The sequence below is a fragment of the Ambystoma mexicanum genome, chromosome 13 (genome assembly GCF_040938575.1).
Source record: "Ambystoma mexicanum isolate Mex_15411 chromosome 13, UKY_AmexF1_1, whole genome shotgun sequence".
NCBI classification, from domain to species: Eukaryota; Metazoa; Chordata; class Amphibia; order Caudata; family Ambystomatidae; genus Ambystoma; species Ambystoma mexicanum.
Window position 1 is genome coordinate 32,577,434 of NC_090938.1, and position 576,716 is coordinate 33,154,149.

Genomic DNA, 576,716 nt, shown 5'->3' on the forward strand with positions numbered 1-576,716 from the left:
GATCACCTTATCTCTGTGATCAGGAGTTTGTTGGGCCGTATCTGATCACCTTACCCCCTGTCTGATCACCTTATCTCTGTGATCAGGCATTCATTTTTGGCCCCTGTCTGATCACCTTATGTCTGTGATCAGGCGTTACTTTTTGGCCCCTGCCTGATCACCTTATCTCTGTGATCAGGCTTTCATTTTTGGCCCCTGTCTGATCACCTTATCTGTGATCAGGCGTTAATTTGCCCCTGTCTGATCACCTTATCTCTGTGATCAGGCCTTCATGGGCCTCTGTCTGATCACCTTATCTCTGTGATCATGCTTTCATTTTTGGCCCCTGTCTGATCACCTTATCTCTGTGATCAGGCGTTCATTTGCCCCTGCCTGATCACCTTATCTCTGTGATCAGGCGTTCATTGGTCCCTGCCTGATCACCTTATCTCTGTGATCAGGAGTTTGTTAGCCCCTGTCTGATCACCTTATCTCCGTGATCAGGCGTTCATTGACCCCTGTCTGATCACTTATCTCTGTGATCAGGCGTTCATTGGCCCCTGTCTGATCACCTTATCTCTGTGATCAGGCTTTCATTTTTGGCCCCTATCTGATCACCTTATATCTATGATCAGGCCTTCACTGGCCCCTGTCTGATCACCTTATCTCTGTGATCAGGCGTTCATTTTTGGCCCCTGTCTGATCACCTTATCTGTGATCAGGCGTTCATTTGCCCCTGTCTGATCACCTTATCTCTGTGATCAGGCCTTCATGGGCCTCTGTCTGATCACCTTATCTCTGTGATCATGCTTTCATTTTTGGCCCCTGTCTGATCACCTTATCTCTGTGATCAGGCGTCCATTTGCCCCTGCCTGATCACCTTATCTCTGTGATCAGGCGTTCATTGGCCCCTGCCTGATCACCTTATCTCTGTGATCAGGAGTTTGTTGGCCCCTGTCTGATCACCTTATCTCCGTGATCAGGCGTTCATTGGCCCCTGTCTGATCACCTTATCTCTGTGATCAGGCGTTCATTTTTGGCCCCTATCTGATCACCTTATCTCTGTGATGAGGCGTTCATTGGCCCCTATCTGATCACCTTATCTCTGTGATCAGGCGTTCATTTTTGGCCCCTATCTGATTACCTTATCTGTGTGATCAGGCGTTCATTTGTGGTCCCTGTCTGATCACCTTATCTCTGTGATCAGGCCTTTACTGGCCCCTATCTGATCACCTTATCTCTGTCATCAGGCGTTCATTTTTGGCACCTTTCTGATCACCTTATCTCTGTGATCAGGAGTTTGTTGGGCCGTATCTGATCACCTTATCCCCTGTCTGATCACCTTTTCTTTGTGATCAGGCGTTCATTGGCCCCTTTCTGATCACCTTATCTCTGTGATCAGGTGTTCGTTTTGGCCCCTATCTGATCACCTTATCTCCGTCATCAGGCGTTCATTGGCCCCTTTCTGATCACCTTATCTCTGTGACCCAGTGTTCATTGGCCCCTGTCTGATCACCTTATCTCTGTGATCAGGCGTTCGTTTTTGGCCTCTATCTGATCACCTTATCTCTCTGATCAGGTGTTCATTGGCCCCTTTCTGATCACCTTATCTCTGTGATCAGGTGTTCGTTTTTCGCCCCTATCTGATCACCTTATCTCTGTGATCAGGTGTTCATTGGCCCCTGCCTGATCACCTTATCTCTGTGATCAGGCATTCATTGGCCCCTTTCTGATCACCTTATCTCTGTGATCAGGTGTTCATTGGCCCCTGTCTGATCACCTTATCTCTGTGATCAGGCTTTTGTTTTTGGCCCCTATCTGATCACCTTATCTCTCTGATCAGGCGTTCATTGGCCCCTGTCTGATCCCCTTATCTCTGTGATCAGGCCTTCACTGGCCCCTGTCTAATCACCTTATCTCTGGGATCAGGCGTTCATTTTTGGCCCCTTTCTGATCACCTTATCTCTGTGATCAGGAGTTTGTTGGGCCGTATCTGATCACCTTATCCCCTGTCTGATCACCTTATCTCTGTGATCAGGCATTCATTTTTGGCCCTTGTCTGATCACCTTATCTCTGTGATCAGGCGTTAATTTTTGGCCCCTGCCTGATCACCTTATCTCTGTGATCAGGCTTTCATTTTTGGCCCCTGTCTGATCACCTTATCTGTGATCAGACATTCATTTGCCCCTGTCTGATCACCTTATCTCTGTAATCAGGCCTTCATGGGCCTCTGTCTGGTCACCTTATCTCTGTGATCAGGCGTTCATTGGCCCCTATCTGATCACCTTATCTCTGTGATCATGCTTTCATTTTTGGCCCCTGTCTGATCACCTTATCTCTGTGATCAGGCGTTCATTTGCCCCTGCCTGATCACCTTATCTCTGTGATCAGGCGTTCATTGGCCCCTGCCTGATCACCTTATCTCTGTGATCAGGAGTTTGTTGGCCCCTGTCTGATCAGCTTATCTCTGTTATCAGGCGTTCATTTGTCCCTGTCTGATCACCTTATCTCTGTGATCAGACGTTCATTGGCCCCTGTCTGATCACCTTATCTCTGTGATCAGGCGTTCATTGGCCCCTGTCTGATTACCTTATCTCTGTGATCAGGCTTTCATTTTTGGCCCCTATCTGATCACCTTATATCTAATATCAGGCCTTCACTGGCCCCTGTCTGATCACCTTATCTCTGTGATCAGGCGTTCATTTTTGGCCCCTATCTGATCACCTTATCTCTGTGATCAGGCGTTCATTGGCCCCTATCTGATCACCTTATCTCTGTGATCAGGCGTTCATTTTTGGCCCCTATCTGATCACCTTATCTGTGTGATCAGGCGTTCATTTTTGGCCCCTGTCTGATCACCTTATCTCTGTGATCAGGCCTTTACTGGCCCCTATCTGATCACCTTATCTCTGTCATTAGGCGTTCATTTTTGGCCCCTTTCTGATCACCTTATCTCTGTGATCAGGTGTTTGTTGGGCCGTATCTGATCACCTTATCCCCTGTCTGACCACCTTTTCTTTGTGATCAGGCGTTCATTGGCCCCTGTCTGATCACCTTATCTCTGTGATCAGGCATTCATTTTTGGCCCCTTTCTGATCACCTTATCTCTGTGATCAGGAGTTTGTTGGGCCGTATCTGATCACCTTATCCCCTATCTGATCACCTTTTCTTTGTGATCAGGCGTTCATTGGCCCCTGTCTGATCACTTTATCTCTGTGATCAGGCGTTCATTGGCCCCTGTCTGATCACCTTATCTCTGTGATCAGGCTTTCATTTTTGGCCCCTATCTGATCACCTTATATCTATGATCAGGCCTTCACTGGCCCCTGTCTGATCACCTTATCTCTGTGATCAGGCGTTCATTTTTGGCCCCTGTCTGATCACCTTATCTCTGTGATCAGGCGTTCATTTGCCCCTGCCTGATCACCTTATCTCTGTGATCAGGCGTTCATTGGCCCCTGCCTGATCACCTTATCTCTGTGATCAGGAGTTTGTTGGCCCCTGTCTGATCACCTTATCTCCGTGATCAGGCGTTCATTGGCCCTTGTCTGATCACCTTATCTCTGTGATCATGCTTTCATTTTTGGCCCCTGTCTGAACACCTTATCTCTGTGATCAGGCGTTCATTTGCCCCTGCCTGATCACCTTATCTCTGTGATCAGGCGTTCATTGGCCCCTGCCTGATCACCTTATCTCTGTGATCAGGAGTTTGTTGGCCCCTGTCTGATCACCTTATCTCCGTGATCAGGCGTTCATTGGCCCTTGTCTGATCACCTTATCTCTGTGATCAGGCTTTCATTTTTGGCCCCTATCTGATCACCTTATATCTATGTTCAGGCCTTCACTGGCCCCTGTCTGATCACCTTATCTCTGTGATCAGGCGTTCATTTTTGGCCCCTATCTGATCATCTTATCTCTGTGATGAGGCGTTCATTGGCCCCTATCTGATCACCTTATCTCTGTGATCAGGCGTTCATTTTTGGCCCCTATCTGATTACCTTATCTGTGTGATCAGGCGTTCATTTGTGGCCCCGGTCTGATCACCTTATCTCTGTGATCAGGCCTTTACTGGCCCCTATCTGATCACCTTATCTCTGTCATCAGGCGTTCATTTTTGGCACCTTTCTGATCACCTTATCTCTGTGATCAGGAGTTTGTTGGGCCGTATCTGATCACCTTATCCCCTGTCTGATCACCTTTTCTTTGTGATCAGGCGTTCATTCGCCCCTTTCTGATCACCTTATCTCTGTGATCAGGTGTTCGTTTTGGCCCCTATCTGATCACCTTATCTCTGTGATCAGGCGTTCATTGGCCCCTTTCTGATCACCTTATCTCTGTGACCAGGTGTTCATTGGCCCCTGTCTGATCACCTTATCTCTGTGATCAGGCGTTCGTTTTTGGCCTCTATCTGATCACCTTATCTCTCTGATCAGGTGTTCATTGGCCCCTTTCTGATCACCTTATCTCTGTGATCAGGTGTTCGTTTTTCGCCCCTATCTGATCACCTTATCTCTGTGAACAGGTGTTCATTGGCCCCTGCCTGATCACCTTATCTCTGTGATCAGGTGTTCATTGGCCCCTGTCTGATCACCTTATCTCTGTGATCAGGCGTTCGTTTTTGGCCCCTATCTGATCACCTTATCTCTCTGATCAGGCGTTCATTGGCCCCTGTCTGATCCCCTTATCTCTGTGATCAGGCCTTCACTGGCCCCCGTCTAATCACCTTATCTCTGGGATCAGGCGTTCATTTTTGGCCCCTTTCTGATCACCTTATCTCTGTGATCAGGAGTTTGTTGGGCCGTATCTGATCACCTTATCCCCTGTCTGATCACCTTATCTCTGTGATCAGGCATTCATTTTTGGCCCCTGTCTGATCACCTTATCTCTGTGATCAGGCGTTAATTTTTGGCCCCTGCCTGATCACCTTATCTCTGTGATCAGGCTTTCATTTTTGGCCCCTGTCTGATCACCTTATCTGTGATCAGACGTTCATTTGCCCCTGTCTGATCACCTTATCTCTGTAATCAGGCCTTCATGGGCCTCTGTCTGATCACCTTATCTCTGTGATCAGGCGTTCATTGGCCCCTATCTGATCACCTTATCTCTGTGATCATGCTTTCATTTTTGGCCCCTGTCTGATCACCTTATCTCTGTGATCAGGCGTTCATTTGCCCCTGCCTGATCACCTTATCTCTGTGATCAGGCGTTCATTGGCCCCTGCCTGATCACCTTATCTCTGTGATCAGGAGTTTGTTGGCCCCTGTCTGATCAGCTTATCTCTGTTATCAGGCGTTCATTTGTCCCTGTCTGATCACCTTATCTCTGTGATCAGACGTTCATTGGCCCCTGTCTGATCACCTTATCTCTGTGATCAGGCGTTCATTGGCCCCTGTCTGATTACCTTATCTCTGTGATCAGGCTTTCATTTTTGGCCCCTATCTGATCACCTTATATCTAATATCAGGCCTTCACTGGCCCCTGTCTGATCACCTTATCTCTGTGATCAGGCGTTCATTTTTGGCCCCTATCTGATCACCTTATCTCTGTGATCAGGCGTTCATTGGCCCCTATCTGATCACCTTATCTCTGTGATCAGGCGTTCATTTTTGGCCCCTATCTGATCACCTTATCTGTGTGATCAGGCGTTCATTTTTGGCCCCTGTCTGATCACCTTATCTCTGTGATCAGGCCTTTACTGGCCCCTATCTGATCACCTTATCTCTGTCATCAGGCGTTCATTTTTGGCCCCTTTCTGATCACCTTATCTCTGTGATCAGGAGTTTGTTGGGCCGTATCTGATCACCTTATCCCCTGTCTGACCACCTTTTCTTTGTGATCAGGCGTTCATTGGCCCCTGTCTGATCACCTTATCTCTGTGATCAGGCATTCATTTTTGGCCCCTTTCTGATCACCTTATCTCTGTGATCAGGAGTTTGTTGGGCCGTATCTGATCACCTTATCCCCTGTCTGATCACCTTTTCTTTGTGATCAGGCGTTCATTGGCCCCTGTCTGATCACTTTATCTCTGTGATCAGGCGTTCATTGGCCCCTGTCTGATCACCTTATCTCTGTGATCAGGAGTTTGTTGGGCCGTATCTGATCACCTTATCCCCTGTCTGATCACCTTTTCTTTGTGATCAGGTGTTCATTTTTGGCCCCTATCTGATCACCTTATCTCTGTCATCAGCCGTTCATTGGCCCCTGTCTGATCACCTTATCTCTGTCATCAGCCGTTCATTGGCCCCTGTCTGATCACCTTATCTCTGTGATCAGGTGTTCATTAGCCCCTGTCTGATCACCTTATCTCTGTCATAAGTCCTTCATTTTTGGCCCCTGTCTGATACCTTATCACTGTGATCAGACGTTCATTGGCCCCTGTCGGATCACCTTATCTCTGTGATCAGACTATCATTGGCCCCTGTCTGACCACCTTATCTCTGTGATCAGACGTTCATTGGCCCCTGTCTGATCACCTTATCTCTGTCATCAGGCATTCCTTTTTGGCCCCTGTCTGATCACCTTATCTCTGTGATCAAGAGTTCATTTTTGGCCCCTGTCTGATCACCTTATCTCTGGCCTCTGTCTGATCACCTTATCTCTGGCCCCTGTCTGATCACTGTATCTCTGGCCTCTGTCTGATCACTGTATCTCTGGCCTCTGTCTGATCACCTTATCTCTAGCCTCTGTCTGATCACCTTATCTCAGGCCTCTGTCTGATCACCTCATCTCTGGCCTCTGTCTGATCACCTTATCTCTGGCCTCTGTCTGATCACCTTATCTCTAGCCTCTGTTTGATCACCTTATCTCTGGCCTCTGTCTGATCACCTTATCTCTAGCCCCTGTCTGATCACCTTATCTCTAGCCCCTGTCTGATCACCTTATCTCTGGCCCCTGTCTGATCACTGTATCTCTGGCCTCTGTCTGATCACTGTATCTCTGGCCTCTGTCTGATCACCTTATCTCTAGCCCCTGTCTGATCACCTTATCTCTAGCCCCTGTCTGATCACCTTATCTCTGGCCCCTGTCTGATCACCTTATCTCAGGCCTCTGTCTGATCACTGTATCTCAGGCCTCTGTCTGATCACCTTATCTCTGGCCTCTGTCTGATCACCTTATCTCAGGCCTCTGTCTGATCACCTTATCTCAGGCCTCTCTCTGATCACCTTATCTCTGGCCTCTGTCTGATCACCTTATCTCAGGCCTCTGTCTGATCACCTTATCTCTGGCCTCTGTCTGATCACCTTATCTCAGGCCTCTGTCTGATCACCTTATCTCTGGCCTCTGTCTGATCACCTTATCTCAGGCCTCTGTCTGATCACCTTATCTCTGGCCTCTGTCTGATCACCTTATCTCAGGCCTCTGTCTGATCACCTTATCTCAGGCCTCTGTCTGATCACCTTATCTCAGGCCTCTGTCTGATCACTTTATCTCAGGCCTCTGTCTGATTACATTATCTCAGGCCTCTGTCTGATCACCTTATCTCAGGCCTCTGTCTGATCACTGTATCTCAGGCCTCTGTCTGATCACCTTATCTCTGGCCTCTTTCTGATCACCTTATCTCTGGCCTCTTTCTGATCACCTTATCTCTGGCCTCTGTCTGATCACCTTATCTCAGGCCTCTGTCTGATCACCTTATCTCAGGCCTCTGTCTGATCACTTTATCTCAGGCCTCTGTCTGATCACCTTATCTCAGGCCTCTGTCTGATCACCTTATCTCTAGCCCCTGTCTGATCACCTTATCTCAGGCCTCTGTCTGATCACCTTATCTCTGGCCTCTTTCTGATCACCTTATCTCTGGCCTCTTTCTGATCACCTTATCTCAGGCCTCTGTCTGATCACCTTATCTCTGGCCTCTGTCTGATCACCTTATCTCTAGCCCCTGTCTGATCACCTTATCTCTAGCCCCTGTCTGATCACCTTATCTCAGGCCTCTGTCTGATCACTGTATCTCAGGCCTCTGTCTGATCACCTTATCTCTGGCCTCTTTCTGATCACCTTATCTCTGGCCTCTGTCTGATCACCTTATCTCAGGCCTCTGTCTGATCACCTTATCTCTGGCCCCTGTCTGATCACTGTATCTCTGGCCTCTGTCTGATCACCTTATCTCTAGCCCCTGTCTGATCACCTTATCTCTGGCCCCTGTCTGATCACCTTATCTCTGTGATCAGGCATTCATTTTTGGCCCCTTTCTGATCACCTTATCTCTGTGATCAGGAGTTTGTTGGGCCGTATCTGATCACCTTATCCCCTATCTGATCACCTTTTCTTTGTGATCAGGCGTTCATTGGCCCCTGTCTGATCACTTTATCTCTGTGATCAGGCGTTCATTGGCCCCTGTCTGATCACCTTATCTCTGTGATCAGGCTTTCATTTTTGGCCCCTATCTGATCACCTTATATCTATGATCAGGCCTTCACTGGCCCCTGTCTGATCACCTTATCTCTGTGATCAGGCGTTCATTTTTGGCCCCTGTCTGATCACCTTATCTCTGTGATCAGGCGTTCATTTGCCCCTGCCTGATCACCTTATCTCTGTGATCAGGCGTTCATTGGCCCCTGCCTGATCACCTTATCTCTGTGATCAGGAGTTTGTTGGCCCCTGTCTGATCACCTTATCTCCGTGATCAGGCGTTCATTGGCCCTTGTCTGATCACCTTATCTCTGTGATCATGCTTTCATTTTTGGCCCCTGTCTGATCACCTTATCTCTGTGATCAGGCGTTCATTTGCCCCTGCCTGATCACCTTATCTCTGTGATCAGGCGTTCATTGGCCCCTGCCTGATCACCTTATCTCTGTGATCAGGAGTTTGTTGGCCCCTGTCTGATCACCTTATCTCCGTGATCAGGCGTTCATTGGCCCTTGTCTGATCACCTTATCTCTGTGATCAGGCTTTCATTTTTGGCCCCTATCTGATCACCTTATATCTATGTTCAGGCCTTCACTGGCCCCTGTCTGATCACCTTATCTCTGTGATCAGGCGTTCATTTTTGGCCCCTATCTGATCATCTTATCTCTGTGATGAGGCGTTCATTGGCCCCTATCTGATCACCTTATCTCTGTGATCAGGCGTTCATTTTTGGCCCCTATCTGATTACCTTATCTGTGTGATCAGGCGTTCATTTGTGGCCCCTGTCTGATCACCTTATCTCTGTGATCAGGCCTTTACTGGCCCCTATCTGATCACCTTATCTCTGTCATCAGGCGTTCATTTTTGGCACCTTTCTGATCACCTTATCTCTGTGATCAGGAGTTTGTTGGGCCGTATCTGATCACCTTATCCCCTGTCTGATCACCTTTTCTTTGTGATCAGGCGTTCATTCGCCCCTTTCTGATCACCTTATCTCTGTGATCAGGTGTTCGTTTTGGCCCCTATCTGATCACCTTATCTCTGTGATCAGGCGTTCATTGGCCCCTTTCTGATCACCTTATCTCTGTGACCAGGTGTTCATTGGCCCCTGTCTGATCACCTTATCTCTGTGATCAGGCGTTCGTTTTTGGCCTCTATCTGATCACCTTATCTCTCTGATCAGGTGTTCATTGGCCCCTTTCTGATCACCTTATCTCTGTGATCAGGTGTTCGTTTTTCGCCCCTATCTGATCACCTTATCTCTGTGAACAGGTGTTCATTGGCCCCTGCCTGATCACCTTATCTCTGTGATCAGGTGTTCATTGGCCCCTGTCTGATCACCTTATCTCTGTGATCAGGCGTTCGTTTTTGGCCCCTATCTGATCACCTTATCTCTCTGATCAGGCGTTCATTGGCCCCTGTCTGATCCCCTTATCTCTGTGATCAGGCCTTCACTGGCCCCCGTCTAATCACCTTATCTCTGGGATCAGGCGTTCATTTTTGGCCCCTTTCCGATCACCTTATCTCTGTGATCAGGAGTTTGTTGGGCCGTATCTGATCACCTTATCCCCTGTCTGATCACCTTATCTCTGTGATCAGGCATTCATTTTTGGCCCCTGTCTGATCACCTTATCTCTGTGATCAGGCGTTAATTTTTGGCCCCTGCCTGATCACCTTATCTCTGTGATCAGGCTTTCATTTTTGGCCCCTGTCTGATCACCTTATCTGTGATCAGACGTTCATTTGCCCCTGTCTGATCACCTTATCTCTGTAATCAGGCCTTCATGGGCCTCTGTCTGATCACCTTATCTCTGTGATCAGGCGTTCATTGGCCCCTATCTGATCACCTTATCTCTGTGATCATGCTTTCATTTTTGGCCCCTGTCTGATCACCTTATCTCTGTGATCAGGCGTTCATTTGCCCCTGCCTGATCACCTTATCTCTGTGATCAGGCGTTCATTGGCCCCTGCCTGATCACCTTATCTCTGTGATCAGGAGTTTGTTGGCCCCTGTCTGATCAGCTTATCTCTGTTATCAGGCGTTCATTTGTCCCTGTCTGATCACCTTATCTCTGTGATCAGACGTTCATTGGCCCCTGTCTGATCACCTTATCTCTGTGATCAGGCGTTCATTGGCCCCTGTCTGATTACCTTATCTCTGTGATCAGGCTTTCATTTTTGGCCCCTATCTGATCACCTTATATCTAATATCAGGCCTTCACTGGCCCCTGTCTGATCACCTTATCTCTGTGATCAGGCGTTCATTTTTGGCCCCTATCTGATCACCTTATCTCTGTGATCAGGCGTTCATTGGCCCCTATCTGATCACCTTATCTCTGTGATCAGGCGTTCATTTTTGGCCCCTATCTGATCACCTTATCTGTGTGATCAGGCGTTCATTTTTGGCCCCTGTCTGATCACCTTATCTCTGTGATCAGGCCTTTACTGGCCCCTATCTGATCACCTTATCTCTGTCATCAGGCGTTCATTTTTGGCCCCTTTCTGATCACCTTATCTCTGTGATCAGGAGTTTGTTGGGCCGTATCTGATCACCTTATCCCCTGTCTGACCACCTTTTCTTTGTGATCAGGCGTTCATTGGCCCCTGTCTGATCACCTTATCTCTGTGATCAGGCATTCATTTTTGGCCCCTTTCTGATCACCTTATCTCTGTGATCAGGAGTTTGTTGGGCCGTATCTGATCACCTTATCCCCTGTCTGATCACCTTTTCTTTGTGATCAGGCGTTCATTGGCCCCTGTCTGATCACTTTATCTCTGTGATCAGGCGTTCATTGGCCCCTGTCTGATCACCTTATCTCTGTGATCAGGAGTTTGTTGGGCCGTATCTGATCACCTTATCCCCTGTCTGATCACCTTTTCTTTGTGATCAGGTGTTCATTTTTGGCCCCTATCTGATCACCTTATCTCTGTCATCAGCCGTTCATTGGCCCCTGTCTGATCACCTTATCTCTGTCATCAGCCGTTCATTGGCCCCTGTCTGATCACCTTATCTCTGTGATCAGGTGTTCATTAGCCCCTGTCTGATCACCTTATCTCTGTCATAAGTCCTTCATTTTTGGCCCCTGTCTGATACCTTATCACTGTGATCAGACGTTCATTGGCCCCTGTCGGATCACCTTATCTCTGTGATCAGACTATCATTGGCCCCTGTCTGACCACCTTATCTCTGTGATCAGACGTTCATTGGCCCCTGTCTGATCACCTTATCTCTGTCATCAGGCATTCCTTTTGGGCCCCTGTCTGATCACCTTATCTCTGTGATCAAGAGTTCATTTTTGGCCCCTGTCTGATCACCTTATCTCTGGCCTCTGTCTGATCACCTTATCTCTGGCCCCTGTCTGATCACTGTATCTCTGGCCTCTGTCTGATCACTGTATCTCTGGCCTCTGTCTGATCACCTTATCTCTAGCCTCTGTCTGATCACCTTATCTCAGGCCTCTGTCTGATCACCTCATCTCTGGCCTCTGTCTGATCACCTTATCTCTGGCCTCTGTCTGATCACCTTATCTCTAGCCTCTGTTTGATCACCTTATCTCTGGCCTCTGTCTGATCACCTTATCTCTAGCCCCTGTCTGATCACCTTATCTCTAGCCCCTGTCTGATCACCTTATCTCTGGCCCCTGTCTGATCACTGTATCTCTGGCCTCTGTCTGATCACTGTATCTCTGGCCTCTGTCTGATCACCTTATCTCTAGCCCCTGTCTGATCACCTTATCTCTAGCCCCTGTCTGATCACCTTATCTCTGGCCCCTGTCTGATCACCTTATCTCAGGCCTCTGTCTGATCACTCTATCTCAGGCCTCTGTCTGATCACCTTATCTCTGGCCTCTGTCTGATCACCTTATCTCAGGCCTCTGTCTGATCACCTTATCTCAGGCCTCTCTCTGATCACCTTATCTCTGGCCTCTGTCTGATCACCTTATCTCAGGCCTCTGTCTGATCACCTTATCTCAGGCCTCTGTCTGATCACCTTATCTCTGGCCTCTGTCTGATCACCTTATCTCAGGCCTCTGTCTGATCACCTTATCTCTGGCCTCTGTCTGATCACCTTATCTCAGGCCTCTGTCTGATCACCTTATCTCAGGCCTCTGTCTGATCACTTTATCTCAGGCCTCTGTCTGATTACCTTATCTCAGGCCTCTGTCTGATCACCTTATCTCAGGCCTCTGTCTGATCACTGTATCTCAGGCCTCTGTCTGATCACCTTATCTCTGGCCTCTTTCTGATCACCTTATCTTTGGCCTCTTTCTGATCACCTTATCTCTGGCCTCTGTCTGATCACCTTATCTCAGGCCTCTGTCTGATCACCTTATCTCAGGCCTCTGTCTGATCACTTTATCTCAGGCCTCTGTCTGATCACCTTATCTCAGGCCTCTGTCTGATCACCTTATCTCTAGCCCCTGTCTGATCACCTTATCTCAGGCCTCTGTCTGATCACCTTATCTCTGGCCTCTTTCTGATCACCTTATCTCTGGCCTCTTTCTGATCACCTTATCTCAGGCCTCTGTCTGATCACCTTATCTCTGGTCTCTGTCTGATCACCTTATCTCTAGCCCCTGTCTGATCACCTTATCTCTAGCCCCTGTCTGATCACCTTATCTCAGGCCTCTGTCTGATCACTGTATCTCAGGCCTCTGTCTGATCACCTTATCTCTGGCCTCTTTCTGATCACCTTATCTCTGGCCTCTGTCTGATCACCTTATCTCAGGCCTCTGTCTGATCACCTTATCTCTGGCCCCTGTCTGATCACTGTATCTCTGGCCTCTGTCTGATCACCTTATCTCTAGCCCCTGTCTGATCACCTTATCTCTGGCCCCTGTCTGATCACCTTATCTCAGGCCTCTGTCTGATCACTGTATCTCAGGCCTCTGTCTGATCACCTTATCTCTGGCCTCTGTCTGATCACCTTATCTCAGGCCTCTGTCTGATCACCTTATCTCTGGCCTCTGTCTTATCACCTTATCTCAGGCCTCTGTCTGATCACCTTATCTCTGGCCTCTGTCTGATCACCTTATCTCAGGCCTCTGTCTGATCACCTTATCTCTGGCCTCTGTCTGATCACCTTATCTCAGGCCTCTGTCTGATCACTTTATCTCAGGCCTCTGTCTGATTACCTTATCTCAGGCCTCTGTCTGATCACCTTATCTCTAGCCTCTGTCTGATCACCTTATCTCAGGCCTCTGTCTGATCACTGTATCTCAGGCCTCTGTCTGATCACCTTATCTCTGGCCTCTTTCTGATCACCTTATCTCTGGCCTCTTTCTGATCACCTTATCTCTGGCCTCTGTCTGATCACCTTATCGCTGGCCTCTGTCTGATCACCTTATCTCAGGCCTCTGTCTGATCACCTTATCTCAGGCCTCTGTCTGATCACCTTATCTCAGGCCTCTGTCTGATCACCTCATCTCTGGCCTCTTTCTGATCACTGTATCTCAGGCCTCTGTCTGATCACCTCATCTCTTCGATCAGTCCTTCATTCAGAAGGAAGAAAGCTGAAGAAATGGCCACTGTTTGGAAGGAAAAAAAGAGAGCCCCTGTCTTCCACGTGGGAATTTCAGGGGGTGCCTTGACTTCCTTGTTTTCTCTGGCATGTGAAGGGCCCCCGCAGTCTGACCACTGCCTCACCCCCATACGCGCTACTTAAACATTACCTAATTCTTGGGGGCAAATAGCAAAGCAGTTCTCTGTCTTACATGAGCAGAAATTGTGTCTGGACCTGGAGGTGGCGAGTGAACCTCTCTTTGAACCCCTCGAAGTAGTTTATTACCCCGGCACTATCCCGAACTTTGACCCTCCCCCTGCTACGGAACAAGCACTCCCTCTGCCCCGTAGGTACCCCCTTACCGTGAGAGCCCCTGTTTTACCCCCTGTATCTGTGAGAGTCTGGGCCGAGCCCTGAGGGTTCCCAGGAATGGCAACGGCCCTTCTAGTGTCCCCCAAAGTTCTTACCAGTCACCCTTAATCGTACATGCCACTAGCGGTGCCCTCCGTGTCCCCTAGACAGTAGAAAGTCCCTGTGCACTAGGCACCCTGGGGCATGCAGTCTCTATTCTGCCCCCTCAGATGCGGCTGTGCCCTGTTCCACCCCCTACTGCCCTCGCCTTTTCTCCCTGTACCTGTGGCCCTCCGGCCTTGCCGCTTCTCTCGGCCCCCTTAGAGCCCACCTGGTCCCCTTGGGGTCTCTCGGGTGCTGTTTAATCGAAGCAGCCCCTCGCCCGGTGCGACTTACGGAGGACACGCATTGTAGCGGGACGACGTGGAACGAACCTCTCGAACAAGAGGCGCTACAGGAGAACGGGCAGCACGTGACTGAGGGGGCGTCAGCATGGACGCGGAAAGGGCCGTAGGCGCGTGCCATAACGACTGATAGTGGCCCGCTGCCGTGCGGTAATTGCCCAAGGGGAAGGGCTATTAATGAGGACAGAAGGTCGTTACCATCCCATTATTTTGCACCCTTGGCAAAAACTGCCTCCTACGGAAGTGCCCCCCCCCGCGCCCCCATCTCTCGGCGTGGCTGCTTACTTGGTTCACCTCCTTCTCCTGAAGCTCCTGCCCCCCCCCCCCCAACCACCCTCTGCCGCCCCCCCCCTCTCCAGCACCTCTGAAGCCCAGGGCTGCAGCAGTTAATAGTGTTGTAAAAATGAGATTGTGTAAAACCATAAAATGTGTGGCTGAACCCAGAGAAAAGCTGATCGAATCCGAGAAGGTCGTTTCCCGGGGGGGGCGGCAGGCGCGGTGCAGGCTGTAAATCATTGGAAGTGGGGGCCATAGGCGGAGGAGGTGGCTATACATCTTACTCTGAGCTCAGTGTCCCCAGTGTACCCTGAGCATTAAGGCTTGCTCACACACTGGCGGGGGCCACAGCAGGCCTGCTTCAGTGCGTTCCGTGGTGTTACAGGGATGTATAGCTCACTGCTGCCGTGCGCCTGCCATCCAGGCGCTCCGGCAGGTGGGGAGAGAGGGAAGACGCAGGATCGCTTTCCTGTTGCATGTTTGCGCGCGGGCGGGAAGTGCCCTCAGCTCTGCGCGTACTGTCTCGGTGGCATGTGTCGAGGGCATGGCGGCATGCGTGTCCAGAACGGGGCCTCGTGCACCCACGGTGCTGGGGTGCATTGTTTCGTGGCTGGTTGGTGTCTGTTAGAAGGGTTATTCATTTGCCATGTGTGGGGGTGGCACGTGAGAAATGCAGGTTGTGCGTCGGAGCGTGGGATTTGCGCAGGATAGTGGGAGGGGGGAGGGAGGGTCCGCGGTGGGCTGTTGGCGCATGCATCACAGCGGGTGATTGTGAGGAGAAGTCCTGTTGCCACTCTGGCATGGGGTGGTGTTCCTAGGGGCAGGCAGCAGTGCAGGAGTGGGCGCCGGGTACTACACACTCACAGTGAAGAAAGACAGGGCATGACGCAAATGAGCGCGCTGTAGTGGCTTCCAAGGCAACAGTGCAGTGAAGCAGCTGCAGAGGAACCCCCCCTCGGGACACGTGGGAGGGGTACCTGGCAGCAACATCTGCATTTGTATTTTGCATCTATTTGAAAGCCAACATCAGTCAGAAATGGCTAACATGTTTACAGATAAGTGAGGCGTTCCCCAGAAGGGTGCACAGGTGGTCAGCCAGCTTGTGAGGGTGAGCACGAAGAGTAACCTATACCAGGAACAAAAGTAAAGACAAATACACCCGTGTAAGGAATAGGTGACTTACAAAGGTATCAGTCCCGGAACGTGCTCGCCTTGGGAGCAACACAGGTTCGATTCCCGCGTCCGCGCTTAGAAACCTCTGGGTATTAATAACCCATCATATATACCCGATCAGTAACCAAGTTCGACGAGTGCTCCAAAGTGAAGAGGATTACTATATACATATTCAAAATTATATGATCAGGAAGAGAGTGGCAGGATCAGGTCGGGACGATGGCACAAACTGGAGGAAAACCGCAGAGATGCGCTGAGTTTAGGGCCCTTGGAACATGCACCTGTTACTGGTTGGGATTACACCAGAATAATTCTGAGTCCAAATAACGGGACAAACTCAAGAAGATGGCAAGTTACTCTTTTATTAAAAATGATCTAAAACAGGGAGGTTACAATGAACATCAACGGACGTACGCTCAGTCTCTCCGGGATAACGGACGTACGCTCAGTCTCTCAGGGATAACGGACGTACGCTCAGTCTCTCAGGGATAACGGACGTGCGCTCAGTCTCTCAGGGATAACGGACGTACGCTCAGTCTCTCAGGGATAACGGACGTGCGCTCAGTCTCTCAGGGATAACGGACGTACGCTCAGTCTCTCAGGGATAACGGACGTGCGCTCAGTCTCTCAGGGATAACGGATGTACGCTCAGTCTCTCAGGGATAATGGACGTGCGCTCAGTCTCTCAGGGATAACGGACGTGCGCTCAGTCTCTCAGGGATAACGGACGTGCGCTCAGTCTCTCAGGGATCTCCTCAAAAAATACAATCCTTACACTTCATTATGCGTCCGAGTGACGTCATACTACGTGGCAATGGTAAAAACCTATCAAAGGTCGGGATTGGTTACGGGAAACATCTAGATATACAATCATATAGAAGCTAGGATTGTTATTGGCTGTCTGATATCAGGTGGACAATTTATGCCCACCTCTTCACACGTGTCATTTCAGAAACATCAGATGCACAGTGTTTCATTGGTCTCTTGAGCTATTAGGTCCTTTGCTATACAGGCTAATACAATTGGCTGGCATGCTTGTGCCATGTCTGGAGCATTCGGTTCACTAAGCAACACGTAAGCCCAGACCCAGGTGCAGGGTGATAGGACATGAAGCCACCTCACCACCAAATTAGCCCAGCATCTCTAATCACCCTTGTTTCTTCACTTGGCCTTGCAGAGTATTCTCGTCCTGAGAATGCACGTGAGTGAGGGCATTCACTAGCGTGTCTGGAACTCCAAGTTCAAGCCCTATTTTCAGCCTCGACTCACATGACAGGAGACCACAGTCTGGTCCATTTTGCAGGTTTTAAATGCTTTAAACAAATTAAATGTGGCATCCTTTGTGCACTTTCTTGCACCTTAACGCGAAAGGATTCATCCTCCGCACACACGCTCCTCTTCAGCGTAGATAGCTGACCTCGACTTCTCAGTTCTTGACTTCAGGCCAGACAGCCTCACCACGCAGCTCCAGTAGCCGGCTATTCTACTGCCACACAGCTTCTCGTTCATTCTCAATGATTGCTTGGGTTACTATTTTATGATACCAATGTCCAGTTTCTATACAATGGCGGCTCTGCCTGCATTCTATTTATGAAAAAAGTAAATAAAGGGGTGCACCTGCACTCACAGTCCCTGATCCTTCAGGTAGAGAATGCAACAATCAAAAAGGAGGATCAGTGGAACAGGATGACACTGGTTAGATTAAATATAAATCACATATTTATTTGAAAAAACTCATCACATGAACAATTATTTTACTTACATAAAAATTACCTAAAAAATCTTACATCAACTCATGCCTTCATACGTATCCACATTCAGAAATACATTCAAACATCCATCGATACAACACCCTAGTGTAATAATAACACCAAACTATTGTGTTGTTCAAGAATTGCTTTCTAAAAATATTCAATTAACATTTCCTATGATGACCCAGTCCATAATATCAGGTGTCATCATATAACCTGTGTCCAATATCAGCAGATATCTCTCCTAGAGATCACGTCGACACGTGTTTCGGTCAGAGACCTTCTTCAGGACGTCGGGCTGGGAGCACTTGCTCCGCCCGGTTCTCCACGTATATGGGCCAGTAGCGAATCTAAAAAATGTAAAAGCTAGTATGTCATCCCTATTTCTTTTCACAGGTGACAAACAATGTCATAATATGCTTTCCAAAATAAGCACATAAAGCCCAACTCACCCCCACGTTTTCTACTTGCGGGACGGTGAGACAGGGCGTCGGAAATCAATCCTCCATGGACCTCAATATGACTGTTCAGCCTATGGAACCAACACAAACACCTCTAAGTATCTGTCATAAAATACCCCACTGCAAGTATGTACCAGTGCGGCATATCCACTATTGGACATAACTAAAAAAACTTACACTAACAACGTAGCTGATGGAGACTCCTATAGTTCACAAGACCCAGTAGCACCTCTAGTCCACGTACATCTATGTCGGATGAGTCGGTCACACAAAAAATCTCTGTACCTCTGCAACAAGATGAAACAGAATTGCAGTGTGTACTAATTGTAGTATATCAATACAACACCTCACTGTTAATTCTGTCATAAACAGTTCCCAAATGTATCATATTGGAGCAACACACCCAAACCAAAGGGGTGCGCCCGCTGTTGCCATATTATGGACTCTTGCACCCAACGTATATTGGAACCCGTCAAAAAAGTACCAAACATATCAAACAATGTGACGTGTCCCGGTGGCACCACCGTTTGCTATAACAAAAACACACTTCCCATGTGCTTCATATATCCACTTACATGCATGGGTATGCGAGGAGTCAGTAGCAGCCATCAATTAAATCTAGTGAGCTTCTGAGTGCTCCCGCCGTATGCTATAACAGAAACACACGCTCATCACTCTCATGGCTCTCAGCTCTTCTTTTATAGCATTAAATCCTTTTATAGTGACATTGATTGTTTGCAGCAGCTCCCACCTGGTGATCTGTAGTCATTTGGCATTCACTGCTGTTTGAATTCCAGGCATGAACATGGACGTCAGCATCATCACAGTCTTGCTGAACAACTTGTGCTCATCAGGAATGTCTTCATAAGGCTTTGGTGATTTCTATGAGAAATAATCCCCCCTCTTCATCCACCAGAGTTCTAGTGACCTCTTCTTCTCATGTGCTCATCCACTTTTGGAAATCCTTCAATTTTTAGATCACTCTGAGGAATCACAAACACTGGAACATTGACGTGTACCAAGGAACACACTGCACCCCAATTCCTGGCCATTTTCATACATAGGCTAGATCCTCAGGCCTAGTATCAATCCCATTAAGACAGCTGTTTCTCTCTTCATTCCTGGAACATCAGTTATGGTTTTGCACCCTTTATTTTCTCCGACTCGATTTGTTCCCTTGCTCTGAAAGCACAGTGTTGCATTAACCAACGGGACTACAGTCACTGGGCCTGCCTCGTCTTCCACCCATGTCAGCAGTTTAGAGTACTTAGCCCATGACTTCAGACACTCATCATTCAACTTCTGCACCTCTTGCATTGCTTCCTTCCTTAGCACCTGAGCTGCACAGGACATCATTCCATCTTCCCATGCTTTGTTTGTACTCACTCGTCCATAGATTAGCAGCTGAGAATGTTCCCAGCATCCAGGCATTCCAGTGCTTTATGTCATGTCAGAGCAATTAATTCTCTTCATTTCTTCAACAATCACCTTGTCTTGTCCTGCAGAAGGATACACAAGCATCCTATCTCTCCATCCAGGCACCTTTTCCATTTGTGTTGTCTTGAGATAATCATCCTGATATGGAAATGTCTGTCTGGATCGCCATCTCAATGTCGCCCAGTTCCCTTGAAACTGTCCTCTAGTAGTATATGCGGGTAGATGGCTGAGGCATTTCGAATCTTGCGCAGACACGTCTTTTGAAATGAAGGTTCTTACTGTACTCATGTGTCACAGCTGTTTGCTGGTCTTTGTGGCAGCACTGGTGCCGGGGGAAGAGATCAGTACACTTAGTTTGGGAAGCCTGACGTGTGTGTGTGCCAGCACGCTCTTTCCGTAATGGTCTAGTCTTCCCCCAAGATGGCCGCCGGGAGTCAGAAAGTCTTTAAGTATCAGCTAACCTCCAATGCGGGTGTGTTGCAACCCTCTTGCTCTCCAGCCCCAGGGTAAGACACTAGTTCCCCCATTGTTCTTGCTACTGTTGCTAGTCTTCTAGCCTTTCGCTACTCATCCCTCCTCCCTTTCCAGCCCGCTGCTTTTTCCATCCCATTCCTCCAACAGCGCTGGGCGCTTTGCCACACTCCAGTCTTTCTCTTGCTCTTCCCGCAATTGAACCTCCGATTCCCGATGCCATTGGCTACTCTTCCGGGGTTCTGCTTCCCGTTCCCCCATTTTGGAGAACTTTCCTGTTGCCTTTGGGACCATAGCGGTATACGCTCCCCCTCTCAGGGCTCTATCTGCAGCTGCTTGCATTTACAGCCCTCCGGCAACTTTCCCTGTGCTTTTCCTTTCTTTTGGCTTCTCTGGTCTCGTTGGCATTACAGTGCCATTTCTAAGCTGGGTCTCTCTAATACTGGCTGCCATACATAACAATCTCATACATACTGGCTGGACGTCAGCTGCTAGCCAGGCATCTTCCACTACTGTGAACTCCTCCACTGCAAAAAGTTGTTGTGCCATTGGGATTTTCCCTCAAATTCTCAGGACACTTCCTGCCTGGTCGGCTCAGTGTCCTACCCATGGTCATCAGAGAATGTCACTGTGGTGGCAGGGGACAATAGGCCATACTTCTTCAAAGACCGTCTTCACACAAATCAAAGATCAAGCAAAAGAAGGAAAAGATTAAGACACCTCGAAAGGATTCCAGCTCAGCTGATTCAGGTGAGGTTTCTGAGAGCTTGCAATGTCCATGTGAGACGAGAAAGATGGGCCAAATGCAGGGATTGGTCAATGTGGTCCAGGGGTTATCAACCGAAGTACACGCATTGAAAGCAGAAATGTACTCTCTTAGACACATGATAATATAATGGCAAGGGACGCTGTTCCCTCTGAGGCTACCACTGGAGTCCTTACTTCAGGAAAGTTTGATGGTGCTCCTGGGAAGTTGAAAGAATTTCTGGACGCCTACCGCCCATTTCCTGTTCAGCTTACACATTCGCTTCAGACAAAGCCAAGATCGGCTTCATGGTCACTAATATGACGGTGAATGCGTTGTCCTGGCCTATTCCACTGGTAACATCAGGCAGTCCAGTGATCGCAACTTACCAGACCATTACACATGCACTTAAGGACATGTTTGAAAGGCAGGAATTGATCTTTCATGCATACAAGTCTTTATTGGATGTCAGACAAGGAAATCAAGAGATTCTAGCCTATGTCACCTGATTCAAAAGATTCCTGCCTTTCATGCATAGAAGTCTTTATTGGATGTCAGACAAGGAAATCAAGAGGTCCTAGCCTATGTCACCAGATTCAAAAGATTGGCTCAAGAAGCCAGGTGGCCCGAGTCGGCAAAGTACACTATTTTTCGTCGGAGACTTACCGAAGACATCAAGGACGAGTTAGTCCAGATCCCGCATCTGACTTTTCTAGCCGAGCTTATCTCACCTGTCCTTCAGATAGAGTTCAGACAGCAGGAAAGAAAGAAGGAAAGAAGAAAGGATAGAGGGCCAACTCCCACACCAAGACAAAGCTTACCTCCTCCACCCAGAGAAGCCCCTGCTGCGGATGAACCCATGCAAGTGGGTACTACGAGAGGACCATTACCACCAGTCGAGAGACAACGGAGATGTGACCAGGGACTTTGTATGTACTGTGGATCTAATTGCCACCTCTTACGGGATTGTACAGAAGTGCCTCCCAGGAACTACAGAACTCGGCCCTAGAAGGCACAAGACCAAGGTGTAGTTTTGAGTCCCTATGTTCACCTTACAACGTCCACCCAACCCATGGACGATCTACTCACGGTTCTCAAAGTGTTCATCCAAGGACCGTCAATCGACCAGGTCACTGCCCTGGCTTTGCTTGATTCCGGGGCAGCTGGTCTATTTATGGACATTATCTGGGCCAAAGAAAACCAAATTCCATTGGAACAGAAGACAGAGACCCAAACTGTTGAAGGAGTGGACGGATGCCCCCTTTGCTCTGATCCAGTGACACAACAAACTACTCCTTTGCTTATGACCATTAACCATCATACCGAAGACCTTACTTTCGATGTCATCAAGGCAGCCCATTTACCTCTTATCTTGGGTATTCCCTGGCTGTGGTATCCTAACCTTCAGATCAACTGGGAAAAGATACAGTACTTCTCGTCTCCTCTACATGCAAGAATCATTGTTACAAGACTGAAGAAACCTCTGGGTCACATCTCACTTCCGTTATAGCTCCAGTCCCCCCAAGTCCCCTTATCCATGAAATCAGCAAGATTCCAGAGGAATACAGGGAATTCTTCGGGGTCTTGGAGGACCAGGTAACCCGGCAATTACCCCCATACCGTCCGGAAGATTGCTCTTGTAGAGGAGGAGCCAAGTACCCCCACTCCAATTGCCCCGCATACATTTCCTGAAAAGTATGAACCAAAGTATGTGACGTGTACTGAACAATTAAACCAGCAAAGAGAAGAGCGTGGACTCTGTGCAGTACCCATAAGAATAACTATACCTAAGAGAATATGGGAAGTAAAGTACCCATTGAGGAAACCATACCTGCATACAAGACAATATGACAGCCATTTAAACGAGATTCCTGAAGAAGCAGAGAAATTAAATGGCAAGGGTGAATGGTGACATCACACAAAGTGAATCGACACCCACATAGAAAGATAACCAGACCAGAGAGGCAGGCGATTTATAAAAACAAAGAAGTACCAAGGATAAGTGACATCTTGGGATCAAGATGAAGAGACTTATGCCACAAACCTGATGAAGATGCTTAGATAAGTTTAAACATGTACAGATTCAATGAAAAGCAAGCAGCAAAGCAATCATGAAGCTAGCCACATGCTTTTGAGTAGTTAGACCGCAGCAAGCACCAAAATATGTATATAGATATATAACTCGATAGAAACATATGGACAAGTAAAGGATGTATGTTTCCACTACGCATATAAGCAGTACTGAACAAAGCAATAAGGCCTAATTTCAGTGTCACAGTTAAGAAAAGCAATTGAATTAAACAGAATAAAAGTTCAGCTAAGGAGTTGACTGAGCCAAGAAAGCCAAGCTCTTATCAGACTGGACTTGGCTGACATTGGATACAATTAACGTGAAAGAACAGAAGCTCCTGTTCAGAGAGGTCAAGCAAAAATAAAAGACGTCAGAGGACTATTGTAGAATAAAATCAAATAAACGAAAAGGCTCAATTGCGTGGTGTCCAGTCACGTGATGGAAGGAAGTTGGATGCACGAGATGATCACACCTATGCACGAAGGCCGCCTTCTGCCCTTACTTCTTAAACATTCTCAGAGAACAGTACAAACTCAAGGCCAAATTCAAAGCACTAATTGACACTGGACCATTGAGGTGATGATGGATGATATGCTAATTGGTGGGAAGCTTGTACTAAGATGAGCTCACCCGCAACTAGTTGTTCAGTCTGCGTGCTGCTAACATAGGTGGAAAAGTGCTGACGGGGGTAGGAGCCAACCAATTGTAGGGGACCACGTAGTTGGGGGTCCTATAGCTTGTGTAGCCAATGGGACGTCGTACATTTAGTGACGTTTGTAGTAGCCATTTCTAAGGGGAGGACTTAGTTGCCCCACCTGATGTTAATTATCCTAGCACCTTCTTTGTTACTCCACATAGATATGGAGCTTACACTTAGTTATTCACTTAGAACCAATCCCACCTCCCGTTAGGTTTGTGTACTTTGCCACGTAGGATGAGGTTGGTAATGACACAGTTCAAAACGTCAATGATGACCAGTTATGGGTATAAGAGCCCAGGTTGTTTATGAAGAAAGTAGAGTCACAGTATCAAGCGATTGCTGATGTTCATTGTACTCCCTGCGTCATCTTGATTATTGATGTATGAATGAAATCTGCATCCCCATCCATCTGCAGGGTATTGCTACTCATCTTTAAGGGCTATCTGAGAGAACACCCAGCTCACTCTATGGAAATCAAACCAGACTCAGTGGTTCCCTTTGGTTGTATGTACTCCTTGTCAATGCTAGAAAAGGGGGCACTACGTAAATATTTAATATAATTGGTTGCCACGCTTGTGCTATGTCTGGAACATTCAGTTCATTTAGCAGCACATAAGCCCAGACCCAGGTGCAAGGAGATAGGACATGAAACTACCTCACAACCCAATTAGCCCAACATCTCTTACCAATCATGCCTTCTGCCATGAAGATTGTCTTTGTACTTGCCCTTGTAGAGTATCCTTTTCTTTGAGAATCCACGGGAATGAGGGCACTCGCTATCGTGTCTGGAACTCCAAGTTCAAACTCTATTTCCATCCTTTACTCACGTGACAGGAGAACACAATTTGGTCCATTTTGCAGCTTTTAAATGCTTTAAACGAATTCAAGTTTGGCATCCTTTGTGTTCTTTCTTGCACCTTAACATGAGAAGGTTCATCCTCTGCATACTCGTTCTTCTTCAGAGTAGATAGCTGACCTTGATTTCTGGAATCTTGACTTCACGCCAGACAGCCTCGCCATACAGCTCCATGAGCCTATTATTCTTGCTGCGACATAGTTTTCCATTCCCACTTCACCGGTTCTGGCTTATCTAATTCATGATACCAATGTCCAGTCTCTGTGCAATGGCGGCTTCACCTGTATTCTATTCACTAATTATAGCTGGCTTCTATGATGACTTAATCTACCTTTGCGTTTCAGCATCTGTACATTTATTGAACAGTTATTCTCTGCATCACTTCTTGCACGTGTAATCTTCTTTTATATTTGAGAGTTCACCTGATTCTTTACTTCATCATACATTTTTTTCAGGATCCATACATCATCTTCAGCCAGTATCTCAGGACATTGTGCACTCTTTATGACACCACTAGCTCCTCTTCTTTGCTCGTTCTCAAATTCCTTCAGGGAGCTCCTCCCGCAGGTTATCTTCACTTCAGGGGTAAATTTCGGTAAGTTTCTCTTATTGGGTATCTTCTTACAAGTATTCACTGCAGCATTGGGATGACGGCTGGTGTCAAACACGCCACGGTCTCATGTCTCCAATATAGGGGAGGTATGGGGATGGGATCTCTTGCGGATGTATACAGCTGCTCCTCTGCATTCCCCCCTGTGGTTGAGTTCTTGACCACCTCCTCAAGTCTCTCTGCATCTTTGTAATTTCTCTTGTGGAAGTGTTTCTTCGGTGACCATATTTTCATCAACCCCCCCAAGGTGCCTGCCATTTTAATGTGCTCATCCACACTCCAGGTTGTGTAATTACATTGTCCATTTGGGGTACAATAGACCCAATGTCCCACGTATTTTCTATGGTCCTTTGGTTACCAGAACCTCATTCCTTGAGGTCCTACAATGCTAGCCTTTATGTAATCTCTGATGGTGTCGTAAATTAGCTCTTTGGCTTCTGGTACATCCTTGGTATCAATTATAATCTTCATTCCTACTGCTTTCTTTGCCGTTTTCTGACATTGTGCAATTATTATCCTGATACACAGAATCCAAACATGATCAGCACCCGCATTGTTCCAAGAAACTTAAATAAGTTTTACATCCAATGAGGAATCCATGAGAACAGGAATGCAAACCAGCTGTCCTCTCCAATGCCATCTGTCTCTTCCTCCATCTTTGTGTGCAGGTCTGTAAACATCGATATGGCTTCTGTCAAAGTCCCATTCTCGCCATTGTGAGATGGTATAAATGTGCAATATGATGGCCCGATCTTGGCGCAAACGCCTTCTTCCATTGCTGTGATCATGTCAAGGACGTACCTGTCCTGGAGGGTCATCAGTCGTATGGCCCTCAGCTCTTGTTTTATGGCGTTGAATCCTTTTATAGTAGCATTGATTCTCTGCACAAGCTCCCACCTGGTGATTTGTAACCATTTAGCATTCGACTCTGTTTGAAGTTCAGGCATAAATATAGATGTCATTATCATAGCAGTCTTGCTGAACAACTTGTGTTCATCAGGAATGTCTTCTTTAGACTTTATTGATTTGGACGAGAAATAATTATCTCTTTTCATCTGTCGGAGTTCAAGTGATCTTTTTTTTCTCAAATGGCCATCCACCTTTGGGAATTTATCAATTTTTAGATCACTCTGAGGAATCACCAATGCTGGAACATGGACGAACACCAAGAAACACACTACACCCCAATTCTGGGGCCATTTCCTATATGCTCTAGATCTGCAAGCCCAATATCGATCCATGAGGACAGCCATCACTTTTCTCATTCCTGGAACATCAATTGTAGTTTTACACCTTTTATTCTGTCCAACATGATTCTTTCCATGACCCCAGAAACACATTGTTGCATTAATCAATGGGACTACAGTTACTGGGCCTGATTCGTCTTCCACCCATGTCAGTAATTTGGAGTACTTGGCCCAAGAATTCAGACACGCATCATTCACCTTCTGTATTCCTCATACTGCTTCCTTCCTAAGCAGATGAGCTGCATAGGACATCATTCCACCTTCCCATCCTTTACTCGTGCTAACTCGTCCATAGATCAGCAGCTGTGATAATTCCCAGAATTCAGGCATCCAAGCTTTTTCCGTCATATCAGAACAGTTCATCCTCTTCATCTCCTCGATGATCACCTTATCCTGCAGAAGGATACCCAAGCATCTTGTCTGACCATCCAGCTCCTTCTCCATCTGAGTAGTTTTAATATAGTCATCTTAGTACGGGAATGATTGATATGATATGATATGATATGATAGGTTATTTATAACACACTTAATACCCAGAGGTTTCTAAGCGCGGACCCGGGGATCAAACCTGTGTTGCTCCGTGTTGACTTGCTTCTAAGGCAAGCACGTTGCCGCTGAGCTATCCTCCTGAGACTATTGTCTTGTTCCCTATCGCAGGGTTGCCCAACTCCCTTGGACTAGTCCCTGAGTAGTGCATGCTGCAAGATGGCTGAGACTGACTTTTTACATCGGATGCAGACACCTCCTTTGAAATTAAAGTCTTTACTCTATTTGTGGCATAGGAGATAAGAGATCAGACATAGCGATTCTAATCAGATGCTCTTTTCCCCACCCTTTTCATGTTCTGATACTACATGTTATTTCCCAGGTTAGCTGAATGATCTAGATAGGTGTGTATCCCCTGGTTATCGTCCTCTGCATCTCTTTTGTGTCATGTAACATACCCATAGAGATCGAAGAAAGTGTCATCATTTGTACTCATAGTAGAAAAAATCATAAGAGTTCTTTCTTCATTGGGACCATTATGATAACAGAGACTGTGGAATTTAAGGTACAAAAAGGTAAAGAGAATACACATGCATCTATATATTATGCATAGAAGTCTGGAGAAACATTTGTTGTGCCATCCCAATTGTTATTGCGCTTGTGCTCTCTTTATAATCACATTATCTTACTCACAAAATATTTTTAACACAAACATTCAATTCCTTTACATTTGTAACTGCACAATCTGTTCAATTATAGCGATGAGGAGTCGTCTTATCACTGGACCATTTTTGGGATCCTGTAAAAAAGTATGGATATTGATGTCCCTTCTGACAAGAGGAGGGTAAGACTGAAGTATAAAGAAAAAGGGCCTCATGACGAGCATGCTGGTCGGGTAACAACGGTGCCGGCACACTCCGAGTCAGCAGGCGCCTGCCATCCCGCCCACCAGGTCGGTCCTGGCAGGCGGAACTGCACCCGCCCGCAGACTTTCCAGGAAGCACCGGCACCATTATTAATGGTGCCGGTGCTTCCGTCACCCCCATTCCCATTTGAGTCCTATGGGACTCAAATGGCAATGGGGATTTACATTTTTCCGGTGCCTGTCTTCCAGGAACATCAGGGTTGTAATCCTGCAGTGTTTCCGTGGAGCCAGGCGCCAGAATAAACCACTATTCTGCCGGCAGCCTGGCGGTTTTTTCCGGCACAACTACCGCCGGAGTTGTAATGAGGCCCAAATATAGCAACCACAAGCCGATAAGGGTCACAGTTGATGGGTATCATGTATTTCATCAATTAAAACAAATATTCTCCACTAAATTAATCTGGATATTGATCTCTCTTCCAATTTCCAATCAGGAACTGACATTTAGGCATGATACTGATACAATATTCACTCCTTTCAAAATTTCTGAAATGTTTGTTTCAAACTCTGGAATATCTCTGCAAATCTATGCACTCTCTGCTAAAGTGTGTAAGGCGTGTCCATTGAATTCCATTCCAGAAGAAATATATGCTAATCACTCGTTGTTTTATCGTCCTTCTTCTTGGTGCCAGCGCTTCCTGCCCCCGTGTTGCGATCTTGGCGTATTGTGTTCCTTGCACAGTGATTCTTGCCTTGCTCTTCTGCCTTCCTTGTCATCCTGTCTTCTTCCCGGCCCTGGCCCCTGGGAATTCCCTGCCCTGTGGTTCTGCCCTGCCCCTCTTTTCCTCTTTCACTTCTCTGTTCTGCCTTCTCGGTTTCTCTTTATATTGCCTGACTTCTTCCTGCCTTTTCTGCTCCAGCCTGTGTCTTGCCAATTCCTTCATCCAGTCCCTGAAAGACCTTGCTGATTTCATCTTGTTGGCTGCAGAGACTCCATTTGGACCTCACCTTTCTCCAGAGGTCCCTACCAACAGTCTACGTTCCTCCCAGAGACATTGACTTTGTACGTAAAGACACAGCCTGGCCTTCCCAGTCAGTGCTTGCACTGTTCCTGCACCACGGAAATCCTGGGACGAGCTGATTCAGGACTCCCCTGTCGCACCCTGGTAGTTTCTGGGTTGGCTTCTCGCGTTGCACTAACTTTGCAACATTTGAAAGGCTGGCGACAACAGCACAACCATCAGGAAAACCAGGTATGCCGCATCAGAGAGATGTATTGCATAACACCAACACAGGATAGGGCAGATCCACAGAGCCTTTGTCATTTAATCAGGCAGGCCATGGCAGGAGGAAGGTTTTGCCCTCCCCCTTTGGGATGCCTTGATGTACCCCTGGGTGTCACATTCCAACTAAATGTGCAGGGAGGACTGCACCTGTAGGCTGTGCCCACCCAGAGTACATAGGTCTATGGGTATGTCATGCGGTGAGCATAGGAAAGTGTGCACAGATTAGCCCCACACATTTTCCAGAGGCTTATGTACCCTCATTCAATTTCATATAACATTTCAAAAAAGCTCAGGTGAGCGCACACCCAACGTGTGGATGATCGAATTCCTCACATGCCTCCAAGCTCCAACATGTGAACCACCACCATATTGAGGGTATGGTTCGTCATCAAGGCGAAAGTACCAGCTGATGCCCTCTGGATTTCAATGCTGGGAGCCTGGCTTGTGCTGGATGTCCATATCTAACCCCTTTAGGGATATGGCCCAACGCAGAAGGTTAAGGTTCTGCCCTTGCATGGCCATTAACCATCGAAGAGGCAGGTGGTCTGTCTGATCGTAAAGTGTGACCCAAAGATGTAGGGTTTCAGCTTCTTTACGGCCCACGTGACTATGTAAGCCTCTTTTTCAATGACGGCCCAGCTCCTTTCCCTTTTTGTCAATCGCCTGCTAATGTAGGCGACAGGTTGCTCCACCCTTTGAGAGTTCAGCTGAGCTAACACTGCTCCAATCCCAAAATCACAGGCGTCTGTCTCGACAATGAACTCCTGACCATAGTCTGGCACTTTCAGAACTGGGGCCCTGCACAATCCATCCTTTAAATCCTGAAAGGAGGTTTGAGAGGCAGGTGTCCAAGTTACCTTCTTCTGCATTTTCCTGGAAGTTACATCATTCAGGGGCATGGCAATGGTCCCATACCCCTTGATGAATGACCGGTAGTACCCGGTGAGACCTAGAAAGGCTCTCACCTGCATCTGTGTGGTGGGGATGTCCCAATCCTTCACAGCCTTTTCTTCGAGAGGTTGTTTTTTACCTCCACCGAGCAGGTGGCCTAGGTAAGTCACTGTGCCTAGAGCTATCTGGCACTTTGTGCCTTGATAGTCAGACCTGCATTTTGAAACGCATGAAGGACTTGTTTCAGGTGGGATAAGTGATTCTCCCAGGTGTGGCTAAACACAGCAATGTAATCTAAATAGGTCACACAAAATGTTTCCAGACCAGGCAAAATCTGGTTAACGATCGGCTGAAAAGTGGCAGGGGCATTCTTCAATCCGAAGGGCATCACAGTGAACTGATAATGTCCTTCTGGGGTTGAGAATGCTGACCTCCCTCTCACGCCATTTTGTCAAGCCGACCTGCCAGTACTCTGCCGTGAGTTCAAATGTACTCATGTACTTGGCAGAGCCGAGCTTGTCAACGAGCTGATCTGTCAGAGGAACGGGGTGAGCATCTGTCTTCGTGACAGAATTGGGCCCCTTGTCGTCCACACAAAAGCAGACTTCAGTCTTCCCACGACTGGTGCTTTTAAGGACCAGTACCACTGGGCTAGCCCTGGGGTTGTTAGATGGCTTTATCACTTCCTCCTGGATGGTATCCCTGACCTTATCGGACATCCGGTGAATCCTGCTCTTCACCAGCTTACTGTCTCCAGTGTCCACATCATGGGTGCAAAGAGAAAATAAGGTAATCGTACCTCATTTAAAACTGGTGCTCACAGTTGACCCTTGTCAGAGTTGCACAAATAGTTCAATTTGCTGATCAGTTATTTATCTATTCACCAAACAGATAGTCAAAAAAAGGTCTTTCAAAGTTTCTCAAGAGAAATGTTTGATTCACATTTTGATTCTCATATCTTGATTTCACTCTTTTTAAGTGAGGCATCCCATGAATACGTGGGACTATTAGTGAGTTAGTACTTATGCCTACGCATTTCGGTCTATGACCATCTTCAGGGCTGTACCAATATGTAATCTCATAACTCTGTATAATTATGTCAAGTAGGATAACACACCACATTTGAATTGAAAATGTATAGATGTAAATATGAAACACATACCCCAAGTAGATCCGGAATTTTTGATAATAGAAAGAAAAGAAAGACAGGAGCAAGAATTATAATAATGCCGTTCAAAAAAGACAACCCATAATACTATGTCATTCACATTCACATCTTGTACCTTATGTGCTGTTAAAATTCTCCTGGAAAGTGTATATATTCCTCATATCGTCCAGTGCCGCTGTTAAATGCGAGAGAGAATGACTGTCAACGTGCTGTGGAGTACACGGGAGGTATTATCTCTGCGTTGTGTCGGGAAAGCTTACCTGTGAGTCTAGTGGCAGCAGTCTGGACCCGGGCGCATTCGCGTGTGAAAGCGAAATGCGCGCGGGCTCCGACGCTTGACTAAAAAGTCCATGGCAACGGGGGTGGGCTGACGGGGAGCCGCGCGAACGCGGCTTCACGTACGCCTCTGGTCCCACCTCTACGTGTGGATACACATAGAGGCGGGGCTGTCACCATGGAAACATTTAATGCTTTAGGTATCGAGTGCGTACATATAAGTAAAAATGCCTACTCAAACTGCACGTTCACAATCGTGCTGTTTCCATAATATTCACACGATGAGTATATTTACGTCTTGATACTCGTGTTCATGTATGTTAGAATGCTATTGCGGCGTGTGCGTCGAGATGCACGCAAAATTGTGTGGATCAGAAGGGAAACAAAAATTAAAAATAAGGGTAAGGGGGGGGTCCCAGTGTTTACCACATTCTATATTGTGTCTGATCTAGACTTGCAGCAGTGTAATTGGAGGAAACAAAGCTAGATTCCTGCTTCTACACCCAATCGGAAATGACCGGGGTTCTCTCCAAGATTATCCTACGAGTGACAGTGGTGATTAGTCATTATGCAAATATCTATTAGTGGAGGAAGACATGCATTGTTAAAATCAAAAAAATCCAAACGGAATAACCATACAACAATATAAAGATCATTGACAAACTAGAACCATATTATCGTAAACATTACATCCAAATCATCAGAAAATACAAGAATTGCAACAAAGTTCCCAATGTTCTGGTTGGAGATAACCCATTTGTGTCTTTCCTTTTCAGAGGAAGCACACATAATTTATCTCTTCATTGATGCCTTTTGGTGTCAAGGCACTCAATCTGTCAATCCAAAATGTCTCTCGTTGATCAAGTCTCTTTTGTAAGTCCTCATGTTTTTCTCTTCTTTGAACCTTTTCCAAAATCACAAACGTAATTTGAGCCAAGTTGTGCTTTTTGTTTTGCCAGTGTTTGGCCACTGCTGAGTTTGCATTTTTATTCCTAATGCAAGATCTGTGCTCTTTCCACCTTGCCTTTGCTGTACGTTGTGTTTGGCCAACATAATACAACCTGCACAGGCATTTAATCCCATAGATGATCCCTGGTGTATCACACGTAGCAAAGTCTTTAAGTTTAATCTTCTCTCCAGAATAAGGATGGTTTATTATGTCTCCTTTCATAATATAGCTGCAGTTGCTACAGTTCAGACATGGGAATGTGCCTATGCAATTAGTTTGTTTCTTCTTTTGTGGTGGTCTGGTATGGATTAACCTATCTTTGAGGTTGGCGGTCCGTTGATAAGCAAACGTGGGGTTTTCCTTAAATAGGTGTTCCACTCTTTTGTCACATGTGACAGTATTCCAGTTTTTCTTTATGATAGCCTTAATACGATTGCTTTGGCGTGAATACTTTGAAACAAAGACCAGTGGTGTTGTGGTCTCTTTCTCGCTTCTATTAGGCGTCAGCAAATCTTCTCTGTTTTGCCTGGCTGTGCGTAATTCTGCAGATACTACTTCCTCCTCTGAATAGCCTCTTGCCAAGAATTTTTTGCCCATCTTTTTTACAGCTATTTCATAATCTCTCTGGTTACTAACTGATCTCTTGACTCTGAGCATTTGGCTGTACGGAAGATTTTTGTTCAGGCTTGGTTGATGGAAGCTTAGTATTTGTAACAAGCTATTTCTGTCCGTGCTCTTACGATAAATTGTCGTCTGGTATGCTGTTTCTGAGGCCTTAATCTCCACATCAAGGAAGTGTATGGATTCACGTGAGTATTCATAAGTAAACTGTATTCGTGGATCAATGTTGTTGATATAGCCAAAAAATTCAAGGTGTTGTATTTCTGTACCTTTCCATATACCAAAGATGTCATCGATATATCGGATCCATATGATCAAATCTTGGTTCCATAGATGATTTGAAAGGATGTGTTGGGTTTCGAATTTGTGCAGAAATGCATTTGCATATGAGGGGTCCACGGTGGCCCCCATAGCTGTTCCCGCAACTTGAAATAATATGTATTCTTGTATTGGAAATAGGAATTGTTGCTGATGAATTCAAGTAGTGCCATAATGAACTCTTTTTGAGCAGGTATTTCACCTGCTTCCAGAAGTATCCATTCCACTGCTTCTCTGCCGAGATTGTGAGGGATTGACGTATAGAGACTTTTGACATCTACTGTAAAGAGAATGTTGTTGTCATGTGGGATAGCTTTAAGATGTAGAAAATGTGTGGAGTCTTTAATGTACGTACTGGTTTTCTGAATCAAAGGTTGTAAAAAATAGTCAATATATTTGCCAAGTGGTTCCAGGATGCTGTTATACCTGCTACTATAGGTCTTCCCGGTCGTTTTTGCATGTCCTTATGTATCTTGGGAAGGGTATAGAAATGGGGAATCTTTGGATGTGTATTTCTTTGCGTTATGGTTTATCCATTGGAGTTCTGCTTTCTCCAAACGTTTCTCCAAGTTACTTCGAATTTCTTCATTAGGGTCAGAATCTAGTGGAGCATAGGTATTGGTATCATTAAGTTGTTTTATGCATTCTTCTTCATAATCACTGGTATTTAATAGAACCACATCGCCTCCTTTGTCTGCAGATCTGATCATTAAGGAATCATCTCCATACAAATTCCTTATCAGTTTCAGCTCACGTGGTTTCATGTTTTGATTCTTGGATTGTTTAAATTTAACTTTCTCCAGGTCCCTTGTCACCTGTTTCTGGAAGATGTCCACCGATGGGACAGTTATTGGTGGAATGAAGTTGCTCTTTCCTCGGAATTCCTTAAGGTCTAAATCGTTTGTGGCTCCTTGGTGGTTTTCTTCTAGTTCACTAAAGAAAACTTTCAACTTCATTTTGCGGACCAGTTAGCATAATTGTAACGCTCACCTGATTCCCGCAGAGGCGCCGGTCTTGACTGGGTGAATGCCGTATCTTCAAAGGTGATGTGTAACACACGGTTGGCTCTTTGGGCTGGACCTCTGTGCACTGTATGTCTGACTCGAAGAGTAAGATGTCTGCAGATAGAAAATATGGGATTAATGAACTGGGGTTATTGGGTGCCTCTCTCCTCTTCCCTTTCTCTTCTCCTGTAGAACCCCAAAGGTTAACGCCCTCACCTTAGGTAAGTGAACGCCGAGCTCTCCATCTGCCTCGGGGCAGGGTGCCGTAACCAGTTTCTTCACTGGATAAGGGTGCAGGCCTCTTGACCTCAGAGGACTGCTGTCGGTCGTTAACTGCACGAACGGTAAGTTCTGGGCACTTCAAATGTCTTAATAGTCTTTTGTAATGATATCTCTTGTTTTGCAGGGTTCCGGCGATGGAGGATGGCGGGCTGATGAGAGTTGAGGATCGAACCCGCGTGAGGAATAGAAGCGCCTGGAAGCACGTAAGTAAGCGCTTGTAGCCTGCTTCACGATGCGCACTAACTGTCCCTTTTATCTTGCAGGTACAAGTTCGGAGCTTTAGAGAAGCTGAAGGGTGCTGGAATACCCACTGGATTCGGCGTGGGAAGGAGGAATGGCACGTGAGTAATAAAGTTGCCCAATGTCTTTAAACGCACCTTCTTTTGTCTTTCAGATGCGGGATGCAGCGCCGAAGGCCTCCGGAGCGTGCGAAGAGCTGGTAAGCTTTTGTCTTTCAGATGCCGGAATGCAGTGCGAAGACCTCCGGAGCATGCGAAGAGTAGGTAAGCCTTTGTCTTTCAGATGCCGGAATGCAGCGCGAGGCGTTGGTGACAGCCGATGGACCAGGTAAGAGATGTGCTGCCACTGAAGACCGTAGTGCTAACCTGTTCTTTCTTTGTCTTTACAGGTGCTGCTGAAGACTGGATTCCAGGATGGTAAGCCTTTGTTCCCTTAGGCCCAGGATCAGAAGCAGAAGACACGATGAGCATTCTGCTGCAGAGAATGCAGAATAACACAAAGCAAGATTCATCCATCGGGTGTGGTTTAAATAGCCTCCTGTAGTGCTTAGGTGTCTCCTTCCACATCCACGCCTAGGTAAGAAAAGAGTTCCTGCTTTCCAGAAGAGTTCCAGTGTTCTGAACCTAGGGAGTGGCTCCTGCCCCACCCAACAGGAAAAGTAGTCCCAAACAGAAGAGGATCAGGGGTTCAACTGGCAGGTAAGTAAGCAGCATGGTCTGCTGCAGCTAAGTCCACCCAAGCATTATGAGCCCGGCGCTTCCAGCGCTGGGACTGGGCATCTTTATGAGCCTGGTGCCACTGGCGCCAGGACAGGGTCCAAAAGGTCCCAATTGGGACTGGTTGGCACTCGGAACCGGGGTTATGGGTCTGCTTCCAAGGGAGTCGGGCAAGTCCTGATCTTTTGGAAGCAGAGATCATGACAGCACCCCCCCTCAAGGCCCCTCCCAAACCGGGCTTCTCCGGGGGTTTGGGCTTGTTAGGAAATGTTCGATGAAATCTTTTGATTAGACGAGGCGCGTGGACATATTCTGCAGGTTCCCAGGATCTTTCTTGGGGGCCGTAGCCTTTCCAGTCAATCAGGTAAAATAGTTTAGATTTGGAGATCTTGGAATCCAGGATGCTTTTGACTTCAAACTCGAGTTCTCCATCAACTAGAATGGGTTTTGGAGATGTAGTTAGTCGGGTTTGAGGTTGCACGGGTTTTAATAGAGAGACGTGGAAGACCGGATGTATCTTCATGTGAGGGGGCAAGTCCAACTTGACCGCTACTGGATTTACTATGGTAGTGATGGAATAGGGACCAAGGTATCTTGGGTTGAATGTGCGTGGTCCTTTTAGAGGTAGATATTTGGTGGATAACCAGACTTGATCTCCTACTTGATATTGGGGGGCTTCCTTCCGATGTTGGTCTGCTCCTTTCTTGTATTGTTCTTTAGCCCTTTGAAGGTGAGAAACGGCCTCCTTAAAGGCTTGGGTGATTGTAGAATGCAGGTGGTCTACTGCTGGTGTTCCAAGATCTTGGAGTGGATCCATCTCCGAGGTTCGAGGGTGACTACCGTATAAAAGAAAAAACGGGGTTTTCCCAGTTCCCGAGTGGACAGAGTTATTGTAGGCATATTCGGCTATCCAAAGGATATCTTTCCAAGTTTTTTCAGTTTGTTGTAGCATGCAGCGCAAATACTGTTCCAGAGATTGATTGGTCCTCTCGGTTTGTCCGTCGGTTTGAGGGTGGTGGCTGGTCGAAAGTCTCACATCAATTTGAGCCGACCGACAGCAACTTCGGCAAAAATGAGAAATAAATTGACTACCTCGATCCGAAATTAGAACTGAAGGAAAACCGTGCAGTCGGACGATGTTTTCGAGAAATTCTCGGGCCAGAGTTGCTGCTGTTGGTAAGCCTTTGAGTGGAATGAAATGCGCCATCTTGGAGAATAGGTCCACGATTACTAGGATCGTATTGTATCCGGAGCATGGAGGTAGATCGGTGATGAAGTCCATAGAAAGCGTATGCCAAGGGCGAGGCGGGATGTCAATAGGGCGTAAGAGGCCGGCTGGTTTTTCCTTTTGACTCTTGTTTTGGGCGCATACTCCACAGGACATTATAAAGTCTCTGATATCTTTTTTCCAAGACGGCCACCAGAAGTAGCACTTGATCTTTTCCGAGGTCTTGGTCATACCGGGATGTCCTTCCATTAAAGAATTGTGATAACAAGAGATTACCTTTTTCTGTAAATCTGTGCTGGGCAGGTATAACCGTTCTTGGAAATATAATAGGTTGTCCTTCACCATAAAGTCCTTTCCCTGCAGATGCCAATTCTGTATGTCTGCTGGAGTTACCAGTAGCCTGGCTTTATCCTTAACTTCCTCTTTGGATTGTGTGGTGATTACACCTAGAATTCTTTGTTCGGGAATGATAGGTACAGGTTTAGGATTGATCAAATGTTCTTCCACTCCCATCCGAGAAAGGGCATCAGCTTTACCGTTTTTTGTACCAGGTCGATAGGTAATTATGAAGTCAAACTCGGCAAAGAATAGTGCCCAACGGAGTTGCCTAGAGGATTGAGCTTTTGCGGTTTTCAAATATTGCAGGTTTCGGTGATCTGTAATCACAGTAACGGTGTGTCGGGCCCCCAGAAGATAATGCCGCCAAGCCTTAAAGGCGGACTTGATAGCTAGAAGTTCCTTATCAGTAATAGTGTAATTGATTTCAGGAGGCGAGAATTTGCGGGACCAAAATGCCACGGGATGCAACTGATTGGTCACTGGGTCCTTTTGTGATAGAACTGCCCCCATGGCAATGCTCGAAGCATCAGTTTCAACGATGTAGGGGAGTTCTGGGCGAGGATGTTTTAAGATCGGTGCAGAGATAAATCTAGTCTTCAAATTCTGGAAAGCTTGTTCCGCCTCGGTAGACCATTCAAAACGTTTGTTTTTCTTTAACAAGGCGGTGATGGGCTGGACTATTCGAGAGAATTCGGGGATAACCTGCGGTAAAAGTTAGCGAAGCCTAACATGCTTTGAACACCTTTTACGGAGGATGGCGATGGCCATTTGAGAATTGCATCAACCTTCTTTGAATCCATACGCACTCCGCTAGGTGATAATATGAATCCCAAGAATTCAACTTCAGTCACGTTGAAAACACATTTTTCCAACTTAGCGAAAAGTTTGTGTTGACGCAATCTCTCGAGGACCATTTTCACGTGTTTCCGATGTTAAGTTTCCGATGAAGAATAAACGAGGATGTCGTCAATGTAAACAACAACACACACATCTATGAGCTCTCTGAGGACATCGTTCATAAAATATTGAAAGGTGGCCGGGGCATTGCAAAGTCCGAAGGGCATGACCTGATATTCAAATAGCCCATACTTGGTGCGGAAGGCCGTCTTCCATTCATCGCCCTCTTTTACTCGTACCAAGTGGTAGGCTCCTCTAAGATCCAGCTTTGTATATATGCATGCTTTTCTGACTTGGTCCAGGAGTTCAGGGATCAAAGGTAACGGATATCTATTCTTAACGGTGATCTGGTTCAGGGCGCGATAATCTATACAAGTTCTAAGGTCCCCTTTTTTTTGGAACGAAGAACAAAGCTGAGGAAGCAGGGGACTTGGAAGGACGAATAAACCCATTTGCTAGGTATTGATCCAGGTATTGTCGGAGGTGAAGATTCTCAGGCTCGGTGAGGGCATAAATTCTACTACAAGGAGGAGTAGATCCAGGTATCAGGTCTATCTGGCAGTCATAAGACCTATGAGGAGGTAGAGAGTTAGCCTGATCCTTCCGGAAAACATCTTGGAATTCTAAGTATTCAGGAGGTAACTGGGGAGCCTCCGAGGAAATTGCTGCCAGTGCAACACCAGGTCGAGGGTGACAAGTAGAGACACATTCTGGAAACTGAACCGTTCTTGCTCGCCAATCGATCTGAGGATTGTGCTTCTCTAACCAAGGAATTCCTAGAATAATCTGGAACTGAGGGGCCTTGATCACATCGAACACGATCTTCTCATGGTGTCCACCTTGACTTACTAGCGTCACTTCTTGGGAAGTATGCGTTACTGGTCCGGAGGCTATCTCCGTACCATCCACCGTAGTAATGACGTCCTTTACAGCCTTTGGACAAAGAGTCAGATTCATCCTCAAAACCATTTCATGATCCACATAATTGCCGATGGCACCGCTGTCGACGTAAGCTTCAATCGCATGTAATCGATCCGGATGTTCAGGGCTAATGAGGACCATAGGTATCACGAAATGCGAGGTCACGGAACTGGTTTTAACGCTCGGCAAGAGGACCTCTATTCTTGTCGGGCGAGGTTGTTTCCCTGCTCGGAGTTTGTGACCCTGGTAACTGCAGCTCCTACTGGCTTCTTGGCTGGTTTCACCGGACAGTCTCGAAGAAAGTGTCCAGAGTTTCCGCAATAGAGGCATAATTGCAACTGTTTTCTCCTTTCCCGCTCCTTTTGTGTTAGTAGTCCTTTCAGGCCCCCTATTTGCATGGGTTCCCCGGAGTCTACTGCTTTAGTAGGAATTGGTGGTTTGGAAAATACTCGAGCATCAAACTTGGAACGATCGGCCTTCCTGTTCTGCAGTCTGTGGTCAATTTGAACGACTAAGTCAATATAGTCCGAACAGTCTTGCGGGGGATTCACTACTTGGGCTAACACATCTTTGAGCTCTCCACATAGACCTCTATAAAACAGCGTAATCCTTTTGTCCTCAGGCCATCGAGTTTCCACTATCAGTCTGTTGAAAGACGCAATATAAGCCAAAAGGTCTTGATTACCCTGTCGCAATGAAAGGAGCTCATTGTCCAAGGCCTGCCCCTGTGAATGTCTTGCAAACAGTTTTTCCATACTGAGCTGAAACGCTTGAAAATCATGGAGAACCGGATCATCTTGATTAACTAGAGGGATCGACCAGTCTGCCGCATTGCCACTAAGGTACGAAAGCACGAAAGCTACCTTAGCTTGATCAGTTGGAAAGGCTGCTGGCCGGCATAAGAAGTGCAACCGGCACTGATTAATAAATACTGCAAACCTCTTTGGGTCACCAGAAAATCGTTCGGGCGGAGCCAGAGGTACATTCCCAGGTAGGTTGATCTGCACTGGGTTCGTAGAGGATGTTGAAGGAAGATTTGCCCCTGATGCAGGTAACGGAGTTTGTCCGGCTTGTGACTGTAGCAATTGTCTAGCGAGATCGTCTGTTCGCTCCTTGGAAATAATCAGTTAAAAAAAGTTTAAAAAAGCATTCGTTTCCTGACGGGCTGCATGCACTTCTGCTCTTAGTTCCCCAAGTAACTGGGCTAGCTGGTCGGTATCCGAGGTTTCCATAGCGCCTGGGTGGGAGTTTTGCGGTAGGCTTTGTGTTCTGTAACGCTCACCTGATTCCCGCAGAGGCGCCGGTCTTGACTGGGTGAATGCCATATCTTCAAAGGTGATGTGTAACACACGGTTGGCTCTTTGGGCTGGACCTCTGTGCACTGTATGTCTGACTCGAAGAGTAAGATGTCTGCAGATAGAAAATATGGGATTAATGAACTGGGGTTATTGGGTGCCTCTCTCCTCTTCCCTTTCTCTTCTCCTGTAGAACCCCAAAGGTTAACGCCCTCACCTTAGGTAAGTGAACGCCGAGCTCTCCATCTGCCTCGGGGCAGGGTGCCGTAACCAGTTTCTTCACTGGATAAGGGTGCAGGCCTCTTGACCTCAGAGGACTGCTGCCCGTCGTTAACTGCACGAACGGTAAGTTCTGGGCACTTCAAATGTCTTAATAATCTTTTGTAATGATATCTCTTGTTTTGCAGGGTTCCGGCGATGGAGGATGGCGGGCTGATGAGAGTTGAGGATCGAACCCGCGTGAGGAATAGAAGCGCCTGGAAGCACATAAGTAAGCGCTTGTAGCCTGCTTCACGATGCGCACTAACTGTCCCTTTTATCTTGCAGGTACAAGTTCGGAGCTTTAGAGAAGCTGAAGGGTGCTGGAATACCCACTGGATTCGGCGTGGGAAGGAGGAATGGCACGTGAGTAATAAAGTTGCCCAATGTCTTTAAACGCACCTTCTTTTGTCTTTCAGATGCGGGATGCAGCGCCGAAGGCCTCCGGAGCGTGCGAAGAGCTGGTAAGCTTTTGTCTTTCAGATGCCGGAATGCAGTGCGAAGACCTCCGGAGCATGCGAAGAGTAGGTAAGCCTTTGTCTTTCAGATGCCGGAATGCAGCGCGAGGCGTTGGTGACAGCCGATGGACCAGGTAAGAGATGTGCTGCCACTGAAGACCGTAGTGCTAACCTGTTCTTTCTTTGTCTTTACAGGTGCTGCTGAAGACTGGATTCCAGGATGGTAAGCCTTTGTTCCCTTAGGCCCAGGATCAGAAGCAGAAGACACGATGAGCATTCTGCTGCAGAGAATGCAGAATAACACAAAGCAAGATTCATCCATCGGGTGTGGTTTAAATAGCCTCCTGTAGTGCTTAGGTGTCTCCTTCCACAGCCACGCCTAGGTAAGAAAAGAGTTCCTGCTTTCCAGAAGAGTTCCAGTGTTCTGAACCAAGGGAGTGGCTCCTGCCCCACCCAACAGGAAAAGTAGTCCCAAACAGAAGAGGATCAGGGGTTCAACTGGCAGGTAAGTAAGCAGCATGGTCTGCTGCAGGTAAGTCCACCCAAGCATTATGAGCCCGGCGCTTCCAGCGCTGGGACTGGGCATCTTTATGAGCCTGGTGCCACTGGCGCCAGGACAGGGTCCAAAAGGTCCCAATTGGGACTGGCTGGCACTCGGAACCGGGGTTATGGGTCTGCTTCCAAGGGAGTCGGGCAAGTCCTGATCTTTTGGAAGCAGAGATCATGACAATAATTCGATCTTAGAATCAAACAGAGTACTGTCATAGGTTGGAACGAAGCTGAGTCCTTTCTGCAAGGTTTTTGTTTCACTTGAGGTCAGGATTCTCGAAGATAAATTGATCACTATACTTTCTTCTGTTGTAGCCTCGTGTTGGGTCTGTCTCGTTGTTTTTCTTTTACCCCTACGTGTTCTCTTCTTCCTTCTCCTAAAAAAGGCACTCTATCTCTGTTGGGTGTTTCTGTCGTATCTACTGGTCTCGATGTCCCCGGAGTAGCTTCTTCTCTTTGATCGGTTGTTTCTCTTTCTGTATCATTGCCAGAGCTCGATGTTGTTGAACCACTCAACAAGCCCTATTAACTGTGGGTGGAAGGATGTAGAGCAGAGGCATAGACAGGGTAGGGTCTGAGGGCCAAGGCCTATCCAAAATCTGTAAATGCCCACTCAGCACCGCTCTGTGGGCATTTACAGATATTTCTGTCAGTGCAGTGGGCCCAACTACATCAGATTCAGGCGCCATTTGCTAGACAATCCTGGCTACGCCTCTGATGTAGAGAACCTATATGTGACTCAGTACTCTTCCCACATGGCCTTCATATACGCTGATATGAAGTTTGATCCCCTGTCAAAAATGACTTCCTTGGGGAATCCAACATGGGAAAATATCCCAATCAAAGACTTTGCAACCACAAGGGCTTTGATGCTCCTCAAAGGGACATCCCCAGGGTACCCTCTGCGTATTCTACCACCACCAAGATATATCTGTGCACCGAGCTGGTTTGGGGATACAAAGGACCCACAATGTCCATGCCAATACTCTAGAAAGGCCGCGCAACCAGGGGTAGTGAAATTAAGGGGGGTTTTGTAGCACCACCTGACTTGCCAGAAGCCTGATAAGTCGGGAAGGACCAGACAAATTCCTTAACCTTTACGCCAAACTGCAGCCAGTAAAAGTGTGCAGACTACTGGTGTGATGTCTTAGTCACTTCCAAGTGTCCCACTAAAGGAATTTGGTGAGCCAAATCCAAAAGGAACTTTCTGTGGCATTGGGAAATCACCAACCTTCTGGTGCCCTCGCCCTCATAATCCTTTGGCTCACTGTACAGGAGTCCATCCTCCCAGTACACTTTGAACAGTCCAGGGGCCTGGCCCTTAACCTGCTCCTCCGCCTGCTTCCGCAGACCCGCCAGAGAGGGACACTCTTTCTGGGCTGTGAAGAAGTCAGTCTGATCTTGGCACCCAGCTGATGCAAACTTATCCAGTTTAGGCAGGCCCTTCAGATTTGCAGCCACCTGGTCCTCCACCTCAGGTTCCTGCACTGCGCCAGGCAACTTTGAAGTCACTGAGTCCCGTGCTACCAAGATAGGGTCCTCAGTGGCTACTGACACCTCTCCCACAGTAGAGGTGGACTCAGCAGCCTGTGGAACTGGGCCAGGGTCTACCGGCCACGCCGGTCCCTCACACAAGCCCTTTGGAAGCACTTCAGGCCCTAAGGCTTTGAGAGCATTCAATCTGGTGATCACTTTGGCCCTTGATCGGGTAGCCGCTGCGATTATCTCAGGATCAGGAAGATCATTACCCAACAGACATGGGACATGAATGGGGTCTTTTACCGCTACACGGCGCTGGGTCGTTTCACCTCACCAGCTGAACTCTACTATCGCCAAGGGAGACTTACTCTTTCCGTCAAACCCACTGACCCTACAATCAGGCCCATCGACATACTGGCCTGGTTGTATCCACTGTTGGGTGACAGCGGTGAGACTAGCCGTGGTGTCTCGGACCACAAGAGTTTTTAGACCATTGCTATAGCGATGTTCTACATAGAGTTGAGTATTATTGGGAACTTGGATCTCTTCTGGAGACTTGGTACCATTTCGACTCATTGTAACATCAATCAACATTCAGCCACTCCCTGGCCTATTGGGAAGTCCTCCTCTAAGAGGCCTACACTAATGATGGCCTCCTCTATGAGTCCAACATTCACTATGGCTTACGTTGGTAAACCCTTGCAAGCAGGATCCCCTTTCCTATGGCTCAGCTCCTTATGCAAGAAATAACCATTGGGTGGTGAAAACGCAGGTGTCCCATTGTTAGGGGTGCCAGTGCTCTTCTTTTCGGTGTGCACAGCTCTACTAGAGATTTGGGTTTTCCCTTCATTCTTTTGGGGACCTCACTTCAAAGAGGATTGGGTTGGACCTTTATCCTTCTCATCCTTGTTAACATTTTTGTCAAAAATGTATCCTCTGGTTTAGGTGTGCTCGCATGAGCCTTTTTCTGGGCTTGAGTACTTGCAAACCTGTTGGCGGCCTTTGCAAGCTCCCTGGGGTCTGTGATAGTCTTGTCCACAATATGCTGGTGTAGGTCGACCTCACAATTCTTCAATACATGCTCACAAACAATCAAATTGTACATCCCTTTAAATGTGTCAACTTTGTTACCAGACACTGACCTGCCCAGATATTTCAATGACTAGTGTGTGAATGCTTCAAATCTCTACCCACTTTTCTTTCTGTGTTCTCTGAAGCTCTTGAGATACTGTTCAGGGGGTGTAAAAAACTTCCTGAGGAGTGCTGCCTTCATGCTCTCAACAGGCCTCCCCTCGAGAGTTAACTGAAGAATTGCATCAGTCCCTGGTGTTGGTAAGCAACTCATCAGGGCTGCACCCCACAGTACCTCATCCACCTCCTGTAGTTGGAATACCAGCTCGAGTGCTTCAAACCAGTAAAAAATATCCTTCCTCACTTCATAAGCCTGCACTAAGTCATGGGGGTGTGATACCGGGGCTTATCCTGGGAACCCTGGTTTGAGCCACTATCATTTCTTTAATTAGAGGGCGGTCTGTTGGCCTCCTTCTTCTCTTCGAGTGCCAGCTTGTGTATCTCTATGGTGACCATGGCCCACTGTTTATGTTCCTCTAGTGCTTTTCTCCTCTCCTCCAGTGCGAGCTTTCTAGCCACTACCTCTTTAACAGCCAGAACAATTACTGGGCCACTTAGAGACTGTGCCAAGGCCTGGGACTTGTGGGATGCTGCACTAACCCCTGACCTCACTGACACTCTAGAGTGTTGAGAAACCACGCTTGCCCCCCGGCGGGATGATTGGCGAGAAACTCTGCTCATTCGGTCGTCCTCATCATTTACCCCCTCCGGAAAGGTCTTGTCTGTTCGGGTACACAGGGCTTAGCCCGTCCCCTGGGATCTTGTCCGCAACTACCCTCGCTTCTACCCAAGCGTGGAGGCTGGTCAGCAAACCAGGTTTATTAACCTTAGTGCTGTGACATAAGATGTGCAGGACATCCTTGGTCATGCCTTTCCTTTCACAGTGGCTATGTCAAGACCCATGATTATTACCAATACATAGCAGTGTCTAAACGTTGCCTGCAACAGTACTTTTATTGTTGGTGACAAAGCTGTGCGCAAGGATCCAACTAGATCTAACCTCCTGCCACCAAAGTGACAAATCAACTTCCGGGGTACTAGTTGTCCAGGGATGGATATCGGTTACTAAACCATCAATTAGCCCCACATTTCTAGTACACCAGAAGGGATGCGAACAGATTTAAAACACAAGCAAATATGAAACCTCCTCGGCCAATATTGGTTAGAGAGATGGAACGGCAAGTTTATCTCCGAAAATTTGTGGATCGTTGGGTTGTTTTAACACAGTAAATATACAATTGTTACCCAATGATAAAAGGCACTGTTCATTCAAGGTTATTATTCTCACAACAGACAGTTCCAAGACACTGCGAAATACAACCCACGCTGTAAATGAATGCAGAGGACAGACAGTTTCAAAGAAGGAAAAGGGATGCACTCTGGATACTGAGAGTAGAGTCAGTATAGAAAATAATGAGAATAGTTCAAGGATACTTGGTTTCAGCACAAAGGGAACAATGGGTCGTAACATTTATTTCGAGGGTCTTTGGAGAAGGACCAGGGGGACAGAACCACAATGTATCTTGTGCTTGTAGAAGTTCTTGATGCTCGAAAGGGTCAAGTCAGTCTCAGGGTGCTTTGCAGCTTCTGCAACAGAGTGCAGGACAGGAGACAGCTCTAGGTATCAGGTGGCAGGTAGTTCGGGGAGCGAGACTGGATGGACGGCTGCATGCTGGCCTACACGGCGGTTCGCGGTCAGGGTCTTTGTCTCAGTGCTGGTCAGTGGTTCTGAAGCACTGGTCGAGAAATCTTGGACAGCCTAAAGTGACTGTGGCATAACAACATCATTGCAGTCGGTTGCAGCTCAACTGGCTCTAAAATGTCCTTTAAGGCGGACGTTGGTAGATGCTTGATGATGCACTTATCCTATCGTCTTCACTGGGCTCGTGTAGTCCTTTAAGGCGGACGGCCCAAAGCTGAGGAGAGTGCTGCAGGCAACGGCATTGTAGTGAGGTTTTGGTTCAGAGACTCTCTGGCACTTCCATCCTAGGAAGCTTGGTGCAGAGCCTAGCAGGGCACGCTGTGTGCTGGCTGGGTCCCAGTTCTGGAGCTGCTGGAGGGTCCTCTGGATTCAGTATTTTCCTCTGTTCCCTAGGAGAAGTTTAAGGGAGGGGTCTTGCTTCCCTCTTGGAGGTCCTGGCCTTCCTTCACTTGCAGAAGATTTAAAGCACACTGTACCTTCAGCCAGGGTCCAATAATGAGTTATTCCTTCTACTTCTGGTGAAGCCTTCAGATCATCTGCCAAAAGAGGGGCTCAGCCCTCATTTAAATCCAAATGGGACACAGGGATTGGTGTAGGCTAAGCCTACCTTAACGAACCACTCCTGGGTCCCCACCTACAATCTCCTGTATGCATGACATCATAACCAGAGTGCTTTGCAACAGAACAGGTAAAGGGGTGAAAACATGTAATACTAAGTCCCATCCATCTTCCTGTCGGTTGTGAATCAAAGTGTTCCTCTGGTAAATGGAGCTCGCTTTGGTTCCAGATTAAAGTGGGAGGTCTCCCTTGAAGCTCCAGTGAGACCAGACTTTTTGACTTCTACAAACCACATCCTCTTAAATTCTGAATGCGGTCCCCCTGCGTGGAGAACTATTGTAAACACGCAGTCCCAGACATGACAGTCCAGTGCCAATCGATACTGAGAGCGGGAGCTGGCTTCAGGTTGATACAATGCATATGAAAGGTTGTTGGGTTTCTTGTCTCCTTTGTTAGCATAGGCAGCAATTACCCTGTGAATAGTATCTGAATCACTGCCACCAGCTACATTGCCCAACAAATGGACCGGGCATATCCATGGAGCCTTTGATAGTCAATTAGGCTGGTCACGGCAGGGGGAATGTTTGGTCCTCCCCTTTCTGGAGATGCATCGTGTACTGCTCCTGTGATATCCCAATTAAATATGACAGGGGGGACTGCGCCTGTAAGCGGTGTCCACCCAGAGTACACAGGTCTATGCATATGTCGTGTGGTGAGCATAGGACAATGTGTGCGGATTGGCACCACACATTTTCCAGAGGTTGATCTCCCATCATTCAATTTCATTTAAAATTTCAGAAAAGGCCCAGGCGACCGCACACTCACTGGGCGGATGGTTGAATTCCTCACAGCCACTCATCTCTCTTATCTCAAGCCCCCCACAACTGTGATAAAAACCTATCCTATCCAAAGGCTCCACCTGCCACCCATCGCTCTTATCCCAGCCCCACTCACAATTATGGGAAAACCTATCATATCCAAAGACTACCCTTCCACCCATCGCTCTAGTCTCAAACAACCCACATCTGTAGGAAAAATGGATCCGATCCAAAGGCTACCCCTGACACCCATCGCTCTTATCTCAAACCCCCCACAACTGTGTGAGAAACCTATCCTAAGGCTATTATTACCACCCTTCGCTGTTATCTCAAACTCCCACAATTACTGGTTAAATCTATCCTCTCCAAAGACTAACACTACCACCCTGTCAGAAAACCCCTTACAATCGGCAATCAAAGTTATCCTATCTAGACTGCCACCATCCCATCAGTCCCACTCCAAACCCCTATGACTCGCAGGCAAACCTATACTGGTACTAAACCGATACTAAAACCCCATAATTCTGACCCCAAACACCCCATGACAGCTGGTGAAACGTATCCTATGTTATGTTACAGAGTTTTATAAAGCGCTCTGACACCACCAATACAGGCTTCGTAGCGTTGATTGACCAAAACTTGAATAACCGCAGATATTCTAATAAAACTATCTAGGGTCAATGAAACTTTTTGGGGCCTTCGAAAACTGAACATGATTCTCCATAAGCCATCCAAGGATCACGGTGAGTGTGTGCCCCTGAAAGCACCTTTGGTGTTTATTTTGCCCAGTTGTTTGTGGGCCCGTGCCCAGGAGCAGGCCCTTGCGTCCCCTCCCTCTGCCCACCCCTACCTGATTCGCCAGCCCGCCCGCCTCCCGACCCGCCCTCCCTCCCTCCCATTGGTGCATCCACTGCACGCATCGAGTCTACCGACTCGCGAGGGTTTCACCGGCTCCATTAGCCATCCGAGGAGCGCGGTGAGTGTGTGCCCCTGAAAGAACCTTTGGTGTTTATTTTGCCCAGTTGTTTGTGGGCCCGTGCCCAGGAGCAGGCCCTTACATCCCCTCCCTCCTGCACCCCCCTTCCTGGTTCCCACAGCCCGCAGTCCATTTGCAGTCCATTTGCAGAGGAGCTCGGTGAGTAGCAAGCCCCCTCCAGGAGGGGCTTGAATTTCAAATCTTGGCGGCCCTGAGGCCTTTTTGAGTCACCCTGCAGCCTATTCCCACCGCGCACCCTCTTCCTGTTTTCCCTTCCCTCCCGCCTCCCGGCCCGCCCAGGCCCGCTCTCATTGGTCCGCCCACACTTCATCACTGGTCCTCCCTGGGCAGCCCTCTGCCCGTGCAGCCTTGCGGCTAAGGGCCCCAAGGCCAAGGGCGGTTCCAACAGAGGCGGCTCCAGGAAGTGTCAGCAGGTGTCCGCAGGGGAAGCCAGTGGCCAGCCGTCGACCAGCAACTACAAGGACCAATAAGGTAGGGTGGCTTGGGTTGCGGAGAGGTACAGCTCTACCCTAGATACCTGGCCACTAGGCTAAACCAATGTTTACCATTGTGATCACCCCCCCGTCGCCCCAAACTGCATTAATAGCAGGGCCTCTGTGCCCAAATTGCATTGTGGGATCTCCAAACTGCATTGATAGGCCTCTCTCCCACTATACAGGTGTCTCAAACTTAGCAGGGCCTCTGTGCCCAAATTGCATCGTTTGCTCCCCAAACTGCATTGATAGCAGGACCTCTCTGACCAAATTGCATTGTCTGATCTCCAAACTGCACTGATAGGCCTCTCTCCCACTATACAGGTGTCTCAAACTTAGCAGGGCCTCTGTGCCCAAATTGCATTGTCTGTTTCTCAAACTGCATTGATAGCAGGGCCTCTGTGCCCAAATTACATTGTGGGATCTCCAAACTGCATTGATAGGCCTCTCTCCCACTACACAGGTGTCTCAAACTTAGCAGGGCCTCTGTGCCCAAATTGCATCGTGTGCTCCCCAAACTGCATTGATAGCAGGACCTCTCTGACCAAATTCATTGTCTGATCTCCAAACTGCACTGATAGGCCTCTCTCCCACTATACAGGTGTCTCAAACTTAGCAGGGCCTCTGTGCGCAAATTGCATTGTGTGTTCTCCAAACTGCATTGACAGGCCTCTCTCCCACTATACAGGTGTCTCAAACTTAGCAGGGTCTCTGTGCACAAAATTGCATTGTGTGTTCTCCAAACTGCATTGATAGGCCTCTATCCCACTATACAGGTATGTCAAATCAAGCTCACTCGCAAATGTAGCTAACTCTCAAGTCACCAGTGAATTACGGTGGGGGGTCACTCTAACTAGGGCCTCTCGCATCACAAGGCGAAAGTCCAAACAGCGCCCGTCAAAGCCACCCTTCAACCAGCAGATACCCTCCCCAACCCACATAGCCTGCTCACCACAGTGAACCGCGCTCAGGGAGACGGACAGTAAAGAGAGCCACCGATAACACCCGACTTAATAACCCTTACCACCCCCTTCCCCTCCTAGGACAGCGACTGAACGAGTCGCCAACACCAGCCGGAATACCACCTACAGACGGAGCCCAAACTAGTAGCGGACACCCCCTCACCCGCCACTACACCACAAGACCACAAGACAACCAAACCAAAAGCAGGACCAACTAGGCGTCACCAAACAAAGACTAAACAACTCTCAATCTTACAATGCCGTGCAAACGACCCATTCCAAGGAAAAGATGAAGAGATGAAAGAACAAACACTCCAGAAGAGTAACCTAGAACAACAACCATAGACTGGACCACCAAAGACAGGAACACAAACCGAAGCAACTCTGAGAGAAGAGACAAATCCCTCTACCTCACTCCATACCTCGCAGACAACTGGCCACCACAGCAATCCAACCCAACATTAGAAGCAGCAACATCAAACAACCTAACACAAGCAAGCAGAAGAAGGATGACCAACACAAACAACAAACAGACGACCAACGCAATAACCCCCTACATCACCAAAGCAAGAGGAACTTCCAATCAACAACCGCAACTCCCGAAAGACGAACGCGATGAAAACACAAAAAACCCAAGACAAAACCTAGAAGAACTCTTTGAAGACACTGACACCCCGAATCCCACAGCCCAACAAGTGACCGACCAGGAAGGAAACCTCAACACCGAACAGAAGATGACCTTGACAAAGACCAAACCAAACAACACCTCCAAACTTCACTGCAATCTAATAAACGCAAAATCCATGTCAAAACACTCAACAGAAATCTTCGACCTGCTCGACGACAACGGCATTGACATCCTGTTCATCACAGAAACATGGCTGGACGACAACTATAAAATCCCACTCCAAAGCTGCCTTCCGACCAACTTCAAATGCCTACAAATAAACAGAAAAAACTAAAAAAGGAGGAGGCATCGCTATAGCATTCAAAGAACACCTGAAAATAAAAACTGACAAACCACTCAACATCCTCAACTGCAAAACCATGGTAATACACCTAACAGCGAGCCCAAAAACCAACATCACATTTATCCTGGTATACAGACCGCCAACATTTGATGCAACATTCGTCGATAACTTTATAGAAGCCATTACCAACTTAGCCATCGACCACAAACACCTAATCATCCTGGGGGACTTCAACATCTGGTTTGAAGACAGCCACGTCAACTCCCAAAACTCACTAATTGAACAACTCAGCACCATGAAACTATGACAACTAGTCAAAGGAGCAACGCACTCGGCAGGACACACCCTAGACGCAATTTTCGCCAAAGAAAAACTCATCACCACGGCACCTCTGATACAAATACTGTGGAGCGACCATCTCATCATCCCATTCGTCATCACTCTGCCTACCCAAGCCTACATCCAACATCCGAAACTCACAACCACCACCAAAAGAAACTGGAAACACGTCAAAGAAAGCAACCTCTTTCAGCAACCGGAATTAACAAAACCCTCAACTACAGAACTGGAGCTAGCGGACCTAGACGGGAAAGCAGAGATACTGCACAAATGGATCACAGATACAATAGACAAGATCGCCCCAGAAAAACCGTTCACCCCAACAAAGAAAAGAGCAATGGCAAAATGGTTCACCCCACTATTAAACAACATGAAAAAGAAAACAAAAAGAAGGAATTGAAATGGAGGAAAGAATACAACCCAAGTTAAAAAACACTGTACCAGAAACAAATCCACGCATACAAGAAGGAAATTAAAAAGGCAAAGAGAAGACACTACGATGACAGAATCAACAATGCCATGAACACACAAAAAGAAATGACATCCGACAAACCATACAAAAGTGACCAAGCAACCACAACACACAACCCAACGAACCTAACATGGAACCACAGCACAAACTCCAAAGCTTTCCTGAAATATGAGCAGAGGCATTTGTAATGCTGGTAAAACGAAGCAAGAAAGCGGGATCACCCATGGACCCCTGTCCCCCAGACATCTACAAATCAATTCTTGCGCAAGGATCGCCAGCAGAACACTACAGAAACCTTCTAAATCTTTCACTATCAACAGGGACTGTACCGAAGATCTTCAAATCAGCAAACATCCAGCCACTCTTGTAAAACACAAGTGGTGACGTAGATGACTTTTCCAAATACAGGCCGATCTCTAACATCCCCTACCCAGCAAAACCTCTAGAAACCTACGTATATAAACTAACCCAAGAACATGTAGAAAAACACCACCTGCTGGACCCAGCTCAAATCGGTTTCAGACCAGCGAGAGGAACGGAAACAGCACTACTATCCATTTGGGACGACCTCAAAACTAACGCAGACTCAAACACTACCTCAGCCCTTATTCTGCTCGACCTCTCCGCAGCCTTTGACAGTTAGCCACGACACCCTGACCAAAAGACTAGAAGACATAGGCATAACTGACACAGCACTACGCTGGACCAAATCATTCCTTGCAGACAGAACAAAAACCGTACGGATAAAACCTTTCAAATCCACTCGACGAGTTAACAACTGCAGAGTCCCACAAGGATCCTCACTATCTCCACTATGTTTCAACATCTATCAGACTGCGGTCATCAGAATCTTCAAAAAATACAACATTACATGTTACAACTATGCAGATGACACTCAGATCATCTACAAAATCAAAGACAACGATGCCGACCACTCAACCCTAACCGACTGTCTAAAAGAAGTCTTCAACTGGATGGATGACAACAACCTGAAAATCAACCCAGGAAAGACAGAAATCATGATCGTATCCAAAGATCAAGAGAACGAAACCACCATCCCATGGCCTACGGAAATGGGAAACGCACCAACACCATCGAAGGTAGTAAAAAATCTGGGAGTCATAATGGACAACACCCTAACCCTGAACCACAAATAAATGCAAAAGTGAAGAAATGCTTTTTCCTCCTCCAGACGGCAAGAAGAATTCTACCTTTCCTCTCCTTCACCCACAAAATACTCACTATCGTCGCCCTAATCATGTCAAAAATCAACTATGCAAACAGCCTCTACCTCGGAATACGAGAATACCTCCTGAAGAAACTGCAACGGATCCAAAATGCAGCAACAAGACTACTCCTCAAACTATCCAGAAGAGACCACATCACTCCAGCCCTAAAAACACTACACTGGCTCCCAGTAAAACATTGCATCACCTTCAAAACAATGTGCATAACGCACAGGGCAATCAGCGGACAAGGAGCAGAATTCCTACAAAAGAAAATAACAGTCTACAAACCAACAAGACCCCTCCGATCAAGCAACGAAATCCGCCTGGAACTCAAACCATACCTCAAGAAAAAACTTGGAGGCACCTCCTTCTACCACTTAGCCGCAAAAACCTTGAACAACATCTCAAAAGAAATAAGAAACACTGAAGATCAACTAAAATTCAGGAAATCACTAAAAACCTCGCTCTTCAACACCACAGACTAAATCTGGAAACCAAAACCGGAAAAATGAGGACTAAACCGGAAAAGAGACGGACATCCCCGACCCGAGAGCATAACTCCCACGGCACCTGGACGGGTGACACCGGATAGACTGGAACACAGGCGGCACGCACGGAGACTGAGTCAACTACCCCACACAATCCCACCAACACTTCGCCCGCCCTTAGTTACCGACAGGTACCACAGTGGTATGGAATTGTCGAGATATTGGCAATCACCACACTACCTGAGAGGTTGACATTGTCAGGTGCACTGGCCACAGAAGTATGAAGGGAGGATAAGGGGAGCTATGAGAGAGCATGTTAGAAGTGGGGGCCAGAGGAGTAAGGAACCTGTATGCCAGTCGGACCCAGATCAGGGCAGAGCCGCATCAGGGGAGACTACCCAAGCCGAGCGCATCAATTCAGAATAGAGACGCAAACTAACCAACCCTACTAACAATTTCCCTTTCTGCATACACCTCTCAAACTCCAAACCAAACACAACCAAACCTACAGCAGAACAAACCGCACAAACTTCACTACACTGCAACAACAAAATAAAAACACAGTCTTGCACAACAGTACATAACGACTACCGACCGCAAACACCCCAGGCCCAGCCAACGGACCCACCGGGCTGAGGCCGCCAACAGCACATCAGTGCTCTCTTGCACTTTTCTTGCTTCCTCCCACTAACTCAACCTCCCCTCCTCTTTCAGAACCGCAAGAGCGCCAGGGGACCACTCCGGTGGTGATAGTGCGCGGTACAAATGTCCTTTAACATGAACATAACATTAACATAAGTCTGGAGGCAGCTGGAGGCGAGTTCCACAGGGTGGCGGCACCCGCAGAGGAGCTCCGGTCACCTGTGCATGATTGCCATCTTATTCTGGGGTCGACAAAGAGGAGGCATGGTGCTGATCTGAAGGAGTGGGAAGGGATACGGTCCTGGCATCTCCATTGCAGAAACCTAGGTCCTAAACCATGCCAAGTGCCACGTGCAATGCAGAGAGATCCATGAACCAATCACCTCGCTCCACACGCTGGCTGAATCTCATTAACTCAGCCCGCGTTCTAAGTGAGCTACACACACCCAGCGGTACGACATTCCCCTACTTTCCGGGGCAATGCTTCATCGTTCACCTACTTTATGCGGCCGAGATTACCGTTCCACGACAGTGTTGTAATTTAAGCTCCTCCTGGGCTTGTGCGATGTCATGTCGTGTGCACACGTGGCACACGCCACATGGTACGTTCAATATAAGGGGCGCACGGCTCCCTGTGCGCTAGTTTCACACTAAACTCTCTGGCTCCTGTGTGTATGTCCAGCCAGCATGCAGGAGGGGGTCGGTCCCTGCCAGCACCCATAACAGACAGCAACTTTAAAACAAAAATGTGTTTTGGTTTAATCTTCACCCATAGAGGGGACTCGAACTTGAGCACTGTTGATATTAAGACAGTGTAACATTGCACTCAGCTATCTCTTTATTGAGTTCAATTGACTGCTTGGGATGTAAAACCCATTCCCAGGCAGCCCAAAAGCACAGCAATACAGCCATCTGCGTATGAAGGTTTGCAGGCAAGGGAGGGGCGGGGTGTGTGCGTGCGTGCGTGCGTGCGTGCGTCTGTGTGTGTGTGTGTGTGGCTGGGCGTATGGTGCGAATGGTGGGTGGTGAACGGGAGGCTGCATGAAGGTGCATGCTCAGGGGGGCACTGACACACTAATGGTGGTCATTTAATTGCCTTTTCTATCACGTCTTCTTCAGTCTTAATTGAACTATTGTATAAGACAATTTTACAGGGTGTAGTGGATGAAAGGAAGGACCCATGTATGGGGTTTGAATGGGGGTCGATGATGGTGAGTATGGGGGAGTGGGTAAAAAAGGGGGCAGGGCAGAGGGAACATCGTTCCACTACTTTCTTTTTACAATTTGACCACTGGACAGGCCACTGCCGCCATTACTGTCATGAACCTACGCCACAACGTACGTCAGATACACAAACAACACATCACGGCATCTCCTTTCCAATGACGTTTGCGGTTGCCATGGCACTTAAGTGGACGCCATGCACGTAGGTGTCATATCGCAGCTGTGCAACAGTATCACCATGGTTACACGACGCAAGGCGCAACATCAGCGTGCTGCATCCTCTTCCCCACGACCGTAAAGAACAGCCTCACAATGGCGCTAACGCTTCTGAATGAAGTTAGTAACCGCGCATCGTGGTTTCCGTGTCTCTTGTCTTGAACTTCCTTTGACCCTGTTTTTTGCACTACCGACTGCTTTGGATTCCGATTTGGTCCTTCTATTTTGCTAATTACCTGGTAACAAATGGTTGGTGTTTATTGCACCGCTCTCTGGGTTGCCCTATGTTTACCGTGGTTTCTTGGTCTTTGAGTCTGTGGGATTGTGGACATTAGTTAATTGCTGAACCCTGGTGGGCTGTGTTGTGCACTGAACTAAGGTTGCTCTGCTGTTTTTACTAATTCTGTGCACCATCCGTCATTAGTACAACCTCGTGCCGCCCAGGGTTATGTCCCTACCAATCCTACTAATTCCCCTCCTTCCTCCCTGTTTTCCATCCTCCTCTTCCATGTGAATTGCCCTGGAACTGCTACTCTGGTCACTCAACAGTTACAGGACTCCACTCTCTATCTATCTAGGTAAGGCATACACTCCTTAGGAATTGTACTCGACCTTCGTAAGTCACTCCAGTTAGTTCATGCTTCTGTGTTATCTTTCTCTCTAGAGTGAGAACAGAGCCTTTCTTTGGCCCCCCAATGACCCCTTGAATAACCGGCTGAGCCCCAAGCTTCAACAGGTTAGTGCTGGCCTTATTCCTTGCATTTCACTTGCACAGTAGAGTGTCCGTATTAAGACCTATTCTTATTTCCACTTCCTGGCGAATACCCAGTGGTATTTTCTGCTCTTTCATTTGAACTACACCTTTGTTTGTGTTTATTTGAATGAAGAGAGCGGTGTATCAAAAGGAAGGTCACCCTCATTGAGGGGGCCCTGCCTTTTAGGTCTGGGTTTGCAAGAGTATTAACTAGAACAGTAGTTCCATCACCCTCATGCTTGACAATTGAGTCTCTCTCCCGCTAATTTGCACCAACTCTCCTCGCTCTTCCCAGATCCCTCCACCCTCCAAACAGGATCCCCAGGCTCCCCAGGCCCAGCCCCACACCCCTCCATCTCCACCGGAGTTACCTTTTGGCCACTGCCACCTGTTACATGGCTGACAGAGAAACAGAGAAGGGACAACTGGCACCTCCCTTTTCTTTTCTTCACAGGCAGCCCTTTGCTTTTGTAGTTTTTTAAATTATGAAACAGCTTCTGCGCTCTAACAAATTAAAAAAGCTATTCGCATGGCATGGGTTAGCACCAGGGAGGTAATAGCAATAACAGCAGTTCCTGCAGGCACCTCCTGCCACTACCCTTCTGGGGCCCTAGTGAAGGACCCAAGCGAACGGGCAGCCAGGGAAGCTCAAAACGTTGCAGCCGCGCTCACGTACTTGCTAGTGTTCTGCGCAAGCAGTTAGCAGGAACTTGGGTAAGACAAGATGGATGCTTTAGGATTGATGGAAGATGTACAGAACCAGTGATACATTGACCTGGATCCCAATTGGGATGTTAATAAAGGTTAGTATTCTTTATAGAACCCTCTCTGGGAAGAACAGCTGCACTAACCTGGCCTTCTACGGTGAGATCTGCATCCCTGAGAAATCCCAAGGTCTTGACCATGAATGTTGGCGATGGGCATCTTCTCATTGGGGTGGGGCCAGATATTCATTGGCCAGGAGCCAGCCATTACATCCATGACATCAATCGTGGTCTTCCAGATTCATTTTGAGGCCGTGCGCACGCATCCAGCTGGTGCAACACGAGAAGGCCCACCGTAAAAACAGTGCCATCATTAGTCGCATAGAATCTTATGTTAAAGATCAGTTGCGCGCCAGTGGTGCAGTTGGATGCTGCAACACCCAAGCGCTTGATCAGCCTGAGAGGAGGAGTGATATAAATATAGGAGAGGCGATGGGGCTGAACCCTGAGGGACGCCATACTTGAGAGTTGGGAAAGAGATCACCTGATGTCATCCTGCCAAGAAGCAAAGGAGCCATTACAAGGCCTTGCTGCCACATGCCATTTCAATTAGTTGGGTCACTAGAGGTTCATGGGAGACAAGGTCAAATTCTGAAGAGAGATCTGGGAGCACCAACACTCCAATACCTAATTATCTGTCCAGCATGGTAGGTCTGTGGTTCCAAGGCTTGGGGACTGGTTCCTTGACTTCGCCTGCTCCTTTCGTCACGGCCCTCCACCACTTCTCCAGGTGTTTCCACTGGGGCATTCCTGCTGGAGGACAGTACTTGTGCAGGGGGTGAAGTTTCTTTCCACATTGTGTGTGGCACCCTCCAGAAGTGGGAAGTGTTCCTCGTCACTGACTTGTGCCCACGCTGTGCCGTTACCATGCCGTGGAGTTTGCTGGTGATTACCCACGGGGTTGATTCATATGGAAGGACCGGTTTTCCCCGGGGTGTTGGGTTCTTTACCAACACCATGTCTCCCAGGGCAAGGTGACTCAGGACAGCTCGTCTAGCCTGGCTCTCCTTATCATTCCAGGCTCGCCGGTCTTGTTCGATTTGTTCTCGATCGATGTCAGGAGCCGTCCAGCTTGGGTGTATGGGGGCACCACTTGTATGCGAGTCCCAAACATGAGGGCTGACGGGCTGACATGGTTCTCTGAGTGGGGCGTTTGTTTGTATACCTGCAGTAATTTGTGGTCTTCCGGTAGCCATGGGGCTGGCTGGTCTCTTGCGGTTTGGATCACCTTGCTCAGACATGCCATGAAGCGCTCCGCATCCCTGTTTGCTTGGGGCCAGTATGGGGTGATCCAATGGTGTTCAATGTTAAGGTGTTCTAGTAAACTGTGCAGTGCTTGCCCCTTGAAGGGAGGCCCATTGTCACTTTAAATTTGTTTCAGTATACCATTGGCAGCAAATATTTTTACAGGGCGGTGATGACGAAGGCTGTGTCCGTGGCCCGGACCGGCTCGACCTCTGGGTATCTGCTGAACTCATCCACGGCAACCAGCAGGTATGCTTTGCTGGCTAGCAAGCAGAAGTCCAGACTGGTTGCGTCCCATCTCTGCTGGCTGCTTGGGAGACCTGCTACGGGCTCAGGGCTCTGCCACTGTATTGCTTGACTGGCTACGCACGCTCCGACTAATGCCACTACTTTTGATTGCATGTTGGGTATCCATACCCGGGACTTAAAGAATGCTTGCATCTTGGTGATGCCCTGTTGGCCTTCGTGGACTAGCTTCAATGTCCACTCTTGAAGAGACCGGGGTATCACAATAAGGTGACCTTTTAGTATGATCATCGCCGGGGAAACGCAGAATTCGTGATATACTCCGAGTAGGTCCTGCAGTATCTCTTGGGCTGCTGCTGTTGTACGGTTTGTTGCTGCCGCCAGCAAACTTCTCTACTCCCGTGACAAGATGGATTCTTTCACTCGCTGTAAACAGGGGTCTTGTGCCGTTTCTTTAATCATTTCTTCTAGCTTCATGCACATGGGGCGGGCGCACGCGACCATATGGCAGACATGTTTGTTTCTTGCGTGTCGTCATGCTCGACTTGCTTTGCTGGTCGGGGATGCCATGACAGATAGTCCGCTGGATTGTCCCCTCCTGCCCGGTATACTACTTCAATGTCAAATGGCTGGACAGCATGCCGGGGAAGGGAGCTAGTGCCATTGGGATTCGAGGCACATGGCATGAAGCACATATTGGGAAGGCAGCTAGCACCAGCGGGGTTCGAGGCACATCTGCGGAGAACATATTGGCAAGGGAGCTAGCAGCAGCGTGGTTTGAGGCACATGGTGTGGAGAACATATTGGGAAGGCAGTGAGCACCAGCGTGGTCTGAGGCACATGGCGTGGAGAATATGTTGGGAAAGGGCGTTATAGCGCCAGCGGGGTTTGAGGCATAAGGCGGAGAACATGTCGTGGAGGGAGCTAGCGCCATTCGAGATCGGGTGCAGGAACAAGGGAACATGGCTGTGAGGAGGCGGCCGGCGCCTGTCTGAGTACCAGGCTCTCCAGATGTCAGGAATGCCACCAATTAGCGCTCTTTCTCTACCCCGGAGCTAGCACAAGTAATTATTCGACTCTGCTGTGAATCAAACGGCCAGCCCAACAAGACCACATCGATTGCTCGGTAATTGACTGAGTAATGCGATTCTCTGGAAGGCCCATCAATCATCAGGCACTCTCTCGGTTTCCTCACCCTCTCTCCCTCTCCTGAAATCCACTATGCCCAGAGTATACCAGAGGGGGTCCCACCTTCCAGGGAGGTCAGTGCTGGAGGAAAACGGGACGTTCCCGAGGCCCCTCTCTCAGGGGAGTATCCAACACTGCAAGAGTGGGGGGCAAGCTACTTTCCCCCCGAAATGCAGTGGGTGGTATTCCATACGGTCTCATTCGCGCCCCCAAACCACCCACCCCTGCCCCAATCACATTCTTTGGTAACATTAGTGGCAGGTGGCATTTTAACACATAACAAAAAAAAGTAGACTGCAGAATCATAATAGATGCAGGGAACTCATCAATTAGAGCTCTGCCCAGGATCTCTGGGGCAAAATGCATGCAAACCTCCTAACTTGCATATGGATTGCACCAACAGAAGTTACTTCACAGTAAAGGACATCGCAAGGAGCGTCATCAGTCTTTGATACGTGGAGGCACCATGGAAGCGACTTGCAAAATACCTAAATTGCACTATTATTATATATGGGGCAACTCTGTAGTCATTCAGCTTTTTTTTTAAATAACAGCATGATATATTAACATAAGCTATGAAGTGACTCACTTACAGAGCACAATGAGATTAAATGATCTGCCCAGGATCACAAACTTTGGTTAAATGGTGAAACCGGGATGTGGACAATTTAAGCAAATGAGCACATCTTCCCAGGTTTAGTTGATATAGATATTTATTTATGTTTCCCTTTGCATTTCATGTACTTAAATAATACTTTATTTATAGCAATGACTTGGAAGCAAAGCACATTACAAAATAAACTATCCTTTCATAATTGGCTTTACATTATATACAACATCATAGAAATATGTTGAGCAATGGGAATATGGCTTTAGTTTCATTCTCCCCATTCTGCATGCAAAGTCACAATTGCATCATGCAGATTGATGTGAGCCTAACAACCCCCTTTAAAGCCATAGTGCTTTCATAAAGTGTCCGGTCCTGGCGTCTGCGTCTGCAGGAGATGCTGAGCCCCACAGATCTCTCAAGAACGTTTGATCAACAACTGTCTTAAACCCAGTTGAAGAACTAACACTCCCAAGGGAAAAGGGGAAGTGGAGAAAATAACAAACGACAGACGCCTACTTCTGGTGGGCTGCAATCTGTAAAAGGAGACATTAATGTTTATTAAATAATGAAGACATGCATTAAATTAACTCAATCTCTAAATATCAAATAATTTAATATCTAAACCCATACCTGTCCAATCTCCGAAATAACCTTGGAGATTAATTAACTTCTTTTTCACAAAGACCCATTGAGAATTTATCTTGCACAGTCAATGTTCAATTTCAGAAGGGCAATGTGAATTTAAGAATGCATTTTGTTCCTCAACCAAAAATGCTCAAAATAATGAGTTCAAGAATATGCAATCTTCTTAAATTAAAGAGGAAATCACTTTCGAGTGTTCATTCATTCAATTGCATTTCATCCTTTCTCAAGCACATTGTATTCCTGTTCAGATGTTCCTTTTACTTTAGTAACAAATGCGCAATTAAGAGTTCAGATGGTATTTTAAAACTTTAAACAAGAACAATAAGAATGAATTCAGATCCTGTTCAACCTTTGAAGCACATGCGCAATGCTAATGGAATCCGAAGCTTTGCTTTTGACTTAAGCACTGTAAATGAGTTCAGATGCTGTTTACCTTTTGAGCACATGCGCAATGCTAACGAAAACAACTGCTTTTGCCTTTGACATGCGCACAATAGACAAGTTCAGGCGCTGCCTTATCCTTCAGAAAAATGTGCTATGCTCATGAAATCAATGTGTCTTTACTTTCCACATGCGCACAGTGAATATTTTTAGAAGCCACCTTATATAATGGCGCGCAAGCGTAATTAAAAGCCTTATGAATTCAAGTTAAACAACATCAAAAACTTAGGCTCAGGTATTTTCCTTAAGCAATCTTCATTCACGCAACCGTACTGAAACTGACAGACTTGAAATCAGATCAGATACGAGACACAGCAGTAAAACAAGGACACTTCTCCTTTGCGCATGCGTGAAACAAAAATGAAGGCTCTGAAGCACTGATCTAAGAAAACTGCGCAGTTAAAATTCCAAACGCTTCTTCCTTCAGTACAACGTCAGAAATTCAAAACCGTGTCAATTACACGGAGTCATAAAAGTCAAGCAGATTTTTGAAGTAAAATGAAACGAATCTAAATACCTAAACTAAATAAATACCTAACATGAATAAAGTGATAAAAATAAAGCAACTTTTCTCCAGCTTGAGAAAAAGCGACGCTCCCACCAAATTATCAGCTGAGCTTGTCCCACGTTGACCAGCTTCTCAGGAAACAATATTTATCTTTGTAAACTTCACCAGAATCTCATCAAAAGGCCTTGACGCAGGAACTTAATCAAAACAGGACCTTCCTTCTTGAAGGTGAACAATGAAAGGCAGTTTAGAATTGTATGGAAGGTCAGAGGTTCATGAAACTTCCAATCAGGAACTGGCACTACTGCCACCATGTTGGTTTGGGGAGTTAGCACTCTGATGAACAGAAGTTAAGATCAACAACCCAAAATCAGATTAAAACAATAAATTAATTAAATCTATAATCTAATTTCATTTACAAAGTACCCCTACCTAACCTGGGACCTGACAGTACCCCCTCCTTAAGCCCTGACCTCAGGGCCAGGTTTATTTGGATTTCTTCTGTGAAACTTAGATACTAATCTTTCCGCATGAATATCAGATTCTGACTCCCAACTTCTTTCATCAGGACCAAACCCCTTCCAATCAATAAGATATTGAATCTTTCCCCTTACTTTTCTAGAATCAAGTATTCTTTTAACCTCAAATTCTTCTGAATTAGTTTCCAAAACAATTGGTTTAGGAACTGGTCTCATTCTGATTCCTTTTGACACTGGTTTTAATAAACTTACATGAAATACTGGATGAATTTTCAAATTAGTAGTCAATTTAAGTTTGACTGATACTGGTCCTATCACTTCCTCAATCTCAAAAGGACCCAAAAACTTAGGACAAAATTTATTTTTTCCTTTCAATTTAATATTTTTTGCTGATAACCAGACTAAATCACCTTTAGCATAACTTGGACTTTTCTTTCTTTTAAAATCTGCAAATCTTTTATACTCAGACTTACTTTTTTGTAACATTTCTTTTGCTTTAGCCCAACCTTTCTGAATTATTTCAGTTATATCTTTCACAGCTGGACATGTCTCATTTACTCCATCATTCTCACATAGAAACCGAGGATTATAACCTCTTCCACAAAAAAAAAGGTGACATGGAAGTAGAGGTTTTAGTAGAATTATTATATGCAAATTCCGCTGTCCACAACAAATCCACCCACTCAAACTCTCCTTCGACAAAACATCTTAAATATTTTTCTAATTCCTGATTGATTCTTTCTACTTGACCATTAGCCTCTGGGTGATATCCTGATGTTAATTTTATCTTCAAACCCAATCTCCTACAAAATTCCTTCCAAAATCTCGACACAAATTGAGACCCCCTATCTGAAATAACTTGACTGGGAACTCCATGCAATCGTACAATTTCTTGAATGAATTTTTTAGCTAGACTTGAAGCTGTAACTCCTCCTTTCATGGGAATAAAATGACTCTCTTTAGAGAAACAATCTACCACTACCAGAATTGTGGAGAATCCTCTATCGTTAGGTAAATCTACAATAAAATCTAAACCAATTGTATGCCAAGGCCGAGGAGGAATAGGCAAGGGTTCAAGAAGTCCAGCAGGTTTTCCAGTCTCATGTTTTGACTTAGCACAGACTTCACAAGTCTTTACATAATTTAAGACATCTTTCTTAATACTTTCCCACCAGAAATGCCGTAGAACTAAATCCAAAGTCTTATGAAAACCCGGATGTCCAGCTAAAACTGAATCATGACAATCTTGTAAAATTTTCTCTCTAAGGTCCTCACTCGGGAGATACAACTTATCCTCAAAATAAGGTAAACCATTTTTAATAGTTCTTTTAACATCCAACTGTGCCCATTCTTTCATCTTCTGAATATTCAGATTTATTTTAATTAACTCCTGCAAATCTTCTTTTTTAGAAGAGTTAGCTGAAACAAAATGTTCTTCAGGAATTACAGGTTCAGGTCTTAACTCCAATTCTTTTTCACAACCAGGAAATTGTCTGGATAAAGCATCCGCTTTACCATTTAATTTCCCAGGTCTGTATGTCACTACAAAGTCAAAATCCGCAAAAAATAATGACCAACGTAACTGTCTGGGAGTAAGAGTCTTAGCTGACTTAAGAAAAAGTAAATTTCGGTGATCAGTAAGCACCGTGACAGGATTTCTGGCACCCATCAAAAAATGTCGCCATTCTTGAAATGCAGCTTTTATTGCAAGTAATTCCTTATCCATTATTGAATAGTTACTTTCTGCGGCAGAAAATTTCTTTGAGAAGAATGCTATTGGATGAAGCTGACCAGTTTCTTTATGCCTTTGAGATAAAATAGCTCCAACTGCAAAATTAGAAGCGTCTGCTTCTACAAAGAATGGTTGTGTTGGATCTGGGTGTAAAAGAATAGGACCAGAAATAAATCTATTCTTCAAGGTGTTAAAAGCTTCTTCCGTTTCTTGATTCCAAAGAAAAGGTACACCTTTTTTTAAAAGTCTAGTGATAGGAGGAATAATGGATGAAAAATCTTTGATAAATCTCCTATAAAAATTAGCAAAACCTAAAAAACTTTGCACTTCCTTGATCTTAGTGGGAGTCGGCCAATCTTTCACTGCTCTGACTTTTTTTTGATCCATTTCCAACCCTTGAGGAGAAATCACGAAACCCAGAAACTCCACCACTTCAGTATGAAATTGACTCTTATCAAGACTAGCAAAAAGATGATGATCGTGTAACTTCTTCAAAACTTGTCTTACATGTTGATAATGTTGCTCCAAATTATGTGAAAAAATCAAAATGTCATCAATATAAACTACGACAAAAAGATCTAGAAATTCTTTCAAAACATCATTAATAAAGAATTGAAAAGCCGCTGGAGCATTACATAATCCGAATGGCATCACAAGGTATTCAAACAAACCAAAACGTGTTTTGAAAGCAGTCTTCCACTCGTCTCCCTCCCTAACCCTAACCAAATGGTAAGCTCCTCTCAAATCCAATTTAGTAAAAATGGTTGCTCCTTGAATTTGGTTTAACATTTCTGGAATCAATGGCAAAGGATAGCGATTCTTAACAGTGACTTTATTCAAAGATCTATAATCAATGCAAGCTCTGAGCTTCCCTTCCTTCTTGGGTACAAAAAACAAGGGTGAAGCTGCAGGAGATTGTGAGTGTCTAATAAACCCTTTATTGAGATTTTCCTCAATGTATTCCTTCAAGTAATCATTTTCCTTCTCGGTCAAGGCATACACCCTACTACTAGGTAAGATTGCTCCATCCTCTAAATCAATTTTGCAATCATATGATCGATGTGGCGGTAACTCCCCTGCTTCAACCTCATCAAACACACAAGTAAACTCTTTATAACACTCAGGCAAAAAACCCATCACAGCTCCAATAGAATGTTCTTCAAATCCATTTTGAGCTAAAGCCACCACTCTTCCACTTTCAATACTCTCATCTCTGATCTCATACTTACAATTGAAACAATGTTCCTTACAAATTTCTGATTGAAAATCTAATATTCTTCTTCCCCAGTCAATTGTGGGATTATGATTAGTCAACCAAGGCATTCCCAAAATGATTTGTAGCTGAGGAGCATCAATAAGTTCAAAGACAATATACTCAGAGTGATCTTTAACCAGTGTCATAAACAAAGGAACAGTTTCATGAGTGATGGGTCCCGAGGTTAACTGAGAACCATCTACTGCTCTTACTTGCTCTACTGCTATTTTTTCAACTAATGGAATTTTCATAGACCGAGCCAATCCCCAATCCATAAAATTACCAGTTGCCCCTGAATCAATCATGGCTGGTCCTGATCCTTTTAAAACATCATCCAAGAATAAGGATACGTTAATTGTTACATGAGGTACAGCCGCTTGAAGGGTATTCGCCACCTGTTGAGATCGAGAAACATTGGACTGCCCTCTTTTGGGAGTGTAAGGACAATTCCCTAGAAAATGACCACTACGCCCACAATATAAACACAAGTGATTAGCTCTTCTCCTATCCTTCTCCTCTTTAGATAATGGTCCTCTTATTTTGCCTGACTGTTCACTGACTTTACTCCTTTCTTCCATTCTAGGTTTTTCAAAACGCTGACCCACCTTGACCTCTCCAAAACCCTTTCTACGTTCATTTCTTCTTTCTCCCAATCGAAAATCTATTTGCATAACTAAGTCAATTAAGGCATCACAAGAAGTGGGACGATCAACCATGGTTGATAAAGCGTCTTTAAATTCGTCCCTTAAACCTCTGTAAAATAAGGACGATCTCTTGTCCTCTGGCCACCCTGTTTCCAAAACTAGAGCTCTAAAAGCTGTTACATAACTCACTAAGTCCTTATTTCCTTGTTTTAAATCTAACAGTTCCCCATCTAACTCTTGTGAAATCATTCTTCTTCCAAACATCTTTCGAAACTCTTCTTTAAATAGAACAACATCTTTCAAAATTGGATTCTCTTGAGCAACCAAAAGAACTGCCCAAGATGATGCATCCCCAGTTAAATAAGATAACATAAATGCAACTTTAGCCATGTCAGTTCTAAAACTCTCAGGACGACACAAGAAATGTAACTCACACTGTGTAACAAAAGTTGAAAATGTTTTAACATCTCCACTAAAACGTTCTGGGGACGCTAAAGGAACTGATGTCTGACTCAAAATGTGTCTTCCTACTCTATCTTCATCTCTCCCGTCTGCTCTTTCCAGAACTGGGGGTTGTTGTTCACTGTTCCCTGTGGCTCCCAACTCCGAAGACAATCCTTCCCCAGAATACCCTACTCTCTGGGTTCTAGATTCCCCAATGGATTCTTGAATCCGAGTCATCTTAACTCCCAACTCCTCCACCTTTTTATGTAATTTTGAATTCTCTAAATGAGAAACTCTTAATTCTTCTCTCAGTTCTTGGATTACTTCTCCCAACTGTTCCATGATGAAATCTGTGAGACTCAACAAACCAGGCAGACTATTTTTTGGCCTTTCATCTGTCCGGTCCTGGCGTCTGCGTCTGCAGGAGATGCTGAGCCCCACAGATCTCTCAAGAACGTTTGATCAACAACTGTCTTAAACCCAGTTGAAGAACTAACACTCCCAAGGGAAAAGGGGAAGTGGAGAAAATAACAAACGACAGACGCCTACTTCTGGTGGGCTGCAATCTGTAGAAGGAGACATTAATGTTTATTAAATAATGAAGACATGCATTAAATTAACTCAATCTCTAAATATCAAATAATTTAATATCTAAACCCATACCTGTCCAATCTCCGAAATAACCTTGGAGATTAATTAACTTCTTTTTCACAAAGACCCATTGAGAATTTATCTTGCACAGTCAATGTTCAATTTCAGAAGGGCAATGTGAATTTAAGAATGCATTTTGTTCCTCAACCAAAAATGCTCAAAATAATGAGTTCAAGAATATGCAATCTTCTTAAATTAAAGAGGAAATCACTTTCGAGTGTTCATTCATTCAATTGCATTTCATCCTTTCTCAAGCACATTGTATTCCTGTTCAGATGTTCCTTTTACTTTAGTAACAAATGCGCAATTAAGAGTTCAGATGGTATTTTAAAACTTTAAACAAGAACAATAAGAATGAATTCAGATCCTGTTCAACCTTTGAAGCACATGCGCAATGCTAATGGAATCCGAAGCTTTGCTTTTGACTTAAGCACTGTAAATGAGTTCAGATGCTGTTTACCTTTTGAGCACATGCGCAATGCTAACGAAAACAACTGCTTTTGCCTTTGACATGCGCACAATAGACAAGTTCAGGCGCTGCCTTATCCTTCAGAAAAATGTGCTATGCTCATGAAATCAATGTGTCTTTACTTTCCACATGCGCACAGTGAATATTTTTAGAAGCCACCTTATATAATGGCGCGCAAGCGTAATTAAAAGCCTTATGAATTCAAGTTAAACAACATCAAAAACTTAGGCTCAGGTATTTTCCTTAAGCAATCTTCATTCACGCAACCGTACTGAAACTGACAGACTTGAAATCAGATCAGATACGAGACACAGCAGTAAAACAAGGACACTTCTCCTTTGCGCATGCGTGAAACAAAAATGAAGGCTCTGAAGCACTGATCTAAGAAAACTGCGCAGTTAAAATTCCAAACGCTTCTTCCTTCAGTACAACGTCAGAAATTCAAAACCGTGTCAATTACACGGAGTCATAAAAGTCAAGCAGATTTTTGAAGTAAAATGAAACGAATCTAAATACCTAAACTAAATAAATACCTAACATGAATAAAGTGATAAAAATAAAGCAACTTTTCTCCAGCTTGAGAAAAAGCGACGCTCCCACCAAATTATCAGCTGAGCTTGTCCCACGTTGACCAGCTTCTCAGGAAACAATATTTATCTTTGTAAACTTCACCAGAATCTCATCAAAAGGCCTTGACGCAGGAACTTAATCAAAACAGGACCTTCCTTCTTGAAGGTGAACAATGAAAGGCAGTTTAGAATTGTATGGAAGGTCAGAGGTTCATGAAACTTCCAATCAGGAACTGGCACTACTGCCACCATGTTGGTTTGGGGAGTTAGCACTCTGATGAACAGAAGTTAAGATCAACAACCCAAAATCAGATTAAAACAATAAATTAATTAAATCTATAATCTAATTTCATTTACAAAGTACCCCTACCTAACCTGGGACCTGACATAAAGCCTACAGTATGATGTGCCTTCTCACTTCTGATCAATCTCTCCCATTCCCATTTCTAAAGGGACAAAGTCCCAGCTAATAACCCCCAACACCCTCTCCCTTCCCATCAGGGCCTAATGGCTCACAATGAAATGCTCTGCTATCGCAGAGCAATGTTAGAGCCCCTCTGCTGTCCGGAGCTCCTTGGGACATTGTCCTGGCAGCAGGACACCGTCAGAGGCGTAGCCAGGACTGTCTAACAACTGGGCCTGAAATGAATGTAGTTGGGCCCACTGCAGTGACATTTAACATCTGCAAAGGCCCACACAGCACTGCTTAGTGGGCATTTACAGATTTTGGGTGGGCCTTGCCCACTCAGGGCCTACCCTGTCTGTCTCCTACTTGTAGCTCACCACATCCTCGTCATTCACTCTGCTCCCGACCGCTGGAGTGCCTGATGCAGCACTCATCCGACCCCCACTCACACTCGGACTCACCACCTTCGACAAATCACTTTCCTGTGCTGCGCTGCTCCCTTCCTCCACCCTCTAACGCTCAATTCACTTCCTGGATATTGTGCCAGCCCACGCTGCCTTCATCTCTACACGCACCACTGTTCACCTAGCTACCCCTTCCCGCACGCCGTGCATTTCCCTCACCTTCATTGCCTCCCCGCCCCCATCTGTACTGGAAATACATGACCTAAACTTATCTTCTAATTCACACTCTATGTGCCACACAGCCCTTGCACTGTTTGCACGTTGCAGAGCAGAGGGAGGGAGGGGGTCAACACCCAGCTGGCTCTGCCAGCTGAAGAGCACCACTCTGAAGATCAGAGTTCATCATGGCAGAACTTGAAGAACTTTCTAGAATGTGCTCCACCGTTCCCAAGATTGACTCAATCTGCAGCCAAAGCCATCTGGGTCCAATTAAATCCCTCTCTAGAAATCTGGTGCCAGACTCTTGCTCCCACCCCCGCACTCTAAATCTGCACCCATTATAACTTCCAAGAATCGCAAGAGTGACCTTTTGGGGTTTGGGAAAAAATGGTGAAGGCAAAATGTATATGTCCCATGTGTGAGTGAGACGGGAAAAATGTTTCCATTGATCGCGTTCTACTCATGAGGGAACAGGCTATAAAGCACAATAGTTGTTACAAATGAGAGGGAGTGAAAAGTTGGGCGAGAAATGAGGGGGGGAAGAAATGCGCGATGTTGGAGAATTCCTCGTAACGGAAGTCGATACGTTTATGGAGATCTGTGAAGGGATAGGAAGAAAGAAGCTTCCAGAAGGAAGTTCCAAATCCTTGATGATCAGTTGGAGGAAGCCTGGCTCGATGATCGTAGGGATTTGTGGGTTTGATACGATACTTGCTTCTTGTTGCCCATACGCGGTGCGCGACGCAGAGTTTTCGTTACAGATATCATGGCTGCTATCAAATAGCAACATTCTAGATGATGTAGCCGGCCGTGTAGCTTATCCATGCCTGCAACAGGCGCCGGCGAAGGTGGATAAGATAAGGAGTGATCCGGTCATTCATTTCAACCCTTGTTGTCAGGCCGCTGCTGCTGTCACATCCAGACTTGCTTCCACCGCCATCAGGGAAGACGATGAAAAGATTGATTGTGTGCTCCAGGGACGAGGGAAACAGTGCCTGATGGCCCTGATGTCTGGAACCTGTGGCTCTCTAGATGTTTTGGACTACGAATCTAATGATCCCTCACCATTGACTATGCTGGCTAGAGGCCATGGGTATTGTAGTCCAAGCCACTTAGAGAACAAAGGTTTGCAGGCCCATGGCCCAGACAGTTGACCTGAATTCTTCAGCGGCTTTCAGAAGCATAGCTTCTTTGAGAGCTGGAATTAGTCAAATCTGTCCTTACTCTGATACTGGGTGTGGGGCTCAGATCACAGTGCCCTGTGAATAATAATGGTTTTGCTGTTTGGACCAATAAGGGGACAACATGGTTTTATTTTCCTATTTCAATTGGTTGTGCCGTGGCTGGCTGAGAGAAGGACTTAGGTTTGAGGGTGAGTCAAGGACAGATTTGAAAGTGGGAATTTTCTCAGTTTCTTCCAAACTAGGCTTCTGCTTTATAAAGGCCATGAATAGATGATGGCCCTGCAGGACCCCCACAGGTAGAGCGGCTCTCAATCCCATTCAGTTGGGGGCCCTGGCCACTAGGAAGGGACCATCTCCAGCGGCTTCATGTAGCTGCTGGTGGAAAGGAGTAGTAGAGGATATGGCGCTCCAGAGCCGATATAAGTTAAGAGTGAGGCAAGGGGGGCACGCCCCCGGGGATGTTTTTGGCGCTGCACACGGCCAGCGAGTGGCCGTGGGGGGCAGAGTGCCTCCTCTGGGTATTTAAGAGTCCAGGAAAGGTTCGGGAGACAGGCGACGGTTGGACTTGGTGATTGTCAAGTCCCGTGTCCTGCTCCCGAGGCTTCCCTGGAAGTAGCTGGGCCTAGAGGTGTGCGAGATAGTCAGGTGAGGTAGGGGAGTGTTGGTAGAGTGGGCGGTTAGGTAGTTTGTTAGTTTAATTTAAAAAAAAAAAAATAATAATATATTTTTGTTGGAACGTGTATTAGGGGTGTCGTAGATAAGACACCCCTTGCTGCTTACCGGAGGGTCCCGTATCTTCTGGTGCGCAGCGTTTAGGTAAGTGCAGGAAGTTGGTGGTATCGAGTGCTCTTGGGTGCAGTGGGGGAGTAGGGCACTTCCTTCCTACGTTCGCTTGCCGGCGGGGTGTTTTGATTTGGAAGCAGTGTGCTGCCACGAAGCGCAACTGCGACAGAGAGGGTGGAGGACAGCGCATTTTCACTGTTAACACAGCGCCAGTTCCGTTCTTCCTGGGTCCTCCTGGCGTTGTGGGCGGCCGGCCGTTAATTGGAGAGTAGACCGTGTGGATTAGAGTCTACGCGGCTGTATATGCGGTAGCAGGCTAGTGACAGCGGGGGCAGTGCGGTTCCTTAAAGGGACAGCTCTATTTTTCCTTGATTCCCTTACAGTGCGGCGCATCTCGCGATCCACCAGGGGGCGGTGTTGGAGGTATTGTGTTCAAGTGGATCTTTGTTTTAAGTGGATCTGGTGTCTGGTGGGTTAGGGTTTTACTGGGCACTGTAGAGCAGGTTTGGGAGGACTCTGAGAGCGAGGTCATTAAGAGGGGGCAGTATTTAGGGGGGCAAAATAGGAATATAAAAAAAAAATATATATATATATATACTATTTTTGGTTTACATATTACCAGTGGGGTTTTTTATGAGGTGTTAATTTTACGCTGTTCAAAGTTAGCAGTTTTGGCAGTTTGGGTATAGGTCCACGGGTAAGTTTTGGCTCGGGGGCTTAGTTTAGCTAGCTTAACTTTCAGGAGGCATATTTTTAGTGCACACCCAGATTATTGGTGCAAAATTGTGGGCCAAGGAGCTAGCAAGAAGGGTTTGGTTGATGCTAGGGCTCTGAGGGAGGCTCTGGAAATCATTAGCAGGGCATCTAAGGCCCAACTGGAGGGGGCGGTAGGGGAAGTAACGGGAGAAGGGGAGGTAGGTGGGGGCAGGCTGCAGCGTAGAGCTGCGGCTGATGGGGCTCTCGCGGTAGTGGTGGATTGCACCACTGCGGCGGGGAGCGGGGAGGTGTGGGAATCCAGGGACAGGAAGACGAGGAGGGAGATAGATAGGAGGGCGTCTGGGGGAGAAATGATTTCGGGGGGGCAGCCAGTGAGGGAGGGAGTGAATGATAGCCCTAGGGAAGCTGGGAGTGCTCAAAAAGAGGCGGGTCAAGGGATCCACGGTGGGGGAGGTGATGGGGCGCAGAATTGGGTGACAGGGCAGAGGGGAAGAAGGGGTAAATACCTGCAGAAGAGTGCAGGTGGGAGAAGGAGGGAGAGGTCCCCATCAATTGAGGAGGTTAGAGTGGGGTGCGAAACGGCACCCCCGGGTAGGAGTGAGGGCGGAGGGCACTGTGCAGCCCCCGCTGTTCAGGTGGAGGTAGAGGGTTTCAGAACGGCCCCTCCTCGGTCAGCGTAAGGGGAGCCTAGCGGGTGCAGCATGGCCCCTAGCGAGGAGGTTTACAGGGTGAAGGACTGCACACCTCGCCCGAGAGAAGAGGACCAGGCAGGGATTTCTGTGGCCCCGCCGAGAAGACGTCAAAGGAGTGGCGGGGCGGACGCCCCGCGCTCACACGAAGAAGATCAGCTCAACTCGGGCATGAGCTCGCATCCACAATGGTATTTAAGTGGTGATGAAGTTGGATTGGAGGATTATGTGGGGCAGTGGGAGGTTGAAGGTTATAGGGCTGTAAGGGAAAGGGGGGAGGAGAGAAGTTTGAGGTGAGATCGGGAAAGGCAGGTGCAGGGTGGTCGGCGGGCAAGAGGTCAGTGGAACTATTGGCTGGGTGAGTCTGCTGACATGTTTTGTCCCCGCAGTAGGAGCCCTCTAAGAAAAGAGATGAGGAGCATCGGTGTGGATGCCAGACCGCAGACGGCCTGTGTGGAAAGATGTGAGCGGGAGAGGGAATGGTCATCTGCATGGCAGCGAGGGGACACGAGAAGGGGGATGGGAAATGAAGGGTCTGGACTGCAAGGGGTAAGGAAAGAAATATGTGTACAGGCCATTGGAGCCTTGGGGGATGAGAAGAGCATTTGCTCAGTGGAGGTCCAAACGGACAAGGTAGTGGAGCCATTGGTGCTCGAGGTGCAAGTGGGAAAAGAAAAGGAGGTTGAAGTGAAAGGCAAGGGGAAAAAACTGCCATACATGGGTATCACAAAACCGTTGGGGGCGCACTTGATGGCAGCGACCAGGGAGAAGATTCAGGCGGGGGAATTTGTAGATGTTTTTAAGTTGCTCCATAGGGAAGTGAGAGCAAATGAGGGGTCTAAAGAGGAAGAGAGGGAACTGGCTTCATGCCCAAGGGTCCCGGTGACTATTGAGAATTGGACGTCGGCATTTATCATTTATGCCAGTGTATATTGTGAAAAATTCCCGGAGCGATGCGTGGCTCTGCTTAAATATATGGACGGAATTAGGAAGGCTTTCACGAGTTTTGGGGGTTTTGCCTGGGTACGCTATGATGAGGAATTCAGAGCAAGAATGGCGGAGGACAGTCGGCGGTCTGGGGGGAGATAGACATGGATCTTTGGCTGCAATGGATGGCTCCGACGAGGCCTGCCCCGACATTGCACACAGCAAGTGGGCTGCCTGTGCCTTACCGGCCCTTTCTTGGTTTCCCCGCCCATGAGGGGGCGGGGGGAGGAGGCAGAGGACAGACCTCAACAGAAAGTTGGGCGTTCAATAAAGAAGGCTGCACGAGGTGGATGTGCAAATTTAAACACGAGTGCAGCAGGTGTGCGGGTCGGCATCCGGTTACAGATTGTTTTCAGGCAGGGGACAGTGGGTCAGGGCAAGGAGCGGGGCAAGGAGGTGGGGGGGAAGGACCGCATGCCAGGTAAGTTGGGGTGTGCTGGTAGGTCGGGCTCAGTTTATCGTAAAAGGAGAGGGGGGGCACAAGGTTTGATGAGAGGTTTCGGGGGCGATCCAAAGGGGGTAGGAGAGGGGTGAGGAGGAAGACGTGTAGGTAGGGCAGGGGAGGGCCGCAGGGGGAAGGTAACTGTGGAAATTGTTAAGGGGTGGTGGCTGTCATCTGGAGGGCATGGACGACGGTGGCGAAGCTCTCATGCGTGCCGCACGATAAGGTGAGTAAGCTTCAGGCTGCATGGACGGAGGTGCGGGAGCGCCTCTGGTGCAGCAGGGGGAAGTGAGGAGATGAGTCTGGATGGACGGGGTTGCACTAAGGCCCCTGGTGCAGCTGGGGGAAAAATGGAGCAACGAAGCAAGGTACTGGAAGAGGAATTTATATGGAATGGACTGCATGGAAGGGGGCGCAGGTTTGGCCCCTGGTGCAGCGGTGGGGAAGAGTAAGGCAGAAAAGGGGCCTGCATGGATGGGGGTGCACTAGGGCCCCTGGTGCAGGTGGGAAGCAGGTGGTAATGGGCGCAAGGAGCTTGAATATTAGTTATATGGAATGGACTGCATGGGCAGGGGTGCAGGTTTGGCCCCTGGTGCAGTGGCGAAGAGGAGTAATAAAGAAAAGGGCCTGCATGGACGGGTGTACACGTGGCCCCCGGTGCAGGGGGCAACGCAGAGCCATATTAATATGGTGATGGAAGGTGGGGGGCAAGGGTGAGCAGGAGGGTAATAGTTTAGAGGAAAAAGGGGCTAAGTGGGTTTAGGTGTATTGTTTAAAGGTTAGCTGAAAGTTGCGAAATATAGGGGGACAGGCAGGTGAGGACCGGGGGTGTTTTCGGAGAGGGATAAGGAAATGGCCAGGAAGGATAGGGTACTGAGGAAGGTGTTACTAGTGGTGTGGGAAAGGTTAGGAGGTTGGAACTCATTCATTTAGGAGGGGTGCGGCATTGAAGGTAGCAGGCTGGGCTATTCAGAGGAGTAGGTGAAAAGGTTGGGGCGCAGGAAGTAAGGGAGATACAAAGGGTATGTCAGGGACCGGGGCAAACGGGATGTCTTTATAGAATTTTTCAGTAGGTAGCAGGAGTGTTGCATTTATTAGGATGTTGTTGATTTGTAAGTGATTTTGTAATTTCTTTTTCAGATGCTGCTAGGAGGTCGGGTCAGATGTCAAAAATCTGGTTTGTGGGACATTCTAGGGTTAAGTGGGCGGGGAAAGAAGCTGTGAAAAGGGTTGTTGGCAGGCAACTGGGTGCAACTATAAAGATGTTGTGGTAAAATGGCACAGGTTAGGGGGTCTGCGCTGGGACCAGTTGCTTCCTATGTTGGCTGGGTTGCGGGAACGCTACGGGGCTCTGAGGCATTGACTATTCACGCTGGGGAGAATGACCTGGTAAGGGATACGAGGGTGGCTCTTCTGAGGATAATGAAAAGGGATTTAGTCTGGGTTCGTGAAATGTGGCCTCAAGCAGCTGTAGTGTGGACTAAGTTGTTGCCACTGAGAGTTTGGAGGGGAGCGAGAAGTGAGGGAGCGATAGAGCGGGCTAGGAAGGGGATAAACAGAGAGATGGTAAAGTTGTGTGCCTCGGTGGCGGTACAGGTTATGGACCATAAGGAAATAGTCTATGAGGGATTCATGATCTTTAGAGAGGATGGTTTACACTTGTCGCTTTATGGGAATAGTCATTATCTGGCGGACTTGGGCTCTTGGCTGGGAGATTGGTTAAGGAGTTGGAGGTAAAGAAAACTGGTGGGGGGGGAGAAAGAACACCTCGGTGGAGGGTTTTTCTTGTACCGGGGGCATGGCCCCTTTAGATGTGGGGGAGGGAAGCACAATGGGGGAATGGCACGGGAAAGGATGGGGTGGTGCTGTTTGCACAAGCGGGCCTCCCCGGGGGAACAGGTATTGAGCCTGGAGGGGCATGGCCCCGGGGAGAAAGCGGGACGCCTGGAAAAGGGGTAAGGAGACGGTAGGGTCCAAGGGATAGTTAGGGAGGAAGTGGCTTTATTTAATTATTTAATTGTTGGGGGGAAATGAAAATTTTTAATTATTTAATTGGTTGTTTAAAATATTTCTTTAGTCTGAAAGGCCATGGAGCCAGGTAAGCGTTTAATTGTAAGCTTTGGCCTGTCACATTAAAGCGACCTTTTCCACTTCTAAATGAGTTTGGGTTTTTGTGCAGTAAGCCAAAAGGGGGGAACCGGGGGGAACGGAAGCGTTTCCCCCCTGGGATGTTTTTGGCACTGCACACAGCCAGCGAGTGGCTGTGGGGGGTAGAGCGCCTCCTCTGGGTATTTAAGGGTCCAGGGAAGGTTCGGGAGGCAGGCGACGGTTGGACTTGGTGATTGTCCCGCCTGCCCACCCCCTTTCTTTTGGGTTAGGTCTGGTGTCTGGTTTTATTAAATGGGGGCGGGGCGGATCATTGTACTTGGGTTCTGCAGGGTTTTTTACTTCCCATGTCAGGTTTTTACGGGGATTTTTGGTGTCTGTTAAGGAGCTATTGTCTGGTAGTTTTGTGTGACTGGTTGGGGCATTAGTGAAGTTGTAATGTAAAATCTCTGTTGCTGAAGTGTCAGGTCACACTGGCTGCAGGTCATAGGAAGGGGGAGATTGGTGTAGAGGGGGGTGTGAGGGGTATTGAAGTGGTTCTGGGCTCCGGAGGCATGGCCTCTTTAGATGTGGGGGGAGGGAAGCACAATGGGTGAATGACAAAGGGAAAGGATGGGGTGGTGGTGTTTGCACAAGCGGGCCACCCCGGGGGAACAGGTATTGAGCCTGAAGGGGCATGGCCCCGGGGAGAAAGCGGGACGCCTGGAAAAGGGGTAAGGAGATGGTAGGGTCCAAGGGATAGTTAGGGAGGAAGTAGCTTTATTTAATTATTTAATTGTTGGGGGGAAATGAAAATGTTTAATTATTTAATTGGTTGTTTAAAATATTTCTTTAGTCTGTAAGGCCATGGAGCCAGGTAAGCTTTGGCCTGTCACATTAAAGCGACCTTTCCACTTCTAAATGAGTCTGGGTTTTTGTGCAGTAAGCCAAAATGGAGATACGGCCTGGGGTTATCACAGAGTCAGACCTTGGGAAAGGCTGTTGAGGGTTATTAGAAGCCTTGCAGGTGTGTCCTCTAAATTATTCTGCTCTGCCCTTTGAGGGAAATAGTGAGTCATCTTGCCTCTTAAAACCGGGTTTTAGCCGGTCTGGTTTTTGTGAGAGTCGCCACAGTTTTTCAATTGACCAGGTTTTTCTCCTGCTTGCATTTACATCTTACGAATGTGCGGTTTCATAGCTTTGTTCTTTTATGTTAAGTCTCAGAACTGGCCGGGACCGGAGCGTCCTTTGTGTGTGGAATCCGTCAGGAGTTTTAGGGGCTATACATCACCCACCCCGGAAGAACCTCTCCACAGGTAACTAATACTGACTGCGCTGGGGGTGAGGTCCCGCCAGTGCTACGTGACACACCCCCTAATCTCATAGGTCAGGAGAGCCGAGCTACGTTAAAAGACCGTATTGGAAAAGCTCGAGATACAAAATATCGGAGCCGACTTGCTCGCATTTTGTAACACGCTTTTCCGAATGTGCCTTTTTGTCCCCTGCTTTACATTTGATGTATGCGGGGGACACACCCGCAACTCCCACTCCCCTTGTTCGACATTTTGGGCTACATTTCTTTTACAGAGCTGAATGCGCACTTAAAGCAGATTTGGCTTTTTATTTGCAAGCTTTTGGGCCGAAACGCAGGAGAGGAGATGCAGCAACGATTACAAGTACAAGACAATTAGTAAGGCACACACATACACAGAAGGGTTAATATCAGGAAACCACAACCAGATACCTGGGTAGTTGCTGCTGTCCTCAGTAAAGTATGTTCCAACAAAAAGGCAGTCAAGTAATCTAAATAAACCTAAATACCTGGTTCCCTCAAACTGACCTGCCTCCAGAGTCCTGAAATGCGACTATTGCGAGAACGCTGGATTTTCATATTGCGCTGTCTTATATCAGAGAATAATTCTCCTGTACTGGATGCCGGATGGTGACCACATGACTAGAGGAAAGCACCCAACCACATGGCCACGCTCAATGTGCCGCCACCTCATTGGCAATGGAGGATGACGCGTTCCCCCATGCGTCATCTACATCAGGGATTGTCATGGCGCCGCAAGGAAGAACCAAGTTGCCGGGGGGTGCGGAACGCCCACAAAAAGGGGTTTGCGTTCAGAGTGCTCTGTGTCCATGTTCATAGTGCTGGCTTATTCCTAACAGTCAAGTTGATATTGATATTGATATCGATATTTTACTTCTATCGCGCTTGTACACAAGTGTTTCAGAGAGCGACAAGGCAAGGGAGAGGAACAGGGGAGAACAAAACAACGATCTTACTAGACCCAGTGACATTGAGAACGCGGAAGTGCATGGGAGAGGGGGAGGAGAAAAGTGCATGGAAGGGGGAGAAGTGGAAAGTGCGAAGCAAAGGAGAAACAGATAAATAATAACAAAATAAATAAATAAATAAATAAATAATACAAGCAACAAACAGTGGTAATGCAGCCAGCAAGTGGCAAGTGCTGGGTTTAAGGCAGCAGACAGGGTAGGTCTGATAAGTGCAGGAAGAAAAAGGGGGGGATGTATGGATACAGATACAGACCCCAGTGCAAGGGGTGGCCCTGAGGCAGTGCAGGAGGGTGGCGGGGTGAGCAGGTACCTGGGCCCGGAGGACAGAGGGTGGCCAGGTGCATGGTGCCAAGAGAGAACAGATCAGCAGGGGAGAGGGGGAGCGAAAGCAGAAGCAAAGAGGAAGGTCTTGAGGTGCTTCCGGAATGGGAGATGGTTCTCCTCAAGTTTTCAGAGTGGCAGGGTGGCTGTTCCAGAGGGAGGCCCCAGCCGAAGACAGAGATCTACCCCCAGCTCGTTTCTTTGAAAACCGACTGAGCCTGAGGGAGTTGGAGGTAGAGGAGCAAAGAGCTCGAGAGGGGAGCTCGAGCTCGAGGAGCTCGAGAGGGAGCTTGAGAGCGGAGGGATAGCTGAAGGTATTTTGGGCCCAGGCCCCAGAAAGCCTTGTGGACAATGCAGAGGGTTTTGAATTCAATCCTTGCATCCACTGGGAGCCAATGGAGAGATTTCAGAGCTGGAGAGATACGATCCCAGGGCTTGAGGCCAAGGACAAGTCTCGCAGTCCTGTTCTGGATTAGTTGCAGAGCGCGGAGAGTAGAGGCAAGTAGATTTAGAAAGAGGCTGTTACAATAGTCCAACCTAGAGAGAACCAGAGCTTGGGATACCATGAGCTTCTGGGGGAAGGAGAGGAAAGGCAGAATACCTCTGAGGAGGTGCAGTAGGAAGTTTGATTTTTTAGAGACATCAGAGATGTGGACGGAGAAGGAAAGGGTGGAGTCAAAGATGACCCCGAGGTTCTTAGCCTCGCAGGTGGGGGTAGGAGGAGGGCCAAGGGAAGCCGGCCAGAGAGTGAGGGGAAAGGATGGTGAAGGTGTGCCGATTAGGAGGATCTCTGTCTTGCTGGCATTCAGACAAAGATCATTGGCGGCACACCAATCTTGAATGGCAATTAGGCAATCAAAGATGAGAGAGGGAGAGGAGGTGGCCGAGGGCAGCCTGAAAATGAGTTGAGTGTCATCAGCATAGCACTGGAAATTTGAGCAGAAAATGGCAATTCGGTTGACGAGAGTTGCCAGGTATTGGTTGAAAAGCCAGGGCGAGAGGTTAGACCCCTGGGGAACACCACAGGTAGAGAGGAAGATAGATGATAGGAAGGACCCAATGTTGGACCTTGGAGGGTCGATCAGAAAGGAAAGATGTCAGCCAGGCCAGAGCCTGATCAGTGGTAGCCAGGTTTTCACGGAGACGGTTCAGCAGGATGGTATGGTTGACTGTGTCGAAGGCAGATGAGAGATCGAGGAGGATGAGGACAGAGGGAATGTTATAGTCAAGGTTGGAGAGCAGTTCTTCACGGATGTTCAGGAGAGCAGTTTCCATGCTTCTGGCAGCTCTGAAGCCAGACTGGTGGTCATGAAGACAGCCAACAGAATTGGAATGAAGGTTAAGCTGAGAGATAGACAACTTTTTCAGGAGTTTACCCAGAAAGGGAGTAATGGAAATTGGTGATAGTTAGCTGAACAAGAAGGATCAGCTCTGGGTTTCTTGAGAAGAGGATGCACAAGGGAGTGCTTCAGAGGGGAGGGGAAGGATCCCGAGGCAAAGGAGTGGGTGCAAAAATCAGCAAGGTCCAGTGTGAGGGTGTCAATGTGGTCTTTGATGGTTTTAGAGGAACAGGGATGAACCTGTTTTGATGAGGATTTCATAGATCAGACTTGTCTAGTGACCTCCTCGGGGAGAAAAGAGGAAAGGACGAGAAGGATGGTGGGGGGGTGGTTAAAGGAGGGTCAGAAAGCACAGATGGAGAGGGGAGAGGAGGGATAGGCGTGGAGAAGGTGGACAGGATGTCCTGTTTTTTTTTTATGAAGTGAGAGGTAAGGGCATTGCAAAGAGCCTGGGGGGCAACAGGAGGGGTAGAGACTGCAGCAGGGTTGGCCAAATCCTTGCAGATTTTAAAGAGTTCGGCCTAGTTGTTTGATGTCGCAGAGACATGAGCTTGAATGTGGACTCTCTTCCTGGTGAGGACAAAGAGTCGATATTGCCTCTGTAGCAGGCGACGGGCCAGTTTGTCAGAGGATGAACAAGAAGCCCTCCATTTCCTCTCAGCCGCCCTACATTTACGTTTAAGTGTAGCTAGGTCAGAGTCATACCAGGAATTGCACTTGGCTTTGGACTTCAAACGGATCCTCATGACAGGGGCAAGAGCATCGAGCGTATCAGAAATGGAAGAGTAGAGCAGAGACAGGGCTGTATCAGGATGAGAGACAGCCAAAGGTGGAGGGGGGGAGAGAAAGTGACGGCAAAAGCCTCAACTGACACACGCTTCATGGGCCGGATGTCCGAGAAGGTAGGTGGCAGTGTTGGGGTAGGCTTGGCTTGGGGGGAAGAGAGGGAGAGATGAGATGAGAGGAGGGAGTGATTGCTCCAGGAGAGAGGAGTGGTCAGAGGGATGGAGAGGGGGAGGTCAGAGGAGATCAAGACATCGAGCGTGTGTCCTGCAGAGTGAGTCGGGCCAGAGGGGAGGATGGACAGGGAGAGGGAGTCGCAGAGGTCACAGAAGAGTACAGAGGAGGAACAAGGAGAGTCTAAATGTATATTGAGTTCAGCGAGGAGGAGGAGTTGAGTGGTAGAGGACAGGAGGGAGGAGGAGAGTTCTGCCCACTCAGAGAGAAATTAGGTGATTTGACCAGGAGGCCGGTAGATGGCACAGTAAGAGAATGGGTATGTGAGAGGGAAAGCATAGACAAGGCATTCAAAAGAGGAGTAGGTTTGAGTGGGAATGATAGAGGCAGGAATCCACTCAGGAAAGATCAGGGCTACCCCCCCCCCACCGGACCGGGAGGATCTGGGAGCTGAGAGGATCTTGTAGCCATCAGGGAGAAGAGTGTCAAAGCTTGTGACAGAGCTGGCCCTGAACCATGTCTCAGTAAGACCAAGGACATCAAGTTCTAGTTCTTCAAGGAGGTGGCAGATGTCAGAGGAGTGTTTGACAGCAGAGCAAAAGTTGAGACTGGCAATATGAAGAAGGTTGCCAGCCTTAAAGACCTTTCGGGGAGGGGTACAGCTCAGAGGTATGCCCTGCAGAGGAGAAAGAGCCCTAGGAGGGGCAGAGGAGGAGGAGGAGAGGGCAAGGTAGCCAAGGGGGGAGAGGAGGGGACAGTGGGAGATGAGAGGAAATTGATGAGGCGAGGGAAGTGCCTATCAAAGAGGAGGAGATTGGCCTGATGGCCTTGGACCATGTCGGTGCCATTAAGGTAGACATTAATGATGACTTTAGAGGAGTCGAAGGAAGCCATGAGAGCTTCCCAGCGAGTGCCACCATTAATGGGAGAGGAGGAGATAGGGCAGAGCACAGAGACCATATGAGGAGTCCATAGATCTGGCAAAGGAACGACAAAGAGGATGTTGGTAAGAGTCTGCCTGGCGGAAGTATTGGAGTAGGTGTCAGCGATAGGAAGACCACGGTTAGAGGCCAAGATATCCTTTTTGAACTTCTTCCTACCAGACTTAGTGAGAAGGGAAGGATAGTCAATGGAGAATCAGTTGGAGAAGATAGGAGAAACAGAGAGCGCCATTGGGGCGGAAGTGAGGAGAGGATGGAGATACTGTGGGGGGCTAGGCAGGTAGGTGTGGGACAAAAGAGAGTGCTGAGGTCACTGGGCTGGCAAGTTAAAAAGAAGCATCAGTATACAAGCAAAATACAGAGAATTTCGCAATGGGCAGCAACAAAGCAAAAACAGCAAGATTTGACTTTCCAATCAGGGATTCAGATGTTAGCAACGGGTTTTAGAAAGCACTGTGCATCAGGATGGCAACATGGGAGTAACAAGCAGAAAGAACAGTGATAGTCAAAGGTGGAAGGAGTGAGTCCATAAGGAGGGAACTAACCCATAGTTCTGGAGGAGGCAAAGTCAAGGCAGTCCGGATTTCTTAGAGGAGTGAGGTGGCAGCATCATTGTGGTCAAGGTGTAGGGAGGACCCCAAAGCCTGGGCAACCTGTAGACATGAGATCAAAGATCGAAATCTAGCTACGAGGGGTCAAGATAAGGGTCAAAGTGTTTACTTTCTTGCTTGCGGTAAAATGACAGAGTTGCGACTGCTCTATTGTAATGCATGATATTCTGTTGGGGCGGGGCAATGGGAGTAGAAGCCGCCCCTATAAATTGAAGTCAAGGAAGATGTTATGTGTTTTTAGGCACCAACAGCTAAGCTGTTTTACCTGGCAGAATCCCAACTGTGAGGAAACTGTGCACCAGGCGGGCGACGATGTAGGAGCTGCGGTATGTCCTGGACATACACATGGAGGTAATGGGATAGGGGGTGAGGTTGGTGAGTATGGGAAAGCTTAGGGTCTGGAGCTATTACATTAATTAAGAAGACATAGTAAAAAAGACTTCTGTTCTCCACAGTGGTCTGTTTACCATGTTTATGCTTAGTGCAATACAGCCCAAAGCCTAACTTGTACATGGTTTTCAGAATTCAGGGCAATGTTCTGGGTGTTTAGGCCTTGTTTGAGGGCACTTTGTGAAATTACAGCACATTTTGTGATGCTGATGTTACCGTCTCGGAACGCGCTGTAATTTGACAGAGTACGTTAACAAAGCCTTAAAGGGAGAGTGGGGAAGAGAGACTTGGAGGAAACAGTAAAAAGACCACTGAGGAAGAAGCGAGAGACCCACGGTTGCCTCTGCTCTGGAGATGGGGGACCTTCCTGCTGAGGTCAGGGCTGGACTGTCCTACAGGGTACTCTGGAGATTTCCCAGTGGGCCTCTGCACCCTGGGCCTCTTTTGTATTTAATGTTCACATTTTACCATAGGAAAAGGGTTGGCCTTGCTTAAAATGTGTTATATGGGGCCACTTTGAACATTATTCCCCGGGCCTCTTTTGGTCCCCAGTCCACCTCTGGGTGTTCATGAGGGCGTGAGATGAGGTATTTCGTAGGATGGCCCGTGATTGGTGAAAAGGCACGTGTGTTACAGGAAGTGTGTGATTTGACAGGGAAGGAAGTGAGGTATGTGACGGAAAGGCGTTTTCCATAAATTGTACTGGTTAACCGAAATTGAGGTGTTTGTCTGGTAATGTGGTGTTTGGAAGAAAATAGGTTATGCAGTGGCTGACAACTGTTACAACAGCCCCCCCCCCCCGCCCCCGCCCTCCGCCCCCATTATCATAACAATGGCGTGTTTGTGAGAAAGTCAAAATAAAGAAATGTGTGGTAATGTTATTAAATGATGTGACAGTAACATCAGCAGTTTTTCCCAATGCAAGCACATCCGGTCCAGCTAATTACATTCTGTCAGTGACTAAGCACCACTGCCTGACCTCCACCCCCGGAAGCCCGCTTTTCCACAATTGGGCTGAATGAGGCTAAGCCATGTCGTATTAAGATGCTGCCCTCAGTAATAAATTACTTCCCACAGTACAAAGAGCAGCCCAGTTCCTCTTCAATAATACAAAGACCATTTACTATCGTGATGCCTCAGCACATACGAAGACCAGTCTCCGAACCCTCCAAAGTTTGGCAACTGCTCTGACCCTACAATGGTTGCTCCAGTAACTTTGTATAATGACCCTATAACATTTGCCGTGCTGCCACTACAGCCATCGAACACGCAACCCTACACATATATGTGTAGTAACCCTACAAGATCAGCCTATTGGCTCTAAGACAACTGGCCTACAATTCTACAAAGAATGGCCTGCTGAACCTTCACAGACTGGCCACTGTCCTGAAGCTCAAGGACTGTCTGACTGGCCCTACAGAGACCAGCCTCCACCCTGACCCTACACAGGCTGGCCTCTGTTCTGAAGCTCAAGGACTGTCTGCGCCCCCCTACAGAGATTAGCCTCCACCCTGACCCTACAAAGACTAGTCACTGTCCTGAAGCTCAAGGACTGTCTGACTGGCCCTACAGAGACCGACCTCCACACTGACCCTACATAGGCTGGCCTCTGGTCTGAAGCTCAAGGACTGTCCGCCTGCCCCTACAGAGATCAGCCTCCACCCTGACCCTACAAAGACTGGCCTCTGTCCTGAAGCTCAAGAACTGTCCGCCTGCCCCTACAAAGACCAGCCTCCACCCTGACCCTACAAAGACTGGCCTCTTTCCTGACGCTTGAAAGACTGCCTTCCACCATGGCCTTTGAGGGGCCTGCTTCCTTACCCTAGGTAGGGCAGAGTAGTAATCCTACAAACACCAGGGTGTTAGCCCTACATCATTTGGTCTAGTGACCCAATAATAGCCTTCTAAACACGCAAGGACCGGCCTCTTGGCAATTCAAAGCCTGGTCTTATGACCCTAAAAAAGATGGCCGCCTCAACCCTATAAAAACACCCAGTAACCCTACAAAGCGTAGGTCAATGATCCTACAAAGATTGGCCTAATGACCTCACAAGACCAGAATCCTGTCCATGCAACAATTACACAAACAGCTGTAAGATTGTAGCTGCACCCAGGCAGGCTGTCATTCACCCACTCTAAGACAATCACGTGTAACGATGAAAGGGCGGGCACTGCTTGACTTTTCCCCACCGCCACCTGATGTATTTACGCCTCACTTAGAGGGAGCAGTCGCCACCCTAAAAGGTAAGAGTACAGGACCACGTATCGTGCTACTAGAGAAGAAGACCCCAGAGCGCTATGCGCCTAGAGGCAGTATGAACAATGCCTTTAGAAACCCAACACTCATCACGGAAACACTCAGAGACACGTGTGCTAAACTGGAGAGACTATCCATTAAGGAAATAAATAAATACTACGAGGAAGCCACGAGGCAGAACTATTTGCATAGCGGTCCGATTCCACAAGGTCTTAGAATCCTAATTTTTCCAAACTCTTTAATAGTCCTGATGATAGAGACCTAGCAGAGAATTGGAAACAGAATTTAAACCATAGTTCCAATAAAATGATCACGCTATTGATGTAACGTGCAGACAGGGAGCCTAGAAGGAGCAGGCCCCTGGTGCCAGGAAGGAGGCGCATTGGCTCCCGATTCGTGAACGGATCATTTTCAAGACCTTATCCATTGCACACAGGTGCCTCTCCGACTCAGCCCCACCCTACCTCTCACAGAAGATCCCCAGAGCCCCATCAGACAGGCCCCATAGATCGGCACACACAAACAGTCTCATGCTACCTAAATTCAAAAGGACCGAAGCCGGAGGGACAAGCTTTCCGACCGGGCGCCGGCACCGAGAGCAGAACAATCTTACTGGGTGTTCAGGAGAACGCTGAAAACCTGGCTGTTCAATTAACTTTGCAGCGCGGGCCGGGACCCTATTGGCTTTCTGTATTTTAATGGTTTTGGTTTTCTTCTATTTGATTTCATTTTCTGCTCACCTAAGATTCTGCCTAACTGGTTGTGGCAGCGCCATGATGGCTCTGCGTTTCAATAAATACATAAAATGAATAAAAGAATTGAAAAAGAGATGGGAATGATAGGAAAAGAGATTCGAGACGTGGATGCCCCCAGAAGCAACCAAAAAGAAAAATGTCAACAAAATGGAAGATGTATGAGAACAGCAGCAGAATGAAGTTAAACTGAGGAATTTGCTCAAAGTGTTTAGGGATGATATAGACTATAGGATGGGTAGGGTATATACATTGAAGCCTACGTACGAGGAAAGAAACAAGCAAGCAACCAGGGAACCTCTCCGGGAAGTTCTGATGTACATAGTGTGAGGATTCAGAAATGTGAGGCGGACAACCTTGTAGAGAGTTTTCAACTTTTGCCATTTTATTAAATTAACAGGTTGGATAAACACCTCACTGTCCCTACCCTGACAAGGACTTCACTGCCTAAAATAAGCTTAAGGGAACACTCTAGCCAAGGGATATCGAACCCTCACAATTATATACAACAGTCAAAGCAAAACGCAAATATATGGCAACCCAAACCAACAACAATAGATAACATATGACTTGATTTATAGTATGACAAATGTCTCTTGTGGTCTGGACGAACTTCCCTTCCCCAGATCCAAACAAGGGTTGCTTCCACAAAAAGGCAAAAACAAGGAAATCTAATTCAACACAAAGTTTAAAACAGTTCTTACGTTCTTGTACTCAAATTCCATTGCTTCAATAAAGTGCCTTAAAAAAGAAGTCATAAACTCTCACTCTTCAAGGAATAAGACCTGTCTCATATGTGTGGCAACAACAAATAGTTTGGTCAGGATGGTTCACCACAATTTTAACTGCAAAAAGAATTGTAACTTTTGTTCAACCAGCGTTCACAATTCTTCTCCAAATATCACAACTCAGCATGTTGTTTTCTATTAGTAGCACTCTTTAGCACTTGTGCCGTCCATGACCTGGTTTATTCTTTCACCAGGTTTCTTCTGGGCAATCACTTTTTGCCCTACGGGTATACTCGCCTGCCCGTCTGGTTCTTCCACACCAGAACAGAAAAGTGCTTCAATGGTAACTTTGAAATTAGAATAACAACAACTTCAATAGTCTTCTTTGGTATCAAAAGCTTAGTAGCTTTAAGGGAATACAACATTCACATTGGTCCATATCAGCACTTTTGTACAAACGATGCTCATCTCCCTCTGGATAGCTCCTTCCAGAAGGGCAGCCTGTTTGTCACCTCATTTCCCCTTCTACATCAACAGCCAAACAGTGACATGTATATGGTTTTACTTTGCCTCTCTTTTGGCTTTGGCAATGTGTGTTTGTATCAACCACATCTATAAATCTCCCAAAACATGAGCAGCCAACTTTAAAACCTTTGGGCCTCGTGCTGTTCCCCTGTGGCCTCTGGCAATAGTAGAAAGATTGATATTGCCTGTTCCATCTCTTTTGGCTTGGGTATTGGTTGTGCCTTTCAGAGTTCAAAGGGGTTTCCCCACTGGATAGTTGGAGCTTCCAAGACCTCACAGGCTCAGGTTTGGAACCTTTTCAGTTTACAGCAAGTCACTTGCAATGGTTTTTGATAGTTCAGCCCTCATACAGCTTGCCTGCATGTCTTTCACTCATACGCAAGTGAAACGTTTGGCGTGGCACATACAGTACCGGAGCGCCTGGAGTCACTCGCTTGCCTCAGACTCACCAGATAAGTCGCTTCTCGTGCTCCACTTGGTGTTGGCAGGATCTCAACGCTTGTGGCTTCTCCTGACTGGGCACCAGACCTTTCTTAGGTCGGCTTCGCTTCCACCACGCCAGGTTAGAGCTGCGCCCACTTCTCAGCATCCCTGGTGCAATCCAGCCAATGGGGAAGCCTTAGCTGCTCTCACCACTTCTGCGTTCCGCTGAGCAAGATCTGAACAACGTACCTTCTGGGGTGAAGCTTTCTTCTATCACGCTTCCCACAGCCTAACCTCTGCAAGGGAAATAACGAGAGGCACGGACCCTCTCAGGACCCACAGTGGTCCCGGCATCTTCTTGCTTCTCCAGCTCTGCCTCAAACTTCAACAGTTCACACAGCATACATTGCTTCTTCTGCTTCTCTGGCTTCTCTACAGCTTGCACGTGAGGGTGCCATTTAAGCCTCTAAGTCTCCCTCAGGTGAGGATCTGTTAGGTTAATTAGCTGACCACTGCAGTTCTGTTCCTCTGCATCCCTCTTCCTCATCTCAGTACTGAGGGAATTATGGGACTTGAAGTCCAGAATAACACAATTAGTTATCATGACTGATTTCATACTTAGAGTTTGATCTCTCTTTTCAACAACCTTTACTAAGGGAATATTAGGTGAACCAGTCATCAGACTAGTTCATCAAGAGGAATATAGGTCTTCAGATAAACGTTGTGAACATTCACAAACCTCCTTCTCAATTTCCTGAGTTCCTTGATTTTAAGAAAGATGTCTATTTGTTTTATTCATACAGGGTACCTGACTAATTCCCCCCACTCTAAGATGGTGAACTCGTGCAACAGAAGGGTTATGGTGGCACAAGCCATTATATATTGTGGGAGTGTAAACATTCCTCCTTCAAAAGAAGGTCAATACTGTGTCTCATCCCCTGGATTCCTCTCACCCCCCTGATCCTTTTCCCCTTCCAGGTGATCGTCCCGCAGAGCACCACCCCAAGGTCAGGATCAGGAAGCATCTGCCTTTCCCTGCCCACCTGGGAGGAGACTTTAGGCCGGGATTCAGTGAGGGATCTGTAGGATTCCTCTCACCTCCCTGGCCTTTTCCCCTTCCAGGCGATCGTCCCGCAGAGCACCACCCCAAGGTCAGGATCAGGAAGCATCTGCCTTTCCCTGCCCACCTGGGAGGAGACTTTAGGCCGGGATTCAGTGAGGGATCTGTAGGATTCCTCTCACCTCCCTGATCCTTTTCCCCTTCCAGGCGATCGTCCCGCAGAGCACCACCCCAAGGTCAGGATCAGGAAGCATCTGCCTTTCCCTGCCCACCTGGGAGGAGACTTTAGGCCGGGATTCAGTGAGGTATCTGTAGGATTCCTCTCACCTCCCTGATCCTTTTCCCCTTCCAGGCGATCGTCCCGCAGAGCACCACCCCAAGGTCAGGATCAGGAAGCATCTGCCTTTCCCTGCCCACCTGGGAGGAGACTTTAGGCCGGGATTCAGTGAGGGATCTGTAGGATTCCTCTCACCTCCCTGGCCTTTTCCCCTTCCAGGCGATCGTCCCGCAGAGCACCACCCCAAGGTCAGGATCAGGAAGCATCTGCCTTTCCCTGCCCACCTGGGAGGAGACTTTAGGCCGGGATTCAGTGAGGGATCTGTAGGATTCCTCTCACCTCCCTGGCCTTTTCCCCTTCCAGGCGATCGTCCCGCAGAGCACCACCCCAAGGTCAGGATCAGGAAGCATCTGCCTTTCCCTGCCCACCTGGGAGGAGACTTTAGGCCGGGATTCAGTGAGGGATCTGTAGGATTCCTCTCACCTCCCTGATCCTTTTCCCCTTCCAGGCGATCGTCCTGCAGAGCACCACCCCAAGGTCAGGGTCAGGAAGCATCTGCCTTTCCCTGCCCACCTGGGAGGAGACTTTAGGCCGGGATTCAGTGAGAGATCTGTAGGATTCCTCTCACCTCCCTGATCCTTTTCCCCTTCCAGGCGATCGTCCCGCAGAGCACCACCCCAAGGTCAGGATCAGGAAGCATCTGCCTTTCCCTGCCCACCTGGGAGGAGACTTTAGGCCGGGATTCAGTGAGGGATCTGTAGGATTCCTCTCACCTCCCTGATCCTTTTCCCCTTTCAGGCGATCGTCCCGCAGAGCACCACCCCAAGGTCAGGATCAGGAAGCATCTGCCTTTCCCTGCCCACCTGGGAGGAGACTTTAGGCCGGGATTCAGTGAGGGATCTGTAGGATTCCTCTCACCTCCCTGATCCTTTTCCCCTTCCAGGCGATCGTCCCGCAGAGCACCACCCCAAGGTCAGGATCAGGAAGCATCTGCCTTTCCCTGCCCACCTGGGAGGAGACTTTAGGCCAGGATTCAGTGAGGGATCTGTAGGATTCCTCTCACCTCCCTGGCCTTTTCCCCTTCCAGGTGATCGTCCCGCAGAGCACCACCCCAAGGTCAGGATCAGGAAGCATCTGCCTTTCCCTGCCCACCTGGGAGGAGACTTTAGGCCAGGATTCAGTGAGGGATCTGTAGGATTCCTCTCACCTCCCTGAACCTTTTCCCCTTCCAGGCGATCGTCCCGCAGAGCACCACCCCAAGGTCAGGATCAGGAAGCATCTGCCTTTCCCTGCCCACCTGGGAGGAGACTTTAGGCCGGGATTCAGTGAGGGATCTGTAGGATTCCTCTCACCTCCCTGATCCTTTTCCCCTTCCAGGTGATCGTCCCGCAGAGCACCACCCCAAGGTCAGGATCAGGAAGCATCTGCCTTTCCCTGCCCACCTGGGAGGAGACTTTAGGCCGGGATTCAGTGAGGGATCTGTAGGATTCCTCTCACCTCCCTAATCCTTTTCCCCTTCCAGGCGATCGTCCCGCAGAGCACCACCCCAAGGTCAGGATCAGGAAGCATCTGCCTTTCCCTGCCCACCTGGGAGGAGACTTTTTGGCCGGGATTCAGTGAGGGATCTGTAGGATTCCTCTCACCTCCCTGATCCTTTTCCCCTTCCAGGTGATCGTCCCACAGAGCACCACCGCAAGGTCAGGATCAGGAAGCATCTGCCTTTCCCTGCCCACCTGGGAGGAGACTTTAGGCCGGGATTCAGTGAGGGATCTGTAGGATTCCTCTCACCTCCCTGATCCTTTTCCCCTTCCAGGCGATCGTCCCGCAGAGCACCACCCCAAGGTCAGGATCAGGAAGCATCTGCCTTTCCCTGCCCACCTGGGAGGAGACTTTAGGCCGGGATTCAGTGAGGGATCTGTAGGATTCCTCTCAACACCCTGATCCTTTTCCCCTTCCAGGCGATCGTCCCGCAGAGCACCACCCCAAGGTCAGGATCAGGAAGCATCTGCCTTTCCCTGCCCACCTGGGAGGAGACTTTAGGCCGGGATTCAGTGAGGGATCTGTAGGATTCCTCTCACCTCCCTGATCCTTTTCCCCTTCCAGGCGATCGTCCCGCAGAGCACCACCCCAAGGTCAGGATCAGGAAGCATCTGCCTTTCCCTGCCCACCTGGGAGGAGACTTTAGGCCGGGATTCAGTGAGGGATCTGTAGGATTCCTCTCACCTCCCTGATCCTTTTCCCCTTCCAGGTGATCGTCCCGCAGAGCACCACCTCAAGGTCAGGATCAGGAAGCATCTGCCTTTCCCTGCCCACCTGGGAGGAGACTTTAGGCCGGGATTCAGTGAGGGATCTGTAGGATTCCTCTCACCTCCCTGGCCTTTTCCCCTTCCAGGCAATCGTCCCGCAGAGCACCACCCCAAGGTCAGGATCAGGAAGCATCTGCCTTTCCCTGCCCACCTGGGAGGAGACTTTAGGCCGGGATTAAGTGAGGGATCTGTAGGATTCCTCTCACCTCCCTGATCCTTTTCCCCTTCCAGGCGATCGTCCCGCAGAGCACCACCCCAAGGTCAGGATCAGGAAGCATCTGCCTTTCCCTGCCCACCTGGGAGGAGACTTTAGGCCGGGATTCAGTGAGGGATCTGTAGGATTCCTCTCACCTCCCTGATCCTTTTCCCCTTCCAGGTGATCGTCCCACAGAGCACCACCGCAAGGTCAGGATCAGGAAGCATCTGCCTTTCCCTGCCCACCTGGGAGGAGACTTTAGGCCGGGATTCAGTGAGGGATCTGTAGGATTCCTCTCACCTCCCTGATCCTTTTCCCCTTCCAGGCGATCGTCCCGCAGAGCACCACCCCAAGGTCAGGATCAGGAAGCATCTGCCTTTCCCTGCCCACCTGGGAGGAGACTTTAGGCCGGGATTCAGTGAGGGATCTGTAGGATTCCTCTCAACACCCTGATCCTTTTCCCCTTCCAGGCGATCGTCCCGCAGAGCACCACCCCAAGGTCAGGATCAGGAAGCATCTGCCTTTCCCTGCCCACCTGGGAGGAGACTTTAGGCCGGGATTCAGTGAGGGATCTGTAGGATTCCTCTCACCTCCCTGATCCTTTTCCCCTTCCAGGTGATCGTCCCGCAGAGCACCACCCCAAGGTCAGGATCAGGAAGCATCTGCCTTTCCCTGCCCACCTGGGAGGAGACTTTAGGCCGGGATTCAGTGAGGGATCTGTAGGATTCCTCTCACCTCCCTGATCCTTTTCCCCTTCCAGGTGATCGTCCCGCAGAGCACCACCTCAAGGTCAGGATCAGGAAGCATCTGCCTTTCCCTGCCCACCTGGGAGGAGACTTTAGGCCGGGATTCAGTGAGGGATCTGTAGGATTCCTCTCACCTCCCTGGCCTTTTCCCCTTCCAGGCAATCGTCCCGCAGAGCACCACCCCAAGGTCAGGATCAGGAAGCATCTGCCTTTCCCTGCCCACCTGGGAGGAGACTTTAGGCCGGGATTAAGTGAGGGATCTGTAGGATTCCTCTCACCTCCCTGATCCTTTTCCCCTTCCAGGCGATCGTCCCGCAGAGCACCACCGCAAGGTCAGGATCAGGAAGCATCTGCCTTTCCCTGCCCACCTGGGAGGAGACTTTAGGCCGGGATTCAGTGAGGGATCTGTAGGATTCCTCTCACCTCCCTGATCCTTTTCCCCTTCCAGGCGATCGTCCCGCAGAGCACCACCCCAAGGTCAGGATCAGGAAGCATCTGCCTTTCCCTGCCCACCTGGGAGGAGACTTTAGGCCGGGATTCAGTGAGGGATCTGTAGGATTCCTCTCACCTCCCTGATCCTTTTCCCCTTCCAGGCGATCGTCCCGCAGAGCACCACCCCAAGGTCAGGATCAGGAAGCATCTGCCTTTCCCTGCCCACCTGGGAGGAGACTTTAGGTCGGGATTCAGTGAGGGATCTGTAGGATTCCTCTCACCTCCCTAATCCTTTTCCCCTTCCAGGCGATCGTCCCGCAGAGCACCATCCCAAGGTCAGGATCAGGAAGCATCTGCCTTTCCCTGCCCACCTGGGAGGAGACTTTAGGCCGGGATTCAGTGAGGGATCTGTAGGATTCCTCTCAACACCCTGACCCTTTTCCCCTTCCAGGTGATCGTCCCGCAGAGCACCACCCCAAGGTCAGGATCAGGAAGCATCTGCCTTTCCCGGCCCACCTGGGAGGAGACTTTAGGCCGGGATTCAGTGAGGGATCTGTAGGATTCCTCTCACCTCCCTGATCCTTTTCCCCTTCCAGGTGATCGTCCCGCAGAGCACCACCCCAAGGTCAGGATCAGGAAGCATCTGCCTTTCCCTGCCCACCTGGGAGGAGACTTTAGGCCGGGATTCAGTGAGGGATCTGTAGGATTCCTCTCACCTCCCTGGCCTTTTCCCCTTCCAGGCGATCGTCCCGCAGAGCACCACCCCAAGGCCAGGATCAGGAAGCATCTGCCTTTCCCTGCCCACCTGGGAGGAGACTTTAGGCCGGGATTCAGTGAGGGATCTGTAGGATTCCTCTCACCTCCCTGATCCTTTTCCCCTTCCAGGTGATCGTCCCGCAGAGCACCACCCCAAGGTCAGGATCAGGAAGCATCTGCCTTTCCCTGCCCACCTGGGAGGAGACTTTAGGCCGGGATTCAGTGAGGGATCTGTAGGATTCCTCTCACCTCCCTGATCCTTTTCCCCTTCCAGGTGATCGTCCCGCAGAGCACCACCCCAAGGTCAGGATCAGGAAGCATCTGCCTTTCCCTGCCCACCTGGAAGGAGACTTTAGGCCGGGATTCAGTGAGGGGTCTGTAGGATTCCTCTCACCTCCCTGATCCTTTTCCCCTTCCAGGTGATCGTCCCGCAGAGCACCACCCCAAGGTCAGGATCAGGAAGCATCTGCCTTTCCCTGCCCACCTGGGAGGAGACTTTAGGCCGGGATTCAGTGAGGGATCTGTAGGATTCCTCTCACCTCCCTGATCCTTTTCCCCTTCCAGGTGATCGTCCCGCAGAGCACCACCCCAAGGTCAGGATCAGGAAGCATCTGCCTTTCCCTGCCCACCTGGGAGGAGACTTTAGGCCGGGATTCAGTGAGGGATCTGTAGGATTCCTCTCACCTCCCTGATCCTTTTCCCCTTCCAGGCGATCGTCCCGCAGAGCACCACCCCAAGGTCAGGATCAGGAAGCATCTGCCTTTCCCCGCCCACCTGGGAGGAGACTTTAGGCCGGGATTCAGTGAGGGATCTGTAGGATTCCTCTCACCTCCCTGGCCTTTTCCCCTTCCAGGTGATCGTCCCGCAGAGCACCACCCCAAGGTCAGGATCAGGAAGCATCTGCCTTTCCCTGCCCACCTGGGAGGAGACTTTAGGCCAGGATTCAGTGAGGGATCTGTAGGATTCCTCTCACCTCCATGGCCTTTTCCCCTTCCAGGTGATCGTCCCGCAGAGCACCACCCCAAGGTCAGGATCAGGAAGCATCTGCCTTTCCCTGCCCACCTGGGAGGAGACTTTAGGCCGGGATTCAGTGAGGGATCTGTAGGATTCCTCTCACTTCCCTGGCCTTTTCCCCTTCCAGGTGATCGTCCCGCAGAGCACCACCCCAAGGTCAGGATCAGGAAGCATCTGCCTTTCCCTGCCCACCTGGGAGGAGACTTTAGGCCGGGATTCAGTGAGGGATCTGTAGGATTCCTCTCAACACCCTGATCCTTTTCCCCTTCCAGGTGATCGTCCCGCAGAGCACCACCCCAAGGTCAGGATCAGGAAGCATCTGCCTTTCCCTGCCCACCTGGGAGGAGACTTTAGGCTGGGATTCAGTGAGGGATCTGTAGGATTCCTCTCACCTCCCTGATCCTTTTCCCCTTCCAGGTGATCGTCCCGCAGAGCACCACCCCAAGGTCAGGATCAGGAAGCATCTGTCTTTCCCTGCCCACCTGGGAGGAGACTTTAGGCCGGGATTCAGTGAGGGATCTCTAGGATTCCTCTCACCTCCCTGATCCTTTTCCCCTTCCAGGTGATCGTCCCGCAGAGCACCACCCCAAGGTCAGGATCAGGAAGCATCTGCCTTTCCCTGCCCACCTGGGAGGAGACTTTAGGCCGGGATTCAGTGAGGGATCTGTAGGATTCCTCTCACCTCCCTGGCCTTTTCCCCTTCCAGGCGATCGTCCCGCAGAGCACCACCCCAAGGTCAGGATCAGGAAGCATCTGCCTTTCCCTGCCCACCTGGGAGGAGACTTTAGGCCGGGATTCAGTGAGGGATCTGTAGGATTCCTCTCACCTCCCTGATCCTTTTCCCCTTCCAGGCGATCGTCCCGCAGAGCACCACCCCAAGGTCAGGATCAGGAAGCATCTGCCTTTCCCTGCCCACCTGGGAGGAGACTTTAGGCCGGGATTCAGTGAGGTATCTGTAGGATTCCTCTCACCTCCCTGATCCTTTTCCCCTTCCAGGCGATCGTCCCGCAGAGCACCACCCCAAGGTCAGGATCAGGAAGCATCTGCCTTTCCCTGCCCACCTGGGAGGAGACTTTAGGCCGGGATTCAGTGAGGGATCTGTAGGATTCCTCTCACCTCCCTGGCCTTTTCCCCTTCCAGGCGATCGTCCCGCAGAGCACCACCCCAAGGTCAGGATCAGGAAGCATCTGCCTTTCCCTGCCCACCTGGGAGGAGACTTTAGGCCGGGATTCAGTGAGGGATCTGTAGGATTCCTCTCACCTCCCTGGCCTTTTCCCCTTCCAGGCGATCGTCCCGCAGAGCACCACCCCAAGGTCAGGATCAGGAAGCATCTGCCTTTCCCTGCCCACCTGGGAGGAGACTTTAGGCCGGGATTCAGTGAGGGATCTGTAGGATTCCTCTCACCTCCCTGATCCTTTTCCCCTTCCAGGCGATCGTCCTGCAGAGCACCACCCCAAGGTCAGGGTCAGGAAGCATCTGCCTTTCCCTGCCCACCTGGGAGGAGACTTTAGGCCGGGATTCAGTGAGAGATCTGTAGGATTCCTCTCACCTCCCTGATCCTTTTCCCCTTCCAGGCGATCGTCCCGCAGAGCACCACCCCAAGGTCAGGATCAGGAAGCATCTGCCTTTCCCTGCCCACCTGGGAGGAGACTTTAGGCCGGGATTCAGTGAGGGATCTGTAGGATTCCTCTCACCTCCCTGATCCTTTTCCCCTTTCAGGCGATCGTCCCGCAGAGCACCACCCCAAGGTCAGGATCAGGAAGCATCTGCCTTTCCCTGCCCACCTGGGAGGAGACTTTAGGCCGGGATTCAGTGAGGGATCTGTAGGATTCCTCTCACCTCCCTGATCCTTTTCCCCTTCCAGGCGATCGTCCCGCAGAGCACCACCCCAAGGTCAGGATCAGGAAGCATCTGCCTTTCCCTGCCCACCTGGGAGGAGACTTTAGGCCAGGATTCAGTGAGGGATCTGTAGGATTCCTCTCACCTCCCTGGCCTTTTCCCCTTCCAGGTGATCGTCCCGCAGAGCACCACCCCAAGGTCAGGATCAGGAAGCATCTGCCTTTCCCTGCCCACCTGGGAGGAGACTTTAGGCCAGGATTCAGTGAGGGATCTGTAGGATTCCTCTCACCTCCCTGAACCTTTTCCCCTTCCAGGCGATCGTCCCGCAGAGCACCACCCCAAGGTCAGGATCAGGAAGCATCTGCCTTTCCCTGCCCACCTGGGAGGAGACTTTAGGCCGGGATTCAGTGAGGGATCTGTAGGATTCCTCTCACCTCCCTGATCCTTTTCCCCTTCCAGGTGATCGTCCCGCAGAGCACCACCCCAAGGTCAGGATCAGGAAGCATCTGCCTTTCCCTGCCCACCTGGGAGGAGACTTTAGGCCGGGATTCAGTGAGGGATCTGTAGGATTCCTCTCACCTCCCTAATCCTTTTCCCCTTCCAGGCGATCGTCCCGCAGAGCACCACCCCAAGGTCAGGATCAGGAAGCATCTGCCTTTCCCTGCCCACCTGGGAGGAGACTTTTTGGCCGGGATTCAGTGAGGGATCTGTAGGATTCCTCTCACCTCCCTGATCCTTTTCCCCTTCCAGGTGATCGTCCCACAGAGCACCACCGCAAGGTCAGGATCAGGAAGCATCTGCCTTTCCCTGCCCACCTGGGAGGAGACTTTAGGCCGGGATTCAGTGAGGGATCTGTAGGATTCCTCTCACCTCCCTGATCCTTTTCCCCTTCCAGGCGATCGTCCCGCAGAGCACCACCCCAAGGTCAGGATCAGGAAGCATCTGCCTTTCCCTGCCCACCTGGGAGGAGACTTTAGGCCGGGATTCAGTGAGGGATCTGTAGGATTCCTCTCAACACCCTGATCCTTTTCCCCTTCCAGGCGATCGTCCCGCAGAGCACCACCCCAAGGTCAGGATCAGGAAGCATCTGCCTTTCCCTGCCCACCTGGGAGGAGACTTTAGGCCGGGATTCAGTGAGGGATCTGTAGGATTCCTCTCACCTCCCTGATCCTTTTCCCCTTCCAGGCGATCGTCCCGCAGAGCACCACCCCAAGGTCAGGATCAGGAAGCATCTGCCTTTCCCTGCCCACCTGGGAGGAGACTTTAGGCCGGGATTCAGTGAGGGATCTGTAGGATTCCTCTCACCTCCCTGATCCTTTTCCCCTTCCAGGTGATCGTCCCGCAGAGCACCACCTCAAGGTCAGGATCAGGAAGCATCTGCCTTTCCCTGCCCACCTGGGAGGAGACTTTAGGCCGGGATTCAGTGAGGGATCTGTAGGATTCCTCTCACCTCCCTGGCCTTTTCCCCTTCCAGGCAATCGTCCCGCAGAGCACCACCCCAAGGTCAGGATCAGGAAGCATCTGCCTTTCCCTGCCCACCTGGGAGGAGACTTTAGGCCGGGATTAAGTGAGGGATCTGTAGGATTCCTCTCACCTCCCTGATCCTTTTCCCCTTCCAGGCGATCGTCCCGCAGAGCACCACCCCAAGGTCAGGATCAGGAAGCATCTGCCTTTCCCTGCCCACCTGGGAGGAGACTTTAGGCCGGGATTCAGTGAGGGATCTGTAGGATTCCTCTCACCTCCCTGATCCTTTTCCCCTTCCAGGTGATCGTCCCACAGAGCACCACCGCAAGGTCAGGATCAGGAAGCATCTGCCTTTCCCTGCCCACCTGGGAGGAGACTTTAGGCCGGGATTCAGTGAGGGATCTGTAGGATTCCTCTCACCTCCCTGATCCTTTTCCCCTTCCAGGCGATCGTCCCGCAGAGCACCACCCCAAGGTCAGGATCAGGAAGCATCTGCCTTTCCCTGCCCACCTGGGAGGAGACTTTAGGCCGGGATTCAGTGAGGGATCTGTAGGATTCCTCTCAACACCCTGATCCTTTTCCCCTTCCAGGCGATCGTCCCGCAGAGCACCACCCCAAGGTCAGGATCAGGAAGCATCTGCCTTTCCCTGCCCACCTGGGAGGAGACTTTAGGCCGGGATTCAGTGAGGGATCTGTAGGATTCCTCTCACCTCCCTGATCCTTTTCCCCTTCCAGGTGATCGTCCCGCAGAGCACCACCCCAAGGTCAGGATCAGGAAGCATCTGCCTTTCCCTGCCCACCTGGGAGGAGACTTTAGGCCGGGATTCAGTGAGGGATCTGTAGGATTCCTCTCACCTCCCTGATCCTTTTCCCCTTCCAGGTGATCGTCCCGCAGAGCACCACCTCAAGGTCAGGATCAGGAAGCATCTGCCTTTCCCTGCCCACCTGGGAGGAGACTTTAGGCCGGGATTCAGTGAGGGATCTGTAGGATTCCTCTCACCTCCCTGGCCTTTTCCCCTTCCAGGCAATCGTCCCGCAGAGCACCACCCCAAGGTCAGGATCAGGAAGCATCTGCCTTTCCCTGCCCACCTGGGAGGAGACTTTAGGCCGGGATTAAGTGAGGGATCTGTAGGATTCCTCTCACCTCCCTGATCCTTTTCCCCTTCCAGGCGATCGTCCCGCAGAGCACCACCGCAAGGTCAGGATCAGGAAGCATCTGCCTTTCCCTGCCCACCTGGGAGGAGACTTTAGGCCGGGATTCAGTGAGGGATCTGTAGGATTCCTCTCACCTCCCTGATCCTTTTCCCCTTCCAGGCGATCGTCCCGCAGAGCACCACCCCAAGGTCAGGATCAGGAAGCATCTGCCTTTCCCTGCCCACCTGGGAGGAGACTTTAGGCCGGGATTCAGTGAGGGATCTGTAGGATTCCTCTCACCTCCCTGATCCTTTTCCCCTTCCAGGCGATCGTCCCGCAGAGCACCACCCCAAGGTCAGGATCAGGAAGCATCTGCCTTTCCCTGCCCACCTGGGAGGAGACTTTAGGTCGGGATTCAGTGAGGGATCTGTAGGATTCCTCTCACCTCCCTAATCCTTTTCCCCTTCCAGGCGATCGTCCCGCAGAGCACCATCCCAAGGTCAGGATCAGGAAGCATCTGCCTTTCCCTGCCCACCTGGGAGGAGACTTTAGGCCGGGATTCAGTGAGGGATCTGTAGGATTCCTCTCAACACCCTGACCCTTTTCCCCTTCCAGGTGATCGTCCCGCAGAGCACCACCCCAAGGTCAGGATCAGGAAGCATCTGCCTTTCCCGGCCCACCTGGGAGGAGACTTTAGGCCGGGATTCAGTGAGGGATCTGTAGGATTCCTCTCACCTCCCTGATCCTTTTCCCCTTCCAGGTGATCGTCCCGCAGAGCACCACCCCAAGGTCAGGATCAGGAAGCATCTGCCTTTCCCTGCCCACCTGGGAGGAGACTTTAGGCCGGGATTCAGTGAGGGATCTGTAGGATTCCTCTCACCTCCCTGGCCTTTTCCCCTTCCAGGCGATCGTCCCGCAGAGCACCACCCCAAGGTCAGGATCAGGAAGCATCTGCCTTTCCCTGCCCACCTGGGAGGAGACTTTAGGCCGGGATTCAGTGAGGGATCTGTAGGATTCCTCTCACCTCCCTGATCCTTTTCCCCTTCCAGGTGATCGTCCCGCAGAGCACCACCCCAAGGTCAGGATCAGGAAGCATCTGCCTTTCCCTGCCCACCTGGGAGGAGACTTTAGGCCGGGATTCAGTGAGGGATCTGTAGGATTCCTCTCACCTCCCTGATCCTTTTCCCCTTCCAGGTGATCGTCCCGCAGAGCACCACCCCAAGGTCAGGATCAGGAAGCATCTGCCTTTCCCTGCCCACCTGGAAGGAGACTTTAGGCCGGGATTCAGTGAGGGGTCTGTAGGATTCCTCTCACCTCCCTGATCCTTTTCCCCTTCCAGGTGATCGTCCCGCAGAGCACCACCCCAAGGTCAGGATCAGGAAGCATCTGCCTTTCCCTGCCCACCTGGGAGGAGACTTTAGGCCGGGATTCAGTGAGGGATCTGTAGGATTCCTCTCACCTCCCTGATCCTTTTCCCCTTCCAGGTGATCGTCCCGCAGAGCACCACCCCAAGGTCAGGATCAGGAAGCATCTGCCTTTCCCTGCCCACCTGGGAGGAGACTTTAGGCCGGGATTCAGTGAGGGATCTGTAGGATTCCTCTCACCTCCCTGATCCTTTTCCCCTTCCAGGCGATCGTCCCGCAGAGCACCACCCCAAGGTCAGGATCAGGAAGCATCTGCCTTTCCCCGCCCACCTGGGAGGAGACTTTAGGCCGGGATTCAGTGAGGGATCTGTAGGATTCCTCTCACCTCCCTGGCCTTTTCCCCTTCCAGGTGATCGTCCCGCAGAGCACCACCCCAAGGTCAGGATCAGGAAGCATCTGCCTTTCCCTGCCCACCTGGGAGGAGACTTTAGGCCAGGATTCAGTGAGGGATCTGTAGGATTCCTCTCACCTCCATGGCCTTTTCCCCTTCCAGGTGATCGTCCCGCAGAGCACCACCCCAAGGTCAGGATCAGGAAGCATCTGCCTTTCCCTGCCCACCTGGGAGGAGACTTTAGGCCGGGATTCAGTGAGGGATCTGTAGGATTCCTCTCACTTCCCTGGCCTTTTCCCCTTCCAGGTGATCGTCCCGCAGAGCACCACCCCAAGGTCAGGATCAGGAAGCATCTGCCTTTCCCTGCCCACCTGGGAGGAGACTTTAGGCCGGGATTCAGTGAGGGATCTGTAGGATTCCTCTCAACACCCTGATCCTTTTCCCCTTCCAGGTGATCGTCCCGCAGAGCACCACCCCAAGGTCAGGATCAGGAAGCATCTGCCTTTCCCTGCCCACCTGGGAGGAGACTTTAGGCTGGGATTCAGTGAGGGATCTGTAGGATTCCTCTCACCTCCCTGATCCTTTTCCCCTTCCAGGTGATCGTCCCGCAGAGCACCACCCCAAGGTCAGGATCAGGAAGCATCTGTCTTTCCCTGCCCACCTGGGAGGAGACTTTAGGCCGGGATTCAGTGAGGGATCTCTAGGATTCCTCTCACCTCCCTGATCCTTTTCCCCTTCCAGGTGATCGTCCCGCAGAGCACCACCCCAAGGTCAGGATCAGGAAGCATCTGCCTTTCCCTGCCCACCTGGGAGGAGACTTTAGGCCGGGATTCAGTGAGGGATCTGTAGGATTCCTCTCACCTCCCTGGCCTTTTCCCCTTCCAGGCGATCGTCCCGCAGAGCACCACCCCAAGGTCAGGATCAGGAAGCATCTGCCTTTCCCTGCCCACCTGGGAGGAGAATTTAGGCCGGAATTCAGTGAGGGATCCATGGGATTCATCACAACATTGATAGCGAAAGACAATCTAATTCACGGGAGGCTAGTAGTGAACAAATTGGCGAAACCTCTACTACAATAGTTCTGCCCTAAAAAGGTTTTTTAGAGCTAATAAAGCGCTATTGAAGAGGGAACAAATGGCATCATCTAAAACCTGTAAGATTTCAGGACCCTCCCCACACAGATATTTTAAGAGCAAGATTCACTTCAGAGGACACAGAGGGAGGGGGGAGGAACAACCAAAAACAGAAGAGGAAAGAGTAAGAACATGCTCGGAATACAGTAGAAAAAGATTGGAAAGGAGGTAGATCTGGGTCCTATTCTGTCAACACGCGTATTAGACCAACACGATGTACAGGTTTTGATAAAGGACTCTCCTTTGCAGCCACTGTTTCAAATAATTATGTGAATATTCAGATTGACATTTTACATTTGTCAGGAAATAGAAACTTTAAAAAGTTATTTAATAACTTAAACCCTCCCACCCCCAACTGTTGAATCAATGGAACGACCTGTAGTTAGTAGTTTGACTACTAAGGGCATTCAAGATACACGTCTGCTCTTATCATTAGAAGAGAACATGTTGGGTATGAAACTGATTGACCATTTGTGAATCCAGAGCACTACGCCCATAGACAGCAATGTAAAAAAGAAATCGACATTTCTACCTCCTACGCAGCAGGGTAACATTACTGATGTGTTCCATCAGGCAGTGATTGGAGACAGTCTACAAGTTATGGATCACATATCTAAACATTGTCAGAGTTCAGATTATAATCTCTATTATGAGGAATTCTCGGTTTATCAGACGCTGAACTCCTACAAAGACATCATAATCAAGGAGGCAGGCAAAGGAGGCAATATTGTTCTTTTGAATAAGAGTGATTATGTTCACACAGCGAATGACCACCTGTGAACTCCAGGTTGTTATCAAATAGTATGAAAATATTTTATTTCTGAAACTAACAGGGACATAAATGACTTAATAGTTGAATGGCATTTGAAACAAACTATCTCAGATGATGAAAGATTATTTCTGATGAAGGATGAGCCCATAATCCCAACAATATATTTTCTACGAAATGTATATTAAAAAATTTCAATTTACCAGCGTTCAAGCTAATAGTCAGTGGCAATGGTTGGGCAGCAGAGAATCTCGGAAAATATATTTACACTATTTTGAGGATAATTTCATTCTGGCAACTATGGACGTGCAAGCTTTGTATACAGCGATTTACCATGACCTGCCACTATCCACTATAGATTATGTATTTCAGGAGAAATCTGCATCCTACATTTTACAAGTGCAAATGCTAAAGAAATGTCTACAATTTTCATTGAAACACTGTTTTTCTCTTTAGTGACACACTGTACCAACTTACTAGGGGGGGATTGTGATGGGGGCTTGTTTAGACCCTGCTTAGCAAATCTATGTGTGGGTGAACCTGGACACAAGCAATGCCAAGATACATCCAACTCTTTCTAACAGAATCATGAAATGGTTATATTACATTGATGACATCCTCATAATTTGGGAAGGGACAGAGAGGAAATAACATAATATTGTGTATATCTCAACGTTAATATATTTGGCTTACAATTTTCATTAGAACAAAGTAAAACAAAACATGTGTTCATTTTTTGGACCTCTACATCTATATTAAGGATACTACGATTCAGACCAGCACATGCAGAAAGGAAACAGAAATGGATGCCGTGTTGCAGGCGAGTAGCTGTCGACGCAGGAGTACTATTAAGTACATACTGAAAGGGCAAGATGTAAGAGCTAGATGTAATTGCAGTGAACAGCAAACTTTTTTGTGAGAATTACAACTGATTCAAGATAGATTTTTGGAACGTGGATATTTGAAAACATGTGACTGATGCACTAGACATGATTCTGAATAAATCACAATCAGAGTTACTTACTCCCAAAACCTGTAGCAATCAATTGGGAGCTGAACTTGTCAAAATGATCACATAGCATACACAGGAAAAGTACCTCATACGTATGATTTTTACTAAACATTGGCACCTTCTTAAATTAGAACCAGACAAATTACATTTCTGATAAGCCAACTTTTTCTTACACAGAAGCTCCAACTTTAAAAATGAGACTTAATCCGAACCATATGCAAACTTCCAAACAGAAGGTACAAACAAATATACTTGTGGGAGAACCACTAAAAGTGTTTTTTAAATGCACTCATTGTAAATGTGTAAATATGCATTAAATAACATCAAAATGTACATTACTCAAAACAGCCAATCAATTTGTAAACAAAACTTTATTAATTTCAGAACAAAAGCACAATCACAGAGTTGTGAAGAAGAATGCAAGAGCATAACTGTTTTGACCATGTATCACCTCCTGCTGAGCCCTGGCACAAGGAACCTCCTACGCAAAACAAGGAAGCGCTCACATTCTTGGACTCAGACACATTCAGGTCGAGCCACGCCTCGGTGATTAGCAAGTCATCCTTCATCAAGAAGATCCAAGATTATTTGTCTTCTTAGACAAACAAGAGATGGGCTGAATACTGACCATGAGATGCATATGTTCTTATGATTCGTGTATACCAGACTATTGTACGGCCATTTCATACGCTTGGGTAGAGATGGAGCCTATGTTTCACTTACTTGACCCATCAGCTAAAATCTTAGCTCTTTTATAGAGAAACTGGTCAAACAAAGTATGTATGTTTCCGTCTTTTCAAATGGTGTGACCATAATATACCCATTTACATTTCACATAATCTCCATTTGGATTTCTATTTTAAAAACTCCCTAAATCCAAACTAGTTAAGCCTTATAATTATGGTTCTATACCAAATAGTGGGCATGTATTGTGTGATTATTTTCCCACCTTAACCGTGCAGCTAGAAATATTACTGAATGTATGTTGGTGTGCAGATAGCTACACGATAGGCTGTGGCAAACACCAGTCCGTGAGATCACCACTGACATCAGCACGTTATACATGGATAACGTGGATCTGCGATAGAGCACAAATAAGGCATCACAACTTCCACATGTGGCATATTATTGATTTCAAGCAATACATTTGGATGATAGTCTTCGTTTGGCAAAGTCTGGTAATCACACATGCTTGGCTTAGGAAGATTTCTTTTGATTTGGTTGTGACTATATCGCATATAATTAGATCCATCCATTCCCATAGATAATTCTCTATATGTTTCTAATGCTCGGAATAAGAAACTGATGTTTCAGTAATATGGGCTTGCATCCTAACATTGAGGGCACAGACTTTGTGATTCAAGAACATATAGACGCGAATGGAGTCCAGATAGCACACGTGATGTGATCACATCACACTTAGTAACGTCGATTGAATACATTAAAAACAAACATGGCAGAAGTTTACAGACGCAGAACGCCGCTGATTCAAATGAACTCTTCCTCCAGTTCATATGCCCTGATAAGGTCCGTTCTAGATATGAGTGATAACGTACAAATAAACTCTTAATAATATGCTTTGCTTAAATTGTTGCCATTTACATAAGCCGCAGATGCTCACTTATGCGGCACTAAGTGAATTTCTGTTTAGAGTTTATCATGGTTCATTTTCTTGAAGTCCGCGAAGCATGCGTAACGTGATCACGATACATGATGCAATGCTGTATTGATCTAATTAAAAAGAAGAGTTTGATATGAATGGTTATAAGTCTGTGAAACCTGCGTGGCTTCATCACCTTACACCGAGTAGCGTTGATTGAATAAATTAAAAACAAACATGGTGTCCATGTTTCAGACGCGGAGCGCCGCAGATTTGAAAGAACATTCATCCAGTTCCTATGGCCTAATCAGGTCAATTCGAGAATGAGTAACAAGGTACAACAACACTCTCAATAATATACTTTGGTTACAAGGAGTATATTTCAATTGTCCCAATTTCTGTTAGCTGCAGATACTCTACTCACCTATGCCGCTCTACAGAAATTTCAAGTCACAATTTTTGTAGTTGGCATACCGACTTCAACAATCTTCCCAACTATATATGGCAATTGTGCATGCCTAGATCAGGTTCATTGTCTTGAAGTCTGCGAAGCATACGTAATGTAATCACGCTACACGCAGTGGTCGAAGTGAGCGGGAGCGGTCGGGAGCGGTGCTCCTCTACTTTTTAAAATGACCTTTTACAGCTCCTATACTTTTATTTTAAGAAGAACCGTTCCGGAATGTTTTCGTTTTCAAATAAAAGTGTAGGAAGAAGTTGAAACTTGCCCTTTCGTTCCCTTAAACAGCAGGTGCAAGTGTTTGGTGGTGTGTATCGTGTGTGGGAGGGGGCGTGATGATGGGGTGTGTGGGGAGTGGGTGCAGGTCAGCAGGGAACATAGTTCCACTACTTCTTTTCGTACACTTCGACCACTGGCTACATGATGCAACTCTCTATTGATCTAATTACAAATAAACATGGCGCCGGCATATACAGGCACGAGATTCCTCAATTTGATTGGTTCATGCGATTGATATTTAACAACATACCATATTTGTAAAGAATAAGAGTTTAATAAGAATGTGTAGATTTAAATATTGCATATTTTAAGATTCTTTGGTCTGTTTTAGAGTGAGACACTATGATGTAAAATCTACCAGTTCAAGATATTCATCAAAGCCACAAGTTTGCTGGATCTCAATAATTGTCAGCTATGAAAGTATATACTTAAGTTCCTAGGATAGCGGAAACGATAACACAGCCTGATTTTTATATGCTAGTACATGAGACAGAACTATTTATTATTTTTTCTTGGATTAGTTTAGCACAGTGGTCTTCAAACATTTTTGTCCGGGGCCCCCCCTGAGCAAAATTTGGGCAGGTCGGAACCCCCCAGAAATGGCAAATGGACAGTATATATTGCACGCCGTCACCTGCTCCCATCACAGTCGCTGCGCTCCCTCATCCCACTTCTACCCAGTCCCTGGTCTCTCCCCACCCCATCACACACCCTGGGCTCTCCCCACTCTGCTCCCACCACTATCCCATGGTTCCTGCCCATTGTGCGCCCACCATAGTCCCTGGGTTTCCCCCATCCCGTTCCCACCACAGTCTGAGGGCCAGTTGCGGCTGGTAATTTTTTTAAGTGGAGGGGCATAACTATTTCCCCCAAAAATGCCATAGCAACCAAGCATAGTGAGGGAGCCAAACCAATAAAGGGGGGTTCCCCCGTGAATATTCTTTAAATAATGGGTTAAAATGTTGCATTGTAGAGCATACTTTAAAAAAAAATGGGTAAGTAGCCAAACAGTTTGCAATTGGTGCTGGGGGGCACAGGGGGCAGGCATTGATATTGATATTTTATTTCTATTGCACTCGTACACAAGTGTTTCAGAGCGCGACAAGGCAAGGGAGGGGAACAGAGGAGAATAAAACAGCGATCTTACTAGGCCCAGTAACATTGAGAACGCACAAGTGCATGGGAGAGGGGGAGGGGAAAAGTGCATGGAAGGGGGGAGAAGTGGAAAGTGCGAAGCAGAGGAGAAACAGATAAATAACAATAAATAAATAATAAAGGCAACAAACAGTGGTAGTGCAGCCTGCAATTGGCAAGTGCTAGGTTTAACGCAGCAGACAGGCTAGGTCCGATAAGTGCAGGAGGAAAAAGGGGGGGCTGTATGGGTACAGATACAGACCCCAGTGCAAGGGGTGGCCCGGAGGCAGTGCGGGAGGGTGACAGGGTGAGCAGGTACCTGGGCCCGGAGGGTGGCCAGGTGCACGGTGCCAAGAGAGAACAGATCAGCAGGGGAGAAGGGGAGCGAAGGCAGAAGCAAAGAGGAAGGTTTTGAGGTGCTTCCGGAACCGGAGATGGTTCTCCTCAAGTTTTAGAGTGGCAGGGAGGCTGTTCCAGTGGGTGGCCCCAGCCAAAGACAGAGATCTACCCCCAGCTCGTTTCTTTGAAAAACGACTGACCCTGAGGGAGTTGGGGGTAGAGGAGCGAAGGGCTCGAGAGGGGAGGTATTTGCAGAGGGATAGCTGAAGGTATTTTGGACCCAGGCCCCAGAAAGCCTTGTGGACAATGCAGAGGGTTTTGAATGATAGATGTCCAGTAAAAAGATACCATCCCTGTCCCGTGGGCCCCACTGGTCCTAACACAATCAACATGATTATGTGTGTATGCAAGGCGCTGCACATTCATACAGCAATCACTCTATCATTCACTCGAGCATCCATCACCATACACTCACTCATAACATAAGCATGCACGCATCCATACACATGTTTAAATAAAAACAATGAACATAAACGTACCTTCTGCATTGGCCTGCGTGTGGGTGCTGAAATGGCCTGCTCCAGGTTGCTCTGTCCGTATGTGCGAGGAGGCGCAGGAGCTCCCCCTCGGACATACAGACATGCAGTGCCCCAGCCAGCATTTCCAATGAGCTATGCAATGCTGGTGAAGCAAAACACCCCAGCACGTGCATGGCTCAGTGAGCATGTGCGGCTGGGGAACTAAACTGAACTGTCAAAGGGAAACAGTGTTTCCCTTTGACAGTTCAGCCAGCCCAGGAGCACTCCATCAGCTGGAAAAAGCAGCTGAGGGAGTGCTCAGTGTTTCACTGGGCTGGCTCCTTAGCTCCATAGCTCCTCCATAACGGGTGAGGGGCCACTGGGTGGGCGCCCCTTCGCCATTATGGATGAGCCGCCAGTCTCGGACAGGCCTATAAGGCAATGCCTGTACCAAAAATGTAAAATGCTAGTGTGGGCCAGTCAAAATGGGCCAACATTTTGGCCAATGTAGACCAGTTTCATGAGTTACTTAACTATGCAGTTAGTAATTTTGACCATTCTTGCTGAATATATCACAATTTACTTACATTTTAACACAAAGCACCCCCTTGGGTACTATTGAAACAGTGGGCTTCATTACAACTCAGGCGGTAGCTGTGCCGGTAGAACCGGCACGGCTGCCGCCGGAGTTGCATCTGGGTCTGGCACCCGCGAATGGGCAATTACCAGGTCATGCCGAGTTAGGCGGACCTGATAATTGGCCTTTCGCGGGTGCCGGTACCGGTAGATCCCCATTCCCATTTGAGCCCCGTAGGGCTCAATGGGAATGGGGAGCTCGGATGCACCGGCACCGTTAATAATGATGCAGGTGCATCCGACGAACTGTGCTCGCGGGTGCCGCACGGCCTGCCAGGTCAGACCTGGCGGGCTGTCAGGCACCCGCGAGCACAACTCTTACTATGGCGGTACGGTAGCAACGGTGCCGGTAGCTTACCGGCACCGTTGTTACCATACCGCCATAGTTGTAATGAGGCCCAGTCTGTGACTAAAGGAATGACTATCCATTTACAACTGTGGGCCACTTTTTCATTGTTGCCTGAGACATTCATGCTCCAGCCCGACCATGTGAGCCACCCCTGCCCATTTCCTCCAATAAAAAAAAACAAACTTTTTTTATTTTTATATTTCATGCTGAGCTCTCAAGGCCCCCCAGGAATGCACCCGCGGACCCCTAGGGGGTCGCGCCCCACAGTTTGAATACCGCTGGTTTAGCAGGAATAAGAGAATACCTTTCATCTAATGATGCAGCAAGGCATTAAGAAATTATTTTGAGGATCAAATACAAGCTATGTTCATAATGATTGATAAGGCTAATTAGATGTCTGGCATATGCAATATATAATCACAAGCATATTTCTTGGTCATTTTCCAAGGCACGCCTTGTTGTTTTTTTCCCACTTAACCTTTTGCAGTAGGATGTATGGAGACCTATGGGAAGGTTTCAAAGATTACTCTTTTGCTGCACTGTTAAACTGCAAGAACTGGGATGAAGTAGATGTATTAGTGATTGTGCCTTGACAAAACCCCAGGAGGACGAAACACAATGCACGTTCACCATTAGGCGTGTGTCAGCATTATCATAGGTACGGCAATATTGGATGTTTGAACCAAGATTGCAATACATCTATTGCCTAAACATTACCATTCTGGAGCCCTTCGCTGAGTTTGTTTCTACAGTAGCAAGAGTATACTTATGATGTAACTTGTACACGTGGTTGTTTCAGAAGTAAGGGAGCAGCCTTGCTTATAACTGCTAACTGAAGGCCAGCGCCAGGAGCCTCGCGTCCCCTGCACACCACAAATACTGACAAAGGAGTCAGTCAAATCTTATTACGATTTTTGAATTGCTTTCCATTAGTTAGGTCAAGGCAGTGTGATCATCTGAAGTTAATGGCAACAATTTGTTTCAATTTCATCATAATTTAATCAACACATTTTCATAAGAGAAATTCATACAATATGAATAGATATCAACAATCAAATTAAAAAAGAGCTTGACGCGTTTCGAGAAATATCATCCCTTCATCAGGAGCGAAATGTGAATTCAGTTCATGAAATGTATCAATCTTCTAGCTTCAACTATAGTCTACAAAGTAAATCAAAAAGAAGACCATACGTGTGTTTTTTTAAAGAAAATAGTTAATCTCCTAATTTACTGACAATGTTTATATAAGTGTCACCTTGTTAGAAGTCACAAGATGGTCCTCTGAGTGCACCAGTATGATTCTTATGGACTATCACATCAGATAACAAAAACAATTGTCTGCGTCTTGTCTGTGATTCTGAAAGGAATATTAAGTGGTAATGATAAGTTATGTGTCAAAATTGCCTGTACGTCAAGGTGAAAGATACAGTCCATGATATAACAGAGGGACATACCTCTATTCTTTAGTCTCACTGCATTCTTGAGGAATCAAAGTTGACCCCAGTTTATAATTGAAAGGTTGTCTCGACTGTGGGAAATACCAAAGAAAATCCAATAGTGGCTGGATCATAGCGATAACTAAAAGCTACAACTAATAAAATAGTCTTGAGGAAATATCCCACTGATCGAAGTCTCTGCGCATACGTGAGAAGTCTAAGTGGTTCTTGATTCAAAATCGGCAGCGTGCGTTGGCTGTGGGAAATGCCAAAGATTGTCCATAAATAGCCAAATTGTAACAAAGGATTAGGAACAAGATAAAAAGCCTTGTAAGGCAAGGTACACGTCTCATAAAGATGTAGAGTGTACATGTTAATGTGCGTCTGAGCCTACCCCAATGGGTGAGTTGTACTGTAATAAGTGTTGAAGGCGTGTCTCTGTGAAGAGATAATGATAGACTATAGTCAATATCTAGGTCAATAGTGATGGAAGCAATAGGGTCGAAATTGCCTCTACAGCAATGTGATTTACCAACAGGTAGAGTACTAGTTAGCGGTCGTGTGTATTTTGTGGCCCGAAAGATTCTGTTACAAAAGTAGCCGTCTTTTGAATGATATTCAGCGTGCCCCGCTCTGTGTGCTGACGTCAAAAGTAAATAATGTGACGGTCCCTGATACGACCGCGATTGTGCCTTTTTGCATATAAAGATTGTCAACTAACTATTAAGCTGTTCAATTGTACACCAGATACTATTACATCATACATAGCATCTAGACGTTAGTTACTATTAGAAACCGACTTCGTCCAACTGAATGACGTGCCGTAAATCGGAGAAGACGTGCCAATATCATAGGTAAACAAAGTAAAGGTCCTAAGAGTGGTCATGTCCATGCCTAAATGCATACTCCGGTCAACTACTTATTGTAAGATGCTAAAAATCCACAACACATACTAGTGCAGGATCTTTGTGATTGTCATGGTTGATCTTAACCAAATGCGTCATTAGTGATATACAGCATGTTAAAACATTTCTTGTTCGATACAGTAGGTATGACAAGTGATCTATAACATTCTCACACTGATGCTGTTTGATTCATAACAATTGTGGCTGACTGGTGGGTTATTCCAATGAACAGGCATATCTAATCAAATTAACGAGATAACAATATACATCAAATTAATCACATCAAGCAAATTGAACATTTTGTTGTTACGAGACTGAGTAATTGACGTAGCCCGTTAAGTAACTGTTTCAAATGGTAATACATTTAAAAATGGAAGGATCCATCGGCATCAGTTAATACAATAATTCATGGTAACAGAATATACCTAAGCAATAGGAAAACGTGGGTAAGAACCACTGAGATGATAGTAAGAGTCCTATGAAGATTGGATAGTAACAATAGAGGTCTAATTGTTAGCGAGTTCAGCAGCACTGTGCAAAAGGTAACACTAACAGTCTTATCAATCTTGAAGAGTCATAGGAACCGAGTGAGTGAAAATTCCTTATTCAATCCAATTGGATTCATAGAATCCAATTTGTGGATCCAAATCATTTGTCATTTGGATAGTAGGATTTGAGTGTTACCACCTCTTGGTTGGGTCCTAACTAATTCTAGCGCTATAAATGTCAGTTGTGCTATTGAGTGTCTCTTCTCACTAAAGTGCCTCACAACTGGAGATTTCACATTTTTCGTTCTGGTGTTGGATTTGTGTTCAGTGATCCTGTCTTTGATTTTGCTGATAGAGCCCACAGGGGCATAGCAAACCATATATCAAGAATTTAGAGTTGCATGTAGCAAACCGCCGTAATTTGAATTTTTGTCCAGTGAAAGGATGTCTCACAAAATCACCTTTTTGAATGTTATTACAATATTACAATGACCACAATGTAGACACAGGAACGTGATGTACTTGGGTTTAGATAAAAATATTTGGTTAGTCCAGGGACATCATTTGGGGGTCACCAGGGCTCGCAGCTGTGACCCATGAGGGCTCCCTTGCTACCCCTGTGGTCTCCCTGGCTACCTCTAAAAAAATGTTACAATAAAATAAAACCCTTTTTTTTAGATGTAAGCTCCTGTGATGTGGCCAGTTCCATGTGGCTCTTTGTTTCTGGAGTGGCTGGCTTTCTTGTTCAGACCTCTTACAAAAACAGGGGGTACCAAAAGTATAATACTTTGAGCAGTGACCCTAAATAAGAAAGAATAGGAATAACAAATAATTTGTCTTTCTGGAATTCTATACAATAATTGCTAGACTCATTAAAGGCTTATTTCAGGCACACTTTGGTGAGTGAGTCACTCATTTAGTCTGTTCTTAAACACCTCAACTCAACCTTTTATCCTTCTGAGGTCGATAAATGAGTACCATCACAGGTTGGGTGTTATTGTATGTATATGTATTCGATATTAAGAGCTTACACATCATTATCATTTGGAGGTCTGCTTGCATTGACAGTTATTGGTAATATGGGCCTATACACACTGATATTAACGATACATATGGTGATCCATTCGTGTATGAAATGTATATCACATTACAGTGATATCGTAACCATATTCCATATTATTTGTAGTGTACTTAGGAACAATGCTATGGGATGCCACTTCCTGTTTTGTCAAGGGGTGAAGGGTGGTGTTCCATCGCTTCCCGTGATGTCACTTCAGGGTGGTGTCAAATGACATCACTTACTGTGATGTCATCAGAGGTCAAGGGTCATGTGAGGTCACTTCCGCTATCCCAGGCATTTTGGTGGAATGACGTCCCTGGTTTAGTCTGGAGATTAAGCGTACAAGGCAGTCTGTAAAGAACCTGTTTTGTTTATAACATGGTATTCCAACTTCTCTATAGAAACAGACTAAGGAATAAAGTAAAAGCATTTTCTATAACTGAAAACCACCAGTTGATGTAACTTACTGTATCTGTCATTTTTTGTGGCAATGCAACTTGTCTTCACATTATTCTTATTAACAAGGGGGGTCCTGGGAGTCCCTCTGCCAGACATTATTCCTGGTTGTGAGAGACTTAACCAGAGTATTTAGCTCACTATCTTTCACAGAGAAGAAATATCCTAAACATATCAGTCTTTGTCCTGCCCTGGGGCAGTCCAGCACCTAAATGCTAGGCAATTCTCCTCTGAACAAGAGTACCAACAGCATCCCCAGACACGTGTTTCGGTCTGGTTGGACCTCATCAGTCTAATGTCTGGCAGAGAGACTCCCAGGACCCCACTTGTTAATTTGCATATTCAAGTAACTTTGGGTCTCACCCTAACTTACTAGGAGAATCCAGACGTGGACCCCTTGCTCATTATTCTTAGAGAGGCACAGCTCCTCCCTACTGATGAGGTCCAACCAGACCGAAACACGTGTCTGGGGATGCTGTTGGTACTCTTGTTCAGAGGAGAATTGCTTTGCATTTCGGTGCTGGACTGTCCCAGGGCAGGACAAAGACTGATATGTTTGGGATATTTTTTCTTTGTGAAAGATAGTGAGCTAAAGACTCTGGGTAAGTGTCTGGCAGAGAGACTCCCAGAACCCCCCCTTGTTAATTCGCATTATTCTTAGCCATAAGATGCATTGATGTTTGAAACACTGACCACGAGCAGATGCTGTTGTCACACGTGCAAATTAAAGGCATCTCAAATTGGTACATGTGAGATGCTCTCTGACTCCCGGGTGTTGTGCTTCTATTGGATTGCTTTCTGGTACACGTAGTCCTGTGTTTTATAGTGGAAAAATAAAACTAGAAATACTGTACCTGAATACAGAATGACTTGAGCAAAAAAGGCACCTCGTCCATCAGCTGCAGTGAAGGGAATGTGTCCTCTACGTGTTGTTTTCTTGCTGCTTGCCCGTCCTCTCCCAAACAGGAGGGCGTGAGCCAACTCAGTGTCCTCATTCTATCATCCTCAGAAGGGCTCAAGGACTTGCCAACACATCCGGGACTTATGACCCGGGGCTTGCACGTGGATAGGGGCAGTAGGTGCATCAGCCAACTGAGGTACCTTAAGAATTGTATTCAAATCATCTATTCTGTGGCTTTTATTTCTTAAGGCTAAAAATAGGGGTTGCTCTATGAAGGATGTAAGTCTGAAGGAGAAAGCAGAGTCAAAAAGTAATTCAATCTAATCTAGCAGGGCTTGTATAGTGCAACCTTTTCCACCAGGGAGGCCTTTTCACCCTACAAGGTGAAGTCTACAAGGCTTTGAATTAATCATCACCACTACAATAGCCCTGGATCGATCTGAATCCATTTTATTAAACTGCCCCCCTCCCCATTAAATAAAGGGTGGTCAGCCAGTTGCAAACCAGTCTTGGACCTGCCACCAATGTGCGGTATTCACCAGAGCAATGGCAGTGGCTACGATTAATTTAAAACCCATTATCACTTTTAGTTTTGGATCTTCGTTTTTTTTTAAAAAACAGGCCTAGCCAGTATGTCACCAACAGTCACGTACGACAGCAGCGCCCCGGGCTCTGAAAGAAAAATGTGCCGCCCCCCCCCCCAATAACATGGGGTCGTGGGTATGGGTGGGACACTCATTATTTTGTTAACTCCCTGTGCCTGAGCAGAGAGTTAATCACTGGAATAGGGAGCCCATGCAAAAGCATCAGCGCCCTGTTGTTATTAAGCGCGCCCACTCTGGCGCTGGTAAGCCTGGCACCATCACAAGAGGAATGCGCATTTCATTTCAAACAGGCCCCCGCCGCTCCACCGAGCTAGCGTGGGGGGTGGGAGGGGGCTAATGGCGCCCTGGGCGGTCGCCCGCGCGTCCCTGCTCTAAGGCCGGCCCTGGGCACTACTTCTGGTGTATGTCACTCTGTGTGATGCACTTCACCTCAGATCACCTTGGTCATAGGTTGAGCCATAAGGTCCAGCCCCGCCCCAGTAATTCGAAAGTTGCCCCCTGCCACCTCCCCATACCATACAAAGATTAGTCTGGTGGCCCTGCAAAGACATGTTGAGTATGCCCTTGGGGGAGCCCATCTCCAGGTGACTTTCTCTGGCCTCTCTCCGCTTCATGCCCCCCCCTCTTTCATCCTTGGACCCTCCTGTCTTAGCTCATCTCCTGCTTCCTCCCTCATCCCCGCACACCTTGTTTCCCTCTCTTCCCACCCCCCCCCTCTCTCATCTCCCTGCGTCCCCGGCAGCCTGTCCCTTCCCACTACGCTCTCCGCCCCCCCTCTCTGGCTCCCACCACCCCCGCATCCTGTATCTCACTCTCTCCTCCCTCGTCCCCCACCCACTCCCCTCTCCCACCCCCGCCTCGCACATTAACTGCAGTGAAATGTATTTTTTCCCTTTAAGTGTTGTTTCTGATTCACTATCTACGTCTGTCACCCTCACTCCCGCCCCTCCTTCTCCCGCCCCCCCGCCCCCCTAGACCCTCAGCCTGATAGGATCCCGGGCCGGAATGGGGGAGGGCGGGGATCGATGCTTCATGAATTAAATATTGATTTCTGTGTGTGTTGCCGGCAGTCTGCTTTAATCTCGCCACCATTAACCAGGCACTACAGAAAGCACCGCCCCCGCCCTACCCCTGCACCCCTCACATTTCCAAACCCGCGCTCTCATCTTACCCCTGTACTCCCCACTTCCCAAACTCTGTCCCCTGCCACGTCTCACCTACCCTGTCCATGTACTTCCTACCTCTCCACTTTGCCCTTGCCTGTATCCGCCCGTGCCCAGTCTCGCCACCCCTGCCATGTGCCCCCTAGCCTGCCCCTACAGTGCCTACCATCCAATCATGCCAGCTGCACGCCCACTCACCCAACCCTGCCCTCTGTTCACCCTCTAGCGAACCCTTCAAACCCTGCACTGCAACCGCCCCACCCCCGCACCATGGCAATGCACCCCACTCCTTTACTCCTGCCTTCCAACCATTCACCCTAAGCTCCCCCAACCTACCCCGATCCCCTAATCATGCCAACAGACCATTTACCCTCCACTCCCCCACCCTACCCCACTCCTCTACTCCTGCCATCCGACCAGTCACCCTCCACTCCCCCACCCTACCCCACACATTTCCTCCTGGCCTCACACCATTCACCCTCCACTCCCCCACCCAACCCAACTCCTCTACTCCTGCCATCCGACCAGTCACCCTCCACTCCCCCACCCTACCCCACTCTTCTACTCCTGGCCTCAGCCCATTCACCCTCCACTCCCCCACCCTACCCCACTCCTCTACTCCTGCCCTCAGACCATTCACCCGCCACTCCCCCACCCTACCCCGCTCATTTACTCCTGCCCTCCGACCATTCACTCTCCACTGCCCCAACCTACCCCACTCCTTTACTCCAGCCCTCAGACCATTCACTCTCCACTCCCCCATCCTACCCCACTCCTTTACTCCTGCCCTAAGACCATTCACCCTCCACTTCCACACCCTACTGGTCTCCCCTAATCCTGTCCTCAGACCTTTCAGCCTCCATTCTCCCACCCTACCCAACTCCTCGACCCCTACCTTCAGACCATTCACCCTCCACTCCCACACCCTACCGGACTCCCCTAATCCAGCCCTCAGACCATTCACCTTCCATTCCCCTACCCTACCCACTCCTCTACTCTTGGCCTAAGACCATTCACCTTCCAATCCCCCTCCCTACCCCAATCCTCTACTCCTGCCCTCAGACTATTCACCTTCCATTCCCCCACAATACCCCGCTCCTCTACTTCTGCCCTCAGACCATTCACCCTTCACTCCCCCACCCTACCCCACTCATTTACTCCTGCCCTCCGACCATTCACCCTCCACTCCCCCATCCTACCCACTCCTCTACTCCTGCCCTCATACCATGCACTCTCCACTCCTCTACCCTACACCACTCATTTACTCCTGCCCTCCGTCCATTCACTCTCCACTCCTCCACCCTACCCCACTCCTCTACTCCTGGCCTCAGACCATTCACCCTTCACTCCCCCACCCTACCCCGTTCCTCTACTCCTGCAATCAGACCATTCACCCTTCACTCCCCCACCCTACTCAACTCCTCTGCTCCTGGCCTCAGACCATTCACCCTCCACTCCCCCACCCTACCCCGCTCCTCTACTCCTGGCCCCAGACCATTCACCCTGCACTCCCCCATCCTACCCCACTCCTCTACTCCTGCCCTCAGACCATTCACCCTCCACTCCCCCACCCTACTCCACTCCTCTACTCCTGCGCTCAGACCATTCACCCTCCACTCCCCCACCCTACCACACTCATTTACTCCTTCCCTCCGACCATTCACTCTCCACTCCCCCAACCTACCCCACTCCTTTACTCCTGCAATCAGATCATTCACTCTCCACTTCCCCATCCTACCCCACTCCTTTACTCCTGCCCTCAGATCATTCACCCTCCACTCCCACACCCTACTGGACTCCCCTAATCATGTGATCAGACCATTCTCGCTCTATTCCCCCACCCTACCCCACTCCTCTACTCCTGCCTTCACACCATTCACCCTCCACTCCCACATCCTACCGGACTCCCCTAATACTGCCCTCAGACAATTCACCTTCCATTCCCCTACCCCACCCCACTCCTCTACTCCTGGCCTCAGACCATTCACCCTCCACTCCCCCACCCTACCCACTCCTCTACTCCTGCCCTCATAGCATTCACCCTCCACTCCCCCACCCTACCCCACTCATTTACTCCTGCCCTCCGACCCTTCACGCACCACTTCCCACCCTACCCCACTCATTTACTCCTGCCCTCCAACCATTCGCCCTCCACTCCCCCATCCTACCCTACTCCTCTAATCCTAGCCTCAGACCATTTACCCTCCAATCCCCCACCCTACCCCACTACGCCACTCCTGCCCTGAGACCATTCAACCTCCACTCCCCACACTACCCCACTCCTCTACTCCTGCCTTCAGACGATTCACCCTCCACTCTCCCACCCTACCCCACTCATTTACTCCTGCCCTCCGACCATTCACCCTCCACTCCCCCATCCTACCCACTCCTCTACTCCTGGCCTCAGACCATTCACCCTCCAATCCCCCACACTACCCCATTCCTCTACCACTGCCTCAGACCATTCACCCTCCACTCCCACACCCTACTGGACTCCCCTAATCATGTGATCAGACCATTCTCGCTCTATTCCCCCACCCTACCCCACTCCTCTACTCCTGCCTTCACACCATTCACCCTCCACTCCCACATCCTACCGGACTCCCCTAATACTGCCCTCAGACAATTCACCTTCCATTCCCCTACCCCACCCCACTCCTCTACTCCTGGCCTCAGACCATTCACCCTCCACTCCCCCACCCTACCCACTCCTCTACTCCTGCCCTCATAGCATTCACCCTCCACTCCCCCACCCTACCCCACTCATTTACTCCTGCCCTCCGACCCTTCACGCACCACTTCCCACCCTACCCCACTCATTTACTCCTGCCCTCCAACCATTCGCCCTCCACTCCCCCATCCTACCCTACTCTAATCCTAGCCTCAGACCATTTACCCTCCAATCCCCCACCCTACCCCACTACGCCACTCCTGCCCTGAGACCATTCAACCTCTACTCCCCACACTACCCCACTCCTCTACTCCTGCCTTCAGACGATTCACCCTCCACTCTCCCACCCTACCCCACTCATTTACTCCTGCCCTCCGACCATTCACCCTCCACTCCCCCATCCTACCCACTCCTCTACTCCTGGCCTCAGACCATTCACCCTCCAATCCCCCACACTACCCCATTCCTCTACCACTGCCTCAGACCATTCACCTTCCATTTCCCCACCCAACCAGACTCCCCTAATCCTGCCCTCAGACCATTCACCCTCCACCCTTCCATTCCTCTACCCTACCCCACTCCTCTACTCCTGGCCTCAGACAATTCACTCTCCACTCCCCCACCCTACCCCACTCCTATACTCCTGGCCTCAGACCATTCACCCTCCACTCCCCCACCCTACCCCACCCCACAACTCTACTCCTGGCCTCAAACCATTCACCCTCCACTACCCCCACCCTACCACACTCCTCTACTCCTGGCCTCAGACCATTCACCCTCCACTCCCCCACCCTACCTCACTCCTCTACTCCTGCCCTCAGACCATTCACCGTCCACTCCCCCACCTTACCCCACTCCTCTACTCTTGTCCTCATAGCACCCACCCTCAACTCCCCCACACTACCCCACTCCTCTACTCCTGGCCTCCCACCATTCACCCTCTACTCCACCACCATACCACACTCCTCTACTCCTGCCCTCAGACCATTCACCCTCCACGGCCCCACCCTACACCACTCCTCTACTGCTACCCTCATAACATTCACCCTCCACTTCTCCCACCCCATCCGAATCCTCTGTTCCTGCCCTCATAGCTTCCACCTTCCACTCCCCCACCCAATCCCACTCCTCTACTCCTGGCCTCAGACCATTCACCCCCACTACCCCACCCATTTACTCCTGGCCTCACACCATTCACCCACCACTCCCCCACCCAACCAAACTCCTCTATTCCTGCCATCCGACCAGTCACCCTCCACTCCCCCACCCTACCCCACTCCTCTACTCCTGCCCTCAAACCATTCACCCTCAAGTCCCCCACCCTACCCCACTCTACTCCTGTCCTCAGACCATTCACCCTCCACTCCCCACCCTACCACACTCCTCTACTTCTGCCCTCAGACGATTCACCCTGCACTCCCCCACCCTGCCCCACTCCTTGACTCCTGCCCTCAGACCATTCACCCTCCACTCCCCCACCCTACCCCCTCATTTACTCCTGCCCTCTGACCATTCACTCTCCACTCCCACATCCTACCCCACTCATTTACTCCTTCCCTCCGACGATTCACCCTCCACTCCCCCATCCTACCCACTCCTCTACTCCTGCCCTCATACCATGCGCTCTCCACTCCGCCACCCTACCCCACTCATTTACTCCTGCCCTCCGTCCATTCACTCTCCACTCCCCCATCCTACCCCACTATGTTACTCCTGCCATCAGACCATTCCCCCTCACTCCCCCACTCTACCCCACTCCTCTACTCCTGCCATCCGACCATTCACCCTTCACTCCCCCACCCTACCCCACTCCTCTACTCCTGGCCTCAGACCATCCACCCTTCACTCCCCCACCCTACCCCATTCCTCTACTCCTGCCATCAGACCATTCACCCTTTGCTCCCCACCCTACCCCACTCCTCTGCTCCTGGCCTCAGACCATTCACCCTCCACTCCCCCACCCTACCCCACTCCACTACTCCTGCCCTCAGATCATTCACCCTCCACTCCCCCATCCTACCCCACTCCTCTACTCCTGGCCTCAGACCATTCACCCTCCATTCCCTCACCCTACCCCACGCCTCTATTCCGGCCATCAGACCATTCACCCTGCACTCCCCCATCCTACCCCACTCCTCTACTCCTGCCCTCAGACCATTCACCCTCCACTCCCCCACCCTACTCCACTCCTCTACTCCTACCCTCAGACCATTCACCCTCCACTCCCCCACCCTACCCCACTCATTTACTCCTGTCCTCTGACCATTCACTCTCCACTCCCCCATCCTACCCCACTCCTCCACTCCTGCCTTCAGACCATTCACCCTCCACTCCCACACCCTACCGGACTCCCCTAATACTGCCCTCAGACCATTCACCTTCCATTCCCCTACCCCACCTCACTCCTCTACTCCTGGCCTCAGACCATTCACCCTCCACTCCCCCACCCCACCCCACTCCTCTACTCCTGCCCTCATAGCGTTCACCCTCCACTCCCCCACCCTACCCCACTCATTTACTCCTACCCTCCGACCATTCATGCACTACTTCCCCACCCTACCTCACTCCTTTACTCCTGCCCTCCAACCATTCACCCTCCACTCCCCCATCCTACACTACTCCTCTAATCCTGGCCTCAGACCATTCACCTTCCAATCCCCCACCCTACCCCACTCCGCTACTCCTGCCCTGAGACCATTTAACCTCCACTCCCCCACACTACCCCACTCCTCTACTCCTGCCCTCAGACCATTCACCTTCCATTACCCCACCCAACCCCACTCCTCTACTCCTGCCCTCAGACGATTCACCCTCCACTCTCCCACCCTACCCCACTCATTTACTCCTGCCCTCTGACCATTCACCCTGCACTCCCCCATCCTAACCACTCCTCTACTCCTGGCCTCAGACCATTCACCCTCCAATCCCCCACCCTACCCCATTCCTCTACCACTGCCCTCAGACCATTCACCTTCAATTTCCCCACCCTACCAGACTCCCCTAATCCTGCCCTCAGACCATTCACCTTCCATTCCCCTACCCTACCCAACTCCTCTACTCCTGGCCTCAGACAATTCACCCTCCACTCCCCCACCCTACCCCACTCCTATACTCCTGCCCTCATAGCATTTACCCTCTACTCCCTCACCCTACCCCACTCCTCTACTCCTGGCCTCAAACCATTCACCCTCCACTACCCCCACCCTACCACACTCCTCTACTCCTGGCCTCAGACCATTCAACCTCCACTCCTCTACTCCTGCCCTCAGACCATTCACCCTTCACTCCCCCACCTTACCCCACTCCTCTACTCTTGTCCTCATAGCACCCACCCTCCACTCCCCCACCCTACCCCACTCCTCTACTCCTGGCCTCCCACCATTCACCCTTCACTCCCCCGCCATACCGCACTCCTCTACTCCTGCCCTCAGACCATTAACCTTCCACGCCCCCACCCTACCCCACTCCTCTACTCCTACCCTCATAACATTCACCCTCAACTCCTCCCACCCTATCCCACTCCTCTGTTCCTGCCCTCATAGCATCCACCTTCCACTCCCCCACCCTACCCCACTTCTCTACTCCTGCCCTCAGACCATTCACCCTCACCCTCCACTCCCCCACCCTACTCCACTCCTCTACACCTGTCCTCGTTGCATTCACTCTCCACTCCCCCACCCTACCCAATTCCTCTAACCTGGCCTCAGACAAGTCAAACTCCACTCCCCCGCCCCCCCCCACTCCTCTACTCCTGTCCTCAGACCATTCACCCTCCACTCCGCCACCCTACCCCACTCCTCTAATCCTGCCCTCAGACCATTCAGCCTCCACCCCCCCACCCTAACCCACTTCTCTACTCCTGGCCTCAGACCATTCACCCTCCACTCCATCACCCTACCCCACTCCCCCACCCTACCCCACTCCTCTACTCCTGCCCTCAGACCATTCACCCTCCACTCCCCACCCTACCCCACTCCTCTACTCCTGCCCTCAGACCATTCACGCTCCACTCCCCCACCATACCCCCCTCCTCTAGTCCTGCCCTCAGACCATTCACCCTCCACTCCCTTCCTACCCCCACTCCTCTACTCCTGCCCTCATAGCATTCACCCTCCACTTCCCCACCATAGCCCACTCCTCAAATCCTGGCCTCAGACCATTCACCCTCCACTCTGCCACCCTACCCCACTCCTCTACTTCTGTCCTCAGACCATTCACCCTCCACTCCCCCACACTACCCCACTCCTCTACTCCTGCCCTCAGACGATTCACCCTCCACTCTCCCACCGTACCCCACTCATGTACTCCTGCCCTCTGACCATTCACCCTGCACTCCCCCATCCTAACCACTCCTCTACTCCTGGCCTCAGACCATTCACCCTCCAATCCCCCACCCTGCCCCATTCCTCTACCACTGCCCTCAGACCATTCACCTTCCATTTCCCCACCCTACCAGACTCCCCTAATCCTGCCCTCAGACCATTCACCTTCCATTCCCCTACCCTACCCCACTCCTCTACTCCTGGCCTCAGACAAATCACCCTCCACTACCCCACCCTACCCCACTCCTATACTCCTGCCCTCATAGATTTACCCTCTACTCCCTCACCCTACCCCACTCCTCTACTCCTGGCCTCAAACCATTCACCCTCAACTACCCCCACCCTACCACACTCCTCTACTCCTGGCCTCAGACCATTCACCCTCCACTCCCCCACCCTACCCCACTCCTCTACTCCTGCCCTCATAGCGTTCACCCTCCACTCCCCCACCCTACCCCACTCATTTACTCCTACCCTCCGACCATTCATGCACTACTTCCCCACCCTACCTCACTCCTTTACTCCTGCCCTCCAACCATTCACCCTCCACTCCCCCATCCTACACTACTCCTCTAATCCTGGCCTCAGACCATTCACCTTCCAATCCCCCACCCTACCCCACTCCGCTACTCCTGCCCTGAGACCATTTAACCTCCACTCCCCCACACTACCCCACTCCTCTACTCCTGCCCTCAGACCATTCACCTTCCATTACCCCACCCAACCCCACTCCTCTACTCCTGCCCTCAGACGATTCACCCTCCACTCTCCCACCCTACCCCACTCATTTACTCCTGCCCTCTGACCATTCACCCTGCACTCCCCCATCCTAACCACTCCTCTACTCCTGGCCTCAGACCATTCACCCTCCAATCCCCCACCCTACCCCATTCCTCTACCACTGCCCTCAGACCATTCACCTTCAATTTCCCCACCCTACCAGACTCCCCTAATCCTGCCCTCAGACCATTCACCTTCCATTCCCCTACCCTACCCAACTCCTCTACTCCTGGCCTCAGACAATTCACCCTCCACTCCCCCACCCTACCCCACTCCTATACTCCTGCCCTCATAGCATTTACCCTCTACTCCCTCACCCTACCCCACTCCTCTACTCCTGGCCTCAAACCATTCACCCTCCACTACCCTCACCCTACCACACTCCTCTACTCCTGGCCTCAGACCATTCAACCTCCACTCCCCCACCCTACCTCACTCCTCTACTCCTGCCCTCAGACCATTCACCCTTCACTCCCCCACCTTACCCCACTCCTCTACTCTTGTCCTCATAGCACCCACCCTCCACTCCCCCACCCTACCCCACTCCTCTACTCCTGGCCTCCCACCATTCACCCTCCACTCCCCCGCCATACCGCACTCCTCTACTCCTGCCCTCAGACCATTAACCTTCCACGCCCCCACCCTACCCCACTCCTCTACTCCTACCCTCATAACATTCACCCTCAACTCCTCCCACCCTATCCCACTCCTCTGTTCCTGCCCTCATTGCATCCACCTTCCACTCCCCCACCCTACCCCACTTCTCTACTCCTGCCCTCAGACCATTCACCCTCACCCTCCACTCCCCCACCCTACTCCACTCCTCTACACCTGTCCTCATTGCATTCACTCTCCACTCCCCCACCCTACCCAACTCCTCTAACCTGGCCTCAGACAAGTCAAACTCCACTCCCCCGCCCTCCCCCACTCCTCTACTCCTGTCCTCAGACCATTCACCCTCCACTCCGCCACCCTACCCCACTCCTCTAATCCTGCCCTCAGACCATTCAGCCTCCACCCCCCCACCCTAACCCACTTCTCTACTCCTGGCCTCAGACCATTCACCCTCCACTCCATCACCCTACCCCACTCCCCCACCCTACCCCACTCCTCTACTCCTGCCCTCAGACCATTCACCCTCCACTCCCCACCCTACCCCACTCCTCTACTCCTGCCCTCAGACCATTCACGCTCCACTCCCCCACCATACCCCCCTCCTCTAGTCCTGCCCTCAGACCATTCACCCTCCACTCCCTTCCTACCCCCACTCCTCTACTCCTGCCCTCATAGCATTCACCCTCCACTTCCCCACCATAGCCCACTCCTCAAATCCTGGCCTCAGACCATTCACCCTCCACTCTGCCACTCTACCCCACTCCTCTACTTCTGTCCTCAGACCATTCACCCTCCACTCCCCCACACTACCCCACTCCTCTACTCCTGCCCTCAGACGATTCACCCTCCACTCTCCCACCGTACCCCACTCATGTACTCCTGCCCTCTGACCATTCACCCTGCACTCCCCCATCCTAACCACTCCTCTACTCCTGGCCTCAGACCATTCACCCTCCAACCCCCCACCCTGCCCCATTCCTCTACCACTGCCCTCAGACCATTCACCTTCCATTTCCCCACCCTACCAGACTCCCCTAATCCTGCCCTCAGACCATTCACCTTCCATTCCCCTACCCTACCCCACTCCTCTACTCCTGGCCTCAGACAAATCACCCTCCACTACCCCACCCTACCCCACTCCTATACTCCTGCCCTCATAGATTTACACTCTACTCCCTCACCCTACCCCACTCCTCTACTCCTGGCCTCAAACCATTCACCCTCCACTACCCCCACCCTACCACACTCCTCTACTCCTGGCCTCAGACCATTCACCCTCCACTCCCCCACCCTACCTCACTCCTCTACTCCTGAACTCAGACCATTCACCCTCCACTCCCCCACCTTACCCCACTCCTCTACTCTTGTCCTCATAGCACCCACCCTCCACTCCCCCACCCTACCCCACTCCTCTACTTCTGGCCTCCCACCATTCACCCTCCACTCCCCCGCCGTACCACACTCCTCTACTCCTGCCCTCAGACCATTAACCTTCCACGCCCCCACCCTACCCCACTCCTCTACTCCTACCCTCATAACATTCACCCTCAACTCCTCCCACCCTATCCCACTCCTCTGTTCCTGCCCTCATAGCATCCACCTTCCACTCCCCCACCCTACCCCACTCCTCTACTCCTGCCCTCAGACCATTCACCCTCACCCTCCACTCCCCCACCCTACTCCACTCCTCTACTCCTGTCCTCATTGCATTCACCCTCCACTCCCCCACCCTAACCCACTTCTCTACTCCTGGCCTCAGACCATTCACCCTCCACTCCATCACCCTACCCCACTCCCCAACCCTACCCCACTCCTCTACTCCTGCCCTCAGACCATTCACTCTCCACTCCGCCACCCTACCCCACTCCTCTAATCCTGCCCTCAGACCATTCAGCCTCCACCCCCCCACCCTAACCCACTTCTCTACTCCTGGCCTCAGACAATTCACCCTCCACTCCATCACCCTACCCCACTCCCCAACCCTACCCCACTCCTCTACTCCTGCCCTCAGACCATTCACCCTCCACTCACCCAACCCACCCCACTCCTCTAATCCTGCCCTCAGACCATTCAGCCTCCACCCCCCCCACCCTAACCCACTTCTCTACTCCTGGCCTCAGACCATTCACCCTCCACTCCATCACCCTACCCCACTCCCCAACCCTACCCCACTCCTCTACTCCTGCCCTCAGACCATTCACGCTCCACTCCCCCACCATACCCCCCTCCTCTACTCCTGCCCTCAGCCAATTCACGCTCCACTCCTCCACGATACCCCCCTCCTCTAGTCCTGCCCTCAGACCATTCACCCTCCACTCCCATCCTAACCCCACTCCTCTACTCTTGCCCTCATAGCATTCACCCTCCACTTCCCCACTGTAGCCACTTCTCGAATCCTGGCCTCATACCATTTACCCTCCACTCCGCCACCCTACCCCACTCCTCTACTTCTGCCCTCAGACCATTCACCCTCCACTCCCCCACCCTAGCCCACTCCTCTATTCCTGGCCTCAGACAATTCACCCTCCACTCCGTACCCCACTCCCCTAATCCTGCCCTTGGACCATTCACCTTCCACTCCCCGACCCTACCCCTCTTCTACTCCTGCCCGTAGACCATTCACCCTCCACTCCCCCACCCTACCCCACTGCTCTACTCCTGCCCTCGGACCATTCACTCTCCACTCTCCCACTCTACCCCACTCCTCTACTCCAGCCCTCATAGCAGTCATCGTATACTCCCCCACCCTACCCCACTCCTCTACTCCTGCCCTCAGACCATTCACCCTCCACTCGCCCACCCTACCCCACTCCTCTACTCCTGTCCTCATAGCATTCACCCTCCACTTCCCCCACCCTAACCCACTCCTCTACTACTGGCATCAGACCATTCACCCTCCACTCACCCGCCACACCCCACTCCTCTACTCCTGCCCACAGACCATTCACCCTCCACTCCCCCACAATACCCCTCTCCTCTACTCCTGCCCTCATAACATTCACCCTCCACTCCCCCACCCTACCCCACTCCTCTACTCCTGCCCTCATAGCATTCACCCTCCACTACCCCACCCTAGCCCTACTCCTCTACTCCTGACCTCAGACCATTCACCCTCCACTCCCCCACCCTACCCCATTCCTCTACTCTGCCCTTAGAGCATTTACCCTCCACTCCTCTACTCCTGCCCTCAGGCCATTCACCCTCGCATAAATACTTCCTGATTATAAACATTGGCCTAAGCCATTTCGCTTTTGTATGAAAAACCTCTGCTTAACTAGATCCAAACAGAATTGACTTTGCAGCCATTTTGGAAAACATCTTCCATTTTGATTCTGATTAATGCAGGAAATAACTATTAAAGAGTTAATCGTAATTGATGTTTTTGAATCCAGCAACTCAGAGTGTTCTGATAATGATACATGATCGTCGTATGGTCAGAATGTTTCAATTATGCTCTTGGCTTAGGACAAAAGGAGGGTTTGTTAAACCATATTCGCATAAATTCTCCAAGATTATAAACATTGGCCTAAGCCATTTCGCATTTGTATTAAAAACCTATGCTTAACTAGATTTAGACAGAATTGACTTTGCCGCCATTTTGGAAAACATCTGCCATTTTGATTCTGACTCTTGCTCTTTGTTCATAAATGATGAACCATGTTTTCAGCTGCCAGAGCAGACAGACATTTGAGCCTGTCAACACTAGAGTTGCTAAGAGCAGACTATTTGTTCTGTGCAAAGATACCTTGTAGTCAGAAATAACTATCATTGAAAGGGTTATCTAGGTCTACAGACTCATCCTCCATCAAACAGTGACATGCAATGCAAAGTAACTAATCCTGTGAGTTTTGGAAGAAATCCTTTGTGCATTTCTTGGAACAGGACTTATCCTAAAGCTCAAGAAACAAGCAAAGATCTACACAGCTGTGTACAACAAAGTTTGCCAGCAACTTTAAGGAACCTTGGGGCCACAGTGAACCTCAATTCAAAGTGTTGTCTGCATCAATAGCATCAGCCATATTCAAACACCGGAACTGAATGGTAGACAAACTAAAACTATGTGCCTTAGCAATAAACTATTGATTCAGTTTCTTGAAACTACGATCAACCTAAACTGGAGAACCAACATCACAATTGAATCTTCAAGGATAGGGCAACAGGTCAAAAGTGTATACTAATATTGTTATATTTGTTATGTGAACTGGGCATGAACCCAATTGTAAATTATTAGTTTGGAGAAGGGCTGGGCTATGACTAGGACTTTGTATAAATACTGCATGCTTTGTGATGACCAGTATTCACTCCCCTCACAGTGTCTGCTGGTACACACTGCGAGGCACTTGGGAGCCAGATAGCTATCTGCTTTGTTATTTGAATCAGTACAGAACAAAGTTATATTCATAACTTTGACTTCATGACTGGCGGATTCAATTTTTGGTGGTAATAAGCCTCAATATTTCTTGCTGATCTATCAGATGGCGCCCGAATAGGCACCCTCAAGATTGATGTCACCTTGCTAATCAAGGACGCGGTGACCAGAACGGGATTGGAGTGTGAGAAAGGGGCCCCTTTTTGTATGAGACGCGACTCCTCGACAGTACTGCACGATCTGATCACTGAACGGTGAGCAAGTGGTTCGGGAGAACATCTTGACGAGGGTCCCCATATCGAGGCAGGTATTTTTGCCAGAATCGCCTGCCACGAGATCCTTTGAAATCCGTTCAGGCCTCCTTTGTTTTGAAATCAGGTGGGTCATGCCCCGATTCCTAAGAATCCTGATATTGGTTGCAGTTTTGCACTTGCAAGTGCAAACAACGCCAGGTAACACCAGTGATATGATATGCCTGGGAAATTGTCTGTCTGTTTCAGGGGTTTATTTCGCAGAGACAGACAATCTTTGGAATATGGCCAACCGGCACCTCCAGAGGGGTCGCCGGCGTGTACTATGTACTGTACGTACGGCCTTGGTAGTATAGTATTCAACGATATTTGGCACAGGCAAACCAGACATGCTTCTGAATTTCAATGGCCAGTTCTTGGCAGTTTTGAAATTGACCGTATAGAGTATTTAGAGTCTATATTGTTAAAGAAAATGGCTAGGCCTGCAGCATTTGATGTCATAAAGGATTGGAGAAAGGAAGCTGTGCAGCAACTTAAGAGTAAAGAGAAACACGCAAGTCGACATATGTCTAACTCAGAGAAAGCATTATTGTATGATCCACAGAAACAGTCGGAATCAATTAGAAGTATGGACAGGGCTTTTCAACTTGGGGTACAGAAAATATATCCGTCTCAGGACTTTCATGCCACAGACAAACTAATCGATATGCTTTTAAATGAGCGTAGGACTGTTGCTACTGCACCATCTCCTTATGTGACTCTCCCTGTTGTTTTACCTCTTCCCGCTGTTGCACCTCCTCCCGTTGTAATTCCTGTTCCTCCCGTTGTTCCTCCTCCTCCAGTTGTGTTTCTTCTTCCTGTTGTCGTTCCCCCTTCTGCATCTCTAGCCTTACCGCCAGTCGCTGTTCCCGTAATTCCGTCTTTACCACTAGCGGTAGTGTCTCTGCTACCTATTGAACAGGATTTGCCTTCATTTCCTTTTCCAAGTGGTTCTGCTCCACTTGTAGTGATTGAAGGAGCGGGTGCTGGTTCAAGAATAGTGACTCGTAACGCAGTATCCAAAGCTAGAAAAGGAGAATTGTATGCATGGGTTAAGAAATATATAGAAGAGGGTGAAGAATCAGCTGTTTTCGCTGCGATTTTTGTCCTAGAGTATTCCCGAACAGGCTATTTTGATAGAGTGGGTGGGAATGCATTTAGCTGATATTTGGAGTGATTTGACGGACATGAATGTCCCAAAGGGGTTGCGGGATTTGAATGTCCTTCCCCATTCAAGAGACACTTCGGAGAAAGTACATGAGCATGTTGAGAAGGTATTTGAGTTTAAAAGGGAGCTAGATCAGTTACAGAAAGATTAATTGGATAGTAATAGATTGGAAGCCTCATATGTGCAGAAGCAGTTTCTTCCTTCATTGAAACCAGTGAGTGAAGAAATGCGCATTTGCACAAGAGACGCTCTTAGATGGATTTCGGATGTTTCAATTTCTCCCATTGAAGTGCATGACACGTTTAGTCAGTATGCTTCGGCTATGCAAAGGAAAGTGTTACAGGTGATGGTAGAGTATCTACAAGATGAGTTTATGAAGAGAAAGGTTTGTTGTCCCGCAGATCTGATGGTCATTTATAAGAGAGCATTTTCGCTAGATACTGCTTTGACTACTTTATCGCTAGATTTAACTTTATTGCTTTATAAACGTTCAGAATTGCCTACTTTACAATTGCCAATGAGGGAGGTTCCTCTGACATTCATTCCCAAAGTAGAAATTTCAGCTGATGCTGTGGCAGGCATACCAGCCACTTCTATTGAAGCACACTATGTCTCACAGTTTGTGCATGTGCCAGTTTCCAGACAGGAAGTGAATACCATTAGACAAACAATTCCAGATATTAGGAATAATCCAACAGGATTTTATAAAGAAATTGAATCTGTCAGTTTTCGCACTGGGTGATATAGATTTGATCTTCCCTGTGATCCTACCTGCTGATTTATAGAAACAGATTAGAACTATAGATGATCAGGCAGTGATGGGTGATACATGGGTTAACTTGGTATGGATAAATGGAGAACGGAAGGCTGGTGAGAAACCACCACAGGTGATATTGACACTGCCAGACAGAATAATAACTACATTGAAAACTTTGGTTCCAGAGAAAAGAATAGTTTGGGACAAGCTTACAGCTTGCATCCAGGGGAAATCTGAGGTCGCTACCAAATTTTTTAATCGATTCGAACAAGTGTTTTCAGATTTTAGCGGTCAGGACTTAAGTATTGAGTCAGGAAAAAGGCTGTTTGTAGATAAATTTGTGTGTGGCTTGTTGCCTGATATCCTATCACAAATTATGACTTCTGAAAGCACCTGGCAAGCTAAACTGCAGTCTGAAGTATTGCACATGGTTCAGTATTATGAAAAGAGAGTCAATACTGAAAAAGAGAGGATAAAAAAGAAGAAGAGAGACTTGGAAACTAAAGTACTACTGCAACAGATTGTTAGAGGGGCCAGAGGTGGGAATACACAGTTTAGAAGTCAATTTACACCACAGAATAATGCGCAATAGGGTCCTGTACACATGAACCAATGTGCATATTGTAGACAGGAAGGTCATTGGCGAGCATGATGCCCAATCCTTCAGCAGCGATCAAATAACACATATCGTACCATGGGTAGACAACCCAGAGGCCGTCCTGGGCTAGGGGGTCCTGGCAGAAGTCAGTTCACTCAGAATCAACAGTCATCTTCACAGAATATTCAGCAACATGGTGTTAATAGTGGGAACATTTTTGATAATCCTTCGACTGTTTATTTCTCTGAGGAGCTCACATTTGATGACATACTGTTCCGTTAGGACAGCCCGAAGCGGAGTCTGGAACCAGTACCTATTCCTGTTGATCAGAGAGGGCCCTATGTTGAGATACAGGTGGGGAATAGGAAGCATCTATTTTTGATAGATACAGGACACACAGAAGTGTTCCATAGATCATTCAAAGGTTCCGGATATTCCTCTGTCAGGGCAGAACAACATTTCTGTAGGGTTTTCTAGTGCACCAGTGGTTAGTCCAGTCTCCCAGCTGGTACCTACTGCACTGGGGCCATTTACTGATTCGTGTCCATTTCTTTTGACAACAGATTGTGGTGAACATTTGTTGGGCTTTAATTTGTTGAAAGAATTGAATGCCGTAATTTACTGTTCTCCAGATGGAGTGCATTTAATGATTTCGCATCAACAAACTTCTGTCTCACAGTTTTTGTCTAGACCTTTACCATCTGAATTAGATAAGGTTCCAAAATGTCTAATGGCAGTTAATCACCATGACATTGGCATTTTGCAAATTAAACTAGTAAAATTGTGTTGAAACCAGGTGTTAAACTACCACATATTCCGCAATATAAGTTTTCGGATGAAGGTGAGCAGGCTTTGAAGAGTATTGTCTCTGATCTTGTACACATTGGTGTGATTGAGGAAATTGCAGGGAGTGTGTGTAATAGTCCGATTTTGCCTGTGTATAAGAAAGGGGATAGTGGGATTCCTTTTCGTTTTATTATTGACTTGCGCGCCATCAACAAAATTGTTGCCCCACAGTTTCCGATTTACCTGACGTGACTACAATATTGACAATGATTCCAGCTTCAGCTGCTCATTTTAGTGTTGTGGATTTAAAGAATGCTTTTTTAAGTATTCATGTCCATGTTGACAGTAGATATTTGTTTGCGTTCGCCTTAGGAGGACTCTCATTTACATTTACTCGTGTGCCACAAGGGTACACTGAGAGTCAAAGCATCTATACTAGAGCATTGAAGGAACAGCTTGATATACTTGAGTTACCTTCTACTTGCACGTTGTTACAGAATGTGGACAATCTACTTTTAGCTGCAGATTCTGAAGTTGCTTGCAAGGAGGGCACTGTGTTGCTGCTTACTCATCTAGCAGAACATGGGCATAAGGCTTCACTAAAAAAAGTGCCAATATTGTCAACAGGAGGTCGCCTACCCAGGCTATCTCCTGTCGAAGGAGGGAAGAAGACTGACACCTGAACGGATACAAAGCATCTCTAGCATGTCTGTCCCAAAAACCCAGAAAAAGGTCAGAGCCTTAATAGGTATGGCTTCATACTTTAGACAGTGGATCAGATTGTAACGCTCACCTGATATCCAGGGGGACGCCACTCAGCCGGTCCAGACTTCCAACCACTTCGAACCCTTTCCTGGACTTTGCTCAACCAAGCACTGGGCCTGAAACACAGTATTATCAGCGGTCAATTCCCTATTGGTCTTGCTTGTCTGGCCCCCCTTTTCTTCCGTGGGTCCCAACCTTCCTCCGGACCTCTCCTCACCTTGTTTTTCGATGTGGGGCGCTCTCTGTCCTGCCTTCGGTGCAGGGGTGTGTTGGGTGATGCGGGCTGGAGGGTGCCTAGTTGCTTCACTGGCACGGGCTCGGCGGACGGGGCTTGCTGCGACTTCAGCCCAGCCGGTAAGTGGAATGAGTCTTACAAAAGTTCTGATGGCTCTAGTCCTTTTAATACTGTGTCTTTCTTTCCTTAGGTGATGAAGGTGTTGAGGATGGTGATGCGCTGTTGAAGTAAGTAGGAATGCAGAGTGTGATGCTTATTGGCTTCCTTAGCACTAACCAATGTTCGTCTTTTCCGTGTCCTTTTAGGTGCTGCAGTAACCCAGCATGGAAGCGTGCTGAGGTGATGAGCGGCGATGAGAAAGCGCTATGTGCAGTGCCTCTTAAATGTTTTGCGCTAACCTAATGTGTCTTTTCCCTTTTTTTCAGATCGCCGGGATGCTCCGGAGCAGATGTCCGATTGATAGGAGTTCAGGTAAGAATTCAACTCTGTTTGCAAATTCGAGAGAGCTAAGTATTGCAGAATGCTTACTAACGTCTTTTCTTCTATTCTTCTCCCCTTTTGTAGGGCGCGGCATGCCGAGATGGAGATGACGCTGCCGTAGGAATCCGCGAGACTGGGAAGAGCCGGGCAGAAGTTGGAAGCTCTTCGAGGTGAGTATTGGCAATGATGTTCTTGCAGGTGCGCTGGCGCTGAAGAAAGAAGTGGGCCTCTTTAGGAGATCCGAGCGCGTGAGTGTCACGCTGCAGGTGCAGAGAAACGCAAAGCATGTTTCTCAGACTGGGCATGGTTTAAATAGTCTGTAGGTATCCCAGGTATCCCTGGGCTGAGCCACACCCGAAAAACTAGACTGCTCATCCAGTTCAAGGAACTGAATTACATGGGGGCATCCATTGCCCCATAATACATTGCAAGTTCAATGCTAAGTGGATCTCAGGACTGTGGGTGAGCTTGGTGCCAATGGCGCCAAGTCTGAGTCCAAGTAGGTGTCTGGGGAGATGGAGAGGCCCTTAAGGGCTGACTAGGTGGTCGTGACCTGGCTCCAGCCTGATATGCCGGGGGGCTGGGGGCAGGAATAGTAACAAGATGGACCAAATTTTTCATTAATGATAAAACCAATGTTGGCATTGACAAAGAGGGCATTTCTTTGCCTTTACCATGGAACTTGGATTGCCAGAAAGCTTTTGATCTGCTTAAGGCTGCGTTTTGTTCAGCACCGGGTTTTGGGCACACCAAATTATGAAAAAGCCTTCATGTTGTATGTGCTTGAATGTGATGGATGCGCTTTGGCTGTGTTGAGCTGGAGCATGGACGGAAGAATAGACCATGCAGTTATCTTTCCTCCACGCTTGACCCTGTTGTATGCACTTTGCCGAGATGTTTGAAAGCTGTTGCTGCTGCCGCTGCATCAGTGAGGGTATGGTTCTGGGTCACCACCTAACCATGATGGTACCTCACTCTGTAGATGTTCTATGAAACAGAACGCAAACGCAACATCTCACATCAGCACGATTAACAAGATACGAGCTGATTCTATTTGCACTGCATATCCACTGCATATCCAAATTAAGAGATGTTGTGCAAAAAATCCGGCCAAACTATTGCCTCTTCTGCAAGAAATTGCTTGCAGTGACGGGATGTCACATGACGACCTCTATACCACAGAACAAGAGACTAAAGGAAGAATTGATTTAAATGGTACACCATTAAAAGATCCACTAAGGGAGCTGTTTTGTGATGGCTCCTGCTTCAAACTTCCAGATAGTACATCGACTGCTGCTTACGCAATCACTAAATTAAGCACTATTGTGGAAACCAAAAGAATTCTGCATAACTCTGCGCAGGCCACAGAGATTATTGCATTGACTCGAACATGTGAAATTTCCAAAGGGCTTAGTCTGAATAGATTTACAGTATGCCTTTGGGGTGCTTCACAACTTCGGTCGATTGAGAGCAGAGAGAGGTTTCTTGACCTCGCATGGAACTAAGATACAACATGGTACTTTGATAGTTCAGCTTCTCTCAGCACTTGCGTTTCCTACTCAACTAGCAATAATGAAGTGCGCAGCACACCAGAAAGTAACAGATGATGTGGGAGAGGAAACACTTTTGCTGACAGGATAGCCAAACAGACTGCCACTGATTTGTATTCTGAAATGTATCTAATGAGCAAAGTCACAAACACATGTAAAATAGACAAAGGAATTGATTGTATAAAAGACATTCAGGCTGATGTCACTCCAGAAGAGCTTAAGAAATGGGCTGAGGGTTTAGCAAGTTTAGACAATGAAGGTTGTTGGATAGATAATGCACAACAAAGATGGATGCTACCCGATGAACAAATTGGCAAAAATGTGCACCAGTAGCAATTTGAAATGGCCAGATGCCTTACCAATAGCTTTATTGTCCATGCGGATGACCCCACAAACGAAAACTGGGCTCTCTCCCTATGAGATAATCATGGGGAGACCAGCCAATATTTGGAATGTACCCAAGCCCAAACAGTTGAAAGATGTAGAACATTTGCTCCATTCTGAGTACTGTGATCAGTTAACTCAAAACTTGTATTTGATTTATCAACAGATGCGAGGAGCCCTCCCAATAAAATACGAGGGGCCACTTCATCGACTTTGACCCGGTGACCGTGTGCTCACTAAGTCATTTGAAAAAGCATCCTGTCTCACACCTTGCTGGAAAGGACCGTCCCATGTCCTATTGGTCACACAGACTGCTGTATGAGTAGACGGGAAACGACACTGGATTCACGCAACCCACATCAAGAAGATACCTTTTCCTCTACCTCGCGACAAAGGATAAGAGAAGGAAATTGTTCACTCTGTTCCACATCACAAATCTGTTCTAACCAACACTGAGGGTGTCCTGGAAATCCTTTCTGAGCCCGTCAGGCCTGGGGAGACTGCCGCTTTGCCTTCAAGTTCTTCTTCGGATCTTTCTGCAAAGGTGAGCAATCTTGCTTCTGCTTCATCACTTCCTTCAGGAAGCGATGATGCTCTGTTCGTAGATCACGCCGTACCTGGAGTCTTGAGGTACGATCTGCGTCCGAAACACCAGATTTACAGCACAGCATCGGCTGTGCCACAAGGAATCATCGTTGAGCCAGTCCCTTGTCACTCTTCTGCTGAAACATAAATAAGAGGCAGGGATCAGCAAAGCTACCTTCAAGCAAGATAGGCCACGTGGTCAGGGGCCACCGATGGATGAACTAAAAGAGTCTGATGGAGAGGCTTCTAAACAGACTCTGAGAAACAATGTCGTTTCCTAAATCTACTCGTGCGGAACAAGCTACCGGTCTTGTGGCTGACAGAGAATCTGTTCATCAGAGATCATGGTCCCTGAGGACCCATTGTTTTTCTAGTCCTTTTTGTAATTATAATTGTGCTTGGGTTATGGTACATTGAAGGGGTGCGTCCACTTGAGACTTTGTTACCTACTGCAATTATCTCTACTGTGTCTCCACCTTTCGTGCATCTGCACACTCTTCCTCCTAGAGACTCCCAACATAGACAGGGTTATCATAATAATACTCTTTTATTAATTATGAATGTGACCCATGTGATTCTAAACAGAAAGAATTGCTGGGAGTGTTCACATTTGCCACAACACGGGGGAAAAGGGGTTTGGCTGGTATATCCATCCTCTTCCTTTAACTAATGCCTGCTACGCCTCACTAAGGGCATTATTCTTTGGTCGTTGTAATGACAGTATTTCTGGGAACTTTGATGGGACTAATCTGAATGAGTTCAAGAAACGAGTCCTAACACCTTTGGGATGTTCCGTCTTTGCAAATAGGAGTAAACTCAATGTTGCTTCCATTAGGCCTTCTGATAGACTCTTTAGACCTTTTCGATCACTGATTTCTGTCAAGATGGCTCCCGTAGGCAACCGAGATGCCATGCCTCCATCTTATACTATCAATCATAGCGCCAACTGTGTTTCCTTCTGCATACAAAGGGATGGTTCTTAGCCAATGGGTACATTCAAGGGTTGTACCAACATCGCAAATCTAACCAGTGAGGACAGACCTTTGTACGTAGGAGACCCTGTTTACTTTGTCTGTGGTGATGAAGCTTATCCTTGGTTACCTATAGACTGGCAGGGAACTTGTTATTTGGGTATCTTGTTACCAGGGGTATATCTGGCTAGCACCTCTGAAGTCTCTAGAGCACATCCAAGGAGGGATGAGAATGGTGATACACCTTCACCAGTCTTGGGTGACGTAGCAAAATACATTGTGCTATTCTGGGGTCAAATAATGAATTCCGAGGATATTAGAAGACTAGCAAGGGTACTGGAGAAAACCATCAACAGGACCACTGATATACTGTACAACATGACACTAGAGAAAAAGGGCATTAGATTAGTGACCCTTCAAAATAGAATGGTGTTAGACGTCATTCTAGCTGAGCGTGGTGGGATATGCAAAATGGTAGGATTCTGTGTTTTTGCACCCGACTCCTCCCCTACCATATTCAAGGCAATTCAGAATCTACATACCTTGAGTACTGAAGTACATGTCCCAGAGGGAAACTGGGATCTTAGTACTTGGTTCTGGGACTTGTTACGATCATGAGGTTGGAAGATCTTTGCAGTCCTAATGGTGATTGATTCTTGGTATTCTCCTGTTTTGTTCTGTTGTTGTTGTGTACAATGCCTCCCTGTCATATGTTCAATGATAGGAGGATGTTGTGCACAAGCAGTAGGTACAATAGGACCTAAGATACAAATGCCTGAAAAAGCAACCAATGCCTTAGTAATGCAGGAAATAACTATTAAAGAGTTAATGGCAATTGATGTTTTTGAATCCAGCAACTCAGTGTTCTGATAATGATACATGGTCATCGTATGGTCAGAATGTTTCAATTATGCTCTTGGCTTAGGCCAAAAGGAGGGTTTGTTAAACCATATTGGCATAAATTCTCCCTGATTATAAACATTGGCCTAAGCCATTTCGCATTTGTATTAATAACCCATGCTTAACTAGATTTAGACAGAATTTACTTTGCCGCCATTTTGGAAAACATCTGTCATTTTGATTCTGATTCTTGCTCTCTGTTCAGAAATGATGAACCATGTTTTCAGCTGCCAGAGCAGACAGACATTTGAGCCTATGTCAACATTGGAGCTGCCAAGAGCAGACTATTTGTTCTGTGCAAAGAGACCTTGTAGTTAGAATGAACTCTCCTTGAAAGTGTTATCTAGGTCTACAGACTCATCCTCCATCAAACAGTGACATACAATGCAAAGTAACTAATGCTGTGAGTTTTGGAAGAAATCCTTTGTGCATGGCTTGGGACAGGAATTATCCTAAAGCTCAAGAAACAAGCAAAGATCTACACAGCTGAGTACAACAAAGTTTGCCAGTATCTTTAAGGAACCTTGGGGCCACAGTGAACCTCAATTCAAAGTGTTGTCTGCATCAATAGCATCAGCCATATACAAACATCAGAACTGAATGGTAGACAAACTAAAACTATTTGCCTTAGCAATAAACTATTGATTCACTTTCTTGAAACTACGATCAACCTAAGCTGGAGAACCAACATCACCACTGAATCTTCAAGGATAGGACAACATGTCAAAAGTGAATACTAATATTGTTATATTTGTTATGTGAACTGGGCACAAACCCACATTTGTAACTTATTAGTTTGGAGAAGGGCTGGGCTATGACCAGGACTGTGTATAAATACTGCATGCTTTGTGATGACCAGTATTCGCTCCCCTCACAGAGTCTGCTGGTACATACTGTGAGGCGCTTGGGAGCCAGATAGCTATCTGCTTTGATATTTGAATCAGTACAGAATAAAGTTATATTCTTAACTTTGACTTTGTGACTGGCGGATTCAATTCTTGGTGGTACTAAGCCTCGATATTCCTTGCTGATCTATAACCTCCACTCCCCCACCCTACACCACTCCTCTACTCCTGTTCTCAGACAATTCACACCCCACTCCCCGAATCCTGCCCTCAGACCATTCACCCTCCACTCCCCCACCCTACCCCACGCCTCTACCCCTGGCCTCAGACCATTCACCCTCACTCCATGATGCTACCCCACTCCCACACCCTACCCCACTCCTCTACTGCTACCCTCAGATCATTCACCCTCCACTGCCCCACCCTACCGCAGTCCTCTACTCCTGCCCTCAGACCATTCACCCTCCACTCCCCCACCCTACCTCACTCCTCTATTTCTGCTCTCAGACCATACACCCTCCACTCCTCCACCCTACCCCACTCACCCTCCACTCCCCCACCCTACCCTACCCTACACCTCTACTCCTGCACTCAGACCATTCATCCTCCACTCCCCCACCCTACTCCACTCCCCTAATCCTGCTCTCAGACCATTCACCCTCCACTCCCCCACCCTACCCCACTGCCCTACTTCCACCCTCAGAGCATTCACCCTCCTCTCCCCCAACCTACTCCACTCCCCTACACCCATGCGCAGAGCATTCACCCTCCACTTCCTGCCCTACCCCACTCCCCTACTCCTGCCTTCAGACCATTCACCCTCCACTCCCCCACCCTACCCCACTCCTCTACTCCTGCCCTCAGACCATTCACCCTTCACTCCCCCACCCTACCCCACTCCTCTACTCCTGCCCTCAGACCATTCACCCTCCACTCCCCCCACCCTACTCCTCTACTTCTGCCCTCAGACCATACACCCTCCACTCCCCCACCCTACCCCACTCCTCTACTCCTGCCATCAGACCATTCACCCTCCACTCCTCCACCCTACCCCAGTCACCTTCCACTCCCCTACCCTACCCCACTCCTCCACTCCTGCCCTCAGAGGATTCACCCTCCACTCCCCTGCCCTATCCCACTCCCCTACTCCTGTCCTCAGACCATTCACCCTCCACCCCCCAGCCGTCCCTCTCGCGCCATGTACCTTCCACCCCCACTTCACAAATGTACCCTTCACCTCGGCAGCCATTCCCTTTCACTTTCTACCATTTCATCCCATGCATTCTACCCCACCTTGGCCAACTCTACCCCCTTCAAATACCTCGACGTCTGCCCTGCACTGCTGGCCTCTTCGATTCTGCACCTTAAACATGACTGCCCAACACCTAGAGGTGGGGCCTTTCACTCCTCTGGCCCATAGCCTCGCCGGGACCCGTGTTCCTACCCTGTCTCCTCCCTCTTGCTCCGCTCTGCTCATTTTACTGCCCTTTTCGTTCCCCATGGCCCCTCGGTCGTCTCATATTGTGTCAGAAGGTCACCTTGAGTTTACTCTTGGGGCGGTCTATAATCCTGGTTCAGAATTCCAAACACTCCATGTTCCCAGGAAACCCCTCACATCCGGAGAACTAAACCCATTCTTTCCCAGATCCAGACACCTCCTCCTTGCCCCCACTGCCTCCACCCTGCCCCGTTTGGTCTTTCGATTCCTCTTGCCCTGTCTTGTATTCAGCGCTTATGCAATACTTCTAAGTATCATTGAGACAAACTCTAAAGTAACCAGAATATCGAAGGTCAGTGTTAAGGCAGTGTGGAGGCCAGTTTTGAGTTAGGCCTAGGGCAAGGGATGAGGACAGACTTAGGGTTGAGCAGAGAATGGGAGGCCTTGGACCAGCGAAAGGAAACAGAAATCAACAAGTGGGAGTTAGAAGTAGGAGTAGGAATGGGTTTGGAGTTTAGGTTATGGTTATGGTTATGGTTAAGGTCAGGGTTAGGGTTGGGTTTAAGGTTAGGTGTATGGTTAAGGTTAGAGTTAGGGTTGGGTTAAGGTTAGGGTTAGTGTTAGAGTTAAGGTTAGGGATGGGGTTAGGTTTAGAGTTAGGGTTAGGGTTAGGGATAGGGTTAGGGTTAGGGTTAGGGATAGGGTTGCAGTTAAGGTTAGGGTTAGGTTTAGTGGTAGAGTTAAGTTAGAGTTAAGGTTATGGTTAGGGTTAGGGTTAGGGTTATGGTCATGGTGAGGATTAGGGTTAGGGTTATGGTTAGTGTTAGCGTGAGGATTTGTGTTAGAGTTAGAGTTAGTGTTAAGGTTGGGGTTAGAGTTAGGGTTAGGGGTAGGGTTAGGGGTAGGGTGAGGGTCAGGGTTAGTTAAGGTTAGGGTTATGGGTAGTCTTAAGGTGAGAATTAGTTTTAGAGTTAGGGTTAGAGTTAAGGTTAGGGTTAGGATTAGGGTTAGGGTGAGCGTTAGTGCTAGAGTTAGAGTTAGGTTTAGCGTTAGCGTTAGGGTAGGGTTAAGTTCAGAGTTAAGGTTAGGTTTAAGATTTGGGATAGGGTTAAGGTTAGGGGTAGGGTAAGGGTTAGAGTTAGGGTTAGGGCTATGGTAAGGGTGAGGGTTAGTGAGCTTAGGCCCCTTTAGTAACGTGCATGCAATTGATGGGTTTGCAGAATATCTCTGAGTCCAAATAACCGAACCAACTCGGGAAGATGGCTAAGATACAGTTTTATTAACAATTATCTAAAACTGTCAGACAACAATACTGCTGCACCACTCTCCTCCTCACCTGGATCGTCAGACGTGCTGTCCTTGGACTCTGTTAAAGCTTTCTTTCTTGATTTTCTGTGGTCAGTGATCAAGCCTTCCTTGGATTTCTTCTTCTTCTTGTCGTGTAAGTAGGGTCTGGATTCCCCAGAGGCCACCTTGACAGGGAATGGAACCTGTCTAAGGGGAACCGCGGGGAGCTAGACCCCAAAGAACAGGGAAAAAGCCTCTGGGTAATAAAAAACCCTGATTAAAGTAAACAGAGGTGTGATCCTTGTACAGGTGCTCCTGTGAAGAAGTATAGTAGTCCACCGGAAATATTAAGGATTCAGCTCTGGGCGATGAAATGTGCCACGAACAGGATGATGAAGAGCACTTCCGACTGAAGAGGTCTGGAGGCTGGAAGGTCCTTGGTGGCGAAGAGAGGAATGAAAGAACCCCCAAGACCGTAACATACAGTCTTGACGACCTAGAGACAGGTCGGAGAGAACCGTATTACAGAGTCCAGAGTGCAGTGCGGAGAAGGTAAGAATAATATAGGACGGAATACCTGCAGAAAGATGCTGGAAGAAAGATGTCCACTTATCGGAGATGAAGTAATAACACTGTGGGTGAAAGGGTAAGGAAAAGGGAAATGCTTGAAAGTATGTGCCGGTTCAGCGAGCAATAGTGAAATTAAGAGGAAAAACCATAGACCGATGGAACAGGAGGAAAGCTGAGCGTAGAAACACACTGGCAAGGATCCGGCGACAGGAGGTAAAGGTAAACAACAAAGCAAGGCAAACAGAGGAATAAACACGCGAGAAAAGCAAGCAGCTAGATACCTAAAGGGATAGGAACCGAGAAGGCAAGGGGAGAGAATGCAGTTCAAAGTGGAAGAAAAATACGGCAGAGTATCGAGTGCTGGAGTTTTTGGAAAAGCAAACAACAGATACAATGCAACAAGTGGTGGGCGTGGTTAACCTTTATAATCTCTGTCGCCATCTTGGGTGAGGACTAGACCAGGAAGTCTATTCCTTGTAACTTTGTATGTGCCAGGCATTCCATAACTTCCATGGATGGTGAATCATGACAGTATACCCCCTTCCTCTTGGGGGTCCTCCAGGTTTCCCCGGGTGTAAAAGATTAAATATTCTCAACAGTCTGGTGCATGTATGTTACTCTTGGGTTCCCATGTACTTTCTTCCACAGAATAGCCCTTCCAATGTACCAGATATTGAACTCTTCCTCTTCTGTACCAAGAGTCCACCAAATAAGCGACTTCATATTCTTCCTTCATGGGAGGATTGAATGGTCTTAGTCTTCTTGATTTCCGTTGATACAGATCTTCCTTATATTCCTTCAGTAAGGATGTAGGGAAGACAGGATGGATCCGTCGAAGACTCTGAGGAGTTTAAATGCTACAGGGTTTACCCTGGAATCAATGGGGAAAGGTCCCATGTAGCGAGGGGCAGATTTGCCTGCATGGACCCATTTGGGTAGAAACCTTGTGGAAAGCCAAACCAATTGCCCTGACTCCCAGTCTGGATTAGCTCTTCTCGCACGATCGGCCCACTTCTTGTGTGTGTGTCTACTGGAAACTAACACCTTCTGGGCAGTCTTCTGTATAGCCATGAGTTCAGTCAACAGGCTGTCTATAGAAGGTGTGCTTGTGGATGACACACCTGTACATGGTACGGGTTGGGGGTGGTAGCCGTACGTACAATAAAACAGACTCATCTGGATTGAGGTGTGAAGAGAGTTATTGTACCCAAACTCTGCCTGCAGGAGATAGGAGGCCCATTTGTCTTGCCTGTTGCTGCAGAACATCTGAGATACTGCTCAAGATTAGCATTGAGTCTTTCAGTCTGGCCGTTACTTTGTGGGTGGTACCCTGAGGAAAGGGCACGATTGATTCCTAGCTGTTGACATAAAGTTGACCAGAATTTGGATGTAAATTGCGATCCTCTGTCCGATATAATCGTCCTAGGCAACACATGTAAGCAGACTATATCACGTAAAAAGACTGCCGCAGACTCAGGGGCTGATGGAAGATGTAACAGAGCAGAAAAGTGAGCTAGTTTACTGAATGAGTCCGCTGTAACCATGACAGTATTCATCCCATGGGAAAGAGGTAGCTCTACAATAAAGCCTGTAGAAATGTGTTCCCAGGGGTGACCCGGTATCAAGGGTTGGTGAAGAAGACCAATGGGTTTACCTGTGGCATATTTGTTACAGGCACAGACCGGACAAGAGGAGACATAATCTTTAACATCCTGGGATATGGTGGCCCACCAAAATCGACGACAGATCAATTCCTGGGTCTTTCGTCTACCTGGATGTCCAGCCAAGGGCGTGTCGTGACACCTCATAAAGATCTGATCCTGTAGTGTCTTGGAAGGAACATATAGAGCCGTATCGTGATAGAAAAGTCCATCCTTACCCATGGAGACTGAGACTGGGATCTCTGTCTTCTGTTTGTACTGTTCCACTAAATCTCGTAAAAACGGGGCTACAGCAGCAATGGTTTGCAGCTCTGGTAAAACAAGGTAATGACCTTGATAGGAACCTGCCTCTTCGCCTTGGCATCTAGATAAAGCATCTGCTACTTGGTTTTCTGTACCAGGGATGTAGGTTATACATAATTCAAACTGCAAAAAGAAATATGCCCATCTGGCATGACGAGCATTGGTGCACTCCATCTGTTGCAGTACTCGGAGGTTTCTGTGATCCGTACGTATAAAGAAACTGTGTTAGCTCCTTGTAGAAGCTGATGCCATTCCTGACAAACCAATTTAATGGCCAACAGTTCCTTTTCAAGTACGGAATAATTGCCCTCACTGCTGGTCAGGGTCTTTGAGTAATAGGCTACGGGATTTTCCATATTGTCCTCAGCCTTTTGCAGGAGTACCACTCCAACTGCTCCTGCCGACGCGTCAGTCTCTAGGATGAATGGTCTGTCTTGGTCCAGTTGCACCAGAATAGGAGCTGATGTAAATTCATCCTTTAATTTGTGAAAGGCTTCTTTTTGTTCTTGGTTAAAGGCAAAAACCACACCCTTTTTTAGAAGAGCAGTGTTGGGTTGAACCAACTTGGAGAAATTTGGTATGAACTGTCTGTAAAAATTCGCTAATCCAAGGAATGTTTGTATGTCCTTGACGTTCTGAGGTTCCTTCCAATTCAATACTGCCTGGACCTTGCTGGGGTCCATCTGTATTCCCTCTTTGGAGAGGATGAAACCCAGCTATGATACCGATTCAGTCTCAAAAATACACTTTTCGGGCTTAACCAGGAGTTGGTATATGTGGAGACGATGTAAAACCTCTCTAACTTGTCTTCGATGTTCATGTAGTGTGCAAGAGAAGACGAGAATGTCGTCCAAATATATGTCAAGATCTTTCAGATGAGGTACTGCGATGACTATGTATACCTCCGTCCCAAAGCACCGGCCAGAGAGAGAAGTAAATAATACTCCCTGACCAGTTATTGAGGCCACAGGTGCAGAAAGCAGAAACTCAGGTAACTCGGGTAACCAGGCAGCGCGAAGGAACAGGCAATCAAGTATGAATACTGTACAACTATGAATATAACCACTCTCTAGTACATGGAATGAAATGACACCTACCCGAGTGGCCTGTAAACTGTAGTAAGGAAAGCAAATCTGGTGCTGTCCCTCCCTATTGTGGGTGTCAGGAAACAGGGAGCCCAACAGCAGCAAGATGAACGGGTATTACCCAGTACCTGTGGTAACCTATGATGTTGATGTTGATTGCACCTTGATGGAAAGGGAAGAGGTGATAGCTTCCCACGTGAAAAATACAAAGTTCCAATAGCCAAGGGTTAATCCAACGAAGTCTGTGATGCAGGGCAGTAGTCGATATACCATGAAAGCAAATGTTCCAGTGCGTCAAATCCAGGAGGGTAATCCAAAACGAATCCAAAAGTCTGTTAGCAAGGTCCAAAAATCCAGAGGAATACACCAAAGTTCGTAACGCCACTCAATGCCAAAAGCAACAGCTGAGAAGCATGGCCCTGCGGTGCCGGCAGCTCTTTATACTGGCTACTTCCTTGACTGGTCACGTGATCGCATCTGCAACGTCACGGGTCCAGGCGAGCGACGTTGCCTGCAATCACGTGACCGTGAAGTCCCGACCAGTGAGAGCGGCAGTCTGTTTCGGCCACGAATAATGGAAACCGGTGTCCCCCAGCGCCCGTGTTACCACAGTCTCCAGGACCTTGGGCGTCACCATCTTCTTCCTCCCGTAACATCCCGCTGCCGTTGGGAGGGGAGGCAGGTACTGGGAAGCAACGAGGAACTGGGCGGGACATGCGTGGGAGCAGGGAAGGAACCTGATGGGAATTGTATGGGTGCTGGGGAATGGGGAAGAGTAGGCGTGACAGAGTGTCCCCCCCAAGGACCCACAACCACGTGGGCAGGCAGGATTAAGCCTATGGAATCTAGAATCCAAGAGTGGGGCATGGACATTGGAAGCGGGCTCCAACGACCTCTCCTCTGGACCAAATCCAACCCAGTCTATAAGGTAATAAAGCACTCCCTTACTGATGCAGGACTCCAGGATATCATTGACCTCATATTCGATCGCAGAGTCATGTACTAGCGGGGACGGGGGCAGAATGATTCTGTATTGGGCAGAAATGGTTTTAACAAGAACGTAGGGAACACGGGATGAATGCACCATATAGTAAGCAGGGACAGGTGGTAAGCAACTGGATTGATGACTCTCGTGACATGGTAAGGACCCACAAGACGACAGAGTAACTTACGACAACCAGGTATATGCAGATGTCGAGTGGACAGACACACCTTGTCATCGACGTTGTAAGAGGGGGCAGGAGAATGTTTCTTGTTCGCTGAGGTCACGTGGTAGCCCGGGCCTCCCTGAGATGGGCAATGGTCTGAGCATGGATGTTACCTAGATCCCTAAAACAGGCGGCAGCAGCGGGATTAAGGGCATTTTGAAAGTCGGGTAATGGCAAGATTCGGGGATGTTGACCATAGAGTGAATAGAACGGGCAAAACCCGGTGGCTGAGTGTGGGGCATTGTTGTAGGCAAATTCTGCTATATGCAAAACTTGATGCCATGTACGTTGATGTTACAAGGACAGACAGCAGAGATATGGCCCGAGAGACTGGTCGACGCGCTCAGTCTGGGCATCAGTTTCGGGATGGTAAGAGGAGGAAAACCGGGCATCAATTCCTAGTAGCTTCGTGAGAGAGCGCCAAAATCGGGAAGTGAACTGGGAACCCCTATCGGATATTATAACAGAAGGTAACCCAAAGAGACAGAAGACAGAATGAAAGAACAATTTAGCTAGAGTCGGAGAAGAAGGAATGCCAACACAAGGACAAAGCATGCCATCTTGGTGAACGTATCTACAACAACCCAGACAGTGTCATGCCCCTGAATCTTTGGCAGGTCAGTAATGAAGTCCATGGTAACCGTGTGCCAAGGGCATGGTAGAATGGGCAGAGGTTGAAGCAAACCTAAAGGCCGACCTTTCCTGTTTTTACACTGGGCACATATTGAACAGTTGGGCACATAATTGTTCACATATCTGCGTATGGTAGGCCACCAACACCACCTTTGTATTAACTTAAGGGTCCCTCCCTACCCTGGATGGCCATTAATTGGGGCATCATGAGACCATTCCAGCGCCCGAATACAGGTGTCCTGAGTGGTAAGGTATAACCGACTTTGTATGAATGGTAGACCATCATGGAATACCAGAGTCCACTCATCAGCGCCGTTGGGATGTACAGAAACCCACTGACGAATACAGTCAAGCAAATCTACTGGCGGGGTACATAAGCAGATAACATGCTTTTGGTCCAATAGGGTTGCAGGAAATATTGGAAGGGAATCCCCCCTGGCAGCCGTGACAGAGCCTCTGCTTTGCCATGGCCTATACCCGGCCGGTGACGTATGATGAAATCATAGGTGGAAAAAAACAGATGCCAGCGTACTTGACGGCTGTTAAGACACTTCAGGTTGGCCAGATCCTGCACATTACGGTGATCGGAATAGGCCGTTATCTGGTGCCGGGCCCCTAACAAATGGTGTCTCCAAACCTGAAACGTGTCCTTAACAGCCAGGAGTTCCTTCTCTGTGACAGTATAGTGTTGTTCTGTTGGTGTAAACTTGCGGGAATGGAAAGCGACGGGGAGGAGGAGCCCTGTGGCCGAACAAGCCTGGGAAAGGACTGCACCTAAAGCAAATAAAGAAGCATCGGCCTCTACCATGAAAGGCAACTCAATGTTAGGATGTTGCAGTATGGGGGCCGATGTAAAGGTTGTTTTCAAGGTATTAAATGCCTCATCTTGCTCTGGGGTCCAAACATAGGGTTCCTGTGAACTGGTCAGGAGGGTTAGGGGGGCTGCTACGGAAGAGAACCCTGTGATGAACCTTCTATAAAAGTTTGCAAACCCGAGGAAGGACTGCAAAGCCTTAACGGTAGTGGGAACAGGCCAATTCAATACCGTGTCGACCTTGACTGTGTTCATAGAGAGTCCTTTAGAGTTTATGTGATAACCCAAGATGTCCACTTCTGTGGTGTGAAATAGGCATTTTTCAGGTTTTGCAAACAACGCGTGGGTTCAGGGTCTTGAAGTACTTCTCGGACATGACCTATATGAGACGGAAGTGATGGAGAGAATATCAAGATGTCATCTAGATACACAATGACATATGTATCTATGATGTCATGGAAAATGTCATTCATAAATCTCTGGAATGTTGCGGGGGCATTACATAGGCCAAAGGGCATGACGGTGTACCCGTATAAACCATGCCTAGTACAGAAAGCGGTCTTCCACTCGTCACCCTGTTGTATATGAACCAGGTTGTAAACCCCCTCTAAGATCCAGTTTAGTGAAGATTGTGGCATGAGTGAGGTTGTCAAGAAGTGGTGTTATAAGAGGGATAGGGTATCTATTCTTGATTGTTATTTGGTTAAGGCATGGGTGCACAACATACGGCCCGCGGGCCAGTTGCGGCCCGCCATGCTGTTTTTCCGGCCCGCAAGGCACAAAGACTTTCCTAATGGAGGGCGGCCCGCAAGCAGCATCGGCCGCCCTCCATTAGGAAAGTCTTTGTTGTCTTCTGGGCCGGACAAAACACTGGCCGTCATTGGCTCAGCACACACGCACCACGTCACTCCTACGAGACACACGCAGTGCATGTGTGCTGCACCAATGGAGTGCCAGCACTATGGCTGGCGTGGCCAGTAAGGCTTGATGCAGGAAGGCATTTCAGCATTGCTTGCCACGCCAGCCGTAGTATGATTCCACTTACCTCGCCAGCATTCCAGCTTACCTGCCTTCCAGCACGTCTCCGGTAAGTGGTCTGTGTGTTTGTGTGTCAGGTCTGTTCTGCTGTATGTTTGTGTTGTGTATGTTGAGATGGGGGGGGTGTGGGGGGTGTGTCGGATGTGTATGAATGTTTGTTTTTGAGTGTTCGTGTTGTGTATGTTGAGATGCAGGTATGGGTGCATGCTTGAGAGTGTGTGTGCGGAGTTGGGGGGTTTGGGTCTGTATGGGTGCATGCTTGAGAGTGTGTGTGCTGAGTTGGAGGGTGGGGGGGTTTGGGTCTGTATGGGTGCATGTTTGAGAGTGTGTGTGCTGAGTTTGAGGGTGGGGGGGTCCGGGTCTGTATGGGTGCATGGTGTATGCTTGAGAGTGTGTGCTGGGTTGGGGGGTGGGGGGGTTCGGGTCTGTATGGGTGCATGTTTGAGATTGTATGTGCTGAGTTGGGGGCTGGGGGGTTAGGGTCTGTATGGGTGCATGTTTGAGAGTGTGTGTGCTGAGTTGGGGCTGGGGGTTCAGGTCTGTATGAGTGCATGTTTGAGAGTGTGTGTGCTGAGTTGGGGGGGTGGGGGTATTTCGGGTCTGTATGGGTGCATGGTGTATGCTTGAGAGTGTGTGTGCTGAGTTGGGAGGGTGGGGGGTTCGGGTGTGCATGAATGTTTGTTTTTGTATGTTTGTGTTGTGTATGTTGTGATGCATGCTTCAGAGTTTGTGTGCTGTGTTGGGGGGTTTGGGTCTGTATGGGTGCATGCTTGAGTGTGTTTGGGGCATAGTGTTTGGTTGGGGGTAAGGGGGCCATGGGGCATAGTGTTTGGTTGGGGGTGAGGGACAGGGGGCATAGTTTTTGGTTGGGGGTGGGTGCCATGGGGCATAGTGTTTGGTTGGGGGTGAGGGGGCCATGGGGCATAGTGTTTGGTTGGGGGTGAGGGACAGGGAGCATAGTTTTTGGTTGGGGGTGAGGGGACCATGGGGCATAGCAGTCCAAAATAACGGAATGTCCAATCAAGGGCCAATAAAATATATATAATTTAATTAAACAGACGATATACAATAACTAAATCGAAATAAATGATAACAATGGAAAATGTGTAGTACAAAATGTAAGTTGAAATGCAATAAAAATCATAGTTACCCCTCAAAAACATATTCTTTTCCCATGTGTTTAATACAAATTGGGGGTTGAAAAAGCCTCCTGACATGTCCCGCCTACCGCCCCGCCCACTTTTACTTTTTGGCCCACTATAGCCCTCATGTAAGGTACTTTCGGCCCTCTGTCAAAATCAGTTGTGCACCCCTGGGTTAAGGCGACGGTGATTGACACAGGGATGCAAGTCGCCTTCTCTTTTGGGCACAATAAATATCAGGCTAGCAGCCGGGGACTGGGAGGGACGGATGTGACCAATTCTTAAAGCTGCCTGGATGTATTCTTTGAGGGCTAAATCTTCTGTGGGTGACAAAGAATAAATCCGTCCACATGGTATAGTTGCCCCAGGGATAAGGTTGATGGGAAAGTCGTAGGACCGGTGTGGTGGTAGATGTTCGGCACACTTTTTATCAAAGACGTCAAAGAAGTCACTGTATTCTGCCAGAATAGTAGAAACGATGGCCCCTATGACATGACCTGGTGGATCGCAGTCCATCGTCTGCTCATCACTGATCTGTAACTGGGTTAAAGCGCCCAGGACCTGTGAAGGAGATGTGACCTTGCTTGGGAGTGTGAGACAATGGCCCTGGCAATGGGCAGATTCAAAGAACAACCCTCCATGATACCAATCGATAACAGGATTATGGGTGCATAACCAAGGGAGACCCAGAATGAGCCCAAACTGTGGAGTGGAGATCAGATCAAAGGACAGGGTCTCGCTATGTACTTCCTGAATAATAAGTGTGAGAGGTGCTGTTTGCTGTTTGATTGAACTGGATACAAGAGCCGAACCATCGACAGCCTGGACGGGTTCTGGGCGACGCTTGTTCTGGAGGGGTAGGTTGAGTGACGCTGCCAAGGCTATGTCCACATAGTTTCCCATTGCCCCTGAATCGATGACTAGCTTTACCTTGTGACTGGTGTTGTCTACGGAAACCAGGAGGGCTTGAATGTGCATGGGTCCCATTAATCCAAGTTCCCCTGAGGAGGATAAAGGTGGGCCCGTCCGACCCCCCTTGTCTAGGGACAGGCTTTCTGAAAAACCGTTGTCTTGGGCTTCGGGCGTCTGGGGCATTCCCTTACATAATGACTATTGAGCCCACAGTAGAAGCAGGCATTCGAGGAACACCGTTGTTTCCTTTCTGTGGCTGTGATTGGGCTGTGAACCCCACCCCCATTTGCATGGGTTCTCCTGCGGATTCACTGGACGAGGGAACAGAAGAGAAAGGCACTGATTTACCAAGTTCCTGTCTCTTCTCTGCCCTGCGGGCATCCACTTGTAAGGCCAGATCGACTAATTCAGGATATTGAGCTGTTAGGGAGGGTACCACTGCAAATGCATCTTTCATGGATTTGTTGAGCCCGCGGTAAAACACCACAGTCTTTTTGTTCTCTGGCCAGGATGTTTCTACCGACAGCTGATTAAACCGGGTGATGTACTCGACCAGTGTAGTCTTCCCCTTACTTAAGTCGAACAACTCTAAGTCCCGGGCTTCGGCCTTGTGCCTAGTGTCGAACACCCTGGTCATCTCGGCTATGAGTAAATCGAAATCATGCAAAACGGGATTGTCATTCTCTAATAAAGGATTTGCCCAAGCCGCCGCTATACCCCCCAAGTGTGACAGTGTGAATGCAGCCTTTGGTGTGGAATCATGAAAGGCCTGCGGGCGACACAAAAAATGAAGCTTGCACTGATTCAGGAATGTGCAGAACTTGCGGGGGTCTCCTTGGAACTTCTCGGGAGATGCTAGAGGGAATGGAGTGGGAACAAACACGGGTGCTGGTGTCGGGGCAGGATTGGGAGGGTTCGCCTGGGGAGGGGCATCTCCAAACTCGGGATCAGCAGGTAGGGCATGGCGCTCACTCTGTATCGTATCCAGTCGCTGATGAATAGCGGCCGTCGTGGCCGACATATCAGCTCTCAACACTGTGATAGCCTGCACCAAAGCAGCAACCGGGACCCCAGCTGCGGTATCCATAGCCAAAAGCGATAAAGGATTCTCAGTCTGTCAAGATCTTTCAGATGAGGTACCGCAATGACTATGTATACCTCCATCACCAAGCACCGGCCAGAGAGAGAAGTAAATAATACTCCCTGACCAGTTATTGAGGCCACAGGTGCAGAAAGCAGAAACTCAGGTAACTCGGGTAACCAGGCAGCTGCAAAGGAACAGGCAATCAAGTATGAATACTGTACAACTATGAATATAACCACTCTCTAGTACAAGGAATGAAATGACACCTACCAGAGTGGCCTGTAAACTGTAGTAAGGAAAGCAAATCTCGTGCCATCCCTCCCTATGGTGGGTGTCAGGAAAAAGGGAGCCCAACAGCAGCAAGATGAACGGGTATTACCCAGTACCTGAGGTAACCTGTGATGTTGATGTTGATTGCAGCTTGATGGAAAGGGAAGAGGTGATTGCTTCCCACGTGAAAAATACAAAGTTCCAATAGACAAGGGTTAATCCAAAGAAGTCTGTGATGCAAGGCAGTAGTCGATATACCATGAAAGCAAAAGTTCCAGTGCGTCAAATCCAGGAGGGTAATCCAAAACAAATCCAAAAGTCTGTTAGCAAGGTCCATAAATCCAGAGGAATACACCAAAGTGCGTAACGCCACTCAATGCCAAAAGCAACAGCTGAGAAGCGTGGCCCTGCGGTGCCGGCAGCTCTTTATACTGCCTACTTCCTTGATTGGTCACGTGATCGCATCTGCAACGTCGCGGGTCCAGGAGAGTGACATTGCGTGCAATCACGTGACCAGGAAGTCCTGACCAGTGAGAGCGGCGGTCTGTTTCGGCCGGGACTAATGGAAACTGGCGTCCCCCAGCACCAGCGTGACCACAATAGCCAGGACCTTGGGCGTCGCCATCCTCTTCCTCCCGCGACATCCCGCTGCTGTTGGGAGGGGAGAAAGGTACTGGGAAGCAATTAGGAACTGGGCGGGACGTGCGCGGGAGCGGGGAAGCAACCTGGTGGAAATTGTATGGGTGCTGGGGAATGGGGAAGAGTAGGCGTGACAATTTACCACTACAGAAATAAACCGTAAATCTGAAAATACCTTGTCCATAAATCGTTGAAATATGGCTGGGGCGTTGACCAGCCCAAACGGCATCACCTTGTATTCAAAGAGTCCTAAGGGTGTTCGAAATGTCTTCCACTCATCGCCCTTGCAGATACTCAGGAGATGGTAGGCTCCTCTGAGGTCTAGCTTGGTGATCCTTGTGCCGCTTCTAAAATGTCTCTGATCAAAGGCATGGGGTAACGGTCTCTAATAGTGATTTGGTTGAGACCTCGACAGTCGATACAGGGTCTCAATTCAGAGGATTCTTTCTTGGTAATAAAAAATAAAGAGGCCCCACAATATGATCTGGATTCTTGAATAAGCCCGTTCTGTAAGTGAGCATCTAAGTAATCCTTCAATGCCTTCCTTTCGGGCACGGATAAAGGATACATGCGACTGTAAGGTACTTGAGCCTCTGGTACCAATTCGATGGCACAGTCTTCTGCCCTGTGCGGTGGTAAATATCGTGGCAGCACATCTTCAAATACCTCTGTGTAATCCTGATACTGGAGGGGAATCGATGATACAGTCTTCTTCTGGGGTGTCAATTCTTCTTCCAACTCTTTCATACAACAAGAGACTTCCATACAGTGAGTTTGGCAGTAGGAAGAGTTGAAGCTCACTCGATTAGAGGCCCAATCTATTAGAGGGTTATGTTTCCTCAACCAAGGAATACCAATAACCACAGGAAAATGAGCTGTTCTAATGAGGTCAAATATAATAAGTTTGTGATGCTGTCCCAACTGCATCCTTGGAGGAATGGATTCCTTTGTGATAAGACCAGAAGAAAGCGGATGGCCGGCAACTCCTTCAACTTGAATTGGCTTTGGTTTGAGTCTTTCTGGCACCAGCTGTTCACAAGCCCAATCAACATCAATGAAGTTGCCCGCAGCACCACAGTCTAACATAGCCAGTACTTCCAAAGGTTCTGATTCCGACAGCCACAATTGTATCTTGAATACCATAAAACGATTGTCTTCGCTGTCTTCTATTGATTGATCTTGTGACATAGCAAGGGTTACTGACTGTTCCCCCGACACTTCCCTTGCATAAGTTCAGGGGCTGGCGTTTTCCTTCCGACGAGGTGGAACCTCTGGGCAATTCCTAAGGAGATGTTTAGATGAGCCACAATACATTCACAGTCCTGAATCGCTGCACCTCTTTCGTTCTTCTGGTGTTAGTGGACCATGGGTTATGCCTATCTGCATGGGTTCTTCATTGACAAGAACTTCTTTGGGAGGAGGATGGGGGAAAGTCGAAGGAAGGACAGGTCGTGGTCTTCTCTTCTCTTGACGTCTCTCGAGTAATCAAAACTCAATCTGTACTGCTAAAGTCATGAGCTCTTGGAAAAAAGCTGGTCGGGCCACCCGAGCCAGTTCATCCTTTAGGTCATTGTGTAACCCTCTTCTGAAGATAGTCTGTTTGGCCGAGTCTGGCCAATCTGCCTTTGTTGCCAGTCTCAAGAACAGGGAGATGTAGGTCTGGACATCTGTAGTGCCTTGTCTGACATCCAAAATAGCTTTTAACGAGGTGTACAACACTTCAGGACGATCAAACCGTTCTCGTAATAGTCCTTTAAAGCAGTCAAAGTCATTCAAGGCTTGATCGTTGTTAGTCACTAGTGGGGTGGCCCAAGCCAATGCATTCCCTATCAAATTTGCAATGATGAAACCCACTCTGGATCAGGCCGTATCAAAGGTGTGTGGCCTGAAGGCAAAATGAACTTGGCACGCATCTAGGAAGTCATTCAACCCTCCTGGGTGACCATCATGTTTTCAGTAAAACAGGGCCATAGGCAGTAAGTCACCTCTCGTCTCTGTGCAAAACCACCTGTTGGCACAGCGCCACATTTTCAGTCTTAAGGACGTGTACCTATGCTGTGAGATTTTGCGTTGCTGCTACCAATTCCTGGTACTGCTCCAAGGACGCCATTGGATTTGTTTGGCGTTGTATTCTGTCAGACAGCAATACTGCTGCACCACCCTCCTCCTCACCTGGATAGTCAGACGTGCTGTCCTTGGACTCTGTTAAAGCTTTCTTTCTTGATTTTCTGTGGTCAGTGATCGAGCCTTCCTTGGATTTCTTCTTCTTCTTGTCGTGCAAGTAGGGTCTAGCTTCCCCAGAGGACACCTTGACAGGGAATGGAACCTGTCTAAGGGGAACCCCGGGGAGCTAGACCCCAAAGAACAGGGAAAAAGCCTCTGGGTAATAAAAAAACCCTGATTGAAGTAAACAGAGGTGTGATCCTTGTATAGGTGCTCCTGTGAAGAAGTACAGTAGTCCATGGGAAATATTAAGGATTCAGCTCTAGGCGATGAAATGTGCCACGAACAGGATGATGAAGAGCACTTCCGGCTGAAGAGGTCTGGAGGCTGGAAGATCCTTGGTGGCGAAGAGAGGAATGAAAGATTCCCCAAGACTGTAACATACAGTCTTGACGACCTAGAAACAGGGCAGAGAGAACCGTATTACAGAGTCCAGTATGCAGTGTGGAGAAGGTAAGAATAATATAGGACGGAATACCTATAGAAAGCCGCTGGATAAATATGTCCACTTACCGGAGATGAAGTAATAACACAGAGGGTGAAAAGGTAAGGAAAAGGGAAATGCTTGAAAGTATTTGCCGGTTCAGCGAGCAATAGTGAAATTAAGAGGAAAAACCATAGACCGATAGAACAGGAGGAAGGCAGAGTGTAGAAACACACCGGCAAGGATCCGGCGACAGGAGGTAAAGGTAAACAACAAAGCAAGGCAAACAGAGGAATAAACACGCGAGAAAAGCAAGCAGCTAGATACCTAAAGGGTTAGGAACCGAGAAGGCAAGGGGAGAGAATGCAGTTCAAAGTGGAAGAAAAATATGGCAGAGTATCGAGCGCTAGAGTTTTTGGAAAAACAAACAACAGATACAATGCAAAAAGTGGTGGGTGTAGTTAAACTTTATAATGTCTGTCGCCATCTTGGGTGAGGACTAGACCGTGAACTCTATTCCTTGTAACTTTGTACGCACCAGGCATTCCATAACTTCCATGGACGGCGAATCCTGACAAAAACAGTGAGTTACAACAAACATTAACGGACATTCACTCAGTCTCTCTCAATCTTTTCACAAAACATACATTTTATACTAATAATACGTCAGAGGTGACATCATACTACATGGCAAATAATGAAAAACGTACTAGGGATTGTAATTGTCTTAAGGGGAACATCTAAGTATACATAACATAGGAACTGGGATTGTGATTGGCTGCCCACTGTCAGGTTTACAATAAATTCCTACCTCTAAAACATATCATCTTCAAGATCATTAAGTACACAGTTTCTCATTGGTCTTCAAACTTTAAGGATCTTCGTTATACGGACCTCTACAATTGGATGTCACACTTGTGCCATATCTGGAAAATTTAGTTCACTTAGCAGCACATAAGCCCAAACCCGGGTGCATGGAGGTGGACCTGACTCTACCTCCCCACCCAATTTGCCCAACATCTCTTATCGCCCATGCCTTCTGCCATGAAGATTGTCTTTGAACTTGGCCTTGGCTCTGAGACTACATGGGAGTGCAGGCACTTACTATCGTTATTCTCGGACTCCAAGTTCAACTCTATTTTCATCCTTGGCTCACGTGACAGGAGACCACGATTTGGTTCTTTTTGCAGGTTTTATCATAAATGAATAAACCTTGGCACTCTTGGTGTTCTTTCTTTGCACCTTAACAAGAGATGATTCATCCTTCGCATGTTCACTCCTTTCAAGAATAGATAACCGACCTTGGCTGCTTTAGTTTTGATACTCGGCCAGACTAGCTTGTCATGCTGCTCGACAATTTCAGCTTATTCTTGCTGCGACACAATCCTTGCGCCTTTTCTCTTCATGGGTACTGGCTTACTAAATTCATGACACCAATGTCCAGCTCCTGTTCATTGGCGGCTCCACCTGCATTCTATTTACTACATATAGCTAGATTCTATGATGACTTAGTGTACCTTGCGTTTCAGCATCTGTACAATTATTGAACAGTTGATTCTCTGCAGTACTTCATGCATTTGTAATATTGTTTTTCATATTTTCAAGAGTTCACTCAATTCTTTACTTCGTTCATAGTTTCTTGTAGGCTCCATGCATCTTCTTAAGACAGTATCTCGAGATGTCGCACATGTCTTTTGTGACATCATTAATTCTTCTCTTTGCTCTTTTTCATATTCCTTCAGGGAGTTCCTCCCTCAGATTGTCGTCTCTTCGGGGATATGTTCGATAGGGTTGTCTTAGTGGGTATCTTCTCTCGAATATACGCTGCAGTATTGGCACAACTGCTGGTGTCAAACATGGCACAACCTCAGACTTACAACATATAGGATGTAGGGGGCCAGGATTCCTGCACAGGCATGTAACTGCTCCTCTACATTAGGGTTAGGGTTAGTGTTCAGGTTAGGGTTAGGGTTATGGTTAGGGTTATGGTTAGGGTTAGCGTTACAGTGAGGATTAGTGTTAGAGTTAGAGTTAGTGTTAGGGTAATAGGTCAGGGCCAGGGGCGGGATTTCCTTTTTGGTTAGGTGTAGGCATGTTAGTCGTGGGGAGGAAATCGTGCTTTGGTCTGAATTTGAGATGCCATTTTAAGAATAAAAGGGGATTAGATTAGGGTTAGGGTTAGGATTCAGGTTAGAGTTAGGGTTAGGGCTAGTGTTAAACTCGGGGTTAAGGTTAGGGTTAGGGCTAGCGTTAAATTTGGAGTTAAGGTCAGGGTTAGGCTTAGGATAACAAATCAGGGCTAGGGTTAGGCTTTAAGTTTCAGTTAGGGTTAATGTAAAGTTCAGAGTTAAGGTTAGGGTTAGGTTTAGGGTAAAAAGTCAGGGCTAGAGTTAGGCTTTGAGTTTCAGTTAGGGTTAGGGTTAAGGTAAAGTTCAGAGTTAAGGTTAGGTTTAGGGTAATAGGTCAGGGCTAAGGTTAGGCTTTACGTTTCGGTTAGGTTTAGGCATGTTAGTCGAGGGGCGGAACTTGTGTTTTGGGGTGAATTAGAGATGTTGTTTTAAGAATAAAAGGGGAGTATAATAGGGGTGCCATCCTACAACATAAAACCTTAGATGAAAGACTGCAAAATGTGTCTGTGTGGGTGGGGGTGGTCTGCAGCCACAAAAAAGTCCAAAGTATGTTGTCAAACTAGAAGTCATAACAAATAATTTCACATGCAAAGTCACAAAAAGCATCAACATCCACTGCCATAAGAGCAGATGTCACAACAACACACATTCATCCCCTGCTTCTGCATTCTTGCCCATCCTGCTCCTCTGTCTGCCTCTTTCATAAGCCTATCCCTCCTACCTGTCCCCACGCTGCCCCTTTCACATGTCCATCCCATATAACCCCCACACCATGCCGCCCCACTTGTCCATCCCGTATACCCTTCCCCATGGTGCCAATTCTGAATTCCCATCCCATATACCCACCCCCACCCTTCCCCTTTCACATGCCCATCCCATATACTCATCCCCACCCCACATACCCATCCCCATGTTGCCCCTTCCACATGCCCATTCCTGCCCAGCCCCTTCCACAGGCCAGTCTATACCCATCCCCATCCTGACGCTTCAGCATCCCCATCTCATATACCCATCCCCACCCTGACGCGTCAGCCTCCCCATCTCATATACCCATCCCCACCCTGACGCGTCAGCCTCCCCATCTCATATAGCCATCCCCATCCTGACGCTTCAGCATCCCCATCTCATATACCCATCCCCACCCTATTGCACCAGCCTCCCCATCTCATATACCCATCCACACCCTGATGAGTCAGCCTCCCCATCTCATATACCCATACCCACCCTAACGCGCCAGCCTCCCCATCTCATATACCCATCCCCACCCTAATGCACCAGCTTCCCCATCTCATATACCCATCCCCACCCTGAGGCGTCAGCCTCCCCATCTCATATACCCATCCCCACCCTGACGCGTCAGCCTCCCCATCTCATATAGCCATCCCCACCTTGACGCGTCAGCCTACCCATCTCATGTAGACATCCCCACCCTGATGCGTCAGCCTCCCCATCTCATATACCCATCCCCACCCTGACGCGTCAGCCTCCCCATCTCATATACCCATCCCCACCCTGATGCGTCAGCCTCCCCATCTCATATACCCATCCACACCATGACGCGTCAGCTTCCCCATCTCATATACCCATCCCCACCCTGACGCATCAGCCTCTCCATCTCATATACCCATCCCCACCATGACACGTCAGCCTCCCCATCTCATATACCCATCCCCACCCTAATGCACCAGCCTCCCCATCTCATATACCCATCCACACACTGATGCGTCAGCCTCTCCATCTCATATACCCATACCCACCCTAACGCGCCAGCCTCCCCATCTCATATACCCATCCCCACCCTAATGCACCAGCTTCCCCATCTCATATACCCATCCCCACCCTGACACGTCAGCCTCCCCATCTCATATACCCATCCCCACCCTAATGCACCAGCTTCCCCATCTCATATACCCATCCCCACCCTGACGCATCAGCCTCCCCATCTCATATACCCATCCCCACCCTGACGCGCCAGCCTCCCCATCTCATATAGCCGTCCCCACCTTGACGCATCAGCCTCCCCATCTCATATAGACATCCTCACCCTGACGCGTCAGCCTCCCCATCTCATATACCCATCCCAACCCTGACTCGTCAGCCGCCCCATCTCATATAGCCATCCCCACCTTGACGCGTCAGCCTCCCCATCTCCTATAGACATCCTTACCCTGACGCTTCAGCCTCCCCATCTCATATAGACATCCCCACCCTGACGCGTCAGCCTCCCCATCTCATATACCCATCCCCACCCTGACGCGTCAGCCTCCCCATCTCATATACCCATCCCCACCCTAATGCACCAGCCTCCCCATCTCATATACCCATCCACACCCTGATGCGTCAGCCTCCCCATCTCATATACCCATCCCCACCCTAATGCACCAGCCTCCCCATCTCATATACCCATCCCCACCATGACGCGTCAGCCTCCCCATCTCATATACCCATCCCTACCCTAATGCACCAGCCTCCCCATCTCATATACCCATCCACACCCTGATGCGTCAGCCTCCCCATCTCATATACCCATACCCACCCTAACGCGCCAGCCTCCCCATCTCATATACCCATCCCCACCCTAATGCACCAGCTTCCCCATCTCATATACCCATACCCACCCTGACACGTCAGCCTCCCCATCTCATATACCCAACCCCACCCTAATGCACCAGCTTCCCCATCTCATATACCCATCCCCACCCTGGTGCGTCAGCCTCCCCATCTCATATACCCATCCCCACCCTGACGCGTCAGTCTCCCCATCTCATATAGCCATCCCCACCTTGATGCGTCAGCCTCCCCATCTCATATAGACATCCTCACGCTGACGCGTGAGCCTCCCCATCTCATATACCCATCCCGACCCTGACGCGTCAGCCGCCCCATCTCATATACCCATCCCCACCTTGACGCGTCAGCCGCCCCATCTCGTGTAGCCATCCCCACCTTGACGCGTCAGCCTCCCCATCTCATATACCCATCCCCACCCTGACGCTTCAGCCTCCCCATCTCATATAGACATCCCCACCCTGACGCGTGAGCCTCCCCATCTCATATACCCATCCCCACCCTGACGCGTCAGCCTCCCCATCTCATATACCCATCCACACCATGACGCGTCAGCCTCCCCATCTCATATAGCCATCCCCACCTTGACACGTCAGCCTCCCCATCTCATATACCCATCCACACCATGACGCGTCAGCCTCCCCATCTCATATACCCATCCACACCATGACGCGTCAGCCTCCCCGTCTCATATACCCATCCCCACCCTGACGTGTCAGCCTCCCCATCTCATATACCCATCCCCACCCTGACACGTCAGCCTCCCCATCTCATATACCCATCCACACCATGACGATTCAGCCTCACCATCTCGTATACCCATCCACACCATGATTCGTCAGCCTCCCCGTCTCATATGCCCATCCCCACCCTGACGTGTCAGCCTCCCCATCTCATATACCCATCCCCACCCTGACACGTCAGCCTCCCCATCTCATATACCCATCCCCACCCTAATGCACCAGCCTCCCCATCTCATATACCCATCCCCACCCTGACGCGTCAGCCTCCCCATCTCATATACCCATCCACACCATGACGCGTCAGCCTCCCCATCTCATATAGCCATCCCCACCTTGACATGTCAGCCTCCCCATCTCATATACCCATCCACACCATGACGCGTCAGCCTCCCCATCTCATATACCCATCCACACCATGATGCGTCAGCCTCCCCGTCTCATATACCCATCCCCACCCTGAAGTGTCAGCCTCCCCATCTCATATACCCATCCCCACCCTGACACGTCAGCCTCCCCATCTCATATACCCATCCACACCATGACGCGTCAGCCTCCCCATCTCATATACTCATCCACACCATGACACGTCAGCCTCCCCGTCTCATATACCCATCCCCACCCTGACGTGTCAGCCTCCCCATCTCATATACCCATCCCCACCCTGACGCGTCAGCCGCCCCATCTCATATACCCATCCCCACCCTGATGCGTCATCCTCCCCATCTCATATACCCATCCCCACCCTAATGCACCAGCCTCCCCATCTCATATACCCATCCCCACCCTGACGCGTCAGCCTCCCCATCTCTTATACCCATCCCCACCCTGACGCGTCAGCCTCCCCATCTCATATAGCCATCCCCACCCTGACGCGTGAGCCTCCCCATCTCATATACCCATCCCGACCCTGACGTGTCAGCCTCCCCATCTCATATACCCATCCCCACCCTGACGCGTCAGCCTCCCCATCTCATATACCCATCCACACCCGCTCTGACGCGTCAGCCTCCCCATCTCATATACCCATCCCCACCCTGACGCATCAGCCTCCACATCTCATATGCCCATCCCCACCCTGACGCGTCAGCCTCCCCATCTCATATGCCCATCCCCACCCTGACGCGTCAGCCTCCCCATCTCATATACCCATCCACACCCTAATGCACCAGCTTCCCCATCTCTCATAGCCACCCAACCCCTTCCACAGGCCAGTTCCATATGCCTATCCCCACGCTGCCCCTTCCACATTTCCATCCCTTATACCATCAACCCTTCCCCTTCCGCATGGCCATCCTCAGTACCCTTCTGCCCTCTCTGTGTCTTGCCCCCAGCTATCTTGTTCCTTCCTTCTGTCCCGCCGTCCCCCATCCCTTACATGTGTCCAACTGAAGCTGTCAATCACTTCAAGAAATGAGCAATAGACGAGTCCCCTGCATCCTGCCCCGTGCCCTCGCCCAGTCCCTCCAACCTGCCCGGCATTCCTCTGCCCACGTACGAGTCCCCTGCATCCTGCCCCGTGCCCTCGCCCGGTCCCTCCAACCTGCCCGCCATTCCTCTGCCCACGTACGAGTCCCCTGCATCCTGCCCCGTGCCCTCACCCGGTCCCTCCAACCTGCCCGGCATTCCTCTGCCCACGTACGAGTCCCCTGCATCCTGCCCCGTGCCCTCGCCCGGTCCCTCAAAGCTGCCCGCCATTCCTCTGCCCACGTACGAGTCCCCTGCATCCTGCCCCGTGCCCTCGCCCGGTCCCTCCAACCTGCCCGTCATTCCTCTGCCCACGTACGAGTCCCCTGCATCCTGCCCCGTGCCCTCGCCCGGTCCCTCCAACCTGCCCGTCATTCCTCTGCCCACGTACGAGTCCCCTGCATCCTGCCCCGTGCCCTCGCCCGGTCCCTCCAACCTGCCCGTCATTCCTCTGCCCACGTACGAGTCCCCTGCATCCTGCCCCGTGCCCTCGCCCGGTCCCTCAAAGCTGCCCGCCATTCCTCTGCCCACGTACGAGTCCCCTGCATCCTGCCCCGTGCCCTCGCCCGGTCCCTCCAACCTGCCCGTCATTCCTCTGCCCACGTACGAGTCCCCTGCCTCCTGCCCCGTGCCCTCGCCCGGTCCCTCCAACCTGCCCGTCATTCCTCTGCCCACGTACGAGTCCCCTGCATCCTGCCCCGTGCCCTCGCCCGGTCCCTCCAACCTGCCCGTCATTCCTCTGCCCACGTACGAGTCCCCTGCATCCTGCCCCGTGCCCTCGCCCGGTCCCTCAAAGCTGCCCGCCATTCCTCTGCCCACGTACGAGTCCCCTGCATCCTGCCCCGTGCCCTCGCCCGGTCCCTCCAACCTGCCCGTCATTCCTCTGCCCACGTACGAGTCCCCTGCATCCTGCCCCGTGCCCTCGCCCGGTCCCTCCAACCTGCCCGTCATTCCTCTGCCCACGTACGAGTCCCCTGCATCCTGCCCCGTGCCCTCGCCCGGTCCCTCCAACCTGCCCGTCATTCCTCTGCCCACGTACGAGTCCCCTGCCTCCTGCCCCGTGCCCTCGCCCGGTCCCTCCAACCTGCCCGTCATTCCTCTGCCCACGTACGAGTCCCCTGCCTCCTGCCCCGTGCCCTCGCCCGGTCCCTCCAACCTGCCCGTCATTCCTCTGCCCACGTACGAGTCCCCTGCATCCTGCCCCGTGCCCTCGCCCGGTCCCTCAAAGCTGCCCGCCATTCCTCTGCCCACGTACGAGTCCCCTGCATCCTGCCCCGTGCCCTCGCCCGGTCCCTCCAACCTGCCCGTCATTCCTCTGCCCACGTACGAGTCCCCTGCCTCCTGCCCCGTGCCCTCGCCCGGTCCCTCCAACCTGCCCGTCATTCCTCTGCCCACGTACGAGTCCCCTGCCTCCTGCCCCGTGCCCTCGCCCGGTCCCTCCAACCTGCCCGTCATTCCTCTGCCCACGTACGAGTCCCCTGCATCCTGCCCCGTGCCCTCGCCCGGTCCCTCCAAGCTGCCCGCCATTCCTCTGCCCACGTACGAGTCCCCTGCATCCTGCCCCGTGCCCTCGCCCGGTCCCTCCAACCTGCCCGTCATTCCTCTGCCCACGTACGAGTCCCCTGCCTCCTGCCCCGTGCCCTCGCCCGGTCCCTCCAACCTGCCCGTCATTCCTCTGCCCACGTACGAGTCCCCTGCATCCTGCCCCGTGCCCTCGCCCGGTCCCTCCAACCTGCCCGTCATTCCTCTGCCCACGTACGAGTCCCCTGCATCCTGCCCCGTGCCCTCGCCCGGTCCCTCAAAGCTGCCCGCCATTCCTCTGCCCACGTACGAGTCCCCTGCATCCTGCCCCGTGCCCTCGCCCGGTCCCTCCAACCTGCCCGTCATTCCTCTGCCCACGTACGAGTCCCCTGCATCCTGCCCCGTGCCCTCGCCCGGTCCCTCAAAGCTGCCCGCCATTCCTCTGCCCACGTACGAGTCCCCTGCATCCTGCCCCGTGCCCTCGCCCGGTCCCTCCAACCTGCCCGCCATTCCTCTGCCCACGTACGAGTCCCCTGCATCCTGCCCCGTGCCCTCGCCCAGTCAATCCAACCTGCCCGCCATTGCTCTGCCCACGTACGAGTCCCCTGCATCCTGCCCCGTGCCCTCGCCCGGTCCCTCCAACCTGCCCGCCATTCCTCTGCCCACGTACGAGTCCCCTGCCTCCTGCCCCGTGCCCTCGCCCGGTCCCTCCAACCTGCCCGTCATTCCTCTGCCCACCTTTGGGCCTCGCCCACCCTCTGCTCTGTTACGATCCTTGTGCACTTCCCCTTTCATCCTGCCCTCTGCCTTCTGCCCCTTCCCCTTGCCTCCCTTCGTGACCCCACACCTCTGTCGATTGCTGGCCCCGTCGCTCCATCGTGACCCCCTTCTTCAGCCCCTCCCCCATGGCCGGTGCATTCAGCGAGTGATCTAGTGATGCCCTATAATGTGGATTTCTATTTAGTGCACGTGCTAAAATGCACACCCGGCTGGGACTTTGCAGCTCCAATGCTTGGAATATGCTGTGACCCGATTTTAGTCCGGGCTGGGGGGCAGTTCTTGAGTTCCCCATAACTGAGCCTTTGCTGTTAGAGTATACGAGGTTTGTTGTATTGTTGTTGCCAATAAAGCCTTGAACAAACACACAGATAATAATGTATCAATACAATGATCACAACACAAGCCTCCAAGAAACCCTATAGACATGTCTACAAAGTAAGCGCAGAACATATTAACTCATTTATTAAACTAGGAGGAAAAAGAAAAAAGAAGAAAAAAAGGGGAAAAAAGAAAAGAAAAAAGAAAGTGTTTAAAATGATTAACATACAGCAACAATTGCATAACCATTGAAAATGTGAAAGGCAGAAACGCAATAAGGCATCTTTACCCTGTAAAAAGAAAAGACCAGACTAGCTATCCCTTGCCTTATAATAAAACAGACAAGGCAAAGTTTAGGGCGGGCCTACTCAGCAGACTGCAGTGGGACTCCTGAACCGCTACTGCTATCACCATAGTGGTCGTACGCCCTGATAAATCCAACCAAAGGTCGGCAGCCCCAGCGCCAGGACATCGGTGCAAAACCCCCTACAATCCAGTAGTGGCGTTGTTCTGAGCGCCGGGCATTGCCGGATCAGGGCTCGCGGTTTCCCACCGAGTCATTCATTCCGCATTTAGCCATAGAAACCTCACAGGGACAGTTCCGAGTCAGAATCTCTTTAGTCTGCAAAAGACTACACCTCACCAACAGGAAAGTCCTCCTGACATTGCCATTGGGATAGATTGACGTATAGGGGGCAAGCGCGCCCCCACAACCCCCGCCCCCCGTTTCTGGTGCTCTTTGCACAGGTGTTGCAATGAGTCACAGGAATGTGAACACAATAACAGTCAGTGACAAGATTACACATCACAATCGAAGAGCAGTTTCACCCCGCCGCTATATTCACAACATCCTTTTCCAAACAAATTGTCAATCCAGTTGCGCTGGTAAAGTGCCGTTTTAACCCTAGTTAGGTTTCTCCAAAGATCGTCCTTAGTAAGACCCCGCAGATTCGGGGTCTACTGACAGAATTTCGGGGTCTACTCACAGAATTCCGAGGCTTCATTTAGGAAGGGGACCTTCCTACTTATCATGGTACAATCAAAGTCCTGATACAGAGAACCAGCTAGCAGACATACACTGCTCCCATAAATCCAGAATCTAAGTCCTGATACAGAACACCAGCTAGAAGACATGCAATGTTCCCATGAATCCAGAATCTAAGTCCTGATACAGAACACCAGCTAGCAGACATACAATGTTCCCATACATCCAGAATCTAAGTCCTGATACAGAGGACCAGCTAGCAGACATACAATGTTCCCATAAATCCAGAATCTAAGTCCTGATACAGAGGACCAGCTAGCGGACATACGATGTTCCCATAACTCCAGAATCTAAGTCCTGATACAGAGAACCAGCTAGCAGACATACAATGTTCCCATACATCCAGAATCTAAGTCCTGATACAGAACACCAGCTAGCAGACATACAATGTTCCCATACATCCAGAATCTAAGTCCTGATACAAAGAACCAGCTAGCAGACATACAATGTTCCCATACATCCAGAATCTAAGTCGTGATGCAGAAAACCAGCTAGCAGACATACAATGTTCCAATACATCCAGAATCTAAGTCCTGATACAGAGGACCAGCTAGAAGACATACAATGTTCCCATAACTCCAGAATCTAAGTCCTGATACAGAGGACCAGCTGCAGACATACAATGTTCCCATACATCTAGAATCTAAGTCCTGATACAGAACACCAGCTAGCAGACATACAATGTTCCCATACATCCAGAATCTAAGTCCTGATACAGAACACCAGCTAGCAGACATACAATGTTCCCATACATCCAGAATCTAAGTCCTGATACAGAGGACCAGCTAGAAGACATACAATGTTCCCATAACTCCAGAATCTAAGTCCTGATACAGAGAACCAGCTGCAGACATACAATGTTCCCATACATCCAGAATCTAAGTCCTGATACAGAACACCAGCTAGCAGACATACAATTTTCCCATAAATCCAGAATCTAAGTCCTGATACAGAACACCAGCTAGCAGACATACAATGTTCCCATACATCCAGAATCTAAGTCCTGATACAGAGGACCAGCTGCAAACATGCAATGTTCCCATAAATCCAGAATCTAAGTCCTGATACAGAGGACCAGCTAGCAGACATACAATGTTCCCATAAATCCAGAATCTAAGTCCTGATACAGAAGACCAGCTGGCAGACATACAATGTTCCCATAAATCCAGAATCTAAGTCCTGATACAGAGGACCAGCTGGCAGACATGCAATGTTCCCATATATCCAGAATCTAAGTCCTGATACAGAGGACCAGCTGGCAGACATACAATGTTCCCATAAATCCAGAATCTAAGTCCTGATACAGAGGACCAGCTGGCAGAAATGCAATGTTCCCATTAATCCAGAATTTAAGTCCTGATACAAAGGACCAGCTAGAAGACATACAATGTTCCCATAACTCCAGAATCTAAGTCCTGATACAGAGGACCAGCTACCAGACATACAATGTTCCCATAAATCCAGAATCTAAGTCCTGATACAGAACACCAGCTAGCAGACATACAATGTTCCCATACATCCAGAATCTAAGTCCTGATACAGAGGACCAGCTAGAAGACATACAGTGTTCCCATAACTCCAGAATCTAAGTCCTGATACAGAGGACCAGCTGCAGACATACAATGTTCCCATACATCCAGAATCTAAGTCCTGATACAGAGGACCAGCTAGAAGACATACAGTGTTCCCATAACTCCAGAATCTAAGTCCTGATACAGAGGACCAGCTGCAGACATACAATGTTCCCATACATCCAGAATCTAAGTCCTGATACAGAAAACCAGCTAGCAGACATACAATGTTCCCATAAATCCAGAATCTAAGTCCTGATACAGAACACCAGCTAGCAGACATACAATGTTCCCATACATCCAGAATCTAAGTCCTGATACAGAACACCAGCTAGCAGACATACAATGTTCCCATACACCCAGAATCTAAGTCCTGATACAGAAGACCAGCTAGAAGACATACAATGTTCCCATAACTCCAGAATCTAAATCCTGATACAGAGGACCAGCTACAGACATACAATGTTCCCATAAATCCAGAATCTAAGTCCTGATACAGAACACCAGCTAGCAGACATACAATGTTCCCATACATCCAGAATCTAAGTCCTGATACAGAACACCAGCTAGCAGACATACAATGTTCCCATAAATCCAGAATCTAAGTCCTGATACAGAACACCAGCTAGCAGACATACAATGTTCCCATACATCCAGAATCTAAGTCCTGATACAGAACACCAGCTAGCAGACATACAATGTTCCCATACATCCAGAATCTAAGTCCTGATACAAAGAACCAGCTAGCAGACATACAATGTTCCCATACATCCAGAATCTAAGTCGTGATGCAGAAAACCAGCTAGCAGACATACAATGTTCCAATACATCCAGAATCTAAGTCCTGATACAGAGGACCAGCTAGAAGACATACAATGTTCCCATAACTCCAGAATCTAAGTCCTGATACAGAGGACCAGCTGCAGACATACAATGTTCCCATACATCTAGAATCTAAGTCCTGATACAGAACACCAGCTAGCAGACATACAATGTTCCCATACATCCAGAATCTAAGTCCTGATACAGAACACCAGCTAGCAGACATACAATGTTCCCATACATCCAGAATCTAAGTCCTGATACAGAGGACCAGCTAGAAGACATACAATGTTCCCATAACTCCAGAATCTAAGTCCTGATACAGAGAACCAGCTGCAGACATACAATGTTCCCATACATCCAGAATCTAAGTCCTGATACAGAACACCAGCTAGCAGACATACAATTTTCCCATAAATCCAGAATCTAAGTCCTGATACAGAACACCAGCTAGCAGACATACAATGTTCCCATACATCCAGAATCTAAGTCCTGATACAGAGGACCAGCTGCAGACATGCAATGTTCCCATAAATCAAGAATCTAAGTCCTGATACAGAGGACCAGCTAGCAGACATACAATGTTCCCATAACTCCAGAATCTAAGTCCTGATACAGAGAACCAGCTGCAGACATACAATGTTCCCATACATCCAGAATCTAAGTCCTGATACAGAACACCAGCTAGCAGACATACAATTTTCCCATAAATCCAGAATCTAAGTCCTGATACAGAACACCAGCTAGCAGACATACAATGTTCCCATACATCCAGAATCTAAGTCCTGATACAGAGGACCAGCTGCAGACATGCAATGTTCCCATAAATCCAGAATCTAAGTCCTGATACAGAGGACCAGCTAGCAGACATACAATGTTCCCATAAATCCAGAATCTAAGTCCTGATACAGAAGACCAGCTGGCAGACATACAATGTTCCCATAAATCCAGAATCTAAGTCCTGATACAGAGGACCAGCTGGCAGACATGCAATGTTCCCATATATCCAGAATCTAAGTCCTGATACAGAGGACCAGCTGGCAGACATACAATATTCCCATAAATCCAGAATCTAAGTCCTGATACAGAGGACCAGCTGGCAGAAATGCAATGTTCCCATAAATCCAGAATTTAAGTCCTGATACAAAGGACCAGCTAGAAGACATACAATGTTCCCATAACTCCAGAATCTAAGTCCTGATACAGAGGACCAGCTACCAGACATACAATGTTCCCATAAATCCAGAATCTAAGTCCTGATACAGAACACCAGCTAGCAGACATACAATGTTCCCATACATCCAGAATCTAAGTCCTGATACAGAGGACCAGCTAGAAGACATACAGTGTTCCCATAACTCCAGAATCTAAGTCCTGATACAGAGGACCAGCTGCAGACATACAATGTTCCCATACATCCAGAATCTAAGTCCTGATACAGAGGACCAGCTAGAAGACATACAGTGTTCCCATAACTCCAGAATCTAAGTCCTGATACAGAGGACCAGCTGCAGACATACAATGTTCCCATACATCCAGAATCTAAGTCCTGATACAGAAAACCAGCTAGCAGACATACAATGTTCCCATAAATCCAGAATCTAAGTCCTGATACAGAACACCAGCTAGCAGACATACAATGTTCCCATACATCCAGAATCTAAGTCCTGATACAGAACACCAGCTAGCAGACATACAATGTTCCCATACACCCAGAATCTAAGTCCTGATACAGAAGACCAGCTAGAAGACATACAATGTTCCCATAACTCCAGAATCTAAGTCCTGATACAGAGGACCAGCTACAGACATACAATGTTCCCATAAATCCAGAATCTAAGTCCTGATACAGAACACCAGCTAGCAGACATACAATGTTCCCATACATCCAGAATCTAAGTCCTGATACAGAACACCAGCTAGCAGACATACAATGTTCCCATAAATCCAGAATCTTAGAGAGGCTCAGCTTCACCTCACTGATGATGCCCAACAAGGCTGAAACACGTGTATGGGGTTGCTGATGGTACTCTTGTTCAGAGAGGAATTGCCATAGCATTTCGGTGCTGGACTGCCCTTGTGGGCGGGACAAAGACTGATATGCAAATGGATATTTCCCATCTGTGAAGGTACAGTGAGCAAAAAGCAATGGCTGCGAACTCTCAATGTGGTTAATAACCACTGAACAGGTTGTCATGCCTTGTTCTTTCGAGAGAGGGGCGCCTGCTACCTTTTTTGTATTTATGAAAGGAACTTGGGGTTGGTTACCCTAGGTTACCTGGGGGCAACCAGACGTGGACTCCCTGCTCACTGTGCTTAGAGAGGCTCAGCTTCACCTCACTGATGATGCCCAACAAGGCTGAAACACGTGTATGGGGTTGCTGATGGTGCTCTTGTTCAGAGAGGAATTGCCATAGCATTTCGGTGCTGGACTGCCCTTGTGGGCGGGACAAAGACTGATATGCAAATGGATATTTCCCATCTGTGAAGGTACAGTGAGCAAAAAGCAATGGCTGCGAACTCTCAATGTGGTTAATAACCACTGAACAGGTTGTCATGCCTTGTTCTTTCGAGAGAGGGGCGCCTGCTACCTTTTTTGTATTTATGAAAGGAACTTGGGGTTGGTTACCCTAGGTTACCTGGGGGCAACCAGACGTGGACTCCCTGCTCACTGTGCTTAGAGAGGCTCAGCTTCACCTCACTGATGATGCCCAACAAGGCTGAAACACGTGTATGGGGTTGCTGATGGTACTCTTGTTCAGAGAGGAATTGCCATAGCATTTCGGTGCTGGACTGCCCTTGTGGGCGGGACAAAGACTGATATGCAAATGGATATTTCCCATCTGTGAAGGTACAGTGAGCAAAAAGCAATGGCTGCGAACTCTCAATGTGGTTAATAACCACTGAACAGGTTGTCATGCCTTGTTCTTTCGAGAGAGGGGCGCCTGCTACCTTTTTTGTATAAATCCAGAATCTAAGTCCTGATACAGAACACCAGCTAGCAGACATACAATGTTCCCATACATCCAGAATCTAAGTCCTGATACAGAGGACCAGCTAGAAGACATACAATGTTCCCATAACTCCAGAATCTAAGTCCTGATACAGAGGACCAGCTGCAGACATACAATGTTCCCATAAATCCAGAATCTAAGTCCTAATACAGAGGACCAGCTAGAAGACATACAATGTTCCCATAACTCCAGAATCTAAGTCCTGATACAGAGGACCAGCTGCAGACATACAATGTTCCCATACATCCAGAATCTAAGTCCTGATACAGAACACCAGCTAGCAGACATACAATGTTCCCATGAATCCAGAATCTAAGTCCTGATACAGAACACCAGCTAGCAGACATACAATGTTCCCATACATCCAGAATCTAAGTCCTGATACAGAACACCATCTAGCAGACATACAATGTTCCCATACATCCAGAATCTAAGTCCTGATACAGAACACCAGCTAGCAGACATACAATGTTCCCATAAATCCAGAATCTAAGTCCTGATACAGAACACCAGCTAGCAGACATACAATGTTCCCATACATCCAGAATCTAAGTCCTGATACAGAACACCAGCTAGCAGACATACAATGTTCCCATTAATCCAGAATCTAAGTCCTGATACAAAACACCAGCTAGCAGACATACAATGTTCCCATACATCCAGAATCTAAGTCCTGATACAGAACACCAGCTAGCAGACATACAATGTTCCCATAAATCCAGAATCTAAGTCCTGATACAGAACACCAGCTAGCAGACATACAATGTTCCCATACATCCAGAATCTAAGTCCTGATACAGAACACCAGCTAGAAGACATACAATGTTCCCATAACTCCAGAATCTAAGTCCTGATACAGAGGACCAGCTGCAGACATACAATGTTCCCATACATCCAGAATCTAAGTCCTGATACAGAACACCAGCTAGCAGACATACAATGTTCCCATACATCCAGAATCTAAGTCCTGATACAGAACATCAGGTAGCAGACATACAATGTTCCCATACATCCAGAATCTAAGTCCTGATACAGAACACCAGCTAGCAGACATACAATGTTCCCATAAATCCAGAATCTAAGTCCTGATAGAGAGGACCAGCTAGAAGACATACAATGTTCCCATAACTCCAGAATCTAAGTCCTGATACAGAGGACCAGCTGCAGACATGCAATGTTCCCATAAATCGAGAATCTAAGTCCTGATACAGAGGACCAGCTAGCAGACATACAATGTTCCCGTACATCCAGAATCTAAGTCCTGATACAGAGGACCAGCTAGCAGACATACAATGTTCCCATAAATCCAGAATATATGTCTTGATACAGAGGACCAGCTAGCAGACATACAATGTTCCCATAAATCCAGAATCTAAGTCCTGATACAGAGGACCAGCTGGCAGAAATGCAATGTTCCCATAAATCCCATAAATCCAGAATCTATGTCCTCATACAGAGGACCAGCTAGAAGACATACAATGTTCCCATAACTCCAGAATCTAAGTCCTGATACAGAGGACCAGCTAGCAGACATACAATGTTCCCATACATCCAGAATCTAAGTCCTGATACAGAGGACCAGCTGGCAGAAATGCAATGTTCCCATAAATCCCATAAATCCAGAATCTAAATCCTGATACAGAGGACCAGCTAGAAGACATACAATGTTCCCATAACTCCAGAATCTAAGTCCTGATACAGAGGACCAGCTAGCAGACATAAAATGTTCCCATACATCCAGAATCTAAGTCCTGATACAGAGAACCAGCTAGCAGATTTACAATGCTCCCATAAATCCAGAATCTAAGCCCTGATACAGAACACCAGCTAGCAGACATACAATGTTCCCATACATCCAGAATCTAAGTCCTGACACAGAGAACCAGCTAGCAGACATACAATGTTCCCATAAATCCAGAATCTAAGTCCTGATACAGAGGACCAGCTGGCAGACATACAATGTTCCGATGAATCCAGAATCTAAGTCCTGATACAGAGGACCAGTTGGCAGAAATGCAATGTTCCCATAAATCCAGAATCTAAGTCCTGATACAGAGGACCAGCTAGAAGACATACAATGTTCCCATAACTCCAGAATCTAAGTCCTGATACAGAGGACCAGCTAGCAGACATACAATGTTCCCATACATCCAGAATCTAAGTCCTGATACAGAGAACCAGCTAGCAGATATACAATGCCCCCATAAATCCAGAATCTAAGTCCTGATACAGAGCACCAGCTAGAAGACATGCAATGTTCCCATGAATCCAGAATCTAAGTCCTGATACAGGACACCAGCTAGCAGACATACAATGTTCCCATAAATCCAGAATCTAAGTCCTGATACAGAGGACCAGTTGGCAGACATACAATGTCCCCATAAATCCAGAATCTAAGTCTTGATACAGAGAACCATATGTTCTGATAAACCTGCAAAAGCCCCCATATTGCTTGGGCCTCAAGGAATGGATGCCCAATTAATCTAAGCACAGGAAGTACGGAGAAGGTACCATATTTAAAGTCCACCCGTACCGTTTGGTTTGTCAAAGCAGTGCAACAAGCCTTCAGCAACTCTCCAATCTGAATTTTACATGGTCTCGAGACAATTGGGAACCCTCGATGGATGAAGCTATCCACCCGTTCCAAGGTTTGGTCTTCTACCGTCCTTCTGAAAGCCGCCGACTTCTATCTCCAAGAGGGGTGCATGATTTTTGTTTTCTTTGGGTTGATTGCAAGCGAGTGATCTTTCACAAAACTGCCAAAAGCCTTCAGCTGCCTTTGAAGATCAATTTCTGTTGTGTCAAACACACAAAATCCATGACGTAGCTTAGGGAGGTGACTCTCAATTCATTCAATTTCAGAGGGGCATGGGCTGCCAGGTGCAACTGATCCCCTACATCTGGCCTGTAAAGGTTAAACAGACAGGGGTCAATATGCACCCCTTTCTGGCTCTGCTGGATGCCAGTCTAGGTCTGGACAGTGCGCCAGTCGCATTTAATCTAACCTGAATCCTGGACTGCTCATGAAAAGCCATCAGGAGACATGGAAGACCCTCAGGAATACCCAGAATGTTTAGTTTTGCCCAAAGTAGATTTCTAGTCACAGCATCAAGGGCCGCAGCCACATCGATGGTGGCAATGAAGACAGAGTCACACTGTCTGGCCCAAGTAAGATATTGCACGGATTTCCGCTGCACTCCATTAAGCGACTTGCTCATGTGTTTGCGGGAGCCAGTCGGCCACTTCTTAAGTATGCCTGCCTCCCCGGCCCATGTCTGCAGCTCATTGCAACAGCAAGGTCGCAAAGCTCTTGCTGCTGGCATCCAGAATGGCTATCGGCCTGTTATTCCACCACGGATTAGTGCTTGACCCCTTTTTATAAATTGGCACCACATGAGTCACTTGCCAGGATTGAGGAAAGGTGTTAGTAGTCAGTATATGTTTAAAAAGCAAGTTCAAAACGATAGACCCGTTTCTCTGTGAGCTTTTAAACAACGCATTAGACATGTTAGGCCCTGGTGCGTGCGATGAACGAATCTTCGATAAGATGCCTTTAATGGCGTCCTTGTCAAATGAGAGAGTCCAAACATTTCCATTACTGTCCTGGTAAGAGTATGTCTCCTCAACCTCAGTTTGTGCAACACTAAACAATTTATCAAAAGGAAGGACCCACTCTTACTCAGATGTAACAGATGCTCTCCGGTGTCATGCGGTTGGTTCGAATACTGATTTACAAGGTCCCAGAAGTCAAGGGTGTTTTTATTTTTAAACGTTTCCGACATGGCCTGGGAGTCCTTCTGTAACATGATCCCTCTATGACCCTTTAGCCAATAGCTGTACTCTAATTTGGCCTTCTTGATGGCAATGGCTGTCCCGCAAGGGGTATAACCACTCCTCCCTCGTATAGCTTTTAACTGTGCTCTTAAGGCCGCTTTCTATCCGCTACCTCAGCACCATATATATGGATATTCTTACCCCTTATTTGTTCAGAACTTAATCGTGTACCATCTGACTTATTGACAAGATCAGCTCCAAAAGGCTTGAATCGTATCACGTTTCCAGGTGTATGAGGTCTCTATCATAGGGAACTCAAGGGACTCATTAACTAGTTTGGTGTTCCTCATATTCCATGAGATCCCGTTACCTGTGCTATTCATACCGAAGATCTGTAGGGCCGAGAGAATAACCCAAAGGGCAATCTGGTAAGAATGTTACCATGATCGCTGAAAGGAGTGTCAAGCACACAGAACTCCCAGCATATCGCATGGAGCAGGCTTCCAGCAAGCATTTCATCTGTTGTGGAGCTTAGGCTGGTATTACTCCATGTGTGCTTTGGCGGGATGTCACCCAGAGTAGATCATTTACCATTTGTAAGCTAAGACCTTGTAAAGTATTCAGCCACATCCCACACCACCCCCAGTAGCCTTGACCCTTGGATTTAACCATCCCACGCATTGAAGGACAATCCTGATCTTTTGCAATACAGTTTGCATTAAATCCCCAAGCACCACTAGGTGCCCACATGACACGTTGCTACACTATTCCTTAGACGATAGGCAAGTCAAAGCTTTCTCTAAGCCAATTACACCAGTACGCCAGTATACACACACACACAGAAGGTTTAGAGGCGACCTTGATGCAAACAATATGGCGTGTGTGGCTTGGAAACCTCTACAGATCCGCATCGATGTTACTATTTTTGTATCAGAGTTTGATTTAATTAAAGTTAGGAGGCCACCTGACGACCGACCAATAGGTCCTTTGCGGGCCGGCTGACACTTAGAGGTCTAACCATCAGAAGCTGGAATTTGTAGGAATATCAGATGGTGATGTTTCATTGACACTCCCAGTGCTGGGTTAGCAAACAGATTCCAGTGGCCTCTTGTTTTCCAGGATAAAATTGAGATGTTAGCCCCACGTTCCGGGATGTCAAGATTACCGTCTATTTCCATCAAGCCTCGATTTGCCCAAGGCTGCCGAGACCCAAGGCCAATCCAGGGCAGTACCATGAACTTCTGGTCTAAGTCTGGCAAAGGCCACCTCTCTGCCCATCCTGCCAGTGGGGCCAGTAGATTCCAGTAGATTCCTCACTCTTCCTGGATAAATGCAATTTGCACACTCTCACTGGGTACATGGCACTCCTCACTCTTCCTGTGTGCATGACATTACTTTCTGCCTGGGTACACAGCATTTCTCACTCTTCCTGAATACATGGCATCCCTCACTCTTCCTGGGTACACGTTCCTGGCGTGTATCCTGGAAGAGCGAGGAATGCTGTGTGTCCAGGAAGATTGAGGAATACTATGTGCCCAGTAAGAGTGAGGGATGGCGTGTTGGGGTTTTGCCCGCAATGAAATGTACCACTCTGTAATTGTTGTCAGGGGCAAACCCCCCAATTTTAGTTTTTTTGAGGTCCCTCCAAATCCCCTGATTTTCACTCTGTAATGTTTTAGATGAATTGATTGGGTACCCTTAAACCATTCACCCGCTCCAGCTGCTACATGATTCAGCAGCTGATGTGTCTACTAACACTGCGTATGGGGCGCCTTTATCCCCACTCCTGCGTTCACTCCAATGGCTACCTATTCCAAAACGGATTATCTTTAAATCTCTCTGTATTTTTCATCGTGGCTTCTATGAAGTAGGACCAGAATTTCTCCATGAGAAGTTCCAACACTATTAGCCTGGCCGTTCATTACCATCTGGGGAGGTCCGACATATGGTCATTCCCCAGTTTCGACACGCTCGGAAGAGCGCCCACTCCTATTTGGTTGCAGCAGCCAAGATATGGAAAGCCTTGTCATTGCCCATCTGGGCTACTGCCGACCAACTTGGCTTTCGCCATCTCTTAAAAACCTTTCTGTTCTAGGTCCATCGCTTCTGATGCCCTCCAAGCGCCATGATCCTTCTAGCAAACGTGCGCTTTATAAAAACCAATAACATAACATAACACTGGTATTCATAGTAGCCGAATAGAGTGCGGAAGGCAGTCTTCCGCTTGTCACCAATGCGATTCCTGGCCAGATGGTAAGCACCTCTCCTATCTAGTTTAGAGAAAATGGTAGCCCCTCTGGCAGCTTCTAGGGTGTCCTGTATCAAAGGTAAGGGGTAGCGATCCTTCATTGTGATTTTGTTTAGCCCACAATAGTCTATGCAAGTCCGTAGTTCTTTGCAGTCTTTGTTTCGGTATAAAGACCAAAGCAGAACCAGCTGGCGACTTTGGTTCTGCTATCAGTCCATGATTTAGATTGGTCTGCAAGTAAGTCCGCAAACCCTCCTTTTCAGGTTCCGAACGAGTGTACATTTGGCCAAGTGGTACTTGTTTTCCGGGAAGGAGGTTGATAGCACAATCATTCCCTTTGTGTGGTGGTAATTCTTTAAACTCCTTGTTAGAATATACATCAATGTATTCCAGGTGACATTCAGGCGAATGGTGTAAAGATTAAATAGAAGTACTTTCTCTGGAATCTGGTTCATCCCCTTGGGATGAGAAACAGCACCTTGATGAAGACATGAGGACAATATTCTGAACCCAGGAATAAATGCTCCAGCCATCCAATTTAAGTATGGATTATGTAGTCGTAGCCAAGGAAGCCCTATAATAAGAGGGTAATGGGACGCCTTGATGGGATCAAAGCAAATCTTTTCAGTGTGTGAGGATGGGATCAGGGTCAGCTATCCAGTGTGTTTCTTAATGGGTCCTGAAGTCCATCAACTCCTTCCACAGGGACATGCATGGTTTTTGTTTCTTGGGAGATGTTATGCTGTTTGGCCCAATCATTGTCCATAAATGGACCTGCAACTCTGCACTCTATCAAGGCAGGAATATCTGTGAATTCACCTTCCTGAAGGCAAAGAGATACCTTTAGGACCACCCTGACATTGTCCTTATTGATGTTTCCTAGGGAACCTTTTTTTCTTTCCCAACTCGTGGTTGCCTTCACGATCGGGATGTGGCGTTTCCCGCGCCTCTGGGAGGTGTACGTGTGCAATCTTTTAGTTTTTTTCCTTTAGATCTGCAATACATACAAAGTCCCAGTGTATGGGTGGCGTTTTATGGGGGTGAGGGGACCTCACGTTGCCCCGATCTATATGGGTTCTCCTTAATCTGCAGTTCTTTGAAAAGTTTGTGGGTTCTCCGGGGTGGTTCGGAAGGACTTGTTTCTTTTCCTTTCATGATGGCGCTCCTGGAGTCTATAGTCGAGTTGGATTATAAAAGTAACCAAGTCGGCTAAGTTCTGAAGACAAGGTACCTCACTCTTCCAGGATACTTGACATTCCTTTCTCTTTGTGTGTACACGGAATTCCTCATTCTTCCTTGGGCAAACTAAATTCCTCACTGTTTCTGTATATAAAGCATTAATCACTCTTCCTCTAAACATGGCATTTCTCTCTCTTGGTGTCTATACAGCATTCCCCATTCTTCCTGGGTACATGAAAATCCTTTATCTTCCTGGATGCACGGCATAACTCACACTTCTTGAGTACATGATATTCCACACTCTTCTTTGATGCACGGCATACCTCACACTTCTTGAGTACATGATATTCCACACTCTTCCTGGATACACGGCATACCTCACACTTCTTGAGTACATGATATTCCACACTCTTCTTGGATGCACAGCATACCTCACACTTCTTGAGTACATGATATTCCACACTCTTCCTGGATGCACGGCATACCTCACACTTCTTGAGTACATGATATTCCACACTCTTCCTGGATGCATGGCATACCTCACACTTCTTGAGTACATGATATTCCACACTCTTCCTGGATGCATGGCATACCTCACACTTCTTGAGTACATGATATTCCACACTCTTCCTGGATGCACGGCATACCTCACACTTCTTGAGTACATGATATTCCACACTCTTCCTGGATGCACGGCATACCTCACACTTCTTGAGTACATGATATTCCACACTCTTCATGGATGCACGGCATACCTCACACTTCTTGAGTACATGATATTCCACACTCTTCCTGGATGCACGGCATACCTCACACTTCTTGAGTACATGATATTCCACACTCTTCCTGGATGCACGGCATACCTCACACTTCTTGAGTACATGATATTCCACACTCTTCCTGGATGCACGGCATACCTCACACTTCTTGAGTACATGATATTCCACACTCTTCCCGGATGCACGGCATACCTCACACTTCTTGAGTACATGATATTCCACACTCTTCCCGGATGCACGGCATACCTCACACTTCTTGAGTACATGATATTCCACACTCTTCCTGGATACACGGCATACCTCACACTTCTTGAGTACATGATATTCCACACTCTTCCTGGATGCACGGCATACCTCACACTTCTTGAGTACATGATATTCCACACTCTTCTTGGATGCACGGCATACCTCACACTTCTTGAGTACATGATATTCCACACTCTTCCTGGATGCACGGCATACCTCACACTTCTTGAGTACATGATATTCCACACTCTTCTTGGATGCACGGCATACCTCACACTTCTTGAGTACATGATATTCCACACTCTTCCCGGATGCACGGCATACCTCACACTTCTTGAGTACATGATATTCCACACTCTTCCCGGATGCACGGCATACCTCACACTTCTTGAGTACATGATATTCCACACTCTTCCTGGATGCACGGCATACCTCACACTTCTTGAGTACATGATATTCCACACTCTTCCTGGATACATGCAATTCCTCACAATTCCTGTATACCCGCCATTCCTCTGTTTTTCTGGTTACATGACTTTCCTCACTATTCCTGTATACCCAGTAATCCTCACTCTTTCTGGGTATGTGGCATTCCTCACTCTTTGTGTGTAAACGTCATTCCTAATTCTTCCTGGGTAAACAGAATTCCTCAGTCTTCCGGGATACAATTCATTCCTCACTCTTTCTGTATATAAGGCATGCCTCACTCTTCCTCTAAACATGGCATCCACACTCTTCCTGTATACATGGCAGTCCTCACTCTGTGTGTGTACACATAATTACTCATTCTTCCTGGTTAAACGAAATTTCTCATTCTTTCTGGATATTATGCATTCCTCAGTCTTCCTCTAAACATGGCATGCCTCACCCTTGGTGTGTATACGGCATTCCTCATTCTTCCTGGGTACACAGAATTCCTTGCTCTTCATGTATAAATGACATTTCTCACTCTTTCTGGGAACATGGCATTCTTCACTAATCCTGTATATATAGCATTCCTCGCTCTTTCTGGGTACACAGGATTCCTCACTCTTCCCAGATAGACGCATTCCTCACTTTCCCTGGATATACAGCATTTCTCACTCTTCCTGCATACATGCCATTCCTCACACTTCTTGGATATATGGCATTCCTCACTCTTCTTGGGTACACAGAATTCCTCACTCTTCCTGTATAAATGCATTCCTCAAGTTCCCTGTATAAAAAGCATTTGTCACTCTTCCTGCATACGTGGCATTCCCCAATCTCTCTGGGTACATGGCATTCCTCACTCTTCCTGGATACATGCCATTCCTCACACTTCTTGGATATTTGGCATTCCTCACTCTTCTTGGGAACACAGAATTCCTCACTCTTCCCCTATAAATGCATTCCTCAAGCTCCCTGTATATAAAGCATTCCTCACTCTTCCTGGCTACATGGCATTCCTCACTCTTCTTGGGAACATGGCATTCCTCACTCTTCTTGGGTACACAGCATTCCTCACTCTTCTTGGATACACAGCATTGCTCACTCTTCTTGGGTAAATGGCATTGCTCACTCTTCCTGGCTACATGTCATTCCTCACTCTTCTTGGGAACATGGCATTCCTCACTCTTCTTGGGTACACAGAATTCCTCACTCTTCTTGGATACATGTCATTCCTCAGTCTTCCTGGGTACATGTCATTCCTCACTCTTCTTGGGAACATGTCATACCTCACTCTTCCTGCATATATGCCATTCCTCGCACTTCTTAGATATATGGCATTCCTCACTCTTCTTGGGTACACAGAATTCCTCACTCTTCCCGTATAAATGCATTCCTCAAGTTCCCTGTATAAAAAGCATTTGTCACTCTTCCTGCATACGTGGCATTCCCCAATCTCTCTGGGTACATGGCATTCCTCACTCTTCCTGGATACATGCCATTCCTCACACTTCTTGGATATTTGGCATTCCTCACTCTTCTTGGGAACACAGAATTCCTCACTCTTCCCCTATAAATGCATTCCTCAAGCTCCCTGTATATAAAGCATTCCTCACTCTTCATGGCTACTTGGCATTCCGCATTCTTCTTGGGAACATGGCATTCCTCACTCTTCTTGGGTACACAGCATTCCTCACTCTTCCCGGGTAAATGGCATTGCTCACTCTTCCTGAATACATGGCATTCCTCACTCTTCTTGGGTACATGTCATTCCTCACTCTTCTTGGATACATGGCATTCCTCACTCTTCTTGGATACACGGCATTCCTCACTCTTCTTGGATACACGTGATTCCTCACTCTTCTTGGATACACAGCATTCCTCACTCTTCTTGGATACATGGCATTCCTCACTCTTCTTGGGTACATGTCATTCCTCACTCTTCCTGGGTGCATGTCATTTCTCACTCTTATTGGATACACGGCATTCCTCACTCTTCTTGGATACATGGCATTCCTCACTCTTCTTGGATACACGGCATTCCTCACTCTTCTTGGGTACATGTCATTCCTCACTCTTCTTGGGTACATGTCATTCCTCACTCTTCTTGGGTACATGTCATTCCTCACTCTTCTTGGGTACATGTCATTCCTCACTCTTCTTGGGTACATGTCATTCCTGACTCTTCTTGGATACACAGCATTCCTCACTATTCTTGGATACACGTGATTCCTCACTCTTCTTGGATACACGGCATTCCTCACTCTTCCTGCATACATGGCATTCCTCACTATCCTGTATACATGTCATTCCTCACTCTTCTTGGATAGATGTCATTCCTCACTCTTCTTGGGTACATGTCATTCCCCACTCTTCTTGGATACATGGCATTCCTCACTATCCTGTATACATGTCATTCCTCACTCTTCTTGGGTACATGTCATTCCTCACTCTTCTTGGATACATGGCATTCCTGACTCTTCTTGGATACACAGCATTCCTCACAATTCTTGGATACACAGCATTCCTCACTCTTCTTGGATACACGGCATTCCTCACTCTTCTTGGATACATTGCATTCCTCACACTTCTCGGATACATGTCATTCCACACTCTTCTTGGATACATGGCATTCCTCACTCTTCTTGGATACACGTGATTCCTCACTCTTCTTGGATACATGGCATTCCGCACTCTTCTTGTGTACATGTCATTCCTCACTCTTCTTGGGTACATGTCATTCCTCACTCTTCTTGGATACATGGCATTCCTCACTCTTCTTGGATAGATGTAATTCCTCACTCTTCTTGGGTACATGTCATTCCTCACTCTTCTTGGGTACATGTCATTCCTCACTCTTCTTGGATACATGTCATTCCTCACTCTTCTTGGATACATGTCATTCCTCACTCTTCTTGGATACATGTCATTCCTCACTCTTCTTGGGTACATGTCATTCCTCACTCTTCTTGGGTACATGTCATTCCTCACTCTTCTTGGGTACATGTCATTCCTCACTCTTGCTGGATAGATGTAATTCCTCACTCTTCTTGTGTACATGTCATTCCTCACTCTTCTTGGGTACATGTCATTCCGCACTCTTCTTGTGTACATGTCATTCCTCACTCTTCTTGGGTACATGTCATTCCTCACTCTTCTTGGATACATGTCATTCCTCACTCTTCCTGGGAACATGTCATTCCTCACTCTTCTTGGGTACATGTCATTCCTCACTCTTCTTGGATACATGTCATTCCTCACTCTTCTTGGGTACATGTCATTCCTCACTCTTCTTGGGTACATGTCATTCCTCACTCTTCCTCGGTACATGTCATTCCTCACTCTTCCTGGGAACATGGCATTCCTCACTCTTCTTGGATACATGTCATTCCTCACTCTTCTTGTGTACATGTCATTCCTCACTCTTCTTGGGTACATGTCATTCCTCACTCTTCTTGGATACATGTCATTCCTCACTCTTCTTGGGTACATGTCATTCCTCACTCTTCTTGGGTACATGTCATTCCTCACTCTTCTTGGGTACATGTCATTCCTCACTCTTCCTGGGAACATGGCATTCCTCACTCTTCTTGGATACATGTCATTCCTCACTCTTCTTGTGTACATGTCATTCCTCACTCTTCCTGGATACATGTAATTCCTCACTCTTCTTGGGTACATGGCATTCCTCACTCTTCTTGGATACATGTCATTCCCCACTCTTCTTGGGTACATGTCATTCCTCACTCTTCTTGGGTACATGGCATTCCTCACTCTTCTTGGATAGATGTAATTCCTCACTCTTCCTGGGAACATGTCATTCCTCACTCTTCTTGGGTACATGTCATTCCTCACTCTTCTTGGGTACATGTCATTCCTCACTCTTCTTGTGTACATGTCATTCCTCACTCTTGCTGGATACATGGCATTCCTCACTCTTCTTGGATACATGTCATTCCTCACTCTTCTTGGATACATGTCATTCCTCACTCTTCCTGGGAACATGTCATTCCTCACTCTTCCTCGGTACATGTCATTCCTCACTCTTCCTGGGAACATGGCATTCCTCACTCTTCTTGGATACATGTCATTCCTCACTCTTCTTGGATACATGGCATTCCTCACTCTTCTTGGGTACATGTCATTCCTCACTCTTCTTGGGTACATGTCATTCCTCACTCTTCTTGGATAGATGTAATTCCTCACTCTTCCTGGGAACATGTCATTCCTCACTCTTCTTGGGTACATGTCATTCCTCACTCTTCTTGGGTACATGTCATTCCTCACTCCTGCTGGATACATGGCATTCCTCACTCTTCTTGGATACATGGCATTCCTCACTCTTCCTGGGTACATGTCATTCCTCACTCTTCTTGGGTACATGTCATTCCTCACTCTTCTTGGATAGATGTAATTCCTCACTCTTCCTGGGAACATGTCATTCCTCACTCTTCTTGGGTACATGTCATTCCTCACTCTTCTTGGGTACATGTCATTCCTCACTCCTGCTGGATACATGGCATTCCTCACTCTTCTTGGATACATGACATTCCTCACTCTTCCTGGGTACATGTCATTCCTCACTCTTCTTGGATAGATGTAATTCCTCACTCTTCCTGGGAACATGTCATTCCTCACTCTTCTTGGGTACATGGCATTCCGCACTCTTCTTGGGTACATGTAATTCCTCACTCTTCTTGGGTACATGTCATTCCTCACTCTTCTTGGATACATGTCATTCCCCACTCTTCCTGGGAACATGTCATTCCTCACTCTTCTTGGGTACATGTCATTCCTCACTCTTCTTGGGTACATGTCATTCCTCACTCCTGCTGGATACATGATATTCCTCACTCTTCCTGGGAACATGGCATTCCTCACTCTTCTTGGGTACATGTCATTCCTCACTCTTCTTGGGTACATGTCATTCCTCACTCCTGCTGGATACATGTCATTCCTCACTCTTCTTGGGTACATGTCATTCCTCACTCTTCTTGGGTACATGTCATTCCTCACTCTTCTTGGGTACATGTCATTCCTCACTCTTGCTGGATACATGTCATTCCTCACTCTTCTTGGGTACATGGCATTCCTCACTCTTCTTGGATACATGTCATTCCCCACTCTTCTTGGGTACATGTCATTCCTCACTCTTCTTGGGTACATGGCATTCCTCACTCTTCTTAGATAGATGTAATTCCTCACTCTTCTTGGGTACATGTCATTCCTCACTCTTCTTGGATACATGTCATTCCTCACTCTTCTTGGATACATGTCATTCCTCACTCTTCCTGGGAACAGGTCATTCCTCACTCTTCCTCGGTACATGTCATTCCTCACTCTTCCTGGGAACATGGCATTCCTCACTCTTCTTGGATACATGTCATTCCTCACTCTTCTTGGATACATGGCATTCCTCACTCTTCTTGGGTACATGTCATTCCTCACTCTTCTTGGGTACATGTCATTCCTCACTCTTCTTGGATACATGTCATTCCTCACTCTTCTTGGATAGATGTAATTCCTCACTCTTCCTGGGAACATGTCATTCCTCACTCTTCTTGGGTACATGTCATTCCTCACTCTTCCTGGGTACATGTCATTCCTCACTCTTCTTGCGTACATGTCATTCCTCACTCCTGCTGGATACATGATATTCCTCACTCTTCCTGGGAACATGGCATTCCTCACTCTTCTTGGGTACATGTCATTCCTCACTCTTCTTGGGTACATGTCATTCCTCACTCCTGCTGGATACATGTCATTCCTCACTCTTCTTGGGTACATGTCATTCCTCACTCTTCTTGGGTACATGTCATTCCTCACTCTTCTTGGGTACATGTCATTCCTCACTCTTGCTGGATAGATGTAATTCCTCACTCTTCTTGGGTACATGTCATTCCTCACTCTTCCTGGGAACATGTCATTCCTCACTCTTCTTGGATACATGGCATTCCTCACTCTTCTTGGATACATGGCATTCCTCACTCTTCTTGGATAAATGGCATTCCTCACTCTTCCTGGGAACATGGCATTCCTCACTCTTCTTGGATACATGGCATTCCTCACTCTTCTTGGATACACGGCATTCCTCACTCTTCCTGGATACATGTCATTCCTCACTCTTCTTGGGTACATGTCATTCCTCACTCTTCTTGGATAGATGTAATTCCTCACTCTTCTTGGGTACATGTCATTCCTCACTCTTCTTGGGTACATGTCATTCCTCACTCTTCTTGGGTACATGTCATTCCTCACTCTTCTTGGGTACATGTCATTCCTCACTCTTCTTGGGTACATGTCATTCCTCACTCTTCTTGGGTACATGTCATTCCTCACTCTTCCTCGGTACATGTCATTCCTCACTCTTCTTGGATACATGGCATTCCTCACTCTTCTTGGATACTCAGCATTCCTCACTCTTCTTGGATACACAGCATTCCTCACTCTTCTTGGGTACATGCCATTCCTCACTCTTCCTGGATACATCTCATTCCTCACTCTTCCTGGATACATCTCATTCCTCACTCTTCTTGGGTACATGTCATTCCTCACTCTTCTTGGGTACATGGCATTCCTCACTCTTCTTGGATAGATGTAATTCCTCACTCTTGCTGGATACATGGCATTCCTCACTCTTCTTGGATAGATGTCATTCCTCACTCTTCTTGTGTACATGTCATTCCTCACTCTTCTTGGGTACATGTCATTCCTCACTCTTCCTGGATACATGGCATTCCTCACTCTTCTTGGATAGATGTGATTCCTCACTCTTCTTGGGTACATGTCATTCCTCACTCTTCTTGGGTACATGTCATTCCTCACTCTTCTTGGGTACATGTCATTCCTCACTCTTCCTGGATACATGGCATTCCTCACTCTTCTTGGATAGATGTCATTCCTCACTCTTCTTGTGTACATGTAATTCCTCACTCTTCTTGGGTACATGTCATTCCTCACTCTTCTTGGGTACATGTCATTCCTCACTCTTCTTGGGTACATGGCATTCCTCACTCTTCTTGGGTACATGTCATTCCTCACTCTTCTTGGGTACATGTCATTCCTCACTCTTCTTGGGTACATGTCATTCCCCACTCTTCTTGGGTACATGTCATTCCTCACTCTTCCTGGATACATGGCATTCCTCACTCTTCTTGGATAGATGTCATTCCTCACTCTTCTTGTGTACATGTCATTCCTCACTCTTCTTGTGTACATGTCATTCCTCACTCTTCTTGGGTACATGTCATTCCTCACTCTTCTTGGGTACATGTCATTCCTCACTCTTCTTGGGTACATGTCATTCCTCACTCTTCTTGGATACATGGCATTCCTCACTCTTCTTGGATACACAGCATTCCTCACTCTTCTTGGGTACATGTCAACCTCACTCTTCTTGGCTACTCAGCATTCCTCACTCTTCTTGGATACACAGCATTCCTCACTCTTCCTGGGAACATGGCATTCCTCACTCTTCCTGGATACATACCATCCTCATTCATCCTGCATACCTGGCACTACCCAATCTTTCTGGATACACGGCATTCCTCACTCTTCTTGGATACATGGCATTCCTCACTCTTCTTGGATACATGGCATTCCTCACTCTTCTTGTGTACATGTCATTCCTCACTCTTCTTGGATAGATGTAATTCCTCACTCTTATTGGGTACATGTCATTCCTCACTCTTCTTGGATAGATGTAATTCCTCACTCTTCTTGGGTACATGTCATTCCTCACTCTTCTTGGGTACATGTCATTCCTCACTCTTCCTCGGTACATGTCATTCCTCACTCTTCTTGGATACATGGCATTCCTCACTCTTCTTGTGTACATGTCATTCCTCACTCTTCTTGGGTACATGTCATTCCTCACTCTTCTTGGGTACATGTCATTCCTCACTCTTCTTGGATACATGTCATTCCTCACTCTTCTTGGATACATGGCATTCCTCACTCTTCTTGGATAGATGTAATTCCTCACTCTTCTTGGGTACATGTCATTCCTCACTCTTCTTGGATACATGGCATTCCTCACTCTTCTTGGATACATGGCATTCCTCACTCTTCTTGGGTACATGTCATTCCTCACTCTTCTTGGGTACATGTCATTCCTCACTCTTCTTGGATACATGTCATTCCTCACTCTTCTTGGATACATGGCATTCCTCACTCTTCTTGGATAGATGTAATTCCTCACTCTTCTTGGATACATGTCATTCCTCACTCTTCTTGGATACATGGCATTCCTCACTCTTCTTGGATACATGTCATTCCTCACTCTTCTTGGGTACATGATATTCCTCACTCTTCCTGGGAACATGGCATTCCTCACTCTTCTTGGGTACATGTCATTCCTCACTCTTCTTGGATACATGTCATTCCTCACTCTTCTTGGGTACATGTCATTCCTCACTCTTGCTGGATACATGGCATTCCTCACTCTTCTTGGATACACAGCATTCCTCACTCTTCTTGGGTACATGTCATTCCTCACTCTTCTTGGATAGATGTAATTCCTCACTCTTCTTGGATAGATGTAATTCCTCACTCTTCTTGGATACACAGCATTCCTCACTCTTCTTGGGTACATGTCATTCCTCACTCTTCTTGGGTACATGTCATTCCTCACTCTTGCTGGATACATGGCATTCCTCACTCTTCTTGGATACACAGCATTCCTCACTCTTCTTGGGTACATGTCATCCCTCACTCTTCTTGGGTACATGTCATTCCTCACTCTTCTTGGGTACATGTCATTCCTCACTCTTGCTGGATACATGGCATTCCTCACTCTTCTTGGATACATGGCATTCCTTACTCTTCTTGGGTACATGTCATTCCTCACTCTTCTTGGGTACATGTCATTCCTCACTCTTCTTGGGTACATGTCATTCCTCACTCTTCTTGGGTACATGTCATTCCTCACTCTTCTTGGATACATGTCATTCCTCACTCTTCTTGGGTACATGTCATTCCTCACTCTTCTTGGGTACATGTCATTCCTCACTCTTCTTGGGTACATGCCATTCCTCACTCTTCTTGGATAGATGTAATTCCTCACTCTTCTTGGGTACATGTCATTCCTCACTCTTCTTGGGTACATGTCATTCCTCACTCTTCTTGGGTACATGCCATTCCTCACTCTTCTTGGGTACATGGCATTCCTCACTCTTCCTGGGAACATGGCATTCCTCACTCTTCTTGGGTACATGCCATTCCTCACTCTTCTTGGGTACATGGCATTCCTCACTCTTCCTGGGAACATGGCATTCCTCACTCTTCTTGGGTACATGCCATTCCTCACTCTTCTTGGGTACATGTCATTCCTCACTCTTCCTGGATACATGTCATTCCTCACTCTTCTTGGATAGATGTAATTCCTCACTCTTCTTGGGTACATGTAATTCCTCACTCTTCTTGGGTACATGTCATTCCTCACTCTTCTTGGGTACATGTCATTCCTCACTCTTCTTGGGTACATGGCATTCCTCACTCTTCTTGGATAGATGTAATTCCTCACTCTTCTTGGGTACATGTAATTCCTCACTCTTCTTGGGTACATGTCATTCCTCACTCTTCTTGGGTACATGTCATTCCTCACTCTTCTTGGGTACATGGCATTCCTCACTCTTCTTGGATAGATGTAATTCCTCACTCTTCTTGGGTACATGTCATTCCTCACTCTTCTTGGGTACATGTCATTCCTCACTCTTGCTGGATACATGGCATTCCTCACTCTTCTTGGATACATGGCATTTCTCACTTTTCTTGGGTACATGTCATTCCTCACTCTTGCTGGATACATGACATTCCTCACTCTTCTTGGATACATGTCATTCCTCACTCTTCTTGGGTACATGTCATTCCTCACTCTTGCTGGATACATGGCATTCCTCACTCTTCTTGGATACATGGCATTCCTCACTCTTCTTGGATACATGTCATTCCTCACTCTTCTTGGGTACATGTCATTCCTCACTCTTCTTGGGTACATGTCATTCCTCACTCTTCTTGGGTACATGTCATTCCTCACTCTTCTTGGGTACATGTCATTCCTCACTCTTCTTGGGTACATGGCATTCCGCACTCTTCTTGTGTACATGTCATTCCTCACTCTTCTTGGGTACATGTCATTCCTCACTCTTCTTGGATACATGTCATTCCTCACTCTTCTTGGGTACATGTCATTCCTCACTCTTCTTGGATACATGTAATTCCTCACTCTTCTTGGGTACATGTCATTCCTCACTCTTCTTGGGTACATGTCATTCCTCACTCTTCTTGGGTACATGTCATTCCTCACTCTTCTTGGGTACATGGCATTCCTCACTCTTCTTAGATAGATGTAATTCCTCACTCTTCTTGGGTACATGTCATTCCTCACTCTTCTTGGATACATGTCATTCCTCACTCTTCTTGGATACATGTCATTCCTCACTCTTCTTGGGTACATGGCATTCCGCACTCTTCTTGGGTACATGTCATTCCTCACTCTTCTTGGGTACATGTCATTCCTCACTCTTCTTGGGTACATGTCATTCCTCACTCTTCTTGGGTACATGGCATTCCGCACTCTTCTTGTGTACATGTCATTCCTCACTCTTCTTGGGTACATGTCATTCCTCACTCTTCTTGGGTACATGTCATTCCTCACTCTTCTTGGGTACATGTCATTCCTCACTCTTCTTGGGTACATGTCATTCCTCACTCTTCTTGGGTACATGTCATTCCTCACTCTTCTTGGGTACATGGCATTCCGCACTCTTCTTGTGTACATGTCATTCCTCACTCTTCTTGGGTACATGTCATTCCTCACTCTTCTTGGGTACATGTCATTCCTCACTCTTCTTGGGTACATGTCATTCCTCACTCTTCTTGGGTACATGTCATTCCTCACTCTTCTTGGGTACATGTCATTCCTCACTCTTCTTGGGTACATGTCATTCCTCACTCTTCTTGGGTACATGTCATTCCTCACTCTTCTTGGGTACATGTCATTCCGCACTCTTCTTGTGTACATGTCATTCCTCACTCTTCTTGGGTACATGTCATTCCTCACTCTTCTTGGGTACATGTCATTCCTCACTCTTCTTGGGTACATGTCATTCCTCACTCTTCTTGGGTACATGGCATTCCGCACTCTTCTTGTGTACATGTCATTCCTCACTCTTCTTGGGTACATGTCATTCCTCACTCTTCTTGGGTACATGTCATTCCTCACTCTTCTTGGATACATGTCATTCCTCACTCTTCTTGGGTACATGTCATTCCTCACTCCTGCTGGATACATGGCATTCCTCACTCTTCTTGGATATATGTCATTCCTCACTCTTCTTGTGTACATGTCATTCCTCACTCTTCTTGGATAGATGTAATTCCTCACTCTTCTTGGGTACATGTCATTCCTCACTCTTCTTGGGTACATGTCATTCCTCACTCTTCTTGGATACATGGCATTCCTCACTCTTCTTGGATAGATGTAATTCCTCACTCTTCTTGGATACACGGCATTCCTCACTCTTCTTAGGTACATGTCATTCCTCACTCTTCTTGGGTACATGGCATTCCTCACTCTTCTTGGATACATGTCATTCCTCACTCTTCTTGGGTACATGTCATTCCTCACTCTTGCTGGATACATGGCATTCCTCACTCTTCTTGGATACATGTCATTCCTCACTCTTCTTGGGTACATGGCATTCCTCACTCTTCTTGGATACATGTCATTCCTCACTCTTCTTGGGTACATGTCATTCCTCACTCTTCTTGGGTACATGGCATTCCTCACTCTTCTTGGATACATGTCATTCCTCACTCTTCTTGGGTACATGTCACTCCTCACTCTTGCTGGATACATGGCATTCCTCACTCTTCTTGGGTACATGTCATTCCTCACTCTTCTTGGGTACATGTCATTCCTCACTCTTCCTGGATACATGGCATTCCTCACTCTTCTTGGGTACATGTAATTCCTCACTCTTCTTGGGTACATGGCATTCCTCACTCTTCTTGGATAGATGTAATTCCTCACTCTTCTTGGGTACATGTCATTCCTCACTCTTCTTGGATACATGGCATTCCTCACTCTTCTTGGATAGATGTAATTCCTCACTCTACTTGGGTACATGGCATCCCTCACTCTTCTTGGGTACATGTCATTCCTCACTCATCTTAGGTACATGTCATTCCTCACTCTTCCTGGATACATGTCATTCCTCACTCTTCTTGGGTACATGGCATTCCTCACTCTTCTTGGATACATGTCATTCCTCACTCTTCTTGGGTACATGGCATTCCTCACTCTTCTTGGATAGATGTCATTCCTCACTCTTCTTGGGTACATGTAATTCCTCACTCTTCTTGGGTACATGTCATTCCTCACTCTTCTTGGGTACATGTCATTCCTCACTCTTCTTGGGTACATGTCATTCCTCACTCTTCCTGGGAACATGTCATTCCTCAGTCTTCTTGGATACATGTAATTCCTCACTCTTCTTGGATACACGGCATTCCTCACTCTTCTTAGGTACATGTCATTCCTCACTCTTCCTGGATACATGTCATTCCTCACTCTTCCTGGATACATGTCATTCCTCACTCTTCTTGGGTACATGGCATTCCTCACTCTTCTTGGATACATGGCATTCCTCACTCTTCTTGGGTACATGGCATTCCTCACTCTTCTTGGATAGATGTAATTCCTCACTCTTCTTGGGTACATGTCATTCCTCACTCTTCTTGGATACATGGCATTCCTCACTCTTCCTGGATACATGGCATTCCTCACTCTTCCTGGATACATGGCATTCCTCACTCTTCTTGGGTACATGTCATTCCTCACTCTTCCTGGGAACATGTCATTCCTCAGTCTTCTTGGATACATGTAATTCCTCACTCTTCTTGGATACACGGCATTCCTCACTCTTCTTAGGTACATGTCATTCCTCACTCTTCCTGGATACATGTCATTCCTCACTCTTCCTGGATACATGTCATTCCTCACTCTTCTTGGGTACATGGCATTCCTCACTCTTCTTGGATACATGGCATTCCTCACTCTTCTTGGGTACATGGCATTCCTCACTCTTCTTGGATAGATGTAATTCCTCACTCTTCTTGGGTACATGTCATTCCTCACTCTTCTTGGATACATGGCATTCCTCACTCTTCCTGGATACATGGCATTCCTCACTCTTCTTGGATACATGTCATTCCTCACTCTTCTTGGGTACATGTCATTCCTCACTCTTCTTGGATACATGTCATTCCTCACTCTTCTTGGATACATGGCATTCCTCACTCTTCCTGGATACATGGCATTCCTCACTCTTCTTGGATACATGTCATTCCTCACTCTTCTTGGGTACATGTCATTCCTCACTCTTCTTGGATACATGGCATTCCTCACTCTTCTTGGGTACATGGCATTCCTCACTCTTCTTGGATAGATGTAATTCCTCACTCTTCTTGGATAGATGTAATTCCTCACTCTTCTTGGATAGATGTAATTCCTCACTCTTCTTGGATAGATGTAATTCCTCACTCTTCTTGGGTACATGTCATTCCTCACTCTTCTTGGATACACAGCATTCCTCACTCTTCTTGGATAGATGTAATTCCTCACTCTTCTTGGATAGATGTAATTCCTCACTCTTCTTGGATAGATGTAATTCCTCACTCTTCTTGGATAGATGTAATTCCTCACTCTTCTTGGGTACATGTCATTCCTCACTCTTCTTGGATACACGGCATTCCTCACTCTTCTTAGGTACATGTCATTCCTCACTCTTCCTGGATACATGTCATTCCTCACTCTTCCTGGATACATGTCATTCCTCACTCTTCTTGGGTACATGGCATTCCTCACTCTTCTTGGATACATGTCATTCCTCACTCTTCTTGGGTACATGTCATTCCTCACTCTTCTTGGATACATGGCATTCCTCACTCTTCTTGGATAGATGTCATTCCTCACTCTTCTTGGGTACATGGCATTCCTCACTCTTCTTGGGTACATGTCATTCCTCACTCTTCTTGGGTACATGTCATTCCTCACTCTTCCTGGATACATGGCATTCCTCACTCTTCTTGGATAGATGTCATTCCTCACTCTTCTTGTGTACATGTCATTCCTCACTCTTCTTGTGTACATGTCATTCCTCACTCTTCTTGGGTACATGTCATTCCTCACTCTTCTTGGGTACATGTCATTCCTCACTCTTCTTGGGTACATGTCATTCCTCACTCTTCTTGGATACATGGCATTCCTCACTCTTCTTGGATACACAGCATTCCTCACTCTTCTTGGGTACATGTCAACCTCACTCTTCTTGGCTACTCAGCATTCCTCACTCTTCTTGGATACACAGCATTCCTCACTCTTCCTGGGAACATGGCATTCCTCACTCTTCCTGGATACATACCATCCTCATTCATCCTGCATACCTGGCACTACCCAATCTTTCTGGATACACGGCATTCCTCACTCTTCTTGGATACATGGCATTCCTCACTCTTCTTGGATACATGGCATTCCTCACTCTTCTTGTGTACATGTCATTCCTCACTCTTCTTGGATAGATGTAATTCCTCACTCTTATTGGGTACTTGTCATTCCTCACTCTTCTTGGATAGATGTAATTCCTCACTCTTCTTGGGTACATGTCATTCCTCACTCTTCTTGGGTACATGTCATTCCTCACTCTTCCTCGGTACATGTCATTCCTCACTCTTCTTGGATACATGGCATTCCTCACTCTTCTTGTGTACATGTCATTCCTCACTCTTCTTGGGTACATGTCATTCCTCACTCTTCTTGGGTACATGTCATTCCTCACTCTTCTTGGATACATGTCATTCCTCACTCTTCTTGGATACATGGCATTCCTCACTCTTCTTGGATAGATGTAATTCCTCACTCTTCTTGGGTACATGTCATTCCTCACTCTTCTTGGATACATGGCATTCCTCACTCTTCTTGGATACATGGCATTCCTCACTCTTCTTGGGTACATGTCATTCCTCACTCTTCTTGGGTACATGTCATTCCTCACTCTTCTTGGATACATGTCATTCCTCACTCTTCTTGGATACATGGCATTCCTCACTCTTCTTGGATAGATGTAATTCCTCACTCTTCTTGGATACATGTCATTCCTCACTCTTCTTGGATACATGGCATTCCTCACTCTTCTTGGATACATGTCATTCCTCACTCTTCTTGGGTACATGATATTCCTCACTCTTCCTGGGAACATGGCATTCCTCACTCTTCTTGGGTACATGTCATTCCTCACTCTTCTTGGATACATGTCATTCCTCACTCTTCTTGGGTACATGTCATTCCTCACTCTTGCTGGATACATGGCATTCCTCACTCTTCTTGGATACACAGCATTCCTCACTCTTCTTGGGTACATGTCATTCCTCACTCTTCTTGGATAGATGTAATTCCTCACTCTTCTTGGATAGATGTAATTCCTCACTCTTCTTGGATACACAGCATTCCTCACTCTTCTTGGGTACATGTCATTCCTCACTCTTCTTGGGTACATGTCATTCCTCACTCTTGCTGGATACATGGCATTCCTCACTCTTCTTGGATACACAGCATTCCTCACTCTTCTTGGGTACATGTCATCCCTCACTCTTCTTGGGTACATGTCATTCCTCACTCTTCTTGGGTACATGTCATTCCTCACTCTTGCTGGATACATGGCATTCCTCACTCTTCTTGGATACATGGCATTCCTTACTCTTCTTGGGTACATGTCATTCCTCACTCTTCTTGGGTACATGTCATTCCTCACTCTTCTTGGGTACATGTCATTCCTCACTCTTCTTGGGTACATGTCATTCCTCACTCTTCTTGGATACATGTCATTCCTCACTCTTCTTGGGTACATGTCATTCCTCACTCTTCTTGGGTACATGTCATTCCTCACTCTTCTTGGGTACATGCCATTCCTCACTCTTCTTGGATAGATGTAATTCCTCACTCTTCTTGGGTACATGTCATTCCTCACTCTTCTTGGGTACATGTCATTCCTCACTCTTCTTGGGTACATGCCATTCCTCACTCTTCTTGGGTACATGGCATTCCTCACTCTTCCTGGGAACATGGCATTCCTCACTCTTCTTGGGTACATGCCATTCCTCACTCTTCTTGGGTACATGGCATTCCTCACTCTTCCTGGGAACATGGCATTCCTCACTCTTCTTGGGTACATGCCATTCCTCACTCTTCTTGGGTACATGTCATTCCTCACTCTTCCTGGATACATGTCATTCCTCACTCTTCTTGGATAGATGTAATTCCTCACTCTTCTTGGGTACATGTAATTCCTCACTCTTCTTGGGTACATGTCATTCCTCACTCTTCTTGGGTACATGTCATTCCTCACTCTTCTTGGGTACATGGCATTCCTCACTCTTCTTGGATAGATGTAATTCCTCACTCTTCTTGGGTACATGTAATTCCTCACTCTTCTTGGGTACATGTCATTCCTCACTCTTCTTGGGTACATGTCATTCCTCACTCTTCTTGGGTACATGGCATTCCTCACTCTTCTTGGATAGATGTAATTCCTCACTCTTCTTGGGTACATGTCATTCCTCACTCTTCTTGGGTACATGTCATTCCTCACTCTTGCTGGATACATGGCATTCCTCACTCTTCTTGGATACATGGCATTTCTCACTTTTCTTGGGTACATGTCATTCCTCACTCTTGCTGGATACATGACATTCCTCACTCTTCTTGGATACATGTCATTCCTCACTCTTCTTGGGTACATGTCATTCCTCACTCTTGCTGGATACATGGCATTCCTCACTCTTCTTGGATACATGGCATTCCTCACTCTTCTTGGATACATGTCATTCCTCACTCTTCTTGGGTACATGTCATTCCTCACTCTTCTTGGGTACATGTCATTCCTCACTCTTCTTGGGTACATGTCATTCCTCACTCTTCTTGGGTACATGTCATTCCTCACTCTTCTTGGGTACATGGCATTCCGCACTCTTCTTGTGTACATGTCATTCCTCACTCTTCTTGGGTACATGTCATTCCTCACTCTTCTTGGATACATGTCATTCCTCACTCTTCTTGGGTACATGTCATTCCTCACTCTTCTTGGATACATGTAATTCCTCACTCTTCTTGGGTACATGTCATTCCTCACTCTTCTTGGGTACATGTCATTCCTCACTCTTCTTGGGTACATGTCATTCCTCACTCTTCTTGGGTACATGTCATTCCTCACTCTTCTTGGGTACATGGCATTCCTCACTCTTCTTAGATAGATGTAATTCCTCACTCTTCTTGGGTACATGTCATTCCTCACTCTTCTTGGATACATGTCATTCCTCACTCTTCTTGGATACATGTCATTCCTCACTCTTCTTGGGTACATGGCATTCCGCACTCTTCTTGGGTACATGTCATTCCTCACTCTTCTTGGGTACATGTCATTCCTCACTCTTCTTGGGTACATGTCATTCCTCACTCTTCTTGGGTACATGGCATTCCGCACTCTTCTTGTGTACATGTCATTCCTCACTCTTCTTGGGTACATGTCATTCCTCACTCTTCTTGGGTACATGTCATTCCTCACTCTTCTTGGGTACATGTCATTCCTCACTCTTCTTGGGTACATGTCATTCCTCACTCTTCTTGGGTACATGTCATTCCTCACTCTTCTTGGGTACATGGCATTCCGCACTCTTCTTGTGTACATGTCATTCCTCACTCTTCTTGGGTACATGTCATTCCTCACTCTTCTTGGGTACATGTCATTCCTCACTCTTCTTGGGTACATGTCATTCCTCACTCTTCTTGGGTACATGTCATTCCTCACTCTTCTTGGGTACATGTCATTCCTCACTCTTCTTGGGTACATGTCATTCCTCACTCTTCTTGGGTACATGTCATTCCTCACTCTTCTTGGGTACATGTCATTCCGCACTCTTCTTGTGTACATGTCATTCCTCACTCTTCTTGGGTACATGTCATTCCTCACTCTTCTTGGGTACATGTCATTCCTCACTCTTCTTGGGTACATGTCATTCCTCACTCTTCTTGGGTACATGGCATTCCGCACTCTTCTTGTGTACATGTCATTCCTCACTCTTCTTGGGTACATGTCATTCCTCACTCTTCTTGGGTACATGTCATTCCTCACTCTTCTTGGATACATGTCATTCCTCACTCTTCTTGGGTACATGTCATTCCTCACTCCTGCTGGATACATGGCATTCCTCACTCTTCTTGGATATATGTCATTCCTCACTCTTCTTGTGTACATGTCATTCCTCACTCTTCTTGGATAGATGTAATTCCTCACTCTTCTTGGGTACATGTCATTCCTCACTCTTCTTGGGTACATGTCATTCCTCACTCTTCTTGGATACATGGCATTCCTCACTCTTCTTGGATAGATGTAATTCCTCACTCTTCTTGGATACACGGCATTCCTCACTCTTCTTAGGTACATGTCATTCCTCACTCTTCTTGGGTACATGGCATTCCTCACTCTTCTTGGATACATGTCATTCCTCACTCTTCTTGGGTACATGTCATTCCTCACTCTTGCTGGATACATGGCATTCCTCACTCTTCTTGGATACATGTCATTCCTCACTCTTCTTGGGTACATGGCATTCCTCACTCTTCTTGGATACATGTCATTCCTCACTCTTCTTGGGTACATGTCATTCCTCACTCTTCTTGGGTACATGGCATTCCTCACTCTTCTTGGATACATGTCATTCCTCACTCTTCTTGGGTACATGTCACTCCTCACTCTTGCTGGATACATGGCATTCCTCACTCTTCTTGGGTACATGTCATTCCTCACTCTTCTTGGGTACATGTCATTCCTCACTCTTCCTGGATACATGGCATTCCTCACTCTTCTTGGGTACATGTAATTCCTCACTCTTCTTGGGTACATGGCATTCCTCACTCTTCTTGGATAGATGTAATTCCTCACTCTTCTTGGGTACATGTCATTCCTCACTCTTCTTGGATACATGGCATTCCTCACTCTTCTTGGATAGATGTAATTCCTCACTCTACTTGGGTACATGGCATCCCTCACTCTTCTTGGGTACATGTCATTCCTCACTCTTCTTAGGTACATGTCATTCCTCACTCTTCCTGGATACATGTCATTCCTCACTCTTCTTGGGTACATGGCATTCCTCACTCTTCTTGGATACATGTCATTCCTCACTCTTCTTGGGTACATGGCATTCCTCACTCTTCTTGGATAGATGTCATTCCTCACTCTTCTTGGGTACATGTAATTCCTCACTCTTCTTGGGTACATGTCATTCCTCACTCTTCTTGGGTACATGTCATTCCTCACTCTTCTTGGGTACATGTCATTCCTCACTCTTCCTGGGAACATGTCATTCCTCAGTCTTCTTGGATACATGTAATTCCTCACTCTTCTTGGATACACGGCATTCCTCACTCTTCTTAGGTACATGTCATTCCTCACTCTTCCTGGATACATGTCATTCCTCACTCTTCCTGGATACATGTCATTCCTCACTCTTCTTGGGTACATGGCATTCCTCACTCTTCTTGGATACATGGCATTCCTCACTCTTCTTGGGTACATGGCATTCCTCACTCTTCTTGGATAGATGTAATTCCTCACTCTTCTTGGGTACATGTCATTCCTCACTCTTCTTGGATACATGGCATTCCTCACTCTTCCTGGATACATGGCATTCCTCACTCTTCCTGGATACATGGCATTCCTCACTCTTCTTGGGTACATGTCATTCCTCACTCTTCCTGGGAACATGTCATTCCTCAGTCTTCTTGGATACATGTAATTCCTCACTCTTCTTGGATACACGGCATTCCTCACTCTTCTTAGGTACATGTCATTCCTCACTCTTCCTGGATACATGTCATTCCTCACTCTTCCTGGATACATGTCATTCCTCACTCTTCTTGGGTACATGGCATTCCTCACTCTTCTTGGATACATGGCATTCCTCACTCTTCTTGGGTACATGGCATTCCTCACTCTTCTTGGATAGATGTAATTCCTCACTCTTCTTGGGTACATGTCATTCCTCACTCTTCTTGGATACATGGCATTCCTCACTCTTCCTGGATACATGGCATTCCTCACTCTTCTTGGATACATGTCATTCCTCACTCTTCTTGGGTACATGTCATTCCTCACTCTTCTTGGATACATGTCATTCCTCACTCTTCTTGGATACATGGCATTCCTCACTCTTCCTGGATACATGGCATTCCTCACTCTTCTTGGATACATGTCATTCCTCACTCTTCTTGGGTACATGTCATTCCTCACTCTTCTTGGATACATGGCATTCCTCACTCTTCTTGGGTACATGGCATTCCTCACTCTTCTTGGATAGATGTAATTCCTCACTCTTCTTGGATAGATGTAATTCCTCACTCTTCTTGGATAGATGTAATTCCTCACTCTTCTTGGATAGATGTAATTCCTCACTCTTCTTGGGTACATGTCATTCCTCACTCTTCTTGGATACACAGCATTCCTCACTCTTCTTGGATAGATGTAATTCCTCACTCTTCTTGGATACACGGCATTCCTCACTCTTCTTAGGTACATGTCATTCCTCACTCTTCCTGGATACATGTCATTCCTCACTCTTCCTGGATACATGTCATTCCTCACTCTTCTTGGGTACATGGCATTCCTCACTCTTCTTGGATACATGTCATTCCTCACTCTTCTTGGGTACATGTCATTCCTCACTCTTCTTGGATACATGGCATTCCTCACTCTTCTTGGATAGATGTAATTCCTCACTCTTCTTGGGTACATGGCATCCCTCACTCTTCTTGTATACATGTCATTCCTCACTCTTCTTGGATACATGTCATTCCTCACTCTTCTTGGATACATGTAATTCCTCACTCTTCCTGGATACATGTCATTCCTCACTCTTCTTGGGTACATGGCATTCCTCACTCTTCTTGGATACATGTCATTCCCCACTCTTCTTGGGTACATGTCATTCCTCACTCTTCTTGGGTACATGGCATTCCTCACTCTTCTTGGATAGATGTCATTCCTCACTCTTCTTGGGTACATGTAATTCCTCACTCTTCTTGGGTACATGTCATTCCTCACTCTTCTTGGGTACATGTCATTCCTCACTCTTCTTGGGTACATGTCATTCCTCACTCTTCCTGGATACATGTCATTCCTCACTCTTCCTGGGAACATGTCATTCCTCTGTCTTCTTGGATACATGTAATTCCTCACTCTTCTTGGATACACGGCATTCCTCACTCTTCTTAGGTACATGTCATTCCTCACTCTTCCTGGATACATGTCATTCCTCACTCTTCCTGGATACATGTCATTCCTCACTCTTCTTGGGTACATGGCATTCCTCACTCTTCTTGGATACATGTCATTCCTCACTCTTCTTGGGTACATGGCATTCCTCACTCTTCTTGGATAGATGTAATTCCTCACTCTTCTTGGATACACAGCATTCCTCACTCTTCTTGGATAGATGTAATTCCTCACTCTTCTTGGATACACGGCATTCCTCACTCTTCTTAGGTACATGTCATTCCTCACTCTTCCTGGATACATGTCATTCCTCACTCTTCTTGGGTACATGGCATTCCTCACTCTTCTTGGATAGATGTAATTCCTCACTCTTCTTGGGTACATGGCATTCCTCACTCTTCTTGGATAGATGTAATTCCTCACTCTTCTTGGGTACATGGCATTCCTCACTCTTCTTAGGTACATGTCATTCCTCACTCTTCTTGGGTACATGTCATTCCTCACTCTTCTTGGGTACATGTCATTCCTCACTCTTCCTGGATACATGTCATTCCTCACTCTTCTTGGGTACATGTCATTCCTCACTCTTCTTGGGTACATGTAATTCCTCACTCTTCTTGGGTACATGTCATTCCTCACTCTTCTTGGGTACATGTCATTCCTCACTCTTCTTGGGTACATGGCATTCCTCACTCTTCTTGGGTACATGTCATTCCTCACTCTTCCTGGGAACATGTCATTCCTCACTCTTCTTGGATACATGTCATTCCTCACTCTTCCTGGATACATGTCATTCCTCACTCTTCCTGGGAACATGTCATTCCTCACTCTTCCTGGATACATGTCATTCCTCACTCTTCCTGGGAACATGTCATTCCTCAGTCTTCTTGGATACATGTAATTCCTCACTCTTCTTGGATACACGGCATTCCTCACTCTTCTTAGGTACATGTCATTCCTCACTCTTCCTGGATACATGTCATTCCTCACTCTTCCTGGATACATGTCATTCCTCACTCTTCTTGGGTACATGGCATTCCTCACTCTTCTTGGATAGATGTAATTCCTCACTCTTCTTGGGTACATGTCATTCCTCACTCTTCCTGGATACATGGCATTCCTCACTCTTCTTGGATAGATGTCATTCCTCACTCTTCTTGGGTACATGGCATTCCTCACTCTTCTTGGATAGATGTAATTCCTCACTCTTCCTGGATACATGTCATTCCTCACTCTTCCTGGATACATGGCATTCCTCACTCTTCTTAGGTACATGTCATTCTTCACTCTTCTTGGGTACATGGCATTCCTCACTCTTCTTGGGTACATGTCATTCCTCACTCTTCCTGGATACATGTCATTCCTCACTCTTCTTGGATACATGGCATTCCTCACTCTTCTTGGGTACATGTCATTCCTCACTCTTCTTGGGTACATGGCATTCCTCACTCTTTTTGGATAGATGTAATTCCTCACTCTTCTTGGGTACATGTCATTCCTCACTCTTCCTGGATACATGGCATTCCTCACTCTTCTTGGATACATGGCATTTCTCACTTTTCTTGGGTACATGTCATTCCTCACTCTTGCTGGATACATGACATTCCTCACTCTTCTTGGATACATGTCATTCCTCACTCTTCTTGGGTACATGTCATTCCTCACTCTTCTTGGGTACATGGCATTCCGCACTCTTCTTGTGTACATGTCATTCCTCACTCTTCTTGGGTACATGTCATTCCTCACTCTTCTTGGATACATGTCATTCCTCACTCTTCTTGGGTACATGTAATTCCTCACTCTTCTTGGATACATGTAATTCCTCACTCTTCTTGGATACATGTCATTCCTCACTCTTCTTGGATACATGTCATTCCTCACTCTTCTTGGGTACATGTCATTCCTCACTCTTCTTGGGTACATGTCATTCCTCACTCTTCTTGGGTACATGTCATTCCTCACTCTTCTTGGGTACATGTCATTCCTCACTCTTCTTGGGTACATGTCATTCCTCACTCTTCTTGGGTACATGTCATTCCTCACTCTTCTTGGGTACATGGCATTCCTCACTCTTCTTGGGTACATGGCATTCCGCACTCTTCTTGTGTACATGTCATTCCTCACTCTTCTTGGGTACATGTCATTCCTCACTCTTCTTGGGTACATGTCATTCCTCACTCTTCTTGGGTACATGTCATTCCTCACTCTTCTTGGGTACATGGCATTCCGCACTCTTCTTGTGTACATGTCATTCCTCACTCTTCTTGGGTACATGTCATTCCTCACTCTTCTTGGATACATGTCATTCCTCACTCTTCTTGGGTACATGTCATTCCTCACTCTTCTTGGGTACATGTCATTCCTCACTCTTCTTGGGTACATGTCATTCCTCACTCTTCTTGGGTACATGGCATTCCGCACTCTTCTTGTGTACATGTCATTCCTCACTCTTCTTGGGTACATGTCATTCCTCACTCTTCTTGGATACATGTCATTCCTCACTCTTCTTGGGTACATGTCATTCCTCACTCTTCTTGGGTACATGTCATTCCTCACTCTTCTTGGGTACATGTCATTCCTCACTCTTCTTGGGTACATGTCATTCCTCACTCTTCTTGGGTACATGTCATTCCGCACTCTTCTTGGGTACATGTCATTCCTCACTCTTCTTGGGTACATGTCATTCCTCACTCTTCTTGGGTACATGTCATTCCTCACTCTTCTTGGGTACATGTCATTCCGCACTCTTCTTGTGTACATGTCATTCCTCACTCTTCTTGGGTACATGTCATTCCTCACTCTTCTTGGGTACATGTCATTCCTCACTCTTCTTGGATACATGTCATTCCTCACTCTTCTTGGGTACATGTCATTCCTCACTCCTGCTGGATACATGGCATTCCTCACTCTTCTTGGATATATGTCATTCCTCACTCTTCTTGTGTACATGTCATTCCTCACTCTTCTTGGATAGATGTAATTCCTCACTCTTCTTGGGTACATGTCATTCCTCACTCTTCTTGGGTACATGTCATTCCTCACTCTTCTTGGATACATGGCATTCCTCACTCTTCTTGGATAGATGTAATTCCTCACTCTTCTTGGATACACGGCATTCCTCACTCTTCTTAGGTACATGTCATTCCTCACTCTTCTTGGGTACATGGCATTCCTCACTCTTCTTGGATACATGTCATTCCTCACTCTTCTTGGGTACATGTCATTCCTCACTCTTGCTGGATACATGGCATTCCTCACTCTTCTTGGATACATGTCATTCCTCACTCTTCTTGGGTACATGGCATTCCTCACTCTTCTTGGATACATGTCATTCCTCACTCTTCTTGGGTACATGTCATTCCTCACTCTTGCTGGATACATGGCATTCCTCACTCTTCTTGGGTACATGTCATTCCTCACTCTTCTTGGGTACATGTCATTCCTCACTCTTCCTGGATACATGGCATTCCTCACTCTTCTTGGGTACATGTAATTCCTCACTCTTCTTGGGTACATGGCATTCCTCACTCTTCTTGGATAGATGTAATTCCTCACTCTTCTTGGGTACATGTCATTCCTCACTCTTCTTGGATACATGGCATTCCTCACTCTTCTTGGATAGATGTAATTCCTCACTCTTCTTGGGTACATGGCATCCCTCACTCTTCTTGGGTACATGTCATTCCTCACTCTTCTTAGGTACATGTCATTCCTCACTCTTCCTGGATACATGTCATTCCTCACTCTTCTTGGGTACATGGCATTCCTCACTCTTCTTGGATACATGTCATTCCTCACTCTTCTTGGGTACATGGCATTCCTCACTCTTCTTGGATAGATGTCATTCCTCACTCTTCTTGGGTACATGTAATTCCTCACTCTTCTTGGGTACATGTCATTCCTCACTCTTCTTGGGTACATGTCATTCCTCACTCTTCTTGGGTACATGTCATTCCTCACTCTTCCTGGGAACATGTCATTCCTCAGTCTTCTTGGATACATGTAATTCCTCACTCTTCTTGGATACACGGCATTCCTCACTCTTCTTAGGTACATGTCATTCCTCACTCTTCCTGGATACATGTCATTCCTCACTCTTCCTGGATACATGTCATTCCTCACTCTTCTTGGGTACATGGCATTCCTCACTCTTCTTGGATACATGGCATTCCTCACTCTTCTTGGGTACATGGCATTCCTCACTCTTCTTGGATAGATGTAATTCCTCACTCTTCTTGGGTACATGTCATTCCTCACTCTTCTTGGGTACATGTCATTCCTCACTCTTCTTGGATACATGGCATTCCTCACTCTTCTTGGGTACATGGCATTCCTCACTCTTCTTGGATAGATGTAATTCCTCACTCTTCTTGGATAGATGTAATTCCTCACTCTTCTTGGATAGATGTAATTCCTCACTCTTCTTGGATAGATGTAATTCCTCACTCTTCTTGGGTACATGTCATTCCTCACTCTTCTTGGATACACAGCATTCCTCACTCTTCTTGGATAGATGTAATTCCTCACTCTTCTTGGATACACGGCATTCCTCACTCTTCTTAGGTACATGTCATTCCTCACTCTTCCTGGATACATGTCATTCCTCACTCTTCCTGGATACATGTCATTCCTCACTCTTCTTGGGTACATGGCATTCCTCACTCTTCTTGGATACATGTCATTCCTCACTCTTCTTGGGTACATGTCATTCCTCACTCTTCTTGGATACATGGCATTCCTCACTCTTCTTGGATAGATGTAATTCCTCACTCTTCTTGGGTACATGGCATCCCTCACTCTTCTTGTATACATGTCATTCCTCACTCTTCTTGGATACATGTCATTCCTCACTCTTCTTGGATACATGTAATTCCTCACTCTTCCTGGATACATGTCATTCCTCACTCTTCTTGGGTACATGGCATTCCTCACTCTTCTTGGATACATGTCATTCCCCACTCTTCTTGGGTACATGTCATTCCTCACTCTTCTTGGGTACATGGCATTCCTCACTCTTCTTGGATAGATGTCATTCCTCACTCTTCTTGGGTACATGTAATTCCTCACTCTTCTTGGGTACATGTCATTCCTCACTCTTCTTGGGTACATGTCATTCCTCACTCTTCTTGGGTACATGTCATTCCTCACTCTTCCTGGATACATGTCATTCCTCACTCTTCCTGGGAACATGTCATTCCTCTGTCTTCTTGGATACATGTAATTCCTCACTCTTCTTGGATACACGGCATTCCTCACTCTTCTTAGGTACATGTCATTCCTCACTCTTCCTGGATACATGTCATTCCTCACTCTTCCTGGATACATGTCATTCCTCACTCTTCTTGGGTACATGGCATTCCTCACTCTTCTTGGATACATGTCATTCCTCACTCTTCTTGGGTACATGGCATTCCTCACTCTTCTTGGATAGATGTAATTCCTCACTCTTCTTGGATACACAGCATTCCTCACTCTTCTTGGATAGATGTAATTCCTCACTCTTCTTGGATACATGGCATTCCTCACTCTTCTTAGGTACATGTCATTCCTCACTCTTCCTGGATACATGTCATTCCTCACTCTTCTTGGGTACATGGCATTCCTCACTCTTCTTGGATAGATGTAATTCCTCACTCTTCTTGGGTACATGGCATTCCTCACTCTTCTTGGATAGATGTAATTCCTCACTCTTCTTGGGTACATGGCATTCCTCACTCTTCTTAGGTACATGTCATTCCTCACTCTTCTTGGGTACATGTCATTCCTCACTCTTCATGGGTACATGTCATTCCTCACTCTTCCTGGATACATGTCATTCCTCACTCTTCTTGGGTACATGTCATTCCTCACTCTTCTTGGGTACATGTAATTCCTCACTCTTCTTGGGTACATGTCATTCCTCACTCTTCTTGGGTACATGTCATTCCTCACTCTTCTTGGGTACATGGCATTCCTCACTCTTCTTGGGTACATGTCATTCCTCACTCTTCCTGGGAACATGTCATTCCTCACTCTTCTTGGATACATGTCATTCCTCACTCTTCCTGGATACATGTCATTCCTCACTCTTCCTGGGAACATGTCATTCCTCACTCTTCCTGGATACATGTCATTCCTCACTCTTCCTGGGAACATGTCATTCCTCAGTCTTCTTGGATACATGTAATTCCTCACTCTTCTTGGATACACGGCATTCCTCACTCTTCTTAGGTACATGTCATTCCTCACTCTTCCTGGATACATGTCATTCCTCACTCTTCCTGGATACATGTCATTCCTCACTCTTCTTGGGTACATGGCATTCCTCACTCTTCTTGGATAGATGTAATTCCTCACTCTTCTTGGGTACATGTCATTCCTCACTCTTCCTGGATACATGGCATTCCTCACTCTTCTTGGATAGATGTCATTCCTCACTCTTCTTGGGTACATGTCATTCCTCACTCTTCCTGGATACATGTCATTCCTCACTCTTCTTGGGTACATGGCATTCCTCACTCTTCTTGGATACATGGCATTCCTCACTCTTCCTGGGAACATGTCATTCCTCACTCTTCTTGGATAGATGTAATTCCTCACTCTTCTTGGGTACATGTCATTCCTCACTCTTCCTGGATACATGGCATTCCTCACTCTTCTTGGATAGATGTCATTCCTCACTCTTCTTGGGTACATGTCATTCCTCACTCTTCCTGGATACATGTCATTCCTCACTCTTCTTGGGTACATGGCATTCCTCACTCTTCTTGGGTACATGTAATTCCTCACTCTTCTTGGGTACATGTCATTCCTCACTCTTCCTGGATACATGGCATTCCTCACTCTTCTTGGATAGATGTCATTCCTCACTCTTCCTGGATACATGGCATTCCTCACTCTTCTTAGGTACATGTCATTCCTCACTCTTCTTGGGTACATGGCATTCCTCACTCTTCTTGGGTACATGTCATTCCTCACTCTTCCTGGATACATGTCATTCCTCACTCTTCTTGGATACATGGCATTCCTCACTCTTCTTGGGTACATGTCATTCCTCACTCTTCTTGGGTACATGGCATTCCTCACTCTTCTTGGATAGATGTAATTCCTCACTCTTCTTGGGTACATGTCATTCCTCACTCTTCCTGGATACATGGCATTCCTCACTCTTCTTAGGTACATGTCATTCCTCACTCTTCTTGGGTACATGGCATTCCTCACTCTTCTTGGGTACATGTCATTCCTCACTCTTCCTGGATACATGTCATTCCTCACTCTTCTTGGATACATGGCATTCCTCACTCTTCTTGGGTACATGTCATTCCTCACTCTTCTTGGGTACATGTCATTCCTCACTCTTCTTGGATACACAGCATTCCTCACTCTTCTTGGATAGATGTAATTCCTCACTCTTCTTGGATACACGGCATTCCTCACTCTTCTTAGGTACATGTCATTCCTCACTCTTCCTGGATACATGTCATTCCTCACTCTTCTTGGGTACATGGCATTCCTCACTCTTCTTGGATACATGGCATTCCTCACTCTTCCTGGGAACATGGCATTCCTCACTCTTCTTGGGTACATGTCATTCCTCACTCTTCTTGGGTACATGGCATTCCTCACTCTTCTTGGATAGATGTAATTCCTCACTCTTCTTGGGTACATGTCATTCCTCACTCTTCTTGGATACATGGCATTCCTCACTCTTCTTGGATACATGGCATTCCTCACTCTTCTTGGATAGATGTAATTCCTCACTCTTCTTGGGTACATGTAATTCCTCACTCTTCTTGGGTACATGTCATTCCTCACTCTTCTTGGGTACATGTCATTCCTCACTCTTCTTGGGTACATGTCATTCCTCACTCTTCCTTGGAACATGGCATTCCTCACTCTTCTTGGGTACATGTCATTCCTCACTCTTCTTGGATACATGGCATTCCTCACTCTTCTTGGATACATGTCATTCCTCACTCTTCTTGGGTACATGGCATTCCTCACTCTTCTTGGATACATGTCATTCCTCACTCTTCCTGGATACATGTCATTCCTTACTCTTCCTGGGAACATGTCATTCCTCACTCTTCCTGGATACATGTCATTCCTTACTCTTCCTGGGAACATGTCATTCCTCACTCTTCTTGGATACATGTCATTCCTCACTCTTCTTGGATACATGTCATTCCTCACTCTTCCTGGATACATGTCATTCCTTACTCTTCCTGGGAACATGTCATTCCTCACTCTTCCTGGATACATGTCATTCCTTACTCTTCCTGGGAACATGTCATTCCTCACTCTTCCTGGATACATGTCATTCCTTACTCTTCCTGGGAACATGTCATTCCTCACTCTTCTTGGATACATGTCATTCCTCACTCTTCTTGGGTACATGGCATTCCTCACTCTTCCTGGGAACATGTCATTCCTCACTCTTCTTGGATACATGTCATTCCTCACTCTTCTTGGGTACATGTCATTCCTCACTCTTCTTGGGTACATGTCATTCCTCACTCTTCCTGGATACATGTCATTCCTCACTCTTCTTGGGTACATGGCATTCCTCACTCTTCCTGGGAACATGTCATTCCTCACTCTTCTTGGATACATGTCATTCCTCACTCTTCTTGGGTACATGGCATTCCTCACTCTTCTTGGATACATGTCATTCCTCACTCTTCTTGGGTACATGTCATTCCTCACTCTTCTTGGGTACATGTCATTCCTCACTCTTGCTGGATACATGGCATTCCTCACTCTTCTTGGATACATGGCATTCCTCACTCTTCCTGGGAACATGTCATTCCTCACTCTTCTTGGATACATGTCATTCCTCACTCTTCTTGGATACATGGCATTCCTCACTCTTCCTGGGAACATGTCATTCCTCACTCTTCTTGGATACATGTCATTCCTCACTCTTCCTGGGAACATGTCATTCCTCACTCTTCTTGGGTACATGTCATTCCTCACTCTTCTTGGGTACATGACATTCCTCACTCTTCCTGGGAACATGTCATTCCTCACTCTTCCTGGGAACATGGCATTCCTCACTCTTCCTGGATACATGTCATTCCTCACTCTTCCTGGATACATGACATTCCTCACTCTTCCTGGGAACATGTCATTCCTCACTCTTCCTGGATACATGACATTCCTCACTCTTCCTGGGAACATGTCATTCCTCACTCTTCTTGGATACATGTCATTCCTCACTCTTCCTGGGAACATGTCATTCCTCACTCTTCCTGGATGCATGTCATTCCTCACTCTTCCTGGGAACATGTCATTCCTCACTCTTCTTGGGTACATGTCATTCCTTACTCTTCCTGGGAACATGTCATTCCTCACTCTTCCTGGGAACATGGCATTCCTCACTCTTCCTGGATACATGTCATTCCTCACTCTTCCTGGATACATGTCATTCCTCACTCTTCTTGGGTACATGGCATTCCTCACTCTTCTTGGGTACATGTAATTCCTCACTCTTCCTGGGAACATGTCATTCCTCACTCTTCCTGGATACATGTCATTCCTCACTCTTCCTGGGAACATGTCATTCCTCACTCTTCCTGGATACATGTCATTCCTCACTCTTCCTGGGAACATGTCATTCCTCACTCTTCTTGGATACATGTAATTCCTCACTCTTCTTGGATACACGGCATTCCTCACTCTTCTTAGGTACATGTCATTCCTTACTCTTCCTGGATACATGTCATTCCTCACTCTTCCTGGGTACATGCCATTCCTCACTCTTTCTGGGTACATGTCATTCCTCACTCTTCCTGGGAACATGTCATTCCTCACTCTTCCTGGGTACATGTCATTCCTCACTCTTCCTCGGTACATATCATTCCTCACTCTTCCTGGGAACATGGCATTCCTCACTCTTCCTGGATACATACCATCCTCGGTCTTCCTGCATACATGGCACTACCCAATCTCTCTGGGTACATGGCATTCCTCACTATCCTGTATACATGTAATTCCTCACTCTTCTTGGATACACAGCATTCCTCACTCTTCTTGGGTACATGGCATTCCTCACTCTTCTTGGGTACATGTCATTCCTCACTCTTCTTGGATACATGTAATTCCTCACTCTTCTTGGGTACATGGCATTCCTCACTCTTCTTGGGTACATGTCATTCCTCACTCTTCTTGGATAGATGTAATTCCTCACTCTTCTTGGGTACATGTCATTCCTCACTCTTCCTGGGAACATGTCATTCCTCACTCTTCTTGGGTACATGTAATTCCTCACTCTTCTTGGGTACATGTCATTCCTCACTCTTCTTGGGTAGATGTAATTCCTCACTCTTCTTGGGTACATGTCATTCCTCACTCTTCTTGGGTACATGTCATTCCTCACTCTTCTTGGGTACATGTCATTCCTCACTCTTCTTGGATACATGGCATTCCTCACTCTTCTTGGATACATGGCATTCCTCACTCTTCTTGGATAGATGTAATTCCTCACTCTTCTTGGGTACATGTCATTCCTCACTCTTCTTGGGTACATGTCATTCCTCACTATTCTTGGGTACATATCATTCCTCACTCTTCTTGGATACATGGCATTCCTCACTCTTCCTGGATACATGGCATTCCTCACTCTTCTTGGATAGATGTAATTCCTCACTCTTCTTGGGTACATGTCATTCCTCACTCTTCTTGGATAGATGTAATTCCTCACTCTTCTTGGGTACATGTCATTCCTCACTCTTCTTGGGTACATGTCATTCCTCACTCTTCTTGGGTACATGTCATTCCTCACTCTTCTTGGGTACATGGCATTCCTCACTCTTCTTGGGTACATGATATTCCTCACTCTTCCTGGGAACATGGCATTCCTCACTCTTCTTGGGTACATGTCATTCCTCACTCTTCTTGGGTACATGTCATTCCTCACTCTTCTTGGATATATGTCATTCCTCAATCTTCTTGGGTACATGGCATTCCTCACTCTTCTTGGATAGATGTAATTCCTCACTCTTCTTGGGTACATGTCATTCCTCACTCTTCTTGGGTACATGTCATTCCTCACTCTTCTTGGATACATGTCATTCCTCTCTCTTCTTGGGTACATGATATTCCTCACTCTTCCTGGGAACATGGCATTCCTCACTCTTCTTGGGTACATGTCATTCCTCACTCTTCCTGGGAACATGTCATTCCTCAGTCTTCTTGGATACATGTAATTCCACACTCTTCTTGGATACATGTCATTCCTCACTCTTCTTGGGTACATGTCATTCCTCACTCTTCTTGGGTACATGGCATCCCTCACTCTTCTTGGGTACATGTCATTCCTCACTCTTCTTGGGTACATGTCATTCCTCACTCTTGCTGGATACATGGCATTCCTCACTCTTCCTGGGTACATGTCATTCCTCACTCTTGCTGGATACATGGCATTCCTCACTCTTCTTGGATACATGACATTCCTCACTCTTCTTGGGTACATGTCATTCCTCACTCTTCTTGGGTACATGTCATTCCTCACTCTTCCTGGATACATGGCATTACTCACTCTTCTTGGATACATGTCATTCCTCACTCTTCTTGGGTACATGTCATTCCTCACTCTTGCTGGATACATGTCATTCCTCACTCTTCCTGGGAACATGTCATTCCTCACTCTTCCTGGATACATGACATTCCTCACTCTTCCTGGGAACATGTCATTCCTCACTCTTCTTGGATACATGTCATTCCTCACTCTTCCTGGGAACATGTCATTCCTCACTCTTCCTGGATGCATGTCATTCCTCACTCTTCCTGGGAACATGTCATTCCTCACTCTTCTTGGGTACATGTCATTCCTTACTCTTCCTGGGAACATGTCATTCCTCACTCTTCCTGGGAACATGGCATTCCTCACTCTTCCTGGATACATGTCATTCCTCACTCTTCCTGGATACATGTCATTCCTCACTCTTCTTGGGTACATGGCATTCCTCACTCTTCTTGGGTACATGTAATTCCTCACTCTTCCTGGGAACATGTCATTCCTCACTCTTCCTGGATACATGTCATTCCTCACTCTTCCTGGGAACATGTCATTCCTCACTCTTCCTGGATACATGTCATTCCTCACTCTTCCTGGGAACATGTCATTCCTCACTCTTCTTGGATACATGTAATTCCTCACTCTTCTTGGATACACGGCATTCCTCACTCTTCTTAGGTACATGTCATTCCTTACTCTTCCTGGATACATGTCATTCCTCACTCTTCCTGGGTACATGCCATTCCTCACTCTTTCTGGGTACATGTCATTCCTCACTCTTCCTGGGAACATGTCATTCCTCACTCTTCCTGGGTACATGTCATTCCTCACTCTTCCTCGGTACATGTCATTCCTCACTCTTCCTGGGAACATGGCATTCCTCACTCTTCCTGGATACATACCATCCTCGGTCTTCCTGCATACATGGCACTACCCAATCTCTCTGGGTACATGGCATTCCTCACTATCCTGTATACATGTAATTCCTCACTCTTCTTGGATACACAGCATTCCTCACTCTTCTTGGGTACATGGCATTCCTCACTCTTCTTGGGTACATGTCATTCCTCACTCTTCTTGGATACATGTAATTCCTCACTCTTCTTGGGTACATGGCATTCCTCACTCTTCTTGGGTACATGTCATTCCTCACTCTTCTTGGATAGATGTAATTCCTCACTCTTCTTGGGTACATGTCATTCCTCACTCTTCCTGGGAACATGTCATTCCTCACTCTTCTTGGGTACATGTAATTCCTCACTCTTCTTGGGTACATGTCATTCCTCACTCTTCTTGGGTAGATGTAATTCCTCACTCTTCTTGGGTACATGTCATTCCTCACTCTTCTTGGGTACATGTCATTCCTCACTCTTCTTGGGTACATGTCATTCCTCACTCTTCTTGGATACATGGCATTCCTCACTCTTCTTGGATACATGGCATTCCTCACTCTTCTTGGATAGATGTAATTCCTCACTCTTCTTGGGTACATGTCATTCCTCACTCTTCTTGGGTACATGTCATTCCTCACTATTCTTGGGTACATATCATTCCTCACTCTTCTTGGATACATGGCATTCCTCACTCTTCCTGGATACATGGCATTCCTCACTCTTCTTGGATAGATGTAATTCCTCACTCTTCTTGGGTACATGTCATTCCTCACTCTTCTTGGATAGATGTAATTCCTCACTCTTCTTGGGTACATGTCATTCCTCACTCTTCTTGGGTACATGTCATTCCTCACTCTTCTTGGGTACATGTCATTCCTCACTCTTCTTGGGTACATGGCATTCCTCACTCTTCTTGGGTACATGATATTCCTCACTCTTCCTGGGAACATGGCATTCCTCACTCTTCTTGGGTACATGTCATTCCTCACTCTTCTTGGGTACATGTCATTCCTCACTCTTCTTGGATATATGTCATTCCTCAATCTTCTTGGGTACATGGCATTCCTCACTCTTCTTGGATAGATGTAATTCCTCACTCTTCTTGGGTACATGTCATTCCTCACTCTTCTTGGGTACATGTCATTCCTCACTCTTCTTGGATACATGTCATTCCTCTCTCTTCTTGGGTACATGATATTCCTCACTCTTCCTGGGAACATGGCATTCCTCACTCTTCTTGGGTACATGTCATTCCTCACTCTTCCTGGGAACATGTCATTCCTCAGTCTTCTTGGATACATGTAATTCCACACTCTTCTTGGATACATGTCATTCCTCACTCTTCTTGGGTACAAGTCATTCCTCACTCTTCTTGGGTACATGGCATCCCTCACTCTTCTTGGGTACATGTCATTCCTCACTCTTCTTGGGTACATGTCATTCCTCACTCTTGCTGGATACATGGCATTCCTCACTCTTCCTGGGTACATGTCATTCCTCACTCTTGCTGGATACATGGCATTCCTCACTCTTCTTGGATACATGACATTCCTCACTCTTCTTGGGTACATGTCATTCCTCACTCTTCTTGGGTACATGTCATTCCTCACTCTTCCTGGATACATGGCATTACTCACTCTTCTTGGATACATGTCATTCCTCACTCTTCTTGGGTACATGTCATTCCTCACTCTTCTTGGGTACATGTCATTCCTCACTCTTCTTGGATACATGATATTCCTCACTCTTCTTGGGTACATGTCATTCCTCACTCTTCTTGGATACATGGCATTACTCACTCTTCTTGGATACATGGCATTACTCACTCTTCTTGGATACATGTCATTCCTCACTCTTCTTGGGTACATGTCATTCCTCACTCTTCTTGGGTACATGTCATTCCTCACTCTTCTTGGATACATGATATTCCTCACTCTTCTTGGATACATGTCATTCCTCACTCTTCTTGGGTACATGATATTCCTCACTCTTCCTGGGAACATGGCATTCCTCACTCTTCTTGGGTACATGTCATTCCTCACTCTTCTTGGGTACATGTCATTCCTCACTCTTCTTGGATATATGTCATTCCTCACTCTTCTTGGGTACATGTCATTCCTCACTCTTCTTGGGTACATGTCATTCCTCACTCTTCTTGGATAGATGTAATTCCTCACTCTTCTTGGGTACATGTCATTCCTCACTCTTCTTGGGTACATGTCATTCCTCACTCTTCTTGGATAGATGTCATTCCTCACTCTTCTTGGGTACATGTCATTCCTCACTCTTCTTGGGTACATGTCATTCCTCACTCTTCTTGGGTACATGTCATTCCTCACTCTTCTTGGGTACATGTCATTCCTCACTCTTCTTGGGTACATGTCATTCCTCACTCTTCTTGGGTACATGTCATTCCTCACTCTTCTTGGATATATGTCATTCCTCACTCTTCTTGGGTACATGTCATTCCTCACTCTTCTTGGGTACATGTCATTCCTCACTCTTCTTGGATATATGTCATTCCTCACTCTTCTTGGATATATGTCATTCCTCACTCTTCTTGGGTACATGTCATTCCTCACTCTTCTTGGGTACATGTCATTCCTCACTCTTCTTGGGTACATGTCATTCCTCACTCTTCTTGGGTACATGTCATTCCTCACTCTTCTTGGATAGATGTCATTCCTCACTCTTCTTGGGTACATGTCATTCCTCACTCTTGCTGGATACATGTCATTCCTCACTCTTCTTGGGTACATGTCATTCCTCACTCTTCTTGGGTACATGTCATTCCTCAATCTTCTTGGGTACATGTCATTCCTCACTCTTCCTCGGTACATGTCATTCCTCACTCTTCCTGGGAACATGGCATTCCTCACTCTTCTTGGATACATGTCATTCCTCACTCTTCTTGTGTACATGTCATTCCTCACTCTTCTTGGGTACATGTCATTCCTCACTCTTCTTGGATACATGTCATTCCTCACTCTTCTTGGGTACATGTCATTCCTCACTCTTCTTGGATACATGTCATTCCTCACTCTTCTTGGATACATGTCATTCCTCACTCTTCTTGGATACATGTCATTCCTCACTCTTCTTGGGTACATGTCATTCCTCACTCTTCCTGGATACATGACATTCCTCACTCTTCTTGGATACATGTCATTCCTCACTCTTCTTGGATACATATCATTCCTCACTCCTGCTGGATACATGGCATTCCTCACTCTTCTTGGGTACATGTCATTCCTCACTCTTCTTGTGTACATGTCATTCCTCACTCTTCTTGTGTACATGTCATTCCTCACTCTTCTTGGGTACATGTCATTCCTCACTCTTCTTGTGTACATGTCATTCCTCACTCTTCTTGTGTACATGTCATTCCTCACTCTTCTTGTGTACATAACATTCCTCACTCTTCTTGGGTACATGTCATTCCTCACTCTTCTTGGGTACATTTCATTCCTCACTCTTCTTGGATACATGTCATCCCCCACTCTTCTTGGATACATGGCATTCCTCACTCTTCTTGGATACATGGCATTCCTCACTCTTCTTGGATACATGGCATTCCTCACTCTTCTTGGGTACATGTCATTCCTCACTCTTCTTGGATACATGTCATTCCTCACTCTTCTTGGATACATGTCATTCCTCACTCTTCTTGGGTACATGTCATTCCTCACTCTTCTTGGGTACATGTCATTCCTCACTCTTCTTGGGTACATGGCATTCCTCACTCTTCTTAGGTACATGTCATTCCTTACTCTTCCTGGATACATGTCATTCCTCACTCTTCTTGGATACATGTCATTCCTCACTCTTCTTGGATACATGTCATTCCTCACTCCTGCTGGATACATGGCATTCCTCACTCTTCTTGGGTACATGTCATTCCTCACTCTTCTTGGATAGATGTAATTCCTCACTCTTCTTGGATAGATGTAATTCCTCACTCTTCTTGGGTACATGGCATTCCTCACTCTTCTTGGATACATGTCATTCCTCACTCTTCTTGGATACATGTCATTCCTCACTCCTGCTGGATACATGGCATTCCTCACTCTTCTTGGGTACATGTCATTCCTCACTCTTCTTGGATAGATGTAATTCCTCACTCTTCTTGGGTACATGTCATTCCTCACTCTTCTTGGATACATGGCATTCCTCACTCTTCTTGGATAGATGTAATTCCTCACTCTTCTTGGATACACGGCATTCCTCACTCTTCTTGGGTACATGTCATTCCTCACTCTTCTTGGGTACATGTCATTCCTCACTCTTCTTGGGTACATGGCATTCCTCACTCTTCTTGGATACATGTCATTCCTCACTCTTCTTGGGTACATGTCATTCCTCACTCTTCTTGGGTACATGTCATTCCTCACTCTTCTTGGATACATGTCATTCCCCACTCTTCTTGGGTACATGTAATTCCTCACTCTTCTTCGGTACATGCCATTCCTCACTCTTCTTGGGTACATGTCATTCCTCACTCTTGCTGGATACATGGCATCCCTCACTCTTCTTGGGTACATGTCATTCCTCACTCTTCTTAGGTACATGGCATTCCTCACTCTTCTTGGATACATGGCATTCCTCACTCTTCTTGGATAGATGTCATTCCTCACTCTTCTTGGATACATGGCATTCCTCACTCTTCTTGGATAGATGTAATTCCTCACTCTTCTTGGGTACATGGCATCCCTCACTCTTCTTGGGTACATGGCATTCCTCACTCTTCCTGGGAACATGTCATTCCTCACTCTTCCTGGATACATGTCATTCCTCACTCTTCCTGGATACATGTCATTCCTCACTCTTCCTGGATACATGTCATTCCTCACTCTTCTTGGGTACATGGCATTCCTCACTCTTCTTGGATACATGTCATTCCTCACTCTTCTTGGATAGATGTCATTCCTCACTCTTCTTGGGTACATGTAATTCCTCACTCTTCTTGGGTACATGTAATTCCTCACTCTTCTTGGATACATGGCATTCATCACTCTTCTTGGGTACATGTCATTCCTCACTCTTCTTGGATACATGGCATTCCTCTCTCTTCTTGGGTACATGGCATTCCTCACTCTTCTTGGATACATGGCATTCCTCACTCTTCTTGGGTACATGTCATTCCTCACTCTTCCTCGGTACATGTCATTCCTCACTCTTCTTGGGTACATGTCATTCCTCACTCTTCCTCGGTACATGTCATTCCTCACTCTTCTTAGGTACATGTCATTCCTCACTCTTCTTGGATACATGTCATTCCTCACTCTTCTTGGGTACATGGCATTCCTCACTCTTCTTGGATAGATGTCATTCCTCACTCTTCTTGGGTACATGTAATTCCTCACTCTTCTTGGGTACATGGCATTCCTCACTCTTCTTGGGTACATGTCATTCCTCACTCTTCCTGGATACATGTCATTCCTCACTCTTCTTGGATAGATGTAATTCCTCACTCTTCCTGGGAACATGTCATTCCTCAGTCTTCTTGGATACATGTAATTCCTCACTCTTCTTGGATACACGGCATTCCTCACTCTTCTTAGGTACATGTCATTCCTCACTCTTCTTGGATACATGTCATTCCTCACTCTTCCTGGATACATGTCATTCCTCACTCTTCTTGGATACACGGCATTCCTCACTCACTCTTCTTAGGTACATGTCATTCCTCACTCTTCTTGGATACATGTCATTCCTCACTCTTCCTGGATACATGTCATTCCTCACTCTTCTTGGGTACATGGCATTCCTCACTCTTCTTGGATACATGTCATTCCTCACTCTTCTTGGGTACATGTCATTCCTCACTCTTGCTGGATACATGGCATTCCTCACTCTTCTTGGGTACATGTAATTCCTCACTCTTCTTGGGTACATGTCATTCCTCACTCTTCTTGGATAGATGTAATTCCTCACTCTTCTTGGGTACATGGCATCCCTCACTCTTCTTGGGTACATGTCATTCCTCACTCTTCTTAGGTACATGTCATTCCTCACTCTTCCTGGATACATGTCATTCCTCACTCTTCTTGGGTACATGTCATTCCTCACTCTTCTTGGATACATGTCATTCCTCACTCTTCTTGGGTACATGTCATTCCTCACTCTTCTTGGGTACATGTCATTCCTCACTCTTCCTGGATACATGTCATTCCTCACTCTTCTTGGGTACATGGCATTCCTCACTCTTCCTGGGAACATGTCATTCCTCACTCTTCTTGGATACATGTCATTCCTCACTCTTCTTGGGTACATGGCATTCCTCACTCTTCTTGGATACATGTCATTCCTCACTCTTCTTGGGTACATGTCATTCCTCACTCTTCTTGGGTACATGTCATTCCTCACTCTTGCTGGATACATGGCATTCCTCACTCTTCTTGGATACATGGCATTCCTCACTCTTCCTGGGAACATGTCATTCCTCACTCTTCTTGGATACATGTCATTCCTCACTCTTCTTGGATACATGGCATTCCTCACTCTTCCTGGGAACATGTCATTCCTCACTCTTCTTGGATACATGTCATTCCTCACTCTTCCTGGGAACATGTCATTCCTCACTCTTCTTGGGTACATGTCATTCCTCACTCTTCTTGGGTACATGACATTCCTCACTCTTCCTGGGAACATGTCATTCCTCACTCTTCTTGGGTACATGTCATTCCTCACTCTTCCTGGATACATGACATTCCTCACTCTTCCTGGGAACATGTCATTCCTCACTCTTCCTGGATACATGACATTCCTCACTCTTCCTGGGAACATGTCATTCCTCACTCTTCTTGGATACATGTCATTCCTCACTCTTCCTGGGAACATGTCATTCCTCACTCTTCCTGGATGCATGTCATTCCTCACTCTTCCTGGGAACATGTCATTCCTCACTCTTCTTGGGTACATGTCATTCCTTACTCTTCCTGGGAACATGTCATTCCTCACTCTTCCTGGGAACATGGCATTCCTCACTCTTCCTGGATACATGTCATTCCTCACTCCTCCTGGATACATGTCATTCCTCACTCTTCTTGGGTACATGGCATTCCTCACTCTTCTTGGGTACATGTAATTCCTCACTCTTCCTGGGAACATGTCATTCCTCACTCTTCCTGGATACATGTCATTCCTCACTCTTCCTGGGAACATGTCATTCCTCACTCTTCCTGGATACATGTCATTCCTCACTCTTCCTGGGAACATGTCATTCCTCACTCTTCTTGGATACATGTAATTCCTCACTCTTCTTGGATACACGGCATTCCTCACTCTTCTTAGGTACATGTCATTCCTTACTCTTCCTGGATACATGTCATTCCTCACTCTTCCTGGGTACATGCCATTCCTCACTCTTTCTGGGTACATGTCATTCCTCACTCTTCCTGGGAACATGTCATTCCTCACTCTTCCTGGGTACATGTCATTCCTCACTCTTCCTCGGTACATGTCATTCCTCACTCTTCCTGGGAACATGGCATTCCTCACTCTTCCTGGATACATACCATCCTCGGTCTTCCTGCATACATGGCACTACCCAATCTCTCTGGGTACATGGCATTCCTCACTATCCTGTATACATGTAATTCCTCACTCTTCTTGGATACACAGCATTCCTCACTCTTCTTGGGTACATGGCATTCCTCACTCTTCTTGGGTACATGTCATTCCTCACTCTTCTTGGATACATGTAATTCCTCACTCTTCTTGGGTACATGGCATTCCTCACTCTTCTTGGGTACATGTCATTCCTCACTCTTCTTGGATAGATGTAATTCCTCACTCTTCTTGGGTACATGTCATTCCTCACTCTTCCTGGGAACATGTCATTCCTCACTCTTCTTGGGTACATGTAATTCCTCACTCTTCTTGGGTACATGTCATTCCTCACTCTTCTTGGGTAGATGTAATTCCTCACTCTTCTTGGGTACATGTCATTCCTCACTCTTCTTGGGTACATGTCATTCCTCACTCTTCTTGGGTACATGTCATTCCTCACTCTTCTTGGATACATGGCATTCCTCACTCTTCTTGGATACATGGCATTCCTCACTCTTCTTGGATAGATGTAATTCCTCACTCTTCTTGGGTACATGTCATTCCTCACTCTTCTTGGGTACATGTCATTCCTCACTATTCTTGGGTACATATCATTCCTCACTCTTCTTGGATACATGGCATTCCTCACTCTTCCTGGATACATGGCATTCCTCACTCTTCTTGGATAGATGTAATTCCTCACTCTTCTTGGGTACATGTCATTCCTCACTCTTCTTGGATAGATGTAATTCCTCACTCTTCTTGGGTACATGTCATTCCTCACTCTTCTTGGGTACATGTCATTCCTCACTCTTCTTGGGTACATGTCATTCCTCACTCTTCTTGGGTACATGGCATTCCTCACTCTTCTTGGGTACATGATATTCCTCACTCTTCCTGGGAACATGGCATTCCTCACTCTTCTTGGGTACATGTCATTCCTCACTCTTCTTGGGTACATGTCATTCCTCACTCTTCTTGGATATATGTCATTCCTCACTCTTCTTGGGTACATGGCATTCCTCACTCTTCTTGGATAGATGTAATTCCTCACTCTTCTTGGGTACATGTCATTCCTCACTCTTCTTGGGTACATGTCATTCCTCACTCTTCTTGGATACATGTCATTCCTCTCTCTTCTTGGGTACATGATATTCCTCACTCTTCCTGGGAACATGGCATTCCTCACTCTTCTTGGGTACATGTCATTCCTCACTCTTCCTGGGAACATGTCATTCCTCAGTCTTCTTGGATACATGTAATTCCACACTCTTCTTGGATACATGTCATTCCTCACTCTTCTTGGGTACATGTCATTCCTCACTCTTCTTGGGTACATGGCATCCCTCACTCTTCTTGGGTACATGTCATTCCTCACTCTTCTTGGGTACATGTCATTCCTCACTCTTGCTGGATACATGGCATTCCTCACTCTTCCTGGGTACATGTCATTCCTCACTCTTGCTGGATACATGGCATTCCTCACTCTTCTTGGATACATGACATTCCTCACTCTTCTTGGGTACATGTCATTCCTCACTCTTCTTGGGTACATGTCATTCCTCACTCTTCCTGGATACATGGCATTACTCACTCTTCTTGGATACATGTCATTCCTCACTCTTCTTGGGTACATGTCATTCCTCACTCTTCTTGGGTACATGTCATTCCTCACTCTTCTTGGATACATGATATTCCTCACTCTTCTTGGGTACATGTCATTCCTCACTCTTCTTGGATACATGGCATTACTCACTCTTCTTGGATACATGGCATTACTCACTCTTCTTGGATACATGTCATTCCTCACTCTTCTTGGGTACATGTCATTCCTCACTCTTCTTGGGTACATGTCATTCCTCACTCTTCTTGGATACATGATATTCCTCACTCTTCTTGGATACATGTCATTCCTCACTCTTCTTGGGTACATGATATTCCTCACTCTTCCTGGGAACATGGCATTCCTCACTCTTCTTGGGTACATGTCATTCCTCACTCTTCTTGGGTACATGTCATTCCTCACTCTTCTTGGATATATGTCATTCCTCACTCTTCTTGGGTACATGTCATTCCTCACTCTTCTTGGGTACATGTCATTCCTCACTCTTCTTGGATAGATGTAATTCCTCACTCTTCTTGGGTACATGTCATTCCTCACTCTTCTTGGGTACATGTCATTCCTCACTCTTCTTGGATAGATGTCATTCCTCACTCTTCTTGGGTACATGTCATTCCTCACTCTTCTTGGGTACATGTCATTCCTCACTCTTCTTGGGTACATGTCATTCCTCACTCTTCTTGGGTACATGTCATTCCTCACTCTTCTTGGGTACATGTCATTCCTCACTCTTCTTGGATACATGTCATTCCTCACTCTTCTTGGGTACATGTCATTCCTCACTCTTCTTGGGTACATGTCATTCCTCACTCTTCTTGGATACATGTCATTCCTCACTCTTCTTGGGTACATGTCATTCCTCACTCTTCTTGGGTACATGTCATTCCTCACTCTTCTTGGGTACATGTCATTCCTCACTCTTCTTGGGTACATGTCATTCCTCACTCTTCTTGGGTACATGTCATTCCTCACTCTTCTTGGATAGATGTCATTCCTCACTCTTCTTGGGTACATGTCATTCCTCACTCTTGCTGGATACATGTCATTCCTCACTCTTCTTGGGTACATGTCATTCCTCACTCTTCTTGGGTACATGTCATTCCTCACTCTTCTTGGGTACATGTCATTCCTCACTCTTCCTCGGTACATGTCATTCCTCACTCTTCCTGGGAACATGGCATTCCTCACTCTTCTTGGATACATGTCATTCCTCACTCTTCTTGTGTACATGTCATTCCTCACTCTTCTTGGGTACATGTCATTCCTCACTCTTCTTGGATACATGTCATTCCTCACTCTTCTTGGGTACATGTCATTCCTCACTCTTCTTGGATACATGTCATTCCTCACTCTTCTTGGATACATGTCATTCCTCACTCTTCTTGGATACATGTCATTCCTCACTCTTCTTGGGTACATGTCATTCCTCACTCTTCCTGGATACATGACATTCCTCACTCTTCTTGGATACATGTCATTCCTCACTCTTCTTGGATACATATCATTCCTCACTCCTGCTGGATACATGGCATTCCTCACTCTTCTTGGGTACATGTCATTCCTCACTCTTCTTGTGTACATGTCATTCCTCACTCTTCTTGTGTACATGTCATTCCTCACTCTTCTTGGGTACATGTCATTCCTCACTCTTCTTGTGTACATGTCATTCCTCACTCTTCTTGTGTACATGTCATTCCTCACTCTTCTTGTGTACATAACATTCCTCACTCTTCTTGGGTACATGTCATTCCTCACTCTTCTTGGGTACATTTCATTCCTCACTCTTCTTGGATACATGTCATCCCTCACTCTTCTTGGATACATGGCATTCCTCACTCTTCTTGGATACATGGCATTCCTCACTCTTCTTGGATACATGGCATTCCTCACTCTTCTTGGGTACATGTCATTCCTCACTCTTCTTGGATACATGTCATTCCTCACTCTTCTTGGATACATGTCATTCCTCACTCTTCTTGGGTACATGTCATTCCTCACTCTTCTTGGGTACATGTCATTCCTCACTCTTCTTGGGTACATGGCATTCCTCACTCTTCTTAGGTACATGTCATTCCTTACTCTTCCTGGATACATGTCATTCCTCACTCTTCTTGGATACATGTCATTCCTCACTCTTCTTGGATACATGTCATTCCTCACTCCTGCTGGATACATGGCATTCCTCACTCTTCTTGGGTACATGTCATTCCTCACTCTTCTTGGATAGATGTAATTCCTCACTCTTCTTGGGTACATGGCATTCCTCACTCTTCTTGGATACATGTCATTCCTCACTCTTCTTGGATACATGTCATTCCTCACTCCTGCTGGATACATGGCATTCCTCACTCTTCTTGGGTACATGTCATTCCTCACTCTTCTTGGATAGATGTAATTCCTCACTCTTCTTGGGTACATGTCATTCCTCACTCTTCTTGGGTACATGTCATTCCTCACTCTTCTTGGATACATGGCATTCCTCACTCTTCTTGGATAGATGTAATTCCTCACTCTTCTTGGATACACGGCATTCCTCACTCTTCTTGGGTACATGTCATTCCTCACTCTTCTTGGGTACATGTCATTCCTCACTCTTCTTGGGTACATGGCATTCCTCACTCTTCTTGGATACATGTCATTCCTCACTCTTCTTGGGTACATGTCATTCCTCACTCTTCTTGGGTACATGTCATTCCTCACTCTTCTTGGATACATGTCATTCCCCACTCTTCTTGGGTACATGTAATTCCTCACTCTTCTTGGGTACATGCCATTCCTCACTCTTCTTGGGTACATGTCATTCCTCACTCTTGCTGGATACATGGCATCCCTCACTCTTCTTGGGTACATGTCATTCCTCACTCTTCTTAGGTACATGTCATTCCTCACTCTTCTTGGATACATGGCATTCCTCACTCTTCTTGGATAGATGTCATTCCTCACTCTTCTTGGATACATGGCATTCCTCACTCTTCTTGGATAGATGTAATTCCTCACTCTTCTTGGGTACATGGCATCCCTCACTCTTCTTGGGTACATGGCATTCCTCACTCTTCCTGGGAACATGTCATTCCTCACTCTTCCTGGATACATGTCATTCCTCACTCTTCCTGGATACATGTCATTCCTCACTCTTCCTGGATACATGTCATTCCTCACTCTTCTTGGGTACATGGCATTCCTCACTCTTCTTGGATACATGTCATTCCTCACTCTTCTTGGATAGATGTCATTCCTCACTCTTCTTGGGTACATGTAATTCCTCACTCTTCTTGGGTACATGTAATTCCTCACTCTTCTTGGATACATGGCATTCATCACTCTTCTTGGGTACATGTCATTCCTCACTCTTCTTGGATACATGGCATTCCTCTCTCTTCTTGGGTACATGGCATTCCTCACTCTTCTTGGATACATGGCATTCCTCACTCTTCTTGGGTACATGTCATTCCTCACTCTTCCTCGGTACATGTCATTCCTCACTCTTCTTGGGTACATGTCATTCCTCACTCTTCCTCGGTACATGTCATTCCTCACTCTTCTTAGGTACATGTCATTCCTCACTCTTCTTGGATACATGTCATTCCTCACTCTTCTTGGGTACATGGCATTCCTCACTCTTCTTGGATAGATGTCATTCCTCACTCTTCTTGGGTACATGTAATTCCTCACTCTTCTTGGGTACATGGCATTCCTCACTCTTCTTGGGTACATGTCATTCCTCACTCTTCCTGGGAACATGTCATTCCTCAGTCTTCTTGGATACATGTAATTCCTCACTCTTCTTGGATACACGGCATTCCTCACTCTTCTTAGGTACATGTCATTCCTCACTCTTCTTGGATACATGTCATTCCTCACTCTTCCTGGATACATGTCATTCCTCACTCTTCTTGGATACACGGCATTCCTCACTCACTCTTCTTAGGTACATGTCATTCCTCACTCTTCTTGGATACATGTCATTCCTCACTCTTCCTGGATACATGTCATTCCTCACTCTTCTTGGGTACATGGCATTCCTCACTCTTCTTGGATACATGTCATTCCTCACTCTTCTTGGGTACATGTCATTCCTCACTCTTGCTGGATACATGGCATTCCTCACTCTTCTTGGGTACATGTAATTCCTCACTCTTCTTGGGTACATGTCATTCCTCACTCTTCTTGGATAGATGTAATTCCTCACTCTTCTTGGGTACATGGCATCCCTCACTCTTCTTGGGTACATGTCATTCCTCACTCTTCTTAGGTACATGTCATTCCTCACTCTTCCTGGATACATGTCATTCCTCACTCTTCTTGGGTACATGGCATTCCTCACTCTTCTTGGGTACATGTCATTCCCCACTCTTCTTGGGTACATGTCATTCCTCACTCTTCTTGGGTACATGTCATTCCTCACTCTTCTTGGGTACATGTCATTCCTCACTCTTCTTGGATACCATGTCATTCCTCACTCTTCTTGGGTACATGTCATTCCTCACTCTTCTTGGGTACATGTCATTCCTCACTCTTCCTGGATACATGTCATTCCTCACTCTTCTTGGGTACATGGCATTCCTCACTCTTCTTGGGTACATGTCATTCCTCACTCTTCCTGGGAACATGTCATTCCTCACTCTTCCTGGGTACATGTCATTCCTCACTCTTCTTGGGTACATGTCATTCCTCACTCTTCTTGGGTACATGTCATTCCTCACTCTTCTTGGATACATGTCATTCCTCACTCTTCTTGGGTACATGTCATTCCTCACTCTTCTTGGGTACATGTCATTCCTCACTCTTCTTGGATACATGTAATTCCTCACTCTTCTTGGGTACATGTCATTCCTCACTCTTCCTGGGAACATGTCATTCCTCACTCTTCTTGGATACATGGCATTCCTCACTCTTCTTGGATAGATGTCATTCCTCACTCTTCTTGGATACATGTCATTCCTCACTCTTCTTGGATACATGTCATTCCTTACTCTTCCTGGGAACATGTCATTCCTCACTCTTCTTGGATACATGGCATTCCTCACTCTTCTTGGATAGATGTCATTCCTCACTCTTCTTGGATACATGTCATTCCTCACTCTTCTTGGGTACATGTCATTCCTCACTCTTCTTGGGTACATGTCATTCCTCACTCTTCTTGGATACATGTAATTCCTCACTCTTCCTGGATACATGACATTCCTCACTCTTCCTGGGAACATGTCATTCCTCACTCTTCCTGGATACATGTCATTCCTTACTCTTCCTGGGAACATGTCATTCCTCACTCTTCCTGGGAACATGGCATTCCTCACTCTTCCTGGATACATGTCATTCCTCACTCTTCCTGGGAACATGTCATTCCTCACTCTTCCTGGATACATGTCATTCCTCACTCTTCTTGGGTACATGTCATTCCTCACTCTTCTTGGGTACATGTCATTCCTCACTCTTCTTGGGTACATGTCATTCCTCACTCTTCTTGGATACATGTCATTCCTCACTCTTCTTGGGTACATGGCATTCCTCACTCTTCTTGGATACATGTCATTCCTCACTCTTCTTGGGTACATGTCATTCCTCACTCTTCTTGTGTACATGTCATTCCTCACTCTTCTTGGGTACATGTCATTCCTCACTCTTCTTGGATACATGTCATTCCTCACTCTTCCTGGATACATGTCATTCCTCACTCTTCCTGGGAACATGTCATTCCTCACTCTTCCTGGATACATGTCATTCCTCACTCTTCCTGGGAACATGTCATTCCTCACTCTTCTTGGATACATGGCATTCCTCACTCTTCTTGGGTACATGTCATTCCTCACTCTTCTTGGATAGATGTAATTCCTCACTCTTCTTGGGTACATGTCATTCCTCACTCTTCTTGGATACATGTCATTCCTCACTCTTCCTGGGAACATGTCATTCCTCACTCTTCTTGGGTACATGTCATTCCTCACTCTTCTTGGGTACATGTAATTCCTCACTCTTCTTGGATACATGTCATTCCTCACTCTTCCTGGGAACATGTCATTCCTCACTCTTCTTGGGTACATGTCATTCCTCACTCTTCCTGGGAACATGTCATTCCTCACTCTTCCTGGGAACATGTCATTCCTCACTCTTCCTGGATACATGTCATTCCTCACTCTTCCTGGGAACATGTCATTCCTCACTCTTCCTGGATACATGTCATTCCTCACTCTTCCTGGGAACATGTCATTCCTCACTCTTCTTGGATACATGTAATTCCTCACTCTTCTTGGATACACGGCATTCCTCACTCTTCTTAGGTACATGTCATTCCTTACTCTTCCTGGATACATGGCATTACTCACTCTTCTTGGATACATGGCATTACTCACTCTTCTTGGGTACATGCCATTCCTCACTCTTCTTGGATACATGGCATTACTCACTCTTCTTGGATACATGGCATTACTCACTCTTCTTGGATACATGTCATTCCTCACTCTTCTTGGGTACATGTCATTCCTCACTCTTCTTGGGTACATGTCATTCCTCACTCTTCTTGGATACATGATATTCCTCACTCTTCTTGGATACATGTCATTCCTCACTCTTCTTGGGTACATGATATTCCTCACTCTTCCTGGGAACATGGCATTCCTCACTCTTCTTGGGTACATGTCATTCCTCACTCTTCTTGGGTACATGTCATTCCTCACTCTTCTTGGATATATGTCATTCCTCACTCTTCTTGGGTACATGTCATTCCTCACTCTTCTTGGGTACATGTCATTCCTCACTCTTCTTGGATAGATGTAATTCCTCACTCTTCTTGGGTACATGTCATTCCTCACTCTTCTTGGGTACATGTCATTCCTCACTCTTCTTGGATAGATGTCATTCCTCACTCTTCTTGGGTACATGTCATTCCTCACTATTCTTGGGTACATGTCATTCCTCACTCTTCTTGGGTACATGTCATTCCTCACTCTTCTTGGGTACATGTCATTCCTCACTCTTCTTGGGTACATGTCATTCCTCACTCTTCTTGGATACATGTCATTCCTCACTCTTCTTGGGTACATGTCATTCCTCACTCTTCTTGGGTACATGTCATTCCTCACTCTTCTTGGATACATGTCATTCCTCACTCTTCTTGGATATATGTCATTCCTCACTCTTCTTGGGTACATGTCATTCCTCACTCTTCTTGGGTACATGTCATTCCTCACTCTTCTTGGGTACATGTCATTCCTCACTCTTCTTGGGTACATGTCATTCCTCACTCTTCTTGGATAGATGTCATTCCTCACTCTTCTTGGGTACATGTCATTCCTCACTCTTGCTGGATACATGTCATTCCTCACTCTTCTTGGGTACATGTCATTCCTCACTCTTCTTGGGTACATGTCATTCCTCACTCTTCTTGGGTACATGTCATTCCTCACTCTTCCTCGGTACATGTCATTCCTCACTCTTCCTGGGAACATGGCATTCCTCACTCTTCTTGGATACATGTCATTCCTCACTCTTCTTGTGTACATGTCATTCCTCACTCTTCTTGGATACATGTCATTCCTCACTCTTCTTGGATACATGTCATTCCTCACTCTTCTTGGGTACATGTCATTCCTCACTCTTCCTGGATACATGACATTCCTCACTCTTCTTGGATACATGTCATTCCTCACTCTTCTTGGATACATATCATTCCTCACTCCTGCTGGATACATGGCATTCCTCACTCTTCTTGGGTACATGTCATTCCTCACTCTTCTTGTGTACATGTCATTCCTCACTCTTCTTGTGTACATGTCATTCCTCACTCTTCTTGGGTACATGTCATTCCTCACTCTTCTTGTGTACATGTCATTCCTCACTCTTCTTGTGTACATGTCATTCCTCACTCTTCTTGTGTACATAACATTCCTCACTCTTCTTGGGTACATGTCATTCCTCACTCTTCTTGGGTACATGTCATTCCTCACTCTTCTTGGATACATGTCATCCCTCACTCTTCTTGGATACATGGCATTCCTCACTCTTCTTGGATACATGGCATTCCTCACTCTTCTTGGATACATGGCATTCCTCACTCTTCTTGGGTACATGTCATTCCTCACTCTTCTTGGATACATGTCATTCCTCACTCTTCTTGGATACATGTCATTCCTCACTCTTCTTGGGTACATGTCATTCCTCACTCTTCTTGGGTACATGTCATTCCTCACTCTTCTTGGGTACATGGCATTCCTCACTCTTCTTAGGTACATGTCATTCCTTACTCTTCCTGGATACATGTCATTCCTCACTCTTCTTGGATACATGTCATTCCTCACTCTTCTTGGATACATGTCATTCCTCACTCCTGCTGGATACATGGCATTCCTCACTCTTCTTGGGTACATGTCATTCCTCACTCTTCTTGGATAGATGTAATTCCTCACTCTTCTTGGGTACATGGCATTCCTCACTCTTCTTGGATACATGTCATTCCTCACTCTTCTTGGATACATGTCATTCCTCACTCCTGCTGGATACATGGCATTCCTCACTCTTCTTGGGTACATGTCATTCCTCACTCTTCTTGGATAGATGTAATTCCTCACTCTTCTTGGGTACATGTCATTCCTCACTCTTCTTGGGTACATGTCATTCCTCACTCTTCTTGGATACATGGCATTCCTCACTCTTCTTGGATAGATGTAATTCCTCACTCTTCTTGGATACACGGCATTCCTCACTCTTCTTGGGTACATGTCATTCCTCACTCTTCTTGGGTACAGGTCATTCCTCACTCTTCTTGGGTACATGGCATTCCTCACTCTTCTTGGATACATGTCATTCCTCACTCTTCTTGGGTACATGTCATTCCTCACTCTTCTTGGGTACATGTCATTCCTCACTCTTCTTGGATACATGTCATTCCCCACTCTTCTTGGGTACATGTAATTCCTCACTCTTCTTGGGTACATGCCATTCCTCACTCTTCTTGGGTACATGTCATTCCTCACTCTTGCTGGATACATGGCATCCCTCACTCTTCTTGGGTACATGTCATTCCTCACTCTTCTTAGGTACATGGCATTCCTCACTCTTCTTGGATACATGGCATTCCTCACTCTTCTTGGATAGATGTCATTCCTCACTCTTCTTGGATACATGGCATTCCTCACTCTTCTTGGATAGATGTAATTCCTCACTCTTCTTGGGTACATGGCATCCCTCACTCTTCTTGGGTACATGGCATTCCTCACTCTTCCTGGGAACATGTCATTCCTCACTCTTCCTGGATACATGTCATTCCTCACTCTTCCTGGATACATGTCATTCCTCACTCTTCCTGGATACATGTCATTCCTCACTCTTCTTGGGTACATGGCATTCCTCACTCTTCTTGGATACATGTCATTCCTCACTCTTCTTGGATAGATGTCATTCCTCACTCTTCTTGGGTACATGTAATTCCTCACTCTTCTTGGGTACATGTAATTCCTCACTCTTCTTGGATACATGGCATTCATCACTCTTCTTGGGTACATGTCATTCCTCACTCTTCTTGGATACATGGCATTCCTCTCTCTTCTTGGGTACATGGCATTCCTCACTCTTCTTGGATACATGGCATTCCTCACTCTTCTTGGGTACATGTCATTCCTCACTCTTCCTCGGTACATGTCATTCCTCACTCTTCTTGGGTACATGTCATTCCTCACTCTTCCTCGGTACATGTCATTCCTCACTCTTCTTAGGTACATGTCATTCCTCACTCTTCTTGGGTACATGGCATTCCTCACTCTTCTTGGGTACATGATATTCCTCACTCTTCCTGGGAACATGGCATTCCTCACTCTTCTTGGGTACATGTCATTCCTCACTCTTCTTGGGTACATGTCATTCCTCACTCTTCTTGGATATATGTCATTCCTCAATCTTCTTGGGTACATGGCATTCCTCACTCTTCTTGGATAGATGTAATTCCTCACTCTTCTTGGGTACATGTCATTCCTCACTCTTCTTGGGTACATGTCATTCCTCACTCTTCTTGGATACATGTCATTCCTCTCTCTTCTTGGGTACATGATATTCCTCACTCTTCCTGGGAACATGGCATTCCTCACTCTTCTTGGGTACATGTCATTCCTCACTCTTCCTGGGAACATGTCATTCCTCAGTCTTCTTGGATACATGTAATTCCACACTCTTCTTGGATACATGTCATTCCTCACTCTTCTTGGGTACATGTCATTCCTCACTCTTCTTGGGTACATGGCATCCCTCACTCTTCTTGGGTACATGTCATTCCTCACTCTTCTTGGGTACATGTCATTCCTCACTCTTGCTGGATACATGGCATTCCTCACTCTTCCTGGGTACATGTCATTCCTCACTCTTGCTGGATACATGGCATTCCTCACTCTTCTTGGATACATGACATTCCTCACTCTTCTTGGGTACATGTCATTCCTCACTCTTCTTGGGTACATGTCATTCCTCACTCTTCCTGGATACATGGCATTACTCACTCTTCTTGGATACATGTCATTCCTCACTCTTCTTGGGTACATGTCATTCCTCACTCTTCTTGGGTACATGTCATTCCTCACTCTTCTTGGATACATGATATTCCTCACTCTTCTTGGGTACATGTCATTCCTCACTCTTCTTGGATACATGGCATTACTCACTCTTCTTGGATACATGGCATTACTCACTCTTCTTGGATACATGTCATTCCTCACTCTTCTTGGGTACATGTCATTCCTCACTCTTCTTGGGTACATGTCATTCCTCACTCTTCTTGGATACATGATATTCCTCACTCTTCTTGGATACATGTCATTCCTCACTCTTCTTGGGTACATGATATTCCTCACTCTTCCTGGGAACATGGCATTCCTCACTCTTCTTGGGTACATGTCATTCCTCACTCTTCTTGGGTACATGTCATTCCTCACTCTTCTTGGATATATGTCATTCCTCACTCTTCTTGGGTACATGTCATTCCTCACTCTTCTTGGGTACATGTCATTCCTCACTCTTCTTGGATAGATGTAATTCCTCACTCTTCTTGGGTACATGTCATTCCTCACTCTTCTTGGGTACATGTCATTCCTCACTCTTCTTGGATAGATGTCATTCCTCACTCTTCTTGGGTACATGTCATTCCTCACTCTTCTTGGGTACATGTCATTCCTCACTCTTCTTGGGTACATGTCATTCCTCACTCTTCTTGGGTACATGTCATTCCTCACTCTTCTTGGGTACATGTCATTCCTCACTCTTCTTGGGTACATGTCATTCCTCACTCTTCTTGGATATATGTCATTCCTCACTCTTCTTGGGTACATGTCATTCCTCACTCTTCTTGGGTACATGTCATTCCTCACTCTTCTTGGATATATGTCATTCCTCACTCTTCTTGGATATATGTCATTCCTCACTCTTCTTGGGTACATGTCATTCCTCACTCTTCTTGGGTACATGTCATTCCTCACTCTTCTTGGGTACATGTCATTCCTCACTCTTCTTGGGTACATGTCATTCCTCACTCTTCTTGGGTACATGTCATTCCTCACTCTTCTTGGATAGATGTCATTCCTCACTCTTCTTGGGTACATGTCATTCCTCACTCTTGCTGGATACATGTCATTCCTCACTCTTCTTGGGTACATGTCATTCCTCACTCTTCTTGGGTACATGTCATTCCTCAATCTTCTTGGGTACATGTCATTCCTCACTCTTCCTCGGTACATGTCATTCCTCACTCTTCCTGGGAACATGGCATTCCTCACTCTTCTTGGATACATGTCATTCCTCACTCTTCTTGTGTACATGTCATTCCTCACTCTTCTTGGGTACATGTCATTCCTCACTCTTCTTGGATACATGTCATTCCTCACTCTTCTTGGGTACATGTCATTCCTCACTCTTCTTGGATACATGTCATTCCTCACTCTTCTTGGATACATGTCATTCCTCACTCTTCTTGGATACATGTCATTCCTCACTCTTCTTGGGTACATGTCATTCCTCACTCTTCCTGGATACATGACATTCCTCACTCTTCTTGGATACATGTCATTCCTCACTCTTCTTGGATACATATCATTCCTCACTCCTGCTGGATACATGGCATTCCTCACTCTTCTTGGGTACATGTCATTCCTCACTCTTCTTGTGTACATGTCATTCCTCACTCTTCTTGTGTACATGTCATTCCTCACTCTTCTTGGGTACATGTCATTCCTCACTCTTCTTGTGTACATGTCATTCCTCACTCTTCTTGTGTACATGTCATTCCTCACTCTTCTTGTGTACATAACATTCCTCACTCTTCTTGGGTACATGTCATTCCTCACTCTTCTTGGGTACATTTCATTCCTCACTCTTCTTGGATACATGTCATCCCTCACTCTTCTTGGATACATGGCATTCCTCACTCTTCTTGGATACATGGCATTCCTCACTCTTCTTGGATACATGGCATTCCTCACTCTTCTTGGGTACATGTCATTCCTCACTCTTCTTGGATACATGTCATTCCTCACTCTTCTTGGATACATGTCATTCCTCACTCTTCTTGGGTACATGTCATTCCTCACTCTTCTTGGGTACATGTCATTCCTCACTCTTCTTGGGTACATGGCATTCCTCACTCTTCTTAGGTACATGTCATTCCTTACTCTTCCTGGATACATGTCATTCCTCACTCTTCTTGGATACATGTCATTCCTCACTCTTCTTGGATACATGTCATTCCTCACTCCTGCTGGATACATGGCATTCCTCACTCTTCTTGGGTACATGTCATTCCTCACTCTTCTTGGATAGATGTAATTCCTCACTCTTCTTGGATAGATGTAATTCCTCACTCTTCTTGGGTACATGGCATTCCTCACTCTTCTTGGATACATGTCATTCCTCACTCTTCTTGGATACATGTCATTCCTCACTCCTGCTGGATACATGGCATTCCTCACTCTTCTTGGGTACATGTCATTCCTCACTCTTCTTGGATAGATGTAATTCCTCACTCTTCTTGGGTACATGTCATTCCTCACTCTTCTTGGATACATGGCATTCCTCACTCTTCTTGGATAGATGTAATTCCTCACTCTTCTTGGATACACGGCATTCCTCACTCTTCTTGGGTACATGTCATTCCTCACTCTTCTTGGGTACATGTCATTCCTCACTCTTCTTGGGTACATGGCATTCCTCACTCTTCTTGGATACATGTCATTCCTCACTCTTCTTGGGTACATGTCATTCCTCACTCTTCTTGGGTACATGTCATTCCTCACTCTTCTTGGATACATGTCATTCCCCACTCTTCTTGGGTACATGTAATTCCTCACTCTTCTTCGGTACATGCCATTCCTCACTCTTCTTGGGTACATGTCATTCCTCACTCTTGCTGGATACATGGCATCCCTCACTCTTCTTGGGTACATGTCATTCCTCACTCTTCTTAGGTACATGGCATTCCTCACTCTTCTTGGATACATGGCATTCCTCACTCTTCTTGGATAGATGTCATTCCTCACTCTTCTTGGATACATGGCATTCCTCACTCTTCTTGGATAGATGTAATTCCTCACTCTTCTTGGGTACATGGCATCCCTCACTCTTCTTGGGTACATGGCATTCCTCACTCTTCCTGGGAACATGTCATTCCTCACTCTTCCTGGATACATGTCATTCCTCACTCTTCCTGGATACATGTCATTCCTCACTCTTCCTGGATACATGTCATTCCTCACTCTTCTTGGGTACATGGCATTCCTCACTCTTCTTGGATACATGTCATTCCTCACTCTTCTTGGATAGATGTCATTCCTCACTCTTCTTGGGTACATGTAATTCCTCACTCTTCTTGGGTACATGTAATTCCTCACTCTTCTTGGATACATGGCATTCATCACTCTTCTTGGGTACATGTCATTCCTCACTCTTCTTGGATACATGGCATTCCTCTCTCTTCTTGGGTACATGGCATTCCTCACTCTTCTTGGATACATGGCATTCCTCACTCTTCTTGGGTACATGTCATTCCTCACTCTTCCTCGGTACATGTCATTCCTCACTCTTCTTGGGTACATGTCATTCCTCACTCTTCCTCGGTACATGTCATTCCTCACTCTTCTTAGGTACATGTCATTCCTCACTCTTCTTGGATACATGTCATTCCTCACTCTTCTTGGGTACATGGCATTCCTCACTCTTCTTGGATAGATGTCATTCCTCACTCTTCTTGGGTACATGTAATTCCTCACTCTTCTTGGGTACATGGCATTCCTCACTCTTCTTGGGTACATGTCATTCCTCACTCTTCCTGGATACATGTCATTCCTCACTCTTCTTGGATAGATGTAATTCCTCACTCTTCCTGGGAACATGTCATTCCTCAGTCTTCTTGGATACATGTAATTCCTCACTCTTCTTGGATACACGGCATTCCTCACTCTTCTTAGGTACATGTCATTCCTCACTCTTCTTGGATACATGTCATTCCTCACTCTTCCTGGATACATGTCATTCCTCACTCTTCTTGGATACACGGCATTCCTCACTCACTCTTCTTAGGTACATGTCATTCCTCACTCTTCTTGGATACATGTCATTCCTCACTCTTCCTGGATACATGTCATTCCTCACTCTTCTTGGGTACATGGCATTCCTCACTCTTCTTGGATACATGTCATTCCTCACTCTTCTTGGGTACATGTCATTCCTCACTCTTGCTGGATACATGGCATTCCTCACTCTTCTTGGGTACATGTAATTCCTCACTCTTCTTGGGTACATGTCATTCCTCACTCTTCTTGGATAGATGTAATTCCTCACTCTTCTTGGGTACATGGCATCCCTCACTCTTCTTGGGTACATGTCATTCCTCACTCTTCTTAGGTACATGTCATTCCTCACTCTTCCTGGATACATGTCATTCCTCACTCTTCTTGGGTACATGTCATTCCTCACTCTTCTTGGATACATGTCATTCCTCACTCTTCTTGGGTACATGTCATTCCTCACTCTTCTTGGGTACATGTCATTCCTCACTCTTCCTGGATACATGTCATTCCTCACTCTTCTTGGGTACATGGCATTCCTCACTCTTCCTGGGAACATGTCATTCCTCACTCTTCTTGGATACATGTCATTCCTCACTCTTCTTGGGTACATGGCATTCCTCACTCTTCTTGGATACATGTCATTCCTCACTCTTCTTGGGTACATGTCATTCCTCACTCTTCTTGGGTACATGTCATTCCTCACTCTTGCTGGATACATGGCATTCCTCACTCTTCTTGGATACATGGCATTCCTCACTCTTCCTGGGAACATGTCATTCCTCACTCTTCTTGGATACATGTCATTCCTCACTCTTCTTGGATACATGGCATTCCTCACTCTTCCTGGGAACATGTCATTCCTCACTCTTCTTGGATACATGTCATTCCTCACTCTTCCTGGGAACATGTCATTCCTCACTCTTCTTGGGTACATGTCATTCCTCACTCTTCTTGGGTACATGACATTCCTCACTCTTCCTGGGAACATGTCATTCCTCACTCTTCTTGGGTACATGTCATTCCTCACTCTTCCTGGATACATGACATTCCTCACTCTTCCTGGGAACATGTCATTCCTCACTCTTCCTGGATACATGACATTCCTCACTCTTCCTGGGAACATGTCATTCCTCACTCTTCTTGGATACATGTCATTCCTCACTCTTCCTGGGAACATGTCATTCCTCACTCTTCCTGGATGCATGTCATTCCTCACTCTTCCTGGGAACATGTCATTCCTCACTCTTCTTGGGTACATGTCATTCCTTACTCTTCCTGGGAACATGTCATTCCTCACTCTTCCTGGGAACATGGCATTCCTCACTCTTCCTGGATACATGTCATTCCTCACTCCTCCTGGATACATGTCATTCCTCACTCTTCTTGGGTACATGGCATTCCTCACTCTTCTTGGGTACATGTAATTCCTCACTCTTCCTGGGAACATGTCATTCCTCACTCTTCCTGGATACATGTCATTCCTCACTCTTCCTGGGAACATGTCATTCCTCACTCTTCCTGGATACATGTCATTCCTCACTCTTCCTGGGAACATGTCATTCCTCACTCTTCTTGGATACATGTAATTCCTCACTCTTCTTGGATACACGGCATTCCTCACTCTTCTTAGGTACATGTCATTCCTTACTCTTCCTGGATACATGTCATTCCTCACTCTTCCTGGGTACATGCCATTCCTCACTCTTTCTGGGTACATGTCATTCCTCACTCTTCCTGGGAACATGTCATTCCTCACTCTTCCTGGGTACATGTCATTCCTCACTCTTCCTCGGTACATGTCATTCCTCACTCTTCCTGGGAACATGGCATTCCTCACTCTTCCTGGATACATACCATCCTCGGTCTTCCTGCATACATGGCACTACCCAATCTCTCTGGGTACATGGCATTCCTCACTATCCTGTATACATGTAATTCCTCACTCTTCTTGGATACACAGCATTCCTCACTCTTCTTGGGTACATGGCATTCCTCACTCTTCTTGGGTACATGTCATTCCTCACTCTTCTTGGATACATGTAATTCCTCACTCTTCTTGGGTACATGGCATTCCTCACTCTTCTTGGGTACATGTCATTCCTCACTCTTCTTGGATAGATGTAATTCCTCACTCTTCTTGGGTACATGTCATTCCTCACTCTTCCTGGGAACATGTCATTCCTCACTCTTCTTGGGTACATGTAATTCCTCACTCTTCTTGGGTACATGTCATTCCTCACTCTTCTTGGGTACATGTCATTCCTCACTCTTCTTGGGTACATGTCATTCCTCACTCTTCTTGGGTACATGTCATTCCTCACTCTTCTTGGATACATGGCATTCCTCACTCTTCTTGGATACATGGCATTCCTCACTCTTCTTGGATAGATGTAATTCCTCACTCTTCTTGGATAGATGTAATTCCTCACTCTTCTTGGGTACATGTCATTCCTCACTCTTCTTGGGTACATTTCATTCCTCACTCTTCTTGGATACATGTCATCCCTCACTCTTCTTGGATACATGGCATTCCTCACTCTTCTTGGATACATGGCATTCCTCACTCTTCTTGGATACATGGCATTCCTCACTCTTCTTGGGTACATGTCATTCCTCACTCTTCTTGGATACATGTCATTCCTCACTCTTCTTGGATACATGTCATTCCTCACTCTTCTTGGGTACATGTCATTCCTCACTCTTCTTGGGTACATGTCATTCCTCACTCTTCTTGGGTACATGGCATTCCTCACTCTTCTTAGGTACATGTCATTCCTTACTCTTCCTGGATACATGTCATTCCTCACTCTTCTTGGATACATGTCATTCCTCACTCTTCTTGGATACATGTCATTCCTCACTCCTGCTGGATACATGGCATTCCTCACTCTTCTTGGGTACATGTCATTCCTCACTCTTCTTGGATAGATGTAATTCCTCACTCTTCTTGGGTACATGGCATTCCTCACTCTTCTTGGATACATGTCATTCCTCACTCTTCTTGGATACATGTCATTCCTCACTCCTGCTGGATACATGGCATTCCTCACTCTTCTTGGGTACATGTCATTCCTCACTCTTCTTGGATAGATGTAATTCCTCACTCTTCTTGGGTACATGTCATTCCTCACTCTTCTTGGGTACATGTCATTCCTCACTCTTCTTGGATACATGGCATTCCTCACTCTTCTTGGATAGATGTAATTCCTCACTCTTCTTGGATACACGGCATTCCTCACTCTTCTTGGGTACATGTCATTCCTCACTCTTCTTGGGTACATGTCATTCTCACTCTTCTTGGGTACATGGCATTCCTCACTCTTCTTGGATACATGTCATTCCTCACTCTTCTTGGGTACATGTCATTCCTCACTCTTCTTGGGTACATGTCATTCCTCACTCTTCTTGGATACATGTCATTCCCCACTCTTCTTGGGTACATGTAATTCCTCACTCTTCTTGGGTACATGCCATTCCTCACTCTTCTTGGGTACATGTCATTCCTCACTCTTGCTGGATACATGGCATCCCTCACTCTTCTTGGGTACATGTCATTCCTCACTCTTCTTAGGTACATGGCATTCCTCACTCTTCTTGGATACATGGCATTCCTCACTCTTCTTGGATAGATGTCATTCCTCACTCTTCTTGGATACATGGCATTCCTCACTCTTCTTGGATAGATGTAATTCCTCACTCTTCTTGGGTACATGGCATCCCTCACTCTTCTTGGGTACATGGCATTCCTCACTCTTCCTGGGAACATGTCATTCCTCACTCTTCCTGGATACATGTCATTCCTCACTCTTCCTGGATACATGTCATTCCTCACTCTTCCTGGATACATGTCATTCCTCACTCTTCTTGGGTACATGGCATTCCTCACTCTTCTTGGATACATGTCATTCCTCACTCTTCTTGGATAGATGTCATTCCTCACTCTTCTTGGGTACATGTAATTCCTCACTCTTCTTGGGTACATGTAATTCCTCACTCTTCTTGGATACATGGCATTCATCACTCTTCTTGGGTACATGTCATTCCTCACTCTTCTTGGATACATGGCATTCCTCTCTCTTCTTGGGTACATGGCATTCCTCACTCTTCTTGGATACATGGCATTCCTCACTCTTCTTGGGTACATGTCATTCCTCACTCTTCCTCGGTACATGTCATTCCTCACTCTTCTTGGGTACATGTCATTCCTCACTCTTCCTCGGTACATGTCATTCCTCACTCTTCTTAGGTACATGTCATTCCTCACTCTTCTTGGATACATGTCATTCCTCACTCTTCTTGGGTACATGGCATTCCTCACTCTTCTTGGATAGATGTCATTCCTCACTCTTCTTGGGTACATGTAATTCCTCACTCTTCTTGGGTACATGGCATTCCTCACTCTTCTTGGGTACATGTCATTCCTCACTCTTCCTGGGAACATGTCATTCCTCAGTCTTCTTGGATACATGTAATTCCTCACTCTTCTTGGATACACGGCATTCCTCACTCTTCTTAGGTACATGTCATTCCTCACTCTTCTTGGATACATGTCATTCCTCACTCTTCCTGGATACATGTCATTCCTCACTCTTCTTGGATACACGGCATTCCTCACTCACTCTTCTTAGGTACATGTCATTCCTCACTCTTCTTGGATACATGTCATTCCTCACTCTTCCTGGATACATGTCATTCCTCACTCTTCTTGGGTACATGGCATTCCTCACTCTTCTTGGATACATGTCATTCCTCACTCTTCTTGGGTACATGTCATTCCTCACTCTTGCTGGATACATGGCATTCCTCACTCTTCTTGGGTACATGTAATTCCTCACTCTTCTTGGGTACATGTCATTCCTCACTCTTCTTGGATAGATGTAATTCCTCACTCTTCTTGGGTACATGGCATCCCTCACTCTTCTTGGGTACATGTCATTCCTCACTCTTCTTAGGTACATGTCATTCCTCACTCTTCCTGGATACATGTCATTCCTCACTCTTCTTGGGTACATGGCATTCCTCACTCTTCTTGGGTACATGTCATTCCCCACTCTTCTTGGGTACATGTCATTCCTCACTCTTCTTGGGTACATGTCATTCCTCACTCTTCTTGGGTACCATGTCATTCCTCACTCTTCTTGGGTACATGTCATTCCTCACTCTTCTTGGATACATGGCATTCCTCACTCTTCTTGGATACATGTCATTCCTCACTCTTCCTGGATACATGTCATTCCTCACTCTTCTTGGGTACATGGCATTCCTCACTCTTCTTGGATACATGTCATTCCTCACTCTTCTTGGGTACATGTCATTCCTCACTCTTGCTGGATACATGGCATTCCTCACTCTTCTTGGGTACATGTAATTCCTCACTCTTCTTGGGTACATGTCATTCCTCACTCTTCTTGGATAGATGTAATTCCTCACTCTTCTTGGGTACATGGCATCCCTCACTCTTCTTGGGTACATGTCATTCCTCACTCTTCTTAGGTACATGTCATTCCTCACTCTTCCTGGATACATGTCATTCCTCACTCTTCTTGGGTACATGGCATTCCTCACTCTTCTTGGGTACATGTCATTCCCCACTCTTCTTGGGTACATGTCATTCCTCACTCTTCTTGGGTACATGTCATTCCTCACTCTTCTTGGATACCATGTCATTCCTCACTCTTCTTGGGTACATGTCATTCCTCACTCTTCTTGGGTACATGTCATTCCTCACTCTTCCTGGATACATGTCATTCCTCACTCTTCTTGGGTACATGGCATTCCTCACTCTTCTTGGGTACATGTCATTCCTCACTCTTCCTGGGAACATGTCATTCCTCACTCTTCCTGGGTACATGTCATTCCTCACTCTTCTTGGGTACATGTCATTCCTCACTCTTCTTGGGTACATGTCATTCCTCACTCTTCTTGGATACATGTCATTCCTCACTCTTCTTGGGTACATGTCATTCCTCACTCTTCTTGGGTACATGTCATTCCTCACTCTTCTTGGATACATGTAATTCCTCACTCTTCTTGGGTACATGTCATTCCTCACTCTTCCTGGGAACATGTCATTCCTCACTCTTCTTGGATACATGGCATTCCTCACTCTTCTTGGATAGATGTCATTCCTCACTCTTCTTGGATACATGTCATTCCTCACTCTTCTTGGATACATGTCATTCCTTACTCTTCCTGGGAACATGTCATTCCTCACTCTTCTTGGATACATGGCATTCCTCACTCTTCTTGGATAGATGTCATTCCTCACTCTTCTTGGATACATGTCATTCCTCACTCTTCTTGGGTACATGTCATTCCTCACTCTTCTTGGGTACATGTCATTCCTCACTCTTCTTGGATACATGTAATTCCTCACTCTTCCTGGATACATGACATTCCTCACTCTTCCTGGGAACATGTCATTCCTCACTCTTCCTGGATACATGTCATTCCTTACTCTTCCTGGGAACATGTCATTCCTCACTCTTCCTGGGAACATGGCATTCCTCACTCTTCCTGGATACATGTCATTCCTCACTCTTCCTGGGAACATGTCATTCCTCACTCTTCCTGGATACATGTCATTCCTCACTCTTCTTGGGTACATGTCATTCCTCACTCTTCTTGGGTACATGTCATTCCTCACTCTTCTTGGGTACATGTCATTCCTTACTCTTCTTGGATACATGTCATTCCTCACTCTTCTTGGGTACATGGCATTCCTCACTCTTCTTGGATACATGTCATTCCTCACTCTTCTTGGGTACATGTCATTCCTCACTCTTCTTGTGTACATGTCATTCCTCACTCTTCTTGGGTACATGTCATTCCTCACTCTTCTTGGATACATGTCATTCCTCACTCTTCCTGGATACATGTCATTCCTCACTCTTCCTGGGAACATGTCATTCCTCACTCTTCCTGGATACATGTCATTCCTCACTCTTCCTGGGAACATGTCATTCCTCACTCTTCTTGGATACATGGCATTCCTCACTCTTCTTGGGTACATGTCATTCCTCACTCTTCTTGGATAGATGTAATTCCTCACTCTTCTTGGGTACATGTCATTCCTCACTCTTCTTGGGTACATGTCATTCCTCACTCTTCTTGGATACATGTCATTCCTCACTCTTCCTGGGAACATGTCATTCCTCACTCTTCTTGGGTACATGTCATTCCTCACTCTTCTTGGGTACATGTAATTCCTCACTCTTCTTGGATACATGTCATTCCTCACTCTTCCTGGGAACATGTCATTCCTCACTCTTCTTGGGTACATGTCATTCCTCACTCTTCCTGGGAACATGTCATTCCTCACTCTTCCTGGGAACATGTCATTCCTCACTCTTCCTGGATACATGTCATTCCTCACTCTTCCTGGGAACATGTCATTCCTCACTCTTCCTGGATACATGTCATTCCTCACTCTTCCTGGGAACATGTCATTCCTCACTCTTCTTGGATACATGTAATTCCTCACTCTTCTTGGATACACGGCATTCCTCACTCTTCTTAGGTACATGTCATTCCTTACTCTTCCTGGATACACGGCATTACTCACTCTTCTTGGATACATGGCATTACTCACTCTTCTTGGGTACATGCCATTCCTCACTCTTCTTGGATACATGGCATTACTCACTCTTCTTGGATACATGGCATTACTCACTCTTCTTGGATACATGTCATTCCTCACTCTTCTTGGGTACATGTCATTCCTCACTCTTCTTGGGTACATGTCATTCCTCACTCTTCTTGGATACATGATATTCCTCACTCTTCTTGGATACATGTCATTCCTCACTCTTCTTGGGTACATGATATTCCTCACTCTTCCTGGGAACATGGCATTCCTCACTCTTCTTGGGTACATGTCATTCCTCACTCTTCTTGGGTACATGTCATTCCTCACTCTTCTTGGATATATGTCATTCCTCACTCTTCTTGGGTACATGTCATTCCTCACTCTTCTTGGGTACATGTCATTCCTCACTCTTCTTGGATAGATGTAATTCCTCACTCTTCTTGGGTACATGTCATTCCTCACTCTTCTTGGGTACATGTCATTCCTCACTCTTCTTGGATAGATGTCATTCCTCACTCTTCTTGGGTACATGTCATTCCTCACTATTCTTGGGTACATGTCATTCCTCACTCTTCTTGGGTACATGTCATTCCTCACTCTTCTTGGGTACATGTCATTCCTCACTCTTCTTGGGTACATGTCATTCCTCACTCTTCTTGGATACATGTCATTCCTCACTCTTCTTGGGTACATGTCATTCCTCACTCTTCTTGGGTACATGTCATTCCTCACTCTTCTTGGATACATGTCATTCCTCACTCTTCTTGGATATATGTCATTCCTCACTCTTCTTGGGTACATGTCATTCCTCACTCTTCTTGGGTACATGTCATTCCTCACTCTTCTTGGGTACATGTCATTCCTCACTCTTCTTGGGTACATGTCATTCCTCACTCTTCTTGGATAGATGTCATTCCTCACTCTTCTTGGGTACATGTCATTCCTCACTCTTGCTGGATACATGTCATTCCTCACTCTTCTTGGGTACATGTCATTCCTCACTCTTCTTGGGTACATGTCATTCCTCACTCTTCTTGGGTACATGTCATTCCTCACTCTTCCTCGGTACATGTCATTCCTCACTCTTCCTGGGAACATGGCATTCCTCACTCTTCTTGGATACATGTCATTCCTCACTCTTCTTGTGTACATGTCATTCCTCACTCTTCTTGGATACATGTCATTCCTCACTCTTCTTGGATACATGTCATTCCTCACTCTTCTTGGGTACATGTCATTCCTCACTCTTCCTGGATACATGACATTCCTCACTCTTCTTGGATACATGTCATTCCTCACTCTTCTTGGATACATATCATTCCTCACTCCTGCTGGATACATGGCATTCCTCACTCTTCTTGGGTACATGTCATTCCTCACTCTTCTTGTGTACATGTCATTCCTCACTCTTCTTGTGTACATGTCATTCCTCACTCTTCTTGGGTACATGTCATTCCTCACTCTTCTTGTGTACATGTCATTCCTCACTCTTCTTGTGTACATGTCATTCCTCACTCTTCTTGTGTACATAACATTCCTCACTCTTCTTGGGTACATGTCATTCCTCACTCTTCTTGGGTACATGTCATTCCTCACTCTTCTTGGATACATGTCATCCCTCACTCTTCTTGGATACATGGCATTCCTCACTCTTCTTGGATACATGGCATTCCTCACTCTTCTTGGATACATGGCATTCCTCACTCTTCTTGGGTACATGTCATTCCTCACTCTTCTTGGATACATGTCATTCCTCACTCTTCTTGGATACATGTCATTCCTCACTCTTCTTGGGTACATGTCATTCCTCACTCTTCTTGGGTACATGTCATTCCTCACTCTTCTTGGGTACATGGCATTCCTCACTCTTCTTAGGTACATGTCATTCCTTACTCTTCCTGGATACATGTCATTCCTCACTCTTCTTGGATACATGTCATTCCTCACTCTTCTTGGATACATGTCATTCCTCACTCCTGCTGGATACATGGCATTCCTCACTCTTCTTGGGTACATGTCATTCCTCACTCTTCTTGGATAGATGTAATTCCTCACTCTTCTTGGGTACATGGCATTCCTCACTCTTCTTGGATACATGTCATTCCTCACTCTTCTTGGATACATGTCATTCCTCACTCCTGCTGGATACATGGCATTCCTCACTCTTCTTGGGTACATGTCATTCCTCACTCTTCTTGGATAGATGTAATTCCTCACTCTTCTTGGGTACATGTCATTCCTCACTCTTCTTGGGTACATGTCATTCCTCACTCTTCTTGGATACATGGCATTCCTCACTCTTCTTGGATAGATGTAATTCCTCACTCTTCTTGGATACACGGCATTCCTCACTCTTCTTGGGTACATGTCATTCCTCACTCTTCTTGGGTACATGTCATTCCTCACTCTTCTTGGGTACATGTCATTCCTCACTCTTCTTGGATAGATGTCATTCCTCACTCTTCTTGGGTACATGTCATTCCTCACTCTTCTTGGGTACATGTCATTCCTCACTCTTCTTGGGTACATGTCATTCCTCACTCTTCTTGGATACATGTCATTCCCCACTCTTCTTGGGTACATGTAATTCCTCACTCTTCTTGGGTACATGCCATTCCTCACTCTTCTTGGGTACATGTCATTCCTCACTCTTGCTGGATACATGGCATCCCTCACTCTTCTTGGGTACATGTCATTCCTCACTCTTCTTAGGTACATGGCATTCCTCACTCTTCTTGGATACATGGCATTCCTCACTCTTCTTGGATACATGGCATTCCTCACTCTTCTTGGATAGATGTAATTCCTCACTCTTCTTGGGTACATGGCATCCCTCACTCTTCTTGGGTACATGGCATTCCTCACTCTTCCTGGGAACATGTCATTCCTCACTCTTCCTGGATACATGTCATTCCTCACTCTTCCTGGATACATGTCATTCCTCACTCTTCCTGGATACATGTCATTCCTCACTCTTCTTGGGTACATGGCATTCCTCACTCTTCTTGGATACATGTCATTCCTCACTCTTCTTGGATAGATGTCATTCCTCACTCTTCTTGGGTACATGTAATTCCTCACTCTTCTTGGGTACATGTAATTCCTCACTCTTCTTGGATACATGGCATTCATCACTCTTCTTGGGTACATGTCATTCCTCACTCTTCTTGGATACATGGCATTCCTCTCTCTTCTTGGGTACATGGCATTCCTCACTCTTCTTGGATACATGGCATTCCTCACTCTTCTTGGGTACATGTCATTCCTCACTCTTCCTCGGTACATGTCATTCCTCACTCTTCTTGGGTACATGTCATTCCTCACTCTTCCTCGGTACATGTCATTCCTCACTCTTCTTAGGTACATGGCATTCCTCACTCTTCTTGGATAGATGTCATTCCTCACTCTTCTTGGGTACATGTAATTCCTCACTCTTCTTGGGTACATGGCATTCCTCACTCTTCTTGGGTACATGTCATTCCTCACTCTTCCTGGATACATGTCATTCCTCACTCTTCTTGGATAGATGTAATTCCTCACTCTTCCTGGGAACATGTCATTCCTCAGTCTTCTTGGATACATGTAATTCCTCACTCTTCTTGGATACACGGCATTCCTCACTCTTCTTAGGTACATGTCATTCCTCACTCTTCTTGGATACATGTCATTCCTCACTCTTCCTGGATACATGTCATTCCTCACTCTTCTTGGATACACGGCATTCCTCACTCACTCTTCTTAGGTACATGTCATTCCTCACTCTTCTTGGATACATGTCATTCCTCACTCTTCCTGGATACATGTCATTCCTCACTCTTCTTGGGTACATGGCATTCCTCACTCTTCTTGGATACATGTCATTCCTCACTCTTCTTGGGTACATGTCATTCCTCACTCTTGCTGGATACATGGCATTCCTCACTCTTCTTGGGTACATGTAATTCCTCACTCTTCTTGGGTACATGTCATTCCTCACTCTTCTTGGATAGATGTAATTCCTCACTCTTCTTGGGTACATGGCATCCCTCACTCTTCTTGGGTACATGTCATTCCTCACTCTTCTTAGGTACATGTCATTCCTCACTCTTCCTGGATACATGTCATTCCTCACTCTTCTTGGGTACATGGCATTCCTCACTCTTCTTGGGTACATGTCATTCCCCACTCTTCTTGGGTACATGTCATTCCTCACTCTTCTTGGGTACATGTCATTCCTCACTCTTCTTGGGTACATGTCATTCCTCACTCTTCTTGGATACCATGTCATTCCTCACTCTTCTTGGGTACATGTCATTCCTCACTCTTCTTGGGTACATGTCATTCCTCACTCTTCCTGGATACATGTCATTCCTCACTCTTCTTGGGTACATGGCATTCCTCACTCTTCTTGGGTACATGTCATTCCTCACTCTTCCTGGGAACATGTCATTCCTCACTCTTCCTGGGTACATGTCATTCCTCACTCTTCTTGGGTACATGTCATTCCTCACTCTTCTTGGGTACATGTCATTCCTCACTCTTCTTGGATACATGTCATTCCTCACTCTTCTTGGGTACATGTCATTCCTCACTCTTCCTGGGAACATGTCATTCCTCACTCTTCTTGGATACATGTCATTCCTCACTTTTCTTGGGTACATGTCATTCCTCACTCTTCTTGGGTACATGTCATTCCTCACTCTTCTTGGATACATGTAATTCCTCACTCTTCTTGGGTACATGTCATTCCTCACTCTTCCTGGGAACATGTCATTCCTCACTCTTCTTGGATACATGGCATTCCTCACTCTTCTTGGATAGATGTCATTCCTCACTCTTCTTGGATACATGTCATTCCTCACTCTTCTTGGATACATGTCATTCCTTACTCTTCCTGGGAACATGTCATTCCTCACTCTTCTTGGATACATGGCATTCCTCACTCTTCTTGGATAGATGTCATTCCTCACTCTTCTTGGATACATGTCATTCCTCACTCTTCTTGGGTACATGTCATTCCTCACTCTTCTTGGGTACATGTCATTCCTCACTCTTCTTGGATACATGTAATTCCTCACTCTTCCTGGATACATGACATTCCTCACTCTTCCTGGGAACATGTCATTCCTCACTCTTCCTGGATACATGTCATTCCTTACTCTTCCTGGGAACATGTCATTCCTCACTCTTCCTGGGAACATGGCATTCCTCACTCTTCCTGGATACATGTCATTCCTCACTCTTCCTGGGAACATGTCATTCCTCACTCTTCCTGGATACATGTCATTCCTCACTCTTCTTGGGTACATGTCATTCCTCACTCTTCTTGGGTACATGTCATTCCTCACTCTTCTTGGGTACATGTCATTCCTCACTCTTCTTGGATACATGTCATTCCTCACTCTTCTTGGGTACATGGCATTCCTCACTCTTCTTGGATACATGTCATTCCTCACTCTTCTTGGGTACATGTCATTCCTCACTCTTCTTGTGTACATGTCATTCCTCACTCTTCTTGGGTACATGTCATTCCTCACTCTTCTTGGATACATGTCATTCCTCACTCTTCCTGGATACATGTCATTCCTCACTCTTCCTGGGAACATGTCATTCCTCACTCTTCCTGGATACATGTCATTCCTCACTCTTCCTGGGAACATGTCATTCCTCACTCTTCTTGGATACATGGCATTCCTCACTCTTCTTGGGTACATGTCATTCCTCACTCTTCTTGGATAGATGTAATTCCTCACTCTTCTTGGGTACATGTCATTCCTCACTCTTCTTGGGTACATGTCATTCCTCACTCTTCTTGGATACATGTCATTCCTCACTCTTCCTGGGAACATGTCATTCCTCACTCTTCTTGGGTACATGTCATTCCTCACTCTTCTTGGGTACATGTAATTCCTCACTCTTCTTGGATACATGTCATTCCTCACTCTTCCTGGGAACATGTCATTCCTCACTCTTCTTGGGTACATGTCATTCCTCACTCTTCCTGGGAACATGTCATTCCTCACTCTTCCTGGATACATGTCATTCCTCACTCTTCCTGGGAACATGTCATTCCTCACTCTTCCTGGATACATGTCATTCCTCACTCTTCCTGGGAACATGGCATTCCTCACTCTTCCTGGATACATACCATCCTCGGTCTTCCTGCATACATGGCACTACCCAATCTCTCTGGGTACATGGCATTCCTCACTATCCTGTATACATGTAATTCCTCACTCTTCTTGGATACACAGCATTCCTCACTCTTCTTGGGTACATGTCATTCCTCACTCTTCCTGGATACATGTCATTCCTCACTCTTCTTGGGTACATGTCATTCCTCACTCTTGCTGGATACATGGCATTCCTCACTCTTCTTGGATACACGGCATTCCTCACTCTTCTTGGATAGATGTAATTCCTCACTCTTCTTGGGTACATGGCATTCCTCACTCTTCTTGGATACACGGCATTCCTCACTCTTCTTGGATAGATGTAATTCCTCACTCTTCTTGGGTACATGGCATTCCTCACTCTTCTTGGGTACATGTCATTCCTCACTCTTCCTGGGAACATGTAATTCCTCACTCTTCTTGGATACATGTCATTCCTCACTCTTCTTGGGTACATGTCATTCCTCACTCTTCTTGGATAGATGTAATTCCTCACTCTTCTTGGGTACATGTCATTCCTCACTCTTCTTGGGTACATGTCATTCCTCACTCTTCTTGGGTACATGTCATTCCTCACTCTTCTTGGGTACATGTCATTCCTCACTCTTCTTGGATACATGGCATTCCTCACTCTTCTTGGATACATGTCATTCCTCACTCTTCTTGGATACACGGCATTCCTCCCTCTTCTTGGGTACATGTCATTCCTCACTCTTCCTGGATACATGTCATTCCTCACTCTTCCTGGGAACATGGCATCCCTCACTCTTCTTGGGTACATGTAATTCCTCACTCTTCTTGGATACACGGCATTCCTCCCTCTTCTTGTGTACATGGCATTCCTCACTCTTGCTGGATACATGGCATTCCTCACTCTTCTTGGGTACATGTCATTCCTCACTCTTCCTGGGAACATGTCATTCCTCACTCTTCCTGGATACATGTCATTCCCTACTCTTCCTGGGAACATGTCATTCCTCACTCTTCTTAGGTACATGTCATTCCTCACTCTTCTTGGGTACATGGCATTCCTCACTCTTCCTGGGAACATGTCATTCCTCACTCTTCCTGGGAACATGGCATTCCTCACTCTTCCTGGATACATGTCATTCCTCACTCTTCCTGGGAACATGTCATTCCTCACTCTTCCTGGATACATGTCATTCCTCACTCTTCTTGGATACATGGCATTCCTCACTCTTCCTGGATACATGTCATTCCTCACTCTTCCTGGGAACATGTCATTCCTCACTCTTCCTGGATACATGTCATTCCTCACTCTTCTTGGGTACATGGCATTCCTCACTCTTCTTGGGTACATGTCATTCCTCACTCTTCTTGGGTACATGTCATTCCTCACTCTTCCTGGGAACATGTCATTCCTCACTCTTCTTGGGTACATGTCATTCCTCACTCTTCTTGGGTACATGTCATTCCTCACTCTTCTTGGATACACGGCATTCCTCCCTCTTCTTGGGTACATGCCATTCCTCACTCTTCTTGGATACATGTCATTCCTCACTCTTCCTGGATACATGGCATCCCTCACTCTTCTTGGGTACATGGCATTCCTCACTCTTCTTGGGTACATGTCATTCCTCACTCTTCTTGGATACACGGCATTCCTCACTCTTCTTGGGTACATGTCATTCCTCACTCTTCCTGGATACATGTCATTCCTCACTCTTCCTGGGAACATGTCATTACTCACTCTTCCTGGATACATGTCATTCCTCACTCTTCCTGGATACATGTCATTCCTCACTCTTCCTGGGAACATGTCATTACTCACTCTTCCTGGATACATGTCATTCCTCACTCTTCCTGGGAACATGTCATTCCTCTCTCTTCCTGGATACATACCATCCTCGTTCTTCCTGAATACATGGCATTACCCAATCTTCCTGGGTACATGTCATTCCTCACTATCCTGTATATATGGCGTTCCTCACTCTTTCTGGGGGCAAGGCATTCTTCAGTCTTCCTGGGTACATGCCATTCCTCACACTTCTCGGATACATGTCATTCCTCACTCTTCTTGGATACATGTCATTCCTCACTCTTCTTGGCTACTCAGCATTCCTCACTCTTCCTGGATACATGGCATTCCTCACTATCCTGTATACATGGCGTTCCTCATTCTTTCTGGGGCAAGGCATTCTTCCTGGGTAAATGAAATGCCTCGCTCTTCTTGATATGGCATTTGCCACTCTTCCTGTATAGAGGAGAGGTTGTCATGGGACCAGTTTCTTAGTAGACAGGAGACATCATCTGTGGTTGGTGTAGATGACTGAGTGACCTGCGATATGCTGAAGCATTCCCTTGAAGCATGGAGGTTTTTGGGTGCAAACACTTTGTTTTACTTCTTTGATGAATCCTATGGAGTCATCACTAATCCCCTGACAAAGATCTCCTCCCATGTTGCGAGGGGACAGCAGCCACTACCCGATCCTGATGCTGGAGGTGGTATTATGAGGGTAGATCACATGGGTGGACATAGCTGTCGGGGAAAGGTGGTGACCCCCATCAGGAGAGACACTGTATTCTTTCCTTCGCAGAGAGGAAAACTGCATCATTCCTAAAATGTTGATGGCTTCTTGTCACTTTACAAGCCCCTCCCATTGTAAACCCCCAAAACCTGTTCTTTAAATACCTCTAGGCAAAACATCATTCATACCTCATACACACATAACACTCTTTTTACATCTCTTACCTCTAATGATTCTCTAAACAGAAGTTATGAACAATAGTACATTGGAAGTCACAGAAAATCTATGAACTCCAACTCCCAGAAGGCCTCAAGTACTGGGAAGAGGAAGAGGAAGAAGGAGCTCACGTGGATCAAGAGAAACACCAAGTTTAACATGCAGACTAGTTGTTTTGAGGTGTTCCGGGTGAGCGGGACATTTAAAAATGGTGTCCTCTTTCTAACCAGCAGAGCCGGAGAAGAAGGAAGCAGAGCCAGGGACTGGGGAAGCAGAGCCTCCACAGACAGCAGTAGGAGAAGGGCTGTGCTGGGAGAAGCGGGCACTTCCACTCCGCCGCTTGCAAGCTTTATATATCTGTGTGGCACGATGCCAGAAGGGACAATGCAGGCACCGAGACAGAACCGTTGGAGAACTGGCAGCAATAGCGAAGCTGCCAGAAGCACAGTTGTAAAGAGGAGCAGCAGTCGTGCTAGGGGGTGAAGGCAGAGCTTTCCTGAGAGCTGAAAGAAGGTCTGCACTGGAGGGGAGGCGATCCAAGAGTGGGAGCTTCACCGCGACCTTGTGCCACGGCTCAGAGATGCTTAAAAACAAGGAAAAATACAATGACATTCTTACCGGCCATGAACAGTAAGGATGTGAAATTAACTATCGTACTTGGCCTGCCGACCTTTCAGATAGTGCAAGAGCTAAGACATAGATAAGGAAGGGTGGGGGAGAGTGGAAAGGAAATGGAAACAGACAGGTGACTACCATACTAGGCCTGACAACATTTCTGGTAGTGCCGGAGAAAAACAAAAGGTGAGGGAGAGGGGTGCAGAAAGGGAGGGGAGGAACAAAATAAGCGACTATCGTACTAGGACTGATGACATTTCAGATAGTGCTGGGGAGGGTGGGGGGAGTAAGGGGAGGGGGAGAAGACAGACGAGGTTGCTATCATACTAGGTCCAGGGACAATTCTGATAGAGTAAGTGCATAGAAGAAAGTAAGGGGAGAAGCAGAGGAGGGGAGGAGATAGGAAAAGGGAGAAAGGGAGAGGATGAGAGAACAGAGAGTAAGCAGTCAAAAAGAGTGGAGAAGCAAGAGGGGAGAGCAAATACAATGAGTCTACCCAGAGCCATTGGGGACCTCACGGTGTACCGACAGGCATATGAATAGACAAAGATATTTGAATACCGACCAAGTGAAATACAAAGAACTTGAACAAGTCCCTATACATGAGATATCAATATTGGGATAATGTGAGTAAGTGTTACCCCAAGCAAATGAATAGTAATGAAAATATAAAAAGGCAGAACTTCAACAAATCCCCACACGAGATGTCAGTGTGGGGAAAGTTTCCACAAGTAGCACCTCAAGCCAATGAAGAAGAAAGCACAGTGAGTTAGCACAACTGTGTTGAACAAAAAAGTTTGTGAGGCCGAGACATACACATCCTAGAGCATCAAAGGAGAGACATTCTAAGGTGAAGGCAAGCCAGCTCGTTACCTCCAAACTGATCCCTGAGGAATGGGGTATACACCCTAGAATGCTGAACAAACTTGCCCAGTATTTGAGAGGCGGACAACTGCAGAAGTGTGGCTCCCTACGGTGTCAAGGAGCAAGAGACGTCCCCATGGTCGGACTGGGGCATAACATTATTGTCGCAGGCACCAATGAAAAAGTGGCCCACAGTTGCAAAAGGCAATTCATTCCTTTTTGTGACACGGTTTGAATAGGACCCAAGTGAGAATATGTTGACAAAATGTGATGCAAATTGTGCAATTTAAGAATATTTATTCAACAACACTGGTCAAAACTGCTAGCCACAGAGTGAATGAACTTATCAAACTGGGCAAATTAGACAGAAAATTGTCCCACTTTGACCAGAAAAAAGTCCCACACTAGCATTTTGCGTTTTTGGTTCGGGTATTCCTCTATTGCCCTATATGCCAGTCCGAGCCTGGACGCCCCTAAGGTTGAGCCCAGATATGGACCATCAGAAACCTCGATGACCAAGATTGGGCCCTTGGATGGAGGGCTTTACACCCACCCTCGACTGAACTGATGTTCCTGTAACAATGCTTCTCAGGAGGGACGTCTTAGGAGGAGGGAAGAGCAGACCCACAACGGTGAGTGACGTTGGTGCTCAGAACTTCCACGCAAGATGTTTTGTGGAAATTTCTTTTGGACAAAAAACTTGAAAAAACTTTTTCAGAAATTGACCTTGAGATATTGAAAACTATCTTTGTTGATTGGTCCTTTGACCCTCATCTCTTTTACAGAGATACACAAGTGCATACACAAACACACAGACACACACACCCCACGCACACACACACACGCACTGCTTCAGGCCCACCCTTTCCAGTTTTGAGATAAGCTCACAAACCATAGTGTACAATCACAGGGGCAGGTATAAAAGCAAGAAGACCCCTGTCCTTGACCCCTGTGCTTCATTCTGCCTGGGGGTCAATTGGTCTCTGCTTTCATCTAGGGGGTTATGTAATGCCTGCAGGAAAATGTTTGGAGAACCCTGTCTTCTTTGAGATGAGAACACATAGGCAGCTGTAGAGGAGCAGCTGCATACCTCTGCAGGGAATCGCGCCCCCTACTTCCTGTATGTTGGAAGTCGGAGCCTGCACTATGGTTGACACCAGTACTTGTGACCATACCACAGGGAATATTCAAAAGAAGGTACCCTGTGAGAAAACCTTATGAAATGTATTCCTGAAGACATGACAATCTGAGGGAGGAAATCCCTGAAGGAATATGAAAATGAGAGAAAGAGGAGCTGGTGGCATCACGAGAGACGAACATGATGCACAAAGTAAAGAATTGAGTAAACTTTCATATATGAAAAGAAGAATGCATGTGTGTGACGCACTGAAGAAAATGCAAGCCGTTCAATAACTGCACAGATGCAGCAACGCAAGTAGACTGAGTGATCATAGAAGCTGGCTAAATGTAGTGAATAGACTTCAGGCGAAGCTACCATTATATAGAAACTGGACATCGGTGTCATGAATTTAGTAAGCTCGGACCCACGGGGAAGGAAAGCCGAGAACTGTGTCGCAACAAGAATTATCTGAGATCAAGCATATGAATGGAAAGGCTGTTTGGCCTGATATCAAAGTCAAGGCAGCCAAGGCCGGTTATCTATCCATGAAGGCGGTGAACCTGAGAAGCTGAAGTATTCCTTGTTAAGGTGCAAAGAAAAAACACCAGACGTACCAAGTTTTATTCATTTAAGACATTTAAATGCTGTAAAATGGTCCATATCACGCTCCCCTGTTACGTGAGCCAAAGACAGAAATAGAGTTGGGCAAGTAGTTTGCGAACAGGCGATAATGCGTGCACTCCCTTATATTCTCACAGACAAGAATACACTGCATGACCATGTTCAAAGACAATCTTCATGGCAGAAGGCATGGGAGACGTTGGGCTAATTGGGTGGGGAGGTAAAGTCAAGTCCACCTCCTGGCACCTGGGTATGAGCTTACGTGCTGCTAAATGAACCGAATGTTCCAGACATGGAACGAGTGTGCCAACCAATTGTAGAGGGCCATATAACGAAGGGCCTTATAGATTGAGAGCCTATAATATATTGTGTACTTAATAAGTGTTGAAGCTGACTTGCAGTAGAGGTGGGCATAAATTGTCCACCTGACAGTAGATATCCAATTATAATCCCACCCCTTAGAGAAAGTAAGCTTAGATGTTCCCCTTAACCCTATAACAACTCTTTGGAGGTTTTTCTCATTTGCCACGTGTTATGACATCACGTATCACAACATTTTAGTATATAAATATGTTTTTATATGAAATGAGCCGAGAGCTCGAGCGAGCGTCCATTGATGTCCATTGTAACATCCTGTTTTAGATAATTGATATTAAAACAGCAACCTTTGCCATCTTCCCGAGTTGGTTCGGTTATTTTGGTGTCAGACTTATTCTGCATCCCATCCACTGCATGCGTGCTGCCCAAAGGGTTCTAAGCTCACAGCTGATGCCAGTTTGATCACTTTAAAGAAACAGTGTCTTTCAGAACATGCAAGTATTTGTTTTTGTTTTTTGCTGCTTTGTACTTTGGGAGACTGCAGTGCATATTACTTACTGCACCACAGGGGCTGAGCATACCCTGGCCTGACCTTTACCAGTGCTGTTCAAACTTTCTTATGCTGAGCCCCCCCAGTTTGAAGACCTCTGCGGCCTACGCCCTCAAGAGTTAGCCTGAGTAGGCCCACACTTTAATCCCCTTTGTATGGCCTGGGTGCCTCTTCTGCAGTGGGCCAATTTGTCAGAAACCCCTGTGGACCGGCTGTCAGTGCTAGGATCACCGCTTGCTACACACTACATCTTGTCCTCATAGCATAGCCCAGTGTTCTGAATCCTTTCCCTTTCCAGATGTTTTAGACTACAATTTCCACTAACCGTAGCCAGCATAGCCAATGATGAGGGATCCTGGGAATGAAAGTCCAAACCCCAGGCGAGCCACAGGTTGCAACTGTTGGCTTCAGGGGTGCCTTTCCTGGATGCATACAGTGGACCGGGCTATAGAGACACAGAAAATCACTTTGAAAGGCTGGTGACACAGAAGGACTGAGGAGAGTGAAAGGAAAGGGACAGCAAGAGAGCGCTGTGGGGGAAGGGACAGAAAACAGAAAGAAAGTGTGGAGAGAAGCTGAGGTCGGAAGAGAGATGGAAGAGATGAGCAGGTTCCCTCCTTCCTTTGCACTGCTGCCCCACACTCTCCTGCCACTTCCCTCCTTGCTGCCCCACACTCTCCCGCCACTTCCCTCCTTGCTGCCCCACACTCTCCTGCCACTTCCCTCCTTGCTGCCCCACACTCTCCTACCACTTCCCTCCTTGCTGCCCCCAAACTCTCCTGCCACTTCCCTCCTTGCTGCCCCACACTCTCCTGCCACTTCCCTCCTTGCTGCCCCCAAACTCTCCTGCCACTTCCCTTCTTGCTACCCCACACTCTCCTGTCACTTCCCTTCTTGCTGCCCCACACTCTCACCCCACTTACCTCTTTGCTGCCCCACACTCTCCTGCCACTTCCCTCCTTGCTGCCCCACACCCTACCACCACTTCCTTCCTTGCTGCCCCACACTCTCCCGCCACTTCCCTCCTTGCTGCCCCACACTCTCCTGCCACTTCCCTCCTTGCTGACCTGCACTCTCCTGCCACTTCCCTCCTTGCTGCCCCACACTCTCTTGCCACTTCCCTCCTTGCTGACCTGCACTCTCCTGCCACTTCCCTCCTTGCTGCCCCACACTCTCCTGCCACTTCCCTCCTTGCTGACCTGCACTCTCCTGCCACTTCCCTCCTTGCTGCCCCACACTCTCCTGCCACATCCCTCCTTCTGCCCCACACTCTCTTGTCCCTTCCCTCCTTGCTGACCTGCACTCTCCTGCCACTTCCCTCCTTGCTGCCCCACACTCTCCCACCACTTCCTTCCTTGCTGCCCCGCACTCTCCTGCCACTTCCCTCCTTGCTGCCACTTCCCTCCTGGCTGCCGCGCACTCTCCTGCCACTTCCCTCCTTGCTGCCCCACACTCTCTTGCCACTTCCCTCCTTGCTGACCTGCACTCTCCCGCCACTTCCCTCCTTGCTGCCCCACACTCTCCTGCCACTTCCCTCCTTGCTGACCTGCACTCTCCTGCCACTTCCCTCTTTGCTGCCCCACACTCTCCTGCCACTTCCCTCCTTGCTGCCCCACACTCTCTTGCCACTTCCCTCCTTGCTGACCTGCACTCTCTTGCCACTTCCCTCCTTGCTGCCCCACACTCTCCTGCCACTTCCCTCCTTGCTGACCTGCACTCTCCTGCCACTTCCCTCCTTGCTACCCCACACTCTCCTGCCACATCCCTTCTTCTGCCCCACACTCTCTTGTCACTTCCCTCCTTGCTGACCTGCACTCTCCTGCCACTTCCCTCCTTGCTGCCCCACACTCTCCTGCCACTTCCCTCCTTGCTGCCCCACACTCTCCTGCCACTTCCCTCCTTGCTGCCCCACACTCTCCTGCCACTTCCCTCCTTCTGCGCCACACTCTCCTGCCACTTCCCTCCTTGCTAACTCACACTCTCCTGCCACTTCCCTCCTTGCTGCCCTACACTCCTGCCACTCCCCTCTTTGCTTTCTAGCATCCCCCTTCCATCGCCCTCGCACTATTCTCAGGATCAATTAATTGAATGTGTCTGTGCCCCCCACTGCACTCGCCTTGCCCCTTTGCCACAATTGATTAAACAAGCAGGACTCTAATGAATCCTTAAGTGTCACTATTGATTTCTGCGGATCACTGTCCTGACAGGGCACGTGGGGGCCTGTGGGATTGGTGCACGTGTACACAACGCCCTGACAGGACACGTGGGGGCCTGTGGGATTGGTGCACGTGTACACACTGTCCTGACAGGGAACGTGGGGGCTTGTGGGATTGGTGCACGTGTACACACCCTCCTGACAGGGCACATGGGGGCCTGTGGGATTGGTGCACGTGCAATCACTGCCCTGATATTGTATGTGGGGGCCTGTGGGATTGGTGCACGTGTACACACCGTCCTGTCAGGGCACATGGGGGCCTGTGGTATTGGTACACATCCACACAACGCCCTGACGGGACACGTGGGGGCCTGTGGGATTGGTGCACGTGTACACACCATCCTGACAGGGCACGTGGGGGCTTGTGGGATTGGTGCACGTGTACACACCGTCCTGACAGTGCATGAGGGGGCCTGTGGGATTGGTGTACGTGTACACACCGTCCTGACAGGGCACGTGGGGGCCTGTGGGATTGGTGCACATGTACACAACGCCTGACAGGGCACGTGGGGGCCTGTGGGATTGGTGCACATGTGCACACCATCCTGCTAGGGCACGTGGGCGCCTGTGGGATTGGTGCATGTGCAATCACTGCCCTGATATTGTATGTGAGGGCCTGTCGGGATTGTTGCACATTTCATCACTGTCCAGGCAGTGGGCTTGAGGGCATGTGGGATTAGGGCATGTGTACACACCGCCCTGACAGTGCACCCGAGGGCCTGTGGGATTGGTGCACATGTAAACAACAGCATGACAGTGTGCTTGAAGGCCTGTGGGATTGGTGCACTTGCAATCACTGCCCTGATATTGTATGTGGGGGCCTGTGGTATTGAGGCATGTGTACACACTGTCCTGACAGGGCATGTGGGGGCCTGTGGGATTGGTGCACGTGTACACAACACCCTGACAGAGCACATGGGGGCCTGTGGGATTGGTGCACGTGTACACACCGTCCTGACAGGGCACGTGGGGGCTTGTGGGAGTGGTGCACGTGTACACACCGTCCTGACAGGGCATGTGGGGGCCTGTGGGATTGGTGCACGTGTACACAACACCCTGACAGAGCACATGGGGGCCTGTGGGATTGGTGCACGTGTAGACACCGTCCTGACAGGGCACGAGGGGGCTTGTGGGAGTGGTGCACGTGTACACACCGTCCTGACAGGGCACGTGGGGGCCTGTGGGATTGATTACACAATGCCCTGAAAGGGCACGTGGGGGCCTGTGGGATTGGTGCACGTGTGCACACCACCCTGACAGGGCACGTGGGGGCCTGTGGGATTGGTGCATGTGCAATCACTGCCCTGATATTGTTCGTGGGGGCCTGTGGGATTGGTGCACGTGTAATCACTGCCCAGACAGTGTGCTTGAGGGCCTGTGGGATTAGTGCATGTGTACACACCGTCCTGACAGGGCACGTGGGGGCCTGTGGGATTGGTGCATGTGTGCACACCGTCCTGCCAGTGCATGTAGGGGCCTGTGGGATTGGTGCACGTGCAATCACTGCCCTAATATTGTACGTGGGGGGCTGTGGGATTGGTGCACGTGTAATCACTGCCCAGACAGTGTGCCTGAGGGTCTGTGGGATTAGTGCATGTGTACACACCGTCCTGCCAGGGCACCCGGGGGCCTGTGGGATTGGTGCACGTGTAAACAACAGCATGACAGTGTGCTCGAGGGCCTTTGGGATTGGTGCACGTGCAATCACTGCCCTGATATTGTACGTGGGGGCCTGTGGGATTGGTGCATGTGTACACAACGCCCAGACAGGGCACGTGGGGGCCTACGGGATTGGTGCATGTGTACACAACACCCTGACAGGGCACATGGGGGCCTGTGGGCTTGGTGCACATGTACACACCATCCTGACTGGTACGTGGGGTCCTGTGGCATTGGTGCACGTGTACACACTGTCCTGACAGGGCACATGGGGGCTTGTGGGATTGGTGCACGTGTACACAACACCCTGACAGAGCACATGGGGGCCTGTGGGATTGGTGCACGTGCAATCATTGCCTGATATTGTACGTGGGGGCCTGTGGGATTGGTGCACGTATAATCACTGTACTGACAGTGTGCTTGAGGGCCTGTGGGATTGGTGAACGTACAATCATTGCCCTGATATTGTACGTGGGGGCCTGTGGGATTGGTGTACGTGTACACACCGTCCTGACAGGGCACGTGGGGGCCTGTGGAATTGGTGAACATGTAAACACCAGCCTGACAGCGTGCTTGAGGACCTGTGGGATTGGTGCATGTGTACTCCCTGTCCTGACAGGGTACATGGGGGCCTGTAGGATTGGTGCATGTGTACTCACCGTCCTGTCAGGGTACATGCGGGCCTGTGGGATTGGCACATGTGTAATCACTGCCCTGACGGGGTGTGTGGGGGCCTTGTTGCAATTTATTAGGTGGTCACTCTCAACTCAGGGAGTTCCCCCCACCCCTCAAGCAAGGTTGCACGCTCCCAAAGCGATTATACAGATTCAACTTTAGTGAGGCCTCCAACCTATTTCACACCTCCCCAGCAAATACCCTCTGTACCACCAATGAGCTAGGAACAGGTCAGTGTATAGTAAGAATATATATTTATTTAAGGTTTGACAAATAATCATAGCAGCCAAAACATAAGCCACCAACGCTGTGGCACAAGATAATGTCAAAATTTCAAATTACTTGCACCAATTGACTGACTTGTATTTCTAATGAACTTAGAGATACTACAACACACAGGTCAAATGTAGAGACTGTATACATCAAACACACACAGAGGATTTCTTGCACATTAACAATTATGACATTTGAACAAGCCCCAGTGATTGTTTGGGTTATCACAATACTCTTCTCTCCCAGCAACCCCCACCCCCAGGCATCAGTTATATATGACCCCTTAATTTGAAGGCAAGGTACTGAGAGTGGGAATACAGTAGCAACATAGTTTTGGCTTTTTATCAAAAGGCACGGTTTGACAAATAGACACAATGAAAAAAATGTTTTTGGGATTATGGACAACCCCCTCTGTGCAGAAGACAGGGGTTACAGAAAGGCAGAGTCACCCAAGTACTTTATTGTGTATATCGGCTCTAACATACTGGGCATGAACTTTGTTAGTTTCAAACTCTATCAACACTCATCCCATAATTTTCTAAATGGGAATTAATTGATTTAACTTCAATTCAATGCTCTACGGATCTACACAGCTTCCCCTCCCACAATTTAATGGAAAGCATTTAGGCAGGCAGTTCCCAACCCAATTCAATTTAAACAGAAAGGGTGATTTTCTATAGTGGAATTAATTTGAGTTGGATTTAATAAAATGTGCTAAGGGACCCCCCAGTTCAACCCTCCTACTTGCTTTGCGAGATGGAGATTAAGGCTGGCAGACCCCCACACACACTTTTGTTGGCATTTAGATTAATCTACTTAGATGGGAGGCTTTGGTGACGGGGCATCCAGGGAAACAGCAGGGCTCCTCTGAGGACTGCACATATCTGGTCAAAGGCTGTGGTCAAGGGTAGTCCCCAGCACCCAGACTTCCTCTGGCTCCTCATATGGCAGACCCAGCTAGCGCCTATATTTCCCAGTCTACAACTCCCCTGCGATGTTTAAGGCCTTGGTAGCTCTCCCCGTCTCTCTGTTTGTTCTTTTCAAGAGTCCAGAAGCAGACTACCTCCAGCAATAGAGTGGGAAAGTCAAGGGAAAAATCAAAAGTCCAAAGAAAGGTCCCAAGAGTTGAAAAGTCACCTCTCAGATTGAAAACTGATCTCTTATAGAGCTGGTGACACTCCATTATTATCATAAATTTCCATGCTACCAATTGGCCAGCTCTCTCCCTCTCCCTCCCCACAATATGCCCATTGCCTGCTAATAGGACAAGGAGTTAGGGGTTGTGAATGATGGAGGCTGAGGGAGGAGAAAGATTGGGAAATGGCTACAATTACAAGGCAGAGGTCTCTGTCAAATCAACACACTAGTAAGTGAGTTCATCAATCATTTATTTAAGTGAAAACAAGTTCTTTCGCGAAAGCGGCTGACTGCACCACACCGCCACAAGTGCAGTGTCCGAGTGAGCTGCCCTGCTTACAAATCCAAGCCTTTTTATAGCAATTTTTAACATGGGGCCTTATGGCTTCAAAAAACAGGATTCTCATGCTTAAAGTCCTGCCGCAATGCGTTCTCAGCAGAGGATACAATGGCAAGCTCTACATAAATTCCAAGAATGATACACAAATGTAAATGTGAGCCACTTCACATACATTCCAAAGGAAGCGCATACAGATGGCGAACAAAGACAGTATATATTTTTTTTTACAGGATGATGCACAAATACTGACAAAGATTTCATTTCCCATGTATCCCAAGAAGCAAATGTCAAACAAAAACAGTAAATGCATACATTGCAGGAAGACACGCAGATGTCGAATAATATACTTCTCATACATACATTGGGAGGGCAAGGGCAGGGAGGTCATAAGACTTATTTTCGCCAATGCTGTAGGAGAGCACTTAAAGCCAGCACATTGTGGGAAGGAATGCGCAAAAGGCCCGCCTGAGGCCGCTATGTGTACATAACAGGAAAGGCGAGCAGGGGCCGGACATTCCTTAATCTATGGCTAATGTTTGTTCGAGGCAGCTGCAGGGATTTCGTGTGCGAACACAAGCTGGCTGTGCCGTCAGTTTTCAGAGCAAGCTGAATCCATAATGTGAACATAATTCTAGTCTTTGCTGAGGCAAACCTTTAGAAAAATGTATTTTATATTAGCAAACAACCCTTTTGCATCAGCAAGATGGTATGTCAACAGGGCCAGACCTGCTTGACCTCGAGAGTTGTGTCATCCAGTTCATACTCATTGTCAGAAACATCAATTTTATACAGCTCTACCATCGTCCTTTCCATACATATCATTTAATTGGTCAGCATCACGTTGATAGGTCTGGGCCTCAGGGCATTCATCGTGTTTTTTCAACAATTACCTAAAATGAAAATACACAAAGGGAAGCACTGTATGCAACAGCAGCAGGCTGCTATTGCTCCCCCAATAGCCCAAATAGGGACAAGGCATTTCCAACCCCAGGACCTGATCAAGCGCCAAAACAATGACTCAGTCCCATCCCCAATGGTGTAGTGTATTTCAGCTTCCATTTTATGCATTTCATCTATGCCCTTATAAATTTTGGGACTTTTTATAGGGAATAAACGTGCAGCATGATGTCCCAATAATTTACAAGCTCCTCCTGCTTCTGCTAATATTGTATCTAATAACAGGCGGTTTTGTAACGTGATGATCCGAATAGATCGCATCTCAGCAGTGATATTTGAAAGGATATCACTGGTGATATTAAGTTCTTTTTCTAATAACCTGGCAGATGCCTAATGTCTCAGGAATTCATCATTATACCTACTGGTAACGATATACCCTTTATAAAGTCAAAGAATTCCTGCCAGGTAGTGTCTTCATCATTGAAAACACCTTGCTTCCTTCGCTTATTCTTTCCAACGTCCGCTAAAACCTTCTCTTTTTTATGTTTTGTGTTTTTCCCTCCAAAGGCTTAGAATGTAAACCGAAAAATAAATAACTGATGGTACACCTGCCCATCCAATAGCGGGGCAACCAATGAAAAGCTACATTTCCACAGACAAGACTGCTCCCGGCGGGGCAAGGAGAGGCATTGTTAAATTATTCAGGTCTACTGTCATCCGACAGTTGTGCTTGCCCAGAAAAATGGCTTTATTGTGCATTAGGTTCCGTTCAAAACAAAAGGCTGCCTTCCATTCTACATTAGCTACACTGATCGGAGGGGGAATTGCTTCTTTTCCTCCCTTTATAAAAAATTATAGAGGAGGGCTTTGGTTTCCTTTGCAGGGGGCAGATTCATTCACATATAGGGTAGCGTTGGGTGTCATGGGAATGTCACGCAATAAGATATCATGCACTGGTGTACATGTATCATTGTCTGTGGACACTGCATACCACTCTGGTCCACTATCATGGCTGTGGGGAGCATGCGTACATATGTAACAATTGGTCCTATTTAATACCTTATTTGTTTCATTCATCCATCTCAGGATACTATACTGTGGGTGCTTTTTCCGATATTCTTGGTCCACATGGGGAATAGTTACTGGTTCTGGAGTTGGGAAATGTATTGTGCTAGGCAGTAGGTTATGGGCAGCGTAAATATCATAATGCTCAAGATACTAGAAGGATACTGAAGATCCCACTGCTATCAGCATAAATACAGTAAACAGGATTATTTTCTCCTTTGGAGTACAGGCATACCTATCAACCTGCCGGCATCTCTGTCCCCTATCATCATTCATATGCACTAGTTCAATATTATCCATATTTAACAACCTACTTTGTTCCCTCGCACAGAGCTAATCTCGAGTGGCTGAGTTCTGGAACTTGGCTGTCAAGAATGATATAATATACAATTATTCACACAATTAACAATAACCCTAGCAATTACCCTAATGGTGCCGTCCATTTATGCGCTATGTCACAAGGGTTTCAAAGTATTACCCGTCCTGCTGTCACCTCTTCCGGCACCTTCCTTGACACGTCTCGGTGAGGCTACTTCCTTACCCTTGAGGGGCTGCTGAGGCCCTTTCATCTGTGTTTCTCGGTGGGGCGACTTCCTTACCCTGAGGGGCTGTTGAGGCCACTTCATCTGTATTTTCAAGTGTTCTTACTGGCTCCGACCCTTTACCAAGCCCGTCTCTCAGCCAGGTGTCAGAGTCCAAACATAGATAATCAATGGTGTTTCCTAGGGTGTAAATTGTACCTTGGAATGTCCTTCGTTGGTTCGGACGAAAAATGGTCTGTGTCTTTGGTTGCGGGGTGGAATATCTGAGGTGGCACTCGCTTGATGTGGTTTACGTGTATCCAGGTTTTATGGCCAGTGACCTTCATTGCCGTCTGTGTTGACAACAAGACCAGATAAGGCCCTTTCCACCGGGCCTGCAAGCATTTGGTTCAGTTAAAACTCTTCATGAGCATGTACTCGCCTGGTTTGACAGAGTGGCCCTCTCCCTCTAGGACCGATGGAGCTGCTTCCTTTACCTGTTGATGGATAATAGACAGTTTATGTGTGAGTTCAGCACAGTATTCTCTCAACAATGGCTGCTCAATATCACCAATAGCCTTGGGCTTTGGCATGGACCAGGCACTTGGAGGACGGCCCACTACAATTTCAAAGGGCGGCAATTTGTGTGTCCCCTATGGAGTAGTCCGCATGCTGAGCAATGCCAAAGGTAGTGCATCTGGCCATTTCAGGGTTCTGGATGCACACATTTTGGCCAACTTGTTTTTCACCACAGAGTTTGCACGTTCAATGACCCCTGCTGATGTTGATCATTCCCTAAGTCGGTGCAGACATATTTTACAACTTGACCGGTAAAGTGCACTCTATTGTCAGAATACAGCAGGCTGGGCACAGTATACTGGGGCACCCACTATTTCAAAATACACTTTGCGGTGGAGATAGCAGTGTTATCTCTCAGGGGGTAGGCATCCGTCCAGCCAGAAAACTCACACCTCATTATAAGACCATATTTCAATTTGGCAACTAGCTCCATTTGTATAAAGTCCATATGTACCACCTCAAACGGTTGCATAGGGAGCCTGCCATGAGGTGCTGGCACTTTTACAGATGTACCCACATTATGCTGGAGGCAGATGGCGCACTGTGCTGCTCACCTTCTGCAGTATGACCCAATTTTCCGGTTATACCATACCTTGCTCAGAATGTCCTCCATTGCACTTGCATTAACATGAGCATTCCCATGTGCCATGTCTATTACCATGGGTAAATAACTGCCAGGGAGCAGCCACCTCATTTGCATTATATCCAACCACACACCCTTGGATGTCTGTTCATTGTTTCTGTTATTAGTCCATGCTTTAATTTCACAATCTGCTGCTTCTTTTTGAATGTTTCTTACTACCTCCTCAATGTCTCTCCCTAGTTCACCTTCCCCCTTTCCTTCCACATCCCTCTGTATCATTTTACATTCTGGAAGGGGCAGTTTACAGTGTTCTGCAGTATATTTAGCCACCTGGTCTGTCAAATCATTTCCTTGATCCACAAAATCTACTATCTTTCTATGGGTGGAGCACTTCACTATAGCCACCCCAGTGGGTTCAGCCAATGCTGCTAATAATTTGCTTATCAAATGACCATGTTTTATTTTGGTACCATGTGAGGTGAGAAACCCTCTTTCTTTCCACAGTAGGCCAAAATTAAAGGCCACACAGTGTGCATCGGCTGAAACCGTATAGATGGTTACAGCTAAGCCCTTGCTTAGTTCCAGAGCCTTTGTCAATGCCCTTAATTGTGCAGCTTGTGCTGTTAACTCAGGTATGCGCGCCATATGGACAATATAATTTTCAGTTGTTATTGCATACCAAGCCACTGTTTCCCCGCTTTCCAATTTGTAACATGAGCCATCACAAAGTAGAATTCCATCATCTACCTTCAAGGGAAGGTCACACAGGTTGACCCTACCTCGGTTCTGTTCATTAGTGCATATTAAACAATCATGCATGTCTTGGTCCCCCTCCCCACTTGGCAAGGGCAAACGGGTAGCTGGGTTCAAAGTATTGCATCTCACAATAGTCACATTTGGTGCAAACAATGTTAGTTCGTACTGGGTTAGGCGGGCTGCCGTTAAATGCTGAGTCTGAGTTCTATTCAGCAACATATCCACAGCATGAGGTACTCTTACAGTTATTGCAGTCCCCAATACTTAACCAGCGCTCTGCTTAAGTGCTACTGCTGCTGCAGCAACTGATCTCATGCATGGGGGCAGTGCAGCTGCCACACTATCCAAGGTGCCAGAAAAATAAGCACAAAGCCTCTGCTTTCCATTTTGTTCCTGAGTTAATACAGATAGAGCACAACCTTCTTTCTCATGTGCAAAGAGGGTAAATGGCTTGCCGTAATTGGGTGTCCCGAGCTCCGGGGCGCTACATAAAGTGTGTTTTAATGCATCACAGGCCTCCCTCATTTTCTGCGTGCAAATGAAGGGGGTCTGATCCTTCTCTGTTTTCAAACATTGTAACAGGGGCTTAGCCACCAGTGAAAACTCAGGGACCCAATGGTGGCAATATGAGGTAATACCTAACAGGCATCTCAATTCTCTAAAGGTATTAGGGTAGGCCATTTCCTGTATTGCTCGTATTATCTCAGGTGACAGTGATCGACCCTCTAGAGTGAGGATATATCCTAAATAATCAACTCTTGGCTGTACATATTGCATTTTCTTAAGTGACACTTTGTGGCTATGGTATGCCAAATGCTGTAATACAATCAAGGTGCCTTCCTTCCAACTCAATTCAGTATCTCCACAGATAAGTATATCGTCCACATATTGTATGAGCATTACCCCTGCGGGAAATAGAACCTCATCCAACTGTGGTTTTAATGCTTGATTAAAATAGCTGGACTCTCTGTGTACCCTTGAGGTGCTCGGCAAAACCTGTCTTGTTGTTGTGCTAACACAAAGGCGAAAAGGTGCCTAGATTCCTTAGCTATGGGTAAGGAAAAAAAATGCATTCTTCAAATCAACAACACTGAAATAAGTGATTTAGCTGGGGACCATGATGAGAATAATGGTTACACTGGGGATAACTGGATATCTTGGATCCACAACTTTGTTGATTTGCCTTAGGTCAATAATAAACCTGTAACACGTCGCTTCATCACCTTTCTTATGGACAGGTAACACAGGAGAGTTACATGGACTATCATCACACTCTTCAACAACCCCAAGCCATATTAAGTCCTGTACAATCCTGAGCAATGCTGCTTCCCCTTCTGGTGATATTTTATATTGTGCAGTCCGGGGCAGAGGAACCCCACGTTTCACCTTTATCACAACAGGGGGGATATTTAGAACACCTACATCATTACTGCCAGCAGCCCAAAGCTCTGTGGGCATCGCCTGTAATTCTGGTGGCAATGGTTCAGCCAGATAACAACCTTCCATTTTGGATTTACATATAGTCATGCGAACGCCGGTTGGTGAACAATAAATCGTTGCATTCAAGGCTTTCAAAAGGTCCAATCCAAGGAGATTCTCAGTACATCTGTTGGTTAGTAACCCTCTGTTTATCAATTTCACTCCACATATAGATGTCTCAATTTTTGGAGCCACCGGAGTACATATGGGTTCCCCACCAAACCCTACAGAAACCTTATTTTCACCCGATAGTGGAACTGAGGGGAAGGTCTTGACATCAACCGAGTTGTTACCTGCTCTGGTGTCAACCAAGCATTTAACAGTGCGGTCCTGTCCTATTTGTAATTTAACATAAGGTCCTTTCTGGCCTCTAGGAACAGGCACCGTCTCCCCAGGTTCACTGAGGGTGTTTCAACTGAATGTTGCAGTATCATCAAAGAACATCGTTCCACTTAATTCATCCTCCACAAACCCATTCCCATTCACTCCAGCCACTTGTCGCTGTGGGGTGCTTGCTGAAAACACGTTACCCCCCCGGGTTATTGAATCTCCCACTCCCTTGGGGTGGTCCTGCAACCATTCCCCCTCGTCCCCTACCTCTTCCTCTTGACTGCTGACCATTCTGCGCCATTAGCACAGGGCAGTTATTCTTCTAATGTCCTGTCTGTCTACAAAATGCGCATTGATCCAGCCTGGGCAGTGTCCATTGCTGGGCCCCACCTGTAGAAGTTCTGGTCCTTCGGTTTATTATATGGTGTCTGTATGAACTGTTGCTGCATCAATCAGTTTGTTTCTTTCCCTCCACTTCTTCTGCTTCCTGTCGTTCATAGTATTTTGCCATTTCCAGAATTTGGTGGGGAGTACAAGCCTGCCATCTACTCTCTCCCAACTTCAAGGGGCCTCTAATTCCTTTCCTTAAACCTTTTACAAGTCCCATAGCGAAATATCTTTGGCCTGCAGTGTTACTGGGTGTTTGCCCACTTGAAAGGCTCCTTCAAATCTCAAAAAATATTCCCCTACACTTTCACTGGGCCTCTGTAAATCAGCGTCTAATTTTTCAACATTGACATCTGTCTCAGGTAAAACTGTGGTTAGGGCCGTCAAAATGCGCATACCTAGATTTTTTATATTTGCGGTGGGTGGCTGGGTTGGGAGACAGGCCTCGCTGGCTATCTGTAATGCATTCCAATCTAGACAATGATCGTCATGATTACTGACCCTAAAAGGGTCCCAAATTTCACTAGGGGTTACCATTGCCATAACAATGTTCACATCTTCAAATGTTAAAGTCCCTGCTTTAAACAGCGGTTTCAATTCTTTGTAAAACCCTGCTGCATTTGTTCGAGGGTCAGGGGTGCTTTTAGCAATACTCATTAATTCAGATCGGGTCAGGGGTACATATACATAGGTTTTGGTGGGTACTTGTTCACCATTAGCATTATTTACCATTACCTGGGCGCATTCTCGAAGGGGCATGGCATTCGTTTTTGGAATCATAGACTCCCCCAAGTTCTGGAATAATCTACATGTTCTCTTTCCCTTTCTTTCCCAATCTTGACCTATCCTCTTAATTTCCTTTTCACATTCTCGCGCTGTTCAACAGATTTCCTCGTCACTTTTCTCATCACATTCTAGTTCTACCTGATGTATTAAACTCATCAGCCACCTGACCTGTACCGTCCCGTCCTGGCTCTAGTATATTCCCATCGAATCTCCCGCTGTCTTTTAACTTTCCTTGTCCATCACATGTTTGGCAAACTGTTCCCCTTTTTCCCTGGCCATTTCCAACAGTTCCCCCTTCTCTGCTGTTCCGTTCGTTCCCCCTCTTGTTCTTCTTCATATTCGTTTCTCAAATTCTCTACCCCTATGTGGATCTGTGTATATTGATCCCATAAGTGTAGTTGATTAGTCTCAGTACTGAGATGCTCATAAATATCTATTAATGGATGCAGCCAGTTATTTGGGGTCTCTTTCAACCATTCGTTTAATATTCCCCCCTACAATCGCATCACCCTCCTAAATTCCCCTTTTGTGAATTCCTTGATTTCTGCCAATAACTCAGGACATCACCTTTTTTGTCAAAAAAATGTTGTGCTATTTGTTGTAATTCCCGCATTTGTTTGTGGGGGCAAGGTCTTGTTCCTACTTATTCGTATTTCCCTCTCCTCTAGACTGCCCGCATCCATTGTTCCTTTTGTTACTGTTCCCTCATAAGGTGGCGGGGCTGTAGCCGGGGTTACTGGCCGTAGAATGCTCTCATTTGTTTTCTCGTTTTCTTGATCATTGCTGTTACAAACCCCATGGTTTTCTTGTGTCTGACCTGGCAGGACGGGGTACACCCATTACTGTTTTTTTATGAGAGCTGTTCTGCCTTCCATATCTATCTTTTTTTCAAATTCCTGGTTGTCTAATTCACATGACTTTTGCTCTATAGGCCGCTTTTGTTTCTTCCTATCCTTCTTTTCTTCGGTCATTTTATGTTTGATGGCTTCTATTCGCCATTCGCGAACAGCATCCTGCTGCGCAGGGCGGGCCTTTTTCCTTAATAATACTAATTCTAAATGCTCAATCATTTTTAAACAAAAAGTTCCAGCTTGTGGCCACCTGTTTTGTACAGATTTCTTTGTACATTCTTCCCAATTTTTACAAAACTGTATTGCTCCCAGCCCATGACTAGTTAACATCTGATAACACGGGGTGCCATTGGCAGGTGCATGCATAGGTTTCTAATTACTAATTCTATCACACAAATTACCCATTTTCAATCATATCTCTTTACCAAGATCAAATAATATGTACCATAAAACTGGTACCAATGTGGCTTACCATCCACCAATACAATTTCTGCAGATACAATCAACTCACTGCACAATTGGAGACCTCCGTCCTCTGTCGGGTTCTTTATCCTCCAGCAGAGTAGCCTTCTATCCCCTTTCCTGAGACCCGCCTATCAACGAGGACAGCGCTGTTTGCGCATCAAAGGTGCAATAGATGTGGGGCCCCGGTGTCAGCGTTGTAAAACAGGGTTCAATGGGGGCACGCTTCAAAGCAAAGGGCTACCACTGTGAAGCCAGCACAGGGACGCCAATTGTGAATGGCTGAATGGCTACAATTATAAGGCAGAGGTCTCCATCAAATCAACACACTAGACAGTATATATTTTTTTACAGGATGACGCACAAATACTGATAAAGATTTCCTTTCCCATGTATCCCAAGAGGGCAAATGTTAAACAAAAACAGTAAATGCGTATATTGTGGGAAGGCACGCACATGTCGAATAATGACTTCTGATAGATACATTGGGAAGACAAGGACAGGAAGGTCATAAGACTTATTTTCGCACATGCTGTAGGAGAGTACTTAAAGCCAGCACATTGTGGGAAGGAATGCACAAGAGGTCCGCCTGAGGCCGCTATGTGTACATAACATGAAAGGCGAGCACGGGCCAGACATTCCTTAATCTGTTAAGGCTGTTTGTTTGAGGCAGCGACAGGGCTCTCATGTGCGAACACAAGCTGGCTGTGCCGTCAGTTTTCAGAGTGAGCTGAATCCATAATGGGAACAGAATTCTAGTCTTTGCTGAGGCAAACCTTTAGAAAAATGTATTTTATATTAACAAATTCATCATCCCAAAATGGCAAGTGGGTTTCACTTTTTCAGTGTCCTTAAAATCTAACAATATGGCAGCTACCCTCATTTATCAGATAGCTGGAGGCACATATATATTTTTGAGTTCTATATTTTATGGTGAGTCAGAAAATACTAATCATATCTCAGCACGCCCTTCCTGGGAGGAGCTACCATTTTTATTTATTTACTTCTGATCCGAAATAGTCACACATCTGACCCTTTCTGATTCAAATCTTACTTGCATAGCCTAACACCACACCAAATGTCCATTCCCTCGGAATTATGAGAAGGTCAGAATCATAATTGGCTTTATAATTCAACTTGTATCCATCACCCCACCCAAAATGTGTTTTTACATGGTGCCGATGGGCTTCTGATCCCCTTTAATATGAACCCGGGATGAGCTCAGTGGAGCACACAGTGCGCTTTTTATTCAAGAAAATACATTCAATGTTAGTCAACGCCCAGGCACCAAAAGTGTCCCTGGTTTCACACCAGACCCCATCGTTTCTTAGGTTTCATTTCTCTCCTGTGACCTGATTAGGACATTTGGCTGGCACATGTGATTATGCCCTCCCCTCCTGGGCTTCAAAGGTTTTTTGTTCAAAGTTAATGCACAGTTAATGGGGAGACCTGACCTTAAGGTCACTTCTGCTGGCTGGCTTATCTGCCACCTCCACAATTCCGATCTACTTCTCTGTATATTTTTAGCATTTAAACTGAAAACCAGACCTTCTTCTCCTAGAGGTCTTGAGGTTAAGGTTTCAGAGGCCCAGACCTTCCAGTTCAATAGGGAAAAACAAGCTGCATATATAATTGTAAAATAATAGCATTTTACATTGACACAATGTGTTTAACATGTAACATTTTGTATTACACCTAGGCCTTCTGTTCATAAATAACAATCTTTCTAGGTAGATTCATTGTTAATCTTATGCACAAAGATAGGCCACAGTTAACATAGGAACCCAGTGTTCAAAAATGAAATAGGCCTTTCTCTTTACTTGCTGTGATTTTATATGATAAAAATGAAGTCTCTTTATTCCTGATAACTGCAATCTGTCACTTGACTTTATTTCTTAAATGTCAGGCATCATTCCTCCTTTCTATCTTCCAAATGCGCTGTATTTCTGATGTATCTTTTCTTTCCACGTGCAGTGCTGTGCTTTTAAATCTGTCCAAGGTGCCCTTTGCAAAGTTACACAAAGTCAACATCTGCAGAACCACTGGTTTCTTTTTGTTTGACTCCATTGGACACAGTTACAGTCACCGTTCTAAGGCACACTCTCCTTCAACTCAGTGTCTTTGTATTTTACTTAAGTTGCAATAGGCCAATGCTCACTCTTTCACCGGACCTAATGTCAGAAATCACTGTTTTGTACTGGCTTTTATATTTCAATGGAGCTCCACATTAGCCAGCTTCACTCTCATAACAGGGCCTAGAATGGCCTCTTCATCTCTGTCACTCTGGGGCTGTCGTTTCACCCCACAGCCTGTGAGATTGGTGCATGTATAATCACCGCCCTAACAGTACACGTTGAGGCTTTTGGGATTGGTGCACGTGTACTCACTGTCCTGATAGTGTATGGGGTGGCCTGTGGGATTGGTGCACGTGTAAACACTGCAGTGACATCGTACGTGGGGCCATATGTGATGGGTGCACATGTAATCACTGCGCTGTCAGTGCACATCGGGTCTGTGTGATTGGTGCATGTAAGTCACTGCCCTGTCAGCCTCCCCGAGATCTGTCTGATCGGTGCATGTGTAATCACTGATAGCATACGTGAATGCCTGTGTGGCCTACAACGTGCAATTGCTGCAATGTCATTGATGCTCCTACTCTGGTTAAATGAGGGTAAAACCCAAAGATAACATGGCCAGGCCCATTCAGGAAGCAAGCACCCCTTCTCACAAGGAATAAGTAATGTAATTTCCTGAGGAAGGTGTGTGTGTCTGTGTGTGTGCATGTGTGTGTGTGCGTGTGTGCGTGCGTGCGTGCGTGCGTGTGTGTGTGTGTGTGCGTGTGTGTGTGTGTGTGTGTGTGTCTGTGTGTGTGTGTGTCCTACGCTACATTTGTTTAAGGGGCCTCCAGTATGGTTGAGCCTCTGTGTCCCAAGATCAAGATAGGAGTGACCTTTCTCTGGGGGCCCGAGCAATAAAGTGCCTTCTCACATGCGGGACAAGCCATCCTACAAGCCCTCATCCAGGAGCATTTTGCCACTTCTAGAAGTTCCATCTTCACAGTCGATGCCAGTTGTGAAGGAGTTGGGGCTACACTTGCCCAATCAGTAAACGGAGGCAAGGTTCCCATGGCCTTTGCTTCACGCTTGCTTACGTCTGTGATGGAACACACGTGCACGCACATGGGGTATCACTCCATTCGGCAGTAATGAAAATGCAGAATCCCATTATGCCGTACAAGGGGAACGGGGGTTCGGGGGCATCCGTCGCATTCACAAGGAAGGGATTGCGGCAGAAGTACATATATGTCCGTTCTATGTGATTACTGCGCCGCTCCATTTTCACATTCGGAATATCCATATGCTGTATTTTGGGCTGTGAAGTAATCACATAGATCCCATGCATGGGTATCAGGACATTTCAGGAAGTTCCTGTATGGGACGCAGAGTTCGTCCTGAAAACATATCACAAGCTGCTGATTGAGGGGTTTAAGTTGGGAGGGGTGGCAAAGCTCTTACTCTACCCCACTCAAATAGTCTTGTGTCTCACTGAGTACAGGTATAACACTGAGCATAAGGTCTGTCCTGGCAATGTGGTCACGGATTCCCTGCCGCTGAGGCTTCCCTGGGAGTCTGTGGCTGACAACAGTATGCTCTCACAGAGGATGAGTCAAGTGTAGAAGCCAACATTCTGTGGTGCGGCCAGCAATGGGTTCCCAATGACAGTGTATGGCCCAAGGTAACATGAAAGGCACACTGGGTGCAGACATTTCGTACACCAAGACCTTAGTAAGGGAACACAACTGGTGGTCAGGGTTGACTGTGATTTCAACCACTTCATAAGGAGTTGTCACTAGTGCCAATAGAGTGACAAGATCCTTCATACTTGCGCACTGCCATACACTCCTGTGACAGGTCTTCTATGGGCTTGGAAAACACTTGCATTAGACATAAGTGGGCCATGCAGCACCTTGCCCAAGCAAACAAGGTATTGTATTGAAATCATTCACTCTTCTGTACCATCCCCAGGCCAATGGGCTTGTAGAAAGGTTTAACAGGGTCATAAAGCATAGCATCCAATTGTTGGTCAGAGCATGGCGCCTCCTTAGGAAGGGTGTAAATGAGAAGTGTCTTTCATAGCACATGCGTAAACACCCTACCAGGGGTGTCATGACATTTCTCCTAACGAGGAAAAAGAGCATCCAAGATGTCATGTCCAGATCCCCCCTCTCCCCAAGGGCTTAAAAGTGAATGCAAGCATGAACCGGCAACTCCCTACCAGGTAATACGGGGAATTATGGGGAAGGTCCATGCCAGCAGCAAAACACTGTTCTAGTCTGCGAAGGTGGTGAAAAGGCACTCCATTGAGGTAGTGGGCCTCGTAATGATCAGATTGCCTCACCAGTTTCCCAGGAAGCAACCAGTTTCAGCGGCGGACACCATTTAATTTTGATGTATGAATGATGTTTGTTTCCTGCTTCCTTTCCTTGTTCTCCCACAGTCCCCTCTATCCTTATCAACCCCTCTACTAAATGAACGGGGGAAGATGTGTTGCACTTCAGAATCCTAGTCCAGGCATTGGAACGATTCCTGTTTGCTTGTGAAACCCCTGTGGGTTCAAGGGCAGTGTTAGGGGAGGGCATTGGTCTGTAGCTGGACACCGAGTTGGTTGTCTGCATGCTGTGATGACAGAGTACTGTCTTCACGCTGCTATCTGCCCTGTTACTACAGCAGTGTGCGTGCGGCTCCCTGATGATTGCACGTGAGCTGAAGGTGTGGACGACAAAATCCCAAAATGGAGGAGACATGCCGATAACCTGGACGGTGTCCTCCTCCTGTCCTCCCCCTTCTCAGGATGAAGGGGAGGTGCCTGCAGGAAACGCAGCAAAGCAAAAGAAAGCCCGCGAAATGGAGCAGCGCGGCAAAAGCCGAGGAAAGCCCGCGAAGGGCAACAAAGGAAAGGGGAGGTGCTACCCCTTTATAACAAGCGGGCTTCCCACTGCAGGCAGCATCTAGCCTTGGCAGTGGGACGCCCGCCTGCTAACAGTGGACTTCATCGGGACTTCTGGAGCGTCGTTGGACTTCGCCGGGACTTTGCCTGTAGCGGGACGCGGAAGCAGCATCCAGAGTCGGAGCGTGGAGCAGGCCGGCAAGAAGCACATCGGCTCGACGGGGACTCACCGCAACACCGAAGGCCGGAAGAAGCGGTGTCGGAGGCGCAGGGAGGACCGGTCGCCGTCAAGAGGTGAGCACGTACGGCGAGGGTATCCTCAGAGAGTGGGGCCATCCCGGGGGTGGTAATACGCCAGATAACAGACCCGGCACGCCCACCGCACTTGCCTGAGAAGGACGAACGCCTGCAAGAGGTGAGCACGTACAGCGAGGGGATCCGCTGAGAGTGGGGCCAGCTCAGGGGCGGTAATACGCCATGCAACAGGCACGGCACGCCCGCCTCACTAGCCTGAGAACCTTCCACCCAGAAGGGGGAAGGTGCAAGAAGGCGAACACAAACAAACTGCATTCACCGCGGAGGTGCGGCGGAATAGAATGCGGGAGCCCGCCTCCCACAACAGGCCGCCACAGACGGGGTTCACTGAAGAGCAACCCATAGAATAGAATGCAGGAGCCCGCCTCCCACAAAAGGCCGCCACAGACGGGGTTCGCTGAGGCACAACCCGTAGCAAGGGGCCATAAGGAACGGCCCAGCAAGCACAGACGGGGTTCGCTGAGCGCGACCCGTTTGAGGTAAACAGAGGGCGGTGCAGCCAAAGGTTTGCTACAGGCATCAAGTACGGAAAAGAGACACCAGAAGGGACCAGAACACGATAGGAAGAAAGGAGACCACGTGAAGCGGCAGGTGCAAGGAAGAAGGGGGTAACAAAAATGGACTTGGAGGCATTTATGGCCATGGCCAGGCTGGCAGCACGGCCCCAACTGGATGGAGGCAATGACACTACGACCATGGGAAGAGGAGCAAGCAGGAACAAGCCAAGGGCCGGCCTCCCCGCTACTGTACCCAGACAGCAAAGAACAGCTGGAACAGGAGGAGGAAGAAAGGTTGGAAGAGGAAGAGGACCATGACACAAAAAGCCAAGGCAAGCAGGGAGCAAGCTGCAAATGGCAAGAGACCAAGGACTGCAGCGGCAAAAAGCAGGGGAAGATATGCCGTCCTGGCACCTACACCTGTGGAGCCACCAAGGAACCAGGGCCCACCCAGCACGCCTTCAACCAGACCGGTGGCTGCAAGGGAAGACGGGCCAGCGTCCTTGGAGGCAGTTAAAGCTATGCTAATGCAATGTATGGAAGCAGGGGGAAATGGGGGTAGCGGACAAGTACTAAGTGGGAATGTCAATACCTTCAATCATGTGGGGAATGGGGCAGCAGTACATCATCAGAGAGGGCTGGCTCTGGGTCCAGGGGGGTTGGGCTCAGGGGGATATCATGCAGGGAATATTCACAGCAATGGGGTGCCAATGGAGATAAGCTAGTGGTCAGGGGCATGGCTTAACTCAGCATTTCCAGGAGGGGCGGCGCAGCAGACGCAGGGGCAAGTTGCCAATGCAGTAGCCAGCATGAGCTCCTTGGGTCAGTGCAACCCGGCCCAGTCCATCCAGGGACAACAGACCACTGCATGGACTAGCACAAATCCCATAGGCGGGCCCAGTACCGCAACACAAGATGGAGCAGCGACTGCAGGGACCGCCCAAGACCAATTTGTTGGGGACAAGGGGTTACGGGACCAGGTCTGCTCTCGGGTCCCAATGCCAATATCGGTCAGGAGGGAGTGTGGGGACCCATGATGACACGGTACGGGAGAGCTATGCCGGGCTTTGGCCCAGTCAGGGTGGCAGTGAATTTCTTATCATGGCACATATCAGGGGCCATTAAGGAGAGGGTATGGAGGAAAGAATTTATTGAGATCTTGGATTTTGTGGGAATGGAACCTCTGGGGATTGGGTTAAAGGAATTATCAGAGAAAGAGAAGGAGAAGAGGGAGAAGGAGCAACCCAAGACAGAGGCGTACATTCACAATTGGTTAAAGGCATCCAAAGTATACACATCCATAATGATAGAGAACTATCCGCAGGATGCCTTGTCCATGTTACCCTATGAACAGTATATCCATGACCTGTACTTGAAACACGGGGGGAAGGTTGGCTGCAATATGATTGGGTATTTCGTTTGAAAATGCAGTTTTGGCCAGCTTTGTCGTGGGATGAAATGGATGTGGGAGGCTTCTTGGACAAACTGATTCCAGCGGGAGAAGGGGGGGAGAAATCCCCAGGGGAAAAGCCCCAAGTTTGGAGGGAAAGGGGGGATACACCAGACGGGGGAGGTCGTCCTTTCGCGGGTACTCCTCCTGGAACAGCAGAGCCAGCTACCAGGGTGAGCAAGCCAAATGCTGGAGGGTCAATTCAGAAACATGCCGATTCAAGCACCCCCGTGGGGGGATGGCCAGGGATCGCAACTCCTCAACCAACGAAGGGAAACGTAAGAGCAGTCCCAAAGCAAAGGAGAAGGTCAAGAGGGAATGAGGTTAAGAGCAGTGTGTCAAGGTCGAGGCAACAGCAGTTGCGTAAAAGTGTGATTAAAAAGGGGCTGCCAACCCCAGTCAAACTACAGGCTATGACTCAGTGGTTAAATATGTATCATAACTGTGAGGATGCTAGACTATTATGGGAAGGCTTCAGATGGGGGTTTAAAATCCTGTGCGCAGAGGTAAAGAAGGGGACAGAGGCAGTCAACCTGCGGTCGGCACTAGCAATGCCGGAGGTTGTGGCAGCGAAAGTTGCAAAGGAGGTCAAGCTGGGCAGGGTGGCAGGCCCATTCAAAAATCCGCCACTGGCCAATCTGGTAATATCCCCATTAGGGCTGCTTCCCAAGAAGGAGGAGGGGCCGTACCGGCTTATTCACCACCTTTCCTTTCCCGAAGGGGAATCAGTCAATGACAGGATTAGCGAAGAACTATGCAGGGTGCAATACGCATCCTATAAAGATGCGGTGGAAGTGGTAAGGGCTGCCGGGAATGGAGCGCTGATGGGGAAGGCGGACATAGAATCTGCATTCCAATTGTTGCCCATTCACAAGGAAAGGCAACATTTGTTTGGATTCAAGGTGCAGGATCTGTATTATGTTGATACATGTTTACCTATGGGGTGCGCCATCTCTTGTGTGTATTTTGAAGGCTTTAGCACTTTCCTAGAGTTTACGGTGAAACAGGAGTGTCAGGAAGGGGCGGTGGTACACTACCTGGATGACTTTCTGTTTGTCGGTAAGAAGGGGTCCAACGAGTGTGGGGCCCTCATGGAGGCATTCCAGAGACTGATGAAGACAATGGGGGTCCGGCTAGCGGGGGAGTAAACTGTAGGACCAGTGACCTGTCTGACCTTCCTGGGTATCGAAATTGACACAGCAAAGGGAGAGTGCAGGCTCCCCCAGGAGAAAGTAGAAAAGCTGAAAGAAACCATCAGAAATCTAAAGGGTAGGAATAAGGCAACTCTGAGAGAACTCTGGCGGGTAACCTTCATTTCGCAGGAAAAGTCATCCCAGTGGGCAAAGTGTTTGCAAGGAGTTTTGAGCTAAAAACAGTGGGGTTACAGCATGCAAACCAGCTTGTGCGGTTGGGGACAGAGGTGCGGGAAGACCTGGCCATGTGGAACATATTCTTGGACAAATTCCATGGGCTTCGGATGTGGAGAAGGGATTGGAGCACCAAAGACAGGTCCAAGTTGTTCACAGGTTCATCTGGGGCACTGTGGTTTGGGGCAATCTTGGGCACTAAATGGTGCGGCATGGCATGGCCCGAGGAGTGGCACCAGCAGGGGATCACCAGAGATATTACGATGTTGGAACTCTTTCCTATTGTGGTAGCTTTCAGATTATGGGGGAGCAACTAAAAGACAGCAAAGTCATGCTTTGGTCAGACAACCTAGCGGTAGTCCAGATCATAAATCAAGGTTCTGCCAGCAATACAAGGGTATTGCGGCTGTTAAGGGAGCTCAACAAATGCATGCTGCAATACCACATTGAGGTGCGAGCAAGACACATACCCGGGGTGCAGAACATGGCCACTGATGCTCTCTCTCGTTTGCAGTGGGAGAAATTCTGTGGGAGTTGTCCGGGAGCAGACAAGGTGATGGCCCTGTTCAAGACACAGTGGTGGGACATGATTGGGGCAATATGAGTTCCCTGATTCAGATGGCACTAGCACCGGGCACACAGCATGTAGATACAAGGCATGCTGGGAGCGGTACTTGGCATTCAAGCAGGTGGTATTGACGGAAAGTCAGCAAGATCTACCAGTGAGGGCATTTGTGGGTTGGGGCTGGCATGAGGGAAAAACTAGGTCATGGAAGGCTCACCACCTGGCGGCGATCGCTCATTATCACAAGCTCGAGGGAAATGGTGACCCTACAAAGGAGCACTACATCATCATGGCCATGAAGGGTTGGGCCAAACAAGGTAGGCTTAATAACGACGAAAGAAGGCCCATTGACATTGTCAAGCTCCAAAAGATAGTAGCACACTTGGAGGTAGTGTGCCATGGGGGTTTTGAAGTGGCACTGTTTAAAGCGCCTTTTACCCTGGCATTCTTCGGAGCCTTCAGGGTCAGTGAACTGGTGCCAGAAAATAAAGACGCAAAGGGGAAGGGGTTTTTACAGTTTAAAGATATGCATTGTTCAGGTATCCAGCTGGCCCTATGGGTAAGGAGATCAAAAACTGACCAAGAAGGCAAAGGGTGCACGGTGACCCTCAAACCCATCATGGGCAGCGCAATATGCCTGGTCAGGGCGGTGGCAGGTTTCCTCAGGCTGAGACCCCCCTCGGGAGGGGAAGCTCCGCTGCCCATTCATCACAATGGGACAGCCCTAAGCCGTTTCCAATTCAGAAGGGTTATGGAAACGGCGCTGGAAGGAATTGGGGTGACAAAGGAAGTATTCAGGACTCACTCTTTTCGGATAGGGGCAGCCACGTCAGCCGCAGCCATGGGCATGGGGGAAGGAGCAATCAAGCAGATTGGTAGGTGGAGGTCGGGGTGTTTTAAGAGGTATATCAGGCCGGAAAAAATATAAATCGACATGCCACCTTTTTCTCCCCACCAGCGGCAGCCGGAGGAAAAAGAGCGGTCTGGGTAGTTGGACACTCATTTGTGTCAAGGGCAGGGGCAAGCTGGCTGGCGGAACAGGAAGAATTGACAGGCGGCAATTTTCGAATTGAGTGGCACGGGGTGCCGGGGATGAAATGGGTGCAACTGCAGGGGCAGGTGCGCAGATTGCTGGGGAAACAGCAAAAGTCGGATGTATTGGTGATACACTTGGGAGGTAACGGCCTGACAAGCCTGGGAAGGGGGGCTCTGATGCAGGAAATGATGGTCTCTCTCCAGGAGTTGGCAAGTGAACTGGGAGAAACAGAAATCATTTGGTCAGAGATAATCTCAAGGCCAGAATGGAGGGGCGCGGATAATCACGCAGCCGTGGAGAGGTCCAGACGTAAGCTAAATGGGGCAATGGCAAAGTTCTGCAGGGGCAGGTGCGCAGATTGCTGGGGAAACAGCAAAAGTCGGATGTATTGGTGATACACTTGGGAGGTAACGGCCTGACAAGCCTGGGAAGGGGGGCTCTGATGCAGGAAATGATGGTCTCTCTACAGGAGTTGGCAAGTGAACTGGGAGAAACAGAAATCATTTGGTCAGAGATAATCTCAAGGCCAGAATGGAGGGGCGCGGATAATCACGCAGCCGTGGAGAGGTCCAGACGTAAGCTAAATGGGGCAATGGCAAAGTTCTGCAGGGGCAGGGCTTTGGCCAGACCAGGCACGGTCTGATTAATTTAAAGTCTCCAGGGTATTTTCTTAAAGATGGGGTACATTCGTCACCACCGGGGTTGGAACTATTCTACTGGAACCTTTGCGCATAAATCTTAGAAATGTAAGGAAGGAAGCAGGGGGGAGCCACGGTGGGCAGTAACCCACCTGTGGCGTGGCGGAGTTTGGGCAACCAAGCACAAGAGACAGACTCCGGATTAGCCAGGAGAAAGCGGGAAGGGTCTTTGCTCTTCTCAGACCAGTGCACCTTGGGAGCCTAAACGGCAGGGGCATCTGGTGGGAACAACAAGGGCTCAGCTTCCCCCAAGGAAACAGCACCCTCCCCACCCAGGAACACCTGCATGGGCAGGCGAGGCTCAGACGCAAGGGGTTGGGAGAGTTGGGCCTATAATGGACTCTCTACCAAAGAAGGGGGAAGCAGGTGATTTGGTCACGGAGGGAGAAGTCGCTGCATCTACTCTTCAGAGTTATTTCCACTAATGTGTGCAGTGTGGTTTTATGATATTGTGGAAAATAAATCTGCAGCCTTTTTATGCCACAAAACAAAGCAAGACTCATTCTACACATTTCTGGGGGGAAAGGGCAATGAGTTATTGCAACGTAATGGGTCCAAAATGGACGGATGCACGGGTTATGACTGTGTGTGTGTGAGGTTCTCTGGGTAGGTGTGTTGACAGTGTGTAATAGGCACTCTGTGATTATAGTACGTGTGTACCGGTATTGTGGGGGAGATACTGTGTCTGTGTGGTGGGTGCATGTGAACTGACGGTGGCCGTGAGGTTCTCTGTGATTGGTCTACGTGTGCTGCTAACCTCGGGTGACGACAGGCTATCTGATTTCCACATCTGTGCGGCAAGCGTGGCTAAGAGACATGTAATGGGTGGGCAAGAGCTGACAGTGTGCGTGAGGTTCTCTGATTCATGCACGTGAGGTGGCAGTGTGCGTGAGGCACTCTCTCTGTGACTGGGCGAGATGTGACAGGCTCCCGAAGATAACGTGTGACCTGCTTTATAAGGTTAGGGAAACCTGCGCGTTTCCAGCCCCCCCCCCCCGCCCCCTCCTCTATGGGAGGGGGGCGCAGGAGTACTCACTGTCCACAACACCAGCTGAAATCATCTCAGGTGACCCTGACCCGTCAGCCGGGCCGCTAATCATATTGACGGTCAATCGATATGGAAGGGGGGGGCGGGGGGCTGCCGGGGGTGGGCAGGTCCATGGGCCTGTCCTTGAAGGCTAGAGGCTGGGTGACACTGCTGCCAGCCCAGGGCAAAGGTGGACTCCGCAGGGACCTTCCTCTTCTCACCAGGGTCAGAGGTCACCTTACTCAGAGAACACTAGTTTAGAAGCTGCCCCATTCCTGGTGCACTGGCGTGGGTGTAGCCCCTGCACAGACACACTGAGACCCCGCCGAGATTAGTGCAGGGTAGCAGAGCGTGAGGGCATTGTCCACCAGCCTCACTGCATTGGGAGGGAGCCAGGCGGGCCTCTGTGCTCTGGTTACCCGGCAATGTACACACCAGACTCAATCTGGGCACCAAAACCATGGCAGGGACAGAGAGACGCCACAACTTGCCATGGCTTCGAAAAGTGCAACGACCACTGACCAGCCATATCCTGAAAATGACCAGAGGGCGGCGGGCGGGCGCCGAGCGGGCCGGGAAATGAGGTCCTGAGCCTGTGGCCCCTCCCCGCCCCATGTTTTGAACTATCACCCCCTTGACCCCTCACCCAGGGGAGTATCGAGCATTGCAAGAGTGGGGCAGCGAGACACCAAAAGACGTCCTACTACTTTCCCCCCAAATGCAGTGCACGCAATTCCATACGGTCTAATTCGCGGCCCCAAACCTCCCACCCCTGCCCCAGTCTACTTTTTTGGTAGCATTAGCGGCAGATGGCATTTTAACACATAACAAAACAAAAAAACTGCAGAATCATTACAGATGCGGGAAACTCATGTATTAGAGCTCTGCATATGGATTGCACCAACAGAAGTGACTTCACAGTAAAGGACAGTTTTTAAAAAAAAAAATGTATTTTGTATTTTAATCTTTAAGATTTTTACAAAACGAAGATCATAGTCTTAATCTAAAAGAAGAAGAGGAGAGCTCTGTTTCAATTTAGACTCTATTCCCATTAAAATATTCTTTGGTTATCTCTGTTTGTCTTTCTTCTTTTCTTTTGTCTCTGTAAGAGGTTATGCGGGTGCCAACGAGACTGAGGTTTAAGGAATACTGGTCGCCGCTGGATCTGTTAAATCCTGGAAGATTTCTTTTATGTTACGTAGGATGTTATAGGATGCCAATAGCCATGAGGTCTTATCGCCCGCTATTAGCCTAGCCCAACAAAGGGCTTCGTCCTGCAGCACAAAGTCCGAAAAAACATGGCCCAGGTACGGTGATCTTGCCTTCAAAGTCCCAGGGCTAGAAAGTAGCAAGTGGCGGATGGTTTCCACCACTTCCATTTGACCACAGTGTCTACAGTCATTTGTTGTCGCACGTCCTCGTATGTATAATATCTCATTTGTATGTAACAAGTTCAGTCTTGCTCTCATTAACATGGACCTTGCTTGCTTGGACGGAAACTGTTTGATGAACGGTTGGAGCTCGTTCAGTTTTCGGATGTTCGCTGGCAAATGTTTCGTTAATTTGTAAGATGCAGCTTTTTCGGCTGTTTTGATCCAGTCGAGTTCCTTCAGTCGGTTCAGTACTTTTACTGGATTGTTATTGAGGGTCTCCACATTGAATGAGACCTCTTGTAGAATTTCCTTAATCCGATTTGACCAGCTGTTTAGCATCTTGCAGCTCAAGTCGTTTATTTCTTGCAAGATCAGATAGTATACTGAAGGCTTCTCCGCAACCAGACATTTGCGGTAGAGCCTCATAGAATTACCTCTTACTGATCCCTCGAGGGAAAGTAAACTGAGTTCTTGCTTTATGCAGGCTATTGGGACACATTTTAGGAGCCCCAAAATTGCCGCCAAAATGTTGCTTCTAAGGTAGACCAAAGAGATATGGGGATGTTGGACAAGGCGTCTGCTCCGTAGACTAAGGTTGGTACCACCTTCATTTTATAAAAGTTAATCACTGGAATCAGGGAAAATCGGCCACATTTCCTGTCGATAGCTCTGCCTTGAGCCGTGAGTTTTCTTGTTTTTCTTTTAGAAGAAGCCAAGATTAGTGCAGGGTAGCAGAGCGTGAGGGCATTGTCCACCAGCCTCACTGCATTGGGAGGGAGCCAGGCGGGCCTCTGTGCTCTGGTTACCCGGCAATGTACACACCAGACTCAATCAGGGCACCAAAACCATGGCAGGGACAGAGAGACGCCACAACTTGCCATGGCTTCGAAAAGTGCAACGACCACTGACCAGCCATATCCTGAAAATGACCAGAGGGCGGCGGGCGGGCGCCGGGCGGGCCGGGAAATGAGGTCCTGAGCCTGTGGCCCCTCCCCGCCCCATGTTTTGAACTATCACCCCCTTGACCCCTCACCCAGGGGAGTATCGAGCATTGCAAGAGTGGGGCAGCGAGACACCAAAAGACGTCCTACTACTTTCCCCCCAAATGCAGTGCACGCAATTCCATACGGTCTAATTCGCGGCCCCAAACCTCCCACCCCTGCCCCAGTCTACTTTTTTGGTAACATTAGCGGCAGATGGCATTTTAACACATAACAAAACAAAAAAACTGCAGAATCATTACAGATGCGGGAAACTCACGTCATCTGCATACAAGAGTCTTCCAATTTACGATTTCCCAATCTTTGGTACAAAGCTTCGGACAGTTATTTCAGATGTTTTAATGTCTCCAAGGAATCCTAAAAACTGGGCCGGGTCCAGAGGGCATCCCTGCTTAACACCCCTTTGTGTGGGAATCGAAGTAGAGAGAAGTCCTTGTTGATCCAAACGCACCTTCTTGTTGGTTTCTGTGTACAGGGCTTTAATGGGTTCTAAGAGAGAAGGCAGACAGTTCCATGCCGCTAACTTATCCCATAGCAGTGACCTATCTATGCGGTCAAATGCCTGGGTAAGGTCCACAAAAACGATGAAGATCTTTGGGCCTCCCTCTAGAACTTTATGTTTCATGGTGTTCATAATCAAGATGTTTGCAGATGTACCGAGGTTTTTTTTAAACCCTGTTTGCAAATAATCCTCGCAGGGCGCCGTTTTTGCCCACGCTTTGAATTCGTTTAGGAGGAGAGACCCGAACACTTTTCCTATACAATATAACAGGGCGATTGGGAGGTAATTCGCCGGGTCGCCCTTGTTCTCTTTTTTGAAAATAAGCACCACCGTCGCTGACTTCCATGATGGCGGGATTGACTTTGATTATGCACATCTTTGGAAGATTTCACACAAGAGCGCTGCCCATTCTTCAGAATGTTCCTTAAGGTCCACGTTTGTAATCCCGTCAGGACCAGGTGCTCTTGAGTTCTTAAGTGACCTGATCTGACGAGTTATGTCTTCTTGATCGTCCAGAACAATCCATTTTGTTGGTTCAAGGATCTTCTTTGACACCATGATTGGTTCAGGTGGTGCAAAGAGAGTTTTAAAGAAGTTTACCCATACGGCTTCACCTACGTTGTTAATTATAGTTGCTTTGTCTTGTGGTGTAGTTGAATTTAGGAGCGACCAGAATTCTCGGCTTTTGTTCCCTCATATGTCTATTTGGATTTCCTCGGCATCTTGCTGTTATAGTGTCGATCTATGGTGTTTTAGCCATGATTTATATAACCTGGTGGCCTCTATTTCTGCCTGATTTGTTTTTATGGAACCTTGGGCTTTGGCAATCCTCTTCACTTTCCTTAGCACTTTCCTTTTCTCAACCAAAAGTTTGTCATACACGTGTTTCCTAGATTCTACGTTGTTTTTTGGTCCCCCTTCTTTTTATAGATCTCTAGGAGTGGTAAGTAGTCGATCTCATTTGCCGAAGGATAAGGGTTTTGGGCACAGTACTTTTGTTTAAGGCTAATTATTGCTTTTGCTGACATTTTTATTCTAGATCTTCGATTGTTTGTATCCAAGAACGTCATTGACTTCGAAGTAAGAGACTTTGTTTTATTTGCCAGGTGACGTAAAGCAAGTTGTTGTCGCTTTTACTTGTCCGTATCACATCATATGTAGTGATTAGTCTGGCCAAACTGTCAGAGACAAATATGTAATCAATCATTGCACTGGATAAACCATTTTCCCATGTGGGCAAAAAGGTTTCTTTGGGCAAAACCTCACTCATATTGTGTAATTATCGAGATGACATCAGGTTTTCCCAAACCTTCCCTCTTGAAACTGAGGACGAGGCGTTATGACCCAAATGTTCTTTTTGTTTTCCCTGACGGCAAGACGCGTTGATATCTCCGCACAGTAATAGATATGAGGCAGCGTGCAAAGCAGTAGCCTAGTCAATGGCTTGTTCCATCGTTCTCACGAAGTTACTGGCGTCAACAGAAGATGGATTCCAGTACATATTCATTATTACTATTGTCAGCTTTGCGTTCTTAACTTTGTTTGTTTTGAGCTCGACCAGCTCAGCACTGATCATTAGTAAAGAATGGTTGCTTCTCAAGACTTTTGCGTTGGACAAACCATAGTTATGTCGAACCGCTGTCAAGATTCCCGATGAAGGGTGCCCCAACGGGCCTTTTTTAGCAGGAGCCAAGAAGATTTCATAACCATCGAGGGAGGGCAGCTCAGTTAGCCAGGTCTCCTGGAAGCAAAGGACATCAAATGCTGTTAATTTAATATCGCTAGGTGCCGTAAGATGACCATGGCCTCTTGTATTCCAACAATTATTTCTCCTGTAGCTGGCTTTAGGTGTCGTTGCAGTTGGTCGGCGTGGTCCAGAGTCAGGTGTTGCTAACTTTTATGTTGTTTTTGTAGCACTTTTGGAAGCCAAGCCCACAAGTTCCTTACCGGGGATTTTCTAGAGAAGACCACCGTCTTGGTTGGTTTTTCGTCTTGTCCACGGATGTTCGACCTCCGTGTTTTGTGGTGAGACTGGGACGATAGTCTGTTTGAAGGTGTGAATTCAGTTTCTCTGTTCTTAAGATCCCCTAGTAAGTACCTGGAGGCGTGCCCTCCCAACGTTTGTTCTGGAGACTTTTTAGTTTCCTTGAAGGGGTCCTTAAGTTTCCACCTTCTCTCTCGTAGATGGTTTATGGCCTCTATGTCTCGTCTCTGACTCGGGGCGCGCTTACGTGAATGGGAAAAAACGCTTGACCTTGTAGTGATCTCTCTCGATGACTCTGTTAGGTTGTATCCCATTTTAAGCAGTTTGTTAGAATCTTTTTCCAATTTGTTTTTGATGTCTATGGAAGCGATGTACAAATGGGCCAGTGCCTTTCCCCGTTTATGACTCGGGTCGACAATTAGTAGCTCTTCAGATCTCATTTGCTTTAGTGACTGCATGTAACTAAACAAAGCGAGCACTGTGCCACGATTTAACATGATCTCGTCATCATTTCCATCAATCTGTTCTAGTTTCATGATCCATCTTGTTGCCTCTTTTTTAGTGTGCACTTTGTTGTACTTTTCCGTTCTTGAAACATAATGGGGTTTTAAAGGCCCGTGCAGTATTTCGCTGGATTCTGGCGATGTTTTATACCTTTTTGTTTTCCTCTGAGGGGAAGGCGATTTTTCATGTCTCTTGTAGTACCTCCGTGAAGAACTCTCACAGTTTCCTGATTTCGCAATGTTGGTAGGACTTTTTCGGTTTCCATGTCTACTATTAATGTGTCCACTCTCCACTCTATAAGATGTTCCTTCTTCTTTAGTGAGTTTGTTGAGATTTTCTGATTGTCGGGGAGTTACAATTTCAGGCTCCTTCCTTGGTTTTTCAACCCTTATTTTTTGCTGGACTTCCTCATTAGAGTAAGAGCTCAAGTTCATCAAGTCATCACCCTCCAAGAGTTCTTCGGTTTTTTCGGTGATTCGTTTGTGCTTAAGACTTACATTTTTGTTGCTATTTCCGCTACTGCCACTGAAGGTGCTTTTTTTCCAGACTTATTTAACAACTTGACGTTTTCTTTAGGCGTCCCTTTATTAGATTTATTCAGCACAAATACTAGCTCCAATATTGGTGTAGATTTGCTCGTCTCAGGTTTTGCCGCGCTATTTGGATTGGCCTTTGCTACTGTCGGCGGCTCGCTTGAGCTCACAGTTAAGTCAATCGTGAAAGCTGTTTGGGTGACAACTTCTTTGTTGGATAGTCTTTTTGAGTGTTGGTGGAACCCTGTCCCCACAGGATCCAGGGCCCTCTCTTGGGCTACACTTATTCTGGTGTTTTCCTGTGATATAAAACACAAAAAGTCAGTTTGGTCAGCAGCGACGCTTGTATTGATGTATGATCTTTCAACGTGTCGCTAATCCCTTCATACAGCTTCATGAATGGAGAGAGAGCGATTGTCACTGTCGACATAATTGCGGGCATATCAAGGTTGTTTGTCGTAGGAATTTTCCGATTTTGCTCTGTGGGCAAAAGGGATCTCCCTTTCACCGATGAGTCGAGCCAATGATGCGAAGAGCACATTCGAAACGAGGAGCAGGGTTTGTTAAGGTCCAGAGATTTTCTGCATGATTTAACCACGTTAAAGGGGTCACACAGATCTTGATCATTGTTAAATCTTTGCAGGGTGTGTTTTATACATGGTGGTGTGCTGTTGTCTGTGACTTAGGGCTTTGGACCAATTTGCCTTGAACAGTTTCTAGAGGTTCTTTGTCAATGTTAACAATAGTATGGTCACTTGTGTCACTTTGCGCCCGCCTCGTTTTCTGCCCTGCCTCTAGTCCCTCACAATTATCCTGTGCTAAGTGTGGACTTTCTGTGGACTTAGCATGTGTGGGCGTTGAAGCAGGGTTTGCGTCCTCAGTTATGTTAAAGGTTAAGTCTTTGGTAGTTAAGTTTGAATTCGCCATCGACATCAAAGAGTTGGATTCCAAGGGTGAAGTGATTGTGTTAAGTACCCTTATTTTTCCTGTTAGTGTTGGAATTTTAGTCTTTAACTGTAAAGGGAGAGGTGGGTTGATTTCCGTCAAAGTAGGACTTTCAGCTAAAGTTCTCTTTGTTATAGTGGGACTGTCTGTCACCTCCACAGGCTCTTGGTTCAGAAATTGACCAATAGACGGTGATGTTTGATGCGCCGGCCGCTTCTGGGAATCTTGGCCTCTATTGTTTGGAGGCGACTGCTCTTTACTCCGTCCCGCTAGATCAAGGTCCTCCTTTGATGGATAGGAGGGACCCTGTGATGTAGGGTAATCAATCCGTCTCTGTTTGGAGGCTGGCATACAGTCGTTTAGGGCCTCTAGAATTTCAAGATCTGTTAGTTCGACCCTTCTGACATGGTTTGATGGTAGCTTAAGGTTGAAAAAGTCTCTCAAATTTACAGTGCTACTGTGCGTGTTTATGGGGTTTTTCTGGGTTAGGTAATTTCCTTGGGTCAGTAACCCCTTTGCTGAGCTTTTTAGATTTTTTCTACTGCGAGAGTTCCCTATTTTCTGGGACTGAATAGTTCTTTGGCGTTTTTTGCCATTTGTCAGAAGTTCCTGTGTTTTTTTATTTTCCACCACCGGGGGTGGTAAAGTTTCTATTGTCGGCTCCACATGGATCTGAGCCTGTACATTCCGGGTACAATCCAGAGGGGGCGCCCAGGCTGCCTCCTGAGCTGGCTCTGAGCCCTGCACTCCCTCCGGCGTGGAAGCCAATTGGGAAGTGGTCTCTCCTCCCCCCCGAGCCTCACAGCACTGCTCGTCGGGGCCCCCACTCTCCTGGGGCTCATGGTCCATAGCTATCGCCCCGGCAATACCCGGGCCCGCACGGCCCCCGCCTCTGGGTCCTCCGGCAACACCCCCATGGGGGCCAGCTCAGGCCTACCGGAGGGGGATAGGCCGTGGCCCGAGGCACCGGAGCAAACCAAAGCTTCGCCTCTCGCAGGAACCTCTCCCACTTCTCCCTCGCCGCGTTTGGCCGGCGATGGCGCCCGACCAGGCGCGGCCCCACCCGCCCCAACCAGCGGAGCGCCCCATCCGGGAGGCAACGCTGGGAGACGAGGGGGAGGCAAGCCAAGGGCAGGCGCGTCCACTTCGACCAGCGACGCCCGGACTCCGGGCATGCCCTCCGCGGCCACTACATCCACAAACTCCGCGCTGGAAAGCCCCGTCTCAGCAGCCACCGAGGTCTCCCGGCCTGTCGCTTCAACAAGGTTGGTGTTTGTCAGGGTTATGTCGGGTGGCTTAGAGGTCTCAATCTTCCCTTTTAGTTTTGGACGTAATGCCTGGTCCAACTTTTCATTGGTTGTGTCTTTTAAAGTTATGATTTTTTTTGTTGGTGTAGAAACTGCTGTAGGCGCTCTAAGGCATGAGCTGCGGCGACATCGGCCATCATCCTCTTCAAGGGGGGGAGAGTCCATGACAGCCCTGGCTCTGGCTACCCGGCCTGCCAGGACTGCAGGACTGTCACTCTCTGTCACTCCTAGCCCTTTCTCAGACCGATATCTGGCCGCCGGGTTTTAACAAATACGGAGAGAAAAGAGGGCTGAAAAGAGACCTTCAGAGCCTCCGACCGAGTCAAAGGTCTTAGACCCACAGTCCTCGGTCAGATCTTAAAGGAAATGGGGCTCATATAAGTTGCCCCAGTTGCCCCACGATCAAGGAGCAACTATATGCAAAGAGACTCTCACGCCTGCTGCTCACGGCGTTGCATAGAATTTCAATGTTGCTGATTTCCAATAATGTCAATTAGAGCCACGTATATCACGGCAGGTTAGCCCGGGGCCCACAAGATTATAGGAGAGAACTTCAACAGTCGCTCGCGGTTCCCGACCAAATTAATGTCAGTGTGGTGTGATGCAGACAAACCTTACCGTCCCTTTATGGCAGTTTAAGAAGAGGCGTTCTGCCGTGCGATCTCCAGTGCTCCAGGTCGAATGCTTTGCAACGGCGCCCCCTTCTCCACACACTCCCAGCACAGCAGCAGAAACAGTAGAGCCAGACGCGTTGCCCTTGTCTCCGCGTTCGGGCTTAGCGCCGCAAGGGTCACGTGGCCTGCCTTAAGACAGCTGGTTTCCTGGTGGGCGTGGCCAGCAACTCCAATCCCCTTAAAGCAACAGGGGTAAGCTGTTCAATGTTGTTTCATGTTGTTCAGCCTTAGTGTTAGAGTATCAGGCTCGCCAAACAGTTCAAAAGAAGCAAAACTCTGCTCTTCACAGGCACTGGAACATTTAACAGACTTCCACACAGCAGCAGAAACAGTAGAGCCAGACGCGCTGCCCTTGTAAAGGACATTGCAAGGAGCGTCATCAGTCTTTGATACTTGGAGGCAGCATGGAAGTGGCTTTAGAATAAGTTGCGATAAGTAAGCCAAGTGGCAAATCACTTTGTGCTGCAAAATACCTAAATTGCACTATTATTATATGTGGAGCAACGCTGTAGTCATTGGGCTTTTTTAAATAACAGCATGATATATTAACATAAGCTCTGAAGTGAATCACTTGCAGAGCTGCAGATAAAGTGATTAAATGATCTGCCAGGGTCACACACGTTGGTTAAATGGTGAAACGGAGATGTTGACAATTTAAGTAACTGAGCACATCTTCACAGGTTTACTTGATATAGATATTTATTAAGGTTTTGCTTTGCATTTCATGTGCTTAAATACTGCTTTATTTATAGCAATGCCCTGGAAGCAGAGCACATTACATTAAAAAAACTATCCTTTCATAGTAAACTAACTATACATTATATACAGTGTAATAGAAATGTGTTGAGCAATAAGCGGATGGCTTTAGTTGTATTCTCCCCATCCTGCATGCAAGTCACAATGGCATCATGCAGATTAATATAAGCCTAACAAATCTCCCTTGGGTTTTAAAGCCACAGTCATTATTACATAAAGCCTGCAGCATTATGCACCCTTCTCACTTCTGATCACTCTCTCCCATTCCCATTTCCAAAAGGACAAAAGGCCCTGCTAATACCCCCCACCCTCCTCATCCGACCTCCCATCATTGCCTAATGGCTCACATTGAAATGTTCTGTTGACACAGAGCAACATGGCTCTGCTGCCCGGAGATCCTTGTAACATTGTTCTGGCACTGGGACACCTCTCCCGTCATTTAAATGATTTAGTTTATAGTGCAATTGGTTAATTAAAACCGTATACACATTTCATACAAACCGTTAAATTCATTACATAACATTAATTAAAATCATCAACATAATAATATTACAAACCCGTATTTATAAACGATAAGGCACTGTATATAGTCATACTAATAGTGGATTAAAACAGTTAATAGTCTCATCTAATAGGGTTAATATTCAAGCAGAATACAATTCATCCTTTATCTAGTTTTTCTTGCATCATAACAGTTATTCTTTTCCAGGTATGGTTTGCAGTTCCCACATACACCAGTGTTTCTGCTGTGAGGATGGCCGAGCAGAATTGGTCTGTGGTACCCATTCTATAATCACTTACCAGGTCCCTATAACCCCTATTACAGTAATCCTGCAAACAGCTCCAATATGTTAATAGGTGTCGATCCTTCCCACCTCTCTCTTACACAAGCAGCACCCTCTTTCTTTATACGAAACAGAACTCCAGGCCCCCCACATACTCATACCACGGTAATATGTTAAAACAGAGCTAGAGAATGAATCGTAGGAATTCCTGGTTACAGACTTTCATTAGGTAACTTCTGGGATTTGCTATCTTGAATCCCTGCATAGTGTCTTGTGCATAGCGCTTCTTTATGCTTAATATTGCTATGTTATTAGCTATGTCTCACTCCATGGCCTTTTATTTTAGGCATTTCTGAGTATTAATAGCTTCCATTTCGTCCCCAGGCATGAGCCGGCCAATATCATGGAAAAAGGATGTAACTGTCAGCTGTAGATTTTCCATGAACTCATTTTGATTTGTGTTATTATCCATGTTCATGGCTGTGACACTCAAAAAGCTTCCCTGATTCCGCCGCAACAGCTTTATCTTAATATAGAGTTTGCTGCAGCGTATTTTCCACAGCGTAGTCAGGGATTCTAAGCCTAGTTTGCATCTTATGGCTTCTGCTGGTACAGCATCTGGTAGTCTAAGGACCCATCTCCATAATTTCCCCTCCATTTCATCAAACCATGTCATAGATTTGGCCTGCAGTGTTTCTAAAGCATACAATATGCCAGGTACGATGCTGCTTTTATAGATTTCAAGGCAGCCCTCGATGGAATATCCCCCTTTCTTGCCATATGTCTCCTGATGACATTCAACTTTGTCCTCATCTTGTCTTTTAATATATTTTCGCAAAATGTTTTAGGAGGTTTATTCATTATAGGGACACCTAAGTATGGATAGATTTCAACTACCTCCAATACTTCTATCGATCTTCCAATTGTATCTTTGATTTTTATTCTCATGTACTCGTGACCCTATTATCATAATCTTAGGTTTTCTTTGCATTAATGCACACATTGTTGTTCTTTGGAAATGTGTGCAGTGCATTGAGCATTTTCTGCAACCCAATAGGTGTTTTATCCATAATGACAGTATCGTCTACGTATGTCATCCAGCTTATTTTAATGTTACCAACTTTCTGGGGATATCCATGCACAGATTGAAGGGCTTCCTTCATATCAGTGACATATAGATTGTATAATACCAGCGATGCTATGCAGCCTTGTTTCAAGCCTGTGTTGGTGATCACAAGGTGAGTGGTGATGGCACCCCCTTATCCACGCAAATAGTCACGGTTGTATCAGTAATTGTAATTGGTTATTTATAACATGCTTAATACCAAGAGGTTTCTAAGCAGACGAGCGTGCTACCCCTGAGCTATCCTCCCAAGACAGTGAACATGGCTTTTAGGCGATTTAGTTTTGTAGGGCGCAATCCCCAATTCAACATTTTACCCAGTCAAAGGCCCTTGAATAATCAATAAAGCAAACATACCAATTATTCCCTTCGTTACCAATTGTATCAGAGATAATGTGATTTAATGTGATCATGTTATCCAGAGTGCTGAGACCTTGCCTAAACCAGTTTGCTGGAAATATAGTACGTTCTTTTCACTGATCCACATGTTCATAATTTTCAGCACGAGAGTGCAAAAGATCTTACAGCTGGTGTCTGCCATGGCCAACAGACGATAAGTACCCAGACTAGTTCTCACTCCCTTTTTGAAGATAGGGACTATTATCGCTTTCCTCCAGCTTTCCGGAATTTCTCCACTTCGTCAGATAGTAGGAAACATATTTCGGAACTGTTTAGCCCATTTGGGTGGGTTACGTTTAGTGACTACATTAGCTAACCTATCTGGTCCAGGGGCCTAGACGTGTTCATTTTGTTAATTATCCTCGGGATATCTGTGTAGCCAAAGGGAGGTTCTAGTTGGTTATTCCTCCACAGCTTTATGTTCAACCAGTGCTCTTTATGTTCACATAGTATAATTGGCTGACATACTCTACCCATTCCCCCATGGGTATCATGTTTATATCCGTATTGCCATCCTCAATTAGGTGTTGTCTATACAAATACCAACATTTCTTTGAATCATTGGTCTTACATAGCTTCAAATGTGTTATCCAGTTTGCATTTATAATGTCGTATCTATGTGTCTTCAGCCAGTTCTTATATTTCATACGTACGGTAGCTTCCATTTTACGCTTCTGTTCACAGTCCAAGCCTGTGGCATATTGTATTCCCCTTATTGCCTCAGTCAATCTTTTTTCTCGTTATGGATATCTCTATTGCACATCTTGTAGTATTTCTTCCCTGTTTGTTGTGGGACACTGACTTTCATGCCAAGCATCTCACCCAACCCCTTAACTCCTGATCGAACCATCTCCTCACTGTCAGTGAAGAGGAAGTTAAACATTTCATCGAATTTCATTACGTTTTTGTCAGTCCATAATATCCTATTCCCACCCGCCATAGTCGGGATATTCATTTTTGCACTTATACTATGGGTCTTTTTATTGTCTACCTCGTTTAATTTACATGTAAGCACTGTGTGAACACCGTGAGGTGTCAGAATATGTTTGAATTCTTTCAGCTGCACACGTATACCCTCAGTGACAAACATATAATCCACACGGTAAGCAACTTTTCCATTAGTCCACGTGGGTTCTTGCGGGTCTGTGCTATCTATAGTAATTAAATAAGAGAGTCCCCAATTCAGGAACAATTCTAACCGTATGATTCCATTGGTTGCAATCTTTGTGGAGGAAGGAGCGGAACCCTCTAGTGTTCCAGGAGATGATTACCGGCACATGTTCCGATCCCAATTCTCAATTCTCCTCAAGGTAATCCCCATCCAGGATCCACATGTCCCTGCCCTTTTTCCCCCGCTTAACCTGGTCTTTCCTCTGTCTGCTATTGATCGGTTTTACATTATTAGGCCTTTTGTCTGGGACTTTATTACAAATCACAATTGTATATGCATTCCTACACAGAGTGTCTGCCTGTGTGCTAATAAGTTCAACGATGACTGATGTCACAAACTGAACAATTGCCCAATGTTTCCATCTGCCATGTTCAGGCAGTGTCGCAATCTCAATAGCAACTGTTGGGGAACCGTGTGTAAACATTCCAGAATCCACTTGCGATTTGGATATAGGCTCTCCTCAGATGTGTTAATCTCTACGGTTTTCATGGATTTGCCAGGTTCAAGGTCACCCCTTCAGCTTCATTAAGTTCATGTGGACATGACACAATGTAATCCTTGTTAATATTACACATGGCTAATCTTTCCATTTCCCCCGCATAGATCTCCTTTTCGCTACAGGAAAGCGGTTCTATCACTTTATCTGTGGGTATATTCACATAGTTCAAGTGCCTTTCCCTCAGCACCTGATCTCCTCATCTACCCCCTGTGAGCACTTCTATTGCTACAGCGTTCTTATTAGATTCAATGTCCATCCCACTCGACTATTGATCCATCAGCCCATACTCAGTCATGCTGTTTCTTCCATCCCACTCAACTATTCATCCATCAGCCCGCACTCATTCATGCTGTTCCTTCCATCCCACTCAACTATTCATCCATCAGCCCGCACTCATTCATGCTGTTCCTTCCATTCCACTCAACTATTCATCCATCAGCCCGCACTCATTCATGCTGTTGCTTCCATCCCACTCAACTATTCATCCATCAGCCCGCACTAATTCATGCTGTTCCTTCCATTCCACTCAACTATTCATCCATCAGCCCGCACTCATTCATGCTGTTGCTTCCATCCCACTCAACTATTCATCCATCAGCCCGCACTCATTCATGCTGTTCCTTCCATCCCACTCAACTATTCATCCATCAGCCCGCACTCATTCATGCTGTTCCTTCCATCCCACTCAACTATTCATCCATCAGCCCGCACTCATTCATGCTGTTCCTTCCATCCCACTCAACTATTCATCCATCAGCCCGCACTCATTCATGCTGTTCCTTCCATTCCACTCAACTATTCATCCCTCAGCCCGCACTCATTCATGCTGTTCCTTCCATTCCACTGAACTATTCATCCCTCAGCCCGCACTCATTCATGCTGTTCCTTCCATCCCATTCAACTATTCATCCATCAGCCCGCACTCATTCATGCTGTTCCTTCCATTCCACTCAACTATTCATCCCTCAGCCCGCACTCATTCATGCTGTTCCTTCCATCCCATTCAACTATTCATCCATCAGCCCGCACTCATTCATGCTGTTCCTTCCATCCCACTCAACTATTCATCCATCAGCCCGCACTCATTCATGCTGTTCCTTCCATCCCACTCAACTATTCATCCATCAGCCCGCACTCATTCATGCTGTTCCTTCCATTCCACTCAACTATTCATCCCTCAGCCCGCACTCATTCATGCTGTTCCTTCCATTCCACTGAACTATTCATCCCTCAGCCCGCACTCATTCATGCTGTTCCTTCCATCCCATTCAACTATTCATCCCTCAGCCCGCACTCATTCATGCTGTTCCTTCCATCCCACTCAACTATTCATCCATCAGCCCGCACTCATTCATGCTGTTCCTTCCATCCCATTCAACTATTCATCCATCAGCCCGCACTCATTCATGCTGTTCCTTCCATCCCATTCAACTATTCATCCATCAGCCCGCACTCATTCATGCTGTTCCTTCCATCCCATTCAACTATTCATCCATCAGCCCGCACTCATTCATGCTGTTCCTTCCATTCCACTGAACTATTCATCCCTCAGCCCGCACTCATTCATGCTGTTCCTTCCATCCCATTCAACTATTCATCCATCAGCCCGCACTCATTCATGCTGTTCCTTCCATCCCACTCAACTATTCATCCATCAGCCCGCACTCATTCATGCTGTTCCTTCCATTCCACTCAACTATTCATCCCTCAGCCCGCACTCATTCATGCTGTTCCTTCCATCCCATTCAACTATTCATCCCTCAGCCCGCACTCATTCATGCTGTTCCTTCCATCCCACTCAACTATTCATCCATCAGCCCGCACTCATTCATGCTGTTCCTTCCATCCCACTCAACTATTCATCCCTCAGTCCGCACTCATTCATGCTGTTCCTTCCATCCCACTTAACTATTCATCCCTCAGTCCGCACTCATTCGTGCTGTTCCTTCCATCCCACTTAACTATTCATCCCTCAGCCCGCACTCATTCGTGCTGTTCCTTCCATCCCATTCAACTATTCATCCATCAGCCCGCACTCATTCGTGCTGTTCCTTCCATTCCACTCAACTATTCATCCCTCAGCCCGCACTCATTCGTGCTGTTCCTTCCATTCCACTGAACTATTCATCCCTCAGCCCGCACTCATTCGTGCTGTTCCTTCCATCCCATTCAACTATTCATCCCTCAGCCCGCACTCATTCGTGCTGTTCCTTCCATCCCACTCAACTATTCATCCATCAGCCCGCACTCATTCGTGCTGTTCCTTCCATCCCATTCAACTATTCATCCATCAGCCCGCACTCATTCATGCTGTTCCTTCCATCCCATTCAACTATTCATCCATCAGCCCGCACTCATTCATGCTGTTCCTTCCATCCCATTCAACTATTCATCCATCAGCCCGCACTCATTCATGCTGTTCCTTCCATCCCATTCAACTATTCATCCATCAGCCCGCACTCATTCATGCTGTTCCTTCCATTCCACTGAACTATTCATCCCTCAGCCCGCACTCATTCATGCTGTTCCTTCCATCCCATTCAACTATTCATCCATCAGCCCGCACTCATTCATGCTGTTCCTTCCATCCCACTCAACTATTCATCCATCAGCCCGCACTCATTCATGCTGTTCCTTCCATCCCACTCAACTATTCATCCCTCAGCCCGCACTCATTCATGCTGTTCCTTCCATTCCACTGAACTATTCATCCCTCAGCCCGCACTCATTCATGCTGTTCCTTCCATCCCATTCAACTATTCATCCCTCAGCCCGCACTCATTCATGCTGTTCCTTCCATCCCACTCAACTATTCATCCATCAGCCCGCACTCATTCATGCTGTTCCTTCCATTCCACTGAACTATTCATCCCTCAGCCCGCACTCATTCATGCTGTTCCTTCCATCCCATTCAACTATTCATCCCTCAGCCCGCACTCATTCATGCTGTTCCTTCCATCCCACTCAACTATTCATCCATCAGCCCGCACTCATTCATGCTGTTCCTTCCATCCCACTCAACTATTCATCCCTCAGTCCGCACTCATTCATGCTGTTCCTGCCATCCCACTTAACTATTCATCCCTCAGCCCGCACTCATTCATGCTGTTCCTTCCATCCCATTCAACTATTCATCCATCAGCCCGCACTCATTCATGCTGTTCCTTCCATCCCACTCAACTATTCATCCATCAGCCCGCACTCATTCATGCTGTTCCTTCCATTCCACTCAACTATTCATCCCTCAGCCCGCACTCATTCATGCTGTTCCTTCCATTCCACTGAACTATTCATCCCTCAGCCCGCACTCATTCATGCTGTTCCTTCCATCCCATTCAACTATTCATCCCTCAGCCCGCACTCATTCATGCTGTTCCTTCCATCCCACTCAACTATTCATCCATCAGCCCGCACTCATTCATGCTGTTCCTTCCATCCCATTCAACTATTCATCCATCAGCCCGCACTCATTCATGCTGTTCCTTCCATCCCATTCAACTATTCATCCATCAGCCCGCACTCATTCATGCTGTTCCTTCCATTCCACTCAACTATTCATCCCTCAGCCCGCACTCATTCATGCTGTTCCTTCCATCCCATTCAACTATTCATCCATCAGCCCGCACTCATTCATGCTGTTCCTTCCATCCCACTCAACTATTCATCCATCAGCCCGCACTCATTCATGCTGTTCCTTCCATTCCACTCAACTATTCATCCCTCAGCCCGCACTCATTCATGCTGTTCCTTCCATCCCACTCAACTATTCATCCCTCAGCCCGCACTCATTCATGCTGTTCCTTCCATCCCACTCAACTATTCATCCATCAGCCCGCACTCATTCATGCTGTTCCTTCCATCCCACTCAACTATTCATCCCTCAGCCCGCACTCATTCATGCTGTTCCTTCCATCCCACTCAACTATTCATCCATCAGCCCGCACTCATTCATGCTGTTCCTTCCATCCCACTCAACTATTCATCCCTCAGCCCGCACTCATTCATGCTGTTCCTTCCATTCCACTGAACTATTCATCCCTCAGCCCGCACTCATTCATGCTGTTCCTTCCATCCCATTCAACTATTCATCCCTCAGCCCGCACTCATTCATGCTGTTCCTTCCATCCCATTCAACTATTCATCCATCAGCCCGCACTCATTCATGCTGTTCCTTCCATCCCATTCAACTATTCATCCATCAGCCCGCACTCATTCATGCTGTTCCTTCCATTCCACTGAACTATTCATCCCTCAGCCCGCACTCATTCATGCTGTTCCTTCCATCCCATTCAACTATTCATCCATCAGCCCGCACTCATTCATGCTGTTCCTTCCATCCCACTCAACTATTCATCCATCAGCCCGCACTCATTCATGCTGTTCCTTCCATTCCACTCAACTATTCATCCCTCAGCCCGCACTCATTCATGCTGTTCCTTCCATCCCACTTAACTATTCATCCCTCAGTCCGCACTCATTCATGCTGTTCCTTCCATTCCACTGAACTATTCATCCCTCAGCCCGCACTCATTCATGCTGTTCCTTCCATCCCATTCAACTATTCATCCTTCAGCCCGCACTCATTCATGCTGTTCCTTCCATCCCACTCAACTATTCATCCATCAGCCCGCACTCATTCATGCTGTTCCTTCCATCCCATTCAACTATTCATCCATCAGCCCGCACTCATTCATGCTGTTCCTTCCATCCCATTCAACTATTCATCCTTCAGCCCGCACTCATTCATGCTGTTCCTTCCATCCCACTCAACTATTCATCCATCAGCCCGCACTCATTCATGCTGTTCCTTCCATCCCACTTAACTATTCATCCATCAGCCCGCACTCATTCATGCTGTTCCTTGGTGCAGTCCTATTATTAATGACCGCGTTCAGATCAAACCTACTGCCGTTGATCCCAAAACTAACAGCCATTTTGTCTATCTCCGCTATGGGGCACTGTTCCTTCTGCTTGGGGTTTTCTTACCAGCACTACCACGATTGTACTTTTTCTTTGCCCATTTTTTATTATTACGTTTACGGCGAGTGCTTTTTTATGCTCCCGTACGTTGCACTTTGTTCACCGTCAGAGTTATTAGCCACATTCACACTCTAGCCAATGATTTGTTCTTCATTGACTACTATTTCGATCACCGCACCACACTCATCCACTGCTATTGCTAAGCATAGCTCCCTCAGATTATCTTCCAATTTCCCCTCCGGACCCAAATTTCCTACGATAGACACTTCGACTAATTTGCTGTTATATTCAGTATTGTCGTCAATCCTTGCCACCAGTGTGTTCAGTTCTTGATGTTCTTTCATAAGGCTAGAGCAGAGGCCGAAAACAGCGACCGAGGTTGCTGCTAATGCCTCCAATTTACGTGTGGCATTCATGGGCCCTTCGTGCGACCTTTTAGAATCTTCCCAGGTGTTATCCTCCTCTTCTGTGATTGAGTCCTCCTGTGCCATTTTCTCCAGGTCTGGTGTCCCAGATAGATTGGATCCGATAACATTCTCCATATTTTCCAATAGTTCCATACTTCAATCTGTCAGTACGTGTACAGATGCTAATGTGATTCCCAGTGATTGTCTCCGGACTTCATGGCACACATTTAATAATGCCTTGTTGTCAGTCATGGAGATGTTAATGGTCGGAGTTGGGCCTCCCTCATTCCATACCTGCCTAGCCACCTCGCTTTCTCTTACTTGCTGTAGCATTAAGCCTCCCTCATTCAGGCCCTCTCTTACCTCCTCCCTATCTCTGTCTTGAAGATTAATATTACAGGTTCTTCTAATGCCAGTTTCTCCTTTCCCAGGTTCATTATGCCTCTGGCCCCCGCTCCCCTTTTTTTCCTTTGGGCATAACTCGAGAGGTTGGGGAGTCTGGAGGGATCACGGCCCAATCTCGCATCTTTCTTTTGGAATGTTGTGAGCGGAGCTTAGGGCCCATGTTGTTTAGTTTAAATTGAGTGTCAGGTGCCAGCAGAAAACTTAATGGGAGGAAATATCGGGAGGCCAAGCCGTCCAAACCAGGAGTAGCGGTGGTCGGCCTCTAGTCAGCCCAATTGAAGGCCACCTTTTCTCACACACATAAGGTGCCCTGCACTGCGCAAGCCAATGCCTTACCCGCACCCAGCAAACAGCCAACAGCACTCGTTAGTGCACTCTGCTAGATGCGCGTGTGCACGCTGTTTTTATGCTGGTGCTGGGTAAAGGGGGCGTGGCCACACGAACACTAAAGTAAAACCAGAAAAGGTGGTTACTTTTAGATATAAAGTGAAAATAGGAGCTTATTAAGAGTCTGTGGCCATGTCCATGTCCATATCAAACGTACCTTTGATGATTTCCTGTGTCCACAGCAATTGGGGAAAAAGTTTTACAAAACCAGCTGGTCCCACGGTCCGGTGGTCAGCAAACAGCACTTGCTAGTGCACTCTGCTAGATGCACGCCCATTCTGAAAGAGTATGGTGTTCTGCTGCCAGGACAATGGGCGTGTTGAGCAGGACTTGCTAAGCACACATTGTCCTGCCAGCAGAACACCTTTCCCGTTGGGCACCTTCATTGAGGTGAGAAATGGCCCGGTTTGGCTCTCAAAAGTTCCTCTGGGGGGGGGAGCTTGTCCACCCTTCCCCGCTCGATACACCACTGCCCTCACCATTGATTATGCTGCCTGGGGTTGATGGTATTTGCAGTCCAAAACATCTGGAGAGGCAAAGGATGCAGCCCTCTGCGGCTTTAGTCACTAGCGTTTCCTCCATGCTCTGCTAATTTAGGATGGTGCCATGCCATGTCATCTGGACTGAAAAGAAAAGGCCATGGTGTTATCCTGCCGGCGTAGGAAGCCTAGTCATATGGCCATACAAAGAGGTCTGTGGAGAAGCAGTGGGACAAGACAGTGCCTTGTGGGACCAGGTAGCATCTGGCAGCAGTGAGGATGAGAACCCCTGCCAGAGCGGATAAGGTAAGGGCAATGTGGACAGGAGAAAGGAGGAGAGGCGAGGGCCGAGCAAAGCTGGCAGAAGGGAGTTCTAGCATGTAGACTATGGGAAAGGTAAGGGAGTTCTAGCATGTAGACTATGGGGAAAGTAAGGGAGTTCTAGCATGTAGACTATGGGGAAAGTAAGGGAGTTCTAGCATGTAGACAATGAGAAATGTAAGGGAGTTCTAGCATGTAGACTATGGGAAAAGTAAGGGAGTTGTAAGGGAGTTCTAGCATGTACACTATGGGAAAAGTAAGGGAGTTCTAGCATGTAGACTATGGGAAAGGTAAGGGAGTTCTAGCATGTAGACTATGGGGAAAGTAAGGGAGTTCTAGCATGTAGACTATGGGAAAAGTAAGGGAGTTCTAGCATGTAGACAATGAGAAATGTAAGGGAGTTCTAGCATGTAGACTATGGGAAAAGTAAGGGAGTTGTAAGGGAGTTCTAGCATGTACACTATGGGAAAAGTAAGGGAGTTGTAAGGGAGTTCTAGCATGTAGACTATGGGAAAAGTAAGGGAGTTGTAAGGGAGTTCTAGCATGTAGACTATGGGAAAAGTAAGGGAGTTCTAGCATGTAGACTATGGGAAAGGTAAGGGAGTTCTAGCATGTAGACTATGGGGAAAGTAAGGGAGTTCTAGCATGTAGACTATGGGGAAAGTAAGGGAGTTCTAGCATGTAGACAATGAGAAAAGTAAGGGAGTTCTAGCATGTAGACTATGGGAAAAGTAAGGGAGTTGTAAGGGAGTTCTAGCATGTACACTATGGGAAAAGTAAGGGAGTTCTAGCATGTAGACTATGGGAAAGGTAAGGGAGTTCTAGCATGTAGACTATGGGGAAAGTAAGGGAGTTCTAGCATGTAGACTATGGGGAAAGTAAGGGAGTTCTAGCATGTAGACAATGAGAAAAGTAAGGGAGTTCTAGCATGTAGACTATGGGAAAAGTAAGGGAGTTGTAAGGGAGTTCTAGCATGTAGACCATGGGAAAGGTAAGGGAGTTCTAGCATGTAGACTATGGGGAAAGTAAGGGAGTTCTAGCATGTAGACTATGGGAAAAGTAAGGGAGTTCTAGCATGTAGACTATGGGAAAGGTAAGGGAGTTCTAGCATGTAGACTATTGGGAAAGTAAGGGAGTTCTAGCATGTAGACAATGAGAAAAGTAAGGGAGTTCTAGCATGTAGACTATGGGAAAAGTAAGGGAGTTGTAAGGGAGTTCTAGCATGTAGACTATGGGAAAAGTAAGGGAGTTCTAGCATGTAGACTATGGGAAAGGTAAGGGAGTTCTAGCATGTAGACTATGGGGAAAGTAAGGGAGTTCTAGCATGTAGACTATGGGGAAAGTAAGGGAGTTCTAGCATGTAGACAATGAGAAAAGTAAGGGAGTTCTAGCATGTAGACTATGGGAAAAGTAAGGGAGTTGTAAGGGAGTTCTAGCATGTAGACTATGGGAAAAGTAAGGGAGTTCTAGCATGTAGACTATGGGAAAGGTAAGGGAGTTCTAGCATGTAGACTATGGGGAAAGTAAGGGAGTTCTAGCATGTAGACTATGGGAAAAGTAAGGGAGTTCTAGCATGTAGACTATGGGAAAGGTAAGGGAGTTCTAGCATGTAGACTATGGGGAAAGTAAGGGAGTTCTAGCATGTAGACTATAGGAAAAGTAAGGGAGTTCTAGCATGTAGACTATGGGAAAGGTAAGGGAGTTCTAGCATGTAGACTATGGGGAAAGTAAGGGAGTTCTAGCATGTAGACTATGGGGAAAGTAAGGGAGTTCTAGCATGTAGACAATGAGAAAAGTAAGGGAGTTCTAGCATGTAGACTATGGGAAAAGTAAGGGAGTTGTAAGGGAGTTCTAGCATGTAGACTATGGGAAAAGTAAGGGAGTTCTAGCCTGTGGACTATGGGAAAGGTAAGGGAGTTCTAGCATGTAGACTATGGGGAAAGTAAGGGAGTTCTAGCATGTAGACTATGGGGAAAGTAAGGGAGTTCTAGCATGTAGACTATGGGAAAAGTAAGGGAGTTCTAGCATGTAGACTATGGGGAAAGTAAGGGAGTTCTAGCATGTAGACTATGGGAAAAGTAAGGGAGTTCTAGCATGTAGACTATGGGAAAAGTAAGGGAGTTCTAGCATGTAGACTATGGGGAAAGGAGTTCAGCTCTTTATTGATGCAGCACAGGAGAGAGGCGAGCGTTTGGCGAGGGCAGGTGGAGGAAATGGTTCTTACCCATCAGCGAATGCTCCAAGTGTTCCATGTGGCAAGATCTACTGTAACAGGACACATCGCTCATCCCTCCCAAACCACCCTTCAAGAAATCTTTGAACCACTTACTAATGGCAGGACTCCTAAACCATCACATATTCTTTAAATTGCTGGGTGGTCACCTCACATTGGACCTTAGATGGCCACAGAGTGGAGAGGTTTTACCTCGTTGCTCCAGACACTTCATCCTGATCTAAAAGGATGTCAGGATTTACGCTGCTGCTGATGTAACTGTGGAACCTTGAGGTTGCAGTAACATCTGTCCAGAGACCATATCACGGATTCTCTGCTCGATACAGCGCTATGCAAGTCATATCCCACCGGTCTCCATTATCCAAAATAACAGTCTCCTCAGAGTTCTCTCTCTCTCTCTTTTTGGACTCGTCAACCGTGTCAGCCCTTTTGTGATTTTTCCTGTCAATCAAAATCGCACCAATCCCTCTCTTTCACCACAGAGGACCGTGCCCCTCGCCTGGGTCTGTATTCAGTTTCAACCCCTCTTGCTTATCATGCGCCCTTCTTTTAAGAGCACACCTTAATGCACCATTCCATTTGAACACTCTTCCCTTCCTCTTATCTAGTTTGAACATAGGTTGGTACAGGGAAGACGACCACGCAGCAACCAAAAAGGTGTCATCTCTGTGGTGCTACGGGGTGTGTTGCGGTATGAAAACAAAAACTCCAACAGCTCCTTCCTAGAATCCTGTTTTGCACAGACATCTGCACTACATCCTTGAGCCTCCAGTTAATACATTCAAACTTCCCATTGCACCGAGGGTTATACAATTATGTGAACTTGTGGTCACTATTATGATATGCCAGGAGTTTGCACATTTCTCGGGACTTAAACTGAACGCCATTGTCTGACACTGTGAAATGAGGTATTCCCTAACTCACAAATACATTTCAAAAAAATCTCAAGGGCACTACTGGTATTAACTTCCCTCAACAACTGTACTATTGGCCATCTGGAATAGTCATCTCCTATGCACACTTGGAACTTGCAATCTTTAGGCAGGAACTGAAATGGTTCTGCAATCTCTCTGGCTATTGTGTCCCAGGTTCTGCAAGGTAACTCTACGGTAGTCATGAGGGATGTGTGGGTCATTGTAGACTTGTCCGTATTTTGCCATAGTGCACATGCTTGTACCTTATGGTCCACATCAGCATCCATTCCCGGCCCCCAAAAACCTGCCCTTAACGTTCTGCATGTTCCAAAGTGCCTGTGAAGTGTAGTTAGTAAAAACAGAGCTTTGCTCCAGGGAAATCCCCTCATGCCCAAAAAACGGAGGAGTCCAGAAATGTGACAAATTGCTGCTTCATGAATCCACACTTGGATAAGCACACGGATTCTACAGCTCCAAATGCACTCGCAGCTCATTGCAGGCAGGTGGTGAGGTTTTAAACAGGTCTGACAACACAACCAAAAGTTACATTCCTGGACTGTAAGCGAGATTTGAATTGGGTGAACAGTATAGGTATAATTACAGTCTATAGGGGACACAATCTGATTGGTCTGGCCAGATCTGGTAGCTCCGCCTGGCACCACCCCCAGGAGGTCAGTGCAAGCCTTGTCAGTTTAGGAAATTTACCAGCAAAAAGATGAGTGGGGAAGTTCATCTCAGAGCACCATTGTCTCTCTTTAATGTTGCCACTTCTAACTTTAAGCGCTTTGAAACACATTGTGTATAGGCGCTATATAAATAAACTATCAAATCAACTTCTCAAGCCCAGAGCAAGGACACTTTCTCCATCTTCTGTCTTCAGTTTGATGGGAACAACCTTATCTGTCTGAATGGGCCTTGTTCCCCAGACCCATGTCACGTGTTCAGGGACCGTAAAAGTGCTTTTCTCTGCCTGCATTTATGAGGGATTTCAGGTCTTCTGTCCTTGTAGGTGCTGTATCTTTTCTGCTGACTCAAGCTCTCTCCCAGGGTCCTTGGCAGGGCCGCACATGCTGCCTGCTCAGCCAGATCTGCTTTGCGTTTCAGTTTTAAGCTTACCCAATTAATTTCAGTGCAGCTGTGGCATCCATTTTGCTTTCATGGCTGTTCATGGTGATTGCTTTTTCGGTGTCAGCAAGCAGTTCATGTGTGTTGTTTTGCACCTGGCTAATGTCTGTGCGGATGTTTTCAGCCATGTCGCCTTTTCATGATTACTTTGGTGATATCATCTGGGTATGGTCTGTGGGCTGCTTCAATGGGTGGCATCCGTCATCTTGGGGTATGCTGGGGGTTGAGACCCCCTCAACAATCCCCCCTCTGGTCCAGCCAACAAGCATGGACCACAAACTCAAAGGCCCTCCCCACTGATGGGTGTCTTGTTTTCTCACACCTTTGTCACACCGCTCAGGTCACTTCAGCTCCTTCTGGGTTGGTTTATGTTCCAGGTCATCTCCTCTCCTCTTCTTCACCCATCGAAGCTTCAGTGCATTTTTCTTCCTTCGCTGTGCATCCATTCCGGGGCATCAATTCACTTCTGTGTCTTTCTGGGGCACCATCAAGGATGGTGTGCTCAATGGCATTATGGCATATTGTATTCCTCATTTGGGTGGCACCTGCATGTGAGCTTCAGGCCCAATGTTGGTCTGCGGACATTGTCGCCTCTTCTCGTGCCTTGTACCCTTGGAATACGTCTGCAGCCTCTTTTCTCACCACTGTTTACTGAATCTCTGTTCTGGCAACAGGAGGGTGTTATTCTTGTTGGCATTCTGGACAGAGGCCTACCTTGTTTTCTACCTAGTTACGCAGCTTGAATTTCTTGCCACTCCTTCATGTACTCATCTGTAGAGGAGGAGCCAAGTACTCCCCCTCCAAACTGCGCAGCTCTTATTACCTACAGATTGGGAGCCAAAGTACCAATACCTAAGAGAGTCTGGGAGTACCAATACCTAAGAGAGTCTGGGAGGCAAGCCACCCATTGGGAAAACCATACCTGCATGCAAGACAATATGATGGCCATTTGAATGAGCTAGGAAGCCAAAAGTCTTATCAAACAAACAGGAATTGGCTGACACTGGATACACATTGTGTGAAGGAACAAGAGGATCCTGTTCAGGAGGCTTGAGCAAAACAAAATGTGGCAGAGGACTATTAAAAAATAATATTAAATACACAAAAAGCTTGATTTCATGGTCTCCAGTCACGTGGAAGGAGGAAATTGGAAAAACGAGGTGGTCACACCTACGCACGAGGGCCGGCTGTGCCTACACTCCTTAAAATTCTCAGAGCGCAGTACAAACTCAAGGCCAAACTTCAAAGCACTAATTGACACTGGACCATTGAGGTGATGATGGATGGATATATTAATTGGCGGGAAGCTAGTGTTAAGATGAGCCCACTAGCACCTGGACGTTCAGTCTGCGTGCTGCTAGACATGGGTGGAAAAGTACTGACCGGGGTTAGAAGCCAACCAATTATAGAGGACCGCGTAATTAAGAGTCCTATAGCTTGTGTAGCCAATGGAACGTCAAGTATTTAGTGACATTCGTAGTGGCCATTTTGAGGGGAGGGCTTATTTGCCCCACCTGATGTTAAGCTCCCTATCACTCTCCTTCATGGTTCTATACTGATGTGGAACTTATACCTAGATATCTGCTTAGAGCCTATCACTCTCCTTCATGGTTCTATACTGATATGGAACTTATACCTAGATATCTGCTTAGAGCCTATCACTCTCCTTCATGGTTCTATACTGATGTGGAACTTATACTTAGATATCTGCTTAGAGCCTATCACTCTCCTTCATGGTTCTATACTGATGTGGAACTTATACTTAGATATCTGCTTAGAGCCTATCACTCTCCTTCATGGTTCTATACTGATGTGGAACTTATACTTAGATATCTGCTTAGAGCCTATCACTCTCCTTCATGGTTCTATACTGATGTGGAACTTATACTTAGATATCTGCTTAGAGCCTATCACTCTCCTTCATGGTTCTATACTGATGTGGAACTTATACCTAGATATCTGCTTAGAGCCTATCACTCTCCTTCATGGTTCTATACTGATGTGGAACTTATACTTAGATATCTGCTTAGAGCCTATCACTCTCCTTCATGGTTCTATACTGATGTGGAACTTATACTTAGATATCTGCTTAGAGCCTATCACTCTCCTTCATGGTTCTATACTGATGTGGAACTTATACCTAGATATCTGCTTAGAGCCTATCACTCTCCTTCATGGTTCTATACTGATGTGGAACTTATACTTAGATATCTGCTTAGAGCCTATCACTCTCCTTCATGGTTCTATACTGATGTGGAACTTATACTTAGATATCTGCTTAGAGCCTATCACTCTCCTTCATGGTTCTATACTGATGTGGAACTTATACTTAGATATCTGCTTAGAGCCTATCACTCTCCTTCATGGTTCTATACTGATGTGGAACTTATACCTAGATATCTGCTTAGAGCCTATCACTCTCCTTCATGGTTCTATACTGATGTGGAACTTATACTTAGATATCTGCTTAGAGCCTATCACTTTCCCTAGTAGGTTCTTGTAGTTTGCCACATAGGTAGTGACACAGGTCAACGTCAATGATGACGATTTTACGTAATATAACCTCGGTATCCACTCAAATTAATGAGTAAGAGGATCGAACGACTGCTGATGTTCGTTGTACTCCCTGTTTTATATGATTGTTAATAAAACAGACTCCCCTTATGCCAAACTACCTGAGTTGTTTTGATTGTTGATATATGAATACAATCTGAATCCCCACCCATCTCCAGGGTATTGCTACTCATCTTAAGGGGCTGGGTGACCCAGTTCACATCCTTTTCTCTCTGCATCATCTCCACTGGAACTGCCGGGAGTACTTGTCCTCTGCATCCCTGCAGCATTTAACTCCTTCCTGTCCATATATGGGAAGCTGGTGTTTCCTGCACATTCAAGCAGTCCTCCCACTTCTGTTCTTACGCTCTTGTGGCACTGCAGCTCCCTTGTGTTGCAATTCCTTTGTCCGGGCCTTTCAGTATGTATTGTCAAGTCATCTGCATTCAAGCAATCTTCTATCATTGTCCATGCCATGCTTTCATGTAACTGTCCTAATGGGGTAATTTCTCCTGTGCCTTTCATTGTAATGTAGCCTGTTTCCTCTGGAACCGCCATACAAATCTTGTAGTTGCTAATGGCCTGGGAAGTGGGAGAGTTTGCGTGGCAGCTCTTCCCTGGAACCTCTCTCCACACATTGATCACGTGCTGGTACGATATATTATTAGTGGTTATGCCCAAATTGGTCATACAAGCACTTATATATATTTATTCCCCTTTTTTCTCTTTTAAATCAACACTAATGTTCTATTAAAGCTTCTTAATTTCTTCATGTCACTAGTAAGGGGTAACTTCTTTTCATTCAAATACAGAAAGTAAGTAGGTAAATGTTTTCTTGTTACGGTCCTAAGAGGGGAGAGAAGTAGAGACATCAGATACAAAGCAATCAGAGCCACAATCCTTTCCAGCGATGCAATTCCAGAGGTCGCAAATGTGTGATCTCCCAGCTACCCACAATTGTATTTATTCCATGCAAAGTGGGTGACCCTTGCCACCACGAGCCGGGGCGGCCACTTAAATGACACTCCAGTATTCCCAGTGGGACCCATCATTCCATTTGCAATAAAAAAATGTTCTCATTCTTTTTTTTCCCTTTTAACCATTGCCACCCCCAAATTCACTTTTCTCTTCCCCCTGAATTATTTTTCGTGTTCCCATGCCCTTTGTCCTTTGCTTGGGCACAATGTGTACTACAAACGTCTCCATATCCAAGAACCTTGAGTCCATATACCAGGTAGTAAGAAAGTCACTATATGGGGACAACGTCAATGATGGGAGGGAGCACAGTGGTTGGGGGCCCACAATCAGAGAGCTTTTCTTATATCCCAGCTGGTGACATCTGGGCATTAGGCTGGGTCCCACAAGTCCTCCTGGCCATAGGTCTTCTTTCTTTGCTCCTGGACTCAGTTGCATTGCTCACCTGCTGGGCATCACTCTGGTATACAGTTGAAAGTCCCTTTGCGCCTAAACACAGAGAAAACTGTGTGACTTTCTCCAAATGTATATACATTTTCTTTATCACATGCTATCATTGCCTAAATGCTTGCAACAACTACCTTTTATTTAGGTGTTCCTTTCATCTACTTCGCATCTCCCATGCCTACTACCCACTCCATTTCTATTCCAGATGTCATTCACTATGTTGGTGCTCTCCTAATTTCTCTAGAGCATTAATTGTCCCATTTCTTCCTTCTTGGCCACACGAGAGAGACAGAAAAACACAACAAAAACACAATAACATGGCCCTTTTCCACCTATTGCCACTTCTGCTTTTCTTCTCTTGGGCACATCCTTGAGTTGAATTAAACTGTCCTGTAGAAAGCACACGGGGACAAAAAGTGATAATAAAGTATTGGGACGAGCGGTAAGCCCCTTTGATGAGCTCTCTCTTTTCTCCTGCACGTGGTGCCTTGGCATTGCTGCTGTGTGATTCCTTTATGCGATGAGCCAGCGATTTCTGCGCTCCGGGCCAATGTGATGATGATTTCATTCCCGCAATGTCCAAGATGCTTTCCTGTTCCATTAACGCTGGACTTGTCTTTGAGATTGCAGGTTTGTGGGCAGGCCTGCACGAGCTGTCTCTTTCTTGGCATTTCTCCCCTTGTCCTTCTTCTTTGTGCTGTGGCATTCCCGCAAACCCTTGCTGCTACCTCCCTAACTTTCATGGGCGCGGAGACAAGCGCAGGTGATGGGCGAGTGCGTGCAGGTGTGAGATATGCGTACACAAGTTTGCCTAGTATCTTTTGCACATGCATTTCTGCTTCCTTTCAATATAAGGTTGCACATCACATAAAAACATTACAATTCAAATCATAAAGGGCATTTTATGCATCTCATAAAAATGACATTACAAATCATAGAAAACATGATCCCCTTATGCACATTTACTCATTTACATTGTGTACACCTCATACAAATGTTACTTTTCTTGTTGAGTGCCACCTTCCAAGTGCCATGCTTCTTCTGTGCCTCTTGTCCTGTACAAAAGATGCTTTCCACGGAAAACCTTTCTACATCTCCCTCACCTTCGACCTGTTACTTACCTGTGCCTCCTTCTCCCCATAGAGATCAACATGAGACCTCCCACATTCCTTTCACCCCAATACTGACCTGCCATCCCTATCCACTTACTTTCCTCATTTCACAAGAACTTACCTCAAGCATTGCTCCTCCTCTTTACATTGCTACTTTGCCCAATGGTGATATACTAAATGTCATCCTTGAAAGATTAAAAATTCCCCTAATAATATACATGTGTTACTTACCTTAATACGCTGATTCCTTACTGGCTGGGCACTCCTTTTTTGCATATTGTGCTTCCCTCTGTAGCCCTTCCTTCCTGGCCTTTATCTTGTGTCCAGTTAAACACCTTATTTCCTTCACTTGATCTGTTATTATGCTCTTGTTGCCATAATATTGTCTATTATAGTTGCCCACTGCCCCCCTCAGCCAAAATGAAAACTTGACAGGAAAAAAGAAACCACGAAACACCTCTCTGGTCCCTTTTAGCGGTGCACTCTGCCTCAAACTGCTTCCCTTTAATGTGTAACTACCGTGTCTGCTGTCAGCTTGCAGCATATTTCATTTTAATGTCAAATCCTCCCCTAGTTTCGTTTTTATATTACGTACGCATTGCCCTGGTATAAAGACACACACCCAGCTATCTACAGGGTCAGCTGGCCCCTTCATCAAGAGCTGTCTCTCTTCTCCACCTCAACCCCCCAGCCTTATCTCGTGTGAGTGAAGTCACTCTCCCCCCCCCCCGCCCACCATAGCACCTCTGCAGCTCCCTTGTAGCCGTTTGTCAATTTCTCCCTCTCTGTGTGTGCCCTTTCTTTCAATAACACTGCTGTTAGTATTGTGATAATGTGCCCTTCATTTCTGCCAATCATATTTGTTTGTGCCCCTTTCATGAGGAACCACTTCCAATTGTAATGGCATACTCTTGTGTCAATTCTGGCTATAAAATGCTAACATGAATTATGTAAATAAAAATCCCTACGCTCCCCTGAAATGGGTCCTCCCTCAACGTGATCCACCCCCCTGTTCTATGTGTGTGTACCTGCATTGCCCTGGTGCCTGCAGTGACCATATTCGTGTGCGATGTGTGTTAAATTTGCCGAGCATGTGTCGGACACTGTGATCTTGGGCCTACTGTTCATGTGGTTATGCACTGTACTCTGAAGGGAGAGTCCCCCCCATCCCAAGTCTTGTCAACTTCCCCTTGTCGTTTGTAGTCTTTTCCTCCTTGAATGCTTGAAAAATGAGCCATAATCTTCCTCCCCCACTTTCCTCCTGTGCGCAGCTAAAGTGTGTCTCTTTTATATCTGTGGCTTCCTAATTCCCATAACTGTGCCTGTCCGTGTCATCACAGCCTCATCTTGCCCCTGGAACATTCCTCTCTACGTGCGTGTGTGGAAACATTCCTTTGCCAGTCCATGGTCGCGAAATGCATTTGTCAAGTTGGTAACCCGCTCACGCAATTTTACAAATTTGAGGGTCCCCCAGTTTGTATCAGCTGAGACCGATTCCACCACTGACACCATATGTATGGGATCAAGAGTAAGACTTGGACAGAGCGCACATTGAGTGTTGCTTATTGACTTTTATTTCAAGAAATCATAAAAGTGTTGGGAGAAATCCTATCTATCCCTAATCCGAGGAGGGGTTTCCCTGCCTCAACAAAAGTAAGGAACGCCTGTGCCAGAATGTCAAACAAAAGCGCATTCTCCAGCCTGCGCTTAAGAATCCTAAACTGACCCTTTACACTCTAAACTCAATATAACCTGTGCAGGGGGATTTCTGTAAGCTATGCACTTGTAGCTTTCTTTCAAAGTTCTAAACATAAACTTCCAAAGTGCAGAAAAGATAAGGAATACAGTTCCACCAGAGAAGGGGTTTTCCCTTCCCCTAGAGTTCTCTTGGTAATTTGAATGTCACTTTATCACAGTTCAGGTTTTACTCCAGGGGGATGAGTCTTGCCTTGAGTTTCCTTTATGCACGCAGTTCTTTTGAATGTTCAGTTTATCTCTTGTAGTTTGAACAGGGGTATGGACCTTCCCTTTTTTCATTCACTGTTCCTTGTTCTACCCCTGGTGTACTCTCCTGCCAGGGTATTTGCAACGTTCTTACTGATCCTTAAAAAGGGGTTTGGGTATTCCCTTTTGTATTTGTTTCTCTTGTTCAATGGTGTCTGGATTAGTTCTATTTTTATTCCTGATTTACTCTCCTGGCAGAATATTGGTACTCAGTTTCTTGGGTGCGGGTCCCACACCCGCACTATTCCTGGTTTACTCTCTTGTTCAGGATTCATATAGCCTTTCATGGGTCTGAGTCCCAGGCTCTGTTTGCCTGGTTCACTATCCTGCAAGGGGTTTTCTGTTCGCCACTCACTCTTTCTTTCATCCAAGAAATATTTTCTTTTTCCAATAATGGGTCACCAACTTTTTCTTAGCAAGGTTCTTCTTTGTATCAAGTCTCTTTGTCAAATGTTGGGCCACCGTCCATTTCTTAACACTGTTCATAATTGTGTCAACCTTTCTTTCTAGGCATTGGGTTAACGACCCTTTTTAATTATTGTCCGTACATGTATCAATCTCTCTTTCCCAGTATTGTGTCACTGACCCCTTCCTAATATTGTTTGTGCTTGTATCAATCTCTCTTTCCTAGTATTGGGTCACCGACCCTTTCCTATCTTGCTCGTACTTGATTTGGTTTTTTCAATGGCTTCAGTTTCTCGCACAGTTAATGTGATGCAGTATTCACCTTTAACTGCCCCTGTAACCCATTTGTTCTGCCTGGGTTTACCGGGCTACATTGGTGTTCCTCGAGTCTCTCCTTCTTCATCCTTTTGGTTCGCTGGCTGGACATGTGTCCAGTCAGCCAGTGTGATCTCGCTTTGTATTCATTTGCTCCGAGCGGCTCCAGCTGCCCGTGCCCACAACCATTCTTTCGGCTACGTCTGCCTGCATGCCGTTCATGACAACCTCTGTGCTGCTTCTCACGGTTTTCTCACCTGCGGCATTCTGACCGGTGTCAGAACAAGTTGCAAATAGCTTTGGTAGAATGCAGCGTTTGCTTAGCACTTCTGGTCATCCTCATTGTGGCCATGGAAACTTGGGAAACCTTAATCTATGTCACAATAAGCCATACAGGCATGTTGTAAAGGCACATAGGTGTCTTTAGGAATTACAGCTTAGGGATTGTTTTGATCCAGTGTTTTCCTGCATCACTGGAGTTTGTCTTCCCCTATGTGGTCCTCCCGCAGATAGCCACCCCCCGGGTCAGAGTCAGGTAGCTTGTGCCTTTCCCTGGCCATGTAAGAGAAGTCTCCCCCCAGAGAATCAGTGACGATATCGCAAGATTTGTCACACTAGCCATACACAAAACAAAAATAAGGACGCCCCCTGTTTTGCTTGGAAGGGCATAGTGCTAGTTGAGCTGCGGTGTTGAGTGATGCTCATCAGTTGCTTGTAGGCCCACTTATAAAGAGAGCAATTTGATATCTGAAAAGTATGGAAACTGAGCTCCTCCTGCTGAGTGGATGGACACAGGAGAAACCTATTGAAGAAGTTGATCTACAGTTTCCACTGCATCCACCCCATTTTGATGGGGCCAGTGGCTCCTGCAACGGAAGTCCTAACATGGTTTCCGCACCGTGTGGGGGGGCCTGGCCTCACGTTCCGTGGGGGTCAGCGTTCTGATCACTGAGGGTCAGTTGATTTCTGCAGACTGTGCCCCCTTTTCATGTGCCAGGAAAAGGCAAGTGCAGACCATAGAAAGCAATGGTGCAATGGCGGCCCTGTGAGTAGCATGGCGGTCATGGTCGTCGATCCCCGCTTTGAATACGATGAGTCCTGATTCACCCCGTGCAGTGGTGGAAGCTGCCCAGGTCCCGATGCCTTTCACCCAGGCTTTAACTGCTGCATGACGATGAGAAAGATCAGATTGAGGTTGAAACAGCCTGACCACCTGCACGTGCACACAGTCCCACAATGGGGTAGGCCCCCATTCACCGCCCCTGTGAGGAATTCGACCATCCGCACGGTGGGTGTGCGCTCGCCTGGCTTTTTTGAAATTTTAAATGAAATTGAACGATGGTAGATCAACCTCCTGGAAAATGTGTGTGGCTAATACGCACACATTTTCCTATGCTCACCGCACGACATACACATAGGCCCGTGTACTCTTGGTGGACACAGCCTACAGGCACAGTCGACACTGTCATATTTTGTTGGGATATGACTGCTGTGAAGGCATCATGAAGTAGACACAGACAACAGATTCAACATTGGATCTCAAAAGCTTTATTAACTTCGAAGTCAGGATGGAGTAAGACCTAACTTGCCCAACGCTAATGTGGAATTCCCTACCTGTTGAGAACTAAGGATACTCTGTGTCAGGAAGTCCAAATCAAAAGTCTTTCTGTGTCCAAAACCTATACTTGCCCTCACAACTAACTGTATACAATGTGTAGGGATGTCAGCATCGAAATAGATAGTGTTCAAAAGCAAGTTGAGAGCTTCTTCCAGCTCTTGGCTTGTCATCAGCTTCCCTTCCCCAAGTTCAGAACAGTTCACATGGTGCCAGGGTGCCGTTCCCCAAGAGTTCAAACCTTCCAGCTTTTGAAAACAACACAATTCCTTGGGACACTTCCCAGCTCTTTTATCATCTGTATTATAATTCTTTATTTGCATATGATCCCAAAAGAATCTTTACAAGAAAAATGTCATTATAACAAAGTTCTTTAAAATTGCCATATCAATCATACATTTGATAAATAGATAACACTTGGTTAATACCAGCATGAAATCGATACGCATAAACAATTTGTTTCTCTAGTGGGCAGGTGGAGCAGGTGCAAATACAACTTTAATTCTAGCTAAGACTGTGCATTAAATAGTTTAAAATCTACTAAAATTGGTCAACAGTTTCTATGTTTAAAATGTATAACGTTCATATTTGAAATATTTCAATGATTGCACCTGACCAATCTGTACATGTACCTCAGCACCCTGATAACATTTCAGCTAGGACTTCAGCATATTTATCATTTAATCACCATTATTTTCTCACAATCCGCTTCAGGTTAGGGGTTCGCTTTATCTATTCATAAATCATCAGTACTTTTCATTGGTTCACAAAGGTAAGTCTGTTTCTTAACTTCAAAATTGCAGAAGCAGCTGTGGCAAAAGACAAGCTTCTTTAAAGATACTTACCTTGGCCTTGTTCATAAATGGGGGCATCCCCCCTCTTATCTGCTTTCCATCAACAACTGATCAATGCTTTCCTTTGGCAGTGAAGCTTGTTCCTTTCGTCAGCGTCACTCTTCTGACACTGTACCGTGGCCTGATATACCACGATACACTGTGTTACAATATCTGTATTCTTATGTCTCCGGCCAATCCAGATATCCTCTTAGCCAGCAGTTCCTTGAACTCTTTGACCTTTGGCCAATACTTGCTTGTTATCATATACCCTTCTTGGTATTCTCTTGGCTTTGCCAATGCTTGCGTCTCAAATAATTCATTCTGTGGTATCTGTTACTTGTCCCACCTTGCTTTCATTCCATTCACAAGTACTCATACCTCGCTTTTACTCTGTGCGGCATTCAAAAAGTGCTTATAATGTCTTTCCATTTGTTCAGTATTCAAGATTACCTGCTGCAGCATTAGAAACGGCTCATTGCAACTTTCAGTTCATTCTGCATTCAAAAAGCATTTGTTTCAAGTTCCCGGAGCGCCCCGGTATGAGTGTTTCCCTGTTTTCACTCATCAGTTGTATGCAGCAGCTCCCTTTGGCTTATTTCCATTCCTCGTTCTGCTTTCGGGCTTCCAATACCTCTGGAGTCTTGCAGCGACCGGTGTGCTTCGGGTTGCCCCACAGCCCCTGCTGTGTGCACCTGACCAGGAGGGCTTGCAGGACTTCCAGACCCTCTCGCAGCCAGCCTCGGCCTATCTCCTGCTCAACACGGCTCCCGGCCCTTGTGTCTCCCGCTCCTCTATCTCCAGTCTGCTTCTTTCTCTCCAGCCCGCTTTGTTTCTCTCCAGCCCGCTTTCTCCCTTTGTTCTGTGTGGCCAGGTTCTTTTACCTATTGGGATTTTTAAATGACCACAGGTGTGGGTCATTAAGTTCAATTGCCTGGCCATGGTGAAACCCATTACGTGGACATGCCTGGTTGTTCCGTCTGCATACTTCCATAGCCCTCTTCTTTGTCTCAGTGCCAGAGTGGTGTTTGGGGAGGTTTGAATTAAAGGAAGTGTGCATAACTTTGTGTTTTCTCCTCCTCCTCTTGGTACTTGACTGACATAAGTCTGCATTAACAACATAAGGCTGATATGTGTTTATCTCACCCAAATGAGGATATGTCCTCCTAGTTGGTCTCTTCCTTGTGTCAGTGTTGAGCTGGTATTTCTAGGGGACATTTTGGAGGAAAGCAAAGGGAAAGGGCTGACAGTAGCCTACAAAGGCTTGAGGGATAGAACGTTCATTCTGAACAGGGAATGGGGGAAACCATGTCTCACCTAAAGACATCCTCTCCCCACTCCCCAAGTTCCCTCCAGCCAGGTGATCCCCCCTTGCATATCCACTCCCAGGGTCAGAATCCAAAAGCAATGGCCTTTCCCTGGCCACCTGAGGAGGATCACGTGGGAAAATAAGTGAGGACGCCCTCAGGTTCCTCACACAGCCAAGGGTACACCATGTCATCTCGGAAGGGGGGGCAAAACTTCCTTTTACCATGGCCAGCCTAACTAACAAAGGGTCCATGGATCTGCCCTGTCCTTTTGTTTAGTTCTGTAGATGGTGGTAGTGATTAACATAATTAACATACTAATAGAGTGCACTTCAAACAGGCCCACATGGGGCCTGGCTGCAGAGGCTAACAAAGGAGACAGGGAACACCAATAACCTTTCAGATGCACTGTGTCAACCTGAAGCCAGCTCCCGTCCTCCGTATCGCTTTGACAGTGAAATATCATGTCTGGGACTGCATGCAAAAGGTCTGAGTATGTGGATTGACAGCACCGGGAAGTCTTCAAGGGAGACCTGCCTCTTTAATCAGGAACCACAGAGAGCTCCATAAAGTAGAGAGCCCCTTTTATCCACAACAGACAGGAAGATGGGTCGGACTTAGTATTACATGTTTTCAAACCTTTTCCTTTTCAGTTGCACAGCACTCTGGTTATAACCTCACATATACAGGAGATTGTTGGTGGGGACCCGGGATTGGTTCATTAAGGTAGGCTTAGCCTACACCAATCCCTGTGGCCCATTTGGCTTTAACGGAGGGCTGAGCCACTAATTTGGCAGATCATCTGAAGACTTTGCAAGGAGTAACAAGAACTCAGCATTGGACCCTCGCTGAAGGTACAGTCTGCCTTACAGCTTACGCCAGTGAAGGGAGGCCAGGATTTCCAAGAGGGAAGCAAGATCCCTCCCCATAACATCTCCCAGGGAACAGAGGGAGATACTGAATCCAGAGGACCCTCCGCAGCTCCAGAACCGGTACCCAGCCAGCACATAGCCTGCCTTGCTAGGCTCTGCAGCAAGCTTCCTAGGTGGGAAGTATCAGAGAGTCTCTGAACCAAACCAAGGATAAAACAGCCCCTCACCTTTAGGCCGTCCTCCTTAAAGGACGACACAAGCCCAGTGAAGAAGTTAGGAGGAGTGCATCGACAAGCATCTACCGACGTCCACCTTAAAGGACATTTTCGAGCAGTCTAACCCCTCGAGCGGCAACTAGCTGCACCACTGACTGTTATTACACCCCATTCGCTAACGCTGTCCGAGATGCCCTGACCTGTGTTTCAGAACCGCTGACCAGCACTGAGCCAGCGATTCCTAACCACGAGTCACCATGTAGTCCAGCCTGCAGACGTCCGTCCAGCCTCGCTCACTGAACTGCTTGCCATCTGATACCTGCAGCTGTGTCCCATCTTGAACTCTGTAGCAGAAGCTGCAAAGCGCCCTGAAACCGACTCCAACCTGTCGAGCACCAAGAACAACTACAGCACAAGGTACGTTGTGGTTCTTCCCCCTGGTCCTTCCCCGAAGGCCCCTTGTGACATTTTATTTATTTATTTACTGGACATTTGTATGGCGCCCATATACAAGTGTTTCCAGGCGTCATTTTACAACCCATTGCTCCCTCTGTGTTGAAGCCAAGTATCCTTGAACTATTGCAATCAATTGCTATACCGACTACCCTCCTGTCAGTATCCAGAGTGCATCCCTTTCCTTTGTGAAACTGTCTGTCCTCTGCATTCCTTTACAGGGGGTGAGGGGGTTGTATTTTGTAGTCTCTAGAACTGTCTGCTGTGATAATAATAAAGTAGATATTTTTGATACAACCTTGACTGGACAGTCCCTTTTATCATTGGGTAATAATTGTACTTTCGCTCTTTTGCAACTAACCAACGATCCACAACCTTGTGGAGATTAGCCTGCCTTTCCATCCACGTTACCAAAATTGGACAAGGAGGTTTATCATATGCTTGTAATTCCAATCTGCTCGGATCCCTTCTGGTGTACTAGAGGTGTGGGGCTGATTGATGTTTCAGAAACCAATATTCATCCCTGGACGGCTGGTGCCCCGGAAGTTGATTCGTCACAATCCCCATATGCACGAGGCCATGAACCTGCACGGTCAAGATGCCCACCCTTTGAACTGGCTGCTTGGAAAAGACTGATTCTGATTGGGCCACGCCCCTCACGCGATGCTTGGAGACCCGCCACCTTCTGAACAGGTGGATCCAGGCATCTCCCCCCACCCCCCGCACGCCGGGCAGGCAATGGCAGTAAGCGGGTGGCTAGTGTCCAGGCACTGCCAGCCCTTCAGGTGCCCAGGACAATGCCGGGCCTGTCAGAGACAGGGGAAGGCAGCTGAAGGTCACTGCGGGCGCCTGCACGAGACGAGGAGGGAGGTAATGAGAAGGGGGTCTGGGGAGGTGTTAGGGAGAATTCTCTGTTTAGGCTGAATTTCCCTACCTAGTGAGTCCCCCAGCAGCTTTGCTGGATTTCTGGGGTTTAATTTTTTTCTCCTGCCAAGAGTGAGACTCTTTTACCCTCACTCTTGGACATGTTGAAGTGTGTTTTCTTGGTTAAACCTTGTGTTGAATGGGCTATGGGGTCTTTTACTCCATAGGGCCTCATGTATTTTTGTGATGTGGGTCACACAGCACCCTCTGTGCCGTGACCCAGGGGTGTCCTAGGGACTCCCCAACATAGACTCCATACCCTGGGACTGACTACTGTCTCTCAGGGCATGTAAAGTCACCAAAGACTTTGCTAGTCTTGAATCCTGAACAGAACCAGTACAAACCATCATATTGTGGACGTACTGGCTGGGGCAATTCGATTGCCCCAGGGTCTGTTAGTCGAGGGGGCACGTCTCCGTCCCCCCTGATCGAGTTTTGGCTGGTGGCAGTGGAAACTACTTTTTATATTCGACCGCGAATATTTCCCTATGGGATTTCCCATTGTTTTAGGCTAACACATTTAATTATTTATTTACGGTAGCCTTAAACATACCACCGGTTTATATATTTATTTTTATAACTCCGGTTGGGACTTTTTGCCAAAACTTGATTCTAAAATGGCGTTGGTGTTCGCCTCTGTAACTCTGACCCAAAGTGGAGCCCTTTGTTCCACTTTTGGCGGGCTTCTCCACAGAAGCCCTCCAAAGTGGTGCCACTCTGTCTGGGGTACTTAGGAGGGGTGGAGGGGGATTTAGGCACCCTGGACTGAGTTACCTTGGTAACTCAAGTCGCACTCCGTCCTGATTGGCCCAAGTGGTGAGCCGCCCGGCTCACCACTTAGCATGGTTGAGTGACAGCTAGGCTGGGTGAATGGGGGGTTTGCTGCATAAAAGCAGGGCTTTGGGGACTGGGACTTCAGAAGTCGCCACAGGACCAAGAATCCGACGAGGGAAGAGCTGAGCCGACCTGCTTCGACGACACCACCCGGTGGAGCCCTGCTGAACCGTCTCACCACTTTTTTTTTCCCGACGACCGAGGAGAACTCTTAACGGAGTGGCTCCTTCCCTTGACTGGTGGGGACAACCAGTTTTCGCCTTCTTTCCGTTCTTTGAGGTATCTCGTGGCCGCCTTGCCTGTGCCAAGCACCCCGGCAACCGGAATACCCCACTTTACCCCCATACCGCGAAAGTCGGCACCAACCCTTTAACCGGAGGACTCCGCGGCTGGTTTCTTCCCGGGCAGTGCAACGACCCTCTTCTTCTGCTCTTCAGCGAGAACTTCTTCTCCCCTGACCGACGTCGAGCCCTGCTGCCACTGCCTGGAACAACTGCCACCGCTGGAGGATCCTTTCCGCTTAAGGTACTGTGTTCTGCCTGGCTTCCCTTGCTACCGACTGTACGGGGTAGATTTAGTCCCCGGCTTTCGAACCTGGGAGTGCCTGGGACACTTTGGCTAAACTTTCTGAGCCACTCTAACCTCTTTTTGACTCTTTGCAAGACTTTGAATCTCTAACTAACAGTGTGATCTTGGGCACATTTTCGCTCCGGCTACTCTAAGAGTGGGCCCTGCCTAGTGACTTTTGCTCACCTGTGACTTTATTCTTCTGTAAGCCTATTGCAAGTGTTCTGGACCTTAGAGTGGTGTGTTTAACTTATTTCTGCTTTTTCTCTCCCTTTCTTGGAAACTACTAGAGTGTCATCTAACGTTAAGCACTCACCTCTGTTTTAATTAAGTGGTGTTTTACCTAGAGTTGTCTAGATAGGAGAAAGGATTGAATCTACTTTCATTATAACTGTGTTGAAGTACTTTTACTATATTTTTGCTAGAGTGTTTTTAACTTATGTGTATTTTAAATAAATAACTATATACTTTTGAAACCAAGCTCTGGTCAGTGTTTGCTTGTGCTATTGTGTTTTGGGTACATATTGTGTATACTTTACATACTGCCTAACTCTTCTTGAGAGAAGTCTGACTGCTCAGCCACAGCTACCAGGTAAATCTGGGTGGTACAGACTGCTACCAAAGGGGTTTACTGCTCTACCTGTAGTCTTAAATCTTTTGCAGTGTTCCCCAAGGGAACTGCACAGGTTTCTGCCTAACACTGGTGGCAGCGGTGGGATTTGTATTGAGTATACATTTTATTGTGCTTTAGATACCTTAGTGCAACTAACCACAAAGCTTAGCACTGAAAAAGTAAAACCTCTAACATGTCAGTTATAGAAAGCTATAGTCAAGAGTCCCTTGCAGCCAAAACTGCTGATTGTTTAAGAGTGCTCTGTAAACATAAGGATCTCCTGACTAAGGGCAAGAAAATGGAGCTGATTGAAAGATTGTTAGCTAACCAAAGTCTGGGTGATGGTTCAGAGGAACCTACCACTCCAGCAACTGTAGATGACAGTGTTGAAATTAACATGGAGCAAAATGTTGATGATTCTGAGGAAGAGTCAGAAGAGGAGGGTGAGGCTGTTGTAACTGTCCCCCCTAGGCCTCTGCCTGCTCTACCTGCTGTGCCTACTGGACCTTTACCAGGTCCCACATTTAGTCCTCAGTACTTTGAACTGGAGAAAATGAAGCTAGAATTGGAGTATAAGAAACTTAATGCTCAAACTGACAAAGAACTAAGGCTAAGGGAAATGGAGCTCAAGTATGACTTAGAAATGAAGAAATTATCTGTTGAGAATGTTTCTCTCTCTGGCTCCTCTAGAAGTTCCAGTCCTAAAAGACCCCGGATGCCTAAAGAATTGGTTGGTATGTATGAGCCTAAGTTGGATGTGTTGGATTGGTTGTCTCTGTTTGAATATAATCATGGGCTCCAGAACATCACAGGAAATGACTTACTCACCTGGTTGTTCTCTAGGCTTCCCCCTGTTGCAACTGATGTGGTAATGGAGATGGGGGAGGAGGATAGGAAGGACTATGAATGTGTGAAACTAGCTTTGATAGCTAGGTTTGGGAAGACCCCTTCCCAGTATCTTAAGAGGTTTAGGAGCCTCAAAAAGCATGATGGTACCCCTTGGGCTACCTGGGTGAATGAATGTTTGAAAAACTTAGAGGGATGGATTAAGGGTTACAAGGTGAACACTTATGAAGGTATGAAGAATTTGTTTATGTTGGAGACTATTTATGATGCCTGCTCTCCTGAGCTCAGACAACACTTGGCTGATTCCAGGGAATTAGATTCCCGGAGGCTAGCTAAGGCTGCTGACTTGTGGGTTGCCAACAGGGCCACTCACAAGGATTCTGGGGTAACTCAGAAGAAGGATGGGGAAAAACAGTCTAAGAAGGACTCCAAAGAGAATTCTAATACTACAAATTCCAAAGAGGGCCCCAAACAAAACTATAAGGGTAAGCCACAAGGGAAACCAAATCAGGCTAGTGTACCTTCTGGTCCCAGACCAGAAGGGGGTCAGAACAAGCCTCCATTCCAGCGAGCCTTTGGCTCATGCTTTGTTTGTAAGGCTACTGACCATGTGAAAGGAGATCCCAGATGTAAGGGTAAACCTTCAGGGGTCCAGCTTGCCTCCTTAGCCTTCGCTCCCGAAGAGGAAGTACCCATGGCAAGTGGAAACTTTCTATTACTAGCTGATGAACCCACTGGAGTCTCAGCTAGTGTTTCTTTAGTCTCTCTGGGGTTGTGGGAGCAACAGAATTTAGATGTCTATAACTCTATCCCAGATAATACTAAAGAGTATTATAAGGACAGTGTCCAGGTGAATGGTCAGGAGACTCCTGCCATTAGGGACACTGGAGCCAGCATAACTGTGGTGGATGAATCATTTTTCAAGGCAGAGGATGTTGCTAAGGCACCCAAATGCCTCACCAAGTTAGCTGGTGGGCCTGTGCAGATGTGTCCCCAGTTACCAGTTCTCATCCAATGTAATGATATGGCTGTAAAAATACCTGTCAGTGTACAATGTGAAGTGCCAGGTAGGGTTCTGTTGGGTAATGACCTCAAAGCTCTTGGAGTTGTATCTCATACCCCCAGACCTCCTAGCAAAAGGTTTCAGGAACTCACAAAACCTGCAAGGGAGAAAACCCTGAGAGGGTTATCTCAGGAGATGATGACAGAAATCACTCCTCTACCACTGGAGCAACTTACTGCAGTAACTACCAGATCAGGAGCAAAGGGGCAACCCAAGACTCCTAGGAAACAGCCAGCAGCAAGCACTCCAGTGCTTCCAACAAGGACTTCCCCTAGGTTGTCCAAAGTTACACCTGTAACTCCACCTCCAGCTGAGGCTGAGAGGGAGGTACAACCCTGTGTGGTTGAGCTAGACTCTGAGGAAGAGCTAGAAGGAGGCCCCAACCTTATTGGAGATTTGGACCCTGAGGACCATCCTGAGCTGCAGTCTTTACTGGCAGAAGGTGGGCCTAGCAGGGCAGCTTTTCGTAAGGGGCAAAGAGAATGTCCAACTCTGGAGGGTCTCCGCCACCAAGCCGCTTCTCAAGCTGATGGGCAAGAGCCTGGGAAGTATAGGTTGCACTGGGAAGATGGCCTCTTCTACAGTGAACCCACTGAGTCTGAACCTGGAGACTACAAACGCCTTGTAGTCCCACAGGAAAACAGACAACAGTTCTTACAACTAGCCCATGAGATACCTTTGGCTGGCCACTTGAGTTTCAAGAAGACCAAGGAAAGGCTCTCACTCTACTTTTATTGGCCAAAGATGGGGGCCGAAGTAGATAGATATTGTAAGAGCTGCCATACCTGCCAGACTTCTGGTAAGGTCGGTTCCAAGAATGTGGCACCTTTAGTGCCTCTCCCAGTTGTGGGAGTCCCATTTGAGAGGGTAGGGATTGACATTGTTGGTCCCCTTGATCCTCCAACCTCCTCAGGCAACAGGTTTATCCTTGTTGTAGTAGACCATGCTACTAGGTACCCGGAGGCCATTCCTATGAGGACTGTTACAGCTCCGGCTGTGGCTAAGGCCCTCCTTGGTATTTTTACCAGGGTTGGGTTTCCTAAGGAGGTAATCTCTGACAGGGGGTCAAACTTTATGTCCCACTACATGAAGGCCATGTGGAAAACCTGTGGAGTTACCTACAAGTTCTCAACCGCCTACCACCCTCAGACAAACGGGTTGGTTGAAAGGTTTAACAGAACCATGAAGAGCATGATAGGTGCTTTGGAAGAACCCCTTAAGAAAAAGTGGGACCTTCTACTGCCATGCCTTCTCTTTGCTTATAGAGAAGTCCCTCAGGAGGGAGTAGGTTATTCTCCCTTTGAGCTTCTCTATGGCCATCCAGTCAGAGGTCCATTGGCCCTGATTAAGGAGGGGTTGGAAGGTGCTCCTCCCCTCAAGCCAGTCAGAGTGACTGACTATGTGATAGGTCTCCGGAGGAGAATGTCACACATGATGGCAGAAGCAAGTGACAACTTGAAAGCTGGTCAAGCCCTGGTCAAACATTGGCACGACCAGAAGGCTAACATGGTTGAGTTTACTCAAGACCAGCTTGTTCTAGTTATGCTCCCAACAAGGCAGAGGGCCTTGCAAGACAAATGGATGGGACCCTTCAAGGTTGTGGGAAAACTTGGAGAGGTCAACTATCTGGTGGATCTGGGCAGACCCAGGGAAGCTCCTAGAGTCTTCCACACCAACCGACTAAAAGCCTACATCTCCAGACCTGATGTAGGAGCCTTGCTCCTAGCTTCAGCTGCAGAGGAGGAAGAGAGTGAATCTCTCCCTGATCTCCTCAGAGGTGTACCTTTAGATGAAAAAGTTGAAGGAGTCAATCTCTCTTCAGACCTGACACCTGAGCAACAAGAGGAGTGCAAATCTATGTTAAATCAGTTTGCCTCCCTGTTCTCACTGTCACCAGGCTTGACCCCTTGGGGGCCAGCATGAGATACTCACTGGTGACTGTCTGCCAGTCAAAAGCAGAGGATACAGAATGTCAGAACATATCAGAGCCCACATCAAAGGAGAGGTCAAGAAGATGCTTGATCTCGGGGTAATAGAACCCTCTACTAGTCCATGGTCTAGCCCAGTTGTGTTAGTACCAAAGGCAGGATCCAAAGACTTGAGATTCTGTGTGGACTATAGAGCTCTAAATGCAGTCACCAAGACTGATGCCCACCCTTTGCCCAGGACAGATGAGTTGGTGGATAAACTTGGTGCAGCCAAGTACCTCAGCACATTTGACCTGACGTCAGGCTATTGGCAAATAGCCCTGACAGACCATGCCAAGGAGAAAACTGCATTTTCAACCCCAGTTGGCTTGTACCAGTTTAAGGTCATGCCTTTTGGACTGAAAAACGCACCTGCCACATTCCAAAGGATGGTGAACCAAGTTCTGGCTGGGATGGAAGATTTCTGCATGGCATACTTGGATGACATTGCAGTCTTCAGCCACTCCTGGGAAGAACATGTGAACCACCTAGGCCAGGTGTTGCAGGCTCTGAAACAGGCCCATTTGACAATCAAAGCCAGTAAGTGCCAGATTGGTCAAAGTAAAGTGGTCTACCTTGGACATGAGGTAGGAGGTGGAGAAATAAGGCCTTTGCCCAGCAAGATTGAAGCTGTGCAAAATTGGACAACACCAACTACTCAAACCCAAGTGAGAGCTTTTCTAGGCCTCACTGGGTATTACAGGAATTTCATTGAGAACTATGGGACCATAGCTTCTCCACTGAATGTAATCTCCTCTCCCAAATTCCCTAAAAAGGTGAAATGGAATGAGGAGTGCAATCAGGCCTTTGAAAAACTGAAGAGAGCTCTTTGCCAGGCTCCAGTATTGAGAGCTCCTGACTACCACCAACCTTTCATTGTACAAACTGATGCTTCCAATGTAGGTATAGGTGCAGTTCTAAGCCAACTGGATGAGAAGGGTAGGGAGCACCCCATTTGCTTCATCAGTAGGAAACTGAAGGATCCTGAGACAAGGTGGGCAACTATCGAAAGAGAATGCTTTGCTATTGTGTGGGCACTGAAGAAGTTTAGGCCATACTTGTATGGTTCTACTTTTGTTATTCAGACTGACCACCAACCCTTGAGATGGTTAATGCAAATGAAAGGGGAAAATCCAAAACTATTGAGATGGTCAATCTGCCTGCAAGGGTTTGATTTCACCATTGAGCACAGGTCAGGGTGTCACCATCAAAATGCTGATGGACTCTCTAGGATGTATATCATCGACTAGAGGTATGAGGTTCATCCAGGAGTGGATTAAATCCTCCTGTCCCTTAGTCTGGGGGGGGCGAGTGTTAGGGAGAATTCTCTGTTTAGGCTGAATTTCCCTACCTAGTGAGTCCCCCAGCAGCTTTGCTGGATTTCTGGGGTTTAATTTTTTTCTCCTGCCAAGAGTGAGACTCTTTTACCCTCACTCTTGGACATGTTGAAGTGTGTTTTCTTGGTTAAACCTTGTGTTGAATGGGCTATGGGGTCTTTTACTCCATAGGGCCTCATGTATTTTTGTGATGTGGGTCACACAGCACCCTCTGTGCCGTGACCCAGGGGTGTCCTAGGGACTCCCCAACATAGACTCCATACCCTGGGACTGACTACTGTCTCTCAGGGCATGTAAAGTCACCAAAGACTTTGCTAGTCTTGAATCCTGAACAGAACCAGTACAAACCATCATATTGTGGACGTACTGGCTGGGGCAATTCGATTGCCCCAGGGTCTGTTAGTCGAGGGGGCACGTCTCCGTCCCCCCTGATCGAGTTTTGGCTGGTGGCAGTGGAAACTACTTTTTATATTCGACCGCGAATATTTCCCTATGGGATTTCCCATTGTTTTAGGCTAACACATTTAATTATTTATTTACGGTAGCCTTAAACATACCACCGGTTTATATATTTATTTTTATAACTCCGGTTGGGACTTTTTGCCAAAACTTGATTCTAAAATGGCGTTGGTGTTCGCCTCTGTAACTCTGACCCAAAGTGGAGCCCTTTGTTCCACTTTTGGCGGGCTTCTCCACAGAAGCCCTCCAAAGTGGTGCCACTCTGTCTGGGGTACTTAGGAGGGGTGGAGGGGGATTTAGGCACCCTGGACTGAGTTACCTTGGTAACTCAAGTCGCACTCCGTCCTGATTGGCCCAAGTGGTGAGCCGCCCGGCTCACCACTTAGCATGGTTGAGTGACAGCTAGGCTGGGTGAATGGGGGGTTTGCTGCATAAAAGCAGGGCTTTGGGGACTGGGACTTCAGAAGTCGCCACAGGACCAAGAATCCGACGAGGGAAGAGCTGAGCCGACCTGCTTCGACGACACCACCCGGTGGAGCCCTGCTGAACCGTCTCACCACTTTTTTTTTCCCGACGACCGAGGAGAACTCTTAACGGAGTGGCTCCTTCCCTTGACTGGTGGGGACAACCAGTTTTCGCCTTCTTTCCGTTCTTTGAGGTATCTCGTGGCCGCCTTGCCTGTGCCAAGCACCCCGGCAACCGGAATACCCCACTTTACCCCCATACCGCGAAAGTCGGCACCAACCCTTTAACCGGAGGACTCCGCGGCTGGTTTCTTCCCGGGCAGTGCAACGACCCTCTTCTTCTGCTCTTCAGCGAGAACTTCTTCTCCCCTGACCGACGTCGAGCCCTGCTGCCACTGCCTGGAACAACTGCCACCGCTGGAGGATCCTTTCCGCTTAAGGTACTGTGTTCTGCCTGGCTTCCCTTGCTACCGACTGTACGGGGTAGATTTAGTCCCCGGCTTTCGAACCTGGGAGTGCCTGGGACACTTTGGCTAAACTTTCTGAGCCACTCTAACCTCTTTTTGACTCTTTGCAAGACTTTGAATCTCTAACTAACAGTGTGATCTTGGGCACATTTTCGCTCCGGCTACTCTAAGAGTGGGCCCTGCCTAGTGACTTTTGCTCACCTGTGACTTTATTCTTCTGTAAGCCTATTGCAAGTGTTCTGGACCTTAGAGTGGTGTGTTTAACTTATTTCTGCTTTTTCTCTCCCTTTCTTGGAAACTACTAGAGTGTCATCTAACGTTAAGCACTCACCTCTGTTTTAATTAAGTGGTGTTTTACCTAGAGTTGTCTAGATAGGAGAAAGGATTGAATCTACTTTCATTATAACTGTGTTGAAGTACTTTTACTATATTTTTGCTAGAGTGTTTTTAACTTATGTGTATTTTAAATAAATAACTATATACTTTTGAAACCAAGCTCTGGTCAGTGTTTGCTTGTGCTATTGTGTTTTGGGTACATATTGTGTATACTTTACATACTGCCTAACTCTTCTTGAGAGAAGTCTGACTGCTCAGCCACAGCTACCAGGTAAATCTGGGTGGTACAGACTGCTACCAAAGGGGTTTACTGCTCTACCTGTAGTCTTAAATCTTTTGCAGTGTTCCCCAAGGGAACTGCACAGGTTTCTGCCTAACAGGAGGGTGGAAGAATGGGGAAGGAAAGCAAATGAGGCGCAGGGAATCAGGGCGAGGGCAGCAGAGCAGAGTGGGGCGTCTAATGGAAAGGTGGGCCGAAGGTGGGCACTAGGGGCATAGCATGTAGAGTTCATCTGTCACAAGACTTGCATCCTTAGGAGGCCAATGAAGCCGGACTGCCTTGCATTCAGCCTGCAGGCGACCCAGAGATGAGCCCTCAGAAACGGCTGGGGGAGATAAGCCCTCAGAAACGGCTGGGGGAGATGAGCCCTCAGAAACGGCTGGGGAGATGAGCCCTCAGAAACGGCTGGGGGAGATGAGCCCTCAGAAACGGCTGGGGAGATGAGCCCTCAGAAACGGCTGGAGAGATGAGACCTCAGAAACGGCTGGGGGAGATGAGCCCTCAGAAACGGCTGGGGAGATGAGCCCTCAGAAACGGCTGGGGGAGATGAGCCCTCAGAAACGGCTGGGGGAGATGAGCCCTCAGAAACGGCTGGGGAGATGAGCCCTCAGAAACGGCTGGAGGAGATGATCCCTCCGAGACGGCTGGGGGAGACGGTGGGTTAGGAAATCACAGGTCGCGTGGTATGAAAAGAGGTGCCAAGGGTGGCTTCGGAGACTATAATAGCAGGCAGCGTCTTCCTATCCATGCAGCAGAGCCCTGTCGACCCCCGCGATTTACACCCTTGAAGACAGTCCTGCCCGAGATAAGGGATTGGCATCAGGCAACAAAGCTGCACTCTCTGCTCCTGGCCCTCCCTTCCCTGAACACTCCCTGACCCGGCCACTCCTGTACCCCTGGACCTCCCTTCCCTGAACACTCCCTGACCCGGCCTCTCCTGTACCCCTGGACCTCCCTTCCCTGAACACTCCCTGACACGGCCTCTCCTGTACCCCTGGACCTCCCTTCCCTGAACACTCCCTGACCCAGCCTCTCCTGTACCCCTGGACCTTCCTTCCCTGAACACTCCCTGACCCGGCCTCTCCTGTACCCCTGGACCTCCCTTCCCTGAACCCTCCATCACCCGGGCTCTTCTCTGCCCCTGGACCTCCCCTCCGTGAACCACCCCCTGACCCGGCCTCTTCTCTACCCCTGGACCTCCCTTCCATGAACCATCCCTGACCCGGGCTCTTCTCTACCCCTGGACCTCCCTTCCATGAACCATCCCTGACCCGGGCTCTTCTCTATCCCTCGACCTCCCTTCCCTGAACCCTAACTGACCCGGCCTCTTCTGTACCCCTGGACCTCCCTTCCCTGAGCACTCCCTGACCCGGCCTCTCCTGTAGCCCTTGACCTCCCTTATCTGAACCCTCCCTGACCCGGCCTCTTCTCTACCCCTGGACCTCCCTTCCCTGAACACTCCCTAACCCAAGCTCTGTTCTATCCCTGGACCTCCCTTCCCTGAACCCTGCCTGACCCGGCCTCTCCTGTACCCCTGGACCTCCATTCCCTGAACACTCCCTAACCCAAGCTCTTCTCTGCCCCTGGATCCCCCTTTCCCTAAACCCTCCCTGATCCGGGCTCTTCTCTACCCCTGAACTACCCTTCCCTGACCCTCCCTCACTTGGGCTCTTCTCTGCCCCTGGACTTCCCTTCCATGACCCATCCCTGACCCAGCCTCTACTCTACCCCTGGACCTCCCTTCCCTGAACCCCCACCCCCCCCGACCCGGGTTCTTCCCTGATCCTGGATCTCTGTTCCTTTGAACCCTCCTTGACCCGGCCTCTTCTGTACCCCTGGAACTCCTCTCCCTGAACCCTCCCTTACCCGGGCACTTCTCTGCCCCTGGACCTCCCTTCCCTGAACGCTCCCTGACCCGGCCTCTTAGATGCCCCTGGATCTCCCTTCCCTAAACCCTCCCTGGCCCGGGCTCTTCTCTGCCCCTGGACCTCCCTTCCGTGAACCCTCCCTGAGCTGGCCTTTTCACTGCCCCTGGACCTCCCTTCCCTGAACGCTCCCTGACCCGGCCTCTTAGATGCCCCTGGATCTCCCTTCCCTAAACCCTCCCTGGCCCGGGCTCTTCTCTGCCCCTGGACCTCCCTTCCGTGAACCCTCCCTGAGCTGGCCTTTTCACTGCCCCTGGACCTCCCTTGCCTGAACCCTCCCTCACACTGGCTCCTTTCTGCCCCTGGACCTCCCTTCCCTGAACCCCCCTTGACACGTGCTCTTCTCTGCCCCTGGACCTCCCTTCCCTGAACCTTCACTCGCCCAACCTCTTCTCTGCCCCTGGACCTCCCTTCCCTGAACCCTCCCTTGACCTGGGCTCTTCTCTGCCCTTGGACCTCCCTTCCCTGAACCCTCCCTGACCCAGATTTTTCTATTCCCCTGCACCTCTCTTCCCTGAACCCTCCCTTACCCAGGCTCTTTTCTGCCACTGGACCTCCCTTCCCTGAACCCTCCCTGTCCAGGCTCTTCTCTGCCCCAGGACTTCCCTTCCCTGAACCCTCACTGACCCAGGCTCTTCTCTTGCCCTGGAACTCCCTTCCCTGAACCCTCCATTACCCGGGCTCTTCTCTGCCACTGGACCGTCCTTCCCTGAACCCTCCCTTACCCAGGCTCTTCTCTGCCCCTGAACTTCCCTTCCCTGAACCCTCCCTGACCTGGCCTCTTCTCTACCACTGGATCTCCCTTCCCTGAACCCTCCCTGACCAGGGCTCTTCTCGGCCCCTGAACTACCCTTCCCTGACCCTCCTTCACTTGGGCTCTTCTCTGCCCCTGGACTTCCCTTCCATGAACCATCCCTGACGTGGGCTCTTCTGTACCCCTGGACCTCCCTTCCCTGAACCCTCCCTGACCTAGGCTCTTCTCTACCCCTGGACCTCCCTTCCCTGAATCGTAACTGACCCGACCTCTCCTGTACCCCTGGACCTCCCTTCTCTGAACACTCCCTGACCCGGCCTCTCCTGTACCCCTGAACCTCCCTTCCCTGAACCCTCCATCACCCGGGATCTTCTCTGCTCCTGGACCTCCCTTCTCTAAACCCTCCCTGACCCGGGCTCTTCTCTGCCCCTGGACATCACCTCCCTGAACCACCACCTGACCCGGCCTCTTCTTTACCCCTGGACCTCCCTTCCATGAACCATCCCTGACCCTGGCTCTTCTCTACCCTTGGACCTCCCTTCCATGAACCCTCCCTGACCCGAGCTCTTCTCTGCCCCTGGACCTCCCCTCCCTGAACCACCCCTTGACCCGGCCTCTTCTCTACCCCTGGACCTCCCTTCCATGAACCAACCCTGACCCGGGCTCTTTTCTACCCCTGGACCTCCCTTCCCTGAACACTCCCTGACCTGGCCTCTTCTGTACCCCTGGACCTCCCTTCCCTGAACACTCCCTGACCTGGCCTCTTCTGTACCCCTGGACCTCCCTTCCCTGAACACTCCCTGACCCGGCCTCTCCTGTACCCCTGGACCTTCCTTCCCTGAACACTACCTGACCCAGCCTCTCCTGTACCCCTGGACCTCCCTTCCCTGAACCCTCCATCACCCGGGCTCTTCTCTACCCCTGGACCTCCCTTCCATGAACCATCCCTGACCCGGGCTCTTCTCTACCCCTGGACCTCCCTTCCATGAACCCTAAATGACCCGGCCTCTTCTGTACCCCTGGACCTCCCTTCCCTGAGCACTCCCTGACCCGGCCTCTCCTGTAGCCCTTGACCTCCCTTATCTGAACCCTCCCTGACCCGGCCTCTTCTCTACCCCTGGACTTCCCTTCCCTGAACACTCCCTAACCCAAGCTCTTCTCTACCCCTGGACCTCCCTTCCCTGAACCCTGCCTGACCCGGCCTCTCCTGTACCCCTAGACCTCCATTCCCTGAACACTCCCTAACCCAAGCTCTTCTCTGCCCCTGGATCCCCCTTTCCCTAAACCCTCCCTGATCCGGGCTCTTCTCTACCCCTGAACTACCCTTCCCTGACCCTCCCTCACTTGGGCTCTTCTCTACCCCTGGACCTCCCTTCCCTGAACCCCCACACCCCTCGACCTGGGTTCTTCTCTGATCCTGGATCTCCGTTCCTTTGAACCCTCCCTGACCCGGCCTCTTCTGTACCCCTGGAACTCCCCTCCCTGAACCCTCCCTTACCCGGGCGCTTCTCTGCCCCTGGACCTCCCTTCCCTGAACGCTCCCTGACCCGGCCTCTTAGATGCCCCTGGATCTACCTTCCCTAAACCCTCCCTGGCCCGGGCTCTTCTCTACCCCTGGACCTCCCTTCTGTGAACCCTCCCTGAGCTGGCCTCTTTGCTGCCCCTGGACCTCCCTTGCCTGAACCCTCCCTCACACTGGCTCCTTTCTGCCCCTGGACCTCCCTTCCCTGAACCCCCCTTGATACGTGCTCTTCTCTGCCCCTGGACCTCCCTTCCCTGAACCCTCACTCGCCCAACCTCTTCTCTGCCCCTGGACCTCCCTTCCCTGAACCCTCCCTTGACCTGGGCTCTTCTCTGCCCTTGGACCTCCCTTCCCTGAACCCTCCCTGACCCAGACTTTTCTCTTCCCCTGCACCTCTCTTCCCTGAACTCTCCCTTACCCGGGCTCTTCTCTTCCCTTGGACCGCCCTTCCCTGAACCCTCCCTTACCCAGGCTCCTTTCTGCCACTGGACCTCCCTTCCCTGAACCCTCCCTGCCCAGGCTCTTCTCTGCCCCTGGACTTCCCTTCCCTGAACCCTCACTGACCCAGGCTCTTCTCTTGCCCTGGAACTCCCTTCCCTGAACCCTCCATTACCCGGGCTCTTCTCTGCCACTGGACCCCCCTTCCCTGAACCCTCCCTTACCCAGGCTCTTCTCTGCCCCTGAACTTCCCTTCCCTGAACCCTCCCTGACATGGCCTCTTCTCTACCACTGGATCTCCCTTCCCTGAACTCTCCCTGACCAGGGCTCTTCTCGGCCCCTGAACTACCCTTCCCTGACCCTCCTTCACTTGGGCTCTTCTCTGCCCCTGGACTTCCATTCCATGAACCATCCCTGACGTGGGCTCTTCTGTACCCCTGGACCTCCCTTCCCTGAACCCTCCCTGGCCTAGGCTCTTCTCTACCCCTGGACCTCCCTTCCCTGAACCGTAACTGCCCTGGCTTCTCCCGTACCCATGGACCTCTCTTCTCTGAACACTGTGGAAATCGATATAATATTGTGACCCCAATCGCATTGTTTAAATGTATGTTGGCCTACGCCAAGCTGTCTAAAGAATATTGTGAACATAGGTTCCGCGGCAAGGTCTTGACCTTAATATATTGTGTAAGCTGCCATCTTGGATCTAGCCACCATTTTAGGTATTCCTGCAGTGTGGAAGTCACCCCGAATCACAAAATGGAGGCCGAATGACATTGCGAGTAAGACTTCGGCCATGGTGACCTCCGCACACGTGAACGAATAATATGTCCGCAGGCTACTTATTAGGGTCATGAACTAAGACCCTGTCCTCTGTTTAGCCTAGGTGTAAATATGTAACTGTATCAGCGGAACCGATCTAATATATGGAGATTGTATGTTCGACCTGGCTACGAACCCTAGCCATGGTTCCAGAAATGGTTAACTTGTAAGAGGGCTGGCCAATGCAGTACTAACTGTATAAAAACCCAAGCATCCCGATGATCGGTCTCTCCCACTTTCAGTGCGAACCTAACGTTGAAGGTTCGTGTGTTAGTCAGAGGGCCGAATAGCTATTCGCATGTCAATTGACCTTGATAACTTGGTAACTTTGTAACTTTGAAATAAAGCGCTTTATATGGTCCTTTGTAACCTGTGTTGGTGTGTTTCCATTTGGGCTTCCCGGCCTCATGTCAATTTCTCTGTTTCCACAGTTGGCGCCCGAATAGGGACCCTCAAGATTGATGCCGGATCATTGAAGGTTGACGCAGACTATCGAATCGGGATCGGACGGTGTGATTCTGCGGGCCCGACCGATCGAGACGCGATACCTCGGCAGCGCTGCACGATCCGATCCTTGGGCGATAGTCGTGCGGTCTGACACGGCATCTTGACGAGGGTCCAAATCCGAGGCGGGCAGATTTGCCGAAACCACTGAACGCAGGTAAAATTTGTTAGTTGAAGTCCTTTGAAAACCGTACGGTCCTCCTTAGGTTTGGTCAGGTGTAGTCGTGACCCGGCTCTTAATTTAACCCTGACAATTTGAATTTGGCGTATTGTATCTGCAGACACAATTATTGGACCAGGTAACACCAATTCTTTGAGAAATGCCTGGGAAATTGTCCAGCTGTTTTAGGGCTCTATTCCGCAGCGATCGACAATCTTTGGAATTTAGCCGTCCGGCACCACAGGAGGGGTCGCCGGCGTGTACTATGTACTGTAAGTATGGCATTGGTAGTATTGTATTTAATGACATTTGGCACAGACAGACCAGAAATGCCTCCGAATTTCAGTGGCCAATCAATGGTAGTTTTGAGATCCCCCGTATTGAATACTTAGAGTCGATTTTGCTTAAAAAGAAGGCTAGGCCAGCAGCCTTTGATGTGTTACAAAATTGGAAAAAGGAAGCATTACAGCAGCTTAAAAGTAGGGATAAACATGCACGACGTCATAAAACGAATGCCGAAAAGGCATTGTTATATGACAAGGAAAAACGATTAGATGAAACCCAGAAAATGGACAGAGCTTTTTCGCTCGGAGTCCAGAAAATTTACCCTTCTAAAGATTTCCATGTTTCCGAGGAGTTTATTGAGAAAATATTAAACGAACGGAGGCCTGATTCTTCAGCGCCACCTCCGTATGCTCCTGTTGTGGGCGCTCTTCCCATTCCTGCTGTTGCTCCTATCGTTATTCCTACTCCTCTTACACAGCCTACTACCCCTAGTTCCTTAGTTGTCGCTCCTCCGTCTATTTCGTCTGTTACTTTACCTCTTTCCCCTGCACCCATGTTAGGTTCACCTACACTTTCGATTTCGGGGAGTCCTGTGTTTATTAAATCAAATCCTGGTGCAGGGTCGAGGATAGTGACTCGTAGTACTGTTCCTGCGGGCAGGAAACAGGAACTATTTGCTTGGGCTAAACATTGCATGGAAAAAGGTGATCAAACTGAGGTATTTTCAACATTATCTAATTTGCACGATTTTCCTGAGAAAAACGTTTTTATTGAAGGACTGGGGATTCATTTAGGTGTAATGTGGGGTAGATTGCAGACTTCGGATCTCCCACAAGGGGTGAGAGATCTGAACGCTTTGGCACTCTCAAGGGATACCGAACAGAAAGTATATGGACATGTTGATAGATTGTTTGAGTTTAGACAGGATTTTGAAAGATTACAAAATGAGGACGATGAGGACGATAGGATATATATGCAGAAACGGTTCCTTTCGTGCCGAAGATCAGCACCCGAGGAAGTACGGATCTGTACTAGAGATGCGGTTCGATGGATCTCGGATTCATCAATACCGCCGGATGAGGTATACGATACATATAGTCAATATACGGTAGAAATGCAAAGGAAGGTAATTCAAGTGATGATACAGCACTTGCAGGAAGAATGTATAAGAAAGAAGGTTGGTTGCCCCACAGAGTTATTAGGTATTTGTAAAAGAGCTTTTTCGCCTGACACTTCCACAGCTGCTTTAGCGCTTGATTTGGCCTTATTACTCAGTAAGCGGTCGGAGGTCCCTATATCTCAGTTGCCTATGAGAGAGGTCCCTCCGACCCTTGTCCCAAAAGTAGAAATCCCCGCCAACGCGGCGACTGGTGCTCCCGCGGTGGATATCCCAGCACATTACGTATCACAGTTTGTTCACGTCCCGTTCTCTCGACAGGAAGTGAACACGATCAGACAATCAGTCCCTGATATTAGGAAGAACCCGACAGGGTTTTATAAAGAAATAGAATCCGTTTTGCAGTCTTCCGTGTTCACCTTAAGTGACATGGATTTATTGTTTCCAGTGCTTTTACCTGTTGATGTATGGAAGCAGGTACGGACGGTAGATGATGTGCCGGGGTTAGGGGATACATGGGTAAATCTAACTAGAATAGATGGGGAACGACCAGCTGGTGAGAAACCACCCCAGGTAATACTCACTTTACCTGATAGAATAGTTGCCAAATTGAAAACTATAATTCCAGAAAAAAGGATTATTTGGGACAAGCTTACGGCCTGTGTCCAAGAAAAAACTGAAGGTACCACTGAATTCTTTAATAGGTTTGAACAGGTGTTCTCCGACTTCAGTGGACAGGATTTGGGTACAGAGTCGGGGAAGAGGTTGTTTGTGGACAAATTTGTGCGTGGATTGTTGCCCGACATCCAGTCACAAATTATGTCCTCAGAGAGCGCTTGGCAGGCAAAATCTCAGTCAGAGGTTTTGCATATGGCTCAGTATTATGAAAATCGGGTTAATAACGAGAAAGAGAAAATCAAAAAAAGAAGGGGTGACCTAAAGACTAAGGTATTGTTGCAGCAAATTGTCAAGCACCCCAGAGGAGGTACGACACAAACTAGAGGTCAGTACATTCCAAGAGGAAATACTCCTCTAAATTCTATTAATATTAATCAGTGTGCTTATTGCCGCCAGGAAGGTCACTGGCGAGCACAGTGCCCTGCCCTCCGTCAGAGGTCAGGAGGCACATTCGGAGGTATGGGTAGGCGACCACGGGGCCGCCCTGGAGCAGGGGGTCCTGATAGAGGTCAGCTTCTACGAGATCCACAGCAACCTTTTTCACAGGAAAATCAGACTTCGAGTATGGACTCAAGAAATATATTTGATCACCCTTCCACCGTCTATCTTTCTGAGGAACTTCCCTTTGATGAAGTTCTGCCTTACTAGGATTGCCCGAAGCAGCGTTTGGAACCTTTACCTGTTCCCGTTATTCAGAAGGGCCCCTATGTTGAATTATTGGTGGGGAATAGGAAACATCAGTTCTTGATCGACACTGGAGCGCAGAAGTGCTCCATTGACCATTCTCGGGTTCCAAACATTCCCCTGTCAGGGCAAACGAATGTTTCTATAGGGTTCTCTGGTATACCAACTGTTTGTCCGGTCTCTGCACCGGTACCCATTTCTTTGGGCCCTTTTACAGACCAGTGCCCTTTTCTTCTTACTTCAAACTGTGGAGAAAATTTGCTGGGGTTAAATTTGTTGAAGAAATTGAACGCAGTGATTCATTGTTCCCCTGACGGAATAAAATTAACAGTTTTACCACAGCAACCTTTTAACTCCCAATACTTGACCCGACCTCTACCTCCCGAATTTGGTATTGTCCCAGAATATTTGTGGGCAATAGACGACAATGATGTCGGGATATTGCACATTGACCCTGTTAAGATAGTATTGAAACATGGGGTTAAACTGCCGCGCATTCCGCAATATAAAATTTCAGTTGAGGGCGAGCGCGCTTTGAAATGCATTGTCTCCGATTTTGTACATCGTGGAGTGATCGAAGAGATTACAGGTAGCTTATGTAATAGTCCGATCTTACCGGTATATAAGAAAAGCGACAATGCAATTCCGTACCGGTTTATAATAGATCTTCGTGCTATTAACCGGGTAGTGGCCCCACAATTTCCAATCGTGCCGGATGTAACAACAATCTTAACAATGATCCCTGCTACGGCTACGCACTTCAGTGTCGTAGATTTGAAAAACGCCTTCTTTAGTATTCCGATACACAAGGAGAGCAGGTATTTGTTTGCGTTCACCTTGGGGGGACGCTCATTTACATTCACAAGGGCACCTCAAGGGTACACTGAAAGTCCTAGTATCTATAGTAGAGCCTTAAAAGAGCAGCTCGACACCCTTGAACTGCCACCTACTTGCACGCTGCTTCAATATGTAGACGATTTGCTCTTAGCTGCAGACTCTGAGAAAGCTTGTAAAGAAGGCACTATATTGTTGCTTGTTCATTTAGCTGAACATGGTCACAAAGCTTCACTTAAGAAATTTCAATATTGTTGCCAGGAGGTTGCCTATTTAGGCTACCTCCTGTCAAAGGAGGGGAGAAGATTGACACCTGAACGAATAAAACACATTTCTGGCATGTCTGTCCCAAAAACACAGAAGGAAGTCAGAGCCCTGATAGGGATGGCGTCCTACTGTAGACTGTGGATCCCGAATTTTGCCCTAGTGGTAAAACCGATGTTGGCTTTGACGAGGAAGGGCATTTCTTTGCCACTGCCATGGGAATCGGAACATCAACGATCATTTGAGCTTCTCAAAGCCGCGCTGTGTTCAGCACCGGTTCTGGGTACACCAAATTACGATAAGGCCTTTGTGTTGTTTGTGCATGAATGTAATGGATGTGCTTTGTCTGTGTTAACGCAGGAACATGGAGGGAAGAATAGGCCGTGCGGCTATTATTCCTCCGCCCTTGATCCTGTCGCATGCGCTTTGCCGCGATGTCTGCGCGCTGTTGCTGCTGCTGCTGCGTCTGTAAAACAGAGTGAGGGGATGGTCCTAGGCCACGATTTGATTCTGATGGTACCTCACTCTGTTGATATTCTATTGAATAAAACTCAAACACAACACCTTACTTCTGCCCGGTTGACCAGGTATGAATTAGTTCTATTTGCACCTCATATCCAAATTAAAAGGTGTTGTGTTCTCAATCCGGCTGAACTTTTGCCTCTCCCGCAAACTTCTGCTTGCGGCGATGATGGATCACATGACTGCCTGTACGCCACCGAACAAGAAACAAAGGGCAGAATAGACCTCTCAGATACTCCTTTGGAGAATGTGGAAGGGGAGCTGTTTTGTGATGGCTCCTGCTTTAAACTTCCGAATGGCACATCTACAGCTGCTTATGCAGTTACTACTTTGAACAAGATCGTAGAAACTAAAAGGATTCCGCATAACTCTGCGCAGGCCGCAGAGATTATAGCGTTGACTCGTGCTTGTGAGCTCTCCCAAGGGCATAGAGTTAATATCTATACGGATAGTCAGTACGCCTTTGGGGTGGCTCACAACTTCGGAAAATTGTGGTCGGAAAGAGGGTTTCTGACCTCACATGGGACCAAGATTCAGCATGGTCCCTTAATAGTACAGTTACTTTTAGCACTCTCACTCCCTAAACAACTAGCGATTATGAAATGTGCAGCTCATCGTAAGGTCATAGATGATGTGGGCAAAGGAAATGCTTTTGCAGACTCGATAGCTAGACAAACAGCTACAGACCTTAGCACAGACATGTATACCTCAAGGGAAGTAAGAGATGGTTGTATAATAGATGAAGGCATTGGGTCTGTGCGAGATATTCAGACTGATGCCTCTGTTGATGAATCTAGGAAATGGGCTGAAGGCATGGGGAAATTGGATGACGAAGGGTGTTGGGTGGACGCATCTGACGGGAAATGGTTGCTTCCTGATTCTTATGTATTAGCAATGGTCACAATGGCACACGGTCCAACACATGTGTGTGCCCAGCAAATTGCGAAGATATTACAGCAGGTTTGGGTGAATGATAAAATTTTGGAAACTGCAAAAAAATACGTTAGTAATTGTATGATTTGCCTACAACACAATGTGGGTAAAGGGACAGTGACTCCAAGGGGTAGTTTCGGGCCCCCCTCTGTCCCCTTTGAAACCATTCACCTTGATTTCATTGAAATGGAACGTTGTAATAACTTGAAATATGTTCTTGTTATCATTTGTGCTTTTAGCAAGTGGGTCGAGGCTTTCCCTGCCAAAGATGCTACCGCCATGACCACCGCAAAGATCTTGGTGAAAGAATATTTTCCTCGATTTGGGCTCCCGAGGATAATCTGGTCGGATAACGGCCCACATTTCATCGCAGCTGTAATATTGCAAATATGTGTTGCCTTAGGGATTGAGAAACGTTTTCATTCAGCTAGGCACCCTCAAAGTGTGGGGTTGGTAGAAAGACACAACGATATTTTGAAAAACAAACTTGCAAAAACATGTGCTGAGACTAAATTAAAATGGCCAGATGCTTTACCTATTGTATTGTTAGCTATGCGCACCACACCCCAGACTAGAACTGGGCTTTCTCCATTTGAGGTGGTAATGGGAAGGCCTGCTAATATTTGGGGCCTCCCTAAACCTAAAGCCCTGAGGGATGTGGAGAATGTATTGCTTGTAGATTATTGTAATCAATTGACTAAAAACCTGTATTTCATCTACCACCAGGTGAAGGCCGCCTTACCTGTACGGTTTACGGGCCCAGGACACGATATATTGCCCGGCAGCTGGATCCTGGTAAAGGCCTACGAAAGGTCTTCCTGTCTCGCGCCTCGCTGGCGGGGACCCTACCAGGTTTTATTGGTCACCAGGACGGCAGTGCGGGTGGCAGGAAAGAAGAACTGGATACATGCAACACACATCAAGAAGATCCCTCACCCGACGCCACAAGTTACAGAAGAAACAGAACCCCTCGCTGATGCTACACCTTCTGATCTCGGAGTAGCAAGCAGCGTTGTGAGTGCGTCGGAGAAGTTCTCTGAGCCTGAGGAGCTCGGGGAGCCGTCCATTTTGTCTCCGCACTCCCTTGATCAATCACTTCCGGAAACTCTGGTTTCAAGTTCTGCGACTTCCGTCGCCACCGACGTGACGCTCCCCTCAGGGAGCGACGATACTTTGCTTTTGGATTCGGAAAACCTGGGTACCATCAGGTACAACCTTCGAGCACGAAAATAAAATCGTTGCACGAGTATCGTGCATCTGGAAGAAAAAGGAGTGATTGGAATACTATTGTCTTTCCCTTTTTTTTGGAACACAGAAAAGGAGGGTTCTGTTGGCTAGGGTTGGGAAGGACTAAGAAGTCGCGCGGCCGAAGTGCCGCCAGCAACGAACATTGGGGCCGTCGATCGGGACAACCATGATGCCTGCCGCCTTCACCGCTGCTCCTCGTATTGAACTATTAGATAAGGAGGTGACCAGTTCGAATAATGGACAATGTGCCTGGGCCCTGAAAACGTACTGTTGTGTTCTTGTTTTGATTATTGTTAGTTTTGCAACTGCTGCCGTGGGACTTTGGTACTTTGAAGAGATTTATCCTTTGAAGCCTCTGTTACCGACCGAAATTGTACCAACTGTTTTGACTCCCTCTGTACACCTTCACACTCTGTCCCCTAGGGACTCTCGGCATAGACAGAAATATTATAATAACACCCTGATGATAGTGATGAATGCTACGCATGCTATTTTTAATAAGAGTAATTGTTGGATTTGCACGCATTTGCCACAACATGGGAACAAGGGACTGGGATGGTATATACATCCCTTACCTCTAACGACTTCCTGCTATGCCTCTCTTAGAGCACTCTTCTTTGGCCGATGGAATGATAGCATCTCAGGGAACTTCGATGGCACTAATTTGAATGAATTTGAGAGACGTGAATTGACTCCCCTGGGATGCTCGCTTTTCGCAAATAGGAGTAGACCTAATATCGCTTCTATTAGGCCGTCTGATAAGCTTTCCTTTCCTTTCCAAAATCTAGTTTCTTTCAAGATGGCTCCGATAGGCAATAAGGATGCCATGCCTCCTTCTTATTCTGTAAATCACAATCCTGATTCTGTCCCTTTCTGTGTACAAAGAAATGGCACTAGGCCAATGGGAGATTTTGAGCCTTGTATACATATTGTAAATTTGACTGGGGAAAATAGGCCTTTGTATGTAGGGGGACCCGTTTATTTTGTTTGTGGTAGTTTAGCTTTTCCCTGGTTGCCCAAGGATTGGCAGGGGACCTATTATTTAGGGATATTGTTACCAGGTGTATTTATAGCCAGTACCTTAGAGGTATCCAAGGCTCGCCCGCGACGAGATAGTGATGGAGATACCCCCGGACAAGTGTTCGGGGATATAGCCAAATCAGTAGTCCCCTTTTGGGGACAAATAGCAAATTCAGAAAACATTAGGGGATTAGCGAGGGTATTGGAGAAAACGATCAACCGGACCACGGACATACTTTACAATATGACCTTAGAGCAAAAGGCGATAAGATTGGTAGCACTGCAAAATCGAATGGCATTAGATGTCATTTTAGCCGAACGAGGTGGAGTATGTAAATTAGTGGGGTCCGCTTGTTGCGTTTTTGTAACAGATTCTTCACCAACAATATTTAAAGCAATTCAGAACTTACACATTCTTAGTTCTGAAGTCCATATCCCAGTAGGAGACTGGAGCCTTAGTACCTGGTTTTGGGATTCTCTGCGATCTTGGGGGTGGAAGGTGCTTTCTGTCATTTTAGGTATTTTAGGGACTCTGTTATTTCTTTGCTGTTGTTTCCAATGCCTCCCAAGTATATGCGGAATGATGGGGGAATGTTGTGCCCAGGTAATGAGCGCAATAGGGCATAAGATATACACTCCGAAGACAGAATCTAAAGAGTTCATGTTGCAAGAAGTTCTTACGAACGACCTTATGGCTATTGATATTTCAGACAATGATGCGGAACCTATGGATGATAATGCCTTCAAGTATTTTCAAAAGTATTAGAAAATTATGTTTTAGCACTTGGCATAGGCCAAAAGGAGGGTCTGTGGAAATCGATATAATATTGTGACCCCAATCGCATTGTTTAAATGTATGTTGGCCTACGCCAAGCTGTCTAAAGAATATTGTGAACATAGGTTCCGCGGCAAGGTCTTGACCTTAATATATTGTGTAAGCTGCCATCTTGGATCTAGCCACCATTTTAGGTATTCTTGCAGTGTGGAAGTCACCCCGAATCACAAAATGGAGGCCGAATGACATTGCGAGTAAGACTTCGGCCATGGTGACCTCCGCACACGTGAACGAATAATATGTCCGCAGGCTACTTATTAGGGTCATGAACTAAGACCCTGTCCTCTGTTTAGCCTAGGTGTAAATATGTAACTGTATCAGCGGAACCGATCTAATATATGGAGATTGTATGTTCGACCTGGCTACGAACCCTAGCCATGGTTCCAGAAATGGTTAACTTGTAAGAGGGCTGGCCAATGCAGTACTAACTGTATAAAAACCCAAGCATCCCGATGATCGGTCTCTCCCACTTTCAGTGCGAACCTAACGTTGAAGGTTCGTGTGTTAGTCAGAGGGCCGAATAGCTATTCGCATGTCAATTGACCTTGATAACTTGGTAACTTTGTAACTTTGAAATAAAGCGCTTTATATGGTCCTTTGTAACCTGTGTTGGTGTGTTTCCATTTGGGCTTCCCGGCCTCATGTCAATTTCTCTGTTTCCACAACACTCCCTGACCCGGGCTCTCCTGTCCCCCTGGACCTCCCTTCCCTGAACCCTCCATCACCCGGGCTCTTCTACTGGACCTCCCTTCCCTAAACCCTGCCTGACCTGGGCTCTTCTTTACCCCTGGACCTCCCTTCCATGGACCCTCCCTGACCCGAGCTCTTCTCTGCCCCTGGACCTCCCCTCCCTGAACCACCCCTTGGCCCGGCCTCTTCTCTACCCCTGGACCTCCCTTCCATGAACCATCCCTGACCCGGGCTCTTTTCTACCCCTGGACCTCCCTTCCATGAACCATCCCTGATCCGGGCTCTTCTCTACCCCTGGACCTCACTTCCCTGAACCGTCCTTGGCCTGGGCTCTTCTCTACACCTGGACCTCCCTTCCCTGAACACTAACTGACCCGGCCTCTTTAGTACCCCTGGACCTCCCTTCCCTGAACACTCACTGACCTGGCCTCTTCTGTACCCCTGGACCTCCCTTCCCTGAACACTCCCTGACCTGGCCTCTTCTGTACCCCTGGACCTCCCTTCCCTGAACACTCCCTGACCCGGCCTCTCCTGTAGCCCTGGACCTCCCTTATCTGAAACCTCCCTGACCCGGCCTCTTCTCTACCCCTGGACCTCCCTTCCCTGAACACTCCCTAACCCGATCTCTTCTCTGCCCCTGGAACTCCCTTCCCTGATCCCCCCTGACCTGGGCTCCTCTCTGCCCCTGGACCTCCCTTCCCTGAACCCTCCCTGACCCAGCCTCTTCTCTACCCCTGGACCTCCCTTCCCTGAACCCTCCCTGACCCGGCTTCTCCTGTACCCCTGGACCTCCATTCCCTGAACACTCCCTAACCCAAGCTCTTCTCTGCCCCTGGATCCCCCTTCCCTAAACCCTCCCTGATCCGGGCTCTTCTCTACCCCTGGACCTCCCTTCCCTGAACCCTGCCTGACCCGGGCCCTTCTCTGCCCCTGGACCTCCCTTCCCTGAATCCTGCCTGACCCGCCCTCTTCTCTACCCCTTGACCTCCCTTCCCTGAACCCCCACCCCCTGCCGACCTGGGCTCTTCTCTGATCCTGGATCTCTGTTCCCTGAACCCTCCCTGACTCGGCCTCTTCTGTACCCCGGGACCTCACCTCCCTGAACCCTCCCTTACCCGGGCACTTCTCTGCCCCTGGACCTCCCTTCAGTGAACCCTCCCTGAGCTGGCCTCTTCTCTGCCCCTGGACGTCCCATGCCTGAACCTTCTCTGACACATGCTCTTCTCTGCCCCTGGACCTCCCTTCCCTGAACCCTCCCTTGACCTGGGCTCTTTTCTGCCTTTGGACCTCCCTTCCCTGAACTCTCCCTGACCCAGGCTTTTCTCTTCCCCCGGACCTCCCTTCCCTGAACTCTCCCTTACCCAGGCTCTTCTCTTCACTTGGTCCACCCTTCCCTGAACCCTCCCTTACCCGGGCCCTTTTCTGCCACTGGACCTCCGTTCCCTGAACCCTCCCTGCCCAGGCTCTTCTGGCCTCTCCTGTAGCCCTGGACCTCCCTTCCTTGAACACTCCCTGACCTGGCCTCTTCTCTACCCCTGGACCTCCCTTCCCCGAACACTCCCTGACCCGGCCTCTCCTGTAGCCCTGGACCTCCCTTCCCTGAACCCTCCCTGACCCGGCCTCTTCTCTACCCCTGGACCTCCCTTCCCTGAACCCTCCCTGACCCGGCCTCTCCTGTACCCCTGGACCTCCATTCCCTGAACACTCTCTAACCCAAGCTCTTCTCTGCCCCTGGACCCCCCCTTCCCTAAACCCTCCCTGATCCAGGCTCGACTCTACCCCTGGACCTCGCTTCCCTGAACCCTGCCTGACGCGGGCTCTTCTCTGCCCATGGACCTCCCTTCCTTGAATCCTGCCTGACCCAGCCAATTCTCTACCCCTGGACCTCCCTTCCCTGAACCCCCGCCCCCGTCATGGGCTCTTCTCTGATCCTGGATCTCCATTCCCTGAACACTCTCTAACCCAAGCTCTTCTCTGCCCCTGGACTCCCCCTTCCCTGAACCCTCCCTGACCTAGGCTCTTCTCTACCCCTGGACCTCCCTTCCCTGAACCCTAACTGACCCGGCCTCTCCTGTACCCCTGGACGTCCCTTCCCTGAACACTCCCTGACCCGGCCTCTCCTGTACCCCTGGACCTCCCTTCGCTGATCCCTCCATCACCCGGGCTCTTCTCTGCTCCTGGACCTCCCTTCCCTAAACCCTCCCTGACCCGGGCTCTTCTCTGCCCCTGGACATCCCCTCCCTGAACCACCCCCAGACCCGGCCTCTTCTCTACCCCTGGACCTCCCTTCCATGAACCATCCCTGACCCGGGCTCTTCTCTACCCCTGGACCTCCCTACCCTAACTGACCCGGCCACTTCTGTACCCCTGGACCTCCCTTCCATGAGCACTCCCTGACCCTGCCTCTTCTCTACCCCTCGACTTCCTTCTCTGAACACTCCCTGACCTGGCCTCTTCTCTACCCCTCGACTTCCTTCTCTGAACACTCCCTGACCTGGCCTCTTCTGTACCCCTGGACCTCCCTTCTCTGAACACTCCCTGACCCAGCCTCTCCTGTAGCCCTGGACCTCCCTTATCTGAACCCTCCCTGACCCGGCCTCTTCTCTACCCCTGGACCTTCCTTCCCTGAACACTCCCTAACCCGAGCTCTTCTCTGCCCCTGGACCTCCCTTCCCTGATCCCCCCTGACCTGGGCTCCTCTCTGCCCCTGGATCTCCCTTCCCTGAACCCTCCATGACCCGGGCTCTTCTCTACCCCTGGACCTCCCTTCCCTGAACCCTCCCTGACCTGCCCTCTCCTGTACCCCTGGACCTCCATTCCCTGAACACTCCCTAATCCAAGCTCTTCTCTGCCCCTGGACCCCCCTTCCTTAAACCCTCCCTGATCCAGGCTCTTCTCTGCCCCTGGACCTCCCTTCCCTGAATCCTGCCTGACCCAGCCTCTTCTCTACCCCTGGACCTCCCTTCCCTGAACCCCCACGCCTCCCGACCTGGGCTCTTCTCTTATCCTGGATCTCCGTTCCCTGAACCCTCCCTGACCCAGCCTCTTCTGTACCCCTGGACTTCCCCTCCCTGAACCCTCCGTTACCCGGGCACTTCTCTGCCCCTGGACCTCCCTTCCTTGAACCCTCCCTGACCCGGCCTCTTAGCTGCCCCTGGATCTCCCTTCCCTGAACCCTCCCTGTCCCGGGCTCTTCTCTGCTCCTGGACCTCCCTTCCGTGAACCCTCCCTGAGCTGGCCTCTTCTCTGCCCCTGGACCTCCCTTCCCTGAACCTCCCTCACTTGGGCTTTTCTCTGCCCCTGGACTTCCCTTCCATGACCCATCCCTGACCCAGCCTCTACTCTACCCCTGGACCTCCCTTCCCTGAACCCCCACCCCCCCGACCTGGGTTCTTCCCTGATCCTGGATCTCTGTTCCTTTGAACCCTCCCTGACCCGGCCTCTTCTGTACCCCTGGAACTCCCCTCCCTGAACCCACCCTTACCCGGGCACGTCTCTGCCCCTGGACCTCCCTTCCCTGAACGCTCCCTGACCCAGCCTCTTAGATGCCCCTGGATCTACCTTCCCTAAACCCTCCCTGGCCCGTGCTCTTCTCTGCCCCTGGACCTCCCTTCCGTGAACCCTCCCTGAGCTGGCCTTTTCGCTGCCCCTGGACCTCCCTTGCCTGAACCCTCCCTAACACTGGCTCCTTTCTGCCCCTGGACCTCCCTTCCCTGAACCCCCCTTGACACGTGCTCTTCTCTGCCCCTGGACCTCCCTTCCCTGAACCTTCACTCGCCCAACCTCTTCTCTGCACTGGACCTCCCTTCCCTGAAACCTCCCTTGACCTGGGCTCTTCTCTGCCCTTGGACCTCCCTTCCCTGAACCCTCCCTGACCCAGACTTTTCTCTTCCCCTGCACCTCCCTTCCCTGAACTCTCCCTTACCCGGGCTCTTCTCTTCCCTTGGACCGCCCTTCCCTGAACCCTCCCTTTCCCAGGCTCTTTTCTGCCACTGGACCTCCCTTCCCTGAACCCTCCCTGCCCAGGCTCTTCTCTGCCCCTGGACTTCCCTTCCCTGAACCCTCACTGACCCAGGCTCTTCTCTTGCCCTGGAACTCCCTTCCCTGAACCCTCCATTACCCGGGCTCCTCTCTGCCACTGGACCGCCCTTCCCTGAACCCTCCCTTACCCAGGCTCTTCTCTGCCCCTGAACTTCCCTTCCCTGAACCCTCCCTGACCTGGCCTCTTCTCTACCACTGGATCTCCCTTCCCTGAACCCTCCCTGACCAGGGCTCTTTTCGGCCCCTGAACTACCCTTCCCTGACCCTCCTTCACTTGGGCTCTTCTCTGCCCCTGGACTTCCCTTCCATGAACCATCCCTGACGTGGGCTCTTCTGTACCCCTGGACCTCCCTTCCATGAACCCTCCCTGACCTAGGCTCTTCTCTACCCCTGGACCTCCCTTCCCTGAACCCTCCCTGACCTAGGCTCTTCTCTACCCCTGGACCTCCCTTCCCTGAACCCTAACTGACCCGGCCTCTCCTGTACCCCTGGACGTCCCTTCCCTGAACACTCCCTGACCCGGCCTCTCCTGTACCCCTGGACCTCCCTTCGCTGATCCCTCCATCACCCGGGCTCTTCTCTGCTCCTGGACCTCCCTTCCCTAAACCCTCCCTGACCCGGGCTCTTCTCTGCCCCTGGACATCCCCTCCCTGAACCACCCCCAGACCCGGCCTCTTCTCTACCCCTGGACCTCCCTTCCATGAACCATCCCTGACCCGGGCTCTTCTCTACCCCTGGACCTCCCTACCCTAACTGACCCGGCCACTTCTGTACCCCTGGACCTCCCTTCCATGAGCACTCCCTGACCCTGCCTCTTCTCTACCCCTCGACTTCCTTCTCTGAACACTCCCTGACCTGGCCTCTTCTCTACCCCTCGACTTCCTTCTCTGAACACTCCCTGACCTGGCCTCTTCTGTACCCCTGGACCTCCCTTCTCTGAACACTCCCTGACCCAGCCTCTCCTGTAGCCCTGGACCTCCCTTATCTGAACCCTCCCTGACCCGGCCTCTTCTCTACCCCTGGACCTTCCTTCCCTGAACACTCCCTAACCCGAGCTCTTCTCTGCCCCTGGACCTCCCTTCCCTGATCCCCCCTGACCTGGGCTCCTCTCTGCCCCTGGATCTCCCTTCCCTGAACCCTCCATGACCCGGGCTCTTCTCTACCCCTGGACCTCCCTTCCCTGAACCCTCCCTGACCTGCCCTCTCCTGTACCCCTGGACCTCCATTCCCTGAACACTCCCTAATCCAAGCTCTTCTCTGCCCCTGGACCCCCCTTCCTTAAACCCTCCCTGATCCAGGCTCTTCTCTGCCCCTGGACCTCCCTTCCCTGAATCCTGCCTGACCCAGCCTCTTCTCTACCCCTGGACCTCCCTTCCCTGAACCCCCACGCCTCCCGACCTGGGCTCTTCTCTTATCCTGGATCTCCGTTCCCTGAACCCTCCCTGACCCAGCCTCTTCTGTACCCCTGGACTTCCCCTCCCTGAACCCTCCGTTACCCGGGCACTTCTCTGCCCCTGGACCTCCCTTCCTTGAACCCTCCCTGACCCGGCCTCTTAGCTGCCCCTGGATCTCCCTTCCCTGAACCCTCCCTGTCCCGGGCTCTTCTCTGCTCCTGGACCTCCCTTCCGTGAACCCTCCCTGAGCTGGCCTCTTCTCTGCCCCTGGACCTCCCTTCCCTGAACCTCCCTCACTTGGGCTTTTCTCTGCCCCTGGACTTCCCTTCCATGACCCATCCCTGACCCAGCCTCTACTCTACCCCTGGACCTCCCTTCCCTGAACCCCCACCCCCCCGACCTGGGTTCTTCCCTGATCCTGGATCTCTGTTCCTTTGAACCCTCCCTGACCCGGCCTCTTCTGTACCCCTGGAACTCCCCTCCCTGAACCCACCCTTACCCGGGCACGTCTCTGCCCCTGGACCTCCCTTCCCTGAACGCTCCCTGACCCAGCCTCTTAGATGCCCCTGGATCTACCTTCCCTAAACCCTCCCTGGCCCGTGCTCTTCTCTGCCCCTGGACCTCCCTTCCGTGAACCCTCCCTGAGCTGGCCTTTTCGCTGCCCCTGGACCTCCCTTGCCTGAACCCTCCCTAACACTGGCTCCTTTCTGCCCCTGGACCTCCCTTCCCTGAACCCCCCTTGACACGTGCTCTTCTCTGCCCCTGGACCTCCCTTCCCTGAACCTTCACTCGCCCAACCTCTTCTCTGCACTGGACCTCCCTTCCCTGAAACCTCCCTTGACCTGGGCTCTTCTCTGCCCTTGGACCTCCCTTCCCTGAACCCTCCCTGACCCAGACTTTTCTCTTCCCCTGCACCTCTCTTCCCTGAACTCTCCCTTACCCGGGCTCTTCTCTTCCCTTGGACCGCCCTTCCCTGAACCCTCCCTTTCCCAGGCTCTTTTCTGCCACTGGACCTCCCTTCCCTGAACCCTCCCTGCCCAGGCTCTTCTCTGCCCCTGGACTTCCCTTCCCTGAACCCTCACTGACCCAGGCTCTTCTCTTGCCCTGGAACTCCCTTCCCTGAACCCTCCATTACCCGGGCTCCTCTCTGCCACTGGACCGCCCTTCCCTGAACCCTCCCTTACCCAGGCTCTTCTCTGCCCCTGAACTTCCCTTCCCTGAACCCTCCCTGACCTGGCCTCTTCTCTACCACTGGATCTCCCTTCCCTGAACCCTCCCTGACCAGGGCTCTTTTCGGCCCCTGAACTACCCTTCCCTGACCCTCCTTCACTTGGGCTCTTCTCTGCCCCTGGACTTCCCTTCCATGAACCATCCCTGATGTGGGCTCTTCTGTACCCCTGGACCTCCCTTCCCTGAACCCTCCCTGACCTAGGCTCTTCTCTACCCCTGGACCTCCCTTCCCTGAACCGTAACTGACCCGGCCTCTCCTGTACCCCTGGACCTCTCTTATCTGAACACTCCCTGACCCGGCCTCTCCTGTACCCCTGAACCTCCCTTCCCTGAACCCTCCATCACCCGGGATCTTCTCTGCTCCTGGACCTCCCTTCCCTAAAACCTCCATGACCCGGGCTCTTCTCTGCCCCTGGACATCCCCTCCCTGAACCACCCCCTGACCCGGCCTCTTCTTTACCCCTGGTCCTCCCTTCCATGAACCATCCCTGACCCTGGCTCTTCTCTACCCCTGGACCTCCCTTCCATGAACCCTCCCTGACCCGAGCTCTTCTCTGCCCCTGGACCTCCCCTCCATGAACCATCCCTGACCCGGGCTCTTTTCTACCCCTGGACCTCCCTTCCCTGAACACTCCCTGACCTGGCCTCTTCTGTACCCCTGGACCTCCCTTCCCTGAACACTCCCTGACCTGGCCTCTTCTGTACCCCTGGACCTCCCTTCCCTGAACACTCCCTGACCAGGCCTCTCCTGTACCCCTGGACCTTCCTTCCCTGAACACTCCCTGACCCAGCCTCTCCTGTACCCCTGGACCTCCCTTCCCTGAACCCTCCATCACCCGGGCTCTTCTCTGCCCCTGGACCTCCCCTCCGTGAACCACCCTCTGACCCGGCCTCTTCTCTACCCCTGGACCTCCCTTCCATGAACCATCCCTGACCCGGGCTCTTCTCTACCCCTGGACCTCCCTTCCATGAACCCTAACTGACCCGGTCTCTTCTGTATCCCTGGACGTCCCTTCCCTGAGCACTCCCTGACCCGGCCTCTCCTGTAGCCCTTGACCTCCCTTATCTGAACCCTCCCTGACCCAGCCTCTTCTCTACCCCTGGACCTCCCTTCCCTGAACACTCCCTAACCCAAGCTCTTCTCTACCCCTGGACCTCCCTTCCCTGAGCCCTGCCTGACCCGGCCTCTCCTGTACCCCTGGACCTCCATTCCCTGAACACTCCCTAACCCAAGCTCTTATCTGCCCCTGGATCCCCCTTTCCCTAAACCCTCCCTGATCCGGGCTCTTCTCTACCCCTGAACTACCCTTCCCTGACCCTCCCTCACTTGGGCTCTTCTCTGCCCCTGGACTTCCCTTCCATGACCCATCCCTGACCCAGCCTCTACTCTACCCCTGGACTTCCCTTCCCTGAACCCCCACCCCCCCGACCTGGGTTCTTCTCTGATCCTGGATCTCCGTTCCTTTGAACCCTCCCTGACCCGGCCTCTTCTGTACCCCTGGAACTCCCCTCCCTGAGCCCTCCCTTACCCGGGCACTTCTCTGCCCCAAGACCTCCCTTACCTGAACGCTCCCTGACCCGGCCTCTTAGATGCCCCTGGATCTACCTTCCCTAAACCCTCCCTGGCCCGGGCTCTTCTCTGCCCCTGGACCTCCCTTCTGTGAACCCTCCCTGAGCTGGCCTCTTCGCTGCCCCTGGACCTCCCTTGCCTGAACCCTCCCTCACACTGGCTCCTTTCTGCCCCTGGACCTCCCTTCCCTGAACCCCCCTTGATACGTGCTCTTCTCTGCCCCTGGACCTCCCTTCCCTGAACCCTCACTCGCCCAACCATTACTCTGCCCCTGGACCTTCCTTCCCTGAACCCTCCCTTGACCTGGGCTCTTCTCTGCCCTTGGACCTCCCTTCCCTGAACCCTCCCTGACACAGACTTTTCTATTTCCCCTGCCCCTCTCTTCCCTGAACTCTCCCTTACCCGGGCTCTTCTCTTCCCTTGGACCGCCCTTCCCTGAACCCTCCCTTACCCATGCTCTTTTCTGCCACTGGACCTCCCTTCCCTGAACCCTCCGTGCCCAGGCTCTTCTCTGCCCCTGGACTTCCCTTCCCTGAACCCTCACTGACCCAGCCTCTCCTGTACCCCTGGACCTCCCTTCCCTGAACCCTCCCTGACCTGAGCTCTTCTTTGCCCCTGGACTTCCCCTCCCTGAACAACCCCTTGGCCCGGCCTCTTCTCTACCCCTGGACCTCCCTTCCATGAACCATCCCTGACCCGGGCTCTTTTCTACCCCTGCACCTCCCTTCCCTGAACCATCCCTGACCCGGGCTCTTCTCTACCCCTGGACCTCACTTCCCTGAACCGTCCCTGTCCTGGGCTCTTCTCTATCCCTGGACCTCCCTTCCCTGAACACTAACTGACCCGGCCTCTTTAGTACCCTTGGACCTACCTTCCCTGAACACTCCCTGACCTGGCCTCTTCTGTACCCCTGGACCTCCCTTCCCTGAACACTCCCTGACCTGGCCTCTTCTGTACCCCTGGACCTCCCTTCCCTGAACACTCCCTGACCCGGCCTCTCCTTTGGCCCTGGACCTGCCTTATTTGAAACCTCCCTGACCCGGCCTTTCTCTACCCCTGGACCTCCCTTCCCTGAACACTCCCTAACCCGATCTCTTCTCTGCCCCTGGACCTCCCTTCCCTGATCCCCCCCTGACCTGGGCTCCTCTCTGCCCCTGGACCTCCCTTCCCTGAAACCTCCCTGACCCGGCTTCTCCTGTACCCCTGGACCTCCATTCCCTGAACACTCCCTAACCCAAGCTCTTCTCTGCCCCTGGACCCCCCTTCCCTAAACCCTCCCTGATCCAGGCTCTTCTCTACCCCTGGACCTCCCTTCCCTGAACCCTTCCTGACCCGGGCTCTTCTCTGCCCCTGGACCTCCCTTCGCCTGAATCCTGCCTGACCCGCCCTCTTCTATACCCCTGGACCTCCCTTCACTGAACCCCCACCACTTGCCTACCTGGGCTCTTCTCTGATCCTGGATCTCTGTTCCCTGAACCCTCCCTGACCCGGCCTCTTCTGTACCCCTGGACCTCACCTTCCTGAACCCTCCCTTACCCGGGTACTTCTCTGCCCCTGGACCTCCCTTCAGTGAACCCTCCCTGAGCTGGCCTCTTCTCTGCCCCTGGACCTCCCATGCCTTAACCCTCCCTCACACTTGCTCCTTTCTGCCCCAGGACCTCGCTTTCCCGAACCTTCTCTGACACATGCTCTTCTCTGCCCCTGGACCTCCCTTCCCTGAACCGTAACTGCCCTGGCCTCTCCTGTACCCCTGGACCTCTCTTCTCCGAACACTCCCTGACCCGGGCTCTCCTGTACCCCTGGACCTCCCTTCCCTGAACCCTCCATCACCCGGGCTCTTCTCTGCCCCTGGACATCCCCTCCCTGAACCACCCCCTGACCCGGCCTCTTCTTTACCCCTGGACCTCCCTTCCATGAGCCCTCCCTGACCTGAGCGCTACTTTGCCCCTGGACCTCCCCTCCCTGAACAACCCCTTGGCCCGGCCTCTTCTCTACCCCTGGACCTCCCTTCCATGAACCATCCCTGACCCGGGCTCTTTTCTACCCCTGGACCTCCCTTCCATGAACCATCCCTGACCCGGGCTCTTCTCTACCCCTGGACCTCACTTCCCTGAACCGTCCCTGACCTGGGCTCTTCTCTATCCCTGGACCTCCCTTCCCTGAACACTAACTGACCCGGCCTCTTTAGTACCCCTGGACCTCCCTTCCCTGAACCCTCCCTGACCTGGCCTCTTCTGTACCCCTGGACCTCCCTTCCCTGAACACTCCCTGACCTGGCCTCTTCTGTACCCCTGGACCTCCCTTCCCTGAACACTCCCTGACCCGGCCTCTCCTTTGGCCCTGGACCTGCCTTATTTGAAACCTCCCTGACCCGGCCTCTTCTCTACCCCTGGACCTCCCTTCCCTGAACACTCCTTAACCCGATCTCTTCTCTGCCCCTGGACCTCCCTTCCCTGATCCCCCCCTGACCTGGGCTCCTCTCTGCCCCTGGACCTCCCTTCCCTGACCCTCCCTGACCCAGCCTCTTCTCTACCCCTGGACCTCCCTTCCCTGAACCCTCCCTGACCCGGCTTCTCCTGTACCCCTGGACCTCCATTCCCTGAACACTCCCTAACCCAAGCTCTTCTCTGCCCCTGGACCCCCCTTCCCTAAACCCTCCCTGATCCGGGCTCTTCTCTACCCCTGGACCTCCCTTCCCTGAACCCTGCCTGACCCGGGCTCTTCTCTGCCCCTGGACCTCCCTTCGCCTGAATCCTGCCTGACCCGCCCTCTTCTCTACCCCTGGACCTCCCTTCCCTGAACCCCCACCCCTTGCCTACCTGGGCTCTTCTCTGATCCTGGATCTCTGTTCCATGAACCCTCCCTGACCCGGCCTCTTCTGTACCCCTGGACCTCACCTCCCTGAACCCTCCCTTACCCGGGCACTTCTCTGCCCCTGGACCTCCCTTCAGTGAACCCTCCCTGGGCTGGCCTCTTCTCTGCCCCTGGACCTCCCATGCCTGAACCCTCCCTCACACTGGCTCCTTTCTGCCCCAGGACCTCCCTTTCCTGAACCTTCTCTGACACATGCTCTTCTCTGCCCCTGGACCTCCCTTCCCTGAACCCTCCCTCGCTCAACCTCTTCTCTGCCCCTGGACCTCCCTTCCCTGAACCCTCCCTTGACCTGGGCTCTTCTCTGCCTTTGGACCTCCCTTCCGTGAACTCTCCCTGACCCAGGCTTTTCTCTTCCCCCGGACCTCCCTTCCCTGAACTCTCCCTTACCCAGGCTCTTCTCTTCCCCTGGACCACCCTTCCCTGAACCCTCCCTTACCCGGGCTCTTTTCTCTCACTGGACCTCCGTTCCCTGAACCCTCCCTGCCCAGGCTCTTCTGGCCTCTCCTGTAGCCCTGGCTTTCCCTTCCCTGAACACTCCCTGACCTGGCCTCTCCTGTAGCCCTGGACCTCCCTTCCCTGAACACTCTCTAACCCAAGCTCTTCTCTGCCCCTGGAGCCCCCCTTCCCTAAACCCTCCCTGATCCAGGCTCGTCTCTACCCCTGGACCTCCCTTCCCTGAACCCTGCCTGACCCGGCCTCTCCTGTACCCCTGGACCTCCATTCCCTGAACACTCTCTAACCCAAGCTCTTCTCTGCCCCTGGACCCCCCCTTCCCTAAACCCTCCCTGATCCAGGCTCGTCTCTACCCCTGGACCTCCCTTCCCTGAACCCTGCCTGACCTGGGCTCTTCTCTGCCCATGGACCTCCCTTCCTTGAATCCTGCCTGACCCAGCCAATTCTCTACCCCTGGACCTCCCTTCCCTGAACCCCCGCCCCCGTCCTGGGCTCTTCTCTGATCCTGGATCTCCATTCCCTGAACACTCTCTAACCCAAGCTCTTCTCTGCCCCTGGACCCCCCCTTCCCTAAACCCTCCCTGATCCAGGCTCATCTCTACCCCTGGACCTCCCTTCCCTGAACCCTGCCTGACCCGGGCTCTTCTCTGCCCATAGACCTCCCTTCCTTGAATCCTGCCTGACCCAGCCAATTCTCTACCCCTGGACCTCCCTTCCCTGAACCCCCGCCCCCGACCTGGGCTCTTCTCTGATCCTGGACCTCCCCTCCCTGAACCCTCCCTTACCTGGGCACTTCTCTGCCCCTGGATCTCCCTTCCCTGAACCCTCCCTGGCCCGGGCTCTTCTCTGCCCCTGGACCTCCCTTCCGTGAACCCTCCCTGAGCTGGCCTCTTCTCTGCCCCTGGACCTCCCCTTCCCTGAACCCTCCCTCACACTGGCTCCTTTCTGCCCCTGGACCTCCCTTCCCTGAACCCTCCTTGACACGTGCTCGTCTCTGCCCCTGGACCTCCCTTCCCTGAACCCTCCCTCGCCCATCCTCTTCTCTGCCCCTGGACCTCCCTTCCCTGAACCCTCCCTTGACCTGGGCTCTTGTCTGCCCTTGGATCTCCCTTCCCTGAACCCTCCCTGACTCAGGCTATTCTCTTCTCCTGGACCTCCCTTCCCTGAACTCTCCCTTACCCGGGCTCTTCTCTTCCCCTGGACCTCCCTTCCCTGAACCCTCCCTTACCCAGGCTCTTTTCTGCTACTGGACCTCCCTTCCCTGAACCCTCCCTGCCCAGGCTCTTCTCTGCCCCTGGACTTCCCTTCCCTGAACCCTCACTGACCCAGGCTCTTCTCTTACCATGGACCTCCCTTCCCTGAACCCTCCCTTACCCGGGCTCTTCTCTGCCACTGGACCTCCCATCCCTGAACCCTCCATGCCCAGGCTCTTCTCTGCCCCTGGACTTCCCATCCCTGAACCCTCCCTGACCCGGCCTCTTCTCTGCCACAGGATATCCCTTCCCTGAACCCTCCCTGACCAGGGCTCTTCTCTGCCCCTGAACTACCCTTCCCTGACGCTCCCTCACTTGGGCTCTTCTCTGCCCCTGGACTTCCCTTCCATGAACCATCCCTGACCCGGGCTCTTCTCTACCCCTGTACCTCCCTTCCATGAATCATCCCTGACCCGGGCTCTTCTGTACCCCTGGACCTCCCTTCCCTGAACCCTCCCTGACCTAGGCTCTTCTCTACCCCTGGACCTCCCTTCCCTGAACCCTAACTGACCCGGCCTCTCCTGTACCCCTGGACCTCCCTTCCCTGAACACTCCCTGACCCGGCCTCTCCTGTACCCCTGGATCTCCCTTCGCTGAACCCTCCATCACCCAGGCTCTTCTCTGCTCCTGGACCTCCCTTCCCTAAACCCTCCCTGACCCGGGCTCTTCTCTGCCCCTGGACATCCCCTCCCTGAACCACCCCCAGACCCGGCCTCTTCTCTACCCCTGGACCTCCCTTCCATGAACCATCCCTGACCCGGGCTCTTCTCTACCCCTGGACCTTCCTACCCTAACTGACCCAGCCACTTCTGTACCCCTGGACCTCCCTTCCCTGAGCACTCCCTGACCCGGCCTCTTCTCTACCCCTGGACCTTCCTTCCCTGAACACTCCCTAACCCGAGCTCTTCTCTGCCCCTGTACCTCCCTTCCCTGATCCCCCCCTGACCTGGGCTCCTCTCTGCCCCTGGACCTCCCTTCCCTGAACCCTCTCTGACCCGGCCTCTTCTCTACCCCTGGACCTCCCTTCCCTGAACCCTCCCTGACCCGCCCTCTCCTGTACCCCTGGACCTCCATTCCCTGAACACTCCCTCACTTGGGCTCTTCTCTGCCCCTGGACTTCCCTTCCATGAACCATCCCTGACCCGGGCTCTTCTCTACCCCTGTACCTCCCTTCCATGAACCATCCCTGACCCAGGCTCTTCTGTACCCCTGGACCTCCCTTCCCTGAACCCTCCCTGAACTAGGCTCTTCTCTACCCCTGGACCTCCCTTCCCTGAACCCTAACTGACCCGGCCTCTCCTGTACCCCTGGACCTACCTTCCCTGAACACTCCCTGACCCGGCCTCTCCTGTACCCCTGGATCTCCCTTCGCTGAACCCTCCATCACCCAGGCTCTTCTCTGCTCCTGGACCTCCCTTCCCTAAACCCTCCCTGACCCGGGCTCTTCTCTGCCCCTGGACATCCCCTCCCTGAACCACCCCCAGACCCGGCCTCTTCTCTACCCCTGGAACTCCCTTCCATGAACCATCCCTGACCCGGGCTCTTCTCTACCGCTGGACCTTCCTACCCTAACTGACCCAGCCACTTCTGTACCCCTGGACCTCCCTTCCCTGAGCACTCCCTGACCCGGCCTCTTCTCTACCCCTGGACTTCCTTCTCTGAAGACTCCCTGACCTGGCCTCTTCTGTACCCCTGGACCTCCCTTCTCTGAACACTCCCTGACCCAGCCTCTCCTGTAGCCCTGGACCTCCCTTATCTGAACCCTCCCTGACCCGGCCTCTTCTCTACCCCTGGACCTTCCTTCCCTGAACACTCCCTAACCCGAGCTCTTCTCTGCCCCTGTACCTCCCTTCCCTGATCCCCCCCTGACCTGGGCTCCTCTCTGCCCCTGGACCTCCCTTCCCTGAACCCTCCCTGACCCGGCCTCTTCTCTACCCCTGGACCTCCCTTCCCTGAACCCTCCCTGACCCGCCCTCTCCTGTACCCCTGGACCTCCATTCCCTGAACACTCCCTCACTTGGGCTCTTCTCTGCCCCTGGACTTCCCTTCCATGAACCATCCCTGACCCGGGCTCTTCTCTACCCCTGTACCTCCCTTCCATGAACCATCCCTGACCCAGGCTCTTCTGTACCCCTGGACCTCCCTTCCCTGAACCCTCCCTGAACTAGGCTCTTCTCTACCCCTGGACCTCCCTTCCCTGAACCCTAACTGACCCGGCCTCTCCTGTACCCCTGGACCTACCTTCCCTGAACACTCCCTGACCCGGCCTCTCCTGTACCCCTGGACCTCCCTTTGCTGAACCCTCCATCACCCGGGCTCTTCTCTGCTCCTGGACCTCCCTTCCCTAAACCCTCCCTGACCCGGGCTCTTCTCTGCCCCAGGACATCCCCTCCCTGAACCACCCCCAGACCCGGCCTCTTCTCTACCCCTGGACCTCCCTTCCATGAACCATTCCTGACCCGGGCTCTTCTCTACCCCTGGACCTCCCTACTCTAACTCACCCGGCCACTTCTGTACCCCTGGACCTCCCTTCCCTGAGCACTCCCTGACCCGGCCTCTTCTCTACCCCTGGACTTCCTTCTCTGAACACTCCCAGACCTGGCCTCTTCTGTACCCCTGGACCTCCCTTCTCTGAACACTCCCTGACCCAGCCTCTCCTGTAGCCCTGGACCTCCCTTATCTGAACCCTCCCTGACCCGGCCTCTTCTCTACCCCATGACCTTCCTTCCCTGAACACTCCCTAACCCGAGCTCTTCTCTGGCCCTGGACCTCCCTTCCCTGATCCCCCCCTGACCTGGGCTCCTCTCTGCCCCTGGACCTCCCTTCCCTGAACCCTCCCTGACCCGGCCTCTTCTCTACCCCTGGACTTCCCTTCCCTGAACCCGCCCTATCCTGTACCCCTGGACCTCCATTCCCTGAACACTCCCTAATCCAAGCTCTTCTCTGCCCCTGGACCCCCCTTCCTTAAACCCTCCCTGATCCAGGCTCTTCTCTGCCCCTGGACTTCCCCTCCCTGAACCCTCCCTTACCCGGGCACTTCTCTGCCCCTGGACCTCCCTTCCTTGAACCCTCCCTGACCCAGCCTCTTAGCTGCCCCTGGATCTCCCTTCCCTGAACCCTCCCTGTCCCGGGCTCTTCTCTGCTCCTGGACCTCCCTTCCGTGAACCCTCACTGACCCAGGCTCTTCTCTTACCATGGACCTCCCTTCCCTGAACCCTCCCTTACCCGGGCTCTTCTCTGCCACTGGACCTCCCATCCCTGAACCCTCCATGCCCAGGCTCTTCTCTGCCCCTGGACTTCCCATCCCTGAACCCTCCCTGACCCGGCCTCTTCTCTGCCACAGGATATCCCTTCCCTGAACCCTCCCTGACCAGGGCTCTTCTCTGCCCCTGAACTACCCTTACCTGACGCTCCCTCACTTGGGCTCTTCTCTGCCCCTGGACTTCCCTTCCATGAACCATCCCTGACCCGGGCTCTTCTCTACCCCTGTACCTCCCTTCCATGAATCATCCCTGACCCGGGCTCTTCTGTACCCCTGGACCTCCCTTCCCTGAACCCTCCCTGACCTAGGCTCTTCTCTACCCCTGGACCTCCCTTCCCTGAACCCTAACTGACCCGGCCTCTCCTGTACCCCTGGACCTCCCTTCCCTGAACACTCCCTGACCCGGCCTCTCCTGTACCCCTGGATCTCCCTTCGCTGAACCCTCCATCACCCAGGCTCTTCTCTGCTCCTGGACCTCCCTTCCCTAAACCCTCCCTGACCCGGGCTCTTCTCTGCCCCTGGACATCCCCTCCCTGAACCACCCCCAGACCCGGCCTCTTCTCTACCCCTGGACCTCCCTTCCATGAACCATCCCTGACCCGGGCTCTTCTCTACCCCTGGACCTTCCTACCCTAACTGACCCAGCCACTTCTGTACCCCTGGACCTCCCTTCCCTGAGCACTCCCTGACCCGGCCTCTTCTCTACCCCTGGACCTTCCTTCCCTGAACACTCCCTAACCCGAGCTCTTCTCTGCCCCTGTACCTCCCTTCCCTGATCCCCCCCTGACCTGGGCTCCTCTCTGCCCCTGGACCTCCCTTCCCTGAACCCTCTCTGACCCGGCCTCTTCTCTACCCCTGGACCTCCCTTCCCTGAACCCTCCCTGACCCGCCCTCTCCTGTACCCCTGGACCTCCATTCCCTGAACACTCCCTCACTTGGGCTCTTCTCTGCCCCTGGACTTCCCTTCCATGAACCATCCCTGACCCGGGCTCTTCTCTACCCCTGTACCTCCCTTCCATGAACCATCCCTGACCCAGGCTCTTCTGTACCCCTGGACCTCCCTTCCCTGAACCCTCCCTGAACTAGGCTCTTCTCTACCCCTGGACCTCCCTTCCCTGAACCCTAACTGACCCGGCCTCTCCTGTACCCCTGGACCTACCTTCCCTGAACACTCCCTGACCCGGCCTCTCCTGTACCCCTGGATCTCCCTTCGCTGAACCCTCCATCACCCAGGCTCTTCTCTGCTCCTGGACCTCCCTTCCCTAAACCCTCCCTGACCCGGGCTCTTCTCTGCCCCTGGACATCCCCTCCCTGAACCACCCCCAGACCCGGCCTCTTCTCTACCCCTGGAACTCCCTTCCATGAACCATCCCTGACCCGGGCTCTTCTCTACCGCTGGACCTTCCTACCCTAACTGACCCAGCCACTTCTGTACCCCTGGACCTCCCTTCCCTGAGCACTCCCTGACCCGGCCTCTTCTCTACCCCTGGACTTCCTTCTCTGAAGACTCCCTGACCTGGCCTCTTCTGTACCCCTGGACCTCCCTTCTCTGAACACTCCCTGACCCAGCCTCTCCTGTAGCCCTGGACCTCCCTTATCTGAACCCTCCCTGACCCGGCCTCTTCTCTACCCCTGGACCTTCCTTCCCTGAACACTCCCTAACCCGAGCTCTTCTCTGCCCCTGTACCTCCCTTCCCTGATCCCCCCCTGACCTGGGCTCCTCTCTGCCCCTGGACCTCCCTTCCCTGAACCCTCCCTGACCCGGCCTCTTCTCTACCCCTGGACCTCCCTTCCCTGAACCCTCCCTGACCCGCCCTCTCCTGTACCCCTGGACCTCCATTCCCTGAACACTCCCTCACTTGGGCTCTTCTCTGCCCCTGGACTTCCCTTCCATGAACCATCCCTGACCCGGGCTCTTCTCTACCCCTGTACCTCCCTTCCATGAACCATCCCTGACCCAGGCTCTTCTGTACCCCTGGACCTCCCTTCCCTGAACCCTCCCTGAACTAGGCTCTTCTCTACCCCTGGACCTCCCTTCCCTGAACCCTAACTGACCCGGCCTCTCCTGTACCCCTGGACCTACCTTCCCTGAACACTCCCTGACCCGGCCTCTCCTGTACCCCTGGACCTCCCTTTGCTGAACCCTCCATCACCCGGGCTCTTCTCTGCTCCTGGACCTCCCTTCCCTAAACCCTCCCTGACCCGGGCTCTTCTCTGCCCCAGGACATCCCCTCCCTGAACCACCCCCAGACCCGGCCTCTTCTCTACCCCTGGACCTCCCTTCCATGAACCATTCCTGACCCGGGCTCTTCTCTACCCCTGGACCTCCCTACTCTAACTCACCCGGCCACTTCTGTACCCCTGGACCTCCCTTCCCTGAGCACTCCCTGACCCGGCCTCTTCTCTACCCCTGGACTTCCTTCTCTGAACACTCCCAGACCTGGCCTCTTCTGTACCCCTGGACCTCCCTTCTCTGAACACTCCCTGACCCAGCCTCTCCTGTAGCCCTGGACCTCCCTTATCTGAACCCTCCCTGACCCGGCCTCTTCTCTACCCCATGACCTTCCTTCCCTGAACACTCCCTAACCCGAGCTCTTCTCTGGCCCTGGACCTCCCTTCCCTGATCCCCCCCTGACCTGGGCTCCTCTCTGCCCCTGGACCTCCCTTCCCTGAACCCTCCCTGACCCGGCCTCTTCTCTACCCCTGGACTTCCCTTCCCTGAACCCGCCCTATCCTGTACCCCTGGACCTCCATTCCCTGAACACTCCCTAATCCAAGCTCTTCTCTGCCCCTGGACCCCCCTTCCTTAAACCCTCCCTGATCCAGGCTCTTCTCTGCCCCTGGACTTCCCCTCCCTGAACCCTCCCTTACCCGGGCACTTCTCTGCCCCTGGACCTCCCTTCCTTGAACCCTCCCTGACCCAGCCTCTTAGCTGCCCCTGGATCTCCCTTCCCTGAACCCTCCCTGTCCCGGGCTCTTCTCTGCTCCTGGACCTCCCTTCCGTGAACCCTCCCTGAGCTGGCCTCTTCTCTGCCCCTTGACCTCCCTTGCCTGAACCTCCCTTACACTGGCTCCTTTCTGCCCCTGGACCTCCCTTCCCTGAACCCTCCTTGACACGTGCTCTTCTCTGCCCCTGGACCTCCCTTCCCTGAACCCTCCCTCGCCCAACCTCTTCTCTGCCCCTGGACCTCCTTTTCCTGAACCCTCCCTTGACCTGGACTCTTCTCTGCCCTTGGACCTCCCTTCCCTGGACCCTCCCTGACCCAGGCTCTTCTCTTCCCCTGGACCGCCCTTCCCTGAACCCTCCCTTACTCGGGCTCTTTTCTACCACTGGACCTCCCTTCCCTGAACCCTCCCTGCCCAGGCTCTTCTCTGCCCCTGGACTTCCCTTCCCTGAACCCTCAGTGACCCAGGCTCTTCTCTTACCCTGGACCTCCCTTCCCTGAACCCTCCCTTACCCAGGCTCTTCTCTGCCACTGGACCTCCCTTCCCTGAACCCTCCCTGCCAGGCTCTTCTCTGCCCCTGGACGTCCCTTCCCTGAACCCTCCCTGACCCAGCCTCTTCTCTGCCACTGGATCTCCCTTCCCTGAACCCTCCCTGACCAGGGCTCTTCTCTGCCCCTGAACTACCCTTCCCTGACCCTCCGTCACTTGGGCTCCTCTCTGCCCCTGGACTTCCCTTCCCTGAACCCTCCTTGACCCAGTCTCTTCTCTTCTGCTAGACCTCCCTTCCTTGAACCTTCCCTGCCCTGGCCTCTTCTCTGCCACTGGATCTCCCTTCCCTGAACCCTCCCTGACCAGGGCTCTTCTCTGCCCCTGAACTACCCTTCCCTGACCCTCCTTCACTTGGCCTCTTCTCTGCCCTGGACATCCCTCCCTGAACCCTCCCTGACCCATTCTCTTCTCTACCGCTAGACCTCCCTTCCCTGTGCCCTTCCTGAGCCAGGCTCTTCCCTGGCTCTCCCTTCCATGAACCCTCCCTGACCCAGTCTCTACTCTACCCTTGGACTTCCCTTCCCTGAACCCTCCTTGACCCGATCTCTTCTCTGCCACTGGACCTCCCTTCTCTGAACCCTCCCTGACCAGGGCTCTTCTCTGCCTCTGAACCACCCTTCCCTGACCGTCCCTCACTTGGGCTCTTCTCTGCCCCTGGACTTCCCTTCCCTGCACCCTCCCTGACCCAGTCTCTTCTCTACAACTAGACATCCCTTCCCTGAGCCCTTCCTGAGCCAGGCTCTTCCCTGGCTCTCCCTTCCCTGAACCCTCCCTGACCCGGTCTCTTCTCTACTCCTGGACCTCTCTTCCCTTAACCCTCCCTGACCCGGTCTCTTATCTACTCCTGGACCTCTCTTCCCTGAGCCCTCCCTAACCCAGGCTCTTCTCTGCCTCTGGACCTCCCTTACCTGAACCCTCACTTGACCTGGGCTCTTCTCTGCTCCTGGACCTTCTTTCCCTGACCCCTCCCTGACCCGGGCTCTTCTCTTCCCCTGGACCTCCCTTCCCTGACGCCTCCCTCGCCCAACCTCTTTTCTGCCCCTGGACCTCCCTTCCCTGAGCTCTTCTCTACCCCTGGACTTCCCTTCCCTGAACCCTCCCTGACCCGGCCTCTTCTCTGCCACTGGACCTCCCGTCCCTGAACCCTCCCTGACCAGGGCTCCTCTCTGCCCCTGAACCACCCTTCCCTGACCCTCCCTCACTTGGGCTCTTCTCTGCCCCGGGTCCTCCCTTCCCTGAACCCTCCCTTACCCAGTCTCTTCTCTACCCCTGGACCTCCCTTCCCTGAACCCTCCTTGACCCAATCTCTTCTCTGCCCCTGGACCTCCCTTCCCTAAACCCTCCCTAACCCGGACTCTTCTGTGCTTCTGGACCTCCTTTACCTGAACACTCCCTGTGAGGAATTCGACCATCCGCACGGTGGGTGTGCGCTCGCCTGGGCTTTTTTGGAAATGTTAAATTAAATTGAATGATGGTATATCAAACTCCGGAAAATGTCTGGGGCTAATCCACACACATTTTCCTATGCTCACCGCACAATGTACACATAGACCTGTGTACTCTGAGTGGACACAGCCTACAGGCGCAGTCCCACCTCCTACCATATTTAGTTGTGATCTGACAGGTGGAGTACACAATGCATCTCCAGAAGTGGGAGGGCCAGACCTTCCCCCTGCCATGGCCAGCCTAATTAACTAACAAAGGCTCCATGGATTTGCCCTGCCCTTTTGTTGAGCCCTGTAGCTGGTGGCTGCATTCACATACTAATCAGCGCTTAATTCAAACAGGCCCACATGTGGCCTGGCTGCAGAGGCTAACAAAGGAGACAGCAAACCCCAACACCCTTTCATATGCACTGTGTGAACCTGAAGCCAGCTCATTAAATGACAGTCAAATGTAATGTCTGGGACTGCATGTATATACAGTAATCATCCCCGCAGTGGGACCCCATTGAGAAGGTACGATAATCTGGTCTGACGGAGCCAGAAAGTCTAGTCCCACCGCACCTTCAAGCGAGACCTGTCACTTTAATCAGGAACCAGAAGAGCTTCATTAATCAGAGGAACCCTTTGATCCACAACAGACAGGAAGATGGGTGGAACTTAGTATTACATGTTTTCATCCCTTTACCTTTCATGTTGCAAAGCACTCTGGTTATGACCTCACGCATACAGGATATTGTTGGTGTAGACCCAGGATTGGTTCATTGAGGTAGGCGTAGCCTGCACCAATCACTGTGGCCCATTTGGCTTTAAAAGAGGGTTGAGCCCCTCTTTTGTTAGAACAAGGAGTAACAAGAACTCAGCATTGAACCCTGGCTGAAGGCACAGTCTGCCTTACATCTTCCGCCAGTGAAGGAAGGCCAGGATTTCCAAAGAGATAAGCAAGACCCCTCCCCCCTAAACATCTGCAAGGTAACAGAGGGAGATACTAAATTCAGAGGACCCTCCAGCAGCTCCAGAACCAGTACCCAGCCAGCACACAGCATGCCCTGATAGGCTCTGTAGCAAGCTTCCTAGGTAGGAAGTGCCAGAGAGTCTCTGAACCAAACCAAGGACAAGGCAGCTGCCTTCAGCATTCTCCTCAGCTTTGGGACGTCCGCCTTAAATGACGACACAAGCCCAGTGAAGAAACTAGGAGGACTGCACCAACAAGCATCAACCAGCGCCCGCCTTAAAGGACATTTCCGAGCCAGTCGAGCCCCTCGAGCTTCAAGTGACTGCACAGTTGACTGTTTTTACGCCACAGTCACTAAAGCCATCCGAGATTCATGGACCGGTGCTTCAGAACCACCGACCAGCACTGAGACAACGATTCCTAACCCGATCCGCTGTGTAGGCCAGCCTGCAGCCATCCGTCCAGCTTTGCCCGCTGAACTGCCTGCCGCCTGATACCTGCAGCTGTCTCCCTTGTTGAACTCTGTCGCAGAAGCTGCAAAGTGCCCTGAAACTGACTCGACCCAGTGAAGCACCAAGAAATCCTAGAACACAAGGTACATTGTGGTTCTGTCCCCCTGGTCCTTCCCGGAAGGCCCCTGGTGACATTTTATGACCCATTGCTCCCTTTGTGCTGAAACCAAGTATCATTGAACTATTGCGATTAATTACTATACCAATTACCCTCCTGTCAGTATCCAGAGTGCTATTAAGTCAAAAGCTAGTTTTATTTTAATTGATTAAAAAAAAGATAGATTCAGAAAGACCGCTCTGTGAACGCACAGCGCAGTCTTTCTAAATCGAGCTGTCATGCCCCTGCCACACACGAGTGCGTGCAGGAGCTGACAGGCAGGGAGCGTGAGTGAGCATGGGTGGGAGAAGAAAGACGCATCCCGGGAGGTAATTATGTTTGGGTGTGTGTGTGTGTGTGTGTGCGTGTGTGTGTGTATACGTCTCTGTGGGGAGTGTGTTTGGCTGGGAAGTAGGTGGTGGGTGGGGCAAAGGGGGATTTGGGGGGTTAAACCCTCTCAAATAACATGACAACATGCAGAGAGGGTGGGCAAGGGATCACCTGGTGGGGGCGAGAGTGGGCAGTATGTGATATTTTGGCATTTTAAAGCCAACACAAAAACGGCCAAAAGAAATCTGTCTTTTTTGTGTTTGGTTTTTAAAATGCAGCAATTTCACAAAGAACTTCCAGAGTGCATCCCTTTTCCTTCTTTGCAACTGTCTGTCCCCTGCATTCCTATACAGTGTGGGTTGTATTTTGTAGTGTTGCTAGAACTCTCTGTTGTGATGATAATAAGGTAGATATTTTTATACAACCTTGACTGGACAGTCCCTTTTATCATTGGGTAATAATTGTATTTTCGCTGTTTTGCAACTAACCAACGGTACACGACCTTGCAGAGATAAGCCTGCCGTTCCATCCACGTTACCAAAATTGGACAAGGAGGTTTATAATTGACTTATGTTTCCAATCTGTTTGGATCCCTTCTGGTGTAATAGAGGTGTGGGGCTGATTGATGGTTTAGAAACCGATATTCATCCCTGGACCATTGGTGCCCCGGAAGTTGATTTGTCACAGTCCCTGGCCCGGGCTCTTCTCTGCCCCGTGCCCTCCCTGCTTGGGGCCCTTTGCTGCCCTGGGTCTTCTCTGGCCCCTGTGCTTTCTGCTGTGGACCCTTCCCTGCGCTGGACCCTTTTTCTGCCTTGGGCCCTTCTCTGCCCTGAACCCTTTTCTGCCCTGCATCCTCTTTGCACCGTGTGCCCTTCCTCTGTTCTCGGCCCTGCTTGTTCTCTGTTCTCTATGCTCTAGATCTTCACTCTCTTAGACCCTTCTTGCCCTGGGATCTTCTCTACCCTGGGCCCTCCCTACAGGGGGGTGGGCTCACAGCGCCGTCGGCCGGATGGCTGGCGTCACTCTGGGGGCAACTGGGCCAGCTGCAAGTCATTTTACCGAGTGGTCTCATGGAAGCAGGAGGTTGTTGGGGACTTCCCGCCTGGCGCAATACAAGGAGACAAAGGACTGGTCTTCGGGTCCTACCTTGCACCACCCCGAATAACACACTGTCTCCTCGTCGGGTTGCCTGGATTCTTCTGGGGAGGCCAGCTAGGGGGCGAGGCTATGCTTCCACTCCCCTGTCTACAAAACCTAGGAGCACCTGGAGAATGGGGGGGGCTGCTGAGTTCAGCACTAGCGCCTCCTGATGGCCCTTATGGGAAAAGGGAGCTGAGAGGAGAGGGTAGTTACCTCTGACCCTTTCTACCCACTGGCTCAATGCTCACAGTCTGTGGACAGGCAAAGATAGGGGTGAGCACTGGTGGTCTGCACCTATTCTGGGAGCAGAGCACCTGGAAGCTCCTGAGGGCGGCTAGAAGCCATCCTTGCGATGGACATGTTGCTTGAGTCTAATCCCTTTTAGGATGAGGATGGGCTATTTTGGGAGTTACCTGCACATACCCTCCCCCTTTCTGAGGTGTAGTGACCTTTCATTAAAAGATGGCACCACAGTGAAGCCCAGGCCCACAGGAGTGTTAGGCGAGGTTACAAGAGACCCTCTTTCTAGGTGGGAGGGAAGAGTTTTCTGATGAGCTGCCTCTTTCAGGCAGACAAACCCTGCCCCCCCCCCCACCACGTCCCGTACCACACTTCAACGCAACCTTCACTGCCACCAACAGCTGCTTAGTTGATAAGATTTGCAAGACTCCCCAAAACAGTAACAGCAATACTAATGCAGACAGCGCTCCCGCCCTCCCCACACGCAAAAAACCCCAGCCTCCATCCTCAAGACACTCCCCATCCTGCCAGCCTCCATCCTCAAGACACTCCCCACGGGAGACGAGAGACATCCTGCCAGCCTCCATCCTCAAGACACTCCCCACGGGATACAAGAGAAATCCTGCCAGCCTCCATCCTCAAGACACTCCCCCACGGGAGACGAGAGACATCCTGCGTGTCTCCATCCTCAAGACACTCCACACGGGAGACGAGAGACATCCTGCCAGCCTCCATCCTCAAGACACTCCCCACGGGAGACGAGAGAGATCCTGCCAGCCTCCATCCTCAAGACACTCCCCCACGGGAGACGAGAGACATCCTGCCAGCCTCCATCCTCAAGACACTCCCCACGGGAGACGAGAGACATCCTGCCAGCCTCCATCCTCAAGACACTCCCCACGGGATACAAGAGAAATCCTGCCAGCCTCCATCCTCAAGACACTCCCCACGGGAGACGAGACACATCATGCCAGCCTCCATCCTCAAGACACACCCCCACGGGAGACACGAGACATCCTGCCAGCCTCCATCCTCAAGACACTCCCCCACGGGACACAAGAGACATCCTGCCAGCCTCCATCCTCAAGACACTCCCCATCCTGCCAGCCTCCATCCTCAAGACACTCCCCCACGGGAGACGAGAGACATCCTGCCAGCCTCCATCCTCAAGACACTCCCCACAGTAGACGAGAGAAATCCTGCCAGCCTCCATCCTCAAGACACCCCCCACGGGAGACTAGAGAAATCCTGCCAGTCTCCATCCTCAAGACACTCCCCCACGGGAGACAAGAGAAATCCTGCCAGCTTCCATCCTCAAGACACTCCCCACGGGAGACGAGAGACATCCTGCCAGCCTCCATCCTCAAGACACTCCCCCACGGGAGACGAGAGACATCCTGCCAGCCTCCATCCTCAAGACACTCCCAAACGGGAGACAAGAGACATCCTGCCAGCCTCCATCCTCAAGACACTCCCCATCCTGCCAGCCTCCATCCTCAAGACACTCCCCCACGGGAGACGAGAGACATCCTGCCAGCCTCCATCCTCAATACACTCCCCACGGGAGACGAGAGAAATCCTGCCAGCCTCCATCCTCAAGGTACTCCCCCACGGGAGACGTGAGAAATCCTGCCAGCCTCCATCCTCAAGACACTCCCCACGGGAGACGAGCGAAATCCTGCCAGCCTCCATTCTCAAGACACTCCCCACGGGAGACAAGAGACATCCTGCCAGCCTTCATCCTTAAAACACTCCCCCACGGGAGACAAGAGACATCCTGCCAGCCTCCATCCTCAAGACACTCCCCCACGTGAGACAAGAGACATCCTGCCAGCCTCCATCCTCAAGACACTCCCCCACGGGAGACAAGAGACATCCTGCCAGCCTCCATCCTCAAGACACTCCCCATACTGCCAGCCTCCATCCTCAAGACACTCCCCCACGGGAGACGAGAGACATCCTGCCAGCCTCCATCCTCAAGGCACTCCCCACGGGAGACGAGAGAAATCCTGCCAGCCTCCATTCTCAAGTCACTCCCCACGGGAGACAAGAGACACCCTGCTAGCCTCCATTCTCAAGACACTCCCCACGGGAGACAAGAGACATCCTGCCAGCCTCCATCCTTAAAACACTCCCCCACGGGAGACAAGAGACATCCTGCCAGCCTCCATCCTCAAGACACTCCTCCACGGGAGACGAGAGAAATCCTGCCAGCCTCCATCCTCAAGACACTCCCCACGGGAGACGAGAGAAATCCTGCCAGTCTCCATCCTCAAGACACTCCCCCACGGGAGACAAGAGAAATCCTGCCAGCCTCCATCCTCAAGACACTCCCCACGGGAGACGAGAGACATCCTGCCAGGCTCCATTCTCAAGACACTCCCCCACGGGAGACGAGAGACATGCTGCCAGCCTCCATCCTCAAGACACTCCCCCACGGGAGACAAGAGACATCCTGCCAGCCTCCATCCTCAAGACACTCCCCATCCTGCCAGCCTCCATCCTCAAGACACTCCCCCACAGGAGACGAGAGACATCCTGCCAGCCTCCATCCTCAAGACACTCCCCACGGGAGACGAGAGAAATCCTGCCAGCCTCCATCCTACAAGACACTCCCCACAGTAGACGAGAGAAATCCTGCCAGCCTCCATCCTCAAGATACTCCCCCACGGGAGACGTGAGAAATCCTGCCAGCCTCCATCCTCAAGACACTCCTCACGGGAGACGAGAGAAATCCTGCCAGCCTCCATCCTCAAGTCACTCCCCACGGGAGACAAGAGACACACTGCCAGCCTCCATTCTCAAGACACTCCCCACGAGAGACAAGAGACATCCTGCCAGCCTCCATCCTTAAAACACTCCCCCACGGGAGACAAGAGACACCCTGCCAGCCTCCATCCTCAAGACACTCCCCCACAGGAGACAAGAGACATCCTGCCAGCCTCCATCCTCAAGACACTCCCCACGGGAGCTCCCCAGCCTTTCCTGGTAATCATCAGGCATCCCTCACCAGAGAACCTTCCACAACAGCCTCCATCCCAGACACATCCCCTCCATGAGCAAGAAGCCAAAGCTGGCGCCAGGTGACCTCAGCAACTAACACCCCATCGCACACCCCCCTTTCCTCGACAAGATCCTTAAAGTGCCCCAGCCACCCATCTTCAAGTGCCCACCAACACCAGCCGCCTCCTGCAAGCCTATCAATGGGGCTCTGAGACAAGCACCATCCTAGGAGCAGATGATGCCCTCAGCGTCCTCGACGATGGACGCCACTGGCTCCTCGGTGTCTCCCCAGCCTCGGGCAGAGTAGACCCTCCTGCTCTCACCAACATGGGCATCAGAGAGAACGGCCTCGGGTGGTGCCCGTCCCATCAGGTCATCCAGATAGGTGACTCCAGGACCCCAAGCACCCCCTGTGGCGCCTCTCAGGGGATCCATCCTCTCACCCATCATCTTCAGCCTCTACGTGGAGCCACTCGGAATCCTCCTCACCAGCCACAACATCCACATCCACCGATAGATGGTCAATACAGAACTATACTATTCGACACTGTCCATCTATACTATACTATCCATCGAAGATCTCCAGCAACTCAAGGCCAGCCTCGCTCTGATCCAGACCAGGAAGTGCAGCGTCTACCTCAAACTGAACCCCACCAAGACGAAAAACCTGATCCTCACCCACAGCCATATACACCCCCAGCTTCGTCCACCACACCAGCTCTGGTCCTTTCACTGGCGCAAGCATCACCACCCAAGCACCTTTGAGAAGTGCCCACCATGCCACTATCCTCCTCCTTACAAAGCGCTGCACACATGTCCACCACATCAGGGTGAAACTTCACGAGCTACCCTACAAGCCCGGACCCCCTTCAAGGCCAGCGGCGTCTTGTAGGAAGATGCCGCCATGCCCCCCTCCACCCCAGCAGACCACCAGCGCAGCACCAGAAGTCCTTCCCTTCCTGGAGAAGAGAAGCAGGAAAGACCCATTCCTGATCTACGGCCCCAGAGAGTAGAACCTCGAACCCTATAACAACAGACTTGCCCCCACCCTCATGCAATTCAGAAAGACATCAAGACCTTCCTCTTCGGGGGGGTCTAGCTTCTATACAGCCCCTCCGAACCCATGCAGGCCAGTGTCCATAGTAAGGGCCGCCCTCTACAGCCCAACCCCCACTCCCGCTCAGCCTCTTAAAACTCTTACACTGTCCCCACTAACCATCGCCTGCTACCCAGAATGCTATGCTATTAATTCTCAATTAAAATGCACTTTCTAATAAATCAGGGGTGGGTAAAGGAGCAGATGTATGGACTCTGATATTTTTATCCTCACTTTATTATTTTCCCCCCTTTCCTTCCTTTTTTTTCTTGTTTCTTTTGGAAAAGGACTGTTTTACCTGAAAGTTTTGTAATTGAAAGTTTTGTATTAAATTGTTAAGGTTTTCTGTCTATTGTATGTAGATTGCAAACCGAATACAATAAAAAAAATGTTTAAAAAATGAAAATGCTGCCCCCCCCCCCCCCACGCCCTCCCTGTGACCACCTAGCGCAGGGGTCTGCAAAGTTTGGCTCTCCATGTGCTTAGGAATACAGCTCCCATGAGCCCCAGCCAGCAAAGACAGTGGTGAGAGATCATGGGAGTGGTAGTCCAAATCCTCCAGCAAGCCGCAGGTTGCAGATCCCTGATTTAATGTATCCGTGCAAACCCCACTCCCCCCCCCCCCTCCTCCTCCTCCCCACGGTGTGCGTCACTCTATTGCTTTCCTGAGATAGGTTGGAGCTCTACAAATAGCCAAAAATAACAAAATAAACGGACCAGCCCTCAAAGAACCCTTGGACCTTCCTGCTGTTCACTTGCGCGCCTCAAGTCCGTCCCATTGCACCTCCTCCCCGCTTTTAAATCCCTTTCTAAGTGCGAAGCACTACCCCGCATCCACTAGAGGTCCTTGTGCCATCTGCGGATAGGCTCCCCTCACCAGCAAGGCCCTGGGCATGGCACTTCCAAATGCCCTGGACTGAGAGGAAACTCCTGTGCAAGGCCCTGGGCATGGCACTTCCAAATGCCCTGGCCTGAGAGCAAACTCCTGTGCAAGCCCCTGGGCATGGCACTTCCAAATGCCCTGGCCTGAGAGCAAACTCCTGTGCAAGCCCCTGGGCATGGCACTTCCAAATGCCCTGGCCTGAGAGCAAACTCCTGTGCAAGCCCCTGGGCATGGCACTTCCAAATGCCCATGCCTGAGAGGAAACTCCTGTGCAAGCCCCTGGGCATGGCACTTCCAAATGCCCTGGCCTGAGTCGGGGCAGAGTCTGAGGAGCTGCTGGAGCGGAAAGTCTGTTTACACTGTCCACTTCATGCTGTGGGTGTGTCTGCCTACACCTAATCTACAAAGACTCATTCCCCCCACGGAGCGGGCGCGGAGTCGGGGCAGAGTCTGAGGAGTCCGAGGATCGGAGGAGTGGAGGCGTGCGGCCCCCTGGTTCGACATCTGTCCTGTTGGCACAGCTTTACACGACAATGCGCGAAACCCGCGCTCAATGCAAGCTGGTTTCTCCAGCAAGGATCACATCTGGCGACCCACATCTCGACAAACATCGAGATCCTGTCCCTGTCGCATGTGTAACTGCTTTGCATGCTCCATCTTCCGTCGCTCAAAGATTAAACAACTGCACTAGTGTGGCTTGTGCGGCATCAGCCTCACCACCATCAGCCTCACCACCCCTACCACCCTTTACTTCATCCTCACCGGCAAGCGAATCAACTTCCCCTCAGGTGAGTGCCTCCAGACGTAAATACTGTGATATACACAAGAACTGTTTTGGCAACTGCAACGAGGCGTTTTCAAGCTCTGTTACCTGTGTGCCTTTGTCTGCACCCAGTGCTTGGCCGAGTGTTGGGGAGACTGGCGGGTCAGACAGGCCCACTGTGTGCGCTTGTGTTGTAGGCGGCGGTGGCGTGGGCTGTGGCGGCGCCCTCGCTGCTTTGGACGTTCTTGTCCTCACTGGCCGCCCCGGGTCGTCTGGGGCTGGGGAAATCTCGCTGTGTGGCGGCAATTCTGCTGGGCGGCCGAGGGGTGGAGACCGCTTGCCGCGCAGCAGTCCTGCGCGTGCGGAGCCCTCTGTGAGGTCGTTGCGACGTGGACGCTGTGTTTAACACAAGCGGTTCGCAGCCACGTCTTGCCAAATCCTCAAGACTCTCAGGACACATCAGCACAGCTATTAATGGACACACAACTACAAACCCGGAGTCAACCCGATTCAGATTTTATAGTGCCTTGGCCTCACCGGGTAATCATGACACTTCATCAGCGCGCAGCCAGAAAGAGGCGTGTCCCTATAAAGATCCAGCTGTACTCTCCAGTAGTCCTACGTGTGGTATTAAGGTGCCCGTGTGCCATGCACCACGACAAAGTGAAGAGAGGGGTGCTGACCCACGTTTGTATGGTGGCCTGGGTGGCGCTTCGCCCCATCTGATACTGAACTCTTCTATTCACAAACTCACATCAGGGTCTGAGAGAAGAAATTCACTTGAGGTGGCCAATAAATTGTTACTTGACCTCACTCGTCTCAACAAAGAAAGAGCTGTTAAAAACATACCAAACGGAGATTCGGCTCTGCATGCTCATGTAAACAACCATTCTGGCTCGGACGTTTGCCCTTCTACAACGCAGCCCCCAGTGATCACCTTAAGGTCAAGCTCCCTATACAAACGCAGGATGATCGATGGGAGCATATCTCCCAGCCTGAGCTGTTCTCAGAATAAAAAACAAAAAATGAGCACTATAGAGCCCAGCAACCACATGGGTACGCTAGCCACCTCCTCATTTCCAAGGCAAGCCACTGAAGCTACCTCTTGTATAACGGATTCCTCTTCTGATCAAGCTTCAACGGACTCATCCATAATGGAACGCCCTTACCCTAAGATCCGACGCCCGACACACCGTGGTAGGAGAGTGCCTCCACTCGACCCTAAAAACCCGGAAGTTCCAAGAACAGTTCAGTATACCAAAGATCTACAAGCAATTATTATCTCATCCATGGCCATTTCCACTGCACCTTTTATCAAAATGTATGAGAACCTTAACGACAACATAAAAGAGCTGTCCTCGGTGGTGATCGCCATGAACAACAAACTGGAGACCATTGAAAACAAAAACTTCCACTGTAAGGAAGTCCTTCAAGAGTTACACAAAAAAACAGATTGGGCGCTCGAAACACTGTCAGAACATGCTAAAAACGCAAATCTAGACAAAAAACTTCTAGCTGAGGTAGCTAAAGAAGCGCTGGGCATCTTTAAACAACAAAAAAAGGAACATGTCCATCAAGGGGCAGTTACCTCCAATGTTACATCCCAGGCATCACAGCCACATGTCATACTAGCTTCTTCAACCGGTCCTGGGAGGTGCGCTTCAACTAATCCACCAGAGAACGATTTCAGCAGCAGTAACATCATTGCTGCTTTTAACACAGCAAGTGAACCTGCCCTTGTGCAAAAAGATCCAGCATCAAGTAACACGGGAACCCTAGAGCCCATTGTTCCCCACCTTGCTACTACAAACCCGATTGACCTTACTTTGACACCTGGGTCTAAGGAGAAAGTTAGAAGATCCTCCACACAACCGTATGGTGTCACCATGTTGGTTGACGAATGTCAGCTTAGCACTCCGTTTGAAGCCGTATTAAAAGAGAGTCAGGCTGTTACGAACTTGACACTACAAAATCCCCAACTGGCATCAACTTCAAAGTCAATCCCTAATCAAGAACCGCCCTGTCCCCATTCACAATCGAGATCCCCACCTGCGAGGACGAATCCTTCGCCTCCCATATATGACATCTTCAAGGAGACTATTGCTGCACAAAAGATCCCTTCAGCAAAACAGCAAATAAAAGGTGGCTTACCCAAAAAATCTAAAAATCAACCTGCAAGGAAAGCGAGAAGAGGTATCGACTCTCGGAAATTCTTACGTAACATCAAAACAGTCAATGTAACTATCAACGGCTCCACCACTAAAGATACCATCCTTGAAAAAAAGCTGGATGAAAGCACAGCAAAACCAGTACCATCAGAAACCAAGGAGACATTAAACTGTATTATCGACGGTTCCGACGACCTAATGAACGTTTCTGTGTATGATGATGATGAACTCATCGTCCGAGACTTGTCAGTGGCACCTCTGCCGGGCGGATCCAAGTCTTGCTCTGTTGTGCCAGCCCAGACTGTTTCAGATGTGCCTTACAATCCAACACAGGAAGACGATAAGAGCCCCCTTATTTCACCCTTGAAGTCCAGTCTACAGGAATCTACTATTATGAACTTGCCTAAGGGAGTTTCTAGAATCTGTCAACTGATCAAACCACCGTCGCTGTCGAACATAGACGATGGTTTGCAGACTCCCGTTTCGTGACTTTGGATGATAAAAGACGGATGCTTGCTGCCAAGACCCGTATAAAGAACCCTCCATCAGGTCCGCAGGTCGTGATTGAATCATCGCCTGTGCCCACTGAGTGGCAAGCTCCAAAACGTGTGATACAGGCTGCAACTATCGGTGCCCACACAAAGAGCAAAACTGGGAATAAACCACTGTTAATTACAGATAAAACCAAAAACCAAACAGAGCGGGTGAACCGCTCAAATAAACAGCCTCAAAAAATAACAGTAAAGGAGAGAACACAACAAATATCGACGCGGCAAGCAGCTCATCATCTGATATTGGAACGCATAGAATCTTCCGACGATCTGATATTAAATCGACACAACGTGCTTCGGCTGTGTCAGCTGATTCCCAGTCTACGTGCGATAACTTCTGAAGACCTAAAAATAGTGGAATTTTTGAACGAAATGAAAACTGACGCTGTGATTCTACACTTACACTCTAAGATCATAGCTGATGCACTACTGGATGCTGGACCAGTGTTGATGTCCCTAGGATTTGACATAACTACAGCCGAAGGAGGATCCCGGCTTGTCTACCCTAAAGAGAGGTCACGTAGCAGATCGACGAACGCAGTGAACCAAAGACCTTCTGAAGATCACGAGAACAGCACAGATATAGATCCAAAGGAAAGTCATGCGTCCAGCCCTCCCAGAAACTGGGACTTAGCGGACTTTCCCAATGTGGGTGATCTGATAAGAATAACAGTCAACGGAATGGTAAGTCCATCTACTACACGAGACATCGTGAGGACTCCTGTCACCACAACAGACAAATGCGACGATTGGTCCTGGTTGGCCAAAACTTTAAACACAGAATAGATGAAATAATGCCAGGAACCAGGAAGTACCTATATATGTACTATAGGCTCATGGAACACTAGAGGCTTCATGCACCTGTTTGAAACAACATGGGCCTCAAATCTAGACATTCTGTGTTTACAAGAAACATGGCTCACACAAAGTCCATTGTTGGAAGGATTCGAAGTAGCCATTAATCCTGCTATAAAACAAACAAAGGGCAGGCCGATGGCTGGCCTTCTTTTGGCTGTGAGGAAAGGTGCTGGACTTCGGATCGTGAACTCTTATAATCCATCATCACTAATTCAGGTCTCCACCGTTGGTGTCCACCAGAAAGACACCAACAAGGAAACTCGCGTGTATATTATCAACTTATACTGGAACCATAGACACAATGAAGAGCTCCCCTTTATCGACCACGTTACAACTCTGATCGATGATTTACTCACAAAGGAGCAACCGCTAGACTTAATTGTATGTGGAGATCTGAACATTGTATCCCAGATGTGGTTCCAAACGGTGAAAACAGAGGCGATAGCAAACGCGAACAAGCTGCGTCCAATGGTGTCTGGAACTGGATCTCAGAGGCTTGCACATGCTTAACGGACAAACGGTAGGCGACATCCCGGCCTGCCCTACGTGGAGAAGAGCTGACAAAAATCCGTCATTGACTACATATTTGTGACTGAAAATATCCATAAGAGAACGTCGAAACTTGAAGTCATTAAAATGAAACACAGCGACCATGACATGGTAAAACTGTCAATCTACCACCCGTGTTCAGGTGGTCAGACCTGCTGGCCGTTTGTGGTGTGCACTGGGACGGGCAGGATCCGACTAAATCTTGCGGACACAGAAGTAGCGGCCATCTCTAACGCCTTCCAACACACTACAAAATCTTCAGAATATCAACACCTTTTGTCCAGTTTCGAGGAACGTAAACGCAACTTAAAACACGTTGAGTTTTGTCCAAAACACAAATTCGACGTGTCCATTCTTCAACGAAAAAGAGCGATGAGACAAGAACTAAGAAAACTCAAAGGACCATACACCGCTACTTTGAGAGAGTGCAAAAGAGCGATGAAGGCTAAATATCGAAACTGGCTTAAATCCCATGCAGCGATCATGCTACAAAACGACTCAGAAGATATGCTGCAAAAAATGGCTGGGAAAAACTCAGCGGGCTATTGGAAATTGATAAATAACACCATGGCTCCACAATACGCGCTCCAGGCCATTGCAGTCACCGAAGATGACTGATCGAAGTTCTACACAAACCTCTCTTGCAGAGACAAACAGGTACCACCCTGGGTACCTATGACGTCAAACAAGTGGGACCTGGCGTTTGAAAGAAGTGACATCTTGGAAGCAATTAAGAATGTGCATGACTCCAGAGCGCCCGGCCCCGATGGCTTAACAAACTATACGCTAAAAAAAAAAAACAGATTTATGGGCAGACTTTTGCGTTATTCTGTTTGACCGAGTCATTATGAGCCGATCAACCCCAAAGTCTTGGAAAAGCGCTGTGGTGGTCCCTATTTTTAAAAACCCAAAAAACTATAGGCCCATAGCGCTTCTCGATGTGTTGGGGAAGATTTACGCCACCCTTTTGCAACAAAAACTGGCAAGGTGGGCTAATGACAATAATCACGTAGACCCCAGACAAGCGGGGTTTGTGAAAGGGGTTGGATGCGGTCTTAACCTGTTGGTACTGAACCTCATAAAGATGGAAGCAATCAGAACCAATCAAAAGATCTACTTGGCTCTGATAGACCTGTCTTATGCGTTCGACAGCATAGACAGAGAGTTGTTGTGGGACAAACTCATCAGATGGAACTGTCCTCCCAGCTTAGTGGAAGCAATTCGTGAATTACACACGGACACTTCGATCAGGATCCGTCTGGACACTAAAGGAACCTTATCTGCCCCTATCAGCACATATAAAGGAGTGAAACAAGGTTGCCCATTGGCAGCCATCATCTTCAATCTTTTTATATCTGATGTAAACGCAGCATTCATTGGTACAACAATGTTTCCTCCGAAATTACATAGCTCGCCCATCAACTACCTGGCCTACGCTGATGATCTTATTTTGCTCGACCTGACTCCCATAGGTCTTCAGCGTAAACTAGACTGTCTTGACATCTATACCACAGCCAATGGTCTTCAAATCAACAAACAAAAATGTGAAATTCTAATTTTTGAGAAACTACAAGGCTGTTTCTCCCGAGGAAAGAAGTACAGATGGTGTCTTGCTAACGAGCAACTTCAGATAGTAAAACACTCCACATACCTGGGCCTGAAGATCAGTGCTAGCAGAAATGACGCGCCATGGGTTGAAGTGGTGAAAAGCAAATGTTGACAGATGGCTTGCCAAGCGTTGTTAATCAATAAAAAATTTGGAAAATTTTCCTTAAAACCAACAATTGAATTTTTCCAACAAAAAGTGGTACCCGCCCTGATCTATGGCGGTGAAAACGTATTTGGTTGCACAAGTGACCTGTGGAATTCACTAGAAAATATATTTTGGACGCGAGTCCTACAGCTTCCCAAAGGTACCTCGACGGTCTGTCTCCGATACGAACTGGGCCTTATCTCGATAAACGCAAGAGTTACCTGGAACCTACTGTGTCTGTTTAGGAAAACAATGATAAAAAACCCAGCGATCCAATTTGAAATTTTACATAAGCCGGACACTGCCAAAGACTACACTGTTCTTTTTCAATGGAATCTCCTCTGCAGAGCACTTTTAAAGGAGTTTGACATTTCCATTATAACGTTAACTGAGAATCCCGAGTTGGCAAAAACCAAAATTTGGAGAGCGGATTGGATTAAAACTTGCGAACTAAGAGCCAAATCGAAACTAATGCAAAGGTCCCAGGTGAAGCTAAAGCTTATGGTCAGAGGCACACTTATCTAACCCTACTTCCGGACCAACATGCAAGATCCCTATACATGCGCTTCAGGCTAAACATGATGGAAACAAAAGAGCGAGTGAGCAGTTGGGTGAAGTGTGCTGACACTGATCTAATGTGTAGATTCTGCAGTAAGAATAAGGAGACCTTAAAACACCTAATATTGTTTTGTCAAACTCTTCAACAACAAAGAGAAACCAACTTTGGAGCCCTGATTAACGAACACCATTGTATGACGGCGGACGACTGGTGGACAGCTCTATTTGAGGGGTCCAACAGAGCAGTCCTATTTGCATTAACAAACTTTCTGCGCGTAATAAAGGGACGTCTGGATGACCAAAAAGTAAAACTGGGTCTAACCAAAGACATGAAATCTATACCAGTCGTCATCGGACCTACCTCTTAACACGCCATGATGGACGTACTAATAGAGATGTCTAGATGTCAATGGTGGAGGGAGGGATGGATGGAGGGAAACAAAAAAACAAAAAAAACTTTCATACGTGATGTATTCCTTTCTTGTTTTGTTTGTCTCTTTTTAAAGGTTGAATAAACCAATAAAAATAAAACATAAAAATGCCCTGGCCTGAGAGCAAACTCCTGTGCAAGCCCCTGGGCATGGCACTTCCAAATGCCCTGGCCTGACAGGAAACTCGGGGCAAGGCCCTGGGCATGGCACTTCATAATGCCCTGGCCTGAGAGGAAACTCCTGTGCAAGCCCCTGGGCATGGTACTTCCAAATGCCCTGGCCTGAGAGCAAACTCCTGTGCAAGGCCCTGGGCATGGCACTTACAAATGCCCTGGCCTGAGTGCAAATTCCTGAGTAGGCCCCTGGTCGCCATCTGTTCCTGGTGCCCACTCGCTGCACACTACAGACACCCTAGCCCATCCTAATCCCGTGGCACGCCGACCTAGCTCCGAGAAGCTACCTTAACCGTGGCACTGTTTAGCACGGGCTCAAGGGAGGGGTGGAGAGAAGGCGTGGAGCCGGCTGAAGGCTCCAGACGGGTGCCCCACCCTTCCACCTGCGGGAGGGGGCTGTTTACAGCCAGCAGCCGCTCCTCGTGATGAAAGCCAGGCTGGGCGCTCACCTGGCAGGGTGTCCGCGCCAGCACACCTGTGTTATGTGTACAGTCCATTCGTGTTTTGTTTTGTGCAGAGCTGGAGGCAAGCCAAGCCCGTACGTCATACTTAGGGTGCCCGGCGATTCCACAGAGCAGGCATGGTGGGCCAGCCTGTGTTGTAAGACAGGCATGGGATTCAAGCCCGTGCCAGGCAGAGGAGCAGGGGGTGGTAGTAGGCCAAGGGCAGTGGAGAGGTCGCGGTGGTTGCGGGCTGAAGGCAACAGACAATGAGACCCATTATAAATGCAGTGGAGAGGTAGAAATGGCGGTAAAGTGGCGGTAACCAGTTCGGCGACCGCCACATGGCCACACTGCCTTACTACAGGTTTGGAAGAAAAGTGCGGGATTTGGAGGTAAAACCTTCATTTTACCCTCAGAACTCGGGTGGATACACTGCACGGTACTACCACTCGTGGTAACCCCATTGAAAATCCCAGGGGAATCTTGTGGACTCCAAAAAAATGCTATTTGTACCGCCATACGACCACACGTAATCCTGCGGTAACGCCACGGGCAACTGGCGGTAGCCGAATTTGGCAGCTATTCCACAGATTTGCTGCCAAACTTGTGATGAGGCCCAATGCCTGGAAGCATCAGACAAGGAAAGATGTACCGGGTTCAGCAAAGAGACTGGGCTGGCACACCAAGGGCAGGAGACAGGGGCTGGCACACCAAGGGCAGGAGACAGGTGCTGGCACAACAAGGGCAGGAGACAGGGGCTGGCACACCAGGGCAGGAGACAGGGGCTGGCAGTCCAAGGGCAGGAGACAGGGGCTGGGCAGGGGACAGGGGCTGGCGGGTTGCAGGGGGAGGCAGGGGCTGGCACACCAAGGGCAGGAGACAGGGGCTGGCGGGTTGTAGGGGGATGCAGGGGCTGACATACCAAGGGCAGGAGACAGGGGCTGGTGGGTTGCAGGGGGAGGCAGGGGCTGACATACCAATGGCAAGAGACAGGGGCTGGCGGGTTGCAGGGGGAATGACACGTGTATATAGGATGACGGATAGGGTATTTTAGACTGGCAGGGCCTAGGATGACGGATAGGGTATTTTAGACTGGCAGGGGATAGGATGATGGATAGGGTATTTTAGACTGGCAGGGCATAGGATGACAGATAGGGTATTTTAGACTGGCAAGGCCTAGGATGAAGGATATGGTATTTTAGACTGGCAGGGAATGGGATGACGGATAGGGTATTTAATAGTGGCAGGGCATAGGATGACAGATAGGGTATTTTAGACTGGCAAGGCCTAGGATGACGGATAGGGTATTTTAGACTGTCAGGGCCTAGGATGACGGATAGGGTATATAAGACTGGCAGGGTATAGGATGACGGATATGGTATTTTAGACTGGCAGGGAATGGGATGACGGATAGGGTATTTAATAGTGGCAGGGCATAGGATGACAGATAGGGTATTTTAGACTGGCAGGGAATAGGATGACGGATAGGGTACATAAGACTGGCAGGGCCTAGGATGACGGATATGGTATTTTAGACTGGCAGGGAATGGGATGACGGATAGGGTAATTAATAGTGGCAGGGCATAGGATGACAGATAGGGTATTTTAGACTGGCAAGGCCTAGGATGACGGATAGGGTATTTTAGACTGTCAGGGCCTAGGATGACGGATAGGGTATATAAGACTGGCAGGGTATAGGATGACGGATATGGTATTTTAGACTGGCAGGGAATGGGATGACGGATAGGGTATATAAGACTGGCAGGGTATAGGATGACGGATATGGTATTTTAGACTGGCAGGGAATGGGATGACGGATAGGGTATATAAGACTGGCAGGGTATAGGATGACGGATAGGGTATATAAGACTGGCAGGGCATAGGATGACGGATAGGGTATATAAGACTGGCAGGGGATAGGATGACGGATAGGGTATATAAGACTGGCAGGGCCTAGGATGACGGATATGGTATTTTAGACTGGCAGGGAATGGGATGACGGATAGGGTATTTAATAGTGGCAGGGCATAGGATGACAGATAGGGTATTTTAGACTGGCAAGGCCTAGGATGACGGATAGGGTATTTTAGACTGTCAGGGCCTAGGATGACGGATAGGGTATATAAGACTGGCAGGGTATAGGATGACGGATATGGTATTTTAGACTGGCAGGGAATGGGATGACGGATAGGGTATATAAGACTGGCAGGGTATAGGATGACGGATATGGTATTTTAGACTGGCAGGGAATGGGATGACGGATAGGGTATATAAGACTGGCAGGGTATAGGATGACGGATAGGGTATATAAGACTGGCAGGGTATAGGATGACGGATAGGGTATATAAGACTGGCAGGGAATAGGATGACGGATAGGGTATATAAGACTGGCAGGGTATAGGATGACGGATAGGGTATATAAGACTGGCAGGGTATAGGATGACGGATATGGTATTTTAGACTGGCAGGGAATGGGATGACGGATAGGGTATATAAGACTGGCAGGGTATAGGATGACGGATAGGGTATATAAGACTGGCAGGGCATAGGATGACGGATAGGGTATATAAGATGGTAGGGGATAGGATCACGGATAGGGTATATAAGACTGGCAGGGGATAGGATGATGGATAGGGTATATAAGACTGGCAGGGCATAGGATGACGGATAGGGTATATAAGACTGGCAGGGTATAGGATGACGGATAGGGTATATAAGACTGGCAGGGCATAGGATGACGAATAGGGTATATAAGACTGGCAGGGTATAGGATGACGGATATGGTATTTTAGACTGGCAGGGAATGGGATGACGGATAGGGTATATAAGACTGGCAGGGCATAGGATGACGGATAGGGTATATAAGACTGGTAGGGGATAGGATGACGGATAGGGTATATAAGACTGGCAGGGGATAGGATGATGGATAGGGTATATAAGACTGGCAGGGCATAGGATGACGGATAGGGTATATAAGACTGGCAGGGTATAGGATGACGGATAGGGTATATAAGACTGGCAGGGCATAGGATGACGGATAGGGTATATAAGACTGGCAGGGTATAGGATGACGGATATGGTATTTTAGACTGGCAGGGAATGGGATGACGGATATGGTATTTTAGACTGGCAGGGAATGGGATGACGGATAGGGTATATAAGACTGGCAGGGTATAGGATGACGGATAGGGTATATAAGACTGGCAGGGCATAGGATGACGGATAGGGTATATAAGACTGGTAGGGGATAGGATGACGGATAGGGTATATAAGACTGGCAGGGGATAGGATGATGGATAGGGTATATAAGACTGGCAGGGCATAGGATGACGGATAGGGTATATAAGACTGGCAGGGTATAGGATGACGGATAGGGTATATAAGACTGGCAGGGCATAGGATGACGGATAGGGTATATAAGACTGGCAGGGTATAGGATGACGGATATGGTATTTTTGACTGGCAGGGAATGGGATGACGGATAGGGTATATAAGACTGGCAGGGTATAGGATGACGGATAGGGTATATAAGACTCGCAGGGCATAGGATGACGGATAGGGTATATAAGACTGGCAGGGGATAGGATGACGGATAGGGTATATAAGACTGGCAGGGCATAGGATGACGGATAGGGTATATAAGACTGGCAGGGAATGGGATGACGGATAGGGTATATAAGACTGGCAGGGGATAGGATGACGGATAGGGTATATAAGACTGGCAGGGCATAGGATGACGGATAGGGTATATAAGACTGGCAGGGCATAGGATGATGGACAGGGGCATGGGCTAGACTAAAGGGGTGTAGAAGAAACTAACGGGAATATAGGACAGATCGATAGAGACAGAGACGAGAAAAGAGGGAGAGAAGAGGAGGAAGGAAGGAAGGAAGGAAGGAAGGAAGGAAGGAAGGAAGGAAGGAAGGAAGGAAGGAAGGAAGGAAGGAAGGAAGGAAGGAAGGAAGGAAGGAAGGAAGGAAGGAAGGAAGGAAGGAAGGAAGGAAGGAAGGAAGGAAGGAAGGAAGGAGCTGGAGACGGAAGGGTGGGCTAGAAAGGTCGTGTGTGTGTGTGTGTGTGTGTGTGTGTGTGTATGCGTGCGTGCGTGCGTGCGTGCGTGCGTGCGTGCGTGTGTGTGTGTTTCTCGTGTGCGGATGAGAAGAAGGCATGGACGTGAGGAGGAGGGAGTGAGGTTAGGGAGGAAGTGCAGTAGATAAAGAGAGAAAGAGTGCGAGAGTGGAGAGACGAGAAGAGGAGCACAGTACTGAAGCAGAGAGGAAGGGAGAAAAGGCAGAGTAGAAACACAGAGAGAGAAGAGAACAAGAACAGAGAGCAAAGGATAAAGGGTGGAGTAGAGACAGAGAGAGAGAGAAGGACGAGAAAATAACAAGAGCAGAGAGGAAGGGAGAAAAGGCGGAGTAGAAACAGAGCGAGAGAAGGACGAGAAGAGAACAAGAGAAGGACGAGAAGAGAACAAGAGCAGAGAGGAAGGGAGAAAAGGAGGAGTAGAAACAGGGCGAGAAGGGCGAGAGAAAAACAAGAGCAGAGAGGAAGGGAGCAAAGGCAGAGTCAAAACAGGGAGAGAAGGGCGAGAAAAGAACAAGAGAAGAGAGGAAGGGAGAAAGGGCAGAGTAGAAACAGAGAGAGAAGGACGAGAAAAGAACAAGAGCAGAGAGGAAGGGGGAAAAGGTGGAGTAGAAACAGAGAGAGAGAAGAGAACAAAAACAGAGAGTTAGGGATAAAAGGCGGAGTAGAGACAGAGAGAGAGAAGGACGAGAAAATAACAAGAGCAGAGAGGAAGGGAGAAAAGGCGGAGTAGAAACAGGAAGAGAAGGCCGAGAAAAGAACAAGAGCAGAGAGGAAGGGAGAAAAGGCGGAGTAGAAACAGAGCGAGAGAAGGGCAAGAAGAGAACAAGAGCAGAGAGGAAGGGAGAAAAGGCAGAGTAGAAACAGAGCGAGAGAAGGACGAGAAGAGAACAAGAGCAGAGAGGAAGGGAGAAAAGGCGGAGTAGAAACAGAGTGAGAGAAGGGCGAGAAGAGAACAAGAGCAGAGAGGAAGGGAGAAAAGGTGGAGTAGAAACAGAGCGAGAGAAGGACGAGAAAAGAACAAGAGCAGAGAAGAAGGGAGAAAAGGCAGAGTAGAAACAGAGCGAGAGAAGGACGAGAAGAGAACAAGAGCAGAGAGGAAGGGAGAAAAGGTTGAGTAGAAACAGAGCGAGAGAAGGATGAGAAGAGAACAAGAGCAGAGAGGAAGGGAGAAAAGGCGGAGTAGAAACAGAGCGAGAGAAGGACGAGAAGAGAACAAGAGCAGAGAGGAAGGGAGAAAAGGCGGAGTAGAAACAGGGAGAGAAGGGCGAGAAAAGAACAAGAGCAGAGAGGAAGGGAGAAAAGGCTGAGTAGAAATAGAGAGAGAGGAGGACGAGAAGAGAACAAGAGCAGAGAGGAAGGGAGAAAAGGCAGAGTAGACACAGAGAGAGAAGGACGAGAAACGAACAAGAGCAGAGAGGAAGGGAGAAAAGGCAAAGTAGAAACAGAGAGAGAAGGACGAGAAAAGAACAAGAGCAGAGAGGAAGGGAGAAAAGGCGGAGTAGAAACAGAGCGAGAGAAGGACGAGAAGAGAACAAGAGCAGAGAGGAAGGGAGAAAAGGCGGAGTAGAAACAGAGAGAGAAGGGCGAGAAAAGAACAAGAGCAGAGAGGAAGGGAGAAAAGGCGGAGTAGAAACAGAGCGAGAGAAGGACGAGAAGAGAACAAGAGCAGAGAGGAAGGGAGAAAAGGCAGAGTCGAAACAGGGAGAGAAGGCCGAGAAAAGAACAAGAGCAGAGAGGAAGGGAGAAAAGGCAGAGTAGAAATAGAGAGAGAGAGGGGGACGAGAAAGGAACAAAAGCAGAGAGGAAGGGAGAAAAGGCGGAGTAGAAACAGAGCGAGAGAAGGACGAGAAGAGAACAAGAGAAGGACGAGAAAGGAGCAAAAGCAGAGAGGAAGGGAGAAAAGGCGGAGTAGAAACAGAGCCAGAGAAGGATGAGAAGAGAACAAGAGAAGGACGAGACAGAAACAAAGGCAGAGAGGAAGGGAGAAAAGGCGGAGTAGAAACAGAGCGAGAGAAGGACGAGAAGAGAACAAGAGCAGAGAGGAAGGGAGAAAAGGCGGAGTAGAAACAGGGAGAGAAGGTCGAGAAAAGAACAAGAGCAGAGAGGAAGGGAGAAAAGGCAGCGTAGAAACAGGGAGAGAAGGGCGAGAAAAGAACAAGAGCAGAGAGGAAGGGAGAAAAGGCAAAGTAGAAACAGAGTGAGAGAAGGACGAGAAGAGAACAAGAGCAGAGAGGAAGGGAGAAAAGGCAGAATAGAAACAGGGAGAGAAGGGCGAGAAAAGAACAAGAGCAGAGAGGAAGGGGCAAAAGACGAAGTAGAAACAGGGAGAGAAGGACGAGAAAAGAACAAGAGCAGAGAGGAAGGGAGAAAAGGCGGAGTAGAAACAGAGCGAGAGAAGGACGAGAAGAGAACAAGAGCAGAGAGGAAGGGAGAAAAGGCGGAGTAGAAACAGGGAGAGAAGGGCGAGAAAAGAACAAGAGCAGAGAGGAAGGGAGAAAAGGCAGAGTAGAAACAGAGAGAGAAGGGCGAGAAAAGAACAAGAGCAGAGAGGAAGGGAGAAAAGGCAGAGTAGAAACAGAGCGAGAGAAGGACGAGAAGAGAACAAGAGCAGAGAGGAAGGGAGAAAAGGCGGAGTAGAAACAGAGCGAGAGAAGGACGAGAAGGGAACAAGAGCAGGGTGTGAAAAGAACAAGAGCAAAGAGGAAGGGAGAAAAGGCGGAGTAGAAACAGAGCGAGAGAAGGACGAGAAGAGAACAAGAGCAGAAAGGAAGGGAGAAAAGGTGGAGTAGAAACAGAGCGAGAGAAGGACGAGAAGATAACAAGAGCAGAGTGGAAGGGAGAAAAGGCGGAGTAGAAACAGGGAGAGAAGGGCGAGAAAATAACAAGAGCAGAGAGGAAGGGAGAAAAGGCGGAGTAGAAACAGAGCGAGAGAAAGGCGAAAAGAGAACAAGAGCAGAGAGGAAGGGAGGAAAGCCGGAGTAGAAACAGGGAGAGAAGGGCGAGAAAAGAACAAGAGCAGAGAGGAAGGGGGAAAAGGCGGAGTAGAAACAGGGAGAGAAGGGCGAGAAAAGAACAAGAGCAGAGAGGAAGGGGAAAAGGCGGAGTAGAAACAGGGAGAGAGGGGCGAGAAAAGAACAAGAGCAGAGAGGAAGGGAGAAAAGGCAGAGTAGAAACAGAGAGAGAAGGACGAGAAAAGAACAAGAGCAGAGAGGAAGGGGGAAAAGGCGGAGTAGAAACAGAGAGAGAGAAGAGAACAAGAACAGAGAGCAAGGGATAAAGGGCGGAGTAGAGACAGAGAGAGAGAAGGACGAGAAAATAACAAGAGCAGAGAGGAAGGGAGAAAAGGCAGAGTAGAAACAGAGCGAGAGAAGGACGAGAAGAGAACAAGAGCAGAGAGGAAGGGATAAAAGGCAGAGTAGAAACAGAGCGAGAGAAGGATGAGAAGAGAACAAGAGCAGGGCGAGAAAAGAACAAGAGCAGAGAGGAAGGGAGAAAAGGCAGAGTAGAAACAGAGCGAGAGAAGGACGAGAAGAGAACAAGAGCAGAGAGGAAGGGAGAAAAGGCGAAGTAGAAACAGAGCGAGAGAAGGATGAGAAGAGAACAAGAGCAGGGCGAGAAAAGAACAAGAGCAGAGAGGAAGGGAGAAAAGGCGGAGTAGAAACAGAGCGAGAGAAGGACGAGAAGAGAACAAGAGCAGAGAGGAAGGGAGAAAAGGCGGAGTAGAAACAGGGAGAGAAGGGCGAGAAAAGAACAAGAGCAGAGAGGAAGGGAGAAAAGGCGGAGTAGAAACAGAGCAAGAGAAGGACGAGAAGAGAACAAGAGCAGGGTGAGAAAAGAACAAGAGCAGAGAGGAAGGGACAAAAGGCGGAGTAGAAACAGAGAGAGAGGAGGACGAGAAGAGAACAAGAGCAGAGAAGAAGGGAGAAAAGGCGGAGTAGAAACAGAGAGAGAAGGACGAGAAAAGAACAAGAGCAGAGAGGAAGGGAGAAAAGGCGGGGTAGAAACAGAGCGAGAGAAGGACGAGAAGAGAACAAGAGCAGAGAGGAAGGGAGAAAAGGTGGAGTCGAAACAGGGAGAGAAGGGCAAGAAAAGAACAAGAGCAGAGAGGAAGGGAGAAAAGGCGGAGTAGAAATAGAGAGAGAGAGGAGGACGAGAAAGGAACAAAAGCAGAGAGGAAGGGAGAAAAGGCGGAGTAGAAACAGAGCGAGAGAAGGACAAGAGAGAACAAGAGAAGGACGAGAAAGGAACAAAAGCAGAGAGGAAGGGAGAAAAGGCGGAGTAGAAACAGAGCGAGAGAAGGATGAGAAGAGAACAAGAGAAGGACGAGAAAGGAACAAAAGCAGAGAGGAAGGGAGAAAAGGCGGAGTAGAAACAGAGCGAGAGAAGGACGAGAGGAGAACAAGAGCAGAAAGGAAGGGAGAAAAGGTGGAGTAGAAACAGAGCGAGAGAAGGACGAGAAGATAACAAGAGCAGAGAGGAAGGGAGAAAAGGCGGAGTAGAAACAGGGAGAGAAGGGCGAGAAAAGAACAAGAGCAGAGTGGAAGGGAGAAAAGGCGGAGTAAAAACAGAGCGAGAGAAGGGCGAGAAGAGAACAAGAGCAGAGAGGAAGGGAGAAAAGGCAGAATAGAAACAGGGAGAGAAGGGCGAGAAAAGAATAAGAGCAGAGAGGAAGGGGCAAAAGGTGAAGTAGAAACAGGGAGAGAAGGGCGAGAAAAGAACAAGAGCAGAGAGGAAGGGAGAAAAGGCGGAGTAGAAACAGAGCGAGAGAAGGGCGAGAAGAGAACAAGAGCAGAGAGGAAGGGGGAAAAGGCGGAGTAGAAACAGGGAGAGAAGGGCGAGAAAAGAACAAGAGCAGAGAGGAAGGGGGAAAAGGCGGAGTAGAAACAGAGAGAGAAGGACGAGAAAAGAACAAGAGCAGAGAGGAAGGGGGAAAAGGCGGAGTAGGAACAGAGAGAGAGAAGAGAACAAGAACAGAGAGCAAGGGATAAAGGGCGGAGTAGAGACAGAGAGAGAGAAGGACGAGAAAATAACAAGAGCAGAGAGGAAGGGAGAAAAGGCGGAGTAGAAACAGAGCGAGAGAAGGACGAGAAGAGAACTAGAGCAGAGAGGAAGGGAGAAAAGGCAGAGTAGAAACAGAGCGAGAGAAGGATGAGAAGAGAACAAGAGCAGGGCGAGAAAAGAACAAGAGCAGAGAGGAAGGGAGAAAAGGCAGAGTAGAAACAGAGCGAGAGAAGGACGAGAAGAGAACAAGAGCAGAGAGGAAGGGAGAAAAGGCGGAGTAGAAACAGGGAGAGAAGGGCGAGAAAAGAACAAGAGCAGAGAGGAAGGGAGAAATGGCGGAGTAGAAACAGAGCAAGAGAAGGACGAGAAGAGAACAAGAGCAGGGTGAGAAAAGAACAAGAGCAGAGAGGAAGGGACAAAAGGCGGAGTAGAAACAGAGAGAGAGGAGGACGAGAAGAGAACAAGAGCAGAGAAGAAGGGAGAAAAGGCGGAGTAGAAACAGAGAGAGAAGGACGAGAAAAGAACAAGAGCAGAGAGGAAGGGAGAAAAGGCAGAGTAGAAACAGAGAGAGAAGGACGAGAAAAGAACAAGAGCAGAGAGGAAGGGGGAAAAGGCGGAGTAGAAACAGAGAGAGAGAAGAGAACAAGAACAGAGAGCAAGGGATAAAGGGCGGAGTAGAGACAGAGAGAGAGAAGGACTAGAAAATAACAAGAGCAGAGAGGAAGGGAGAAAAGGCAGAGTAGAAACAGAGCGAGAGAAGGACGAGAAGAGAACAAGAGCAGAGAGGAAGGGATAAAAGGCAGAGTAGAAACAGAGCGAGAGAAGGATGAGAAGAGAACAAGAGCAGGGCGAGAAAAGAACAAGAGCAGAGAGGAAGGGAGAAAAGGCGGAGTAGAAACAGAGCGAGAGAAGGACGAGAAGAGAACAAGAGCAGAGAGGAAGGGAGAAAAGGCGAAGTAGAAACAGAGTGAGAGAAGGACAAGAAGAGAACAAGAGCAGGGCGAGAAAAGAACAAGAGCAGAGAGGAAGGGAGAAAAGGCGGAGTAGAAACAGAGTGAGAGAAGGACGAGAAGAGAACAAGAGCAGAGAGGAAGGGAGAAAAGGCGGAGTAGAAACAGGGAGAGAAGGGCGAGAAAAGAACAAGATCAGAGAGGAAGGGAGAAAAGGCGGAGTAGAAACAGAGAGAGAGGAGGACGAGAAGAGAACAAGAGCAGAGAAGAAGGGAGAAAAGGCGGATTAGAAGCAGAGAGAGAAGGACGAGAAAAGAACAAGAGCAGAGAGGAAGGGAGAAAAGGAGGGGTACAAACAGAGCGAGAGAAGGACGAGAAGAGAACAAGAGCAGAGAGGAAGGGAGAAAAGGCAGAGTAGAAATAGAGAGAGAGAGGAGGACGAGAAAGGAACAAAAGCAGAGAGGAAGGGAGAAAAGGCGGAGTAGAAACAGAGCGAGAGGAGGACAAGAAGAGAACAAGAGAAGGACGAGAAAGGAACAAAAGCAGAGAGGAAGGGAGAAAAGGCGGAGTAGAAACAGAGCGAGAGAAGGATGAGAAGAGAACAAGAGAAGGACGTGAAAGGAACAAAAGCAGAGAGGAAGGGAGAAAAGTCGGAGTAGAAACAGAGCGAGAGAAGGACGAGAAGAGAACAAGAGCAGAGAGGAAGGGAGAAAAGGCGGAGTAGAAACAGGGAGAGAAGGACGAGAAAAGAACAAGAGCAGAGAGGAAGGGAGGAAAGGCGGAGTAGAAACAGAGAGAGAGGAGGACGAGAAGAGAACAAGAGCAGAGAAGAAGGGAGAAAAGGCGGAGTAGAAACAGAGAGGAGAAGGACGAGAAAAGAACAAGAGCAGAGAGGAAGGGAGAAAAGGTGGGGTAGAAACAGAGCGAGAGAAGGACGAGAAGAGAACAAGAGCAGAGAGGAAGGGAGAAAAGGTGGAGTCGAAACAGGGAGAGAAGGGCAAGAAAAGAACAAGAGCAGAGAGGAAGGGAGAAAAGGCGGAGTAGAAATAGAGAGAGAGAGGAGGGCGAGAAAGGAACAAAAGCAGAGAGGAAGGGAGAAAAGGCGGAGTAGAAACAGAGCGAGAGAAGGACAAGAGTGAACAAGAGAAGGACGAGAAAGGAACAAAAGCAGAGAGGAAGGGAGAAAAGGCGGAGTAGAAACAGAGCGAGAGAAGGATGAGAAGAGAACAAGAGAAGGACAAGAAAGGAACAAAAGCAGAGAGGAAGGGAGAAAAGGCGGAGTAGAAACAGAGCGAGAAAAGGACGAGAGGAGAACAAGAGCAGAAAGGAAGGGAGAAAAGGTGGAGTAGAAACAGAGCGAGAGAAGGCCAAGAAAAGAACAAGAGCAGAGAGGAAGGGAGAAAAGGCGGAGTATAAAAATAGAGAGAGAGGAGGACGAGAAAGGAACAAAAGCAGAGAGGAAGGGAGAAAAGGCGGAGTAGAAACAGAGCGAGAGAAGGACAAGAAGAGAACAAGAGAAGGACGAGAAAGGAACAAAAGCAGAGAGGAAGGGAGAAAAGGCGGAGTAGAAACAGAGCAAGAGAAGGACGAGAAGAGAACAAGAGCAGAGAGGAAGGGAGAAAAGGCGGAGTAGAAACAGGGAGAGAAGGGCGAGAAAAGAACAAGAGCAGAGAGGAAGGGAGAAAAGGCAGAGTAGAAACAGAGCGAGAGAAGGACGAGAAGAGAACAAGAGCAGAGAGGAAGGGAGAAAAGGCGGAGTCAAAACAGAGAGAGAGGAGGACGAGAAGAGAACAACAGCAGAGAGGAAGAGAGAAAAGGCAGAGTAGAAACAGAGAGAGAAGGACGAGAAAAGTACAAGAGCAGAGAGGAAGGGAGAAAAGGCGGAGTATAGACAGAGCGAGAGAAGGACGAGAAGAGAACAAGAGCAGAGAGGAAGGGACAAAAGGCGGAGTAGAAACAGAGAGAGAGGAGGACGAGAAGAGAACAAGAGCAGAGAGGAAGGGAGAAAAGGCGGAGTAGAAACAGAGAGAGAAGGACGAGAAAAGAACAAGAGCAGAGAGGAAGGGAGAAAAGGCGGAGTAGAAACAGAGCGAGAGAAGGACGAGAAGAGAACAAGAGCAGAGAGGAAGGGAGAAAAGGCGGAGTAGAAATAGAGAGAGAGAGGAGGATGAGAAAGGAACAAAAGCAGAGAGGAAGGGAGAAAAGGCGGAGTAGAAACAGAGCGAGAGAAGGACAAGAAGAGAACAAGAGAAGGACGAGAAAGGAACAAAAGCAGAGAGGAAGGGAGAAAAGGTGGAGTAGAAACAGTGCGAGAGAAGGATGAGACGAGAACAAGAGACGGACGAGAAAGGAACAAAAGCAGAGAGGAAGGGAGAAAAGGCGGAGTAGAAACAGAGCGAGAGAAGGACGAGAAGAGAACAAGAGCAGAGAGGAAGGGAGAAAAGGCAGAGTAGAAACAGGGAGAGAAGGACGAGAAAAGAACAAGAGCAGAGAGGAAGGGAGAAAAGGCAGAGTAGAAACAGAGCGAGAGAAGGGCGAGAAGAGAACAAGAGCAGAGAGGAAGGGAGAAAAGGCGGAGTAGAAACAGGGAGAGAAGGTCGAGAAAAGAACAAGAGCAGAGAGGAAGGGACAAAAGGCGGAGTAGAAACAGGGAGAGAAGGGCGAGAAAAGAACAAGAGCAGAGAGGAAGGGAGAAAAGGCGGAGTAGAAATGGAGAGAGAAGGGCGAGAAGAGAACAAGAGCAGAGAGGAAGGGAGAAAAGGCGGAGTAGAAACAGGGAGAGAAGGGCGAGAAAATAACAAGAGCAGAGAGGAAGGGACAAAAGGCGGAGTAGAAACAGGGAGTGAAGGGCGAGAAAAGAACAAGAGCAGAGAGGAAGGGAGAAAAGGCGGAGTAGAAACAGAGAGAGAAGGACGAGAAAAGAACAAGAGCAGAGAGGAAGGGAGAAAAGGCGGAGTAGAAACAGAGCGAGAGAAGGACGGGAAGAGAACAAGAGCAGAGAGGAAGGGAGAAAAGGTGGAGTCTAAACAGGGAGAGAAGGGCGAGAAAAGAACAAGAGTAGAGAGGAAGGGAGAAAAGGCAGAGTAGAAATAGAGAGAGAGAGGAGGACGAGAAAGGAACAAAAGCAGAGAGGAAGGGAGAAAAGGCGGAGTAGAAATAGAGCGAGAGAAGGAAAAGAAGAGAACAAGAGAAGGACGAGAAAGGAACAAAAGCAGAGAGGAAGGGAGAAAAGGCGGAGTAGAAACAGAGCGAGAGAAGGATGAGAAGAGAACAAGAGAAGGACGAGAAAGGAACAAAAGCAGAGAGGAAGGGAGAAAAGGCGGAGTAGAAACAGAGCGAGAGAAGGACGAGAAGAGAACAAGAGCAGAGAGGAAGGGAGAAAAGGCGGAGTAGAAACAGGGAGAGAAGGACGAGAAAAGAACAAGAGCAGAGAGGAAGGAAGAAAAGGCGGAGTAGAAACAGAGCGAGAGAAGGACGAGAAGAGAACAAGAGCAGAGAGGAAGGGAGAAAAGGCGGAGTAGAAACGGGGAGAGAAGGGCAAGAAAAGAACAAGAGCAGATAGGAAGGGAGAAAAGGCAGAATAGAAACAGAGAGAGAAGGACGAGAAAAAAACAAGAGCAGAGAGGAAGGGGGAAAAGGCGGAGTAGAAACAGAGAGAGGGAAGAGAACAAGAACAGAGAACAAGGGATAAAGGGCGGAGTAGAGACAGAGAGAGAGAAGGACGAGAAAATAACAAGAGCAGAGAGGAAGGGAGAAAAGGCGGAGTAGAAACAGAGCGAGAGAAGGACGAGAAGAGAACAAGAGCAGAGAGGAAGGGAGAAAAGGCAGAGTAGAAACAGAGCGAGAGAAGGATGAGAAGAGAACAAGAGCAGGGCGAGAAAACAACAAGAGCAGAGAGGAAGGGAGAAAAGGCGGAGTAGAAACAGAGCGAGAGAAGGACGAGAAGAGAACAAGAGCAGAGAGGAAGGGAGAAAAGGCGGAGTAGAAACAGAGCGAAAGAAGGACGAGAAGAGAACAAGAGCAGGGCGAGAAAAGAACAAGAGCAGAGAGGAAGGGACAAAAGGCGGAGTAGAAACAGAGCGAGAGAAGGACGAGAAGAGAACAAGAGCAGAGAGGAAGGGAGAAAAGGCGGAGTAGAAACAGGGAGAGAAGGGCGAGAAAAGAACAAGAGCAGAGAGGAAGGGAGAAATGGCGGAGTAGAATCAGAGCAAGAGAAGGACGAGAAGAGAACAAGAGCAGGGTGAGAAAAGAACAAGAGCAGAGAGGAAGGGACAAAAGGCGGAGTAGAAACAGAGAGAGAGGAGGACGAGAAGAGAACAAGAGCAGAGAAGAAGGGAGAAAAGGCAGAGTAGAAACAGAGAGAGAAGGACGAGAAAAGAACAAGAGCAGAGAGGAAGGGAGAAAAGGCGGGGTACAAACAGAGCGAGAGAAGGACGAGAAGAGAACAAGAGAAGAGAGGAAGGGAGAAAAGGCGGAGACGAAACAGGGAGAGAAGGGCAAGAAAAGAACAAGAGCAGAGAGGAAGGGAGAAAAGGCGGAGTAGAAATAGAGAGAGAGAGGAGGACGAGAAAGGAACAAAAGCAGAGAGGAAGGGAGAAAAGGCGGAGTAGAAACAGAGCGAGAGAAGGACAAGAAGAGAACAAGAGAAGGACGAGAAAGGAACAAAAGCAGAGAGGAAGGGAGAAAAGGCGGAGTAGAAACAGAGCGAGAGAAGGATGAGAAGAGAACAAGAGAAGGACGAGAAAGGAACAAAAGCAGAGAGGAAGGGAGAAAAGGCGGAGTAGAAACAGAGCGAGAGAAGGACGAGAAGAGAACAAGAGCAGAGAGGAAGGGAGAAAAGGCGGAGTAGAAACAGGGAGAGAAGGACGAGAAAAGAACAAGAGCAGAGAGGAAGAGAGAAAAGGCGGAGTAGAAACAGAGCAAGAGAAGGACGAGAAGAGAACAAGAGCAGAGAGGAAGGGAGAAAAGGCGGAGTAGAAACAGGGAGAGAAGGGCGAGAAAAGAACAAGAGCAGAGAGGAAGGGAGAAAAGGCAGAGTAGAAACAGAGCGAGAGAAGGACGAGAAGAGAACAAGAGCAGAGAGGAAGGGAGAAAAGGCGGAGTCGAAACAGAGAGAGAGGAGGACGAGAAGAGAACAACAGCAGAGAGGAAGGGAGAAAAGGCGGAGTAGAAACAGAGAGAGAAGGACGAGAAAAGAACAAGAGCAGAGAGGAAGGGAGAAAAGGCGGAGTATAAACAGAGCGAGAGAAGGACGAGAAGAGAACAAGAGCAGAGAGGAATGGACAAAAGGCGGAGTAGAAACAGAGAGAGAGGAGGACGAGAAGAGAACAAGAGCAGAGAGGAAGGGAGAAAAGGCGGAGTAGAAGCAGAGAGAGAAGGACGAGAAAAGAACAAGAGCAGAGAGGAAGGGAGAAAAGGCGGAGTAGAAACAGAGCGAGAGAAGGACGAGAAGAGAACAAGAGCAGAGAGGAAGGGAGAAAAGGCGGAGTCTAAACAGGAAGAGAAGGGCGAGAAAAGAACAAGAGCAGAGAGGAAGGGAGAAAAGGCGGAGTAGAAATAGAGAGAGAGAGGAGGACGAGAAAGGAACAAAAGCAGAGAGGAAGGGAGAAAAGGCGGAGTAGAAACAGAGCGAGAGAAGGACAAGAAGAGAACAATAGAAGGACGAGAAAGGAACAAAAGCAGAGAGGAAGGGAGAAAAGGCGGAGTAGAAACAGTGCGAGAGAAGGATGAGAAGAGAACAAGAGACGGACGAGAAAGGAACAAAAGCAGAGAGGAAGGGAGAAAAGGCGGAGTAGAAACAGAGCGAGAGAAGGACGAGAAGAGAACAAGAGCAGAGAGGAAGGGAGAAAAGGCAGAGTAGAAACAGGGAGAGAAGGACGAGAAAAGAACAAGAGCAGAGAGGAAGGGAGAAAAGGCGGAGTAGAAACAGGGAGAGAAGGGCGAGAAAAGAACAAGAGCAGAGAGGAAGGGAGAAATGGCGGAGTAGAAACAGAGCAAGAGAAGGACGAGAAGAGAACAAGAGCAGGGTGAGAAAAGAACAAGAGCAGAGAGGAAGGGAGAAAAGGCAGAGTAGAAACAGAGCGAGAGAAGGATGAGAAGAGAACAAGAGCAGGGCGAGAAAAGAACAAGAGCAGAGAGGAAGGGAGAAAAGGCAGAGTAGAAACAGAGCGAGAGAAGGACGAGAAGAGAACAAGAGCAGAGAGGAAGGGAGAAAAGGCGGAGTAGAAACAGGGAGAGAAGGGCGAGAAAAGAACAAGAGCAGAGAGGAAGGGAGAAATGGCGGAGTAGAAACAGAGCAAGAGAAGGACGAGAAGAGAACAAGAGCAGGGTGAGAAAAGAACAAGAGCAGAGAGGAAGGGACAAAAGGCGGAGTAGAAACAAAGAGAGAGGAGGACGAGAAGAGAACAAGAGCAGAGAAGAAGGGAGAAAAGGCGGAGTAGAAACAGAGAGAGAAGGACGAGAAAAGAACAAGAGCAGAGAGGAAGGGAGAAAAGGCAGAGTAGAAACAGAGAGAGAAGGACGAGAAAAGAACAAGAGCAGAGAGGAAGGGGGAAAAGGCGGAGTAGAAACAGAGAGAGAGAAGAGAACAAGAACAGAGAGCAAGGGATAAAGGGCGGAGTAGAGACAGAGAGAGAGAAGGACTAGAAAATAACAAGAGCAGAGAGGAAGGGAGAAAAGGCAGAGTAGAAACAGAGCGAGAGAAGGACGAGAAGAGAACAAGAGCAGAGAGGAAGTAATAAAAGGCAGAGTAGAAACAGAGCGAGAGAAGGATGAGAAGAGAACAAGAGCAGGGCGAGAAAAGAACAAGAGCAGAGAGGAAGGGAGAAAAGGCGGAGTAGAAACAGAGCGAGAGAAGGACGAGAAGAGAACAAGAGCAGAGAGGAAGGGAGAAAAGGCGAAGTAGAAACAGAGCGAGAGAAGGACAAGAAGAGAACAAGAGCAGGGCGAGAAAAGAACAAGAGCAGAGAGGAAGGGAGAAAAGGCGGAGTAGAAACAGAGTGAGAGAAGGACGAGAAGAGAACAAGAGCAGAGAGGAAGGGAGAAAAGGCGGAGTAGAAACAGGGAGAGAAGGGCGAGAAAAGAACAAGAGCAGAGAGGAAGGGAGAAAAGGCGGAGTAGAAACAGAGCAAGAGAAGGACGAGAAGAGAACAAGAGCAGAGAGGAAGGGAGAAAAGGCGGAGTAGAAACAGAGAGAGAGGAGGACGAGAAGAGAACAAGAGCAGAGAAGAAGGGAGAAAAGGCGGATTAGAAGCAGAGAGAGAAGGACGAGAAAAGAACAAGAGCAGAGAGGAAGGGAGAAAAGGCGGGGTACAAACAGAGCGAGAGAAGGACGAGAAGAGAACAAGAGCAGAGAGGAAGGGAGAAAAGGCAGAGTAGAAATAGAGAGAGAGAGGAGGACGAGAAAGGAACAAAAGCAGAGAGGAAGGGAGAAAAGGCGGAGTAGAAACAGAGCGAGAGAAGGACAAGAAGAGAACAAGAGAAGGACAAGAAAGGAACAAAAGCAGAGAGGAAGGGAGAAAAGGCGGAGTAGAAACAGAGCGAGAGAAGGACGAGAAGAGAACAAGAGCAGAGAGGAAGGGAGAAAAGGCGGAGTAGAAACAGGGAGAGAAGGACGAGAAAAGAACAAGAGCAGAGAGGAAGGGAGGAAAGGCGGAGTAGAAACAGAGAGAGAGGAGGACGAGAAGAGAACAAGAGCAGAGAAGAAGGGAGAAAAGGCGGAGTAGAAACAGAGAGGAGAAGGACGAGAAATGAACAAGAGCAGAGAGGAAGGGAGAAAAGGCGGGGTAGAAACAGAGCGAGAGAAGGACGAGAAGAGAACAAGAGCAGAGAGGAAGGGAGAAAAGGTGGAGTCGAAACAGGGAGAGAAGGGCAAGAAAAGAACAAGAGCAGAGAGGAAGGGAGAAGAGGCGGAGTAGAAATAGAGAGAGAGAGGAGGACGAGAAAGGAACAAAAGCAGAGAGGAAGGGAGAAAAGGCGGAGTAGAAACAGAGCGAGAGAAGGACAAGAGAGAACAAGAGAAGGACGAGAAAGGAACAAAAGCAGAGAGGAAGGGAGAAAAGGCGGAGTAGAAACAGAGCGAGAGAAGGATGAGAAGAGAACAAGAGAAGGACAAGAAAGGAACAAAAGCAGAGAGGAAGGGAGAAAAGGCAGAGTAGAAACAGAGCGAGAAAAGGACGAGAGGAGAACAAGAGCAGAAAGGAAGGGAGAAAAGGTGGAGTAGAAACAGAGCGAGAGAAGGCCAAGAAAAGAACAAGAGCAGAGAGGAAGGGAGAAAAGGCGCAGTATAAAAATAGAGAGAGAGGAGGACGAGAAAGGAACAAAAGCAGAGAGGAAGGGAGAAAAGGCGGAGTAGAAACAGAGCGAGAGAAGGACAAGAAGAGAACAAGAGAAGGACGAGAAAGGAACAAAAGCAGAGAGGAAGGGAGAAAAGGCGGAGTAGAAACAGAGCAAGAGAAGGACGAGAAGAGAACAAGAGCAGAGAGGAAGGGAGAAAAGGCGGAGTAGAAACAGGGAGAGAAGGGCGAGAAAAGAACAAGAGCAGAGAGGAAGGGAGAAAAGGCAGAGTAGAAACAGAGCGAGAGAAGGACGAGAAGAGAACAAGAGCAGAGAGGAAGGGAGAAAAGGCGGAGTCAAAACAGAGAGAGAGAAGGACGAGAAGAGAACAACAGCAGAGAGGAAGGGAGAAAAGGCAGAGTAGAAACAGAGAGAGAAGGACGAGAAAAGTACAAGAGCAGAGAGGAAGGGAGAAAAGGCGGAGTATAAACAGAGCGAGAGAAGGACGAGAAGAGAACAAGAGCAGAGAGGAAGGGACAAAAGGCGGAGTAGAAACAGAGAGAGAGGAGGACGAGAAGAGAACAAGAGCAGAGAGGAAGGGAGAAAAGGCGGAGTAGAAACAGAGAGAGAAGGACGAGAAAAGAACAAGAGCAGAGAGGAAGGGAGAAAAGGCGGAGTAGAAACAGAGCGAGAGAAGGACGAGAAGAGAACAAGAGCAGAGAGGAAGGGAGAAAAGGCGGAGTAGAAATAGAGAGAGAGAGGAGGATGAGAAAGGAACAAAACCAGAGAGGAAGGGAGAAAAGGCGGAGTAGAAACAGAGCGAGAGAAGGACAAGAAGAGAACAAGAGAAGGACGAGAAAGGAACAAAAGCAGAGAGGAAGGGAGAAAAGGCAGAGTAGAAACAGAGCGAGAGAAGGGCGAGAAGAGAACAAGAGCAGAGAGGAAGGGAGAAAAGGCGGAGTAGAAACAGGGAGAGAAGGTCGAGAAAAGAACAAGAGCAGAGAGGAAGGGACAAAAGGCGGAGTAGAAACAGGGAGAGAAGGGCGAGAAAAGAACAAGAGCAGAGAGGAAGGGAGAAAAGGCGGAGTAGAAACGGAGAGAGAAGGGCGATAAGAGAACAAGAGCAGAGAGGAAGGGAGAAAAGGCGGAGTAGAAACAGGGAGAGAAGGGCGAGAAAATAACAAGAGCAGAGAGGAAGGGACAAAAGGCGGAGTAGAAACAGGGAGTGAAGGGCGAGAAAAGAACAAGAGCAGAGAGGAAGGGAGAAAAGGCGGAGTAGAAACAGAGAGAGAAGGACGAGAAAAGAACAAGAGCAGAGAGGAAGGGAGAAAAGGCGGAGTAGAAACAGAGCGAGAGAAGGACGAGAAGAGAACAAGAGCAGAGAGGAAGGGAGAAAAGGTGGAGTCTAAACAGGGAGAGAAGGGCGAGAAAAGAACAAGAGTAGAGAGGTAGGGAGAAAAGGCAGAGTAGAAATAGAGAGAGAGAGGAGGACGAGAAAGGAACAAAAGCAGAGAGGAAGGGAGAAAAGGCAGAGTAGAAATAGAGCGAGAGAAGGAAAAGAAGAGAACAAGAGAAGGACGAGAAAGGAACAAAAGCAGAGAGGAAGGGAGAAAAGGCGGAGTAGAAACAGAGCGAGAGAAGGATGAGAAGAGAACAAGAGAAGGACGAGAAAGGAACAAAAGCAGAGAGGAAGGGAGAAAAGGCGGAGTAGAAACAGAGCGAGAGAAGGACGAGAAGAGAACAAGAGCAGAGAGGAAGGGAGAAAAGGCGGAGTAGAAACAGGGAGAGAAGGACGAGAAAAGAACAAGAGCAGAGAGGAAGGAAGGAAGAAAAGGCGGAGTAGAAACAGAGCGAGAGAAGGACGAGAAGAGAACAAGAGCAGAGAGGAAGGGAGAAAAGGCGGAGTAGAAACGGGGAGAGAAGGGCGAGAAAAGAACAAGAGCAGAGAGGAAGGGAGAAAAGGCGGAGCAGAAACAGGGAGAGAAGGCCAAGAAAAGAACAAGAGCAGAGAGGAAGGGACAAAAGGCGGAGTAGAAACAGGGAGAGAAGGACGAGAAAAGAACAAGAGCAGAGAGGAAGGGAGAAAAGGCGGAGTAGAAACAGGGAGAGAAGGACGAGAAAAGAACAAGAGCAGAGAGGAAGAGAGAAAAGGCGGAGTAGAAACAGGGAGAGAAGGGCGAGAAAAGAACAAGAGCAGAGAGGAAGGGAGAAAAGGCAGAATAGAAACAGAGAGAGAAGGACGAGAAAAGAACAAGAGCAGAGAGGAAGGGGGAAAAGGCGGAGTAGAAACAGAGAGAGGGAAGAGAACAAGAACAGAGAGCAAGGGATAAAGGGCGGAGTAGAGACAGAGAGAGAGAAGGACGAGAAAATAACAAGAGCAGAGAGGAAGGGAGAAAAGGCGGAGTAGAAACAGAGCGAGAGAAGGACGAGAAGAGAACAAGAGCAGAGGGGAAGGGAGAAAAGGCAGAGTAGAAACAGAGCGAGAGAAGGATGAGAAGAGAACAAGAGCAGGGCGAGAAAACAACAAGAGCAGAGAGGAAGGGAGAAAAGGCGGAGTAGAAACAGAGCGAGAGAAGGACGAGAAGAGAACAAGAGCAGAGAGGAAGGGAGAAAAGGCGGAGTAGAAACAGAGCGAGAGAAGGACGAGAAGAGAACAAGAGCAGGGCGAGAAAAGAACAAGAGCAGAGAGGAAGGGACAAAAGGCGGAGTAGAAACAGAGCGAGAGAAGGACGAGAAGAGAACAAGAGCAGAGAGGAAGGGAGAAAAGGCGGAGTAGAAACAGGGAGAGAAGGGCGAGAAAAGAACAAGAGCAGAGAGGAAGGGAGAAATGGCGGAGTAGAAACAGAGCAAGAGAAGGACGAGAAGAGAACAAGAGCAGGGTGAGAAAAGAACAAGAGCAGAGAGGAAGGGACAAAAGGCGGAGTAGAAACAGAGAGAGAGGAGGACGAGAAGAGAACAAGAGCAGAGAAGAAGGGAGAAAAGGCGGAGTAGAAACAGAGAGAGAAGGACGAGAAAAGAACAAGAGCAGAGAGGAAGGGAGAAAAGGCGGGGTACAAACAGAGCGAGAGAAGGACGAGAAGAGAACAAGAGAAGAGAGGAAGGGAGAAAAGGCGGAGACGAAACAGGGAGAGAAGGGCAAGAAAAGAACAAGAGCAGAGAGGAAGGGAGAAAAGGCGGAGTAGAAATAGAGAGAGAGAGGAGGACGAGAAAGGAACAAAAGCAGAGAGGAAGGGAGAAAAGGCGGAGTAGAAACAGAGCGAGAGAAGGACAAGAAGAGAACAAGAGAAGGACGAGAAAGGAACAAAAGCAGAGAGGAAGGGAGAAAAGGCGGAGTAGAAACAGAGCGAGAGAAGGATGAGAAGAGAACAAGAGAAGGACGAGAAAGGAACAAAAGCAGAGAGGAAGGGAGAAAATGCGGAGTAGAAACAGAGCGAGAGAAGGACGAGAAGAGAACAAGAGCAGAGAGGAAGGGAGAAAAGGCGGAGTAGAAACAGGGAGAGAAGGACGAGAAAAGAACAAGAGCAGAGAGGAAGAGAGAAAAGGCGGAGTAGAAACAGAGCAAGAGAAGGACGAGAAGAGAACAAGAGCAGAGAGGAAGGGAGAAAAGGCGGAGTAGAAACAGGGAGAGAAGGGCGAGAAAAGAACAAGAGCAGAGAGGAAGGGAGAAAAGGCAGAGTAGAAACAGAGCGAGAGAAGGACGAGAAGAGAACAAGAGCAGAGAGGAAGGGAGAAAAGGCGGAGTCGAAGCAGAGAGAGAAGGGCGAGAAGAGAACAAGAGCAGAGAGGAAGGGAGAAAAGGCGGAGTAGAAACAGGGAGAGAAGGGCGAGAAAAGAACAAGAGCAGAGAGGAAGGGACAAAAGGCGGAGTAGAAACAGGGAGAGAAGGACGAGAAAAGAACAAGATCAGAGAGGAAGGGAGAAAAGGCGGAGTAGAAACAGAGCGAGAGAAGGACGAGAAGAGAACAAGAGCAGAGAGGAAGGGAGAAAAGGTGGAGTATAAACAGAGCGAGAGAAGGACGAGAAGAGAACAAGAGCAGAGAGGAAGGGACAAAAGGCGGAGTAGAAACAGAGAGAGAGGAGGACGAGAAGAGAACAAGAGCAGAGAGGAAGGGAGAAAAGGCGGAGTAGAAGCAGAGAGAGAAGGACGAGAAAAGAACAAGAGCAGAGAGGAAGGGAGAAAAGGCGGAGTAGAAACAGAGCGAAAGAAGGACGAGAAGAGAACAAGAGCAGAGAGGAAGGGAGAAAAGGCGGAGTCTAAACAGGGAGAGAAGGGCGAGAAAAGAACAAGAGCAGAGAGGAAGGGAGAAAAGGCGGAGTAGAAATAGAGAGAGAGAGGAGGACGAGAAAGGAACAAAAGCAGAGAGGAAGGGAGAAAAGGCGGAGTAGAAACAGAGCGAGAGAAGGACAAGAAGAGAACAATAGAAGGACGAGAAAGAAACAAAAGCAGAGAGGAAGGGAGAAAAGGCGGAGTAGAAACAGTGCGAGAGAAGGATGAGAAGAGAACAAGAGACGGACGAGAAAGGAACAAAAGCAGAGAGGAAGGGAGAAAAGGCGGAGTAGAAACAGAGCGAGAGAAGGACGAGAAGAGAACAAGAGCAGAGAGGAAGGGAGAAAAGGCAGAGTAGAAACAGGGAGAGAAGGACGAGAAAAGAACAAGAGCAGAGAGGAAGGGAGAAAAGGCGGAGTAGAAACAGAGCGAGAGAAGGGCGAGAAGAGAACAAGAGCAGAGAGGAAGGGAGAAAAGGCGGAGTAGAAACAGGGAGAGAAGGGCGAGAAAAGAACAAGAGCAGAGAGGAAGGGACAAAAGGCGGAGTAGAAACAAGGAGAGAAGGGCGAGAAAAGAACAAGAGCAGAGAGGAAGGGAGAAAAGGCGGAGTAGAAACAGAGAGAGAAGGGCGAGAAGAGAACAAGAGCAGAGAGGAAGGGAGAAAAGGCGGAGTAGAAACAGGGAGAGAAGGGCGAGAAAAGAACAAGAGCAGAGAGGAAGGGACAAAAGGCGGAGTAGAAACAGGGAGAGAAGGACGAGAAAAGAACAAGAGCAGAGAGGAAGGGAGAAAAGGCGGAGTAGAAACAGAGCGAGAGAAGGACGAGAAGAGAACAAGAGCAGAGAGGAAGGGAGAAAAGGTGGAGCCTAAACAGCGAGAGAAGGGCGAGAAAAGAACAAGAGTAGAGAGGAAGGGAGAAAAGGCGGAGTAGAAATAGAGAGAGAGAGGAGGACGAGAAAGGAACAAAAGCAGAGAGGAAGGGAGAAAAGGCGGAGTAGAAACAGAGCGAGAGAAGGACAAGAAGAGAACAAGAGAAGGACGAGAAAGGAACAAAAGCAGAGAGGAAGGGAGAAAAGGCGGAGTAGAAACAGAGCGAGAGAAGGATGAGAAGAGAACAAGAGAAGGACGAGAAAGGAACAAAAGCAGAGAGGAAGGGAGAAAAGGCGGAGTAGAAACAGAGCAAGAGAAGGACGAGAAGAGAACAAGAGCAGAGAGGAAGGGAGAAAAGGCGGAGTAGAAACAGGGAGAGAAGGACGAGAAAAGAACAAGAGCAGAGAAGAAGGAAGAAAAGGCGGAGTAGAAACAGAGCGAGAGAAGGACGAGAAGAGAACAAGAGCAGAGAGGAAGGGAGAAAAGGCGGAGTAGAAACGGGGAGAGAAGGGCGAGAAAAGAACAAGAGCAGAGAGGACGGGAGAAAAGGCGGAGCAGAAACAGGGAGAGAAGGCCAAGAAAAGAACAAGAGCAGAGAGGAAGGGAGAAAAGGCGGAGTAGAAACAGGGAGAGAAGGGTGAGAAAAGAACAAGATCAGAGAGGAAGGGAGAAAAGGCGGAGTAGAAACAGGGAGAGAAGGGCAGAGAGGAAGGGAGAAAAGGCAGAGTAGAAACAGAGAGAGAAGGACGAGAAAAGAACAAGAGCAGAGAGGAAAGGGGAAAAGGCGGAGTAGAAACAGAGAGAGAGAAGAGAACAAGAACAGAGAGCAAGGGATAAATGGCGGAGTAGAGACAGAGATAGAGAAGGACGAGAAAAGAAAATAACAAGAGCAGAGAGGAAGGGAGAAAAGGCGGAGTAGAAACAGAACGAGAGAAGGACGAGAAGAGAACAAGAGCAGAGAGGAAGGGAGAAAAGGCTGAGTAGAAACAGAGCGAGAGAAGGATGAGAAGAGAACAAGAACAGGGCGAGAAAAGAACAAGAGCAGAGAGGAAGGGAGAAAAGGCGGAGTAGAAACAGAGCGAGAGAAGGACGAGAAGAGAACAAGAGCAGAGAGGAAGGGAGAAAAGGCGGAGTAGAAACAGAGAGAGAAGGGCGTGAAAAGAACAAGAGCAGAGAGGAAGGGAGAAAAGGCGGAGTCGAAACAGAGAGAGAGGAGGACGAGAAGAGAACAAGGGCAGAGAGGAAGAGGAAAAGGCAGAGTAGAAACAGAGAGAGAAGAGAACAAGAGGAGAGAGCAAGGGATAAAGGGCGGAGTAGAGACAGAGAGAGAGAGAAGGACGAGAAAATAACAAGAGCAGAGAGGAAGGGAGAAAAGGCAGAGTAGAAACAGAGAGAATGGCGAGAAGAGAACAAGAGCAGAGAGGCAGAGAGAAAAGGCGGAGTAGAAACAGAGTGAGAGTGGAGGGGGAGGGAAGACGTTAAACGCCGAGTGAATGGGGCTTCTGAATGCAGAGTGAACGTGTGGGGGAAAGGAGGCACTGCCGGGGGCTCTTCCCAGCCTGGGCGCTGCTCCGCATGTGCCAGATCCGGGGGAACCGCAGGGCTGCGGGGAAACCCTGTTTAGGAAACTGTCCACGGCCCAATGCAGCAGAACGAGAGAGAGCTCGGGGAGGGGGCGGTGGGGGCTTGCAGGAAGGGAGGAGACCCGGCAATCACTCCTGAAGCTTAGGAGGGGGAGGAGGGGGTGCCTGACCCTGCCATCACTCCAGCAGCAGGGGGGGGGGGCAGGGGGCGGTGGCAGCTGTAGTTTCCCTCCATGAATGATCACAGGCTCTGCTCTAGTATGCAATGGCAATGCCCCCACCACGTCCTTCCAGTGATTCAATCGAGCCCCCACCAAGTCCCACTGCAGCTACCTGTGCACCTCTCGCCTAATCCCAGGCCAACAGAACGTGCCCCCCATGCAAACTCTCCCTTCTTCTCTCTCTCTCTCTCTCTCTCTCTCTCTCTCGCTCTCGCTCTCTCTCTCTCTCCCTTCTTCTCTCTCTCTCTCTCTCTCACTCGCTCTCTCTCTCCTTCTCTCTCTCCCCCTTCTTCTCTCTCTCTCTCACTCGCTCTCTCTCTCTCGCTCTCCCTTCTTCTCTCTCTCTCGCTCTCTCTCCCTCTCTTTCTCTCTCTCTCTCCCCCTTCTTCTCTCTCGCTCTCTCTCTCTCTCTCCCTCTCCCTTCTTCTCTCTCTCCCTCTCTCTCTCTCTCCCTTCTTCTCTCTCTCTCTCTCTCCCTCACTCGCTCTCTCTCTCCCTCTCTCTCTCTCTCTCTCCCTTCTTCTCTCTCTCTCTCCCCCCTTCTTCTCTCTCTCTCTCTCACTCGCTCTCTCTCTCTCTCTCTCCCTTCCTCTCTCTCTCACTCGCTCTCTCTCTCCCTCTCTCTCTCTCTCTCCCTTCCTCTCTCTCTCTCTCTCTCTCTCTCTATGTCCCTATCACCCCCACTCACCCCTGCCCACCAGCCTCTCCTCGTCTACTCCATCAGTCAATGCACGTCCCTCCACCATCCTCTCCTCAACCTCTCCATCCTTCAGCACCCGCCCCCCCTCCACCAGCCTCTACACCCACCCAGGCACGCTTTCTCAAACCTCCATCCTGCTCAATACACCCCGTGCTCCACCACCTCCCCCTCACAGGCCACCACTCCTCTTTCCAGCAGTTCAGACACACAGATGCTGAGAATGGTCTCATAGGCTCTGAGCTCGAGGGCCCAGAGCCCACTGTGTCTGGGTGCATCGATGGTGGCGAGCCACCATGTCATCGAGCATGGCCATTCCAAAGCACGAGGGAGTCAAACTCCGCCTTTCATCTTTCTATCGTGCTCTAGTCCTAGTGAGGCCGCTCAACCTTTTATGCTTTGGATTAGCATACATGGCGAGCCAGCATGTCATCCAGCATGGCCATTGAAAAACACGAGTGAGTCAAACTCCGCCTTTCATCTTCCTACCGTGCTCTAGCCCTAGTGGGGCCTGAACTCCGCCTTTCTTCTCCCTATCATGCTCTAGCCCTAGTGGGGCCTGAACTCCGCCTTTCTTCTTCCTATCGTGCTCTAGTCCTAATGAGGCCTGCTCAGCCTTTCATGCTTTGGATGAGCATATATGTGGAGCCATTTGGAAGAGGTGTTTTCAAATGACCATACGGACTTGACCTTGCACACCCTGCCTTTGGGTAAGAAGCGCTATAAATAACCTGAAAAGGATTGGCACTCCACCCCCCCCTGCCTCCTCTGCCTGCTCTACAGTTCTGCCAACAGCCTTCGTTCAATTCTTCTTGTCACTTATCCCCCCTCGCCTGTTATATTTCACTGCCTTCATCATCTCCATAGACCTCCAACCATCTTCCCCCTCTCCTCACCAGCAGAGCCCACGTTCCTTCTTCCAACCTCCCACGTTTTCATGGGTTCACTTCTTCCCCACTTCTCTTGTGTATCCCCCTCACCCCATCCCCCCACACCCCCGTTGTGTTGTCCACTTCTTGTCAGTCTGTTCTTACCTGGACTCTTTGGCTGATTGCCGGAGTCAGTCTCTCCTTCTCCATTGCATCGCTTTGATCTTTCTTCCCTTCCTTTTTTCCTTCACACCCCTGGTGTTCTTTCCTTCTTCGCCACCACGCTTTGTCCTCTCCTGTCAAACAATCCCATCCAGCGTCCTCCCACCCCCTTCTTTTTCTGTCATCACATCTCTGTGAACCTCACTTTTCTGTCATTCCTCGTTCGCTCATGTCTTCACTTCTCACCAGTAGCCTGACTTTCCTCTCCACTTGCTTCTATCTCTTCCCTCGGGTTACCTTTGTACATGCACGACTGCTTCTCATCCCAGTCCTGCACTTCCCCACTTTTAACTGTGTGCCCCCCACTACACTCTCTTCTGTTCCACTTCTCTGTATGGTTTTCTCAACCCTTTTCCTCTTGGCCACATCTTTCAACCATGTATTGCTCGGATATACAGATATACTGACCGTGTCAGAATTGTTCCTGGTGGAATTGACTATGAATACAATTTTGCTGTGGCCAAATCCGGCAAAACATTGACCCCCCACGCCCGCAATACATCCCCACATCCCCCCACTTACCTTTTGCTTCTTTGCTTCCTTCTGACCCTGCAGCGTCAGTTCTGTCCCTCTTACGTTGGTCGGATCCAATGCCGCAGGGTCCGCTTTTCTCTCTCTTTTTTTTTTCTGTTCCCCACCTCCACTCCTCAGGAAGCGGGGGACACACCCGCCACCCCCAACCTAATCACTACCAAACTTGGGGTGCCGGGGACACCCCGCAACCCCTGCTCCCCATGTTCAGTATTGATTACCCAATTTGTTTGGTTTTAAACGAACAAATGGTACTGTCCGAATTCAGCCAAAACTACCATACGATCAATTAAATTCGAACCCATTGGGCAATACCGTTTGCTCTCCAGTAACACTCCCTCACTTCTAATGCCGCTAGCTTCATAGCGCCCCTCATGTATGTGCTGAGTGAGCGCATAGGCACTGACTGTCATGTTTTGCAACTGCACCGCTATAGAAACCGGGAAATGGTCAGATAATCCAGTTAATGCACGCGAATAAAAAGATCAATACTGAAGAAGTGGCCCGTTCCCGGCGATAAATAAACGAAGCAACTGGACATGGCTTGATTTCCTAGTTGGTAAAAGCTGAAGTCTGTGACCACGACACTGTCACTTCTGATGGACATTCCATATGCCAAACACAGTTTCAAAGAAATGAAGTCGAGAATTGTGTTCCACAGCGCGATTCTGTCAATGTTCGCACCGTGCAGCTAATGATGGGAGCTGCTGCAGCTGCTGCTTCTTCTTAAAATGCATGCAAAGGCCGGTGTCAGGCTGCAGAAGCAAGGCTCGGACACAATGGTGGCATGTGTCTGGCTGGAAACCTTTATGAAATGATAAAAGGTTGGGAAAATGCCCCTCTAGCCCTAAGACCAAGAGGGGGTCCCCTACCTCAAAGGAAACGAGTGAAGAGTCTGTCACTGCCGTGTCCAAAGACCTGCGGTACCCCTAACACCCTGAAGTAGCCGTGCAAGGATAGCAGAAGAGTTCACAGTATTCCTGGTAATAAGAAGTGATGAAATAAACAATGTTCAAAACTGCAAGGTTTCAAGTCTAGGGTTCTGCCCCTTTCCCCTAGAGTTCTCCTCAGTTTCCCCCCTTTTGCGCTCCAGCCCCTTCTCTTCTTAGGCAAATGTCTGAAAACAATCCACAAGGATATGCTGTTTAGCATCACAATGCGTTGTCTTGTCAGCATGATACAGATCATTGCAGAATGTAAGATGCCCTTTTCCCAATTCCGGGGCTCTTGACCCTTTCAGTCCCTCACATGGGTGCGGGTCCAAGACTCACAATATAGCTTGCTTCCCTTCCCTACCAGGCTAGTGTCCTCTCGTGGACTGTCTCTCTTTCACGTGATAGCAGGCCCTCTTTTCCCGCCTTTCATTAGGCGCTTCTATATCACATGGTTGCGGGTCCCAGACTCGCAATATAGCTTGGTTCCCTTCCCTACCAGGCTAGTGTCCTCTCGTGGACTGTCACTCTTTCACGTGGGCCTCAGACCCTCTTTTCCTGCCTTTCACTAGGCGCTTGTATTTCATATGGGTGCGAGCCCCAGACTCGCAACATAGCTTGCTTCACTTCCCTACCAGGCTAGTGTCCTCTCGTGGACTGTCTCTCTTTGACGTGGGCCTCAGACACTCTTTTCCTGCCTTTCATTAGGCGCTTGTATTTCACATGGGTGCGGGTCCCAGACTCGCAATATAGCTTGCTTCAATTCCCTACCAGGCTAGTGTCCTCTCGTGGACTGTCTCTCTTTCACGGTGGCCTGAGACCCTCTTTTCCTGCCTTTCATTAGGCGCTTGTATTTCATAAGGGTGCGAGCCCCAGACACGCAATATAGCTTGCTTCACTTCCCTACCAGGCTAGTGTCCTCTCGTGGACTGTCTCTCTTTCACGTGGGCCTGAGACCCTCTTTTCCTGCTTTCATCAGGCGCTTGTATTTCATATGGGTGTGAGCCCCAGACTCTCAATATAGCCTGCTTCACTTCCCTTCCAGGCTAGTGTCCTCTCGTGGACTGTGTCTCTTTCACGTGGGCTTCAGACCCTCTTTTCCTGCCTTTCATTAGGCGCTTGTATTTCATATGGGTGCGGGTCCAAGAATCGCAATATATTTTGCTTCACTTCCCTACCAGGCTAGTGTCCTCTCGTGGACTGTCTCTCTTTCACGTGGGTCTCAGGCCCTCTTTTCCTGCCTTTCATTAGGCGCTTGTATTTCATATGGGTGCGAGCCCCAGACTCGCAATATATTTTGCTTCACTTCCCTACCAGGCTAGTGTCCTCTCGTGGACTGTCTCTCTTTTACGTGGGCTTCAGACCCTCTTTTCCTGCCTTTCATTAGGCGCTTGTATTTCATATGGGTGCGGGTCCAAGAATCGCAATATAACTTGATTCACTTCCCTACCAGGCTAGTGTCCTCTCGTGGACTGTGTCTCTTTCATGTGGGTGGCAGGCCCTCTTTTCCTGCCTTTCACTAGGCGCTTGTATTTCATATGGGTGCGAGCCCCAGACTCGCAATATAGCTTGCTTCACTTCACTACCAGGCTAGTGTCCTTTCGTGGACTGTATCTCTTTCACGTAGGCCTAAGACCCTCTTTTCCTGCCTTTCATTAGGCGCTTGTATTTCATATGGGTGTGAGACCCAGACTCGCAATATAGCTTGCTTCCCTTCCCTACCGCTAGTATCCTCTCGTGAACTGTTTCTCTTTCATGTGGGTGGCAGGCCCTCTTTTCCCGCCTTTCATTAGGCGCTTGTATTTCACATGGGTGCGAGTCCCAGACTCGCAATATAGCTTGCTTCCCTTCCCTACCAGGCTAGTGTCCTCTCGTGGACTGTCTCTCTTTCACGTGGGCCTCAGACCCTCTTTTCCTGCCTTTCACTAGGCGCTTGTATTTCATATGGGTGCGAGCCCCAGACTCGCAACATAGCTTGCTTCCCTTCCCTACCAGGCTAGTGTCCTCTCGTGGACTGTCTCTCTTTCACGTGGGCTTCAGACCCTCTTTTCCTGCCTTTCACTAGGCGCTTGTATTTCATATGGGTGCGAGCCCCAGCCTCGCAACATAGCTTGCTTCCCTTCCCTACCAGGCTAGTGTCCTCTCGTGGACTGTCTCTCTTTCACGTGGGTCTCAGGCCCTCTTTTCCTGCCTTTCATTAGGCGCTTGTATTTCACATGGGTGCGGGTCCCAGACTCGCAATATAGCTTGCTTCAATTCCCTACCAGGCTAGTGTCCTCTCTTGGACTGTCTCTCTTTCACGTGGGCCTGAGACCCTCTTTTCCTGCTTTCATCAGGCGCTTGTATTTCATATGGGTGTGAGCCCCAGACTCTCAATATAGCCTGCTTCACTTCCCTACCAGGCTAGTGTCCTCTCGTGGACTGTCTCTCTTTCACGTGGGTCTCAGGCCCTCTTTTCCTGCTTTCATCAGGCGCTTGTATTTCATATGGGTGTGAGCCCCAGACTCTCAATATAGCTTGCTTCACTTCCCTACCAGGCTAGTGTCCTCTCGTGGACTGTGTCTCTTTCACGTGGGCCTGAGACCCTCTTTTCCTGCTTTCTTCAGGCGCTTGTATTTCATATGGGTGTGAGCCCCAGACTCTCAATATAGCTTGCGTCTCTTCCCTACCAGGTTAGTGTCCCCTTGTGGACTGTCTCTCTTTCACGTGGGCCTCAGACTCTCTTTTCCTGCCTTTCATTAGGCGCTTGTATTTCATTGGGTGTGAGTCCCAGACTCGCAATATAGCTTGCTTCCCTTCCCTACCGCTAGTATCCTCTCGTGAACTGTCTCTCTTTCACGTGATAGCAGGCCCTCTTTTCCTGCCTTTCATTAGGCGCTTGTATTTCACATGGGTGCGGGTCCCAGACTCGCAATATAGCTTGCTTCAATTCCCTACCAGGCTAGTGTCCTCTCGTGGACTGTCTCTCTTTCACGGTGGCCTGAGACCCTCTTTTCCTGCCTTTCATTAGGCGCTTGTATTTCATATGGGTGCGAGCCCCAGACACGCAATATAGCTTGCTTCACTTCCCTACCAGGCTAGTGTCCTCTCGTGGACTGTATATCTTTCACGTAGGCCCAAGACCCTCTTTTCCTGCCTTTCATTAGGCGCTTATATTTCATATGGGTGCGAGCCCCAGACTCGCAATATAACTTGATTCACTTCCCTACCAGGCTAGTATCCTCTCGTGGACTGTCTCTCTTTCATGTGGGTGGCAGGCCCTCTTTTCCTGCCTTTCACTAGGCGCTTGTATTTCATATGGGTGCGAGCCCCAGACTCGCAATATAGCTTGCTTCACTTCACTACCAGGCTAGTGTCCTCTCGTGGACTGTCTCTCTTTCACGTGGGCCTGAGACCCTCTTTTCCTGCTTTCATCAGGCGCTTGTATTTCATATGGGTGCGAGCCCCAGACTCTCAATATAGCCTGCTTCACTTCCCTACCAGGGTAGTGTCCTCTCGTGGACTGTATCTCTTTCACGTAGGCCTAAGACCCTCTTTTCCTGCCTTTCATTAGGCGCTTTCATTTCATATGGGTGCGAGCCCCAGACTCGCAAGATAGCTTGCTTCCCTTCCCTACCAGGCTAGTGTCCTCTCGTGGACTGTCTCTCTTTCACGCGGGCCTCAGACCCTCTTTTCCTGCCTTTCACTAGGCGCTTTCATTTCATATGGGTGCGAGCCCCAGACTCGCAACATAGCTTGCTTCCCTTCCCTACCAGGCTAGTGTCCTCTCGTGGACTGTCTCTCTTTCATGTAGGCCTCAGACCCTCTTTTCCTGCCTTTCATTAGGCGCTTGTATTTCATTGGGTGCGAGCCCCAGACTCGCAACATAGCTTGCTTCCCTTCCCTACCAGGCTAGTGTCCTCTCGTGGACTGTCTCTCTTTCACGTGGGCCTCAGACCCTCTTTTCCTGCCTTTCACTAGGCGCTTTAATTTCATATGGGTGCGAGCCCCAGACTCGCAACATAGCTTGCTTCTCTTCCCTACCAGGCTAGTGTCCTCTCGTGGACTGTCTCTCTTTCACGTGGGCTTCAGACCCTCTTTTCCTGCCTTTCATTAGGCGCTTGTATTTCATATGGGTGCGGGTCCAAGAATCGCAATATATTTTGCTTCACTTCCCTACCAGGCTAGTGTCCTCTCGTGGACTGTCTCTCTTTCACGTGGGTCTCAGGCCCTCTTTTCCTGCCTTTCATTAGGCGCTTGTATTTCATATGGGTGCGAGCCCCAGACTCGCAATATATTTTGCTTCACTTCCCTACCAGGCTAGTGTCCTCTCGTGGACTGTCTCTCTTTCACGTGGGCTTCAGACCCTCTTTTCCTGCCTTTCATTAGGCGCTTGTATTTCATATGGGTGCGGGTCCAAGAATCGCAATATAACTTGATTCACTTCCCTACCAGGCTAGTGTCCTCTCGTGGACTGTCTCTCTTTCATGTGGGTGGCAGGCCCTCTTTTCCTGCCTTTCACTAGGCGCTTGTATTTCATATGGGTGCGAGCCCCAGACTCGCAATATAGCTTGTTTCACTTCACTACCAGGCTAGTGTCCTCTCGTGGACTGTCTCTCTTTCACGTGGGCCTGAGACCCTCTTTTCCTGCTTTCATTAGGCGTTTGTATTTCATATGGGTGTGAGCCCCAGACTCTCAATATAGCCTGCTTCACTTCCCTACCAGGCTAGTGTCCTTTCGTGGACTGTATCTCTTTCACGTAGGCCTAAGACCCTCTTTTCCTGCCTTTCATTAGGCGCTTGTATTTCATATGGGTGTGAGACCCAGACTCGCAATATAGCTTGCTTCCCTTCCCTACCAGGCTAGTGTCCTCTCGTGGACTGTGTCTCTGTCACGTGGGCCTCAGACCCTCTTTTCCTGCCTTTCATTAGGCGCTTGTATTTCATATGGGTGTGAGACCCAGACTCGCAATATAGCTTGCTTCCCTTCCCTACCAGGCTAGTATCCTCTCGTGAACTGTCTCTCTTTCACGTGATAGCAGGCCCTCTTTCCCCGCCTTTCATTAGGCGCTTCTATATCACATGGTTGCGGGTCCCAGACTCGCAATATAGCTTGCTTCCCTTCCCTACCAGGCTAGTGTCCTCTCGTGGACTGTCTCTCTTTCACGTGGGCCTCAGACCCTCTTTTCCTGCCTTTCACTAGGCGCTTGTATTTCATATGGGTGCGAGCTCCAGACTCGCAACATAGCTTGCTTCCCTTCCCTACCAGGCTAGTGTCCTCTCGTGGACTGTCTCTCTTTCACGTGGGCTTCAGACCCTCTTTTCCTGCCTTTCATTAGGCGCTTGTATTTCATATGGGTGCGGGTCCAAGAATCGCAATATATTTTGCTTCACTTCCCTACCAGGCTAGTGTCGTCTCGTGGACTGTCTCTCTTTCATGTGGGTGGCAGGCCCTCTTTTCCTGTATTTCACTAGGCGCTTGTATTTCATATGGGTGCGAGCCCCAGACTCGCAATATAGCTTGCTTCACTTCACTACCAGGCTAGTGTCCTCTCGTGGACTGTCTCTCTTTCACGTGGGCCTCAGACCCTCTTTTCCTGCTTTCATCAGGCGCTTGTATTTCATATGGGTGTGAGCCCCAGACTCTCAATATAGCCTGCTTCACTTCCCTACCAGGCTAGTGTCCTCTCGTGGACTGTGTCTCTTTCACGTGGGCCTCAGACCCTCTTTTCCTGCCTTTCACTAGGCGCTTTCATTTCATATGGGTGCGAGCCCCAGACTCGCAACATAGCTTGCTTCCCTTCCCTACCAGGCTAGTGTCCTCTCGTGGACTGTCTCTCTTTCATGTAGGCCTCAGACCCTCTTTTCCTGCCTTTCATTAGGCGCTTGTATTTCATTGGGTGCGAGCCCCAGACTCGCAACATAGCTTGCTTCCCTTCCCTACCAGGCTAGTGTCCTCTCGTGGACTGTCTCTCTTTCACGTGGGCCTCAGACCCTCTTTTCCTGCCTTTCACTAGGCGCTTTAATTTCATATGGGTGCGAGCCCCAGACTCGCAACATAGCTTGCTTCCCTTCCCTACCAGGCTAGTGTCCTCTCGTGGACTGTCTCTCTTTCACGTGGGCTTCAGACCCTCTTTTCCTGCCTTTCATTAGGCGCTTGTATTTCATATGGGTGCGGGTCCAAGAATCGCAATATATTTTGCTTCACTTCCCTACCAGGCTAGTGTCCTCTCGTGGACTGTCTCTCTTTCACGTGGGTCTCAGGCCCTCTTTTCCTGCCTTTCATTAGGCGCTTGTATTTCATATGGGTGCGAGCCCCAGACTCGCAATATATTTTGCTTCACTTCCCTACCAGGCTAGTGTCCTCTCGTGGACTGTCTCTCTTTCACGTGGGCTTCAGACCCTCTTTTCCTGCCTTTCATTAGGCGCTTGTATTTCATATGGGTGCGGGTCCAAGAATCGCAATATAACTTGATTCACTTCCCTACCAGGCTAGTGTCCTCTCGTGGACTGTCTCTCTTTCATGTGGGTGGCAGGCCCTCTTTTCCTGCCTTTCACTAGGCGCTTGTATTTCATATGGGTGCGAGCCCCAGACTCGCAATATAGCTTGCTTCACTTCACTACCAGGCTAGTGTCCTCTCGTGGACTGTCTCTCTTTCACGTGGGCCTGAGACCCTCTTTTCCTGCTTTCATTAGGCGTTTGTATTTCATATGGGTGTGAGCCCCAGACTCTCAATATAGCCTGCTTCACTTCCCTACCAGGCTAGTGTCCTTTCGTGGACTGTATCTCTTTCACGTAGGCCTAAGACCCTCTTTTCCTGCCTTTCATTAGGCGCTTGTATTTCATATGGGTGTGAGACCCAGACTCGCAATATAGCTTGCTTCCCTTCCCTACCAGGCTAGTGTCCTCTCGTGGACTGTGTCTCTGTCACGTGGGCCTCAGACCCTCTTTTCCTGCCTTTCATTAGGCGCTTGTATTTCATATGGGTGTGAGACCCAGACTCGCAATATAGCTTGCTTCCCTTCCCTACCAGGCTAGTATCCTCTCGTGAACTGTCTCTCTTTCACGTGATAGCAGGCCCTCTTTTCCCGCCTTTCATTAGGCGCTTCTATATCACATGGTTGCGGGTCCCAGACTCGCAATATAGCTTGCTTCCCTTCCCTACCAGGCTAGTGTCCTCTCGTGGACTGTCTCTCTTTCACGTGGGCCTCAGACCCTCTTTTCCTGCCTTTCACTAGGCGCTTGTATTTGATATGGGTGCGAGCTCCAGACTCGCAACATAGCTTGCTTCCCTTCCCTACCAGGCTAGTGTCCTCTCGTGGACTGTCTCTCTTTCACGTGGGCTTCAGACCCTCTTTTCCTGCCTTTCATTAGGCGCTTGTATTTCATATGGGTGCGGGTCCAAGAATCGCAATATATTTTGCTTCACTTCCCTACCAGGCTAGTGTCGTCTCGTGGACTGTCTCTCTTTCATGTGGGTGGCAGGCCCTCTTTTCCTGTATTTCACTAGGCGCTTGTATTTCATATGGGTGCGAGCCCCAGACTCGCAATATAGCTTGATTCACTTCACTACCAGGCTAGTGTCCTCTCGTGGACTGTCTCTCTTTCACGTGGGCCTCAGACCCTCTTTTCCTGCTTTCATCAGGCGCTTGTATTTCATATGGGTGTGAGCCCCAGACTCTCAATATAGCCTGCTTCACTTCCCTACCAGGCTAGTGTCCTCTCGTGGACTGTGTCTCTTTCACGTGGGCCTGAGACCCTCTTTTCCTGCTTTCATCAGGCGCTTGTATTTCATATGGGTGCGAGCCCCAGACTTGCAATATAGCTTGCTTCCCTTCCCTACCAGGCTAGTGTCCTCTTGTGGACTGTCTCTCTTTCACGTGGGCCTGAGACCCTCTTTTCCTGCCTTTCATTAGGCGCTTGTATTTCACATGGGTGTGAGACCCAGACTCGCAATATAGCTTGCTTCCCTTCCCTACCAGGCTAGTATCCTCTCGTGAACTGTCTCTCTTTCACGGTGGCCTGAGACCCTCTTTTCCTGCCTTTCATTAGGCGCTTGTATTTCATATGGGTGTGAGCCGCAGACTCTCAATATAGCCTGCTTCACTTCCCTACCAGGCTAGTGTCCTCTCGTGGACTGTATCTCTTTCACGTGGGCCTGAGACCCTCTTTTTCTGCTTTCATTAGGCGCTTGTATTTCATATGGGTGCGAGCCCCAGACTCGCAACATAGCTTGCTTGCCTTCCCCACCAGGTTAGTGTCCCCTTGTGGACTGTCTCTCTTTCACGTGGGCCTCAGACTCTCTTTTCCTGCCTTTCATTAGGCGCTTGTATTTCACATGGGTGCGGGTCCCAGACTCGCAATATAGCTTGCTTCCCTTCCCTACCGCTAGTATCCTCTCGTGAACTGTCTCTCTTTCACGTGATAGCAGGCCCTCTTTTCCTGCCTTTCATTAGGCGCTTCTATATCACATGGTTGCGGGTCCCAGACTCGCAATATAGCTTGCTTCCCTTCCCTACCAGGCTAGTGTCCTCTCTTGGACTGTCTCTCTTTCACGTGGGCCTCAGACCCTCTTTTGCTGGCTTTCATTAGGCGCTTGTATTTCACATGGTTGCGGGTCCCAGACTCGCAACATAGCTTGCTTCACTTCCCTACCAGGCTAGTGTCCTCTCGTGGACTGTCTCTCTTTGACGTGGGCCTCAGACACTCTTTTCCTGCCTTTCATTAGGCGCTTGTATTTCATTTGGGTGCGGGTCCCAGAATCGCAATATATTTTGCTTCACTTCCCTACCAGGCTAGTGTCCTCTCGTGGACTGTCTCTCTTTCACGTGGGTCTCAGGCCCTCTTTTCCTGCCTTTCATTAGGCGCTTGTATTTCACATGGGTGCGGGTCCCAGACTCGCAATATAGCTTGCTTCAATTCCCTACCAGGCTAGTGTCCTCTCGTGGACTGTCTCTCTTTCACGGTGGCCTGAGACCCTCTTTTCCTGCCTTTCATTAGGCGCTTGTATTTCATATGGGTGCGAGTCCCAGACTCGCAATATTGCTTGCTTCCCTTCCCTACCGCTAGTATCCTCTCGTGGACTGTATCTCTTTCACGTAGGCCTAAGACCCTCTTTTCCTGCCTTTCATTAGGCGCTTGTATTTCATATGGGTGCGAGCCCCAGACTCGCAATATAACTTGATTCACTTCCCTACCAGGCTAGTGTCCTCTCGTGGACTGTCTCTCTTTCATGTAGGTGGCAGGCCCTCTTTTCCTGCCTTTCACTAGGCGCTTGTATTTCATATGGGTGCGAGCCCCAGACTCGCAATATAGCTTGCTTCACTTCACTACCAGGCTAGTGTCCTCTCGTGGACTGTCTCTCTTTCACGTGGGCCTGAGACCCTCTTTTCCTGCTTTCATCAGGCGCTTGTATTTCATATGGGTGCGAGCCCCAGACTCTCAATATAGCCGGCTTCACTTCCCTACCAGGGTAGTGTCCTCTCGTGGACTGTATCTCTTTCACGTTGGCCTAAGACCCTCTTTTCCTGCCTTTCATTAGGCGCTTGTATTTCATATGGGTGTGAGACCCAGACTCGCAATATAGCCTGCTTCCCTTCCCTCCCAGGCTAGTGTCCTCTCGTGGACTGTCTCTCTTTCACGTGGGCCTCAGACCCTCTTTTCCTGCCTTTCACTAGGCGCTTGTAATTCATATGGATGCGAGCCCCAGACTCGCAATATAGCTTGCTTCCCTTCCCTACCAGGATAGTGTCCCCTTGTGGACTGTCTCTCTTTCACGTGGGCCTCAGACCCTCTTTTCCTGCCTTTCACTAGGCGCTTTCATTTCATATGGGTGCGAGCCCCAGACTCGCAACATAGCTTGCTTCCCTTCCCTACCTGGCTAGTGTCCTCTCGTGGACTTTCTCTCTTTCACGTGGGCCTCAGACCCTCTTTTCCTGCCTTTCATTAGGCGCTTTCATTTCATATGGGTGCGAGCCCCAGACTCGCAACATAGCTTGCTTCCCTTCCCTACCAGGCTAGTATCCTCTCGTGAACTGTCTCTCTTTCACGTGATAGCAGGCCCTCTTTTCCCGCCTTTCATTAGGCGCTTCTATATCACATGGTTGCGGGTCCCAGACTCGCAATATAGCTTGCTTCCCTTCCCTACGAGGATAGTGTCCTCTCGTAAACTGTCTCTCTTTCACGTGGGCCTGAGACCCTCTTTTCCTGCTTTCATCAGGCGCTTGTATTTCACATGGGTGCGAGTCCCAGACTCGCAATATAGCTTGCTTCCCTTCCCTACCAGGCTAGTGTCCTCTCGTGGACTGTCTCTCTTTCACGTGGGCCTCAGACCCTCTTTTCCTGCCTTTCACTAGGCGCTTTCATTTCATATGGGTGCGAGCCCCAGACTCGTAACATAGCTTGCTTCCCTTCCCTACCAGGCTAGTGTCCTCTCGTGGACTGTCTCTCTTTCACGTGGGCTTCAGACCCTCTTTTCCTGCCTTTCATTAGGCGCTTGTATTTCATATGGGTGCGGGTCCAAGAATCGCAACATATTTTGCTTCACTTCCCTACCAGGCTAGTGTCCTCTCGTGGACTGTCTCTCTTTCACGTGGGTCTCAGGCCCTCTTTTCCTGCCTTTCATTAGGCGCTTGTATTTCATATGGGTGCGAGCCCCAGACTCGCAATATATTTTGCTTCACTTCCCTACCAGGCTAGTGTCCTCTCGTGGACTGTCTCTCTTTCACGTGGGCTTCAGACCCTCTTTTCCTGCCTTTCATTAGGCGCTTGTATTTCATATGGGTGCGGGTCCAAGAATCGCAATATAACTTGACTCACTTCCCTACCAGGCTAGTGTCCTCTCGTGGACTGTCTCTCTTTCATGTGGGTGGCAGGCCCTCTTTTCCTGCCTTTCACTAGGCGCTTGTATTTCATATGGGTGCGAGCCCCAGACTCGCAATATAGCCTGCTTCACTTCCCTACCAGGCTAGTGTCCTTTCGTCGACTGTATCTCTTTCACGTAGGCCTAAGACCCTCTTTTCCTGCCTTTCATTAGGCGCTTGTATTTCATATGGGTGTGAGACCCAGACTCGCAATATAGCTTGCTTCCCTTCCCTACCAGGCTAGTGTCCTCTCGTGGACTGTCTCTCTTTCACGTGGGCCTCAGACCCTCTTTTCCTGCCTTTCATTAGGCGCTTGTATTTCATACGGGTGTGAGACCCAGACTCGCAATATAGCTTGCTTCCCTTCCCTACCAGGCTAGTATCCTCTCGTGAACTGTCTCTCTTTCACGTGATAGCAGGCCCTCTTTTCCCGCCTTTCATTAGGCGCTTCTATATCACATGGTTGCGGGTCCCAGACTCGCAATATAGCTTGCTTGCCTTCCCTACAAGGCTAGTGTCCTCTTGTGGACTGTCTCTCTTTCACGTGGGCCTGCGACCCTCTTTTCCTGCCTTTCATTAGGCGCTTGTATTTCACATGGGTGCGGGTCCCAGACTCGCAATACAGCTTGCTTCCCTTCCCTACCAGGCTAGTGTCCTCTCGTGGACTGTCTCTCTTTAACGTGGGCTTCAGACCCTCTTTTCCTGCCTTTCATTAGGCGCTTGTATTTCATATGGGTGCGGGTCCAAGAATCGCAATATATTTTGCTTCACTTCCCTACCAGGCTAGTGTCCTCTCGTGGACTATCTCTCTTTCACGTGGGTTTCAGGCCCTCTTTTCCTCCCTTTCATTAGGCGCTTGTATTTCACATGGGTGCAGGTCCCAGACTCGCAATATAGCTTGCTTCAATTCCCTACCAGGCTAGTGTCGTCTCGTGGACTGTCTTTCTTTCATGTGGGTGGCAGGCCCTCTTTTCCTGCCTTTCACTAGGCGCTTGTATTTCATATGGGTGCGAGCCCCAGACTCGCAATATAGCTTGCTTCACTTCACTACCAGGCTAGTGTCCTCTCGTGGACTGTCTCTCTTTCACGTGGGCCTGAGACCCTCTTTTCCTGCTTTCATCAGGCGCTTGTATTTCATATGGGTGTGAGCCCCAGACTCTCAATATAGCCTGCTTCACTTCCCTACCAGGCTAGTGTCCTCTCGTGGACTGTATCTCTTTCACGTGGGCCTGAGACCCTCTTTTCCTGCTTTCATCAGGCGCTTGTATTTCATATGGGTGTGAGCCCCAGACTCTCAATATAGCTTGGTTCACTTCCCTACCAGGCTAGTGTCCTCTCGTGGACTGTATCTCTTTCACGTGGGCCTGAGACCCTCTTTTCCTGCTTTCATTAGGCGCTTGTATTTCATATGGCTGCGGGTCCCAGACTTGCAATATAGCTTGCTTGCCTTCCCTACCAGGTTAGTGTCCCCTTGTGGACTGTCTCTCTTTCATGTGGGCCTCAGACTCTCTTTTCCTGCCTTTCATTAGGCGCTTGTATTTCATTGGGTTTGAGTCCCAGACTCGCAATATAGCTTGCTTCCCTTCCCTACCAGGCTAGGGTCCTCTCGTGGACTGTCTCTCTTTGACGTGGGCCTCAGACACTCTTTTCCTGCCTTTCATTAGGCGCTTGTATTTCATTTGGGTGCGGGTCCCAGAATCGCAATATATTTTGCTTCACTTCCCTACCAGGCTAATGTCCTCTCGTGGACTGTCTCTCTTTCACGTGGGTCTCAGGCCCTCTTTTCCTGCCTTTCATTAGGCGCTTGTATTTCACATGGGTGCGGGTCCCAGACTCGCAATATAGCTTGCTTCAATTCCCTACCAGGCTAGTGTCCTCTCGTGGACTGTCTCTCTTTCACGGTGGCCTGAGATCCTCTTTTCCTGCCTTTCATTAGGCGCTTGTATTTCATATGGGTGCGAGCCCCAGACTCGCAATATAGCTTGCTTCACTTCACTACCAGGTTAGTGTCCCCTTGTGGACTGTCTCTCTTTCACGTGGGCCTCAGACTCTCTTTTCCTGCCTTTCATTAGGCGCTTGTATTTCACATGTGTGTGAGACCCAGACTCGCAACATAGCTTGCTTCCCTTCCCTACCAGGCTAGTATCCTCTCGTGATCTGTCTCTCTTTCACGTGATAGCAGGCCCTCTTTTCCTGCCTTTCATTAGGCGCTTGTATTTCATATGGGTGCGAGCCCCAGACTCGCAACATAGCTTGCTTCCCTTCCCTACCAGGCTAGTGTCCTCTCGTGGACTGTCTCTCTTTCACGTGGGCCTCAGACCCTCTTTTCCTGCCTTTCACTAGGCGCTTGTATTTCATATGGGTGCGAGCCCCAGACTCGCAACATAGCTTGCTTCCCTTCCCTACCAGGCTAGTGTCCTCTCGTGGACTGTCTCTCTTTGACGTGGGCCACAGACCCTCTTTTCCTGCCTTTCATTAGGCGCTTGTATTTCATTTGGGTGCGGGTCCCAGAATCGCAATATATTTTGCTTCACTTCCCTACCAGGCTAGTGTCCTCTCGTGGACTGTCTCTCTTTCACGTGGGTCTCAGGCCCTCTTTTCCTGCCTTTCATTAGGCGCTTGTATTTCATATGGGTGCGAGCCCCAGACTCGCAATATATTTTGCTTCACTTCCCTACCAGGCTAGTGTCCTCTCGTGGACTGTCTCTCTTTCACGTGGGCTTCAGACCCTCTTTTCCTGCCTTTCATTAGGCGCTTGTATTTCATATGGGTGCGGGTCCAAGAATCGCAATATAACTTGATTCACTTCCCTACCAGGCTAGTGTCCTCTCGTGGACTGTCTCTCTTTCATGTGGGTGGCAGGCCCTCTTTTCCTGCCTTTCACTAGGCGCTTGTATTTCATATGGGTGCGAGCCCCAGACTCGCAATATAGCTTGCTTCACTTCACTACCAGGCTAGTGTCCTCTCGTGGACTGTCTCTCTTTCACGTGGGCCTGAGACCCTCTTTTCCTGCTTTCATTAGGCGTTTGTATTTCATATGGGTGTGAGCCCCAGACTCTCAATATAGCCTGCTTCACTTCCCTACCAGGCTAGTGTCCTTTCGTGGACTGTATCTCTTTCACGTAGGCCTAAGACCCTCTTTTCCTGCCTTTCATTAGGCGCTTGTATTTCATATGGGTGTGAGACCCAGACTCGCAATATAGCTTGCTTCCCTTCCCTACCAGGCTAGTGTCCTCTCGTGGACTGTGTCTCTGTCACGTGGGCCTCAGACCCTCTTTTCCTGCCTTTCATTAGGCGCTTGTATTTCATATGGGTGTGAGACCCAGACTCGCAATATAGCTTGCTTCCCTTCCCTACCAGGCTAGTATCCTCTCGTGAACTGTCTCTCTTTCACGTGATAGCAGGCCCTCTTTTCCCGCCTTTCATTAGGCGCTTCTATATCACATGGTTGCGGGTCCCAGACTCGCAATATAGCTTGCTTCCCTTCCCTACCAGGCTAGTGTCCTCTCGTGGACTGTCTCTCTTTCACGTGGGCCTCAGACCCTCTTTTCCTGCCTTTCACTAGGCGCTTGTATTTCATATGGGTGCGAGCTCCAGACTCGCAACATAGCTTGCTTCCCTTCCCTACCAGGCTAGTGTCCTCTCGTGGACTGTCTCTCTTTCACGTGGGCTTCAGACCCTCTTTTCCTGCCTTTCATTAGGCGCTTGTATTTCATATGGGTGCGGGTCCAAGAATCGCAATATATTTTGCTTCACTTCCCTACCAGGCTAGTGTCGTCTCGTGGACTGTCTCTCTTTCATGTGGGTGGCAGGCCCTCTTTTCCTGTATTTCACTAGGCGCTTGTATTTCATATGGGTGCGAGCCCCAGACTCGCAATATAGCTTGCTTCACTTCACTACCAGGCTAGTGTCCTCTCGTGGACTGTCTCTCTTTCACGTGGGCCTCAGACCCTCTTTTCCTGCTTTCATCAGGCGCTTGTATTTCATATGGGTGTGAGCCCCAGACTCTCAATATAGCCTGCTTCACTTCCCTACCAGGCTAGTGTCCTCTCGTGGACAGTGTCTCTTTCACGTGGGCCTGAGACCCTCTTTTCCTGCTTTCATCAGGCGCTTGTATTTCATATGGGTGCGAGCCCCAGACTTGCAATATAGCTTGCTTCCCTTCCCTACCAGGCTAGTGTCCTCTTGTGGACTGTCTCTCTTTCACGTGGGCCTGAGACCCTCTTTTCCTGCCTTTCATTAGGCGCTTGTATTTCACATGGGTGTGAGACCCAGACTCGCAATATAGCTTGCTTCCCTTCCCTACCAGGCTAGTATCCTCTCGTGAACTGTCTCTCTTTCACGGTGGCCTGAGACCCTCTTTTCCTGCCTTTCATTAGGTGCTTGTATTTCATATGGGTGTGAGCCGCAGACTCTCAATATAGCCTGCTTCACTTCCCTACCAGGCTAGTGTCCTCTCGTGGACTGTATCTCTTTCACGTGGGCCTGAGACCCTCTTTTTCTGCTTTCATTAGGCGCTTGTATTTCATATGGGTGCGAGCCCCAGACTCGCAACATAGCTTTCTTGCCTTCCCCACCAGGTTAGTGTCCCCTTGTGGACTGTCTCTCTTTCACGTGGGCCTCAGACTCTCTTTTCCTGCCTTTCATTAGGCGCTTGTATTTCACATGGGTGCGGGTCCCAGACTCGCAATATAGCTTGCTTCCCTTCCCTACCGCTAGTATCCTCTCGTGAACTGTCTCTCTTTCACGTGATAGCAGGCCCTCTTTTCCTGCCTTTCATTAGGCGCTTCTATATCACATGGTTGCGGGTCCCAGACTCGCAATATAGCTTGCTTCCCTTCCCTACCAGGCTAGTGTCCTCTCGTGGACTGTCTCTCTTTCACGTGGGCTTCAGACCCTCTTTTCCTGCCTTTCATTAGGCGCTTGTATTTCATATGGGTGCGGGTCCAAGAATCGCAATATATTTTGCTTCACTTCCCTACCAGGCTAGTGTCGTCTCGTGGACTGTCTCTCTTTCATGTGGGTGGCAGGCCCTCTTTTCCTGTATTTCACTAGGCGCTTGTATTTCATATGGGTGCGAGCCCCAGACTCGCAATATAGCTTGCTTCACTTCACTACCAGGCTAGTGTCCTCTCGTGGACTGTCTCTCTTTCACGTGGGCCTCAGACCCTCTTTTCCTGCTTTCATCAGGCGCTTGTATTTCATATGGGTGTGAGCCCCAGACTCTCAATATAGCCTGCTTCACTTCCCTACCAGGCTAGTGTCCTCTCGTGGACTGTGTCTCTTTCACGTGGGCCTGAGACCCTCTTTTCCTGCTTTCATCAGGCGCTTGTATTTCATATGGGTGCGAGCCCTAGACTTGCAATATAGCTTGCTTCCCTTCCCTACCAGGCTAGTGTCCTCTTGTGGACTGTCTCTCTTTCACGTGGGCCTGAGACCCTCTTTTCCTGCCTTTCATTAGGCGCTTGTATTTCACATGGGTGTGAGACCCAGACTCGCAATATAGCTTGCTTCCCTTCCCTACCAGGCTAGTATCCTCTCGTGAACTGTCTCTCTTTCACGGTGGCCTGAGACCCTCTTTTCCTGCTTTTCATTAGGCGCTTGTATTTCATATGGGTGTGAGCCGCAGACTCTCAATATAGCCTGCTTCACTTCCCTACCAGGCTAGTGTCCTCTCGTGGACTGTATCTCTTTCACGTGGGCCTGAGACCCTCTTTTTCTGCTTTCATTAGGCGCTTGTATTTCATATGGGTGCGAGCCCCAGACTCGCAACATAGCTTGCTTGCCTTCCCCACCAGGTTAGTGTCCCCTTGTGGACTGTCTCTCTTTCACGTGGGCCTCAGACTCTCTTTTCCTGCCTTTCATTAGGCGCTTGTATTTCACATGGGTGCGGGTCCCAGACTCGCAATATAGCTTGCTTCCCTTCCCTACCGCTAGTATCCTCTCGTGAACTGTCTCTCTTTCACGTGATAGCAGGCCCTCTTTTCCTGCCTTTCATTAGGCGCTTCTATATCACATGGTTGCGGGTCCCAGACTCGCAATATAGCTTGCTTCCCTTCCCTACCAGGCTAGTGTGCTCTCTTGGACTGTCTCTCTTTCACGTGGGCCTCAGACCCTCTTTTGCTGGCTTTCATTAGGCGCTTGTATTTCACATGGTTGCGGGTCCCAGACTCGCAACATAGCTTGCTTCACTTCCCTACCAGGCAAGTGTCCTCTCGTGGACTGTCTCTCTTTGACGTGGGCCTCAGACACTCTTTTCCTGCCTTTCATTAGGCGCTTGTATTTCATTTGGGTGCGGGTCCCAGAATCGCAATATATTTTGCTTCACTTCCCTACCAGGCTAGTGTCCTCTCGTGGACTGTCTCTCTTTCACGTGGGTCTCAGGCCCTCTTTTCCTGCCTTTCATTAGGCGCTTGTATTTCACATGGGTGCGGGTCCCAGACTCGCAATATAGCTTGCTTCAATTCCCTACCAGGCTAGTGTCCTCTCGTGGACTGTCTCTCTTTCACGGTGGCCTGAGACCCTCTTTTCCTGCCTTTCATTAGGCGCTTGTATTTCATATGGGTGCGAGTCCCAGACTCGCAATATTGCTTGCTTCCCTTCCCTACCGCTAGTATCCTCTCGTGGACTGTATCTCTTTCACGTAGGCCTAAGACCCTCTTTTCCTGCCTTTCATTAGGCGCTTGTATTTCATATGGGTGCGAGCCCCAGACTCGCAATATAACTTGATTCACTTCCCTACCAGGCTAGTGTCCTCTCGTGGACTGTCTCTCTTTCATGTAGGTGGCAGGCCCTCTTTTCCTGCCTTTCACTAGGCGCTTGTATTTCATATGGGTGCGAGCCCCAGACTCGCAATATAGCTTGCTTCACTTCACTACCAGGCTAGTGTCCTCTCGTGGACTGTCTCTCTTTCACGTGGGCCTGAGACCCTCTTTTCCTGCTTTCATCAGGCGCTTGTATTTCATATGGGTGCGAGCCCCAGACTCTCAATATAGCCGGCTTCACTTCCCTACCAGGGTAGTGTCCTCTCGTGGACTGTATCTCTTTCACGTTGGCCTAAGACCCTCTTTTCCTGCCTTTCATTAGGCGCTTGTATTTCATATGGGTGTGAGACCCAGACTCGCAATATAGCCTGCTTCCCTTCCCTCCCAGGCTAGTGTCCTCTCGTGGACTGTCTCTCTTTCACGTGGGCCTCAGACCCTCTTTTCCTGCCTTTCACTAGGCGCTTGTAATTCATATGGATGCGAGCCCCAGACTCGCAATATAGCTTGCTTCCCTTCCCTACCAGGATAGTGTCCCCTTGTGGACTGTCTCTCTTTCACGTGGGCCTCAGACCCTCTTTTCCTGCCTTTCACTAGGCGCTTTCATTTCATATGGGTGCGAGCCCCAGACTCGCAACATAGCTTGCTTCCCTTCCCTACCTGGCTAGTGTCCTCTCGTGGACTTTCTCTCTTTCACGTGGGCCTCAGACCCTCTTTTCCTGCCTTTCATTAGGCGCTTTCATTTCATATGGGTGCGAGCCCCAGACTCGCAACATAGCTTGCTTCCCTTCCCTACCAGGCTAGTATCCTCTCGTGAACTGTCTCTCTTTCACGTGATAGCAGGCCCTCTTTTCCTGCCTTTCATTAGGCGCTTCTATATCACATGGTTGCGGGTCCCAGACTCGCAATATAGCTTGCTTCCCTTCCCTACGAGGATAGTGTCCTCTCGTAAACTGTCTCTCTTTCACGTGGGCCTGAGACCCTCTTTTCCTGCTTTCATCAGGCGCTTGTATTTCACATGGGTGCGAGTCCCAGACTCGCAATATAGCTTGCTTCCCTTCCCTACCAGGCTAGTGTCCTCTCGTGGACTGTCTCTCTTTCACGTGGGCCTCAGACCCTCTTTTCCTGCCTTTCACTAGGCGCTTTCATTTCATATGGGTGCGAGCCCCAGACTCGTAACATAGCTTGCTTCCCTTCCCTACCAGGCTAGTGTCCTCTCGTGGACTGTCTCTCTTTCACGTGGGCTTCAGACCCTCTTTTCCTGCCTTTCATTAGGCGCTTGTATTTCATATGGGTGCGGGTCCAAGAATCGCAACATATTTTGCTTCACTTCCCTACCAGGCTAGTGTCCTCTCGTGGACTGTCTCTCTTTCACGTGGGTCTCAGGCCCTCTTTTCCTGCCTTTCATTAGGCGCTTGTATTTCATATGGGTGCGAGCCCCAGACTCGCAATATATTTTGCTTCACTTCCCTACCAGGCTAGTGTCCTCTCGTGGACTGTCTCTCTTTCACGTGGGCTTCAGACCCTCTTTTCCTGCCTTTCATTAGGCGCTTGTATTTCATATGGGTGCGGGTCCAAGAATCGCAATATAACTTGACTCACTTCCCTACCAGGCTAGTGTCCTCTCGTGGACTGTCTCTCTTTCATGTGGGTGGCAGGCCCTCTTTTCCTGCCTTTCACTAGGCGCTTGTATTTCATATGGGTGCGAGCCCCAGACTCGCAATATAGCCTGCTTCACTTCCCTACCAGGCTAGTGTCCTTTCGTCGACTGTATCTCTTTCACGTAGGCCTAAGACCCTCTTTTCCTGCCTTTCATTAGGCGCTTGTATTTCATATGGGTGTGAGACCCAGACTCGCAATATAGCTTGCTTCACTTCCCTACCAGGCTAGTGTCCTCTCGTGGACTGTCTCTCTTTCACGTGGGCCTCAGACCCTCTTTTCCTGCCTTTCATTAGGCGCTTGTATTTCATACGGGTGTGAGACCCAGACTCGCAATATAGCTTGCTTCACTTCCCTACCAGGCTAGTGTCCTCTCGTGGACTGTCTCTCTTTCACGTGGGCCTCAGACCCTCTTTTGCTGGCTTTGATTAGGCGCTTGTATTTCACATGGTTGCGGGTCCCAGACTCGCAACATAGCTTGCTTCACTTCCCTACCAGGCTAGTGTCCTCTCGTGGACTGTCTCTCTTTGACGTGGGCCTCAGACACTCTTTTCCTGCCTTTCATTAGGCGCTTGTATTTCATTTGGGTGCGGGTCCCAGAATCGCAATATATTTTGCTTCACTTCCCTACCAGGCTAGTGTCCTCTCGTGGACTGTCTCTCTTTCACGTGGGTCTCAGGCCCTCTTTTCCTGCCTTTCATTAGGCGCTTGTATTTCACATGGGTGCGGGTCCAAGACTCGCAATATAGCTTGCTTCAATTCCCTACCAGGCTAGTGTCCTCTCGTGGACTGTCTCTCTTTCACGGTGGCCTGAGACCCTCTTTTCCTGCCTTTCATTAGGCGCTTGTATTTCATATGGGTGCGAGTCCCAGACTTGCAATATTGCTTGCTTCCCTTCCCTACCGCTAGTATCCTCTCGTGGACTGTATCTCTTTCACGTAGGCCTAAGACCCTCTTTTCCTGCCTTTCATTAGGCGCTTGTATTTCATATGGGTGCGAGCCCCAGACTCGCAATATAACTTGATTCACTTCCCTACCAGGCTAGTGTCCTCTCGTGGACTGTCTCTCTTTCATGTAGGTGGCAGGCCCTCTTTTCCTGCCTTTCACTAGGCGCTTGTATTTCATATGGGTGCGAGCCCCAGACTCGCAATATAGCTTGCTTCCCTTCCCTACCAGGCTAGTGTCCTCTCGTGGACTGTCTCTCTTTCACGTGGGCCTGAGACCCTCTTTTCCTGCTTTCATCAGGCGCTTGTATTTCATATGGGTGCGAGCCCCAGACTCTCAATATAGCCGGCTTCCCTTCCCTCCCAGGCTAGTGTCCTCTCGTGGACTGTCTCTCTTTCACGTGGGCCTCAGACCCTCTTTTCCTGCCTTTCACTAGGCGCTTGTAATTCATATGGATGCGAGCCCCAGACTCGCAATATAGCTTGCTTCCCTTCCCTACCAGGATAGTGTCCCCTTGTGGACTGTCTCTCTTTCACGTGGGCCTCAGACCCTCTTTTCCTGCCTTTCACTAGGCGCTTTCATTTCATATGGGTGCGAGCCCCAGACTCGCAACATAGCTTGCTTCCCTTCCCTACCTGGCTAGTGTCCTCTCGTGGACTTTCTCTCTTTCACGTGGGCCTCAGACCCTCTTTTCCTGCCTTTCATTAGGCGCTTTCATTTCATATGGGTGCGAGCCCCAGACTCGCAACATAGCTTGCTTCCCTTCCCTACCAGGCTAGTATCCTCTCGTGAACTGTCTCTCTTTCACGTGATAGCAGGCCCTCTTTTCCCGCCTTTCATTAGGCGCTTCTATATCACATGGTTGCGGGTCCCAGACTCGCAATATAGCTTGCTTCCCTTCCCTACGAGGATAGTGTCCTCTCGTAAACTGTCTCTCTTTCACGTGGGCCTGAGACCCTCTTTTCCTGCTTTCATCAGGCGCTTGTATTTCACATGGGTGCGAGTCCCAGACTCGCAATATAGCTTGCTTCCCTTCCCTACCAGGCTAGTGTCCTCTCGTGGACTGTCTCTCTTTCACGTGGGCCTCAGACCCTCTTTTCCTGCCTTTCACTAGGCGCTTTCATTTCATATGGGTGCGAGCCCCAGACTCGTAACATAGCTTGCTTCCCTTCCCTACCAGGCTAGTGTCCTCTCGTGGACTGTCTCTCTTTCACGTGGGCCTCAGACCCTCTTTTCCTGCCTTTCATTAGGCGCTTGTATTTCATACGGGTGTGAGACCCAGACTCGCAATATAGCTTGCTTCACTTCCCTACCAGGCTAGTGTCCTCTCGTGGACTGTCTCTCTTTCACGTGGGCCTCAGACCCTCTTTTGCTGGCTTTGATTAGGCGCTTGTATTTCACATGGTTGCGGGTCCCAGACTCGCAACATAGCTTGCTTCACTTCCCTACCAGGCTAGTGTCCTCTCGTGGACTGTCTCTCTTTGACGTGGGCCTCAGACACTCTTTTCCTGCCTTTCATTAGGCGCTTGTATTTCATTTGGGTGCGGGTCCCAGAATCGCAATATATTTTGCTTCACTTCCCTACCAGGCTAGTGTCCTCTCGTGGACTGTCTCTCTTTCACGTGGGTCTCAGGCCCTCTTTTCCTGCCTTTCATTAGGCGCTTGTATTTCACATGGGTGCGGGTCCCAGACTCGCAATATAGCTTGCTTCAATTCCCTACCAGGCTAGTGTCCTCTCGTGGACTGTCTCTCTTTCACGGTGGCCTGAGACCCTCTTTTCCTGCCTTTCATTAGGCGCTTGTATTTCATATGGGTGCGAGTCCCAGACTCGCAATATTGCTTGCTTCCCTTCCCTACCGCTAGTATCCTCTCGTGGACTGTATCTCTTTCACGTAGGCCTAAGACCCTCTTTTCCTGCCTTTCATTAGGCGCTTGTATTTCATATGGGTGCGAGCCCCAGACTCGCAATATAGCTTGCTTCAATTCCCTACCAGGCTAGTGTCCTCTCGTGGACTGTCTCTCTTTCACGTGGGCCTGAGACCCTCTTTTCCTGCCTTTCATTAGGCGCTTGTATTTCATATGGGTGCGAGCCCCAGACTCGCAATATATTTTGCTTCACTTCCCTACCAGGGTAGTGTCCTCTCGTGGACTGTCTCTCTTTCACGTGGGCCTCAGACCCTCTTTTCCTGCCTTTCATTAGGCGCTTGTATTTCACATGGGTGTGAGTCCCAGACTCGCAATATAGCTTGCTTCACTTCCCTACCAGGCTAGTGTCCTCTCGTGGACTGTCTCTCTTTCACGTGGGCCTGAGACCCTCTTTTCCTGCCTTTCATTAGGCGCTTGTATTTCACATGGTTGCGGGTCCCAGACTTGCAATATAGCTTGCTTCCCTTCCCTACGAGGCTAGTGTCCTCTCGTGGACTGTCTCTCTTTCACGTGGGCCTCAGACCCTCTTTTCCTGCCTTTCACTAGGCGCTTGTATTTCATATGGGTGCGAGCCCCAGACTCGCAACATAGCTTGCTTCCCTTCCCTACCAGGCTAGTGTCCTCTCGTGGACTGTCTCTCTTTCACGTGGGCTTCAGACCCTCTTTTCCTGCCTTTCATTAGGCGCTTGTATTTCATATGGGTGCGGGTCCAAGAATCGCAATATATTTTGCTTCACTTCCCTACCAGGCTAGTGTCCTCTCGTGGACTGTCTCTCTTTCACGTGGGTCTCAGGCCCTCTTTTCCTGCCTTTCATTAGGCGTTTGTATTTCACATGGGTGCGGGTCCCAGACTCGCAATATAGCTTGCTTCAATTACCTACCAGGCTAGTGTCGTCTCGTGGACTGTCTCTCTTTCATGTGGGTGGCAGGCCCTCTTTTCCTGCCTTTCACTAGGCGCTTGTATTTCATATGGGTGCGAGCCCCAGACTCGCAATATAGCTTGCTTCACTTCACTACCAGGCTAGTGTCCTCTCGTGGACTGTCTCTCTTTCACGTGGGCCTGAGACCCTCTTTTCCTGCTTTCATCAGGCGCTTGTATTTCATATGGGTGTGAGCCCCAGACTCTCAATATAGCCTGCTTCGCTTCCCTACCAGGCTAGTGTCCTCTCGTGGACTGTATCTCTTTCACGTGGGCCTGAGACCCTCTTTTCCTGCTTTCATTAGGCGCTTGTATTTCATATGGGTGTGAGACCCAGACTCGCAATATAGCTTGCTTCCCTTCCCTACCAGGCTAGTGTCCTCTCGTGGACTGTCTCTCTTTCACGTGGGCCTCAGACCCTCTTTTCCTGCCTTTCACTAGGCGCTTGTATTTCATTGGGTGTGAGTCCCAGACTCGCAATATAGCTTGCTTCCCTTCCCTACCGCTAGTATCCTCTCGTGAACTGTCTCTCTTTCACGTGATAGCAGGCCCTCTTTTCCTGCCTTTCATTAGGCGCTTCTATATCACATGGTTGCGGGTCCCAGACTCGCAATATAGCTTGCTTCCCTTCCCTACCAGGCTAGTGTCCTCTCGTGGACTGTCTCTCTTTCATGTGGGCCTCAGACCTTCTTTTCCTGCCTTTCATTAGGCGCTTGTATTTCATTTGGGTGCGGGTCCCAGAATCGCAATATATTTTGCTTCACTTCCCTACCAGGCTAGTGTCCTCTCGTGGACTGTCTCTCTTTCATGTGGGCCTCAGACCTTCTTTTCCTGCCTTTCATTAGGCGCTTGTATTTCACATGGGTGCGGGTCCCAGACTCGCAATATAGCTTGCTTCAATTCCCTACCAGGCTAGTGTCCTCTCGTGGACTGTCTCTCTTTCACGGTGGCCTGAGACCCTCTTTTCCTGCTTTCATCAGGCGCTTGTATTTCATATGGGTGCGAGCCCCAGACTCGCAATATAGCCTGCTTCACTTCCCTACCAGGCTAGTGTCCTCTCGTGGACTGTATCTCTTTCACGTAGGCCTAAGACCCTCTTTTCCTGCCTTTCATTAGGCGCTTGTATTTCATATGGGTGTGAGACCCAGACCCGCAATATAGCTTGCTTGCCTTCCCTACCAGGCTAGTGTCCTCTCGTGGAGTGTCTCTTTTTCAAGTTGTCCTCAGACCCTCTTTTCCTGCCTTTCACTAGGCGCTTGTATTTCATATCGGTGCGAGCCCCAGACTCGCAATATAGCTTGCTTGCCTTCCCTACTAGGCGGTTTATAGTCAAAATGTCAACAACAAAAAAAAATCGAATAGCAAAAAATTCGAAAAAAAAATCGAAAAACCAATGTTAAAATAACAATGTCAAATGTCACAAATAGTAACGTTTTTTATGGGGGGGTCCCCCCAAACCCCAATCCCAAACCCCTACCTCAACCCCCCCCTCCTCCCATCCTCCCCACCCCCCATGGATATACCTTTAATAATTAAAAAAAAAATGTTTAATTAAATATTTATTGCACTACCTTTTAATCAAATGTTTATAGTAGATAAAAAAAAATGTCATATTTTTTAAAAAAAAATTCTATAGCTATAACTAACTATATACCAATTCTACTCTTTAATACCATATTGATATATTATAACACTTTCCTTATATTAACATTAATTCGAAAAAAAATCGAAAAAAATTCGATATTTTTGTTTTTCGACATTATTATTTTCGAATCAATATTTTCGACATTTTGACTTTTGAAAATATTGCATTCGAAAATATGACTGGACACCCTACCAGGCTAGTGTCCCCTCGTGGACTGTCTCTCTTTCACGTGGGCCTCAGACCCTCTTTTCCTGCCTTTCATTAGGCGCTTGTATTTCACATGGGTGTGAGTCCCAGACTCGCAATATAGCTTGCTTCCCTTCCCTACCAGGCTAGTGTCCTCTCGTGAACTGTCTCTCTTTCACGTGGGCCTCAGACCCTCTTTTCCTGCCTTTCACTAGGCGCTTGTATTTCATATGGGTGCGAGCCCCAGACTCGCAATATAGCTTGCTTCCCTTCCCTACCAGGCTAGTGTCCTCTCTTGGACTGTCTCTCTTTCATGTAGGTCTCAGACCCTCTTTTCCTGCCTTTCATTAGGCGCTTGTATTTCATATGGGTGCGAGACCCAGACTCGCAATATAGCTTGCTTCCCTTCCCTACCAAGCTAGTGTCCTCTCGTGGACTGTCTCTCTTTCATGTGGGCCTCAGACCCTCTTTTCCTGCCTTTCATTAGGCGCTTGTATTTCGTATGGGTGCGAGACCCAGACACGCAATATAGCTTGCTTCCCTTCCCTACCATGGTAGTGTCCTCTCGTGGATTGTCTCTCTTTCATGTGGGCCTCAGACCCTCTTTTCCTGCCTTTCACTAGGTGCTTGTATTTCATATGGGTGCGAGACCCAGACTCGCAATATAGCTTGCTTCACTTCCCTACCAGGCTAGTGTCCTCTCGTGGACTGTCTCTCTTTCACGTGGGCCTCAGAGCCTCTTTTCCTGCCTTTCACTAGGCGCTTGTATTTCACATGGGTGTGGGTCCCAGACTCGCAATATAGCTTGCTTCACTTCCCTACCAGGCTAGTGTCCTCTCGTGGACTGTCTCTCTTTCATGTGGGCCTCAGACCCTCTTTTCCTGCCTTTCATTAGGCGCTTGTATTTCATATGGGTGCGAGTCCCAGACTCGCAATATAGCTTGCTTCACTTCCCTACCAGGCTAGTGTCCTCTCGTGGACTGTCTCTCTTTCACGTGGGTCTCAGGCCCTCTTTTCCTGCCTTTCATTAGGCGCTTGTATTTCACATGGGTGCGGGTCCCAGACTCGCAATATAGCCTGCTTCACTTCCCTACCAGGCTAGTGTCCTCTCGTGGACTGTCTCTCTTTCACGTGGACCTGAGACCCTCTTTTCCTGCCTTTCATTAGGCGCTTGTATTTCACATGGGTGTGGTTCCCAGACTCGCAATATAGCTTGCTTCACTTCCCTACCAGGCTAGTGTCCTCTCGTGGACTCTCTCTCTTTCACGTGGACCTCAGACCCTCTTTTCCTGCCTTTCATTAGGCGCTTGTATTTCACATGGGTGTGGGTCCCAGACTCGCAATATAGCTTGCTTCACTTCCCTACCAGGCTAGTGTCCTCTCGTGGACTGTCTCTCTTTCATGTGGGCCTCAGACCCTCTTTTCCTGCCTTTCATTAGGCGCTTGTATTTCACATGGGTGTGGGTCCCAGACTCGCAATATAGCTTGCTTCTCTTCCCTACCAGGCTAGTGTCCTCTTGTGGACTGTCTCTCTTTCACGGTGGCCTGAGACCCTCTTTTCCTGCCTTTCACTAGGGGCTTGTATTTCGTATGGGTGCGAGACCCAGACACGCAATATATCTTGCTTCCCTTACCTACCAGGCTAGTGTCCTCTCGTGGATTGTCACTCTTTCACGTGGGCCTCAGACCCTCTTTTCCTGCCTTTCACTAGGTGCTTGTATTTCATATGGGTGCGAGACCCAGACTCGCAATATAGCTTGCTTGCCTTACCTACAAGGCTAGTGTCCTCTTGTGGACTGTCTCTCTTTCACGTGGGCCTCAGAGCCTCTTTTCCTGCCTTTCACTAGGCGCTTGTATTTCATATGGGTGCGAGTCCCAGACTCGCAATATAGCTTGCTTCACTTCCCTACCAGGCTAGTGTCCTCTCGTGGACTGTCTCTCTTTCACGTGGACATGAGACCCTCTTTTCCTGCCTTTCATTAGGCGCTTGTATTTCACATGGGTGTGGTTCCCAGACTCGCAAAATAGCTTGCTTCACTTCCCTACCAGGCTAAAGTCCTCTCGTGGACTCTCGCTCTTTCACGTGGACCTCAGACCCTCTTTTCCTGCCTTTCATTAGGCGCTTGTATTTCACATGGGTGTGGTTCCCAGACTCGCAATATAGCTTGCTTCACTTCCCTACCAGGCTAGTGTCCTCTCGTGGACTCTCTCTCTTTCACGTGGACCTCAGACCCTCTTTTCCTGCCTTTCATTAGGCGCTTGTATTTCATATGGGTGCGAGACCCGGACTCGCAATATAGCTTGCTTCCCTTCCCTACCAGGCTAGTGTCCTCTCGTGGACTGTCTCCCTTTCCCGTGGGCCTCAGACCCTCTTTTCCTGGCTTTCATTAGGTGCTTGTATTTCTTATGGGTGCGAGTCCCGGACTTGCAATATAGCTTGCTTCACTTCCCTACCAGGCTAGTGTCCTCTCGTGGACTGTCTCTCTTTCACGTGGGCCTGAGACCCTCTTTTCCTGCCTTTCATTAGGCGCTTGTATTTCACATGGGTGCGAGCCCCAGACTCGTAATATAGCTTGCTTCACTTCCCTACCAGGCTAGTGTCCTCTCGTGGACTGTCTCTCTTTCACGTGGGTCTCAGACCCTCTTTTCTTGACTTTCATTAGGCGCTTGTATTTCATATGGGTGCGAGCCCCAGACTCGCAATATAGCTTGCTTGCCTTCCCTACCAGGTTAGTGTCCCCTTGTGGATTGTCACTCTTTCACGTGGGCCTCAGACCCTCTTTTCCTGCCTTTCACTAGGTGCTTGTATTTCATATGGGTGCGAGACCCAGACTCGCAATATAGCTTGCTTGCCTTCCCTACAAGGCTAGTGTCCTCTTGTGGACTGTCTCTCTTTCACGTGGGCCTCAGAGCCTCTTTTCCTGCCTTTCACTAGGCGCTTGTATTTCATATGGGTGCGAGTCCCAGACTCGCAATATAGCTTGCTTCACTTCCCTACCAGGCTAGTGTCCTCTCGTGGACTGTCTCTCTTTCACGTGGACATGAGACCCTCTTTTCCTGCCTTTCATTAGGCGCTCTTATTTCACATGGGTGTGGTCCCCAGACTCGCAAAATAGCTTGCTTCACTTCCCTACCAGGCTAGTGTCCTTTCGTGGACTCTCGCTCTTTCACGTGGACCTCAGACCCTCTTTTCCTGCCTTTCATTAGGCGCTTGTATTTCACATGGTTGTGGTTCCCAGACTCGCAATATAGCTTGCTTCACTTCCCTGCCAGGCTAGTGTCCTCTCGTGGACTCTCTCTCTCTTTCACGTGGACCTCAGACCCTCTTTTCCTGCCTTTCATTAGGCGGTTGTATTTCATATGGGTGCGAGACCCGGACTCGCAATATAGCTTGCTTCCCTTCCCTACCAGGCTAGTGTCCTCTCGTGGACTGTCTCCCTTTCCCGTGGGCCTCAGACCCTCTTTTCCTGGCTTTCATTAGGCGCTTGTATTTCTTATGGGTGCGAGTCCCGGACTTGCAATATAGCTTGCTTCACTTCCCTACCAGGCTAGTGTCCTCTCGTGGACTGTCTCTCTTTCACGTGGGCCTGAGACCCTCTTTTCCTGCCTTTCATTAGGCGCTTGTATTTCACATGGGTGCGAGCCCCAGACTCGTAATATAGCTTGCTTCACTTCCCTACCAGGCTAGTGTCCTCTCGTGGACTGTCTCTCTTTCACGTGGGTCTCAGACCCTCTTTTCTTGACTTTCATTAGGCGCTTGTATTTCATATGGGTGCGAGCCCCAGACTCGCAATATAGCTTGCTTCCCTTCCCTACCAGGCTAGTGTCCCCTTGTGGACTGTCTCTCTTTCATGTGGGCCTCAGACTCTCTTTTCCTGCCTTTCATTAGGCGCTTGTATTTCATTGGGTGTGAGTCCCAGACTCGCAATATAGCTTGCTTCCCTTCCCTACCGCTAGTATCCTCTCGTGAACTGTCTCTCTTTCACGTGATAGCAGGCCCTCTTTTCCTGCCTTTCATTAGGCGCTTCTATATCACATGGTTGCGGGTCCCAGACTCGCAATATAGCTTGCTTCCCTTCCCTACCAGGCTAGTGTCCTCTCTTGGACTGTCTCTCTTTCATGTGGGCCTCAGACCTTCTTTTCCTGCCTTTCATTAGGCGCTTGTATTTCATATGGCTGCGGGTCCCAGACTTGCAATATAGCTTGCTTCCCTTCCCTACCAGGCTAGTGTCCTCTCTTGGACTGTCTCTCTTTCATGTGGGCCTCAGACCCTCTTTTCCTGCCTTTCATTAGGCGCTTGTATTTCACATGGGTGTGGTTCCCAGACTCGCAATATAGCTTGCTTCACTTCCCTACCAGGCTAGTGTCCTCTCGTGGACTCTCTCTCTTTCACGTGGACCTCAGACCCTCTTTTCCTGCCTTTCATTAGGCGCTTGTATTTCACATGGGTGTGGGTCCCAGACTCGCAATATAGCTTGCTTCACTTCCCTACCAGGCTAGTGTCCTCTCGTGGACTGTCTCTCTTCCATGTGGGTGGCAGGCCCTCTTTTCCTGCCTTTCACTAGGCGCTTGTATTTCATATGGGTGCGAGCCCCAGACTCGCAATATAGCTTGCTTCACTTCACTACCAGGCTAGTGTCCTCTCGTGGACTGTCTCTCTTTCACGTGGGCCTGAGACCCTCTTTTCCTGCTTTCATCAGGCGCTTGTATTTCATATGGGTGCGAGCCCCAGACTCGCAATATAGCCTGCTTCACTTCCCTACCAGGCTAGTGTCCTCTCGTGGACTGTATCTCTTTCACGTAGGCCTAAGACCCTCTTTTCCTGCCTTTCATTAGGCGCTTGTATTTCACATGGGTGTGAGACCCAGACCCGCAATATAGCTTGCTTGCCTTCCCTACCAGGCTAGTGTCCTCTCGTGGACTGTCTCTCTTTCACGTGGGCCTCAGACCCTCTTTTCCTGCCTTTCACTAGGCGCTTGTATTTCATATCGGTGCGAGCCCCAGACTCGCTATATAGCTTGCTTGCCTTCCCTACTAGGCGGTTTATAGTCAAAATGTCAACAACAAAAAAAAATCGAATAGCAAAAAATTCGAAAAAAAATGTCGAATTCAAAAATGTCGAAATTACATACATATAATAGAAAAAGTCATTAATTCGAAAATAAAATGTCGAAAAAAAATCGAAAAACCAATGTTAAAATAACAATGTCAAATGTCACAAATAGTAACGTTTTTTATGGGGGGGGTCCCCCCAAACCCCAATCCCAAACCCCTACCTCAACCCCCCCTCCTCCCATCCCCCCCACCCCCCATGTATATACCTTTAATAATTAAAAAAAAAATGTTTAATTAAATATTTATTGCACTACCTTTTAATCAAATGTTTATAGTAGATAAAAAAAATGTCATATTTTTTAAAAAAAAATTCTATAGCTATAAATAACTATATACCAATTCTACTCTTTAATACCATATTGATATATTATAACACTTTCCTTATATTAACATTAATTCGAAAAAAAATCGAAAAAAATTCGATATTTTTGTTTTTCGACATTATTATTTTCGAATCAATATTTTCGACATTTTGACTTTTGAAAATATTGCATTCGAAAATATGACTGGACACGCTACCAGGCTAGTGCCCCCTCGTGGACTGTCTCTCTTTCACGTGGGCCTCAGACCCTCTTTTCCTGCCTTTCATTAGGCGCTTGTATTTCATATGGGTGCGAGCCCCAGACTCTCAATATAGCCTGCTTCACTTCCCTACCAGGCTAGTGTCCCCTCGTGGACTGTCTCTCTTTCACGTGGGCCTCAGACCCTCTTTTCCTGCCTTTCATTAGGCGCTTGTATTTCACATGGGTGTGAGTCCCAGACTCGCAATATAGCTTGCTTCCCTTCCCTACCAGGCTAGTGTCCTCTCGTGAACTGTCTCTCTTTCACGTGGGCCTCAGACCCTCTTTTCCTGCCTTTCACTAGGCGCTTGTATTTCATATGGGTGCGAGCCCCAGACTCGCAATATAGCTTGCTTCCCTTCCCTACCAGGCTAGTGTCCTCTCTTGGACTGTCTCTCTTTCATGTAGGCCTCAGACCCTCTTTTCCTGCCTTTCATTAGGCGCTTGTATTTCATATGGGTGCGAGACCCAGACTCGCAATATAGCTTGCTTCCCTTCCCTCCCAGGCTAGTGTCCTCTCGTGGACTGTCTCTCTTTCATGTGGGCCTCAGACCTTCTTTTCCTGCCTTTCATTAGGCGCTTGTATTTCGTATGGGTGCGAGACCCAGACACGCAATATAGCTTGCTTCCCTTCCCTACCATGGTAGTGTCCTCTCGTGGATTGTCTCTCTTTCATGTGGGCCTCAGACCCTCTTTTCCTGCCTTTCACTAGGTGCTTGTATTTCATATGGGTGCGAGACCCAGACTCGCAATATAGCTTACTTCCCTTTCCTACCAGGCTAGTGTCCTCTCGTGGACTGTCTCTCTTTCACGTGGGCCTCAGAGCCTCTTTTCCTGCCTTTCACTAGGCGCTTGTATTTCATATGGGTGCGAGTCCCAGACTCGCAATATAGCTTGCTTCACTTCCCTACCAAGCTAGTGTCCTCTCGTGGACTGTCTCTCTTTCACGTGGGTCTCAGGCCCACTTTTCCTGCCTTTCATTAGGCGCTTGTATTTCACATGGGTGCGGGTCCCAGACTCGCAATATAGCCTTCTTCACTTCCCTACCAGGCTAGTGTCCTCTCGTGGACTGTCTCTCTTTCACGTGGACCTGAGACCCTCTTTTCCTGCCTTTCATTAGGCGCTTGTATTTCACATGGGTGTGGTTCCCAGACTCGCAATATAGCTTGCTTCACTTCCCTACCAGGCTAGTGTCCGCTCGTGGACTCTCTCTCTTTCACGTGGACCTCAGACCCTCTTTTCCTGCCTTTCATTAGGCGCTTGTATTTCACATGGGTGTGGTTCCCAGACTCGCAATATAGCTTGCTTCACTTCCCTACCAGGCTAGTGTCCTCTCGTGGACTGTCTCTCTTTCATGTGGGCCTCAGACCCTCTTTTCCTGCCTTTCATTAGGCGCTTGTATTTCACATGGGTGTGGGTCCCAGACTCGCAATATAGCTTGCTTCTCTTCCCTACCAGGCTAGTGTCCTCTCGTGGACTGTCTCTCTTTCACGTGGGTGGCAGGCCCTCTTTTCCTGCCTTTCACTAGGGGCTTGTATTTCGTATGGGTGCGAGACCCAGACACGCAATATATCTTGCTTCCCTTACCTACCAGGCTAGTGTCCTCTCGTGGATTGTCACTCTTTCACGTGGGCCTCAGACCCTCTTTTCCTGCCTTTCACTAGGTGCTTGTATTTCATATGGGTGCGAGACCCAGACTCGCAATATAGCTTGCTTGCCTTCCCTACAAGGCTAGTGTCCTCTTGTGGACTGTCTCTCTTTCACGTGGGCCTCAGAGCCTCTTTTCCTGCCTTTCACTAGGCGCTTGTATTTCATATGGGTGCGAGTCCCAGACTCGCAATATAGCTTGCTTCACTTCCCTACCAGGCTAGTGTCCTCTCGTGGACTGTCTCTCTTTCACGTGGACATGAGACCCTCTTTTCCTGCCTTTCATTAAGCGCTTGTATTTCACATGGGTGTGGTTCCCAGACTCGCAAAATAGCTTGCTTCACTTCCCTACCAGGCTAGTGTCCTCTCGTGGACTCTCGCTCTTTCACGTGGACCTCAGACCCTCTTTTCCTGCCTTTCATTAGGCGCTTGTATTTCACATGGGTGTGGTTCCCAGACTCGCAATATAGCTTGCTTCACTTCCCTACCAGGCTAGTGTCCTCTCGTGGACTCTCTCTCTTTCACGTGGACCTCAGACCCTCTTTTCCTGCCTTTCATTAGGCGCTTGTATTTCATATGGGTGCGAGACCCGGACTCGCAATATAGCTTGCTTCCCTTCCCTACCAGGCTAGTGTCCTCTCGTGGACTGTCTCCCTTTCCCGTGGGCCTCAGACCCTCTTTTCCTGGCTTTCATTAGGCGCTTGTATTTCTTATGGGTGCGAGTCCCGGACTTGCAATATAGCTTGCTTCACTTCCCTACCAGGCTAGTGTCCTCTCGTGGACTGTCTCTCTTTCACGTGGGCCTGAGACCCTCTTTTCCTGCCTTTCATTAGGCGCTTGTATTTCACATGGGTGCGAGCCCCAGACTCGTAATATAGCTTGCTTCACTTCCCTACCAGGCTAGTGTCCTCTCGTGGACTGTCTCTCTTTCACGTGGGTCTCAGACCCTCTTTTCTTGACTTTCATTAGGCGCTTGTATTTCATATGGGTGCGAGCCCCAGACTCGCAATATAGCTTGCTTGCCTTCCCTACCAGGTTAGTGTCCCCTTGTGGACTGTCTCTCTTTCATGTGGGCCTCAGACTCTCTTTTCCTGCCTTTCATTAGGCGCTTGTATTTCATTGGGTGTGAGTCCCAGACTCGCAATATAGCTTGCTTCCCTTCCCTACCGCTAGTATTCTCTCGTGAACTGTCTCTCTTTCACGTGATAGCAGGCCCTCTTTTCCTGCCTTTCATTAGGTGCTTGTATTTCACATGGGTGCGGGTCCCAGACTCGCAATATAGCTTGCTTCAATTCCCTACCAGGCTAGTGTCCTCTCGTGGACTGTCTCTCTTTCACGGTGGCCTGAGACCCTCTTTTCCTGCCTTTCATTAGGCGCTTGTATTTCATATGGGTGCGAGCCCCAGACACGCAATATAGCTTGCTTCACTTCCCTACCAGGCTAGTGTCCTCTCGTGGACTGTATATCTTTCACGTAGGCCTAAGACCCTCTTTTCCTGCCTTTCATTAGGCGCTTATATTTCATATGGGTGCGAGCCCCAGACTCGCAATATAACTTGATTCACTTCCCTACCAGGCTAGTATCCTCTCGTGGACTGTCTCTCTTTCATGTGGGTGGCAGGCCCTCTTTTCCTGCCTTTCACTAGGCGCTTGTATTTCATATGGGTGCGAGCCCCAGACTCGCAATATAGCTTGCTTCACTTCACTACCAGGCTAGTGTCCTCTCGTGGACTGTCTCTCTTTCACGTGGGCCTGAGACCCTCTTTTCCTGCTTTCATCAGGCGCTTGTATTTCATATGGGTGCGAGCCCCAGACTCTTAATATAGCCTGCTTCACTTCCCTACCAGGGTAGTGTCCTCTCTTGGACTGTATCTCTTTCACGTAGGCCTAAAACCCTCTTTTCCTGCCTTTCATTAGGCGCTTTCATTTCATATGGGTGCGAGCCCCAGACTCGCAACATAGCTTGCTTCCCTTCCCTACCAGGCTAGTGTCCTCTCGTGGACTGTCTCTCTTTCACGCGGGCCTCAGACCCTCTTTTCCTGCCTTTCACTAGGCGCTTTCATTTCATATGAGTGCGAGCCCCAGACTCGCAACATAGCTTGCTTCCCTTCCCTACCAGGCTAGTGTCCTCTCGTGGACTGTCTCTCTTTCATGCGGGCCTCAGACCCTCTTTTCCTGCCTTTCACTAGGCGCTTTCATTTCATATGGGTGCGAGCCCCAGACTCGCAACATAGCTTGCTTCCCTTCCCTACCAGGCTAGTGTCCTCTCTTGGACTGTCTCTCTTTCATGTGGGCCTCAGACCTTCTTTTCCTGCCTTTCATTAGGCGCTTGTATTTCATATGGCTGCGGGTCCCAGACTTGCAATATAGCTTGCTTCCCTTCCCTACCAGGCTAGTGTCCTCTCTTGGACTGTCTCTCTTTCATGTGGGCCTCAGACCTTCTTTTCCTGCCTTTCATTAGGCGCTTGTATTTCATATGGGTGCGGGTCCTAGACTCGCAATATAGCTTGCTTCACTTCCCTACCAGGCTAGTGTCCTCTTTTGGACTGTCTCTCTTTCACGTGGGCCTCAGACCCTCTTTTCCTGCCTTTCATTAGGCGCTTGTATTTCATTTGGGTGCGGGTCCCAGAATCGCAATATATTTTGCTTCACTTCCCTACCAGGCTAGTGTCCTCTCGTGGACTGTCTCTCTTTCACGTGGGTCTCAGGCCCTCTTTTCCTGCCTTTCATTAGGCGCTTGTATTTCACATGGGTGCGGGTCCCAGACTCGCAATATAGCTTGCTTCAATTCCCTACCAGGCTAGTGTCCTCTCGTGGACTGTCTCTCTTTCACGGTGGCCTGAGACCCTCTTTTCCTGCCTTTCATTAGGCGCTTGTATTTCATATGGGTGCGAGCCCCAGACACGCAATATAGCTTGCTTCACTTCCCTACCAGGCTAGTGTCCTCTCGTGGACTGTCTCTCTTCCATGTGGGTGGCAGGCCCTCTTTTCCTGCCTTTCACTAGGCGCTTGTATTTCATATGGGTGCGAGCCCCAGACTCGCAATATAGCTTGCTTCACTTCACTACCAGGCTAGTGTCCTCTCGTGGACTGTCTCTCTTTCACGTGGGCCTGAGACCCTCTTTTCCTGCTTTCATCAGGCGCTTGTATTTCATATGGGTGCGAGCCCCAGACTCGCAATATAGCCTGCTTCACTTCCCTACCAGGCTAGTGTCCTCTCGTGGACTGTATCTCTTTCACGTAGGCCTAAGACCCTCTTTTCCTGCCTTTCATTAGGCGCTTGTATTTCATATGGGTGTGAGACCCAGACCCGCAATATAGCTTGCTTGCCTTCCCTACCAGGCTAGTGTCCTCTCGTGGACTGTCTCTCTTTCACGTGGGCCTCAGACCCTCTTTTCCTGCCTTTCACTAGGCGCTTGTATTTCATATCGGTGCGAGCCCCAGACTCGCAATATAGCTTGCTTGCCTTCCCTACTAGGCGGTTTATAGTCAAAATGTCAACAACAAAAAAAAATCGAATAGCAAAAAACTCGAAAAAAAAATGTCGAATTCAAAAATGTCGAAATTACATACATATAATAGAAAAAGTCATTAATTCGAAAATAAAATGTCGAAAAAAAAATCGAAAAACCAATGTTAAAATAACAATGTCAAATGTCACAAATAGTAACGTTTTTTATGGGGGGGTCCCCCCCAAACCCCAATCCCAAACCCCTACCTCAACCCCCCCCTCCTCCCATCCCCCCCACCCCCCATGGATATACCTTTAATAATTAAAAAAAAAATGTTTAATTAAATATTTATTGCACTACCTTTTAATCAAATGTTTATAGTAGATAAAAAAAATGTCATATTTTTTAAAAAAAAAATCTATAGCTATAACTAACTATATACCAATTCTACTCTTTAATACCATATTGATATATTATAACACTTTCCTTATATTAACATTAATTCGAAAAAAAATCGAACAAAAATTCGATATTTTTGTTTTTCGACATTATTATTTTCGAATCAATATTTTCGACATTTTGACTTTTGAAAATATTGCATTCGAAAATATGACTGGACACGCTACCAGGCTAGTGTCCCCTCGTGGACTGTCTCTCTTTCACGTGGGCCTCAGACCCTCTTTTCCTGCCTTTCATTAGGCGCTTGTATTTCATATGGGTGCGAGTCCCAGACTCGCAATATAGCCTGCTTCACTTCCCTACCAGGCTAGTGTCCTCTCGTGGACTGTCTCTCTTTCACGTGGGCCTCAGACCCTCTTTTCCTGCCTTTCACTAGGCGCTTGTATTTCATATGGGTGCGAGCCCCAGACTTGCAATATAGCTTGCTTCCCTTCCCTACCAGGCTAGTGTCCTCTCGTGGACTGTCTCTCTTTCATGTGGGCCTCAGACCCTCTTTTCCTGCCTTTCATTAGGCGCTTGTATTTCGTATGGGTGCGAGACCCAGACACGCAATATAGCTTGCTTCCCTTCCCTACCATGGTAGTGTCCTCTCGTGGATTGTCTGTCTTTCATGTGGGCCTCAGACCCTCTTTTCCTGCCTTTCACTAGGTGCTTGTATTTCATATGGGTGCGAGCCCCAGACTCGCAATATAGCCTGCTTCACTTCCCTACCAGGCTAGTGTCCTCTCGTGGACTGTATCTCTTTCACGTAGGCCTAAGACCCTCTTTTCCTGCCTTTCATTAGGCGCTTGTATTTCACATGGGTGTGAGACCCAGACCCGCAATATAGCTTGCTTGCCTTCCCTACCAGGCTAGTGTCCTCTCGTGGACTGTCTCTCTTTCACGTGGGCCTCAGACCCTCTTTTCCTGCCTTTCACTAGGCGCTTGTATTTCATATCGGTGCGAGCCCCAGACTCGCTATATAGCTTGCTTGCCTTCCCTACTAGGCGGTTTATAGTCAAAATGTCAACAACAAAAAAAAATCGAATAGCAAAAAATTCGAAAAAAAATGTCGAATTCAAAAATGTCGAAATTACATACATATAATAGAAAAAGTCATTAATTCGAAAATAAAATGTCGAAAAAAAATCGAAAAACCAATGTTAAAATAACAATGTCAAATGTCACAAATAGTAACGTTTTTTATGGGGGGGGTCCCCCCAAACCCCAATCCCAAACCCCTACCTCAACCCCCCCTCCTCCCATCCCCCCCACCCCCCATGTATATACCTTTAATAATTAAAAAAAAAATGTTTAATTAAATATTTATTGCACTACCTTTTAATCAAATGTTTATAGTAGATAAAAAAAATGTCATATTTTTTAAAAAAAAATTCTATAGCTATAAATAACTATATACCAATTCTACTCTTTAATACCATATTGATATATTATAACACTTTCCTTATATTAACATTAATTCGAAAAAAAATCGAAAAAAATTCGATATTTTTGTTTTTCGACATTATTATTTTCGAATCAATATTTTCGACATTTTGACTTTTGAAAATATTGCATTCGAAAATATGACTGGACACGCTACCAGGCTAGTGCCCCCTCGTGGACTGTCTCTCTTTCACGTGGGCCTCAGACCCTCTTTTCCTGCCTTTCATTAGGCGCTTGTATTTCATATGGGTGCGAGCCCCAGACTCTCAATATAGCCTGCTTCACTTCCCTACCAGGCTAGTGTCCCCTCGTGGACTGTCTCTCTTTCACGTGGGCCTCAGACCCTCTTTTCCTGCCTTTCATTAGGCGCTTGTATTTCACATGGGTGTGAGTCCCAGACTCGCAATATAGCTTGCTTCCCTTCCCTACCAGGCTAGTGTCCTCTCGTGAACTGTCTCTCTTTCACGTGGGCCTCAGACCCTCTTTTCCTGCCTTTCACTAGGCGCTTGTATTTCATATGGGTGCGAGCCCCAGACTCGCAATATAGCTTGCTTCCCTTCCCTACCAGGCTAGTGTCCTCTCTTGGACTGTCTCTCTTTCATGTAGGCCTCAGACCCTCTTTTCCTGCCTTTCATTAGGCGCTTGTATTTCATATGGGTGCGAGACCCAGACTCGCAATATAGCTTGCTTCCCTTCCCTCCCAGGCTAGTGTCCTCTCGTGGACTGTCTCTCTTTCATGTGGGCCTCAGACCTTCTTTTCCTGCCTTTCATTAGGCGCTTGTATTTCGTATGGGTGCGAGACCCAGACACGCAATATAGCTTGCTTCCCTTCCCTACCATGGTAGTGTCCTCTCGTGGATTGTCTCTCTTTCATGTGGGCCTCAGACCCTCTTTTCCTGCCTTTCACTAGGTGCTTGTATTTCATATGGGTGCGAGACCCAGACTCGCAATATAGCTTACTTCCCTTTCCTACCAGGCTAGTGTCCTCTCGTGGACTGTCTCTCTTTCACGTGGGCCTCAGAGCCTCTTTTCCTGCCTTTCACTAGGCGCTTGTATTTCATATGGGTGCGAGTCCCAGACTCGCAATATAGCTTGCTTCACTTCCCTACCAAGCTAGTGTCCTCTCGTGGACTGTCTCTCTTTCACGTGGGTCTCAGGCCCACTTTTCCTGCCTTTCATTAGGCGCTTGTATTTCACATGGGTGCGGGTCCCAGACTCGCAATATAGCCTTCTTCACTTCCCTACCAGGCTAGTGTCCTCTCGTGGACTGTCTCTCTTTCACGTGGACCTGAGACCCTCTTTTCCTGCCTTTCATTAGGCGCTTGTATTTCACATGGGTGTGGTTCCCAGACTCGCAATATAGCTTGCTTCACTTCCCTACCAGGCTAGTGTCCGCTCGTGGACTCTCTCTCTTTCACGTGGACCTCAGACCCTCTTTTCCTGCCTTTCATTAGGCGCTTGTATTTCACATGGGTGTGGTTCCCAGACTCGCAATATAGCTTGCTTCACTTCCCTACCAGGCTAGTGTCCTCTCGTGGACTGTCTCTCTTTCATGTGGGCCTCAGACCCTCTTTTCCTGCCTTTCATTAGGCGCTTGTATTTCACATGGGTGTGGGTCCCAGACTCGCAATATAGCTTGCTTCTCTTCCCTACCAGGCTAGTGTCCTCTCGTGGACTGTCTCTCTTTCACGTGGGTGGCAGGCCCTCTTTTCCTGCCTTTCACTAGGGGCTTGTATTTCGTATGGGTGCGAGACCCAGACACGCAATATATCTTGCTTCCCTTACCTACCAGGCTAGTGTCCTCTCGTGGATTGTCACTCTTTCACGTGGGCCTCAGACCCTCTTTTCCTGCCTTTCACTAGGTGCTTGTATTTCATATGGGTGCGAGACCCAGACTCGCAATATAGCTTGCTTGCCTTCCCTACAAGGCTAGTGTCCTCTTGTGGACTGTCTCTCTTTCACGTGGGCCTCAGAGCCTCTTTTCCTGCCTTTCACTAGGCGCTTGTATTTCATATGGGTGCGAGTCCCAGACTCGCAATATAGCTTGCTTCACTTCCCTACCAGGCTAGTGTCCTCTCGTGGACTGTCTCTCTTTCACGTGGACATGAGACCCTCTTTTCCTGCCTTTCATTAAGCGCTTGTATTTCACATGGGTGTGGTTCCCAGACTCGCAAAATAGCTTGCTTCACTTCCCTACCAGGCTAGTGTCCTCTCGTGGACTCTCGCTCTTTCACGTGGACCTCAGACCCTCTTTTCCTGCCTTTCATTAGGCGCTTGTATTTCACATGGGTGTGGTTCCCAGACTCGCAATATAGCTTGCTTCACTTCCCTACCAGGCTAGTGTCCTCTCGTGGACTCTCTCTCTTTCACGTGGACCTCAGACCCTCTTTTCCTGCCTTTCATTAGGCGCTTGTATTTCATATGGGTGCGAGACCCGGACTCGCAATATAGCTTGCTTCCCTTCCCTACCAGGCTAGTGTCCTCTCGTGGACTGTCTCCCTTTCCCGTGGGCCTCAGACCCTCTTTTCCTGGCTTTCATTAGGCGCTTGTATTTCTTATGGGTGCGAGTCCCGGACTTGCAATATAGCTTGCTTCACTTCCCTACCAGGCTAGTGTCCTCTCGTGGACTGTCTCTCTTTCACGTGGGCCTGAGACCCTCTTTTCCTGCCTTTCATTAGGCGCTTGTATTTCACATGGGTGCGAGCCCCAGACTCGTAATATAGCTTGCTTCACTTCCCTACCAGGCTAGTGTCCTCTCGTGGACTGTCTCTCTTTCACGTGGGTCTCAGACCCTCTTTTCTTGACTTTCATTAGGCGCTTGTATTTCATATGGGTGCGAGCCCCAGACTCGCAATATAGCTTGCTTGCCTTCCCTACCAGGTTAGTGTCCCCTTGTGGACTGTCTCTCTTTCATGTGGGCCTCAGACTCTCTTTTCCTGCCTTTCATTAGGCGCTTGTATTTCATTGGGTGTGAGTCCCAGACTCGCAATATAGCTTGCTTCCCTTCCCTACCGCTAGTATTCTCTCGTGAACTGTCTCTCTTTCACGTGATAGCAGGCCCTCTTTTCCTGCCTTTCATTAGGCGCTTGTATTTCACATGGGTGCGGGTCCCAGACTCGCAATATAGCTTGCTTCAATTCCCTACCAGGCTAGTGTCCTCTCGTGGACTGTCTCTCTTTCACGGTGGCCTGAGACCCTCTTTTCCTGCCTTTCATTAGGCGCTTGTATTTCATATGGGTGCGAGCCCCAGACACGCAATATAGCTTGCTTCACTTCCCTACCAGGCTAGTGTCCTCTCGTGGACTGTATATCTTTCACGTAGGCCTAAGACCCTCTTTTCCTGCCTTTCATTAGGCGCTTATATTTCATATGGGTGCGAGCCCCAGACTCGCAATATAACTTGATTCACTTCCCTACCAGGCTAGTATCCTCTCGTGGACTGTCTCTCTTTCATGTGGGTGGCAGGCCCTCTTTTCCTGCCTTTCACTAGGCGCTTGTATTTCATATGGGTGCGAGCCCCAGACTCGCAATATAGCTTGCTTCACTTCACTACCAGGCTAGTGTCCTCTCGTGGACTGTCTCTCTTTCACGTGGGCCTGAGACCCTCTTTTCCTGCTTTCATCAGGCGCTTGTATTTCATATGGGTGCGAGCCCCAGACTCTCAATATAGCCTGCTTCACTTCCCTACCAGGGTAGTGTCCTCTCTTGGACTGTATCTCTTTCACGTAGGCCTAAAACCCTCTTTTCCTGCCTTTCATTAGGCGCTTTCATTTCATATGGGTGCGAGCCCCAGACTCGCAACATAGCTTGCTTCCCTTCCCTACCAGGCTAGTGTCCTCTCGTGGACTGTCTCTCTTTCACGCGGGCCTCAGACCCTCTTTTCCTGCCTTTCACTAGGCGCTTTCATTTCATATGAGTGCGAGCCCCAGACTCGCAACATAGCTTGCTTCCCTTCCCTACCAGGCTAGTGTCCTCTCGTGGACTGTCTCTCTTTCATGCGGGCCTCAGACCCTCTTTTCCTGCCTTTCACTAGGCGCTTTCATTTCATATGGGTGCGAGCCCCAGACTCGCAACATAGCTTGCTTCCCTTCCCTACCAGGCTAGTGTCCTCTCTTGGACTGTCTCTCTTTCATGTGGGCCTCAGACCTTCTTTTCCTGCCTTTCATTAGGCGCTTGTATTTCATATGGCTGCGGGTCCCAGACTTGTAATATAGCTTGCTTCCCTTCCCTACCAGGCTAGTGTCCTCTCTTGGACTGTCTCTCTTTCATGTGGGCCTCAGACCTTCTTTTCCTGCCTTTCATTAGGCGCTTGTATTTCATATGGGTGCGGGTCCTAGACTCGCAATATAGCTTGCTTCACTTCCCTACCAGGCTAGTGTCCTCTTTTGGACTGTCTCTCTTTCACGTGGGCCTCAGACCCTCTTTTCCTGCCTTTCATTAGGCGCTTGTATTTCATTTGGGTGCGGGTCCCAGAATCGCAATATATTTTGCTTCACTTCCCTACCAGGCTAGTGTCCTCTCGTGGACTGTCTCTCTTTCACGTGGGTCTCAGGCCCTCTTTTCCTGCCTTTCATTAGGCGCTTGTATTTCACATGGGTGCGGGTCCCAGACTCGCAATATAGCTTGCTTCAATTCCCTACCAGGCTAGTGTCCTCTCGTGGACTGTCTCTCTTTCACGGTGGCCTGAGACCCTCTTTTCCTGCCTTTCATTAGGCGCTTGTATTTCATATGGGTGCGAGCCCCAGACACGCAATATAGCTTGCTTCACTTCCCTACCAGGCTAGTGTCCTCTCGTGGACTGTCTCTCTTCCATGTGGGTGGCAGGCCCTCTTTTCCTGCCTTTCACTAGGCGCTTGTATTTCATATGGGTGCGAGCCCCAGACTCGCAATATAGCTTGCTTCACTTCACTACCAGGCTAGTGTCCTCTCGTGGACTGTCTCTCTTTCACGTGGGCCTGAGACCCTCTTTTCCTGCTTTCATCAGGCGCTTGTATTTCATATGGGTGCGAGCCCCAGACTCGCAATATAGCCTGCTTCACTTCCCTACCAGGCTAGTGTCCTCTCGTGGACTGTATCTCTTTCACGTAGGCCTAAGACCCTCTTTTCCTGCCTTTCATTAGGCGCTTGTATTTCATATGGGTGTGAGACCCAGACCCGCAATATAGCTTGCTTGCCTTCCCTACCAGGCTAGTGTCCTCTCGTGGACTGTCTCTCTTTCACGTGGGCCTCAGACCCTCTTTTCCTGCCTTTCACTAGGCGCTTGTATTTCATATCGGTGCGAGCCCCAGACTCGCAATATAGCTTGCTTGCCTTCCCTACTAGGCGGTTTATAGTCAAAATGTCAACAACAAAAAAAAATCGAATAGCAAAAAATTCGAAAAAAAAATGTCGAATTCAAAAATGTCGAAATTACATACATATAATAGAAAAAGTCATTAATTCGAAAATAAAATGTCGAAAAAAAAATCGAAAAACCAATGTTAAAATAACAATGTCAAATGTCACAAATAGTAACGTTTTTTATGGGGGGGTCCCCCCCAAACCCCAATCCCAAACCCCTACCTCAACCCCCCCCTCCTCCCATCCCCCCCACCCCCCATGGATATACCTTTAATAATTAAAAAAAAAATGTTTAATTAAATATTTATTGCACTACCTTTTAATCAAATGTTTATAGTAGATAAAAAAAATGTCATATTTTTTAAAAAAAAAATCTATAGCTATAACTAACTATATACCAATTCTACTCTTTAATACCATATTGATATATTATAACACTTTCCTTATATTAACATTAATTCGAAAAAAAATCGAAAAAAATTCGATATTTTTGTTTTTCGACATTATTATTTTCGAATCAATATTTTCGACATTTTGACTTTTGAAAATATTGCATTCGAAAATATGACTGGACACGCTACCAGGCTAGTGTCCCCTCGTGGACTGTCTCTCTTTCACGTGGGCCTCAGACCCTCTTTTCCTGCCTTTCATTAGGCGCTTGTATTTCATATGGGTGCGAGTCCCAGACTCGCAATATAGCCTGCTTCACTTCCCTACCAGGCTAGTGTCCTCTCGTGGACTGTCTCTCTTTCACGTGGGCCTCAGACCCTCTTTTCCTGCCTTTCACTAGGCGCTTGTATTTCATATGGGTGCGAGCCCCAGACTTGCAATATAGCTTGCTTCCCTTCCCTACCAGGCTAGTGTCCTCTCGTGGACTGTCTCTCTTTCATGTGGGCCTCAGACCCTCTTTTCCTGCCTTTCATTAGGCGCTTGTATTTCGTATGGGTGCGAGACCCAGACACGCAATATAGCTTGCTTCCCTTCCCTACCATGGTAGTGTCCTCTCGTGGATTGTCTGTCTTTCATGTGGGCCTCAGACCCTCTTTTCCTGCCTTTCACTAGGTGCTTGTATTTCATATGGGTGCGAGACCCAGACTCGCAATATAGCTTACTTCCCTTCTCTACCAGGCTAGTGTCCTCTCGTGGACTGTCTCTCTTTCACGTGGGCCTCAGAGCCTCTTTTCCTGCCTTTCACTAGGCGCTTGTATTTCATATGGGTGCGAGTCCCAGACTCGCAATATAGCTTGCTTCACTTCCCTACCAGGCTAGTGTCCTCTCGTGGACTGTCTCTCTTTCACGTGGGTCTCAGGCCCTCTTTTCCTGCCTTTCATTAGGCGCTTGTATTTCACATGGGTGCGGGTCCCAGACTCGCAATATAGCCTGCTTCACTTCCCTACCAGGCTAGTGTCCTCTCGTGGACTGTCTCTCTTTCACGTGGACCTCAGACCCTCTTTTCCTGCCTTTCATTAGGCGCTTGTATTTCACATGGGTGTGGTTCCCAGACTCGCAATATAGCTTGCTTCACTTCCCTACCAGGCTAGTGTCCTCTCGTGGACTCTCTCTCTTTCACGTGGACCTCAGACCCTCTTTTCCTGCCTTTCATTAGGCGCTTGTATTTCACATGGGTGTGGGTCCCAGACTCGCAATATAGCTTGCTTCACTTCCCTACCAGGCTAGTGTCCTCTCGTGGACTGTCTCTCTTTCATGTGGGCCTCAGACCCTCTTTTCCTGCCTTTCATTAGGCGCTTGTATTTCACATGGGTGTGGGTCCCAGACTCGCAATATAGCTTGCTTCTCTTCCCTACCAGGCTAGTGTCCTCTCGTGGATTGTCACTCTTTCACGTGGGCCTCAGACCCTCTTTTCCTGCCTTTCACTAGGTGCTTGTATTTCATATGGGTGCGAGACCCAGACTCGCAATATAGCTTGCTTGCCTTCCCTACAAGGCTAGTGTCCTCTTGTGGACTCTCTCTCTTTCACGTGGACCTCAGACCCTCTTTTCCTGCCTTTCATTAGGCGCTTGTATTTCATATGGGTGCGAGACCCGGACTCGCAATATAGCTTGCTTCCCTTCCCTACCAGGCTAGTGTCCTCTCGTGGACTGTCTCCCTTTCCCGTGGGCCTCAGACCCTCTTTTCCTGGCTTTCATTAGGCGCTTGTATTTCTTATGGGTGCGAGTCCCGGACTTGCAATATAGCTTGCTTCACTTCCCTACCAGGCTAGTGTCCTCTCGTGGACTGTCTCTCTTTCACGTGGGCCTGAGACCCTCTTTTCCTGCCTTTCATTAGGCGCTTGTATTTCACATGGGTGCGAGCCCCAGACTCGTAATATAGCTTGCTTCACTTCCCTACCAGGCTAGTGTCCTCTCGTGGACTGTCTCTCTTTCACGTGGGTCTCAGACCCTCTTTTCTTGACTTTCATTAGGCACTTGTATTTCACATGGGTGCGGGTCCCAGACTCGCAATATAGCTTGCTTCACTTCCCTACCAGGCTAGTGCTTCTCGTGGACTGTCTCTCTATCACGTGGGTGGCAGGCCCTCTTTTCCTGCCTTTCATTAGGCAGTTGTATTTCGTATTGGTGCGGGTCCCAGACTCACAATATAGCTTGCTTCACTTCCCTACCAGGCTAGTGTCCGCTCGTGGACTGTCTCTCTTTCAGGTGGGCCTGAGACCCTCTTCTCCTGCCTTTCATCAGGCGCTTGTATTTCACATGGGTGAAAGCCCCAGACTCGCAATATAGCTTGCTTCCCTTCCCTACCAGGCTAGTGTCCTCTCGTGGACTGTCTCTCTTTCATGTGGGCCTCAGGCCCTCTTTTCCTGCCTTTCACTAGGCGCTTGTATTTCATATGGGTGCGAGCCCCAGACTCGCAATATAGCTTGCTTCACTTCACTACCAGGCTAGTGTCCTCTCGTGGACTGTCTCTCTTTCACGTGGGCCTCAGACCCTCTTTTCCTGCCTTTCATTAGGCGCTTGTATTTCACATGGGTGCTAGCCCCAGACTCGCAATATACCTTGCTTCCCTTCCCATACAAGGCTAGTTATCATCTCGTGGATTGGCTCTATATCACTTAGACCTTAGACCCTCTTTTCCTGCCTTTCATTAGGCACTTGTATTTCATATGGGTGCGAGCCCAAGACTTGCAATATAGCTTGCTTTCCTTCCCTACCAGGCTATTGTCCTCTCGTGGACTGTCTCTCTTTCACGTGGGCCTCAGACCCTCTTTTCCTGCCTTTCACTAGGCACTTGTATTTCATATGGGTGCGAGCCCCAGACTCGTAATATAGCTTGCTTCCCTTCCCTACCAGGCTAGTGTCCTCTCGTGGACTGTCTCTCTTTCACGTGGGCCTCAGACCCTCTTTTCCTGCCTTTCACTAGGCACTTGTATTTCATATGGGTGCGAGCCCCAGACTCCTGATATAGCTTGCTTCCCTTCCCTACCAGGCTAGTGTCCTCTTGTGGACTGTCTCTCTTTCACGTGGGCCTCAGACCCTCTTTTCCTGCCTTTCATTTGGCGCTTGTATTTCACATGGGTGTGGGTCCCAGACTCGCAATATAGCTTGCTTCCCTTCCCTACCAGGCTAGTGTCCTCTCGTGGACTGTCTCTCTTTCAGGTGGGTGGCAGGCCCTCTTTTCCTGCCTTTCACTAGGTGCTTGTATTTCATATGGGTGCGAGCCCCGGACTCGCAATATAGCTTGCTTCGCTTCCCTACCAGGCTAGTGTCCTCTCGTGGGCTGTCTCCCTTTCAAGTGGGCCTCAGACCCTCTTTTCCTGCCTTTCATTAGGCGCTTGTATTTCATATGGGTGTGGTTCCCAGACTCGCAATATAGCTTGCTTCACTTCCCTACCAGGCTAGTGTCCTCTCGTGGACTCTCTCTCTTTCACGTGGACCTCAGACCCTCTTTTCCTGCCTTTCATTAGGCGCTTGTATTTCACATGGGTGTGGGTCCCAGACTCGCAATATAGCTTGCTTCACTTCCCTACCAGGCTAGTGTCCTCTCATGGACTGTCTCTCTTTCACGTGGGCCTCTCAGACCCTCTTTTCCTGCCTTTCATTAGGCGCTTGTATTTCACATGGGTGTGGGTCCCAGACTTGCAATATAGCTTGCTTCTCTTCGCTACCAGGCTAGTGTCCTCTCGTGGACTGTCTCTCTTTCACGTGGGTGGCAGGCCCTCTTTTCCTGCCTTTCACTAGGTGCTTGTATTTCATATGGGTGCGAGACCCGGACTCGCAATATAGCTTGCTTCCCTTCCCTACCAGGCTAGTGTCCTCTCGTGGACTGTCTCCCTTTCACGTGGGCCTCAGACCCTCTTTTCCTGGCTTTCATTAGGCGTTTGTATTTCATATGGGTGCGAGTCCCAGACTTGCAATATAGCTTGCTTCACTTCCCTACCAGGCTAGTGTCCTCTCGTGGACTGTCTCTCTTTCACGTGGGTGGAAAGCCCTCTTTTCCTACCTTTCATTAGGCGCTTGTATTTCACATAGGTGCGGGTCCCAGACTCGCAATTCTTGAAGATATATGTTTGGTTCTCTCTTCTGCCAAACACCTCCTCCTGTTATCTTGGTTGCTCTCGGTTTTTTATGTGGGTGCAGGTCCCAGTCTCGCAGTTGGTTATCATATCTGTTCGATTCACTCTCCTGCCAAACATATGATTCTCTTCTCTTGGGTCTTCCCAGGGTGCCCAACCCACTTATACTTTCATTTCCTTGTGGGTGCAGGCCCCAGACTTGCAATGTCCCTTCAGGGACCCAGACCCTCTTTCTCCAATTTCTATATTTACGATCTAGCTTCCCGGACCTCCAACGCCTCCTGGCAAACCCGCGTACCTGTTTCCTTTCTCCTGATAGGTACCAGCGTTTCCCCAGCCGCTGCGTTGCTCTTCAAGGCTACAACAGCTCCTTGGTGAATGGTGGGGGCTACAGTGGTACCACAGGCAACTCTCTCTGCCTGTTTACATGTTCTGCCTGGCAAGCGATTCACCAGATCCTGTGGTGCCCTGAGGTACGTATCAGCAGCAACCTGAATGTTCCCTCCAGCTTGTCCCGAGGTCGGTTCAACTATACCTCACTTTGTGGCTTCTTCCACGTTGGCTTCTCCCTGCCCGGCCTGTGCAGGGGTCCAACAATTGCTCCTCTGAGGATCGTTCACGTACTGTCTCTCAGCTGAGTTCCTTTTGAAGTCCCGCGTCGGCCAGCGGTATTCATTCGGGCAAATTACATCTCCAGAAAAGCTAGACCGCTCACTCTGCTTCTCCAAAGTGATCCTCAGACTCTCCATGATCTTCTTCTTCACAGTACTCACTTTCAACTCAGAGGCAAGATAATTAGTATTCTCTTGTATTTTAGGTTTGTCAAGTATATTACAATGTCCGACATTGCAGCGAGTACATTTCCTCTACCTATAGTGGGGGAAATGGGGGTTTGGTATTTGAGAAGGGATTGGACATATCAAGGCAGGGGAATACTGTGTTCCCTGAGAATAGTCATTCCCAATCCCATAGGGGGATTCCCTACCCATGTCATCCTCCTTCGGTGCACCCCCCAGGGGGACGATTGTACTAAGGATGTGCCACGCTGGCCCCATGGGAAAGGTCTCCCCTTAGGGGAGAAGGGGCTACATCCTCAGATTTGTCACATAACTTTCCCCTTATGCCGTGAGTTTCCTCATCTCCAAGTGGAAATCGTGACAAAAAGTCTGCATGGCCCTGCTCTTTACCTTTCCGGTGCTGCACACGAAAGCAATATGGTTGGAGATCAAGAAAACTGTGCCTAATCCGGAGGTTTGTGTCTTTATGTAGGCTCATCGATATCACTATGGGTACTTCCCACATTTTTGATATCGGGGGCCTGTTTTGAAAGGGGACGAACACGCTTAAAGCTACAACAGAACGGAAACAGGCTTCCCCTCCCTTCTACGCATTAGCTAGTGAAAAACTCCCACAAGCAGTTTTCAATCAATATCTGCTTATATACCAAATTGTCTGTTAAAAACCAATTTATTGATCCATTTTTTCAACACATGTTAAAACATCAGGACATTTCATAGAAAGCCTAAAGCACATCAATAGGTACTTGCTATTGAGTTTACACTGTGGCACAGTTAACATAATATACTGAGTGAGAAGAAGGGAGGGGTAGCCTTTATGCAGGCTCGTCCACGTAAGGGGTGAGTGGTTGGAAACCAGCCAAAACTTTCTACCGGTTACATAATATCTCAGGTACCCCACAGCCCACTTCATGGCTCGAGCCTCTTGTTCAATTGTTGCAGTTTTGTTGTTGTCTGGGAAAGAGCTTTCCGCTGATATATTATACCGGTTGCTCTATTCCCTCGTACTCCAGGGATAACACGGCTCCTAGGCCAACCTTTGAAGCATCTGTTTGAAGAACAAATTCTTTGGGGAAATTGGGAACTTTCAATACTGGAGCACTACAAAGGATTGACTTTAAAGTGGTAAAACATGCCGGAACAGTTTTATCCCATTTGTGTTTTTTGCGGTTCCGTGTTTTAGTTTATCGGTAAGACAGGAGGTGATGGAAGAGTAGTTTGGTATAAATCTTATGTAATACCCTACCAGCCCAAGAAACGCTCTTAGATCCCATTTTGTTTTGTGTATAGGTGGCTCTTGTACAGCTTCAACCTTTTCAGTTTTGGGTTGTAAAAGCCCATTAAAGGGCAAAAAAAAACAAGTACCTAACGGCAGATTGAGCCAAATGCCATTTTTCTGGGGTGGCCGTAAGGCCAGCTTTCCTTAGGGCCCCCGTAACCTTGCAGAGGTGAGTCAAGTATTCCTCCCAGGTCTTACTATGAATGATTATATCATCCAAGTAGGCCCCGCAAAACCCAGAGAAGGGCCGGAGGACTTGATCCATTAATCTTTGGATGGTCGCGGGTACCCCGTGGAGAGCAAACAGTAGGACTTTGAATTGAAATAGTCCCATAGGAGTGGAGATCGCTGTATGTTCCCTGTCTGAAGCATTCACTGGAACCTGCCAATAGCCTTTAATAAGATCAGTCGTGGAGAGGAAATGTGCAGACTCCAGTCAATCAATAAGATCATCTATCCTAGGCATAGGATAGTTGTCGAACTGGGATAATGAATTTAACGTTCTAAAGTCAATACAAAATCTCTACGACTGATCCGATTTTGCAACTAAGACTATTGACGAGGACCAGGGGCTTCGTGATGGTTTGATTATATCAGAAGCCAACATTTCTCCACTTGCTGATGGACTATTTCTCTACGGGCCTCAGGGATCTGATAAGGTTTTAAATTGACGACTTTGTCAGGAGGGGTACGTATGTGATAAAAGAAACCTTTTACTCTTCCTGGCTCACTGTCAAAGACGTCTGGGAAATGGTCTAAAAGATTTTGTATATCTTGTTTCATATCGGGTGATAAACTGGCCGGGACTAAATTTAACCCATCTGCTTCCTCATCCAAGAGGCTGGCCATCAGTACAGATGTTGCTTAAATTGGGTCCTCCATCCACTCCTTTAACAGATTGACATGATAAATCTGTGTTTTAGCCCTCCTATCAAGCTGCGATACCCGATAATTAAATGTCCTGTTTTTTCCAGAAACTCATAGGGACCATGCCAACGGCATCTTGTGTTCCAAGGTGGGAAGGAGTACTAAAACGTGACCAATAGAAAAGGAACAGGTGATGATGTTCTGGTCATGATTGGCTTTTTGATGTTCCTGGGATCTACTAAGGTGTGGGTGTACTAAAGATTTAACCATGGCCATATGTTCCTTTAGACGTTGAGTGGTCTGGGATAACGGTAGCATGGCCTCTTGTCGTTCCTCCCACGTCTCTCTTAGCATATCAAGGACATCTCTGAGGTCTCATCCGTACAGAAGCTCAAGTGGTGAAAAACCTAGGGAGGCTTAGTGAGTTTCTCAAACAGCAAAAAGAGCCCACGGTATCATAGTGTCCCAGCTTCTCCCATCAGCTTCACCAACTTCTTAAGGACGCATTTCAAGGTTTTATTAAATTGTTCTACCAACCCATCACTCTTTGGGTGATACACTGAGGTTCTGAGGGTTTTGATCTATAGAACTTCTTTCACTTCGGCCACAAGCCTGCTCATAAACGTGGTCCTCATGTCAATTAATTTGGACGGTTCCAGAGTGCCAACAATATCCATTAATATTCTTGAAAATGGGACGTGGTTGTAAGGGAACTGGTGGGGGTTTATGAGTACTGGTTTTCTGACAGAGTTAACAAGTCAGAATGGAATTTTTAAACTCTGAATATACCCCAGGCCAATAAAAGAGACTCAATATCTGTGCCAGGGTCTAAGCAGCGCCTAAATGTCCTGTGGTAAGGTGTGCATGTGTAATTTCAAGAACCATTCTATGGCTACGTAGCACTACAATTTGGGAATGGGAAGTCCCATCTGCGCTGACATCACCACTGTATAATAACCCATGTTTAAGGAAGAACGCTTGACCTTCTTTAGTTCTTCCTTCTTCCTCAGGAATGGCCTTAAGGAGGGCCTCTGCTAACAATGGGTCATTGCGCTGTGCAAAGGCCAAATCAGGGATGATTTTGGTGTCATCTTCACTGCAGGAAGTTCTTTTCAGCTCAGGGGTGATTACAGGGTTTATGTCTCCCTCCCCGAAACCTAAGTCAAGTTTTTCTACTATTCTGGGAAATAGGTTTTTAGCCGCAAAATACCATGTGCGACTTTATCCCCAGGTCTAATATGATAGATTTGTTTGCCATTATTTTGTGATAGTATTTTGACATCCCCTCTGACGTCTTGGTCTATTACCCCAGCCATTACATCTAGGCCAAATGCCCAGGCTAGGCCCAATTGGGAGGCCAACCTGATGCAAGTCCTGGGGGGCAGGCGGGTCAATACTAAAATTGTTGGCACCAATTGTCTTTCACAAGGAGTTAAGACAACCTCTCTACTACTGGAGAGATATAATCCTATGTATTGCTTAGTGGCAACCGAGGGAGTACTAGCATGCTTACTGAGTTTGGTAAAGGTAAGGGTCCCCCAGTTTGTATCAACCATGTCAAATCCCATGCCTTACACCATACATAAGGCTGAAGAAGTAAGGCTTGGACCAAATGGTGGCATGTTTCTGTATATAAACCTTTATTAAATAATAAAAGGTTGGAAAAATACCACTCTATCCCTCAAACTAAGAGGGGGTTCACTACCTCAAAGGAAACTAGTGAAATTGTCAGGAATTCAAAAAAGAGTCTGTCACTGTTGTGTCCAAAACCCTGCTCTACCCCTAACACTACTAACCTAAAGGAACTGAGCAAGGATAGTCTCTTCTGAAAGCAATATGTGTTGTTTGTGTTTCCAATCAACAGAAAAGGTCACAATCTTTCTAGTAATAGGAAGTGATAAAATAAACACGGTTCAAAACTGCAAGATTCCCAGTCTAGGGTTGTACTCCTTTCACCTAGAGTTCTTCTCAGTTTCCCTCCTTTTGGGCTCTTGAGACCCTTTATCTTCCTAAGCATTGTCAGTGGGCAATTCACAGAGATATGTTGGTTAGCATCACAATCCTTTGTCTTGTCAACTTGTCCTTGACCCATACAGTCTCTCACAAGCAGACTAGCAAAATAGCTTGGCTCACGTTCCTACCAAGCTAGTGTCCTCTCGTGGACTGTCTCTCTTTCACGTGGGTGGCAGGCCCTCTTTTCCTGCCTTTCATTAGGCGCTTGTATTTCACATGGGTGCGGGTCCCCAACCCTCTTATACTTTCATTTCCTTGTGGGTGCGGGCCCCAGACTTGCAATGTCCCTTCAGGGTCCCAGACCCTCTTTCTCCATTGTCTATTTTCACTCTCTAGCTACCCCGGACTTCCAACACCTCCTGGCAAACCCGTGTACCTGTTTCCTTTCTCTTAATAGGTAGCAGCATTTCCCCAGCCTCTGCGTTGCTCTTTGAGGCTCTAGCAGCTCCCTGCTGAATTGCGCGGTCTGCAGCGGTTCTGCAGGCAACTCTCTCTGCCCGGTTGCATGTCCTGCCTTTCAAGCGGTCCAACTGAGCATGTGGTGCCCTGAGGTACGTATCAGCAGCAACCCGAATGGTCTCTCCAGTTGGGCCTGCTTTCGGGTTCTCCTTCACTTCACTTTGCGGCATCTTCCCCTTTGGCCTCTCTCAGCCTACACTGTGCACAGGTCCTGCAGTTGCTCCTCAGAGGATCGTTCTTCCTCTTTCTCCCAGCTGAGTTCCTTTGGAACTCCCGCGCCAGCCAGCTGTATTCCTTTGGGCAAATGATATCTTGAGAAAAACTAGACCGCTCACTCTGCTTCTTCCGAGTGATCCGCTGACTCTCTATGATATTCTTCACAGTACTTGTTTTCAACTCAGAAGCAAAATACTTAGTAGTCGCTTGTATTTTAGGTTTGTAAAGTATATTAAAGTGACAGATCTTGCAACAAAGTACATGTGCTCTACCCATATGCGGGATGGGGGGGGTAATTTGGTATTTGTGAAGGGGTTGGATGTATCAAGGTGGGGGAATACTGAGTTCCCTGAGAATAGTCATCCCCAATCCCATAGGGGGCTTCCCTCCCCATGTGATCCTCCCTCGGTGCACCCCCCAGGGGGCTATTGAACTGTGATGCACCGCCCTGGCTCCATCGGATAAGTCCCCCCCTAGGGGAGAACGGACATCCTCTGATTCATCGCGCTGGGGAAAAGGATTACACACAGAAGAATATTTATGTGCTCCTCATGAATTGATTAAAATAGGACTATTGTAACAGTGCTACCCTTAAGGTGTCCAATATAATGTTTTTCACTAAGTACGAAGGCCTTACTGTGTTTAGCTCTATGGTTTGGTTGAATCATTTCTATAAGTTAGGGGTATACGTTTATTCAGTGTGTTTTGGCACTGTGTAAGAGTAGATTGTTGTATAAGAACCTTTACAAAATCTGCTCACTCTTTCCTTCAGCTTTGGGTCTTCTTACACTTTCGACACAGACATTAAATTATCAAAGTTCAGCTTTAGGTAGTCCATCCAAGCTTGCATGAGTGTATTCTAGTACTTGTAGTTTCATGACATACAAATATTGAACATAAAAATTACAACTATCAGAATGCAAGGAAAAAACACACCTCAAGCCTATCTTCCGGTGGAACAGGGTGGAAGGTCTTGTTCTTGATGCAATGATCGCAATATTCTAATGAAGCCAGTTCTTGGGCAAATATCTCTTTTCTATAGCATGGTCCCATTCCTATGGCAAACCATTCTCCCTTGCTACCCCTAAAAAAAAAAATTCAAATTATATATTTTTTAAAATATGTAAATCGAGGCTCCTGGGCTGTGGCCAGCAGCATGTGGCTCTGTGTTTCTGGAGTGGCTGGTTTTCTGACAGCTATAGCCGGTAAGACAGTTCAGTGGGTTGGTTGAGCACTCACTGCTGCAATGTGTGTGTGATCTGCAGGTTGCAGGTTCAACTCACGGCAAGGTCAACTCAGCCTTTTATCCTGCTGAGGTTGATAAATGAGTACCAACACAGGTTGGGTGATATTGTATGTATATTTATTTTATATGAAGTGCTTAAGCGGAAGTGCTGTATAACAACACATCATTATCGTTTGACCTTGAACATCTGCTTACATTCACAGTAATTTGGTAATATGGGCCTATACACACTGATATTAATTTATACATATGGTGATCCATTCTTGTATGAAATGCAAATCACTTTACAATATTGTAACCATATTTTTCATAGTGTACTTAGAAACAATGCTATGTGATGACACTTCCTGTTTTGTCAAGGGGTGAAAGGTTATGTTCCATCACTTCCTGTGATGTCATTTCGGGGTGGGGCAAATTACATCACTTGCTGTGTTGGCATCAGAGGTCAAGGGTCATGTGATGTCACTTCTGCTGCCCCTGGCATTTTGGTGAAATGACTCCCCTGGCTCAGGAGAAGGCCATCAAGGGAATGTGAGGGCTCCGTCAGGGGAAACACAGTAGTCACCCTCTTCTGGGGATCAAGGTTACCAAATACCTGAATATCTGAGGGCTTGTTATAATAGTAAGGCTTCCTCTCCCAGATGTCTCCAAGGCATAAAGAGTGAAAAACCCTACGGTAAACAGGTAAATGGAATATGTAAAAGTCAGGGAAATAATACTAATTCTGAGTATCATAATTCCACATTAGGTTTGAATTGTGAAAGCAAGAAACAACCATTAATTCCTTTGAGAACTTCCCCTAAATATATATCTTATAAACCACTAAACCAAAGTAAATTGAATAACCCTAAAAAGAATATGAACATTATGGACCCCAAGTCCCATAATGCTTTGAGGACTGACATGAGGATGAGGAGCCCAGAGTTACAGAACTGTAGAGTGCAGTCTAGTGGTTGTGATGACCCACACCTGAGTGGGACCTTTAAACATGTAAGGGCACTTCAGGTGTGGGCCATTGGGAGAGAGGAGCATTCAAAGCAGGAGAAGTCTAAGGAAGAAGCAGGAGGCGGAGCCACTGCTGTTTTGGAAGCAGGATGCAGTGTCAATGTTGTGGCAGAGATCAGGATCCCTGTGGCAAGAACAGAGAAGGCAGTGGGAAGTGGCATGGAAACTAAGTGTCCCATGGGAGAGAGAAGCTCTCATGATCCTGCATGCTGCTCTGGTGTGTGATGCTCACCGGAGTGCGAGTGGAGCAGAGGCAGCTCCAACTATAGGAGGCGCAAGCAACAGAAACATTACCAGAGCTGTCAGGCGCCTGTGTTCCCCTGACGAAAAAAAGAAACAGGAGCAGTGGGTCCAACGGAGGCGTGCAGAAAGACCGGTGAGTTGGCCTTGGTTAGGTGACCCCAGAGCACTCTGAAACAGAACGTATGCTCAGAAAGGAAGTTTTAAATACTGAACTAATGAATTAAGGCAATTTGGGTGCAACGCTTATCTTAAGAGACAGAGTGAAAAGAAATATTGTAACCACCATTGTCAAAGCCAAAAGAGAGCAATATTCAGTCAGAGTGAAAAAGAGTATTGTAACCACCATTACCAAAGCCCAAAGGGAACAATATTTAAACAAAGGGAATGGGACTCACAGATAGAAAGACCACTTTTAAAAGAAGATTGTGGCACGCATTGTCTAAGCTAAAGAAAGGCAGTTAAAATAAACCAAAAATGGCAGACTAGAAGCGCTCTTTGTAAAAATGATCAAGGATGAGAGAAATATAATCTGCATTGCCGGGGGCAAATGAATTAAAGTGATAGATTTTGTCAAAAAGGTTATAACCCTCTCGTGGTTGTTGAAAGTCAAAAGAATAATGTTGAGCAGTTGTTTATTTAACATTCCCATTGAGGATGTGAATGTGTAAAATGTGAAGCAGTCCTCACCACAAAGTACTGATATTAGAAGTGGAGTTTAGTCTTGTCCTGGCAGGTGAGTAAACCAGGAAAGGGACATTTAGTGATTGGCCTGGCAGGCGAGTGGACCAGGAAGACGAGATTGAAGTACTAAAGTGTGGTAGGAGGTTGTGATGGAAAGACATTGGTATATCTATTGATGTGTATTGATGAACTGTTGCTGAATCATTCTGACAAAACTGTGTTGCTTATGAAGAAGAAATGTGATTCAATGAAAGATGAATGGTCTTCAGAGAAGAGATAATTACATTGTATACTGACTTGATATATGAAGAAAATGTCTTTTTGGTTTGGCAAACAGCAGTTGAAGAATGAGAAGTCTTACTTGAAACTAAGCCAATTATATTGCGAAGTGAAGGACATATGGAATGAACAGAACGTTGTGCTATATTCCAAGTGGAACTTGGCTATAGAAAGAACTTTCTTGATGGGGAAGGGGTTCAACCCTGGTTAGAAGGATTTATGTTTATAATTTCTCTGTGTGAATTTAAATGTTTTTTTATGAGTTTGAACTGCCAGATAATCCCTGTATGATTTTGTTGTATGTGTGAGTGTGAGGGACAGATATCCTTGGACATTAGGTAATTTTCCTTAGCCTTAGCTTGATAGGTAGGGAAACACTTGTTAGGTTAGGGAAAGATAGGTCTTTGCCTCACCCTTATTATTTAATAAAATGGCTACTTGTGAGAAAACTATCTACTTGTCCGTCTCGAATTTCTGACCCCTCACACAGGCCTCTCTTATCTTGCTATCTCTTTTGGATACTTTGGTACTTAGACTGCATTTCCCAGCATGCTGCTTGAAGCCTCGGGCCCAAACCTTGTGCTTGTACATCTAGGGTCACCTTTCCAATCATTGGTACCAAAGTACTTGCCGCACTTCAGTGATTCCTGAGCATCCAGCATCTTCCAAAAAGAAGTATCTATCAGAGCACACCTAATTACTCAAAAACTAAATAACTATTTAGAGAAATTTTATTACAATTCTGGGTGCTGGGGAGGAATACACGCCCTGACACTGGAGCCTGTGTTAAACATAAAGCAAAAAGTGTCTAAACTTAAAGACACTCCCGTCCCCTGCACACCTTACAAGCTGAAATAAATCAGTCAAATTTCATAACATTTGCACTTTTATATATAGAAAGAATTGTCAATTTAGAACATAGGTAACAAAATATCTTCATAAAAGTACAGAAAAAAGGTATCAACTGACTTCCAATATGGCCAGCATGAAAAACAAATCAAACCAGACAAAGAAATAAGCTCCCAATTTTGAACTGCAGCTTCAAGCTCTACGCGTTTCGGGGACTATCCCCTTCTTCAGGAGCAAAAATATCTGCAAGTATAGATATATATACAATTAGAGGACATCTCACGTAACATTAAAAGTTTGGACAAACTAAACACATTAAATAAAGAGAATACATTAAATAATTATGTACACATAAATCCAACCACAATTCTACATAACATACACAAGTGGTTGTATATTCACAGTGGTACAACTGGTATGGCTCCAAATGTAACTCTCAAAATGCATTAAAACCTAAAACACCTAAAACGGATTTTTTTGCCCGTCTGCGGGTGAAGAATGTATTCTCCTTTAGCCACATTGTTACAATGACTACACGACAGACAAGGAAATATTCCCTTTTTTTAGTCACCAATGTCATCTGAATTTCCTTCGGGCCTCTTTCGGCTCTAAATAGTTTTAAGGCACTTATTTATTATTTTTTTTAATTTTTTCAAAAATGCCGTCTTTCTTCTATGTCTATCTCCTTTTTAAATACACACACATTCATCTTTGGTGTCTTTTTTATTTTGTTTGATTTACTCACTCAGTACCTGTGTGCTTAGTTAGCTTTACCTATGTATTTGGCAGGTTGCAGGGAGCTTTGTGCATTCTTTTAGTATTCAGTGCCGGCGGGTCACGTGACTTTATCATGTGACTACCAGGAAACAGCATAAAATGAGCCAGGTAGTGTGTTGTGGGTTGGGATCTGTTACGTGTGAATTGGAGAGGAGCCGTTGAATCTAAGGTGAAGAGGTGCGCTTCTGGAAGTAAGTTTAAGCTGTGTGGATGTGTTTATATTTATTTATGTTTTAATTGAAAAGGTGGTGTTAGTTTGTAAATGGTATATTTTGTGTTTGTTTTTTAGTTGCATTATACATTTCTATAATCAGCAGGATGCTTTACATTGGATGCGGAGTACTGGAAGTCCTGAATTTGGATTGGATTGGCTATTGATTTGCCCTAGGTAAATAATATATGTTGGTAGAGTTGCACAATTTAAATTTTGGGTTTTCTTTGAGGATTTGGGCTTTTTAACTTTCTGTGTTAAGTTGATGTGTTGGCACAAAGATGAGGTGGTGGCACAAGGTTGTGGATTTTGGTGATCGTTGAGCTGCACAGATTAGTTGCCAATGAGTAATAGGTGTTTTTTGAACTAGTTGTTTAGTCATTAAGGTTTGGTGATTTAACTACGTGTAATTGGAGCTGATAGATATGCTTTGGTATTCCAGAGTTCGGCAATCACATTTCACTTGTTGAGGACGGCAGGAGTATTCGCAGGGATCCTGGTTCTGTGTACGTCGTGCACAGACAGATGCACAGACAGAGACTCTATTTTCTTTGACAACATTCCCACTGTGAGGTACATATGAATAAGTGTTTTAGGTTTTAATGCATTTTGAGAGTTACATTTGGAGCCATACCAGTTGTACCACTGTGAATATACAACCACTTGTGTATGTTATGTAGAATTGTGGTTGGATTTATGTGTACATAATTATTTAATGTATTCTCTTTATTTAATGTGTTTAGTTTGTCCAAACTTTTAATGTTACGTGAGATGTCCTCTAATTGTATATATATCTATACTTGCAGATATTTTTGCTCCTGAAGAAGGGGATAGTCCCCGAAACGCGTAGAGCTTGAAGCTGCAGTTCAAAATTGGGAGCTTATTTCTTTGTCTGGTTTGATTTGTTTTTCATGCTGGCCATATTGGAAGTCAGTGGATACCTTTTTTCTGTACTTTTATGAAGATATTTTGTTACCTTTGTTCTAAATTGACAATTCTTTCTATATATAAAAGTGCAAATGTTATGAAATTTGACTGATTTATTTCAGCTTGTAAGGTGTGCAGGGGACGGGAGTGTCTTTAAGTTTAGACACTTTTTGTTTTATCCAGCATCTTCCGTCTGGCCGACCTCTTGCAGCTCCTCCTGCAACACTTGGTCTCCCACTCTCCCGAGACCTCTCATGGACCTCCTGGCCCTGCTACCAGCGTTCCTTTCTAAACATGCACGGCTGTCTCCTGGGCTCTTGGCGCTTCTCCCACAAGTGGATCCCGGGGCTCTGTCCAATCCCAACATTACACTGCTGCATAGGACTCAGAACACCACCGCAGCCAGAGCTCCATGCTTGGTTCAGGCCACCCAAGTTTACAAAGTCCCCAGCTCTGGGCACTCTCTGGAGTCTCACTACCCAGGCAGTAAAAGTGGACATATCTGTCTCGCCTCTTCACAGTCTCCACAACTTCTCCATCCATACTGTGTCTCTTCTCCTTTTCACCTTTGGCCCTCAATCCTATAGGCGGGACGTCCCACAATCTTATTGGTCTCTTTGGCCCACTACCCTCAGGCTCCTCCTCATTCCCACATCATATACTCAGAAGTGGTGCGAAATGACAGCCGTGCGCGTTGTATGTTTTTGCAGGGCTAGAGTTCGCGACTCCCACTGAAGTAACAGAGGCTTAAACTACAATTCCTACTTTTAAAAAAACACAAACCGCTGATCGTGATCGATTAAACGACAATACAGAATTAAGGCGATTTTTAAGTTTGTTGGACATCACAGTTCCGGCGTAAGAAACATAAGTAAGCACTTCTTTTTTAAAATTGATAGTAGTGTATGCATTACTATAATCTCTCTCTATGAACCCGCCACTTTGAGAGACTGAATAGGCAGTACGATATCTTTTCAGGTAAGCGCCAGGGGACCACTCCGGTGGAGATAGTGCGCGGTACAACGATCCTTTAACATTAACATTAACATTTACTTGCTCTCCAATGGCAAGATGATTTACAAGGAGCTTCACACTGAGTAACCATCAGAAATAGATGATATATAAACAAACAAAGAAAACACTAGTAAGGAAATATGCTGGACATCATCAATGATAGCGATATCCTCATAAAAGGAGACATCGCTAATATTGATCAATGGATTTGATGTTTATGTTTCCATAGGAAGAAAGACATGAGAGAAATGAAATCTCTTTTGAAGACCTAGTTACATATGAAAAAATAGGTAAGTAGATAAAATTAGAATGGCACTGTATTAATTTAAGGCTGACGACAGTGTATAATTTAATATGCACGATGAACATAACAGTATATAATAGAGCTGTTGACATGTTTTCCATGACACAGGATACCACTGAAATAAAAGGAATTTGTGATACACCACTGCACTCAATGAATAAGAGTTTTGACAAGAAGAGACCAGAGAACTCTAACAGAAATCCCCTGAAGAAGTTCCTAAAACATCAAATAAGTTTTGGAAAGGAAAGAAACATGTCGGGTTCAGATTAGTCGTAGTTGTAAGAATAATTATAGTTGAGCAGAATCGGCACCCCAGCACTTTATCAAAGCTACTTAATAGACGTGGTGCTATACAAAAACTATTGTAATGTGCAATGTTGTCTCTGTGTTAATAAATTATATGTTTTAAATGAATGTGTTGTATTGTGTAATGTTTTAGTGTTTTAGAAGGTATGGACCATAGGAAGAATTTTTTGTCTTACATGTGTTTTTAACTGACATTAAAAAAGTATTTTTACATGGACATGAATAAATTGTTAAATATGAGAAGAAAACGATAGAGAGTACGTTGAATTATGTTCTCTCTTTAATCCTTATACCGTGGTCTCCTGCATGCATGGTTCACAGCACCGGGCCCCTCATTATATAGTTCATATTATTTAACCAGGATTGCCCCAAATGCATTTAATCCTGTTGTCCCTCTTATTCCCCAGCATTCCCTGTTTCTGAACTCTGGTCCTGCGGTGTGGGGAGCAGCGTGGTAACACCTCAGGTCGCCATCTTGAGTTTCCTTGCTCGTTCTCTCTGAGGCTGCTCTCTAGTCTCCTGGTTTGCCGGCCGCCATCTTGGATTTCCTTGCTAGTTCTCTCTGAGGCTGCTCTCCAGTCTCCTGGTTTGCCAGCCGCCACCTTGGACTTCCTTGCTAGATCTCTCAGAGGCCGCTCCCCAGTCTCCTGGTTTTCACGCTGCCATCTTGGATTTCCTTGCTAGTTCTCTCTGAGACTGCTCTCCAGTCTCCTGGTTTGCAGCCGCCATCTTGGGTTTCCTTGCTAGTTCTCTCTGAGGCTGCTCTCCATCTCCTGGTTTGCCCGCTGCCATCTTGGATTTCCTTGCTGGTTCTCTCTGAGGCTGCTCTCCAGTCTCCTGGTTTGCCTGCCGCCGTCTTGGGTTTCCTTGCTAGTTCTCTCTGAGGCTGCTCTCCAGTCTCCTGGTTTGCCGGCCGCCATCTTGGATTTCCTTGCTAGTTCCCTCTGAGGCTGCTCAGTCTCCTGGTTTGCCAGCCGCCATCTTGGGTTTCCTTGCTAGTTCTCTCTGAGACTGCTCTCCAGTCTCCTGGTTTGCGGCCGCCATCTTGGGTTTCCTTGCTAGTTCTCTCTGAGGCTGCTCTCCATCTCCTGGTTTGCCTGCCGCCGTCTTGGGTTTCCTTGCTAGTTCTCTCTGAGGCTGCTCTCCAGTCTCCTGGTTTGCCGGCCGCCATCTTGGATTTCCTTGCTAGTTCCCTCTGAGGCTGCTCAGTCTCCTGGTTTGCCAGCCGCCATCTTGGATTTCCTTGCTGGTTCTCTCTGAGGCTGCTCTCCAGTCTCCTGGTTTGCCTGCCGCCGTCTTGGGTTTCCTTGCTAGTTCTCTCTGAGGCTGCTCTCCAGTCTCCTGGTTTGCCGGCCTCCATCTTGGGTTTCCTTGCTAGTTCTCTCTGAGGCTGCTCTCCCGTCTCCCGGTTTGCCGGCCTCCATCTTGGGTTTCCTTGCTAGTTCTCTCTGAGGCTGCTCTCCAGTCTCCTGGTTTGCCGGCCTCCATCTTGGGTTTCCTTGCTAGTTCTCTCTGAGGCTGCTCTCCCGTCTCCCGGTTTGCCGGCCTCCATCTTGGGTTTCCTTGCTAGTTCTCTCTGAGGCTGCCCTCCAGTCTACTGGTTTGCCCAGGGCGACTGGCTGGTTTTCCGTTTCCCGATGCCCCCTTTTTGTGATCGTAGACGAGGCACTTCGCCACAGTTCTCTTGAGGAAGACAGGACACTTCTATTTTAAGAAGGACCCCTGAAACCCTTACAGTGCAGTAGGTGGGGAATCTGGCACCCCATTTTCTGATCATACTTTAGCTATCATCATCAAAGTTTACACAACTGATAAGAAATATAAAATGCACAGTCCAATATAATGTGAAGCACTTTAAGAATTCAGCCGCCTTTCTCGCCTCTCTTAATTAGATTTGATAAATCAGGTTGCTTTTCAGAGCACGCGCAGACCTTCCTCGACGTTCTAATGCACACACGTTTTAATTTACCGCGAGAGCAAGCGCCGGGAGCTCGCCAGGCCCCATTTATTTAAGTCGCCCAGTGTTTGCACGAGTGATGTATGGGACAGCATGGCGAACCTTGAAAAGCTCTTAATGGGCATTGCTCGCCTAGTTTGTATTCCAACCCGTGCCTTGAATTCATTTTTCAAACCACGCATTTCTCCTCGAAAGAGGGTTCTTTTTTCAGGAGTTATGGCCGGGCCTTGTCACGCCCCCTCACCCGTGCTAGGCTTTGCCCCTAGGGCTCTGTCCTGGCACTCACCATCCATCAGTCTTTAACCCTCGAGCTGTCTGTCAGCACTCACCATTCCCAGGTCCTTAGTTCTAAGGCTGTGTGTCTGCACTCACCATTCCTGACTCTTGAGTCCTTGGTTCTAGGGCAGTGAGACAGCGCGCGCCATTCCTAAGTGCATAGCTTTAGGACTTTGCAACAGCACATAGCATTCCTGGTCTTTGCCCCTGGGGCAGTGTGTCAGCAGTCACCATTACTGAGTCCTCGGCTCTAGGGAGGTTTGGCAGCACTCACTCTTCCTGAGTCTTTGCCCATAGGGCAGTGCGTCAGCAATCACCATTACTGAGTCCTTGGCAGCGCTCACTATTCCTGAGTCTTTATCCCTAGTTCAGTGAGTCAGCAGTCACCATTACTGAGTCCTTGGCTCCAGGGATGTTTGGCAGCACTCACTCTTCCTGAGTATTTGTCCCTAGGGCAGTGCGTCAGCAATCACCATTACTGAGTCCTTGCCAGCGCTCACTATTCCTGAGTCTTTATCCCTAGTGCAGTGGGTCAGCAGTCACCATTACTGAGTCCTTGGCTCCAGTGATGTTTGGCAGCACTCACTCTTCCTGAGTATTTGTCCCTAGGGCAGTGAGACAGCAATCACCATTACTGAGTCCTTGCCAGCGCTCACTATTCCTGAGTCTTTATCCCTAGTGCAGTGGGTCAGCAGTCACCATTACTGAGTCCTTGGCTCCAGTGATGTTTGGCAGCACTCACTCTTCCTGAGTATTTGTCCCTAGGGCAGTGAGACAGCAATCACCATTACTGAGTCCTTGGCAGCGCTCACTATTCCTGAGTCTTTGTCCCTAGTGCAGTGAGTCGGCAGTCACCATTACTGAGTCCTTGGCTCCAGGGTTGTCTGGCAGCACTCACTCTTCCTGAGTATTTGTCCCTAGGGCAGTGAGTCAGCAGTCACCATTACTGAGTCCTTGGCTCTAGGGATGTTTGGCAGCACTCACTCTTCCTGAGTATTTGTCCCTAGGGCAGTGAGACAGCAATCACCATTACTGAGTCCTTGGCAGCGCTCACTATTCCTGAGTCTTTGTCCCTAGTGCAGTGAGTCGGCAGTCACCATTACTGAGTCCTTGGCTCCAGGGTTGTTTGGCAGCACTCACTCTTCCTGAGTCTTTGTCCCTAGTGCAGTGAGTCAGCAGTCACCATTACTGAGTCCTTGGCTCCAGGGATGTTTGGCAGCACTCACTCTTCCTGAGTATTTGTCCCTAGGGCAGTGAGTCAGCAGTCACCATTACTGAGTCCTTGGCTCTAGGGATGTTTGGCAGCACTCACTCTTCCTGAGTCTTTGCCCCAAGGGCTTTCTGCCTTCACTCACCACTCCTGCATCTGTGTGCACCGACCAGCGTGTCAGCACTCAGCTTACCGGGGTCCTCAGTTCGAGATGTGTCTGTCTGAACTCATTGCCGCACTCTGGAGCAGCTTATCTGGGGTTGTCCATGCCCTTTTTTTCTTCTTCCCTAGCGCTGTTTTCTAGAAGGGCGCACCGGCTTTCTTTCCTAACACTTGCAGTCTTACACCCTCATTTTGATTTTGAGGAGGGTGCACATTAGTGTGGTTACAAGAAAAGCTAAATAATCAATCGGCAACACCCTGCCAGGGACCCTCTGCATGAAGCGGGAACCCTGTGCAAAATCCGATTGGAGGGTTTGCCCGTTCCACTAAGGGAATCCACACGCATCCCGCCGGCATCAGCATTCCAATGCGGGTGGAGAAGAAGGACACAGACTCTGATACGTCATTTCACTGTGAGGGTTATTAAAGAAAAGGTAAGCGCCTACATTTCCCTATTCTATAAAGCGTCCCTACCTAACAGTCATCATTGAATCTCTTAAAATGTCCACCGTCCAAACCAGTGACGCAACACCATTGGCCTGACCGGGCTTCAGCCCCTCCACATTTTGGGCTATGTTCACTCGACCTGGTTGACCTACAGAGCTGTGGTCGGACAGATGTTAAACGGCACCTGGGCTTCGCTGTTGACGAATGCCCTGCAATTACTAACGAAAAGCATTTAATTGTTAGCACCTGCATTCATATGCATCATTTTTAAGCCAATTAAATGCTTTAGTACTTGCATGCAGGGGTAGTGATTGGAAGGGTAAAGAGGGGACAGGAGACTGCTCATCCTCACAGCAGTCCTTAAGTGGATGCTTTCCGTCTTAAAGGAGAGAGTTAACTGCTTGTAACATTGAAGCCGCACTAGAATAGTCTCATTAGAATGAGCAAAGAAGTTATATGCCCCCACACAAATAGGTTTGACCTTCCGCCACCATCTCTGAAGTTAGCATCTCTCCCAACATTTGAAGGGTTAGTCCCCTTCCCCTCTGCACCCAAAAATTAGGTTTCGTTGAGCCCCTGGTCCAAATTAAGCCTAACTCCCTTCTCATGTGTCCCATTTGATATTTGCTGGTGAGTGTTTTGATCCATTTATATAATTCGCTCAACACTTGACTTGGTTTCGTCTTTCCTTGATGGTTGCACTTTTGGCTTCTATTACTCCCCTCTGGATTCTCTCTCCCCCTGATAAAGTTATCCAATATTTATACGTTTCGCCTTTTATTTTAATTGTTTGGATTTTACAGGCACAAGAGTGAGTATTCCAGCGCGGATTCTCATTCACCCTTTGAGGGTTCACTATTTGCACTTCTTTGTCTTGACTGTGACGAGTATGATTGGTCCCATAACGAATCTCATTCACTCTTCTTGGTTCAGGTATCACAGTCTCTTTACTTTGACTGTAACGAGTATGATTGGTCCCATAACGAATCTCATTCACTCTTCTTGGTTCAGGTATCACAGTCTCTTTACTTTGACTATGACAAGTATGATTAATCCCATAACGAATCTCATTCACTCTTCTTGGTCAGGTATCACAGTCTCTTTACTTTGAATGTGACGAGTATGATTGGTCCCATAACGAATCCTATTCACTCTTCTTGTTTCCGGTATCACAGTGTCTTTACTTTGACTGTGACAAGTATGATTGGTCCCATAACGAATCTCATTCACTCTTCTTGGTTCAGGTATCACAGTCTCTTTACTTTGACTGTGACGAGTATGATTGGTCCCATAACGAATCTCATTCACTCTTCTTGGTTCTGGTATCACAGTGTCTTTACTTTGACTGTGACAAGTATGATTGGTCCCATAACGAATCTCATTCACTCTTCTTGGTTCCGGTATCACAGTGTCTTTACTTTGACTGTGACAAGTATGATTGGTCCCATAACGAATCTCATTCACTCTTCTTGGTTCAGGTATCACAGTCTCTTTACTTTGACTGTGACGAGTATGATTGGTCCCATAACGAATCTCATTCACTCTTCTTGGTTCCGGTATCACAGTGTCTTTACTTTGACTGTGACGAGTATGATTGGTCCCATAACGAATCTCATTCACTCTTCTTGGTTCCGGTATCACAGTGTCTTTACTTTGACTGTGACGAGTATGATTGGTCCCATAACGAATCTCATTCACTCTTCTTGGTTCAGGTATCACAGTCTCTTTACTTTGACTGTAACGAGTATGATTGGTCCCATAACGAATCTCATTCACTCTTCTTGGTTCAGGTATCACAGTCTCTTTACTTTGACTGTGACGAGTATGATTGGTGCCATAACGAATCTCATTCACTCTTCTTGGTTCAGGTATCACAGTCTCTTTACTTTGACAGGGATGAGTATGATTGGTCCCATAAGGATTCTCTGTCGCCCTCCCGGGACCCCCATTCTCCCTGTTACCTGAGACTACAAGGGATAATGTCACTGGGGCTTTTAGTTGCTTGGGGTCGGATCTTTGTACCTTCAGTGTGTTCTCTCTTGCTCCCGAAAAGCTTCTCCTTTCATGCTGTTGTCGAGGACGGTTGTTTGGTACTTCCAGTACCACTAGGTTCTGCATCTCTGTGTAGTTCTCAGTGTTGTTTGGGGGACTTCTGGTCCACCACGAGTCATTCATGACCAAGCCACCACGACATGTGTGTCTCTCTCTGAACTCCAGAACGCTCCACATCGGACTATTTCCCTCGCCCGCCTACAGGTAAGGCGCTATGCATCTGATTCAACTTCTCGCTCCTTTCTGGCCACAGGACGCAGAGCGTCCAATTCTCGCGCCCCCTTCTCCAGGTAAGACGCCACACGTCTGATTCTCTTTCGGCAATAGGCAGCAGCCCCATATTGTAACTCGCAGGCTTTTCTCTTCGCTAGTCTCCTCCCTTGTGCTGCATGACGTATGCTTGGCACTTCCCTGCCTTACTTCTGGGTCTTCCTCCTTCCCTCTCGCATGGGCCTTTTTGATTTTTTTATTAATGAAAATGAATGATAGGAGATTAACCTCTGAAAATGTGTGAAGCCATTCTGCACACATTTTCTCTGCTCACCGCATGAAACGCATAGTCACGTGTACTCTGGGAGGACACAGCCTACAGGCGCTGTCCTCTCCTGTCATGTTCAGATGGAATGTGACAGCCACGGGTACATCAAAGCATCTCAAGAAGGGGGAAGGCACACCTTCCTCTAGCCATGGGCAGCCTAATTAAAACATGAAAGGCTCCATGGATCTGTTGTTTAGTTCGGCTGGTGAACTGTATACTAATGAGAGATAATTGAGGCAAGCCAATGGAAGGGGCTTGGTTGCTAGACAGATGACAGGAAAGTGAGGCTAACACGCCTTTGGCATGCAATGTGTCAACCCCTCTATATGAAAGGCAGTGAATGGCATGTCTAGGTCAATCAGTTACTGTAGGTACCACTGCAGAGCAGACCCCTTTTAGAGGGGAGAAGTATGTGATTTGAGGGAGACAGGGTGCCTGCTCTCATCCCAAACTTCAAGGGAGACCAGCACTCTAATGAAGAGTCACGGAGGGCTTGGGTAACCAGAGAGATACTTTGATCTACAACAGACAGGAAGATGGGTGGGTATATGTTACCTGTTACCTTTCCTGTCGCAGAGCACTCTGCTCCTGACCTCATGCATAACAGAAAATTGTTGGTGGGGACACAGGATTGGTTCATTAAGGTGGGCTTAGCCTGCACCAATCACTGGGGCCCATTTGGCTTTAAAAGAGGGCTGAACCCCTCCCTTAGCAGATCATCCGATAGCTTTGAAAGGATTAAGAAGAAGGACTCATTTGCACCCGGGCTGGAGGTACAGTCTACCTTACATCTTCTGCCAGTGAAGGCAGGCCAGGATTTCCAAGAAGGAGGCAAGATCCCTCCCCTAAAATTCTCCCAGGGAACAGAGGGAGATATCGGACTCAGAGGACCCATTCACCAGCTCCAGAACCTGTACCCAGCCAGCACACAGAGTGCCCTGCTAGGTTCTGCCAGCAAGCTTCCTAGGTGGGAAGTGCCAGAGTGGCTCTGGACAAAGGACAAGGCTGTTGCCTGCAAACACTCTCCTCAGCTTTGGGCCATCCGCCTTGAAAGGATGCCACAAGCCCTGTGAAGAAGCTAAGAGGAGTGCACCAACAATCATCAACCAGCGCCCATCTTTTAAGGAGGTTTTCGAGACAGTCGAGTCTTGAAACTGCAACCGGCTGCACCGCTGACTGTTGTCACGCCGCAGTCATCAGGGCCGTCCAAGACGCCTCGACCAGCGCTCCAGATCTGTCAACCAGCACAGAGACAATGATTCTTGGCCCTGAGCCGCCGTGTAGGCCAGCCTGCAGCCGTCCGTCCAGCCTCGCTTGCTGAACTGCCTGCCACCTGATACCCGCAGCTGTCTCCCATTTCGAACTCTGTCTTAGGAGCTGTCAAGCGCCCTGGACCGCGTCGATGCTGTCGAGCATCAAGCACTTCTTAAGCACCAGGTACATTGTGGTTCTGCCCCATGGTCCTTCTCTGAATGCCCCTAGAGACAGTTACGACCCTTTGCCCCTTAGTGCTGAAACCAAATAACCTTGAACAGTAAGACTGATTACTTTACCAACTACCCTCCTGCCAGTATCTAGAGTGCATCCCTTTCCTTCGTGAAATTGTCCATCCTCTGTGTTCCTTTACATGGTGGGTTGTATTTTGTAGTGTGCTAGAACTGTTGCAGTAAAAATTAAGTAGATATTTGTATACAACCTTGATACAGTCCGATTTATCATGGGGTAATAATTGTATTTTCACTGTGTTTTAACTAACCAATGATCCACGACCTTGCGGAGATAAGCCTGCCGTTCCATCCACGTTACCAAAATTGGACAAGGAGGTTTATAATTGACTTGTGTTCCAATCTGTTTGGATCCCTTCTGGTGCACTAGATGTGTTGGGCTGATTGATGGTTTAGAAACCGATATTCATCCCTGGACCACTGGTGCCCTGGAAGTTCATTCATCACACAGTTTAATGGGACATTTAATTTAAAGAGATATTTACTGTTTCTGGGCGACAGTAACACATACTGGTTTATTCTTCACACATATTTCCATAGTAAATATTCTCAGAGGTATTGTTGAGATGGTTTTTTAGGGAGTTCCTCATTCTCCATAGGGGGAGTCTCTTCCGGTGAGGTCCTACTTGCCTCTACCCCCATGGAGGGTATTGCAGAGCGGGCTCACCTCCCTAGCCTCACAGGGGAGGCTCCCCTTGGGGAAAAGGGACACATTCCTGTGATTAATCACAGGAACCATACAGCTTAACCTTCTTTTTTGCATGTGCTAAAAGCAGGCAGAGTCCATAGAGATCCGTTGTAATGGAGGCTGGTCGTTTTTTCGTGGCAGCCTCTATTTCACACACGGAGACGGAGGCGGATCCCGTGACTAACACCACATCGTGCAGTGAATCATCACAATCCCTTGGGAAGAGCGTGCATCCTTCTTCTAATGTCCACATTTTGTTTTTGACTCGATATCTCAGTCCTAATCTCCCTGCATGCTTGATAGTTTCCGACACATATGTTCTGCACTGGGCCACCAACACTTCCTTCAGCCTAAAGCAGAGGTCTGCAACCTGGGGCTCTACAGATGTTTTGGACTACGACTCCCATGATCCCACACCAATCGCTGGCGGGGCGTGTTGGTTGTAGTTAGAGGTGTTCAATTTTGGGGAGAAGGTTTTGGGTGTAAGTGACTTATTTGCTTTTGTGTGTGGTGAGTAAGGTGGAGAGAGATTGAAGGTTAGTCAAAAGGTAGGAGTGTTCTTGTAATTTCTATAGTGCTTTCAAAGGACTGGTCTTGCTTTCAGTTGTGCTATGGTGAGAGTTGCTTGATTCATGGGATTGAGACGTATACATGTCTTGTGTTGAGGTTTAGACATTCTTGCACCCACGAAATGCGTTTCCTTATGTTTTTGGAGTTACCTTAATGTGACGTCTTCTAGTCATTATGGGCTCCTGAGTGTTGTGCGTTGTGTTCTAGGCAGACGGTCAGGAGTCCGCAAGCAGTTCCCACAGGTTGGATCTGCGCAAGAAAGCCACACTCTTGAGGAGTGTCATTTTCACAGCTGGATGGGTGTAGGCTAAATGTTCACTTTTTAAGTATTAAAGAGCCAGGATTTTAGACTGTTCCTGAATTTCAGGTTGTCCTTTAGGGTGTGGATTTACCTTGGTCTCGCCTTTCAGCGTTTGACCACCATAGTGGAAAAGGCAGAGCCTCTAGCTCTCTCTCTGCTAAAGCTTCTGGTTTCTAACAGTCTGTCATTGCTTGATCTTAAGTCTCTGGCTGGTTGGTTGGTTGGTTGATAGAGTGATATATGAAGGATTGCCAAATGATCAAGCCTGTCACTGAACAACGTTTATTAGACAGCTGAGATCAGGTGCACAATCATGTATGGCAATAAAGGGAGATACGTCTCTCTTGTTTCATCGTGGAGGGGCTTGCACGCACCCCCTCCCCCACCCCTCAGTCCCCAGATCTACAACATTCAATCACGTTTTTGCAAGGTCGAAAAAACTTGAAAGTGTCTCAGGGATTGCAGGGGGGCTGATGGCACTGCACGGCGAGGGGGGTTGTTGAACCAACAGAAAAAAGCATGGCGGCTGGAGAAGCGGGCACATACAGTCAGGGCAAGCTTGCAATCCTAACCTCCTGATTAATTGGTGCCAATCCCTCAGGTGATCATTGCCTCTGGCCTGTACGCTCTGCGTCCAGGTGGTTTCGTTCCTATTCTCACTTAAGCACTTTAAGGCAGTGAGCAACTCACATTCCTTTTTATATCACACCGCAGATTTTGGGACCCACAGAAACGTGCCTGTGGTTGAGAAGTCAGTGTCGACTGGGCATCTGCGCTGAGATTCAAAAAGGACCCCCCACACCACGTCCTTTTTATATATGATAAGTTATTTATACAACACTTAATACCCAGAGGTTTATAAGCAGGACCCGGGGATCAAGCCTGTGTTGCTCAACGTCGTCTTGCTTCCAAGGCAAGCACGGTTGCCCCTGGGCTACCCTCCTCCCACCCATGACATCAACTTTTCAAAACATTGTTTATAGATAAAGTAGCTCAGGCATTCTGTGATTTGCATTCAGGTGAAAGCACCCAAAAGCCTGTGTTCATTGAAAAAAGAACGCGAGAAATGAATGCCGGCTTGTGCATTTTATTGGGATGAGTTAGAAATAAAGTTTCTGTCATGTGACCTTGTTTAAGCGCCAAGCTGCCACCATTATTGACCTTTCTGCTGGACATTACATGATAAACTGTTCATGACATTGCACTCGGGAAAATAGCTTGACAAGCATTTAGAGTAGAGTTGGCTGGAGAGCACTGTGTGCTGGGCTGTGTCCGCGAATTCGTGGTTACCGGCATGGGAACAGAATGCGAGCTCTGGGACCTTGCCAGCTCACGTGGGTCCGCGAACTTAGTGCGCACTGGGGCGGGGCTACCTACCTCAAAGCAACTGACTGCAGCTGTGAGCTCTGCAATTAAAAGTCCTTCATTTGCTCGCATGCTGCGTAATTTGGGCTATAGCTGCCCGGAACATGTATTCTCACACAGACTACTGCAAGATTTGACACTGCTCTGTCCCAACTATTGCACTTTTATCAAAAGATGACTGCTCCATTGTTTTATGCAGGGTTATTAAATGCACTCATTGTATGTAAGATTGTTGGGGCGAACACGCACATCATTTACACACGTTTCCAGAGTTTATTGACACTAAGTATATATCATATTAACATATGATCGAACCTGTGTTGCTCTGTGTCGACTTGCTTCCATGGCGAGCACGTTGCCCTGAGCTATCCTCCCGAGAAGCTGGATTCAGGAGTCAAGCCAAAGAGATGAGCCTCCATCCTTTCTGCCCCAATATCCTGTGTGCTACCCCAATTCCCAGCGCAAGCAAGAATTGCGTTCAACTCCGCCAATCACACACAAGGCCAACTACATCCACGATCAGCTGCCGCAATTCAACAATGCCCCTCTTTCAGATACCCAGGTCAAGCCATGGCCCACGTGTCCTATACATAGCAAATTCACCAGTGCTGCAACACTCAACTATTCATAAAGTACCAAAAACCAACCCACGCTGGGTTTTTGCTGCAAACTCCAGCAATCAAACTTAGCCCCAACACCAGAACATCTGTCAAGTGACTTTGTCTCCAAATCTTTGCAATGGAATGATCCTCGATGCAGCAACCCTTGTCACCTGGCGCAGACATGCCCAATAGTTTATCGAAACAAAGCCAGTTTAGGACCTAGCACTTCTGCAACACAAAAACTTAGCCTCAGAAAACTAGACCAACTCAAGAACCATCTGTACCCCACCAGCTAAACCTGCCAATCCTCACAAAAAAAAAAATTAAGAGCCACCTCTTCCCCAACACCTAAACCTTCCGGCCTTCAGAAAAGCAGACCAAATCAAGAGCCACCTCTTCCCCAACACCTAAACCTACCGGCCTTCAGAAAACCAGACCAACTCAAAAGCCACCTCTTCCCCAACACCTAAACCTACGGCCTTCAGAAAACCAGACCAAATCAAGAGCCACCTCTTCCCCAACACCTAAACCTACCGGACTTCAGAAAACCAGACCAAATCAAGAGCCACCTCTTTCCCAACACCTAAACATACTGGTCTTCAGAAAACCTGACCAACTCAAGAGGAATCCCTTCCCCAACACCTAATATATTAGCCTTAAGAAAAAATACCAAGTTCAGGTACAATCTCTACCCAAACATCACAACCTGCTGACCAACTAGACTTCAGAAGACAAGACAACCCAAGGCCCAGCTCTTCCGCAACACCTTATTTTACCCGCTTTCAGAAGAAAAAGTTAGCTTAAGAGCCACATATTTCTTTCACAAAATCTAAGCTAACCAGACAAGGCAGCAGTGTTGAACGATGCAGGTGGACAGGAGACGCTGCCCGATTACACATAGCACGCTTCATTATGTTCACGCTTCTGAGCCTAACCGAGGTTCGGACCCTGCGCAGCAAAGCCCTTGCAGGACAAGGCAGCGTTGTTGAGTGACACATGTGTGTAGGAAACGCTGCCCGATTACATGCCGCTACTTTCCCCCTCCTCCTGCACCTTTGCCTGACTCACACTGACACAGCCCTCTCTAGCCTGGAAGAGGGGTATCCAGGGGTGAAAAGCCATCACCCCAACGACACGTGAATGTAACAGAGATTTCTTTTGAATACAAGCCAGGGTGAACACGACGGAGGCAGGCTGATATTCGAGAGGGGTCAGACCCTAGAAGAGGAGGACCTAGGGGGGAAGAAATATCATCTCCAGTACAATCAGGAAAGAACTGTTGTTTATTATTTTTGTACACCATCAGACCCTCTGAAGCAAGAACGTTAACCACCGAAGCTACTGATATTGCAAGGAATTTATTGTTGGATCTGAGCCCGGAAGGGGGGAGGGGTCCAGGCATGAAAAGGTATCACTGAACGTACAAGCAGAAAGGAACTTTTGTTTATTATTTTGAAACAAGTCAGGTCCTCAGAGGCAAGGGACTTTTTGTAGAAAAGAGACTTAACCACCGAAGGCTCTGATGGCTGAGAGCGGAACTGTTGGCTCGTGCTGGAAAAGTGCGAGCGTGTGCTGTGCTCAGGAGTCCTGCCTTGTTCCGTGCTCAAAACATGGGGAAGGGAGACCCCGACTACCGCATCCAGACTTATCATTTTGTGAACATTATCCCGCGCTATTTTGTAGCATAATGGTAAGGATTGGCTATATTTTCTTTTTAGTAGAGGCCCTTTTTATCTCACTGGACTCCACTTGGACTGTATTATTATTATTTGATGGTCGTAGCTTGATCCCATCTTGGATTTAGGTTTAGATTAGGCATTTTTCCAACCCGCATACACAGTTTAATAAACACCCCTGAACTGTGTCCTCTACTGGTCGGTCTATGAAACAAGACACTTGCAATCATATTTTAGTTCTGAATTGTCCATCTCAATATGGAATGCATATCAGGGAAACCAAAGTGTCTCTCAAACAGACGCGCTCTGCAGCAAAGCGTCCTTTCACTACACCGGAGGTGTCTGAAATGCTGCTGGAGTGTTCGCACCCTACTAGTGTCTCATTCATCCATCCATCCATCCCAAAGTCTCCTCAATTGGGCCTACGCAGACATAGAGTGGCTGTTTTTCTGAGATAGAAACCAGTGGTTTCAAAGCGTGAACGCTGAAATGCGTGCGATGTCGCGGCGCGGGAGTGTGAGAAGGAGCACATTTTAATGTCTCATTGAAATAGAAATGGAAGCTGAAGCTGCAGTATCTCCTTGCCTTTCAGAGCCAGGCTCCATAAAACGCGCCGGGCTGTGAATCCAAAATGAGCTAGGAAGATTGGATTTGAATGGGTAGTCTGAATTGCTGGGAACTTGGCCATCTCTGTCTTTCGGCGGGAGATTTGTGTTATTGGGATATGTATGCAGCATTGTCAAAGCCAAGAGAGTCCTGAACAAAAATGTGCTTAGTGCAGTCGGATCACAAGTAGAGTCAATAGACACTGCACTATTCGCATCTGATCATGTGCTTGTAACAGACACACACGCCGACCAGCTCTGCACTCCCTGTATCATGCGCTTGGTCTTGTTCTAAGACCAACATTGTGTAGCCTCCCTCAGAAAAAGCTCAGCTCTGTTGAAGATACTTAGAATAGAGCCACAGGAGGGGCTCCTGATCAAACTGGGTGGCTTTGCAATTCAGGAAAAATCCAAAGTCTCAAATGTAGGCATTCATTGCATCATCTCTAGATTCTATATTCTACATACTGAACGCTACTACAGACTTGCAGTTATGTGAATATCCTGTCATCTGACCTTGTGCTCCGTCTGAGTCCCATTTTTAGCACAACACCGTAAGAGTATCTCAAGTGATGCACACCCCGTCTAGCCAGACCCAACGAGCTCTATTATCTGTGGCATGTGTAATACTTCACAGTGCATATAAGGTCTGAATGGGTTTTCTGGTAGTTTGCGCAATATGAGAACCTTCCAGAGTCAGTGATATGCTATGTTATTTATAACGCGCCTAATACCCAGAGGTTTCTAAGCGCGGACCCAGGGATCGAAACTGTGTTGCACCGTGTCGTCTTGCTTCCAAGGCAAGCACGTTGGCCCTGAGCTATCCCCCCGAGAGGAGGGAAGCCCCCACATGCTTAAATACGCACAAAGAGACCAGACAAGTGTAACAAAGCCAAAGTGGGGGTCATACTAGAGTGTTCCCATTTCAGGGTGAGTACCCAAGAGTCGGGCGAGATGGGACAGATGTAGTCTCTTCAAGCAACTTTGGTCAAAAGCAATCAATTTATGGGGCCAGAAAGAGGACCCAATCTTAGAAGAACTGTTACTGGTTGAAGGCATGCAATGCGTAAAAGCGACGGAAACTAAGGTAAAAGGTACCTCTTTTTCTAGCGAGGTTTAGGGGTGCAAGATCACTGCACTGGCAAATTAGAACTGAAGAAACACCTGGAAAAGGCGTCAAGTGAGAACATGGCGGGGAGATGAGTAGGTATGAGAGGAAAGTGAAACGGGGGCAGGAAGAGATGTTTCCGCTATGACAGTCTGTTTCATCTAGCTTACAGCAGGGTTGCCCGGCTTGGCGCATGCTGCGAGAGACGCGCGGGTGTGAAGGCCAAATGGGAAATCGCTTCAGAGCAGGTATGCCAGATGTGTTAGTAGAGTTATCCCTACATAAGGAAGTTGTGAGCGGATGATGAGGCGCTGGTCAATATCGGTGGTGAGGGTGGTGCTATGATGGTACTCCCTGATGCCCTGTAGTGTTTCATGGCACCAGGTTTCATGACAGAGCTCTTCCAGGAGGACGGCGATCCAGTAGCGTATGAGTAAAGGTGCATCCCTTTAATTGGGAGGTTTGGGTATAGGTCTGATTTCAAAACATTGTGATTGAAAAGGGTTCCACTCCATTCTTGACTTGGACCCACCCAAAGAAACTGGAAATTAAATGATACCCCAATGCCCTTGAGGTAATGATGCCGTGTCAGAAGGGCAGGCAGGAGTAGAAACCTGATGATGTTCATAGCAGTGTGGGCTGTCCCAAAGGTGTCAATCATTCGGCACATAAATGACTGGCAGTGTTGCATGCGGTAAGACGCCTACCCATTGCAAGGAGGACTTATGCAAATTAGAGATGGGCCCTTTTTTGAGAGTGTGAGGCATCTTGGGCGGTTATGCCCACTTGTGATTGTAAGGAAACAACCTTGAATCCTTCACTTATGTGTGGATCTTAGGGTATTAAATCAATTTGTCATTCTCGACTGCTGCCAAACATTAACAAGATGTTGAGGCAGTGGGAGAGGCAAAAGTATTCTTGATCTTGCATTTAATGCTTAACACCAGCACACTTGCTCCCAGACTCTCGATCTATGACCGCTTTCATTACGCCGGAGAGTTTGTATCAACTCATTTTTTTAAAAGGGTAATGTAACATGTGATATGATATGATATGGTATTTGTAACGCGCCTATACACAGGTGTTTCAAGGCGTATACAAGGCGTATGTATAAGGGCATGTATTCAATGCAGAGGCAAACACCTTGTTTTTCCAGCAGAATGTATTTGTTTTTGACTCCACCTGGAAGAACATTCGGTTAACGGAGCGACAGACTCCTTGTGACACTTCAGCGCCACACTTAGAAAGGAGAACTCACACATTTCCAAGGACATTCAGTAATTGGGCAAGTGAGTTCAGCAAGAGGTGTTGAGGCCAAGTAGCACCTAGTAGGCACTATAGGAAATAACGGAGAACCAGTAAAGACGGGTCAACTTAAATCATTCCAAGGTCTGGCCAAATATTATAGAAAGTTTAATCTGGATTTCTCTGTAGCGCTGCCAAGAAGAGAAGCCTCCTAGGGAGAGGCAAGTCCATTGTGTGGAGCCAGACGGGCAAGGCAGAGTTTGGGAAAGTAGAACATCATTTAGAGAGGGTGCAATCTCTGCGCCACTGCATGCACGGCGGAAGTACGATCTTCAGTGCAAGTACTAGCGGAGTGCGGCTCGGCACCCAGCTCATGCAAGTTGACTAATCAGAGGGAAACAGCGTGTGCTTTGAGACTGCAAAAGGGTCCTGGGACCAATTGTCCTACTAACCAAAAGGAACTCTTAGAGATGTGGTGGGCAGGGGGGAAGTGTAGGTCTTTTCTGAGATAAGTTGAGATCTCAACACCCTGAAGGACATTCTGACCACCAAAGGCCTGGATGGATATGCTATGGAAGTGGGCTTGGTCTCTCCAAGAACACACATTTCAAGTCAGTTCTGTGCCGGGGCGAAAAACAAGACCGCAGGCTGCCTGTCAAGACTGACATGGATGGAGGGGATGGCAAGCGGGTACTTGCTGTGGAAATCTATGTGGTCTCGGAGCAGGAATGGGATGCAGCTATGGAAAAGGATGAAGAGTTTGCTTGCGGGAAGGAGCGTGTCTGTTTGCCCGACTCGCGGAGGCTGATATGAAGCAACTAGGGTGTACAAATGTGTAGTACATTAAAGACGAGCTACACGTCGCAGGTGACATTTTATCTCCTCTCCTTGTGGCAAGAAGATAGCATGACACCTGCAATGGACGTCAGAAGTCAGATTATGGGGCCTCCGGCACGAAGGCCATCAAGTCTTCCTGGAGCGCAAACGGCAGATGAGACCAGATTACTGGATGCCACGAAGACATCCAAAGGAGGGTGTCCAAATGTGCACGTCTGATGACCATAACCAATTGCCCATGATGCTGTGGGAGAGGGTTGCTGTGGACATTTTGGGAGCCATAAGACACGGGGTGGCACGGGGGATTCTCTGGTCTTCAAAGATCATCCCTCAAGTTGGATGGAGGACCAAATCACCAGCAATATTTGCACCAGGATCCTAATAAAATTCCAGAGGAAATATATTTGACCGGCTAGGATGTCCCACATGGATCTTTGCCGTCCATTGTCATTTTGTAATTGTTTATTCATAAAGCGCTTATACACAGGTGAAGTGCTTCAAAGTCCATGGGGTAACTTGGAATACACACAGGCACACAGACCACTCTCGCAATATGAGTCCGAAATGCACGGAAATAAGTGAGAAAAGAAAATATGCTTGGAAGCTGTGAACATACACAACACACAATGTACAATGATTATAGGCTCAGGGAGATTATAAACACAGAAATGATGCTCTGAATAAATACACACACACACAAACACACAAACACACATACTCAAAACTACAACAATAAGTATTCGAAAAAACACGTGCACAGACACAATAAACAATCTACACGAAAATAGTGGGGGGGGGGGCATGTTTTAAAAAGAGCTATCGTCACTTCTATTAAACAGGGGTGCAGTGTCTATAAACGCAGCGTCTGGCAAGGTTGAGGAAAACCTTCTCAGTCCAATCAGTCCATCACATTATACATTAAACCACAACAGCCCCTTGAAACATTCAGTAGCTTACATCAATGCTGCTGATAGTGTGAGTGTTGTGTCGTCACGGTGCAGGGCTAGTTAGGGTCTAATTTGCAGTGTGATCGTCTGATGGACCTTGTTTGTACTAGAGAAACATTTCATTTGGACGGAGTGTTGATAACTTCACATTGACACTCCCAGGCTTTGTCATTACTACTAGCCTTAACTCTAGAACCAAAATCTAAAAGACGAGTCGGCGACAGACGATCCGCAGTGATAGTTACCTTGGAATGCACAAAGCAAGAGCAAATTTTGAGATGCTAACTTTCACGAAAATGTCTTCAGAAAAAATATACATCAAAGACTAGCAGCCAGTAAGCACTGGTGCCAAGCGTTACTTTGCCTATTCAAACTCCTATAGGGAATGTATGCTGCCCCCTGCCTCAGAAACCCCCAGAATGATTTCCACCAAACTTGCCTGAGGAGCTGGCACTTTGGCAACCTTACAATCTTCAACCTCTCCAGTGGTTGTCTTAATGTAATGTAATATACAATTTGTATAGCACCTATTCGTATCGGAACGGCCTCGAAGCGCTGTAGGTGAACGGCCTCAGGGAACCAAAGTCTGTGGTATGGGAGATTTCTCAGAGGAGTTTAGAATGCGACTGTGCATTTTAGCCAATATGAAGGTAGATGGGGGTGACCAAGTCCCTTCTAGCGACAAACGTCAGGCTGGCTTCTCTATGGTTGCTCAGAGATTGTCGCGAGAGTATGCAAGTCCAGGAGAATGATTATGTGTCCAGCTAGACCACATTTCCGTTGTGGTACTTAGCTGCATTCTAATGAGAGAGGTGTTGTGCAATGTGCCTTCGAGTAGCGCATGGTTGTCCAACTCCAGGCCTCGAGGTTCGGATCCATGTCAGGTTTTCAGGATACCCATCCTTAATATTCATGAGATAAATTTGCATACAATGATTCTAAATGTATGCACATATTCCCTCATGAATATTAATGAGGCATATCCTGAAGACCCGTCAAGATCCCAGCCCTTGAGCCCCAGAGTTGTACAGTGGCGTACAATTGCATGCGAGCAGAGGCGTTGCTAGGGGGGGGGGGCTAAGGGGGCTATAGCCCCTGGTCTTTTGGTTATAGCCCCGGATAGAATCTCAGGAGCTACAACCAAAAGGCTAGCTAGCCCTCAGTCCCGACAGTGTCGACATCAGCATAGCCCCGGGTATTTTCCAGACCTAGCAACACCCCTGCATGCGAGTGTGGCTGGCTGGCTGTGCCTATGGCTATTTTCCTTCAAAATGGAGTGCGATGCGTACCCAAGTGTCCTGGCTAGTTTCTTGTTTCAATCGGCATGTGGCTGATCCTGTCCTGTGGTCTGCAGGAGTCCTTTCTCTGCTTTGCTCAGAACATTCTTAGAGGGACTCATTGCTGCCCCAGCCTATCTGGCAGGCGGAATGTGTATGTCAGGACGCTTGGGGGAAATCCAGGTCTTGAGGGCCTTCCAGAAGGCACGGTCTTCCTCCAAGCGGCAGATGGTAAGGGGAATCGTGTTCCATAGTGTGGTTGCTTGGACGGAAAAGGAGGGCCCCCCTCTATTCTATATTTTTTCATTTAAAAAAATTGGATAAAAAGATACTTCGGGCGACTGTGAAGTCCGGGACCCAGTTGGTAAGAATCCAAATATGGCACTGGCTGAAACCAGGTTTAAACATGGCCTGGCCGCCATCTTGGATTCTAGTCTTGTGCTGAATTAACATTTGAAATGGGCGCGCAGCAGCTCCCGGGCCTCCAAGGAGCAGAATATGCCAAATATGAGATTTTTCGTTACAACCACAGACACTCTAACTAAAGAACTTCCCCTGAATTTGTAAAACTTCTAGAAGCAAGTTATATACACACCAGCTACCTGTTGCAGCGTTGCTTGGATTTGCGGGTGTGGGGGGGGGGGGCTGTGGTTGCCTGAGCTGGCTGCTTAATGGGGAGGGTGCTTCTACCGGCTGCACGGGAGAGGGGGGCATGCATATTACTGCCATGTGCATTGCAAGCATTCCATGTCGTTTCGCTCACAGCAATAACTTTGTGGTAATTTACCACAAAGTAATTACTTTGTCATTTTTCTTTGAATTTTACTTTTTTTAACATTTTTTTTTATTTAGGGGGGGTCTCCCCTCATGCCACCTGCCACTTCATTACTGCCCGTATCCCAAACTCCTCCCCACCTCCTTTTCACCCTATACCCACAAATATCTATATATTTTTTCGAAGACATTTCGAAGTAATTACTTTGTAGTAAATTATCGCAAAGTTATTACTGTCGATGAAAGAACGCACTACCATTGCGGGAATAAGGGGTGCAGGTGCTGTTACAGGTGCTTTTTATTTTGGAGACTGCCTCTACCTCGCTCAAGTGTATTGGGGGTGTGGGAAGGGGTCATGGGTCATTTTATAGATCTGGGGGTATGGGGCTTCTGGGTGTAGTTAACCGGTGCCTGTGCCGGGTGCTTTGGTGGGGGTGTGCGCCATTGCTTTGGGGGCTGTGGCTGGGTACTTCTACCTGATGCTTCGTGGGTGAGGTGGGGCATATATTACTCTGCTGAGTGCTTTATGGGGTACATGTGCTTCTGGCGGGTTTTAGGGCATGGGTGCTTTATGTGGGGGAGGGGAGAGGGAGTCTGAGTCTTGGTGGTGCATCGCTCGGCTCGTCGCCAGTGCACGTAGAGTGTCAATGCATCAACCCAAAGCGCATAAAAGAATAGCGATGTTGATATGTGCAGACGCACATTCCCACTTGGAGCGAGGGCGTTGAGAAGCCGCCTCGTTGCAGGAATTGGCCTGGTTCTGTGCCCAAAAGCTGTTAGTATTCCGGGAGCGCTCCCTCCTGCCTTCAGTCCCAGATTTACTGTGAAAAGTATTCTGAATGCAGTGATGGCGCGGGCCGCGCGGTCGGCCGCTTCTGGGGCCTTGCCTGGCTCCATAATCCCACAGTAGGGAAATGCCATTTCATGGGGGTTCAATATGAAATATACTTTGGCTCGAGCAGAGGGTCCCCTCCCCCCGGAAGCAGGCGGCCAGAGCATAACCGCACACAGAATGAAGAAACCCTAATATGTATGAAAGGCGATGATGGGAACATTATTTGGGCGCCAGAAAAGCGCACGTGACAGGCTCGGGCCTGCGCCCTCGCGCCTCCCCTTGGGCCGCTGCCGTGTCTCCATTAACCAGACGTATGGATTGCTTACAGGCTGCAGGTGCTTGTGCCGCCGCAGGAGCGCGCACCCTCCTGGATCCCCGCGCGGGAAAATCTCCTTCCCGCGCATTGATTTCCGGGACTTTGCGAGACGTGAGGCGGCCAGGGATGGCGGGGCTGCAGGAGAACAAAAAAAATCGTGCTGTGCCCAGGAACAATACTACCATAACTGGGGGGCATGCAGGGAGGGGGCTTGAAAGGGAAGCTACGCGTGGGGGCGGCTGGGAGGCCTCCGACCTCTGGGTTTTATGGAACTAAAGAAGCAAAATACTCTACTTCAGGAGCAAAGAAATTAGGCCTGCAGTATTTCTCACAAATATATAACTTAATCTTGATTCCATTTCAAAAAGTTAATAAAAAAAGACCTTGGTTTCAGTGAAACGGGCCAGCACCTTGCGGTCTGGGTGAGCTTGCTGCCAACCGGTCCTCTGGTCCACAGCGCCATCTTTTCTGCAGCGTGCAGTGGTGGCAACAGCAGGAGTTTCCAGCATTACGGAGAGGAAAAGTGCGTCCAGCAGCCACACAATGCTGTGACAGACTCACAAGCAGACCTGTGTCCGCGTCTTTCCTCAGGTACGAGGGGGCTGGGCCTGCTCACGGGATGGGACCCGGGGGCACATTCACTACCTAACACTCCGATAACACGATTGGAGTCTGGAGGGTTGTCTCAACACCTACTAGGTGCGTCACCCGCACGGTGCAGGTCTGACCGCCATTTTGTGTCGCAGATGGTTTTGGCCCCACACGGGGTGCTCATGCGCCATCCTAGGCAATTTTTGGAGCCTGCCAAGGCTAAACTAAGACAGTAGTGGCTGGTGCCACCAGGAGAGTGTGGGGGGCACTCAATTTTTCAAAACAAAAAAAAACAAGGGAGATAGAGAAAGAAGAAGACATGTGGAACAGAAGAGCCACAGTTGGTGCACAACCAGGAAAAGACTGTATTTTGGTTGGTGTTTCTCTTCTTCCCTTTGATCCAACGTCCCTAGTACAGGGAAATGTTGCATTCCTCTCCTTTTTTGCCACACCTGCTAATGAAGAGTGACGCCCTACGCAGAGCCTGGAGGAAACAGCTACACCAGGACCTTCTGTGGCCTTAAGAAACCATCGCCTCTGCAGACTTGCGGCTTTCACGAGTGTGAGAGGTGCCTGTGCGGTCTGCAGTCATGAGCAACCCTGCAGCTGACGCCCAAGGGGCGGGTGTGCCACCTCACGTCAGGACAACATCCAGACAACAAGGCACGCTGGCCCCCGTGCCAGAATTTGATATGTCTGGCCCTCCGTCAAAATAAGGCCTGAAGTGGCTGCTAGGGGACAAGAAGCTGGAAAGGTATTTCAGGGCCACAGGGGAGACGGGAGATGATGCCAAGGTTGCGACGCTGCTGTACGCTGCAGGTTCTGATGTAAACTGCATCTTCGAGTTGCTGAACACAACGGCTGTCTCATACCAGGCCGTGAAAGATGCACTCAAGGAACATTTCCTACCCCTTGCCAACCAGGACTTCGAACGCTTCGTGGTGTGTAACGAGAAGCAGCATGAGGACGAGTCGCTAGTCCATTTCTGTAGAAGACTACGTCATATGGCCAGCATGTGCCCATGGGAAAACGAGGAGGGGATGAACCAAAATCAGGTTATACAGGGCTGTAGATCAGGGAAACTACGGCGACAGCTACTCCGGGAACCGGGACTCACGCTGATGCAGATCCTCGACATGGGCAGGTCCTATGAATTAGCCGACAGCCGCGCCACCAAGATGGACGCCACAGTCAAGTCGGTGAAGGGTGAGAGGCAAATGCCATTGGACTGGCAGCAAACACCGGCCCATCACGCCCAAGGTGGTCCCAGAAGAAGAGTGACACACCACAGCCATGCCTAAAATGTGGGTAGGACCTCCCTCACTCCAGTGAATGCCCAGCAAAAGGGAGGGTGTGCGGGCGATGTGGATCTGCGGGCCATTTCGCCAGAATGTGCCAGGCTGCAAATCCAGTCGCCATCCCTAGAGGCCAGAGTAGGGCTAGCTATGGTGGGCAGCGCAAGCCCAGAAATGTAGCCGTGGTGCAACAGGAGTTCCAGGAACTGGAAATTGCGGAGTAAGAAGAAGAGGATGAAGAGGTGTTCTTCATATCCAACATTGACTCAAAAACTAAGAAAAGAAGGCAGCCTACGTGTGTGGTGAACATTTGTGAGACTCTGACTCCAGTGTAAATCGACACAGGTGCATCAGTGTGTGTGCTGGCGACAAGACATTACGAGTCACTACCAGGACCACCAGCGCTGGTGGAAACCAAAGCAAAGATCTACTCGTTTGGAGGTGACCATCCAGTTTCACTCCAAGGAGTGTACGTAGCAGCAGTCGCTCACGCCAACAACACCATCAGGGCGAAATTCTTTGTGACAGAGGTCAGCCCACACTCGCTCCTGAGTTGCGCTGCATCCGAGGCGCTAGACATTGTGCATTTTGCGCTCTCGGTGTACAAAGTGGACATCAAAGAAATTACCAATAGAGTTGCAGACATTTTTCAGGGAGTCAGGAAGCTAAAAGGGGAGCCAGTCAAATTGCAAATAGACGAGTCAGTGCGCCCAATAGCGCTGAAGCACAGGCGCATACCTTTCCACCTACGGGTGCAAGTGGAGCAAGAACTACAAGATCTAGCGGACGCGGACATTATTGAGAAAGTTGACTGCCCTACCCCGTGGGTGTCCCCCATCGTTGTGGCGGCCAAGCCCAAGCAACCGGGAGCCGTACGCATCTGCATGGACATGAGGCTACCCAACCTCGCCATAAAAAAGGAATGCCACCTCACTCCAACGCTGGACGATGTAGTGGGTGAGCTACAGGGTGCCAAGGTTTTCTCAAAGCTCAATTTGCGTTCTGGTCATCACCAGCTTGAACTGCACCTGGACTCCCGGTATATAACTACGTTCACAACCCACAACAGCCTGTACCAGTATAAACATTTGACCTTTGGGATCTCCTCGGCCACCGAGGTGTTCCAAAACGTCATCAGGGGCGCCCTCGCTGGCCTAGAGGGCGTAATCAACCTAAGTGACGACATATTGGTGTACACGACGTCAGAAACAGAACACATGACCAGGCTGGAAAAGGCATTGGAAAGAATCCGAGATCTGGGTTTGACTCTACCTCGCGAAAAATGTGAGTTTTTGAAAGGAAGTATTGCATTTTTTGGGTTCATTTTCCACTCTGGTGGGATCTCACCCGACCCACAGAAGGTGAAAGCCATTCAGGACGCAAGGCCACTGGAAAATCCCACAGAGGTGAGGAGCTTCCTAGGGATGGTAAATTATTGTGGAAGGTTCATCCAAAATCTGGCCTCCCTCTCGGAACCTCTCCGGGCCCTCACAAAGAAGGACGCAGCCTGGACCTGGTCTACTGTCGAACAGACGGCCTTCAACACCATTAAAGTCGTCCTTACGGGAGACCAGACTATGGCTTTCTTCGACCCGGAGAAAGAGTCAGAGTTAGTCGTGAATGGTCTGCGCCATCTATACCACTGCATCATAGATTCCTCAGCACCATCTACAGTACATAACAGTGCCCCCAGAATCAATGTCAGGACATTACAGGGCCCGGCCCCAATTAGCACCAGTAAACCAAGGGGTGCACTCTTGTAATCCTAGTGACACAAAGTGTTTCCAGGCTAAGCACCATTGAAAGAAAGCCCTCTCGAACATTGCCAGTCAATTATGGTGCCACCCCCCTAAATTCCAGGACGTCAGTGTCCCCACCACCAGGCCAGTTCCTTATGGTGCCACCCTCTCAATGCCAGCACACCAGTGTCCGCACCACCAGGCCAGTTCCTTATGGTGCCACCCTCTCAATGCCCGCACACCAGTGTCCCCACCGCCAGGCCAGTTAATTATGGTGCCACACTCTCAATGCCAGCACACCAGTGTCCCCACCACCAGGCCAGATCCTTATGGTGCCACCCTCTCAATGCCCGCACGCCAGTGTCCCCACCACTCGGCCAGTTAATTATGGTGCCACCCTCTCAATGCCCGCACACCAGTGTCCCCACCACCCGGCCAGTTAATTATGGTCCCACCCTCTCAATTCCAGGACTTCAGTGTCCCCACCACCCGGCCAGTTAATTATGGTGCCACCCTCTCAATTCCAGGATGTCAGTGTCCCCACCACCAGGCCAGTTCCTTATGGTGCCACCCTCTCAATGCCAGCACACCAGTGTCCCCACCGTCACGCCAGTTAATTATGGTGCCACCCTCTCAATTCCAGGACATCAGTGTCCCCACTGTCATGCCAGTTAATTATGGTGCCACCCTCTGTCAGGAATGACTGAACGTTCCCCTCCTTCCTCCTCACCTGAATCGTCTGTGAACCTCTCTTGTAGCTCCGGCCTCTTTCCAGGACGTCTTCGGGTCTGAGTCTTATCAGTCTTCCTTGCTTCTTTCTTTTGACGTAAGTAGGGGCGAGCTCCCTGGGATGCCACACTGTCGGGTAACTAGAGAACACGAACAGCGGGGACTCCTGGGAGCCGGCCCCTGAGCAGGGAAAAAGCCCGAAAGGGCAGAAAAAACCCTGCAGGAGTTGTTCTGATGAAGGAGTGAGTGGAAATGCGAAGTCCGGTAGAATGATCTTTCAGCGGAAGGTGGCTCAAAAGGTTGGTTAAACGGAGATTCACCAGTAGACTTGGGGAGACGCCAGAGAACCAGCTGTGATAAGTGCACCATAGGAAGCCGGAAGGGCGCACAAATGACTCCAGATAGTTTGGAACTACCAGCGACCAGGAGGTAAGTGCTTAGCAGCAAGGGCAAGGGCAAGGAAAGGCAGGCTGAAAGTCAGAAGGGCAAGGGAACTGAGAGCGAGAGCGAGAGACCAGTACAAGACGTACGGATCGAATCAGCAAAAGGGAAACCAGCGGGAGACCAGAGGGAGACGGGAAAACAAGGGAAGGATAACAAGAGAAAACACACGGAGGAAGGATACACTAGCGTTACCTTCAAGACGCAGAGTACAGTGAAGGTGCAACGCGAGGAACGCCACAATGAGCCGGCAGTAGTAAACGCCGGCGGCCATCTTGGAAAAAACACTAGAGCGGTGCTCCCAGAACGGCCGTCAGACGTGGTGGAACTGTTAATGGCGTCTCCATAAAGAAAAGACACGCCGCCCGACTGAAGTCATGACACCCTCTCAATGCCAGCACACCAGTGTCCCCACCGTCACGCCAGTTCCTTATGGTGCCACCCTCTCAATGCCAGCACACCAGTGTCCCCACCATCACGCCAGTTACTTATGGTGCCACCCTCTCAATGCCAGCCCATCAGTGTCCCCACCACCAAGCCAGTTAATTATGGTGCCACCCTCTCAATTCCAGGACACCAGTGTCCCCACCGTCAGGCCAGTTAATTATGGTGCCACCCTCTCAATTCCAGGACGTCAGTGTCCCCACCACTAGGCCAGTTCCTTATGGTGCCACCCTCTCAATGCTAGCACACCAGTGTCCCCACCACCCGGCCAGTTAATTATGGTGCAACCCTCTCAATTCCAGGATGTCAGTGTCCCCACCACCCGGCCAGTTAATTATGGTGCCACCCTCTCAATGCCCGCACACCAGTGTCCCCACCACCCAGCCAGTTAATTATGGTGCCACCCTCTCAATTCCAGGACGTCAGTGTCCCCATCACCAGGCCAGTTAATTATGGTGCCACACTCTCGATTCCAGGACGTCAGTGTCCCCACCACCATGCCAGTTCCTTATGGTGCCACCCTCTCAATGCCAGCACACCAGTGTCCCCACCACCAGGCCAGTTCCTTATGGTGCCACCCTCTCAATGCCCGCACACCAGTGTCCCCACCGCCAGGCCAGTTAATTATGGTGCCACCCTCTCAATGCCAGCACCCCAGTGTCCCCACCACCAGGCCAGATCCTTATGGTGCCACCCTCTCAATACCCGCACGCCAGTGTCCCCACCACCTGACCAGTTCATTATGGTGCCACCCTCTCAATGCCCGCACACCAGTGTCCCCACCACCCGGCCAGTTAATTATGGTGCCACCCTCTCAATTCCAGGATGTCAGTGTCCACACCACCCGGCCAGTTAATTATGGTGCCACCCTCTCAATTCCAGGATGTCAGTGTCCCCACCACCAGGCCAGTTCCTTATGGTGCCACCCTCTCAATGCCAGCACACCAGTGTCCCCACCGTCATGCCAGTTAATTATGGTGCCACCCTCTCAATTCCAGGACGTCAGTGTCCCCACAACCAGGCCAGTTAATTATGGTGCCACCCTCTCAATTCCAGGACGTCAGTGTCCCCACCACCCGGCCAGTTAATTATGGTGCCACCCTCTCAATTCCAGGACGTCAGTGTCCCTACCACCAGGCCAGTTCCTTATGGTGCCACCCTCTCAATGCCAGCACACCAGTGTCCCCACCGTCACGCCAGTTAATTATGGTGCCACCCTCTCAATGCCAGCACACCAGTGTCCCCACCATCACGCCAGTTCCTTATGGTGCCACCCTCTCAATGCAAGCACACCAGTGTCCCCACCGTCACGCCAGTTCCTTATGGTGCCACCCTCTCAATGCCAGCCCACCAGTGTCCCCACCACCAAGCCAGTTAATTATGGTGCCACCCTCTCAATTCCAGGACACCAGTGTCGCCACCGTCAGGCCAGTTAATTATGGTGCCACCCTCTCAATTCCAGGACGTAAGTGTCCCCACCACCAGGCCAGTTCCTTATGTATGGTGCCACCCTCTCAATTCCAGGACATCAGTGTCCCCACCAAAAGGCCAGTTCCTTATGGTGCCACCCTCTCAATGCCAGCACACCAGTGTCCCCACCACCCGGCCAGTTAATTATGGTGCCACCCTCTCAATTCCAGGACGTCAGTGTCCCCACCACCCGGCCAGTTAATTATGGTGCCACCCTCTCAATGCCCGCACACCAGTGTCCCCACCACCCGGCCAATTAATTCTGGTGCCACCCTCTCAATTCCAGGACGTCAGTGTCCCCATCACCAGGCCAGTTAATTATGGTGCCACCCTCTCAATGCCAGCACACCAGTGTCCCCACCGTCACGCCAGTTCCTTATGGTGCCACCCTCTCAATACCAGCACACCAGTGTCCCCATACCAGGCCAGTTAATTATGGTGCCACCCTCTCAATTCCAGGACGTCAGTGTCCCCACCACCATGCCAGTTCCTTATGGTGCCACCCTCTCAATGCCAGCACACCAGTGTCCCCACCGTCACGCCAGTTCCTTATGGTGCCACCCTCTCAATACCAGCACACCAGTGTCCCCACACCAGGCCAGTTAATTATGGTGCCACCCTCTCAATTCCAGGATGCCAGTGACCCCACCACCAGGCCAGTTAATTATGGTGCCACCCTCTCAATACCAGCACACAAGTGTCCCCACACCAGGCCAGTTAATTATGGTGCCACCCTCTCAATTCCAGGACGCCAGTGTCCCCACCACAGGCCAATTTCTTATGGCGCCACGCCTCTCAATGCCAGGACACCAGTGTCCCCACCACCAGGCCAGTTAATTATGGTGCCACCCTCTCAATTCCAGGACGTCAGTGTCCCCACCACCCGGCCAGTTAATTATGGTGCCACCCTCTCAATGCCAGCCCACCAGTGTCCCCACCACCAGGCCAGTTAATTATGGCGCCACCCTCTCAATTCTAGGACGTCAGTGTCCCCACCACCATGCAGTTCCTTATGGTGCCACCCTCTCAATTCCAGGACGTCAGTGTCCCCACCACCAGGCCAGTTCCTTATGGTGCCACCCTCTCAATTCCAGGACGTCAGTGTCCCCACCACCAGGCCAGTTAATTATGGTGCCACCCTCTCAATGCCAGCACACCAGTGTCCCCATGCCAGGCCAGTTAATTATGGTGCCATCCTCTCAATGCCAGCACACCAGTGTCCCCACCACCAGGCCAGTTCATAATGGTGCCACCCCTCTCAATGCCAGCCCACCAGTGTCCCCACCACCAGGCCAGGTAATTATGGTGCCACCCTCTCAATTCAAGGACGTCAGTGTCCCCACCACCATGCCAGTTCCTTATGGTGCCACCCCTCTCAATGCCAGCCCACCAGTGTCCCCACCACCAGGCCAGTTAATTATGGTGCCACCCTCTCAATTCTAGGACATCAGTGTCCCCACCACCATGCCAGTTCCTTATGGTGCCACCCTCTCAATTCCAGGACGTCAGTGTCCCAACCACCAGGCCAGTTCCTTATGGTGCCACCCTCTCAATTCCAGGACGTCAGTGTCCCCACCACCAGGCCAGTTAATTATGGTGCCACCCTCTCAATGCCAGCACACCAGTGTCCCCACGCCAGGCCAGTTAATTATGGTGCCATCCTCTCAATGTCAGCACACCAGTGTCCCCACCACCAGGCCAGTTTATTATGGTGCCACCCTCTCAATGCCAGCACACCAGTGTCCCCACCACCAGGCCAGTTCCTTATGGTGCCACCCTCTCAATGCCAGCACACCAGTGTCCCCAAGCCAGGCCAGTCAATTATGGTGCCACCCTCTCAATTCCATGACGTCAGTGTCCCCACCACCAGGCCAGTTAATTATGGTGCCACCCTCTCAATTCCAGGACGTCAGTGTCCCCACCACCATGCCAGTTCCTTATGGTTCCACCCTCTCAATGCCCGCACACCAATGTCCCCACCACCAGGCCAGTTCCTTATGGTGCTACCCTCTCAATGCCAGCACACCAGTGTCCCCACCACCATGCCAGTTCCTTATGGTGCCACCCTCTCAATGCCAGCACACCAGTGTCCCCACGCCAGGCCAGTTAATTATGGTGCCACCCTCTCAATGCCAGCCCACCAGTGTCCCTACCACCAAGGCAGTTAATGATGGTGCCACCCTCTCAATGCCAGCACACCAGTGTCCCCACCACCCGGCCAGTTAATTATGGTGTTACCCTCTCAATGCCAGCCCACCAGTGTCCCCACCACCAAGCCAGTTCCTTATGGTGCCACCCTCTCAATTCCAGGACTTCAGTGTCCCCACCACCAAGCCAGTTAATTATGGTGCCACCTTCTCAATTCCAGGACTTCAGTGTCCCCACCACCAAGCCAGTTAATTGTGGTGCCACCCTCTCAATTCCAGGACTTCAGTGTCCCCACAACCAGGCCAGTTAATTATGGTGCCACCCTCTCAATTCCAGGACGTCAGTGTCCCCACCACCAGGCCAGTTCCTTATGGTGCCACCCTCTCAATGCCAGCCCACCAGTGTCCCTACCACCAAGGCAGTTAATGATGGTGCCACCCTCTCAATGCCAGCACACCAGTGTCCCCACCACCCGGCCAGTTAATCATGGTGCCACCCTCTCAATTCCAGGACTTCAGTGTCCCCACCACCAGGCCAGTTAATTATGGTGCCACCCTCTCAATGTCAGCACACCAGTGTCCCCACCACCATGCCAGTTAATTATGGTACCACCCTCTCAATTCCAGGACTTCAGTGTCCCCACCACCAAGCCAGTTAATTGTGGTGCCACCCTCTCAATTCCAGGACTTCAGTGTCCCCACCACCAGGCCAGTTAATTATGGTGCCACCCTCTCAATTCCAGGACGTCAGTGTCCCCACCACCAGGCCAGTTCCTTATGGTGCCACCCTCTCCATTCCAGGACATCAGTGTCCCCACCGCCAGGCCAGTTAATTATGGTGCCACCCTCTCAATGCCAGCACACCAGTGTCCCCACGCCAGGCCAGTTAATTATGGTGCCGCCCTCTCAATGCCAGCACACCAGTGTCCCAACCACCAGGCCAGTTCCTTATGGTGCCACCCCTCTCAATGCCAGCACACCAGTGTCCCCACCACCAAGCCAGTCAATTATGGTGCCACCCTCTCAATTCCAGGACTTCAGTGTCCCCACCACCAGGCCAGTTCCTTATGGTGCCACCCTCTCAATGCCAGCACACCAGTGTCCCCACGCCAGGCCAGTCAATTATGGTGCCACCCTCTCAATTCCAGGACGTCAGTGTCCCCACCACCAGGCCAGTTAATTATGGTGCCACCCTCTCAATTCCAGGACGTCAGTGTCCCCACCACCATACAAGTTCCTTATGGTTCCACCCTCTCAATGCCTGCACACCAGTGTCCCCACCACCAGGCCAGTTCCTTATGGTGCTACCCTCTCAATGCCAGCACACCAGTGTCCCCACCACCATGCCAGTTCCTTATGGTGCCACCCTCTCAATGCCAGCACACCAGTGTCCCCACGCCAGGCCAGTTAATTATGGTGCCACCCTCTCAATTCCAGGACGTCAGTGTCCCCACCAACAGGCCAGTTCCTTATGGTGCCACCCTCTCAATGCCAGCCCACCAGTGTCCCCACCACCAAGCCAGTTAATGATGGTGCCACCCTCTCAATGCCAGCACACCAGTGTCCCCACCACCCGGCCAGTTAATTATGGTGCCACCCTCTCAATGCCAGCCCACTAGTGTCCCCACCACCAAGCCAGTTAATGATGGTGCCACCCTCTCAATGCCAGCACACCAGTGTCCCCTCCACCCGGCCAGTTAATTATGGTGCCACCCTCTCAATGCCAGCCCACCAGTGTCCCCACCACCAAGCCAGTTCCTTATGGTGCCACCCTCTCAATTATAGGACTTCAGTGTCCCCACCACCAAGCCAGTTAATTATGGTGCCACCCTCTCAATTCCAGGACTTCAGTGTCCCCACCACCAGGCCAGTTAATTATGGTGCCACCCTCTCAATTCTAGGACTTCAGTGTCCCCACCATCAGGCCAGTTAATTATGGTGCCACCCTCTCAATTCCAGGACGTCAGTGTCCCCACCACCAAGCCAGTCAATTATGGTGCCACCCTCTCAATTCAGGACGTCAGTGTCCCCACCACCAGGCCAGTTCCTTATGGTGCCACCCTCTCAATGCCAGCACACCAGTGTCCCCACGCCAGGCCAGTCAATTATGGTGCCACCCTCTCAATTCCAGGATGTCAGTGTCCCCACCACCAGGCCAGTTAATTATGGTGCCACCCTCTCAATTCCAGGACGTCAGTGTCCCCACCACCAGGCCAGTTCCTTATGGTTCCACCCTCTCAATGCCCGCACACCAGTGTCCCCACCACCATGCCAGTTCCTTATGGTGCCACCCTCTCAATGCACGCAAACAAGTGTCCCCACCACCATGCCAGTTCCTTATGGTGCCACCCTCTCAATGCCAGCACACCAGTGTCCCCACGCCAGGCCAGTTAATTATGGTGCCACCCTCTCAATTCCAGGATGTCAGTGTCCCCACCACCAGGCCAGTTCCTTATGGTGCCACCCTCTCAATGACAGCCCAACAGTGTCCCCACCACCAAGCAAGTTAATTATGGTGCAACCCTCTCAATGCCAGCCCACCAGTGTCCCCACCACCAAGCCAGTTAATTATGGTGCCACCCTCTCAATGCCAGCACACCAGTGTCCCCACCACCCAGCCAGTTAATTATGGTGCCACCCTCTCAATGCCAGCCCACCAGTGTCCTCACCACCATGTCAAACTAGAAATTATATCGTGCCTCCTATTGCTATGAATATATGTATATTGGCCTACGCCAAGCTGCTAACAAGCTGCTTATAAACTACATGTGAATAAACTCGCATTGCAAGGTCCTGACCTTAGAAACCATGTAAACTGTCATTTTGGGTCAAGCCGCCATTTTAGGTTTTCTTGCTCTATAAAGTCACCATGTGAGCTAAAATGGTAGCCTATGTTATTCAGAACAGAACTCGATTGTCATGACCTCTGTACAGCTAATGTATAACTTGCCTGCAGGCCACTTGTTAGGGTCATGAGCTGAGACCTTGTCCTTCTGCTGACCTGTGTGCAATGGATTACCTGTATCACCGAAACTGATCTATAATTGAATGAGAACACCTGCTTAACTATATTGTATAAATTAAGTCCCGCATTGTAATGTTAGGCCTAGAGCATACATTATTACCATTTCTTCTTGTTAATGTATAAACCTAAGATGAACTAGATTTGACCTGGCAAGGGACCCTAGAGCAGTAACCTATTTATGGAATGGTTAACCTGAAGAAAGGCTGGACAACAGGCTGGAGAAATGTATAAAAGCCTGACTGTTTCAATGAATATTTGCACTCACTGAGCACACCGAACCACGCCGGAGTTCGCTGTGTTGTACTGAGGGTCGATAGCTATCTGAATTTTGTTCTGTTCTTTTGTAACTGGATTCAGTATAAAATAAAGTACTTTGTATGTTCCTTTGTAACCTGTGTTTGGTGTGTTTCCTTTTTGGTTACCCTGCCTCATATTATTTCCTTGTTTTCACAGTTGGCGCCTGGAATAGGGACCCTCAAGATTGATGCCGGATTATTGAAGGTTGACGCATGCTATCGGACCGGGATCGGACGGTGTGACATAACGGGCCCGACTGAACGAGACGCGACACCTCAACAGCGCTGCACGATCCGTTCCCTGGACGATAGCCGTGTGGTCTGAGACTGCATCTTGACGAGGGTCAATTTTTTGAGGCGGGCAGATTTGCCGAAATCACCATACACAAGGTAAAATTCGTTAGGTAAGTCCTTTGTAAACCGATCGGTCCTCCTTAGGTTTGGTCAGGTGAGTCGTTACCCGACTCTTAATTCAACCCTGACAATTTGAATTTGGCGCATTGTATCTGCAGACACAATTATTGACCAGGTAACACCGAGTATTTGAGAAATGCCTGGGAAATTGTCTAGCTGCTTTAGGGCATTATTCCGCAGCGATAGACAATCTTTGGAATTTAGCCATCCGGCACCACAGGAGGGGTCACCGGCATGTACTATGTACTGTAAGCATGGCATTGGAAGTGTAGTATTTAATAAAATTTGGCACAGACAAACCAGACATGCCTCCGAACTTCAGTGGCCAGTCAATGGTAGTTTTGAGATCCCTAGTATTGAATATTTAGAGTCAGTCTTGTTAAAGAAGAAGGCCAGACCTGCAGCATTTGATGTTTTGCAAACTTGGAAAAGAGAAGCGTTGCAGCAGCTTAAAAGTAGGGAAAAACATGTGCGCCGTCATAAAACAAATGCTGAAAAGGCGTTGTTATATGATCAGGATAAACAGTCTGAGTCGGTTAGGAATATGGACAGGGCTTTCTCACTCGGTATTCAGAAAATCTATCCTTCTGAAGATCTTCATGTTTCTGATGAGTTTATCGACAAATTGTTAAATGAACGAAGGCCTGGTGCCTCTGCACCACCTCCGTATGTTCCTCTTCCTCCTGCTGTACCTCTTCCTGCTGTTATTCCTGCTCTTCCTGCTCAACCTGTTGCTCCTATTCCTCCGGTTGTTGTTCCTCCACCTGCTCCTCTGCCTCTTCCCATTGCACCAGTAATAGTACCTCCATTGAATTTGCCTGCACCCTCACTTCCAAGTAGTTCTGTACCGCTTGTAGTTGATCAGGGTGCGGGGTCGAGGATTGTTACTCGTAATACTGTTCCTACAGAAAAGAAACAGGATTTGTTTGCATGGGCTAAGCATTGTATGGAGAGAGATGATCGAGCTAATGTTCTTGCCACACTTTCTAATATAGATAATTTTCCTGAGAAAAATGTTTTCATTGAAGGTTTAGGGATTCATTTATGTGTAATGTGGGGTAAATTAAATAATGCAGACCTCCCACAAGGGTTGAGGGACCTGAATACTTTAGCGTTTTCAAGAGACACTGTGTAGAAGGTACATGAGCATGTTGAGAGGATATTTGAGTATAGAAAGGAGTTGGAAAGGTTACGGAATGAGGATGACGAAGAAGAAAGTATGTATGTACAGAAACGATTTCTTCCGTGTTGTAAATCGACATCTGAGGAGGCGCGAATTTGTACAAAAGATACAATTAGATGGATTTCAGACATATCGATAACTCCAGTTGAGGTATATGACATATACAGTCAATATACGCTAGAAATGCAGAGGAAAGTGATACAGGTAATGGTAGAGTACCTGCAGGATGAATGTTTAAAGAGAAAGGTTAGTTGTCCCACAGAGTTATTGAGCATTTATAAGAGAGCTTTTTCACTTGACACTTCTTCAACTGCTTTAGCGCTCGACTTAGCTCTGTTGCTTAGTAAGCGTTCGGAGTTGCCTACATCTCAGTTGCCTATGAGAGAGGTTCCTCCGACATTTGTCCCAAAGGTTGAGATTCCTGCTAATGCTGCAGCAGGTACACCTGTTGTGGACATTCCTGCACATTATGTATCGCAGTTTGTTCACGTCCCGTTTTCACGACAGGAAGTGAATACTATTAGACAAACTATTCCTGACATTAGAACAAATCTGACAGGGTTCTATAAAGAGATAGAGTCCGTTTTGCAGTCCTCAGTGTTTACCCTAGGCGACATTGATTTGCTATTCCCTGTACTCCTGCCTGTAGATTTGTGGAAACAAGTTAGAACTACAGACAATGTACCAGGGTTGGGAGATACATGGGCTAACATAGTTAGGCTTGATGGGGAAAGGCCAGCTGGTGAGAGACCACCTCAGGTGATACTAACTTTGCCTGACAGAATCATTGCAAAACTAAAAACTATAATCCCCGAAAAGAGAATTATTTGGGACAAGCTTACGGCCTGTGTCCAAGGAAAATCTGAGGGTGCTACCGAGTTCTTTAATCGGTTCGAACAGGTATTCTCGGATTTCAGTGGACAAGACTTAGGCACAGAGTCTGGGAAAAGATTATTTGTGGACAAATTTGTACGTGGATTGCTGCCTGACATCCAGTCACAAGTTATGTCTTCTGAGAGCGCTTGGCAGGCGAAATCCCAATCAGAAGTACTGCACATGGCTCAGTACTACGAGAACCGTGTCAATAATGAAAAAGATAGAGTCGAGAAGAGAAAAGGTGATTTGAAGACTACAGTATTGTTACAGCAAATTGTTAGAGGCCCCAGAGGGGGTAGTTCGCAGATTAGAGGTCAGTATGTTCCACAAGGGAATGTGCCCTTGGGTCCTGTGAATATTAACCAGTGTGCCTATTGTCGCCAGGAGGGTCATTGGCGTGCACAATGGCCCGTCCTTCGACAGAGGTCGAATAACACATTTGGAAATATGGGTAGACGATCCAGAGGTCGCCCGGGTGTAGGGGGCCCTGGTAGAGGCCAGTTTTCGCAGGATCCCCAACAACCTTTTTCACAGGATAATCAGACTTCGAGTGTGGATACTAGAAACATATTTGATCATCCTTCTGCTGCATATCTATCTGAAGAGCTTCCTTTTGATGATATTTTGTTTCGTTAGGATTGCCCGAAGCAGGGTTTGGAACCTACACCTATTCCCGTTAATCAGAAAGGTCCCTACGTTGAAATGGTAGTGGGAAATAGGAAACATCAATTTTTGATAGACACTGGAGCACAGAAGTGCTCCATTGATCATTCTCGGGTTCCAAACATTCCACTGTCAGGGCAAACCAATGTGTCTGTAGGGTTTTCTGGCACACCAGTTGTTTGTCCGGTTTCTTCACCGGTACCTATTTCTTTGGGTCCCTTTACGGACCACTGTCCATTTCTCTTGACTTCGAATTGTGGAGAGAATTTGCTGGGGTTGAATCTGTTTAAGGAATTAAATGCGGTAATTCATTGTTCTTCTGATGGAGTGCGTTTGACGATTTCACCACAGCAATGTTCTGTTTCGCAATTCTTGACTAGACCTTTGCCGCCAGAATTCAGTAATGTACCAGAGTGTTTGTGGGCAGTGGATGACAATGATGTCGGTGTTTTGCAGATTGAGCCTGTTAAAATAGTTTTGAAACATGGAATTAAGCTGCCCCGTATTCCACAGTATAAGATCTCAGTTGAAGGCGAGCGAGCTTTGAAGAGCATTGTTTCCGATTTTGTGCATCGTGGGGTGATTGAGGAGATTGCAGGAAGTTTGTGCAATAGTCCGATTTTACCCGTGTACAAAAAAGGTGATAATGCAATTCCATTTCGTTTTATAATTGATTTACGTGCCATTAATAAAGACGTCGCTCCGCAATTTCCAATTGTGCCCGATGTGACGACAATATTAACCATGATTCCAGCTACGGCTACTCACTTCAGTGTTGTGGACCTAAAGAATGCTTTCTTCAGTATTCCTATACATGAGGATAGTAGATACTTGTTCGCGTTCACCTTAGGGGGACGCTCATTCACATTTACTCGTGCACCTCAAGGTTATACTGAGAGTCCTAGTATTTATAGTAGGGCTTTGAAAGAGCAGCTTGATACCCTTGGATTGCCCCCTACTTGTACGTTGCTTCAATATGTTGATGATTTGCTTTTAGCCACTGACTCTGAGAGCTCTTGTAAAGAGGGCACTGTGTTGTTGCTCATCCATCTAGCTAAGCATGGTCACAAAGCTTCGCTCAAAAAGTTTCAATATTGTTGCCAGGAGGTCGCCTATTTAGGCTATCTCCTGTCAAAGGAGGGGAGAAGATTGACACCTGAAAGAATAAAACACATTTCTGGCATGTCTGTCCCAAATACACAGAAGGAAGTTACAACCTTGATAGGTATGGCTTCTTACTGTAGGTTATGGATCCCAAACTTCTCACTAGTGATAAAACCGATGTTGGCCTTGACCAGTGGCGTAACACAAAATGTGGGGGCCCCCCTGCGAGCCATGCTGAGGGGGCCCCCCAACTCGGCAACAAATCACGGGTTGCGCCACACTCTGGGCCGGCCTAGACTGTCACGCTTGCACAATACGCATGAACGTGCTGCTGAAGGGGTATGCCGCACACTGCACTAGGAAAAAGAAATAAATATGTGTTTTAATGCAATATACAGCACACTTTCTGAGATAAATTGGCTATAAAGCCAGAGTGTTTGCAATTGTTTTGTAGGGTAACACAATCCAATACATGCAAGTCACCAACACTGCACAGGAACATTAATGCTTCCAACTGGCTGCACAATGTAGACCAGTGTAAACACGTAATAACATTATAGTACAGAATGCCAGGCCACATTTAGACATACCTAGACTGTTTTCAGCAAAATGCCAGTCAAAGCAATAACACTCATCAAGAAGAGAGCACACAATAAAGCATGTGTCTCCATGGCCTCGAACAACACGGCCAAACTCTTTAAAATATGCAAGGAACTGGTCAATCCTGTTGTGGTCTATACCTCTTCTGTTCCCTCCCATGCCCTCTGTACAGCTCTGGCCTCTCATTTCTCTGCTAAATCTCAGGACATCCTGTCCTCTATGTCCTCTTCCTCTCTCGGCCCATTTTGGCCATCTCTTCTCTCCTCCTCCTTTTTCCTCTTTCTCTCTGACAACACCTGACGAGGTTTCTAGACAAGTCCGATCTATGAAAGTGTCGTCCAAACAGGTGCTCCGCTGCTCCTCCAGAACCATCAAAGCCCATATTGACACCCTCGCTCCAGCCTTGGCCGATTTCTGTAATCACTCTTTCGCCACTGCAATGTTCCCCTCTCCCTTTGAGCACTCCCTTGTGCACCCACTCCTCAAGAAGCAGTCTGCTGATCCTACCTGCTGGAAAACTATCGCTCAATCTCCACCTTTCCTGAGCAAACTCTTGGAAAAGCTTGCCATCTCCCAGCTTACTCTCCACACTGAATCTGTTGGTTGTCTCCATGACCATCAGTCTGGCTTCAGAGCTGCCAGAGGCATGGAAACTGCTCTCCTTAACACCTGTGCTGCTCTCTAACCTTGATTCCAGCATTCCTTCGATTCTCATCCTTCATCTTTCCTCTGCTTTCGACAGGGTCAACATCGCCATCCTGATCAATCGACTCTGTGAGAACCTGGGCATCACAGATCAGACCCTAGAGTGACTGACCTACTTCCACTTGGACCGCCACTCCGCTCCCAGGTCGATCGTGGTCCCATTCTCTCCGCCACCTCTCTCTACCTGTGGCATTCCCCAGGGCTCTATCCTCTCACGCTGGTTTTTCAACCTCTACTTGGCCACTTTGGCCTCCCTGATCTCTACCTTATCCTCTAACTTTCAGTGTTGTGCGGATGACTCAGCTTTCCTTCAGGCTCCCCTCATCCTCCTCTCCTCTCTTGCTCATTCCTGACTGTCTATCCACGATTCAGGATTGGTGCGCCTCCAACAATCTCTGCCTTAATGCAAGTAAGACAGAGATCCTTCTCATTGGGACCCTTGCCACTGTGTTTCCTCTCTCACTATAGCAGACCACCTTGGGCCCTCTTCCTTTGCCTTCCTGCGAGGCAAAAAACCTTGGTGTCATCTTCAACGCCACACTCTCTTTCTCTCCTAACATCTCGGACATCACCAAGAAGTCCCACTACCAGCTGCTCCTCCTCAAAGGGACTCTTCCCTTTCTCACTCTCCACCAGAAGCTCACTGTCTCTAAGCTGGACTACTGCAACAGCCACTTTCTCAATCTGTCTTCCTCTAGTCTCCTTCATCTGCAAATAATCCAGAACAGGACTGCAAGACTTAGCCTTGGCCTCAAGCCCTGGGATTGTATTTCTCCAGCCCTGAAATCTCTCCACTGGCTGCAAGGATCAATTCAAGAACCTTTGCATTGCCCACAAGGCTTTCTGGGGCCAGTGCCAACACTAAATCCAATGCTCTCTTCCAAAATACCTTCTTTCTCTAGCCCTTCACTCAGCTACCTCCAACTCTCTAAGGCTTAGACATTTCTCCAGGCAGAGAGTGGGGGTAGACCTCTCTCCTCTGCTGGTGCCTCCAACTGGAATGGCCTCCCTGCCCCTCTCAAACTTGAGGCGGACAACCTGAAGTTTCGGAAGCAGCTAAAAGCTTTCCTCTTCTCTGCTGCTTTCGCTCTCTCTCCCCCCCCTGCTGACCTACCTGACCTACATGTCTGCTGTACTGACTGGCTGCTTGGCTACCCTCAGAGTCTCTCTGAGTCCAGGCTCTTTCTTGATTGGTCACCCTTGCACTGCCTCCGGGCCTACCATGCACTTAGGGGCTGTAACTGTAACCCTGCAGTCCATTGTTCTCCTTGCACAACCAATAGCTGCTCTGCCCTGGCTGCACTTACTGAGAGCATTGCTGCCCTGTTTTCCCCTCCCCTCTCACTTGCACTTCCCTGCTCCCTTTTCCCTTGCACTTCTCGGTCTCACAATGACACAAGGCCTAGTGAGATCGTTTGTCTTGTCCTCCCTCAATCATCCCTCCCTTGTGTACACTTGTGTACAGGCGCATTATAAATGACTTGAATCACATCATATCATTTTATCATAGATGCCCAGAAAAATATACAATGCCGCAGTAAGAAATGGCTAGACTGGCAGCACCCAAATGCCAATCTAGCCAGGTAATTAAAGTTAGCAGAACTACTTTATCAGAAATGTCCAGTTAAAAGAAAGTCATACCAAACTGAGGAATGACTAGACTGGCTAAATCAAAATGCCTCTCTAGCCACTAATACCACATATCATGCCTGCTTAGCCTGGACATGGACAACCATTATGATTTATCACACAATCCTGCCCCCCCCACACATCCACTCTCCCTCCCACCCACCACCCCAACCTCCACAATCAGCTCCTTGGCCCAGAATTACCTCTGCGTCCCTCTTCCTTGTCCCAGAGCTTTCGTATGAGGCTCCTTGCCTCATAGGTAAGTACTGGGATGAGGAACAGTGGGACTAGGAGTGATGAAGATTACAGGTAGCTAAATCAGGCATTACCTCCATGTACCTCTACCTCTTCCCAGTACTTTTGTATGAGGCAGAGTGCCTCAAACACACGTACTGCCTCGTATATAAGTACTGGGACGAGGAAGAATAGGGCTAGGAGTAAGCAAGGCATTAAACACAAGTAGTAGCGCAACACCATTGAGTTGACTGGGCTTCAGCACTACCCCCCCTGACATTTTGGGCTATATTGACTCAACTTGGCTAACCTTTAGAGCAGTTGCCAGACCGAACAGGACACAGATTTTAAACGGCACCTGGTTTTTGCTGTTAACAAGAACCCAGCAATTACCAACGTAAAGCATTTCACTGTTAGTACCTGCATTCAAATGCCACATTGTTTAGGCGATTGAAATCGTGATGTGGGTTTAGTACTTGCATGCAAGGGGAGTGATTGGAAGGGTAGAGAGGGAACAGGAGACTTATAGGAGAGAGTTAACTGCTTGTAACATTGAATCTGCACTAGAATAGTCTCATTAAAATGCGTAAATAATTTGGATGCGCCCACACAAATAAGTTTCCCCCTCCCCACCGCATGTGAAGTTAGCGCCTCTCCCAACATTTGAAGGGTTAGCCCCCCCGAAATGAAGGTTTTCTTGTGCCCCTGTACACAAGCACACACCATTCACCTTATACACACCCAGTCATCCACACATTTAAGTGTGCACCCTTTCAGCATACACTCACACAGGTAGCCACCTATACATGTATGTGTGCACCCTTTCACCATGCAGGCACACCCCCACAGCCACCCATACATTTAAGTGTGCACCCTTTCACCATACACACACAGGCAGCCGGCTATACATTTGAGTGTGCACCCTTTCACCATAGACTCATACACGCACACCTCATGGAGTTGAGGGGGGCCCTATTACTTAAAAAAGAAATTGGGGCTCATTACGGGTCCAGCGGTAACCGTGCCGGTGCTACCGGCGGGTTGCCGCCAGACCCATAAAAAATTACTATGGCCTAACTTCCCGGTGCCACCGTGCTATTTCAAGTCCGGCTCTGGGAAATCAGGTGCCGGTAATTTCGTTAAACCCCAGACTCCACGGGAATGGGGACACAGAAGCACCTGCACCATTGTTAACGGTGCCGGTGCTTCCGTGACAGGTCTGCCTACCGTGGCTGCTGTGCCTGGCAGGGTCAGACCTGTCGGGCACGGCAGCCCCACCAGGCAGACCTGTAATATGCCGGTCCGGAAACAACAGTGCCTGTAAGCTTACCAGCACCGTTGTTTCCGGACCGGCATGGTCAGAATGAGCCCCATTGTTTCTTTTTTAAGTCACTATAACTTCATTAAGAAATTATTTCAGTTAAGGACCGAACCATAATCAAAATAATTTCTTTATGATGGCTGAGTGGCTTCAAAAACAAACAATTTCTTTTTGAAGGCATAGGGTTCCCCACCCCCCCCACCCCACCCCTTGACATGGAGGCCTCCAGCCTAGGGTCTTCCATGTCATGGGGTACGGGGGGCCTCAGACTTCAAAAAGAAAGTTTCTTTTTGTAGTCACTCTGCCTTCATAAAGAAATTATTTCTGTTACAGAAATGTTCTTTATGAATGCAGAGTGAATTTCAAAAGAAACTTTATTTTTTTTTTTTTTATTTTTTTTTTTACTGGGGCCCCCTCCCAGCCATGTGCTGGTGGGGCCCCCCACACCGCGGGCCCCCCCGCACCGTGGGCCCCCCCGCACCGTGGGGGCTGCGGGGGCCCCTGTTACGCCAGTGGCCTTGACGAAGAAGGGTATTTCTTCGCCATTGCCATGGAATACGGAGCATCAACATTCATTCGAGTTGCTCAAGGCTGCATTATGTTCGGCGCCAGTTTTGGGCCCACCGAACTATGAGAAGGCATTTGTGTTGTTTGTGCATGAATGTGATGGATGTGCTTTGGCTGTATTAACGCAGGAACATGGAGGTACGAGACGCTTTACCCGCGCGATATGAGGGCCCAGGCCACAGTATACAACCTGGAAGTTGGGTTTTGGTCAAATCCTTTGACCGATCTTCCTGCCTTGCACCTCGGTGGCGGGGCCCGTTCCAGGTCCTGCTGGTCACCCAAACAGCGGTGCGTGTCGCAGGCCGGAAGCATTGGATCCACGCGACGCATGTCAAGAAACTTCCTCACCCAGTGCCACACGTTACAGAAGAAACAGAACCCCTCGCTAACGCTGCAACCAATGATCCCAAAGCAGTGAGTAGCACTGAGAGTGCGTCGGAGAATCTTTCTGAGCCCGTGAGGCTTGGGGAAGCTGCCATTTTGTCTCCGCACTCTCCGAAAATTTTGCTCCCGGAAATTGCTGTTCCAACTTCACTTGCCTCTGATACGTTGCTTCCAACGGGAAGTGACGACATCTTGTTCTCGGATCAAACAATACCAGGCACAACAAGATACAACTTCCGGCCACGAAGATAGACATACGGCACGGTTTTGCTGTGCATCTGATAGACATACGGCACAGTTCGGCTGTGCATTCAAGGAAGGAAAGGATCATCAAGGGCTTGCTTTTGCCCAAAAAGTTGAGGAAGAGGATTCTGTAGGCTAGGGGTTGTGGAAGGACTAAGAAGCTGCGCGACCGTAGTGTCGCCAGCAACGAACATTGGGGTCGTCAATTGAAAATCTACAATGCCTGCTACCGCCACCGCTGCTGCTCGTATTGGACTTATAAATGAGGGGGTGACCAACTCGGATAATGAACAATGTGCCTGGGCCCCGAAAACGTATTGCTGTGTTTTTATGATAATATTTGGTTTTATAATAGTCACTGTCTTAGGCCTTTGGTATTTCGAAGAAACTCATCCTTTAGAGTCTTTGCTGCCGACTGAAATTGTACCCACTGTTCCTACAGCTTTTGTACATTTGCATACTCTGTCACCTAGGGACTCACAGCATAGACAGAAGTATCACAATAATACCTTGTTGCTTATAATGAATGCAACACATGCAATCTTTAACAGAACCAATTGTTGGATCTGCTCGCATTTACCGCAACATGGGGATAAGGGGCTAGGTTGGTATATTCACCCTTTACCTTTGACAACTGCTTGTTATGCTTCACTTAGAGCACTGTTCTTTGGCCGATGGAACGATAGCATCTCGGGGAGCTTTGATGGCACTAATTTGAATAGTTTTGAGAAACGTGTTCTGACTGCCCTGGGATGCTCGCTTTTCGCAAATAGGAGCAAACTCAATATTGCTTCTATTAGGCCTTCTGATAGACTGTCTTGTCCTTTCCAATCTTTGATTTCCTTTAAAATGGCTCCGATAGGCAATAAGGATGCCGTGCCTCCTTCTTATACTGTTAACCATAGCCCCAATTTAGTTTCTTTCTGCATCCAGAGGAATGGCACCCGGTCAATGGATATTTTAAAGGTTGTGCCAACGTTGCAAATTTGACTGGGGAAGAGAGACCTTTGTATGTAGGCGAACCTATCTATTTTGTTTGCGGTAATGTAGCATTTCCATAGTTGCCCAGGGATTGGCAGGGAACTTGTTATCTAGGAATCCTGTTACCTGGGGTGTTTATAGCAAGTACTGTAGAGGTTTCGAAGGCTCGTCCACGGCGGGACGAGAATGGCGACACTCCAGCACAGGTTTTAGGAGATGTAGCGAAATCATTCCTTCCATTCTTTGGGCAGATAGCGAATTCCGAGGGTATCAGGAAACTAGCGAGAGTACTGGAGAGAACCATCAACCGGACCACAGATATACTCTATAATATGACTTTAGAGCAGAAAGCGATCAGATTGGTAGCGCTTCAGAACAGGATGGCATTAGATGTTATTCTGGCTGAACGTGGTGGAGTATGTAAACTAGTGGGGTCCGCTTGCTGTGTTTTCGTACCGGATTCCTCCCCAACTATTTTTAAGGCAATACAGAATCTCCACATTCTTAGTTCAGAAGTGCATGTTCCCGAGGGAAATTGGGATCTTAGCGCTTGGTTCTGGGACTTCTTGCGGTCTTGGGGTTGGAAAGTGCTTTCAGTCTTGCTGATTATTTTGGGAATTCTGCTATTTCTTTGTTGTTGTATCCAATGTCTAACAAGTATATGTTCAATGCTAGGGGGATGTTGCGCTCAGGCGATAGGTACAATAGGACATAAAGTGTATGCCCCGGATAAAACCTCTAAGGAGTATGTACTGAAAGAGATCTTAGTAAAAGATCTAATGGCGATAGATATTTCTGACAGCTAATCAGGGTGTATGGACGATGACACATGGAGTTATTTGCAGGGAGATCAGAAGTAGTTTAGCACTTGGCATAGGCCAAAAGGAGGGTTTGTCAAACTAGAAATTATATTATGCCTCCTATTGCTATGAATATATGTATATTGGCCTACGCCAAGCTGCTAACAAGCTGCTTATAAACTACATGTGAATAAACTCGCATTGCAAGGTCCTGACCTTAGAAACCATGTAAACTGTCATTTTGGGTCAAGCCGCCATTTTAGGTTTTCTTGCTCTATAAAGTCACCATGTGAGCTAAAATGGTAGCCTATGTTATTCAGAACAGAACTCGATTGTCATGACCTCTGTACAGCTAATGTATAACTTGCCTGCAGGCCACTTGTTAGGGCCATGAGCTGAGACCTTGTCCTTCTGCTGACCTGTGTGCAATGGATTACCTGTATCACCGAAACTGATCTATAATTGAATGAGAACACCTGCTTAACTATATTGTATAAATGAAGTCCCGCATTGTAATGTTAGGCCTAGAGCATACATTATTACCATTTCTTCTTGTTAATGTATAAACCTAAGATGAACTAGATTTGACCTGGCAAGGGACCCTAGAGAAGTAACTTATTTATGGAATGGTTAACCTGCAAAAAGGCTGGACAACAGGCTGGAGAAATGTATAAAAGCCTGACTGTTTCAATGAATATTTGCACTCACTGAGCACACCGAACCACGCCGGAGTTCGCTGTGTTGTACTGAGGGTCGATAGCTATCAGAATTTTGTTCTGTTCTTTTGTAACTGGATTCAGTATAAAATAAAGTACTTTGTATGTTCCTTTGTAACCTGTGTTTGGTGTGTTTCCTTTTTGGTTACCGTGCCTCATATTATTTCCTTGTTTTCACAACCAAGCTAGTTAATTATGGTGCCACCCTCTCAATTCCAGGACTTTAGTGTCCCCACCCCCAAGCCAGTTAATTATGGTGCCACCCTCTCAATTCCAGGACTTAAGTGTCCCCACCACCAGGCCAGTTAATTATGGTGCTACCCTCTCAATTCCAGGACTTCAGTGTCCCCACCACCAGGCCAGTTAATTATGGTGCCACCCTCTCAATGTCAGCACACCAGTGTCCCCACCACCATGCCAGTTAATTATGGTGCCACCCTCTCAATTCCAGGACTTCAGTGTCCCCACCACCAAGCCAGTTAATTATGGTGCCACCCTCTCAATTCCAGGACTTCAGTGTCCCCGCCACCAGGCCAGTTAATTATGGTGCCACCCTCTCAATTCCAGGACTTCAGTGTCCCCACCACCAAGCCAGTTAATTATGGTGCCACCCTCTCAATTCCAGGACGTCAGTGTCCCCACCACCCGGCCAGTTCATTATGGTGCCACCCTCTCAATTCCAGGATGTCAGTGTCCCCACCACCAGGCCAGTTCTTTATGGTGCCACCCTCTCAATGCCAGCACGCCAGTGTCCCCACCGTCACGTCAGTTAATTATGGTGCCACCCTCTCAATTCCAGGACGTCAGTGTCCCCACCACCAGGCCAGTTAATTATGGTGCCACCCTCTCAATTCCAGGACGTCAGTGTCCCCACCACCCGGCCAGTTAATTATGGTGCCACCCTCTCAATTCCAGGACGTCAGTGTCCCTACCACCAGGCCAGTTCCTTACGGTGCCACCCTCTCAATGCCAGCACGCCAGTGTCCCCACCGTCACGCCAGTTAATTATGGTGCCACCCTCTCAATGCCAGCACACCAGTGTCCCACCATCATGCCAGTTCCTTATGGTGCCACCCTCTCAATGCCAGCACACCAGTGTCCCCACCGTCACGCCAGTTACTTATGGTGCCACCCTCTCAATGCCAGCCCACCAGTCTCCCCACCACCAAGCCAGTTAATTATGGTGCCACCCTCTCAATTCCAGGACACCAGTGTCCCCACCGTCAGGCCAGTTACTTATGGTGCCACCCTCTCAATGACAGCCCACCAGTGTCCCCACCACCAAGCCAGTTAATTATGGTGCCACCCTCTCAATTCCAGGACGTCAGTGCCCCCACCACTAGGCCAGTTCCTTATGGTGCCACCCTCTCAATGCCAGCACACCAGTGTCCCCACCACCCGGCCAGTTAATTATGGTGCCACCCTCTCAATTCCAGGACGTCAGTGTCCCCACCACCCAGCCAGTTAATTATGGTGCCACCCTCTCAATGTCAGCACACCAGTGTCCCCACCACCATGCCAGTTAATTATGGTGCCACCCTCTCAATTCCAGGACTTCAGTGTCCCCACCACCAAGCCAGTTAATTATGGTGCCACCCTCTCAATTCCAGGACTTCAGTGTCCCCACCACCATGCCAGTTCCGTATGGTGCCACCCTCTCGATGCCAGCACACCAGTGTCCCCACCACCTGGCCAGTTAATTATGGTGTCACACTCTCAATTCCAGGACGTCAGTGTCCCCACCACCATGCCAGTTCCTTATGGTGCCACCCTCTCGATGCCAGCACACCAGTGTCCCCACCACCAGGCCAGTTCCTTATGGTGCCACCCTCTCAATGCCCGCACACCAGTGTCCCAACCGCCAGGCCAGTTAATTACGGTGCCACCCTCTCAATGCCAGCACACCAGTGTCCCCACCACCAGGCCAGATCCTTATGGTGCCACCCTCTCAATGCCCACACACCAGTGTCCCCACCACCAGGCCAGTTAATTATGGTGCCACCCTCTCAATTCCAGGACGTCAGTGTCCCCACCACCCGGCCAGTTAATTATGGTGCCACCCTCTCAATTCCAGGACGTCAGTGTCCCTACCACCAGGCCAGTTCCTTATGGTGCCACCCTCTCAATGCCAGCACACCAGTGTCCCCACCGTCACACCAGTTAATTATGGTGCCACAGCTCAATGCCAGCACACCAGTGTCCCCACCATCACGCCAGTTCCTTATGGTGCCACCCTCTCAATGCCAGCACACCAGTGTCCCCACCGTCACGCCACTTCCTTATGGTGCCACCCTCTCAATGCCAGCCCACCAGTGTCCCCATCACCAAGCCAGTTAATTATGGTGCCACCCTCTCAATTCCAGGACACCAGTGTCCCCACCATCAGGCCAGTTAATTATGGTGCCACCCTCTCAATTCCAGGACGTCAGTGTCCCCACCACCAGGCCAGTTCCTTATGTATGGTGCCACCCTCTCAATTCCAGGACGTCAGTGTCCCCACCACCAGGCCAGTTCCTTATGGTGCTACCCTCTCAATGCCAGCACACCAGTGTCCCCACCACCCGGCCAATTAATTATGGTGCCACCCTCTCAATTCCAGGACGTCAGTGTCCCCACCACCCGGCCAGTTAATTATGGTGCCACCCTCTCAATGCCCGCACACCAGTGTCCCCACCACCCGGCCAGTTAATTATGGTGCCACCCTCTCAATTCCAGGACGTCAGTGTCACCACCACCCGGCCAGTTAATTATGGTGCCACCCTCTCAATGCCCGCACACCAGTGTCCCCACCACCAGGCCAGTTAATTATGGTGCCACACTCTCAATTCCAGGACATCAGTGGCCCCACCACCCGGCCAGTTCCTTATGGTGCCACCCTCTCAATGCCAGCACACCAGTGTCCCCACCGTCATGCCAGTTCCTTATGGTGCCACCCTCTCAATACCAGCACACCAGTGTCCCCACACCAGGCCAGTTAATTATGGTGCCACCCTCTCAATTCCAGGACGCCAGTGTCCCCACCACCAGGCCAGTTGATTATGGTGCCACCCTCTCAATTCCAGGACGTGAGTGTCCCCACCACCAGGCCAGTTTCTTATGGCGCCACCCCTCTCAATGCCAGGACACCAGTGTCCCCACCACCAGGCCAGTTAATTATGGTGCCACCCTCTCAATTCCAGGACGTCAGTGTCCCCACCACCCGGCCAGTTAATTATGGTGCCACCCTCTCAATGCCAGCCCACCAGTGTCCCCACCACCAGGCCAGTTAATTATGGTGCCACCCTCTCAATTCTACTACATCAGTGTCCCCACCACCATGCCAGTTCCTTATGGTGCCACCCCTCTCAATGCCAGGACGCCAGTGTCCCCACCACCAGGCCAGATAATTATGGTGCCACCCTCTCAATTCCAGGACGTGAATGTCCCCACCACCAGGCCAGTTTCTTATGGCGCCACCCCTCTCAATGCCAGGACACCAGTGTCCCCACCACCAGGCCAGTTAATTATGGTGCCACCCTCTCAATTCCAGGACGTCAGTGTCCCCACCACCCGGCCAGTTAACTATGGTGCCACCCTCTCAATGCCAGCCCACCAGTGTCCCCACCAAGAGGCCAGTTAATTATGGTGCCACCCTCTCAATTCTAGGATGTCAGTGTCCCCACCACCATGCCATTTCCTTATGGTGCCACCCTCTCAATTCCAGGACGTCAGTGTCCCCACCACCAGGCCAGTTCCTTATGGTGCCACCCTCTCAATTCCAGGACGTCAGTGTCCCCACCACCAGGCCAGTTAATTATGGTGCCACCCTCTCAATGCCAGCACACCAGTGTCCCCACGCTAGGCCAGTTAATTATGGTACCATCCTCTCAATGCCAGCACACCAGTGTCCCCACCACCAAGCCAGTCAATTATGGTGCCACCCTCTCAATTCCAGGACGTCAGTGTCCCCACCACCCGGCCAGTTAATTATGGTGCCACCCTCTCAATTCTAGGACGTCAGTGTCCCCATCACCATGCCAGTTCCTTATGGTGCCACCCTCTCAATTCCAGGACGTCAGTGTCCCCACCACCAGGCCAGTTCCTTATGGTGGCACCCTCTCAATTCCAAGACGTTAGTGTCCCCACCACCAGGCCAGTTAATTATGGTGCCACCCTCTCAATTCCAGGACGTCAATGTCCCCACCACCATTCCAGTTCCTTATGGTTCCACCGTCTCAATGCCCGCACACCAGTGTCCCCACCACCAGGCCAGTTCCTTATGGTGCTACCCTCTCAATGCCAGCACACCAGTGTCACCACCATGCCAGTTCCTTATGGTGCCACCCTCTCAATGCCAGCACACCAGTGTCCCCACGCCAGGCCAGTTAATTATGGTGCCATCCTCTCAATGCCAGCACACCAGTGTCGCCACCACCAGGCCAGTTCATTATGGTGCCACCCTCTCAATGCCAGCACACCAGTGTCCCCACCACCAGGCCAGTTCCTTATGGTGCCACCCCTCTCAATGCCAGCACACCAGTGTCCCCACCACCAAGCCAGTCAATTATGGTGCCACCCTCTCAATTCCAGGACTTCAGTGTCCCCACCACCGGGCCAATTCCTTATGGTGCCACCCTCTCAATGCCAGCACACCAGTGTCCCCACGCCAGGCCAGTCAATTATGGTGCCACCCTCTCAATTCCAGGACGTCAGTGTCCCCACCACCAGGCCAGTTAATTATGGTGCCACCCTCTCAATTCCAGGACGTCAGTGTCCCCACCACCATTCCAGTTCCTTATGGTTCCACCCTCTCAATGCCCGCACACCAGTGTCCCCACCACCAGGCCAGTTCCTTATGGTGCTACCCTCTCAATGCCAGCACACAAGTGTCCCCACCACCATGCCAGTTCCTTATGGTGCCACCATCTCAATGCCAGCACACCAGTGTCCCCACGCCAGGCCAGTTAATTATGGTGCCACCCTCTCAATTCCAGGACGTCAGTGTCCCCACCACCAGGCCAGTTAATTTTGGTGCCACCCTCTCAATGCCAGCCCACCAGTGTCCCCACCACCAAGCCAGTTAATTATGGTGCCACCCTCTCAATTCCAGGACACCAGTGTCCCCACTACCAGGCCAGTTAATTATGGTGCCACCATCTCAATGCCAGCCCACCAGTGTCCCCACCACCAAGCCAGTTAATTATGGTGCCACCCTCCCAATTCCAGGACTTCAGTGTCCCCACCACCAGGCCAGTTAATTATGGTGCCACCCTCTCAATTCCAGGACTTCAGTGTCCCCACCACCAGGCCAGTTAATTTTGGTGCCACCCTCTCAATGCCAGCCCACCAGTGTCCCCACCACCAAGCCAGTTAATTATGGTGCCACCCTCTCAATTCCAGGACACCAGTGTCCCCACCACCAGGCCAGTTAATTATGGTGCCACCCTCTCAATGCCAGTCCACCAGTGTCCCCACCACCAAGCCAGTTAATTATGGTGCCACCCTCTCAATTCCAGGACTTCAGTGTCCCCGCCACCAGGCCAGTTAATTATGGTGCCACCCTCTCAATTCCAGGACTTCAATGTCCCCACCACCAGGCCAGTTAATTATGGTGCCACCCTCTCAATTCCAGGACGTCAGTGTCCCCACCGTCATGCCAGTTAATTATGGTGCCACCCTCTCAATGTAAGCACACCAGTGCCCCCACCACCAGGCCAGTTAATTATGGTGCCACCCTCAATTCCAGGACGTCAGTGTCCCCACCGTCATGCCAGTTAATTATGGTGCCACCCTCTCAATGTAAGCACACCAGTGTCGCCACCACCAGGCCAGTTCATTATGGTGCCACCCTCTCAATGCCAGCACACCAGTGTCCCCACCACCAGGCCAGTTCCTTATGGTGCCACCCCTCTCAATGCCAGCACACCAGTGTCCCCACCACCAAGCCAGTCAATTATGGTGCCACCCTCTCAATTCCAGGACTTCAGTGTCCCCACCACCAGGCCAATTCCTTATGGTGCCACCCTCTCAATGCCAGCACACCAGTGTCCCCACGCCAGGCCAGTCAATTATGGTGCCACCCTCTCAATTCCAGGACGTCAGTGTCCCCACCGTCATGCCAGTTAATTATGGTGCCACCCTCTCAATGTAAGCACACCAGTGCCCCCACCACCAGGCCAGTTAATTATGGTGCCACCCTCTCAATTCCAGGACGTCAGTGTCCCCACCACCATTCCAGTTCCTTATGGTTCCACCCTCTCAATGCCCGCACACCAGTGTCCCCACCACCAGGCCAGTTCCTTATGGTGCTACCCTCTCAATGCCAGCACACCAGTGTCCCCACCACCATGCCAGTTCCTTATGGTGCCACCATCTCAATGCCAGCACACCAGTGTCCCCACGCCAGGCCAGTTAATTATGGTGCCACCCTCTCAATTCCAGGACGTCAGTGTCCCCACCACCAGGCCAGTTCCTTATGGTGCCACCCTCTCAATGCCAGACCACCAGTGTCCCCACCACCAAGCCAGTTAATGATGGTGCCACCCTCTCAATGCCAGCCCACCAGTATCCCCATCACCAAGCCAGTTCCTTATGGTGCCACCCTCTCAATTCCAGGACTTCAGTGTCCCCACCACCAAGCCAGTTAATTATGGTGCCACCCTCCCAATTCCAGGACTTCAGTGTCCCCACCACCAGGCCAGTTCCTTATGGTTCCACCCTCTCAATGCCAGCCCACCAGTGTCCCCACCACCAGGCCAGTTCCTTATGGTGCCACCCTCTCAATTCCAGGACTTCAGTGTCCCCACCACCAAGCCAGTTAATTATGGTGCCACCCTCTCAATTCCAGGACTTCAGTGTTCCCACCACCATGCCAGTTAATTATGGTGCCACCCTCTCAATGCCAGCACACCAGTGTCCCCACCACCAGGTAAGTTCCTTACGGTGCCACCCTCTCAATGCCAGCACACCAGTGTCCCCACCACCCGGCCAGTTAATTATGGTGCCACCCTCTGAATTCAACCACACCAGTGTCCCCACCACCAAGCCAGTTAATTATGGTGCCACCCTCTCAATGCCAGCACACCAGTACCCCCACCGTTACGCCAGTTAATTATGGTGCCACCCCTCTCAATGCCAGCACACCAGAGTCCCCATTGCCAGGCCAGTTCATTATGGTGCCACCCTCTCAAGGCCAGCACAACATATCGTCCCCATGTGTACATTCCTGTAGATACTAGTGGCAGCATAGTGCTCTTGCTGTAATCCTTATATTGCCGTCGGAAGTGGCTTCCATTTCCTTTCCTTTCCTTTCGAGTGAGAGGTGCGGCTTGTGTTGTGGTCCTGTGATCCCGAGCATGCGGGAAAAGAGGTATTTTCAAGAGGCTTTGTGTTCGAGACGCCGAGACCCCGGACAAAGGGATACTGATAGGGACGTCATTTCACCAAAATGCCAGGGGTAGCGGAACTGACATCACACGACCCTTGATGACATCGCAGGAAGTGATGTCATTTGACCCCACCCCGAAGTGATATTGCATGAAGCGATGGAACATGACCTTTCACCCGTTGAAAAAACAGGAAGTGGCATCACATAGCATTGTACACTACGAAAAATATGGTTACGATATCACTTTTATGTGATGTACATTTCATACAAGAATGGATCGCCATATGTATCTTTATGATCAGTGTCTATAGGCCCATATCACCAAATTACTGTGAATGCAAGCAGACGTCCATGACCAAAAATAATGATGTGTTATTATATAGCACTTACGCTTAAGCGCTTTATATAGAATAAATATACACCCAATATCACCCAACCTCTGTTGGTACTCATTTATCGACCTCAGAAGGATGAAAGGTTGAGTTGAGGTATTTGAGAACAGATTAAATCAGTGACTCACCCCCTGAAGTATGCCTGAAATAAACCTTTAATGAGTCTAGCAATTATTGTATAGAATTCCAGAAAGACACATTATTTGGTATTCCTATTCTTTCTTATTTAGGGTCAGTGCTGAAAGTGTTAGACTTGTGGCACTCCTGTTCTTATGTTTCTTCTTTTTTATTTACAAGAAAGCCAGACACTCCAGAAGTAAAGAGCCACATGGTGCTGACAACAGGCCAGGAGCTTGCATTACAAAAAAAAAAATCTTTAAAAAAAATGTCTTTTAGAGGTCGCAAGGGAGACCTCAGAGGTCGCAGTTGCGACCTCTGGCGACCCCTAAATGACGTCCCTGGATACTGAGCTGAGCTGTGCCGGTGTGTGAACGGTGAGAGAGAGAGCCAGAGTTATCGGCCATTTTTCTTTTATGGCCGCGTGTATATAAACAAAAGTGCTCCAGTCTATTGACTGCAATCTTGGAAGTCTCCCTACTGCCCAGGTGCTAGTGGAGTGGTGGAGCAGGTGTTCCCGGGGACTGCGTGGGTTCGCCGACCTGGGACCAACTCCACTTGTGGATTTTTATTCTTCTAACTAAGTATGCGGTCTGGCCTGCGCACTGGGGTGGGGGGGGGGACTCAATTACCACTCAAGTCCTGGACAGAGTGCATTTGGGAAATGTGGAGATACTGCTGGCGAGCCCTGTCCTATGTAATCACAGTGAAGATGGCCTAGTTGCTTGGCTGCCCACTCTGTGTAAGTCTCAAACTGCTATCTCCCCCATGCCGATGAACTAGCATGATGACGACGAGGTGGGGCTGAACCAACCTGCAGGAACTATTAGATCAGATTGCCAATCGGCCCCCTAATATTAATGAATGAGTCTATTCAATGTTGGTTGTTACCTAATCTATCCTCTCAGGCGGTTCATCAAGCTCAGTGCCACCACACTGAAAGAGGGGGGCCGGCCTTTCGGTATCAAACCCCAAAGTCTACGGCAACCTATTTCTGGACAACGTGTCATGGACTACTACTTCACTTAATCTATCACTACTAGTACTGAACTTAAAGTTCTACCTGCAATAAAGTGCAAAGCAAGGTTAGATCATACGGTTACGATCACGCAACCTAATTTTTCTGGCCTGAGGGACCTCACTGACATTAGTATCATTGAGGTTGCGGGTCAAGCAGAAGCTGAACTGAGGACTGATCCATCTAAATCTGTAGTCTCCCCAACTCAGCAGGGTGGGGATGTTTCTACCCTGGACTCCCCATCTCCTCTGGTGGATATTCTTACTGGGAATTTTCCCAGACATGAACATCTCGCTAATGCTCAACTATCACCTGTGGTGGGTCAGGGGGCCTCGAATGACTCATCGGCACTGCACCATACCCTGAGGGAGGTCGATGAGCGTATTCGATTGTCACATCCCACAGTGTCTGCATTAAATATGGTCCTGAGCTCTTTTGTCTCCCTGTACGATAATATATGAGCGGAACTCAAGTCCACTAATGCCGTACTGGTTGATGTTATGTTTAAACTAGAGGAGATGAGGGCTGAAGTTCACATTGGCCGATATGGAGCTGGTTCTGGGGAGGTGGCAGATGCATGGGTGGGACAACCGCTGGACTCCAACTTTGGGTGCTGACCTGGTGGCCACTATCGAAATATCTGATGATGCCATTGCGATCGATCCTCCTACTTGCCCAACATCTGATTTGGGGCTGGGCAAGAATACGAACTGCATCAGCCCTGTTGCCCCTGACTTGGGCAACGTAGCTGCCCCTATTATTGATCTCACCAAAGAACTGTCTAGGGCCGGGGGGTGGGGGAGGGTGAGGGTGAAGCAAATGAAATGCCTAAGGTCCCCTGATCACTTAACAAATGCCTGATTGCACCCAGAGGGAAACAGGCGAGAACTAAACTTGGAGCACATAAGAGGTGGTCCCTTTCTATTAGAACTGCTCACAGAACACTCTTCCGATCTAGTCTGTTCCCGGTGGTAGAACACGAACCATTGAACCTGGTCCCACCACAAAAAACTAAGGGGGTGGATTCCATGGTTCAAACGGATCCTAAGTGGGATGAACCCACTAAAGGACTGGAGGAGGGGACTGATAGGGGGACTGCTGTACCTAGGGTCCCCATTATTATGGAACCCAATGAGGCACCATTGGCTGTGAATGTCTTGAAGGATGGAGTGGAAGAACTGATTCCCGGGAGTAAAAGTGCACTATCCTTACCCTTAAGATCAACTGATGGGGGTGTGTGTATCCCCCTCTGGAAATCCTTGAACGCATTGAGTCTGTCTGGGGACCCCGTAAGGGGGTCTGCACCTCTTCTCAGGCTCAGTTCAACCACGAGGCGGGCAGATATGCCAGCCTCGGTCCACGAGATGAGCTAAAGGGGCCCTCCAAAGTACCGTGGATTATCAGTGCCCCTGGGGCTGGGGCACCAAGTGAGGCATGTTTTGGGGGTAGATCAAGGTATTTGGAGGCAGAGGTAGAGTTACCAGCGGCAGTTACTCATCCCCGAATCTCGGCGGGGGTAAAGGATATCTTACAACGCCTACACTATCCTTCTAAGTATGCCCCTATGGACTTCATCAAGCCTCACATGGAAAACACTGGCAGACCTGGTATGCTACTCGTCAATAGAGGTGGCCCAAAATTGCTTAAATCTAATGGCCGACCAGGCATGAGGCTTTATGATAAAGGTCGTACGAGCCTGCTATACAAAATTCAGATTAGCAGTAAACCTTGACCCCAGTAACAACATATGCTTGAATCGTCCTAATATCCTTACTAGCTTCACAGCAATCCCCTCCCTTGCTTTGGTGGCATCAATCGACATTGAGAGAGTCTCATTCCCAGTGAGGGGCCAGTGGGGTATCAGTGTCATCCATTTGGCTTCCCCTTTGGTGGGGGAACTTATCCTTACACAGAGGGAGGCACTATACTCGATGGGATTTGAAGTCCAGTGGGTGGGGGGAGAGAAGGGGGAAATGGACCCTAATGATGTAAATACTAATCTAGTCCCATGTATGCCTGGGAAAAGGGGAATAACAAAGAATGTTGACAGGGGGGAAATGAAAGATGTGGACTGGGCAACTATAATCTCCTCCCTGTGGCAAAAACTGGTCCCCTGACGAGTGGATTGGTTTAGCAACTGCCCTGGAGGAGATTTTGCTAACTGTAAAATCTTGGAATGCCCGAGGTAATGTACATCTTCGTCCGAATTGGGAATGTGTGAATAACCGTGGTTGACCTCTGCCCCTACCTTAGATCTCTTTAGTATATTTGTGCAGCCAGCAAAGGAAAGTACTGGCGGCAGACCCTCGGGGGTCTGATGATTGCAATTGAAAACTCACTAGGTCTAAGTGGGAAAAATGTGTGAATCTGCCATTTGGGGCATTGGGGATTGAGCTTTGCTCCAATATTGGCACAGGGGTATTCCACCTCTGGAGGATTTTATAAAAGAATGTAGGCAATGTAATAGATGGTTGGATTGAGAGAAATGCAAATGGCAGAATTATGCTGCTGGGTGACTTTAATGCTGATTGTGGCCCCCAGCACTCCCTATGGAAATTTGAAGATCTAACTAGTGGCAATTCAGTAAAGAGACCTTTGGGCAGAACGTGGAAGGTTGGGCTGAGGGGCGTGGTCTGCAGCCCCTAGTGGTGAAGGAAGACCAACCAACTCGCCTTATCAGACTGGCGTACGTGGCATAGAGGGATAGGTTCCTCTTTGATTGATTATATCTTTGTTGGTCCCTTCCTTATGAACCATTGGCAGTCATTTGAGGTGATGAAAAAAGATTGGAGTGATCATTCTATCTTCACGGCTTCCTACGACCTGCTGGTGTGTATTAGGGGATTTCTGACTCCACCGCGAGTAATTGCTAATGTGGCTGGTAATGCTGTCAAATGGATAGACCGTGATATTCATCTGCTGAACTCGAGGGTAAAGAACAAACATGATGCATCCGCCTATGAGTGCAAAATTAATTGTTTCAATGCCTACGAGTTTCAGTATCTGGTATTGGGGCAGGACCAGGTAGTAAGTGTAAACAACCACCTAGGCATACCCATGGCTGTAGTATGGAATTAGCAGAAGCAAAAAGGGTTATGAGGAGGGAAATCTGAATGATACAATGTACCAACCTTGAGCGGGCCACATGTAAGGAGCTGACTAGAAAGGTTAGATAGTCCTATAGGAATTTCTGCAAATCTCAGAAACATTCTACTTTTCAAGCGGGATGCAGAATGGATGTTAGGGATTTTGATTAAATTTGAAGTCAGTTCATTCTGGTATTTGGTCAACAGGCAAGACCCTAACTATGTTGTAACCCAGTTTAACTCAATCTCTGAACAAGAGTCGGGGCAATTCTATGAGGACAGATTTGGGGACCCGCTGACCAATAGCCAGACTATAATCGAAATGATGGGAAATGCCACGTGGGACCCTCAGCTGGATCCATCCACTATTTACGGCTTAATCTCTAGATGCAAGTCATCTCGTGCTCCAGGCCCCAATGGCCTTACAAGTAACACCTTCATAGGAGACCATAATTTGTGGACGAACCTCCTGTACTTGGAATTTAGAGACATCATCACTACCGGGATCACTCCGAGCTCCTGGAATACGGCACATGTGGTCACTAACTTCAAGTGTGGGGGCAGGACTGACCCTAGCAACTATCGACCGACCTCCCTTATCGATGCTGATTGTAAAATCTTCTCGGCATTCCTGCTCTCACACTTGGAGGACTGGGCTACCACTTATCATCCATTGGCCCCATTCCAGACAGGCTTCAGGAAGGGTTATTCTACAAACATTAACGGTTTGGCACTCAAGTGTGTGCAGGAAGAGGCTTGGCTCCAAATCATGGGCTGTGCTTATATGGCCTCAATCAATCTAATTGCCGCATTTGACTGCAGCGACCGTGGCAGGTTTGGGGGCTGCCTGACGGGCTGCTTAGACTCATCAGCGGTGTGTATGAAAACTGTGGCATACAGGTCTCATTAAGTCAAAAGGGGGACATCTCTAGGAGAGTACGATCGTATCGAGGGGTTAGGCAAGGGTGTGTCCTGGCACCATGGCTATTTAATCAGTACTTCTCCAATGTAATACTAGCGCTGGCTAAAGAGGGGCTGGTTGCCCCAAGGATCGGAAGGGGAACAATTGTATGTCTAAAATATGCAGATGACGTACTGATTTTTGACTGTACTAAAGTTGGGCTGCAAAGATCCCTAAACAACTTTGAGACCTATGCCAATGACAACGGGCTAATTATTAACTCGACTAAAACTAAGATTCTCGCCTTTAAGAAAGCAAAAGGGATGACCAAAGGACCTATATGCACCGTTGGAAGCATGCCCCTGAAATTAGCAGACTCAGTTCAGTATCTGGGCTTCTATTTCTCCAACTGTAAAGGCCCTAAAATAGCTAATGAGATCTTGCTGCATAAGGCTAAACTTTTAGAAGCTCAGATTATTAGAATTGACCGAACGTTTGGCAGATTCTCCCTCAAACCCTCAATGCTGTTCTTTGAAGGCAAAATTGTGCCTAAATTGACCTACGGTTTAGAATTAAGATCCGATAATTTGTGTAAAATCTTGAGCAGAATTGAGGAGAAAATTTGGAGGAGAATTCTTGGAGTGCCAAACGTGATTCCGATCTCAGCTATCCATTTTGAGTTGGGTATGGTGTCGCTGTGGGCACGGGTACAATGGGCTTCCCTTGTTCTCTAATCAAAAATTATTGCGCCCATTCCTGATTCCCTATACCAGCTAATGAGTAGAAATTTGGACCATTCTTCTGTACTAATGGCCTTCCGAGCTCGGTCAGAACTTATGCTAAATGAGATTGGGGTGTCTGTGGAAACACTGATCTCGAACCCTATGGAGCCCAAAAAGGCTAAAACATGTCTGGGGATGCTTGCGGTCTTGTGCAGAAGGGATGTGACCTAGCAGTTCGGGCTGCACTACCACCTTGGGGGTGGGACCAAGCCTGATTTGCATATGATCTTTCCCCTTTTGTAATGGCTTGGCAGGCAAAGAACGATGGTCTGGAGGGTTGCCCAGAGCAATGCCAGAAGTTAGGATTCATTCTAAACCTTCCAGCCATCACCTCTTTTGTTTTGCTATCGTCAGTACCAATATATACCAGGGCATGGTCACTGCTTTGCACGTTCACCACTAAACTATCAGGTTCAGTGCCAATACCTATCAGGGCATGGTCACTGCTTTGCTCTCTGTTACAGTGCCAGTACATCCTAGCGCCCCCTTATTGGTGCACGTTCACAACTGCACTATCAAGTTACAGTGCCAGTACATCAGAGTGCCCCCTTTTCGGTGCACGTTCACCACTGCACTATCAAGTTACAGTGCCAGTACATCCGAGTGCCCCCTTCGCGGTGCACGTTCACCACTGCACTACCCTCATATACGATTGCGCTGGCTGTGCTATTAGTTTCAATGCCAGTACATCAGAGTGCCCTCGGTACTAGTACATAATTAATAATTTGCAAAGGAAGCTTGTCTGTGTGATCTAAGTGTTGCAAGCTTGACCCACCTGCTTTTAATGAGGGAAGTTTGCCATGTTTATTTAGTTTGAGGGAAATGGTGCCCTGCTTATGCTGAATGAGGGAAGCTTGCCCTGCCTGCTATATGTGAGAGCAGCTTGCGCTGCCTGCTGTGGATGAGTGATGCTTTCTGTGCTCGCTCTGCATGGGCGACGCTTGGCCTGCTGATATGGGTGAAATGACTTGCCCTTTCTGCACCCTATGAGGGAAGCTTCCTTGCCTGCTATATGTGTGCAAAGCTTGCCCTGCCTGCTCTCTATGAGGGAAGCTTGCCCTGCCTGCTATATGTGTGCAAAGCTTGCCCTGCCTGCTATATGTGTGCAAAGCTTGCCCTGCAAGCTCTCTATGAGGGAAGCTTGCCCTGCCTGCTATATGTGTGCAAAGCTTGCCCTGCCTGCTATATGTGTGCAAAGCTTGTGCTGCATGCTGTTGATGAGTGATGTTTGCTGACTGTTCTCGCTCTGCATAGGCGATGCTTGGCCTGTTAGTATGTGTGAAAGGACTTGCCCTACCTGCTCCCTATGAGGGAAACTTGCCCTGCCTGCTCCCTATGAGGGAAACTTGCCCTGCCTGCTCCCTATGAGGGAAGCTTGCACTACCTGCTGCTTCCTGTGAGGGAAGCTTGCCCCGCCGGTTCCCTATGAGGGAAGGTTGCCCTGTCTGCTCCCTATGAGGGAAGCTTGCCCTGCCTGGCAGCCTGCTTGCTATGAGGGAAGCTTGCCCTACCTGCTGCTCCCTATGAGGGAAGCTTGCCCTGCCTGGCAGCATGCTCCCTGTGAGGGAAGCTTTCCCCACCTGCTCCCTATGAGGGGAAGCTTGCCCCGCCTGCTCCCTGTGAGGGAAGCTTGCCCTACCTGCTGCTCCCTATGAGGGAAGATTGCCCTGCCTGGCAGCCTGCTCCCTATGAGGGAAGCTTGCCCTGCCTGGCAGCGTGCTCCGTATGAGGGAAGCTTGCCCTGCCTGCTCCCTACGAGGGAAGATTGCCCTGCATGGCAGCCTGCTCCCTATAAGTGAAGCTTGCCCTGCCTGCTCCCTATGAGGGACGCTTGCCCTACCTGGCAGCCTGCTCCCTATGAGGGAAGCCTGCCCTGCCTGTCAGCCTGCTCCCTGTGAGGGAAGCTTGCCCCGCCTACTCCCTGTGAGGGAACCTTGCCCTGCCTGGCAGCCTGCTCCCTATGAGGGAAGCTTGCCCCGCCTGCTCCCTGAAAGGGAAGCTTTCCCTGCCTGGCAGCCTGCTCCCAATAAGGGAAGCTTGACTCACCTGCTCCCTATGGGGGAAGCTTGCCCTGCCTGCTCCCTATGAGGGATGCTTGTCCTGCCTGCTCCCTATGAGGGAAGCTTGCCCTGCCTGGCAGCCTGCTCCCTATGAGGGAAGCTTGCCCTGCCAGGCAGCCTGCTCCCTATGAGGAAAGCTTGCCCCGCCTGCTCCCTGTGAGGAAAGCTTGCCCGGCCTGGCAGCCTACTCCCTATGAGGGAAGCTTGCCTCACCTGCTCCCTGTGAGGGAAGCTTGCCTCACCTGCTCCCTGTGAGGGAAGCTTGCCTCACCTGCTCCCTATGAGGGACGCTTGCCCCGCCTGCTCCCTGTGAGGGAAGCTTGCCCTCTTGCTCTGAACGAGAACTGCTCTCTGGGTCTTTGGATCCTGTACACAGAGCACGTCCCAGCCTTCCTAAAAATGAATGAACAGACGGTGGGAGCGGATGAGACCTGTGAGGATTGCTGCAGTGGCGGGAGATGGAGCACACGCAGCAGCGCGTGGCGTGCTGCCTTCTCAGTGCGTGCCCGTAGAGCCGGGGCTGCTTTGTGGTTGTATGTTGCGTTGTGCTGTGGTGGCAATGTGTGTGTCACCATGTCCTGGTGTTTGTCTGCAGTTCTCGGTTCCAGATTCATGTTGCGGTGGTCATGTGTGTTGCAGTGTCTCTATGTGTGCTGATTAGTCTAGGTATGTGCCACAATATGAGTGCATGCGTGCATTGTGGTGCGTGTTTGTTACTTCGTTGAGCTTTTAGTGATGTTCTTGTGAGTCTTGAATTGTCGGTTTTGCAATGTGGTGTCAGTGTGTGTCTCAGTGGCTGTCAACTGTCAGTGGCGTTTCTGTGTCTGTGTATTTTGTGGCGTTTGTGTGAATTTAGCTGCATTCATAAGTTTGTTAGAGCGTTAGTGCGCAAGCCGATCTGTGTGTGTTTATTTGTGTGTGTTTGGGGGGGTTGGGTGCGTGGGGTGGGGGGGAGCATGTGGGTGTGTGTGTGTTTTGTAAGTGCTTTCATGCGTCTTATGTGTCTGCAGAGTGAGAGTAATAATGGCATATTTTTACTCACCACTTCATGCCAGATTCCACCTGCTTCTAAGGGTCTTATTTTAAGTTGGGTAGTAACGGTAAATCAGGCGGTATTTCCAAATAGCACGCAATTTACCACTCTAGCCAATTAGGAGTTTAGCAACGGGTTAAAGCAAAAACAAGGGAAGGATTACTGTAATGCTCTATATGCGGGATCTAACAAGGACATTCTTGATAAAATCCAAGCACTCCACAATAAGGCTCTTAGAGCAGCTCTAAATATTCCTAATAGAGCTCATATCTCCACCTCCAGAAGAAATATCCACTGGCTAAAAACTAAGGACAGGATTGCCCTCAAAGCCCTCTCTCTCACTTCCAAATGTCTCAACAACACAGCCCCCCCTACCTGGCAAACAGAGTCAACAAGAGAAGTTCAAACCGTCCCACAAGAATGACTAACGCCTACACCTTAGTGGTGCCCAGATACAAAAAGAGCACAGCTGGCGGCTCCAGCTTTCCAGTCATAGCTGCACAAACTTGGAACAGACTCCCTCTAGATCTCAGAATGGACCAACCTTACCCTGGCTTCAGGCGGAAGCTCCTTACTTGGATACGATCCAATGACATTTAACTCCACCACCTCCCTTTACCAGGACCCTTTGCCTTGCCACATTGCTACCCGTTCTGCTCTGCCTGAGCGAGCTTGCTTCTGGCATCTGCTGCTAGCATCTAGCATTTGCCACTGCCAATGCCATGGTCCCACCTGGCCTTCCAGACCTCTGAGGATTTTAATTACGTCAACTGGCTTCTGTTCATCCGGCTTTACCTGTATCTTCGTACTCAGTTTGCACATGTACTTTGCTTCCTAATTGTACTGCATGACTGTAACTTCCTGTAACCAAGTTCTCAAGTATCCTTGTAATGCCTGCGCCCAGCTACCCACGGGTTTGGTCTTGCGCTATTCCAAATAAACAAACAAACAAACAACCTTCTCTGAAACCATGGGCGTCATTACAAGTTTGGCGGTGCGGTAAAAGTGCTGGTAAAAGTGCCGGTAATTCCATTACCAGCAATTTTACCACACCGCCAACCACACATTTGCCGGTGAGGGTCGCTGATTTACCTGCGAGCTGGAGAGTAAATCAGGTTCCCACCGGCAATAAAAATGAAGATATTACCGCCATCGGTATTATCGGTATTACCGGTGCAACTAATACCTGCAACCCCTACAACCGGGATTTACCGCCTTTTCGGCCGCAGGTATTGTCGGATTGCAGAAATGGTAGGTAGGTTTGCCTGTATCCCGATGGAATTACCAGCAAACCTATAATGAACCCCCATATCTACATGAAAAGGGGCGGTACCGGTCCAGGCGGAAATACCGTGTGCGGTAATTACTCCTGCCTCCAATGGAGAACTATGGGAAACTGTAGTGGGGAATACCACCAGCTCTAAATTAGGCAGGAAATTGTCATTACTAGTGTAATGGTCCTGTTTGGGGCAAGTCTGGAACTTTCCTCTCCAGTCTAATACACGTATGTACTGTCTGTATACCACATACCCTCCTTACAAGGACTCACGACCCTGGACCCACTTCAGAGAAATGGAATGGCTTAATAAGAGAACAGCACCTCGAAGAAATCCAAACCGCTGCCAAAAATGTCGTCCCGCACGGACTGAGTTCAAGGCGTGCTGTAATATGAAGCCATGAGCCAGGAGGGTGGGGCCCAAAGGAAACACATGCAGGGACTAATCAACATGCAGTACTGTGCCTGGAAAGTACCCACCGAGGAGGAAATGCACCATTACTCGCTGACAATCCTCATTACTCCTAGTCCAGCTCTTCCTCGTCACAGTACTTATCAAAGCGGTACCCCTAATCATTTCGGGAACCATTGTCCAATATATTTAAGCTCCGCCCCTCCTTCTTTCTGAAGGTGTAACAACCCAGTGTCCCCCTGTACAACATTTACTTAGGGGATGTTGGGCCCCTCATCCGCTCAAGGGTGGGGGGGCTGCAATTATGTTACAGATCTGAATGTCATTCTGCGTGTCTGTAATGATGGCGACGAGGAACCGCGGGCGAGGAGGAATGAGGATTACAGGTAAGTCATGGAAGTATGCACTTCACTTTACTTTAACTCATGAGGTATAGCCAAGCGTGTGATGGGCGCTCCAGATCATATGACCCGGGTCCGAGGCACTGAATGCCGTGAAAGACTTGTCACTTGTAAGACTCTTAAAACATGAGTTTCTCCTTCCAAAAGAATCTGAAATGTATTTGGTTAATTGCAGGATTCAAGGGTTATTGGTGCGATACAAACTTCGCAATGAAGTGTGTGCTCAGTCACTTCATTTTAACCACTCCAGCATGCCAGCGCATATTTCTAAATTAAAGCGCCTAGACAGCTCAATTGTTTGTATTGGAACGGTCAAACCTGTTAAGCAATACTATTTCCCGAAATCAACATGTACACCAAATTACAACAAGTTTTAAATTGCATCGGGAGGGTTGTTGGGAAAGTGTAACATATGGAAGATGTAATGGTAAAAATACATCAATGGGGAAATCGTGTCTGCTTTTTGCAAATCTTAATCGCTTGGCTTTGCCAATGCTTGCTTGAGCATGCGTTCAAGTCTGGGGTTTACTGACAGTAGCTTCTCGGTGCTTTCTGGGTAGAATCGTCAATGAGAGCGGCCTGGAATTATCAGCGTGTATTGACGTCACTAGTGCGCTTTTTAAATGGACGCCTTGAATAGTCAGGCGTTCTGCTCTTTCCCCGGGTCGTTTTACGCGCAGGCTTTCTTAGGCTGAGTAGTGTGGGTTCCCCCCCTGCTCTTGACCCTATGCCCTGCCCCATAAATGATAACGCGACAGCTCTGTTTGTGTGGAAAAATTAGAATGGCCGTAGGCCTTTATTATCTACAAACAATGGTACTGTACACTGGTTATGACAGCTGTACAGTAAATAACACTTTTTTGGGCACCTCGTGTCCAGGGGTTAGGATGCCCCCCTTCCTTTAGCCTCCCTTTCGATGTCCTGTGGCATCCTTTCCTGGACACGTGCCGCCGCCTACGACTTTTTTTCTTTTACCGTGTACCGTGAGAAAGTACTCGGCGTTCCTGTTCCGATTTTCCTCTTTCCTTTCTTGTAGGGCGGGTTGGGTGGAAAACGAATCCTTTACCGCCTTAACCAGGCCCTGGGAGCTTACCCGAGTGAGGTGAGCTCCCAACCTGGTTGTGTCTTGCTCCTGCTTCTCTGGGGTATTTGTACCCCTTCCACCTTTTGTTGTGTTGATCTCGGCCGCCGGTGTTCCTTCCTGTCCTCCCACCCCCCTGTTACTTTCACACCTTACTTGTGTTCCTTTGGGACACTCTGCGGGTGGGGGCGCCGCTCTGGCTGCCCCTCCCGTTTGCTTTCCCGCCTGTTGGGATCCCCCCACCCTGCGCCTAACCCCCCAGGCCCTCCATCGTGCCGCACTTCGTGCAGCACGGGGCCTGGGGCATAGGCTGAGTAGTGTGGGTTCCCCCCCTGCTCTTGACCCTATGCCCTGCCCCATAAATGATAACGCGACAGCTCTGTTTGTGTGGAAAAATTAGAATGGCCGTAGGCCTTTATTATCTACAAACAATGGTACTGTACACTGGTTATGACAGCTGTACAGTAAATAACACTTTTTTGGGCACCTCGTGTCCAGGGGTTAGGATGCCCCCCTTCCTTTAGCCTCCCTTTCGATGTCCTGTGGCATCCTTTCCTGGACACGTGCCGCCACACCTGAGGGGTTGCTTGTCTAAACCGCTCAGGTCCCCCCAAAACAGTGCCCTACCGCCTTCTTATTTGCAACCCTGCGTCGCTAGTGCTTGAAAGATGTTGTCCGTAAATCTACCCCAGCCCTTGTTGGACAGGTGTACCCCGTCCTGGTGGAACCAGTCGGGGTCGTTCTGTGATAGCCCGTGTTTTCTGTAATGGGGTCCTGTGCTCCTGCATTACTTCTCTACCCCTTTGTTCAGTTTTTTCCGTGCCGTCTCAAAGGCCTGCCGCTTGCGCGCCCCGTACCAGCTTCTGTGAAATATGATCTCTGCCCTAAACATTCTCGTTTGACCCCAGCAGTGTGCTATTGCCCTTACTGATTCGCATATGTCGCGCATTAGCTCGCCCCGATTTGTTCTGACTAAGTCGTTCCCACCGAGGTGGATGACCAAGTACTCGGGAGGGTCCCTGAACCCAATCAGATCTGACAGCCTGTCGTGGATGTCTTCCCAATGATCCCTGGGAGGCCCCACCATGAAGTAATTGTTCTTTTGAAATGCAAACCCTCTCTGTAATCCTCGATCCCTCTGCCTGCTCTCGTCACGAATGAATGGCCGACTATCCATGCTGATTTGTGGGGTGTTTTGTCTGCATGGGGAATGGGAAATGAATCATATCATGCTTTCTCGCACGTACCTCTTGAAACATTGCGATTTCCAACCCCTGATACTCTTTGCTCCCTCTGCCCCCAAGCCACCTGCCCATGCTGATGTGGCTGCCCCTATTCTAAAGGAGTGGGTCCCGAGTTCTGCCTTGTCCCACCCCGCCTTTGATATAGTTTTCTTTAGTACCGCCTGAAATTGATACCTGCTGCGGGCCCTGCCGTCCCTATGTATCAATAGCTGGCCCCCTACTTCCGGCCGCACTTTGAGGAATTGCTACGTGATGCACCTTGGGCACACTTTAGTTCTATTGTCCGCCCCCTCCCCTCCTGGTCTGTCTTGGACTTTCTTAGTAATATTGCTATTCCTTCGGCCCTTATGCATATGTCGGTTTTTTGCTAAGCCATCCCCTGCCGCTGTGTTACGCGCTACTAGCTCCCCGACCCTTAGTGCCCCGTAATATGCCAAAGCAAACGCTGCCCTGAACCATTTGACCTCGTAGCTTTTCCTCTTTCCTTGCGAAAATGCGCTCCCCACAAAATCACATAGCATTGCCACCGTGCTGTCCCCTCTTAATACATTATTCACATGCTTCTTATATTGCTCACCGGTTCTGTATGTTATGGCGTTTCTGGCCAACTTCTCTGCCGTCTGCTCCTGTGGTTCTTTATCCTCTTCTGAGCCAACCTTGTAGTCGACCGTGTTTCCTCCCATTCTTCCAGAGGTACCCATGCCTTCCTTGGCGTGGGCGTTTTTTTTTTTTTTTTCTTTTGTGGGCGTTCCTGCCCAGGTTTCCTTTGACTCGCCCTGTTTCCTTTATTTCTCGGATATCTTCTTGTTGTTAACCTTCCCTTCTCCTCCTGTGTGAACCCATGCCTTTACCGGTGTGGGTATCTATTTTCCTGCCATACCTGTGGCCATAATCTCCCTTTTCAGTCAGCCTTATGGCTAACCTTTTCATTAATTCCGGTGCCTATCCGTGGAACCCATCATTTTCCTGGTATGGGCGTTTATTTCCCTGCCATACAAGTGGCCATATTTTCTTTTCCAGTCAGCCTTTCTGGCTAAACTTTTCATTCTTTCCGGTGCTTCTGCTTAGGACCCATGCCTTTCCCGGTATGGGCGTTCTTTCCCTCTGCCATACACGTGGCCATCTTTTCCTTTCCCAGCAGCCTTTATGGCTAACCTTTTCATTCTTTCCGGTGCTTATTCTTGGGACCCATGCCTTTTTCGGTATGGGCGTTATTTTCCTGCCATACACGTGGCCATCTTTTCCTTTTCCAGTCAGCCTTTATGGCTAACCTTTTCATTCTTTCCGGTGCTTACTCTTGGGACCCATGCCTTTTCCGGTATGGGCGTTATTTTCCTGCCATACACGTGGCCATCTTTTCCTTTTCCAGTCAGCCTTTATGGCTAACCTTTTCCTTCTTTCCAGTGCTTACTCTTGGGACCCATGCCTTTTTCGGTATGGGCGTTATTTTCCTGCCATATCCGTGGCCATCTTTTCCTTTTCCAGTCAGCCTTCATGGCTAACCTTTTCATTCTTTCCGGTGCTTATCCTTGGGGCCCATGCCTTTTTCGGTATGGGCGTTCTTTTCCTGCCATACGCGTAGCCACCTTTTCCTTTTCCAGTCAGCCTTTATGGCTAACCTTTTCATTCTTTCCCGTGCTTCTACGTGGAACCCATGCCTTTCCCTGTATGGGCGTTATTTTCCTCTGCCATATGCGTGGCCATATTTTCCTTCCCCTAGTCCGCCTTATGGCTAACCTTTTCATTATTTCCGGTGCTTACTCGTGGAACCCGTGCCTTCCCTGGTGCGGGCGTTCTCTACTGTACGGTTGCCTACTGCTGCCCCAGAGCCCTCTTTTCTTCCTGGTTGATAGGCGATTGCCATATGACTGTTCTTATTGAACGCTTTGGAATTCCCCCTTTTCTGCCCTTCTGCTTATGCTCCCTGCTCCCAGCTATGTTTTTCCGATATCTCCCCTGCCGCCCCCTTGTGCCGTTGGTGGGTGGTGTGTTACTTTGCTACTCTGCCGTCCTCTCTGTGTCCCCTATTGACTGCCCCAATGGTGCTGTTCCCCTGACCTCCAACGATTCCTTGTCGTTGTTAACGTATCCTCCCCCTGAACTGTGGACCCCTTTATCTTTTAAACCGTTAAGCATGTACCGATTAAAACTCTCCTTGTCCCACCCTCTGTCCGGGTAACCTTTTATTTCCTTCTCACTCCCGCTCGTATTCCTTCCATGCACCCCCCAAGGAAGCTCGTGGATCTCCCATATTTTGACATATTGTGGGTGGCTCCTTGACTGTTACTGTGGCAGGCTCTGGTGTAGTGTTTGGGCTTTGGGGTGGCTCTGGTGTAGGGGGGTTAGCCCCTTTGTCTGCCGGCCCCTGTCCCCCTGCCCCCCTGCTTCCGCCTGTCCTGTCCTCAGTATTCCTTCCTCTCCCTATTACCCCTATCTTCTTCACCCAGGCTCGCAGGTGGTCTCTCTCTTCATCCTCGCTACTTTCCCCTTCTGATTCCGTTTTGCCTTGCTCTCCATCCCTTCCCTTTTTGGCTCTGGGCGACTTACCCTGGGCCTTCATGCACTCGACATTTGCATTTAATACCTTGATCATTTTGTTAATGCTGTTGCTTAATTTTACGATACCTTTGTTTTTCTGCTTCTTCTTAGGCCTCTCTGGTTCTTGCGGCTCTTCCACTGTTCCTCTTGCCCTCTTCTGGCCTTGGGGTACCGCCGCTTCCTCATCGCTATCCGTGGAATCCTCGAGCAGCAGGGGCGATATTGCCCTAGCCCTTTCTTCCTTTTGCATCACTTCCAGGACCCATTTGGCCCCATAGTCTTTTTCCGCCTTTTTGGCCCATGCGCTGAATTCCTGCGCTCTTCTTATTTTTTCCCCCATCCTTCTTGCTTTTTTGCCAAAGTTGAAATGAAAAAAACAGCTATGGATTGGGCTGGTGCCTGGTTTCCGGAAAATCCCTCCTTGTTGCTTTCTTGCCGAAAACCAAAATTTTGTTTTTTTTTTTTTTTTTTATTTATGGGCACTTCCTGCTGCCTGCCGTTGGAGGGTTGGCGCGAACCCCCAACCTTCCCGATGCCAGCCTTACGCCCCTTCTTCCTGCGCCACCACGATTGTCTTTCTGTACTGTGTCTTTAAGACCTTCTCTGGTCCGTCCCTCGCCCCGCCTCCAAGGCGTGACGTCCGCGGTTACCAGCTTCCCGTTGTCGCCCGGCTTCTCCCGCCTGCTTACCGCCTCCACCGGTCCTCCCGATGTCTGCTGTGGCGGTTGTGTTGCCCGGCTTCCCTGTCTTCGTTCCCTCCGCATCCTGGTTTCCCCAGACGTCTGCTGTGGCGGTCTTCCTTCGACTGCACGCAGCTCCGGCCTCCCGGGTCTCCCGCTGCTGCAACCGCTTCTCTCCAGCCGGGGCCCCTCTCCTCTCCGCTGGACCCGCTGCCGTCGTGAGGTGGGTCTTCCTTCTCTCACGCATCTCCGGCCTCACGGGACTCCCGCTTCTGTGCTGCTTCTCTCCAGCCGGGGTCCCGCTCCTCTTCGCTGGATCCGCTGCCGTCGTGAGGTGGGTCTTCCTTCTTTCACGCAGTTCCGGCCTCACGGGTCCCCCGCTGCTGTGACTGCTTCTCCCCAGCCGGGGTCCCGCTCCTCTTCGCTGGATCCGCTGCCGTCGTGAGGTGGGTCTTCCTTCTTTCACGCAGTTCCGGCCTCACGGGTCCCCCGCTGCTGTGACTGCTTCTCTCCAGCCGGGGTCCCGCTCCTCTTCGCCGGATCCGCTGCCGTCGTGAGGTGGGTCTTCCTTCTTTCACGCAGTTCCGGCCTCACGGGTCCCCCGCTGCTGTGACTGCTTCTCCCCAGCCGGGGTCCCGCTCCTCTTCGCTGGATCCGCTGCCGTCGTGAGATGGGTTTTCCTTTTCTCACACACAGCTCCGGCCTCACGGGTCCCCCGCTGCTGTGACTGCTTCTCCCCAGCCGGGGTCCCGCTCCTCTTCGCTGGATCCGCTGCCGTCGTGAGGTGGGTCTTCCTTCTTTCACGCAGTTCCGGCCTCACGGGTCTCCCGCTGCTGTGACTGCTTCTCCCCAGCCGGGGTCCCGCTCCTTCTCGCTGGATCCGCTGCCGTCGTGAGATGGGTTTTCTTTTTCTCACACACAGCTCCGGCCTCACGGGTCCCCCGCTGCTGTGACTGCTTCTCCCCAGCCGGGGTCCCGCTCCTCTTCGCTGGATCCGCTGCCGTCGTGAGGTGGGTCTTCCTTCTTTCACGCAGTTCCGGCCTCACGGGTCTCCCGCTGCTGTGACTGCTTCTCCCCAGCCGGGGTCCCGCTCCTTCTCGCTGGATCCGCTGCCGTCGTGAGATGGGTTTTCTTTTTCTCACACACAGCTCCGGCCTCACGGGTCCCCCGCTGCTGTGACTGCTTCTTCCCAGCCGGGGTCCCGCTCCTCTTCGCTGGACCCGCTGCCTTCGTGGGGTGGGTCTTCCTTCTTCCACACGCCGCTCCTCCAACCGTCCTTCCTGTTCCTCCCGCCACTTAAGCCCGCAGAGGCGAAAATGACCAGGGAAACAGACCGCAATCCGCTTAAGCCCGCAGAGGCAAAACGAATCCTTTACCGCCTTAACCAGGCCCTGGGAGCTTACCCGAGTGAGGTGAGCTCCCAACCTGGTTGTGTCTTGCTCCTGCTTCTCTGGGGTATTTGTACCCCTTCCACCTTTTGTTGTGTTGATCTCGGCCGCCGGTGTTCCTTCCTGTCCTCCCACCCCCCTGTTACTTTCACACCTTACTTGTGTTCCTTTGGGACACTCTGCGGGTGGGGGCGCCGCTCTGGCTGCCCCTCCCGTTTGCTTTCCCGCCTGTTGGGATCCCCCCACCCTGCGCCTAACCCCCCAGGCCCTCCATCGTGCCGCACTTCGTGCAGCACGGGGCCTGGGGCACTAAACCTCCAGTGGTACTGGTTCCGACGCCTAAGGGATCCTACACACACCCCTCAGACGGGCCTGGTGGTTGCTTGCTTTGGGGTATACAATGGAAACTACAGCGAGTGGGTGCTTGCGTGCTGTCATCTGGCCGCCCAGTAAACGGTGGCCACTCTGCTATTGCTGGAGACCGCTTGGGTGACATGTGGCCAGGGCTAGGGCCCGGAGGTAGAAGCGGGAACTTCTCCTCGGTGGTGGCACTCCACCTTGCAGCTGTACCTTCTGTTTGGCGGGCATGTTGCTCTGCCATCCTAGTCATGCTGCTCTGCCTTTTGAGCGTGCTACAGCCTGGGTGATTATAGAGGGGTGGAGTAGGGGCAGTATTGGCCTACTGGAATGCAACTGGAAGGCTTAAACCTCCTTCTTTCTTGACTTTAGGATATGCAGTACATGCTAGCCAATGTTTCCACTGTTCAGCGCCCCTCACCCCCCTCCCCGCACCAAGCTGGCGACTACGTGCAAATGCGGTAATATAACTGCCGGTGATGTCCCTTCCCTAGATTTGGGCACCCCCCCCGCCCCCCCGGAAATTCATAAGTAGGCTGCCCTGTTAGGGGGTGCCCCATGAACAGGATGCGGACATCCCTCCCACGTGCAGTCAGAAAAGTGTTCAGGGCAGGCCATGTGATAACACAGCAAGCATGCCCAGCAGCTCGGCACCGTCACACGCTTTCGCCCGTGACGTTGCCGTAATGTGCAGACTCTTGGCGCCCCAAACACAAGCTCTGCCACTCAATTGCCGTGCCATCCACCCTCAGTTGCTGCTCGCGGGATGGGGACATGTGCTATACCAGCATTGCAGACATCTGCAGGACGTGGGACCCAAGTCCAGTTAATGTGGTCATTACCTCCACGTCCCTCCCCAGTGGGCATCCACACGGCCGGCCAGCCTCCAGGCATCCGCAGAGGAGTTGCCAAGCGAGGGTCATCAGCGTTGCACCACACCACGCAAGCCCAGCAAGAGGAGGATCCAGAAGTTCCGGTAGGAACAAAAAGAACTGGCCTCTGTTGGGTTAGTGGGAGTTTATACCTCCTGGGAGCGGCCTGATGAGGTCAGCTTGAAAAGGGGTTCCTGTGTGAGGACAGAGCCTACTCAGAGGAGGTAAGTACTGGGACGAGGAAGATTAGGACTAATGGAGATTACCAGTAAGTCATGCAAGCACTCCAGGACTAGCAGGTGACTTCTGCTCCGGGTGCTTGGTGTGTTTTCAGAGGGAGGCCTACCTACCACAGACCCAGGGACAGGCGTGCACGCCTCACTCTCCCTCGCGTAGGAGCCTGGTGCACATGTGAGAAGTGCTGCGTCTCCTGGGTAGGAAACCCCGTCTGTTACTGGGAAGGCGGGGGGGAGTTGGCGGAACTGCACCCCCAATGTGTTGCCCCCATAGGTCTGATGTGGTCTGCCCAGAAGAGATCAGCAGTATCACCGCCCACCCCCCGCTGGGGGTCCAACACTACACTCGCTTCAGCCCAATCCACGTTTATGAATACGGATTAATAGGCGCCCCCTGCAGGTGAGTCTGAACACAGCAGCCCGCCATTGGACTTCCGGGACCCGAGTGCTTTCAGGAGCGTCCCACCCGTCACTGCAAGAGTCCTCGCCCTGGATTTCATCTGGCACGGGCATCTGGAGAGTGGAGACCCCTGCAACCCAGCCACCCCTGCACCGATTACGGGCCTTCGATCTCCGTGGGCTCGAAGGCCAGTCAGTCACCTGCGGGCGTGTAGGAAGGAGATGTGCAAATAGCAAACGAGGGCCAAACCACGGCGACAGCCTGCTAAGAGCTGCTGGGGACCCTGGGTGCTGGGCTTCACAGGCCTGTGCCCCCTATCACCAGGGCTAATCCTACGAGAGGGCCCTCTCCACTCTTGCCCACACGAGGAGGGTGCCTGGCGACCTGCGTGGTAGGAGAAGGCAGCGGCTGGCCAGTTCACCCACCCCCTCCACCGCCAGGGCATGAGTCAGGGCCAGATTGGGGGCCTCCTCCCCGCACACTGACAACTAGACGCTGGTTGAGTCAGTGTGATGGGCAATGCTGCAGGGCCTCCCAAAGCAAGGCAGAGTAACCAGTGCCCCATGGCTGGGTAGGCAGGGGAGCAGCAGACCAACAAATGGTCCAGCACTTCCCCCTCTCCCCCCATAATACTACAAAGGCAGCACATTCACTGCACCAGGAAACACAGAGGGAGGTGCATGGTGTTGTGGCAGGGTGTTAATCAACGCCCTGCCCTACCCACACAGGGATGCAAAACATCAGGGCCCACCAAAGAAGCCAGGAAGTGTGGGGGGGGGGGAGGGGGAGGGAGCTAGGCTCAGGCACCATAAGGTGCAATTAGCTGTCAGCAAATGCTGGCTGGAGGGGGGCGGGCACCACAGTCCCCACCCCACAGAATGACCCAAGGGACAGCCCCTGGGTCCTATATAATGGCTGCTGCAGCCAAAGACAAATCAGTTTGTGGACCCTGCACGGGACCCAAACCAAAGAGTACTCTGTTCACTCAGAGTCTCTTCTTCTTTTTCCCAGAACCCTCCCACCCTAAGAAAAAGGATGAGAAGAAGGAGAAAGAAGACAGGTCACCGTACGGTGACCACTCGGCCGTGGGACAAGAACGGCGGCACGGACCAGAGGGGGTAACCTCGGGACCCGATGCCCAAAAGTACTACATATTATGCTTTCTGTAATTATGATGTTTTGGTATGACCATAACTGTGCAATAAAATCCCACTGCCTTTTATTGCCAACACCTACCCAATGTCTTGCGTACAACCTGGGGGGCGGGGAACAAGCATGGGGACCGGGCTCAGCGTCACCCAGGACATGTTACCTTCCTGAAGGCCTATGGATCCACTGGTTAAGTGAGGGCACTGGTTGGGTTCAAGCAATGCACTACAATATTGCTTTACTGGAATAACCGAAAAGAACAAGTATTGCACAGATGAGGCCCGCCATGTCTGTGCATGTGTGTGTGAATCTCCTGTATGTTTAGAGGTGGAGTGTCTGCTTAGGATGTCGTTTCTCCATGTTTCTGATTGAGGTCTCAGCCTCTGCTTAGTGTCGGGTCTGCCAGGGGGGTGTAGGGCACTCGGGTGTCTTCGCATGTTGGGTCATGCTGCTGGGTCACGTGTTCTGACACTTTTCCTACCCTCTCGCCACTTTCTCTTCATCTTTTAGTTTTGGGAAGTGGGTGATCTTTGGCTCAGCTTCTTGTGTGGTGCAAGGAGGTGGAAAGTGGGGTTCGTCTTGGATAAGATCCAGGAAGCACGGGCTGCAGACACTGCTGGTCGTATCAGGCTTCTGGTTGGACAGTCACTGCAGGTTACGCTATGCAGTGTGGGGTCACCCCCACTGCATCCGGGTGTTATATATCCGGGGTATTTATTTACTGGTAATGTATACGCTTTAGGAGTCTATTACGGTTCTTTTTGCGCAATGCTTAATCTGGATGTGTGGGGAGGTGCAAGGGGGCTTTCCGGGGCTCAACCCTGGCACTTATTCCTGAGCCCCTGCACTTATTTCTGCTTCCAATTTCGAGCCCTGCTGTGCGCAGTGACCCGGGTCTCTGCGTGGGCGAGCTCTGTCGAGCCGGGTGGCAGGGCTGTTTATCCACCTTCCTGAATGACGATGAGTTGGACAGTGACAGTGCTGTGCACTCATGCTGGACACTCATGCTGGCCATGTCTGCACACTGCCCCCACTCAGCCTGCACAACCCTGCTGCACGCTCTCTACTGTAATAACCATCGGGGTGGGTTGGCAACAACAGGACAGTCACCAGCCCCAGCACAGGGGCAAGGTCAGCGAATGGAGGAAGAGTTCCTGTCATGAGTGACAGCCCACATAAAACGCCCTTGCTGCGGTATTTGGTAGGCACGTGACAGCCCACATAAGACGCCCTTGCTGCGGTATTTGGTAGGCACGTGACAGCCCACATAAGACGCCCTTGCTGCGGTAGTTGATAGGCACGTGACAGCCCACATAAGACGCCCTTGCTGCGGTAGTTGATAGGCACGTGACAGCCCACATAAGACGCCCTTGCTGCGGTATTTGTCCATCATTTTACCGTAGGACGGATGGTTAACATGTTCCGTTTGCCACCGAAGGGATCAGAGCAAAATGTTAACGATGGTGTGTTTTAATGAAACGGTAAAAAAACGAGGCTGAAAACACCAAGTTTTTTTGGGCGAATTTGTGCGGGAGTTCCGTTCCTTTTGGAAAAAAAATAATAGGCTGGGTAAGGGTATAAAAAAGGGTGGGTGATGTGGGGCGGTGGGAAGTCTCCCCCCACCCCCGCATATTTTTAAAAACTGGGGGAACGGGTGAGGGCGGGGGAACGGGATTTTTTACCTCGGTTTGTTTTCCTCGTTTTTGTAACTAAGATGCAAAGAAACCCTTAAACCTTTGGTTTATTTCAAGACAAAACTAATATGTTTATTCAGTATAGGTTCTGGATACTCCATACACTTAAAGTTTCAATAAACAAACTTTGTCTCCCAAATTGTCTCCCAACACGTGTTTCCCCATGACTTTAGCCACGGTTCCTCAGGGGAGATTCCTTGTCATGTTTCTCATAATTCTGATTCAGTATTGATTGGTATTCAATTTTTTCCCGGGAACCACGGATGCACAGAGGCAATCGTACCGAGAGAAAGGAACATCTTTGAATCCACAAGAATCTACACACAAGGGAAAAAAAGAAAAAAAGAAAAAAAGAAAAACAAGGAAAAAAAAGGGAAAAAGAACAAAAGGAAGACAAATAGAGAGCCGATGAGAGAGAAAATTGAATACCAATCAATACTGAATCAGAATTATGAGAAACATGACAAGGAATCTCCCCTGAGGAACCGTGGCTAAAGTCATGGGGAAACACGTGTTGGGAGACAATTTGGGAGACAAAGTTTGTTTATTGAAACTTTAAGTGTATGGAGTATCCAGAACCTATACTGAATAAACAAATTGGAATTAACATAACCAAGTGATTGAGTAATTCTTCCCAAGGAGCGCACTAAAGGGTACCAACTTTATTTCTCGGAATTGTACATATATTGCTGCAGCCACAATACAGGCACCCCTGGTGCAGACCCTTGGCCATCTGAGAAAGGAACCAGAGAGGCACAAGGGCTTCGCTCTAGATAGGAACTCAAGCCGACATTGGCTGCAACATCTGTTTTTTTTCAAAATACAACTAATATGTTATCTGTGAATCACACAGTGGGTCCATCGCCCTGAATGAACCCGTGCGAGTTGCAGCTTTAACCACAAATATGGTGACACAGTGTGGAGCAGCCGTGGGTACTGCCAACAGCAGGGAGTCCCCCCCCCCCAATGTGTAACAGGCGTGCTAGAAACTAAATGGGCCCTGGCACTTACTTTCCTGCAAATGAAGCACTGGTCTGCGTCGCTATCTGAGGTTGCTCGTTGCTTATATGGGGGTTTCTAGACTGAGTTTGTTTTCTGCGTTTGTGTCTGTTTGGTTCTATTGGGTGCTTGGTTTTTTTATTGCCTATACAGTGATGGGATGGAACACACCGCCTTAAGACACAGTGTTGCTAGCTCTGCTCTGTGAAGCAGCAGCAGGGGGCTTCTCGCTATAAGTGGGTGCACGCCCATGTTGCCAGCATTCCGCGAGGTGCTTCAGCGGCCTAGCAGCCGTGTGGGAATGAGGTAATGAGGTACCCCAGTGCTGCATCCACGCTGCCTCCTTGCCACCCACTGACTCGCGACGGCAAAGGCATCCCAGATTCCTCCTCCGGTGCAACAGCGCCACCTACTGGCCACAGGGATACTTGCAGGTTAGAGAAGGTGGTGTGGTGCGGGCCCATAATTGCACAAGGATAGAGGGGCCTTTTCACCCAAGAGTCGGAGCACATAGTCCCACCATGCCCTCTGGCTCTGGGCAATACATTTCCTGTCCCGGAGTTTCACTTAAGAAACGAAAGCATTCTGGGGGCCGTAACCTGGGTTAACCTGGGTTAACGACCGTACCTTTTTAGATTAGGTTTGTAAAGGGACAGGCAATGGGGCCAGGCAGGCGTCGACTCGAGTGGTCACACCGGAATCACTACCACCTTTCATTGGGAAATTAAAAGAGCGACCTGGAGAAATGTTTATGTTGCATGGTGGTAAACCTTACTTTGAGAAGTTTGGACGGCATTGATCAGGTCCTGGGGCAGGGAGGCAGTGCTGAGATAATAAGTAATGGGGGAGAACAGCTGGGAACTTCTAGCATTATATGCGACGCCCTCCCCTGGGGGATTCGGCTGAAATGGGAAAGAGGGGGCACGGGTGCTAATTCTGGGTGCTTTCTGAGCTCCCAAGTTTCCCGTGGCCATGTGTGGCAAGGCCATACAGTCCTAGTTTCTTCCCTTTGGATTCTGGGACTTGTTGTTTTTTATTTCCTTTGGATATGTAGGGCACTCCAATTTCTAGAAAAAACAGAAATGGATCGCCTTCTCACTCATGGTTGTGGGAACCTTGTGAGGTCTGTGCTTGGGGAGAGTGAACAGGATGATACAGATGGATAGATGACGCCGGTGCTTTGAGGGGGTGGCCTGTGCCTCTGCCTTGTGTTTAGGGGGCAGAGGGGGGGGATTGGGGTAACTGTCGGGAATTTAGGGGGAGAGGGAGAGACTGGGGCAGTGAGCACTGCTACTAATTCATAATAGGTAATGATAGATATGGAATAAAAATTGGGTATGTGGTCCTGTTGCCAAAATAGTCCTCCTTGCACAATGGACCCAAACCTTCTAAACAGCAACTGATACTTGGTTCAACAAGCACGGAAACCGGAAGGACCTCTGGTCTGCCTAAACACACTACTGTAAAGGAAACTACCGCCCTCCTTATCATTTGTTAAGTCAAAGTTCAAGTTAGGTCACTAGAATGCAGAATACTCAGTTTAGAATAGCGCAGGGAGTCTTGATTCTATTAAAGACACAGAGGTGTACTGGTCTCCAGTTGGAGGGGGGTGGGGCGAGGCATTGTATATCCACAAACGTGTATGATGTACTACTGTACGTACGAACCCTAGGGCCTATTTGCAACAGGCTATGGCCATGATGGACGAGTTTGGGAAATTATCGGGCCCGTGTACGCGCTGCCGCCTGACTCTGGCGGTGAGTTGAGGCCCCTTGAGATAAAATCCCGTCTCAAGGATTGAAATGCCTTGGTATACAGGTTAGTGCTGACTGGGATTGGATGTACTGCCAAAATATGGATAGTTAATTATTGCTTTTGAGAGGCTAACTGAATCCTGGATGAGATTTCCATTCTTCTCATTGGGGCGGCTGGCGCTGGTGAAGATGACAATTCTACCCAGGATGTTCTACGTGTTTCAGGCGCTGCCAGTGGTTCTGAGGCCTGCTTGCTTTTGGTCACTGCACAGAACGCTATCTAGGTTGTTGTAGGGGGGCGGGCACTCCAAGGATAGCATTAGGAACCTTTTAACTTCCAGCGGGCAAGGGCGGCATCGGTGTGCTGGATTTCAGATGTTATTACTAGCAGTCGATACTACAGCACATGGTTGGCTGGTTTATACAGCCGCATAGGGATCGTACCACTGATTGGATTGTGAAGGAATCTGCCCCAGGGGGATGGGGGGAGGAAACATGAGGGTCTTTCGACCCCAGTTGATTCCAATATCCGGGTATGGTGTAAGGCCATCAAAGTATCTGGACCGAGGTCTACCTTATGCCTGTTGTGCCATTGGGTTGTAGCTGATTGAGATGAGTAATGGTGGGAGTAAGGGGTGTGTGCTGGGGTGGCTGGGACAGGCAGGTGTCATTGATTTGTATATAAAGGGCAGGGCCAGCACCTACTTGGAATTTTGGATTGGGCACCCCAGAGGTTTGTTAGAACTTCCTAGACTTTGCAACCTTGATGGTGGGGGTAAGAGCCACCTGGGTTGGCTTCTGTAGGAATGCAGAAGCAGGAAACCGGCACACTGGTGGCATATGTTTGGTTGAAGACTTTTTTTAAAAATAAAAGAGAAAACCCTATCTGGCCCTATTAATAAGAGGGGCTTCCCTGCCTCAGCCAATACTCAGAGTGCTGGCCCTATTAATAAGAGGGGCTTCCCTGCCTCAGCCAATACTCAGAGTGCTGGCCCTAGTAATTAGAGGGGCTTCCCTGCCTCAGCCAATACCCAGAGTGCTGGCTTTATTAATAAGAGGGGCTTCCCTGCCTCAGCCAATACTCAGAGTGCTGGCCCTAGTAATTAGAGGGGCTTCCCTGCCTCAGCCAATACCCAGAGTGCTGGCTTTAATAATAAGAGGGGCTTCCCTGCCTCAGCCAATACTCACAGTGCTGTCCCTATTAATAAGAGGGGCTTCCCTGCCTCAGCCAATATTCAGAGTGTTGTCAGAATGTCCCTTGAAAACAAGTAGTCCACCGTTGTGTGTCCAAAACCTATTTCCTTCCCTTACACTCGAAGGGAAACTAACTAAAGTGGGGGTCTTCTTGGTTCAGAAGAGGGGCTTCTTTATTCTGGGTGGTGCCCCTACCTTTACTCATAGGGCAAAATGAAATGTTCTTCATCAAAGGCAGAAGTGCAAAGCAAAGTCTCAATAGGTTCCTTGGACTGACTCGCCACCAAGGTGCAACCTAAAGTCTCTAATCTTCTCAATGTTCACAGCTCCTGGGGAATGGTTTCCTTACCCATGTCTTTCTCAGGTTTCTTAGGATACCAATGATGCCCTTCTCTTGGCTATCGCAGAATGTTCACAAATAAAACACCACAGGGGTATGACTCCCGTCTCCTGGTCTCAGACTTCTTATAGTGCTGGGATATTGATTCCCTTAGCTTGGTGTTTGCAGAGTGTTGACAACACACCAGGGGGTATGACTCTGCTCCCCTGATTTCAGACTTTGTTTCACACCAACCTGGTTTCTCAGTTGGCCAGATATTTGCTATTACAATCTTCATTAGACTGTGTAAAGGGTAATGCTTTCTTTCACTTCTTTTGCTTTTGTGTTCACAGTCAACCCGACTCCCTTCACTGTCAGGCACTGTGACTATTAAGAGTGGTGAGGATACTTCAATGGGTGCGGGTCCCAGACTTGCGTGCACAATTACCCTGGTTTACTCTCCTGCCAGGTACTAATATCATGAGGATCAACAAAGACGTTCTTATGGGTGCAGGTCCCAGACTCTCAGATACAGTCCACCTGGTATACTCTCCTGCCAGGTACGGTGACTATAATGATTAACTTGAAGGCCTTAATCGCCTTTATGGGTGTGGGTCCCAGACTCACACTTTCTTCTTTCTACATTCAGTCCACTTGGTATACTCCCCTGCCAGGTACTGAGACTATGATGATTAACTTGGATGCTTTCAGAACTTCTTATATTCTCCGGGTTGGTGTCCCAGACCCATAAGTCTTGTTTCCCTCCAGGTTCCCTGCTTTTACACCATTGCCTTCGGCCCTGTTCACCTCCCCTCGCACATGCATACCTGTCTCTATGGTCTGTGATGCACTCAGGGCTTCCGTGATTCTTCTGGCCTGTCCCAGTGTTTCCTTGCCAGTCAACGGTCCCCTTCTGCTTGCAGCGGCTCCGCAAGGGAAATTTCCTTCAACAAATGTGCTTCCTGCTCTGCACGTTCGCCATCCCAATGGGGCACCTGGAGCTGCTTCCTCCTCTTTCGTGGAGTAGTCCCTCAACACCGGACCCTCCTTGTGGCAGCATGCTCCCTTCGTTGCGTTCTGGTCTGCCTTCTCTCTAGCGCTTCCTTCTCTAGACTCCTGGTTCCTCCAGGGAGGGCTCAACATTAGTCTGAGTGATTCCTCAGTTTTTATACACTAATCAAGTCCATAGTGACTAGACTTAGACTACTCACTTTGCTTCCGGGGGGTACTCCTTAGTACTCTGTGCCTCTTCCTCATCTTAGTACTAAATGGATCAATTGCCCAAGAACTAACAGAGTCCATCCTTATCTTGGTATTTGGAAGGGGCACTCTATTTGGGTTGTCCTGACTCTTGCTTGTCCCAGTGCTTCCTATACTGGAAGTATAAGAAAAACACATAGCAACAGTAGGGATGGTGTTAGTTGGTGGACTAAGTGTGCCCTGGGGATACCATATTTTCCCCAGGATGTCACTAATCTCATAGAGGGCTTCCCTTCCCATGAGATCCACCCACTAAGTACCTCCCCTAGGGGGACTGTCAGGTAGCGCCCTCACCTCGCTTGCAGAGATGACCCCGAGGATGGATTTCATTATCCAAAGTGCATTGGTTCAGCATCTTCTCTGTGTCTGCAATTACATTACTTAAAAAAATAATAAGACATGGAGGCGGGCATTATGCTTCCCTTTCTCTACTTGCTCTCACAGCAGCAAAGCAAACAAGAACTTTCAGAACTACAAACCAAACAGTAAACTGAGGTTCTGTAGCTTCTTACTGAAAAAGTCCTTTGCAGGCCACCGTAGACCTTCCCATCCACGCCCGTATAAGCCCCACGCCCTACTCAGTCCTATCTCTTTCTTTGTTCACTGATGTCATCCTTCCTTCTTGCTCTGGACTAAAGCTTCTATTCCATCTGAAGATGTAACCAACTTGAGCTGACTAACTGTGTCAAACTCCTTTCGAACTCTGTGACTGTCCCCACTTCTTCTCTGCTCCCAACTCTCATGTGTTTTATCTCTGCTCTGCATCTGCAATCGAAGAGACCATTAAATCGGATATGGCTGGCGGGCAATTTACAAAGACAACATCTTTGCTTAAATTGCTTGCACAGGAGGGATAACGCTTGCCTCCATGTCTGGAATAGTACCAAGACTCCCTGCGCTATTCTAGGCAGTCCTCTTTATTCTATGGCAAGACCGGAGGCGAGCATTATGCTAGTTTAAAGCTTATTTACACTGTAGTTGCTACTCCCGTGATTGGCTTGAAATAAAATGCCTTAAGAGTCACATCACTAGACCAGTCTGCAGTTCGGATAAATCCAAGGCTCACCCACACAGAGAAAACTTTTTATGCCATTGCGCCCCTAAACGAATGCGTTCCAAACATGGCAATATCGATGCAGTAGCAGCTACGCGGAAATGCCCAAAGTCTTGGAATCGAAGCATACCTGTACCGATTTTACAAAAAAGCAAAATAATGCACCCCCACTGCTATCATCTGATTTCCATCCTTCACATCTCAATTAAAGTGTTTTCAGGGTGTCTGGCATCTCGTTTACAGATCTGGCACTAAATAACAGAAAATTGCCACATAATCAAGACAGGGTTCAGGTAGGGGTTTTCCGCATTGGATCAATGCTTTGTATTACAAACCATTATTCAGAACTATACGGAGGTGAGAGGTGGCAAAATGTATGTAGCCTTCCAGGATTTAACTAAAGCCTTTGATTAAATTGATGGGAATTTATTATGGTTAAAGTTGGCTGAAATCGGAGTTCCAGGCATTCTGATACAGATTATACAGCTGGTTTATGGTGATAGCTCAGCAGCGATTCGCTGCCCAGGGGTGAACAAATATTTAAGGGATATTAGTGGAAATAAAGGTGTCAGGCAGCAGTGCCCATTAGCCCCGCTTTTATTTGCCCTGTTCTTGTGTGGATTGAAACCATATGACTCCAATGCTAAAGTTATACTGGCAAAATTAAATGGGGTCTATTATGCCGACGACACAGCATTGATAGATCTAATAGAAGGGGGCTAAAGCAGAGTTTACTCTATGCAGATCATGTTCTTAAAAAGCACAACCGGATACTAAACCTCCCCAAAACAAGGATTGTGGTCTGTGGAAGAGGCGAATCTAGGGGCAGGTGGTGCATCAACCAAGAAAATAGAGAAGTGGTATCTGCACGCACATATCTGGGGGTTTTGTTCTCAAAGGAAGGGCGATGGTCCACTCTGGTGGCCTTGGCAGCCAAGTGGATGGAAGCAAGTCTGAGAGGTGTGAGAAACCTAGGGGTATTCTCCCATGTAGACCCAGAGAGTCCTCTATTCAGGTGGCCAGGGGAGGGCCATCGCTTTTGGATCCCAACCATGGGGGTGGACGAACGAGGGAAGTTCACCTGTGTGGGGGAGTCCGGGGTCGCGCTCATGGGAATACCCCAGGTGAGACGCTGTATTCCAACCAGACGGAAGATAAGGAGGAAGACGTCCCGGAAGACTTCATGGGATATGCAGGTCCCATTGACCCTGATCCAAGAAGGAGGAAGAAATATCATGCTAGAACAAAACCAGGCAAGGAGGAGGGCCAGGTGAGACGAGATCCTGGCTCAAACCTCAACATATTTTTGTCTTCCCCTCGTTCAGACCACAGGAAGTATTATCAAGACCAGTACTTTCATGGTAGAATGACTGGGGTAGGGGGTAACCTAAAAAACGGGTACTCAACCCCGTTCTATAACAACATGGCTAGGGGATTGCCCTCTCTCCTCTGCCAATCAACTTATCAAAATTTAAACCATAAATGTCCATTCCGTCTTGTCCTGTCTCCCCCTCCCCATTTCCAACATGTACTGGGACGAGGGAGAGGCAACAGGGAGCAGTGAATATTACCCATAGACATAACAGTGAGAAGCAGAGAGAGGCCTACCACATTACACCACCAGGCTGTCCCACCAATAGAGTCAGGCAAGGTCAGGCTGTTTACCTTAACCATTCACATATGACTCCACTTGACCCTCAGGGTATAAAAGGTGTGGCTCTGCCAGAGAAGGTGAGCGAGCTGGGGTTGTTGGTTGGAATGTGGAGGCTGCAGCACGAGAAGCCTGGAATGTCTGGAGGAGAACCGGACACCGGGAAGCTGACCCTGTGTGGCTGAAGGGTTGCAGCGTAGTGAGAGAGCAGTGTCTCCATGGAGTCGGAGTGAGGTGAGTTGCTAATAATTGGCTGTGTCCAGGCCAGTACTTGTTCCTCTGGAATGTGTGCCGGTACCAGGGGTGTCTGAGGGGCAGGTGGGGAGAGCCTAAGCTCGACCCACAGAACCCAAAGAAGTTGCTTGCCAGTGGTGCGCTATCTGGTTGAGTTTCGTAGCAGGAGAAAGAGAGAAACCCAGTGGAATGTATGTGGCTAGAACGGGAGCAGAGATAAGAAAGTGGAAAGCGGCCTGGAAAAAGGAAAGCAAGGTGCGCTATTCACTTATGCAAACTCTATTGGCATACTCCCTCCAGGCCTCAGAAAGGCATGCATTGTGGTCATTCCCAAGGCAGACAGGCCCCCAGACTCATGCGCTTTCTACAGACCGATTAATTTTATTAATGGGGAGGTAAAGATCCTGGAGAAGGTGCTTGCTAATCGTCTAAGCAAGGTTATTAAATCCCTGGTCCACCCAGACCAATGCGGTTTTATGCCCAGGAAATCCACGAGGATGAACATCCGTAGGCTGTTTATGGCCATATCCCAGGCACACACGATCGGGACCCATTAGCACTTCTCTAAGTGGACCTGGAAAAAGCCTTTGACTCAGTAGAGTGGAGATTCTTGTGGGAAGTCCTCTCGCTCATGGGGTTCGGGGATGAATTTATGGGATGGGTGCGACTCTTGTATGCATCGACGGTTGTGGAGGTGAGGGTGAACAGGGTGTCTGATCTCTTGGTGTACCTCAGTAGGCCGCGGGAATCATGTGGAAGGGTTACCCAGACATTGGAGGAATTTCAAGGGGCTAGAGGGCTCAAAGTAAATTGGGACAAGTCCATCTTCTTCCCTCTTCAGGCAGCGGGGGAGGCCCTTGCCCAGGATTGTCCATATCAGGTCTCAGTGGTAGGCTTTAAATACCTGGGGGTGTGGGTGAGCCCGGATCCGGCGGAGTATGTGTGCTAGAACCTGCATCCTGTAACTGAGAGATTTGTGCAGGATGTCACTCACTGGAAATCCCTCCTGCTGATGCTGCTGGGGAAGGCGGCTCTGTTTAAGATGGTAGTTTTCCAAAAAGTTCTTGGCTATGGCGGTTGGGTCTAACTTGGCGACATTTTTCTAATAGTTGTATCCTTATATTCAAAGGCAGTTATGTTGTATACCAACGGTCGCGTCTCACTGGGTAATAGGGTTATGCCAAGAAAAACCCAAAAAGAATAAGTGCAGGCAAGGTAAGGTAACCCAGAAGGAGACTGCGCCCAATATTCAATACTGAAATATATTTATTTTCGTACAGAGTGCCCTTTAAAGATGACACGTGTTTCGGTCTGCCTTCAGACCTTTTTCAAATCAGGGCTATTATCCTATCATAGCACCATATGTTAGTAAAAATAGATAAATATATATGAAAAAACATAATATACAAAAGTTCACATTTTTATATTTCAAATGCAATCCATTTTGAAGTTAATCGGATTTAAATAAAAGAAAAAAATAGAAATAAAAAATAGAAATAAAAATAAAAAGCCAGACACAAAGAGGGTGGGGATAGGGGATGGATAAGTAAGGAATACAAAAATATACGTAAACAGTTAGTTAGAATTGTGCTAATTATTATGCATCCATTAAGGCCATAGGTAATGTTAAGTATTTTACCTTCAGAGTTCTATAATGCCCCTGTATCATTTTGATGGGTTAGATCCCTATGAATAGGAGAAAAATTTTTTTTCTAAGTGTCATTCCTTTGACCCATTCATAATTCAAGACAATATATATGTGTTATCATCACATTTATCCCATCAGACTGTGGAATGTAATAATACGTCGAAGATACTTCTGTACCTAGGTAAACTGTTTCGTATTATTGTCACTACCAATATAATCGGTCTTCAAAGATGCGTCATATCGGAGTGCGGACTCCTCCAGATGACAGCTGTGCGTGTACCCGTATCGCGTACCCTTTTTAACTTGTTCTTATATAAATCTTGAATTTTTAGATGGTCTCTTACCTTGGCTCAGTCTCCGCGTCTGATCGCGTCTGCAAAATATCTCGAGGGGGCGCCATGTTGGCGTCCTCTCTGTATATAGTAATTAGCCCAGTGTTGCTATGGTAGCTGACCTCTGGTAATGTCCTTTGTCTCTATAGTATAGTACAATATGGCCGCCACGCTGTCCCTTACGTAAACAGAGACAAAGGACATTACCAGAGGTCAGCTACCATAGCAACACTGGGCTAATTACTATATACAGAGAGGACGCCAACATGGCGCCCCCTCGAGATATTTTGCAGACGCGATCAGACGCGGAGACTGAGCCAAGGTAAGAGACCATCTAAAAATTCAAGATTTATATAAGAACAAGTTAAAAAGGGTACGCGATACGGGTACACGCACAGCTGTCATCTGGAGGAGTCCGCACTCCGATATGACGCATCTTTGAAGACCGATTATATTGGTAGTGACAATAATACGAAACAGTTTACCTAGGTACAGAAGTATCTTCGACGTATTATTACATTCCACAGTCTGATGGGATAAATGTGATGATAACACATATATATTGTCTTGAATTATGAATGGGTCAAAGGAATGACACTTAGAAAAAAAAATTTTCTCCTATTCATAGGGATCTAACCCATCAAAATGATACAGGGGCATTATAGAACTCTGAAGGTAAAATACTTAACATTACCTATGGCCTTAATGGATGCATAATAATTAGCACAATTCTAACTAACTGTTTACGTATATTTTTGTATTCCTTACTTATCCATCCCCTATCCCCACCCTCTTTGTGTCTGGCTTTTTATTTTTATTTCTATTTTTTATTTCTATTTTTTTCTTTTATTTAAATCCGATTAACTTCAAAATGGATTGCATTTGAAATATAAAAATGTGAACTTTTGTATATTATGTTTTTTCATATATATTTATCTATTTTTACTAACATATGGTGCTATGATAGGATAATAGCCCTGATTTGAAAAAGGTCTGAAGGCAGACCGAAACACGTGTCATCTTTAAAGGGCACTCTGTACGAAAATAAATATATTTCAGTATTGAATATTGGGCGCAGTCTCCTTCTGGGTTACCTTACCTTACCTGCACTGTTTAAGATGGTGGCTCTACCTCGGAACACGTATATCCTGCAAAACTCCCCACTCTCTGTCCCCAAGGTGGAATTTGAAAGGGTGGAGGTGGCTCTTCAGACACATTTGTGGGGGGGAAGGCAGACTCGCATCGCCCTGGTCATGCTGCAATGCTCAGTGTGGAATGGAGGGGGTCTCCATCCCACACGACTGGCTCCATGGGGAGGTGTTGCTTCCGCATGTTGGGAATGAGCGTGGGTGGATGGGGGGTTGCCCCCTCCCATTTTCTCTATGGTGGTCAGAAGACAAACCCACTCCCACCCGTGATGCAACGCACTAGACAGATGTGGAGGGATGCTCACTGTCTACCATGGTGGGTCTGCTGTGTGGGATTGGGAATCAGGCCCACCATGGTAGACCCATTATGGAATAATGCCGAGCTCCTGGAGGTGGGGAAGGTGGGCAGGTTTGGGACTTGGGAGAGGGGCGGTTAGTGAGAGTGGGACATGTGGCAAAGGATGGGGTGATAACCCGGACACTGTGTGAAGAGCTGCTATGGACCGAAGAGTATCACTATATGCAACTTTCCCATGCCCAATCGGCTCAGTTCCAGTCATTAAGTGAGATCCTGCCCTCCTCACCCATAGAGGCGAACATTTTCCCAGAGCGCATCCAAAGCAAAGCTATCTCTACCCTCTATCAGGTCCTCTCTGCCTTTGCCACAAAGGAACTGGTCAAGCTTAAGTTGCGGTGGGAGGGGGACTTGGGCATGATGGAACCCGAGGATTGGCTGGAGGCACTCCTCTTCCCCAGGGAGATTGGCATCTTGACCCGGTTAAGACTGATCCAACTCAAGGTCCTGCACAGGGTCTATTACTCACACACGGCCTTACATAAATGGGGGCGGGCAGATCATCCTCTATGCTTGAGGTGTAAAGAGAAGGAGGGGACCTTTTTCCACATCATATGGGAATATCCGATGGTTAGCTGTTTCTGGCACAAATGTCTGGAGAGGATATGCATAGTGACCTGTCTGAACATTACAGAAGAACAGAGCATTACTGTTAGGTATCTGGGGGGACTCTGGCATGACTAGGTCTGAGAAACTGTTTGTATCCATAGCAGCCGGACTGGTAAAACAGACCATTGCGGCACTGTGGCGGGCAGCGAAGCGCTAGGGAGTGGCAAAGTGGATGGGAGAAATGGACCGCTGCATGTCTTTGGAAAAACGAATACATAATGCAAGAGGTTACCCTGGGAAATGGGAGAGGATTTGGGGGAAGTGGGTGTGGGGTGGATAAGGGGCCGTGGAAGGCCTGCTCAAGCTCTCTTGCAAATTCCCTATGCTGGACACTTCCTTGTTTTCTTTTCTGTGTATGGACGTGGCAATATACCACAATGTTCCTTGCTTTCACTGTGTGCTCGCGTGTTGTAATGTTTGTATGTTTTTGGTAACTGAAAAACCAATAAAATGTGTTTAAAGGAATGCCCTAGTGGAAATGGGTAGTTGCTTGGTAAAGGGGGCATATCAATGGCATTCAGAGGGGGCGTACGTGCTGGAAAATAGGGTCTGAGTGATTTAAAGCACCAGCATAGACTGTCCAAAGGGCAAAGGAGAAGGCTGGCTTTATTCTGTGCTGAAAAAAGAGGAATGGGACAATACTCAAGAGCGTCTGCGAAGGCTTAGGTTGATGAACCTGAACAGGCAGAGTTGTGATGTAACGGCATCTGGAAATGTTATCACTAAAGTGCATCCCCATGAGAGCAGGAGAACTATTTTAATGATCAGGCTAAATATTTTACCAGTGCGTACTAGACCCCCTGGCTAGGACTAGATACTGCAAGGAACTCATGGTGGCAACAGTAAAGACAGACACAAGTGATCACAGTTCAAGGGGGTTTATTAAACTGTATAAATGGGTTAGAAAAACGCCTAATCTAAACCTAAATCCAAGATGGGAGCAAGCTACGACAATCAAATAATAATAAGGCAGTCCTAGTGTTGTCTTGTCAAATAAACAGGGCCTATACTAAAAAACAACTATTGCCAATCCTTACCGCTAGCTTACAAAATAGTCTGGGATATATTCACCAGAAAAGAAAGACGTGTTTACTAAATGATAAGTCAGGAAGGTATAACTGGGCACTCCCTTCCCCGCGTTTTTAGCACGGGACAAGGCAGGACTCTAGAGCACAGGACACTCCTGTGATTCTCCAAATTATCAGGCCCTTCTGTGGCCTAGTCTCTTTTACACCAAGCCTCTTGCCTCAAAGGGCCTGATGTACTATAAACCACAAACAAAAAGTTCCTTTCAGTAATCTTCACGTTGGGCGATTTCCCTTCACCCGTGGGTCCCTCTCAATCAGGCTCCGATCCATTTTGCAACGTTGGCCTCCCTCAGTCAGGTTCACTATGGCCTTTCATTCAAAATATCAGCAACTTGTAACATTCAAGAATCTTAATGCCTTTTTAAACAACTGTTCACTGTGGACATCCCTCAGCCGGGTTCACACTTGTCAATACAATGTTTACGGGATGTTACGTTTTGCTCCAATTCACAGGCATCCCTCAACCGGGTTCACATTTGCCAGTTTAACACAGTTCACTTAGTGGTAACACCTTGCAGGATTCACTTCCCTTAGCTTTTTCCAGCCCCCAGTCAGGCTTTCTCTTAAACCCTCAGTCAGGCTTTCTCTTAGCCCCCATTCAGGCTTAACCTTCCTTTAGCTTTTTCCAGCCCCCAGTCAGACTTTCTCTTAAGCCCCCAGTCAGGCTTCACACATTCGCAGTTCGCACATGGTCTCCCTCAGCCGGGCACACACGCCTGTTTTACAATGTCAAAACTTTGGTAATGGGTGAAGGACTTTCGATTGTACAAGGGATTTCGGCTTGAACCTTATATGACCACCTTAACTCTTTGTGCTTGCCTTTCCTATGGCCTCTTGTTACTATAATGTTCACAAGAAAAGGAGACTAGCCAGAGATTTTTATGGAATGAACATGCAGTGGCACCGGACCACTCTGCAGCTGGTCTTTCCCTGGGCTTTAAAAGTTTTCTATCACGCAAATTATTTGTTCATAACAAGTTGCCGTTTGAAACCTTAGCTCAACACTGTCCAGTTTACTATTAGTTCTCCCTCCGATTCACTGACTGTGCTGAACTCCTTGTCGTGTCTTGTCTCTGGAGTCAAAGACGGTACCACAACTCATCCAGAACAGGACTGCAAGACTTGTCCTTGGCCTCAAGCCCAGGGATCGTATCTCTCCAGCACTTAAATCTCTTCATTGGCTCCCAGTGGCAGCAAGGATCAAGTTTATAACCCTCTGCATCATGCACAAGGTTATCTGAGGACTGAGACCACCATACCTCAAACTCTCTCTTCTGAAATATCTTCCTTCTCAAGCTCTTCGCTCCTCCACCTCCTTGAGGGTCAGTCGCTTCTCCAAGCAACGAGTGGGGGCAGATCTCTTTCTTCAGCTGGTGCCTCCCTCTGGAACAGCCTCCCTGCCACTGTGAAACTTGAGCAGAACCATCTCCGGTTCCGTAAGCACCTCAAGACCTCCTCTTTGCTTCTGCATTCTCTCTTCCTCTCCCCTACAGATCTCTTGTCTGACACATGCACTGGTCACCTGGCAACCCACTGAATTCGGGCTCAGGTCCCTGCCTTTGCAGCTGGAATCCCACACTGCCTCATGGCACCCCCTGCACTTGTGGTCTGAATCTGTAACCCTACAGTCCCCTCTCCTGCACTGTTGACACTTGTCTGCACTAACAACACTAGCATTTTCCACCCGTTGGCTGCACTACTTGTTGTTTCCTGATTCGTTGTCCTGCCCTTGTCCATCCTCCCTCCCACCCCCAGCACTTCTCCCCTCCCTGCTCCCCTGCACTTGCACGATCTGAATATCACTAGGCGTAGTAAGATTGTTGTTTTTGTCTTCCCTCTATTTCCCGTCCCTTGCCTCATCACGCCTTGAAACACTTGTGTATAGCCGCGTTATAAATGTCATATCATATATCACAGTAGCAAGCGTGTCTCCCCACCACAGTTATCAGTGCGGGAGGGTCCTGTGCTCCGTTGACATCTGTTACACCACATGTCAGCTGTAGTTCCCGGTCTTATGCTTCCTTTCACAGAGGATTTGTGGCTTTGGGTCAAAAAGGGCAAGGGCACTTCCTTCCTTGTTATACTTTCCAGTTGCGGCGCCTTTCTTCTCCGTTTGAACTGCCGCCCAGGAACAGCTGCTTACTTGTGTGTTTGTTCTTGCTCAAAGTGTGCTCTCGTACTGTGCCTTTTATCCCTGTGGGGAAGGGAAAGGCCCGGCAGGTATGTATAGTTATTATGAATTGCCTGACTCTGCCTGACCCCCCCTCAGGTAAACGACTCTGGTGTTAGTCCATTGTCTTTCACGGTGTAAGAAAATATTCGTGTCGGAAAGGGGGGTAGAGCATTTAAGTATCCTAAGGGTAGCATGGGCAAAGGTGTTAGAAGGAAGGTGTTACCGGGTCTCACCTGTCGGTGTCCCACTTCCACTCCCCAAAAACGCCTCATCCACGTGATCCTCCTCCACTGGTCCACCCCCAGGAACTGGATCCAATAGCGATGGCCGTGACCTGGCCACCTGGATGACAGATCCCCAGGGACTAGCAAGTGAGACACCTTCAGGCTTCTCACATACCCTTCTCTTAAGCGAGGTGGATATGTCTGTTCTTTGTCCAGGTTCCACGTTGTGAAGACCTGGAAGAGAATAGGGACGAGATATGTCCAAGAACTCTCGCATATTCCATTGGTTTGCTATGGTCGATGTTGGTAGAGGTGTATTGTTTTTACTGGTCTCTCTACAGTAGCTTATGAAGTGGTTTTCGAGGGTTGGTTCAGGTCTCCTAGGCTCCGAGTTTTCCAGTCCCATCTTGGAGAGTTTTGGGAGTAGTAGTCTGCTTGCCAACAACTCTGGGGTAGAAAATCTCCAAATGGAGGTAGGGTTTCTTGTAAGAGAGTAGAGAAAGTAAGGAAATCCCGCCCCAGAATGGCTTCTTCGGGAAGTCCAGGAATTATGGCTGGAATTATTTTGCAGGATTTGCCCCGGATATTATGTGCACAGGTATTTCAGGGTACACTTCATTGTCTCTGTGTACACAAGTGTTATGCTCACCTGGTCTCTGCAGAGGCGTTGGGGCACGGTTGCAGCCCTCCCAGGGATGAAACTCCTCTTGTCTGTTCCTCCCTCTGTGACTGTGTGGGGTACTGCAGTGATAAGCAGTGCGGTTCCTGCATGAATATAAGGGGGGTCGTATGAGTATGCAGCCTGTGGTCACTGACCCCTTCTCCAGACCTCTCCTTTTGGATGCGGCTTCCCTGGGGTTGCACTACTCTTGAGGGTCACCTGCTGAAGGAGGATGACGAGCTCTCCGTCCTGCTGCTTCTAGCAGGGGTGCTTGTTGAGGAAGTCCAGGCCAGCTGTGACTAGTCCACTTCTCTTGCAGGTAAGTGTTTCCCTTGTTTCCACTTGCCCGCTTGTCTTCCGACTGTTGTAATTGTATTTGTAAAGTTCGTTCTCTGTCCTTTGTATGTAATGTCTCTTTTCTCTGCTCTCTCCCCTTGCATGTGGTGTAGCGGTGCCGGTGGGAGCTGCGGTAGAAGAAGCGGAGCTGGGGGTACAGAGGAGCAGGGCTGAGATGGTCCAACAGCTGGTAAGTAGCCTTTAAAGGTTCCTTAGGGCGCGCGCTGGGTTTTAAATGCGGCTTAACCCTGGGTTGGGTGTTTTCGGGAGTTCTAACCTTGTCTTCGGCTTCGTGGGACAGAGAGCGCAGGTGCTGCAGTGTCGATTCGGGATCTGCCAAGGAGATGGAGAATTGCCGTGAGATGCGCGCCAGGGTCCAGATAAGGATGCTGTTGTTGCAGGATCACAAGGTAAGTAGCTGGTCCAGGCGACAGTGAGCGCCACGTTGCACTGAGTAACGCAAAGCGTTTGCTTGAGGGGTTGGTGGGTTTATATAGTCTTGTTCCTGGCCATGGCCAGAAGCTCTGGCCTGCCTGCTGCCACGCTCTGCCACACCCGATGAGTCAGCACCCGAAGACCAGGCCTAGAGAACCACGCCCGATGAGTCAGCACATGGGGATGTTGCATGGAATAAAGGCTTTCAGCACCTGGAAAGTTCTTGTAAAATAAAAGCACTCAAGCACTGAAGTAAAATAAAAGCACTCCTGCACTGAAATAAAGTGTGCACTGAAGTAAAATAAAAGCTCTCCTGCACTGAAATAAAGTGTTCCAGCTCACATCTCGGTATGAGCCTGGAAAGGCGCCAGGACTGAATCCAGCCAGGGCCCCTGTGTTTATGAGTCCCAAAGGGACATAAGTGAGTCAAGTGATCCATTGCCCCCGTCACTAGATGGTATGGTTTTTGTGTTCTGGGGCCCGTGGCCATGACAACAAGTCACCCTCACTAGGGCCGAATTTTCTAGGTCTTTGGATGTAACTAAATCGGCCTGTATAGCTGTTTGCGTACTACCTGAATCAATCAAGGCTCTTACTTACCTCACATTTACCCAGGCCTTTTTGTATGTAAAGTCAATCGAAGATTGACATAAACAGATACTAAAGGTCTCCAGCTCTTCTTGGGGTTCTTCCCATTCTTTGCCCTTTAAACAGCCTATTTGCGTAGGCTCGTCCCTTAGATTCTTAGGACAGTGTCTAGCTACATGTCCACTTTTTCTACATGTAAAACAGACAGAAGGAGCTGGTCTGCTTCCTTTTATTTCCTCCCTTTTGCCTTCCTCTTTGGTTTTAGGATCTGTTTTTCTGACGTCTACTTTCTCTCGGGGCATTATATGATATGATACATTTATATTTATATCGCGCTCATACACAGGTGTTTCAGAGCGCGACCAAGCAAAGGGAGGGGAACAAGGGAGAATAAAAACAGCAAATCTTACTAGACCCAGTGACATTAAGAACGTGCAAGTGCATGTAGAAGGGAAAAAAGGGGGGGAAGTGCCACGAAAGGGGGAGAGGTGGAAAGTACGGCAAAAAGGAGAGAAACAGAATAAATAATAAGTGCAATAAATGAATGCAATAAATTAATTAATAAATACAGCAGAGGAAAGTGCGTGATTTATCAGATAGGGTAAATCTGATAAGTGCAGAAGAGAAATGGGGGACGGTATGCGTACAGATACAGATCCGAGTGCAAGGGGTGGCTCGGAGGGAGTGCAGGAGGGTGAGACAGGTACCTGGCCCCCCAGGGACAAGGGGTGGCCAGGAGCATGGTGCCAAGAGAGAAATCGGATCAGCAGGGGAGAAGAGGGACAAAGGCAGTAGTGAAGAGGAAGGTCTTGAGGTGCTTTCAGAACCAGAGATGGTTCTCCTCAAGTTTCAAAGTGGCAGAGAGGCTGTTCCAAAGGGAGGCCCCCGCTGACGACAGGGATCTGCCCCCGGCTGATTTCTTAGAAAAACTACTGTCTATGATGGAGTTAGAGATAGAGGAGTGAAGGGCTCGAGAGGGGAGGTATTTATGGAGGGATAGTTGGAGGTATTTTGGACCCAGGCCCCAGAAAGCCTTGTGGACAATACGGAGGGTTTTAAATTTAATCCTTGCGTCCACTGGGAGCCAATGAAGGGATTTCAGAGCTGGACAGCTACGATCCCAGGGCTTGAGGCCAAGGACAAGTCTCACAGTCCTGTTCTGGATTAGTTGCAAAGGGCGGAGAGTGGTGGCACGTAGATTTAGAAAGAGGCTGTTACAGTTGTCCAACCTAGAGAGAACCAGAGTTTGGGAGACTGACTTTCTGTGGGAAGGAGAGGAAAGGCAGAGTACCTCTAAGGAGGTGCAGTAGGAAGTTTGACTTTTTAGAGACGATGAGTGTGGAGAAGGAAAGTGAGGAGTCAAAGATGACCCCAGGGTTCTTAGCTTCGCAAGAAAAGGGGTAGGAGGAGGGCCAAGGGAGGCCGGCCAGAGAGTGAGGGGAAAGGATGGTGCAGGTGTACCAATGAGGAGGATCACAGTCTTGCTGGCGTTTAGACAGAGATCGTTGGTGGCACATCAATTTTGAATGGCGATTAGGCAATCGGAGATGAGGGAAGGAGAGGAGGTGTCCAAGGGAAGTCTGAAGATTAGTTGAGTGTCATCAGCATAGCACTGGAAGTTTGAGCAGAAAACGGAAATGCAGTAGGCGAGAGTAGCTAGATATTGGTTGAAAAGCCAGGGTGAGAGGTTAGACCCCTAGGGAACACCGCCGGTAGAGAGGGAGATAGAGGAAAGGAAGGACCCAAGTTGTACCTGGGAAGGTCGATCGAAAAGGAAAGAGGTCAGCCAGAGCCTGATCAGTAATACCCAGATTGTCATGGAGACGATTGAGCAGGATGGTAGGGTTGACTGTGTAGAAAGCAGAAGAGAGATCGAGGAGGATGAGGACAGAGGGAATGTTAGAGTTGAGGTTGGAGAGAGCATCCCTTCTTTAATTCTATATGACCCCGCTTGTTTATCCATTTCCCTGAGTTTGAGGTCAGTGGATAGGCTTATGATTCTTCTGTTCCTCCCAATGATGGGCTGAATTAAATTGTTTAGCTGCATCTGAGTGGTTTTGTGCAGTCTCAATGGCATCCTACCACCTATTCTGGGTGTCAATACCTGTCCTGTGTTTGCACACTGTTGTGTCTGTATAGGGGCTTGTTGCGATTGCCCTTGTGGCGGTTTCATTTGCACTAATTCATGCTGTTGTACGTACTATACTCGCAGCGCTTGTGTCTGATAAAATGTGTGATCTTGGGCAAAACCTTCTCTGGTCTGTGTGCTGTATGGTGGAGGATAAGTTGTCACCCCTCTTGAGAACTGTCCATTTTGTACATTCCCTTGGCTCCCACATATGCGCGCAATGTGTCCTGCCATTCTACATTTACAACATACTGGAGGAACTCTCCTATTAGTCCCTCCTTGGTTATATCCTCCCAGAACATTCTGGTTCTCAATCTGTGTGTTAGGGAGAATTCTCTGTTTAGGCTGAATTTCCTAACCTAGTGAGTCCGCCAGCAGCTTTGCTGGATTTTTGGGGTTTATATTTTTCTCCTGCCAAGAGTGAGACTCTTTTACCCTCACTCTTGGACATAATTTGAGTGTGTTCCTTTGAATCTAGAAGTGTTTAATGGGCTATGGGGCCTTTTACTCCATAGGGCCTCATGTGTTTTTGTGATGTGTGTTACACAGCACCCTCAGTGCAGTGACACAGGTGTATCATAGTGATCCCCCAGTATAGACTCCATACCCTGGGACTGGCTACTGTCTCCCAGGGCATGTAAAGTCACCATTGACTTTACTAGTCTTAAATTCTGAACAGAACCAGTACAAAGCATCATATTGTGGACGTACTGGCTGGGGCAATTTGATTGCCCCAGGGTCTGTTAGTCGAGGGGGCCGGTCTCCGTCCCCCCTGATCGAGTTTTGCCTGGTGGCAGTGGATACTACTTTTTATATTCAACCGCGAATATTTTCCTATGGGATTTCCCATTGTTTTAGGCTACTACCTTTATTTAATTATTTACGGTAGCCTCGAACATACCGCCGGTTTATTTAAGTAATATTAATTCTGCGGTTGGTATTTTTTGCCAAAACTTGATTCTAAAATGGCGGTTGTGTTCTCTTCTGTGACTCCAACCCAAGTCGAGCCCTTTGTTTCACTTTTTGGCGGGCTTCTCCACAGAAGCCCTCCAAAGTGGTGCCACTCTGTCTGGGGTACTTAGGAGGGGTGGAGGGAAATGTAGGCACCCTGAACTGAGTTGCCTAGGCAACTCAAGTCACACTCCATCCTGATTGGCCCAAGTGGTGAGCCGGCCGGCTCACCACTTAGCATGTTTGAGTGACAGCTAGGCTGAGTGAATGGGGGTTTTCTGCATAAAAGCAGGGCTTTGGGGACTGGAACTTCAGAAGTCGCCACAGGACCTAAGAATCCGACGAGGGATAAGCTGAGCCGACCTGCAACGACACCACTACCGGTGGAGCCCTGCTGGACTGCCTCACCACTTTTCCCAACGACAGAGGAGATCTCCCGCCGGAGAGTCTTCTTCCTTTGACTGGTGGGGATAACCAGTTTCACCGTCTTTTCGCTTTCCCAACATACCTCGTGGCCGCCTTGCCTGTGCCAAGCACCCCGGCAACCGGAATACCACGTTTTACCACGACCGCGAAACAAAGGTACCACCTTTAACCGGAAAACTCCGCTGCTGGTTTATGCCCTGGTAGTGCAACGACCTTCATCTTTCCTCCAAGTCGAGATCTTCTCTTCCCCTGAACGACGATGCAACTTGCACCCACTACCAGGAACAACTGCCACCGCTGGAGGATCCTTCCCACTTAAGGTACCGTGTCCCGCCTGGCTTCCCTTGCTACCGACTGTACAGCGTAGATTTAGCCCCCGGCTTTCGAACCTGGGTTAGCCTGGGACACCCTGGCTAAACTTTCCTAAGCCTCTCTAAACTCTTTTTGAACCCTCTGCAAGACTTTCTAAGCCTAGTGTAACTGTGATCTTGGGCGCATTTGTGCTCTGCTCTCTCTAAGAGTGGGCCCAGCCTTTGGACTTTGGCTCACCAGTGACTTCTGCTCTTCTGCCTTGCTTATAGTGTTCCTGAATCTTAGAGTGGTGTACCTTTCCATATTCTGTCTTTTTCCCTCCCTTTCTCACAAACTTATTGGAGCGCAATCTAGTTAAGCGCTCACCTCTGTATGAAAATAAGTGGTGTTTTACTGTGACTTATCTGATAAGGAAAAAGGGGTGTATATATTACAATAGTAACTGTGTTTAGAATATTTTACAATAAGAGTGCTGGAGTGTTTTCAAACTGTGTGTTTTTAAATAAATAATTATATACTTTGATACCAAAGCTCTGGTCAGTGTTTGCTTGTATTGTTGTATCTGAGTGCCTATTGTGTATACTTTGCATACTGCCTAACTCTTCTTGAGGGAAGTCTGACTGCTCAGCCACAGCTACCAGGTAAATCTGGGTGGTACAGACTGCTACCAAGTGGGTTTACTGCCAACACCTGTAGTCTTAAATCTTTTGCAGTGTTCCCTAAGGGAAGTGCACAGGTTTCTGCCTAACACTGGTGTACAGCGGTGGGCTTTGTATTGAGTATACACTTCAGAGTGCTTTAGGATACCTTAGTACAACTAACCACAAAACTTAGCACTGAAAAAGTAATCTTTCTAACATGTCAACTATGGAAACTTATAGTCAAGAGTCCCTTGCTACAAAAACTGCTGATTGTTTAAGAGTATTATGTAAGCATAAGAACCTCCTGACTAAAGGCAAGAAAATGGAATTAATAGAAAGGTTGTTAGCTAACCAAAGTCTGGATGATGGGTCTGAGGAACCTACCATGCCAGAATATGTAGATAACAGTATAGAAATTGATATTGATCAAAATGTTGATAATCCTGAGGAAGAGTCAGAAGAGGAGGGTGAGGCTGCTGTGACTGTCCCCCCTAGGCCTCTGTCTGCTCTACCTGCTGTACCTACTGGGCCTTTGCCAAGTCCCACACTAAGTCCTCAATATCTCGAATTAGAGAAAATGAAACTTGAACTAGAGTTCAAGAGACTGAATACTCTGGCTGAACAGAGACATCAGGAAATGAATCAATAACTAAAGCAAAGGGAAATGGAGCTCAAGCATGAGCTAGAAATGAAGAAATTATCTGTCGAAAATGCTTCTCTCTCTGGCTCCTCTAGAAGTTCCAGTCCTAAAAGACCCCGGATGCCTAAAGAATTGGTTGGTATGTATGAGCCTAAGTTGGATGTCTTGGATTGGTTGTCTCTGTTTGAATATAATCATGGGCTCCAGAACATCACAGGAAATGACCTACTCACCTGGTTGTTCTCTAGGCTTCCCCCTGTTGCAACTGATGTGGTAATGGAGTTGCGGGAGGAGGATAGGAAAGAGTATGAATGTGTGAAACTAGCTCTGATAGCTAGATTTGGGAAGACCCCTTCCCAGTATCTTAAGAGGTTTAGGACCCTCAAAAAGAATGATGGTACCCCTTGGGCTACCTGGGTGAGTGAATGTTTGAAAAACTTAAGAGGGATGGATTAAGGGTTACAAGGTGAACACTTATGAAGGTATGAAAAATCTTTTTATGTTGGAGTCAATTTATGATGCCTGCTCTCCTGAGCTCAGAAAGCACTTGGCTGATTCAAAGGAATTGGATTCCAGAAAACTAGCTAAGGCTGCTGACTTGTGGGTTGCCAACAGGGCCACTCACAAGGATTCCTGGGTCACTCAGAAAAAGGATGAGGGAAAGCAGCCACCTAAAGTGAATCCAGAGAATTCTAATACCTCCCATACCAAAGAGGGCCACAAACAACAAAATAACCAGGTCATGCAGGAACTGCACAGGTTTCTGCCTAACACTGTGTACCTCAAAACCCTCCCTGATTATTTTGAAATCCACCTCCTCTTCCTCTGTAACCCATACCTCTGCCTCGTGGTATGAACCCATATCCACCTTGATCCATCAAGCGCAGATAATTTGCCTGCAATGTACTCATTGCTTCCTGCATTCCCAGTCCTTCTCTGCTTGTCAATTCCGCCCCTTTGACAATTGTTTCTGAACTAACTTAGCTATTCTCATCCTTCTTATTATTCTTCTCTTGTAATAACCAACAATGGTGCACTATCGTCAATTGTATCTCAGCCCATGGCTTCACCTCCATCCCTACTTGTGTTTTCATCTGCCTTTGTACTGGCTCAGGCAATCACCGACATAAAATGTGGTAAAATAATGCCACTGTCTTTTCCCACGGCTCGTGGGTTTCAAGCTGCCATTTCTCCTGAATGTAAGCAATAGGGTCTTCATCTTCCTTCATTTTACGCGTCATAATTGCACCCATATCTGATGTATCGGGACACTATACCCCGAGTGCCCTCCAAACATCCGCTCTACAATTATTAAACAGCGCTCCATCATGCGCTGTTTTGTGCAGTCACACTTAAATATCCTGCTCTTCTCCACATGTCATAAGCCCTCTCCCAAAGAATATCTGCTAGGAGACCTTTTATGTCCCCTTTGGCAAGCGTTTTTCCTCCTGTAATTTTTTCGAATTCGTATATCCATTTCCCAGCGCCCGAAGTCAAACTAGGAAGCTTGCAGCTTCAGTTATCCTTGTCCATCTGTGGTCCTGGAATATATTACGGTCTTGCTCCCCCTTTTTCTAACAAGGAAAACTGTGTAAACCCTGTCCCATAGTCGTATCCCACTATAAGCCTATCCCTGTCTGTCTCCTTGTGGGTAACAACCTTAACCTAATCACATATGGTGGCGACTCTCCCTTCTCACTATGTGATCGTCCTCGGGGACGCTCAGGATACACTATAGGATCTGGTGTTCTATCTTTAGATTGTTCCAGATCCGACCATCTTAGTTCCTTATCCATTTGCAGGCATCCTTCAGGGGCACACAAGCTCCCTCTTTCTGCCCAAGACCGGACTCTTTCCTCATCTGACATGTCTAGTCCCCAACTAGTGTGACTATCATCCCCTTCACCCTCATCCAGATTCAGTCTTCTTAAAGGCAATGCCCGACGTTAATTACTGCACGGGTTTCCCTCCTCACTTCATTGATTAAAATACTGGGGATCAATCACTATTCCCAAGTTCCATACTCGCTACTTCGCCTTAACTGTTGACAGACCATATCAATCCTTTCTCCAATACTTTGCACATCAAATCTTTCTTCTTCCAACGCTACTCTAGATCCTGCTGGCGTTACTTGCTTCATTGGAAGAATCTCTTCCACTCTGTCCCATCATATTTCTGTTCTCGGCCTCATTTGTTCTTTACAGATGAAACTGGCATTGAGACCTTGTCTCCTTTTCCGTTCTCTTTCGTCTATTTC

The 576,716-nt window shown here is 48.6% G+C and overlaps 1 protein-coding gene across 1 annotated transcript; it reads right to left on the reverse strand.

The window, feature by feature from the left end:
* Window positions 1-162,099: 162,099 nt before the first annotated feature.
* On the reverse strand, window positions 162,100-164,196 carry LOC138520176 (putative per-hexamer repeat protein 5). Its single transcript, XM_069632654.1, has one exon. The coding sequence runs from the start codon at window positions 164,194-164,196 to the stop codon at window positions 162,100-162,102; it is 2,097 nt and encodes a 698-aa protein (XP_069488755.1).
* Window positions 164,197-576,716: the final 412,520 nt, after the last annotated feature.

What these genes read in the sequence shown, in the direction of transcription:
- LOC138520176 (XM_069632654.1), bottom strand. Translation starts at nt 164,196, where the DNA reads ATGGCGGGCAGGTTGGAGGGACCGGGCGAGGGCACGGGGCAGGATGCA.